The 576,716-nt window shown below is 36.7% G+C and overlaps 1 protein-coding gene and 1 pseudogene across 4 annotated transcripts; one reads left to right on the top strand and one right to left on the bottom strand.

Annotated features, from left to right (window-relative positions):
• The first annotated feature begins 131,875 nt into the window (after positions 1-131,875).
• On the top strand, positions 131,876-389,053 carry EYA4 (EYA transcriptional coactivator and phosphatase 4). Of its 3 annotated transcripts, XM_082633828.1 has the most exons (20): positions 131,876-131,971; positions 160,050-160,148; positions 266,357-266,406; positions 320,895-321,019; positions 322,418-322,486; positions 329,469-329,561; positions 333,978-334,044; positions 335,270-335,412; positions 335,561-335,704; positions 337,423-337,502; positions 341,203-341,386; positions 349,501-349,637; positions 351,100-351,183; positions 369,707-369,796; positions 375,564-375,622; positions 375,721-375,881; positions 378,769-378,883; positions 382,809-382,930; positions 384,971-385,071; positions 388,413-389,053. In XM_082633828.1, exons 2-20 carry the CDS (start codon positions 160,116-160,118, stop codon positions 388,491-388,493), a joined length of 1,938 nt encoding a protein of 645 aa, XP_082489954.1. In that variant the 5' UTR covers positions 131,876-131,971; positions 160,050-160,115; the 3' UTR covers positions 388,494-389,053. The 3 variants fall into 3 exon arrangements, with proteins under 3 accessions (XP_082489954.1, XP_082489955.1, XP_082489956.1); XM_082633829.1 differs by lacking the exon at positions 322,418-322,486; XM_082633830.1 differs by lacking the exons at positions 131,876-131,971; positions 160,050-160,148; positions 266,357-266,406; ... (1 more) ...; positions 322,418-322,486; positions 329,469-329,561 and having other exon boundaries at positions 333,975-334,044; positions 335,299-335,412.
• Positions 389,054-503,768: 114,715 nt separating this feature from the next.
• LOC309811168 (ferritin heavy chain-like) lies at positions 503,769-504,317 on the bottom strand (annotated as a pseudogene). The gene has a single exon. The product of its transcript is annotated as a ferritin heavy chain-like (transcript).
• Positions 504,318-576,716: the final 72,399 nt, after the last annotated feature.

Below are 576,716 nucleotides of genomic sequence, written 5' to 3'. Positions count from 1 at the left end.
TGTCAAAGAGAATTCTAAAGAGTTTGTCTTGGTAAATACATCAGTACTTGGTCCCTTAGTCAGTACTTGATTCCTTTCAGTACTTTGCCTGCTCTTGATCTCAGGTCTCTTCCTGACCCTTCCCTTCAAAGCCAGCATTCCCTATGATTCTGTTCTTGGCCCTCTTCTTATTTTCCTTGGAAAACTCTTCTACTTCCACAACTTCGACTTCAATCACCACCTCTATGCAGATGACTCTGAATATTTCCACTTTCTGGAGAGTTTCCTACAAGGAGCAATCCTGTATGTCCCACTGTGTGCTGGACAGCGACACTGCCCCAGCTCAAAGCACCGTAGTCCCCCATCTAGATTATTGCAGTGGGACTTCCCTGGTGGCACAGTGGTTAAGAATCTGCCTGCCAATGCAGGGGACACGGGTTCCAGTCTTGGTCCGGGAAGATCCCACATGCTGTGGAGCAGCTAAGCCCATGCGCCACAACTACTGAGCTTGCTCTCTAAAGCCCGTGAGCCACAACTACTGAGCCCGTGTGCCACAACTACTGAAGCCTGTGCCCCTGGAGCCCGTGCTCCACAACAAGAGAAGCAACTGCAATGAGAAGCCTGCGCACCACAACCAAGAGTAGCCCCCGCTCGCCACAACTAGAGAAAGCCTGTGCACAGCAGCGAAGACCCAACACAGCCAAATATAAATAATTAAATACATTTATAAAAAACAAACAAAAAATATATATTATTGCAATAACCCTCCTGTCTCCAATTTGTCTCCCTCAATCCATTTTGCCCCCACAAACATGATATTTTTAAACTGCGTATATTAAAACCCTTCCTTGGCTCACCATTGTTCTTAAAGTTCAACATCTCAACATGGACTGACAACACCCTAAATAATCTGTATTTGACAGGCAGGCACAAAGAATATACTATGTGATCACAAAATAGGATCAAACAAGTGGAGACATTTCTCAGATTAAAAGAGTAGCAATTAATTGCACTACTGTAAGAGTAGAGGAAAAAAGAGGATTGTCATTACCCAATGAATTAATATAATTTTAATCCCACTTGAGAAAGAATTTTGTTTTCCTGAATAATTCCAGTATTTATGTCCCTGTGAAGCATATCCTAAAGTTGAATCTTTAGTTAAGGGCCAGGAAGTAATTTTGCACAAATGAGAAGGAAACTGGTTATAAGTAAATTCACGTTTGGGGACTAGTAAGATTTAAAACTCCCATATTTTCATCAGATGCTACATTTTCCCTGATTTCCATGCTCTATTTTTGTTCTTATATTTCCAAAGCATTCAATAAAAAAGAAAAAATGCAGTGACAAACTCACAGAATGCAGTCCAGCCCTTTATAAATAATCAAACAACAGTCAAATAGTTGTGCTAGCCCTGTGACAGAATGGCCAAAGCTGAAGTTCATTGAAAATTCTCTTAAGAATTGTAGTTGTTCCATACAATCATAAATAAAACCAATAACTATAAAGTTTAGAGGAAAGAATTCCTAAAAATATTTTTTGACAAAATACTGTTTAATAATCTAATGGAAAATTTAAAAATGTTTCACTTTGTAATGTATGATTATATATAGTTGTGTGTGACTGGTGAATGACATCTAGAGGGACAGCTCAAGGTTATAGGAAAAACTCTAAGGGATTCTAGCAGCAACATCCTGAAATAAGAGCTCTCACATAATAGATTCACTGTGGTTTCCTTCGAGAAGCCAGCCTTATATGAGGAACATGCAACCTTTAACTATCCAGGATAGGAGGAGAATTAACTTGCGAATCTGAACGCTTTTAACTTTAGTTTACCCCTTGGTTTAAAGAAGAGAGTTATGAGATTACCTTAATTTGATCATTTTCCTTTTCCCTTTGGTAATCTCCCTCCTGTATTATAAGATATATGATGCTTCCTTCACTTTTTAAATGAAAGCTAAAATGAATTTTCCAGGCACACTATGTTATAGAAGCAAAGTCAAAAATTTATGCAAGTGATCTAAATCTACAGCATGCACAATTAAGAGTTGAAAGAAGACAAAATCTTTTTTATCATGAAGAATATGTGTGTAGTAAGAAAGAGAATGTTCAATTGTATAGGAGTGGACAATGGAGAGATTGGCATTTTGGCCTTGGATCCAGAAATCAGGCATTTATCTAAAATTTCCTCTATAGTCTTGACCTAACCAACCTTGTATTTTAACTTCTTTACCATACTCTTTAATTTTAATAAAGAATAGTAATCTTTCTATGTTGATAGATAAGATCCTTAATGTTGTGAAGATGGCAGTTTTTTCTCAAATTAGGTTATAAATGTAGTATCATCATAGTGGAAATCCTAGTGAGAATTTCTCAAATTCATAAGTATCCAGAAGAATAAAAAGATAAGAAATCAAAGAAATTTTTGAAAAAGAAGAATTCTGGGGTACCAGCTCTTCTGGTTATTAAAAACATAATACAGAACTGTAATAACAAGGCAGAGTGGCCTAGGTTAAAGACCAAAGGCAGACCAAAGAAATCTAGAAAAGGAATCTAGAAACAAATCTTAATAATTGTATTTTCTATGTGGCAAAGTTACCATCACAAATAAAAATAATTTTAAAATAAACAAAATTACAACAAACCAAATTGTCTTTTAACAAAAGTTAAATTTTTAAATATAATAAATCCAAAGAAATATCTAATATAAGCAGCTAAAAATTACATCTAGCCATTGATTAATTTAACTTTTCTTTGGCCTACAGATATGTAAGTATGCTATTTTTTATTTTGTTGTCCCATTATTAAAATAATGTGTGCCTGTTACAGACAAATTAGAAAATACCAAAGAATAGAGCAAAATAACAATTCACATATTATTGGATATTTTATTTTATTGCTCTTATTTTAATAGAGAATTAACTAAAATTCACAGTTCATGATGTACTTCTATCTTTTAATTATAAAAACTATGAGTTACTAGTCCCTTAATGGTACATTTTTGTCAGAGGTCAAAAAAGGTTCACCACTTTATATGGCTTTACATCTTGTGATATGATCTTTAACGTTTAGCCTCTGATACTGCTGCAGTCTAGTGTTTCACTGGAATTTTTCATTTTCACTTTCATGCCATAAAACTGCAAGCTTAAATTTACTGCAATATTTACATATATGACAGCTGTTAAAACGACAGTAGGTGAAATACTCTTAGGAAATAATTTCTAGGGCAAATGTGTACACACACACACGCACACAGCACACACTTTCATGTAAGTTATTGATTGTAAAGTTGAACTTTTTTTTCCCTTGTGTTGAACAAAGGGCATATATGCTGATATTTATGCAATACATTTCCCTAGTTCACTCATTCCATTCATGCATTTCTTTATTCATATCAATATTGACTGAAAAGTTTATGAAGAACCTACTGTGTGTCAGGCAATGAGTCCAACACAGCATAGTCAGGGAAAAGAATACATAAAAGGAAAAATGGTCATGCCATATGGCAAGAACTGCTGAAAGGGGGTATAATCAAAATACTTTGGAATCCCACAGGGGGATGGGAGATGGTGACCCTTGAGCTGGGTGTTAGAGGATGAATGAGCATTTACCAGGCAGAGGGAAGAGCATTTGCACCTGCATGGAGCCATGAAAGGAGGAAGAATGATTGAGGCAGGAAATAAAGCTTGAAAAGGAGGTTTGGATCAGCTTGTGAGGAGTCTTGTGTGCCAAGCTAAGGAATTCAGATTACATATTGCAGGTCATGGAGAGTTAAAGAGGTTTCTTTGCAATGGAGATGGTCACGATCTGTTTGGACTGGGAAGATCATTCTGCAGCAATGTGAGGACAGATGAAATGAGGAAGAAACTGGTGACAGGAGTACCAGTGAGAAGCTGAGTTCAACGAAAAAGACAAAAGGCTGAAACTTGGACAGCCTCAAAGGATGGAGAGGAGTAAAGCAATTTAAACAGCAAAAATTACAATATTTAATGATTGATTAAAGGCAGCACAGGGTGAGGAAGAAAGAAATCAGAGAATACCATTTTTGAAAGAAAGTGGGGTGTGAAAATCAGAGAGATTGGGAAGTAATTTGAAGAAGGGTGAGAATCAAATAGATTGTTTTTTAAGGATAAGTGAGATTTGAGCATGTAGATAAAGGGGGAGATCCTGGGGGAAAAAAACTGAGAATAATATGCTTTTCTCCATAGAGACCAATGTGCTTGAAATATCTAATGTTTTCATTTTTCCTGTGTGGGAATAGGAGAAAAAAGGGCTGTTAGGTCCACTTTCAGGGAAATTAAATAAATGCTCTGGAAGGAAGGGTAATGGGAATCTGAAGATGATCCGAAGGAAGGTGAGTGACACGATGAGATTAAGAACCCTGACTTGCACTCTCACCTTTCAGACCATGAAAAGAATTTCCAAGATAAGCATGGAAACCAACTCCATACGAAAGGATGGGTTGAGGTACTTTGGCTTTACAGTGAAATGGTGATTGACATCGCCAACGGAGACAGGCGCTTATTGACTTGACACTTTTCCCTGAGTGTACACTTTCCAGTAGTGTCATCACTTCAAAATGACATGCAGGCCATACATGGAACCATTGAACTAAGAATAAGGTCTGTGCTTTAATTCCGGCTCCACTACCTTCTACAAATACAACTTCCAACAAGTCATCTAACTTTAAATTTGTGGACCTCAATCTCATCATGTATAAAATGGTATTGTTGATATGCTCCCTGTCTACCCCACTGGGTTTTGAAAGGAATAAATTATAATGCTAAGAAAAGGGCATTGAGAACTGTAACTCACTACTCAAATGCTAGGCATTCATGTGGCTATTGTCATTGTTGTTGCTATGTTCACACACCTAAGACCATAGGACCCAAGAAACCTGAGAGAACTTACTGCCAATAGATGTCTAATTTGCTTTAGTGTCCCAAGAAATCTTCAAACTGTATGATTGAGTTTCACCAATCTCAAGCCATACACTGTGAATCATGATAAAATTCAGGAACATGGAACTTTAGGCATAATACTTTTTCATTGCCTTGCAGTTCTTTATATGCACCCAGTACTAACACTTAATGTGATCCTGGCCACCAGGGCCAAATTGCAAAGTAAGAGCTTTCAGGGAAGCATTTTCTAAATTGTGCAGTCTGTTTTTATCCTTTCTGGATGGAGAAAGAGAAAGAGGGAAAAAAAGAGGGACTTCACATTCCCACCCAATGGCCTCCCAGTAATTTTCTTAGCACAGCCTTAAGGAGGCCTTACCTGATGTAACACTCCCCTTTACTTTCTCAGGTCCAGCCCCAGGGCCTTCATGCCAAGCTCCCTCCTGCCTTAGTACTGCTCACACCTTCCCTGACTACAACGTGTGAAATAACAAATCATGACCAATTCTATTTTCCTCACCCTGCTTCACACACTCAATCACCAGCAGATTAAAATAGACGTATTTGTTTCTTATCTTTTCCTCCTTCAGGTCAATGTATGCTCAACAGCAATAAGACTCTGTGGTGTTTGCCTATGCCTGGTACCTGGAGGGCATTCAAGAAATAGTTATTGAATAAATGAATGAATGTATGTGTAGAATGGATATATCAATTTCAAGTGTCCTGTGTTCTTAGGAGCATTTAAAACATTAAAACTGTAAAGTAGTATGAGGACTACTGCTTAGGATTTAAAAAAAGTAATAATGCAAAATTCAGGCAGTGGATGGGCTTTGAACTAAGAGAGCATGAGGGGCTGATCAGACCAAGATAAGGGCCACCATGGCAGGTAGAATGACAATTTCTAGTTGGATGACCAACTCCTCTCAGGTCACCTAGGAATTTTCCAGTTATAGGACCCCAAATCCTGCATCCAATGCAACTCCTCAGTTTCAGGCAAACTGGGACAGGTGGCTACTCTGGCTTTTAAAGTCAGATGCCCCCATGGATTTGAACTCCCCATTCACATTTATTAGCAATGTGACCTTGGGCAAGACATACTTACTCTCTCTGATTTTAGTTTCTCATTTACAGTTGGGGGTGGAAATATCTGGATCACAGTTTTGTAGGGATTTCTTAAAAAGAACTATACATAAACACTACATTTCTTGGTACATAATAAATGCTGGATAAACAGCAAATGGTATTATTAAAGTACCTGACTTATAATTAACATTTGATAAATGTTAGCTTAAAGATGAGGAAAGATGCTAATCCCAGTGTATTTTTTTTGTGTGTGTGAATGATGAATTTTCATATTATCTCAAAAGATAAAGACGCTTCATGGTAAAATTTTGATACTAAATTTGCCATTCTGTTTGTAAAGCTTAATCACAATTTCATCTAGAAGAAAAGCATTTTTGTTCTCATAGTCTTCATTATTATTTAAAAAAAACCTATGTAGTACAGTAAAAAAGAAAAAGAAACATTATATGAACATTTATAAAATATTATATATTTTAAAACATTACTTAAATTTTTTTTTACCTGTAAGTATAAATAATTCATTCAAGGTTCTTCAAATAAAGTTGGCATAGGCTGGGAATACCATATTTTAAGAAAGCATAATTTTCTCATCAACAAAAACAAATGTTCCAACTAGTTTTATAAACTAAAAGCCTTTAAAATAGTCACTTGGAGTTGATTTGGGAAAAAGAAAGTTCTCTTGTCTGTTTCTGTTAATGCCCACTTGAGTTTTACTAGTTGCAACTGAAATCACAGAAACCAGGGCTTGATGCTTAGCTGGCAAGAAGCCAGGATAATGAAATTAATAACATATGCTGAAGAACCCATTTGTAACAATTTTTCCATTAAAAAAATGAGGCAACTCAAAGTGACAGAGCTTTCTCCCTCTGCCCCCACCTCTGTATTTTCTTTTGCATTTAATATGTCTGAATGTTGAGGCTGATGATGGTTCCTCTGATGGTTCTTAGTTACTCTCACAATTCATATGACTTCACGTTTAAGCAACCCTGTAGCTATTAGGCAGAAAACTTATTTCTGTTGTTGTTTTTGTAAGTTGTTGAGTTTTTTTTCTGGTCAGTTGAATTCTTTGTGTCTCTGCCAGCTAGAGACATTCCCCAATTCAGAACGAAGCCTTGTGCCAGGAACACTTGTTAAGATGGTTTTGGTTGTCTTGGCTGGTCTAATCTGTCAACAGCCTGTCATGGGACTCTTCTGCAGGTAATTCTAAAATCACAGAGCTCATGACCAAAGGTACACACATCTCAAGAAGACCCTCTGAAGTCCTCTTTCAGAATTTCTCTGCCCTCACTTTATGCACATTGCTAGCAAGCCTGGTAATCAAATTTGCAAACGTTAATAAATCAGGGGTGGCAAATTAGGAGGAAAGAAACAAGCAGACCAATAACAACAAAAAGCAATACCTGACAGCTAAGCAGGAGTCAGAGACATGCTAAAACCAGGCACAGGAAAAATATAGTGCTCTCTCACTACTAGAAGAAGAAAGTTACCAGCTCAGCAGTTTGGGAAGACATCATAGGATGGTGTATGGTGATAGGTATTCATGTTGATAAGCCTGAGTCATAAGGAAACATCAAGTTCAGTATTCACTGTTGAAGAATGTGGGCAAGACTATCATTCACCTTTCCACCGTTGTTAAAATAAAGATAGGTATATAGATACATACATAGAAATCTTTATTATAAAGCTTCTCATATATTATATATGTGTTTGTGTGATTGTATGTGCATATAACATATTTAGAAGAACACATATCAATAATGGGTCTCTCTGGGCAGAGTACTAGAGGGTTAAAAGAAAAGTCACAGCTTCATATAATTCTGCTTTGATAAAGTTTTCAAAATGAGCATGTTCACTTTCCTAATAAAAATATTTAAATATTTTCTAAGAAGGCTAAAGCATTATTGCATTTTTACCCATGAACAATTTCTCAGTCAGCCTGTAAATCAGCAAGATCCTGAGAGACAGAGTCAATATCATTTCTCCCCACACACATATGTTGTACCTTGTACTGTGCCATGTCCCTGTATGAGATCTCTGGTCTGTATGCCCAGAGGGAACTATAGATAGATCTAGTTCTGTTTCTCAAGGAACTAATAATTGAGTAAGAAGCTGAGAGGATAAGAAAAGTTGATGTGTGGAATGAGGGGAAGTGAGGGGAGAGAGACTTAGAGCATGTGGCCTTGCGGACCAGTCAGGACAGGGGCAGCCAAGGAGGATGCTGAAATTGACCAGTGGAAGCAGGGGAGCATCGGGGAATGATGGGAGAGGGCAAAAGGGTGTTGCCAAAGGGATGACAGGGAGAGATTTGAAAACAAACTGCAGTGCTGTTAAAGCATTGCAGAGGTCAGATGCATCCACACAGTGGCTCCCTGTTTGGAGTCTAGTTTGTTCCATTTAAGGTAACCTTAGTGAACACCAATACCACAAAAAGTCTTCCACTGTGTACCCATAGACTTACCCCTACCCACCCTCAACGCTTCTCTGTGACTCAATTCCCCCAGCTACTAACAGACACTAGGGCCCTTGAAGGCAGCACCAAGCCATTGCAAGGCCCAGATACATTTAACAAATGCTCATTTAATATATAATTTTTAAGAAAGCATTGATAACTTGTAAAGGGTCTACTTAGTAATTCTGCCAAGTACCTTGCATACAGGGTACTGAATGTCGGTTTCTTCCTCATGAGCTATTCTTTCTTCCTCTTTTGAAATCAGGAATAAACAATGAAAAAATTCAACAAAGGATCCTTCATAATCAAAAAGGAAGGCCATAACATTTGCCTCAAGGGTCTTATGTATGTGTCCGTCACTCTATTTGAAAAGTAAGAAGGATGGAGAGGCATATCATGTTCTTGAGGGGTTTCCCTCCACTCTCCTGACATCTGGGACTTTATATGACTGTATGGGGTGGGTGGAGTGGAGGGAGAAGTGATATTTAATTGCAGATTGTCATGATATAGAGTAGTAGACCTTTTCATTATCTCTAACTCCTTCAGGGGGGAGGAATGAAAGGAAGAGGACAGGCAAAGCGAATGACATTAAAAGTCACTGAATTGGCATCCAGAATTACCTAAGGGGGACAAAAAACTGGGGGTGTGATGAATAATGTGACAGTGGGCAAACAGGTTATAGATACTTAATGTCACAACATATAATTGAGAGAAAGAGTAAAAATCAAGGCGATAAGCAGGACATCACGTAACAAAATACAAACGGAAAGAAGGATTCGTGGCACAACACTCAGTGTATTGAGGCTAAAAACTCAAAATTTCTTAAATATTTTCATAAAGTCCTTAAAAATCATACTAGAACAATAAAACCTAATTTTTAAGGTTTTATTGTTGTTGAGAAAGAAAAGGGACAATTACTGTTACCTGGGACATTAATGTAGTCAGAATGCAAGAGTGATGTGTGAGATGATAAACCAACCTGGGAGCAAATTAGGAATTTTCACAAACCAGAAGAAATCTGGAAACTGTCAATGTGAGGACATTTTCTATGAGTTCTCTGCAAAAGGAATCTATAGCCACCAAAGACAATCAATGTAGGAAGAAGGAGAATTGAAGAAAAGAAGCAGAATCAAAGGCGGCTTCATTGCCAAAGACAAGAAAAGCTAGAATACCTTTCCAAATTTCTATATTCAATACTAACAGATACAGTATGATGTACCAGGCACCCTTCACAGTACCCTACAAGTGTGAGATCATGAACCCACAAAACAACCCTATACAACAGTTACACTATGACTATCATCCCCAGATGAAACGGGTGGATGAAGAAACTCAAACCCCGAAGTTTAGGTATTTTTTTCAAGATAATCAGCTAGTAAATGGGAGAGCAAATCTGAACTCAGTATCCATGCTTTTAGCCTCTATGTTACATTAACCAACATTTGCCCTCAGCACAGTCTGGAAGACTAGCACATTTTTGTCATTCAGACACATGGACATGATGATCACTAGTGTATATTAGAGTGAACGTCCTCCAGTGATCACCCAATTATTAAGTTGCCTTTATTTAAATATATTTATCCTTCTCTCTTTTTCTCTTCATTCATAAAGCAAGCATTTATTGACTGTTTATTCTCTCCATAGATGTATTTTTGGCTCCATGGGAAACACAAAAGTTGTAGAATATAGTTTCTGCTTTCAAAGACTGTGTACTAACTGAAGAAGGCAGCTGCTGGAACAATGTCTACATTTCAGTGGCTTCTCACAATAAAATGTTACTTTCCCCATGCTGGTGAGGTGTGCATGGGCGGGAAGACAGAATTCAGGACTCTGCTCCAGAGTTGATTAGAAGGGCACTTTCTTCCTCCTGGTTTCTGCCCTCCTTCAGGAGCCGGCTCCATTCAGCTTCTTCGTGGGAAAAGGAAGGAGAATCACCTTTGGGAGGTTGGGCAAGAGGGGCACATCTGGGCGGCACTCCCTTTCCATTGGCCATCTCTCGGGAGTAAAACCACACGGGACAGGAAGACATGCTTAAAGTGAGCTAAGAAATGTTGCTGCAGCCCAAAGTCGGGAAAAGACTCTGCTGGCTTTTACATTTGGTACCAACCATGCATCAGTGAGAATTTAGAAAGGAAAGTAGAAACTGCTCTAGGATGTTCAATTGGGAAGGGATTTAATATAATGATCAGAGATTTACAAAACCAGTGGAAGAGTGGATTGCACAAAGGCCAAAGAAGTTGCTGCTAATGTTCAGGAAATCAGGAAGGGCGGGCTCCTCAGGGAGATGACCTGCTGATGACTTCACTGCTTGTAGCCCTCAAGTAGGTGGTTTCCAGGAAATGCTGGCAAAATCCTCACATCTGTCTTCTGGCCCTCTGCTGAAGTCCATATGCCTTCTGGCCACGACCGAGCAGTGATGGTTCTTCCTCTCTTTCCTAGGCAAATCTCACACAGGGACCTCAATTCCCAGACCTTAAACAGGAGCCTGGTGGCAAGGACATCTGGGAAATGTGGTTTTCAGGCCTTCAGCTCCTGCACTACAGGAAAGAACAAAGAGGGGTGTGGAAATGCTTCCAAGATGCCAATAGACAGCCCATGCAGAGGAAGCATTTTTGTTTTCTTTATAAAAGTTTCATTTTGGAAATGAGAAATGGAAAATTCTGTGTGTCAGAATCCTGTGTATTAGAGCTACATTTATTCAACCGTTCACTCAGAGTTGTTCAACTCCCTTCTATGCTTCAGAGTCCGTTGTTTTTTTTGTTTTTTGTTTTTTTGTTTTTTTTGCAGTACGTGGACCTCTCACTGTTGTGGCCTCTCCCGTTGTGGAGCACAGGCTCCGGACGCGCAGGCTCAGCGGCCATGGCTCACGGGCCCAGCCGCTCCACGGCATGTGGGATCCTCCCAGACTGGGGCACGAGCCCGCATCCCCTGCATCGGCAGGCAGACTCTCAACCACTGTGCCACCAGGGAAGCCCCAGAGTCAGTTTTAAAAGTATATTAGGGAAGGTAACACATATTGCATTTGTATTTGAGAAACTGTGCTTTATTTGGGGGTTAAGAGTGATTTGTTTCCTAAGAAGTTCTGAAGAGAACAAATAAATAAATCTAAAAGTTATTAGCTTCAGCACAGATGCCATCTATCTACCATTATATTGATGGGCAGTAACCAGTCAATGAAATAAGTCAATATTAACATGTATTCATTACCAGCAGCAGTGGCCTCAGTCCTGTCGCTAAGTTTAGCTTCAGACTCCCAGGGAAAGGTTAGTTGTATCATGGACTCGATGTTATTGGTGATTTGAGAGGAGATTGGCAGGGGGGCTCTGCAATGGGCCTTGCTTAGCACAGTGAGGGATATATACATATATGTATATATATGTATATATATTAACTTTGCTTGAATTCTCTGGTTGTTATTATTTTAAACCACAGTTTCAATTCAGTTTTAATAGTCCTTGGTGACTTTGTTGCTTTATCACTCTCTGTGCTGAAGCAATCCCACAGCTTAGATGGTATCCTTAGGGAGGATTACAGTGAAGCAAGTAAGTTGCAGATCACTCTGTGTAAATAGAACAATCAGGAATCTAGGGAAACACATAAATGTAAGCCTCTGCCTATGCCTGCATATAGAAAGGGAGGTTGTGCAAAACCATTGGTGCAAATGTCACTTTCTGGTTGGTGAGCTTGCCCAAATGGTTCATAGGTCCTAATCAAGTTTGATAGATCTAGGCGTCAATGTGAGCAAAACTCTAAGCATGTCTGCTTCAACTGTGTCTTCTATGGGGCTGAAGGCAGAATGGAAGCATTTTGCTTTTATTATGAATGAGGAGTACGTATTTGCTAATGTTTACTAAAAAAGAATAATAATAACTAACACATATAATGTGGCTCTCAACTACTGGATAGGGACTATTATTATCCACATTTTACAGATGCACTCATCTGCCATGCAAATACGTTGATAAGTTGCCCAAAGTCAGAGGTGGAATTAGTCTGGTTTCAAAGTCCAAGCTCTTTTCTTTTTTTAATTTTTAATTTTATATTGGAGTGTATCCAATTAACACCGTTGTGATAGTTTCAGGTGCATAGCAAAGCGACTCAACCATACATATACATGTATCCATTCTCTCCCACAGTCCAAGCTCTTAATTAATATGATGATATATGGTCCACAAGTGTAGTTATTTTGATTGCCTCAATGCACATGAATCATCTGCCTGAGTGTCCAGAAATATCATACTTGCTGAAGAAGTTTTTTTAGGAAGAGATGAAATCAGCTACCTTATCTGTTTTTTTAAAAATAAATTTATTTATTTACTTTTGGTTGCATTGGGTCTTTGTTGCTGTGTGTGGGCTTTCTCTACTTGCAGTGAGAGGGGGGTATTCTTCGTTATGGTGCGCAGGCTTCTCACTGCAGTGGCTTCTCTTGTTGCGGAGCACAGGCTCTAGGTGTGTGGGCTTCAGTCATTGTGGTACGTGGGCTCAGTAGTTGTAGCTCGCGGTCTCTAGAGCACAGGCTCAGTAGTTGTGTCTCACAGGCTCTAGAGCGCAGGCTCAGTAGTTGTGGGGCATGGGCTTAGTTGCTCCGTGGCATGTTGGATCTTCCCTGACCAGGGCTCGAACCTGTGTCCCCTGCATTGGCAGGCAGATTCTTAACCACTGTGCCACGAGGGAAGTCCCCTATCTTATCTATTTTCACAGTCCTGAATTAAGGGAATCAAGCTAGTTCTCCCCTTGAGTGATTTCCCTCCTTGTTGAAAATGGTTGTTTTCCTATTACAATTGAAGTGCAAGCAGGGGTGGGGAATACGGGAGATAGTCTCTAGTGAGAATTTCTCCAGGAACACATTATGAATTGGAGCACTAATATGAAAAGTTATCTTAGAGAGTCAAGGTAATTCTAAGCCATGACTTTATAATTTCATCGTGAATCTATCTATCTATCTATCTATAATTTTAATGCAAATCTATGTCTATCTAATATGCCAATTGGAAGGCACTATTAGTAATAGGAAGAGATTGGAATCAACATAAATGTCTACTAATAGTGTAGTTGTTAAGTAAATGATAGTATATACTAATAATGAAATGCGTAATTTAAAAATTAAAGAAGCCCTGTATATATTAAGGGAAAGATATTTGGAATATACCATTTAGGTATAAAGCAAGGTTGAGAGAAATGAATATATTGTGTTACCATTTATATAAAAAATATAAGAAAAGAGAGGAGTTACACAGGCATAAAATTTTTCTGGAAAAATAAACAAGGAAATAGTGATAGATGTTGCCTAGGAGGTTATAGGAACTGAGAAGATAGAGAACAGGATGGAAGAAGGACTCTTCACCATATGCTTTTTTTTTTTTTTTTTTTTTTTTTTTTGTGGTACGCAGGCCTCTCACTGTTGTGGCCTCTCCCGTTGCGGAGCACAGGCTCCAGACGCGCAGGCTCAGCGGCCATGGCTCACGAGCCTAGCTGCTCCACGGCATGTGGGATCTTCCCGGACCGGGGCATGAACCCGTGTCCCCTGCATTGGCAGGCGGACTCTCAACCACTGCGCCACCAGGGAAGCCCCACCATATGCTTTTATACCTTTTAAAATGTCTGAACCATGGAAATACGTTCCATGTATTTAAAACTGATTAAAAATTTTAAAGAATTATTTATTGAATACTTTGGTATAGACTACTATAGCTAGGTGCTATGGATGGTGGGAGATAGAAGAGACAAGATTCTCCAAATCTTGATTTGGGCAAAAAAAGCATACACCACTTAACACTTAGCAAGCAATATATAAGGAAACACAAATTAGGACACAACAAACTGCTGCCACAGGTGCTGCGGGCATGCAGAATAGTGGTATGCAGAGAATGGGCTGAGCATAATCAGAGATGTCTTCCTGAGGGAATTGAATTGCAGGCCTTGGTTTGAGAGAACAGAGATATGGTGTCATAAACAGTGTGGCCTTGAACATGCAGCATTATGGTAACTACCATCAAGTGTGGAGAACCAAAGGAAAGTCTTTAAAGTCATGGAGTGAGATTGAGATGCTGGTGCTTGAAGAGGGTGGAACACTAGTAGCTTGAGTCTTGAATCACAGGAACAAAAGAAAGGGCCATATTCATCTTATAATAAGAGTTGAGCTTGGTCTTGGTTTATATTTATTTTCTACCCTGCTATCTAACTGGATTCTATTATTGTTTGTAATAGCTTTCAGTCAACTCTCTTAGTCATTCCACGTACATATTTATATCATTTACAAAACGTAATCATTTTATTTCTTCCTTTCCAATTTTTATGTCTCTGGTTTCTTTCTCTATTTTACTCACATTGGCTGGTACCTCCAATTCAATTTTGAATAATTGTAGTGTACTTTCTTCTTCCTAATTTAGAGGGAATCATCTAGGTGGCTATTACCTAAGATATACTCCCTCATGTTAAGGAGCAATTAAGTTATGGTCACTAAGACCTTAAGTTTTTTTTTTTTTTTTAATGAGTGGATATTGAATTATGTTAAATATCTTTTCAGAATCTATGGAAATAATATTTTTCTCTTTCAGATAAATGAATACAATGTATTATAATAACAATAATAGATTTACATTATTGAACCATCCTTGCATTTCTGGAGTTATCTTCACTAGATTATAATGTTCTCTTCTTTTAGGATGTTGCTATATTCTTTTGGTCAATATTTTATTCAAAAGTTTTACAGTGACATTCATATATGAGAGAGCCATACAGTTTTCTGTCAGAGGATATAGTAGACAGACTTTAAGTGAACTTCCAGTGTTGATGTCCTTTTATGGTTAACTTCCCTTGATTGTGAGATGGATACATGACCTGCTTCTAACCAACAGAATATGGCAAAGGTGATGGGATATAACTCTCATATTTACATTACCTTAAATAAATCCCCATCTTGCTAACAAATTTTTTTAGAGTCTTTTCCTCTATTGATGGCTTTGTAAAGGCAAATTACCATGAATTCTACAGCCACAAAGGAGTGAATTCAGCCAAAATCCTAAATGATCTTGGAAACAGATTTTTCCCTAATCAGGCATCCATTTAAGAATGCATCATAGATGATATGTTTATGGCAGAGAACCCCATTAAGCTATGCCTGGGCTCCTGACCCATGGAAAATATGAGATTGTAAATGTGTGTTTTTCAGGCTTCTAAACTTGTGATAATTTATTATGCAGTGCAAAAACTAATACAGGGATAGTCCTTATTAGGCTTTGTCATAAAGGTATGTTTATCTTTAAATTTTCTCTTTGAGTAAGTTGTTGCTAAGAACTTTCTAATTTCCTGGGTGGGTGCATTTTCTTGTTGCTTCCGTCAATTTCTAGTTTCACTGCATTGTGATCAGGGAAGGTTTTCTGTATTAATTTTACTTTTTGGAGTATACTAAGATTTTCTTTCTTGTCCAGTATGATTGATGTCTGTGAAAGGTTTATGGGCACTTGAAAATAAGATGGATTCTCTATTTTCATGCTTTAGTATTTGATATACATATATCATGTGACTTCTGACATCAAATATTGCTTTTAAGATCTATGAGAGAAGAATGATTTGTTTTTCTTCCATTTGAGTGATATCTTTTCCCAGCTACACAAAGGATTTTTTTAAGTCTAGTAACTTTACTAAAAATATTCAGGTGTTGAATATCCATAACAGCTGACCTGCCCTTTATATTTATATTCAAGTGCTTTTTATTTTAGAAATGTTTTCTTGAATTGTATCTTTCAATATTTGATCTATTCCATTTTACCTCTTTTGTAGACTCCAATTATGCATATGGTATATTTCCTTTTCCTATTTTCTATTACCAACATTTTCTCTCTAATGCTTTTTAACTATTTCGATTGTATTTTGTTTATTTTTGTCATTTCTCTTATGTGTCCATTACTGTTTTTTCTCCAATGTTTATTCACTTTTTTGAAAAATAAATTTATTTATTTATTTTTGGCTAAGTTGGGTCTTTGTTGCTGTACGTGGGCTTTCTCTAGTTGTGGTGAGTGGGGGCTACTCTTCATTGCAGTACACAGGCTCCCCATTGTGATGGCTTCTCTTGTTGTGGAGCACAGGCTCTAGGCCTGCAGGCTTCAGTAGTTGTGGCATGCAGACTTCAGTAGTTGTGGCTCGCAGGCTCCAGAGCATAGGCTCAGTAGCTGTGGTGCACAGGCTTAGTTGCTCCTCGGCACGTGGGATCCTCCTGGACCAGGGCTTGAATCCATGTCCCCTGCATTGGCAGGCAGATTCTTAACCACTGTGCCACCAGGGAAGCCCTTTATTCACTTTTGAGGTTCTTCTAACTCCTTCCTCATTTGTTGATGCTTTTATTTTTCCTATGTCCTTATTGAATTATGCTACTTTAACTGCTACTATTATTTCTCTTCTATTCCCCAAATTCTTGCTCTTCTGTTTTGTCCTCATTCACTTAAAAAATTTCTATAGCAAAATATTTGTTTAAAATTTAGTCTGTTCCATGACAACAGTTTTTGTAACCTGGCAAGTGGTTTGTTACTAGAATTTGTTGCTTGTTTCCTCCTTTATTTTTATGACTTCTCTGCATAGATGTGTGCTAATTACTTCTTATTTTTTTAGATTATTATATAAATCCAGTGTTTGTGGCCCTGTTATAATAAGAGTTTCCTGTAGGTGGAGTGGGACAAGGTAGCACTCCAGAGTAGCTGTTTTATTTGTTTGTTTGTTTTCTGTTGTTGTTTTCTTCATAACACAGATCCTGCCTTATCCCCAGTTACTACAAACCTACATTGCATCATGCAGCTATGGATTTCTGTATGATTCTTTTTTGTAAATCTTTCTCTTTTTCTGACTTAATCATTCTCTGTGGTGAGGGATGAGAAATGGTGGTTTCTGCTTTTAACTAGCTCACTCCTGTTTCTGTACCCTCTTTTGAAGATATAGGCAAACATTTTGACCCTCATGTGTAACTGTCCCCTTCATGAAGTTATTTGGTTAACACTATTTCAGATATGCATTCAGAAATCTGCCACCATCATGTTTTGACTCTGCACTGTTCTCCACTTCCTTCTCTACAGCTACTGTGTAAACACTACCACTTTGGCAAGCTTTAGAAAATTTCTGACTCCAAGTGTTATCAAAAATGAAATGTATACTTTTATATTTAATTTTGCTTGTTTTCTTTTTGATAGTACCCAAAAATAAAAGTGGAGAATCCTGACTATAAATTGCCATTTTCATATCAAAAGTCATTAAGTGCTTCTTGAGTGACTTCTGATCAGCTACCTCTAGGAAAGTTACATCACATCTACAGAGTAACAGTATATTTACTGTATCATGGCAAACATCTGGTTTTATTTATTTTTTTATTTTTTTTTGTCCTGCTTCCTCTCCCTCATACTGTGATTATGATAGGGCCATCAATTTCATTACTATACTTCCTGAATACAAGGGTAGGCACATAATTTTATCCCTTTAAGCAAAGTACTTAGCCCAGTTTAGGCATATGACCCAAGCAGCATCAATCAGAGTTCTTTAGGGAGATTATTATAGAGAGTGAGAGGAAATGATTTTTTTTTCTCTCCAGATTTCAAGCTATACAAATCCTGGTTGAATAGTGAATAGATGGCTCCTCAGTGCTATGAAGAAAATAAAGCAGGCTAAGGTGATAGAAAGTGACAGGATGGCAGTGGCTCTTTTAGATATTGGAGACAGAAAGGGACTCTCTAAGGGAGTAACATTAAGTGATACAAACCTCACAGGAAAGAATAAGTCCAGCAAAGACTTGGAGAAGAATATTCCAGGAAGTGGGACTACCAAGTATAAAGGCTTCAAAACAGAAACAAGCTGGAGGAAGAGCAAGAAGTCCAGAGTGGCTGGAGTGGACTGAGGGCAGAGGAAAGTGTTAGAACATGAGCCTGGAGAAAAAGACAGTGGTTGGAAGAGGTAAGGCCTTGAAGGCCATTTGAAAGAGCTTGGATTTTATTCTTGCTATCATGGGATGCTATTGGCAGACTTTTAAGCAGGGTGAGATATGAACTTATGTGTTTTAAAAGATCACTCTGACGTCTCCTGAGAATAGGTTCCAGGAGGACAAGAATGGAATTTGGGAGACCAATAAGGAGGAAGTTCCTGCTTTCATTTAAAAGGTGATGGGCGTGGGAACTAACAATCCAGCATTCAACTAGAGATAAGGTTGTTTCCCTTGAGAAACAAATTTAACAGTGTCAGGAATGTCCCACCACCATCATTGCAGGGCTCTTTCCCTAGTCTTTGGCCACTGTGTAGCCACGGGGGACCAATGAAATGGTCAGTTCACTTCCCAAGGCCTTTGATGAATGCTTGTTTAATGTCGCCTCCAGAAGCTTCTGGTAGGGGCAAATACAGGATACGAATATTCCCCCAAGGTAACATTATACGGTATCTCCAATTGTTACCTTCCATTCTATTTTCCATCTTGATTTATGCTCTGTTCTGTCTACCCAGACTCACCAGAAAGGTTTATACAACGAGCACAGATTACAACATAGCTTACGTAACTCAGTGCCAACATAGAGTGTCTGATATTTCCTGCCACTTGATAAAATTTAATAATACAACCCCTCTCATTATAAAAGTCTCACAAATGAAGTCCTTATACAATAGGTCAAACCAACTTTTTTCCCACAAATAAATTTAATCCCCCAAAAACAAATCTTCCCTCCCTTGATCCCACTGGGAGATGAAGATCTGCAATATTGAAGTTTTCATACCAAAGCCATGTCCCTCTCCTTCTTCCCATTCTATAGCTGGAGCCTTTGTAGCAACTTCAGCAAATTACAAAGCTGGATCATTCCAACTCCAAACTTGGTATATTTTTTACCTTTCCAAAATTCCTTACAATGAAAGCACCTGTAAGAACATTGCTAATCTAACCCCATATACAGTCAATACTGAATAATAAATCATTAAAGTGTCAATGTCATTATGCAATAGGGATGGTTTCTGGAATAAGAGCCTTGGACCCACAGACATCCTACAAAAGCCTCTCATCAAACTCTGAATAAATTTAACTCCAGACCATGGCCTCTAGGGGCCCACATGATCTCATGCCCAACTCTCCAAACTCACCTTCTCATTTGACATGTCCAGAAACAGAGAGAGTGGCCAATCCTTCCTAGCTTGCCCAGAACTTTCCTTATTTTAGCACTGAAAGTCCCAAGTCCTGAGACACCCCTCAGTGATGGGCAAACTGGGATGGATGGTCACTCCACCACCAGCTTGCCTGCTTCTTCTCACACACACAGGCTGGTTTCTCAGCACAAAACATTCCTCTCCCAGGTGTTTCTCTGGCTCACTCCTTCTCATCATATAAATAATTGTATCCTCCTCTAGCATAAAAACTCCATGAAATATTTATTCTTCTCTACTCTATCCCAACCGAACATTGCCTAACACATGGCAGACTTCTCCCAAAGATTTGCTGAGTAAATGAATCATTTTTTTATTCTATTCCAGACTTTATGTCTTAAACCATAGACACCCTAATCATCACTACCAACACAAACCGCAATTTTATTCATTCATTCAACAATTTAAAATTTCAGAACTAGTAAAATTTTATGGACTATGGCAAGCCAGCAAGTGGGGGAAGTCAGTGAATTCAGTTAGTCTCTGATGAAAGGCTTAACCAGATGGACAAACCATTCAACTGGTACTTAATGAAGAGCCTGCATCCTTCATGTCCTTTTGGAGCTGTTATGACTCACCTTCCCTTCTCTAACATGAATTAGTCCTTTGAAATGGGGATACCTTCCATAAATATTGTCTGTAGTCCTGCACAGGGCAGAAGGCTCACCATGTCCTTGAACCCTTATTTGGAGCATACCCAGTAGCAGATGCCTAAAAATAGTTCTTAACATTTCCTCAGGTCCTGGATTTTTTTGTTGCTATTTCTAAGATTTTCCCAAATAGAATTGCTCCCTGACCTACGGATTTGTTCAGCTCAAATTACTGCACCATTTAGAAACCCTCCCCTCTTCCTTTCTAATGTTCCAACCATGTTCTTAGGCTCTTGAGCCACTGCTGGAAGCCCTATACATCATAAGGATGGCAGATGATTTTATAATCTATCCTCCACCTCCAAAGAATATTAGGCATGGGAGGCTGGGATGCAGAGAGGTCATCTTTTACTTTAAATTCCATTCGTATGTTGCCAGATATAAGGCTTGATATCTTGAAAGACCCTCCTAGCAATGGATGACTGACCTCATTTATACAGAGTGAAGTAAGTCAGAAAGAGAAAAACAAATATTGTATATTAATGCATATATGTGGAATCTAAAAGAAATGGTATAGATGATCTTATTTACAAAGCAGAAATAGAGACACAGATGTAGAGGACAAATGTATGGTTCCCAAGGGGGAAAGGGGGGAGTGGGATGAATTGAGAGATTGGGATTGACATATATACACTATTGATGCTATGTATAAAATAGATAACTAATGAGAACCTGCTGTACAGCACAGGGAACTCTACTCAATGCTCTGTGGTGACCTAAATGGGAAGGAAATCCAAAAAAAGAGAGGATATATGTATACGTATAGCTGATTCACTTTGCTGTACAGCAGAAACTAACACAACATTGTAAAGCAACTATACTGCAATGGATAGTAAGTTCTATCATGAAATTATTGCTAAAAATTTTTTTAGGTGTGATACGGTATTGTTATATGGTTCTTAGGAAATGCTAACTGATATCATTAAAGTGTCAGGGTGTCTGCAGCTCACATTCAAATGGTTCAGAAAAAGGTGCATGAGTGTGTATGTTTAATTTCTAAAAATTAAAAAAAAAAAAACTAATTGGAAGAAACCTCACCCAGACTCACCTCTCCTTAGCCTTACAGATAAATAGAGGGCTGGAGGCGTGGAGATGCAGGGATCAGGTGTCTACCTTACTATACCTCCAGAAGGTTCTCTAATGACTCTGCCAGGAAGGTAGGTGGACCCCTGATGATAAGAAGATTGAAACAGTCTATTTTAAAATAGGCACCGGGAACCTGGCTACAGAATGTTTACTGTGTCGTCTCTTGGAGGTGACTCAGTGGGCAGGCATCTCCTGGAGGCCAGCCAGGAGAGCCTGCCTGGGTGTGACACTCACCACCTCCCACACTGCCTGCCTTCCTGCCGCCGAGCCTGCAGTAAAGGAGGAGATTCGGCTAGTCTATCAAAGGTGCTATCAAAACCTTCGGGGAGATGACAAAAAGGTCAAGGGCGAGATCACAGTTTCTTTTCAAATTCTGTCTCTCAAAACCAGGTTTCTCCGTAAAACGCATGTCCCTCCTTGGAGGAAGAGTGTGATGTTGGTTTTTTGCTTGTGAAAAGATGCCCTTGTGTATCATCGTGATGGGAGCACCCTCACGGAATGTAGGGATTCTGCTGTTCAGGAGTGAGTCCTTCTTTCCCACCTGGCACCAGGCTGGAATTTTAAAGGTAGACTTCAGCCCCCCTCCCTAGGGTCCCCCTCAACAGGCTTCAATCCTCCTCCACCTCAGGGGCTCTGGTCCGGGCTATAAGAAATGAAACCTATTTCCCAATGTGTTTTCTTTCTTTTTTAATAAAAATATCAAAGGCAGACTTATCAGTGGCTGAAGAAGGAAAGTTGTGGCAAAGGCTATTTTTTAACTGGAACATGCCCCGTGCTGTGCCACACTCATCCAGGGGCGGCGGAAGATTGATGGCTGGACATGTGGAGGGAACTGCCACTGATTGAAATCAGACAACTGCAAGCTGTGAGGGGAGCCAGGGGAAACCATTCTAACCGCAGCCATTCAGTCTTAGCACATTCGAACAGGGTTGTTCCTCCGCCTGCTGCCTGCACCCCAGAGCTCAGAGGAGCTCGGCCACAGGAGGCTGAGGGCAGAATGAGGGGCTGGGATCGCCTCCAGGCTGCACACACCTCTGTGTCTCTACCCCACCTGCACCTTTTTAAAAAGCCCATGCCCATCAGAACCCTCCCTGCCGATGACCCACCTCGGGCCTTAGGACTCGACAGGAAAAACAAGCAGTCCACTGTCATGAGCAGACAGGAGAGATAAAAATGATACACTCCACTGTTTCCCTGGTCTCAATGCCTGATGCTACCGTCCTTTAATTTGCTGCAGGATTCTTTTATTTGCTTGTCAATGGGCAGGGGCTGAGAGGCAGGAAGAGTCATGGGAAATTGTCAAGGCGTTACTTAGTACCCGTCACCAGGATCACAGCCAGAGTTCGGGGTTGTTAACAATTGTGCAGCTATGCACTTGAACTGAGAACATTTTTATTTCATTAGGGGTGTCAGTTTACAGCCATTAGCTAAGCAGATTGGCCAGGACCGAAAGGCCTTTTTTGTGCCTTATCGCCAGATCTCGCTTCCATTATTCCCCTCTTTAAAGAAGAGAGAAAGGGAGGGAGAGCGGCTTTAAACACATTACGTTTTGTGACTTGTCTCTATCCTCTGGCCCCAACAGTTTAAGATAGGTTTCATTAGAAATGGTTATTTAAATTCCTGCCCGGGACCCTATCGATCTACCATGTATAATGGTTCCCAGATCACGGAAAGTAGCAGAGAGGGTCTCCAATGGGCCGACATAATGTCAGTGACAATTCATTTTTTTGCCAGTTAGGACGCTGGTTTAATATCCTGAAAAAGGCACTTAACACCACCCTTTCATAACATCTGTCAGGGCCCGTCCAGTGGCCTGTTTCTCACACTGTGGGTCCCCAGGCAGTTCCGGGCCTTTCTCTGAAACAGGCTTCTCTCAGAGGCCTCGGAATTCCTCAGACATTCAACCACCCCCAGCCCCGGGGCCCAACACTAGCAGACCAGCTGTTACAACTTTCCAGGACACTCCTAAATTTTCTAAATGTGTGCCATATAAAAATAAAATTTAGGACGGTGAGTGCTCAGGAGCTCTGTATGGAGGGATATAACTCTTCCAGCGTCTCAGCCCCCATTATTTCCACATTCTTCTGCCGTACTTGCAGCTTCATCTTGGTCCTCAGAACAGCTCAGCAGGAATCTCGAGACTGAAGATTTAGGTCAGGTGATCATTTTTTCCCTTTTCTTCCTAACCTTTTTTTAGAGTCATGTTTTTATTTGGAAATTATATTTTTACAATACTGAACTGTTGAAAGAAAATTATACTCTACACTGGGATTCAGCAATTGTTAAAATTTCATCTCACTTGCTATCATTTGTTCTCTCTCTCTCACACTGTTAAACTCACACATACCCTCACACACAAACACACTCACATGCAAAATCACACTCACACACATACATACAACATACACACTCATGCACCTTTTTCTGAACCATTTGAATGTGAGCTGCAGACACCCTGACACTTTAATTACATCAGTTAGCATTTCCTAAGAACCATATAACAATACCGTATCACACCTAAGAAAATTTTAGCAATAATTTCATGATAGAACTTACTATCCATTCCATATTCACATATCCCCAATAATCCCCAATAGACTTTTACAGCTATTTTCCTTTTAATCCGAGATCCAGTCAAGTCATACATTCACTGCATCTGGTTGTTTGCTGTTTTGTTTTTCCTCTTTTTTTTTTTTTTTTTTTTTTTTTGTGGTGCGTGGGCCTCTCACTGTTGTGGCCTCTCCCTTTGTGGAGCACAGGCTCCAGATGCGCAGGCTCCGGATGAGCAGGCTCAGCGGCCATGGCTCACGGGCCTAGCCGCTCCGCAGCATGTGGGATCTTCCCGGACCGGGGCACGAACCCATGTCCCCTGTATCGGCAGGCAGACTCTCAACCACTGTGCCACCAGGGGAGCCCTGTTTTGTTTCTTTTGAAGACTTTTTTAAGAATCCAGGTCAGTTGTCTTTTAGAATGTACCTTCATATTTCTGGTAAATTTTGTTACTGAAATATAACATACAGTAAAGTACAGAAGTTTTAAGTGAATTGTTCCATTAATTTTTACAAAATGAACACACCAATGTAATTTGTACCCAGATCAAGTTATTCAATGTTACCTGAACCCATAAGCCTCACTCAAGCTCCATTCTAGTCATTGCCTTCTGCAAAAAGTAACCACTATTCTGACTTCTATCACCATAGATTAATTTTCCTACCTTTCATTCTTCAAACCATATTCAGTTACTGTTGCAGGGGACATGGGGAGTCTACCTTGGCTAGAGTCCTGATGAAATCTCTTTTAAGCACATGCTACACCAAAATTAATCTCTCATCTCTTTCAGAGCCCTGGTATAAACCTGTCTTTAGACATAATTATGCAAATGCCTCTGAATTTGCATTTTCTGGTGAAATAAAAACATTTAAAGTAATTTTTCCCTCCTTCAAGCTGCAATTCTGTCATAGGGCTCTTTATAACTGTTTTAAGAACTTGTAATATTGTTAAAGTTTTAATATCGTTTCTCAATTGAATAATAGCTTAGGAAGATATTATGTTAGTTGCACTGTAATCCTTGGTCAGTATAGCAGTAATGTTTCTTAAATAAGAATAAAAACTTAAGTAAGTTAGACCTTAGGATACCTTCTAGATGCTCTCTCCTTACCTTTAGAGAATTAGAACATAAAGCAAAAAGAAGGTCACTGAATGGAATACATCATTATGTTATAACCAAAAAATTGTTACTTGGACAGAGCAATTGAAAACAGGTTCTCCTTGAATAAGCAATGAAAAGAACACTTCATATGGCCACGGCCTTCATTTGAAGCCATGGCTTCTCTGATGATTTATTTTTGCCAAGATGTAAAGAATTATTTGTGTCTTTTAAAAGCTTTATCTACATTTATTATAGTTTTTGAGCCTCTCTGCTCATAATATTTGGGGAATGACATTTCACACTAAAATTTCAAGTATTAGGAGATAACTGATGGTTTTTAAACATCCATTTTTTATTTATACTACATGTGTAATCACCTTCCATCTGACTGAATTTGACAACAGAAGGCTGGTAGTTACCTCTTTATTGTGGTTCTTTTTATTTTTTTTCTAAATTTATTTATTTATTTGGCTGCATTGGGTCTTCGTTGCTGAGCACGGCTTTCTCTAGTTGCGGCAAGCGGGTCTTCGTTGAGGTGCACGATCTTCTCATTGCGGTGGCTTCTCTTGTTGCGGAGCACGGGCTCTAGGTGCATGGGCTTCAGTAGTTGTGGCTTGCGGGCTTAGTTGCTCTGCGGCATGTGGGATATTCCCGGACCAGGGCTCGAACCCGTGTCCCCTGCTTTGGCAGGCAGATTCTTAACCACTGCGTCACCAGGGAAGTCCCTATTGTGGTTCTTTAATTCCTTGATAAATATTATTAGAGTTTTGGCTCTGAATATAATCATATGTTAGAAGCCTGCTTGTAACCCAAAGGGAACAAAGCTCAGAGTTGTCTCCAGTTGATTTACAGTCTTCGAATGCCACAAATTACAGTATTTAAGAACTGGACCAGAGTCATCATTTTCAAGGAAAAAACAAGAGTTCAGATAAAATTGGAGCAGATATTAGGATTTGATGTCACACAATTAGAGAGAGGATCCTGAAATCTTTTTTTAATTGAAATATAGTTGGCATACAACATTATATTAGTTTCAGGTGTACAACATAGTGGTTCAACATTTATATACATTATGAAATGATCACCATGTTGTCTAGAAGCCATCTGTCACCATACAAATCTATCACAATATCATTGACCATATTCCCTATGCTGTACATTACATCCTCATGACTCATTTGTAACTTTTAGTCCCCTTCACCCATATCGCCCAGCCCCCATCCCCCCTTCTGACAACCACTAGGTGTTCTCTGTATCTATGGTCTGTTTTTGTTTTGTCTTGTTTGTTCATTTGTTTTGTTTTTTAGATTCCACATATAAGTGAAATCTTATAGAATTTGTCTTTCTCTGTCTGACTTATTGCGCTTAGTGTAATACCCTCCAAGTCCATCCATATTGTTGCAAGTGACAAAATTTCATTGTTTTTTTTATAGCTGAGCAGTATTCTACCATACATATATATACCACATCTTTATCCATTCATCTATCCGTGGATGCTTAAGTAGCTTCCATATCTTGGCTATTGTAAATAATGCTGCAGTGAACATAAGGGTACACATGTCTCTTCAAATTAGTGTTTTCATTTCCTGCTGATAGATTAGGGAGGGTCCTTAAATCTTTAAATTAATATGAGTTTAGGAAGTTGTGTTTATTATCTCATTTTAAGTAATGGCCTCTTCAGCCACATTAAGGAGTCTGACCAATTTCCAAATTAAACCTGATAGCAACTACTACAAACTCTGTCAAACACTCACACTTACACAACATTATCCAAGACGAATTTGTTTCTGACATTTGTAGAAATCCTAATAGGTTGTAGTTTTAAGGAACTCTTCCTCAACTCTTCTCATTCAAGTTAGCATTCTTTTTTCTCTACACAACTTGTTAACTGGTTTCTCTAAGTAAGGGAATAAAGTACAATTATTAACCTTCCATTCAAAAGCCTTGAAGTAGAATTATCAGTTTTAACCTTTGTTAGGTAACAACACAACAATTATATATAATTTTAGTATTTCAGTGTCATCAATTTTCTGTCATATAAGCAAAAGAAAAGAAATACAATATAAAACAATAAAAAATATTCTAACTGTTGCAACAAGCTTAGAAGTCAGTTGTTATTGATAAGCAGCAGATATTTCTACAACTCATATAACAGTTACATGTTGCAATATATTTCATACACTTGCAGAAAGCAATGATCTGGAGTTTTCAGTACACAGTGAAACAGTAAGATCTCTACTGTGATTTAATATGAAATGTCTTCTTGTTTAACAATTTTATAATAAGTATCTTGTGTTTTTAATGATACAAAAATGGAGTGTTGAAATATAGGGAATATATTTCCTGACAAATATAATGCCTGGGCTTCCCTGGTGGCGCAGTGGTTGAGAGTCCGCCTGCCGATGCAGGGGACACGGGTTTGTGCCCCGGTCTGGGAAGATCCCACATGCCGCGGAGCGGCTGGGCCCGTGAGCCATGGCCGCTGAGCCTGCGCGTCCGGAGCCTGTGCTCCGCAACGGGAGAGGCCACAACAGTGAGAGGCCCGTGCACCGCACAAAATAATAATAATAATAATAAAATCACTAGTGATCTCCTAATCACCCAATTCTGAAGCTTTCCTTTATCCCTATCTTTTTCAACTTTTCTGTAGTCAGTGGTTCTCAAACTTGCCCAACTACCAGGTGATTCTAATGTGAAGCTAAGATTGAGAATTTTTATTATAGCTGGTCATCATAATAATCACCCAAATTCTCTCAAAACTCTTTCCTCCCTTCACTTTGGTGATTATGCCTTGATTCTTCTGCTATACTTCTAAAGACTTCTATGTCTGTTTTTCCTCCTGCCTCTCTAAATCCTAATTGCATTTTTCTCTTCGTCCATACTCAAAGTTATTAAAAACCCCTTTCAAGTCAACACCACCTGCTCTAGCTTCTTTCCAGAACTCCAGAACTAACCACCTGAATATTCTAATAATTTCTCAAATTAAAATTTATCATTTCTTTGCTCACCAGACCTACCTTTTTCCCCTTGCCAAACACCTCATCTTCTTGATTTTCCTTTTTAAAAAATAAATAATAATAATAAAATTAAAAAAAATTTTAAAGGTGATGTAAAGGCCTTGCAAGAGACAAATAGAATAAGAATTTTGAGGCCTGAGCCTGAGCATCAGCATTTTTAAAAGCTCCCAGGTATTATAATGTGAAGGCTAAGAAATACTAATCAAAATTCAGTATTTCATGAATACACTCTGCTTTTACAGATGTTTTCCCTTCATCTAGAGCATGACTTCTTCAAATGCCAACTATAGAAATGCTGCATATTATCCTAGGAAATCTGTCTCAAACATTCCTTCTTTCTTAGATATTTTCAGATTCTTATTGTCAGGCATACTCTCCCCCCCTTTAAAAATCTAAATAGCAGTTTCTAACTCTTTCGTTATAGAAATCAAATTATGCCATGTATCATAGTAACTTGTCAGTTTTTTCTATTTCTTCATTGAATGCAAACTAAAGAGCAGTGGTCCTCACACTTTAGCATACATAAAAATTTCTGGGGAAATAGTTAAACTTCATATTTCCAGGCCAAACTATCCAAAATTCTTATTCAATAACTTGGATGGTGCCTAGGTTATTGACATACACATAGGCAGCTCTGCTGAAGACCATTCTAGAATCACGCCATGAGAAACATTCTCTCAGACCAAAAATAAGTCTCTCAGTGTCTTTCTCACTGTACTCTGAATGCTTAGTAGCACCCTGCATGTAATGGATAGATGCTCACTATATAGTGAATAACTGGGTCAATATTGGTGCTTGATTAATGAGTCACCTTTCCCCGGTATAATGAACTTCAAGTCTTTATTCCCTCATTGGTTGGCTATAATTCCTCAAGACCTCAAAGCACTTGGTGAAACTCTATGATAAACCAGCAGCAAGGGTAGTGCTTTTCCAGACTGTCCCTTACCATGTGTCACTAATGCTATTCCCATAGAAGCAGTGTACTTCCAAATCTGTTCTATCTTATCCATGAAATAAGTTGAGTATTTCTCACAGTGAGAAACACGACTTTGTTACTGTGCCAAAGTGCTCTGAATTAATCACACTGTCCACAGATTGGAGTAGTTCCACCAGTCTGGATTTCATAGTTATTTAAAGCTGAGCAGACAAGAATTGCTAAGCTATGGAAAAGGAACTCACAGACTCTCTGAGGCATAATCAATTGGATTAGGAATCTGTCTTCTGAAGTTGGTCTTGTAACTTTGTCCCTTCTGAATTTTCCCAGTCACCAGTCATTGGCCTTTTAATTGATGAGAAGGTGACTTGTTCACATGATTCAATAGGTGAAAATATTTATAATGAAATTATTAGCAAATTTAATTGTAAGAATGATATTTCTGTGTCAAATCCAAATGTTAAAAATTATAGACTTGCCTTCAGATTCCTTAGAGAGCAACAAAATTGTTTTCTTTGATTTAGATTATAATGCGAAATGCAATGCTATGTTGTTCTTTATATAACTATGGCTTAGTGTGAGAATGTTTTCATTAAGGTAGAAAGCAATAAAGAAAGAAATTTGAAAAAGTTTGGCCTGATTGTATTACCACCCCTTTATCCTCCAGCAGCCTTTTTAATTAAGAAAGAGCAACCATTATATAAAATCAAAGTGGAAAAACCAGGAAGCAGGAAATATTTTTTAAAGCACTGTGTTGTTTTAAGATTACCCAAAGAAAACATGACAAAATGAATTAAAACTTAATTATACTATTACTGCTAGAGTAAAAAGTTGCTTTTAAGTCAGTTTTATACCTTTATTAACAGTTTTATAGATTTATTTCCCATTTAAAAACACTGGCAATATTATAATCAAATAACTGTTTTAACTTCAGTAATGTGAGAACTAGGATAATTAAGATGTATGAACATCAAGATCTCACTGAGTGCAGAGAGAGTTATAAATCTAGATGATAGAGACTATGGAATAATTTATTAATGGAAAGTATGATGTAAACTTGTTTCTTCTTTCTGTGCAAGATGCTTTGATGGTTCCTGGGATGATTTTTATCCTCAGGATATATTCAGGACAGTAACAGTAGTTGGCTTTTGTGTACCATCGTTTTATATAATTCATGTTTTTACCTTATTGGTTATGAGATCATACATTTATTTAACAAAATTTTTCTTGAATTCCACTCCCTGTTGAGGAGAAAGTCAAATAAAGCAGAGTCCCACAAGAACTCACGATCTAATGGAAAAGAGATTAAAAGATAAACAAATAATTTCAACCCATCAAGAGTGTAATCACAGTGGCTTGTATAGGGTGTAATGGGATTACAGAAGAGGCGGAACCTAGCTCCTTAGTGAATTGGAGAGAAGGCTCAACAAAAGTAATTGAACTGAGTCTTAACGGGATAAGCAGGTGTCTGCCTGACGTGTGAAAGAAGTAGAAGCTTTAAACCAAGCAAAAAACAGAGTTTTCCCAATGAGGAGGTTCAAAAAGTTATAGTTTCTTGGGGGAACTCCAAGTTGTTCTATGGTAGGAACACAAGATGTATGTGGAGGAACTACAGGAAACTTTATCATAACAAATATTACATGCCATGCCAGGGGGCCGGCTTCTGTCTTAGGCTATGGAGGCTCTGAAGAATTTTAACCAGAGAAGTGACATGATCCCATTTGTTTTATTATTTTTTAAACATCTTTGTTGAGGTTTTATTGACATACAATAAACTATTTTTTGCATGGAATATTATATATATATATCCATAACCACAATCAAGGTAGTGAACGTATCCATCACTCCAGAAAGTTCCCTTGAGCCCTTTTATCAGCCCTCTCTCCTCCTCTCTCCCACAACCAAATCCAGGAGTCCAACAAACAACTGATCATTCTGTCAGTACAGATTAATGTTTCTTAGAATTTTATATGAATGGAATCAAATAACATGTACTCATTTTGTCTGGCTTCCTTCACTCAACATAATTATTTTGAGATTTGTCAGTGCTCTATATATCAGTGGTTCATTCCCTTTTATTACTGAGTAGTATTTCATTATATAAACATACCACAAATTGTTTATCCTTTTGACTATTGATGAACATGTAGGTTGTTTCTTGTTTGGGGCTGTTACAAATAAAGGTGCTACGGATATTCATGCATAGGTCTTTGTAAGAACATATGTTTTTATCGTCTTGTAAAAATAACTAGACGTGGAATGGCTAGATGATATGATAGGACATGTTTAACTTTTTAAAACATGTTAAATAGTTTTCCAGTGTAATTTTGCCATTTTACATTTGTGTCAATAGTGTATGAGAATTCCAGTCCCTCCATATCCTCACCAACACTTGGTGTGGTCAGACTTCTAAGTTTTAGCAATTTAAAGAAGTATGTAGTGCTAATCACTGTGGATTAAATATGTATTTCCGTAATGACTACCTTACTGATATTGAGTATATTTTTGTGTGTTTATTTGCTACCTATATAACTTCTTTGATGAAGTGTCTATTCAAATCTTTTGCCTGTTTTTTAATTAGTATTTTTGTTTCCTTATTATACTTTTAGAGTGTCTTATATATTCTGAATACAAGTTCTTTATCATATATATGATTTTCAAATATTTTCACCCAGTATATATATATCTTCTTTTGTGAAGAGTAGATGTTTTAAATTTTTATGAAGTCGAGTTCTTCAATGTGTTCTTTTATGAACCATGCTTTTGGTGTCAATTCTAAAAAATGATTGCCTAACCCAAGGTCGCAAAGATTTGCTCCTACTTTTTTTCTACAAGTTTATAGTTTTAGGTTTTATATTTTTGTGTGTGATTCATTTTGAGTTAATATTTGTATATTGTGCCAGATGTGGAAAGAAGTGTTTTGAATTTTTGTTTTTTTTATATGGATATCTAATTGCCCAGCACTATTTGTTGAAAATATTTTCCCTTTTCCACTGAATTGCTTTTGAACCTTTGTCAAAAATAATATTCCAACCTAACAGACATCAATAGAACACTCCACCCAACAACAGTATAATACACATTCTTCTCAAGTGCACATTGTGCGTTCTTCATGACACAGCATATGTTAGGCCACAAAACAAGTCCCAATAAATTTATAAAGATTTAAACCATACAAAGTATCTTCTCTAACCACAGTGGAGTGAAACTAGGAATCAGTAACAGAAGGAACTCTAGAAAATTCACATATATGTGGAAATTGAATAACATATTCTTAAACAACTAATGGGTCAAAGAAGAAATCACAAGGGAAATTAGAAAATGCTTTGAGATGACTGAAAACATGACATACCAAAACTTATGTGATGCAGCAAAAGCAGTGATCAGAGGGAAACTGATAGCTATATAGCCCATGTGAAAAAAATAGGAAAGATCTCAAATCAATAATCTAACTTTACACCTTAAAGAACTAGAAAAAGAAAAACAAATCAAACCCAAAGCTAACAGAAGGAAGGAAATAATTGTCCAAAAAACGCTGAAAAAGAGAGAACAAAAGAGGCAGCCTGCTCTTTGACCCTCAGCATACTGGATATATTACACACTTAAAATAATGGCATTGTCATAAGGAAATTTTATTGTAGGGTCAAAATAATAATAGATTTGTAGCTGTTAGGTACATAATAAAGTTTACATTTGTATGTCATTTATTATGAAAGAGACTATGACTTTGGAGAACATAGATTTAACATTACTTGAACCCAAAATTTTACGCATGGTGTTTCCATAGTACAGATGTTCATTCTGAGGTGTTTCCATAGTACAGATGTTCACTCTGAGATTGTAGCCTAATATACTAATGGGAAAAATGTTCATTTCAACAGTACATGGCCAATGTTATTCACCATAAAATTCTGTCAGAGCAACAAGTCCTGAAATATACCTTATTTGTGCATTAAAGGGTAGATTGGAAGTTTGCGGTGGGGGGATTACAAGGTTGGATTCAAGTAAATTTTTTAAGAGCTAAGCACAGAAATTGAGTTTCAACCTCATGAATTTCAGAATGTGTGATCTTACCCAAAGTACTATGAATTAACATGAAAATAAAAAGTCCTCCACATCTGAGGAGTAAGGAGGAAAGTGAGTAAAATCCAGTTTTTTATACATAGGGAATGATTTGTTACTGTTTAGTTTCTGGGAAGAAAGTGGCAATTTTCTGTTTTGGATGACATACTGAAGAGTCTAAATGATTATGCTAAGTAAGACTTCCAGGAAAACCTCTGTGAGTTGTTGTCATGCACTATAAGCTTTAGATGAATTTAAAACATACAAAGACATGAAAAGGGGGATGAAGTTACATAACAAGTAAACAAAAATCAGTTCTTCTAAGTTTTCTGTATACAGTCTCATTCATACAGCAGACAATGCCTGTTATAAGCATAGCACATTACTATCTCTGCCCTCCATACTGCATTCAAAACATGAGCCAAGCTGAGATCCAATGTGGTAAATCACATAATAGTGCTAGCTTGAGACTAGATACTCACAGAACATCAACATGCACAGCACCAGGAAACCCAGGTTTGGATACAGCCAGAGGGTCAGGGCAGCAGCATTTCAATTCAAAGGCTGAAGGAAATGGTCTCAGGAGTAAACAATAGAATTTCAGGGTCATCAGCTCCTCTAGACTTAGATAATTTCCATAGTGTAAAAAACTTCTTTGCAGACATACCTGGTGGCACAGTGGTTAAGAATCCGCCTGCCAACACGGGGGACACGGGTTTGATCCCTGGTCCGGGAGGATCCCACATGCCGCGGGGCAACTAAGCCCGTGTGCCATAACATATGAGACCACGCTCTGGAGCTGGCAAGCCACAACTACTGAAGCCCACACGCCTAGGGCCCAGGCTCTGCAACAAGAGAAGCCACCACAATGAGAAGCCCGCGCACCACAACGAAGAGTAGTCTCTGCTCACTGCAACTAGAGAAAGCCCATGTGCAGCAAAGAAGACCCAACACAGCCATTAATTAATTAATTAATTAATTTAAAAAAACTTCTTAGCATCCATTCTTATATGCATAATCATCTTTTACTATGAGGTAAGAAGTCATTTTACAGTAAATATATAACTAAATAAATAAATGAAGGAAAATATGAAATATCTCACTGTAGAAATTCAGGAAACTCAGGAAGAAACACAGTCAATTAAAGCTGGAGTAGAAATACCATAAAATTTAGATATTATCATATTCATCTCTTTATCCAATAACCAATTATTGAACACTGTTGGTGTGTGAGATGAAACAAATTGTCCAAATGAACCTCCCATGCGAGCAGGGAGGCTGAGAATTCTGGTCTTGTCTACATTAAGGAAATAGAGGTAGGTGTAGGATTGGGCTGGATTGATGACTGGTTAGAGAGCATCCAGAATCACAGGGGCTGTCCAAAGCATCACTTCATATGCGGGGATGGGCACGACAAGCATAGAATCAAGACTTAATTGGACTGGGTTGCAGTAAGATTGCGAGGGGGGAACCACAAATGAGACAGAACCAAACAAGATGACTTCAGGAGTCTTCCTTTAAAGAGAACCATCCCAAGCAATAGTGCAAAGAAAGCAATGGAAGTCCCTGTTTTCCCAGGTTTTTTATGCTAATTTTTGTTTTATGAAAACCATGAAAGACTTAAATTTTTTTTCCATTGATCCCTTAGTCAAAATACGGTGTCTTTTGGAAATAGACTCATATATGCAATTTTGCATTCCCAGCTACTCATCCAGTGTTTTACAAACAGTAAGGGCCTAATAATTATTTGGCAACTTCTGATTTAAATTTGTTATGTAAATATTGTATAGTCCAGTGTATCATTGAATTATCTATGATACAATTCCTTCACGTTATGGCCAGGTAAATAATCATAACTAACTGTTGCCAGATATTAGGAGTTGCTGAAGAGGCGCTGGGTTTCAGCCTGCAAGATTATGAACACTATTCTGTGCAGGCGGTTCTTCCTCCTCTAAAATCTATGCTGTTGTAACTTGACTCAACCATCAGTGCACTGGTTGGGTTTTCTACCAGCAGAGCCAGAGGTTAGTAGTGTTTAAGCACTTTCTGAAGCACGTATTTCAATGTTCTGTTGGACCCACTGGACATAGATTTCTGCATGATATAAACAATATGCTTTTGAAAAGCTGTCTCTTTAATATTTTGTGATATGAAAAGTATACTTTAAATAATCCTACAACAGTCACCAAAAGCTTTCCTGCTAGGAGAGATAGAGCTGATAATACATCATCTTACTGCATATCATTGACCACAGAGCTTTTCCTAAGCATACCATACTTTATTCAGGATCTAACTTTTATTTTTCTTTGATATTTGTTGAATTTTATTAGATACAAAGCTGGAACTTTCGGATCCCCTAGAAAACATAACCAAATAACTTAATAGATTTCTATTACATTAAAAATATACTTTAGACCCCATATTTATATTCAACAGATAACATCTTTTCCTTTTTCAGAAACATGCCCCCTTAAATATCTACAATCCATCTGGTGAGGAGGAAAGACATAGTCTTACACAGAGGAAATTTTTCAAAAGATGACTAACAAATTACAGGAGTGTGCCCTGAACGGTGGTAATAGTGCACATGAGATTCAAGTTAGAATGATGATAGACACATTATAGAAGGGTTCAAAAGTGTAACAAGTAATTAAGCAATTAATTTGTCCTACTGTGTTTGAATTTAATTCCCCTTGAGGAAGCTAACACTGCTTTTTCTCTTCCATCTTTTATTCCTCACCTCTCCCTCCCCAAACACAAAAGACTCAGCTCTGGCAGTATGGACAACTTGGTTTAATTATTGTTATTTTTTTTTTTTTTCTGGCCAGTCACCACAGCTGATAACAGATATGAAAATGAAAATGAAAATCCACTCAAGAAAATTCTTTCTAATTAGAGTTCATCTCTAAATAAATCTAACACTAAGCCTATGTACCTCTGTATTCTCCAAGTTACTCAAGCTTGGAGACATAAGATCACTAAATCAACATAAATGTAATACTTAGGCTTATGTATTCTTCAAGTTACTCAAGCTCAGAGATAATAGATCACTAATTAACTTAGAAGATTCTATCAGTGACAAGCTGTATTTGACTTTAGGAAATTTTTCTTTTGCTGCTATGTTCCACGAAAGAAGTGTCTGATCATATTTGCTTTAGTAATAACAATATTTGATACCTGGATGGTGTTTTACACATTTTGGAAGCCTATATAAAAACAAACTCTGGATCTATAAACAGTATTTTTATACCAGAATATACATCACAGACAAAACTCATGAAGGTGTGGCATGCATGTCCAAGTCTACCAAATTGAACAAAAAGTGTAATAAATCTTGTGGTGACTTTACTGCTTTCCAGAAGGTTAAAATATAAAAATTTTTATTCAAATATTTGAACATTTTCAGAAATGCCAGCATATGATAAGGATTTAATGGAAAAACTCTCCTTTTCCCTTGCAGGAAATTACAGTGGTTTTTCTTCATTGTCTGCTTGTGACATCTTGGTGCTATAAAACTGTTACTATAGTTTTCAGAAGACCACCCTCCTGAATGGTACTTGAATTGATTACCAGGGAGAATCAAGGGAAGGTGATGAAACTGAGAACTTGAAGGGTGAATAATTATTGAATTTCTGATGTGTCCCATGATATGATATAGATGTGTCATTTACATGGCTTTCAGACTAGAAATAAGAACATATTGGAAGGTCCAATAAGAGTAACAAATGTAGGTAGAAGTGAGGTGTGACCAGAGAGAAACAGAGTGACAGAGGGCAGCAGGCTTTGGGATGACAGTTGCCCAGGCTGGTTACAGACGCTGGTTGAGTATAGAAACTGAGCTGCACCACCTATAATCAGAAGTATGACTTTGGGAAAAGAAAATCGAATCAGAGAAAATGAATGGAAGAAGCTAGAACATTGTAGTCTTCCAAAAAGAATAAAGAATCTTGAAAAAGATTATCAAGATGGTTCAGAGTCTGGGGAGGAATCTTTGAGAGTCTCAGAAGGAAGTTCTCACCTCATCTAAGAAAACAAGGACTAGCCGTAAAATCAAGAAAGCGAAAAAAACATTATAATTGAGGAAGCTCAGTTGAGTGGCCAGAGGACTCATTCTTAGGGCCAGAACCTGAAGAAAAGTTTCAGAAGTGACTTTCTGAAAATCCCCCAGATTTGACAGTCAAGTTTTTCTTCAGTAACCTATCACTAAACACTGTGTACTTTCATCTAGCATTCAACTAAGATAAGGCTGAATATATTTTACTCTCAAATGAAAATGAAAGTAAACATTCTTTGCATGTTAATAAGCTGAAACAAATATTACTAATACTTCTAAAAAATTCTGTTGGACTGACAAAGTGGACTAAGAACCAGTACTCAAGATTGAGTATGTGTCTTAAAATCCTATGCAATTTTACTCTCAGCTGTGATAACTAAACCAGATGACCACTATTCCAGGTTCATTTCCTACTCAAAGGCACTAAATAGGAACTTAGTAACTTAAAATCATACTACAAGGTATTTCAGGGGAGTGTATAAGTGATTTTGTGAATTGGGGTTTAAGACTTTTTGTATCAGTGTACTTCTCTTTTGGCCTCTCACCATACTAGTCTCTTCAATGTCTTAAGCAAAGTAAATAATAACGTTAACTCAACTAGAAGGGCAGTGTTACTGGTTTCTCAGCACCTTGGAGATGACCTTTTGATGATTCTGTGGCTGCATAGCTGAGATTCCACAAAGGCGCAACACAGTTTACAAAATATTGTGGAGACTGTAATGGCAGCGGTAAGCAATTTTACCGTATCCTTATAAGATGCCCCCTCACAAATTTCTAAAATCTAAGTAACTTTCCTCTTTGTTGTATTTAAGTAATCTCTGAATCTTTTTGGTCATCAATAATCAAAGGGATCTGAATGGTTGTTGGAGAGACTACCCTGCTTTACAAGGTAAGAACACCAAATGGGAAACAAGATGGTGGCAGCTGTAAAAGAGGACAGCTATGCAGAAAATGATAAATAGGTTGACAAAATACCAAACCTGACCATAAACATTATTCTAGACATTTCAGTGAAAAGAGGCCAGTGTTCCACTATAAAAGCTGTATTAGAGCAATAGTTCTCTGATTCAGATGAGAAATCATGGTGTGGTGAGAAGCAGTGTGGTGAGTGTACGTAATAGCAAGAGTTTTATAGGTGATCTAAAAAATAGTTGTTTGAAAAACCTACTTATCAAAGGCAGGAAAGAAACGGTGGCTATATTTATTGAGGGTCTTCGTATGTTATTACATTCATCTCAGCAACCTTCGTGCAGGGTAGACGATTAATCCTGATTTTCAGAGGAGGAAACTAAAGCTTTGAAAGTTGACGCAATTTGCTTGAGGTTTGGATTTAGATAGATTTTTGGGGTTAGGTCTAGAGTGAAAAATGCAGATGTTACTTCCCCTACTTGATGCTGATTAACATGAAAATGTATCTGCCTCATGCCTATTCACAACATCTATAGCTAACAGACTGAGAATAAGGACTTTGAAGAATGATTTTCAAGCTTTGCTTTTCAGAGCCTTAGGACTCCTTGGAGCTGCCTCAGAAACCATATCAAATAGCAAAAGGGATGAGCTGATGGGGCTCTGAATCCCTGCCTCCACTTTAATAAGAAACTTCACTTTGTCTTTTTATTGATATATTGGGATATATAAAAATGTTTTATTTGGAGGAAGCACTTCACTGCTAAGGAAAGTTTGAAAGATAGATATTAGAATTACTTAAAGACAAACCACCTGCATGAACGTTTTCAGTGGAACACACAACTATTTTAGGAAAACTGTGAGGTTTTTTGGAAACCTAGTAATTTGCTATGGTAAGAATCAAATAATTTCTCGAAAATATCTGTGCCATATTCTAATTGTCAGTTGCTCACAACTTTTAAATTCTTTTAACAAGAGACAGTTTCATTAGTCAGGAAGAGACACATCTTTGAAAAACCAAGACAAAGTGCTCTATTGAATCCAAAGACCAGTGCATGGCCATCTCTGTGAAGTCATAGTACTGGCTGTTAAAATGGTCCAGTGGGGTGGCATTATAGGCAATGGTAGAAGACCAGGATACCCATGCAGATGCTATGCATGGCAACGCTGTTCAAATAGCACATCTTACCTGCAGTAACTTTCACTCCATGAGGGGATAAATCAGGATAGAAAGGCTGAGCTTCATTCCCCCATGTGATCTAGCAAGCTCTTCTTAACTGGGATTTCAAAAACATCTTAGATGAAAGCTTCTAACACTTTCATCCTTTGAATCTAAAATATTAGTACAGAGGAGTACATTCTGGAAAAATGACCCCCAGAAATCAACATTCCAGTGTTTCAGTCATTTTCCCAGTCTCTTTGAAGTTTGTTAACCCATCCTTAATATGCTAAATAGGAAAAATGGCTGATATATTTGAAGGCCGACTTTTGCTTTACCAAAGCTAAAATTATTAACTTTTGAACAAAGAGCAAGTTGGAAAAGAGCCTTTTTAATTTTGAACATTTCTGTGGGAAGGTCTGGAAATAAAAAATGACAAGTGAATGAGTTGGAAATTACTACAATAATTATAAAACTTTGAACTTAGCATCATAAATTGTAGATACTTGATAGAAGGCATCCTACAGTTTCAACAGAGCAATACTAACGGGCATAATAAATCTTAACCTGGGGCACTCATGTATTTAAAACAAGCACTAGACAAACCAAAGAAAATATTTTAAATGAGCGATGCTAGATGAATCAAGTCCTTTTCAGGTAGCACAAGTCTCCTGGATCTCACGGTCTAGAGCACACCAGATGGTTTTTGCATGTGATAAAATCCTATTTGTGAGCATTAGTAATGGAGCAAAAAGTAATAATGAGATAGAGCATTAAGGATGTAATAGAAGTTCTAACACTGTTCCAGCCAATGACAGAAGGTTGAAATTTAGTAGTAGGACAATGGGATCTTTATTAGAAAGTCACCCATACAATTTCTAAAACCCGTTACAGAAATAAATCTAAAAGTTTAAAAATATGTGATGTCATTTTCACTAAGTATTGAAAAGTAATAAAATAAATCTATACTGTCTATATTATATAAAAATTCTTGGGTCATTAAACAAGAGTCAAATATTTGACATATATAATAGTGTGGTCATTCATTCCTTCAGAAGGATACTTTCTTCTGTGGTCCCCTTGCATTGATCACCAACTATTAAGAGATACAGAGCAGTTGTTCTGAAAATATTGAAGTGGAACAATAAGAACTAAAGTCTGCATAAGTTGTCAGCACCGCTTTTTATGGAGGCAAGCAGAGCATGATTACTGGTCTGTTTGCAATTCCCATTTTCCTTCCTCACCAATACAATGGAATGGCTATTTTAAACCATTTAAAGCAATTTCAACTATTTCCCCTATCATGCTGTGTGTTTGTGATGAGAAACCTGTCATAGTTCACTGGGGAAGTTCACACAGTTGGCAGACTTAGATGCTCTCTTAAAGGGTGTGATGGGGCGGCAGGGTGAGTGACAAGAGGGAGCAGTATGCAGGGGTGGAATTCTCGAGGCTGAAGTTTTTAGAAGAAAAGGGGAAATGCCTTTGCTAACTCAATCATCTTCTGCTGACAGTAGCCTAGCCTTGGGGAAAAGGAATGCATTTATGTAATTCTTTTCTCTATTAACCTTCAGGCTGATTCAAACTTGGATTTTCCTTTTTTACTGAACAGGCTCACTGAGCCCCATTTCCCCTTTCTCTCTGGAGGACCTTGGCTGTTCCCATAGCTAATGAATCTATGCAAAACAGCCCCACAGAATAGCAAGAGGCTATCCCAGAGCTTCCCAACTCAGGTCTTATTTTCAAATGCAAAAAAGGAGAACAAATAACCTGTTTGTACTTGACATTTTCTCTCAGCTGTGGGGGAAGTGCTCGGGGTCCAGCTCTACAATACTGATTCTCTATATTTCTACGCATGAGTAAATAGTAAAGTACACTTTAATGCCATGAAAGTGATCAGAGTTCATCAGTATTCTTCCTCTGCCTCTTAAGTTTTTTATTTTTTTTTAAATGTTTAGAGCAGTTTTAGGTTCATAGCAAAATTGAGAGAAAGGTACAGAGATTTGCCATATACCTCCTTTCCCCACAAGTGGATAGCTTCCCCCATTATCAGCATTTGTTACAATCAATGAGCCTACACTGACACATAATTATTACCCAAAGTAGCTAGTTTTCACAAGGGTTCACTCTTGATGCTGTACGATCTATGGGTTTGGACAAATGGATAATGACATACATCTATCACTATAGTATCTTATAGAGTATTTTCACTATCCTAAAAATCCTCTATACTCCAACGATTCACCCTCTCTCTTGGGTCCTTATATGGGAAACTGACATTGCATAAATGTGCAAAACATATTGTTCGTTCATTCAATCACCAAAGCTTGACTTTATTAGAAAATATATTTACAGAATCTCCTTGCAATAGCTTTCACCTACCGGATTTTGTGGCCACAGTTACAGAGCCACTAATCTAGAGAATAAACCAGCTTGTGTAAGAAAGATCTCATCAGTATTTCAGGAGACCATTAGACAGCCTCCTGAAGGAGAAACATAGGAAACAGTCTTTCTGGATAAATCTCTGTGCAGAATGCTGTATGTCTACACCATGGAGGCAGTGAAGAGACCACACTCTGTGTAAGCATCTGAAGGCATCAGTCATGGACTTTACAGCTCATCTATCACTGACAGTTTGCTGCCATTACCAAAAAAAGGAACATAAACTTCTGTCCATATACATCAATCCAAATAATTTTGAGGTTCAATTCATATTTTGGATAGGTTGATTGGAAACATTCTTCACAATAATAATTTGAAGAACAAACACACATACACACACACATACACAAAAACACACAAGGATTTCTGAGTGGTTCTAGCATGTTAGTGGGGGTAATTAAAGTTTATCTCATAAGTTATATATGTGATACCAAAATAAATTTTAAAAAGACAAATTTATAATCCATACCACTTTTTTCATAGATTTAGAACAGATGTTATACTAAAATTATGAAACACAAACGTAAAGTTCTTCTATTGATATTGACCAAATAACCCATTAAAGAAAATTATTAAAATATAGAATCTCATTGAGTCATTTTGGAAATGTCTGGTATCCAATAGCTGGAAACATGCCCTTTGGTACATTAGTGACCTAAAATCTTCAGTTTACAAGAATAATAATAAATAAGAAACATGACATTTCAGATTCCATGCTTTAGAAAAAGTTTTATATATTTACATGAGTTTCTATGAATAGGAAGGGATGTAAGGATGAGTTTAAGAAATTGAGAATCTGATTTATGAGAAGAAGTAAAATGTCGGCTTGGAAAAAATTCCAACAAATCTAAGATATACAGACTCAAATACAGTTTCATTGACCCAATTATCATTAAGGTAGAGTTTTTATTAAACTATTAGCCTGAGAATTTGAAGACAAGGTAGAGTTTTTATTAAACTATTAGCCTGAGAATTTGAAGACTAAATAGAACTGCAATATATAATCTGCCAATTTATTTTCCCTTATAATAGCCATTGTCTTCAATCGTAACAAACTACCTCACTTGACAAATTGTTCTGGAAAATATGTCTAGCATCCATATAAAGTCTGTAAGATTTTAGTGATTATATCAAACACAATTTAGCATGCAGTTATATTTAAAAAAACAGGTTAATATAATATTTAATGGATTTATAACAGATATATATGTTATATACTATATATTATATAATATTGGGCTGGCCAAAAAGTGCCTTCGGTTTTTTAAGTAAAAATAAAAGACCCATTTTTCAGTTTCACCAAGAACTTTATTGAACAACCTAGTCACCCTTTTGTTCCACTACCTTCTGCCATGTTTCAGGCAACTTCATTATTCCATCTTCCCAAAACTTTATCTTTTTGAGCAAAGAACTGTTCCAGGTACCTTTTACAGTCTTCCAGGGAATTGTAATTTTTTCCATTAAGAGAATTTTGTAAGGACCTAAATAAATGGAAATCTGAAGGTGGAATGTCTGATGAATATGGCGGATGAGTCAGAACTTCCCAGCCAAGCTGTAACAGTTTTTGCCTGGTCATCAAAGAAACAAGCGGTCTTGCATTATCCTGATGGAAGATTATGCGTTTTCTGTTGACTAATTCTGGACACTTTTCGTCGAGTGCTGCTTTCAGCTGGTCTAATTGGGAGCAGTACTTGTTGGAATTAATTATTTTGTTTTCTAGAAGGAGCTCATAATAGAGGACTCCCTTCCAATCCCACCATATACACAACATCACCTTCTTTGGATGAAGACCAGACTTTGGTGTGGTTGGTAGTGGTCCATTTCACTTACCCCATGATCTCTTCTGTTCCACATTATTGTACAGTATCCACTTTTCATCACCCATCACAATTTGTTTTAAAAATGGAATGTTTTCATTACGTTTAAGTAAAGAATTGCATGTGGAAATACAGTCAAGAAGGTTTTTTTCACTTAACTTATGGGGAACCAAAACATCAAAGTGATGAACATAACCAAGCTGGTGCAAATGATTTTCAGTGCTTGATTTGGATATTTGGAGTATGTCGGCTATCTCCCGTGTGGCAGAATGTTGATTGTTCTCAGTTAAAGTCTTGATTTGACCACTATGAAATTCAACTTGTCTACCCGACCATGGAGCATCGTCCAGTAAGAAATCTCCAACAAGAAACTTCACAAACCACTTTTGACACATTCTATCAGTCACAGCACCTTCTCTGTACACTGCACAAATCTTTTCTTTGCTTTTTGGTTGTGTTATTACCTTTCCTGAAATAATAAAGCATAATAGGCCGAAAATGTTGCTTTCTTTTCTTCCATCTTCAATATTAAAATGGCTATGCAAAAATTCACCAATTTTGATAAGTCTTGTTTTAAATGCACACTGACATGACAGCTGTCACATACAATCTAACACAATTGTTTCAAATGTAGTTAAAGACAACTAAGTGCCACTAGAGCCATCTTACGGGAAAAAACGAATGAAACTTTTGGCTAACCCAATAGGTTCATATGACACTTTACATTTTATATAAAATAAACTTCCAAGTGCATATTATATCTGTATTTATTTAGTTTTAGTTTGAGTTATAAAGAATTTAGATCATGAATACAACTAAGAATTATTCTACAAAAAACTATTTTCCAATTTCCATGGTTTTTTTTTCTCATTTTTAAGTACCTTATATTAATTTTGTATGCATTCTAGTACTACATTATGCTTGACAATTGTGGAGAAATTCTTGATTTTCAGGTAGATTTTAAAACACAAGCAAGCTAGAAACTGAATTACAAGGGATTTTATATCTAAGTAAACAGTGTGTTTAAAATTAATTCATTGATACTTCCACCCAATAAATATTAAAGTTCTGCCATAGTTTAAGCACACAGTGGATGGAAATATAATAAGCCATGTGTCCCTATGGACCTCAGGTCTAATAGAATTGATAGCTACATCAATAGATAGCAACACTCAGTAAGATAAGTTCTGACACATGTATGTACTTGGCCTATACCAAAGCGCCCAAGATAGGCTGATTGCATACTGATAAATTCTCCACAAGTGCTCAGGGTTCCAACAGGGCCTAAGAGTATTAGAAAATGTTCACATTCATAATCATGATCAGAAATTATTTAAAACAATAAGTGAATCACTGTTGGAGGGAAGATGGCAGAGGCCAGCTTTTCTAACAGCATGATGAATACCTCCTAGCTATAATGTTGGGTCTCAACTGACAATACTCAATGTTCCAATAAAGGGACCAAAATCTCAAAGTCATTCTCAGTAAAATTAACTGCAAAATGACTGAGTCAAAGGAAAATGTGTGCAGAGGAATGAACACACAGACATGGTCTCCTTGGTCCCTGAACACCTGGGAGTCACCCTGGAACCACTCAAGTCTTTAGAGTGTTGTGAGTATACAACCTTCCATAGTAGTATTGTAATGAGATTTGTTCTTCTTGGTCAACAGTGAGGGAGAGTGGATTCTTCTGGAAGATCACAGTATAAACTATATTCCCAGGAGAACTGGGAAGTAATTCCATTTCCCTACAACCTCCAAGGACAGGACTTCTCATGTCCTGGTTTATCTAAGTGGTTGGCCACTGCTACTACCTGCTTTTGCCCATTGCTGTGGCCTCAGGCACATTGGCCCCCCTCAGTGCCCACCTTTTGGCCGCACTTTTTTTTTTCTTTTTTGGTACACCCCGTGGCTTGCGGGATCTTAGTTCCTCAACCAGGAATCAAACTTGGGCCCTCAGCAGTGAAAGCGTGGAGTCCTAACAACTGGACTGCCAGGGAAGTCCCAGGCCAACCTTTTCAATCCCCCCCTGGAATCTAGACAAAACAATTTTTACATTGTTTTATCTTCTGTTTTTCTTAGTCTTGGGAGGATGATGAGGTGCCAAGATGCTAAAGTAAACCACAAAACTGGACACTGATGAAGGGAAAGATGAAACTTTAAAATAAGTAGTATAGTGGTAGAAAGACAAAAATAAAATTTATTCTACAATAAAGTCTTGACTAAATCTTGATCAAATTGTAATCCTCAATCAATTCCATTCATTTTCTTTAAACCATTCTTAGGAGAAACAAGCAAATCATAAGAAGAATTTTAGAACAGTTCCAAATATAACTTTTACGGTATGTACTTGGACAATACACATTTATCTTAAATTTTTATATTTCCTCCATCTTCTTTTATAGCAATAGCAAGAGAATTACTTGCTATTCAGAACACTGAGTTGCTATAAATATGTATTCATCAAAGAGAAATCATTAATATTCAGGATTATAGAGTTTCATGAATATGTGGTACCACATTTTATATATATTTCAAGAAAAAAGATTGAAATCTATAACTCAGATATTTCATTTCCTAATGATCACAAGGAGGTCCAGTTTTACTCTATGTGGATCTTGTCAGGGAAACATTCAGAAAAATCTCTTCTGACCCATTTTAAAGAAATACTTTATTAATGTGATATATTATTATTAGAATTATACCCCATTCCTGCCTTAATGCTTTTATTTATCAATCAATTTTAATAGAAAAGTAAAAATGATGACATTTATGGTTTTAGGTTATAGGGAATTTTGATTCCAAAACTCTAATTTAGAAAATGTTGTTCCCATTATAAATGGATCCATTCATTCAGCAAATATTTTTTGGGCAGCAACTGCCAGGTAAGTCTATGTGCCTGAGAAACATCAGTGTAGACACCAGACCAAGCTCGTGGTCTCTGAGGCTTACATGGGGAGAGACAGACAACAGAACATAATAAATTTAAAATTACATGTATGTCAGAAGGTGATAAGGGCTATGAAAAAAATTGAAATGTTCAACAGCATGAAATGTTCAACAGCATGAAATGTTCAACAGAGTTCCAGGAGTGCTGTAGCACAGGAGAGGGTGAAGAATAAGGATGGATTGGAGGCTTCCATAGGGTGAGCAGGGTAAGCCTCGTTGAGCAGGTGAAAAGTAGGCAGAGAGTTGGAGGAAGTGAGTGAGTGAACGAAGTGGATATCTGGAAGAACAATGTTCCAGGCAGAGAAAACAGGTGAAATAAATATTTTGCTTCAGCACGTTCCTAGGGTAGCTGGAGTGTCCCCAGAGGGTGGACTTTATGGTTGACTGAGCCATTAGAAATCATATTTTTTCAACTGCTTTTTCACAAATAAAGAAACCAAGGCTACAATAAGATCAACGATTTCTCCAGGATTCCATATCTAGTTTACAACAGAGATAGGACTAGAACTTGAGTTTCACAGTCTGAGCCCTGTTCTCCTAAAATTCCACCACCAGACTTTCTTTCCATTATCTCCAATAATTAATCTCCAAGATAGTATTGAAGTCTTCATTTGTGATGCAATTCCACAGAATCTTATATGCACTTATTTTCCATAAGTGACTTAAAATCTAGATGTGGAAGTAAGACTTACACAAATAAGAGGTAACACTTGGTAGTGAATAATTAAACATTAAACTGTTTAGCATAGTTTAGGCTTGAAAGAGTTTAAAGATGATAACAATCAGCTACTGCGGGAGTGATCAGGAATGAGTCATTTACTGTGTCTTAAAGGATGGATCTAGTAAACCAGCAAGCATGGGAGGAAAGGGAATTCAAAATAAGGAGAATGGGGTGAAGTCATTCATTCAGTTATCCCTTGCATACATTTAATGTGTCAGGGACTGTGCAGGGTATTGAAATCAAAGGTGCATGAAACCCTGTCCCTGCCCTCAAGCAGACTGAAAGCTCTTAGAACAGAGGAAGCACAAGGGCAAGTAGAGGGGGAATACTTCCCTGAAAATAGCATTGGGCTTGCCTTGGTAAGACCTTGACATCCTGTTGCAGGAGTGCTGAGTTTCAACACATAAGTCAGAGAAAATGGAGACATAGACAATTTTAGAGAGAAAGGGCCCATTATAGGAGCTTGGGAATCAAAAAGGAAGGGTTTCCAGGGCACATGTGTCTTTATAAAATAGGAGTGATGCTTAAGACGTTAGGTAACAGCCCATTCAGAAGCTAAAATCTGACATTTCTAAACTTCTTATTGAATAAGGTCCAAAGGCATCTGCTGAGCATGATAGTAAAGGCAAGAGAGTATTGGGACGTGAGGAGAGAGAAGGTCGAGATGGGCTACCATTAGTCCAACAGGACAGTCAATCAGTAGTGAATAAAATAAATCTTCAGTAAAGCCCAGTTTGAAGCTGGACATTAAACATTGGTAGAAAACCATATCTTCTCACTGTTCATGTTTCTCCAATATCCCTAGGCTTGGAACTGGATTTGCAAAAGCAGACAGTAACAGGTTGCTTACTTTGAACTGTGAAAAGTCAAGATGGGAATTTTGGTAGTATTGGGATATTTGACAGTGAAGTTAAGGAGAAATTTTAAAAGCTCAGGTTAATCTTATAAAGTCCACAAATACTAGTCAATGAACTGGCTGCCTCAGAATCCCCTGGGGTGGGTGCTTTTCAATAATATAGATACCTAGGAGCTAACATCAGAGATTTTGATTATGCAGTCAGGCTTGGAGCCACTGTAGTAGCAATATACACCATAGTGGGCATAAGGAATTGAAGGAGTCAGTCATACTTAAAGAGCAGCATAGATCAATGGCAAGGCTATGATGAGATGTAAAAAATGGCAGTGGCCATGCTTAGAGTATCACTCAACTGATCTGAGTGGGATAGAGAGACATGGAGCTTCCCTGGAGGATGGCAAGTACTACGTCACAAGAGAGTGACTTTTCAATTAGGTCAAAGACTTCATAAAGAAGATTTGGGCTTAGGTAAGTTTTGTAACAGTATTACAAGTGGCGGGAATTCCGTGACAGTCCTGTGGTTAGGATTCCATGCTTCCACTGGAGGGGACATGGGTTCAATCCCTAGTCGGGAAAGTAAGATCATGTACGCCACTGACATGGCCTACATAAATAAATAAATAATAAAATAAAAACAGCATTACAAGTGGTGACACTAAATGAATCAATAGCATTGGTGTTCCTGTTCATATCATATTGCTCAAGCTTTATATTGTCCCTAGAGTCACCCTACAAATAATCTGGCTTTTACTTCTTTATAAATCAGTCTCTATGGTAGAAGTGCCACAGTGACAATCAAATGTATAAGGATACATGTCATTGTGTGTGTTTTTAGTAAATAAAGAGCTAAGGAACATGACTGGGTTGAGTTTCTTTTAGGAAACTTCAGCAGCTATCCGTTTTTCGTGGGAAGGAGTCTGTTTAACATTGCCAGCCAAAGAAGAATTAAAAAGAGAAAGGAGGATTAGTCAGGCCAGGGTATTGTTAATTGTACATGGAATGTTTGCTTTGAACCCAGAGAACTGCCTGAAAGAGGTAATGTGTTTTTCTTCGCTCATTAGATTGAATTATATTATGAGTATCCTTACTTGCAAATATTATCATACTTCAGAGAGTACCATTTTGAGAAGCCAAAATTAGGCAAAATTGTTGTCAATGAAGAAATGGCTACTAGCTAGAATTAAATCTAGAAAATTATTTTCTTACAGTTGAAGCATTTATATAGGTGAACAGATTCCCACCTCCTCGCTCTGGTTCTGGTGTTACTCCTTATTCTATAGCTGTAATCTCCAAATGGTCCTTAATTTCATGCACTGGGCTTGACAAGAGATGAAATAAAATGTGTGTGCTTCCTGGGTTTCCTTATTCTCGGTTAACACTGTCTTTTCTGTTGCAAAGATGCTTGCAAAGGTGCACCTTAATGCCCACCTATAAAAAGCCCTACTTCCCAGGGTGGCTGCCATGAGCTCTGTTGGCCAAAGGGCCTGTTGAGAGGACACATCCCTGAAGAAGACACTTGGAGAGCTGATGTGATCTGGAGTAAAGTCTGAGAAACTTTCTGGGAGCGCCCAAAGTGGGCGGAGAGCTTGCACCACAGAAGAAGTACTGCAGGTGCTTGGATTCTATCCCACACATGGGGTGATATAAGTAGAGAGAAATATTCCAAGGCTTCTTGTTGCATACTTAAAAGATTAGGAGGAATATACAGCTGTATGAGAGAGCAAGGCCATCTCCTCAGGGAATTCAAAGCCAGTGTGGTGTGCTGGTCTAATTACAGAGTTTACAATCCTTCTACTGTGTTATACTGCCACTGACTATTCCCACTATGCTTCTTCCATCAAATTATTATAACTCTTTTATAACACCGATACAATGGATATGGAAGGGGCCAGCACAATGTGTTAACATTTACATCTTTTTCTTCAAATTTTTAACACGTGTCAATACTTATAGGTAGAATGATTGTGGCAAGTATTATTTATTGCTTTTTTGAGATATAAGGACAAGTTAAATAACTTTTTTAAAAATTATACTCTGTGTTGAGGGTGATTTGAAATGGCACAAAAATTCTCAGGGGGCATAGTTTTTCAATCCATAGCTTAAACACCTGGCATTTACTCCTTGATGTTGGCTTTCTCTGAAAAAAGAGTGTCTTTTTCAGGCAGGCCAGCTGCTTTTAGTCATACTGTGTAAAAGAGAATCTAAGTACCTTGCAAAGGCTATTGCCTTTCACCATTTTTGCTTAATCCTTTATTCTTCTGCAAATCAAGCCAAGAAGAATCAATGAAGCACCACCAGGCAAAGAGCCAAAGATTCCCCCATGTTGGCTAACCTAGAGACTTCATTTATTCTTCACATGAACAGGCCAGATCTGTAACAAAGAAACCTACTTGATCTAACTCTTCTGGATGTTTCGAATTACTCTCTCAGGTTCAAGATAAATAGAGTCATCACTCCATATTGCTTTTAAAAATCCATCATAGACAAACTATCACCAAAAAACTTAGAACTTTGGAGAGAATATGGAGTAAGGGTTGCCAGCTAAAATACAGGATGCTAGAATAAAAATAAATAATTTTTTACTGTCAGTATGTCCCCCAAAATATCAGGGAAATACTTACACTAAAAACATATTCATTGTTCATCTAAAATACAAATTTAACTGGACTTCCTTTATTTTTATTTGATAGATTTGGCAACCCCTAAATAGGGAGAGATAAAATCCATAATGCGTTTTTCTTTGGGCTGGAACAAAATTAAAATCCGGCTTACTTTCTGGTTTTGGAGATAATAAAAAATTCTGAGCTGAGGCTGCTCACAATGTGTCATGATACTTCATACCAACTTTGACCATGTGGACAGCTTTCCCTCAGATTCTAAACTGATACCAATACTATCTGATGTTCTGTATAAGGTCCTTGTTAGTCATCAGGTATGAATGAGTCCCAGTTCCAGCATCTCCCAGTATTGTCTGGAACAAAATCAGCTACTGTCCTCTGAGTTGAAAGGATGCCTTTTTCTTTATTATTACTCAATCTCTTGAAGCATCCAGTCCCTACTTCCTACTCTTTATGATAGTCAGCCTACAGTACTTTTTGTTCTAACAGGTGTATAATGATGTATCTGATTACTTATCACAAGGCATTTTGTTTTCCAAGTCACAAACAGAATGCCAGTGTAAGGAGTCTGGTCCTACTTCAAGATGAATTCTGAGTTTTTAAATCCTTAATCCTTTTTTTCTAAATGTGTTTTAGTTTAGTGGAGATCCTGTGCACCAGGCACATTTTCCCTCTTTGTCTATGTTAACAGCAAAACCAGCTTAGTGTATTGACTGACAGTCATTGTTTAAGCTTGAATAAGAACTATCAGCTTTCTACCTACTCGATTAAACAATAAAGTTATACTGATATTTCACTGTGTATAAGTGAAAACCAATTACTTCATGACATTATTCTTGCAATACAAAAAAAAAAAAAAAAAAAAAAAGAAATCCTCTGCATCAGAATTTCAGAGTAATAGCAGTAGAAACATTTCCTTATGGCAATGCAGTTTCCATATCCTATGTACAAAATTTCCATAAAAGAAATATCTGTTGAAATAGAAAATCAATACTTAAAATATCATATGAATGGGACAATCCAAACATCTGACTTCAGAGGCAAGATGCAATACCTGATTAGAGACTTTATGTTAATAATCAGACAATATCCACACTATGTGGTTCACCATCATTAAAATGCTGCACTGACCTCTTCCAAATCTCAATAGTACATACACAATGACGTTTGCAGTTTTATTTGATTTTTTTTTTATTGAGTAGGGCAATATATTCTACTCACTAACACTTTAACAAAAAATGAAGAATATAATTCTTTTAGAATTATAAACATTCATAAAATGGGATTGACTCTACTTTACAATGCCAGATAGGCTACTTTTTAAAGTATTTACTTAGCCATCTACATTAACACCAAAATCACAATTGCTTTTGGAAAGAATGTGTTTCTACTCTTTGTGAAACCCAACAAATGCTCAGAAACTTTTTCAAAAATACGTTACAAAATTTTTACACAAGAAAATTATATATGAAGCATATGTGCATGTTAAAATCTGCCACCCTTCTTATGAAGTGAAGTATTACCAACACTTTGAAGTCCCATGCGCACCCCTAAAAGATTTCATTGTTATTCTCCTGAATTTTAAAACGATCACTCTTGTGTTACTCTTTTCTTTGTTTTACCACATATGTATGCATCTTCCCACCAAAAAATGTCACCTGGTGTTTTATATATTTATCTCATAAATAGAACTGGCTTGGTTTTCAGTTTTTTACAACTTATCAACAATGTTGATAATTTTGTGTACATGATTTCTGTGTATATGTGAAAGTATTTATCTGGGAATGGAAATGCTCCCAGAGTATGCACCTTTTCTTTTTTTTAGTTTATTTACTTTTACTTTTGGCTGCGTTTGGTCTTCGTTGCTGCTCACGAGCTTTCTCTAGTTGTGGTGAGCGGGGGCTACTCTTTGTTGCAGCGAGCGGGCTTCTCATTGAAGTGGCTTCTCTTGTTGTGGAGCATGGGATCCAGGCACGTGAGCTTCAGTAGCTGTGGCACGCGGGCTCAGTAGTTTTGTCTCGTGGGCTCCAGAGTGCAGGCTCGGTAGTTGTGGCTCATGGGCTTAGTTGCTCTGTGGCATGTGAGATCTTCCCGGACCAGGGCTCGAACCTGTGTCCCCTGCATTGGCAGGTGGCTTCTTAACCACTGCACCACCAGGGAAGTCCTGATTATGCACCTTTTAAATTCTGTTAGAAAATGCCAAACTGTTTCCAAAGCTGTTGCATTTATTTTCCCATTAGCAGTTTATGAGTCGTCATTGCTTCACTAACCCTTGATTGTCAGACATTTTAATGCTTTGCCATTCTAGCAGTGTAAAATGATATCTCAACCTGATTTCCTGAGTACTAATGAAATGAGCATCTTTTCCTGTTTATCTTCTGAGTTTCTTTTCCAGTAAAATATCTATTCAAGTCTTTCCCCTTTTCTTGGTTATTTGCCTCTTTAAAAATCAACTTGTAGGAATTCTTTACATATTTTGCATACTAATCTTTTGGCAAAGGAAGATACTTTCTACCAGTTTATGCAAATATTTTCTACCAATTTGTGGCGTATCTTTCCACTTTCTGTATCGTGTCTTTTGATAAGATAATTCTCAGTTTTAATATTGTCGAATTTGTCTTTTCCTTTTTAGTTTGTGCCTTATGTATCTTATTTAAGGAATTCTTTCCTGTGTCAAAGTTACAAAGATATTCACTAACATTGTCTTCTAAAAGTCTGAAAAGCTTTGTCTTCACGTATGTTCATTATTCATTTAGAATTTGTTTTTATTTAAGACATAAATTAGGGATTTTATTTTTGTTAATATATGAATAGCCAACTGGACTTGTTTTGTTTGTTGAATACTTTCCCCCATGATCTGTCCTCCAACCTCGGTCATATATCACGTTCCCAGGTATGCATAAGCCCATTGAGATGTTCGTTCTGTGCCATTTGGCTGTTTGTTTATTCTTGTACCTTATCACACTTACTAAATTATAGTTGCTTTATTATAAGTCATGATATCTGTTAGTTCTTGAGGATAATCTTGACTGTTCTTGCCTTTTGCTTTTCTATATATTTTTAAAATTCAACTTGAGATTTTAATTGGAATTAAGTTAAATATCATGATTATTTAGTGAGAACTGATATCTTCCAAATATTGAGTCTTTCTTCCCATAAATATGGTCATCTTTCTGTTAACTTTTTCTTTAATATTTTACGTTAAAGTTTATAATTTTCTCCATAATGGTCTTATATATCTTTTGTTAGATTTACTTCTAGGTACCTTATAGATTATTGTAAATAATATGGTCTATAAAACTTTATTGTCTATTTTGTTGCTTGTGTACAGACATGATTACTGATCTTACATCAGCAAAAGAGCTAAAAAAATTACTAGTTCTGTTAATATACCTATAAACTATTTAGGGTTTTCTAGGTAAATGATCATATTTTATGAGAATAGTGACATTTTATTACTTATTTTCCAATCTTTGGTATTTAATTTATTTTTCTCACTTTATTACATTTGTGAGGTTTTACAATTCAATATTGAATAAAAGTTATCATAGCAGGCATTCTTATTTTGTTCCTGATTTTAAAGAGAATGCTTAGCACTTCATGATTAATGAGGTTTACTATAGAATATTTTTAGATAATTATATTTATCAGTTTGAGGAAGTTTGTCAAGAAATTTTTATCTTTTGTTTTAAAGTATGAATAAATATTAAATTTTGTTGAATGTTGTTTCTGAATATGAGAGAAGCATATGTTTGCCTTTGGATCTAGTAAAGTGGTGAATTGCATTAAATCATTTTCTAACTTATTAATATTTTTTCCTGAGATAAATCCAAATGGTCATGATATAGAATCTTTGTACACAGTGCAAACTTTACATGCTAATATTTTGTTTTTATTTTCCCCTCTATGTTCATGAATAAGAATGTCCTATACTTTTCTCAAACTTCCTTTTCTGATTTTTTGAATAAAGGTAATTCCTAACAAAACAAGTTAAAGAGTTTTGTCATTTATTTGGTCTCTGGAAAGTTGGTGAAAATAGGAATTACCTCTTTCTCAAATATTTGATAGAACTCATGATTAAATTCATCCAGGTTTATTAGTTTTTTTATGGAAAGATTTTAAGTGACATAAATTTCCTAATATAATAGGACTCTTCAGATTTTTAAAAATAGCTTTAGGTAGCTATATTTTCCTAGAAATTTTAATTAAGTTTTCAAATTTATTGGCATAATAATCTCTAATCTTTTTAATCTGTGCCACAAGTTAAATATTTTTTAGTTTCTAATTTCACTAATTTGTGTCTTATCCAATTTATTTATTGATGTATTTATACATGCTTGCATGTATGTGTCTTCTATCTAGTAGTTTAGAAGTTCTATACTCTATTTCTGTTCTATTAGTCCAGAAATTTTAAAATTAATAGTTACCTTAATAAAGTCCAGATTTAATCAATTCATTTACTTCTCTCAAGCAATTCTAGACATTTTGAATACATTCTAAACACACTTTTCCTCATTATATATTATTCTTATTTATTTTTTAGTTCTGCTGTTTTTCTAACTTCATAATTGGACAATTATCATTTTATCAATGTATAGATCACCTGTATAGATCTGTATAGATCGCCCTCACATTTATCATTTTCTTTGCTCACCATTCCTATTTCACCTCCGACTTTTCTTTTTGGAATGTATTTGTTCTTGAAGTTTGTTCTTCAGATGTTCCTCTAGAGTAGGTTGGTTAGTAGTAAACTTCCTTAGTTTTGGTGTAAAATATTTTTATAGACTCTTTCATAAAATTCTAGGTTTGCAGGTAATTCTCTCAGGACTTTAAGGCTCTATCATGCTATCTTCTAGATACTTTTCTTTCTACTGAGATATCAGTCTAATTTTCATTTCATCATAAGTAATTTTTCTCTTCAGTTCTTTTTGCCTTGAAGTTCTGTTTTTACAGTTTGTCCAAGTGTGGAGTCCTTTTTATATATGTTGCTTGAGATTCATTGAATTGTCTCAATCTGAACTTTTTTCATCAATTATGGAAATTTCTTGACTTTACTTCTTCGCATACTGCCTTTCCCACATTTTCTCTACTCTCTCATTCTAGAATTCAAAATAGTTTTCATTTTCTTACTCTATCTTACATATTTCTTAATCTATTTTTACTATGTCTTATCTCTGTATCTCTCTGTTCTGAAAACTGGATAATTTCTTATACATCTTCCAATCTACTACATCACTCTTCAGATGTGTCAAATCTTTTGTTTAGTCTATCCATTGAGTTCTCATAATAATTACTTTATTTTTCATTTATAGAGATTCTACTGGTTGCTTTTTTTAAAAATCCCTTTACAGTTGAGATAGTATGTTATTCCTTTGTCATACTTTTTCTAGCTTTTTTTCCCCCCAATACACTAAGCATTCATATTTTATTACAAGTAAATCTGTGGTCTCTGTGTATTTTATAATTTTTGAATTGAGACTTTATACATATAACACTTTATAGGGATATTTTTTGTGGCCTTGATTTAACATGTATTCCCCTACAGAAGATAAATGTTTGCTTCTGCCAGGTGGCTAGAGGCACTAGCAACCCAGGATCAATTTAAACAAAATTTTCATCTTGGGGTTTTTAGACCACACAAATAGAATGAATTCTGGCCCAGAACCTGAGTAATGCCTTGCTTGTGGTTACAAATCTCAAGAAAGGATTTTTTTTTCCTATCTACAGCCAAATTTTTTTAGTTTTTCCTTTTGGGGTGCACTTTTTCTAGTTCATTCTTTACCAAAGATGTTGCATTTTGAAGGTTCTGGAATCATGAGGGTGTCTATAGTTAAATTTCCCAACTTGATTAGTCCATAAGCCTGACTACCTAGAGTCCACTTGGTCCTTTGAAAGAAAGCTTTGGGCCACCAAGTCCTGGCAGATGTCCCCCTGGGCAGCTGTCCAATTTAGTGCTGTAATAGATCTCCAGATTTATGCTTGCTTGTTCTTTTTGGCCTCTATGAATCTGCCTCCTTCATTTCTTGCCAGAATAGTTAAGCATTTAAAAAGATGGATTTTTTAAAGTTTTATCCAACATTTTTAGGATTTTTTACAAGGATGATTTTTTTAAAAAGGATATCTAATATACATATTGTCAGAAACTAACCATGCAAATAATTTAATAAGGCTCTATTTATTCTTAGAAACATCTAAAGACACTTTTATATTATAATGTCAAGAGATAAAAAGTTTGCTAAATCAGGTTTTCACTTGTGCTACATTGCTTCAATGATAAATATGAAGGTTCACTCTTTCCATGTCTAAAATTTACGTTACTGTAAATATTTTTGCCCATGTTCCACTATGAATTTGCTCTTTCAGAAGTGTATCCAGAACTCAGAATGAAACCTATTGCATGTTCTGATTCCCACAAACTTTAATTAAAAGACCATATAACCTTATCATGAAAACCAACTCATTTTCCCATCCGTTCGTGAGAATTTTCACCTTTCAGTATAAACTTCCATGTGCAGGTGGTGGGCAATTTGGTGAAGGGTGGTGGTGCTGTGGGAAATCCCAACAGTTAATAACCTAACACCCACTCAAAGCTAAACAGGTTGCAAATCCCTCAAAGGACATTATTCTCAATCCTTCAAGTAGAAAGAAAACATTTCCTATTTTGGGGTATAAATTATAATTTCCACTGCAACTCTGCCTGATAGCTCTCACTGAGAAGAATTTCCAACCTCATGTATTAGAATTTCCAACTACATGTGTATTACTGTTGTACATACAACTCTATACCGTTAATCAGAATGGACTCTTACTTAAGAAATAAAACAATTGTCTCTAGCCAAAATTATTGAAGATTACTGAAATGAAATTTAAAGACTTCCCAAAGACCAAGAGTAGGGAAATAGTTGAATGGGTAAGGTAGTAGAGAGAACTTTTTTCTTTTGAATTTTTGAAGTTTATTTAATTTATTTTTTTTTATACAGCGGGCTCTTATTAGTTATCTATTTTATACATATTAGTGTATATATGTCAATCCCAATCAACTTTTTTTTAAAATCTGAGTTTTATTTCTTTCATTTCTAATAAGAAAACTATTTTGCCAGTAAAACAGACCTGATATAATCAAGTACCCTTTGCAGTTACTTTTACTTACCAGCTTAAAGGTTATTTTAACTAGATTTTTTATTTCATCAAAAAGTTACTTAAATGTTAGTTATAAATAGATTTCCACCTTCAAAGATTGAAATAAATATATTGTGACATTTGATTTTTATGATTTTGGCTGGATGGTCTAGGTTAATATTTCTTACTATCTGGATCAAACCTTAATAAATTAGGTTTTTAAATTCATAGTTAATAATATGTTATCCTTTTAACTTTTAAATCATCTGTGAAAATAAAATATGATTTTTGAAATTTGTTTCCTAAAAGGCTACATAAGATTAGCTAAAAAAAAAAAAAAAAAAAAAGATTAGCTATCTGTGAATAATATTGAGAGGGGGAAAGTTTTATTTTGTGTTTTCTATCTTGCCTTATTCCTGAATGTATGGTCACACTTTGTTTCACCAATAAGTATAAACATTTTAATTGCACCAAAGTATCTTTTTAATCCAAAATAAATGTAAAATATTATCAAATTATTTTTTCAGGATTTATCAAAACCATCATGTAGTCTTTCCCTTTTGACACTTAGTACTCTGAAGTATTTTAGAAAAAGATATCTAAATGTAAACCATCATTGTGTTCTTGGAATAAATACCTTTTGGAACACTACCTTAGTCACTCCCTTCAGCTTCTCTTGTTTCATTCTTAGTTTGATTTTATCTGAAAACGATCATTATAATTTACTGCCTCTGTGGCATTTCACATACCTTATCTCATTTAATTCTCACAAGAACCCTGCAAGTTAAACACAGTGATCCTAAATTTTTGGAATTAGGAAATGAAGTTCAATGAAAGTAAAGAACTGGCTTCATGTATAACAGCTGGTAACCAGAAATGTCTGCGGCCAAAATATGGGCTCACCCCATGACCCTGATGGCCCTGCCTGAGATGACGTCAGTGGATGTTAATATTTATTTCAAAGACTCCTTGTGACCATGAGCTCTACTGCTCTTACTTGCCAGTGGCTAAACCTCTTATCATTCTGGCTGTGCTGAGTGCCCCTCACCAAATCCTTCACACACTCACAGAATATCACAGAAAAAATACAGACGAAGCCAATTGATTTTCCCTATGGAGGCTAGATAACTTTATACTGAGACTAGATAACTATTCAAATACCTGACTGAAGTCCACCTTCACTGTTTATTTTTTTAGCTCCTTTACTCATCATCACCTGCCTTCTTTTTCTTGCTTTTGTTTCATGTCCAACTGCCATCTGACTCGGCCTCTCCAGATCACATAAGAGATTGTTCATTCCTATCATATTATTGGAAGTACTAATGCTGGGAAGTACTAACATCCATTAGTTTTTTTTTTTTTTCAAAAGTCCTGTCATCAAAGTTACCTTAATATGACATACTTTCATCTTCCAATTCTAAATTCCACGAAGAGTTCTGGAAAACCAGAAGTGAAGCCAGTAACTGATTTACCACTAGATTTAGTAATTCTGAAAAAGTTTTTTCAAGTAAATAAAAGACAGAACATGGTTAATTAACCAAGTAACCAACTTAAAAAAAAAAAAAGAGAGATGTTAGATCTGTAAAAGGCAAAGGTATGTATTACTACATCCATTATGCTCATCAAGTTTAAAAGCTATTCCATGCATCTTTAAAAACTACTTGTGGGTCTATGGGAGAGTCAATGAAAACACTTTTTAACCATGATTATTTAACTTTTTTAAGGTAAAATCAAACATGGGAACTGACAGTTATCTGATTTCTACTTTGAGTGTATCATCTTGGAATGCAATAATCTGATTCTCAAACTTGATGAAATATATTGTATAAATATTGTTTTTGTGCACTGAGCTTTTAATAATACTGTTTCTATCTTAGGGGTGGTGAGGAGTCTGTCCAGGGTTGGGGGAGTGGTCAGGGGAGGATCCAGAAAGGTAACAGATGGCTGAACAATTTAAAATACATGGGCGATTCCAGAAAAATAAAGCCACATACATACTTCATTTTAATAACAAATAGCACCATTTCTTTTGCCTTTACATTTTCAGTCATATATGTATAAAGAATATATGGATTAGGGTCAACTTTTCAAGGAGAAAGTATTATTCTCTTCTAGTCCCAAATTATTTGAAAATGTGCATCTTTTTCTTCTCATCACAGAGCACAGGATCTTATTCAACAAATATTTCATTTGATTTCTCTTCACATGCACTTCTACAATTAACTACAATAGAGGCTATGCATATAGGATAAAGGAAGATAATTTAGTAACATACACAGGACCTCGGCATTTTGAAAGAGTGTCACGTTTGGAACAAGGCATTAGGGTTGTTGTGGGATTCTGAAAAACACTGCAACTGGAGTGAACAGATCAGTAGTGGCACCTCTGAGCAGATGTCAATCGAAGCTGCGTAACAAACAATGACAAATCAAGAGCTTTCATTCAAAGCCCTGTGTTCTTGCAACCATGTTGCTTGAAAAAGAAATAAATGTATGAAAGCCATGCTTGTCCTCTAGGAGTTAGACTAGTTTAATTTATAAATCTATCTCTATATCTTCAGGTATGGGTGGGAGGGGGAAACTCTACTCATTTCATAAATGGAATCAACAATATCTCATGATGAATTACAGAAATGACAGCAGTAATATCAATGTTGGCCAATTAATTACCAATATTTTTACCAAAAAACAAATTAAGTAAATATACTTTATGCTTTTGTGATTTATTTTAAGAGCAGCTTACCATTTTGCACAATTGCATGCATAACCCTATAAGAATTCTAAAAGTGGGAGACATGTGAGAAAATATAAAATCCTATTAATATACATACTGTACTTAACTTACAGAAAATATGTTTCATCAAACAGTGAGGAATACTTAATTTAGCAACTATGAATGTCTACATGTCTTCCAGAATTTCAAATTCTTATACTTTTGAAAAACATATTTTTAAATGGTGAAAGGATGTAAAGATTTGGGGTCCCAAACAAAACAGAACACAGAGTCTGAGTAGAGATAGTAGTGAGGTAGAACATATAACTGGGATTTCACTTTTAACCCAGTCATTCTTGACTGTTAGTAAAAAGCTGTGTGATCTATACAGGTCCCTTAGCCTCTCTGGGTCTCCTTGGCCAGAGGAAGTTGGAGTTAGATCAGTAGGATCTTACTGTATCTTTCCCACTTCTGAATTATATAACCTGCTGGACGTCATGCTATAGTGCAGAGGAAACAGGACTCAGAGACAAAGGTCCTGGGTTCTAATCCCAACGCTGCCACTAAATTTGTTCCATGACAGTAAAGGTCATTAGGCCTCAGTTTCTACAGGTATACAGTTACAAATTGAAATTAGATTATTTTTAATACCCCTTAAGCTTCTGAAATGTTCTATTGATTATGGATATTTGGAAGTGTATTTCAGGGCACATTGTGCATTATTGTGAGTCAATAGGGGGAGCTCTCACATAGCTTTTTTTAAATGTATCCCACAAATAACAGAAATTACTGGATCTTAACTGCAAAATTGGAGTGGATTATTTAATTACACTCAGGTATTTATAAACCAGAGGACTCTCATTAACCACTATAGCAATATTAAGGTGAGCCATCTACTCAGCAGTGCCCTCTTTAATTTTGAGAGTTTTTTAATCATACATTAAAGAGCACATTTGTTTATCTGTTTAAGCCATTTCAGAAGTTGTTTTGTTTTCTGTTTGTCTTCTGGACTCCAGCTCCAGATGAATTAAGGTCTACATTTGATTTGTATTCAAACCTATAAGAGTTAAAAGCAGCAGGGAAGTCTTATGGAGATTAAAAAGCAAGAAACCATTTTGTTAGGTCTGTGCTTCTGTGGGTTGAACTTACTACACACACAACCTGACATGTGTACTTAAATTATTATTAATCAATTATATATTTCAGGGGTTGGCATCTTTATTCTTTACTTTCTTCCTCAGTGTGTTACATGTAATTTACTACCCTAATTCACAGGATATAAAAGTAGTTTATCGTTGAATCTTTAAGAAGTTTGCTTTCATTAATTGAAACAGACCTCTTTTATGTTAATTAGAATATGAAACATGGATTGCAAACAGTTTTCAAATGAAACTCATACATTAATTTTCAGGTAAAATGAAAATGAGACACACACTTTTAATAGATATTTCTGCAATAAAGTTGTGGTTTATTTTTAGGATGGAATTTTTTTGCTTACTGTGATTTATACCTATTTATCTAAAGGTTCGTGGTGGCCAGCAAATAATGGCTTATATTTTTTTGGCCATTTTTCCCTGAAAACATAACTACATTTTAAAATATGGAAAAGTAATTTATAAGGGAAATGAAAAAAGCTTACATGGAAGATTACATAAAATACATCTGTCTTTTCAAGCCATTGAGATACATAAACAACTCGTTAAAACCTTAAAATGCCAAGAGGAAGGACAAAAGATTCTTTTATTACAATGAACTTTTGAAAATATGCCCTTTTTTTACTTTAAAGAAGTAAGATTTAACTTCACATCTAAAAAAGATCTTGATTAAATGTATGTGTGCATATAATTTTTTAAAAAATAATATCACTTGAAGATTTGTCTTCAAAGGAACCAGTGATAGAGCAAATATATACGAAAAATAAACATGTTTGGCAGCCAAAAAGCTTTTTTCAACAAAAGTACAGTCTTTTGTTTTTGACTGCGTTTTTTTTCTTTTTATGTCAAATGAAATTTTAAGATCACCTATGAGTTTGGAACCGAATCCTTTACTGCCAAATCTGATTCCAATCCTTAAAATCTGTTTTTGTAATACTGCCAGCAATGAACTAACTTTAAATAGGTAGCCAGACATATTGGCAAAAATATACGTGGTTAATCAAATAAAACTATGTAGCAGTTTGGGAACAATCAATCAACTTTCAGAATCCTTTAAGTATGAAGCTGCTGCGAAGACATCATGACTTGCAGTGAAATACTACAATCAAACTGCATAAGCAGCTGCTTTTGAATTCATCTTCTCCTTTGTTTTTAAGTTTTCATAGACCTGCCTCTTAACTATGAACTTTATAAGCGTTTGAAAGAAAAAACCCGGCAGGCCTACTACTTCAACTAACAAAGAAACTAGAACTGGTAATACAGTTGGAAGCTGAACACACTGCAAGAACTGCCAACTTGAACTTATCTGGTTAACTATTATGGTATGGATTGCACTTTAAATGCCTTCTGATGACTGACATTATTTCACTGAAAAAGAGCATATGTAGGAAGAGACTTAAATACTTTATTTTACTTCATAACTTGCTGTTGATTCTTTTCAAATAAAGGATAGCTTTACCTAAAAACAAATCCTGATACTCAAACATTAGCATGCTTCATTCTTTACAAACTACATTTCTGTTATAGAAGAAAAGTAGTACTGTCCTTTTATACATACCAATGCCAACCCCACAAGAGCTCCACTTTTTTATAATTTAATTTTTTTTTGTTTTAAATCAGAAACCAAAGTTGCATTTTACAAATGAATTATTTGTGAAACAATCCTGAGTCCTGTAGTTAAATCAGAATATTTTATGACTTGTTTTTCACACATTGTTCTTTTTTGTAATCATAAATGTAATTAATTAGAATTTTAAGATTTGAAATGCTAATGAGACATTTGGCTCTTCAAACCAAAATGTTGGATGTGACCAAATATTAAAACTTAATTTCTAAACACTTGAAAAAAAAATGTCCCCCTTCTTTTTAGTGTCTAAGGTCCATTTTGCTGAATCTCAACAGTGGCTAATAACAGTGGCAAAGAAACCCATAAGGTTTCTTTGTGTGTGTGTGTGTTGTGTGTTTGTGGGGTAGGTTCCCATTTTACTAAACAGTCAGTATGCTTTTATTCTCATATGTGTTATCAAATATCCCCAAATTTGTTCATAGAGGCAAATCTGAAAATTATTTTTGAAGCAGAGATGAATATATGTTTGGAATATACATGGTTTATAGTGGTCAAGTTTGTGGTTGAGCTATGTTCATTAAAGCTTCTCAGTGTTAGGTGTGATTAATGCTGAATTCAGAGCTGGAGAAAGAAATTTCTGTGAAATAGCTGCTATGTAATTTAAATATAGCTAAACCTGTATATTGAGTTCTTTTTGTTTTCTTTAATAAGAGCATTAACTGAATGGAAGTCAAAGAGTAGGTTATCATACATAAAGCCAAAACAAAACAAGAATAAGACTAAGACTCAACCCTTGGCTCACTCCATCCTGTCCCCCACCCACACTTGGCTGCTCCTAATTCCTCTGTAATCTCCAAGGCCCAGGTGAGAAGATGTCTCTGCCCATATTTGAACATATTCCCTGCCACACCACCCACATCCTGCTGAAGTCAGGTAACCCTCGTCTGCAAGCTCTCATTCTCCTATCTGTATCATTGCACTCATGAGTTTTATTTATGTTTAATGTGTATCGCTTTGTTTTCAACTAAATTGTATCTAATATTGAAGGTAGAATTGCCGTATTATCTTCCTAAGCCTGGTGTTTCATAAAATGCTTGTCTAAAAGTCAAGGACAGAGAATACACGGCTAAGCTCCACTTTCCATCTAAAGGTCTAAGCGCTTGCAGGGGCAGAATGAAAACCAGTTATGGTTGGTTTGACTACTAAGCACGTAACCATATGGAGAGAGATGAGGGCTATGAAGGAATGACAACGTGGTTATTCTAGGCTCATACACTGGAGGTTCATGCAGGAAACAGTAACTGAGTCATGTACAAGGCCATACCAGGCCATCCTGCAAGAGACCCAGAACTCAGCCCCTGGCAGTTCTTACTATGAGGAAATGTAACTGCAGTGTCCTCAGAGCTGAAGACTTTTCAAGCAATTAAGAAATTTAGATTTCTTTTAAGGCAAAATATCTTAGTTTTTAAATTATGGCTTAATATTTTTTAAAACCCCCTGTGAACCAAGAAAACATGTGGACAAATCATAGATGGCATATGGGCCATGTGGCCTTTAAGTAGAAAGAAGATGCCATAAACATCTTCCTTGAATTAAAACAGCAATGAAAATAATCAAAAACCTTCCTACCAAATTGGGAAGACATATTTATGTGTATGTTTTTATTTACATTTGTTTATATTTATATTTAAATTTATACTCAAGCTTATCTATACACTTATACTTTGTATTTATCCTTTTAGTGAAATGGGTATGTATGTTTACATTTGTATATGTATTTATATGGCCAGATTTGTCAGGTTGGGTCTCAGAATGGGGAAACAAGGTCAGTTTAGACCTGGATGGCAGCAGGAAGAGCACAGTTGTAAAAATGCCGACCTTATTACTTGGGTTTGAATCCAAGTTTTCAGGCAGCTTGTTTTTCTGACCTTTAAAACCACCTCTGAATCTCTGATAAACATAGAACTAAGCTGAGAAGAAAAGGTATTTACAACACCACCTTTGGATAACTCTAAAGCTGCTCGAGTATTTTTGCAGTGGCTGGAGGGGATGGAATGCTGGGAAAATCACAGCACTGGAAACAAAGCTGACTCGTTTTCTCTCAACTTTTTATATCCAACTGAAGCACACTTCACCTGTGAATAGTGATTATTAAGTTTCTTTCAAGGGAACGGGGCCTGTAATTCATGAATGCTGCAGGTGTGAACCCCTACAAGTCTTTTCTCTGAGTGAAAGGACGTTAATCATTATTCATGGGTGAGATAGTCCATTTATTCCACGGCAGAGAAATAATTCCTTTTTTTCTCCTTCTTAAAACATGAGACCTTCAACTTTAATAAGCTTTAGAACAATAAAAGATTACCTCTTAGAATTATGTTTATTAGGGTTGTTCTTTTCTTAGACTTGTTTTTTAAATACTTGAATTTGTGTAGTTTCTAAAATGTTGGTAAGAACCTGTGGTGAAACATAGCACTTAATTATTCAATAAAATTTCCAAAGACATAGGTTATGCTAGACCAATATTTATATCTATGAATAGCAGAATAAATCCTATCAGACTGAAATCCAAGGGACTGGTTGCATTGGATTTTGTTTGTATCAAATGTTGCTTGAAATAAGCGAGTCATTGGGTGGCGCTTAAACATCTTTTGACTGTGTGAAGATTTTAATTTGTTGTGAAAATCAACTGACAGCGTACATTCATAAATATTATATTACTTAACAAGATTTTAGCTAATATTCCTCATTTTATACATTTCACCCTTTTTCTAGACATTTTTTCAAGTACTGAAAATATTTTGAAGTATACTTTTTTTTTTTTTTTTTTTTTTTGCGGTACGCGGGCCTCTCACTGTTGTGGCCTCTCCCATTGTGGAGCACAGGCTCCAGAGGCGCAGGCCCAGCGGCCATGGCTCACGGGCTCAGCTGCTCCGCGGCGTGTGGGATCTTCCCGGACCGGGGCACAAACCCGCGTCCACTGCATCGGCAGGCGGACTCTCAACTACTGCGCCACCAGGGAAGCCCTGAAGTGTACATTTCTTTCTTTCTTTTTTTTTTTTTTTTGCGGTACGCGGGCCTCTCACCCCTGTGGCCTCTTCCGTTGCGGAGCACAGTCTCCGGACGCGCAGGCTCAGTGGCCATGGCTCACGGGCCCAGCCGCTCTGCGGCATGTGGGATCTTCCCTGACCGGGGCACAAACCTATGTGCCTTTCATCGGTAAGCGGAATCTCAACCACTGCTCCACCAGGGAAGCCCTGAAGTATACATTTTACACAGGTAAGGATAGTCTCGTTTTGGTTTTCAAGCAACATACGGCGCATGCTATAAATTCCTGTAGTTCTTGCGGACATTAGATTGATGCCAAAGACAATTCAGTTATTTAAATGGTTTAAAATAATTTTTCATTTGCCTTTAGCACTTTTTTTTATCATGCAGGTTAAAAAAAAAAAAGAAAGAAACCTTACTATATAACCGGATTACGTTCAGAATATTTGCTGAGTAACCAAAAAAGGTTGATTCTTACGGAGGTACAGGATACATACATATATATATGAAATAATAGAAAATTTTTCATGCCAAATAGACAATAATTGCATAAAATTTTGAAAGATGTTGGAAGAGAAACTGTAAACATTAAATTAAAAATGTAACAACTAAATGGAGGCTTTATTCAGTTGAATCAGTTTATCTATTTATATAGCAAAACCAAAACCTAAAGTGGAGACTAACACCATATCCCCTTCTCACTAATGTTTAAAACAAACAAACAAAAAATGCTACAGTCCTAAATTTGGCCAGAGAGATGATGCTGAGTTTACAGTTTATGTTCCTCCTGAAAGAATTAAACAAGATTTGTTCTGTAGTTTAAATCTACAGAGATTTTACCTTGGAATTAGTCTCAGTAAGTAGGAAGCTCATCTAGATTATTTTATTTTTTATCTTATTTGGGAAATTTCCCCCAGTATTAGCCAATATGCAATTAAAAGTTTGGGCAAGTTAGTAAGATTACCAGTTCTTTTGTGGGGAGGATGGGAAATGTAGCCACCACCAACCCAGAAAAGGATTCATTTTTCATTCATTGGAAAGATGAAGCTCAGCCTTATCTGCCATGTGCTGGGGTAGACATTCGTTTACTATCATGGGGAGAAATGGCCTCCCATATTTTGTCAATCATCTGGGTGAATGAAGAATTACAAGGTAGTCCTTATGGCTATGCCTGGCACAATGATCTAAAGCCAGAGACGACTCATAAATAATAAACTATCAGCCAATCATTCCAAGCTATGCTTTTATTTGCTAAGAAAATATGTCCATTAATTTTTTTTAAATGTTGAGCCTTCTTTTAATTAATTAATTTTTTATTTTTGGCTGTGTTGGGTCTTCGTTTCTGTGTAAGGGCTTTCTCTAGTTGTGGCAAGCAGGGGCCACTCTTCATAGTGGTGTGTGGGCCTCTCACTGTCGTGGCCTCTCTTGTTGTGGAGCACAGGGTCCAGACGTGCAGGCTCAGTAGTTGTGGCTCACGGGCCTAGTTGCTCCGTGGCATGTGGGATCTTCCCAGACCAGGGCTCGAACCTGTGTCCGCTGCATTGGCAGGCAGATTCTCAACCACTGCGCCACCAGGGAAGCCCGCCCATTAAAATTTATAGAGAATCGAACCATATTCTCCAAAGGCAAAGGGACTTCAGATCTACACATTGATCAGTTGTACCATAAATATAATAACTTCGAGAGCCGTCTTAGCTGACCTCTGACTTTTCATATCCCAGTGGTTTCTTGTTGCTCATACTGGGCTGTGGTGGTTTCTTTCCTAGTTATGTGGTGCAGCTTCTTCAATCCATCTTTGGTGACATGAAACATGTTTACTGCCTTTCTCTTGCTTGCTCTCCTTGGCAGTGAGAATTGAATCTATTTTTAGGTCCTGCCTATTTTTCAGACTGTCTCAGTCTTGGCCTATGTGAAGACCACTGTCCAGTATACAGAGCTGTCAGGGCACCCCACGAGTGTAACTGAGGTACACTTTTCCACCCACTGAGAAATCTACTTCCAATTAAAAAGCAAATTCTAGAAGGGAAGAGTTTTTTCACTATTACATCTTTCCAAGCTTCACTGGACCCCAACAGATGATCTGGACTGTTGAATTTAAACACTTGGTCTGGCCTTCTTCAGAATCACAGGAGGAACAGTGCTGAACAGCTTCCCCAAAACTTTCACAAAGTGAAGTAGAAATTGCTCTCAAATGCTAGTTATAAACGTGTAATCTGAACTCCAGCCACTCCACAGGGCTGCAGAAGAATTTACGATGTGCTAAATATTTCCTTTGTTCTTCCCAGTGGTAGCCTGCTGTAGCAATTAGAAAGCAACTGGCTCCACATGTAAACTGCTAGAGTCTTCTAAAGAATTGTTGATAACTGTTCAACAGGCTCAATGAACAGAATTTTCTTATTGTGCAGAATTCTGACTTTTTAATTTCCTTTCAAGGTTGTGTTTTCTGAAAGATTTTCTAAAGTGTTCTTCCTTCTTCCCTGGTGCCTTTCCATTGCCCCTTTACAAGGAGGGAAGAGAGGTCAAGATGAGTGCTGTAAGCCAATGGAAGCCCAGGTTCTCAGACGCCTAACACTGCAAACTTTTCTAAAGCCATGTAAAGGTCCTTTGTGTTGCTATCACAAACACCTCTGACCTCCTCTTTCTCATTTTCAGAGAAAGTGACAGCCCAGTCCCATCTTTCATAAAAAGGCAAAAAAATCTGCCAATACCATCCTTCTTCAGAATCCAGACACTATTAATCATCAGTAGGAGACAGTATGGCTTCAAGTAGCTACATAGTATACAATAAATTCTCAGTTATTCAACGTGTGTGTGTGTGTTTGTGTGTGTGTGTGTGTGGTGGTCTTAGTGTTGGAAACCACTTTAAGTGCTTTACATGTATTAATTCTATGAGGATGGTACTATCATTATTCCTGTTCCAGAATTGATAAAATTAAAGTATCGAGAAACTGAATAACTTTGTTCCAAATCATGTAGCTGGTTAGGAATCATGGCAGGGCTGGAAAACTTTCCAAAATAAAGGATTCTGGTTGAGAGAGCAAATGTTTTTCAGAGGCAGTTTGGCAGAGTGGTTCAGGGCTGGATTGTAGCATCTGCCCCTCTGTTGCTGTGTAATATCAGACAAGTTACTGAACCTCTCTGTGCCTGATTTGCCATCTATAAAATAGGATAATAGTAGTACTCAACTCACTGGGTTTCTGTGAAGATTAAATGAGTTAATATATACTAAGCACTTAGAACAGTGCCAGGCATATAGCAAGCACAATGTAGATGTTACTTTTTGTAATACACACTCATTTTTTAAAGAATAAACCTAAGTAATGGGGAGAAATTACCTACATTCTTATCTTTAACCTTTATTTTATAGTACACACAGAGCTAGTTGCAAAAGATAGGGGATAAATTAGACACTGGATCCAACCTGAAGTGTGTCACAATTTCATGGAGAAAAAACTATGTATCAATACACAAATTAGAAGGAAGTATAATACATGTGATAACATATGAATGTTAAATTTTTTTAAAAAGTGGATCATGACAGTGGGATTGTGAACTCCACCACTTAGAAGTGATGTAGCATGTTTAGGGAAGACTACCTAAAATGGGCTAAATATTATCCTATATATTATCAACATGATTAAAACACTTGAGAAGATAAGAATTGAAGGAAGAGGAGGAATTAGTCATAAGTAGGATAGAGAAATCTCAGGAGTGGGAACAACATAGGCAAGGGCAGAGATGTGGGGGGAAAAGTATGGCGGATCTAGGGAACATCTCGGTTACTGTGTGTGTGTGTGTGTGCATGCATGTGTGTGTGTGTGTGTGTGTTTGGATACAGGGCAAAGGGGAAAGGATGTGATCAGAGACTTTCAGAGTCACACACAGCTGCCAAATGACTCTTGCTAAAGGACAACTCTGATGAAGACCCTCTCCTACTACACAGCTGCCAACATTTCCCTACTGCTAAGGGTTGAATTGTACCCCTCCAAACCTCACATGTTGCACACCTAACCCCCAGTACCTCAGAATGTGGTATTTACTATTCCATATTTGGAAATAGGGTTATTGTAAACAATATTAGCGAAGTCAGGATGAGGTCAGAATGGAGTAGGTTGGGATCTTAATCCAATATGACTGTGTCCTTATAAAAAGGGAAAATTTGGACACATAGACACATTCAGAGAGTATGCCATGTGAAGGTGAAGGCAGAGTTGGGGCGCTGTATCTACAAGCCAAGGAAAGCCAAAGATTGCCAGCAAAACATCAGAAGCTAGGGAGAGAGGTGTAGAACATGTTCTGCCTCACAGCTTTCAGAAGAAACCAACCCTGCTAACATCTAGATCTTGCACATCTAGCCTCCAGAATAGTGAGGTAGTATATGTGTGTTATTTAAGCCAGCCAGTGTGTGGTACTTTGTCATGATAGCCCTACCAAACTAATAACATCCACCAGTACAATATAAAGACTACATGTCTAATTTTTTTCCTGAATTTCCTAAAATAATTGGTAAGGGTAGTAGGCATTAATAGAGAGGTAACAGGATTTCACCTACATTATCTTTCTTTCTGAATTTTGAATGGATATGCCTTCTTTCCTAATTGATGTAAAGCCCTACAGCACTTACTACTCTTAAAACATACTCCTCATTTTCTGGACCCTTGCATTTTTCTGAATCCTTTGTTATATCTAGAATTTTCTGTACCCCATAATTATGCCTCAGATTTCTACTCCCTCTCAAATATCCAGCTGAAGTATCCCTCCCTCTACAAAATATTTCTCTGAGACTAGCTCTAAATTTTATTTTCTTTGTAGTGCCTCATATATTCTGCCTTGTACCAGACGAATAGCAGAGCTTCTACTTGCCTTCTGCACCTGAAGAGACTGTGAAATCCTTGAGAGCAGGGACAGCAGGAATTTTACTCTTCATTTATTACATGAATTATTATATTTGACAATGGTTAGTGATCAGTATTTGTATATTCACTGAACTTTAAATTGAAACTATACTGAACATAATTAGTGATTTATAAAATGGATTTAGCTCTGCTTTATAGTAGTTGGACTCAAATTATACGTATGTTATTCCATGTGACATTGTCCCTCATTCATTGATACTCTATTCCTTTAATTTTACAACAGTTTTAATGTCCCTATGCACTAATTCTATCATCTTTGTCACTGCTTGGTCTGCTTCTATTGGTCAATTTTTCTCCTAATTATGGGTTGTATGATTCTGCTTCTTTGCTTGCCTGCTACATTTTGACTGGATGTCAGACATTGATAATTTTATATTTCGGGTACTAGATTTTTTAGAAATTCTTTAAATAATTTTAGTTGTTCTAGAAAACAGATACATCTCTTTTATAAATCAGTTTTAAGATCCAATTTTAAGCTCCATTAGGGTGGATCCAGTACAGCCTTTAGTCTATGGCTAATTTATCTTCACTACAGTTACAATACCTTTTAAGGATTCTATACTCCGTGGTACTAGGTCTTTAAATTCTTGTGTTCTTGTTGAGAACACAACCACCATATCTAGTCCTGTATGAGCCTTGGGGAACTTTCCCCAGGTATTTTTTTCCCAGTGGTTCTTTCTCTGGATTCAGGTATTTTCTTCTCATGTATCCATGCTGTTCAGCCAGAGGTTTAAGGGAGCTCCTCTGTAGGTCTCTAAAGTTCTCCTTCTGTCCAGATCCTTTTATTCTGCCATTGAAATTCTAGCCATTGTGGCCTCCCCAAACTTCTACCTCTGTCTCCTCAATTCAGCAAGCCCACTAAGCTGTTTGGTTTCACCCTTCCTGCACTGTGGCCTGGCACTACTCTTCTAGCAGATAACTGGAGCTCATAGCATTGTTTCCCTTGTCTCAGGAATTACTGATCTGTGCTGCCTATGTTAGGTGCCTGAAAACATTGTTTTAGAGATTTTGTTTAGCTGTCAATTTTTTTTTTTTTTTTTTTTTTTTTTTTTTTTTTGCAGTACATGGGCCTCTCACTGCTGTGGCCTCTCCTGTTGCAGAGCACAGGCTCCAGACACACAGGTTCAGCGGCCATGGCTCATGGGCCTAGCCACTCTGTGGCATGTGGCACAAACCCGTGTCCCCTGCATCGGCAGACAGACTCTCAACCACTGCACCACCAGGGAAGCCCTCTGTGTAGTTGTTTAAAGTAGAAGGGTAAATGCAATCTGGGCTACTCTACAAAAGCAAGCAAAGTATCTATGATGGTGTGTATGTGAACATTGACTAGAAAGAACTGTAAAGAGTATAGTGACTGAGCTAAACAAAGCTACTTTTTTTGAATAAATATCTGGTATTATTTATCACCTTTGAATCTTTTACTTTATAATTTTTTCTTATGGAAAGTCTATTTGAAGTAAAGTATTGGTGAAAAATCTACAAGAAGTGGATAAATATGGAGCTTTAGAGTCATGCAAACCAATTTTCTAATCCTGATTCTACCCATGTAAGTGGCATAACCTATGGCCACTGACTTAATCCTTCTGAGCCTCCCTTCTTCAAATGTAAAACAGAACCTAACACAATAACCCCACATGGTTATTATGAGGATTAAATGACCATCATTTCTCTGCAGCTTTTATGATGAAGCTTTATTCTGAGATTCATGCAACATGATGGATCAAGAATTACATGTGAAGTTCTTAGTGGAGTCTTCCCCATAACAGTTACCAGATAAGTTCCTTTCCACTTTCCCTTCCCCTCCAAACAACAGGAAATTTATTGCATTGGGAATGCAAGAGAATTGAAGGTCTAATTTCTAAAAACCTCTCAAATTTGGGGTATTTTCTCAGGAACGTCTTTACTCAAAAGAACAGGCAGATAAACTTGGTTCAATTACTTTATAATTCTGATCTTGAATATGAGACTCCAAAAGTGTAATGATGAATTATCCCATTTTTCATTTTGACAGGCTTTCTTCATATTCTTCTCAAACTCTTCTTCCAGGAATCTGGCATATGCTTTTGCTTATAGTTGAGCCCATATTTATCCTACTTTTTATTCCCTGTTTGCTTTTTTTTAAATTTTTAATTTAATTTAATTTATTTTTTTATACAGCAGGTTCTTATTTGTTATCCATTTTATACATATTAGTGTATATATGTCAATCCCAATCTCCCAGTTCATCACAACATCACACCCGTGTGCCCCCCCAGCCACTTTCTCCCCTTGCTATCCATACATTTGTTCTCTACATCTGTGTCTCTATTTCTGCCCTGCAAACTGGTTCATCTGTACCATTTTTTTAGGTTCCACATATATGTGTTAATATACTATATTTGTTTTCTCTTTCTGACTTACTTCACTCTGTATGACAATCTCTAGATCCATCCACCTCACAACAAATAACTCAATTTCATTCCTTTTTATGGCTGAGTAATATTCCATTGTATATATGTGCCACATCTCCTTTATCCATTCATCTGTCAATGGGCATTTAGGTCGCTTCTATCACCTGGCTATTGTAAATAGTGTTGCAGTGAACATTGGGGTGCATGTGTCTTTTTGAATTATGGTTTTCTCTGGGTATATGCCCAGTAGTGGCATTGCTGGGTCATATGGTAGTTCTATTTTTACTTTTTTAGGGAACCTCCATCCTGTTCTCCATAGTGACTGTACCAATTTACATTCGCACCAACAGTGCAGGAGGGTTCCCTTTTCTCCACACCCTCTCCAGCATTTGCTGTTTGTAGATTTTCTGATGATGTCCATTCTAACTGGTGTGAGGTGATATCTCATCGTAGTTTTGATTTGCATTTCTCTAATAATTAGTGATGTTGAGCAGCTTTTCATGTGCTTCTTGGCCATCTGTATGTCTTCTTTGGAGAAATGTCTGTTTAGGTCTTCTGCCCATTTTTGGATTGGGATGTTTGTTTTTTAATATTGAGCTGCATGAGCTGTTTATATATTTTGGAGATTAATCCTTTGTCTGTTGATACATTTGCAAATATTTTCTCCCATTCTGAGGGTTGTCTTTTCATCTTGTTTGTAGTTTCCTTTGCTTTGCAAAAGTTTTTAAGTTTCATTAGGTCCCATTTGTTTATTTTTGTTTTTATTTCCATTACTCTAGGAGGTGGATCAAAAAAGATTTTGCTGTGATTTATGTCAAAGAGTGTTCTTCCTATGTTTTCCTCTAAGAGTTTTATAGTGTCTGGCCTTACATTTAGGTCTATAATCCATTTTGAGTTTATTTTTGTGTATGGTGTTAGGGAGTGTTCTAATTTCATTCTCTTACATGTAGCTGTCTGGTTTTCTCAGCACCACTTATTGAAGAAACTGTCTTTTCTCCATTGTATATCCTTGCCTCCTTTGTCATAGATTAGTTGACCAGAGGTGCATGGGTTTATCTCTGGGCTTTCTATCCTGATCCATTGATCTATATTTCTGTTTTTGTGCCAGTATCATATTGTCTTGATTACTGTAGCTTTGTAGTATAGTCTGAAGTCAGGGAGTCTGATTCCTCCAGCTCCGTTTTTTTCCCTCAAGACTGCTTTGGCTATTCAGGGTCTTTTTAGACTCCATACAAATGTTATGATATTTTGTTCTAGTTCTGTAAAAAATGCCATTAGTAATTTGATAGGGACTGCATTGAATCTGTAGATTGCTTTGGGTAGTAGAGTCATTTTCACAATACTGATTCTTCCAATCCAAGAACATGGTATATCTCTCCATCTGTTTGTATCATCTTTAATTTCTTTCATCATTTTCTTATAGTTTTCTGCAAAGAGGTCTTTTGTCTCCCTAGGTAGGTTTATTCCTAGATATTTTATTCTTTTTGTTGCAATGGTAAATGCGAGTGTTTCCTTAATTTCTCTTTCTGATTTTTCATTGTTAGTGTATAGGAATGTGAGAGATTTTTGTGTATTAATTTTCTATCCTGCAACTTTACCAAATTCATTGATTAGCTCTAGTAGTTTTCTGGTGGCATCTTTAGGATTCTCTATGTATAGTATCATGTCATCTACAAACAGTGACAATTTTACTTCTTCTTTTCCAATTTGTATTCCTTTTATTTCTTTTTCTTCTCTGATTGCTGTGGCTAAAACTTCCAAAACTATGATGAATAATAGTGGTGAGTGTGGACATCCTTGTCTTGTTCCTAATCTCAGAGGAAATGCTTTCAGTTTTTCACCATTGAGAATGATATTTGCTGTGGGTTTGTCATATATGGCCTTTATTTATGTTGAAATAGGTTCCCTCCATGCCCACTTTCTGGAAAGTTTTTATCATAAATTAGTGCTGAATTGTGTCAAAAGCTTTTTCTGCATCGATGGAGATGATCATATGGTTTTTATTCTTCAGTTTGTTAACATGGTGCATCACATTGGTTGATTTGCGTATATTGAAGAATCCTTGCATCCCTGGGATAAATCCCAATTGATCATGGTGTATGATCCTTTTAATGTGTTGCTGGGTTATGTTTGCTAGTATTTTGTTGAGGATTTTTGCATCTATATTCATCGGTGATATTGGGCTCTTTCTTTTTATGTAGTAACTTTGTCTGGTTTTGGTATCAGGGTGATGGTGGCCTCCTAGAATGAGTTTGAGAGTGTTCCTTCCTCTGAAATTCTTTGGAAGAGTTTGAGAAGGATGAGTGTTAGCTCTTCTCTACATGTTTGACAGAATTCCCCTGTGAAGCCATCTGGTCCTGGACTTTTGTTTATTGGAAGATTTTTAATCACAATTTCAATCTCATTACTTGTGATTGGTCTGTTTATATGTTTTATTTCTTCCTGGTTCAGTCTTGGAAGGTTATACCTTTCTAAGAATTTGTCCATTTCTTCCAGGTTGACCATTTTATTGACATAGACTTGCTTGTAGTAGTCTTTTCGGATGCTGTGTATTTCTGCGGTGTTTGTTGTAACTTCTCCTTTTTCATTTCTAATTTTATTGATTTGAGTCCTCTCCCTCTTTTTCTTCATGAGTCTGGCTAATGCTTTACCAGTTTTTTTTTTTTATCTTCTCAAAGAACCAGTTTTTACTTTTATTGATCTTTGCTATCATTTTCTTTGTTTCTATTTCATTTAATTCTGTTCTGATCCTTATGATTTCTTTCCATCTACTAACTTTGGGTTTTGTTTGTTCTTTCTCTAGTTCCTTTAGGTGTAAGGTTAGATTGTTTATTTTAGATTTTTCTTGTTTCTTGAGGTAGGCTTGTATTGCTATAAACTTCCCTCTTAGAACTGCTTTTGCTGCATCCCATAGGTTTTGGATCATTGTGTTTTCATTGTAATTTGTCTCTATGTAATTTTTTATTTCATCTTTGATTTCTTTAGTGATCTCTTGGTCATTTAGTAATGTATTGTTTAGCCTCCATGTGTTTGTGTTTTTTACATTTTTTCCCTGTTATTGATTTCTAATCTCATAGTGTTGTGGTCAGAAAAAGATGCTTGATATGATTTTAAATTTCTTAAATTTACTAAGACTTGGTTTGTTACCCAAGATGTGATCTATCCTGGAGGATGTTTCATGTGCATTTGAGAAGAAAGTGTAATCTGCTGTTTTTGGATAGAATGTCCTATAAATATCAATTAAATCTATCTGGTCTATTGTGTCATTTAAAGCTTGTGTTTCCTTATTAATTTTCTGTTTGGATGATCTGTCCATTGGTTTAAGTGAGGCGTTAAAATCCCCCACTATTATTGTGTTGCTTTTGATTTCCTCTTTTATAGATGTTAGCAGTTGCCTTATGTATTGAGGTGCTCCTATGTATACATTTATAATTGTTGTATCTTCTTCTTGGATTGATCTTTTGATCATTATGTAGTGTCCTTCCTTGTGTCTTGTAACATTCTTTATTTTAAAGTCTATTTCATCTGGTATGAGTATTGCTACTCCAGCTTTCTTTTGATTTCCATTTGCATGGAATATCTTTTTCCATCCCCTCACTTTCAGTCTGTATGTCTCCCTATGTATGAAGTGGGTCTCTTGTAGATGGCATATATATGGGTCTTGTTTTTATATCACTTCAGTGAGCCTGTGTCTTTTGGTTGGAGCATTTAATCCATTCACATTTAAGGTAATTATCGGTATGTATGTTCCTGTTACCATTTTCTTAATTGTTATGGGTTTGTTTTTGTAGGTCCTTTTCTTCTCTTGTGTTTCCCACTTAGAGAAGTTCCTTAAGTATTTGTTATAGAGATGGTTTGGTGGTGCTGAATTCTCTTAGCATTTGCTTGTCTGTAAAGCTTTTGATTTTTCTGTTGAATCTGAATGAGATCCTTGCCATGTAGAGTAATCTTGGCTGTAGGTTCTTCCTTTTTGTCACTTTAAATATATCATTCCACTCCCTTCTGGCTTTTAGAGTTTCTGCTGAGAAATCAGCTGTTAACCTTATGGGAGTTCCTTTGTATGTTATTTGTTGTTTTTCCCTTGTTGCTTTCAATAATTTTTCTTTGTCTTTAATTTTTGTCAGTTTGATTACTATGTGTCTCAGTGTGTTTCTCCTTGGGTTTATCCTGCCTGGGGCTCTCTGCGTTTCCTAGACTTGGGTGGGTATTTCCTTTCCCATGTTAGGGAAGTTTTCAACTATAATCTCTTCAAATATTTTCTTGGGTCCTTTCTCTCTCTCTTTTCCTTCTGAGACCTCTATAATGCTAATGTTGTTGTGTTTAATGTTGTCCCAGAGGTCTCAGCCTTTCTTCATTTCTTTTCATTCTTTTTTCTTTATTATGTTCTACAGCAGTGAATTCCACCATTCTGTCTTCCAGGTCACTTATCCGTTCTTCTGCCTCAGTTATTCTGCTATTGATTCTTCTAGTGTATTTTTCATTTCAGTTATTGTATTGTTCATCTCTGTTTGTTTGTTCTTTAATTCTTCTAGGTGTTTGTTCTCTAATTATTCTGGCTCTTTGTTAAACATTTCTTGCATCTTCTTGATCTTTGCCTCCATTTTTTCCCCTAGGTCCTGGATCATCTTCACTATCATTATTCTGAATTCTTTTTCTGGAAGGTTGCCTATCTCCACTTCATTTAATTATTTTTTCTGGGGTTTTATCTTGTTCCTTCATCTAGTACATAGCCCTCTGCCTTTTCATCTTGCCTGTCTTTCTGTGAATGTGGTTTTTGTTCCCCAGGCTGCAGGATTGTAGTTCTTCTTGCTTCTGCTGTCTGCCCTCTAGTGGATGAGGCTATCTAAGAGGCTTGTGCAAATTTCCTGATGGGAGGGACTGGTGGTGGTTAGAGCTGGTTTTTGCTCTGGTGGACAGAGCTCAGTAAAACTTTAATCCACTTGTCTGCTGATGGGTGTGGCTGGGTTCCCTCCCTGTTGGTTTTTTGGCCTGAGGTGACCCAACACTGGAGCCAACCCAGCTGTTTGTTGGAGCTAATGGCTGACTCTGGGAGGGTTCACACCAAGGAGTACTTCTCAGAGCTTCTGCTGCCAGTGTCCTTGTCCTCATGGTGAGCCACAGCCACCCTGGGCCTATTCAGGAGACCCTCCAACAGTAGCAAGTATGTCTAGTTCAGTCTCCCATGGGGTCACTGCTCCCTCCCCTAGGTCCCAACAGGCACACTACTTTCTGTGTGCCTTCTAAGAGTGGAGTCTCTGTTTCCCCCTCTCCTGTTGAAGTCCTGCAATGAAATCCTGCTAGCCTTCAAAGTCTCATTCTCTAGGAATTCCTCCTCCCATTGCCAGACCCTCAGGTTGGGAAGCCTGACATGGGGCTCAGAACCTTCACTCCAGTGGGTGGACTTCTGTGGTATAAATGTTCACCAGTCTGTGAGTCACCCACCCACCAGTTATGGGATTTGATTTTACTGTGATTGCGCCCCTCCTACCGTCTCATTGTGGCTTCTCCTTTGTCTTTTGATGTGGGCCATTCTTTTTTGATGAGTTCCAGTGTCTTCCTGTCAATGACTGTTCAGCAGTTAGTTGTGATTCCCGTAGTCTCTCAAGAGGGAGTGAGTGCACGTCATTCTACTGTGCCATCTTGAACCAGTCTCCTATTCCCTGTTTTGCTGTTTCCTCCTTTTCTCATATCCTTCACTGAGCTTCCCCAGTAATTAATTTGTGATTCCTGTACAATATGCTAATAACTACCAAATATTCACCTTAACTCTGCCTTTGAGATTCTTGCTAATATCAATTTAGTTACCCTTTCTCAGCGCTTTATTCCTCAATGTTTCATGGCTTTCACCATTTCCACCCTATCACTGCAGTCACAAAGACTCAGCATCTTCTTCTAATCTTCTCTTATTTAGGTTTTCACATTACCAAACCATGATGATCATTCCTTTTTGAGACCTCACTCATAAGAAATGCTTATGAGTGAGGTCTCACTCATAAGCAAACTACTGCTTTGCACAAGTTGTAGTTTGTGGTGAAGTGGAAAGAGCATAGTATGTGTGACCAAAAATCCAAGTATAAATCCATGTCTAAAGCACATTGTGACTTCGGATGAATTCCTTAAACTCTCTGAACTTCAGTTTACTCACCTGTAAAACAAGGGTGATAATATCAAACTCACAGAATTATAAAAATTAAAATTATATAAGCAGTGAAGTTCTTGGAGTAATGGGCATACAGGAGATGTTCAGTGACTGTTAACTTGCTTCCATACTGTATATTTCTAAATCCCAAGACTCATGATTGCATTTTGGTAAAAACTTTCTGGCATTTTCTTCATTTTTAAATTTTTTCTTTTCCATTTTTATTAGCAGGGAATATTCTCCTGAATGAGGTTGTTGAGGATCAAATGAGAGATATAAAAATTGCTATGGATGTATGTCTGTTAAGATGTATTTGGTTGTCAGTAAAGCTATTCAACACAATATATGTAAATCAAACCATAATGCTGTATGTCTTAAACTTCTATGATGATGTATATCAATCATTTCTCAATAATACTGGGGAAAGATATTCAAGCTTAAACAGTAAAGAAATGGATTAATTCATATAAGAAAACAACAAAAGGTAGTGCTGGCTTCTGGGATGGTTAATCCAGCATGTTCTTTCCATCTCTCTTTACCTTCAACAACAGTGTTGGTTTCATCCAAAACTAGCTCCCCTCATGTCAGAAATTGAGGTCATATGCTTCTTTCTTCCTGTCCAACAGGAAAGAGAAATTGGTGTCCTGTACCTTTATTAACCTCCAGCAAACATTTCCTCTTATCTCATTGTTCAGAATTGGATCAGAAGCAACAATTGACAAGAGAGAATGGGTTAACTTTGGCCAGACTGGCCCACTCCTTGAATGAAGGAAAATTCCTCTACTCAGAAGAGGAAGGGTGGGAGGGATATTGAGTCAGCTGAGTGAATATGTAAATAATTGTTGACTGAACATCAGTTATTGTCACTGAATGACTTCACATTTCTTGGAACTATATCAATGCTCATATAGATCTAATAAATAATTGTTGAATAAATTCCCTATCATAATCTCCTAATTATTTGCTTCTATCTTTCTGCCTACTAAGGCTCACTTTCTTCCCCATGTCTAACTTCTCTCTTTTCCCATCACACACTAAGATAGACTCTTAACTTGATCAGAGTTCTTGAATCTTCCACGTTTTGTTTTTGTTCATTTTCCAAAGTTGGAATTGATTTTCTTCTCCTCAAAACAATCTATCTCCCTGAAGCCTTCCAAGATCAAACATCCAGTTCTAGTCATAGAATCCCAACAAAACCTCAGCATTCTGGCACATTTCCTTTAATTTTTGGAATATGTATACATATGTTTCAACCTTTCTTTCCTGTTCAGTCAATAATAAGACCTGGAGAACTCTGGCTATTCTAGGCAATGTATGTCCTACGCAGGATATGGTGTATGGTAGGCATTGGCAGGATAATAATATTTAAGTGGCATAGAAATCATTGAGATAAAACAGATAGTATGATTAATAAGGCAAATGCTATTGCTTTTAATGTCAAATGCATGGAGTACTCAAACTCTAGGGCATACCAAATAGATGTGGGTAACTTACTAAACCTTCAGATTGTCTTATTCCATTTCCAAAGATTCTGATTCAGGTCTGAGGTAGTGCTAAAAAATCAGCATTTTAATCAAATGTCCCAAATGACTCCCATAATAATTGTATATAAACAACATTTGGCTGAATGGGTAGCATTCAACCAATTTCTTCTCCTTACCTCAATACAAGAATAAAGAAGTAAGGTTTCACGGCCAATGCTAAATTTTAATGAGTGAATGAATATTCCTGATCCTATGAGTAACTGCTAACTAGAATTCCTGGAGTATTAAAAAATATATTTAAAGGAGAGTCAGGGATGGATAGGTGAGGGGAGGTGCAGGGAGAGAAAGTACCAGATAGGAAGGTTGAGTTCTGATAGTGAAGGGCCTTGAATACTATGCTAAGGTGTTTGGATTCTTCTGAAAGCATTAGGGAGTCTTGGAAGGTTTCTGAGCAGGGAATAACACTATATAATTTGTGTTGTAGAAAGCCGACTTTGTCCATATGTGATGGATTGACCTGAAAGGGGAAACTGGACGCAGAGGGGACCACACGTGATCAAAACCACAAATGGTTTCTTCAGGCCACAGGGACAGGTGAGGTCTCTGGGGCTTGAAGGCCACTGTACCATGAATCAACATAAGACTAGGATTGTGAGTGATTAGCTATGCTTTCCATTTGGAGCCAAAAGTGATTCATCTCCACGAGGCAAGTGACCACTTCTGGCTGCTCAGTCCAGAAAATAAGTTTCTCAGAGCTGAGACACTCTATGCCAAGGTCCAAAACACAGAGGCAGCCCCAGAAAATATTTCCCCCCACTTATGAATCATAATGGAAATTGAAGTTTAAACCTAGTAACTTACAGGGAGCAGCAAATATTTTACACTAACAATATAACATTAGCATCATGTTTTAAGAAAAAATGCTAATATGTTGAAAGAATGGCTGAGGCATACTGTTTATTACACGTAGAGTTTAGGTTAGGTTAGAGTAGAGGCTTAGTCTCCCAGAGCTGGCAGTGTCAGGGTCAGGTGTGAGGAAAGCCCTGGGGTTCTATACTTAGAGCTGAGCAAATAGGTCATCGAGGGTAGCCTGGGAAACAGGCTTTCCCCTTATAACAAAAATGTTCTCTGCCTTGGCCACATATCCCCACTGACATTTCTCTTTTATCATCTTTCCAAGGAGTCCACTTGCTGGACAAAATGCTAGATGGTAAAACTGGAGACACTAGAGTTAGTTCTTTCCTTTGGAGAGGGACCAAGGAATGAGGGAAATGGATTCTGTGCCCAGAAAGAAGTCAAGTTGAAGAGCCAAAAGTTATCAGGAAGACAGAGAATATCAAATGGAAAATTAGCTAATTTTCCTAACCTCTTAAATGCTAAGGCAATCTTTTAAAATCTGTATAACTCAAACTGGTGTCAGCTGTTCCCTAATTCTCTTCTAGGAGTTTCCATCCAAAGCCCCCTCCCCCAATTGCAGTCTTTACCCCAGCCTTCCTCACATATGCAAGTCCACTTCCATCAAAAATTTAGCAAGAAAGTAGATCTCATGCTCAGGTGAAGCTAAGAGAGAATTTCATCATAAAACCAGCAACCACCGTTTGAAATATCTCCTATAGACATTTCTGCAATGTCTTTGTCTATTGAACTGCTGGGAAGGTGACCCCTTTCCCCTTCCCTATGACTGCAGGTCAGTCTCCTTCCCCTCTCCTCCCTTCCTCTCTCCTTCCCTCTCCTCTCCTCTCCTTTCCCTTCCTCTCCCTTCTCTTTAAGCTGGCAGAGCAATTCTGCTCAAACCCCTGCCTGCCAATCACTCCTGGTTCTTAGTGAGGCAAAAGGCCCCAAATTTAAAAGGAGAGAATAGTTTTTTCCCTCTTGTTATTATACCTGCATAACTCTGTTGTTTTACCTCCTACTTTTCCTCTATTTTTGCTATCAGGAAAAAAAGTAAAAGATAGCTAAGTAAGGAGGGCAGGATTTTCAGTTACATCTGCTGCAAATTATGGGACCGAGGGAAGGAAGCCTCAACATTTCTTTCTCAAGTGGGCTTCAGTGAATCTACTCTGTGCTGGCCACTGAGGTGAGTGCTGGCATCTCTGTACTCAAGAAACTGCCTATACAGAAAGGAAGCCCAGCCCGGCTTCTGTATACCTCATATTCTGAACTTTGATATTTCAATTGAGTGTTTCACAGGGGGTCCTCAGGCGAATTATCCCCAGGGTCCTAACAGCTGTTATGAGAATATATTACCTTTAAAAATTGTTGAAAAGATGACAACTTAGGAGAATTTTTCTCAGGGGTTGAACCACTCTTTTGGCTCCCCACCAGCCATGATTCTGACTATATCACAGTTGTGGAAGAAAGGGAGTATGTAGTTCGTACCTCACCTTGTCCTAGAACTAATTGTTCAAGCCACAAGGTAAAGAAGGATCTATCAAGTAGCCTTTACTTAAAGTCTGAGTAATAAACTCATTGCAACTATGGAATCCAAAATGGGAATTGGAGGCAACAAAGTGGCAGGGCCAGATACAGAATTTGTCGGGCCCAGTGCAAAGTGAAAATGGGGTGGGTGCTTGTTCAAAAAGCAAGAAAATGTGCTAAATATGTGTGTCTTAAAACAGAAAGCCTTTTTTGTTTCTTCAACTTGCTATGGTGTTTTTTAAAATTTGCTTTAAGTAATGTTTTAGGTAAAGAAAAATTAATAATTTTAATTATTAACATGATGTTTGCCATTCATCTTTGTATGGTACAGTGCCATTTTTTAAATTATTATTTATTTATTTATTTATTTATTTATTTATTTATTTATTTATTTATTTATTTATTTTGCGGTATGCGGGCCTCTCACTGTTGTGGCCTCTCCCGTTGTGGAGCACAGGCTCCGGACGCACAGGCTCAGCGGCCATGGCTCACGGGCCCAGCCGCTCTGCGGCATGTGGGATCTTCCCAGACTGGCGCACGAACCTGTGTCCCCTGCATCGGCATGCGGACTCTCAACCACTGCGCTACCAGGGAAGTCCATAGTGCCATTTTTAGACACAAATACAAGAGCATTTGACTCGTACATGTAATCACCAAAATTACACAATTCATATTTCATAGCTCATACATGCATTTTTGGTAAGAATGCATGTGAAAGCACTACACAAAACACAACTGTTTTTATTTTATTTGTCCAAAGATGCATACATTCTTTCTTTTAATTTTTATTTTTTTATTGACGTATAGTTGATTTATAATATTTCAGGTGTACAGCAAAGTGACTCAGTTATATATATATATATATATATATATATATATATATATATATATATACATTCTTTTTCATATCCTTTTCCATTATAGGTTATTACAAAATATTGAATATGGTTCCCTGTGCTATACAGTACATCCTTGTTGTTTATCTATTTGACATATAGTAGGCTGTGTCTGTTAATCTGAAATTCCAGATGTATCCCTCCCCCCGCTTTCCACTTTGGTAACCATAAGCTTGTTTTCTATGACTGTGAGTCTATTTCTGTTTTGTAAATAAGTTCATTTCTATCCATATTTTTTTAGATTCCACAGTAAGTGATATCATATGATATTTGTCTTTCTCTGTTTGACTTAGTTCACTTAGTGTAATCTCTAGGTTCATTCATGTTGCTATGAATGGGATTATTTCATTCTTTTTTATGGCTGAGTAATATTCCATTGTATATATACACCGCATCTTCTTTGTCCAGTCATCTGTCAATGGACATTTAGGCTTACCAATGGTCTTGACCTTTGGCTTAAGGAAAGACTAAAAGGAAAAAGACCTATGGGTTGCCCCATTTTTCCCTTTGCTTCTATGTCATCATTTCTAGCAAAAGTGGTTGGCTTATTCAGGAAAGTAACATTAATAAGAAAAGATATGAGAGGGTTCTCTGGTCATTGAGTTTCTTAGAACAACATTGTTTTCTTTCTGCGTTAAAAGCATGTTCTTGTTCTAAGGGAAAGCATGGCTTCTTGGGGCTGTCAGCACCCCTGCCCACTAAGGTCTAGACATAACACGGTTAGCTTGTACTCACTTGAGTCTCAATGAACTCCCACACATTGTGAGTCCACACAAATTCTGTGCTCTCAGAGTGGCAAGAAACAGTGGACACACATACTGAGCATCTCTCTGCTCTCGAGTGCTCAATTGTCTCATTAGATTTCACCTGTAAAACACAAGTTCAAAAATAAAATTATGAAGAATTTCAAGATGGTGACAGCAGAATATTAAACCAAGTATGAGGCTCTTCCGAGTATGGGGCCCTGTGCAGCTGCACAGACTACATGCCCAGGAAGCCAGCCCTGTAAAGGACCATTCTGCCTTATCCCTTTCACTCATGGGTATTGGGCATCTGCAAGACCATCTCCTTGGAATTGGAAGAGAAATCTTTCCTTCTCCCTTCTTCTCCATTTCCATGGTTCTTCCTTTCTTTTATCCCTTTTGTCCTTCTCCTCCAAATCTAGCTCTTCTCATACAGGTTGGCAAATTTTCAGCTCCATCTTTTCTTGCAAAAATGGGTTGAAGTGGTTTGGGAGAAAGATCCCCACTCTAGTAGACTTTCTTCAGGAGGTGTTTTAGAAAAAGCAAGTATAGTATGTTGAGGAAAAGGGTATTTTATGATTTTTTGGAGTGTATACTGTATTTGGAATCACTGATATAGGTAACGAAGAACCAAGAAGATTTAAAATAGAAAAAGGAAATTAAAAATAGGAAATGTTTCATTTTAGCAAAGTCTTTCTGGTATATAGCATGGACTTAAATTGGAGGAATATGTAATAAATCATAGAGGCTAGTTAAAAGGAAACCATTCTATAACCCTTGTAAAATGACAGTTGCCCAAGACTCTAGTATTGAATGACACTGTGACCACTTGATTTCACTTATATGGTAGGAATAGAGGAGTTGAGAATCATTTAGTTGACAGCTTTAGGACTGGGGAAAAATCTCTTTCACCTAGAAGTGGCTGATGGAAGAAAGGAAACAGAAAGCATGTGCACAACTCTTATTGGAACTTGTGAGAAGAGACTGTCTGAACTGGTAGACCTGTTCTTCACAGTCTATTGGAAGCTGTGGCCCCTTGTGAGGTTACATAAGGTTGGGGGTGGCACTGGAGCCTATTGTATTGAAAAACACTGTGAATCTCCTGGGATATAAGTTCTCAAGTTAAAGACCCTCTCTGCCCACTTTCAGATTGAGTTGTTTCTTCTACAGTATTTTTACACTTCTTCATATTAGCTCAACCTAAGGATATGAGAAAGTAGGAAGAGAAAGTCATTACCATTCCTTACAAACTATGAACATACTTGGTTCTTGAGAGTCTGCTTTCCCGCCCAGACAACTGAATTAATGGAATTCTTTGTTCTATCCCATGAAAACAGAAAGAATCTTAGCAGAAGCTGTTCCATGTAAGTTCTGACTTTACCTGGGTATTTTGGTCTTGGGTTTGGGCTTTCTGATTTGGTCTGGGTCTATCTTCATGTCATGATACAGGAAATTCAGGGGGATTTCTTGGGATAGTTACCTGTGTTTGGCTTGTGAAGTTGCTTCTTATTTGAATTAGAGTGACATGTGGAAGACTGAAGGCACTGTTGGGCTCTTGTTATCACACATTTGGATTTTAAGAAAGTTTAGATAGCTTGTTTTATATAATAATGTCAGGATAAATGGAAACAAAACTGTGAATGCTTAGTGTTTTCTTTAGAATTCTTAATGTTTTCTTTTAGAGTGACAACTCTTTCTTATTGTTAGTGTGGTGTAAAAACTGCTGAAGAAATATCATATGCTTGCTACCTTATTTGGAAATCCCCATGTGCAGATTCCAAGTTAACATTTTTATTTTTTTATTTTTTTAATTAGTTTCTGCTTTATAACAAAGTGAATCAGTCATACATATACATCTGTTCCCACATCCCTTCCCTCATGCATCTCCCTCCCTCCCACCCTCCCCATCCCACCCCTCCAGGTGGTCACAAAGCACCGAGCTGATCTCCCTGTGCTATGCGGCTGCTTCCCACTATCTATCTACCTTACGTTTGGTAGTGTATATATGTCCATGCCTCTCTTTCACTTTGTCACAGCTTACCCTTCCCCCTCCCCATATCCTCAAGTCCATTCTCAAGTAGGTCTGTGTCTTTATTCCCGTTTTACCCCTAGGTTCTTCATGACATTTTTTTAAAAATTCCATATATATGTGTTAGCATACGGTATTTGTCTTTCTCTTTCTGACTTACCTCACTCTGTATGACAGACTCTAGGTCTATCCACCTCATTACAAATAGCTCAGTTTCGTTTCATTTTATGGCTGAGTAATATTCCATTGTATATATGTGCCACATCTTCTTTATCCATTCATCCGATGATGGACACTTAGGTTGTTTCCAGCTCCGGGCTATTGTGAATAGAGCTGCAATGAACATTTTGATACATGTCTCTTTTTGAATTATGGTTTTCTCAGGGTATATGCCTAGTAGTGGGATTGCTGGGTCATATGGTAGTTCTAATTTTAGTTTTTTAAGGAACCTCCACACTGTTCTCGATAGTGGCTCTACCAATTCACATTCCCACCAGCAGTGCAAGAGTGTTCCCTTTTCTCCACACCCTCTCCAGCATTTATTGTTTCTAGATTTCTTGATGATGGCTATTCTGACTGGTGTGAGATGATATCTCATTGTAGTTTTGATTTGCATTTCTCTAATGATTAATGATGTTGAGCATTCTTTCATGTGTTTGTTGGCAGTCTGTATATCTTCTTTGGAGAAATGCCTATTTAAGTCTTCTGCCCATTTTTGGATTGGGTTGTTTGTTTTTTGCTATTGAGCTGAATAAGCTGTTTATAAATTTTGGAGATTAATCCTTTGTCAGTTTCTTCATTTGCAAATATTTTCTCCCATTCTGAGGGTTGTCTTTTGGTCTTGTTTATGGTTTCCTTTGCTGTGCAAAAAGCTTTGAAGTTCCATTAGGTCCCATTTGTTTATCTTTGTTTTTATTTCCATTTCTCTAGGAGGTGGGTCCAAAAGGATCTTGCTGTGATTTATGTCATAGAGTGTTCTGCCTATGTTTTCCTCTAAGAGTTTGATAGTTTCTGGCCTTACATTTAGGTCTTTAATCCATTTTGAGCTTATTTTTGTGTATGGTGTTAGGGAATGATCGAATCTCATACTTTTACATGTCCCTGTCCAGTTTTCCCAGCACCACTTATTGAAGAGGCTGTCCTTTCTCCACTGTACATTCCTGCCTCCTTTATCAAAGATAAGTTGACCATATGTGCGTGGGTTTACCTCTGGGCTTTCTATCCTGTTCCATTGATCTATCTTTCTGTTTTTGTGCCAGTACCACACTTTCTTGATTACTGTAGCTTTGTAGTATAGTCTGAAGTCAGGGAGCCTGATTCCTCCAGCTCCGTTTTTCATTCTCAAGATTGCTTTGGCTATTCGGGGTCTTTTGTTTTTCCAAACAAATTTTGAAATTTTTTGATCTAGTTCTGTGAAAAATGCCAGTGGTAGTTTGATAGGGATTGCATTGAATCTGTAGATTGCTTTGGGTAGTAGAGTCATTTTCACAATATTGATTCTTCCAATCCAGGAGCATGGTATATCTCTGCATCTATTTGTATCATCGTTAATTTCTTTCATCAGTGTCTTATAATTTTCTGCAAACAGGTCTTTTGTCACCTTAGGTAGGTTTATTCCTAGATATTTTATTCTTTTTGTTGCAATGGTAAATGGGAGTGTTTTCTTGATTTCATTTTCAGACTTTTCATCATTAGTGTACAGGAATGCCAGAGATTCCTGTGCATTAATTTTGTATCCTGCTACTTTACCAAATTCATTGATTAGCTCTAGTAGTTTTCTGGTAGCATCTTTAGGATTCTCTATGTATAGTATCATGTCATCTGCAAACAGTGACAGCTTTACTTCTTCTTTTCCAATTTGGATTCCTTTTATTTCCTTTTCTTCTCTGATTGCTGTGGCTAAAACTTCCAAAACTAGGTTGAATAAGAGTGGTGAGAGTGGGCAGCCTTGTCTTGTTCCTGATCTTAGTGGAAATGGTTTCAGTTTTTCACCATTGAGGACAATGTTGGCTGTGGGTTTGTCATATATGGCCTTTATTATGTTGAGGAAAGTTCCCTCTATGCCTACTTTCTGCAGGGTTTTTATCAAAAATGGGTGTTGAATTTTGTCGAAAGCTTTCTCTGCATCTATTGAGATGATCATATGGCTTTTCTCCTTCAATTTGTTAATATGGTGTATCACATTGATTGATTTGCGTATATTGAAGAATCCTTGCATTCCTGGAATACACCCCACTTGATCATGGTGTATGATCCTTTTAATGTGCTGTTGGATTCTGTTTGTTAGTATTTTGTTGAGGATTTTTGCATCTATGTTCATCAGTGATATTGGCCTGTAGTTTTCTTTCTTTGTGACATCCTTGCCTGGTTTTGGTATCAAGGTGATGGTGGCCTCGTAGAATGAGTTTGGGAGTGTTCCTCCCTCTGAAATTGTTTGGAAGAGTTTGAGAAGGATGGGTGTTAGCTCTTCTCTAAATGTTTGATAGAATTCGCCTGTGAAGCCACCTAGTCCTGGGCTTTTGTTTGTTGGAAGATTTTTAATCACAGTTTCAATTTCAGTGCTTGTGATTGGTCTATTCGTATTTTCTATTTCTTCCTGATTCAGTCTTTGCAGGTTGTGCATTTCTAAGAATTTGTCCATTTCTTCCAGGTTGTCCATTTTATTGGCATAGAGTTTCTTGCAGTAATCTCTCATGATCTTCTGTATTTCTGCAGTGTCAGTTGTTACTTCTCCTTTTTCATTTCTAATTCTATTGATTTGAGTCTTCTCCCTTTTTTTCTTGATGAGTCTGGCTAATGGTTTGTCAATTTTATCTTCTCAAAGAACCAGCTTTTAGTTTTATTGATCTTTGCTATCATTTCCTTCATTTCTTTTTCATTTATTTCTGATCTGATCTTTATGATTTCTTTCCTTCTGCTAACTTTGGGTTTTTTTTGTTCTTCTTTCTCTAATTGCTTTAGGTGCAGGGTCAGGTTGTTTATTCGAGATGTTTCCTGTTTCTTAAGGTGGGATTGTATTGCTATAAACTTCCCCCTTAGAACTGCTTTTGCTGCGTCCCATAGGTTTTGGGTTGTCGTGTCTCCATTGTCATTTGTTTCTAGGTATTTTTTTATTTCCTCTTTGATTTCTTCAGTGATCAGTTCATTATTGAGTAGTGTATTGTTTAACCTCCATGTGTTTGTAATTTTTACAGATCTTTTCCTGTAATTGATGTCTAGTCTCATAGCATTGTGGTTGGAAAAGATACTTGATACAATTTCAATTTTCTTAAATTTACCAAGGCTTGATTTGTGACCCAAGATATGATCTATCCTGGAGAATGTTCCATGAGCACTTGAGAAAAATGTATATTCTGTTGTTTTTGGATGGAATGTCCTATAAATATCAATTAAGTCCATCTTTTTAAATGTATCATTTAAAGCTTGTGTTTCCTTATTTATTTTCATTTTTGATGATATGTCCATTGGTGAAAGTGGTGTGTTACAGTCCCCTACTATGAGTGTGTTACTGTCGATTTCCCCTTTTATGGTTGTTAGCATTTGCCTTATGTATTGAGGTGCTCCTATGTTGGGTGCATAAATATTTACAATTGTTATATCTTCTTCTTGGATCGATCCCTTTATCATTATGTAGTGCCCTTCTTTGTCTCTCCTAATAGTCTTTATTTTAAAGTTTATTTTGTCTGATATAAGAATTGCTACTCCAGCTTTCTTTTGATTTCCATTTGCATGGAATATCTTTTTCCATCCCTTTACTTTCAATCTGTATGTGTCTCTAGGTCTGAAGTGGGTCTCTTGTAGACAGCATATATATGGGTCTTGTTTTTGTATCCATTCAGCCACTCTGTGTCTTTTGGTGGGAGCATTTAGTCCATTTACATTTAAGGTAATTATTGATATGTATGTTCCTATTCCCATTTCCTTAATTGCTTTGGGTTCATTATTGTAGGTATATTCCTTCTGTTGTGTTTCTTGCCTAGAGAAGTTCCTTTAGCATTTGTTGTAAAGCTGGTTTGGTGGTGCTGAACTCTCTCAGCTTTTGCTTGTCTGTAAACGTTTTAATTTCTCCATCAAATCTGAATGAGATCCTTGCTGGGTAGAGTAATCTTGGTTGCAGGTTTTTCTCCTTCATCACTTTAATTATGTCCTACCACTCCCTTCTGGCTTGTAGAGTTTCTGCTGAGAGTTCAGCTGTTAACCTGATGGGGATTCCCTTGTGTGTTATTTGTTTTTCTTCCCTTGCTGCTTTTAATATGATTTCTTTGTGTTTAATTTTTGACAGTTTGATTAATGTGTCTTGGCGTATTTCTCCTTGGATTTATTCTGTATGGGACTCTCTGTGCCTCCTGGACTTGATTAACTATTTCCTTTCCCATATTAGGGAAGTTTTCAACTATAATGTCTTCAAATATTTTCTCAGTCCCTTTCTTTTTCTCTTCTTCTTCTGGAACCCCTATAATTCAAATGTTGGTGCATTTAATGTTGTCCCAGAGGTCTCTGAGACTGTCCTCTGTTCTTTTCATTCTTTTTTCTTTATTTTGCTCTGCATCAGTTATTTCCACTATTTTATCTTCCACCTCACTTATCCGTTCTTCTGCTTCAGTTATTCTGCTATTGATCCCATCTAGAGTATTTTTCATTTCATTTATTGTGTTTTTAATCGATGCTTGATTCATCTTTAGTTCTTCTAGGTCCTTGTTAACTGTTTCTTGCATTTTGTCTCTTCTATTTCCAAGATTTTGGATCTTGGAAATAGAATCTTGGATCATCTTTACTAACATTATTCTGAATTCTTTTTCAGGTAGACTGCCTATTACTTCCTCATTTGTTAGGTCTGGTAGGTTTTTATCTTGCTCCTTCTCCTGCTGTGTGTTTTTCTGTCTTCTCATTTTGCTTATGTTACTGTGTTTGGGGTCTCCTTTTTGCAGGCTGCAGATTCGTAGTTCCCATTGTTTTTGGTGTCTGTCCCCAGTGGCTAAGGTTGTTTCAGTAGGTTTTGTAGGCTTCCTGGTTGGGGGGACTAGTGCCTGTGTTCTGGTGGTTGAGGCTCGATCTTGTCTTTCTGGTGGACAGGTCCACGTCTGGTGGTGTGTTTTGGGGTGCCTGTGGCCTTATTATGTTTTTAGGCAGCCTCTCTGCTAATGGGTGGGGTTGTGTTCCTGTCTTGCTAGTTGCTTGGCATAGGGTGACCAGCACTGTAGCTTGCTGGTCGTTGACTGAAGCTGGGTGCTGGTGTTGAGATGGAGATCTCTGGGAGATTTTCGCCGCTTGATATTATGTGGAGCTGGGAGGTCTCTTGTGGACCCGTGTCCTGAAGTTGGCTCTCCCACTTCAGAGGCACAGCACTGACTCCTGGCTGCAGCACCAAGAGCCTTTCATCTACCCGGCTCAGAATAAAAGGGAGAAAAAGTAGAAAGAAAGAATTAGTAGAAGAAAGAAAGAGAGAGAGAAAGGAAGAAGGAAAGAAAGGAAGGAAGGAAGGAAGAAAGAAAGAAAGGAGGGAGGGAGGGAGGAAGGACGGAAAGAAAGAAAGAAAGAAAGGAGCGAGGGAGGGAGGAAGGAAAGAAAAAGAAAGAGTGAATGGAAGAAGGGAGGGAGGAGGGAGGAAGGAAAGAAAGAAAGAAAGAAAGAAAGACAGGAGGGAGGGAGGGAGGAAGGAAAGAAAAAGAAAGAGTGAAAGGAAGAAGGGTGGGAGGGAGGAAGGAAAGAAAGACCGACAGGAGAGAGGGGGGGAGGGAGGAAGCAAAGAAAAAGAAAGAGTGAAAGGAAGAAGGGAGGGAGAGAGGGAGGAAGGAAAGAAAGAGCGAAAGAAGGAAAGGAGGGGCGGAGGGAGGGAGGGAGGGAGGAAGGGAAGGTAGGAAAAAAAGAAAGAGCAGGTAAAGTAAAATAGAATAAAGTATAAAATATAGTAGCGTTATTAAAATTAAAAAGTAATTATTGAAAAAAAACGGACAGATAGAACCCTGGGACATATGGTGGAAGCAAAGCTATACAGAGAAAATCTCACACAGAAGCATACACATACACATTCTCAAAAAGAGAGCAGGGGGAAAATCGAAAATCTTGCTCTCAAAGTCCAACTCCTCAATTTGGGATAATTCGTTGTAAAAAGAGGAAAAGGGGGAAAAGTCTGAAATCTTGCTCTCAAAGTCCACCTCCTTAATTTGGGATAATTCGTTGTAAAAAGAGGAAAAGGGGGAAAAGTCTTAAATCTTGTCCTCAAAGTCCACCTCCTCAATTTGGGATGATTCGCTGTCCATTCATGCACTCCACAGACGCAGGGCACATCATGTGGACCGTGGAGCTTTAATCCGCTGCCTCCGAGGCTGCACAGAGAGATTTCCCTGTCTCTTCTCTGCTCTCACATCTCCCGGGTCTCAGCCTTGGACCGGCCCCGCCTCTGCGCGTAGGTCGCCGGAGGGCGTCCGTTCTTCGCTCAGACAGGACGGGTTTAAAGGAGCCGCTGATTTGGGGGCTCTGGCTCACTCAGGCAGAGGGGAGGGAGGGGCGCGCAGTGTGGGGCGGGCCTGCGGCGGCAGAGGCCGGCGTGACGTTGCACCAGCCCGAGGCGCTCCGTGCACTTTCCCAGGAAAGCCGTCCCTGGGTCCCGGGACCCCAGCAGTGGCGGGCTGCACAGGCTCCCCGGAAGGCGGGTGGACAGTGACCTGCGCTCGCACACAGGCCTTGTGGCGGCGGCAGCAGCAGCCCCAGCGTCCCACGCCCGTCTCCGGGGTCCGCGCCTTTAGCCGCGGCTCGCGCCCATTTCTGGTGCTTCTTTAAGCAGCTCTCTTAATCCCCTCTCCTCGCGCACCAGGAAACAAAAGGGAAGAAAAAGTCTCTTGCCTCTTCGGCAGCTCCAGACTTTTTCCCGGTCTCCCTCCGGGCTAGCCGTGGTGCACTAACCCCTTCAGGCTCTCTCCCTGCCGCCAGCCCCAGTCCTCTCCCTGCGCTCCGACTGAAACCCGATACCCGAGCCTCAGCTCCCAGCCCCGCCCGCCCTGGCGCCGAGCAGACAAGCCTCTCGGGCTGGTGTGTGCCTGAGGGCACCGATCCTCTGTGCCGGAATCTCCCCGCTTTGCCCTCCACACCCCTGTTGCTGTGCTCTCCTCCGCTACTCCGAAGCTTTCCCCCTCCGCCACCTGCAGTCTCCGCCCGCGAAGGGGCTTCTAGTGTGTGGAAACCTTTCCTCCTTCACGGCTCCCTCCCACCGGTGCAGGTCCCGTCCCTATCCTTTTGTCTCTGTTTATTCTTTTTTCTTTTGTCCTACCCAGGTATGTGGGGAGTTTCTTGCCTTTTGTGGGGTCTGAGGTCTTCTGTCAGCGTTCAGTAGGTGTTCTGTAGGAGTTGTTCCACGTGTAGATGAATTTCTGATGTATCTGTGGGGAGGAAGGTGATCTCCGCGTCTTACTCTTCCACCATCTTCCTCCGGGTCCCTCCAAGTTAATATTTTTAAATGAATAAATACAAGTAAATCAAGCTCTAAAAGTTAATGTAGTTTTTAATTAAACTTTTAAATGTATAAATGAGTCCAAGCCTCTTTTCATAACTTAATGACCTAAAACACTTTTATAAGTTATATTAGGGAGTTAATGCAGTTAGAAAGACACTTAATGTGCTTTCCTCGAGAGGCTGATATTCTCAAATCTAGAAGTAAAACTAGAATTTCAGCAAAATGAAATTTTATTATATTATTATTGTCATTTTTAATGGAATAAAAAATGAAATGCATTCATTCTTATGAAAGTTTTCCCAAACCATGTCCCAAAGATACTCCAACTACAGACTGATATTAGAGATTAGATAGTACTTATCTTTTTCCACAGTCAATTCTATTCAAATATTTCAAAATCCTTTTGAAATTGCTTTACAATGTAAGTTAAAGATATTCTTTTGACTATGGTATACTTAAATCAACATTTTTAAAATTCCTATTATAGTTAGCCGGCAAGCAACACAACAATCAAATAAAGGTAGATAGAGGACCTCACTTCTTATTCCACCCAGGCATCAGTAGCTTGCAACACCAGACTCTGATTATGCTTATACTTTGTTTGCCAGACCGTCCTGAAAGTGTCTTATTGTTTTACACCATCAACACAGCCCCTAGCAAAGTTCTTTACAAACTTTTAAAGACTGCTAAGCTGACAGGCATTTACTCACCCCATCTCTGTAAGAATCCTAGGGTATGACTGACAAGAAAAACTACCTGTCTGTGTCTCTCTTTCTCTTTCTCACTTGCTCTGATTTTCTCATTTTCTCTCTTTCTTTAACAAAGCAGATGCCCTCTAAACTTGATCCCATATGGTCCTGTTTGAGAAAAGAAGGGGAAAAAATTAAAATCAAGTCCCACTAATTAGAGGAAAATTGTATGTAAATAATTGAAAGGCCTTTTCATTCTTATGGTTGACATTTCTACTAAGGCCTTAATTGACTGTTGGGTCTAAAGGGTTATGTGCTTTTTTTAAGTGACATGTGCTCCTGGTCAGGTACTGGCTGGGACACACTGTGAGCAGTTTTAGATCACCAGCAGCTCTTGCTATTTTAGTCTGTGTCACTGCTTGAAGTTGTAATTAATTTGAATGATCCTAAAAATGATAATTATGACAGTTCTGATATTTGATAAGAATAACTTACATTCAGTCTTACTAAGAAAGTCATGGAGCATTTAGCAGAAGGGCCAAAAAATCTATACAGTGCCAACGAATATCTCACAGAGAAGCAGACAGCAGAAGCCTCCACAGGGCTTAACTTGTCCTTGTGAGTAATTTGTGAAATATTTCGTGTTTGCCAATTAACTGTGTTCTGCACTTTAATTATATCTTCGATCAGTAATAATGTATGTTGCGTTTGTTTTTGTTTTTAATCTAAACATTTTTAGCCAATGCCAATTTTAGCTCATTCTTGTACAAATAATATTTAAAAGTGACATATATCATACGAATGATATTTGCACCCATAGAGCACAGTATTTCATTATTTTCCTCTACTAAATCAACATGATTAAAAAAAAAACACAACCTAGTACTATTGTTAGATTTCTCTTTCTCTTTTGCTCCTGATTTCTTTTCTTCTTTTGATTCAGTGTTTCTTATAATGGATAAATTTCTTGACAGGTGTTCTCATTCTTCAAACCATAAAAAGAAAAAAAAATGTATAAAGAAAAGGGTTAAGAAATTAATAGTGAATGTCTAAAATCTTGAAGTATGATCTTTTTCTGATTTATTGGGTCACTCAAATTACAAACATTCAAAAATAGTATTTTGTATGTGTAAACAATGGTCTTCAGTGCACTGATACATTTTTATAAGGTATCTGAAAATTACTCAAGAATTGTATGTTTAGTATGTGTCCCTATTTAGTCAATAACAGGTTTTATAGTGAATTATGTTTTAGAAAAACACTTATATAGCTTCTTAGAGTTATAGGTGCATGACTAAAGGAAATGCAATGTAATTTAGAGCCAGAAGTTCTGTATTTAAATATTAACTGTAGTCTGTTCAGCAGTTTGATTTTTGATCAATTATTTTCTTTGAACTTCATGTTATCTATAAAATGAGGATTATTAATAATAATAATCTCATTACAGAGTTGTAAAGAGGACCAAATAAGCACAAGAATATTAAAGTGTACATTCATAGTTTGTATAAACAATTCATCAAGAATTAGTATTCTAGTCTATAAAAAATTGCTTCTTGCTTAATAGTGTTCAGGGGGAAATGACTAAATAAGTAAAGAGCGGAAAAAAGTCTAAACTACTTCCTTTTTGTTTCCTTACTGGTTTTTCATTGCTAATTTTTTCATATTTATTTTAGAAAAGTTGATAAGCAGGAATACTACTTTACTATGCCTTTAACAAGTAAGCAGCAGTTGTGAGGAAATAATGAGTTCTGAATTTAAAGGTGTCCTGTTTTCACCTGTTGCTAACTTTGTATCGTCAGAGGTCCTTGTGCTGTGTCCTCATTCTGGTTGTCCACCTATAAAATGGGAGCAGTAAGTGTGGAAAATCTAATCACCCACCTATACTGCTCCTGGGGCTCCTGAACCACAGATGGGAAGCTCGTCTAAGCGGCCAGGAGGATGCAGGTGTGCCAGGGAGCACCCTACTCCCCTCCCTGATCAAAGTCCCAAAGGAGCTGGGTGCCCCAATGGCGGGTCAAGTGCCACGTCTCACACTGGGCGCTGGACACACTGAGAGCTGACCCCCACATGCCTGGTGGTTCAGGTTCACTTTCTCAGGGCTGCGGGATTGGGAGAAGAGGAAAGTTACTCCCTGGCAGCCCTCCTCTCAGGCATGGGATAGCCACTCTCCTGGAAACATTTCAGGGTGTAAGGGTACTAGTACCTGTTCTTTATACCACGCAGGATGTCGTGAGGCTGACATGATCCTTGGTATCGTGTGTGTGCATGTGCTGATCCTCCTTGGAGAGAAATAATTATAACATAAGCTTTTTTTAAAAAAAATTGTTGTTGCTGTTTTCTTTTTCCTCTGGGAGAAATTGTTTACTTGCCTCTTGTTCCATGATTTTTTTTTTCCTGGTAATATGAGCAGATTTGTGCTTCCAGGAAGAAAGAGAGAGGGAGGGAGAGAGAGAGAAAGGAAGGGAGGGGGAGGAAGAGAGGAAGGAAGGGAGAAAGGAAGAAAAGGAAAGACAGAAAAGGAAAGGAAAGAAAAGAAAAAAAAAAGAGTTGCACCAGTATAATATGTACATAATAGGCTCTAAATGAGAAGAAAACTTTGCATTTGTTCTATCGACTTGTATTAAGCATACTTTAGAATCTAATGTTTCTTTCTCCAAAGTGAATTTCTACGTAGTATTAACTTCAAGTTTTTAAAAAAACTGCACACACCCGAAAGTAATATTTTTATTTAGATGAAGGCATCATCTTTTGTTTCTCCTTTAGAAAGCTAATAAAACCTTCTTAATTAAAATTTGATATATTTTAGTGGTAAAAATATTATTCTAAGTAATACCTTTGAATTAATACTTCTTCAAAATATTCTTCAGAATATAAGCAGCCCATAGGTTATATGGAAAAAAGAAGCTAAAATGCTATGGATTTAGGATTTTTAGCTGACATTTTACTTCTTACTCCCCCAACACTGTTACTTTGTTTTACAAATACTTAATTTAGATTTGTAATATTAGTTAGTGTGTGTTGCCTAGATTTTAACTAGATATTTGTTATGTTGTATTTTTATGGTATGTATGTCCCATAAATGAATGTCTTGAATATTCTTAAGTAAACATGTTTTTTAAACATCCTATTATTAAAAATATATCAGCTAAATTTTTCAACAATTTCCTTTTTAAGAGTGCAGTCCATGCTTCTAAATTCAATTTTACTTTCTCTCTACGTTCCATTTGTATTTCCTTCAAATCACATTGCCTTGTATGCTTTCTCTCAATCTTACCTACAATAAAGCCTTCTGTTGTCTAAGGGTCATTCCTACATGAATCATGCTCTGTCAAAATTTTGAGGTTTATAAATGTTCAGTTAATTGAGCAGTCTGACCAGCTGAATACTTGTAAGTCCTTTATAATATCTTTCAACACTTCAAAACTTTGGCCCACTTAAGACTCCAGAATCCCAGAGCAAATGGGACAAGCCATTCACATGGATTCTTGCTGATAAAACTAAGAACATGCTTATGCATTTCTCATAATTTGTAATAAAGTAAATGTAGGTCTACTCTTAAATGTTTATTTTTGAACTGTGTCTATGTTATGCCATAGCAAGGGGTTGGAAAGTGAAAAACTTTTCCAATCAGCCAACTATTTTGACTTCTTATTAAACACTAACTTGACTTTTTTTTTCTCACTAATTGGATGTTTTGGCATCGTGAATGCTTATAGTTTCTAAGAAAGAAGTCAGTCTCTCTCTCTCTCCTCCAATTATTTTTTTCTCACAGTGATGTGATACTGAAAATGAATGCACAAATAAGTAATTATAACTTACATGCCAGCTCCAGCCCACCCCAATTGTCTTCCTAAGATTTCTGTGCATTCCTGGGGGACATATATTTTCATGGTCTCTTCTGGCCTCAAGTTCCAGATTTCACAGGATTTTGAGTCTCACTCCATATAAGTTCCATCCTTTCTGCTCTGCATCAATTCAAACATGGAACTCAGTCCTTTTCCTTCATTCCTTAAAAAAAAAAATGCAAATCTGCTCACAAAAAGTTATCTTTCAGTGTAGCTGACTTTGCTGAAAGCTTGGCAAGACTAAGGCAGTTAACACACACAATTCTTCATATTGGTGATTTCTCTACTTAAAAGTATGTTGACCCAAGTCATATATCACATGGACTGAACACCCTCTTCTCCTTGGTAGGATAATTCCTCTTTTCTCTAACCACCCTCCAACTCAGCTCTGAGTTTCCAGGGCACATGTAAAGACTCACTAAGTCTTCTTCTAAACATCTACTCTAGGTATTACCCTTTCTCTATCCTTCACCAATCTCTACAAGGGGAAGTGAGGAGTACAGAAAACTTTTACTCCACCCTTAAGAAATATTCATTCCCCCAACACACACACACACACACACACACTCACAACACAAGTGCACGCCACTCAGCCCACACTCACACCCTGTAGAAAGCAGAAGTATCTAGAGTCAGTTTGGATTTTAAGCAAAAATTCCCCTTGAATACATTTATATCAATGTTTAAAAGCTCTTACTTGCTATAGATGTATAATATTTCAGTGGAAACTCTTAACTTGTTCTCCAAGCTGACCCTTGCCTGTCCCATATCTAGACACACTGACCTTCCTTCTGTTCCTTGAAGGGCAAGCTCATTCCTTCTGTATGACTTTTGCATCTTCCTATCTCTGTGCCTCTCAGCATAACTGATTTGTTCTCATGATGCATGCTTTAGCCCAGGTTTCTCCCTTTTGTAAGTGACTGTCCAATCTGCAGCAACATCTTTGCAACCCACAGTCACATCACCCAATATTCTCTATAAAAATCACCGTTTATTTCTTTAAAATAAATTATCACACTCTGAGATTATCTTTATTTTTTTATTTAAACATTCTCAATTGTCTATCCTTGAGGAGAGGGTCCTCTTTTATATTGTTTACTGCTGTACTTCAGGACCAGGAAATGTGGGTGATACTCAGTAAGTGCTTAATATATTTCTAAAAATAAATAATTGTGTCTATTGTTAAAAATGAAAAAAATTGAATTTGCTTAATAACTTTAAATAGTATAACTTATCTAATATATTTTAAAGGACACATCACATTACCTGTCCCATGATAGTTAACATGAATTGAGTAATAATTATAATTATTACTGTAACCAGGACGTCCTGAGGTTAACCTGATGGTAAAGACCACCATTTACTATGCTCATATTTGGAATTCAATGTTCAGAAGAAATAGTATTAGCCTGGGAATTAAAACAGCCTCATTAAAGATTAGCATCATGGAATTCTAACCCAATCCTCTCATTTAACATTTGTGGCAACTGAGACACAGAAAAACTATCTTGCCCAATATTAATGGCATTAAGTCTGGAATTCAGGTTTCTTGAGTCTCAAATGACTAATTTTCCCTGTAAACCATGTCCCCAGTCCTAATCTAAGAGTAATCAGTTACTTCATGTTTTCATTTATAGAATAAGCAGGTGAAATTAGATGATCTCTCACCATTTGCAGTTCAGTTACTCTCTTTCTTTCTTCCCCTCTGTTCATCAGTTATTCCACAACTTGACTGGAAGCAATCTCCTTACATTCTCATTCTTATTGTCAAGATCCTACTCAGTGATACCTTGAGTCCCCAACAACTCTAAATGTCTATTACTCAGGGGTATTGGTGCATCTGACTGGCTGTTACTGATACACAGCACAGCAGACTTGCAACTACTGAATCTACACAAGTAGAAAAATACGGATGCTTGACCATTTGCAAGCACTTCATTGAGGACTTCCTGAGTATCGGAGAATAAGGCACAGCCAATCAAACGTAATGATATAAGGTCAATTATGGTAAAATCAAAGTTAAAGTTGCAATTAATATAGAACAGGGTTAAAATTAAAGCACCTTAGGATGAAATTGTTAGGGCTTTTTTGTAACCAATGTATTTGATTCTGAATTAAATTACCTTGCTCATCTTGTGGGGGAAGTATCTTGTATGTTTCCTCTCTTCTCAATGGTATTAGTTTTTTATTTCAAATGAAGCAGATTACCTACAAACATATATATGTATGTATATATATGAATAATACAGACTAGAAAGGTTTCTCATTCACTGGTGTAAAAGTCCTTGGATAAATCAAATTTGCCTACCTTAATTAGATTGTTACCCAATATATGTATTTTAATACCTCACAAAAGGTTAGCTCAAAGCTTTCTGCAGTTTAAACTTTTTTTTGAGAAGGAAACTGGATTGAAGTTAATTTTCTAAGCTATTATGTGAATTTGGAAACTTTAATTTTCCTATGTTTTAGAATTTTCAGATACACTAAGGAATTTAACATTTTTTTAATGTACTCTCTTTGTGCCTAATGAGGATTTTCCCAACGCTGGTTGTACAAGCGTGAGGAAAGAGAGATAATGACTTGTCCTATACACAGGCATATAATCCCTTACCTGTTCCCTCCACTTCTCTGCAGTGTCTAGAGCATTTGGTTAAATCAGCTTTGGTCTAACCATTGGAAAACAGTAAGGAAGTGAATACAGGTAGTAGTAGAATGAGATAAAATATTGGGGCCAAAAACCTGAAGTGTATTTCAGAGGAAAATAGAACAATCCGAGATTTACTATGTTCATATTACACAGTACTCAGTGTTAATCTGGGATCTATGGACTCTCCTGGAACATTCAAGGGAATCCATACATCTCCCAAATTTTAATGTAAAATTGTGAGTGTGCATTTTTTGGGAGGTGAGAGACAATCCAAACTTCATCATATTTGCAAGGGGGTCTATGCCTTCAAAAAAGGCTAAGAAGGACAGTATCACCAGGTTACCAGACAACAAGCACCATAAAAATGGAAAAGAATTAATTAATACAAATTAACATCTCTCCTTTCCCATCTCCAATTAATTATATTTAACATTTTTCATTTTCAGACTTGGAAATCATATCTGACCTTAAGGCTGTACAGCTGAAGTAGATGAGGATAATTCTGTGACGATTTAAGGAAGAGAGCTTAGGATGAGTAAAAACTAAGAAAGTAAATTTATTAGAAAAGAAAATTGAAAATAAGGTTTGCCTAAATGGTAAAATAATAATTTATTTTACACGTAGAAAACTTTAATATAAAGATTTAAAGCAACTGTTTTTTGTCCCCTATTAGTTTGTTTTCATTGGTAACAACAACCAGTATTTATAGAGAACTTACCATGTGCCTTCAGTGGTGCATAAGCATATGTTTTTATATTGAGTTCTCATAATGAACCAATGGAAGAAGGAAATATTTCCCTTCATTTTTCAGACAAAGAAATTGTAATTATCCTGGCAGCTCAGGAAGGACTTCCAACAAGAGACAACATGATGCCAAATTTCCAAGTATCAGTGTGTGTATTTTGGGAGGGATGTGGAGTTCAGGATGGAAAGGAGTGAATAAAGGGGCTGGGGAAGGAGCAGAGTAGGAAGAGTGACAGCAAAGTTAGATGCCATTTAGGTATGTAGAATCTACTCTTGAGAACAACTTGAATGGAAGAGACTGATGAGGAAGGCTTTAAAATTTTGTCTTCGGAGATCTGCAGTAGAAGAGAGTTCCATTGAATCAGGATGAGACTTTACACCAAAGCTGGGAGTGAACACGTTTTGGAATTTTTTCAAATTTCTTCCAGCTTTAATTCTTCAAAAACAAAATCTTAAGTCACCTTAAGCAAAATGAATGTTCAGAATTTATAAATAGGTCAAGAATAGTCAACTATCTTAAGAAATTTATTTTCATTGTTTTGTAAGAAATCTTATCAACTCTTCCAGGGCAAGGAGACATGAAAAGGAAATGTGTTGACCCTGAAGACTCTAGAGGGAGGATATGGTGATACCGCATCCCTCAAAACAGCAACAACCATCTTTAAAATATGAAATAAGTCCATGCGTAGATTTGAGAACTTATTAAAAATATATTGTAAAGAACCCAGAAATTTCAGTTCCAAGTATATATCCAAAAGAATTGAAAGCAGGAGCTTTAATAGATATTTGTACACCCATGTTCATAGCAGCGTTATTTACAATAGCCAAAAGGTAGAGGCCACTCAAGTGTCCATTGATGGATAAATGAATAAACAAATGTGTATATGCATACAATGGGACATTATTCCTCTTTAAAAAGGAAGAAAATTCTGACACAAGCTACAACATGAATGAACCCTGAAGATATCATGCTCAGTGAAATAAACCAGCTACAAAAGGACAAATTTTGTGTGATTCCACTTATGTGAGGTATCTAGATTAGTCAAATTTATTGAGACAGAAAGTAGAATGTACTTTCCAGTACCAGCAGGAGTGGATAATGAGCAGTCATTTTTTAATGGGTCCAGAGTTTCAGTTTAGGAAGATAAGAATGGTTTTGGAGATGGACGGTGGTGATGGTTGCACAACAGTGTAAATGTACTTAATGTCACTGAAAGGTATACACTTAAAATGATTAAAATGGTAAATTTTATATTATGTATACTTTATCTATCAAAGAGAACAGAGCATAAGTAGAGCGTAAGTTAATTTATTTGATAATTTTAAGGCTGATTTCTATTCCTAGTCTTTAAATACATGAGTGCAATTAAAATCCATTCTGGATAAGGCTGGGTTAAAAAGTATATATTTGTAAAACATAGTAGGTACTAGACTTACATATGAGAAATCAATATAATTGTTTTGCCTTAAATTCTTGTATGTTATATAGATTGATTTAAATATACCTAAAATATTATATGGTTAACATTATATATTTTTTGGTTATTTATTGAGTACAGTCAACTTAGAATTTCATTATCCAAATTGAAAATGTTGTTTGACATGGTTGATGACTAGTGGCTTATGTGGTAGGAAAATATTTTACTGGGAACTCTTGACTAGTGGGAAGGCCAATAAGATGTATTATCAACACTTTAAAATGGTGGTATATTCACAGAGTGCACAGTCTAATAGATGGCTAACAATTTGACAAATATAAGTTTTTAAAATTAAGTACACTGGAATGTCTCTATAATGTTTTCCAGGGATCTGGGGTTTTTTCAGTGTTACATGATCCTCTTTGGGTCCTTAGCCAGCTCTTTAAAAAATGAACGCTAGCTGCAGGAAAATGTTAAATGGAGGCATACTGTGATGAATTTCACTGTCTAGTATTTATTTTAAAGGGTTTAACTTAATATACAACACAGTGAAACTTTGCTTTCTCATACATAATGCATTAAAAATTTTAGTCCCTTAGAAAACATTGCCAGTGAAATTACGGTGAATAACAAATCCATATATACTTAGAGCTAGGATTTTTTTTGGTAGAGTTTATTTTTTCATAGCTGTCTTGAATGGATATTTTAAACTTAAATGGGTTCCATTTCTCCTAAAATAAAGCATCTTTAGAGGAGAAATTTTAAGGGAACAGATGAAATTTCATTACCATGCATGTGGTCACACCTTGTCAGAATTTAGGTCCTAAATTTCACTGTGATATTGATATTTGCACACATTTAAAGTGACATTATTTGGCAAAAGAACAAGTATCTAGTTTGAGTTAGTGGTGCACATGGCGATGACTAACCACGTACTATGAGGTTAAAACAATTTTTTAAATCACTTGTTAATGTGATAAGACCAGGCTCATGTTTTTCCTAAGCTCATTTTCAATTGGCTTTTTTGTTCAGCCAATAGGTGAATAAATGTTTGCAATTGACAGATGTATTCTTTACTGAAATAGAAAGGGCAGGAGTGTGAGATATTAACTGGAAAAGAGTGATTCACACCTTCATGGACATAAATCCCCTATTTTAAAATTGAGTAGTGCTTTTAGTATAACTTACCCTAGTTTGACTCTAAACCAAGGATTCCATCTACATGAATGGGCTAATGAAATTGATCTTGTTGGAAAACATATTTCTGGAAGAATTCTGTTCTAAAGAATAACTTATTAGGTATACATTATCTTAGAATTCCTCTTCCTTCTCCCTGTAACTCCCTATAACTCTTCCTCTCTCAACACATCACCACACAAAAAAACAAGCAGTGAAGAGAGGGGGAAGGGTAAGCTGGGATGAAGTGAGAGAGTAGCACTGACATATATAAACTACCAAATGTAAAATAGATAGCTAGTGGGAAGCAGCTGCATTGCACAGGGAGATCAGCTCCGGGTTTTGTGACCACCTAGAGGGGTGGGATAGGGAGGGTGGGAGGGAGATGCAAGAGGGAGGAGATATGAGGATATATGTATACATATAACTGATTCACTTTGTTATACAGCAGAAACTAACATAACATTGTAAAGCACTTATACTCCAATAAAGATGTTAAAAAAAGAGATTAAAAAAAAAGCAGTGAAACTAAATAAATTCCACCAAATGCTTAAACTTTACCTTTCTCATTAGTCTCATTCTATAGTGATGCTCTTCACAATTAATGAGTCTCTCCATTTTGATTTTTCTTAATTTTTTATAGGTTGTCATTGTCAATGATTATAATTATTAATGATTATTAATGATCTTAATGATCATTAATGATTATTTAATACATCACATTTTTGGTTTTGTTTGATCACTTGAAAAATTAAAGCTTGCCATGGTTATGGTCATTGTTGCTAGGCAATATATCCAAATTGTGTCTTCTGTTCTTCATCTCATTTTTCCACCTTCTCGTCCTCCCTCCTTTCCACCCTCCTAACACAGAACAAACTCTGAAACCTTCTTCACTGCTCTGCCTCATAGGAGCTATTCTCTGTTGGTCCTCGTGAAGTCTTACCCTCTGCATGCAGAGTCCGAACCATGGCCAAGGAAGCAATAGAAGCCCCATGCACACTTATCCCCACCCATCTGAGTAGCTCCCTCAGTATTGGGAACCTGCCTCTCAAATTTCACCTCCTTCTACACCTCAGAAGTCAGATAACTGCCTCCTCTGATACACAGAATTACTCTGTTCCATTACAGCTCCATCTTCATACGCTCGAGAAGAGATGAATCTCATCTCATACTTTTCCATTCGCTCAAAAATGACAGTTCTTTACCACCTGTTGCCCAATGCTTCAGAAGTCTCTATCACAAATTTTATCCATTTTTATAGTGATTAACAGTGGGACAATAATTCTCTTAGCAATTACTGTATTGTGATCAGAATAAGAAATCTTATAGAATTCTTTTAAAAAGCTTTTTTAGATATGTCACACGTCATAAAATCCACTCTTTTAAACTGTATAATTCCGTGGATTTTAGTATATTCATAAAGTTATGCAACCATTACCACTGTCTAATTCTAAAGCATTTTTCAGCACCAAAAAAAGAAACCCCATATACGTTAGCAGTCACTGCCCATCATTTTGTCCCCTTAGTCCCTGGAAACCAATAATATAATCCTTTTTTGTCTCTACAGATTTGTCTATTCAAGACATTTCATATAAATGGAACAATACAATATGCCGTTCTTGTGACTGGCTGTTTCTATTTAGTGTAATGTTGTCAAGGTTCATCTGTGTCGCAGCATTTATGGATACTTCATTACCTTATATTGCTAGTATTCCACTGTGTGGATATATCACATTATTTATCTATTCATCGGGTGATGGTCATTTGGGATGTTTCTACTTTTTTACTATTGTGAATAATGCTGCTATCAACATTCATGTAAAAGTTTTGTGTAGACACATGTTTTCATTTCTCTTGGGTATCAATCTAGGAGTTGCATTGCTTGGTCAAATAATAATGTTATGTTTAACTTTTTGAGAAACTACCAGGTTGTTTTCCAATGAAGCTACACCATTTCCCATGCCCACCACAGTGTAAGGGTTCCAATTTCTCCACCTCCTGGCCAATGCTTGTTATTTTCTGCCTTTTTGATTACAGCCATCCTAGTAGGTGTGAAGTGGTATCTCACTGTGGCTTTGATTTGCATTTTTCTGATGGCTAATGATGTTGAGTATCTTTTCCTGTGCTTATTGGCTATTTGTGTATCTTCTTTGGATAACAGTCTTTTCATATTCTTTGTCTATTTTTAATTGGCTTTTTAAAAAATTACTGAGCTGTATTTACATGTTCTCGATACAAGTCCCTTATTAGATATATGATTTGCAAATTTTCTCCCATTCTGTGTGTAGTTTTTTCACTTTCTTGGTGGTGTCTTCTGAAGTTCAAAAGTTTTTAATTTTGATGATTTCCAATTTACCTTTTGTTGTCCTACTGCTGTTGCTTGGGGTTTCGGTATCATATGTAAGAAACAACTGACAAATTCGTGTCCACAGAGATTTGTACCTTTGTTTTCTTGTAAGAGTTTTATAGTTTTAGCTCTTACATTTGGACCTTTCATCAATTTTCAGTTAATTTTTGTATATGTTGTGAGTTAGGGGTACAACTTCATTCTTTTGTATGAGGTTTCTAGTTATCCCAGCTCCATTTGTTGAAAAGGCTATTCTTCCCCTTTTGAAATTGAAAATCAACCTAAACTGAAAATTTAGGTTGATTGAAAATCAACTTATCATTTAGAGGGTCTATTTCTGGACTCTCAATTCTATTTTATTAGTCTTGAAATCTGTATTTATGCTAATGCCCCCCTGTCACAATTACTGTAGCATCATAGTAAGTTTTCAGATGAGGAAGTGTGAGTCTTCCAGCTTTATTCTGTTTTAAGATTGTTTTGGCTGTTTTGGGTCAGTCGCCTTACATATAAATTTTAGCGTCAGTTTGTCAGTGTCTGCAGAACTACAACAACAGCAAAAACAGCTGTAATTTTCATAGGGATTATATTGAATCTGTAGATCAATTTGGGGACTATTGTAATCTTAACACTACTAAACCTTTTAATCTATGAATGTGGATGTCTTTCCATTTATTTAAGTCTTTAATTACTTTCCACAATACTTTCTAGTTCTCAGAGTTAGAAGTTTTGTGTTTTTTTGCTAAATTTATACTTATGTATTTTATTCTATTGTAAATAGAATTATTTTCTTAATTTCATTTTTGATTTGCTCATTCCTACAGTATAGAAATATAATTGGATTTTATGTATTGATCTTGTATCCTGAAACCTTGCTGAAATTGATTATTGGTTCTAATCATTTTTAGTAGACTCTTTAGGAATTTCTATATGTAAGATCATGTCATCTTCAAATAGAGATGGTTTTACTTCCTCTTTTCCAATCTAAATGCCTTTTTTTTCTTTTTTAAATATCTTTATTGGAGTACAATTGCTTTACAATGGTGTGTTAGTTTCTGCTTTATAACAAAGTGAATCAGTATACATATACATATATCCCCATATCTCCTCCCTCTTGCGTCTCCCTCTCACTCTCCCTATCCCACCCCTCTAGGTGGTCACACAACACCGAGCTGATCTCCCTGTGCTATGCAGCTGCTTCCCACTAGCTATCTATTTTACATTTGGTAGTGTATACATGTCCATGCCACTCTCTCACTTCATTTCAGCTTACCCTTCCTCCTCCCCGTGTCCTTAAATCCATTCTCTACGTCTGCATCTTTATTCCTGTCCTGCCCCTAGGTTCTCCAGAACCTTTTTTTTTTTTTTTAGATTCCATATATGTATGTTAGCATACGGTATTTGTTTTTTTCTCTTTCTGACTTACTTCACTCTGTATGACAGTCTCTAGATCCATCCACCTCACTACAAATAACTCAATTTCGTTTCTTTTTATGGCTGAGTAATATTCCATTGTATATATGTGCCACATCTTCTTTATCCATTCATCTGTCGATGGACACTTAGGTTGCTTCCATGGCCTGGCTATTGTAAATAGGGCTGCAATGAACATTGTAGTACATGACTCTTTTTGAATTATGGTTTTCTCAGGGTATATGCCCAGTAGTGGGATTGCTGCGTCATATGGTAGTTCTATTTGTAGTTTTTTAAGGAACCTCCATACTACTCTCCATAGTGGCTGTATCAATTTACATTCCCACCAAGACTGCAAGAGTGTTCCCTTTTCTCCACACCCTCCCCAGCATTCATTGTTTGTAGGTTTTATTTCATTTCTTGCCTAATTGCCCTGGCAAGAACATCCAGTACAACACTGAATAGCAGTAACATCTTAAAGTCTCCCTTCCTCCAGCCCTGTCTCTGACCCCAACAAAACTAATCTCTACACTGCGCTCAATCATTCAGTAAATACAGAATTTATTCAGTAAACATTGAGCATACACAGTGTACAAGGTGCTGTTTTAAGAGTCACTTCTATTCGAGGTGACAGTGGTCTTTATAAAACTCTAATCTAACTATGACAGTCTTCCATTTAAAACTGTGTGGTGATGGTGCCTCATTATTATTAGAAAAAGGACTAACTTCTTAACAGGGCTTACCAGATCCTACCTTTCCTAGCATGAGTGTAAACCTCCAGCTTCTTTTCCTGCTGCTTCTCTCTTGAACACTCTTATGTAGGCAAACTCAACTGATTTCAGTTTTTCAAAATCTCAATACAGTTGATCCTTCTGATTTGCAGATTCTTTATTTGCATGTTCACCTACTGGCTAACATTTATTTGTAACCCTAAAACCAATTTGTAGGTTTTATTTGTAAAACCTCACAGGGCTTGTCCTTTTTATGTGACACTTTTCACAGTTTTTGCTTTTTCTTGGTGACTTTGCTATTTAGAATGGCCTTCAAGTACTGTCTAATATTCCTATGTGCAAGAAGGCTGTGATGTGCTTTATGGAGAAGATGTGTATGATAGATAAGCTTTATTTAGGCATGAGTTATAGTGCTGTTGGCCAAGTTCAATGTTAATGAACCAACAGTGTATATTAGTAAAGCATCTTTAAACAGAAACACACATAAAACAAGGTTATATATTGTTCACTAGATGAAAATATTGTGACTAGATGCTTTCAAGAGCCTAACACTAAATTTATCCTGGGGACAATGATTCAATATTTGCTAATCTAGTTTTTGAAGGGAGTTTTTTGAACATTACTACTGTGAATAACAAGAATCCTCTATGTAAAATGGTAATAATGATAATATAAAAATAGCTAAAATTTACTGAGAGTCAACAGTGTTCCAAACACTGTGCTAAATAATTTACAGACATTAACTTGTTAATTCCCATTATTTGGAATTCCCTGGGTGTCCAGTTGTTAGGACTTGGAGCTTTCACTGCCATTGTCGGCTCAGGTTCAATTCTTGGTCAGGGAACTAAGATCTCACAAGCCACACAGTATGACCAAAAAAAAAAAAAAACTCCCATTATTTTATTTAATTCATGAGGTAGGTACTATCCTGACCCCATTTTTCAGATGAGATAACTGAGCTTTATGGATATTAACAGTTCTCCCCATGAGGCTCAGATTTTTTTTCCTGGTAGACTGAATTCAGAGCCTGGGTTATTAAAAATATTTCTTGAATGATAAATTACTTTGTTGCATTCTATTGTATTTGAATTCATAAGTACAGTCTTTAATATATTTTTTGGTTTTCATTTTGTTCTTTAATAAAAAGAAGTTGTAATTTATTATAACTTTGATCCAGTCTAACCTTTTGCATGTTTAAAGTTCCTGTGCTCCATCTGTTCCATTTTAGAAGCCTTGAATTGTCCCTCATTCTAGAAGATGTGAAGAATAACTCCTTTGGGGAAACAATGATTATTAGGTATCTGAGTTCCTGGTGACTGGAAAGTGGCAGATTTCCTCAAAATATGTTTTCTCCATCTGTAAATTAGGAGAATTTTAAGGGCCTTAATAACGCTGTAATTTTCTTTTATGAAAACGCAACTTCGTTTTTATTAAATATCAGGAAAACAGAAAATTCATGGAAAATATTAATATTCAATAATTTTTATATTACTCTAAAAATGTAAATCACTGCCCAAATGACATAATGAAGAATTATTTTAATTTTATTGAGAAAGAAAACATGAAGATTAAATAAATTCTCAAACCACTGGCTATAGACATGAATGAAATTAAGTATTCTTTATGAGTCTAGATTTAAACAGCATTATTCCCCCATAATATTCGTGTGACATATCACACAAGGTGTCATTAGAGAGAATTACAGTATTCAGTTAACACTGAAATTATTCATTATCTGTAAGCCTTCTGTGATTTGTGATGGAGAAGATGAGGTTTACCTAAGGAGGAGGATTATGACAAGTTCAAAAGGAAAATGACTTGATGGCCAATGAAAAACAGAACCAAAAAAGACCACACAACTTTCAAAGCATAATTTTATATCTCATTTAGAATTCTGTCCCAGGGCTCTGTTAATTGCAATTGCAGACACCTATAGTGTTTCCTATGTGTGGAGGGAGTCCCAGACGAATGCTCTAGGACTCAGGGCCACACTGCCCTAGGGAAGGAGAGCCAACACTTTCCCAAGAAATATGAAATTCTCAAACGAATTTCAATTGATTACTTCCCAAGTTCAAAAGAGCCTATTGATTTCAGAATATAATTTTCTATTTCAAACTATGAGGAGCCAGGTATCTTCTTTTAAAAAATGGGGAAGTTGGCTGTAGGAAGGAGAAAGGAATCATAGAATTGAAACCCTATGGAGATTAAGCAGCCTTTTTGTTGAAAGAGAAAAGCAAAGTCATCAGTGCTAAGAGGAGTTGGTCAATCAGAGAGGAAAGAAGTTGAAAATCTCTTTAACTTGACTCTGCAGATCTTGGTTTGAGACCATCTTTGCTATCCTTGATTGAAAGAAAGAAAGGAATCCACTGGATTGAAAACTGCTATGGAAACTGTGGTTTTGGTTGCAACCCAAGAGGGTAACAGGTCCCAGAAAAATGAGTGAAAACAAGTGACTACTCTACTGCAGCTTCTCTCTATAGAAAGAGTGCCCCTTCAAACACACAGATAAAAATAAACATTTCAAGAGTGCAACACTCATATGGTAATACTGTTAAACATACAGGGAAAAGTAAACATTTTTAACTGGTATTAGAAACATATAGAATTTAAAGTGCAGGATATTTTATACTATTTTATTTATTCCTCAAGTCTCTGCCATATTTTTTAACTCATCAGAAGGATTTATAAAGAACATTCTAATTTGGGTGCATGCCATCTCTTTTATTCAAAAATGTATAATTTGTATTTTAGTCATAATTTCAAATTCTTTGAGGCACTCATGCTTGGGACTGTTTCTATAGTTCATATTCTTATAGGCTTAAAAGGAAATACTGAATAGTAGCAGATGACAGTAATTCATCAAGTATTTATGAAATAAGTGAATGAATACATGTAGAGAATTATTTTCCTTAAATAAAATTATCTTCTGAATAACATTATTAATTGAAGCCCTTGTATTTAGTATTGGAATTACCTTGAGTTGCAAAATCATGTATAAAATCACATAGTATGAAGTCACATAGTCTTGTTGGTAAACCTTCACTACCTGGAATTTCTGCAGAATGACTATTCTGTATGGACTTAATCCAGCTTCTTTCCCCCATTTTCAGCTCCTCTCCTAGTGAATTGCTAATGAAGAACTAAGAAAAAAATACACCAAGGCTTGCAAGGAAAAAGGTATACTGTTCTAATTATTAGGGAAAGTTTAATTAAACTCTATGTCACTTGGAATAACATCAACATTATTTTCAAGTAGGTCTGGCCCTGGGCAAATTATGAAGTAAGAGAAGTTTGTTTTTAGGTCCTACCCTTCAGCTTTCCATGTTCTATCCCAGCATCTTTTTCTCTCTTCCATTGCACGCTTGCACCTGTCCTGATCCAGACCCTTTAAGGTATCCACAAGCTGCCTCTTAGATCCAACAGTACCCACAATAGCCCTCCATCTGGGCCTAATGTGAGCTGCCCTGTCCTCAGAACTCTTTCAGATGTTCTTCTTCTTCTCATCCAAATCAAAACTTTCTTGACCTGAGTGCCATCCTGTCAAGACTCTACTGCCTGTTTTTCAAAAAGATTGCTGAGTGATTTAATAAACACAACTCATGTGATACTCAGATCAATGTATTATGAAAGAATTCTTCCCTCACTCCTTTTTAAAAAATGATTTTAGTGAAAGAGTAACATAAATTCAGATAAAATGCATGTCATAAGTGTATAACACATGAAGGTGATCACACATGTAATCAGCACCCAGATCAAGAGATAGAACATTACCAACAGCCCAGAAACCCTTTACCAAGTGTTACATCCCCAAGAGTCTGCTCTATTCTAACTTTCAAAGGCATAAATTTTGTCCATTTTGTACTTTACTTAAGTTATGTTATTTGTACTCTAATCACAGGAACGTGGAGGTAAGCAAGGTATAGAAGGCCTGGGAAAGATGTCTAGACATAGCATCATTTCCACTTGTCTTGGCCCTTGAGTGTGCTTCTAGGTAACATAGGAACACAGCTCCTATCTTTAGTCATATAGACTATTTGAACTAATAGCCTACCTTAGAAAATTGATGACATTTACCATCCAAGTTACATATTCATGTTATTTTTTCATCTTAAATTGGGGCTGAGAAAAATCCAGTTTGAGATCAAGATTCTGCTGAGTTGATATCAAATATCAAAACCCCATTGGGGGAAAAATTTCAGAACACTAGAACAAGTTGGAGTGGGATGGAATAAACATTCTAGCCTTAGCTGTTGTGTCCCTCAGACGTGATGCCACTAAGGTAATGTGATCCTACATGTGTGGTCACCATAGCCATAAAGCACAGCTTCACTGAAATGCACCCGGAATTAATTAGCCCACAGCATTTGAGCCAGCTTGAGGAATGTTCCCATCAGTGCTCCTTGTAAAAGAATTCAAGCAGCAATGCAGAGAATAACAATAATGCCAAATTACTAATTCTGTCCGCTATGCTTTTCCATTTTTTTACCGAAAGTTCTTACTTAGTCACAGGTCTGCTATAAGTTCCTAGGTTTGGCAATTACCTCTAATTCAATTTGTATGAGGGAGAGCCCACCAGTCTGCTTGCAAGGGTGCTGCAGGAATGCTGGTTAGTGACAATTTCAGCTCAGCCTGACTTTATCTAATCTCAGGTTCTACATCCGTAAACCTATGTATTTTTGCATTATCCCATAAATGCCGCAGCAAATAATTACCTTTTGTTTTGGTTTTTGTCTGTTTGTTTTCTTTTCCCCAATGTTCACTATGAACCAACCAATACCCAACGACCATAGTGAGCTAGCTCCCAAAATTGTTGGACAATTCATTTCCAGAATCTCATTAACCTGGATTTGAATCTCTGCTGTGTTTCCTGCTTAGCAAAGTGAGCTTGACTAAGTGACTTGACGTAAGTCTTCATTTTCTTATCTGTAAAATGGGCTAAAAATGTTACCTACCTTTTAGAGTTGTCAGGATTAAAGGAGATTACCTGCATAATGCATTGGGTAAGTACACAGTAAAGTTGGCTAATGTTACTACATACCTTACTACATAAAGAATACTACATATATCATTAACATGACAATCATCTGTAGTATTTTTAACTTTGCTACTATTTTGGTAGTGATTCTTCTCTACCTACCTGCCCTTTACCCAATGAGCTTTCTAAAATCTGAAATTAGGAAAAGTCACTTTTTATTGCTATGTTAGATTTAGAGAAATCAATCAATTTGCCCATGGTTATCCTAATTGGTAAGTGAACAGAATTAACAAGAAAACTTTGCCTTACACAAGTTCCCAAGTGGTATAAATATAAATAAAATGCTTTAAGTACTCAGATAAAAGACTCAGAAGCAACATTTTATCAAAAATACCCACTACTAGTTATAAAATAAATAAGTCACAGGAATGTAAGAAACAGCTCAAGGATTATAGTTAGTATTTTATAATCACTTTGTATGGTGTGTAATCTATAAAAGTATCAAATCACTCTATTGTACACCTGAAACTAATATAATATTGTAAGTCAACTGTACTTCAATTAAAAAAATACCCAAAATGTAAACATAAGCAAGCAACAGGCTCTCATAGAGCAGGAAGTTGACTAAGTATATCTTTTATTATTTCCCTATCTTCCCTTTTTGTTCACTTTCTTCCCCTGGGGTAAGAGGTCCCCTCCTGAAACCTTCTGGTTCCCATTTATCTCCACTGTAACTCTCCTCCCAGACCTATGCTTCCCAGGCCACTCAAACACTGTATCTCCCTAGCCCATATCAAGACATCTTCATTATGTGATACATTCTTTAAGTGTGACCCAGTTTGCTATGGCATTGGAAAAAGAAAAGTCCCACTAAGGTAGTTTAAAAACATTATGGGACCACCTAGCCAAAGAAATGTCCATGGGAACAGGCAATCTTGGTTTAACTCAAAAGAATTATTTCTTAATGGTGGAATGTTGTAAATCCTCTACAGAGCTGTGGGTGAGACATCTTGGAAGAAAGTTAATTTTCTTAATAGATAAGTCAGTCAACCTTTCAATGACTATACAGCCTTGTGGACAATTCTAGCCTTGATTAAACACATCTACTTATGTATATGTATATTTGTGTAGGTTTAATTGAACCTTCCCAATTCTTTTTTTACTACATGTAAATATGTCTACTAATATACCTCACAACTTGCCCTCCTCCCATCACTTGAAAGCTGTTACGGGACACCATCTGAATAACAGCTATATTCACACACCTATGATAAGCTGGACCTGGAAAGTAATTATCCTGGATTAGCGCAAGTCCTCTGATGCTAACGTAGCAGCCAGACCCATGCATGCAGTTGCTCCCTGACCCTCAGTTACTCTTCACAGAAAACCTGCAGAAATTTGGGTAGAGCAGCCCTTATGCTATTGGTTTAATTTACTTACCATTTATACACCTGCCCTCAGTTGGAAAACAGATTTATTTAGTTACTAAGAGATTCAGCCAACCTAGGTACATATTAGGCAACAATTAAATGCTTATTCATTGGCTGGAAAACAACTATAAAAAAGGGAGGTGGCAGAATCGATATTAACGCTGGAGTGGGCCTTAGAGATAAATCACTAAGCACTGGATCCCCTTTTACTGCAGGTGAGAAAAATGAACACAGGTGTCGTGACAACATATGTTGGCACAAATGGACCTGGTACCCAGGCTCTGGGTTTCTCATGTAGTGCTCCCTGCACTATGATCTCTGGTCTGCGTGTCAAAGGGGAAAACTTAGGGGCATAAAACGCAGTGTGATGCTGATGTTGTAAAGTGTTATCACCAACTGTTAGAAAGAACTGCCTATCCCACTGATTGTTATACTCCTTAAAATACATTTTACCCTCTCCACCCCGTGACTACATAATGTTTATGATAGCTTCCACTCTTACGGAGTTTTCACTTATATACTTTTTTTTAAATTAATTAATTTATTTATAGCTGTGTTGGGTCTTCGTTTCTGTGCGACGGCTTTCTCTAGTTGTGGCAAGCGGGGACCACTCTTCATCGTGGTCACTTATATACTTAATCACTGTGTCTTTAAATCTAAAGAAATGAAAATGCATTTCTTTGCAGCTGGTTCAACAATTGGACTATGAGGAAAACCCAAACGTTCTGTGGTGGTAGATATTCCTATAACAGAGTCATCAGCCCCAGAATCACTCTGTTCTTTGTGTAAACCAGTAAATACAATACATGAAGTGTCCAGAACAAAAGTTTCTCTGGTGATTCAAGCAAAGAATAAAAGAAGCTGTCTAATGGTATGATAGGTAATGCCAAGAGTCAGAAAACTGAGGGAACAAAGTGTGAAGTGATTAGTCTGGTGTTAATACTCGGTTATTGGTACTGAAGTCGGAGTCAAACAAGAGCTGGAAAACTTGAGAGCGTGGTGGGAATAAATTTGGATAAAACATTAAAGTCAACCAATTTATATAATACATATTATTTATTCTTTTGTTTTCTTTTTTCTGCTTTTTTTTTTTTTTTGTCAAATAGCAACTCATTGCTTCATGTCAGAACAGCACTTGGTTTAGCACGTGTAGACGCCCATCTGCTAATTTGGAATCCATGGACTTTAATATTAGGTTACTTTTCATTTTGATTCAAGAAAAGTATATAAATCATGAATTAATTAAAAACTGATATATATATATAATCCTTCTAGTAGGAAACAAAATTGAAACATTCGAATCATTGAGGGAAAATACTCCTGTTGTCCGCTTGCACACATCATAGGGGAAATGAGTCAGTCGAAGCGCCTCTCTATATGAAGGAGACAACTCCGAGGACAGAGAGGCTCACATTTTCCAAAGAAAGCATGAGGGATCAGTCACAGGTGGGCACAGATGAAATTCCCAAAGTGCTCCCTGCCGTACCTGACCATCATAACATTTGCCCTTGTCCTGTGCATGCTATCTTTTCTGCAACTTTTTAAAATAACTACTCAAAACAGAAGATGCTCAGAAACGAAATGGAAAGAGTTAAAAAGGGCTGCATCCAAATGAGGACACCCCCAAGCATGGAAATTATGGGTTTTGGAAAACTGTTTTCTTGGTTTATTTGATTAACACTTTGCCACTGAGGGGAATTTTCTTTTGAGGTTTCTTATTCTGGATAGTTTTTAATGTAATTGGTTTAAGGGATACTTTACTTAAATATCTTAAAAAGAAATCTGCCACTAACTATAAAATTTTCATGTTCAGTCCAATTGACTTCAAAGTAATACAAAATGCTTATTCCCAAGCGACACCTATCAGTCTCCAGCTGTGTTCCTGATGGAGACTGACATCTGAAACCAACAATTAAAGTTACCTAATGCCAGGGCTCTTTAAAGACTAAGGGGCTTTACAGTACCCTGTCAAAGCAGCTCTTAACCAACTCATACTATTATTGCTTCTATAAGTGTGCTGGGAGGGTTAATTTCTTGACACTAATTTAGCATTACAGGAAAAATAATTTTCAGAGCCAAAAGGTCATTCTTTGCCAAATCAGCACATTCAAGATAGGATGTTTTAATGAGAAACTGAAAGTATCATTAAAACTTTGACTATTCTGTATGAATTCTGTAATTATTCTGGCCTTTTCTCTCATTATCTATGTGACATCAATTAAGAGATATTACTTAAACTTAAAACTTGCCTTAAAGAACATAACCGTTCCCAACACACACACACACACACACACACATCCCAAAGAGAGAGAGAGAGAGAGAGAACCCCCCAGGATACACTACCTTTCAGAATGAGGTATAACAGCAATTTTCTTGTTTTTGTGATGCAGAAGTCTCAAAACTCTTGCAGCCATGACTGCTCCAAAACTCAGGAAAGGTGGTTTTAGGGAAACATAAGGAAATATCATTAGTATCAAGCTCTAAATTTCAAATTGAATTAATTTATTTATGTAACAAACATTTATTGTATATCTACTATGTGCCAATCCTGAGATAGTGCTTAAGACTATGGGTTGTGGATGACTAAAAGGGTTCTTGATGAGAGTGGAAAGTGACATCTTTATGACTGCAACTAAAATCAACATGTAACTCTTTTATCTAGCTCTATATTCTTCCCTTTATACTTCCTACAAAGTATAAAGGAAGCCTTTCCTCCAACTCCTTTTCTCTTCTTTCCCTTGATATTTACCCATAAGAATGAATTACCAAGACCACATAGAATTGATTAGAAAGATTTAAAGGAACTTAAAGGAAACTGTGCAACTGTTGGACACAATGCATGATTTATAAATTCAAATTAAGGCACCTGATATCTGGTAGATTTTCAATAGGACTCTCAGTTTCTCAAAAGTTTTCAGAGAGGACACTCTAACCTGTAGTAGACTGATAAATCTCAATTCCATATTACATGAGCAAAAATAACATATAAATAGCATATAAAATTGCTGTAAGATTAATGTCTTGAATGTTGAATAAATGTTGAAATACAGACTATTTTGCAAAAAGCATACTCTTTTTTGCTACTGCTTTTGCTTTTTATTTATTTTAGGAATTAAACCCTTTATAAAAATTATATATATATATATATATAATTTTATTATATAAGTTTCAGGTGTACAACATTATAGTTCAACATCTGTGTACACTACAGAGTGGTCACCACCACAAATCAACCATCCACCACCATACAGTTGACTCCCTTAACCCATTTCACCCACCCTCCAACTCCCTTCCCCTCTGATAACTACTAATCTGTTCTCTGTATCTATGAGTTTGTTTTTGTTTTATTTTGTTTGTTAGTTGGTTTTGTTTTTGATTTTTAGATTCTACACGTGTGTAAGATCATATGGTATTTGTCTTTCTCTGTCTGACATCTTGCTTAGTGTAATGCCCTCAAAGTCCAACCATGTTGTCATAAATGTCACAATTTCATTCTTTTTTATGGCTGAGTAATATTCCATTATCTATCTATCTATCTATATATATATATATATACATATATCACATCATCTTTATTATTCATCCATCAGTGGATGCTTAGGTTGTTTCTATGTCTTGGCTATTGTAAAAAATACTGCAATGAACACAGGGGTGCATATATCTTTTCAAATTAGTGTTTTCATGTTCTTTGGATAAACAACCAGAAGTGGAATAGGTGGGTCATATGGTAGTTCTCTTTTTGAGGAATCTCCGTACTGTTTTCCATAGTGACCTCACAAATTTACATTCCCACCAAGAGTTCACAAGGGTTCCCTTTTCTCCATATCTTCGTCAGGACTTGTTATTTCTGTTCTTTTTGATAGCAACCATTCTAACAGGTGTGAGGTGGTATCTCATTGTGGTTTTGATGTGCATTTCCATGATATTTAGTGATGTTGAAAACATTTCATGTGCCTTTGGTCATCTGTATGTCTTATTTGGAAAAACGTCTATTCAGATCCTCTGCCCATTTTTTAATTGGGTTGTTTTTTTTTTGATGTTGTTGACTTGTATAAGTTCTTTATATATTTTGGATCTTAACCCCTTATTGGATATATGATTTGCAAATATCTTCTCCTGTTCAGTAGGTTGCCTTTTTGTTTTGAAAGGCATGGTTCAAATGATGATGGTTTCCTTCACTGTACAGAAGCTTTTCAGTTTGATGTAGTCATAATTATTTATTTTTGCTTTCATTTTCCTTGCCTTTGGCATCAGAGCCACAAAAACATTGTTAAAACCAGTGTCAGTGAAGTTACCATCTATGTTTTCTTCTAGGAATTTTATGGTTTCAAATCTTATATTCAAGTTTTATTCCATTTTGAGTTAATTTTTGTGTATGGTGTAAGATAGTGGCAAAAATGTATTTTAAATAATAGGTCTTGTTTTGACATAGACAATAGCTGACTTTCAGCTGGAAAACAGAATAGGATAAAAAGGCACTTATGAGTTTTAGTATCAACCAGGATACTAAATAGAGAATAGACAATTAATATTTTTGAAGATGATGTAGAGGGAGAAATGTTCAGTTAACTGTCTAATCTTTTAGATGACATTAAGCCATTCCAATTTGTAAAATGTCAAGTAAACATTCATGTTTTAAGGATGGCTGCATGAACAGCTTTTGAAAGGCAAATTTCAGGATGTGGATTGCAATGCAATTGACTTTAGCAAAACGTACCACAAACTATACCTTGAGATGATGACTTCTAAATTATAGGTTACAATGCCTGAGGGATAACTATTATAATTAGATTTTTTTCTGAAGAAATTGTTCCAAGTTCTGGTGAGACTATTACAAAATATTTTGTTACCTTTTTGACATTCTTTAGAAATTAACTAGAAATGTAAGAGAGATGGTGGTTCTACCTTTGCTCAGGATTATGATTCATCTGCACCTGGAATGAGATTATGGTTTTGGTGACTATATTCCATAAAAAAAAAAAAAAGCAAATTGCAGTCGAGGTTTGTGCCTATTCATTTCTTCATTTTATAACAAAATTGTAACTCTTCAGTTTCCTCACAAGAAAATTCTAGAAGCCTTTTAGTAGAGGTCCATCAAGTCATGAAGTTATGAAGAAGAATTTAGGAATATTAAACAAGGGAAAAATCTTTGCAAGAAAGGTTTTTCTTTTAAGTGTAGATGAACTCATATATAATACTGGGTTGTCAAGAAAAATTGGAATTTTGGGGTCAAATTTTATTTGTTAGGCCATCTCAAATATCAGGTTACATATAAATTTTTAAAACAAGAAGAAAGCTGCAGACACTAATTTTCAAACTGGTGTACAGTCTATGAAAGTACAAAATTCCATAAGTACTGAGTTGAATAATCCTATATTAGTTTTAATGTGAAAAAATATTCATCATTACTACTTTAACAGAAATGCTAATGGCATTAAAATAACAGATTTTTTGTTTAATGATTTGAGGGATCTAAGTGAAATGCAGATTGAAAAAAATGAAGAGACAAAACATTTTTGCTTATGTTTGATCAAGAATGGCACCAAGGCGGGCCTCCCTGGTGGCGCAGTGGTTGAGAGTCCGCCTGCCGATGCAGGGGATGCGGGTTCGTGCCCCGGTCTGGGAGGATCCCATATGCCGCGGAGCGGCTGGGCCCGTGAGCCATGGCCGCTGGGCCTGCGCATCCGGAGCCTGTGCTCCGCAACGGGAGAGGCCACAACAGTGAGAGGCCCGCAAAAAGGAAAAAAAAAAAAAAAAAAGAATGGCACCAAGGCACAATTTGTAGACTCCATAACAAGCAGTAAAGTTAAACTAGGAGTTAATCTAGCTAGTTACTCATGGTATAGAGACCATTGGTGGCCATGAGAAGCTGACTGTTTCATATAAGTACACACTTCAAAGTTACAATGAAATGAAAAAGGAACTAAAGCAAGTTTTTATTTGTTTTGAAATACAACCCTCAATGAGGCATTGTTTGCATATTGAACTAAAACATAAACAATGCCATTGTGGGTTTAATTTGTGAAATGAGTGTAAGCCTTGATGAGCTGTGATCTTTGCTATTTAGAAATAGAAAACTGCTGCTACTTTTTCATATTCATCTGAAGATTGACACAAAATATGTGGAGTCCCCAAATTAGCTTAAAGTTTGAGATTTTTCTCAGCAAGAATTTAAATGATAGTGTAAAAGTAATTGACTTAAAAGTTATATGTCATTGGGTATGAAGTTTTATGGCAAAATATCCAACAAACATATTTTTAAATGCTCTGATATTAAAATACAAATGAAATACTTTTAGTTGTTGGCAATGGGTACCTAAATCCATGCTTGATTGTGTCCTTAGCCTACGTGAGCAGTCCTGGTGTGTTGTACGTGCATTATGCTTCATTCTTAGTTTGATAGTCTTTTTAAGTTAAGCATCACAGTGTTGTGTTCCAAAATGCATTAGCATTGTTTTGAGAATGTAACATAATATTGATAGAGTACTCACCTTTTCAAACATAAATATCTTTGAATTTTGTTTTGATACTAAAAAGAAAACTGTAAATACAAGACTTGCTTTACTCTAACAGTAATATAAAATTTAAATTAAAAAACAGTGTTACATACACACACGGCACTTATGGTTTATTCTTATTGCCAGTTATAACTTGCCTTTGAATTGACATCCAGCTTCTATAGGGAGTATTACTAAAGGGGGTAGGTCATGTGCTCTTGACTCCTGAAATTTGATAACCATGGTAAGTGGATCTCATTCATTCTGTCTTTGTAATAATATTCTGAATTCTATGCAACAGGAAACCCATACTAAAGAATTGTTTTATAGGTTTGCAGTTTTAGCCAGCAAATATAAGGTGCTACAAAGAATAAATCTGAAAAGCAGTTAGAATAAAAGGGGGGCATAATCAGGGTGAGTCTTGGCATTTGTGTTACTCCTTAATTAGTTGCATATTTTTATAAAAAAATATATTTAGAGTTCCTGTTAAAAATGTGTTATCCACAGTCACAACAACGCACACAATGTTATGTGCTCAGAAAATTCAACCAGTGTGAGAAGAATTGAGACCTGTATCCCACTTCCCTTTCCCCAACAATTAATGAGCAAATCTCTTAAACTCTCTGCAACTAGCATTTTGTAGCTACAGAATGAGAAATTTAGGCCAGATTACAATCAAACCTATTTATAGACTTAAAAATCAGTTATTCTATGACAATGTTTATCTTACTGTTATTGAAAAAAGAATATATATATATATTTTTTTTGTGGTACGTGGGTCTCTCACTGTTGTGGCCTCTCCCGTTGCGGAGCACAGGCTCCGGACGCGCAGGCTCAGCGGCCATGGCTCACGGGCCCAGCCGCTCCGCGGCATGTGGGATCTTCCTGGACCGGGGCACGAACCCGCATCCCCTGCATTGGCAGGCGGACTCTCAACCACTGTGCCACCAGGGAAGCCCGAAAATAACTTTTTTATCTGAAGTTCTTTGGTGGGTTTCTGACAAGGGTGGAGTAAGCAAGTTAGAGAAACAGTGGAAGGAATTACATAAAAATGAATGATATATTTAAAAAATGCAAGACTCCTAAAACTAACCCTGGATATACTTGGATGATCTTTGTCCTATTTTTTGTTACATAGTCATGCAAAATAGTGTGAACACTTTTAAAAGTTCTTTCAAGATATTTTTTTCCCTTCCAAAAATTAAAGGAGTAATGTGAAGAAAACCATGTTGTAAAGTGAAAAATGTGATAGGAGAAGTGGGGAGAGGCATTAGAAATGGGAAAACCAATTACATGGCTATATAGATAGTCTGCATAGAGTAAATGAGGCTCAGGTTAAGTTAGAATTTTAAAAAAAACGACAGAGGAGGGGAGAAAGCCAAACTTATCTCAGAAGTGGAAGCTATGGGACTGAATAAGTGGATGAACAGGGCTAAGGAGTAAAAGGACTCATTTCTACCTCTAGATGGCTGGGAGGGCACTGGTGCTGGTAATAGGTAAGGGAACACAGGGCGAGGAGTGTCTTGTTTGGGGGGCGAGGCTGAACGGGAGAGACAACAGCTTCTGTTTGAGTTGTATTGAATTATACACATTCCTAGGCATAAACAGTCTGCATGATCTAAGGCCAGGTCCAAATACTACCTTGCTCGTTCCCTTAGCTGGAAACAAACTCTCTGCTCTGAACTAAAATAGCCTGTTTGTCAATGTTTCTTTTAAGGAGCTTGACATTTTCTCTCTCATGTAATAACTATTTTTAAATGTGCTATTTTCTGCTCTAGACTGAAATTTCCTGCAGGACAGGGACTCTGCCTGGTTCATCTCGGTCCCTCCCTACATTGAGTGAGCGTACGTGAAGGCTGAGAGCAGGTGCCGAGGAACATTCACATTTAAGTGGCCAGAGGGGATTCAAGGAAAGGATAAAGAAGGAGTGATGAGAGGGGTGGAGGTGACTGAGGCCAGAGCAGACCCACAGAAGCCAAAGGAGAAGAAAGTTCCAACGAGGAGCATGTCAGTGGGGCCATTCACCAAACAACAGGTCCTCGAATAGGAAGACTGAGAAAAGGATTTGACAATGAAAGAAGAGCGTTTGAGAAATTTGAGATCCTGAAACCCAGGATGAACACTAAGCAATGCCACAGGGCCCTTGAGTTTCTCTGGATTGATGTCCTGGGTGGCTTTAGTCCTGGTAGTTATGAAGAATTCTTTTGGCAATAAGGCCAGTTTGGGAAAAAAAAAATATTAAGTGTTTATGTGTTTTATTTTCATTCAAAATTAAAATAGCTTCTTCACTGGCTCCCATGGGGACAAAGGGTCAATTCTTACAGTGCCTCTTACTGAAAGGGCATTGAGAAGAAGGCTACAGCGTTTTCAGCACTCAAATATTCAGACGAGGCAGAATCGAGAAGCACCAGTGCAAAGGTTTCCCTAAAGAGTCTCACGTGTGCACTAGCTCATTTCATCTTGAAATCTTGACCCAATCTCTCTGTTTTTTGAACCCATAGGCTAATTTGGAAATTCCATCATGAAGCTGGAATGCTTCATCACAGATCCTGAACTACTGGATACGCACAGAACACTTTATCCCTGTTAATGTAGAATAGTAAAATGTAGAATACAAAACAGGGAATAGGTTTGGGCTTAGAGGGTATATCAAATTGCCCAAAGGGGATCCTACAAGAGTTAGATTGAAACACACAAATTAAACACACGGGAGGAGGGTCCCCATCACACTGGATGTCCTCTGCTCTAGTGCAATCAGGTTATCAATTGGAGTATTTGTTCATCCTTCATTTAAGCATCTAATTTTATTTTTTTAGTAACTGTCAATCAAGTGCTAGATACAAGGTACTGTGCATGGAAAGGAAAGGAAGATGCAAGGTTCTGCTCTGCCACATCTGCTCTGGACAGTTGTCACAGCTGGATTGAGATGTTTGTACTTTACTACATAGATGTTTGGAGCCTCTTGGAGATTTTTAACTGAGAGAAGAGCCGTACTTTAGAGAAAGAAAAACTCATCTCTGTCTAATGGATTGGCAGAAAAGAGCCTACAGAAGGGGGAGGCTGATGGTGACAGAAGAGGTAAATGTGGAACTGGGCCTGGGGAGGTAGCCGTGATAAAGAAAGGGAAGGATAGAGGAGGAGACACTGCCAATGCAAAATATACCTGTCCTCTTGACTTATTGCCTATGCAAGGTAAGAAAGAGAGGTGAAGAATGAATTCAAAGTCAAAGACAAAATTCATTCAAGAGGAGCTGGTGGGAGAGGCTGTTGGGAGAGGCTGGGCTGGCGCCTTCAGCTTGGAGTATGTTCAGCTTGGGATGCCAACAGGACCTGCAGGTGAGGCTTCCCAGCCTTCTGAGAAGGAGGTTAGTAAAGGGATGGAAGTGGAAGTCAGATTTCTAGGATTTACTAGGTCTGCAAGTAGATGTACTTAGTCCTGACCACTATTTTTGAGAGGGCTGGTGGAAGAATAAAGAAACCAGATGAACAGAACAGTCATTTTAATGGGAGTTGGTACTGAGAATATATGCCTCAAATTAAAAAACATTGTATAAATAGTTTCTAAATGTGCTATAAAATATGTGGAAAGAATGGACATTACAAAACTTTCATTATAGTTTTCAGTGATATTATAATATGCATTACTTTAGAATTGTCAAGTCAATTTATTTGCCATCCATAAAGTAAACTTCCTCATTGAATTGTGTATTTGGGGACTTTCAAATTATAATCCGTGGACATTTTTCATAAGCAGATACATATCATACATACATATGATAAAGAGTTGTATAAAAAAGAGATTAATTGGATATTACCTATTTTGAAATGTAGATAGTTACAGACCAATGAAACCAGAAGGAAAACAAAGTGATCTTGTTCATATTTTGACTACTGCTATCATTTAAAACTGTGCTTTTGAAGTACTGGAAGGGAAATCAGGATTGTTATAGTATGCTAAAAGAAACACCCTGTGAGGTGAAAATAGAGAAAAAAATTACACTAAGTTCGTCAGAATATGAAAGTAGCATGAGTTGGTGGGAATTTGCAGGGAAGCCATAACATAGTGCCACAGAAGAAAAAAAATGTAGGATTTGTTCTACTATGTTAATGAGACCACACCTGTAATAACGCATTCAATGTGGGGTACCCCTAACAAAAATGAACATCTAGGAAACTGGAAATAGTTCAGAGACAAGCAATACGAATGATTAAGGGCTTGGAGAGACTGAACTGAAACCAGATTAAAAGGCCTTACATTTGTTTAACGTGGCTAACAGATGACTAAAAGTGGGCATGATATCTGTTTATAAACATCTGAAGGTTGGGTGTAAACACGAAAGATAGAGTAGGATCGCATAATATGGCACTAAAAGGATTTGACTTGAGAAAAAATTTCAAGATAGAATTGAAAAGTAAATATAATGAAGCTGTCTCCCAGAGAGTATGCATTTCCTTTTCTTTAGAGACTCAGCCAAGAATGAGGAAGTTTAGCAGAGAGCTGGGCAGAAGAGAATGACCCAACAGGTCCCCTGCAGATCTGATTTCTTCACTTTCACTAACCAGTAGAAAACCTTTTTAAGCTTGATCTGTTTGCACAAAAATTACTCAGAAAGTGTGTTTATTTATAGATTTTAGAAAACCAACAGCACAGCACTTTAGATTCCTGGGCAATCATATTTTATCTCCATTTGCTTTGTCATTGGCAGAGTAGTAGAGAAAACAGTGTTAAACCTAGTTCATATTGATACTGGCCTCTAAATGTCCACTCTCCCAAAACTCAAAGGGTTGGACTTAGAATGTATTGGGAGACAACCAAATGACTTTATTTTTTAAGAATTGTGTATACTTCCAGCTGGACTTTAAAGGTACCAAAAATGAGTAATTTAAGAGATCTATTTGAGGATTATTTCTACAAGTATCCAGTCTTCTGGCTTCTTTTTTGGTGAATGTAGGATTGAGGACCGAGCAGGACCCTGTGGTGCACTCCCGGGTACGCATCCTTTCTGTGTCCCCCGCTTCTTGTTTGTAGGAATCAGGCTTCATTCAGTCTCCTAAAACGTTTCCTGAGTTCCAAAGCACGCCTTCTCCTTGCTTGGCCCTGGAATAATCCTTTCTCTACTCCAAACTCTGATGTTTTGGTTAGTTTGGCGTCGGGCACATGAACTCGTGTTCAGTCATAGGCTTATTCCATTTTTTAGCCTAAAGTTTGCTCTCACTGAAGTGATGGAAAGGTTTTCCCTTAAGGTTACTTTAAAATAAAATGAAAATAAAAATAAAGTTTTGGATTGTGAGCTCTTAGAGGGTTTTGTTTGTTTAATTTGACTTACACACTAACCAATGCCAAAAAGGTGCCATGCACACTTTCAAAATAAACAAAGAGTAGATGATAACTGCAGGAGGGGTTGGCTAAAGGAATTGCTAATACATGAGTCCTTTATTTCCACTGATTTTCACTATAAAGTCACATTTTTTTTCTCCCCCCAGCAACCAATGTCCTTTCTTAGATGAAGTTGAACGTTCATGGATATTCTGATGGTCTGATTCATGTCATATCGGACCTGCTAGTGTTTCTGAATCACTTCCAGAATTTTCCAGCAGATTTCTGACTTCAGAATTTTCCTCCCTACATATCCTTTCAGGCTCTTTTAGCTCCTCTCCATTGATCTACTTTCTCCATTCCTTCTCATTGCCTTGTAGAACTTTGTTGCAGTACCAGACTGCCCCAATAGATGCTGCCACTTCTTGATGTTACCAGTTTGTTTCTTTTTCAGTGGCTAAGTCCTAAGTGCTTGTTGAGAAACAATGCAGAAGGTAATGAGTAGCTGCTCTGATCTCCCATGAGAGTAATTTGCTTTTTAATTGTGGGCTTATGAATTGTTTGAATTTTACTAGTAAGAAAAATAATAAAAATTAAATTAAGTTTAGAAAAATGATACAGGTGAACCAGTTTGCAAGGCAGAAATAGAGACACATGTAGAGAACAAATGTATGGACACCAAGGGGGGAAAGCGGGGATGGGTGGTGGTGGTGGGATGAATTGGGAGATTGGGATTGACATATATACACTAATATGGATACAATAGATAACTAATAGGAACCTGCTGTGTAAAAAAAGTAAATAAAATAAAATTCAAAACAGTGAAATTCATTTTAAGAAGACACTTCAGTTTCAGATACTTCAAGTATATTTTAGGCATGGAAATCAACAATTGACTAGTACCATAATTTTAAATGCCACACCTAAAAGAATTTTGGACTCAACATTTCTCTACAGTAATGGAAATGGAAGGCTGGAAAATTTGTTTTGGAAAGCCGAGGGGACATAAGGAGTGTAATTCTTTAAGCAAGTGTTTCTCAAACTGGTGTGTCAGATAATTTTAGGTGGTACAAGATAATTTTTATTTCTATAATAAAGATTTATTTGCAAGGTCATGCTCTATTTGTGGCAAATTATATTGGTTTTCCATTTATGATGATGATAAAAAGTTTCCTTTATCATATAAAATTATATAATAAAAATGGCTTGTTTAAAGAATAATTTTGAGTCAAGAATATTAAAGGTGATATGGCAATACTTATAAAAGCAGTATTCAGTAGAAATGCTGTAAATAATGCCTTGTCTAAATATGCAAAACATTTTTACCTATACAACCTTAAAATTCTTAAATTTCTTGGGCTCAACTTATTTCAAAGTTGGACTGAAAATGTGAGATTTTATATCAGTCCTAGTGGCGTCTATGTAATATATGTTTATTTAAGGCTATGTAAATGGATTTGAAAGTAGTAATAAGAAGTTAACTAATATTGTGATGTGATTCTCTTTTTTTGGGGGGGAGATAACTTCTGTAAACATATTCTTATCTAGATTATAAAAAATTATGTGGGAAAAAAGTAATTTGAAAGCAAGATCAGTATTGCTGAAAATATGATTTTAGAAGGGAGTAAAGAAACATGCTAAAAGACTACATCTGTGTGAACAATATGCTGCACTAAAGTATGAATTTTTATTTTATCCAAAGTATGCATCTTCTCACTTTTAATTAGAGGTCAAACTAACACATAATGTTTCATACCAAAACGAAATTTAAAAATCTGTGGCCTTATGAGGAGAGTATTACATTCAGCATTGTACTTAATTTTCACATGATAATTACTATAGCCACTGAGCATTCCTAGACAGTGAATGATTGACAAGACATTTACATTGCATACTTTGCCTGTAACATATAAACTGTACTAAAATAATTACTATTTTTCTCACTACTACCACTAATAATAATAGCATGACAGTGGCTAGCAGTTGTTTGAATCTTAGGTCTGCCATTTATTAGCAAGTTGCTAAAAATTCTGAGCCCTTAGTTTTCTCACCTGTAAAATGGGGAAAATAAGACCTGCAAAGTTAATTAAATCTGCCCATTGATATTTCCCTCTTAAGTGTATAATAACTGGCATCCTCTCAGGCCGGAATGTGGCTTTAGATCATGGTCCAAATCCCCTTTGCTCCAAACCCACTGCCAGAACCCTTTCTACCTTGAGCGTCAGAAGAGGAAACATGCCTGACAGTGCCTAAGCCCTCCAAAATAAATCTGCAGGAAAGAACACCCAGTGAGTGATGAGAACAATGAGCACATTTATCAGTTTAAATTTACAACCTCACCTTTCCTAATTGTAGATAATGCCCCACTAATCAAAAAATAAGTGGAAGCTACAAGTATTCAATACTTGTTTTTGTGTTTAAACTTGACAGTGTTGGTGTTCCATTGCTTAAGACTAAGGTAAAGCAGAGGGTGAAATTTTTTTCTAAATTTTGTACAGAATATAATTCAGTTGATAATATATTAGAACTAAATTTTCTTTGGGAGTAATTTCTACTAGTTAACTTGTAATCTCTCAGGCCACATCTAAGGCAGTATAAGTGGCTGCTTGTTGAATCATAAGCTTTGTGTTTTGAGACCACTGAGTTTATCTTGGGGAACATCCCTTAGGTTTCTTTGGGCCTCAGTTTCCTTATCTCTTGTACAGGATTAAATAACCACCATAGAGTTGTGAAAATTACATGAACTCACATGTACCGCAAGTAACCACTGTAATGACTGACACTCAGTAAATTCTCAATAAATTAAAACACTTATAATCAACGACAATTAAAAAAGATATTCCTAACATTGATAATAGGTTTTGCGAAGAGGTGATTAAATGGATACAAAATGTATGTATTGTTTATTGCCAACTTTGCTCACATCTCTGATTGTGATATCCGCGTGCGTGCATGTAGAATATTAGATCCTATGTGGGTGCATACTGCATGCGCAGAAGGCTTACGCATGAAATGTCCCTTCAGCAATGTGCCTGGGGAAGCTCTGACGCTGCCTTGGAAGTCGGTCGTCGCAGCCCGACCTTTGGGCGTCTGGGAGGGATGCCTATACCTGCGTCCAGCGCTGGAAGGGGCCCAGGCCCTTCGAGCACAGCCTATCCCCAGACTGCTTACTCGTGCCTCGCATACATCTTCACCGAAAAGGGTATTTCCTTCCTTCAGAGAAAGCTCCCCAGTCCGACGTGGGGTGGATTTTACTTTACGTTGTTGCAAGTAGGAGAAGTTCCTCCTCTCTCCTCCCTTGGGGTAAGTGGAAAGGAGTCTCGCAGGGAGCCCGCAGTGGCCGACACCCAGGGATCGGGTAGCGACCGAATTACAGACAGCTCGGGGGCTGCCGGGCCGAAGCAGGTGGGGACTGAGCCGTTCCCCGGTCCGGGGAGGGGAGTGCGGCCGCGGGTCCCTCCCCTCCGCCTGGAGGTGGCAGCGGCCGGCGCCAGGCCAGTGGGGGCGGGGTGGGGGCGGCGCGGAGGGCGCAGAGATCACCGCGGCGCCACTGGGGACGCCCAGGGCCCCGAGCGGTCCCCACGCGGGACCGCAAACGATGACAACAGGCAATCGCTCCAGGTCGAATAAAAAGGAGTCGCTTCCCCGCGCGCCGCCGCCCCCCGCTGCCTGCCCCGGGGGGGGCCCCCCCGGCGGCCTCCAGTGGCCGCGGGCGCCGGCGTCCCCCGCCCCCGCCCCGCGCGCAAGTGCGAGGCTGCCCGCGGCGAGGCTCACGCTCTGCCGCTCCCGGCTTCCGCGCAAAACTTCGAGCCGGGCCGCGTGAAGTTGTCGCTCCCCTTTCGGAGCGGGAAAGGGCTTGGGGAAGAGCCGGGCAGTGAGGACCGCGGTGGCTGGGCGCGCGGTTTTTTGTTTTTTTTTTTTTTTTCTTTTCTTTCTGTCGTCGGTCCGGAGTTTTGGCTCCTCTCCCTTCCTCCTCCCCCTCGTAGCCGGCTTCTCCCCCCGCCCCGTCTCTCCCCCACTGGTGTAAGCTGTTTGTTGGGGGGTGGCCGAAGGGGATGTCCTCTTTTCACCAGAGGCACAGCGTTCAGGGGAAACTTCAACACTGGAAGGCACGAGAATAAGTACCTAAATACGGACGCACGGATCCGCTGCTGGGGGAGACACTTGAACTTTGGGATCCCGAGACGGTCCGGGCGGCAGGAGGTGAGTGCCTCTTCTTCCGACGCCCCCCTCCCCCCCGCCCCGTTCCGGGGCCCGCGGGCTCCAGGTTTCAGGGATCCCGCAAACTCTCTCCGGAAAGTGCGCGCAGCTCCTCCGGGGGCGCCAAGCGCTGGGGACAGTGGGCGCACTGCGGGAAGGTGTGTGGGAACCGGGGTCCCCGAGGGCGCTTCGTTGCGGAGTGCCGCCTGCCCAAGGGCCCGGGCCGCTCTGAGTGCCGCGGTGTGTTCTGCCCTGGAGGACGGCCTGGAGCCCCGAAGGTCCCTGCCGAGCCTTTCTTTCCCCGCGGAGCCCTCGCGGAACAGGCTGCACCGCTCCATACCTGCACTCCGTCCCCGCCTTGCAGAGGCGCGAGCCCCTGCGTCTCCCCTGCGTCCTTCTTGTGACATTTGTTACTTTGCCTGGACGCCCTATATAAGTCAGACTCAAGGATGCTGACCCGGGTTCCATGGAGGGCCCCAGGCGCCTGGGGTTTTCACGGTGCTGGGTGCGTGTGTACGTTTAATGCTTTGTGTTCTCATCTCGAGGCACCAACCGGGCTGTTCAGCTGCGGCCGTCCCACTTTAAATAAGAGTTATGTGGCATGGGCCGAATGTCTCCTGCCGTTTGCCAGGGTCCGTGAAACGAGAGGCGCCTTTTCAGAGGACTCGCGTTCATTGGCCCGGGGCGCGGATGCCGTGGAGGAATGATAACTTCTCCAAACGGAGGGACCCGGCCGGGCCCGTGGGGAGCACGTTTACTCGTTCCAAAGCCTGCGGTGTCTGGGCGGCTGCGGGACTCGAAACGGCTCGCTGCTTCAGCGTCGTTAAGCGAGATTTGGAAGTAGATCGTGTGTGTGTGCTTGTTTTATTTTGCGCCGCACAGCAGCCAGAACTTTCGTTTAGTAGCATTTTCAAGATGTTTCTTTCTTTTGTAAACAGTGTTCGGAACAGCTTGGAGCCATTAGGGAATTTGCCGACCGAGTGCCGCGCCTGAGCGGTGGCGAAACCGGAGAGCGCAGCTTAATTTTTGTCATCCCTTTCCTAGTTGGGGCGGCACCGTCTCCACTCACCGCCACCTCTCTTTCCCCTTCCTTTGAACGCTAACGGGGTTTGTGTTTGGGGTGAGCGCGTGTGTGGGAGGCTGTCGTTTGGAGTCGGTCTTCTCTCCCCTCGCCGCCGGCGTCTGTGCCCTGCACTGCCCAGCGGGCAGAGAGTCATTCATGAATCCTAATCTGAGGGCAGTGGAGGAAGGTGCAGGTCCCTCAGACCTTTCTGCCAAGGTGCAGAATGGCGACGGGGCGTGTGTTTTGGTTTCAGAGCAGTTCCACGTGGAGCACCTCCGTGTGCGTGTGTGTTGTGTACTTGATCTGTGAGGAGGTAACAGGAGTCTTGTGTTCAAACCCAGTGGGCCGTTGGCCATTAATTTGCTTTCCTGGCTGTCATTACAGACACTTCCAAAATCTGATACCTAAGAGAACCAACAGGTTAGGTTTCACATTAAGAGCTCATACTTAACAGTTTTCTTTCTCCCTTACCGGTTTTGGCTTGGCACCCTGGGATCAACGTAATTGATGGAGCGAAACATATCTTCTCGAATATGGCATTTTGTTCCTCTTCTCCTCTGCGGCCACTTTTTGCACCCTCGGGCATGTCAGTTTCAGCGGGCGCTCCTTCTTCTGGACTTAGGTGGGAGTCTTAGGAGCATTTAAGCACCGCGGGCTCCCTTTCTACAGCTCCTGAAGTTTGAGTTGCACGTAGGTGACTGACAGTCTTGAAAGTTGAGGATGTTTTTTTGTGTGTGTGTCTGTTGAGTTGTTTTTGGTTTTATTTTGAAAACCTCCTCAGGACAGGGATGTAACCTTTCACGGGTAAAATTAGGTTTTAAGCAGAAACATTGCCCTCCCCCACCACAACTTTTTTTCTTTTTAAATATTTCTGGCCAGTTTATAGCTGAAGAGCCAAAAGCTAGGAAGGGGGTGGGGCCGGGAGAGAATCCTAAAACAAAATATTTGGTACATAGTAGGGTGTGGTATAACATTATCCCAAGAAATAGATAGCAGTAGTAAGAAGAGGGAAACTATTTTGTGTATAGCTAGACTGCCAGAATCTGATCTTTATGGCAACAATACCAGATGCAGATACAACTACACTCATTTTTACTGTTATTATAAACCATAAAAATAGTTTGTTCTGCCTCATTAAAAGTTGTAAGCCATTCAGAGTTAAACCATTTTTTTTTTTTTTTGGAAATGGCTGTAGAAGACAGTTAAAACCCTTGACAGTTATAGCTTTGAAAGTAACATAATTAGGTTGTCTGAAAACTGTTCCTTTTTTTCTGATTATTAAGGATATATCCTTGCCTTTCATAATAGGTAAAGGTCTAAAATCAATAGGTTTTCAAAAGCCAGTTTTCCTTTGCCAATTATCTGAAAATAGTATGCGTCAACCTAAGGCCACCGTAATTAGAGGTTGTTTCACGATTATAACTGAAATTAAAAGATTTACTTGATTATTCTTTTTTAATGAATAAGTAGTTTACTGATATTAGAGACTTAATTTCTTCTTTACAGAATGAAAATTTTTTATATATATTTAGAGAATATTTAAGTTTATGTTCAAGTTTAAAAATTTAAAAAACCCCTAAGATTTGTGTAAAAAGAAATTTGTATAAAAATAATCATTACTCTTATTAAGAAGTACAGATGCTGCATTCTAGAGGATTTGTAGAAGCAGTTGAAAAAAATTGTCTTTTCATGAAAGTTTCTTTCTTGAGAGTGGATCAGTAGGTTGCCATTTTGCTGTAATTTATTTTTTTTCTCTCAAAAACCTCTTTGAATTAAACAGAAAAGAAAAATAAGACCTCCATTTCTAAGAGTTTTCTTTTTATTTATATTATGATTTGGGGTGTAAATAAATTTTACATAGCCACGGGAAATAAAGTATCCCATTTCATGTTTTCAATCTCTGTTGCAAGCTCTAAATGACTGATGCCATGTCTAAAAATATATTTATGTGGCTTGGTATTTCATTTTTAAAAATTTTATGCACTAAAATTAAATTATCCTGAAGTTTTAGAAATGTAGAATGATAGAAAAACCATGACTACTGTTATGAAAAGTTAGGATGTTGGAAAGTTCACATTCTAACTCACAAATAATAAAATTATACTTATTTCTCCCAGTGGAAGCTCGCACTTTTTATACAGAATTCAAGAAGAGGGGAGATAATCCTTTTCAAGACTTAGTGAAATGTTAAGTAATTTAAGAGTGCAAGTATTTATTCTATTTTTCATTATCTTTTTTCCCCTCTGTTAGGTAAATGCAGGAACACTGAACATTCAGTAAAAACAGGCCCCCCTTTACAAGAAGTTTATTCACCATAGTTCTGTATTGCAGCTGCTGGTCATATTTCATGGAGCTGTTAAAGCACTTAAAACCTAAAATTAGGTACTGTCTCGTTGTAAATATTTCAGATCACTCATCTAAGAAACAAACAGAAGAGTGTGTTATCAAAAGTAGATGTTCTGAATCCCCTCACTGAGGAGCTGAACAAAACATCTATGAAACACCTTGTTATTTTTTCAGTGAGAATATAATCATGACAGTTTCTTTTTCAAGTAGATATTATTCTTACATATCCTAAACTCTTATAATGTGTCTCCCTGTAGAGTATCTTAAACTAATTGTATTCAGAAATACCGTTGGAGGATTTTATTACAACAGTTACTGGGTGAATGCAATCCACACCAGGAGGAATAGGATGACTTGCAGTGTACTTGCTCCTCTCATGAATTTTTCCCAGTGAACTAAGAAATGACATGCTCTTTCAGGCACTCGTTCTAGAGATGGGTGAGGTGCAGTGGTGTATTTCATTGCAGTTAGCATGAGACTGCATTTTGCAGTTAGATAAATTTTATCGTGGGAGACACTGAATATTAAGTTGTACATGGAGTGAACTTGGCTTCACTTAGTTTGAACTTGAGTGGAAGAAATAAACAAGAATCACATATTCCGAAGTAGTATAAGCAAATCTGATTGCTTTTAAGAGGTTTGAAGACTTTGTAAACATTACTGTCACCTAATATTGCTTGTGGCTCTGCACATTGGGATATGCCTTGGTGAAGTTTGTGATTCTTACCATGTCCCATCCAGGTTTCTACTAGGAGAGTGGTACTGAAAATAAATACCACTATCCTTACCACCCTAGCTCCTTTTCTTTCTTCCAGAAGAAGAGATGAAACAGATGAATTTAAAAATAGAAACCATTTCGAGTTATCAAAACCACATTTACATGGTGGTTTAAAACAGTTGCAGAGTGTGTACCTCTGAGTCTCGCTGTAACCTTTTCTGTCATTGAAAGGTGCTAATTGATCTTAGGGCACTGACATAATAGTATAGTTTGATATTTGAAACCTTTCAGCATTGGTCTGGCCCTTTTCTCACCCTGAGATTTCGGTTCATGGCTGACGAAGAGTAATACCATGTTAAAATGTCAGGAATTCTAATTTTTTTCCCCATGTAAAACATTTTAATAAAACAGCTCATATTGTTAAGCTTTTATGTATGTACAGTAAGTAAATTTATTTTAATGTACTTCTGAGAGAGAAGGACCTATATTATCATGTTAAGCTTTTTTATTTTTTTTCCCCCACAGGTAGATTTTTTTTTTAATTGAAATTTTTAGGCAAAGTCTGATTACTGTGATCACATCGGAATAGGTTCAAAGTGAACTTGCATTAAAGCAATATAGAATAACCATCTTGAAATTTCATATCTAAAGTATATGTTCTTAAGTATATGGAGACCTTAAAGTATATTTTAAAATAAAAATTGTCAGTTCAGTTTTTGTATAGTTGTAATCTTTCTGTGTAAGTAATTACATCATCAATCATTATCATCATCATCACATCACAGCTGACATTTACTGAGGATTTATTTACTTTTTGCAAAACAGTTTAAGTTATTTATGTGGATTAGCTAATTTTAATCTTCTCAACGGTGCCTTTTTTATTATTCCCATTTTACAGATGAGAATTATGTAGTAGAGTGGAGCCAGGATTTCATCTCTGCCCCCCTAACCCAGATCCCCATCCTTAAATGTTGCCCTAGGCAGTTGCTGCCACCTGTTACACATGAGTTCATTTTAGGTGGTACCCAAACATTTTATTTTTATATTATTAGTTATATATTTATTTCTAAGGATATTAGGAAAATATGTAAAATTTCACATTAAACCTGTAATTTCCTGGATAATGTTGTTTAAGGCAAAACCAAAAAAGGATTGAAGCTGAAGAAAATTTAAAAGCACCTATTTAAAGAAACATATTAAATAACAGTGAACAAGTGCTTGGCTAACATAGCCAAAATCATGAAGGTTGATGGCCAATGACTACATTGGGAGAAACTGGTATTCTAGAATGTTCCCCAAATGTTGAGAACTTCTGTCCAGACCTTTTTAATATTTGACTTACAAGTAGACTCTTCCTTTACTTTTCAAGCCTCATCCTTTAGTTAGATGTTATCAATTTTACAGTTTTTCTCTTGTTGCCTTAAGCCTGAATGCTGGTTATGAATCTCAGATCTACACGTTTCTGTTGAACCAACGGATGAGGACTGTGTAATGAATTTCTAGAGGCAGTTTAAATGATAACGGGCTCACTTATATTTCGGAGACACTTTCAATTTACACAGATATCAGACTTTGCGTTTTTAAGGTTTTTCTCTAGGTGAACATGCTTGTTCTGCTGTTAATAATCTGTTTTATAACTTTAATGTGTTTTCCAATGAAGCAGTGGTTTTCGTTTTGATTTACATGTTCAGCCACAGTACGCTTTGTTCAAGTGAAAGCTGACACTATGCCCACTAGAGAAATGTCCACTGCCTTCGTGAAGCAGGATGTGGGTGGCCTGTGAATCACTCATCAGCCCTGCCTCTGACCATTGGCCTCCCAAAGTCTCTGTAAGGGTCATCCAGGCTGCAAATAAAACGAGTCTTCTGACGGAAGGGGTCAATTCAGAATACCTGCTGCTGTCTGTGAGTGTGTCATCCACTAAAAACCAAAGCACAATGTAACACATCGGCAAAAGTTGTGTCAGTTTACCCTAGTGTAACATGAATATTCTTATCAACTGATCTGCAACTTTCTTTCAGTTTAGTACTGAGAAAATAAAAAGTAGTCAAAATGTTTCCCACATAGAATTACAAGTCTGAATGAGGCACATAGAATTTGTTTCTACAAAGGTTTGTTTGATTGGAGCATCTTTTTTTCCTTTAAAGACTTTATGAAGACATATCAGCAGTGGCATAAATTGACTTGACCTTAGATTTTCACATAAATTATTGCTACTGTTTCTGTTATTCTTTCCTCCTTCCTTTTTAAAATGAAAGGGACATTTCTTGTGAAATGCTATAGTTAAATCATAAAAATTTATGTTCATATACCATTAAGTTTAATTCTGCTCACAAAAGCAATAACATTAAATTTGAAATTCTATCCTTAATCAAGTAGGTCTACCACATACCAGGAGGGCTTATTCTCTGCAAGGTCATATACACAATTCACAGGCCTTTGCATATACCCAGTGGAGGCATCTATTCATTACATTTCACCTCTGACTCTGAACTCCCTCATGTTAGAGGATTTGAAAAGACCTGAATGTTCCGACTAAGAGATTGAATATTTCTAACTTAATGTGTCCAGTATGTTGAAAGTGATGATGACTTGCAGAGTCCACAGGTCTCTGAATTAGCTAATTCTTTTCACTTCAAATTTTATATGTTAATGCAAATGTGTATTCACATATGATTTTGACTCAAGTAATTCTAGCCAAATTTAATCACAAAGTGGGCGAGTCACATTCGAATTTTCCTTTTGCAGTTTTTTAGTAATCTCAAGTTGTGCTTCTAGTAGGTAACTTTGGAATGCAAACCTCAGTGAGTTGGTCAAGAACATCAATACTACCGAAATTTTGTACGTGAACTTTAGGTATTAAGATGATGCTACTGTTTTGTTTTTCTTAGTCAACCCAAGAAGACTTCATTTAGGTCTGTTTTGTCTTCTCAGTTGTTGACTTTAGTTTTTAAAGGCTTCATTCATGAAAATACTAGCAAAGTTCTGGGCATATGATAAATGCTTATTAAATACTTTTTACATTGTCTGTGTTGCTGAAGAGATGCCAAAATTATAGTGAGATGAATAGATTTTTTTTTCTTACTCTGGATAATTTTGAAGACTTTGGGACTTTTAGTCTATGATTATGAGTTCTACTTTTTCCTGGCATATACCATTCATAGGAGTGGTTAGCCTGGTAAGTAACTATGGTACCCAAGGTCACAGGTTTAATCCTCAGATTACCACGTTAGCTGTAGGGGGACACTTGTCCTACACATGCTTGGTCATCTTGTCTTTGCCGTTAAAAGTATAGTTATGGTATCTTGACTGTCTCTCTTCGGGGACCACTCTGGTCTATGCTGGATCTGTCTCCAAGAATCTCCTCCCATCCTGAGGCTGTTCAACCACATCTGTTCACAATTTTTATCAGGTCCCTTCTTGACTTAAAATTCTATAAAAAAAAATTCCCTGTTGCCTATAGGACAGATTCTAAAATTCTTAGCAGGATCTACAAGGCCCTTGAAGCTGAGAACTTTGCTCAAGTTTCCCTTCTCACCTCTCACCAGCCACTCATAAGAAATCTCTTCTCCAGCTGATTGAAAAAGTGCAGCCCTCAAATACAGCCTGGTCATTTCCACTTCATGGCTTTGTGCATGTGCTTCTTTCTATCTGGAAGACATCTTGCCCCTCCCCCTGAAACTTCCTTTTCTGCTGCTTTTGCAAGACTCAGGATGCAAAGTGTTACCTCCTCTGACCACCGCCAGAGGCTGAGTTGGATGTTTCTTTTCTCTTTGTCCCCAAAGCACCCACTTTCCACCTTTGGTATAGCAGTTGCCACATTGAAATGTAATAGGTAACATGAGTTTAAATTCTGCGCTAGACTGAGAATTTACTGAAGCTATTACCAGTATTTGCTATTCTGTAAATTGCTATTTCCAGTAGGTAGGGGACCGTACATTCCTTTTGAGTGAATGAGTGAAGGAAATGGGAATGAAGGCAGTGGTGGTGGCACTGGACACCCTCTGCCATCTCTGAATTCAGGCCCAACTTCTCTGTATGGGTGTAATGATGCAGAGATGTATTTATGACCATTGGGAAGTCAATGATCTAGTGGATAAGCTGGAGATCCCGAAAATCTTTGGAGAAATGGGTGTTTCTTAGAACTTGAAATCTGAGGGACCCACTTCTTTTTATGGCATAGTGATTAAGTACAAAGAATATGGAGCTGGGCTCCTTGAGTTTGAAGCACAGCTCTGACACTAATGATCGGTAATGATGAGCATGTTAATTAAATTGGTTTTGCTTTAGTTTTCTCATGTGTAGTAGAACATACTTGGAGTTCATATGCAAATTCAACAAGGAAATATATGTAAAGCATTTAGAATAGTGTCTGATATGAGTACTAGCTATTACGAATTTGATTGTCTTCCCTCCGTTGGAGTAGGCCAACTATTCCAGAGATATTTAGAGCGGAAAGTCCTTTTTGGGGTCATAGACTGGGGATCATAAGTTGAGTCCCCAATGGTCCAAGTACAAATTTAATACCCAGGGGTGATCTTGGCAAATCTGAGACTCTATTTGGAGCCATAAGAAAAGACATTAGAAAACTTAGTTTTAGCCATTTACATTGCATGGCATTTCTTTTAACAAATACTTTCACATACAGTTATCTAGATTTTTAAAGGCTTTCATCTGTGTGGTTCCTCAAGTACTCTAAGCCACCATAAGAACATTCTGTAATGGTACTTCTGTTTTATAGCCAATATTTGTTTCCCCAGTTGTTTTTTTCTTCAGCCTGAAGGCACCAATTATAAGAATTTGTATAATTTTCAACTGAGTGAGCTTTATGAGCTCAGTGTAAACTTTTTAAAAGATAACATTAAAGATTACTATGACTCTTATCTTTGCAGAGACAGTAGGAGGTCATTAGCATCTCCATTTCTAGACTTGATCATTTGGTCCTTGGATTCAGATGTAATGACTATATGGCAAAGTGGGGCTGAGGGAGAAGGGGAAGTTAAAATATTAATTGGCAAGGTTCTGTTTTTTAACTGCTTACTTTGAATTGCTGCCAGGTGCATCTGTATAAAAAATATGATGCTACTACTGATGTTGTGCCTGAATCGCTCAGCTTATTTATTTATAAAATTTATTTGTTTATTTATTTATTTTTTAACTTTTTATTTTATACTGGAGTAAAGCTGATTAACAATGTTGTGATAGTTTCAGGTGCACAGCAAAGCGACTCAGCCATACATATACAGGTATCCATTCTCCCCCCAGACTCCCCTCCCATCCAGGCTGCCACATAACTTTCGCTCAGTATATTTAGACCAGTGTTTTTCAAAGACTGATTGTTGACATTCTGAGCTGGATAATTCTTTGTTGGAGGTTGTGTGTGGTTGTCCTGTGCATTGTAGGGTGTTGTGTGGCATCCCTAGTCTCTACCCACTAGATCCCAGTAGCACCCTCCCCCGAGTATTAACAGTGTCTCCGGACATTGCCAGGTGTCCTCTGGAAACAAAATTGCCCTCAGTTGAGGGCCCATAGTCAAAGTAGATCTTAAGATCACTTGATAAAATCAAAAGATCCCCAGGCATCTGCATGAGAGGACTGTTCTATTTTTACTCAAGTGTGGAGAATCTTCATACCTTCTTCCTAAGTTTAAACACAAAATCAAACAACTCTTATTAGTCTGTGTTCATAGATAAACTTTACATAGACTGACTATGGTCAGCATATAGCTTTACACAGATTGACTGTCGTCAGCATATTTTCCTTTTTGGGAAACAGTATATGAGTGGGGGGAACAGAATACTTAGGAAAGTATGTAGGAAGTAGATATTTATTTGAATCACCTATATGTCTATTTTAGAAAAATTACCTTTGCTGTTACTTGTTAGCAGATACTTTTGATTCATTTTTGATAATGACAATTACTCATCTTTTCCCATAGATAAATATTCAGAAGTAAGGAACTTTTACTTGTTTTAGTCTGTAGTGTCAGAAAAAGTAAAGTATTATCTATAATCACAACAGCCTACGATGAAAAAACTTTATCAGTTAAATCATTTGTTTGTTTGTAACAAGAAAGTTTCAAACGAAATAAGTCTTAGCTTTCAGTTTGTACCACAGTTTCAGGATCTTGAGTTTAATAATATTGGTACAGTCTGAAGAAAGTAAAAATGAACATAAAAACTCCTTTGTTGATTTACCAAATCCAGACCTTATGTTCTAATTCTATAGGACATAACATTTTGTCTCTGAATTGATCTGCAGTTGACTGTAAGTAAATGTGATGCAGTCTGAGTACTACATCTGACATTTGCCTAGTTTAGGTATATATGAAAGATGCTTCAAAAGTTACTGAGCAGAAAAAAATGGGAACATATAATGTTAACGTGAGAGGGGTTAACTTTGCCTATATGAGTTTTGGGTTGGATGTGAAAATTATTTTGGAGTATGAAACAATATTATAAATATATGATTAGACTAATGTTCATATGAGCTCTAAAGAGTAAAGAATTTTTAAATCTCACTAGTAATCACAAGGATACTTGAAATTCCACATATATGTATTGTCTAGTGGTTTTACTTTAATTGTATTAGGCAGGTAATCATGTTACCTGGAAGCAGTCAGACAGACCTAGGGATTTCACATCATTTACTAATTGATGCTCAAGCAGGCAGGGCAGAGGCACTTGAAAACAAACTCACTGTCTCTCTTTCTTTCTCTATTACCTCTCCTTTGATTTATGCTTTAATTTTTGAAATGTATTCTTAAGAAGAAAAAGTGGCTGCAAATACAGCGTACTGTATGTGATCAAATGTATCAGTACTTCTGTTTTCTAAGAAGAGAGGGACTCCTTACAGCTACTTGTTAGCAGAGAGATAAAGTGGATGCTGGGCAACCCAATGACAGATGGGGGCCCTTCCAGGGGAGTTAGGTGGGGGTTATAGGCCAAGGGCTTAAATCATGAATTTTCAGACAGTGAAGGTGGGTTCTGCTCCATGCACTGACAGCAAGTCCGAAGAAGGCGTAGCAAACCTCAAGTCCATCCAGGCACTTTATGCCTGACATTGAACAGGAAGCCTGGTAGCCCTTTAGTCATTAGAGAATAGCCAGTGAACCAGAAGTTCTGTTTTTCCAAATGAACACTTCTTGGGTTCATAAATTAGGAAAACCCCCAGAGAATTCAAGTCACATACCTACTTTCTCAGGTTTATTTCTTTGTACCGTGGATATGAATGTAAGACTTACCTATTTTTATGAACGCTCCATGGCATAAAATACAATTAGGCATTTCCTTTTTTCTCATTGGGATATCCTCACCACCCTTGTCCTCCACTGCCCCAACTCCCTTAACCTCCTTGCCTCTTACTTTTTGCTGCCTACCTGGACAAAAAAATCTACTCATCTTTCAAGGCTTAGCTCAAATGTCACCTCCTCTGGGAAGCCTTCCCGAGGCTCAGGCAGAATTAATTCTTTTCTCTCTGTAATACCATAGCGCCTTATGTGGGCTATTGGTATAAGAGCACATTGTGCTGGGGCTAATTTTATGTGAATCTGTCTTCTAGAGAGATTCTGAACTCACTGAGGGGAGAGACCATATCTGTCCTCCCCTGTAGCCCCAGTGCCCGGGGTAGTGATGGAAATTCACTAGCTACCCTATTCCCTGCACGTCTTCAAAGGACATACATCCAGAGCCAGACAACTGCAAAGAATGGATCCTGTTTACATTTTGGAAACTAATTTCTTTTTTGCATATGGTCAGTGAAGCTAGTTTATTGGTTCTATTCTATTCTAAATTATTTAAAGCTTTATTTGTAGCAAAGTATTACTGATATTCTAGCAGAAGAAAAGATATGGCCAACATGAACTGGTATTTTGGATAAACTGAAATTAAAAAGGCAGATTCCAGTGGAGACTTATAGTTTTCCTACATCCAGTTTTCTCTAGAAACAAACTTCAGCCTCTTTGGTTGATTTCTGTGGAGATACATTTCATGTTATTTTGAAGAATTTTTAACCCTCAGAATTATGGATTTCATCTGAGAGGAAGTATGTTCTGTATATGTTTATGTCAATATTTCAAAATATGGGGACCAAAATTCCTAGAGGTATCCATTAGAAGTATATGTGGTCATTTAGTGAGAGAAATTTGGTCGGTTTTTTTCAGGCATAATTTAGGAAGAAAAATTTCTGTTTAGTTTCTAGTGGTTTGTTTTCAGGCATTTTTTCCTCAAAAAGATGAGCAAGACCCTTCAAAGCCACCGACTTGCTATTTAGGGGGAGAAAAAAGCCTTCTGTGTCCAAAAATAACATTAAATTAAAATGATTGTTTCCAATAGTTTCAAAAATTGTGGTTTTATTTCCTCATATGAGTCATTTCTGAATGCAGTATGTGATTGTACTAAATCATGATGAAGCCTATTTGCTCTATGTTTTCGTAGGTCACGTTGTTTATCAGAGAATCAGATCAGGAGAGGAATTTAGCCTAACTCTCCATTTTGCAGATGAATACTGGATTAGAGACGTTAAGTGACTTAGTCAAAAGGAAGCTAAAACGAGACCTTGTGCTGGAAGACACCCTAGTGCTGCCACCTCTACAACTTGCTGCCTTTATTTTTCTTTGTTTGAATTCCACAAGGAGTTGCAAATACTGGAATCAGATTGCCTTTGTATGTATCCTTCCGGGCTGCCACTCATCAGCAGTGTAACCTTGGAGAAGTTATTTACTGACCTGCTTTAGCCATAGTTGCGGCATGTGTCAACAGGGAATAATAATAGTACTTGCCTCGTGGAATTGTTGTAAGGAATAATTGAGTTTATACCAGGAAGACACAGAAAATGCTCAATATTTACGTATATTGAATTGATTTCTTTGAATAAATTGTTGAGCATATTTAATATTCCAAAAAGGGCTCTTCATAATGCTGAAGCAAGATTTTTTTAATCAATCTTTTTTTTAAACAAAAGTCATCTATATCTTGTGTAACATATTGAAACAGATATAATAGGAGGTGCCTTTGAGGGGCTTGACTAGAAGAGGCAAGGAGAGAGGCTTCTGGAATGCTGACATAGCCCTTTATCTTGATCTGACTGATGGTGAGATGGGGGTGTAGGTGTAATAAAAATTTATCAGCTGTCAACTTTTGATTTGCATATTTTATTGTGTGTATGTTATACTTTACTAAAAAATTTAAAATACAGATATAGTTATATAAAAGAGATGAACAAAAAGGATTTACTGTATGGCACAGGGAACTATATTCAATATCTTATAATAAACTATAGTGGGAAAGCATCTGAAAAAGGCTATATATATATATATATATATATATATATATATATATATATATATATATATCCAAATCACTTTGCTGTGCACCCAAAACTAATACAATATTGTAAATCAGCTAAACTTCAATAAAATTAAAAAAAAATAACAGATATATTTAAAATAAGTTGATATCCCTCACTTTATCCATCTCTTCCACATTCCACAAATCAGGGCAAATTGTTGTACTTCAGTGTGCTTCCTTTAAGACATTTTTTTCCTATACATGCGTAAATGTAAGAATTTTATGGGAATGTAATTTATTTTTATTTTACATTTTAGGCCAAAATGGATCATCAGTTGTCTTAAAGCTTGCTTTTGATTGGCTGTATTTTGGGTATTTTTTCATATCATTACATATAGTTTGGGGTACTTCTGTTTAATGTATGAATATGTTTTACACTTTAACTGTTCCCTTCCTGGTATATATTTAGGTTGCTTGCGGGTGTTTACTATTACAAAGACGGCTGCAATCATGATTTTTATGTATCTTTTTGTATATCTGACCCTAATTCCTGTAGGTTAAACTCTAGATGTAGGAATAATAGATGAAAGAGTGTGTGCATCTTGCATAAATGGTGCCAAAATACTTTTCACAAAGGTTGTAACACCTTGTGTCCCTGTGATGATGCTTGCATTTTTCTCATAAAAGCCAAGGGCAAAATTTTATGCTAAGTTGACGCTGTAATTATTTGTGCTCTGGTTAGTAATGAGACTCACACACTAATTGGAAGAGTTCACTGATAAGAGCAAATAATTCTGTTAACCACATATATAACAAATCTATGTTATATGTAGTTAATATCTCATTTAAGAATGGTTACTACTCCGTTACATGAATGATTATTATATATATATATTCATAGTTCTTAAACCACTTGGTAGGAAGAAAAAAACTCAGTGTATATAATATTCATGACATGTTTTTACTTAGCACCATAAAATATTTATAAGAATTGTTAAGAGAAACTCTGATGTTGTTGAGAATTTGTGAGGAATTGTATATTATTATTCTGTTAAGAGCCAACTATGTGCCAGGCACAGTTCTAAGCACCTTACATATATTACTATAGCTTTTAAACATGTAGATGAAAGGCATAGACATTGTATTACTATGAGATCACTCCATTTTGAATGTTATTAAATATTACCAAAATACCAACTGTATCTTATCAGTGTTCTGACTTGTAAATTTGTGAAATGTCATAATCTGTTTAATGTGAAAATTAAAGTGAAAGCATCAAAATCCAGAGAATTGCCACTCAAGTCCTGGCTAAAGTATCATGATACATAAAGTTTAATATGAAGTATGTTAATCAGTTGGCTTTACTGTTAGAGTCTTATATGCAGAAAAGTCTGTCTCCAGAATATTCAATTCTCATTCTGGCTAACCTTTAATGGTTATCTAGTGCCTTAAAAGAGTAATCCAACTCAAAATAGCTAACTTATTCCTCCAGCATTGGGTAAATATAGCTATCATTTTTTTGTGAGTTTTTTCTTCCTGCAGAATTTCCTGTTATTCTAAGGGATTCAATAGGACTTAGGCACATAAAACTGAAAATTATATTACTATGGGGAAACTGCTCTGTGCCTTTGAGAAGGAACTCTCTTGCTAACTTAAGTACTATATGTGTGTCGAATAGCTAACATTTTCCTCCCAAGAAATTTCATGTATGCAGTTAAAACACTCTTAAATTGATTAAGCATTTGTTATATATTTCCAGAAGCACTCAAGAGTACTTTTATGGTTATAAAAGTAGAGTGCATTAGAATGCCAGAAACCAACGAATACGCTAGAGGCCTTCAAAACCATGCCCAGCATTCCTGAGTTTACCATATAAACACGCGGGACAGTCTGGAAAAATAAAACAACTCCCCTTCTCCCAAACGTAGGTAAGCTTGCGATGATAACACTTCAACTGGCTTGAATATTAATTTGATACTTTTTCTGTTAGAAATAATTTCTATTATTTAGAAAACAGAATGGAGAAGTAATAAATATGACTGGTATTTATTTCTCACGTATTATTTTACATCAGATTTGACCAGTTACCTTTATACTTTTTGGAAAGTGGATTATACAGCTACCACAGTATTTTGCCTATTAATCTGGGAAGCTAAAAAGCCTTTTATAAATGTTGAATCAAAGCTCTCACTGCTGTGAGGGAATTAAATTTCAAGCCATATACTCCTTTTATAGGGTGAGAAGCTGAAGTATGGAGAAATTACAAGGTTTTCCCAAAGCCACACACTGAATCATGGCAGACGCAGAAATCTACAATTCTGTTTGCCTGATTCAGTCTGAAACTTCATGAAATTAAAGTTTTCTATTTCCTGACATGCGCCTTAGGAGTGTTTCCTTATTTACTTATTTGTTCATTCATTCATACGTTATACAGGAAACCATGTTTTTGCAAGATACAGTCTTAATGTAGGGACTATAAATAATATTGTGCATTTATATATCTTGGATATTTTATTTAAAGAAACTCACTGTATTTTTCTTTTTCATGACTATGAAAAAAAAATTAAGGAATTAAAACCTAAGTTGGATTGTCTATATTCAGACCACAGCAGTGTCTATGAGAAGCATCTGATGCTTCTTCAGGGCTAATATAGTTTGTTCAAGCGTTTGAACAAGAACTTGGTGGAAGCTTCAGGTAGCCCTGGAGCAGGGTAATGACCAGGAGAAACCACAACAGCCATCAAAAGTACAGAAAGAAAGGGGGAAAAAAAGTACAGAAAGACCAGCATCCACATCTTTATAACTGGTGTCTTTATATTTGGTTTAATCGGGAGGGGGTCGATTATTCTGCTCCCCTCTCATCTTCCTGAGTTTCAAGTCTCATATTTTAAATTCCTATTCATTGTGATCTTTCTCATACTCATTTAACCAGTATTTTCCCAAGCTTTCTTCACCCGCTTCATTTTTTTTTTTTCCTTTCTTCTCCACCCTTTGTCATATTAAAAAAGCAAATAGTATTTCTCTGGGTCAGACCTCACTTCTCCTTGATGGAAGAGCTGGTGCCACAGGTAGCTTCAAATCAGCAAAATATTGCATCTTCCCCCTGCACAGCACCCTATAACAGAGAATCCAAAGGACAGAGGGATGCCATCTGTCCTTCATCTTTTCTCCAGAGAGTTCACTTAACACATTTTTGGTTGGTTTGTTTTCTTGTCCTTTTCTTGCAGCCCTGAGACTTAGGACTCAGACTTGGCTCTGGCTTTATGGCTCACCAGCTCTTCCCATGGAAGAGTTCTTTCGCAAGACAGTCCTGAGGCCCAAGAGCACTTGGAGTCCTGAGAACCAAACCCGTAGATTCTACAAACAGGCTCAGGTATGGCCAAGTCCTAGGCAAACCAACCTTTCTGCAGTTTAAACATTAGTCTTTTTTTTTTTCTTCTTCTTTAATTTTTCCAGAAAATAATTCAGTCTTAAACAAACCAGCAAACAAAAAAAACCCCTAGGGGCTTTCTCAAAGGAGCATTCTTACAGCTTTGAAAATTTATTGTTATTAATTTCCATTTCAGCTAGTTTGATTTCCTTTCCATTTTTTGTCTGGGTATGAATGTAATATTTGTTATACATTAAGGCTGATCTGTATTGATTTAATGTCAATTTATAATTTAAAATAATGATGTACTATGACCTACTTCATATCTACCTTCTGTTTAATGCATTTCCTATGCAGTTATGCTTTTGTGGCTGATTGAATTCCTCCCTAATTCCCACTGGGAAACAAAGAGTTTTTTTAATTAAAGATGCAGTCTTATTAACTAAGGGTACTTAACTTGAGGAAAAAAAGATTTAGGGGTGACATGAATGATAGCCCTCTCTTAATATCTAATAGCCTGCTATACATATGAAAGCGGGATTCAGGTTCTGCTTTGTGGTTCTGGTGGGCAGACCAGAGTAGGAGTTTGGAAAGGTAGATTTTTTAAACTAATATATAAGGAAGAATTGACAGAAGGAAAGAGAAGTAGATGGTTCTATTCAATGGAGGTAAGAAGCTTTAAGTTTTGTACCTATAAACTCATATGATCAGTCTATTAAACCCTACTTACTTCTATACTCCTCATATCCCAAGACAAAGAAATAGGTGCTATGGATTTCATTCATATTCTCTCTTTCTTTCTCTCTAAGTTTGCCCTTAAAGTCAAAACATATTGCAGGGAAGCAAAACATGGAATTGAACAGCAACACCAAATATATTTGAGATATTATTTTATGAATTCTTTCAGCTTTAGCCTTTACAGAATTCTTTGGATTTCTAGAAGCTATAATGGCAGATTTTGTAAATGTGATCCTACTCTTAATGCAGTTACAAAGTCAGTGGATGCTTTTATACTCCAATGCTATAGGGAAATTTATTGAGAGAAAAGAAGGTGTTCAAACTTTCTTGGGTGCCTCAATTAAAAAATCTAGTTGAATAAAATTCTCCTTAGGTGTCCCAAATTTTAGGAAGGCAAATAGCATTATATTTAATTAAATTCTTAACTATTATTCACTATAGACACAATTCAAGCATGTAACTTGTCTTTCAGTAAGTCAAAGTTACTGCTATATTTTATATCTCTCATGTTTACTTTGTTATACATTGGATCCTCTACCCTTAAAATAGAAAATAAGACTTTCAGGTGTCACACCTTCATTCCTGAGAAATTGGTGATATATAAGATTTGAGAGGAAAAGATACGTTTGTGTTGCTGCTGTTTTTGTTTTCATTAATTTCCTCTGTGGGGATGGATACTTCCTGAGTTTTATCTTCTACTTCACAAATTGTTTCCTTAGCTGAATCTAATCTGCTGTTTAATTCATTCATTTCTTTTTTGAAATTTCAATGGATATATTTTTAAAGACACTTTTATGGTTCTTTTCCAAATTTGTGTATTTACTTTTTGTAATTTGTGGTTCTTTCTATTTTGTTTTTATTTCTTCTGTCTCTTTAATTGTTTTAAGCATACTTATTATGTGATACTGTTCAGACTGTCATTAATCTCAAATTTTTGGATTCCAGTTCCCCTGTTGTTGCATTTGTTGTCTCTGTGGTGTTTGTTTCCTGATGTAGCTTATCACTTTTGTTGAATTTTTCTCTCAGAATCCTTTGTGGCCTATGGACCAATTTTTCATTTGCTCCCCTGCAGTCTAGGGATTTCAAACCTCTGGATCAGAATTGATTTTAATATTTTGGCTTGAGGTTTCCATGGTAGCAACGTAGTAACTATTTAGAATTTACATTTGTGCAAGGCTGAGGTTTTGATTTATCTCAAATAATTATTTCTTTTATTCTCTCCCAAAGGCTCTATCACATGACAAGCTTCCTTGTTGAGTAGGATGGTAGGCTGAGTTTTTCTAGCCCTCCTTCAGTAAAAGAGACAAACTTCTCAGAATTTCTCCTTCATGCATTGCCTCTTGCTGTTTTCTGCCCATTTTTATAAATGAACATAATGACAACAAAAACAATAACACACAAACATATCTTTTCTGCTCCACTTTTCCTTATCGCCAATTTCTCAAGAATCCAGGTGTGACACCTGTGAGTTATATTTGCCTTGTTGGTTACGGTACATTCGTATATTTTCAATGTCCTATTGATTGGTCTTCCATGTTATTCCCCATATCCACCTTTTCTCCAGGCTTCTTTCAGCAGCCATATCAGTCCAGGTTCTCCTGATTTCTTATCTAGGTCATCACAACAGCCTTCAAGTTGCCCCTTAACTCCAGTTGCTGTTCCCTATTTTTCAGAACTTTGAAGTAGATGTGTTTTTGCAATTATATCACATTTACCATTCCTTTTTTGTGTTTTAAAGATATCAAAACACAGTAACAACAGATTGTATTTATTCACTAATATTTAGCGCTTTACTCCTGCTTTTGCCAATTCTTAGGATGCTAAGAACTTCTTAGCATCCTATTAACACCGAATGTCCATTCCTCTCTTGCTTTCTTTTCTGGAAATATGTTCCCTTCTCTTTCACATACTCATCGATAATTCTGTTATTGGCAGCATCAATCTCTCAGTGTTAAAGAAACCACTCACAACTTTGATGCTACGTAGAATGGCAAACTCAAAAAGGGTGAAGGCTAATTACTTGATCAAAATAACAAAAATCAAATAATTGTTCATTTTTACAAATTAATGTGAGTTCAGAGAATTTGTTAAAGACTGGTGACTTTGGCTACTAACTACCTATATGTAGATAGTTCATGCAGTTTCCGAAAATAGCTGATTAGTATAATATTCTTAATTGAACAGAGTTAAAAATGATTTTCACAGAAATTGCATAGGTACAATTCCACAGTATGGCAAAAACTGAAAATATTTTGATTCATTATATGAAGAATGAATAAAAAAGCAGAAAGTTTCTTCTACTCTGTCACCAGTAAATGGCTTACATTTTTAAAATACATGATTTTATTTAATCTTCACAAAATATAATGCAGGTATTATTATTGTCTCTATTTTATGGATGAAGAGAATGATATTTGGAGGTATTGATGAACTATCCCAAGGCCATACAGTTATCCAGTAGTAAAGCAAGGACTCACGTATAGACTTGTTTTATTCCAGAAGTCTTTACTAGGAATCACTAAATTTATATTTCCTCCAGCAAACCATTTTTTAGACTTCTAGGGTTTCAAGAGTTGAATACTAAACTTAGAAGATGTATTCTTCAATTCTTTTAAACTTGCAACATATTTTTCTCCAGAAGTGTGTAAAGGCAGCAGATGTGTGTTCAGTAATGCATGTGGTCTTATATTCTTCATCAGAAAGCGTTCCTAGATAAGGAAGAGAGGTTTATGGCTGAGAAAAAATCAGACTGTTTTTAAAGAAGGGCTCAGATAGTTTTTTTTTCTGCCAGGCTACAGGAGAGCCAGTTAGATGAACTATGACAGTGAATACAGAAAGAGTCAGTGTGAAGTGCAGTTTGGGAGGAACAACAGGGGCAACACGCGAAAAGAAAAGTAGGTTTACAGAGTCGGTCTGAGTTTGTAGGTGTAATAAAAGTTGCCCGAGCTCAGAATTCTTTTAGATGTTTCTCTGAGACCAGCTGGTTACAACTGCATCTATGTTTTCTAAGTTGACTAGCCAACCATCAACAGTTAGCAGACACAAACAAAATAGAAAACCTTGGTTGGTCCTTATTGTCCAAAACCAAGTGATGGTAATTTATAAGTCCAGGAAGATTACTGCTGTCAAATGCACCTATCACTAAGGACCCAAATGATTATCATGAAATTCAGCTTGTTATAATTTTTTAGCATAAGAAATTAACCACATTATTTTTAAACATTTTGTGTTAAATGGACCATTTTGCAAAGTCCATGCCCTATCTTTGTAAACAGTTCAAAAATAGCTCAGCATCTACTTTGTAGCTTGGCTTCATTTAAGGCGATTGAAGTCAGGCATTACTGTTCACCCAGATCTGTTTCTTGGACACCTTTGCTGTTTTCCTTTTGTATAAGCAGGGACAAGAGTCATGTGCATGGTCACAGAATGCCCATCTTACCTCTCTGAACAGATGGCCATAGAATTGGAGCTAGGTGTTCTTTGTGCTGTTGGCTTCCCTCTCTGGCATGCTGCCTGAGCAGCTGAAACCAGCCAGTGCCTGACCCAGCTTTACAGACCCATTAATGAAATTTGTAGGGAAATGATGGGATCTTGGTGCAGAGGATGTGAAAGCAATGCCCTTATTGACAGTTGATCCCAGCTATAATATCTCAAGAATGTAATGGGAATATAAGTTGTTAGACTTCTTATACAATTGCAGTTTTATGTGAGACAATATGCTTAGTAAAGGAAAGAATTTAATTGAAGATTATGAGGATCGCTCATGGAATCCAAGGAAGAATTGAACAACGAAGCATCAGGAAGAGCAAGAGAGACAGTGAGGCTTCAGGAGTAACAGGATCCAGGGACTTCAATTCTGCCAGGACTTTCTTGCCGTCTCCCGCTTTTGATTTTCTTTCTGGGTCAGCTCCTCTCTGCCTCTCCCTAGCAGATCAGCTTTTTACCCATGGCAGTAAAGAGCTCCCAAGTTCTATGTCCTAGAGATTTTACCACTGAAGGAGGACTAGCCTGGTACTTTCCCAGACCCACATCCTAAGCCATTGGAAAAGATTGTGACGAGTCATTAGACTGAGGTAATTTGGTGTCACTCAGAAAGCCCTGGGGGACCTAGTGTGTTATAAACTGAATATGGGTCAGTGTAATAGGTGTATATATAACCCCATGCAAGCAAGCCTTAATTTGGTACACAAATGTTTTTGAAAATTAACTTGCAGTTTGATAATCTGCAAGTCAAACAATAGGTTAGCTGTTCTGAATGATGGAATACAATGGAGTGACGCCTCCCTTGGCCCAGGAAACTCTGCACGTGTAATAAATCCTCCAAAGCTCCCACCTGGGTTAAAATGGGGCTGTGCCAGAGGTTACGGATGGGACTATCCACACACCTCTGTCCCCATTGCAGAGTCTGCACAGGGACTAGAACAAGAGTTTGGATGGCCTGCAATCTTTACATCTTTCCCTAGGAATAGACTAGACATTTGGAACATGGGTGGGGGAATGTAGTCTCTTTCCCCCTTCTTTTTTCTTTGCACTGCAGCAAGAAGCAAACAGAGCCTCTACTGTGTAAGCACCCTCACAGGAGACTCCCGGTGGAATTCCCAGTCTTTGGCTGCAGGGCAGTGTGATGGTAGCGAAGAGTGAGGGGATGGTGAGGACAGTGGAATAAGGCCTCGACCACAGGAAGAAGGAAGGTGGAGGTCTTCCTCAGAACTCCCACTTTGGTCCATGGCCCCAGGGAGCAAAAGCATCTGACTTCTGATCACTTATTATGGGGCAATTTGGCAGAGAGATGTACTGCCATAGCTGCAGGTAGGACCAATGAAAGGACTTCTGGTTTATCCCAAGGAAGGGGTGCACCTCTGAGTTGTTTTAAGAGAATAAAATCATATCTTTATTTTAAAACTATCACTCTGACTACACTGTGAAAAAATGAGGTTCAGGGAACAAGAATAGAGGACCCTTCGGGGGCTGCTTCTCCAGTCCAGGGATGATGAGGGTTTGAACTACTATGGTAGCAGAAAGGAGGGAAACATGGACAGATTTGAGTGAACTCTATGAGGTATTAATAGGTCATTTATTGAATGTGGAGGGTAGTGGTCAAGGAGTGGGTGACAAAGCCCAGGTGTTCAGCTTTAAAGACCAGTGGATGGCCTTGCCACATGTGTACGTAACCAGAGGTGTAGATTTTGGTTGTACAGCTTCTGTCTTCATCCCATGCCAGCCCTGGAACAGAGAGTACCACCCACTCCACCTTCAGGTTTGCGTTTATTCAGCCAGGGTAAAGCATGCCTGGGCAATCTAATTTTTACTGATGGTTTGCTTAGAAAGACACAGGATTAGGGTTACATCACACAGACTCCCCAAACTCCTACGACTTCAACATCTCTTTCTTGAAGGCACACGGTCCTTTGCTCTCTCTACCACCTGGATCAAGCCTAAGTACCTCATGCCATTTCTGAGAATTGTTTATAACATTTTTGATGTATAAATCTCATTAACTATTTAAATTGAAGAATTGTTTATTTTTTTATTCTGATATTCTAAGAGACAGGAGTTTCCACCTCATGCCTAGAGCAGAGTTCAAGAAAAGGATATGACCAATTTTCTGTGTATTGAAAACCTAACTTCAGAAGAAATCATCTAACACAGAATGGGTGAGGTCACTATTATTCCTGTTTGAAATTCACCTTTTCTGTGGGAATGGCTTTGAAGTAGAGCGGGGGAACTAGATTATTGCCTCATAAAATGGCATGAGGTTACTGTTATACCTTAATTTTATATCTTTATTAAGAGGTAATACTTCTCTTACTTGATTCGAAGGGGGTTCTTGTCTTTTTCCCATATACTTGTGAAAACTAAATGTTAAAGGATTTAGCATAACAACCATTGCTAAATTATGATGTAAAATAATACTGTGTCTGCAATTAGCCCAGATAGTTTTACTTGGTTCAATAATATAAAACCACCGGGCTCATAATATTTTAGTACTTTCGTGTGTTTGGCAAAGAAAGAAACTCATGTTACAGTAAAACAGTTAAACTAAGTAACAATTAATCTCAATTTTAAGGAATTATAAAACAAAGTATTATGTTATAACATGGAACATTGATGCAAATAGCTCCCCAGCTGGAACATTAAATAGATTCTGAACCAGTGGTTAACAGAAAAAGGCTAGTTTTTGCTTAATTCTCTTATGCTTGAACATCTTTCTTGAAGTCTTAATTTTTAATTTCACTTGAAATTTCACCAGTGCCCTGAGATGGTGGCCCTTCTGGAAGAGGATCCCTTCTATCCTAATGATCAGTATTCTTAATTTACTTCCTGTGTATTCTTTCTAGAAATATTACATTTAAACCTTGATCACATCTTAATAATCATTTTAGTGTGATAACTGTACATGTGTTTTGGGTTGAATTGTGTCCCCTGAAAGATATGTTTAAGTACTAACCCTCTTCCCTGTGAAGGTGACCTTATTTGGAAATAGGGTCTTTGCAGATGTAATGGAGTTAAGATGAGGTTTTACTAGATTAGAGTGGGTGCTAATCCAGTGACTGGTGTACCTGTAAGAGTCGGGAAATTTGGATACAGAGATGCACACACAGAAGAAGGCCCTGTGAAGAGATAAGCGGGGACAATATTGTGTGACAATGGAGGCAGGATCGGAGGGATGCATCTACAAGCCAGGGGATGCCAAGGATTGTTAGCAAACACCAGAAAATATGAAGAGACAAAGAATGATTCTTTTCTAGAGCCTCCAGAGAGGGCGTGGACCTGCCAGCATGTTAATTTAGGACTTCTTGCTGTCAAAACTATGACAGAATAAAATTCTGTTGTTTAAGCCACCCAGTCTGTAGTACTTTTTTTACAGCAACCTTAGGAAACTAAAATAACATGCTATGTTGTAAGTAAATAATAGGTTACATTGGTATTAATAGTCATGTTATTGTACATATATTTTATTGCTAGGTCAGGCGAATAGGAAAATACCTGGTGGACTAATCTCAACATTAGATTTTCTGAAAAATTACAAGACTCTACCTGAAAAACACAGGACAGGTCAACATTTTTCTTAAAATAGCCACATATTTGAGACAGGATTTTCAAAAGTTAAATTTTATGGCTGTTTATACTTTTTGTTCACATCATCAAGTACATTATGTATGATTTCATCCACCATTAATTTTGTCATTCATTCAATTAATATTTGTTAACCACCTAATGCTTGCCAGGCACTGAGCGAGGTGCTGTAGATGACACTAGTAAATAGGATAAAGAATACCTGCCCTAAAGAGATTACGCTGGCTTTGAAATTTATTCCATAGGGAAAGCCACAGAAGTCACTTGGAGAAATTGTCTACTACTTAGAAAATTCACTTTCATTGTTTGCTGTGGTTTTAACTGATCTTGTAAAATCATTTTAGCATCATTTGGTTTTACTTATTCTGTGCTCCTGTATTATGGTGGAAAAAATAACCTTTTATTTATTGCACAGAAAATAAAATCAACAATAATCAAAGAATGTGAAGCCAAAGATATAATTGTTTATCAAATTATTTTTATTTTTAATGTTTCTTTTTAATGGATATCCAAACACACGCTTAGTTGTACATTACTGTTAGCATAGCTAAAATTTTGTGTTCTGATTTTTTCACTTAATATACCATCAGTAATTTTTTGCTTTTCCATGTCATTTTTATAATTATAATTTTGATCCTTAAATTATATTATATTAAATTTACTGACCATAATTTGTTTAATCAATGCTCTACAAAGATGAGGCTGCTTCTAGTTTTTATTATGAATAACACTGTAGTCAATACCTTGTGACTTTTGGAGTGGAATAGTTTACTCCTTAGGAAAGTTATTGGGTAAAAAAGTTTAAGCATATTTTAAAATGCAGTGACCGACTGCTTTCTAAAAATATTAGAAAACTTGACATTATCAGTGGCAGTTGAATGAGGACAGCTTTTTCACTGTATCCTTTCCAACACTGGGTGTTAGTAATATTTAAAATGGTTTAGTTATTGAAGATGTATACAGGAATCCAAAATGTATGCTTGTTGCTTAAGTTTATATATTTTGGCAACTGTGAAAGTGAACACTTTTCCAAATGTTTATTTATTATTTACATTTTAAATAATGATCTGTATTTTCACATCCTTGCTTAAGGACCTTAAAAGGTCCTTAAACTTTTCCTTACCGATTTCTTTGTTCTCAAGGTCACAAAGTTTATAATATTTATTGAAGATATTTTTCATAACCTGTTGTGTCTTTTCACTTTTGGGTCTGTTTTTCTCTATTCAGAAATACAAATTATTTGTTTTGTTTTTACATAGCTGAATATAGTGTCCCTTCCCTTTGTACTATGGTACAGTGTTTTTACCATTCATCTTACCCATCTATTAGAATGAAAAGGAAAATCAGATTCTCCCCTTCAGGAGAGTATTTGGCTAATTTGTTATGCAGGTAGTAAGGAGAAAATGGCGTGATGAATCATCCATCAAAAGGAGATGATCCATCAAGATTCCCTCCTGGAGGAGAGAGGAAGGGCTCATGATGCTGGTAGGTGTTGAGTCTTAGTAGGTCAGCATCAATTAGACTGGTGGCCATACATTCTAAGGTGTGCACCATATCCAAGGTGAGGTTGAGCCGGGGAGGCCCTGGTAACCAGGGGAGGGGACAGTGTGCAGGGCCAAGGATCAGGAGGTCTGTTAGGATAGGAGGAGCAAGCAAGAGATCAGCAGGAAGCAGAAACAAAGAGAGAGAGACCCAGATGTGATATGAGGGTCCATAAGGAGGAGATGGAGAATGGGAGAAGAAAGATGGAGGTGTGAGGTAAAAGGAAAAGAGTTTGTCTTTTTCCAGTCAGTGTTTCTCAGGTCCACCTCCAACACAAAGAATGACATCTTTAAATCTAGAACTTCTTGCCTACTTATCCTCCTGAATTCAGATGTATACTGCAACACCTTTCAGCATGCCTTAATATCTACACTTCCCCCTTCCCATCTTAAATGAACTTTAAAATTGTGCTTTTCTTTAAAATGACACTTTTCTGGTTTTGCAGTATTCTCAATCAGTATCTTACTGAGACTATCACATTACATGTTACCATTACCTCTTATGACTTTTAAAAATTAAAAAAAAAAAATTAGAAAAAATTTGAGAAAATCAGAAAAAAATGTTTGATCTGTGTCTCTGTGTTTGTGTATGCATAAAACAATTTACACTTTAAAATGTCTTGTGTTCTAATAAGGAAAGTAACAGGTTTATTGTAGACCATAATGCAAAGTAGAAATTAAAACCACGCCTACCTGGTTGTAGTAGGGAATATGTAGAACTGAGCAAAACGCTTGCATGTGTTGAATGTTCAATAAACTGAATTGGGAACACATTGTTTCTGCAGATTTGAATACTTATTTTCCACTGAAATTATATTCTCAGAAATTTTTGATGTCACCAAATATTCCTTGAAACGTGCATTTAATAATTTATATCTGTTTATGCCTATGATGAACACTTTTTTATATAAATCTTTTTTAATCTCTCATATTCATTTAATTTTATTTTAGAACTGGAATATGAAGGGCTAGAAATGTATCATTGCTATTTTAAAGTGCATTTCATTTATTCATGAGTCTGAACATTGTTTTGTGGTGATTGACCATTTTACTGTAGGGGTGTGTGTGCCTTTCTATTTGGATTGTAAGAGCTCTTTGTATGTTAAGGACATTAGCCTATTGAGTTTGATATTTGCAGAGATACTTCTTTTTATATTTTCATGTATCTTTTAATTGTGATTATTTATGTGTGTGGGAAACTCAAGGGGATGTTTGGCTTTTTTGTTTTATATTCCATTGCTTTTATTATATAAGTCTTCTCTATCTGGGAATTAAAAATATATATGCCTATTTTTCTTAGAGTTTTTTTTAAACTTTAGTTTGCCTAGAAAATTTTTAATATATGATATGGAGTAAAGATGAATTTTTTTTAGTAGTTTACTGACCAGTTGTCCTTCCCACACATTTCTGTAATACCTTCTTTAGCATAATAGTCTTATTTTCATTCTCTTTTTAAAATTGGGTGTGCATTTTATAACATTATATGTTTTAGAACTGAGTCTGGTGATTAAGACAAATTTTCCTGTAATAGAGAGCTGTCATATTAAAATACACATTATGTTTTTTTCAATTTTATGTACTTTAGAAAATTAATGGTTAATGCAGGCTTTTAATTTTTAATCTGTCAATTGCTTAATGACAGACCTCTCTCAGCAAAATAGCAGACTAGGTGTTTATCACAGCCTGGGTCTCTGAAGCTGTCCTCAGATGCTTTTGCTTATCTGCAGGATGCCTGAGTAGCTGTTTATATAGCTCAGTTTTACTATGATGTGATTTTCAAGATCATTATTTCTATCAGATATGGGGATAATGAATTTTGTTCTTTAAAATGCTTCTACAGATTACCAATTATCATGTAAATCAAAGTTTTGGTAATTTTACAAATAATTTCTAAAGATAACTTTTTCATTTTTCCACTTTGTTTTCATCTTTTTGTTTTAGATAGTCCATTTTTAATTGAAGGAAGCTGCTTCTACTTGGGAGTGGCAGGAGAAGTAAGAAAACCACATGGAAGACTCCCAGGATTTAAATGAACAATCAGTAAGTCTTAATTCAATCTCAGTTTTGCTGAAAAATGTTGTGGTAAGACTACTCAAAATCATACTTAAAATAATATATTGTAAAAAGCAAGTTTTTTTGTTATTTTTTAGTTGATTTTTAAATTCTCTTTCAAGATCATAAAACAAACCTCTGGAAATGTATACTCTTTCTGATTAATGATATCATATTTTGAGATCTTCCTTGATTGTCTACTCGTAAAGCCAGTGGTAGAAAGATGAGGGCATTGAAATCATGCCAAGTGTTTTTGACACTCAGCAACTTTACACACCTCCTTTGTAGGGTTTTATTCCAGATGTGCTTGGATAGTGCATGTGTTGTTGAACGTCAGAAGCATGAAAGGCGAAGCATATTACTAGCATGCTTATTGTTCATTTCAAGGATGATGACCACAGTCCTGAAGGGATTTCCTTATTTGCTAAGCTCTTTGGAGAGTGAAGAATGCACAAGATTGGTGGCAACCGTTTTAAGATTCGGATTTCTCAAAGGGAAAGGATTTATATGGCCTTTCCTCCTAACTTATTAGTAGTGTCTCCATGACACTAGTTCTTTAGTGTGTGGAACTGGCGTCAGTGGGAGATCTTCCCCCACGATCCCACAGTTCTGCCAACTGCGGCCCAAACTGTTCTGCCCACAGACAACTAGTGATGTCACAAGTAAGGAGATATGTGTACTTACTACATGTGTGTTATGCAGACTGATGCTCGTCTCCATTAGCTTGTATAATTATGACTTGAACTTAAAGTCTCATGTTTCCATCAGGCAATCGAGGACAGTGTATTGGTGTATAATAATGTGGTTCTAGAAACGATTTCTATAATGAGTTCAATTTAAAAATCAGAATAATGTGTGTTCTGGTGTATACATGCCATTCTAAGTTAATTTATTTTCTATTAAGTATTTCATTTAGATGAAATTATAATCAAGTTTTTAATTTACAGACAGACATCATGACCATTATCTAATTTCTTTTTATATTATATTATTATTTAATTTCACATGGCATCATTGAAGGAAAAATGTAACAAAAAATTACAAAGCCATAAGGCTATTAAAAAATCTGTCAAATAGTAGAGATATTATTCCTCAAAAATGGCTTGAGTTTTTACAAAAGTAGACAAAAGGCAGTTGGGAGGCAGGGGTTTCAAGGTAGTTTTTAAAAAATTCTGTTTATTGAATTATAAGTATTGGTAGTGTAGACTCTAGCAAAAGGGACGATAGTCAGCATGATGATATGTCACCCATGCCATTTTATGTTTTTGGATCCCAGTGGCATCAGAGGTCTGTAAGTGTGACCATATACGTACCTGAGTGAATGATGAAATTATCTTAGTGGCGATGCTTCATGAGAGGACTACTGTCTATCTGTACTTTGTTCCATACAAACTTTGATGATTACTTAAAAGTTTGTGTCCATGTGGGCAATTATGTGTGAGTGTGTGTGTGTGTCTGTGTTAGACTGACCAACTGTCCCTGTTTTCCAGAGACCCAGGAATTTCCTGGGACATAGAATTTTCAAAGCTAAAGCAGGTGGAGTCTGTGCAAACAGGGATGGTTGATCCAGTTAATTACCTTAGGGTCTGTATATACTTAAGAACAAATTTTTGCTTCAATACAGTTAAAAGAGGTTAAAGAGAATATAGTTTTAGGTTTACCATTAGCATGAGGTTATTACCCCAAATGCTTCATACCACCTTTTACAAAGTGAAACCCAGCACTTGTAAATCGTATAGTTTCCTTCCAGTGATATTTTAGGGCTGTGGGACTCAGTATTTAAAAAAAAAGTAAGTTCTCAGTGTTGTTAATGTTCAGCCAGGTTTGAGAATCAGAAGTCTTGGGTGACCTCAGCTCAAACCCAGCTGCTGAACCGGTGGTGAGAATGGGAGAGATTTTGAGAGAAGGAAAGATTGCTCTCCATTCTCTCTTTCTCTTTTCCTTCGCCAACACTGAACTCTCCATCTGAGGGTTATGATCCCGTCAGAGAAAAATTGACAGCTCCTGTTCTGTGGAGTGGTTTGATAGGCCATCAAGAGTGGGCACTTCTGCTTTAAACCACAGGAAACTTGAAGTTTGCATCAAGTGTTCATGGCTTAATTGCTTTGGTTTTTATAAACATCATAAAGCCTTCTTCTTCAGCATTCTTAGACTTATAAGAACATAGACTCATCTGTTCATCTTGTCCATGTGCAAAGGGACAGTTGAGTCTATTAAGTCCCAAGTCAGAGTTGGGACTTTGCAATGGTCTTCTGACTCCAAGTCCAAAGCTCTCTCCATGCCTTATTGCATTTGAGTTCTCTTATTTGGACTTTCCTCACTATAGAATCAACTCCCATTACATTGAAATGATTCCTGTTTGAATGAAATCTTTAAGTGACTTTAAATCTTCCAGAGTATATTGATTAATGTCTCAAAGCTTTTTGAATAATGATACTTAGTGCTTATTAAGATATAGAACAAATAGGGTGAAATTAAAAGAGAGCTCATAATAAGATGAAAGGGAATTTACTTAGATCATAGCTATTTTACTTCAAGAAAGAGTTTTTTTTTTCCTCTAGGCATAGACATAACAATAGGTGCCAGTTTGCACACTTAATGCACATCTAGAATTTTCTGTATACTCTCTCCCATCCTTACCATATCCTTGTAATGTGTTTGTTATGGTCACCATTTTACAGATAAGGAAACTATGCTTTAGAGAATATTAAGCTCAAACAACTCTTAAGTAGCAGAGATTAGAATTGAACCCACTGTTATCTGGTCCTAAAACCTGTAATGAATGGATTTTGCATGATACAACGTAAGGTAAGGACTTGAGTTGTGAAATCAGACATCTCTGACACTTAAATACCGTTGGGAAATTTCTCAAACTCTTCCTCATCTGTAGAGTGGGGAGGATAATAAAAAGATGGTATAAGGACTCAGCACATGCCTTCCTTAGAGTAAAAACTCAATAAATGTTAGCAAATATTACAATAGCCTGATATATTCATATGGTCTTTACTGAGTATGTGTGTTCATTCTTGCATATTCAACTACCTTCTGGCAGACATCCCTGACAGGAAGCACAGAGGTCTATGGACTCAGCAGATGAAAACTGAACTCACCAGCTCTCCTCTCACAATTTTCCCCCCTTTCTTCTCTATTCCACTACTTCCCATCTCAGTGGATGGCATCATCAGCTACTGAGTACGCTAATTCAGAAAACAGGTAGTCATCCTTTTCTCCTGCATCCCCATCTCAAAGTCCTGTCCATTCTTAAGTTTTAATCTGTCTCAAAGTTGTTCTCTTATCTCTATATCCTTATTTTGGATCTTTATTTTTATCTCTTAACTGTCTTTTTCTGTTTTGTTTCTAGAGTGGCCTTCCTAATTTACACACCTAATCCCATCATTATTGTACTTAACATTCTTCACAGGCCTTTTCTTGCCTTCAAGAGAAAATCCCAAGTGTGTAGTAAAGCACACAGACTTAATTGCTTGTCTGTATCTCCAGTCTTACTTCTGGCTTCTTTCAGTTCCCTGAATCTTGAAGACTCTGTGGTTTCTATGCATTTGCTAACACTATAGCCTCTTCCCATATGGGCTTCTTCCCCATCGGAGAACTTGTAAATCTCAAAGACTCACTGAGGGCTTCACTCCCTCTGAACAAGGCTCTCAGGTTGCCTCCTTCTTCCCCGCGCTGTCAGCCACGCTGGGTCAGGGGCCTCTACAATGTGCTGCCGTACCCTTTGGCATTTACCTCTATCCCAGGACTTACCCCACAGAACTGAAATCTTATCTGTTTATTTGCCTCTTTACTAGATTATAAACTACTTAAGAGTAATAGTGGTTCTTGTTCATCTTTTATCCTTACTTCTTAGCACAATTCTTGCTGACATTCAATAAATGTTTTCTTCAAAAGCTTTTATATACTGTTAGTAAGGTATGTTAATGAATAGCCTGAAAAATTTTAGAAAGCCAAAATGTTATTCTCGGAATGGATTACTGACTCATGAATTCATGTATCACTTAACATTTTTTAAAAATTGCATATAACATGTAACACTAGTTTAACAGCATGTGATCAAAACAGAGTTTAGTCCTTAATTTTTTTTTTTTTTTTTTGCATTATATCTGGATCATTTTTTGCAGTCTGGCTTAGAGAATCTAGGAAATTTTAAGAGGTAAGCAATTAGACTAAGATTTAACTTTCATATTTGTCTGAAGTTCTTTATTAGAACTTCATAATTATTTATTATTATTATTATTATTTTTTTTTTTTTTTGCGGTACACGGGCCTCTCACTGTTGTGGCCTCTCCCATTGTGGAGCACAGGCTCTGGACGCGCAGGCTCAGCGGCCATGGCTCACGGGCCCAGCTGCTCCGCGACATGTGGGATCCTCCCGGACCGGGGCATGAACCCGTGTCCCCTGCATCAGCAGGCGGACTCTCAACCACTGCGCCACCAGGGAAGCCCCGTAATTATTTAGAAGCAGTTTGTTATATCCAATTATAGCTTGTTACAGTTTTTAAGGAAATGTTGCTCTTGTTAATAAATATGAAGCTAGATTATACAAAACAGTATTTATACTGATAATCAGAAGTTCATTTGATACTCTGAAATATATTATATTCCTTGTATTCAAATCAAGGCTGAGCAATATTTATGTTTTTATAGCTTCTATAGTATCTTTATACACTGAGGTATTATAAAGTCTTATTTTGGTGGTGCTAAAGATTCCCACAGATTTTTTCTGGTCTGATTCATTCATATCAAAGTGAGAGGGAGTCTGCCCTAAATTAATCATCAAGCTAGAAGGTTTGAAAAAATATGTTGTTTGTTAATTTTATGTAGTATATGTTATACAATAAAATATTAGTGGCTACTAGGTAAAATGAGTTACAGTTTATGGTACACTTGCATTCCCTAATATTGAAACATTAAGGGCCTGAGTTTTCCTACATATGTAAAACGTTGTTACTGAATCAATTAATTTATATTACTGATGACATATTCCCACTAGTGATGTCTAAATTAAGTCACATCCATTGGATACATATTTTACATCGTATATGTCAGCAGTATTTTTAGAAGTTCATATATATGTAGATATTAATGGTATTTATTTTCTTGCATCAAACCTGCTAATTTAATAATGCATATTAAAATTCTAGTTAGTTTAATAAATTAATCTCTTTTCTGTCTCTGTTTTTCACCCCTGGAATACCAAATGATTTTAGATTATTCCTCAGCTGTTCGTTCTTAGAGATTCCCTATTATCATTTTTGACTATAGCCACTAGCACATCTTTAAAACCTGAGCTGCTTTCTGAGCCATTTAGACAGTTTTCTAGATGTTGTATGGAATTGAATATACCATCAAACTTATCATCTAGATGTAGAGCTTCAGAATCACCAACTTCTATCAGTGTTTCAACACTATGTAGAAAAGAATTATTTTTATTAGTTTCAGTTTAAATCACTATTTCATTTTTGATAATGTAGCATTATCAATATCTGGAAATCCTATTACTCTTCTATTGCTTTTTCCTTGGATAGTCTAATTGATTTTAGATCATGCATACAGTGTATTTTATTCAGATCTAACCGAAATCAGGTTATTGTTTTTGAGGCTACAAATCTGGAAGAACTTGTCCTTTTAACTAGTCAAAAGAACCATATTTACAATATGTATTTTTTTATACCACCCAACTGGACAATATACTTCAGAATTCAATGGAATTCTTCTTAAAGCTGAATCAATTTCAGAACTATTGTAACTCCCAGTTGCCAATTATGGCTTTGCTTTTCATTTAGATAATAGAGTACCTAAATGGTATTACCAAGTAGATACGTTAAATATATTTTAATTTTTATTAGTCATTGAGACTTGCTCTTTCATTTTAAGCAATTTTCTAACTTTGAATTTCTATATTTTTGCATGAGCTTATGAAGATTCACAGGAAGATTCCATGAATTATCTTCTATGACCTTCTAAAATTATAACTTAATTTAGTAAAACTTTTCTACAAATTTTAGAATACACACACATATGTAAAGAGAGAGAAGGAAAGCTCCATATTATACAGAATACGGGTTGTAACTACATACCATTTGTCAAGATCTAGAGAGTAAATATTAGACTTTTCTTCTGTCAACTCCGATCAGTTTGTGGCAACTATGTGGAAAAGAACCCTAAAGCTACCTCCTGGCTCATTGGAAGAGTAACATTATCAGTAGAGTGCAATCTGCCATGAACTTGGTAGGGAGGAGGGGTGGCACCAAAGTTCATACTCGCTGAGCCTGAGCTGGGTAGTTATCCAGCTTTGAGCACTTTGTTTGCGTAGTATAGGTGCAAATGAGAGTGATGATATCTTTGGGTACCAGAAGTCTCTTATCTAAATTTACAACTTACATATGGTATATTGATTGTCCAATAATTCTACCTTATGAATTAAAATAAAAGTAACTATTTATGATAGGAATATAATCTGTTTTTTCATGCTTCAGTAATTTTGAGAAGTGGGAAAATTAATGTAACGCAACTTTTGCTATAAGGTATATGCCAAATGGAAAATATTCACTAATGAAAACAGCTTGCATTCACTGATAGCTGTCATGCTAAGTGCTTTGTGTGACTCATCTCATTAAACCACACAACAGCCCCATGTGGCAGGCTGTCATAACCCCGACTGAAAGAAGAGCACGCTGATGCTGAGCTTAGAGATCACATTCAAGGTTGTGACCGCTAGAAAGCTGTGCTGATGGAGTGTGAGCTCGCCAAGTCTTATTCCAGAATCCATGCTGCTGCACACATTATCTTACCTGCTTTCATCAACTTAAGTGGTTTTCAGACCGTTCAATACATTTGGTATCTTAAAGTATGGATTGAAACTCAACTTGATCTCTACTTATTTAAATAAAGAGCAAAAGTTTTAAATATTGTGGAGGGAAATGTAAGTTATTCCACTACAATTACAAATCAATTGCACAACTGTCATCACTAAATCTTTAGAATAGGGAGTGGTAAGATAAAAGAGTATATGAAAATTGATGATAATTCAACAAACACAATTAAACAAATAAAAATTTCTCACCCTCTCTCAGGAAATGTGTTAAACTAAGGATTAAAAGATGAATATATGACAGTTTCTGTCCTGCCCAAACTTTTAGTTTAATATATGATTGTAAGATGTTCTAGAGTTATTTTAAAATGAGATTTGGGCTGTAGCTACTAATTTATTCAGTGAATATTTGTGAGGAACTGCTATATTTGAAGCATAATTTTAGATGGTGGAAATACTTGGTGGACAAAATAGACAAATATTATTCTCATGGAGCTTATTATATTCTAGTGGGGAGAGATGAACAGGAAACCAGTATTATATACTAGAAAGTAATAGTGCGGCCAGAAAAAACAAATAAAGCAGAGAGGAGGGTAGGAAGTTCTGGAGCTAAGATGTATGGGTGGAGCAAGTTGCAGTTTTGGGGAGAGTAGTCAGGGAGATCTCACAGAGAAGATGGCATTGTGCAAAGATTTGAAGAAGCCATGTGGGTATCTGGGGAAGGTGGATTTCTGTTAGAAGGAACAGCAACTGTGAAAAAAGTGAGATGGCACTATGTCTGATACAGTCAAGGAATAAAAAGGAAGCCAGTGGTGGAGCAATCAAGGGGTGATAAGGAAGTGATCAGAATGGGAGTGTGGAGGTGAGGAGTACAGATTGTGTAGAGGTCTTTAGGCCATTGTAAGAGCTCGAGCTTTGCTCTGAGTGTCATGTGAAGCAATTTGAGGGTTTTGAGCTTAGGGATGACATGATGGAACTTAAGTTTTTAAAAGATCATCCTGTATGCTATGTTGAAAATGGGCCATATGAGGTCAAGAGTGGAAACTGGGCTAGTCTAAGTATCCAGGTGTGAAATGGACAAGATAGCAGTAGAAATGGTGAGAAATGGCTGGGTTCAGGGTATGGTTTGAATGTAGAGCCAAGATGACTTGCTGATGGATTGGATGTGGATTGTGAGAGAAAGAAAGACCTTGACTTCCAGGTCTTTGTTCTGAGCAGTGGGAAGGATGGAGTGGGGCATTTACTGAGATGGAATGAGTTAGAAGGAACAGGTTGAGGGTGGAGATCAGGAGTTCAATTTTAGACATGGTAGCAGAGACATTGCTGTGCTTTCACCAACCCTGTTTCATACTTCTCTTTTCTGGTGCATCCGGGACTACACTTCCTAGCCTCCTTACATTTAGACAGGATGATATAGCTAGTTTAGGGGAAGTGATGTGTGTATTATTTCCAGGCTGAGGCAGTGAGAAGCCTGTGCGTGATTCTTTAGTCTCTATGTTTGCCTAGTGTGGAGAATGGGGAGGAGGATTGCAGGTAAAGATGGCAGAGCTCCAAGATGGAGGAAGATTGAATTGATGAGGCCCTGAATGGAGAACAGCTTCCCAGGAGAGTATTAAGCAACTGAGTTAATAGGGACATAATAAGTTTTACCTGATATTTGAAAAATGAGTGAAAATGTTGGGGGGAGACAGTTAGCTGTAACCCTATGGAACCCAGGAGAGAAGGTTGGACTTGAAATAAATTTGGGAGGCTTCAGGGTATTGATGATATTTAAAGAACTATTATTGGTTGAGATCACCAAGAGATGAAGTCTAGATAGAGACAAATTGAAAGGACTGAGCTCTGGGACATTCAAATATAGAGGTTAAAGAGATGACAGTTTACGTAAGACAGCGTCTTTGTCCTACTACCATAACACCTGTAAGCACTGAGGTATGCCGCAGCTAGTATACGTTGCCAAAGTCAGTGAATTCTCCTTTGATGTGCTTTCTTTCAAGTTTCCTAAGGGTCATATATTATGCCTGAGTTACTGGTTACTGGATTTACCCCTCTCGGGAGAAAAAGCCAGTATACAGCCGAATAGGTATTCAAACATCATTCACTTCTTTGCATTTTCTGTCCAAGTAACAAAAACCCATAAATATTTAGAAGAAAATAGTCAACAAGTATTACATTCTTATTGCTGTGCTTGTAGATATGATGTTTCTATGCATCCCAGCTTAGCAAAGAATTGATCTACATCAGGGATACTCAGCTTCAGCATTACTGACATTCGGGTGGGGTAATTCTTTGTCGTGGGGGCTATCCTGTGCATTGGGTGATGTTTAGAAGCATTTTGGTATCTACCCACGAGATGTCAGTAGCACCTTCTTCCCCCACCTCCCCCACTCTCTTTCTTTAGTGACAGTCAACCAAAAATGTCCCTAGCCGTAGACAGATGTCTTCTGGGGAGAGGCAAGCATCACTGATCTATATTATGTCTACTTTCAATGAGTTATTTGTTTATATATTTATTCCCTGCAAAATATTTGAGGAAGTTTACCTGAACATTAATATAATATGCTATATTAAATTATTGAGGGAACTGGGATGAAAAGACAAACACATGATAATACAGAACTTAAGCAAAACAACATTGCCAAGTTAACAGTATAGAATAATAAGTACTATGCTATCAGCAGGGAAAGTCTGTTCAACGAAGGTCAAGAAAGGAATTCTAGATAGGCTAGGTCATATGTTAACTTGATCTTGAAAGAAACAATGGAACTGTATGGACACAATAAGACCTATCCTGGCCTGGTGAATAGCAGGAATGAAAACTCAAAAGTGCAAAACATAAGGCAGTAAAGCCTGCCCAGGAACTGTAGATGGATTAGAATGACTGAATAAGAAGCTTTGTGGGGATGAAGATGTAGAGTGGTGGGGACTCTGGCTGAGAAGTCCTGAGACCAGACTGAAAGGGTCTTTGAAGCCAAGTTTCTGTATTTACATGGTGCTTGGTTACCAGCATGATGCTTGTCATGGCATGAAGTATAGAGGTGTATAAGATGCTGCACTATCTTTGGACCTTTATCTTGGATGTAATGGAAAGTCCCATAATTTTTGAGCAAGAGAATAGTATTTTAAAAATGTTGTTTTAGGAAAATTAACCAGATGGTAGGAAGATTAGTGAAGGTGTGCAACTTGGCACAGAGGATGGTTTAGGGGCCCTTGAAGCAGTTTATGTGTGAGCTGAAAAGGGCTTAAACCAGGGGCAGGAAACTTTTTTTTGGCAAAAGTCAAGACAGTAAATAATTTTGGCTTTTTCCATGTAGTCTCTGTACAACTCCTCACCTCTGATGGTGGAGTGTGAGAGCAGCCATAAGTAACGCATTCGTGAATGGGCATGGCTGTGTTCTAATAAAACTTTTTTTTTTACATAAACAGGTGGCAGGCTGTGGACCATACATGGCCAACTCCTGGCCTAAATGTGTGACAGTGGAAAGAAAGCTAGGAAAGGATCAATGTAAAGAACTTGAAGCTTTACTGAACTTGAGTAACTAACCAACAGGGTTAATGGGAGGAAGGTGCATCGTAGATATGGAGAAGGAAAAGGCAAGGATTATCCTGGAGTTTCAAGCTTAGGGGATACCAGTAAGAGTTCAGGACCACATGTCAGTGACTTCAGTAATCAGAGAGATGTATTTGAATTTAGAACTTTGGAGAACATGTCAAACTAGCAACTGGTAAAGCTCTGTGGTGCCATGGAGGAAATGTCTAGGCTGGTCACATAGAGCAGAACAGTATTTTTTAAGGTGCTGTATATAAGGGGAAATTATAGCTGGCAAAAGGGCAGGAGGATGAGAATACGCTTAGGAGAATACCATGTTTATGAAGTGGAAGGGGGAAGATGGATCAGGAGAGACTGAGATAGGGAAAAGAAAGGAAGGTCAGGGTAATACTGTCTTCAGAGCCAGTGTCCCAGAATAACTTTCAGGAGGAATTGGTCATCACTTTCTGACATTTCAACAAGGCAAGCAGAATGGGGACTGAGAAGAAGGCTATTTCATTTGTTGATTAGAAGGCCATTGGTGGCCCCTCAGGACACAGTCCTTTTAGAGCTCAACACAGAGGTTGAACCCAGAAAAGATGTAGAGACATCTCAGAGGCTGAACACAGAAAAGATGATGAGGAAGTAAGAGGAAGTTTGTATGTTGAAAGAAGAGAAGCAGATGAGTGATCGGAGGGAGCACCTTTTTCAAACAAGGGGAAGCTTGTGTGTGGTTGGTGACGGGGGAAAAGGACTCTGTGGAGAATTGACTCAAGCTGTCACAGAGGGAGGAGGGATCAGCGGAGGTCAGAATGGAGAAGATAATGGTGGGATGAGGGAGGGATCCACCCTCTGACTGAAAATGTTAGAGAATGCCCGTATCCTTGGATATTCTAAGGTGCTCTACCTGGATGACATTCTTTTTTACTTAGTTCCATAGGAGGGAAGTACAAGATCAGGGAGTGAATGGAAGCATGGTAGGATTAAATGCTTAGGTAGTATAATTAGTATTAAATGCTTAAGAAGATCAGGAATAGGCATTATTTTAAAAAATGGAAGGAGATCTCCTAGAACTCAATATTGTGAGACATTTTCAGTTTTCTTTTAGCAAAGTAGGTCACAATGATTAGGACTTAAGGCTGTGTGTTAGCATGGAAAGTTTATTTATTTATTTATTTATTGCATCAAAACCATTAGGAAGAGACAAGAGAAAAATAAATACTTTTGTGGTCAATGAAAATGCCTCTCATCTTGGGAAGAAACTGCTTTCTCTGTTTTCTTTGGATATCAGTACCTCTAACAAAAAGAAGAGCCTATTTATTTAGATGGCATTGTGGCAAATTAGACAATAGAGTCGGACTGAGAAAGTACTTGCCTCAAAGTACATGGAATACTATTATTTCATATCTTCTTGGACGGAGGACTGATTTCTCTGCTCAGACTTCTTTAGGATACAAATACCCTTGTTCGTGTTCACATGGGAAGAAGTTCATGTTAAATCTCTTGGCAGGAGCCAGCATGGCAGGGTGGAGAAAGCTCTGCCAAAAAAGTAAAAGAGAGTTCAAAAAGAAGGAGCAGACATTGCCTACTTCGTTTAACTTTTACTGTTTTCCCCAAACTGCTGTGGATGACACCTGTGGACAGCGGATTATACCTAGATTGTGAGCCCCAGATGCTCACAGCTAACATTTATGCAGTCCTCACTCGGGCTTTCTGAAGGCTTTGTGTATATCAGCTCATTTAATTCTCACGACAGCTTGATGAGGTGGACACTATTATTATCCCCCAGTTTATAGATGAGGGGGCCACCCAGCTAGTGGGTGAGGGAGCAGGATTTTAACCGAGGCAGTCTGGCTCCAATATTAACTGCTAGGCGAGTCCTCTGGGAAAATGCCAATACTAACTGCTAGGCGAGTCCCTGGGGAAAATGCAATGCACTCTTGATTTTTCAGTCCTCCACCCTGACTTGTGTCTTCAACCACAGCAGCAGCAACAATGACACTGAAATGTTTTGAGGGTTCATACTGAAGGAGAAAAAAGTTTTGATCTGTGTCCATTTCTTTTATATTAACATTTTCTGTAATTCGCAGATCACACCAGAGACGATGTGAAAGGGGCAGAGGGAGGACTATAAAATAGATGGTTCTTTATTTGTCAGTCTACTGATTAAAAGATTGGGTGTAGGTGGACTCTGGAGTCTCTGCTGTTCTTTCTATACCAGGGTCTGTAGGAAGATTCAAAAGCACACTCATGTTTCCTTTATATTAAATGTCTTGCCTAATTTATCTCCTTTAAATATGGCCATGCTTGATACTGAGGGCTAGCGGGCTTGGTTTGGAGGTGATAGGGAACTTTAGAGATTGCTCTTTCCAAACCCTTTATTTTATAGATGCAAAAATGGAGGCTGGGAGGGCTTAAGCACCTTATCGGGCTAAGGCCATTGCAACAGCACTGTGGTTTTTTTTCTTTTTCTTTTTCTTTTTTCTTTGTTCTTAATGTTTAAACCCTTTTTAAATTTTTTTTAATTTTATTTATTTATTTTTATACAGCAGGTTCTTATTGGTCATCCATTTTATACACATCAGTGTATACATGTCAATCCCAATCACCCAACTCATCTCACCACCACCCTCACCTCCACTTTCCCCCCTTGGTATCCATACATTTGTTCTCTACATCTGTGTCTCTATTTCTGCCTTGCAAACTGGTTCATCTGTGCCATTTTACTAGATTCCACATATATGCATTAATATATGATATTTGTTTTTCTCTTTCTGACTTACTTCACTCTGTATGACAGTCTCTAGGTCCATCCACATCTCTACAAATGACCCAATTCCGTTCCTTTTTATGGCTGAGTAATATTCCATTGTATATATGTACCACATCTTCTTTATCCATTCATCTGTCAGTGGGCATTTAGGTTGCTTCCATGGCCTGGCTATTGTAAATAGTGCTGCAATGAACACTGGGGTGCATGTGTCTTTTTGGATTATGGTTTTCTCTGGATATATGCCCAGTAATGGGATTGCTGGGTCATATGGTAATTCTATTCTGAGTTTTTTGAGGAACCTCCATACTGTTCTCCGTAGTGGCTGTATCAATTCAACACTGTGTTTTGAAACAAGATTTTTTTATTCGTTCCAACCTCAGCACTAAAATTTGAATACTTTTGTATACAGATTTTTAACAGCTAGAAATTAAAATTAACACCCTGAAAACTGCCTGAATTACTGCTTTATTTAGAGGTTGATAAAATAATATTTAGAGGTTGATAAAATAATTGCATTTGAGCTTATACTGAAATTGTTGTTAGCTCAGGGTCGTTTAAGAACTCTCCAACAAAGGTGTGAAACACTTTATTTTACGTGTTTGTTTTTCTCCCAGTTATTATTTACTGCTCAATCAGCATTAACAGAAGAAAAATAATTTGCTAAGTTACTCCAGGATAGGATTTCAAAGGATCTTATTAAAAAGAGATGTAATTTCATCCTCTGGGCCTTTTATATAACAGAGTGCATAATTGGGTTACTTCATTTTGACCCGGAATTAAACAATAGGTTAAAGTCTTGCACAGGAAGTTAAAATATTTATTCAACAAAGATTTAAAAGTATATTATGGTTGTTTTTAGGATGTCTTTATACCTTATAGCTTTATACCTTTATTTTAGCTAACTTTTGTCTGAATAGCCCTTGCCTCAAAGTTTTCTGTTTATTTTACAAATCTTATAACACGTAGGTATTTGATAACTACTATGTATAATCAGTGATTTTTAAATGCATAACTTTGACAAATTGATATACATTGTATGCTTTTGTATATTGTTTAACTACATATGGCCACAGTTTACTTATGGTGCTCAGATATGAAAAGTATAGAGTAGATGTCACAGATCATAACAATGCTTCAAATATTAATATTAAGGGAAGTAAGTCTGGATGTCTGTAAGTTTAATTTTTTTTGAAAGGGCTTCAAATGCCTGCCTTTTTATTTATTTACTTATTTATTTTTGGCTGTGTTGGGTATTCATTTCTGTGCGAGGGCTTTCTCTAGTTGTGGCAAACGGGGGCCACTCTTCATCGTGGTGCGCGGGCCTCTCACTATCGTGGCCTCTCTTGTTGTGGAGCACAGGCTCCAGACGCGCAGGCTCAGTAGTTGTGGCTCACGGGCCTAGTTGCTCCACGGCATGTGGGATCTTCCCAGAACAGGGCTTGAACCCGTGTCCCCTGCATTAGCAGGCAGATTCTCAACCACTGTACCACCACGGAAGGCCCTGGAAGTCTGTAAGTTTAAAGTAAAAAGCCTTTATGACTTCAGTTTTGAGAGCACTTTCATAAGATGAAAGGGACAATGTCAGGGCACTACTAACTGGAGCTGTCTAGCGGTACAGGTATCCTTCAATGAGACTCTTGTAAAGGTAGTTACCTCTGCTCACTCACCCTGGACTGAAGGCTCACCCTTTCTTCAAACCTCTGTGATTTGCATAGTAATATCCATAATGATTCCTTTTTGGGGTGATTGTTTCCATCCTCACTGTGAGATTGTGGACTTCTTTTTTTTTTTTTTTTTTTTTCCATGAAGCAAGGTTTTTATAGGCTGGGATCCCAGCTAGACTGATGCTTTTTCCCTCATTTTGTTTGTTTAACACCTTGGATTTTGAAAGTCATTCAAAATTAAAGGACTTGCATATTATCTCAGGAAAATAATTTGTGATTAAAACTCTGTGAAAAATCCTAAAAGGTGTTTAGACGTTTGTTCAGTAACTTGTTATCAATGGTTGGATAAGATGTCTTTCTGGAGTGCTTGTCTGCTAAACATCTATATGGTGTTTTCTGTAATGGTATCTGCTTACTTTTTGGGTGATTCTGACACATTCCATTGTGCATAAGTTATTCTGCAGAAGTAAGTCAGGAATCATTCATGATAATTTCAGGTTACACATAATTATTTTAGAATGTTAAATGAATTTGCTAAACTTCAAGGGAATAAATTTAACACCAAGCATTTTTGGTTTAATAGGTTTTAATGCTAGACTAATTTTTTCGCCTTAGTTTATTTTATTGTTTCTTGCACTGTCATTGGAAGTGTATGTACATTATGTCCATTCTTGAGCCCTTAAAGTTAAGCTTGAGATGTAAGGAAATTAACTGAAGGTCTTCAGGATATTGGTGTTTGTTACATGAAGATGGATTGAATGTTGATGTTGGGCTCTTAAGCCGGAAGTTGCTTTGCTGTTAGATTCTATTAGATTGAATGTATCAACTTTTATACAAGAAATTGGGAGGAAAAATGTGCTCCCAGTGCCTGATTTTCTCTGTCTTTGGGACAAATAACAAATTTAGGAATTGATAGAAAAGGAAAATTTTTGTGTTGTTAAAGCTTTTTTCAGACTTTATAATGTTATTAAATAATATCCTTTGACATCTGGATGTTTATGAAAAAGCTCCTAGAAATTTAATTATGCCTATTTAATTAGCTTTTTCCTTTTTCTAAATGTTGCCTCTTTGGCATAATCTTTGCATTTTAAAGCTTGATGAGACAGCAGAGACCAAACAGTCCAACTCTATCATTTCATAGATACAATGAAACTATGGATCAGGGAGATTAAAAAGGTTATCACCCACAGCCAGTGGATGATAGAGGACTCATAGGTGGATTTTTGAGTCCCAGACAGTGTTCTTTACAATCCAAGCATGCTTGGTTTTTTTCATGTCCCAGAGCTTTCACTTAGGACATTTGTTGAAGTTTTGAGTCTAGAGAACTTCCACTGATGGATTTTGAAGTCACACAGGGTAAAGCTTTACTGATAATTTCCGACTGATTTGAATCCACATGAATCCCTACCATATTCAATTCCCAGTGTTCTGTAACACATTGAAAACCCTTAGCCAGGATTTCTTATCCTCAATAGAATAAATCTGAGACTTCTCACAATGAACCCAACTGCAGTGCTCTATTGCACAGAGAATGTGAACTAATTTTAATTGTTTCTGAAGAAAATGACATGGGTAAAAATGAAATGATCATAAGAAATGACTAAAGCGTTACAAAGAAAGTTCCTATTTCATATTCTGTATTGTCCATGTCAAGATCGATTTTATTAGTGTGTTTTCCTTTCTGTTTTTATTTCTTTGAGATTCAGAAATCAATGGTAGCAGCAGGTTTTCAAACCATGTGTTCTAGTATATTTCACAATTACCTATGTCATACCCCCTCTATCTTTTTCTTTCAACTGAGTGTAGGTTAGTTAACCCTTATTTTAAAGCATATTGTATTATAAACTACGAGAAGTGTTTTTTTGAGACCATTTATCTATGGGTAAATAGTTAAACATTTATATTCATGCTTTTTTTCTGGAATATAAAGGATAGGAAGTTAAGTATATCCATAATAGTAAAAGCAGTTCAGGGTTTCTATTTATATTGTAACTCAACATTGGTAGAAAACTTTTTCAGTTGCCTACTAGTCATTTACCTCTTTTCTTCTTTGTTAACAGAATCCTGATTTTGTTGAGGGCCACCCACTGTTCTAGGTGTGGAATTGCTTGAAGGCAGATTTATGGTAATCTTAGTCTGCCCTGACAGTGATTGGTCAAGTGCTGGGAGGCTGACCCAAGGGGCTTCTGGGAAAGGTCTTATTTCATCTAAATAGAGTGTTGCAGGAGGGAGGACTCCTTTCTTTCATCCCTTCATTGATTACTGCTTTGGAGGCTGCTGCTGGAGAATATGATGCCTTAGCCATTCTCTGAGAATGAGGTGATAAGCCTAAGAATGAAAAGCCAAAATGCTAAAGATGGCTAACCAGAAGGACAGAGAGAACTTGCATCCTTGATGAAATTATTGAGCTGTCAAGCCTGGCACATCCTCCTTCCAGACTTCTTGCTTGTGAGATAATTATAGTTTTAAATTGAGATGTTCTGTTAAGACTTGTATGTGTGGTTTCAGACCCTGGGGGAAAGGAAAGAAAAGACAGAAGTCATAGTCCCTGACCTTAAGGATCACATAATCCTGTGCTTCTTAAAACTGATTTTTGAAATGACATAAGAATCCTTCAGAAACAAGAGATTGCCTTATTTAATTTGTTTTAATTTTTGAACTTTTATTGAGGTATAATTTATATACAACAAACTGCATGTGTGTTTGTGTATGTGTGTGTGTATTCTGGATACAAATCCTTTATCAGACATATACTTTCAGATATTTTCTCCCAGTCTGTCATGCATTTTAATAGTCTTAGCTTGTTAATTGCCAAAAAAGAAAAGAGAAGGAAAACAAACCTTTTGGAAGTTTGACTGACATTGCATTGAATCTACAGATCAGTTGGGGATAATTGACATCTTAACAATCAGTGTGAGGCCTTTTGCCCATATATTTATGTCTTTTTTAATTGCTCTCAGCAATGTTTTGTCATTTTCAGTATACAGGTCTTACAGCTTGTCAGATCCATGTCTTAGTCTTTCATATTTTTGATGCTATTGCAAAAGTTTTTAATTTCAATTTCTAATTGTTCATTCCTTGTATATGGAAATAAGTTGAGTTTTGTATATTGATCTTTTATTGTGCATCCTTGCCAAGTAATTATAGTTCTACTGTGGGGTTTTCTGTATAGACAATACAATTGTCTGTGAATAAAGACAGTTTTACCTTACCGTTCCTCAGTCTAAATGCCTTTTATTTTTATTGCTTTACTGCAGTGGCTAGAACCTCTAGTAACATGTTGAAGAGCAGTGGAGAGAACAGAATCCTTATATTTCTTTATATCAAGTTGAGGATGGAGTCTGTAATTGTCCATAGAAAGTCTCAAATGAAACTTCTTGGGAGGCTTATGATTGATTTTGAAAAAAGAATTATTCATGTTTTACATTCTCCTCTGTAATGTATCTTTATGTTTTAAAATAGAAAATACATTTTAAAAATGTAGTTAGATTATCTCACTCAAGCACTGTTTCTCTCTCCCAGCCCCATTGTTAAAAGTGATGCTCCAGGAAGATGAGCTATATTCAGTACTATGATTTTGAGTATGGACAAATGTATAATGATATGTATCCATCATTATAGGATTTTATAGAGTATTTTCACTGACCTAGAAATCCTCTGTGCTCTACCTGTTTATCCATTCCCTCCAACCCCTGGCAACCACTGATCTTTTTACTGTTGCCATAGTTTTGTATTTTCCAGAATGTCATATAATTAGAATCATACAGTATGTAGCCTTTTCAGATTGGATTTTTTCACTTAATAATATGCATTTTAGGTTCCTTCTGTCTTTTCATGGCTTGACAGCTCATTTCTTTTTAGTGCTGAATAATAATTCATTGTTTGTGGATGTACCACAGTTTATTTACCCATTCACCTAATGAAGGACGTCTTGGTTGCTCCCAGGTTTTAGCAATTATGAATAAAGCTGCCATAAAGTGCAGGTTTTTGTGTGGACATAAGTTTTCAACTCCTTTGGGTAAATATCAAGGGACATGATTGCTGGAATGTATGGTAAGAGCATATTTAGTTTTGTAAGAAACTGCCAAACTGTCTTTTAAAGTGGCTGTACTATTTTACCTTTTCCCCAAAGATGAGTGAGAGAGTTCCTGTTGCTCCGCATCCTAGCCAGCATTTTGTATTGTCAGTGTTACAGATTTTGGCCATTCTAATAGATACGTGGTGGTATCTCATTGTTGTTTGAATTTCCACTTCTCTGATGACATATGCTTATTTGCCGTTTGTACATCTTCTTTGGTGAGGTATCTATTAAGGTCTTTGGTCCATTTTAAAAACTGGTTGTTTTCCTACTGCTACATCAAAGTTAATATGTGAGTTGTAATATGCTATGCATGCAGAGCTTGTTTGTGATTAATACAGTTTTTTTTGCAAGTTACACAAAATTAATGTTTCAAGTGATATCTGAATTTTAAAGGATTATTTAAATGATCATTATATAAATAAGTTCTTCTTCTGATTATGTATACAAGTGGTCCCCTACCATGGTGACAAATCGAATCATTGATTAATGCTAGGACTCTGAACACACCTAGAAAAAATAGATTTGAAGCTGTATTCAAAGAATTTTATTTAGCCTTACCAGGGCAACTGTCTTACTGGTGCAATATTCTAGGACCTTGCACTGAGATCCAGCTTGGTCATTACAGAGAGATATATAATAGAAAGGTGTCTCCAAAAATAAAAAATAATGACACATATTACTTATTAAGCACCTACTAATTATAAACCACGGTGATTTATATATGATTAATGTTTCACACATATTAAATTTATGTGTATATATGTAATTTTTATCTTTGCAAAAATTATAATTATAATTTAGGTATTTACAGTCCCTTTTTGAAGATGAGACAATGGAATCTTAGTGAGGTTATGATTTTGCCCAAATTCACATAATGAGTGGCAAAGACTGGATCCAAATCTAGGTTGTCTGACTCCGGGGTCCTTGTTTACTCTGCTATATCATATGTATTATTTATTGGTGAATTTATTTTAAAAAGTTTAATTGAGTATTTACTTTGTGCTAGGTACTGACTGTTATAGGTGCTGAAAATACTGCAGTGGAAAAAAAGACACTGAGTTCTTGCTTTCAAATATTTACATTCTAGTGAAATAAAAAAGGAAACAAAGTATATACACTTTTCCTGTGGTGGTAAATGCTATGGAAAATGAGCAAAGATGTGTAACAGGATAGAAAGTGATAGAGGAAGAGGTGTGTATACTATTTTTCTATAGTTTGATGGTTAGAGATGGGCAGAGACAACTCCTTTTGTAAAACTGACATTTGGGCAGAGGTGTAAAGGAAGTGAAAGAATGAGCCATGGGAATATATGCAGGAACAGCCTTCATGTAGAGGGAACAGCACATGCAGTGCTGTGAAGATGAGAACTTGCTTGGTGTGAACAGGGAACAAAAATGAGACCAGTGTGCCTGAAGCAAAGTGAGTGTAGGGGAGAAGGTAGGGTCAGAGACCAGAGAGGTGGTTTGGTGCCAAAACTTGGTCAAGACTTTGGATCTTACTCGGGGAGAGATGGGAAGTCATTGGAAAGATTTGAGCATGTGTTTCTGATATGAAGTTGCTTACATTTTAGATGAAGAGTAGACCATAGGACACAGGAAAGGGTTTGAGGACCAGTTAGGAGGATATTGCAGTGGTTTAGGCATGAGATGATGGTGGTTTGGGCTAAGGTAGTGACTGTAGAAGTGATGATAAGTGGTAGAATCTATTTCAAAAGTAGAGCCAACAAGATAAGCTAAAGGATTGGATGTGGTTAAGAGGAAAAAAGAGGGTCAATGATGACCGTAAGTTTTTTGACTTATGATGAATATTACCATAAGAAAATTTTCAGGAAGGAAGATTGGGAAGGAAATCAAGAGTTCAGTATTTGTATGATGTGGAGTAGGTTTTTTCTTTCCTGAATGTCTCATCATTCCAAGCACATTTATTGGCTTTGGCTATTTTTCCTTTATTGTCTATTTCCCATTTATCATCTATCAGGTATCCATTTATGTCCATTAAAGTAGACGTAATTGTGTTGTTCAAAGCTTCCATATTACAGATTTTTATCACTTAACCTATCAATTTTTTGTTGGGGAGGCATCACTGGATCTATCAATTACTGAGATATGTGCGTTAAAATCTCTCATTGTAATGGTGGATTTATTGGTTTATCTCACAATTGTATTTTGGTTTTATATGTATTGAAGTTATGTTACTGGGTCCATGCACCCAGTAATTTAGAATTTTGCATTCTTCCTGGTGAATTAGCTTTTATCAGTATGTGTTAATGTCTTTATCAAGTGCTCTTTGCTCTAAAATCTATTTGGTTTTTTATTAATCTACCTACAACTGTCATTCTTTTGGTTAGTATTTGTGTTCTTGTTTTTGAGCTCATGTTGTTTTGAACTTTATCTGTGGGAATCCTGTGGGACCTGGATTTAAAATATGTTCCTCCACAAAGAATTCGTACTTGCTTCTGCCAGATGCCTGGAAGCCCTATCATCTGGGGTTAATTTAAACTAAATTTTGATTTAAATTTTGTTGGCAACCCATGTAGCATGAATTTTGATTCCCAGATTGAGTGATTGTGGGCTTGTGGTTAGGAATTCTCAGGAAAGTGTTTTCTTATTTTCCCATCTAAGCCAAGGTCAAGACAGACATGTGGCCCCATCATCATCCTATGCAAGATGGGGCTTTTTCTGCTTCATCTCTGCAGGTGCAGCCATTCAAGGATCCCACCTTGATGTGAATGTCCAGATCTTAATATCTCACCTGTTTGAACTCCTGGCTTTGTCTCATTGAAACCCAAGTTTGAGTCCAGTGGGGACTGATTCTAGGGCAAACCCCAGCCTGTACTCACTAACCCTGTAGAATTTTCCAGTCTTTAAATTTTTGTCCTCTGAGGAATTTCATTACTTTCTTGCCATGCTTTAAAAGATATTTGATTTTTATGCAGAATTTTTACATCTGTCTTAGCAGGAAGGGTTTCTCTAGTCCACAGTGGTTCTTGCTGACACAGAAGGTTGTAAACACACAAGGGTCTGAGTCCAAGCCCAGCACTGAGGTGGCTCTTCCCAGCTTTATGGGGTAAATACCTTCGGGTTGCATGAAGATCCTCTTCTTCAACCTCTCACTCTGTGGTTTTAGCATCCACTAATGATTATTGCCTGAATTAACTATGATGCTGAGGGCTGCAAAATGGCAATCTCCAAGGTCTATTATTTCTTCTATATGTATTATTTGCTATTTTTCTGTAAAGAAGAGCTTTCTTCTCTGACCTGTCTACCTTTTTTCTCTTATTGTGGTCTCAAGGATTATTTTTAATTAAATATATTTTTATCCTTTATAAGTTATTATTTTTGATCCTCAAACTGTCCTGAATTTAAGTGGGAGCCCCTCAAACCAACTCCTGTGTCCTTTTGATATGCCCCACTTAAATCTTTGAGTCCGTTTTTAGTCTTTGGAGCAAGAATATGTTCCAGGCTTGCTTTGTGCTATCACTTCACTGGCTCTCAAATCAGCTAGTTTTCCCAAGGAATCCTCCTTCTTTAGGTGGGGAATGGCAGTTATAAACCAAGATGTTCTCATTGCTTCAGGAGTGTCATTGTGTTTAGGCCCTTTCAGTGGAAACAACCAAAGAGTCTTAATTTTTAAAATCAGAAGTTTATACTGATATCTGCAACGATAAGAGTTTATGTGCTCTATAAAAATCAATGTCAGGAACAATAACATAGTGAAATGCACTGGCCTTTTGACCTTGGGCAGTTTACTTAACCATACTGTGTCTTTCTTAGTTTCCACATCTAAAAGATCAGAATAATAAAAGTATTAACTTAGGAGGTGTTATGAGAAGTAAGTGTGTTGATATATGTTAGAACTGTCCCTACCTCAGAGTATGCACTTTATAGTCATTTGCTAAAAATATTAGGTTGGACCTTATAGAACTACCACTGTTTGACCATTTTTGACCTGCAAAAATGACAATTTAATGTGGTTCAGCATAATAAATGTATGAATACCTTCATTCACTGAGTGCCTATCAGGGGCTGGGCATCAGGCTCTGCAGTAGACACTTAAAGGTAAGTACAAGAGTCCCTGCCCTGAAGGAGATGACAGAGAAGTGATGGAGCTATAAATTAGGTTTCTCAGTAGTGCTTTTTATGTAGTGGGAGAGTGAAGCAGGATTCTTCTTAGGTGATCATGTGTCAATTGGGGGCAGGAGACAAAGTCTGGAAATCTAGAGAACAAGAAGGGTGGGGCTGTAGATTGGAGACCCCAAGACTTAAGGTGGGAACTCCTAAGGGATGTCCCAGGGAGTGAATTAGAAAAACAGACCACATGGGTGCAGTAATGTGTGTGCAATTATGCAAGTAAAAAATTCTCATAATTATGAACCTATTTCCATAATATGAGAAAAATGAACATATACATTAGAATCCTACTTATTCCTTTGTTAACTCTTTTTAGAAAATTTTCTTTCCACCTTTCAATGCAAACCCAAGGCCATAGTGATATTTTTATCATTGAAATTGTGCCATTAAATACTTAACATCAAGCTAACAAGTGGTTGCCCTTCACAATAGTGATACAAATAGAAGTTAATATGATGAGTATTAATAGTCTATTCTCTCATTCTCTCATCATCTCTTATTAAATGTTAATGTAATGAACTCAGCCAAAAAAGAATGAAATATTGCTATTTGCAGCAACATGGATGGACTTAGAGAATATTATACTTAGTGAAGTACGTCAAACAAAGACAAATGTTATATGATATCACTTATATGTAGTGTCATAAAAAAATACAAACAATAATACAAATGAATCTGTATACAAAATAGAAACAGACTCACAGACATAGAAAACAAACTTACAGTTACCAAAGGGGAAAGGGGGGTGTAGATTAGGATTATGAGATTAACAGATACAAACTACTATACATAAAATAGATAAGCAACAAGGATTTACTGTATAGCACAGAGAATTATATTCAATATCTTGTAATAACCTATAATGGAGAATAATCTGAAAAAATATAACTGAATTACTTTGCTGTACACCTAAAACTGACACAATATTAGGTCAATTCAGTATTGAATACTCTACTATACTTCAATTAAAAAATGCTAATGTAATAAGAATAACACAGAATTTAGTACAAATGTGTGACTGAAAATAGCTGATCCTTCAGGAACGAGTGACTTTTATTGGCCAATATTTAGTTAATCTCAGTGTTAATCACACATTTGTACAAAATATGTTGTAACTCAGTGTCTTTCAGGAGTGATGCATTCTCATACCGGTTGCCATCATTTTCAGATGAGCTTTAATTGATGGAAGAGTCAAAGTGGAGGAGTATTATGAGTACCTTCTCACAAAATCGCCTTTTAAAACTTCTAATGAGCACAGTGGTTGGATCGTTACCACTCTGTTCCACTTGCCTTCTGTATTCTGTATGTCCAGTAAATTTTCCAGTGCTTAAAAAATTAAAAGCAAAGTTTTTGTAAAATCCTAAGAAACTTCATCTTGCTAAAGGCTAACTCTAGTTGAGTCTTGACTTTTCATAGCACATGTTTCATATTTTGTACACTTTTGACTATGATGAGACTGGCATATCTGTGTGAGTCACGCCCATGAATAGGACGTGTGGTTTGTGTTCATGCCTTGTAAGAGGGTTCTGGAACATGCATAATTATTACAATCATAAGAGTCTATTAAACCATCTTCATAAGAAACTTTAAATAAGTGAACTATTTATTAAAATAACCCTTTAAGGAGAAATTCCTTAAGGAAAACATGATGAATCAATGTGTTTATCTTTTAAATATTATACTATTGTATTAATAACACATGATGAAAATTCTAACCACCATTGTCTTTGGCTGGTAAGTTTTTTCCTTTGTGTATGTTCTGAATTTCCAGGTTTTCCCTTGGTGCAACAGTATGACTTTTATGACTATCAAGATTTTAGTGGGTTCCTGGATTCCTTTCGAGGTTTTTTTTTTTTTAATTCTGTGAAAAAAGCAATATCCTAATACAAAGTAAATGAAAATAACTGTACATATGATAATAATAGCTATCTTACTGCATAACAGGCACTGTGCTAAGTATTCTATGTGCATTATTTTATTTAATCTTCATATATGAAGTAGATGCTATTTTGTCTTGGTTTTATATATGAGGAAAATTGGAACTCGCAGATATTTAATAATGTAACAACAAGGACCTACTGTATAGCACAGGGAACTATATTTGGAATCTTGTAATAACTCATAATGGAAAAGAATCTGAAAAAGAATATATATATATATATATATATATATATACACATACATATATATATGTATATATATATATGCATGTGTGTGTGTGTATAACTGAATCACTTTGCTGTACATCTGAAACTAACACAACATTTTAAATCAATATACTTACTCAACTAAAACAAAATAATAATGTAAAAGCAAGTAGGTGGTGGAGCTGGATTTGGATCGATCTTCAGAATTCACATTCTTATTCACTATGCTTTACTTGATTTTCTGTGTTAGTTTTCATTGATACATTCATTCATGCAACAGATTTTGGTCAGTCTGCACTTTGGATGACCGAATGTGCTGGACTTCAGAAGCAGAAAGATGACAGTGACATATCCATATAGAAACTCAGTGCACAGTCTACTGGGTGATAGTCATTGAGCTCTGAGGACCAGAGACTGAGGAAATACAAAAGAGCATGACCAAATCTGGGATGAAGACAGGGGAAGCATCAGGTTAACTCCTCTGAGGAGTAATGTTTAGGCTCAAATGGCACAGAAGGGGAGGAGGGTGTTCCAGGAAGGGAGGACAGCACGTGCAAGATGGTGGTTTTGCAGATGACTCAGAGGCCAGATTTTGAAAGGGCTTGAATGCCTGGTGAAAGAGTTTGAACTTTTGTGGTGTGAACTATGGGGAACCATTATAAGAGTTTAAGCAGTAATAGAATTGGACTTGCTTTTTTACAAAGATTCCTCTAGCAGCCAAGTAGAAGTTTGGTTACAGTCAGGGAGTGTGCAGTTAGGCAGGCCAGACTTAAGGCTGTTAGGACCCCATGGCCTGGGTCCTTTGGGGAATAGGGCAGAGATAAAAATACCTGAGTGCCCAAGATTTCAATTAGTACTAGAATTGTAATGTATTGAGTTGGTTTTTAGAGTCTAGACTATTTATTCCCATGAACCAAAGTCAATAACATTTTTACAGCTTATTCATTAAATAATTATTTCACAACTGAATGAATTTGGAATTTATTCAACCAGAAACCCTGACATTCTATAAACAAATCCTTCATAACAAATGGTCAGTTATGCTTGGTTTAATTTTTTAGCTTAGTGGTTATGTTCTGCAATGAAGTTGAAACTTTTACAAAAATGTATACACACTACACACAAATGCACAGTTACACATCAACTTACTATTTATAGTAAAACCTAAGTAGCTATACATTATGAAAACTAAAATCTTAAATATTTATGAACAGATGAGAGCATTATCACCATATGATGATAATAACTTTATTTTATTAAATGAAAAGCTTTTTGAAAATTTGTAGAATTAAAAGTTTTCCATAATTAGGAAATATTACATCAGCTACACAATCATAGATAAAAGATTTATATTACTACTTTAGTGCAGGGGTCTGTAGACTCTTTCTGCCAGTTAGTAAATATTTCAGGTTTTGTGGGCCATACAGTCTGTGTTGTAACTACTTCACTCTGCCTTTGTTGGGCGGAAGCAGTGACAGCCAGTATGTAAATAAATGAATGTGTCTATGTTTCACTAAAACTTTATTTTACAAAAAACAAATGGCAGGACAGATTTGGCCCACAAGCCCTTGTTTGCTGCCTCCTGCTGTATAGTTTTGCTTGTTTGTTTGCTTGTTTATGATTCTTAATTTTACTATAAGATGTAGGCTTGTGCTGAACAATATTTGTGTGTGTGTTTGGTCCTAGTAAATGCTTAGCGTAAGCATATTGGTTTTCGGTGATTTCTCAGTGATTTTTTTTTTTCCTTAGCAGCATAGATTAGTTTTGTATTTGGTAGAACAAGGTGTATTAATTTTTTTGTGCTGGTTTTTATGTTCTCTTCTGTTTGAAACTGGTAAAGCAGTTCTTCATGGTGATTTGATTATGGTTTGTTCATTTTAATTATTTCAGATATTTACTTAAACAGAGAGACAGTCCCATCAAAAGTCCAATTGGAGGCAGGTGCGAAAGCCAGGCCAGTATTTTCCAGACACTGTTATAAAACTGGAGAGGCCAGTGTTTATAAGCTCCCTTTGCACTTCCTCCACGATGGTGACTATAACTGGTCTCTGTTCTCCCTGTCTTTTCTGCCTCTCCTCATTCCTGGGGTCAGCTGTAGAGATTTTGAATACTTTACTAGCACACAGTACAATTTTCTCCTAGAAACACCTAAATTACTTCAGTCCTTATAATTGGATGTAACAAAGGATACTTCACTTTATCCCATCTTTTAAGATTTGGTTTAGGAGAAATCTTATTTTCCTCCTATATAAAATATGAATATTACAATACAACCAGTTCTTTTAGTTCAAGCTAAATATCATTCCCTTCATATTGTCTTTCCTATGCCCCAAGCTTAAAGTGATATCTCGTGCATCACAGTTCTGGTAGCACCTTGTCTGTATCACTCATGTGAAATTATGTGGCACTACAGTGAATATGAGAATGTTAGCTCCTAGTTGGAGGTAGTGGTGGAGTAGGTACAGGGCTCAGGTAGGGGAAGGCTTAGCTTCTCAATCTTCATAGTGTCCATGGAGTCTCACATAGAAGGTTCGAATAAGTTTGTTGGCTGAATGAATGAATAAATGGATATTTCTTTCTTTTTCTTTCTTTCTTCCTTCCTTCCTTTCTTTCCTTCCTTCCTTCCTTCCTTTCCTTCTTCCTTTCTCCCTCTCTCTCTCCCCCTCTCTCTCTTCCTCTCTCTCTTTCTTTCCTTTCTTTCTTTCTTTCTTCCTTCCTTCCTTTTTTCTTTCTTCCGCCCTTCCTTTTCTTTTTCTTTCTTTCTTTCTTTTCTTTCTTTCTTTCTTTCTTTCTTTCTTTCTTTCTTTCTTTCTTTCTTTCTTTCTTTCTTTCTTTCTTTCTTTCTTTCTTTCTTTCTTTCTTTTCTTTCTTGATATATTCTCCTTGAAAGAACAAGAGTGGTATTTGATACTGTTGGTAGCAGGGATTTCCCTTCTACACCCTAACACATAAACTTTCTAGTGGACTTCAGTGGCCATTGTTCAGTTCGAACTTGATTAACTATCAGTCCTATGCTATGTCTCATTTTTAGCTTCTGGAGATACACATAATTAATTAGTTAATTATTTGGTCATTTAATTAGTTATCTAATGGGTAAGACAAACATTAATATATTATTTTAATAACACGTGGGACATGCATCTCTGGGAACATGTGCAGTGGTCTATGGTAGTCCAAGGGAAGGCAACCCACCCAAGAATCTCCTTCAAGAAGGTGGACATTCCTTCCTTCTCCTACATCCCCAGGTAGATCCTGAAATGTGAGTACAAGAAATCTAGGGAAATAGCAGCAGAAGAAATCAAGAACATTTAGGAGAAGAACTAGCTATAGCAAAAGTAGAAGTGGGTGAGAAATTGTGGCTTGCACTGGGAACCACAAGCAGCTCTGTTGTTGGAGGGCTAAGAGATAGGTCTGGAGAAATAGGCCAGCCCAGATTATGGAGAGTTAGGTGCATCATGGTAAGAAATCATGAATTTATCTCGAGAGGCAGAATAGCATAGTGACCAAGTGTGTGTTCTAGAGAGTGAGTTTTGATCCTGCCTCTACATTTTACTGCAAGTTCAGGCACCTTCTCCATTTTTCTCATCTGTAAAGTGTGGAGATACAGATGATCTATCTTCTAGGGTTTGTTCATTAATTCAGGAGTTAATTTTTGAATACTTACTGTGCTCCAGGACATTCTAGGCATTGGGAATATAGCACTGAAAAAATAAACAAAAATCCCTATCCCAGGGAGCTTACATTCTGGGTAGAGTGGAGTGGGGAGAAAGACAATGAACAACGTAAGGAAAATGTGTAGTGTGTTAAATGACAGAAGGAGGATAGGGCCAGGTTAGAAGTGGGGAATGGAGGAGGTTTCATTTTTAAACAAAGTTGTCAGGGAAGACCTCTTTGAGAAGATGACTGTTGAGTGAAGACCTGAAGGAGGTCCTATCAGTGAGGGTGACTTGGGAGAGAGCATTCCTGGCAGAGGGAACAGCAAATGCAAGATCCCAAGATGGAAAGTGCTTGACATGTTTGAGGAATGTAAGGATTCACTGTGACAGGAGCAGGGCAGGTAAGCAGTAGGAGATGGTCAGAGTGGTAATGGGGCCCAGAGTTTGTAGGTCTTTTTTGGTCATTGTTATGACTTGGAGTGAGATGAAGCATCGGAGAATTGGAGACAAGCAATAACATGATCTGACTTTTTTTTTTTTTTTTTTTTTTGCGTTACGCGGGCCTCTCACCGTTGTGGCCTCTCCCATTGTGGAGCACAGGCTATGGATGTGCAGGCTCAGCGGCCATGGCTCACGGGCCCAGCCGCTCCACGGCATGTGGGATCCTCCCAGACCGGGGTACGAACCTGTGTCCCTTGCACCAGCAGGCGGACTCTCAACCACTGCGCCACCAGGGAAGCCCGATCTGACTGTTTTAATAAGAACACTTTGCCTTCTATTTTGAGAATAGACTAGGTAGGACAAGGTCAGAAGAAGGAAGACCAGCTAAGAGGCCAGTGTGATAGGAGAGGAGTGGTGAGAAGTGCTCTTTGTTTTTTTGTTTTGTTTTGTTTTGTTTGCAGTATGTGGGCCTCTCACTGTTGTGGCCTCTCCTGTTGCAGAGCACAGGCTCCAGATGCACAGGCTCAATGGCCATGGCTCACGGGCCCAGCCGCTCCGCGGCATGTGGGATCTTCCCGGACCGGGGCACGAACCCGTGTCCCCTGCATCGGCAGGCGGACTCTCAACCACTGCGCCACCAGGGAAGCCCCGAGAAGTGCTCTTTGTAAGGACTGAACAACTTGTTAATCACTTCAAATGGTGTCTGGCACATAGTAACTGTTAGCTATTAGTTGATTGTTAAAACCTCTAATGACATTCAGCAAAGAGGGTTCAATGTATATTCTTCTACTTTGCATTGCTGAGCACAGTGCTCTCCGTGAGTTGATGAGCAGATTAAACATGCCTTTTTGGAAGTTGAGTGAGAAAACATATATTCAGTTACAGCTGAGTCATGACAGCCTTACCTGCCAATCGCTGATGTAAGGAGTTAAGCATAGGGACTGAGCCAACCAAGAAGACAACTGCTACCATTTAGCGAGCACTCATGGTGAGCCAGCGTCTTGCAGGCTCCTTAACCTCTTTTCCCTGTAATCTTCTCAGTAACTTAATGTGGTAGCTATTGTTATAACAGTATCTATGCTGCACATGAAGCCGCTGAGGAAGTTGAGTGTCCTATTCAAGACCATAGAATTGGGAAATGGCAGACTTGTGTTTGGAAAGTAGGTCTGTCTTTGTCAACTAGGTTAGATTGCCTCATAGCTATTCAAAATTTCAAGTACGTTATACAAAAGAATAAAATATGTAAGTAAATAAACATATGGAGGATATATCTATATTTCTGCCATTATTCATAATTCTTAAGTAACAGGATTATAAATGTGCTTAATGTTATTGTGTGCCTGTGAGTGTGTGGTATGTGTATTTATTCTTCTAGAAGGTATGTCTGATATAATCACAGTAAACATTGGGCCAAATAACTATTTTCCCTAGCAGTTTTAATGGTGGTGTAAAATTCTATGATGCTTCTAGGTCCTTTTCTCTGCCAGATAGACAATGCTTTCATACTGCATGATTATTATCATGAATTCCAAAAGCAAGAAAACTAGGGCAAAGAGGGGCTAAACGCCTTGGTAAAGATACTTGTCTAGGTAAGTGGCAGAGTTTAGATTAGAACTGAACAGATTGGCTCCAGAGCCCATATTCTTATGGAATAAAAGCACCAAAAGGCATACAGTGTTAAAGGGACTTTATAGAATGCTCTCCTCATTTTGCATGTAAAGAAAGTGGGGTCCTGATAGTGGAAAGACATACCATAGCCAGTAATGGGTAGAGCCAGTACCATGCAGCAGTCCATGCTCTCACTTCTATTACCTTGCATGGCTTTAATTTGGTCAGCTGTTTTTCCAGGTGAAAAGTGTATTCTCCAAGGGGAAAAACAAATACTTCTTTTATTCTCTCAATGTTTCTGAGCCACTTAGTTTTATTGTGGAGATTTATTAAAAATGGAATCTTGGGCTTCCCTGGTGGCACAGTGATTAAGAGTCCGCCTGCCGAGGCAGGGGACACGGATTCGTACCCCGGTCCGGGAAGATCCCACATGCCATGGAGCGGCTGGGACCGTGAGCCATGGCCGCTGAGCCTGTGCGTCCGAAGCCTGGGCTCTGCAACGGGAGAGGCCACAGCAGTGAGAGGCCCGCGTACCGCAAAAAAAAAAAAAAAAAAAGGAATCTTTAATTTGAAAACCAGACTTGTATCTTTCAGTTATGTTGTATGTTTAATGATATTGAAAAATCAGCATAATCAGATTCTCTCTTGTTTGTTGCCTGTTAGTTTATAATAGTTAACATTAAAAAAACTTCTACTATAGCCATGTTTATGTAGTTATTTCTATAAATCAAATATAAGGGATAAAATGTCTTATTTATAACCCACATAAATTTAACTCATAAAAGAACTCAACTGGATGGAGATCCTCAGTAGGAACTTGAAAAAAAACTATGACATGTATTTAATCCACACTTTCCAATCACTGCAACCAAGCAGGGAATGATTTATGTACAAGAAAAACATTTTTTATTATTTTTGTAGTGGGGCATTTATTGCACACACAGTAAGTGTTATAACCAAAACAAATATACAGTTGGGACATTGTGTTTAAATTATCTTCTGTCATGTACTATATAAACCAACAATAGTTTGAAACGTATTTAAACTACCATCTGGGACAAAGCAAAAGCTGTTCCAGGATCCAGCACATGATGAATGTGAGCTGAGTTTCATTAGAAGCCTCCTAGCACGTCCCTGCATACTGAATCATTTCTTCCATGGTTCGAAAGAATTCCAACATCCGTCCTAGCCCACAGAGGTTTTGAGTGTTTTAATAGATCATGACATTTTCTTCTGGCTTCATAAGGAACTAAATCAATGCAGTTAAACGTTCCTGCATTTAAGTTTCCTTTTATTCCAGAGAGATGAAGCTCAGGTTTGTGTTTTTTGAAAGTTTCAACAGAATGTCCCATCTGATGAGAAAAGTTCCTAGTGGGATTTGGCAGTTTGAAAGGGACAGTCTTCCTTTCAGAGTAGACTCACCTGAATTGAGAATCTGTTGTCATAATAACAGGTAGGTATTTAATCAAGTACCCATTAAGGGCTATAGGCTGGAGGCATTTCAGACCTTAACATTAACCTTGCATTCTAATCCAGCTCGGACTGCCTCTGAAGCCTGTCTGAATGTTTTCTTTCTAGGACACTGTGTTTGTTGCATTTTCCCTGTATAATGACAACCATGCAAATAGTGATTTTGCTACTGAGCTCTTACTATGTATCAAGCGTATTTCTAAACCCTTTACACAAATAATTTCATTTATTCATAACAACAATCTTAGAGGTAGATACATTTATAATCACCATTATTTTATCTATGAGGACACTGAGGACCTGTAAAACTGTGTAACTTGCCCAAGGTGACATGGCTAGAAAGTGCTAGCCTTTTAATTCAGCCTTCACAACAGTACAGGCATCAGCTGCATTTTTATGGGTGAGATAACTGGGATCAGAGAAGTTAAGCAACTCTCCCAAATCATACACTGTATCTAATAAATGGAAAAAGCGGGAGTTGAATCCAGGACTCCTGATTCCATAGGCAATAATTTTAGACTAAAACAAGTTGTCTCATTTTCAATAATTTTATATTTTTGTGAATTTATTTAAATAAGTTTATTGTATAAATTTTAAAAAATTATGTTCAGAGAGGTTTTTAGAATTTTTTTATCTAAATTGAATCAGAAAAGATTGCAAGATGGTAATTGTGGATATGATTTTCTGTAGCTACTAAATTTTCTAGGTGTACTGGAATATTATTTTCACCCTTTAAAACAAAATATAGCAAAAAGTAACATGCGCAGAAAAACATTTTTAGTATTATGTTTGATAAGACTATAGTATAGCTTTGTTATGATTCCCAGTATAATTCAGGTTCTTTAGTAGTTATGCTAAGATATATATTTTTTTGTTTTTATTAAAACAATACAATATTATTTTATGGGCAATGAGAAAAAAAATCACCAAACTCTGGAAATCAAAGAGATTTAAATTGAGATAGATAGATAGATTGATTGGTTGATTTTATGAGGTATAGTTGTTTTACAATGTTGTGTTAGTTTGTACTGTACAACGAAGTGGAGTTACCTGTGCTATACAGCAGGTTCTTGTTATCTATTTTATACATATTAGTGTATATATGTCAACCCCAATCTCCCAATTCCCCCCTTTCTCCCCTTGGTGTTCATATGTTTGTTCTCTACTTCTGTGTCTCCCTTTCTGCCTTGCAAACCATTTCATCTGTACCATTTTTCTAGATTCCACATATATGCGTTAATATACGATATCCGTTTTTCTCTTTCTGACTTAATTCACTCTGTATTAAACTAAGACTTAATGGAGATACTACACTTGTTTTCAGGAACAAATTTCAATATATTCGAGTTTAAGTGGAATCTGATAATGGTTGCATGATTATCCAGAAGGGCAGTAATTTTAGACAGAATGAAACCTTGAAATTTAATAAAAAGATTCTTAAATAAATGAGGCAGAGATAAATACTCTTGAAAAATTCTAATTTTAACTTATTAGTAATATCTTTATGAATATACGCAGATGTGATAGGAAAACGTAGGTTGTTTTTTTTTTCCATAAAAATGTTCTGTTTTAAAGCCCTGTAGACATTTTTAAACAAATCTTTGTCCCCTTTTCTGATTAAGGTCATAGCACTCCACAATGCTGGGGAGTAGTTTTCATTAATTTACTATTAATCTTACCATTCTGCCATTCTTTCCTCAATAGAAGTCTAATAAAACCGTTTACTGTAATAAGATAATGTTCTAACATGGCTATTTGCTTTGAAACTGGATCTCTTTTTCTGGTTTGAAACTTGCCAGTCTTTAAGTTCTCTGGCACAAGGGAGTCAAATGAGGTTAGTCTGTGGAAAGAAGAAAGCAGATCCAACCTCAGGGTAATATATGGACCTTGGGGGGTGAGAGCTTCATCTTATTCTTTTGGGTATGAGACAGTATTTTCTATTGATGAAGAAAGTAGCAGGGAGAAGGTTCTGGGGACTGGAAGGGGACTAGGAAAATAGATACCTGGAAAAGCCTTTGTAATTCGATGCTAATTAGCAAGGTCTTAAATACAGTCTTCCTTCAGCGTGAGGTTTTATGATGATGGCATGAGGGAGCATTGTATTCATACCAGTAGCCTCAGTGGTCACACTGCCTGGAAAGTGAAGTGGTACACTCTACTTATTTGGCAATTTACAGTGGAGAGCCTGTGTGAAAACACTGTGCTGTGTTTTGATAATTCCTGCTTTATAGGATCTTCAATAATGTCTACTTGCAGAAGGGGAAAAGCTTTTTTCTTAGCAGAACACTTGTTGGTGAACAGGGATCTTAGTGTCTTGTTATTTCTCAGCTATATATATGTCTTCTTCTGACTTGAAAACAATTTAACTTCACTATATATATATATATATATATATATATATATATATATATATTTCTGATTCTGAATAATTCTTTATTTATTGCCTATTAATACGTTATTGCAACATGTATCTCCTGTTCCTTCCCTGTCATCCATTAGTTGTTTATCATATAATTTTAGTATAGTATGCTAGGATATGACTTCGATTAGTTTGAATTTTAACATTTTCAATCCAAGTCTGAGCGAACCACTGTCATTGTAAAGCAAAACTGTAGCATATAATTGACATAGGAAATGGTTATCAAGCAGTTGGTGATAGTTTTCTGAGGACTTATGTAATTGGATATGGCATTAAGATTTCATTAATGATATTTCCATTGGTTTCAAGACTTTAGTGACTCTGAACTGTATTTGGAGGAGTCCTGAGGATAAATAAATGTGTAAAACTCTGAAAAGAAATGTGAAGCATCAGCCGCATAACACAGGGAGATCAGTTCTGTGCTTTGTGACCACCTGGATGGGTGGGATAGGGAGGGTGGGAGGGAGGGAGACGCAAGAGGGATGAGATATGGGAACATATGTATATGTATAACTGATTCACTTTGTTATAAAGCAGAAACTAACACACCATTGTAAAGCAATTATACTCCAATAAAGATGTAAATATATATATATAAATGTGAAGCATCAAAGATTATGACACAATTGTGTGATTTAGGTGTCTCATGTTTACCAGATTCAAAATCCAAAAATAGATTCTTAAATATTACAGTGTTAGGATACTTTAAAAACTATGTGACTAGCCTTAATTTTGTAGGAAATAACTATGATTTTTATCTTTTAAATTTTCCTTTATATTAGATTTCTAGAAGGTTATATATATATTATTATTTTAAAATTTCTATTTCTTTTTTTTTCTTGGTCTTTCTCTATTTTATTTTATTTATTTTCTTTTTTTCTTTCTTTTTTTTAATTAGTCTCTGCTTTACAACAAAGTGAATCAGTCATACATATACATCTGTTCCCACATCCCCTCCCTCCTGTGTCTCCCTCCCTCCCACCCTCCCTATTCCACCCCTCCAGGCGGCCACAAAGCACCGAGCCGATCCCCCCGTGCCACACGGCTAGCCCCCACCAACCATCCACCCCACGCCCAGCAGTGTATACACGTCCATGCCTCTACCCCACCCCATCACAGCCCCCCCATATCCCCAAGCCCACCCCCAGTAGGTCTGTGTCTCTATTCCTGTTTTACCCCTAAGCTCTTCATGACTTTTTTTTTTCTTAAATTCCATATATATGTGTTAGCATACGGTATTTGTCTTTCTCTTTCTGACTTACTTCACTCTGTATGACAGACTCTAGGTCTATCCACCTCATTACAAATAGCTCAGTTAAAATTTCTATTTCTTAGAATCTTTCTTTTGATGATTCTGCCATAAGGGCTCTTCCCTTTATCTGTATTTGAAGTTAGTTACCCTATTTAGTTGTCTTTTGAGTATCTCAAACCTAAAACTAAGTTTCACTGTTTTCTTCTTGCTCATTCCCCATATACAGCCCATTACCATTATCAAGGCCTGTCCATTTATTGGCCAATATGTGCCCGGTCTGTTCACATCTTTCTAGTTTCTACTGCTTTGCCCCTGCCAGGCTGTGATTCGTCTTCTGGACAATTGCTGCTGCTTCAAGCAGGTATCCCTTCCTTATTCTCTCTTCTGTGTCCTGTCTTTTCTTTATACAATGGAATGAGTAAATTTTTAAAAATTTAGAATTAGATCATACCCCCTTCACTCCCAAAATCCTTCAGTAGCTTCCCACTGCACTCAGCTAAAAAGCCAAATTCCTTACCTACAATCCCTGTATGATCTGCTGCCCCTAGAATGTAAACTCCATTCATTCTCATTCAGGAATGTTTATAAAACTTGTGTACAACATAGGCTCTGTGCTGTGCTGGGTAGTGGGGACACAGTTTGCAATCAATTAATGAATAAATAAATAAGAATCAGGGAAGAAAAAGGAAAAGAAAAAGAACACACGTGGACCCTGTATGCATGGAACTTAGAGTCTAGTGGTAGGGCAAATATTAATCAAATAATCGCAAGCAAAAAACTGTAAAAGTACAACTGACCAATACTATGGAGAATAGGTTCATGGTTTTATGAAATCAAGTAACACTGAAGTTGTACTGAGAGAGTTGTGATTGAGGTCATGAGTAGGAATTAATTATGTTGAGTGGAAGGATGGGTGATTGTGTGAAGGCGGAAGGGTGAGGAGGTATAGGGGAGAGTTTTCCAGAAGAAAGAAGTAGTATGTCAAAAGCCTGCGGTGGCAGAGGCAGACCATGGCTGGATGGCATAAGAAGTGACCGCTCCATATAACGTTGTGGATCTCATTTATGGAATTTCTAATGGATTAAATATAATGGGGGAAAAGAGAGGAATTAATAGGTTCTTGGTTAAGTGCTTGAGTGGATGTTGGCAAATATAATTAAACATTTGGAGATGTAGGTTCAAGTCCTGGTGGTACCACTTAACTTGCTGTGGATGTGTGTGTGTGTGTCAGAGAGAGAGAGAGGGCGCAACCTATGTTAGGCAAATCACTTAATACTCTGAACCACAGATTCCTCGTCTTATTTGTAATAAAAATACTTAACTCATTGTGGTGAAAGTCAAATGAAATAGTGAAAGTACATTACAAACTATAAATTGGTATATACATAGATTATTGTTGTTACTATTTCTCAAATATTTCCCTGTATTCCTCAAATATTAGTTTCCAGCCATTCTCCAGCTAGACTGCCATTTAGATATTCTTCCTCACTAAACTGGAGGAATTTGCTCAAACATTTATCTTCACCCAAAGCAGATTGTTTCCCTATAAATCACCCTCTGTAATAGTTTCTTTGCTTCCATACTCTTTTCCTGCCTCTATTAAATTTATATTCCTTTTTGTTTCTTTTGTATCCTCCTCATTTTTTTCTTTTACTCTTCTTTCCATCTTGGTCTATATTCACTTTCAGGATATGACTTTCTTTCATTCTCCTATAGCATTGAGTCAGACTACACCCATTTATGTTTACTTCATATTCCCTTATGGGAAAGAGGAGTTTAGGATTAAGTATAGAAATATTCAGTTTTTAAGGTCATTCATATTCTTTATATTTATTTTCATTTTCTTTTATTGACTAGGTTTTCTTGCTTTAAAATTTCTTTCAAAACTCATGGCTATAACATTCTATTACTTTTTTTTTTTTTTTTTTTTGCTGTACGCGGGCCTCTCACTGCTGTGGCCTCTCCCGTTGCGGAGCACAGGCTCCGGACACACAGGCTCCGCGGCCATGGCTCGCGGGCCCAGCCGCTCCGCGGCATGTGGGATCTTCCGGGATCGGGGCACGAACCCGTGTCCCCTGCATCGGCAGGCGGACTCTCAACCACTGCGCCACCAGGGAAGCCCTCTATTACTTTTTAAAGATAAAAATTACATATTAGATTTATAGTATGTATAAATATATACATATGTCTGATATGTATAAGTATGTATAAATATGTATGTATGAGTATACATGGGTGTGGGAGAGTTCTATTTGTTACATTTTGGTTTAGGGAGAAAGAGATGCTCTCTTTTATGATCGGAAGACATTGTCACTGTCCTTCGGGAAAAAGGAAGTTTGCCCCAAGCCAAACATATCTCCTTCCTGGGGAATGAGGAATGACCCTCTGCCTGTGTCTGCTCTCCAGATTACCTGGAAAAAGTTCTCAGATAGATGGAGATTGTGGATCTACACATATTATGTACTTCTTACTCTGATTCATATTTACTATTTATTGTCTTTATTTTGGAAAAAAATCTTTTAGATTGAAGAATTCTCCCTTTTTAATTTTTTCTCCCTACTCCAGTTGGTCTACAATCTTTTTTCTAGGAGATAATAGATTTAGATGCTGATCAGGATAATTTAATGAAACATGAAATCTGTGTGAGGTTAACTGTTGCTATTTCAATAAAAGAAATCAAACCAGATTTACTCATTTATTGCCAAAATATGTTAAGCACAATCAACTATTCAGATAAATTTGAATCTATATGTTATATAATTTATTTTTATTTTACTTTTATAAACATACTTTTCCATTCTTTGATACACAAATATCTGCAATAATTATCTGGCTTCTTTTCCTTCTATAATTGTTAGACTGGGATTTTTCTGTTACCTTCATTGATTGTACTCTAAGCTGCTACAAAGGAATCCTATTTGAGAATGTATATGAATTATTTCTCTTTCCATGAGGCTCTTTCTGATGTCTTATTTTTCTGAGGAAGGCTGTGTGTTTTGAAAAGTTAGAATGCTAACTTTTCAAAATACCTTTTATGGAATTGAAAATGGCTAAATCCTGGTATGAAGCTTCATTTTTAAAAACTATTTCTATACTTAAAAAAACTATTTTAAGTTGTAGAAAGTCTATAAGTTCTACATTAGTATCTGAGTAAATTCTATGGACAGAGTCATATGTGGTTATGAAAGCCATAAAAATGTAAATATGGCCAAATCATTCATTTAATACAGATTACTAGTGACTTCTGAGTTGTACTTCAAAAATTGAAAAATACATTGAGCATTACTGATTCAATGTTATGCTAGAAGAAAAATATAGATGAGAACATTAAATAACACAGTAAGTGCTTATGTTTGACTGCATATTTTTATATAGAAACTTGTATATTATACACAAAACTTGTTAACTTTTGCAAAACTTATCTCACCTTTTTCAGTTTTACCCATTAACTTTCATTTACTTGATTTAGAAAGACCATTTAACTATGGACTTAAGTGAAACCTACTGAGAAATTTTAGTTTGCAGAAAAATAATCAGAAACATTTCATAGTCAAATATTTTTATTTTAAATTAGCCATGCATACCTTCTTTCCTTTCATGTAAATGATGAAAAGTTAACTATTCTTGATATGAAATGTGAAAATATACAACGTATTTATTTTTATTATTCTACTTTATTGAATGGATTAATTCTCACAAATGGTAATAAAGTACTGTTTTTCTTCCAGGCACACTGATATAACTTGTCTTCTGCATGAAAACATTTCAGCTTCTCAAACCATACTTCTCAAGAACTAACATCTAGTTAACGTAGCAATTTACAATCATATTAATCAAAAGCTAATATTATACATGATTACTTTTTTTTTTTTTTTTTTGCGGTATGCGGGCCTCTCACTGTTGTGGCCTCTCCCATTGCGGAGCACAGGCTCCGGACTCGCAGGCCCAGAGGCCATGGCTCACGGGCCCAGCCACTCCGCGGCATGTGGGATCCTCCCGGACCGGGGCACGAACCCGTGTCCCCTGCATCGGCAGGCAGACTCTCAACCACTGCGCCACCAGGGAAGCCCCTATACATGATTACTTTTATTTTGATTTTACTCTCTTCATCATCCTTAACGGTTATACCCTTTTCAGCCCATAAAGCATTTTATATGGTACTATATAGTAATCTATAGCTCTCTCCTTTCAGTAGTTGGTGATGGGAACTGCAAATCAATTGAAATTTCTAGCTGAAATTGGAATCCATTATGATCCAATGTCAGGATCACCTTGTTTTCCCTACTTGTCTAATATGGGTGTGTAATTTTGGGTGGTGGCTGATTTTCTAATACAACTTTAAAAGAACATTCTGTATAATATTTTACTTCCCCTAATTCTCCTTGGTGGAAGGACGTATCTAAGCTGAAGGGAAATCCACCTGCATGGACGGGAGCCAGTCTCTGGGAACATGCTTAATGGAGCCCCTGGACAGTAAGGATCTGTGATTACTGAAGCAGCACAGAATTTCAGTTTTCAGGCCACTACATCACACTTGGCTTGTACAGCTGTGTAGTCAGGGGAGGCTGCAGATATTATTCAGGACAACCACCACACAGTCTGTTTTTTATAGATTATTTTCCCAATGCTTTTGGAAACGCATCGAGTGTTAAAACTAAGTGTTTTCTAAGAAAGTTGACGATTCTTTTTTTCTCCTCTTATTGGTGATTTCAAACTTAAGGTGAGATATTTCTTTAATCATATGTAAACTGTATTTTTAATTGATTAAATTATGTTAAAATTAATTAGTGGGAAAATCAAACTATACCTCAGTAAAAAAATAATTTGTGGGACATTATTGAGCAAATAGAAAAAATCTATTTTTATTTGAGATTTGGTTATCAACTGTTCTTTAAATTTTTTTTATTGAAGTGTAGTTAATTTACAATGTTGTGTTAGTTTCAAGTATACAGCAAAGTGATTCAGTTATATATATATACATATATGTGTACATATATTCTTTTTCAGACCCTTTTCCATTATAGGTTATTACAAGATATTGAGTATAGTTCCCTGTGCTATATACAGTAGGTCCTTGTTTACCTATTTTATTGAATATATATATTAGCATGTATATGTTAACCCCAAACTCAATCTATCAACTATTCTTAAATTCAGAAAGTTTGCTGAGAATTTTCCCCCAGAGTGGAGATTAATGAAAATTAAGTGCCACTGATAGAAAAGTGGAAAGATTCTAAATAAATGTTAGGAACAGAGGTGATTAGGGTGACTGGAGCAAATTCATAGGGTCTTTAAATAGAAGTAAAAATTTGAACTTAGTCATGACACAAGCAGGAAGCTTGTAGAATTAAATTTTGGTAAGAAATGTATTCTGTAGTAATGATCAGGAAGGTACATTGATTCTTACTTTAGTTCCTTTTGAAAACATTTTTCTTTTGTCCACTGCTAAGATTTGTTATTAAAAAGCTGGTTTGCATCTTCTGGTAGAAATTCTTATTAAAATAAAGTGGCAGCCACAGTGTGGTAATTTCTAAAAAGGGGGAGAGGTAAAATCAACAGGAACAGAGTGTTTTTCGAAGTGTCAGCAGAAAGGTCTGGCCTAACGGGACCAAGCTGTGGGACTATGCAACACACACTCCAGAAAGCACTTCTGCTTTCCCATAAAGCATCTGGCAAAGCCTGCTAGGGCCCAAGGATGCCTTTCAGCTGATATCACCATGGAGGTGGGTACGTGATTTTTATTCCTGTTGAAGAGACTCTAATTCTCACTTCAGTGAACTGAAAACTCCCTAATTCTCTCAAAAGCCTGGCAGCTTGCTTTACTTTTTTCTCAGCAAATAGTTAATAATAGTGAAGATTTACATAGAGATTTCTTTAATATTAGAAGGTGTGTAGATGAACATATGAAAAATAAATAAGCTGCATTTATTTGCTCTGTTAAATTCTCAATCCTTCCACCTCACATGGTTATGGGCCCCAAGGTAAAACTCTTATAGCCTTAATTGTACAACCGTAACAAATATAGTTCTATAATCAGCTATGTAAATAGGTTTTTACCATGGGTATTAGTTAAGGTAACGTATGCTAGAGCAGATTTTTCTGGGTAGTGAAGTTATTTGTTGGTAGATGCTCTTTTTTAGGTAATTTGATAATTCAGAAAATTAATATTCAAGTGCTAATTGAAATATTACTTTAGCCTGCCAATTCCACCACTGTCATTTTGTTGTTTAATTACTTTCCATTGAATTTCTACCCTACCCCTCTTTGGCCCTTACTTATATATGGCTATTCATTAATACTGTGTTTTGCCTCTTACCCCATCCAACAGATACATAGAGTGTTCATCTCAGTGTTTTCCTCAAATCACTGTTTTGATCCTCTAGTACAGCCTTCCTTTGCCTTGTACCTATTAGTTCAAGGTACTGTCAGTGGGAGCGAAGGCTCTGACCACTTCCTAACTATCAATAACTGTTGATGATCTTGCTCTCCATGCAACATTCAGGCCCTCTGGTACCTTCTCTGTGTCCGAGTGGCTTAACAGCATTTTCTTCTTTTGGCCTGCATAGAAGCCTAAGCTTGTTTTATTCATTTTGGACTGTTGGGGCCTCATCTAAATTCCTTGTTCATTTTGGAACAAGAAAGAAAATGATAAAGAGAGACAGAAATGGGACTAGGAGGCAGAGTTTACCCTAGGAGATGTTATCACCATCAAGCAGCTGCTCAAAACTGTACAGCTCTGTTCATTCTCTTGGTATATCAAAAGGTCAGAAGGCTCTGGGACCTTGAGAAATGGAAACACTCAGAGGCAGTTCATTTCAATAGCTAATAGTCCACACCTGTAACTACCAAATAAGTGACTGCAGATCTTCATAATGCTCCAAAGAATCTCAACTTCATGTAAAAAATCCAGTCATCAGTTCTGGGCAAGCATTGGGACCAAAGTAATTATGATTTTATTATTAACAATTTGTATAAGTACTAATAATAACAGTGTATTTCTGGTCTCCTTCTTTGGTTTTATGTTGGAATAATCCTAATTTAACAGAATTCTAAGTTTATATTTATTACTGTTATACCACTATTTGGAATAATTTGCTTAGATTAATAAACATAAAAATAATGATAAATAACCCATATCCAATTTCTGGAGTCAAACTCTTCTTAAGTATATGAAACAAAAAAGAATGACACCTTCTCATCATGGCACTCCTAGTCCCTAGGTGATATCCACATAAATAGTTTTGTGTGTATCCGTTTCACCCTTAATCATCCATCCATCCATCCATGTATCATTTATCTTTTTTTAAAAAAAATTATTTAATTGGCTGCACTCGGTCTTAGTTGAAGCACGCAGGATCTTTGTTGCGGCATGTGGGATCTTCGATTGCTGAATGCGAACTCTTAGTTGCAGCATGTGGGATCTAGTTCCCTGACCAGGGATTGAACCTGGGTCCCCCTCAGTGGAAGCGTGGAGTCTTAGCCACTGGACCACCAGGGAAGTCCCTTTATTTATCTCTTATACAAGTGTGACCACACTATTTATCTTGTAAGGACACTTGCTTTTATTCTTTCAGCTTTTAAGATAAAAATATATACTTTTGTGGAAATTAACTTGTATTTGTTGGTTGATCTATAGTTCAGGGTGATGATGTCCTAGTGCTTTGTTTCTTAGCATGTGGTTGTTCAATTGGAATTGCTTTTTTTCTGAAGCATGACACTTTGTGAGCAATTTAAGTCTGATTTGTGGTAATTGTTAGAACTTTCTGTGGGTGTGACTGGTTATTGTTTGCTGGATCCACTGAACATAGAACTAACTAAAGGAGAAGATGTGAGCAGAATTATCACAAACTTAGAAACAGAATTTTGTAGCCAAATACTCTTTGGTGACTGATTAGAATTTGATGTGAAGATTTTTCTGACAGTGAATAAACTGTTAGAGAAAATTGTCATTTGTCTGTGGAGGTAAGCAAAAACTAATGACATGTCTTTGCTTGTCCTAGTTATTTTCACACCTTAGTTCCTGTGGCACCTTTGTGTTCACCTCCATGCCTTCTGTCTTTCATCTGATAAAACTTGCACTTGGTTTATTCTTTCTGGATTATCTTTTTATTCTGCTGTCCATATGCTCCAGTTCAAAAAGTAAACAAATGTTTTTCACCATCCAGAGTCTCTTGAACTAATTTAGTTACTTCAACAGCTTTAACTGCCCTTTTAAACACCCAGGATACCTGAACATGTTCTGTATCACTATCAACACCACTTGCAGATGTCATTTGTGCTTATTTTTACCTATTGTTGTACTATCATTTTATCTAAGTGTTTCTAATTTTGGGTTTCCCTGTTGAGTCCTGGACTGCACTTTCTACTGTCTTCTTTCACTTCCTTTGGCATCATTCACTTTTTTTTTTTAAGGCAGTCAACACTGTATGAATGTGATCATCTGAACAAAAAATACCATTTTTCTAAAGTCTGTATGAATCTGTGGAGTTGTGTCCAAGCAGTGAATCTACTTACAGGAGACCACATTTAAAGCATTTTCACTAACTGCACTTGCAGCAGGCAGCTCAAAGGCTATGCCATCCAGTCAGCCCTCCTTCTGAGGGAGTCTACAGCATAATAAAACCCTATCCACGCTTCCCCTCTTCAACCTCCCTTACCAGATTTTAGACCCCAGGAAGCCTCTCTTCACAGCTCTTGGGTGGGTTTTTTTTTTTTTTCATTCTCAGGGATTTGCTTAAATCTTTGAGGATATCCACACGGTGATATCTTTCAAATGGTGGAGAATTTCAGGTCTAGAGACAACTGGGGGATTGTGTTTCTGTGCTTAGAGTTAGTAGTCAGAATTTATATATCAATTGCCATGAAGCTAGATGAATAAAAATCTCCCTTTAAGATTGTGTCTGTTGGGCTTCCCTGGTGGCGCAGTGGTTGAGTCAGCCTGCCGATGCAGGGGACACGGGTTCGTGCCCTGGTCTGGGAAGATCCCACATGCCGTGGAGCGGCTGGGCCCGTGAGCCATGGCCGCTGAGCCTGCGCGTCCAGAGCCTGTGCTCCGCAACAGGAGAGGCCACAACAGTGAGAGGCCCGTGTACCGAAAAAAAAAAAAAAAGATTGTGTCTGTTGTTTATTATTATTCTTTTTACTCTGTGACTCAGTTTTTACTTGTATGTTTTGAGATTATGTTGTGTGTGCATACAAGTTTGTAATTATTATATCTTCTTGCTGGACTTTCCCTTCTGTTAGTGGACAATATATCTTTTTACTCCTATTGTTTTTTGGGTTTTTTTTTACTTTAACTTTATTTTTTAATAACATTACTATATTAGCTTTGTTTTTGGTTAGTATTTGTTCAGTGTTTCTCTTTCCATCCCCATGCTCTCATTTTTAAAATAGTTGTTTTGCATGGTTTTGTTTTAGGGGTGTCTCTTCCAAGCAGAACAAGCTTGATTTCTTTATTTTTAGATAGCTCTGATAATTCCTGTCTTTGAATTAGGAAATTTATTGTTAACATTTCTTGTGTTTGTAGGTATATTTATATTTATTTTTATTATCTTCTTTTGAGTTTTCAATTACCATTCTTTTGTTTTGCTCTTTTCTTTCCCCCTTCCTGTGCTCTACTGGATTGCTAAAGCTTTCTGTATTTTGTTTTACTTTTACTCTGCTTATTTGAAAGTTATATTGTAGTTCTACTTCTTTAGGAATTGCTTTACTTTTTAAATATACATAAATTATTATACATTTTAAAGTCTGGAGTTAATCTGTATTTATATCCTCTTTCTGAATATACCTTGCCATGTTATAAATGCTCAGTGGATAATTCTCATTGTTAATATTGACTAAAGTTTCAGTTCTACTTTTTTTGTGATGGAATATAATTATTATTTTACAGTAAATAGTTGATTAAATTTACAATATATTTTTCTCTTTTCTTCTGTTGCATCCTTATGGATTTATTTTTCTACGTACTAAAGTATATCTTTAAATAATTGATTCAGAGTTGGTCTAAGGGTGACTTTTTAAAAATTTCATTTTTGAATAATAATTTAGCTGGGTATAAAATTCTAAATTAACATTTATTTTCTCCTTAGCACTTTAAAGATGTTATCTTGTCTTCTGCCTGGAGCACAGTAAAAAATCAAATATTTTTTGAATAAATGAAGGACCTCTGTTGCTGATTAAAAACTCCTGTCATTCCAATGGGTGCTCCTTTGTTAATAATCTGCCATTTCTTTTTCTCTCTAATGACCTTTGACAGTAACTAATCTTTTGTTTGCAGTTTTATTATGTTATATGTAGGTGTAGATTTAGCTTTATTTATACTGTATGATATTCAGAGTAAATTATTGACTTGAAAAATGATATAACTTTTTGAAAATTCTTACCTTTATATCTCCAAATATTTTTAATCTATTATCTTATCCATAATCTGTATATCTTTATCTATAAAATATATTTATAATCTCTTTTCTACAGCTGCTATCAGATATGTGGTAGATCCTCTCATTGCTCTGCAACGTCTGTTTATTTCAACAAAATTTTAAACTTCCTTTCAATATTTTCAGTTTGTAATATTTATATCTTCTGTTCTTTTTAAATTTCTGTGAGTTGTTTGCAATTTTTTTTTCCACACAGTCTTTCACAATGAAATGAAATTGCATGTGAGAGAGGCAATCACGCCTCATTTAGCTTAGCTTCAATTAGTTATCCTGGGTGTGGTCCCCGATTTCATGATGCTTAGTAGCCTAAGTCCCAACTGCTAGACTTAGAGGCCATAGGTTTTCTCACCTGCTTCTAGACATAGAGGTCCATGGCTTCTGCCTCCCTAACTACTTTTCCATTTCTTGCCTGAAGATAATTACCATATTTTTTAAAAATCTCAATTACAACTTTTGATTTTATATTTTCCTATTGTGTTTATTATTGTTATGGTTTTTGAGCCACCAGAGGTATGTCAGTGATTGACAATATGGAAGCATCTTGACTGGAATTTGAGACCAGACATAGGTAATAATTACTGAAGGGTAAAAGGGTGAGCATTGGTTCTTTAGATTGAATGGCTTTACTATTTATTCCTGAAATGGAGACACTTTTGAGAGTAGAAAAAGGCACTACAAGTAGTAATATAGAACAATAAGTAAACCAAGGCCTCTACAAAAAATTGAGTTGTATAATCATTGTGTTATAAAAGACTGTTCTCCTTTCATTTTTAGATATGAATATTTGTGACTAGTATCATAGACAATCTTCCATTGATATCTGCACTCTACCCAGAATTAAAGATGGCTTTTCCTACAAGAAACACGTGATTAGTATATAATTATAAAAGCCTGAAGACTTTGAACACTTGGAATACAAGGCTACTGAGAAGAAAGCATAGTGAATGAGTAAACCTGAAGCTAATTTTATTCATTAATTTATTTAGCAAATGCTTACAATTCCCTCTTTAAAATATTTATAATATTGATCCTCATGATAATTGAGGCTGTTTTCCAAAGGAACAGACACCGGAATGTCAGTAGTAGGAGCTGATTCTGAGGTAAAGTTGCATTGACTTTTATATGATACACATTATGTGATGTAACTATATCTTGACTATTGTAACATGCTATAATTGCCAGTGAATCTCGTGAATAGACATATATAAAATAAATTCAGAAGCAGTATGCCTTACAAATACTGAATGAATACTGAATGAACCAATATACAGAACTTTAATTAAAACTAGTAGCATAAAATTATCATATTTTACAAATACATTTTAGACTTTCTGTGCCTTACAAAATTTGCATGTGCACTGCACATGCCTGCTGCTAATGAAATACAACAAGTTGATCTCTAACTAACCTGCTATCTTTGAGGGCCTATGATTCTAGTGATTGTTTCTAAACATAAGTATTATCGATCAGGACAAAATGCATTTCCATTCTATATATCTATATCTAATATATGTCAGTACAAAATCTGTGTGTGTGTGTGTGTGTGTGTGTGTAAGTATCAAAAAAACCCAGGATGACTACAGGCTTTACATTTTTCTACTCATTAGCACATCTCCCCAAGCCATACATAATTCTTGTTTTTCTTTTTTTCGAATAAGCTCATGCCATCATGTTGGTCAGGGAGAAGGATAGCCATCTCGTCTTTTGTTTGCTAGAGAGTTTCAATTATTTAATAAGTGCAAGTAATTAAGACATTAAGAATTAAAGTGATTCCAAGGAGAGCTTTGAGACTCTGAACTGCAGAGTGTTGCCTAGGTTTCTGAGTTTGAATTTCAACAAAAGTGAAAAGGTCTTGCTACTGGTTCTTTCCATTTTTTTTTAAATAAAGATGCAGTGTAATCCATCTGAATTAGAGGCTGAAAAATTATATAAATTTTGGTTAACAGAAAGTTATAAAATTCAAAGACAGTGCTTTCATTTCTTACTAAAACTATCATTACTAGTATCCCCAAATGGCTCAGTATAAATGTACATTTTTTAACAAGTATGTAATAACTTAATAGTTGATAATGTGGTTCTAGTGGATAATCAAGGATTATTAGTGCATGTGAACGTGTGTTTATGTGTGTGTGTGTGAGAGAGAGAGCAGGAATAGGAGTGAATGTATTAGGGGTCAATACTTTCAAAAACTTATTTTCCAATAACTAGGTTTTATGTGTTAACATAGACAAAAATGATAAAATTATCACCATTATTTCCGTAATCTTAGAGATGTTTCATAGTCTCTCCTTAGGTGATAAGGCACACATCAGGAAGAGGTGGTACAAACACATCTACAAGAAGCTCCTTGGTATCTGGATCTATCTGGGTAGCCACTCTTATTCCTCAGATAATAAAAGGACTTCTTTGGGATTAAAACTCATCCATTAACTTTTAAAGAAATTTCTACGTCCATCTGAACAAGTTCAAATATTATTGATTTATTTTTCTAATTTTGAAAATAAGCTTCTCAGGTTTTCAAAGGCAACTTGAAAATTGGATACCAGTTCATATATAATTCATATAACCTCTCAACTGATGACAAATCTTGCTGTAGCTTCATATTAGAAACATAGTTAAAATTGTTAAATTTTAAATTTGTTAAATTTGTAAAATTGTTAAATTTGGAAAGTGCACTATTTTATATACAGTGCGTCTCTTCATATGACAGAAAATTTATACTGTATTCTACTCTCCCCCAAGATAATTTCAAGCAGTGTCTATAATAATATTTCAGCTTCTGTAATTTTGAAGAAAATATAAGAAATCCAAAATCTTTGAAGATTTAAAATTCTGGTTTTTAAAAATTTTTGTTTTGGTATTTTTGTGGTGAGAGAAGTGTCAGATTTAATGCCTGACCACCAACTTTTTTCAAGAACTCAATTTAGAAGTGCATATACTGGTATTTATTATTTTGGTTTTATGAACTATTTTTATGCAAAATAAATGTACAAAATCCTTCTACTGTGTTGGGAAAATAGAGGTTTCCTGTGAAAGGGAAAATATAGAAAACCAAAGCTAGGTTATTTTTCTGGTTCAAACTGTATCCCAGCATAGCTTATGCACAGAGTAGGTTTTCAGTAAATACTTGTTGAATGAAAATTTTCATGGACTTTCTTGAATATAGATCTTAATAATAATGATGATAATAATAATAAATTAAAAGAAAACTTTTTATTAGAAAAATAAGCCAATATAAAAAAAAATAAGGGTTTCCCTGGTGGCGCAGTGGTTGAGAGTCCGCCTGCCAATGCAGGGGACACGGGTTCGTACCCCGGTCCAGGAAGATCCCACATGCCGCAGAGCGGCTGGGCCTGTGAGCCATGGCCACAAAAAAAAAAAAAAAAAAATCAAATTAATGTCTTTCAAGTTTTGTTAGTTTTTTTCCTGGAAACTTATAGAGCATATTGTGGAAGGCAAACATTGATGGGGTGGGGAAAAAACATACAGACAGACAGAGAACTGAAATAGCATATCTTATTGGTGTGGACCATTTTGTCATGATCAGAATTACTACTGTTTATATCCACATCTGTGTGATCCATCTTATTAGTGTGGTTTAGCTGTGGAGGTTGACTTTACGATGTTTTTATGGTCTGTCCTGTCAAATCTTAAAATTCTAAATTTTCATTGTGTGCACATGTCTCCATGTATAAATTTGCATATAGATAGACCAGTATTTCTCTAAGGCAGGGATCAGCAGACTCTTTGTGTAAAGGGCCAGGTAGTAAATGTTTTAGGCTTTGTGGCGGTATTGTCCTGGTTTCAATGACTCAGTGTGCCCCTGCAGGAGAAAGCAGCCATAGGCAATGGGTAAAGGAATGGGTGTGGCTGTGTGCTTTCGGCTGGCTCATCTACAGGAAAGCAGGAAGTAAGTTTGCTGACCTCAACCCTTGCCACACTCCATTTCTCCCAGCAGCCACTAGCTTTTCACAAGTGATAAACTGAGCCCTCTCTATCATCACCCACCTGCCTTATAGTTAGTTCTGTTGTAACACTGTATCTGCCAGTTCCTGTGTCGGGGTCTGCCTCTTTGCCTCTTATGCTTTATAGATCCTTTCCTAGGAAGACCCTGAGGGGACTTCCACACCTCTGCGGGTTCAGATTTGGAAAGATAAATGCAGCCTCTGCCTTCTTTTCTGTTCCCTCACATGTGGAGGCAGTGATGCCCAGAGCAGCCCAGATCCAGAGCCAGTCTTGACTAGAGCTTGACATGTGCTGGGGGACCTCAGCCCCTTAAACTGGCAGAGTGGGGTAAGTTCTGCTGCCGTCAGTGGTGTCTGGTAGGGTGGGCCAGCATTGGGCAGGGCTTTGCGGCTGCAGAACTGGACCCGTCCAGCCCCTTGTGTTTAGAGGGCTCTGATCTTCTGTTGGGATTGAGATCTTGCCTGCTTGGCTGGACTGGGTGATTCACTCTTCTCTAGAGATCTGACTTATCTTCCTCATTTCTTCTCTGTGGATGAAGTGTTGCCTAATGGGCAGCTAGCTGACTCCCTTTGTTCTTTAAATACAGGTGGCATTGTGGTCTCCAGTGGCTCTGCCTGTTCCATCACTTGGCCTTTCCGGGCTCTCAGTGCCTGCCTGAACCAAGCCTCTTTGGGCTCTCTCCTTGGCTCCATCCTCCCTATTTCTTGACCTCCCAAGTGTACCTGTTGCTGAAGACTCATGCCTCACCCTTGGCCCAGCATGAGTTATGTCAAAGTAGAGATTATGGTCCTTTTCAGTGCAGTGATATGTAATTTGATCTTTTGTTCAAATCCCTACATCTTACAGTTATTGTTAGTTAAACACTAATAAAACACTAATATTGACTTTAAGGGCTATTTTTCACAGAACCTTAAAATTAAGGTTATTTTCCAATAACCTCAAAGATATTACAAATAAATTAAAAACAAATTAAAACCAGAGAAAAGATCAGTGGGATCCCATATTGATCATGATACATAGGGAGCAACACAGGGAGGAATTTGAGATTAACAGTAGGTAAAAAAAAAAAAAAAAAAAAAAAAAAAACAAGGCTAAAAGTATTGGTTTCCCTCAGTGATAAAAGTGCACTAGGAGGTTTTCTGCTTCTAAATTGTCTTTTACAATTCTAGAGTCAAAATTCTGGATACAATTCAGTAAGTGGACATGCACAAGAAACTAGTGATTCTTTATCTTTTATATCAGAAAATTTCTAGAAATTATATTGAGTAATAGTCATTCTTTTCTTACAAATCAATCTATAGAGACAGTTTCATAGGTATATGCCCTGGAGAGAGAAAAAACTAGATGCTTAAAGACCAGGTAGGAGGCCACTGCAGTTGTCCATTTAATATATGTTGAGCATTTAATATGTGTTAAATGACATAGATGACAGGTTGTGTGGATTGGGAGATGTGAGATGGAAGAAGTTCCTAGAGACTTCAAACTGGTTTGTGTCACTTCCATATGGGTCAAGCTGGTAGACTTTTAATAAAGTTTAGGATCATATATATAACCAGTGTAACCCTTTGGGGTAAAGGGGGTGTTAGATAGAGGCTTTGAGAACGTGATGTTAGAGGAGAGGTTAAGAGCAATGCCAAGCAGTCAGACTGCCTGATATGATATTACAGCTTGGTTCTCCACCTTAGTAGTAGGAAAATTATTTTACCCCTTTATGACTAGTTTTCTCATCCCCAAACTAGTGCTGTTGAGAGTACAGACGTAGATGTAAAGAACAGACATGTGGACACAGTGGGGGCAAGGGGAGGGTGGGACAAACTGGGAGATTCAGTTTGACATAAATACACAACCATGTGTAAAAGAGATAGCTAGTGGGAACCCACTGTATAGCACAGGGAGATCAGCTTGGTACTCTGTGATCACCTAGAGTGGTGGGATGGGGGGTGGGAGGGAGGAGATATAGGTATACAGATGGCTGATTCACTTCACTGTACAGCAGAAGCTAACACAACATTATAAAGCAATTTTACTTCAATTAAAAAAACAAGTACCTGGGCTTCCCAGGTGGCGCAGTGGTTGAGAGTCCACCTGCCGATGCAGGGGACACGGGTTCCTGCCCCGGTCTGGGAGGATCCCACATGCCGCGGAGCAGCTGGGCCGTGAGCCATGGCCGCTGGGCCTGCGTGTCCGGAGCCTGTGCTCCGCAACGGGAGAGGCCACAAAAGTGAGAGGCCCACATACCGCAAAAAAAAAAAAAACAAAAACAAGTACCCAATTTCATAGGGTTGGTTATGTAAAGATTTAATGAGATATGACATGGAAGACACTAACAACATTTAAAAAATGGTATTATTAAAATTTTTTTTGAAAGTTATTATTATTATATGGATTCACACAGACATAGGTTTTAATCCCTGTTCCACCATTTACTAGCTGTATGACTGTTGGCAAATTAATTAAGTTACCTTTGTTTAACTATCTTTATCTTTATTGTAGGAGAAATTAACCTATTTCATTTAATGGATTTAGGGCTTTATTTAGATAAATATTGGTAGTGATCATTTAACACATATTAAATGCTCAATAAATGATAATACTCATTAGCATTCTCTAAAGAGATAAAATACCTGGTTTAAATAATCTGCTTTTAGGGAGAAAATGAAATATATAGAAAAATAAAATCTGCCTCCTATATGTCATTTATTTAAAATTAGCTTCTAGCTTTCCTCCACTGATAAATATTTTCAAATGTAGTCACTAATTAAATCCAGTTCAGTATTTTGTATGGATAGAGAAATAGGCAAGAAATACCAGACAAGTGTGTATATAGAAAGTTGTCCCTCAAGACTCAATATTGAAAATAAATAAATAAATAAATAAATAAATAAAGGAAGGAAAATAAAGACATTCACAGATTTTTTAAAAAAGACTCAATATTGATGAATTTTAAAATCTTGAAGATGCATTGTTTTGATAAATCCACAGGTTTGCAGAAGACATTACAGGTAAACATTTGGCTTATAAAAATGGTACTGGATGTTTACGTGAGAGTCTCATCTGATATCAACTTCAAAGATTTGAAGATTTAATTGAGTTCAAAAAAAAATAGAGCTCCACTTGAGTGTAAGGAACTTTTTCTACTCTGTCATTTTCAAAGTATCTTTCATTTATTTGCCTAATCTTTATTTTTTTAAATAAATTTTTATTGGAGTATAGTTGATTTACAATGTTGTGTTAGTTTCTGCTGTGCAGCAAAGTGAATCAATTATACATGTACATATATTCACTCTTTTTTAGATTATATTCTCATATAGGTCATTACAGAGTATTGAGTAGAGTTCCCTGTGCTATACAGTAGGTTCTTATTAGTTATCTATTTTATATATAGTAGTGTGTATATGTCGATCCCAATCTCCCAATTTATCCCTCCCCCTGTCTTTCCCCCTTGGCAACCATAAGTTTGTTTTCTACATCTATGACTCTATTTCTGTTTTGTAAATAGGTTCATTTGTAACATTTTTTTTAGATTCCCCATATAAGCAATATCATATGATGTTTGTCTTTATCTCTCTGACTTACTTCACTCAGTATGACAATCTCTAAATCCATCCATGTCTCTGCAAATGGCATTATTCATTCTTTTTTATGGCTGAGTAATATTCCATTGTATACATATACCACAACTTCTTTATCCATTCCTCCATCAATGGACGTTTATGTTGCTTCCTAAAGCAGCAGCCTCTCCTAGTTCTTGGAGTGGTGACAACTAATTCTAGTATATTGTGATTCAATGATTGGGTTTGTTTTTATACCATCCAAACTTTTCAAAGTTTTAAAACATTTTTGAGTTTATTTTTCCCATTTCTACTTTCCCAATATACATAATATCTACCCTAAGAGTCTTATTCTTCACTAGCAAATCCATTCCCAGTCTAGAGCCCATACCTGTTGAGTAACTACTATAAAACATTTACAGATACTAAAGAGGAATATAAAAAATGGCAATGTAACCCCTCATGAAAGAGCTGAAATTCTAGCTGGGAAATTGGAAGTGAAATGATCATTTTTTCCCAATTCACGGAAAAAAATTGTTTTTTATAGTTTTAGAAAACCTTAGCCTGTCTAATATGAAAGAACAAGTCACAAACATCAATTAATAGAAAATCTTGGAAACATCCAGTCTTGGGTGAGTTATTAATTTTGTGAGAACTATGTATGCTTATGACTGATTTTACATTGCATAAGTAGTCGTATGTCTTCTTGTAACACTGTTACCAGTTCATACTGATAGAATTAAATATTTGGTATTTCTCAAAAGGCATAACATTTTCCCACAATTCTCTGTGTTATTTGCTTGAGACCTGCCATTGTTGTAGAGTATATAGCTGCATGTAAATCCACATGATACAAACCACAATAGGGTTAATAAGAATTACTTGTGGAAGTAAATGGGACATGTTTGGGATCAACTCAAAAGCAGAAATGACCTGACTTGGCAGAGAAGGAGATCAAAATGCAAAGGAATAAACAAGAGCTATCTAAGGAAGGTAGATCAGCTTGGCCAGAGAAGGGAACTTGCCCGTTGAATGAAAAATGTGTAGTATGAAGGAGAGAAAAAGGGAAAAAGTGGAAAATCTCAAGTGATTCAGAAAGGGCCTGTATGAGAACTTTCTAATCCTATCAGCTGACTGAAAATGAAATAGGCTGCCCTGAAAAATTGTGACTGTGGCTCTGGTAGAGATACTCAAGTCAAGACCATCTCCTTGTTGTTGAATGTTGAGGGAATTCATACATCGGATAGAAGATAGATTTCTAGACGGTGCCTTTCAAGATACGATCCACCTCTGATACTTTGATTATATAGCAGTTATGTTGATGATTAGCCAGCAAATAGTGTATGTCAAAGATATGACAGTACAATTTATTGCTCTGTAGTTATAAATTACCCACTCTGTTAATGAGTTAAAAAAAAAAACACTACTGAAGCAATACATTTCTTTTTTTTAAGGTTTATGTTCTTTGTTATATGTATGTTGTATGTTACACTTCTAAAACATTGTGAATCCCTTTTTTAAAAATTGAAGTATAGTTGATTTACAATGCTGTGTTAGTTTCAGGTGTACAGCAAAGTGATTCAGTTACATACCACACACACACATATATTCATATATTCTTTTTTCAGCTTCTTTTCTATTATAAGTTATTATAAGATATTGAATATAGTTCCCTATGTTATACAGTAGGTCCTTGTTGGTCATCGATTTTATATATAGTAGTGTGTACCTGTTAATCCCAAACTCTTAAATTTAACCCACCTCTCCCTTTCCACTTTAGTAACCATAAGTTGCTTTTCTATGTCTGAGAGTCTATTTCTGTTTTGTAAATACATTTAGTTGTATCATTTTTTTAGATTCCACCCATAACTGATATCATTTGATATTTGTCTTTCTCACTTAGTATGATAATCTCTAGGTCCATCCATGTTGCTGCAAATGGCATAATTTCATTCTTTTTTATGAAAAAAAGTAATCTTTTATGAGTAATATTCCACTATATATATATACACATACACACACACACACATCACATCTTCTTTATCCTTTCCTCTTTTGATGGACACTTAGCTTGCTTCCATGTCTTGGCTATTGTAAATAGTGCTACTATGAACATTGGGGTGCATGTATCTTTTTGAGCAATACATTTCTTTATAGGAAGATTATGTCACATTTTCTAACTTAATTTTCTAAATTCCATTTAAGGAAAATCTGCCCTCTGCTAGTAGAAATAACAAAAATCCAAAACTACTGTCTTAGACTGAGATTTTAATGTATAAGTATCTTATTTTGGATCAAAATCCTTAAAATAAACCAAGCAGAATCATTAAAACCTGTATGTTTGGCTGATAATTTTTGAAATGGCCTAGATTTTGTCATGCACTGTGGCATTCAAAAAGTGCAGATTTTCCCCAAGTTAATAAAGAAATGTCTCTTAAATATTTTCACCCCCTAAAAGTCTGGTTTGATGGGTTTCATTTCTTCTTATGCTGATTTATCAGCATATGTATCTTCTACAAAGTGCAGTGAAAGCAGGATAACAGTGAAGTATGTTGTATGGAAGCCCTTAAAAATTGTGCTTTATGTTGGTTCATGGAAAATTGAAAAAAATACATTGACTTTGTGAGTCTCTTTTTACTGGGGACATTTTCATTGTATAGAAATCAAACAAAATTCTGAAGTTTTATTACTAATGTTGCTTGATTATTTTGCATAATTGAACTTTTTTTGCTCTAAAAGTGCAAAAAATTGATTAATATATTCCTCCTCATTGTTATTTTGAAGTTGAAATTTCAGATTTTAAATTCTGAGATTCCTTTGTATACTTCTCCTTTAAAATGAATAGGTTCTGTGAATTAAAATTTTCGCCAAATAAACACATTTTTATGACTGACAAAATCATGGCCCTAAATTTCCAATGGACATTAAAAATTTTGTGAAAATATCAGACATCTTGTGAAAATGTGACTTTGGAGAAGGATACAGCATAGGTATGATCAGTATCATTTATTGTCGGCAGAATGGCAGAACCTTATAAATAATTTATTTTCTTAAGGCCAGACTGATACTTAGCGAATCCCTGTGTCATCATCAGCATTATTTAAAAGATGGCACAGAAGGTAACATCTGGGAGCCAATTCATCATTTAATTAAATTATCCTGTAATGAAATCTTCTGTAATGAGATTAATTTTAATTATTAATCAGGAGTTGACATGGGCACAAGGCACTATGAATAATAAATGAAAGACTTTGTCTGTTCCATTTCTAAGAAAGGACCTACTTTACTGCAACAGTGCTTTTTATCCAGCCGTGCTGAGTCCTCGCAATGTGATCGTCCAAGAGGCTGGCTTGATTTTTATTTCAGAACCTAGAGAGAAGATAATTGGTCAATACTTTCAGATTTGAATTCCATATTTATGCATTTTCAGGGTACACATTGATTTTTGGCTTGAAGCAATTTTTAGTTTTTAAAGTGTGTTGAATATGTCAAAGACACAAAATATCTTTACAAAATAATATGAGTTAAATTCCTAATTTAGGTATGAAAATGTCACCTTTCCCCCAACTTTACTGAAATATAATTGATGTATAAAATTATGTAAGTTTAAAGTGTGCAATGCGATGATTTGATACACATATATATTGAGAAGTGATTACCATAGTAAGGTTAGTTAACACATCCATAGCCTCACATAATTACACTTTATTGTTTCTGTTGTGAGAACATTTAAGATTTCTTCTCTTTGCAACTTTCAAGTATATAATAACCTATTGTTAACTATTGTCACCATGCTGTGTATTAGATCCCCAGAAGTTAATCACCTTCTAACTAGAAGTTTGTACCTTTGGAAAATGTCACCTTTAATGGTTAAAAGTAGTTAACTGCAGTCACACTTTGCGATCAACTATAAGTAGGTAACTGTGCTCTCTTATGAATGGTCTGTCAGTTCCTGAAAAATCTGTCTAAGTTGGGTAGTTGGGTACTGGTCTCCAATCAAGCTTACACCCATCCTGACTGAACCATGTATGGGTCAGTTGACTGGATCAGAATTCACTGGGGACTCAGCAGTGCCCCGGGATTACTGGGCATCCGCATAGTCACCACGCAGAGCCTTCCCTGAAACCCTGGCCATGTTTGCTCAGGTCTTAGGGCTTCTTTTTCCCTTGGTTGACTGAATGGAGGACAGTCGTAAAAAGAGGAATGAGACGTATTCTTTGCAGCCATAGAAATCAGGATGAGGGCCAAACTAACAGGAAAGCAGACTGAGGGACTTAAAAACAAAAACAAAAACTGATCATCTCATCCCCCTTGACTAAAGCTATTCAACAGATTTCTAATTCTATTTAGACTAAAATCTAATATCCTTACTAGGCCTGCAAAACTTCTGCAACTTCTTCAGCTTTCTTCAGTCCACCCATGCCCCATCCCCGCCACCACACACATGCTCATTCCAGCATAGTCCCAGTCATATTATTTTAGGAATGGAAGGTGCCATGATTTTTCCTGGATCTTTTCCAGATGAATTCTGAGTTATCCTTCAGATCTTAACTTAAATGTCACTTCTTCCAAGAAGCCTTCCCAGATTCCCCAGTCTAAATCATTTCTCTTCCTGTTTTATAGACTCTCATCACATCTCCATTGATTCATTCAATATTGTGTTATTTTGGATTTACCATGTGCCAAGCACTTTTGTTTTCATTCCAATAACTTATCAAAATGTGTATCTTGTAGTCATTTTCTGTGATTATTTCTCTTTCCCACTAGACTGTAAGCCTCATGAAGGCAGGGAACATGCTGAAACCCTGGCTCAGTACTTGGTACATAGTGTTCCCTTAATGAATGCTTGATAAATGAGAACAGAGATGAGAACTTCTTAACAATTTAATCTAGACACTAAAATGAGCTTCCTTAAGAGGCAATGCACTTTCCATCCTTGGAAATATTTTAAAAGAGGCTGGATAACCTGTGTTAGAGTTGAAGGAGAAAGAGAATTTAAGCATCAGAAAAAAAATGGATATAGATGACCATAAAATTTAACTCTAATTCTGTGTAGTGGCAGTTCTAACATCTAGGAAACATTCAATAAATAATTGCTTACTAATTGACTAAGACATTATTACTTCTGGTGAGAGTCTCTCAATGCTCACTTCATAAAAGAAATTGAACATGTTTTAATTTATTCTTTATGCATTTATTGAGAATACTGTGTAAAAACTGAGACAACACGCTCAATATTTTAGCCATAGCAGCAGTGTCCAACACCAAACAATCCCCTATGATTCTTTTTTCCCTTTATTTCCTACCACTTGTGTTAGTAAGAACACCTGTCTTAATATATTAAAATAGTGATGAATGTGTAAAAAAAAGGGAAAATAAATAACTTGAGAATTATAGAAAGTATTATCACATTCTGTAATCCGATTAGGTTGTCCTATACATTTTGAATGTTATTACTACGTAATGACAAAACTTTTGCAGACAATAAAATTATCTTGCCTTCTGGAAAATTCCTTTATGATTAGGAACTTTACAGGTGAACTTTACAGGTGGGCTATACACACACACACACACAGAGATATACATGAAATAACTCTCTTTAATTGGTAAAATTCCACTGCTCTCAGCTATCTCTCAATCTTGACCACTTAGTATAATTACAAAGACAGAGCAGAAGAAACATCAAGCCTCTCTGTACAGTTTTCCAGCCCAGTTTGCTGTTTTGCTCAGTGATAATGAATCAGTCTTTGGGAAGGATATCTTATAGCCCACCTTATAGCTTTCAACTTATAATATGACAGAAATTTGAATTAGCAGATACACATGCTAAAAGCAAAACATCATTTTTTAAAAATTTTGATTTTACAAGCATAAGTTGTCCATGATATTCCTCAAAGGCATGTAGGGAGAAACTCCATGTAACTATTTCCTCATGCTCCTTATATCTAAGAAAAGAGATTCAAGCCTTCAGTGTTTTGCAACCAGAAATTTAAAATAGTCCAGCCTAGAATGGAACATTTCTTTCAACATGATCTGTCTGCTTGCAGGTTGGTAGTAATAGTAAGACTTTCAGAGCAGGAGTTTTTGTTCTTAAGTGGTATCTGGAAATTGTATTAGTAATTGTGATTAGCAGTCTCTGCTACCATGTGTCTAGTTGGCATGTATCAGCAGTGCTGAACATTTTAGCACAAGCTAGAGGTTGTATTGGGTTTCAGTAGTTTTCCTACATGAGCATGCCTTTGCCAGGCTATCTATTTGATCACTCTTAGCCAGGAAAAAAACACCCTAGTGACCTCTACCAAATTGTTTATAAAATAGTCTATTTGATTAAGGTTCATTTTATTAAGGCTCTATTATGTAGTCTGAAGGTTGATGAGTATTAGCATAAATATTAGAAATAGTACCTTTGTAAAGAATAACTTAGCAACCATTTATCTTGTGTTGAGAATTTGCTTTCGCTGCTGAAATTTCAAAATCCAGTCAGTAGCAACTACATACAGATCGAGCCAAAATAATACTCTTTAGCTAATTTTTGGATTAAGAAAGTTATCAAAGCTCTAATGGATCATGTTATGTCACTTTTGCTATGACACAAAGTGTTTGCTATAAGAGAGAATTCTTTATTCTACAGAAGAAAGGAAAGTTATTTTTAGACATGACCAATGACGTGGTAAAGGCCTTTCTGCATTTCAGTTTTTTCAGGGTAGTCCATTGATCCATTGATCCAGATAGCCAAAAAATATTTATGATTAAAAAAAGGAAGACTACGGGCTTCCCTGGTGGCGCAGTGGTTGAGAATCTGCCTGCTAATGCAGGGGACATGGGTTTGAGCCCTGTTCTAGGAAGATCCCACATGCCACAGAGCAACTAGGCCTGTGAGCCACAACTACTGAGCCTGCGCATCTGGAGCCTGTGCTCCGCAACAAGAGAGCCTGCGATAGTGAGAGGCCCATGCGCCGTGATGAAGAGTGGCCCCGCTTGCCACAACTAGAGAAAGCCCTTGGACAGAAATGAAGATCCAACACGGCAAACATAAATAAATAAATTAATTTTAAAAAAAAAAAGGAAGACTACAGCAGTGGTTCAGCAGTGTTGCCTTTGTAATGCTTAGGACTTTGCTTTTCCTTTTTAGCTAATTGTAGATGTACTCAATGATAAGTCCTGGGGACTTTGATTGATTGTTTATGCATCTTTTACAGACACTTCCATTCTGTCTCCAAATAGTTTAAAGGTAAATAAAAATAATTAGTGACACCATGCATTAGGTTCATTTATTCATTTATTCAACAGATATTTATTGAGCATTTACTATGTTGCAGGCACTGTGCTGAGTAAAACAATAACAGATTCTGTTCTTGCCCTCATGTTGCTTGCAGTTAAGTTAGTAAAAGAGGTCTAATGCCAGTAGCCATTCAAGTAAATATAAAAGCCAACTGTCTTAAGTAATGCAAAGTTAGATTAAATAGTTAAAAGTTTTCTCAGAGAAAGGGATTGATTGAAGACTAAAACTGATCGACAGGAGTTCAGCAGTAAGAAGTAGTTGGGGAGAACATTCCAGGAGGGGAATAGCCTTTATACTGTTAAGGTAAGGGTGATTTTTTTTGTCTTTATCCTAAGAGCATTGGGAAGCCCTTAAAGTGTTAAACGTGTCTGTGTCTGTGTGTGAGAGAGAGAGAGAGGGTGAGAAAAAGATTTGCTTTTAGAAAAGATGACTTTGGCTGCACTGTAAAACATGGGTTAGAGGCATTAATAGAGGATTCAAAGTAATGATTGTGATTTATTATAACACAAATGGAGGAAATGAAAATCTGTGAACTATAGTGATTCTCTGGGGGTAGGGTGAAGTGGAGAAAAGCTCTTCTTCACAGAAAATAGCCAGCTATTATAAGTAGAGGAATGATAGAAAGTCACCATTTTGCAGTTCCTAATATAATAACTGATTAGGGTATCATTAACAGAAGCTAAAACCATTAGATCACCCTAGTGATCTCTGAGTATCACCCTAGAGACTGAATACTAATTACCGAAGAAAATTGGTAGTTTTCCAGTGGAGGGTCACCACTTGGTCCCTTGATTTTGTTTTAGACATAATGGGTTTGAGATATTTTGAGAAATTAAAGTGAAAATGTATCATTTGATTATACAGGGTAGTTAAGTAGTTTGGCTGGAAGAATAGACTTTTAGAAATTACTGTAATACATTTCTTTTGCACAAAATATCACACATTTGGTATACTTCTCTAATTGTTCTTGCTTAAAATGATTTTCAGACAATTAAATGATACATTCCTTTTTAGTGGTAACATTTAATTTATTTATTTATTTATTTATTTATTTATTTATTTATTTAACATCTTTTTTGGAGTATAATTGCTTTACAATGTTGTGTTGGTTTCTGCTGTATAACAAAGTGAATCAGCTATACATATACATATATCCCCATATTCTGTCCCTCTTGCATCTCCCTCCCACCTTCCCTATCCCATCCCTCTAGGTGGTCACAAAGCACGCAGAGCTGATCTCCCCATGCGATGCAGCTGCTTCCCACTAGCTATCTATTTTACATTTGGTAGTGTATATATGTCAATGCTACTCTCTCACTTCGTCCCAACTTACCCTTCCCCCTCCCCGTGTCCTCAAGTACTGGTAACGTTTTAAAAGTCACTTTTCTCCACTGTTTACTCTCTATGAAGCTATACTATGTAAAAACATTATATAAGCTATTACTTTTTTCAGAATTTTTTCAAATATAAAAGTTAACATTAATTCTTTATACGATTTAGAAAAAGTCAAATACTTTAGGCCTTACCTTATGGGCTGACCTGTCTAATCATTAGCCAAAAAATTATCAAATTATTACTACCACAAATAATAGATACTCATTTTTAGAAACACGAGAAAAGTTCTAGTAAGGTAAGAGAAAAAAGTTCGTAATTTCACTAGCATTTGATGTTGATAATGTATGTTCATTTTAAACTAAAATTTTATTTGTGCCTTGTATATAGTGAGGGAATTTTTTTTGGTACCACCCATGAATATTTTGTCATATTTATTCAACTAGAGGTAACTGGATGGTTTGTTTTACTTCACCTGAATGTGTACTTCCATTCCAGGATGGTTCTTTCAGGAAAATCTCTACTTAATTTACATTGACAGTAATTCATAAAAAAGAAAGCCTTTTATTTTTACCTCTAGAAGTCAGTTAGATGTCATAGCCATTTAGCCTTTACTAAAGCTCTATCTATAAACAAATGACAGATAGTTTAACGTAAGACCATGGCCCCTGATACAACACTTCAGTTGTGTTGTACTTTTGCTCAGTGCCACATTTGTGCCTTAAAAGAATTTCTTAGGAAACAGTATAGCAGCCACATTTGGCAGTGTTTAACCTAACTATGGTATGATGATTATAGAAGAGGTAATGACTTTAGTTCTTGTGTGTATGCATGCATGCATGTGCTTGTGCACTCACACACACATGATAAAATTTAGAAAATGATCACCAATTGCTTCTTTTTTTTGTCATCTCAGAAATAGGCAGATGTATTATGTACTAAAAATACAAATCCTTAAGAATCTTTTGAAGAAGATGATGTCATCATTGGTCTCTTTTAAAAATTGATTGCCATACTCATTTTTATCACTATCAGAAGACTTTATTAGGTGCTGAAATCAGTGCTGAAAATGCTGGATGTGGTAAGGAAAAACATCGTGCTGGGTATTGGGAGACCCTGGCTCTGTGCAGACTGGGTCACAGACTTGTCATATGGTTTTGTACAAGTCATTGTTGATGAAATCATCATTTGGTGAGAGTTTGGATAGTCTAAGGGAAGTGACTAAGTGACCAGGAAAAAGGACTTTTTATTGGACTTCTGCTGAAGCAGCACAAGGTAGTGAGTCCATCAGGATAGATCCACTTCCATTTTGTTAGGTCTCTGAAGGAGACAAGTTCAGATACTGAGTCGAAAGAGCCAGTGGAATTGAGTGGAGCTGAAGCTTCAGAGCATTAAAGCAGTTGCTGTAAACACATTTACCTTTAGAGACCAGCAGGTATATCATGGTTGCAGTTAAATCAGACTGCAACCTGCTACAGAGGGCATAGGTGGTACAGAGCCATCAGTGAAAGAATATATCACATTTATCTGTTTTTAGAATTGGGAAAATGTGATCATGGGTGTCTGAAAAACAGAGGTCATCCCTAGAGACTAAATGGAAATATGCAAGAGAAATGAGGGGAAAAAGTCATTCCTGCTTGTTGGTCAGATTATCCTCTGAAAAGATGATCGTGGATTCTTGGCTGTCTAATGAAACACAAAAGCCAAGGGGGCCTATATCCTGTAGTTAGGGTAGAGTGTTCAGTAGTCATGTGGTTTTTGAAGTGATAATAGAGAAGAGTTTGTGTTTGGAGAGGGCTTAAAGAGAGGTCAAGCTTTGACAGTTTGATTAATAACAAGTTATGATAAAGTCCAGGTAAGTGTTTATAAGTAGCTGAAGTGGAGAAGAAATGGGAGGTCACTGCCTTTGAGGCAGTGAAGGACTGTGCTTCCAGAGGGCAGAAAAGGTTAGTAACATGACAGTGAGTCATCAGGGATGAAGGCCAGGGATGAGTTACAGAGGTGTGTAAAATAGTTGCTGAAACCAACAAGGATATTTGGAACATTGATGCTGGGATTGGTGAAATTTAGCCACCCATTGGTGAAATTTAGCAACCAGTATGGGTACAACATGGTGGGAAAGACTTAGAAGAGAAGGGGGTGTTAAGTCACAATATCAGGATTTGTCATATCCATTGAAGTGAGTTTAAAAAATTGTCACCAACGTCAAGACTGTACATAGGCTTAATGTGTTCAAGCATGGGCAAAAGTTTATTCCACACCCTTTCTGTTTACTGGAGGGATTGTGGTTATAGACTTAGACAAACAGAATTTAAAAGCCAAGAAGCAGTTGTAAAACCTCATGTCCCGTTCTTTGACAGATTGGTTTTGGACCACTCCTCTGGATAAAAGAATGGTTCTTTTTCTGCCTTTACCCCTTTGAACACACACATCTTGCACTCCTGACTTGTGCCATTCAAAAGGGCATGGGTGGGCTTCCCTGGTGGCTCAGTGGTTGGGAGTCCGCTTGCCGATGCAGAGAGCGCGGGTTCGTGCCCTGGTCCGGGAGGATCCCACGTGCCGCGGAGCGGCTGGGCCCGTGGGCCATGGCCGCTGGGCCTGTGCGTCTGGAGCCTGTGCTCCACAACGGGAGAGGCCACAACAGTGAGGGGCCCACGTACCACGAAAAAAAAAAAAAAGGGCATGGGCAAGTTTGACCTAGAGTGTTCTCAAGGTCACCCTCATTCCTTTCTTCACATTTCACAATGTGGGTCCTTTGGGTAGGCTAGGCATCTCTTCCCTGTGTTTATCCAGTGCTGTTTTTTTTGCAAATCTTCCTTGGGGGATTGGAAGACCTTCTCTTAAAACGTGTGTTCAGGGTGTTCAGATCCACAGATCCAGGATTCATGTCCAGGGCCTGTATCACAGCACATATACATGTAGGAGGAGTTAAACTTTATCATTTCTTAAGTTTTTGGTTCCATGATAAATAACTTCTGTTGAAAATCCAGTCCATCAGTAGATTGTATTGGCCAAGTCTTCAAAATCCATCCACACTTTTAACTACTCCTCACCCTCCCCCCTTTAATTTCACGCTGATTAGTGACACAGGCTTGAAGTGATCTTCCTGTGTGTTCCCTGACTCCTCTATGTTTCTTTCTTCACAAAGCAGCCAGAGAGATTCTTTTGAAAGCTGACATCAGCCATGCAGTTCTTCTGCTCTAACCCTCCAGTGGTTACCCATATTACCTAACAGTAAAAGACCACAGCTTTATTGGCCTACAGGGCTCAATATCATCAGTTTCACCACTCCCTCTGACTTCAACTTCAAGGGCCTTTCCTCTCTTTCACTCCTCTGCAACCACTTGGCTTCTTTGCTGTTTTCAGACACTCAAAGCACTCTTCTGCCTTGGGACTTGTACGCAACCAGACCCTGAATGCTTGTTTCCCATTTATACTAGACTTTTTCTCTCATGTCTATGAGGTCATTGTATAAATATCACCTTATTAGTGGGACTTGTTTCCTCCACCCCATCCTCTTGAATCTCCTTTCCAGCTACAATTTCTCATAGCCCTTATCACCATCTGACATACCATATATTTTCCTTGCTCACTTATTTATTGTCTGTTTGACTTCACTAGAATGCAAGCACCAAAAAAGCAGAGATTTTTGTCTGTTTCATTCATGCTTTATCTGGGAGTGCCTACAAAGTGCCTGGAACATGGTAGGTATCCATTAAATGTTAGTTGAATAAATAAGGGATTGGATGGACATGTGGATGAATTTAACCTACACGGTAATTTAAACTATAAAGGTAAGTAGTAAAGCCAGGATTGACACTCAGGCCACATTTTGGTCAAAGATACTATTCTTTCTATTTTACCATGTGAACTAATCTGGATCCTTTCCTGAGAGATGTGGATGAAACATTAACAGTGAAGCCTTTTGTTGAGTCCACTATAACATTAAAATGTAAATTCCAGCTGGATTTAGCTTTATGGACTTTCAAATAAAAATAGTGTAATAAATTCTAGTTTAGAGGTGTAGATTGAACAGAATTTAGAAAATTCTTTTCTATCATTGAAACAAAGGACTTTTGCATTAGTTGAATAAAAAAAAAACACAAATGACTAGCTAAGGGAGAGCAGGATTTCTAGATAAGCAGGACAAAAAATTTCCACTGTTTCTCACCAACTATGTAGCTAATGGGGATGGTGGCTTTAAGCCAACTACCACTTAAGGAGAAAAAAAAGCTTACCATTCAACAAGTGAAATAGTTAGTGCGGAATGGATAGCATCTATTGAAATTTGATTTTCAGCAGTCTCCCTAAGTGACTGAATACATTTTTTCAACCTGTTTACTTTTGTAGCATGTCCTCTCATAGTCAAGTTCAAGATTAATTATATGACAGTATGTGGTCTAATGCTATTGAATTTTTTCAAAGATATCTTGAGGGGTCATTTGAAACATGCTGGGACCCTAAATGGGCTGACTGGCCTAGGGACATTAACTCACAATAGTCAGGGCTTAGGGGCAATTTATTGACTATAGGACTGAGCCCCAAAACCAGATCATAAAATCTCAGAAACTGAGTTGAACTTGAGACCAGTCTAGATTGGAACCAACACCTTTGGGTTTCTTCTGTGACAGGGTGGAATCAGGTGGGTGGTACCATGAAGTCATTTTGGATCTGGGCTGATATAAGCCTAAGGATTAATTCTAGCCCAGCAGGTAAGTGGTGTACAAAGGCAGATCCAATCCCCAGAAGGGTTTCAGGAAGCCTGGACACATTTTTAGGGTTTGGTCAAATGGACTGAATTTCAAGGCAATGATTTGGGCCCATCTGAGGGAAAGGGAGACAGACACAGGTCAGCAGGCAAATCAAAGGGCAAGGAAAGCCTGTTTTATAGTAAGCATCTAAATTTAGGTCCTTCATTACTGAGGATTTCCTGAACAGGGTACATCGCTGCTCTCCAGCTTAAGACACCCACTGTAATAGCTGTGGTTTCTAGTACTTTTCTGAACTTAACTGAACTTGGCTTAAGGCATACATTGAACTTCTTCTGCATACTGTAATTCTTTAACATTTTTATATGTGGCTTTGGCTAGGATAAACCGGTATTGATGAGAGAATTTGGGATTTCTGATATCTTTGTTTAGTATACCTGAGCCATTAAGTAGGCTTGATAGAAACTGAACAGTGCTGATTAATTTTAATGGTGAAAATTTCCTTATATTTTGATGCTAATGTTTCTTAAATAAATTGTACGGCCTTGAATCTTAACTGTGTACTAATTGTTCTGTACTCTGAGCACTGTTATCTATAATGGGTTTATTTATCTTTATGATTTTAATAGAATGAATTTGTGTTTAATTTATTTTTAAGTTATAGAAAAGTGAACAGTTGTCATAAATATGAAAATTTACTCATCAGTGGCTATTGTGAGTTATTTCATTTCTTAGCTTTAAAGGTTTCTGCTCAGGAGGTGGAAAGTAAGTTGATTTTTCTTTGAAATGGTTTATGGACTATTCTAGAATATATGCAGATATGCTGGAAAATGAAGGAGTGGGCTTCTTTGAGAAGAGCTTGACCTTGGGCCAGTCTAGCAACAGCTCAGTTGTGAAGAATTTCATCAGAACAAAATTGTCCACATTAGCAGATATAGTTCCTACTTGTGACTCCTCAGCTGAACTTACTGGGATGGCTCTGTTATTGGTTTCATTTCCTACTCACTTGTATGCTCCTTTACTCTGTCCCTAATATGCCATCCTTGAGTCCCAGCCTCTCCATCTGTTTTGGTTTTCTGACATAGGCCTTGATCCTACCCTTGAACTCAGTTTCAGCTGGTGTACTGGGTCAGTGTTGGTCTTGTTCCCTAGCAAGTGGCCCCATCCTAGCCCAGCAATCCCTCCATCTCCACCACCATCACCAGCAACCACCCCCACCCCCCGCCTCGGCCCCTACACACACAGGTAAACTGTATTCTGATGACCTAACTTAACAAAGGCTAATGATAACAAATCACACACACTTTGATTCATTTACAAAGTGTCTACACATTCATTTTCTTATTTGAGATCGTGGCTGCTATTTTAAAATAGAAAAGGAAGAATTTTATATGAGTTAAAGGTGAACCATATTTTTTTCATAAATATTTATACATATTCACATATACATAGGAAAGGGTACACACAGGTTATCTATAAATATGTTCCTGTTTTAGTGGGAAATCAAATATTATGGACTTTTTTATATGTGCAAAGTTTTCTTTGTTCATCAGAAAAATATTGCCCTCAAAGTCTTAACAAATTTTATTCATTATTAAAGAAATCGTTACTTTGGCCTTGTTTGTCATATCAAAGTGACCTCTCGTTCTTGAGATGAGAAGAAAGGGCAGTAGATTCTTCATTCTACTGTATGTATGGGAACAGATGAAGGTAGCAAAGCAGGGCCTGATAGGAAAAGAAATTAGCTTGTGTTCAACACTTGCTAAATGTTAGGTGGGGTTATATTGGACTGAAAGTCAGGAGACCCAGGCCCTTGATTACGTGACAGATCTGACTTATCTCAGGTCTTTGGTTTCCACATATGGAGTACACTGGAGTAGATCTATGACCCTTTGATTTCAAGTATATGTAATAAGGGATGTCCATGCCCCTTTTCCTTTTGAAAGGATTTCTGTTGTTTTTTGAGAAATATAATTTTACAAATATAAGAATCCAAAACTTTTAGTTTTTTGAGAATTTTGCTTTTGCTTATGATTATAATAACTAACTGAATTGTTTCAATTTTATCTGGCCGAGTTTTCAGGTTAATTTTACAGGTTTTTAAAATTCAGTTCTACTTATATTTTGACCAATCAACTTTAGGTAGTAAACCAATTAAGGAAGAAAACTGCCTTTAGACAAAGTTGATATTTTGAATGAGATGACATTTGAAATGATCATTTTGATACAAATATTATATTTTTACATATGCATTTATAGATTATATAAATGAAACATAGTATAGATTCTGATAAGTATTTCTTTAATCATATCAAAGTCGTACCTCTCCCTTTACGCATTCCATTTCAGTTGATTTATAACAACATGAATGATATAAAATTTTTATGGCATTTATCTAATATTGCTCCATCTATCAATATTATTAGAACTGAGAAACATATTTGCTTACCTCTTAAAAATACCATTAATGTCTTGGGTTTTTTCTCCTCTCTACTTAATCTGGTTAAATAGATGGCTTGGAAAGAAACAGTCTCATTTCTGAAAAGAGACTAGATATTCCTTCAAGGTTCTTTAATTAGGTAAAATTATTAGCGCTTGACATGCTGTTCTCTAATGGTGTGTATATATGGATCTGTGATTTTTATCAAGATTTTAAAAATGAATAATAGAATGAAACAGTTTAAAAGAAAAAATTGTGCAAAGTCATTCTATGGAAGAAAGAAAATCATTAAGCACACTCTTGCCATATAGTTTGTTAATTAGATATGTAGCTGTTACATGGAAGTGAAGTGGCAGAGGTGATGAGATGTAGACTTTGCCACTTGTGTCTTGTGAAGAGTTCTACTTTGTGGCATGGATTATTTGGCCAATCTCTCTTAACAAACTAAACCTTTCCATATGGATACTAAATATGATGTATATGATACATCTTTGCATATATATATACGTCATTGAAGATTTACTAAAGTATTTTTAATTCAACATTTAAATCCAAAGTCTGCATACTCAACTTCTAACTTCCAAATATGCTATCAACTTTGTGCGTTATCAATCTTATCCTCCATTAGTGGCCTTTTTAAGGTAAGCCAGTAAGTTTCTCAGTTCTGATGATATTGATATATGAAGTAATATTATATAGATGCCATAAAAATTTTATATCACTCACATTGTTATAAAACAAATGAACTGGAATGAAAGCAGCATATTTAAATGGCCAGGCATTTTTATTTCATCATATGTTTTAGTAATAAGTGAGAGTGCTCCCATTTTTAAATCACATTTTAGTTGTATCTTAAAAAATTGAAATTGAGAATAATAGTAAGTAAATCATGAATTTGTCAGTTCACTTAAATATAAGAAAAGTGATTCTGCACGGAGGGTGAAACTAATAGTATATTCATTGGATTCATCCTCAATTTTCAAGGCATTTTGAAGCATATTTTATTATTTACTTCTGCACAATATGTAATACTTAAGAGCAGGTAAGGGCATCTTTAGGGGAAGAAAGTGTTTCTGATTTAGAGTTAATCCGACATGGGTTACCTGGAATCGAAGACTTGAGAGCATAACACCCACAATCAAAAAGCATGAAGGTATGGATTGCATGGGTGACAGACATGTCACCTGTTCACGCCTTCCTCGAGTTAGGTGCACTCACCACAGCCCAGCTGTGGGGACTGTGTCAGGCTAATTCTGAGGGGAAACTGCTTTAGGGAAATGATTGCTTGATATGATTGAAGTAACAGGTTTATCCATTAGTCTTTTGGGCTTTCTGGGTTATGTCTCCAATGTGCTCCAGGGTTATGGAAGTTTATTTGTTTTAATCATAGGCTTAAATAATTTTAGTTTGGTCAAACTCTGGGCTAAAATTGATATAGATATTAAGTTTTTCTCCCCCCAAGGGATAGTTACATAATCTTTTTTTGACATATACTTAGAATGTACAGTTTCATGGGCTTGAAAAAGTACAAATAAATAATTAGAATTAGCATTAAAGTAGTCAGAGGAAGGCTTACTCAGATCAGTAGAGCATCCTAGACATGGTCTATGATTTTTGGATAGAATTAATATCTATCAAAAATGGTTGTTCCCAGGATATCATACTTATTATATTTAAAAATCTTATGGTTAGAAACCTTAGGAACTCAAAGTTATAGTTACTATATTCTAGAATTATTCTCTTTTCTGTTTATTTGTGCAGTTCCTTTATTATTAGCCTTATTATGAAATAATGGCTGGTATTTATTGGGTGCTTCCTGGGTCATTAGAAACTAAATACTTCTCAGAATGTATTACTCCATTCTGTCTTCAGTTGGCTTTATCTGGCAGGCATGCCCATTTTCCAGTGATAGAGCAGTAGCTTAAGACTGAGGATTTTTGTCCTGTCAGGCTGACTTGCTGCTCTGGGTCTTGACCACCACACCATACTGCACCCAGGACATGAACTTAACACATGATGCAAAAAAGCTTTTCCTGTTGCTACAGTTATGAATCTTACAGAAACAGAAGCATTATTTTAGTGATGAGGTACGACCAAATTATGTTTCAAAAGCCTTACCAGTAATACAGTATTGTAAAGATGAAGATCCAGCCTTTCCTTTAAGGAGCTCATGGCTACTGGAAAGATAGACAGTTTAACAGATAATTGCAGGGTGTTTTTACAAGTGTCAAAGAATAAAGTGACAACTCTCCAGTGAGGAGGGCTTTGGAGAAGATGAGATACTTCAAAGTAAGTGGGAGCAAAATTCTCTGTTCTTTTGTGTGACCCTCTCCTGGCAACTTTGTTCAGATTTCATGATACTCTTTTCATGTTTCAATTCACATGAATTTCTGATCATGGCATTTATTCCAAATGATGCATTTCTCTACAGTTTCATTGTAGTTGGTTTTCATATACTTTTCAGTTTCTCTTTATGAGTATTTAAATGCATACTTTATAATGTTCTTGAAGAAGGTTAGTGATTATCCTATTTTTTTCATTTTTTCCCCTCAAAATATAAATGTATTCAACTCTTTTCTTTTTTAACTTCTGAGAGTACAATGGGTAAATTATGCACTTAAAATGGAGAATTAGAGTGGTGATGTTTCATTTGAAGTTGTGAATATACATGCCTCCCCATTTCTTTGGTTTTAGAGCTGTCATATCTCATAGTAAATACTAAAAAAGGCAACGTGGTTGCCTAGATTTAGCACAGTGTTTAGAAATAATAATTGCTAAACTTTATCATGAATTACTCTATGTCAAGCATAGTTGTCAGCATTTATTGTAGGTTATTTTATTTGATGCCCACAATTCTACACTTAAGTAACTGTTATCATGCCTATTTTAGACATGATGAAACTGAAACACAGAGTGGTTAAAATAACTTGTCCAAGGTCACATGCTTAGCTTGTGGCAGAGTGAAAACATGAACTGGGATGACGTCTGATTCTCAAGCCTGTAATCTTTACTTTATTGTGGCCTCTTGGCTTTGAGAGAAAACTATAATTTATGAACTGGTCATAACTTTGATTTCATTCAATAAATAGTCAGTAACTATTCTTTACTCCAGAGAATTATTTTTTGACTTCAAAATCAAAATTTCCTTCAGGTCAAACAAAACGTATCTTCTGGCCAGATTCAACTTGGGGCTGCTAATTTAGGAGCTCTTCTAAGAGAAGCAAAAATAACAGCAATCTACCTATTTTAGCAAACCTTATCTGTATAAAATATCAGAAAAGTTTGTAAAATAACTTGAGTGGAAAATATGTAAGACATTAAATACTCATCAAATCAAGAATACTGGATCAAAAAATAGTTCCTATAATCTGTTGAAGTGTTTCTGATTCCCTTTACCATTTCTGTTGATTGCTATTCAGGGTGACAGGGGTCTGGTCTATGATATAGACAGTGTAATTTAGTGAAGAAACAAGCAAACAAAAATGATTTAAATCCCATTTTGTGCCACACATACTGTTCTAGGTGCTGGGGTTACAGGAGTGAAAATACAAAGGTACATCTTCACGTGAAACTTCCAGTTCATTTGATGGGGGAGAGGGTGACACACAGTCATCAGATTAGCTAATGAAAACAATTTTACATAGACCTAAGTGCTTAAAGACATAAAACAAAATGTTCCCATAGAGAGTTCTGGGGTTGCGGTGGAGGCTAATTTACAGGGTATTAATGAAGGTGTCTTTGAAATGGTGACATCCGAGCAGAGACCCAACTGACACAAAAAGTAACATTCAAAGATCTGGGGCAGAGCGTCTAGATAATGGGAATATTAAATGAAGAAACCAGAAAGTAGAGGAGAGCTTGCTGTGTTTAAACAGCAAACAGGACTGAGGGGCTAGAGGGTGGTGAGTGAAGAAAAAAGCTGAGCTAGGTGAGGATGGGGAAGTAGGCAGGGACCATATTAAAATGTGATTATAAAGATGACCTTAGAGCCCAGGGCATGGAGTTTAGATTTTATATGAAATGCAATTAATGGGAAAGCATTGCATAATTTTAAGTATAATCTAGTTTGTATTTGAAGCAGAGATCATACTTTTTTGGTTTAGACTCATGGTCAGAAATATTTTAGATAACTCCTCAACACACACACACACACACACACACACATACACACTTCAAGTTTTATGAAAATATACTTAACTTTATTACACACATGACACTCTCATATTTTCTTTTCTATTCCATTGCATTAAAAATTCAATTTTATGACCCAGTAAAGAGTCATATCCTACAGTTTGAAGAACAGTGTGTTTTAAAGCACCCACACTGGTATATAGGCGCATTGTAGTAGGTCAATACTAGAAGCAAAGAGACCACAAAGAAAGCATCTGCAACAGCAAATGAGATAAATTATGCTGTCTTGGACTCGGATTGACATTGTGCAGGTAGAGAGACATGTAATGGAGAAGAAGTACTGAAACTGAGGGAGATTTTAAAAACAATCAAATTTATTGAGATACAAATTACCTACAGAAAAATGCATACATTTTAAATATAACATTTGATATGTTTTTGACAAATGTATGCATCCATGTGACTACCACCGTAATTAAGATATAGACCATTTCTATCACTCCAAAAAGTTCTTCGGTCTTCTTTGCAATCAGCAAATCTCCTGTCCGTAGGCTCAGGCAACCATTGATCTTTCTGTAACTATAGATTAGTTGTGCTTTTTCTAGGATTTCATTTGAATGCATTCATACAAAATGACATCTCTTTGCTTGGCTTCTTTTTGCCTGGCATGATGCTTTGGGGCATCCTGAATTCTTGTGAGCATCAGAAATTTATCTTTTATCGCTGCAGAATATTCAGTTATGTGACTGTGCCACAATTTGTTTATCCTTTCAGGACTTGGTGAACATTTGGCTTGTTTTCAGATTTTGGGGTCTATTATAGATAAGCTATGAACATTCATATACAAGTCTTTGTGAGAATTTATGGTTTTATTTTTCTTGGTTACATATATAGGAATAGAGTTGCTGGGTCATATGGTAAATGTCTGTTTAAATTTATAAGCATCTCCCAAACTATTTTCCAAAATGGTTTTACCATTTTATATTCCTACCAGAAATGCCTAAGAGTTCTAAATGTTCCACAGTCTCACCATTTGTATTGTCTTTCGAATTTTATCTTTTCTAGCAGGTGTGTGGTGATATCTCTTTGTAATTTTTCATTTGCAATCCCCTATTCATAATGCTGTTGAGCATCACTTCATGTGCTGTTAACCATGATATATCTTGTGTGTGTGTGTGAATTGTCTGGTTAGCTCTTTGCCCATTAATTATTGGATTTCTTATCTTCTTATCCTTGGGTAAGAGGTCTTTATACATTCTGAATGAAAGTCCTTCATCAGATGCTTATATTGGTAATATTTTCTCCCAGATTGTGACTCAAGGTGTCATTTAAAATCTATTTTTAAAATTTTTCTAAAATTCTAAAATTTTATTTTCACCAAATTTTTGGACATGTTTATGCAGAAGCTTTTCTGCCCCCCTCTCCATTCCACCATATGTTTGCTTAATGTTGTCCCACAAGTCCCTATGGCTCTATTACTTTTCCTTATCTCTTTCTTTTTTCTTTCTGTGTTTCAGTTGGCTATGTCCCCAAGTTCACTGATCTTTTTATTTCAATGTCAAATCTGCTGTTCATCCAACCCAGTGAATTTATTTTTATTTCAAATATTCAATTTTTTTAGCTCAAGAAGTTCCATTTCATTCTTTTTTTTACGTTTCATTTCTTTTTATTATATTCCCATTTTCATTTAAATTCTCAAGCACATTTATGATAATGATCTTAATATGCATTTCTCCAATTTATATTATCTTTGTTACTTCTGTATATATTTCTAATGACTGATTTTTCTTCTATTTATATTTTCTTTGCACAGCTAGTAACATTTTATGAAATACTGAACATAATGAGTATTATGCTGTTGAGTGTCTGGATTTTATTGTCTTCCATTTTGGAGTGTTAAACCATGTTTTAGAAAGCCATTAAGGAACTTGCATTTTAGAGGCTTGTTTTTAAGTGTTATTAGGGTGAGTCCACTGTAGCTTTTAACCTAGTGCACGTTTTGCCTTCCATTAAGGTGTGAACTTCAAGGGTCTCAACATTATGTCCCAGATATTCAGTGAGGTCTTTCCACTCCAACTTGATGGAACACAAATGTCTTCTAGCTCTCTGTAAATGCTGTACCTTAGATTAGATTAGTTAAGATGGGAGTTTATCAACTGGTCATTTTTTCCACCTGTCATGTGGAGTTTCAACCTATGTCTGTACAGTTTAGTTTTAGCAGCAATATAAAGGGACCCCATGTAGATTTCTGGAGCAATTTGTCTGCATAGCTCTGTTATCTCCATTGCCCTGCCCCATGTATTCAAGGCATCTTAACCTTCTAGAACTCGGTTATCTGACTTCTCATCTAAAGGTATACCCTCGCTGCATTACAGTCAAGAAAATGACTCTAGACAGAAAGCTGTTATGATTGTAAAGCTTGTCTTTTTTATTTCCCTGCTTTCCTGGATTACTCTGCTGACTTTGTCTGGTATCTAAAATAAACCATTTCATATATTTTATCTGGATTTCTAGTTCTTTTATCACAGGGATGTGGGGAGAGTCTCATACAAGTTTTTTTTTAATTTATTTTATCGAAGTATAGTTGATTTACAATGTTATGTTAATTTCTGCTGTACAGAAAAGTGATTTGGTTATATATATATATATATATATATATATATATATATATATATATATTCTTTTTCATATTCTTTTCCATTATGGTTTATCACAGGAGATTGAATATAGTCCCTGTGCTATGCAGTAGGACATTGTTGTTTATCCATGATACAAGTTCTTTAATATGGTCAGGAACAGATTTCCATGAGAAATATCTTTTTCCTATGATATTTTATTATGGAAAATTCCAAACATTTACAAAAGTAGAGAAAGGAAAGTAGAGAAACTCTTATACCCTTCGTCCATCTTTAATAGTTAACAACAGAATATCAAACATGTTCACCTATACCTTCTTCCTGGTCCCCTCACGCATCTTAGATTATTTTTAAACAAATTATGAGGAAGAATTTAAAGCAAGAAATGGCAAGACTTACTGCTATGTTAAAGACAAAAATAACAGAAGAGAAAATAATATTTATTGAATCCCTACTTTATTTAGTATTCATTCTTGAAATATAGATCTAAATTTTTTTTTTTTTTTTTTTTTTTTTTTTTTTGCTGTACGCGGGCCTCTCACTGTTGTGGCCTCTCCCGTTGCAGAGCACAGGCTCCGGACGCGCAGGCTCAGCGGCCATAGCTCACGGGCCCAGCCACTCCGTGGCATGTGGGATCTTCCCGGACCGGGGCACAAACCCGTGTCCCCTGCATCGGCAGGCGGACTCTCAACCACTGCGCCACCAGCGAAGCCCTAAATTTTTTTTTTTTTTAAATCTCAGAAACTTTACAGCTTAACGTTTTTGACTGTTAATTTTTTTTTTAATTAACACACTTCACATTTTCGAGTAGTTTATTTTTTAGAGAAGATTCACAACAAAATTGAGTGATGTATATGGAGGATCCCCATACTGTCCCTGTCCCACACATACACAGCCTCTTGCATTATCCACACCACAGTGGTGAAGCTGACAAAAATTGATGAACCTACACTGACACATCATTATCACTCAAAGCCAGGTATTTTAAAAATATACCTATATTTGTGTTGCTAAGAAGCATCACAATTAGGCCAAGAATTTTAATAGTTTATGTATAAGGATTGCCTTCTGTACAAAATGTGATCTAATTTGGCTAAAATTGATAAAAGTGTAAGAATCTTGCAATTCAGAGGCTGCCATGGGAATAGCCAGTACTCTCTTGCTTAGAGGAAGTTTGTTTTGAGATTTTTTTTTATTATGATGCATACTCTAGAGTTTAAAAAGATAAGCAATGAAACAACATGGAAATGTTTTGAATTTATATAATATATTAAGTGAAAGAAACTATGCAACATTTTCATGTGCATTATAATTTTTAGTATTTATTCTACATCTTTTACATAAATGGTTAAAATATATACATACATATAAAAGTGATATAATATAGATAATGTGGTGGATATGTTAAAGGAATCTAGAAGAAATAAATAATATGAATAGATTTTCTGAGGGATTAGTGGAAATGTTTTTTTCTTTCCATTATTGTTTATCAATAAATACAAATTAAAATAAAAGGAAAAGAAAATAATTGGAGACCTATAATTAATGAATATAATCAGTTGACTTAACTTACAAAACATGATAATAATGAGATTAGAATTGCACCTGCATGAAAAGGAGAAAGAAAAGAAAACATATAGTTGAAGCCAAGTTCAATAAAAGGAAGAGTCTTTTTTTGTTTTTGTTTGTTTGTTTTATTTATTTATTTATTTAACATCTTTATTGGAGTATAATTGCTTTACAATGGTGTGTTAGTTTCTGCTTTATAACAAAGTGAATCAGCTATACATATACATATATTCACATATCTCCTCCCTCTTACATCTCCCTCCCACCCTCCCTATCCCACCCCTCTAGGTGGTCACAGAGCACCAAGCTGATCTCCCTGTGCTATGCAGCTGCTTCCCACTAGCTATCTGTTTTACATTTGGTAGTGTATATATGTCTATGCCACTCTCTCACTTCGTCCCAGCTTATCCTTCCCCCCTCCCCATGTCCTCAAGTCCATTCTCTGCATCTGCATCTTTATTCCTGTCCTGCCCCTAGGTTCTTCAGAACCTTTTTTTTTTTTAGATTCCATATATATGTGTTAGCCTACAGTATTTGTTTTTCTCTTTCTGACTTACTTCACTCTCTATGACAGACTCTAGGCCCATCCACCTCACTCAATTTCGTTTCTTTTTATGGCTGAGTAATATTCCATTGTATATATGTGCCACATCTTCTTTATCCATTCATCTGTCAGTGTGCACTTAGGTCATTTCCATGTCCTGGCTATTGTAAATAGAGCTACAATGAACATTGTGCTACATGACTCTTTTTGAATTATAGTAGTTTTAATATTTAATTGTAATGACTGTAAACTGTCTACTTAGAGAGGTTGTAAATATATCTTACATCAGCATCCTTTTCTTCAAAACAAGCAGTCCAAATATATTATCCAGTGTTCCTACATTCACTATTCCCCTAACCTCCCAGGTCTTTCAGACCTTTGTATCTTTGGACACATCCTAATGCTTTCTCCCTCATCTATACTTTGGACAAATGCCATTCACCTGGCGAAATTCAGTCCCTCCTACCACTACAGGCCCATAGCACTTGACATATATCTCTGTTATAACAGTTCTCAGGGCCACTGTGCGTATTTGTGCAGGTTGTACACTGCACAGAGGCACCCAGATGAGGGAGTAAGTCTTGCAAGACACCGAAAGTTGGGAATTCAATCACCCATAGTTAAACCAACAGATTTAATACCATTAGTGAAGCTCCTTGTGTCATAGCTCAAAATATCATAGTTGGCAATTGTGAAAAGTTGATAATTCTGCTGTCCCAACACTAAAGATATTTTGGACAAGTATGTACAAGTTCAAATGATAATAAGTTCATAGCTTATTAACGATGAAAGCAAGTATATATTGCAATAAAAATCCCACCGTGGGTAGTATTTTCTCTACTTGGGAATAAATCGCACATGCATTTTTAAAAGTCATGACTGTAAGTTGTGCTGAGAATGTTTTTTTCTGTAACAATGGAGAGATTTTTCTTGAATAATGCATCATGATCATTACTGAGTTATCCCTCTATTTTTTACATAAATTTTCTCAATTATCTATTAATCAAGTATTCCATTTCTAACATCTTGCCTATGAGCAGCACTAATGTTTGAGTGTGCCTGTGCTTCCGGGTGTGTGTGTCTCTGTGTGTGTATTTGTTCTGTAAGATAGTTAATGCTGAGATGAATGAAGGTTATCTACTCTCCCTTCCAAATCTTGCTCCTGCATAAAAATGAAAGAAGCCTCAGACCAAATTCTGCCTCCTATATAAAGATGGTATTAAACATTTATTAGCAAGCAAGCACAAAAAAAATGCCCTAGAATTTGTTCTGTAGGCTCAAGGAAGTTCTAGCTCAATGTCCTTCTAGATACTGTGATTATTATCTTGCATGAATGTTTCAGTTAAGGCAAATGTCAAAATTCAAAAGCAGAATTCTCTCACCTTATGGCCAGTATTAGAAAATCAGAATCTTCTATAGTTCATGACCCAGCTTAAAGAGTTAGCCACAAACGTCATCTCAAAAGTAAAGGCTGCAGGCTGCTCTGATTTGTGTACTCACTTTATGTAAGGGTGGGAAGTACTGCTAAAATATGTTAGCAATCCACTTATCTTGAGTACTTTTAATTTCATCTATGAGAGCTCATTTCTGGCATTCACAGTGCTAGTCAAGAGGCCACTGTTTTCATCAGCAAAAACCCATTTCTGATATTAAACATTTTAATTGTCCGAATGTTCATTGTTGATGAAAATAAGGATACCAGACTTTTAGCAGTCACCGCAGGGAATATGGGCTTCGTGAGCATAATATCACTCCTCTATTCTTGCATTTTTAATAGAATGATTAAAGCACCTAAATGATAGCTTTATGTTAGCAACCCACTCATAATAATACATTGTATATGCTACAGTATTTTAAGAAAAATTTGTAGACGTCATGACAACATACTTGTTTGTAATATTAAGGGCAAGGTTAGATATGCTTTAGAAGTCCTTGGTTACAGCTTCTGTGGCAAAATGTCCCCTAAATTCCTGAATGAACCGTGTATAGCAATGAACTCCAGAGGGGTGAAGTTGTAATTTTTCATTACCAGAAGTGAACATACCACCAGTCATAATAATAGTTATTAGTATTGTTATTATGGGTAATAGTTGTCATGGTGGATTGAAAAGTCATAGCAATAATAGTAGTCATAATAAAGGAGGAAGATGAAGACTAGCCAGTGTTTTCTGAGTGCTTATTCTGTGCTATAGTCCTTATTCAGTCACACAGTGACTTGAGCACTGTTATTTTATCTTAAATTTTCTAATTAAAAATTTCACATAAGTTTTAAGCAGCAGATATGGATCACAAATTCTTTATTCTCAGATTCTAAAATATGTACTCATTTCAGCAGCCTTAGACTGCTTCTTTTTTGTCAAATCTTTTATAAGGATTCTTATAAAAATTTTTAGAGACATTTCTGGAACAAGAATAGTTTATAGGGAAAGAAAGGATCTAGAGTTCTTCAGTTTATTAAAAATTGTGCCAGAAAAAAAAGGGGGGGGAAATTTTATTTCTGTTCATAAAGGCATTCAGCTTCCATGTAAAGATATGACTCAGACCACTGAAAATAGGTTGAGATGCATTTTTTTTTTCACATAAAAGTTTATGGGAGAGGGCTTCCCTGGTGGCGCAGTGGTTGAGAGTCCGCCTGCCGATGCAGGGGACGCGGGTTCATGCCCCGGTCCGGGAGGATCCCACATGCCGCGGAGCGGCTGGGCCCATGAGCCATGGCTGCTGAGCCTGCACATCCGGAGCCTGTGCTCTGCAACAGGAGAGGCCACAACAGTGAGAGGCCCACGTACCACAAAATTTATGGGAGATCACAGAAACAGAGGGTATCTGTAGATCCTCAATTTTCCCCAGAGCATGGTCAGCTTCTCATTAAGACTACTGCAGCAGCTTCTAGAAAATAGAATAACAAATAGGCCTTTTTGGTCCATAGACATCTTAATAAAGTTTCAGGCAAGTGGTATGTAAAATAGTTGTGTAATGTTTAAAGTTTCCTGGGAATGAACCCCTGTCCTAAGCTTATATATAATGGCTTTTTCTCAATGGTTGCTATATTAGGATCTTTAATAAGATCTTTTAAGAGCTTTGTGTCATTATTTATGTTCTAAGGTTATGTTTTTTTATATTGAAAAATCTTTTTTACATTTATGTGCTTCAAGAATTCAGGATCTTGAATGTAAAAACCAAATGAATTAATTAAGGGCATGCTTTTATTTGAAAAATAATTCTCAATAGTGTTACATGATATGGTTGCACATTGTCTTAGCTCAGGCTGCCAAAACAAAATATCATAGACTGGTGGTCTAAACAACAGAAATTTGTTTCTCATAGTACTCAAGGCTGGAAAGTCCAAGATCAAAGTACCAGCATGGTTGGTGCTGGTGACAGCTCTCTTCCCTACTTGTAGATGGCCACCTTCTTCCTGTGTCCTCATTTGGTGGAGAGAGAGACAGAAAGCTCTCTGGTGTCTCTCCTTGTGAGAGCACTAACCCCATCATAAGGGCCCTGCCCTCATGACCTCATCTAACCCTAATCACCTTACAAAAAGCCCATCTCTGGGCTTCCCTGGTGGCGCAGTGGTTGAGAGTCCGCCTGCCGATACAGGGGACACGGGTTCGTGCCCCGGTCCAGGAGGATCCCACATGCTGCGGAGCGGCTGGGCCCGTGAGCCATGGCCACTGAGCCTGTGCATCCGGAGCCTGTGCTCTGCAACGGGAGAGGCCACAACAGTGAGAGGCCCGCGTAATGCAAACAAACAAACAAAAAGAGCCCATCTCCGAGTACCATCACATTGATTGGAGGTTAGGCTTCAGCATATGAATTTTGGGGAGATACAGACATTTAGTCCATAACACGTATGATCAGCTTTAAAGTCAAGAGTCCCTCGTTTACAGTTTTTCACTTGAATGGAATAACGTGAATTATTGAAACTGGCTTATTTTACTCAAGTTGTATTAATGCACATTTTGATGGTTGTTACGATGATGTTAGGGAAGTAAGTCAGTGTTTGACCATAACTATCTATGGTACTTTCTCTAAAACTTTTTTTATTTCTGAGGTTATTGATTATTGTTCTTGGCTGTTATTAAGAAAGTTAGGCAGAGTATAGGAGAAGTTGACTGCTCATAAGGTGATGGTGATGTTTGCTCAGTTACAGATTTAGAAATGATGGCTATTACTATGAAGCCAGCTATTTTGGTATTACGAGGACCAAACAAGATCATGAATGTGAAAGAGTTTTGAGAATAAGCTTACTGAAGATTAGTCTACTAACTATTAGCATTCAAAGTATCAAAGCATTATTCAGTATAAGGAGGGAGTAAAGAGTATTGGTAAAGCCTGTGAGTTTTTTTAAATGCAAGAGCTTCTATCATATTATGGCATCATAATAACTAATAGGAAGATATATAATAAGGAAATGGTACATACCTATATAGTAATCATCTTAACTATCTATTATTATAACTAATGTGTAGAGAGTAGTTTAGGAAAAATTAATTCAAACTTAGGAAGCAGTTCTTCTGTCAGTTGAACACAATTATTTATTTAAACCATGAATCTGGGCTTCAATTGCTATTTGCATTCATGATTCATGATAAACTTGGTTAAGAATAGCTATATATGTCTAAAATTAAATTGGTTATTTTTCCTGTATATTTACAGTTATAATTGCAGTATATTTAATGGCCCTAAAGCGGTCTTTTATTCTTCACTTTTTCTCTTTTGGTTAACCTAAGCCTTTCTGAACTGAGGCAACCCTATTTTAAGAGTTTACTTCCTATTATAGTAAGAGCAGAAACAATAGTTTGTATTTTTCTTACAAAATCTATTTTGCAGAAATATCTGAATGTGGTTAAAGTAGTAAAATGAATTTTATAAAGGTAAGTTTTAAAAACTCTAATTAAATGATTGTACCTGATCTAATTGTAAGATAATTTTTGAACTGCAGAAATCATTTGGAAAAATTCCTAAAATATCTTTCCACTCTCACACCATACATTTCAGGATTTGACATAAATCCAAACACTCCCATTTCCAGGTCATGTCAAAAAGTCTAAACTGTTTGTTTTGCAGTAGCTTTCAAAGACCTTGGAGTCCATTATCCAGAAGCAGTTGTTTCCTTATTAACACTTAATTTCTTTTAGAATGTATTCACACAAAAATGTGTGCTTCATCACTAGGGCCGTTTGTTTTGTAATTAAGAGGAGGGGTAGAGTGGTCTTTTGATAGGTTTGCTTGAGGGCACAGATTTCATATTATGGTAATTCTTATTGTTTGGGGAACAGTAATTATATATAATTATATGTTCATATATTTTATTTGGAACAATAATTATGTAAATGTTATATATATTTTACATATGTTTCATTAGGCCCAGTTTACCTAAAGTATTACTAAGTCTTGCTACTACATAATATTTTCCTTTCAATATGGTTTGAATTAAAGCAATTGTCAAAGGTAAAACAAACCCTCGAGTGAACCCCACTGATACCTTCACAGCTTCTGTTGACTTTTATTTAAGTTCTGTTGACTTTTATTTAAGTTCTTACTTCATTGACTTTTATTTAAGTTCTGTTGACTTTTATTTAAGTTCTTACTTCAACACTGCAAAACTCACTTACCTGAAACTCATTTGATAGTAAGAAACCAAAATGTTCTTACTCAACCCTCTGATCAGAGCCTTCTCTTTAAAGCAGAAGTATCATAATGTACTGGACTTGTAGCAAAGGATCTGGATTTGAATTTCAACTATCAAGTATTATTTTTGTTATCATGAGGAAGTTGCTAAATATATGAATTTTTTATTATTTTCCTCTGTAAAATTGAGATTATAACTATCTCACAGGATCAAATAAGAAAATGAATAGGTGCATCTAAAAAAACTATCTTTTTTTGGACTGGAAAATGTTGCTAACCCTATTCCAGGCATGGGGAATTCCTTGCCAATCTGGGGGTCAGTGTCAGATCCACCCCACTGTGACAACTAATACAATGACCCGTCCTGGTCTGAAGGAATGTTCTGACCCTCTCTAAACAACAGTTATAATTTCACACCCTAAGCAGGAATGGAGGGACATTTGAAACCATTATGGATAGAAACTAGACAAATGGCTAGAACTTTGACTGGTTCACTTGGAAGATGAAGGTGTGGGTTGTATAATACTTGCTAAGGAAGAATAGCGATAGTTGGTCTATTTTATGGCTTAGCCTCTCATGCTGTCTGTCATACAATCTTAGATTTGCTAGGAGACAACAGTGAAAGGTCTTAGAGTTCTTGCAGTGGCTGGGCTGCTGTAAGGGAGCTTTGTCTCTGAAACAAAAAACTTTCATGGAAAACCATAGATGAGGTATTGACTAGTATTGGGGCTCTTATTGCCCTGGAATGCTGACAAAGATGATCTATTGGGAAATGAGAAAATGACCCAAAGAAATTGAGGCAAATTCGTGCAGTTATCCTCTCTGCCTTGGAAAACTCCTGTAATTCTTATGTTGAAACAAGGATAGAATGTTAGAGGTGTTATAATAATAGGGCAGTAAATGCCTTCCATTAAAAAGGACGCCTTACAACAATCGTTGCTGTGCAGATCAAGCCCTAGTCAGCCAAAGGGACAAATACCGTAGCCACAGCCAGAGTTGTTATGGCTACTAAGTCTCGGGATTCCCCAAGCTGAAATAGATGATGTCAGTGATGGTGATCTTGCTGCCCAATATGGAACATTGCATGGACTGAAAGCATTAGAAGTTCATTTGACTGAGCTCTAAGCTAGCTGTCAATCAAAACTGAAAGTAAATGCACCTTGTTTACTAGCATGGAGCTGTTCTCTCCTTCTGTGCCCCTAGATCTCTCCCTCCCCCTTTATCCCAAATTCAACTTCTTTAAGGAGAAAGATGGTTAGGGATGACGCTGTCTTGGAGAAGGACCAAAAATCTTAAGCATCCATCCAAATAGTGTGTAAAAAATATGTAATACACTGGGAAACTCTGGAGAGGGGAGGGACTTCAACTTTTCTGGCCACGTTAGATAGAAGTACTCAATTTTTACCCATCCCATGGAGGAAAGAGGTACCTGAATTTAGCGAATGTGGCTTGAGCAGGATTTACAATGGGGGAAGGAAGCTAACAGATCTTGTGAGTGGGGCTCATTGGTCAATTCAGTGTATCATTGTTATAGCTTCCACTACTGAATTTTCATGATTATACTGTGAATGCTTATAAAATCCAGAAGGATTCTCCTGATCTGAAAGAGCTGCATATAGAGAAGTGCTAGTACCTTTGGAGCCCCACAATCCTAATGACTTCTTTTGGTTGTCAAATGGAAATAGTATAGTGAGGAATGCCATTGATCTGACACCAACAGAATCTTAACTTCACATGAAAAAGTGGCAGCTCTCCCTTTGGGGAAAACCTTATCCTCCTGATTCCCAGAAGATTCCCTTAAATACTTGAGGTTGGTTCACTGATGGATTAGCTAAATTGAAACCTAATGGTATATCCACTGGACTGCTATGGTTGTTCAGCCTCACCATCAGCTATGTAGAAAAGTGGATATTGTCTCTGTTTGATGTGCAGAAATCAAGGCAGTTCTCACAGTGTTGGCCAATACTCCATTAATGAATCTTGTTATATAGTTATTTTAGCTGGGAAAGTTGCCAATGATTAGTTGTATGGTCTGCCACTTGAAAAACTGCCAACTGGCAGATTATAAAATCCTTCTTGAGGGCCACAATCTGTGGACATGGTTAAGCTGTCAGGGCCATTCATGAAGATGCTTATGATAAGGGTGCGTTCTCTGATGAGAACCAACTGGAATCAAACTGGTTCAGCTTGCACCACCCAGATGGCTGCCATTGCTACCTAGATTCATTATTGTCCTGGACAGGCAGCACAGCCAGGGTCACAGACTGGGCAGGAACTGAAGCACTCTGTGTTTCTGTTATAGAGATGATTGGCATGGAGGACTGATGACTCCTCTAAATAGTTGACCTGTTTGTCTCTGGGAGGGAAGACATATTTTATTGGGGTTTACCACTGCTGTTTCTAACAGATTGACTGCATTGTACCCCTCTTGGGACTGTCAGTGGTGCCTCACAGCTGCTGACACTTTTTCAGGTTATGGTTTTGCTGGTCCATTCCAATCAGCCAACTCCAGCCACACTGTTGGGGCCACTGAAATTAATCTAAATAAATCTGACAATGGTGTACCTTATATCACGGAAGCGAGGGCTGATAGGCAAGGTACTTAGGGGTGGTTTCACGCTCCCAATCATCCACAAACATTTTGTATTGTTGCACATTGGAACAGCCTCCTTAAAATCAACTCAGAAGATTTATAACTCTGCCTCCCTGATCTTCTGGCATACATTAGTAAAACACTTCGGTTACTGAATCTTACTGGCCCCACTAAGGGATCATCTCTTGGCTACTTCCTGGGTTATGGTCAAGATGAAAGGTGTGAGAGGTTATATCAAATTTTATATTTTGAAAAATTGGCATATTATCCTGACCATTCCTAGACATGATGAGTCTTTCTTTCCCCTGAAAGCTACCATAGACAGCCTGCTAGGTAAACCCTCTAGGTGACAGCCTGGTTAAAGGGGAAGCAGAGGATTCAAACTTACTGTGGTTCAGCCACTTGAATTTTCTTGTTGGATTGAATCATCCTAGATTATAATTCTATCGATCACTTGATTGAGTAAACTGCTTGCTAGAGTCCCCCTAGAGTGGATCTTGTGGGTCAAAGTGGGGAACATATGGGCCTCTGTATGTTTTCTAAAAACGGCTTTAGCCTCTTGCTCTTGACCTTTCAGGATGAGAGATCTGTGTGTGCCAGTAAAAAATGACTGGAGAAAGGTGAAGGTGTAGTGACTGGAACATGACACATGATTTTGTGGGGATGGAGGAAGAGCAACGACTCTGAGGCTGTGGGTAGAAAACTTTAGGTCTGGGAGGTGCAGTAGTTGGAAGGACATTAATGATTTTTTGTTTTTCAGAGTCACCTTTAGAATCTTCCTCTTGGAGGAAAATGCTTTAGCGTGGCAGTCCCATCTGTTAGAAGCACCTTCAAGTTAGCTGGCTCCTGGCTCTGCTATCCCCCTGCCAGACCTCTCTGACATGTTTGGAACACCATTTCCCTTAAATTTACCAACAAGTCTATCATACCAGCAGAAGGTGGCCCAGCCCCACCTCTCATTCAAAAAGCCTCTGAACACCTTTTGATGTCTTCCCCATCATTCCCATAGCTGTTACTCATTCCTTTCATAGAGCAAGCAAATGCCACTTGTTAGTGGTATGAACAAACAGAGATCGAACTGACTAATTTGCAAAACACGACTAGACTCAATCATTGGAGCTGCACTGGGAACCATCAGGCCCACCAACTGACCTAGAAGCCACATTGGAGGCACCATGAACCTGTGCCTCCCCCACCAATGCCATTCCCACTTGTGGGGTACCATCAAATGTAAAGGCCACCTTCTTTCTGGTGGCTCAGTGTGCATCTTGGAACTGTACTTGTCATTTAGATGACTTTTATGTTAGGGTTGACATAAGAGACATTCAAATGTTTAAGATTATAGATCATATATCATCAAATGTGGAACTCCATCCAAAATGAAGCCACCCTTGGTCACTCGAGAGTTTCATGGAGAGGTATTGACTTATTACTTATGTGTGCCCTGTGGGACATTATCTCTGTCTCCAATTAGAAGTGACGATATGAAATTTGTTCCTGATTTTAGCTGGTGTGATCAGTGACACGAGCTTGGTCCTGGAATGCATTCAGAGAAGACTCAACTCACTGGCCAGCTTGTTGTGGATAACAGAATTGTCCGAGAGTTCTTCTTGTGAGGCACGTTGGTATATATAGACCAAGTAGAAAGGTTGATACAGAAACTTAAGGATAAAGCCACCTGGTTGACTTTGATGCTTTCTGAGATTTGTTCTGCTAATTTGGTCTAGTGCTCTGGGGGGCGTGGTTCTTCAAGTTGGTCTAATCTTGCTGCTTAGATGCGTTTAGTTGCAGAGTTTGAGGAAATGGAGGACCCAATGATTCTGGTTTCTGGATTTATTTATATGGAAAATATGGAACAGTAAAAATAGACTTGGTGAAAAAGAATTATAATAGAGCCTAACACTGGACATGTTAAAGTTTGATATGGCTGTGAGATATTTATATAGAGATGTAAATTAGGAGAAAGTAAGAGTTTAGGACTTAGAGGATGGATCTTAGGAGATGATGAAAATTTGGGAATCTACAACATATGGATAGTATTTAAGACATGAGAATAGATGAGAGGGAGTGCGGAATTTGAATGGTTTTGGGCAGATCATTCATTTTGCCAATAGCCTCAGCTCCGTTTGACCCACTTCACTCCTTCAAATTACCCACTTGGCTCCTGAATGTATTTGAGTTTGCCAGCCTTATCAGAAAAAGAAGGAAAAAGATTAAACAAACGATGACTATATTTACTGCATCGATTACTAGGTGGTATTTGCTATACAAGGTCATGGACATAATTTGCTAAATGTTTATTTAAAAATAGGTTCTTAGGTTTTGAATTTTATATTTTTTTATATTCTAATATAGATACCACATCAGTAACCTGGCTAAGGAGGCTGCTGTAGTTTGCGGTGGCTGTTTAATTTTGATTCCATGTGGCCTTTTTCAAACCAGCAATTTGGGAGCTTATTGTACACACAGACATTTAAATTGTTTTTCTCTCCATTCTCTGTGGTTTTTCAGTTGTTGTCAGAATTATATGATTGCACTTTTGGTGTTCTTTTGTCCTCTCATGTTGGCTCTGTTTTATCTCTTAATTTCTAATATCCTTCCTAGGGATTTTTCACAAAGCTGCCTTATAATTAATTAGGCAGTAATAAAAAGTGGTGGGAAATGCTATAACAGAGCCTGTGGGTATCTTATAACTCTGAAGAGGGTGGGTGTTTGATAGATTACTAGACAGTGTACAAAAGAGGAGATGATGCCACTAAGCGGGGAAGACACAAAGAGCAGGGGGCACAGAAGCAACCAACCTATGTAAGAGTTTATGGAGGGTAGGTGGTCAAGGATGCACCCCATGAAACTGCAGTAACTGATTTATTTTCTTGATTTAAAAAAATTATGTGATTTCTACTAAACCTTAGAGTTGTCATGATTGAATAAACTTAATCTTGATTTGCATGTTGCTTGGAAAGATACTCCTGCATTTAAGAAATACCAGTGGAGCATGGACACCATGCAAGTCACTGCTGTAATGTACCAGCTGCCAGCCATTCATAATAGCTTCACTTTTATCAGAATGTGGGACAGGCCCTCATTGATAGTACTTACATCACTGATAGGTAGAATTGAAAGACTAAATAGAGATTTTGGAGGTCAAGGTGCCATTTTCAGTATTAAAAAAATTTGTTTTGAAGTATAGTTGATTTACAATATAGTGTAAGTTTAAGATGTACAACACAGTGATTCAGTTATATATATTTTATACATAGTAGTGTGTATATGTTAATCCCAGTATCCTAATTTATTCCTACTCCCATCCCCCTTTCCCCTTTGGTAACCATAAGTTTGTTTTCTGTGTCTGTATTTTATGTATTTATTACTTTGTATTTTAATACATAAGGGAAACCAAACATTTACTCAAAATAAGGCTCTCCTGGCTTTTAAAAACATCTAGTACATTTGATTTTGGCTATTTTATTAACTCATTTGTACCTGGAGTGTATGTCATAATAATTAGCAGCATTGATTGACAGCTACAATGCCTGATTTTAAGCATGGGTAATGAAAGCAATTATAGGTAAATAAAATCTATTTTGTGGATTGAGTCTTCAAAGTATGTGGTTTGCATTGAAAAAATAAATACTATACCACTGACACTCTGAGGTGGAAACCCTTATTTCACAGGAGGGGAAACAAATGCTCAGAAAGAACGGTTTATCTATTTGTTCCAGGTCACGTAATTAATTGGTGGCAGTGCATTGGGGCTAGAAGGGCATCCCAACAATCTTTGTCCATAAAATGTTATTAAAAAACCATCAGTGTAATTTTCCTACTTAGTCATAATGGTCTAAAGTAAAAGTTTGCATTTACTTTTATGATCCAAGGAACATTTTGATGCCTTAATGTAAGTTGAGATAAAGATTACATTTCTCAGAAAAATTTTATTTATCTGTACTCTTTAAGAGTTGAAACTACAAATGGGATTTCTTTTCTTTTTTTTAACATCTTTATTGGAGTATAATTGCTTTACAATGTTGTGTTAGTTTCTGCTGTATAACAGAGTGAATCTACTGTATGTATACATATATCCCCATATCCCCTCCCCCCTTGCATCTCCCTCCCACCCTCCCTATTCCACCCATGGCATTTATTTTCATGTTTATATTTTCCTTATCTCAAAGTTATCACCACACGTGGCTCATTGCCCTCCCCCCACTTCCCAACTGAGACTGGGAAAGAAAATTACCATACAGACAACCTTCTTTAATTTATGAACTGATTTTGTCCTCCTCAGGGTTTTGGGTATTGTTTGTTGAGTCTCTGTTGTAATAGGGACAGACATAGATTTTTACTTCCAAGAATGTTTCTTGAGCTCTTAAGAGTTTAGAAAATATTGAGTAATTTATAATCCCTTTAAAAAGTAGCCAGTTCAGAAGTATATTCTGTTGAACTTAACAACTCTGATGTACACCACAATACTCAAGAAGCTCTAACTACTTAAGATGATTCAGCTGCAAAGAAGACGTTGCTTTTAGTGATCCTAACCATACAAAGATCAAAGAACTGAATCTGTCAAACATGGGGTCTCTAAAATAATTAATCAACACATTTTATTAACTCTAATAGACCCAGGCAGCTCTCTGTCAAGTAAGTATTGGAGTGGCATCAAAACCTGGGCTAACGTGTGCTGTGGGTGGGATATGGACCCTTATCCAGTTTCTCAGCAGCAACATCCGTGGCCAGTACTGTGGGGAGATAGCGCCGTCTTCAGTCCCTAAGGGCACTGGGGTTTCTTGTAAGTGCAGCCCAGACCTGAAATAGGTAATGGGTCTTCACTTAGTTCCACCCTCGAAAATGAAAATGACTTCAAGAAACACTTGTGCTACAAATTATTCAGAATGAAGTATTGAATCCTTGGCCATAGGTCTTTATTTTGAACGCTTTGCCTCACTGTATCGGAGTCACACTGTAGAGACCAAGAAAAATGAAAGAAAAAGAAACCATCCCAGAATTACACAGACAAATTGGAGGCAGTAATTCCCATAATGCCTGTAAATGCTAAATTGAAATATTGTTGGAGGAACTTATGAAATGAGCTTAGCTTTTTTTTTTTTTTTTTTTTTTGAGATCTGTGAGACATATTTAAAAGGGCTAGATGGGGAAAGTTGCATAATATTGTTTTCTTAAAAGAACACAATTCTTTTTTATAAACCTTTAGAAAAAAGGGGAACCTCAATGCCGGAGAATAGACTTATTTGCATTACCCTTATCTCTTGAATTTAGCTCTTCTTGTTTCCTTTTCATTTCATTAGAACTTAACATATGTCTTCTTTTGAAAACACAAAAGGCTTTATTTTAGAAAATATTTTACATAAAATGATAACCTCTGTGTGAGCATTTCTAATTGTGTTCATCCCTTCCTCTACCTCAAATAAAAATACATTAAAAATGGATGAAATACAAATGCCCATAATTATCTTTCCATTTTGTCAGCATGCACATATGTATGCCTAGGGGAAGAAGAAAATTTTGTGCTTAATGGAGAGATGTAATAATGAAAGTGAAATCTTACAAGCCTTCTGCTTCAACCAAAAACAAAAAACATAAAGTGTTGGTTGGGACTTTAAATGAATACCAATCCTCATTTAATCCCTATTTAAATGAGTACCAGTTCTTAACTTGCCATGAGGTATTTCTCCTGCAGAAATGTTTCACTTCAAAAGAAACTCAAGTAAAATTTGCTTTCAGAAAATTTAATGCAGGGATTTAAACTCTTCAAGTAGCTACACCAATGGGTTATGAAGGTGTCCCCATGACAGCAGGTTGACAGCCTAGGAATCAGGATAAATGCTTTAGATCCCAGTGAAAGACAGGAGCTGTTGATGGGGGTGACCTCTGATGGCAAGTCATCTTACTATAAACAGAAAGGCGTGGAAAGCCATTGGTCAGAGCCAAGAGTGTTTACTCTCCTGGTCTCCTCCTAGTTAACCTAAATAACTGCACTGCTCCTAGACCCTGCAGGTTCACGGCAGAGCAAGGTGTTTTTAAGGCTACCTGGATGCTGGTTCAAGACTATAAACCGTGCAGACTGTTCTGTAACCCTTGAACCGGGTTTCATCCTACTCACACTGGAGAGTGGAATTTATTGGCTGTTGAACTTCACACATACACACAAAACTTCCTTCCAAATAAAACTGGAATTAGTTTCAGGTTTTTGGACTTTGAATGAGGTAAGTTGTATTTAGCTTCTGATTGAGGCATTATAATTATTATTGTGTTATGTAGAAAGTCATTTAAGTATAAGCAGTTCTATCTCAGAGAAAAATATTAGGTAAAATAAGTTTGAATTTTTCTCAGTTTTAGCACAGGATGAGAGAAGAAATTTGTACATAAAAATTGAGTTAGTAGGTCATTAAGTGAGTAGGTCATTAAGAGAAAAACCCTAGTCTGCCCATGCTGAAACTTTTAAATACATTTTGTCTTTACTTCCTAAAATTCAACCTCTGTAATTACCTTATGTTAATTCTGGGAGAAATGCAGGTGATACATTAATTGATAATTAATAGATTAGCTTTCATTAGAAAGTTTTAATAGTTGACTTTGAGGGGTTTTCCCTTATAATAAGGTGCATGCTGCAGAGTTTTAACAATTAACACCAGCCATTTAAATGAAAGGCTTTTTTTCTGGATAACTTTTATTTTGAAATTTTGTGCCAAATTTGGATTTTTCATTAGATTTCAAGTGTAGTCATCACAATGATGTGTTTTATATTTTTTTGTGAGAACAAATATTTCCCTCTATTTATGGAACTTTATTTTTTCCCCAAAACTATGATTGTAAGTTTAATTTTAACTTCTTAATGATATCTTAAGCTTCCAGTTGGTTTTTACCTTCATTTGGATGTGCACTTGAGCACGTGCTTTGATTTAAAACCTTGATGTGGAAGCCTTTGGAATGTTTTGGTTTAAATTACTTAAACATATTTTTTTTTATCTTTGAATCTCTTTATCTTTGAATGAAGAAAGAGTGTGAATTGGTGTTTTGCTGTATCAAGGAACTAAGCTGTGGGTGAATTGCCACAATAATTACAGTATCTTAAAGATTTCTTTCATTCAAGACAACTGAGGAAAGCTTTGCTCTGTTGATACTGTTTTATTATTCTTGTGAGAAAAACATAATTCTGGAGGAGAAAATGTCTTCTAAGTGTCTGATTTACTACCAGAGTTAGATTGTTTAGGGAACCTGTTTGAAGAAAAGGAGGATGAATTATCACAGCCAATAAGTTTTTCCAGTTTGGTTACCAGGGTCTACTGAGCATCAGTCAGCGCTATCCAGTTTCCTGCTCCTTTCCTTAGCTGCGGTTACTGTTTTCTGGAATCCTGTGTAATTGAATAATGATATTGCACTACCTTATTTTGCTTTTTGCCTGTTGGTTTGTTCTTTCACCCAACCTTTCCTAAACTAGTAAAATACTACTTATCAAAATAGCAACAAAAGCAAATCCTAATAATCATATAATGTGTTGTTATAACTTCTTAGGGAGAGGGAGAGAAGGAGAGAGAGAGAAAGAAAGAGAGAGAGAGACCAATTTTTAAAATCTCTACTTTGATTTCTCTCTTTCCTCCTCCAAGTTCTTTACAAGTTACTGTTGTTAGAATTTTTGAAACTGTGTGATCTGACTTTTTGAACTCAGCCACCCGCAGAAGGAAGGTCATTGTGTGTGTCAGGGGCAGTCTCACATTTTGCTTTGGGGAAATACTATAAGCCAATTTCGAAGGTAATGCAGCTGTTGAAGAAATACAAAAGCCAGATGACTTCATAAGTGTGTATTGAGGAAACCACGATAAATTGTCCTTAGAACCCGCTCTCAGAAAGCCGTTTTAATTGAGGTCAAAGAGGAAAAAATTGTAAGTATATCTCAATTATTTATTAGGTTTACCTAGAATGAGACCTTCACGACAGATAAACCTAATTTATAGTTCCTTTACTCTTTAACCCTCGAGTTTAACCACTGTGGGGATCTATTTTACATTGAGACTGCAGAGGGTACTTCATTCTTTATGATAGACACATATTTAAGGTCACAGAAATTTTGAAATTACCTGACTAAATTTCACCTCCATCTAAAGAATCAACTTGTACATTTTAAAAGGCTTGCAATAAATTGCTTAGTTTTTACCTGGAGTTACACAGTTAATGGAACTATTTTTTCTGACCACAAATTTGTATGTGTGAAATATGTTTCACATGGAACTATTTTGTCTTTTGCCCTTAGCTTACAGGTAATTCAAACTGTTACTTTAATTTGATAGAAAATCTACTCAATCTACTCAAAATATAATTTGTGTTTTTTTAGTGTGTAAATTATGACACAGAGTCTGTGTTTTATTAACTCTGCTAATGAAGAATTTCATTTTAGGATTAAAACCTGAGGAAAGGTGATTTATAAGCTTCTTACAACAATGGCTATACAAGATGAATTTCATATAAAACTCCTTTAGAATAGATTTTGAAACTCAAAATGTTGCCAGAGTGTCGTTTAAAAATCAAATTAAAATGCAGTATGCTACAAATACATTTTTGCTTATTGGGTATAGTTTAATTTTAAAAATAAAGAACATGATGCCAGGGCACCAGGATTTTCTATTTAAAAGTTGCTATTTTAATGGAAGATCAACAATTTAAAACTTACAAAATTTGAAAATAAAGCTGTCCATTTATACTTCTTTTATCAACATGCTGTGCCAGAAATATTTATATCATATGTAAATTCATATTCAGATCAATCTACAGGTATATGTTGTTCAATTTAAAATTGACTTTAACATTTTATTGTTTACATTCTACCTGTCAAGTTGTTTTTAAAGTTAAAGACTTTCTCAGTTTTCCTTACTAGTTATTGTGATACCTTTGGGCACATTAGGAGAGTTTTCAAATATTCGTTGAAAATATTTTTTAAAGTTTACATATATGTATTCAAACCTAAGAGAGATTTTAACAGAAACTTTTACTAAAATTCAACAATTATATATTAATAAACCAGATTATCTCTATATTGATTACTGTTCAAATTGAAAAGGTTAGTTATCAATTGTACCTAGTACACAAATGTTATCAGGCGCACTAGAATATGTTGCACAATGACTGATATTTATACTTTAAAACAAATGATAGCTAGTCTACGCCTGTGGCCAAATTCTTTTGAAGTTTCATGATTAAGATGAGCTGAATTAGTTAAGTGGTAGAGGGCTGTGTAGTCTAGGGGTCAGTTGTGCTTGGCAGGTCATGATAAATTGGGAAGTTTTTCTTACCCTTGTGGCCAAAACATTCCAATATCTTAAAAAGGAAAAAGAAAACAAACATATAAAAAACATTGTCAAAAACATTAGCAAGATTTCTCTATTTAGGGGAATAGGATCAATTCTTAAGATTATTTTTAAAGCGTTGTTTGTGTGAATTCATAAATCTCCATTTGAATGGAGGGAAATCTAAAGCTAAAGATTTTTATATTGCACACTTGTGGCTTTATTCTTTCCTGGTCAGTGAGAACATGTACAGTAGATTCAGCAATTTGAATTTAACTGCAATGGATTCTACCAAATCAACATTATGCTCATTAAGTATTTAGTTCTTAGTTTAGAATTGCACATTCCATTTTCCTTTTTGTTGTTTTCATATTATCTATCTTGTGACACCCAGAATTGCAAAGATACATGTTCAAAAGTATAAAGAGACCTATACATACATAGGTGGCTATCTCTTAGAGTTTATAGTGCACATTTGTGAGAAAAAAATCATTTTAACACTTATCTGTCATATTTATGCCAAGTATCATGGCAATCTAGTCTCGTTTCCAGGCTTAAGAGGGGACCAACTTTCATATGAACTGTAACATGATATGTTAAGGCATCCTATGGTTACTTTTGTGGCATTTTAAGTACTGTATTACTTTTGATATAGTCTCTGGTGGGTAGTAATGAAAAAGCATACTGTTAGAAAGAGTTTGAAATTTTCCTGAATATTTTATACAGTATATATAGAGTTTATGGCAGGTGACAAAAGACTATGGCATAACTAAGGAGAAAATGTACTCCAGAATTTTAAAAGCTCATGTGGCTTGACATTTGATTTAATACATATATACTGAACATGAATAATTATGCTTTGTCTCCCTGAGTCATTGTTACTAAGTTTCTTTTTAAATCTTTTCAACCTTGCAATGAACTCTCAAATAATTTGAACCCTATTGTGACAGTTGTAGTTGATGAAGAGTTATAGCCTATAGGATTTTTTACCTTTAAAACATAATTCCTCCCCAGTGTGTAATTTTATATAACCTCCCTCCCCCAAACCTGGGTTCTGGAAGGCTCCTGCATTAAAGGCCAGAAATCAAGAAAGATTTTGCCATGACAGTCCAATACTAGAGGGGTAAAATAATTTCCACTTCAGGTTTTCGGTGGTGGCTTTGTTTTTATTAACCCTCTAATCCCACTATTATGAGCGTCTTATATGTTGTTTTTGTTTACAGTTGCAGTTAATAACAGAATATTCAATCGTATCTTTATACTTTCTCTATGAATAGCAGTTAAAGAAGGGTTATGGCAATTTTCCTTTGGACTGAAGTAGATGAAGTAGAGTTGTCGCACACTTTTATAATAAGTAAGTGGTACCTTGGGCTTTTGGAAACCTATACTTGGTATTGCAGAGAGAAGCTCGAGTAAGCAATGATAAAAACATCAAAGAGGGATATAATAAGAAAAGGGAGGAGTAAAGAAACTTCCCTAACTCCATGGAAAGAATTTCAGAAATGTGTGAATTATAGAGCTGCAAGATTTTTGTTTCTAAGGAAGAATGACACATTATAACAATAGTTCTATTAGATTATTTAGTAATTAGATTTTCACAAAGTCTGCCTCCAAAACTTTAATTTTCTGAACACCATTTGGCAAAATGGTATTTTATTTTTTTGAAAAAACTCTCAAATTTGTATGAGCATATTAAAACAGAGATATCTTTTTTAAAACTCTTTGTGACAATCTTTGTGTTCCAAAGATTCTTTTTTCATGCACTGAGTTTTTAGAAGTCAAGAACTGAATTGTAACATACCTAAAAAATGTAAAATAAGTCTCGTTGAGAAATGTGGAGACGTTTTCATAGAAGCCAGTTTAGATAGTGTAAATTTGTATGGGAGAATAGCAGAATAGCAATTCTATGCTGATCTTCTCAACACAAATTATATTTACTTGGCTGCACAAATAATCGTAGTTATCACATTAAAGTGTACCTAGTGTGGTAAGTTCTAAAGTGGTATTAACTTGCAAATATTATATTTAGAAAATGAACATATATTTTCTTTCACTACTCTAAGTAAATAAACATTAGACTAATTTTCGGCAAAAGCCTCTACTACAAAAAATATATGTTTACTTGAGTATGCCAAGTGTTATTATTTTGACTCAATTTTAAAATTAATTCATATACCTACTTTTATATTTTCTTAGTTATGTTACTGTGTGCATTCTGAAGTAAAATAGAAAGGGACATCGTTTAATTCATATTTATTTAATGCTGTTAATTAGAGAACAGGATGTTCAGGGGGAAGCACATCAAGCTCTGAGCTTGGTTCATCTAATTGAAAAAATTAAATGTGTTAAAAAGGTCATCTAATGGAGTGTAGGAATTGAGAGGATAATTTACATTTCTAGAATAAAGCTGGAATAATCATAAGAAAAACTTTTAAGTTCCGTTACATAATTTACAATTCAAATATGACCAAATTATAAGTATTAGAAAATATGAAAAAAATGGCACATAACAATTTATACCTCTGTCTCCTTTAAGTTAGAAACTAATGGTAACTAAAGTTAGGTACCCATTCTGCTTTATCAGCAATTATTTATAATAATTTATCTAACCCAGTCATAAAATACATTTTATAAAGTGTGTACTAATACGAGACTCTAGGCATTGATACACTACAGTATTTGTATAAATATTATTTACTGAGTCATGCACATTTTGTAGTATTCACACTTGAAATAAATCAAAGCTGACAATTATTGTTAACATTAATTCTGTATCACTCTCTGTATTCCGAAGAGTATTGCTTGAAATAACCTACAGTATAGTTTGTATTGGAGGAACGAATTTTATTTTTATATCTATATTTTATCCATTGTTTTCCTTAAACAGTAATGCATTCAAATCTATTTTTTATTAGATTCTCTACCGAGTTCAGTGAAGAAATAAAAATTGTCTTACATACTACCCACAAAAATATGTATAAGTTATTCATTACATCAGCAAATTTTCATTTATAAAGTTTTTATCTTGGATTTATAGTTTCAGAATTGATCTTTTATTATCACTGTATAGTATGCTTTAAGGCCTAATCATTAAATTTCACTTCAAAACAAAATAAAGTTACAAAAGAGGTCTTTTTAAAATGTCTTCTTCCATTATTCCATCCTTTACGTTATTTATTTATTTATTTATTTTTTTGGCTGATTTGGGTCTTCATTGCTGCATGCGGGCTTTTCTCTCCTTGCGGCGAGCAGGGGCTACTCTTCATTGCAGTGCGCAGGCTTCTCATTGCGGTGGCTTCTCTTGTTGCAGAGCACAGGCTCTAGGTGGCGGGCTTCAGTAGTTGTGGCACGTGGGCTCAGTAGTTGTGGCTCGCACGCTCTAGAGCACAGGCTCAGTAGTTGTGGCAAACGGGCTTAGTTGTTCTGCAGCATGTGGGATCTTCCCGGACCAGGGCTAGAACCCGTGTCCCCTGCATTGGCAGGCGGACTCAACCACTGCGCCACCAGGAAAGTCCTACATTTTTTTATTATTGTTAATGTTTCAGGATTTATAAACAGCAAGATTACAAAATAATTGGGATAGTTGGTTCCAGCTCTTTTAGAAGATGGTGGATGGGATAAAAGAAACTGGTTTTTCTTTGCAATTTTTTTTACGAGTTAATTCTGTTTTCCCTCAAAAGATTGTAAGCCTCTCAAAGTACCTAGTGTTATAAAATGTGAAAAATTTTAAGTTGATTTTTATACTTGAATATAATTGTCATAATGCAAAATATTCTAGAGATTATATTTTATACATATATTTTCCAGACATTGGAAATATTCATTATTCTCAATACCAGATCCCACATTCTTTATAATTGTTTAAAAAGTACAATTTATGTTACTCATGTACATAACAGCCTAAAAAATTTGAAGAGTTAATGGTTTTGTGAAATAAGAACATCAGTTTTTTTATAAGTGGCTAGCTAATGTAATATTGTTGACCAGTCTTTTCTAACCCCTTATTCTGCTTCATTTTCTCTTGGCAATCGTTGCTGCTGACTTTATATTCGTTGCTTATCTGTTTACATTTTTACTTTATATCTCCTCCACTAGAATGCATGATCCATGCAGGCAGGTTTTTGTTCGTCTAAGTCAGCACTGTTCAACAGAAATATAGTCCAAACTACTTGTGATTTTAGCTTTGTTAGAAAAGTAAAAAGAAGTGATTATAACCCAGTACACCTAAATATCATTTTATTTATGAGTATAAAAAATATTGAGATATTTTCCCTTTTTTGCATACTAAGTCCTTGAAATCCCATGTGCCTTTCACATTTCTAGCACAGCTCAGTTTAGACTTAACCACATTTCAAGTTCTAAATAGCCACAGTGTGTCTAGTGGCTACTTTGCTGGACTGTTCAGGTCTAGTTCATTGCCGTGCCTAGAAGGGCGCCTCATAACCCCAAAACATTCAGTAAAGCCTTGTTGAATGAGTGGATCCTGATACCTCAGACATACAACAACAGCAAAGACAACAAAACAGATGTTGTTTTATGCATTAGACCATCTTTGCACTTGTTAGGGTGTTGGTACATGTTACTAGTGCTTGGTTAAAAAAAAAATGGTTACTTCAGTAGTCTAATTTAAAAGATTTATTTGATGGTTAATATATTGCAAGAAGTAAATAGTAGCGTCAAAAATTGTTCCACAGAATGTTAGTTTCAACTCTTAATTTTAAAACAACCTGATAAAAGCAACTGGCAAATCTAGCATCGGAGAGAAAGGCTTGCTGTGGAGCATTCAGTTCTAATTCTGTCCCTGTTAGTGCTAGCTGTGGGACATTGCCAAGTTGCTTAACCTCTCTGAGCCTTGGTTTTCTCATTTGTAGAAGGAGGATTTCATCCATCACTCCCGACTTCATAGATTAAGTGATATTACATATATATAGTCCAGTACAATGAGTGGAAAAGAATACTTAATAAATGGCAGCAATTATCATGATTATGAAATATTAAAAATTGAACTTTTAAATATTAAGATGTTTTGATCTTCATTTTAAAGAGATTAGTTTATATGTTTATGAATTTTAGTTTTTTAACATTTACTCATTAAAATGCCCTCATAGATCAGGATTTAAAATTTACTACATAATTGCTTGCAGCAATTATGTAGTTCTTTCTAGTTCTCAGCATCATCATCTGTGAATTGGGATAAAAAGTAGTATCTACCTAAGCATGTGCCTGGCATATGATAAACACTCCAATATTTTAGCTGTTGTTCATTCATTCAAAAATTTCAGTATTTGATGTTTGTATCTTCATTACGTATTAATAGTTAGTTTCTTGAAATAAACTCAATTCTTTTTCATCTTGCTTTGATTTTTGCATGTACTTTTATAACATTAAGTAGGGTTAAAATTCACATTTTTGCCACCAAGTAAATGCATTTAACGTTATTTGTCTTTTTTTCTCTTGACATATTTTTGGCTCATTTCCTTGTGTGTCTTATGAAAACTAAGATTTGGATTTAAATTATGGGCATGAAATTCTGCCTCGTTTCTTGGCCTGTTTGTTTCAGCTTTATTCAAAACAAATTCAAAACTAAATTAGTGGTCATTAAAGACAAAATTCTATGTACTTTGTAAGAATAGTCTTCCTTTAATAGTGTGTATATTTCAGCAGTCACTGTTTAACGAAGTATTGATCTCTCAAATGGGACAGTGTGTTTAAATTTAGGTAAAACTCTCCATTTGGCTTCTAATTCTGTGACCAAGACACTGTGAACATACGTTTCTTTATTTAAAATTTTTATTTATTATTTTTTATTGTAGTAGAGTTGATTTACAATGGTGTGCCGATCTCTGCCGTACAGCAAAGTGACTCATTTATACACATATACATGTTTTTATATTCTCGTCCATTATGGTTTATCACAGGGTATTGAGTATAGTTTCCTGTGTTATAGAGTAGGACCTTGGTTATCCATTCTAAATGTAATAGTTTGCATCTATCAACCCCAAACTCCCAGTCCATCCTGTTCCCTCCCCCCACCCCCTGGGCAACCACATGTCTGTTCTCTATATCTATGAGTTTGTTTCTGTTTTGTAGATAGGTTCATTTGTGCCATATTTTAGTGATATAAGTGATATCATATGGTATTTGTCTTTCTTTCTGACTTACTTCACTAAGTATGATAATCTCTAGTTGCATCTATGTTGCTGCAAATGACATCATTTGTTTCTTTTTTATGGCTGAGTAGTATTCCATTGTGTGTGTGCATGTGTGTGTGTGTACACACACCACATCTTCCTTATCTATTCATCTGTCAATGGGATAAGTTGTTTCCATGTTTTGGCTATTGTGAACAGTGTTACTATGAACATAGGGGTGCCTATATCTTTCTGAATTATAGTTTCATCTGGGTATATTCCCAGTAGTGGGATTGCTGGATCATATGGTAATTCTATATTTAGTTTTCTGCAGAACCTCCATACTGTTTTCCATAGTGGCTGTACCAACTTACATTCCCACCAACCGTGTAAAAGGGTTCTCTTTTCTCCACACCCTCTCCAGCATTTGTTATTTGTAGACTTTTTTAATGATGACCATTCTGACTGGTGTGAGGTAGTACCTCATTGTAGCTTTGATTTGCATTTCTCTAATAATTAGTGATGTTGAGCATCTTTTCAGGTGCCTACTGGCTATCTGTATGTCTTCTTTGGAGAAATGTCTGTTAAGGTCTTCTGCCCATTTTTCGATTGGGTTGTTTGTTTTTTTGTTGTTGAGTTGTATGAGCTGTTTGTATATTTTGGATATTAAGCCCTTGTCTCTCACATCATTTACAAATATTTTCTCCCATTCTGTAGGTTGTCTTTTCATCAGGTAGTATAATTCTTACCAGTTCTTCTTGTTGGAAGGCAGAATAGAACATGATGATTGGAGCTTGCATGACTTGTGATTAACGTCTCTGCATAATCAGAACTTGCAAAACAAGTTTCTTAATGATCATCTAACTTTTCTCCATCAATTCAGAGGAAAGATAGGGTTTTGAAGTATTTTTAAAAAGTCATAAGTTAACTTTTTTTTTTTTTGATCTTTGGTATTACCAAAGTTTTTTCAAGGACAGATTAACAGGTCAGATCATATTCTACTTTATACTTTGTTTCAATCAATTACAATATTCGGTCAATTCTGTCTTAGAAGTATCTATCAAAAACATCATCTCAACTCTCCCTATGGCTCCTGTCTTAATTCAGGCCTTCACCATCTCTCACTGATGGATTGAATGATTCACTTAGTGAACTAGTATTTGGGGACTCTCTTAATCCATTTGGGCTGCTATAACAAAATACTGCAGGTAGTTTATAAACAACAGAAATTTATTTCTCACCATTCTGGAGGCTGGGAAATGCAAGATGGAGGCTCCAGCATGGTTGTATGTGGTGAGAGCCCACCTCCTGGTTTAGAGCCAGTGACTTTTTCTCACTGTGTCCTCACATGGTAGAAGGGCTAGGGAGCTCTGTGGGGTCTCATTTGTAAGAGCATTAATCCCATTTGTAGAGCCTTCATTTTCATGATCTAAGCACCTCCCAAAGGCCCCACTTTCTAATTCTGGGGGGTGAGGATTATACATATGAATTCTGAAGGGGTACAAACATTCAGACCATAGCAAGGAGCTAAGGATTAGTGCTATACAAGATCAATGCCATGTCTGCTTTCATGGAATGTATACTTTCTCTCTTGCTGCATTAGGCTCTTATCTGTCTCTCAGTACTCAGCCTGTCCCCTTCCACACTACCTCCTGCACCATCTCTACCCAGTCTGTTTCTTAAAATCCTTCATCGGTCTTCATTGTCCAAAGATTAAATTCCAAATTCTTTACCATTTATAAGGTCTTCATAATATGGTTCCCCTGACAAACCCCATGACGTTGAAGTACCTACTTTTTTCCAGATTTCGTCTTTGAAGCCTATGTCCTTTAAGACTTAGTTCAGAAGTCACTTGCCTCTGAATAAGTAGATTGTCCTCTGAACATCAACCTCACTGTATAGACCTCTCCTATAGTAGTTATGGTATCTTAAATATTATTCTTCCCTCATTCGACCATGAACAAATGAATAAACCCCCCAAAAAGAATTACTTTGAAGAATGCAAAGTTCTAACAATATCTAAAAGAATATCTATATCTACTTCAATCTTTCATCATATTCTTATTAAGCATAAGCTATGAATCTGGGACTGTGCAAACTAGATAGTAAGTAATCAATAATTGTGTTATCTGGCATTACAATTACAACTTTAAGAATAAATTAAAATAATAAGAACTTTCTGGTTAGTTATTTGGAGAAAGATGTTTTGTAAAGCCATTGGTATTAAAGATTTTAAAAAATCTTTGCTTTTTAAACCATAAGAAGCTTGTCTCATTCTGACTCTTGCTTGGAAGTATCTGTCTAGTTTGCTTGTGTGATCTGGAGCTCCTTTAGTCAGTCCCAAAGTCAAGCTATCATAGTCTTTCAGAAAGTGACATTCACTTTGAGGTGATCTCTACATATTCATTGGGCAGTTCATATAGTTTCTGGTGATGAATCATAGGAAAGAACCAGTGGGTAAGAAGGGTTTTATTATCGTGTCCTTCCCTTTTAGTTATTTTTCTTGGCATTTTTAATGGACTTTTGTGGGTTTCATAGTGAATTTTATGCTTACATTTTAAGAAAAGTTTTCCTTTTTCCCTCTTCTTTTTTTTTAAACTAATTACTCAAAAATATTTCTTCACCCTTCCATCTCTTGGTGCTAAGTTTCATATTAAGAGCATAGAAGATGTTACTTAATAGGACAGAGATAATAATTTCTTTGCTAACCAGTTTTATTTTCATACTGTATGAATGTATACAGTGGATGCAAAAAAGAGTATAGTTAATCAAGCAAATACTTGATTTCCCCAATTATAAAACATCTAGGCTTAGAACTGAAAGCAAAAACGTGGATTTTTGAAAGTGTAAGGATCTTTTTTTTTTTTGTATTTGTAGTTTTAAGTCAGAAGAGGAAAGAGTTACTTTGTGAGCTGGAAAGACAACGCTGTATCTTTAACATTTAAAACTTACTCTTAAGTGATGCCATTTGTATCACAGTTCACACTTATGTAATATACTCATGGTGTATATTCAGTAGACTTATTTTCACTTCCAAGCTACATATTAGAGGTTAAAGTGCCTTGGATTCTGTAGGTTGCATAAATAGACCATGGCAATGTGAACGCCCAGAGTGTATGACAATGGACTTGTTAATGTATACTGTTTATGATCCATATTAACTAAGGAATTTTTGAAACGGAATTTACTTTACATATAATGTACCATTAAGACCATAATAATCAGACATAGTTATCTGTGCTTGAAGTTAAATTGTGAAAGGCAATGGATGTGTGCTTTACCTTATTTTAGAGGATGTATCACACACTTTTGTCCAGAAATGGATAGCGTGTCCTAAAAGTATAAGTTATTTTCATTCTTTACCTTTTGTGGGTTAAAAACCACAAAGGTGAAATACAGTCTGCAAAGTATACGCTAAATATATATGAGATGTCTGTGAACAATGCCAAAACTTAATTGATATGCTGAGAAATATATAAAACATACAGCCACTGGATTGAGAAAATGAAAATTAATATATGAATGTTTTAGCTAACACTGTGCTTTGCCCCCAGAACCTGGTGTTTATTATTGTGCGCTTTAGTAGGAGACAGAAGCAGTATCAACTGGAAAAACATTTCTTAGTGAATTGAGAGCAGTATGACTTTCCAGTTCCTAAGTGGGAAACCTGGTTCTTTGGTTTCTTTGTTCCTAGGTAAGCTAGTCCCAAGCTATTTTAGCCGAACATTTTACATACTAATGGAGTCTAGGGAAGTGCCTTTGGCAGCTGTTCATAGGATAATAATGAAATACACTATTTAATACCACATGCTACTGCTGTAAAATGTGGGGAGTATTTTATAGAGATCTTGGTGAGCAGAGCTGTAGCCACTTTAAGTTTAACAAGTGTGTGAACCTGAATGAGGAAGTTGTATTTTCATATGAGACTAACTAGTACTCTTTTCTTACAGGTAAAGAAAACGTGCACAGAATCAGATGTTCCAGAACCCCAGAATTCCAGGTACAGTAAAATAGGGGCCAAGACTTCACTAAGAGAAATTGCAATTTTGGAGAACTAATAAGACATTAGACTCCAGATACAACTGTATTTTAAAACATTGAGTTTAAGAACTTATCTGTATGGAAATTACACATTAGACTGGCTAGGATGCCATTAATCATAGTATTAATAAAAAGGGCACTGATTGAAGTCAACTTTAAAGAACAATAGTGGGAACATCTCTAGGAACACTGGAAAATATGTTCCCTTAGCATCCATTATTTTAAGTTCACCCTCATTTTTCTTTCTAATCTCTTCTTATAACATATTCACATTTGAAATTTTGCCAGAAACTGAATGCCTCTTAAATCTGTGTTTACCTAAAATCTACCTTTTTTTTTCAATCAAACATTGCTAGATTTTGAGAATGCCATCAAAGAGAAAAGATAAAAATTAACTTGGCATTCTCTTTATGGTTATATAGAGCTTGAAGAAATGATGAATTAAAGTGGTCAGGCCACTACATATAGGAGTTTAGCCCCATTTAGTTGTTTGTGGTTGGACCAGATGCCTAACAGACATTTTTAGGTCTATACATTCTCATTGTTTTTATTTCAAAATTTTAAATGGGTAAGTAAAAGTATTTTAAATATCATAACAATAGAAAATGCATATCCTTCATATGATATAAATGATATAGCTTAACTTCTTGCATTAAGAAATTTGTTTAATGGTGAGATGGGTTTTAGTTTATTTTGTCCTACTTGCTGCAGCTTATGATGTATGTAGTGATTCTCTTGGTATAGTAAAACAATACAGAGCTAGGTAAAATGTTAATGACCACCATATTTTCCTTTTGGAAAGCAAGTATATACTATATACAGTCCATTCACAGTTTGAGTAAATCTTCCTTTGTTTTATGTAATATGATATTCTTATAATTAATTCCTATATATATTATAGTGAAATGATTGTGTATGGCCTTTTCTTTTGGATCATCAAAAGTATATAATATGATATAGGATTTTTGACATATGATCTTTGTCTTTTACGATTCGATATCAAAATAGAACCAAATACTTTTAGCTTATTGGAGCTTTAGGAAATGGATGAACCATTAATTTTTTCCTACAAAGCAAAGGAATTCCAGGATGTGTGGAGAGGGGAGACTCAAGCTCTATTCCTTGTGGACATTTCCTTCTTGACCATTTTGCTGACCTATATGAGAAACCCACCTATGACTTATAGTTTAACTAATTAGATAATCTTTGCAAATAGCTGGTCTTGAGGGTTAGTAGGGAAAAGAGAACATATAATTATATTCTTTTTATTAATATTGTATATCAAAATGTTTTACTCTTTAGGCCCCTCAGGATTTTTGGACAGATAGTGTTAGTGCTTGAACAAATTTTAAACAAGCAGAAAGCCACCAAAGTGACTCAGTGTTTTCAATTTATATCAGTAAGTTAGGAAAGAAAAAGAGAATTCAGATCTCAATGTATTTAAACCTGGAATTAGATCATTCTCATTTATCTAGCAAATCCCAACCCATATGGCCTTAAAAGTGCAATTTTATTTTTAAGATAAATAACAGTTGTTTTTAAAAGACTGTTTTAAATATATTTATTATATATTATTATTATATAATAAAAACTAATTGAAAAGTGTCTTGACTTCTTGGAAACTACTAGCTGGTTGCTATGGATTAGCTGCTTCTAAAAGTTTCCTAATCTGCAATATATGGGTAAAATTAGGCAAATCAATTTCTAAGGACTCTAAAGATTTGTGATATAAAAAACAAACACATAAAGCACCCTTGTTTATAAAAACCTGAGATGGAAAGGCCTTCAAGAAAACTTAGAATCATTTATTGATTCAGTGTTGCCCAGACATTTTGATAGTGTCTGGTCCCTTCTCCTAATTTATGGTGCAAATGACAACCTCCACACCCTCATAGTGTCAGTAACAAAAAGAAGTGGCTATTCTTGGCTTCTCTATTTATTCACAGATATTAGGTCTGGGAGTGGCAAAATGGCATTAAGTCTGTGCAGTGATGGAACACCAAGAAGAGAATAAAGATACACTACAGAACATCTTGCACAAAAAGGATACAATAGCTTACTGAATAGTCAACGAATCAAGGGATGCCAAAATTAATAATTATTATATGCATGTACTGAGGTTCAGTTTTTATAAACAATCAGAAAAAAACATGAAGATGCCTTTATTATAGATAATGGGCAGCATTACTTTAGCATATACATGTATGGGTACATTCTTTTTTGATCATTAAGAACCACAAACATTCATATATTCTCTCTCTCTCCCCCATGCCTCCCTCCTTCCCTCCCCTCTGTGTGTGTGTATATGTGTGTGGGAGGGCCGGGGAGAGAGAGAAAGAGAAAGAGAGTTAAGGCCTGGGGCTAGGTAATTCTATTCTAAACAAATCTATAGTAAAGAACTGAGCTCAAGGGCTTCCCTGGTGGTGCAGTGGTTGAGAGTCTGCCTGCTGATGCAGGGGACACGGGTTCGTGCCCCGGTCCGGGAGGATCCCGCATGCTGCGAAGCGGCTGGGCTCGTGAGCCATGGCCGCTGAGCCTGTGCGTCCGGAGCCTGTGCTCCGCAACGGGAGAGGCCACAACAGTGAGAGGCCCGCGTACCGCAAAAAAAAAAAAAAAAAAAAAAAAAAAAAAAAACCTGAGCTCAAAATGAAATACGGTATCAGCATAAAATGCATGGGAGCTGGAGACCCACTGCCTTATAAAATGCTCCCTCACTTGGAACGTAAAGCTAATATCATTCATTTATTTAGCTAGCTTTATAGTATGTTGGTTTTGGATTTGAAAAGATTAGAATAAATGCAGATGGAAAGTGTTTTTACAGTAGGGAAGTAATTAAATTGGGTGTGGAAAATTTGCCAGGGACATTTTTGGAGTGACATATGTGTATCAGCAAATTCTTTGTCTTGCTTGGCCTTAATTCCTCTTTTGGAAAGAGATGCTTGGCCCACAGATGTGACTGGTAGATTAGAAGAAAGAGAATTTACAAACCCATACAATATAAGGAAGGTCAAATGTTTTCTTAGAAATAATATTATGTGTATATACTGAAAGTCAGACATTAGGGACAGTATTCTCTCAGTTTCATTAGACTGTATTGAACTTGATGTCATATGGAAAGGGATAGAATGTGCTTCATGGAAAAACTGACATTCTTTAAATGTACTTTTTTTTTTTACTTTCGTCTGTGCGTAACCATGTTGAGAATGTAGTGTTATTGGCCTTTGTTCTTAAAACCCATGTTAACCTTCAAATGGGTACATGAGAAAACTAAAATTTATATTTCTCATGCTTTACCTTTCCCTAAAATTAAGTCTATTACTAGACAGACCATCTTAAAACAAAATCTGAATTATCATTTTTATGTTGATTTTTTTCTATATTCATGTGACTTTATTTGTGTAGATTTGTGTCTAACATGAGCCATCCCTGAAAATACATGGTTTTTGTTTAATTTAAAATAATAGATATTTCCTGGAGTGAAGTTAGAAGTTTCTATCAGTCTCACTTTTTTTAAAAACTCTTCCTTTATGAGGTGAGGAAATAATTTATCTCATTATTTAATTGCATTCTTGGCAAATATCTTAGAGTGCCTATATATAAAATAGTCCCCATAATACCCGAATGATTTCTCTGGTAAACTTCTGTTTCTCTTTATTTTTTCCCTTTTGGGCCACTAACTATTAGAGCATTTTCACCAAGAAGAGATCAAGAACTTAGAAAGGAGATAAAACTCAAATCAGCCAGTTTTGTTATATACTTGTTTTGTTAATTAAGGAGTAAACGGAAATAAAACTTTTGGTGAAATTGAGCTGTGACGTGACTTCTGGGAATTATACCAGTTCTTTTCCTATGATGGCTCTGTCTCATTGTGGCTGCAGTATTGCCAGAAGATTACAGTAAAGAGATCTAAAGGAGAATATGAAAGTATATATATAGGAAGTACTTATGGTACATATGAGCTAAGATGATAGTTTTTGCACATGGAGAATAAAAAAGATTCTGTGGGTAATGGTGAGGGTGCCCTAGTCTATACTAACTACAACTACCAAGAGAAAGGCAGAACAAATCTCCAGCTTTTAAGAAAGCATTGGAATCAATCTCAGTTTAATATCATAATATTTAAGTGAGCCCCAGGAAGTTTATCTATTCAATGTTTATGTGTAAAAGCCTAAAAAATGCAACTAATTCATCTTATGTAAATAGTTATGGTATGACAGTGTCATATTTAAAGTATTAAGTTATACATGATTATTTTCTAGCAAAATAATTATTGCAATAATTCCAGAAGCCTGAAATGTTTATCTGTATATAATTGCCTGTCAAAAAATTAAATGCTATATTGTTTTCATAGCAGTGAAAACTGAGGGCCCCTTGGTGAAAACACACATTGTATTTCACTGAGTCAAATTAGAGGTCCATTTAGCCAAAAATTCTGTCTCCAAGAAGCATCAAAAATTATTAATACCAGGTTACATTTCCTCAAACCTGAAAATTTCAAGATGTAGTTCCAATAAACAGGTTCTTTCAGTAACACAACCTAACTGTATAGTCCATGGAATTATGTAACCATTTCTTTGACTTAGTAATACATTATTGACTATCTTCAGATCCCAAGATTTCATTCTTGATCATTTTTTGCTTTCCTTCCATTTCATTTTTTTTTTTTTTCACATATAATCTCTGTTCACAACTCTTGACTTAGCCCACCATGTCTAGAATGCTCTGGCCACTTCCTATTACTCTAGCCTCAGTGTCAATCAGCCTTCCCCTGTAAGAAGATCTGCATTTACAGACGCCATGCTCCTCCCTCCACAGAGGCTGGACTGCTCCTTCCCCTCTTGCACTCCCCTCCCCCTCCCAGCTTTGCTCACCTGCTGAATTTCAACTCATCCTTCAGATCTCTGCTCAATACTTCTTCCTCAGAGCAGCCTTTGCTGCTTCTGGCCCCCACCGTCATCAGGGCCTCATGGCCTTCTCCTCACAGTTGCCTCGTTTGATTAATGCCTGCTTCATGCACTACACTATAAGCTCCACAGAGTGAGGGATCATCTCTGCTTTCTTTTGCTCCCCATGGTAACATGAATTTCAACTCATCCTTCAGCTCTGTGCTCAGTACTTCTTCCACAGAGCAGCCTTTGCTGCTTCCGGTCCCACCGTCATCAGGGCCTCATGGCCTTCTCCTTCACAGTTGCCTCGTTTGATTAATGACTGCTTCATGCACTACACTATAAGCTCCACAAAGTGAGGGATCATCTCTGCTTTTTTTGCTCCCCGTTGTAACGTTAGGATATAGCACAGGGCCTGGCACAAAGCAGGTCCTCAGTACATACCCGTTAAGTGAATGAATAACTTCCAAATATGCAAATCCAGCTTGCAGTCTCTCCTGTAACTTCTCTTGTAACCACAAAGTCCTAATGTAATTTTATTAGGGATTTTTCTTGGCCATCTCAAACTCCCTTTGTATAGAATGATTACTTTCCATCCCCCAGGATCTTTTCTTTCCAGTGATAATTCTCTCAGTTGTCCTGCCTCAGAACTTCAGAATAATCCTTGACTTATGTCTCTCTTTCCTTTCCCAAATCCCGTTGGTCATCAAATTGTATTTAATATTCCTCTGTTGTGTTTTGAATCTCTTTATCCTGCCCCTTCCCACTGCCACTATGGAAGTTCAGGCTCTTGTCACCTCGCCTCTGAACTAATACAACAAATCCCCTATGGCTTCCTTGGATATAGACCTTGCCTTTCTAGTCTGCCGGGTTGTGGGATGAGCCTTTCTTAAATGATACACTTTCCATATGGGATTTTTCGTTATTAGACACACAGTATTTAGTAGATATTTAGAGTATACACAGAAGCATGAACAAATAACTTTAAAAGTGAAAGTGTGTGCAAGAGGTAAAAATAAGGACATGTACTATTCATGCCTAATTGCTGTCCATAAGAGGTCAAGGATTACTTGGGCTAGCTGTTATCCACTCTCTTATTGCCCTTACTCTGGTGTGTTAGATGTTCATTGAGTCCCATTTCATTTTCTTCCTTTAGCTCTAGATTGACAGAAGAGTTCTTGAATTTAACATGGCCCTAGAAAGTAGATTCCAGAAAAAAAAATGTACCAGTCACATAGGTACCTTGATTTTCATTCCCTTTTCCTGTCACCATTACCTACATAGACATTAGAGTAAAATACGATATTTGTGTACTGTGCAGTTAGTTAGCTGAGAGCATCTGTTTAGGAGAGTACTTCCCTGCTAGCTCTACAGATGAGCTCATTTCACTGAGGAATAGTCAAGAATGATACACCAGAGTGTAGCCTGAATTCTGAACACGGTGGGCCAGAGTGGTTAGGAAGAGTTGCATGGAAGATTTAGGGCTACAGCTGGGTATCAAAGGAGAGATAAGATTTGAAGAAATGGGAGAAAGAGAATCCACAGTGAGGTTAAGGGGGAAAAAAGGACTAGAAACTGAAATTGAAAGGTATCTTTTATGGATGGTTGGTGAGTAGTCTCATTTGATTCATATGGAGAAATAGTCGATGAGATTGGAAAATAGGTAAATTCGCATAGATTGTGGTTGGCTTGGATTTCCTGTCCTCACTGCTTGGCTGCTTCAGTGTCTTTCTCTCTCTTTATGATGGTTGGCTGGCTGCTCAGTCTTATTTTTTCTGCAGGACCCACAATAGGAGGAAAATATCCATGTGACACTGCTCCGATATTGTAATTTTTACCTCTTCAGACACCCAGATAAGAGAATCTCTCTCTTTCTCTTTATCTCAGTTCCAAATTTCCATGGAAGGGAATGGTATCAGAGTGGCTTTCAGGAGCCACATTTAGGAGCATATGAATCAGTGGTGAGAACAATTTCCAAGAAAAGGATGCTGAGCAGCTAACCCATCAGGTGCCATCTACTTTCTACCTCTTCCCTACCCAGAGTATACAACCCACCTATTTCATCCAACATCCCTTCCCCAAGCTCTTCATTTTATGTAATCCAGCATATATCACTTGCTCCTTCCCTGATTATATGTAACTCACTGGTTATCTGTTTCACTAGTATGGAGATTTGGACCTCGATTTTAGGTCAGGGGTCTACAAACTATGATCTGCAAAATAGAGATCTCTTGCAAGAGCATTAAGTGGAGTGGCAACCAGACTTCAAAGTAAAAGGAGCTCCATTCACCTCTTTTTGTAAACCCTTCTACCCAATTTTTGACCTTCCTGTCCCCATCCTCAAACTGACCAGTTACTATTCAATGAACCCAATCTCCTTTTCTGCCCTCAAAAACCAATCCAAATAGAAATTGTTTTCTCCATTTCTTGCGGTTAATCCAGTTGTTAGATATTTGATGAATGTTCTTCATACTGCAATTTAAATTATTTACTTTTCTGAAGGTAAATTTGCCAAAATGAGTATCTAGGTCTGGACTTTCCTTCTTTTGAAACCAGTTCTCAAACCTACCTAAAGAAATACAATCAGCCATCAATCACTTGTAGTCCAAACTTGAAATTTTGGCCACCTCTCTTTCAGGTATTAGGAGGTCACCACTGAATTTCTGATCAGATAATAATATTATTAAAATTGTACTTATGATGACAGATCAGCCATGGCACAGGTGCCATGGAGGCAAGGAAACCAACAGTGAGACTTACTTAAAAGGCCTGAGAGACATTTAGCAAATTGTGGTTATTTTTTGGAGAAAATCTTATACACCATTTTTTTCATGGTTTAAACATATTTTCTAAATTTTCTACATCGTGTATTTATTTTTTTGTCTTAAGAATGTGAAATAATGGATTTGGCTTGAAATCGGCATGGTGGCAGTGGAAGGATCTGGATTCTTCTTTCTGACAACCTGCATTGTCCTCCAAAAATAAGAAAACTCCTGATTTCCTCACATGTATTAGTGATGAATTCCAGAGAATGGCTATGTTCCTGGTCAGCCTCTTCTATACTAAATTGAGTTCCTCTGAAGTCTTTATGGTTAATGATCTAAAACAGTCTTTCCGGAGACTGTTAGCTGCTTTGAATTAATTTGGTCAGAGTAACACATCACATAAAGTAGCATTTGTTTAGTGATTTTTATCCAGAGGATCAGAGGAGCTAAGATAAGACTCTACTTTGCATCACAGTAATAATTAAAATTGTTATTCAATGTGAGTAGAAACATTGGGGGTCCCATTTTAAGTTGGGCCGACTTAACATGAGAACAAACAGGAGGAGCTTAGTTTTCTTTTCAGCAGTTCAATTATAGGAACATTTATTCTTGCCCTTAAATTTACCATTTATTGGGTATCAACCATGTGTCAGGCACTGGTCTGAAAGCTTGAGATACTTCAGTGAACAAAACAGGAGCATACATAATAGTGGAGTATGTTAGAAAGTGATCAATTCTAGTGATAAAAGGGAAGATGAGGAGTATTGGGGAGAGTAGATTGTGATTTTAACTCAGATGATATTTAAGTAAAGGCTTGAAGGATATGAGAGAGTAAGTCAAGAAGAAGGCTGGGGGAAGTGCATTCACTTCAGGTTGAGGGATGCACAGGCCCTTCAATGGACGCCTGCCTGGCATGTTCAAGCAACAGCGGGGAGAACAGTGTGGCCAAAATGGAGAGAGCCCAGAGTTTCAAATTTGAAATAGCAACATTCTAAAAAAAGCTACTATTTCTAGTCTTTCCCATATTTTGAAAATATTTACTTGGAATTTAAATAAATCAGTTGCAAATATTTGTTCTTGACTCATTGGTAATAGTCTCTGGCAGGCAGCTCATCCATCACTGCTACCAGATGGGACTGATCCACAGCCAGGAACACCTCTCTTTGCCACACCACACACATTCTCCAAGACTAGGGCTCTCTCCTGATCAGAAGGCTTCAAGCGTCTTCATCAGCAGAGCTCAAAAGCCTGAAGCCTGTTTTGTTTGTTTCTTTTTTTTAAAGTAATGCTCTTAAAGTTTCAGCTGTAAATATAGATGAGGGCTTAGTAAAGATTCTAAACATTTGATTCGTAAAGGTGCAGGGATTCTGCCATTATCTCACATTTAATCATCACATCTCAGTTGTCTTAGCAACCTACACAATGTTCTCATTTGCTTTTCAATAAGCCAAGGGATGAATGGATTCTTTGTTCATGAGTTTATGAATTTCTATCACCTGATACTTGATGTCTTTCTGGCATGCTTACTGTGCTAGATAACTGTCTCTATTTTCTTAAAATTAATGTAACCAAAATTAAACTCTGTTTTTCCTAAAAAACTAAATTTCTAATGGAAAACTATCCAACCTCAGATAAACATAAATAAGCTTATATTATAAAATGTTTTTGTTGTAACTATAATTAATTTCCAAGGCTCAGCAAACTTGGCAAACTTAGTTATCCATCAGACTTGAAACATGCAGGCATATTTGTGAACTAAAGAGAAAGAAAAAAGCCTGATGACAAATCTAGGTGTCATAGAGTCGATTCCCCCAAAATCACATGCTTGCTTCTCTCTGATGCTGACTTGGAGTGTATGTTCTCTTACTTTATGTATATCTCTAATTTTCAAGCTCATACCGTAATAAAGTGGATGTGAGCATGCTTACACGGCATAATAGGCAAATGTGGTAGACTGCCTGAGTTCAGATTCCAGCTGTTTGGCCTTGTTGCAAGCTACTTTACTTCTCTGTGCCTCACATATCCTCACCTGAAAAATGGGATTAATACCATATTCTCCCATGGGGTTATTTTAAAGACTAAATGAAGCAATATAGGGAAAACACTTAGAGATGTACCTGCTACATATTAGGTGAATTTAAATGACGGCTCTTATTACAAATACGCATAGTGATGGTATTGATAAGTGACAGTGTAACAATAAAAAGAGACAGGAAAATGATGAAACATAAATGTAAGAAAGCAAAATGCTTAATCATGTGGGATGTTTTGGCTATTAATGCTAGAAGCCCTGTATGCTTTAGTAACCCTTGAGGGCAGCCCTTAGTACAGTGTACTGATTCTCATTAGTGTTGATCACCTTGATTCTATAAGTAAAAGTTAAATTGTGTTTATCATCATAACACATTTTAGAATTATTTCTATATAAAGTGATTTCCTTTTAAATGTGCTATTGCTTAAAATAGTGTACATCTTAGTGACAGCGAGAATTTTGACTAAACCCTAATGAACATGCTTTGAAGTTTCTTGATAGCTGAGATTTTGTAGAATTATCCTTTTTTCCACTAATAGGAGCAACTCAAGTGTCTGGATCATTTAGAGATTTTCTTTTTCAGTCCAGTTCTGGTACCTAGCGCAGTACCTGCCGCATAGTAGGAAACCAGTAAACATTTATTATATGAATGAATGAGCAGCCAGTTCTTACTTCTTTGTTTCTTTTTTGGTGAGAAGCTCTTCATGCCTTTACACTATTCTCACCACGATATGCTGCATTATAGCTGATAAGGCTTAAATGTCATTTGTAAACAAGGGCAAATCCAAGAGAGGCCTCTGTTTGCTGTAGCAAGGAGGGTGACTCTACATCCCAGCTTGCCCCAAGTACAATCCCAGTTTACTTCGGCTGTCCCAGTGTCCCCTCTGGTTAGACACTTGACTTTCCAAAAAATCCCAGTTTGCCTGATAAGTAGTATGGTCACTCTAATTCAGATCATCATGCCCTTACCAAACTTTTTGAGATAGAAAATGTGACAATCAATCTCTCTTTCTCCATCCCTCCCTTCTTCCCTCTTTCTTCCCCTTCCTCTGTGTCTTCTTCTCTTTCCTGTCTTAGGGGTGACTTTTATCATGGGACATTGCACTTTTATCTTTAAAGTAACACTATGTGAAAATGCTCCTTGAAACAAAAGATCACATAGGAAGTGATTGTTCTGTTCTATAGGCTTGACTTAAATAGGAGCTTGTCTGTTGCATTCTGTCATGTGATTAATTTGTAGAAATTCCATGCTTCTCAAGAATAATACCATCTTTTCAAGAACACACCCAGTCTTATTACATGACGTGATATAATCCGGTATTATTTATCCTCCCCCGTGTAACCCATTTTTTCATTTTCTACTGTTCTTCTGATGGAAGATCCAGAGTCCCAACTAATGGGGATGTTACGTATCATGCTTGGGAAAAAGATGACTAATGTGGTTTGGCAGAATGCCAAGGGAGCAGCATACCCTCCTGCAGCAGCTGCTGTGGGAGCATCATGCCTGGCATCCAGCAGGCAAAACCGGCTGCTGTAGCTCAGACATGGAGTTTTACATAGTCTTAATCATAATGTTGCAGAGGTGTTCCTGGGGTAGTTATTGTTGTAAGTTTCTCATTAGGTATTGTTGTTTCTTTAAAAAAGAGAAGCAATTCTGATAACCATGGTGGAGAGAAAAAATGAGGTGTGTATGTACATGACTAGATGATCCACTGTGTGGATGACCCACCAGTGTTTCTCCAAAGGGGATTTTAAGAGTCGATTTTTTGCTATGCAGGACTGTCCAGCACATTGCTGGACCGTCGGAACCTGGCTTCTTCCAAATCTCAGTAACAGCCCCATCACTGTGAGAACCCCAAACTCCCTGGTGTGTTTTCACACGCTCCCCAAGTACCCAATAGATGGCTGATTGTAACCAGAGGAGGCTACTATGTATCTTAAAAAATTCATATGTGTCTCGTGGAGGTTTTTTAAAAGATTTGAGAAATACAAGGTTTAGAAAATGACGCTAGGGAAGCCAGCCTTCCAGAAGCCCAGAATGAGTCACTCAACTTTGTTGGAAAAAGCGCTCTCTTCTCTCCTATAGCCTCTGTCAGTTAACCCCAGCTGTGGCTCGCACAGACACTTGACATTGGAACAAGGGCATCCAGTGAGAGTATAGACAGCAAAACACAGCTCATCAATAACTTAGCAAAAAAACTCAAGGTCGGTGTCCCAATAACATCATTTGACTGTAGGTGCTACTTAGACAGTCAATAAGCTCCAGAGTCGGAATTCAAGGCCTTTTCCTGACAACGGGAAAGAGCAATGTAAGGTTTCAGAATCATTTTCAAAATTTCTATATGTTCAGTGCCTTTTACTCCTTCCGTTCCATTTCCAATCTATTGAATTTCTTCTGACAAATTCTTGGTATTAGGGCATATGAATTTTTATAAAATTGAATTTTACTTTATGGAAAGGTTTATCTTCATGCAAGGGGAATTAGTGATATTTGAGGAATATTAGGAATAGTGGGCTTATAAGTATTGATAACCTCTCCTTGGTTTCTCATGTATGAGTGCTCTAAAGAGGGATTGGAAATTCTTTGGAATTAATTTATCTTACTTGCATGTGCAATATACTCCCACATTCTTTACATTGCATTCTTTTGTGCATCCTTTCCCCCATGGTCATGCATTGAGGGTCCTTTTTAATTAAAGCAGTTGAGTGGCTGCTAAATAAAATTGGGAAAAAGAGAAGACAGGCAAAACGGAGGCTTATCTTCAGGTCAAGAATCCAATGAATAGCAAAGGAATGCTTGTTTTCCATCCCTGCAATTCCCGAGAGTAACCAAACTGGTTTTACAAACCATGTGAATTGATTCTATGTGTCTTGGGAAGGGCAAGGGGGTTGTTTAAACTAGTTTATTTGAACTATTTTGAGTTTTTTACTTTTTAAATAATGTTACCTCTTTTTTACAGGAAGGAATTTTATTCAATAGACTTCCATTAAACTGAATTTTCACCTCCAAAGTGAACCTGCATATCAGTTGGTTGAACCCTCACTAACTGAATGACTATCAGGGCAGGTTTCCATTTCTTCTTATTTAGGGAGTCAGATTTATCCAACTGCTATTTTTTTCTTCATATTTTCATGTTACTTTTACCCAGCGGGCTTTTCTGTTGATATCGTCAGTAGTAAAAGTTAAACTTCTGAGTCTGACATGTGTTTCTTATTTCAAAGTTCTCTCCTAAAATTGCTCTTTTTGCATGCATGCTATAGGTTTATTTGAAAACTTTGGTTTTAGCACAGTCCAAAATTTCGATGAAACTGTGGACATTTTCTTGGGTAAATTGTCCATACTGTAGAATGGGAGGGCGGTTTCCTAAAGAAAGTCCTGGAATGACTTTTCTGAAAAGAGGCCAATTTGCAGGTTAAAATTGTATTTAGTAAAATCTTGCCCCCCAACTGTTAACTTGTAAAATGTGTATATAAACAAGAAAGCTGCACAGGGTTATTATAGCTGATACATTTGGTACCTGATGCGGGACGATTGATTTGTTTACAGATTAATCATAAAGCATGTGGATGAAAGTTAATTAAATAAGAGTAAGGTATAGCATCACTACATGGTTATTTATCTTCTGACTAAATGTGTGCCTTCCAAGGTCTGCAGTCTTTCAGGCTTCTGTTTAGAAGAGTGCCAACTCAGGTCATGCTAAATCCAGGTCAGAATCTGAAGGGAATCAGCTTGCTTTGCTAGTGGATTTTCTGGGCATAATTTATACATGCTCAAATTTTTTGTCAGTGTCAGACCAAGCGTATTTATATTATAATTTATTCTTCATTTAATTTGGAGCAACTATAAATTATTCCTAATGAAGCATTAGGGACAGAAGGAAATTACTTTTGTTAAACAAGTACTTTGGTATATTTTCCCCCTCTTTCAAGTAGAGGATTCCTGTGAAAAACCAGTATTCAATATTATTCATTATCTGGTTGGTTCACTAGATCAAGATGTCCGTGTGTAGTGTAGAAAGATGGCAAAAGTTAGGGAGTTAAAAACAGGTTGATACAAGCTGCTGAGAAAAAAAAAATCAAATGAGACCACTTATGTTTTAAATCAAGAATATGTTTTCAGTGAAAATATTTTCTAATGATTCACAGAAGAATGTTGTCAACTTTGACTACATCTGCTGAAAATCAAAATATAAGTAGTTACATAGCATTGAATTCTGGCAGGAGTTTATACTGTGACATGAAACAAAGTTCCCATTAAATGACAATACTTTTTATTTTTCTGGCTTTAAAAGTAGTTTTCTGACTTTTAAAAATGTTCACAGCCTTTTTTTTCTCCTCCACATTATATGGATAAATTGGCAATATGCCCGTTTGATTTCCAGAGTAGGTTTCTTAAAATAATTTTGATGGGAAGATAATTGTTTAATGACAGTGTATAAAGTTCTGCCACAGTTTAAACAAAATTAAATGAGAGAAAATACAAAGAGGGGGTTTGTATAATTACTGGAAAAACAGAGATGGAAGGAACAATTAGGCAGTTAGATCTGAAAAAATGGCAATGTGGGTTTCCAAATTTTGTAATATCCATAAGGATTCCTTGCCTCATTCTCTGACATTGCTTAGTTTTTTACGTTTCTGAATCTGCACATCAGAATAGCAGTGCATTTATCTACTTATTTCTAGGTTTTTTGTGATTATATATTCTCTATTTAAAAATTTCATATAAAAATGAAACACAGCTATGTATTATGTGCAAGACAACATCATTACCAAAATCGATCCAGATAAAAGTGAGAAAATTACATGCAAGACCCCTTGTGTAAACAGTCTGCACCAATATAAGGACTTTATTTAGCAAAATTCATGAAAATCGACTTCGCATTTTTGCCCTTGGACATCGTTTAAAGGTATCACACTTAAGGATAGTAATATAGAACACAGAGTATTATTGGTTACTTTCTCTTTTAACGGTGTTATTTTTCTATATACCTTTGAGGTGTGCTAAATTATGATTTGGTCTCCAACCAACTTCAGTTAGCATCTGCTTCTTTTATGTTAAACTGTACACTTTTTCTTACTCACTTGGCATACGTTCTAATCAATTCTAACCTCTTTGTAAGAGTGTCGAAAAAGAGTTTGAAATGATTCATATGGGCAGTTTTGCTTTTGGAATTAAACTGAGGGGCACAGCTCAAGTGTTTCTACTTTGTTCTATCACTCTCTTCTTAAAAAATAGTATCAAATAAGCATAGACTTTAGACACAAAAAGATCTGAGTTCAAGTGTCATCATCCTACTTACTAACATTTAAGTTTCCTCTCCTCTTTTACCCCAGAAATCTGGTGCCTTCCTCTTTTATTTTCATGAAAACTAAATTAGATGATTTTATGTTTGATGTATGACACATAGTAAACACTCAATGAAAGGTAGTTATCTTCCCAAGATGTGTATGCAGATGACCCTGGGGACTTATGACTTGACCTGTTTTAAATGTGGCAGAATCCAGGACTCAGCTTTCCTAGAAATAAGGAGGCTTGGATTGAGGGTCTTTTTCTACATAACTTTCTCTTATACCAGAGACACAGTATTTTAGCAGACCCAGCGAAAAGATGACAGACAGCAGCAGTGCCACAGGAGAATGTACTGCTTTTTCTATCCTTTGAGCAGTAACCACAGTGAACTAAGAGGAAAAGGGAGGAGAGCTGGGGAGTTGCCCACCACCCCATTATGACCAGCCATCTTCACTGTGTATGGGAGGACTTTCCTTGACCTTTCTGCTCCAAGTGATGTCTAGATAATTTCAGCCAAAACATATTTTTTTTCAAAAGTATTTATAGTATTCTTGGGAGAGGGGGATTTACATATGTGTATGTGTATACACACACACACACAGACACACACACACATACATCTTGTTTCTATCATTGTAGTTTTGTGGATCCAGAATGCACACCTACCACAGACAGTGTAATAACACAGAAGGATGTCTAATGATAACTCTTAAAACTTCCCCTTATTAGAGAGAAGTACGTTGGTGCCTTTGTTAAGTTGTAGAGTGGCAGGCTCTTACTGTGTTATCTTTATTATTTAATTAGCTGCTCATTATTTAGTAAATAACTCTCTAAATACAATACCTGCCCTTTTAATTCCCTGTCAGATTTCTAAAAATGTAGCATTCATAAAATAAAACAGTATTATAAAAAGCATTCCGAAGTGAAAATGTAGTTAAGTATCTAGAAGCTTAATTCAGACTACTTAGCAACACAGATGCTGAAATGTGTACTAGAACAGTTTAGTCAAATTTTCCCTGAGCAAATTCATTTTGATGAAGCACTGTGAGAATTTCTGAATGTAATTAGGAATTGTGTGCTGGCCTCTGTTTAGTCTAGTGATTCAGGGAGCACTGCAAGATGAAGTTGCTGTTGAGGTTTGACTAGTACAAGCTGTTGCTCCCTATTAATCCCTTGTGTGAAAATCCTGAGCCATCACTAAGTATGCTCTTTATATATTAGCTTGTCAATAACAATTAGGATCATACATATGAAGCCAGAAAGACTAGACTTTAAGCCCAAAAGAATAATCGAATGAATCCATTTGAAAATATAATAAAATCTCATGTTTGTAGAGAAATAAGAGAGAGGGTAACAAGGAAGAAGGACCAGTAAGAATTAGGGAGGAGCATGGTTTATAGAATGGTGAATTATTTGATACTTCCTTTAATTGAGAAGACAATGCTAATAAATAATTCTTATTGAATATTTGAGAAATGACATTGTACAGTGGTGAAGAGCATAGGCCCTGGAGACAGACAGTCTGAGGTGGAGCCCAGCTCCTTGGCATTTGCAAGTCCACCTGGGAAGCCCTTCTCTTAACCTCTCATGACTCTGAGTCATCACTTTTATCATGGGGATAATAACAATGCCTTCCTTCTTGAGGTCCTGTGAGCATGAAATTAGGTAATGAATTTAGCACTTAGAACAGCATCAAATGCCTTTTTTTTAAATTATTTCTGTTACTTCCATTGTGTGCATGTGTTTATGTAAAAGGAAGCATTAGTATCGTGCAGGCCAAAGAGAGAAAAAAAGTGTTTTGCTAAATTAGAATTCGTGTGCTTTTAGTGTACCTGAAGGTAAGTATGATTCTGGGATTCTGAAAGCAGAAAAGTTAAAAAAAATAAAAGCCCTTTCAGATCATCATAATTTGTTTATAAAGAAAAACAGAGGGCTTCCCTGGTGGCGCAGTGATTGGAAGTCCGCCTGCTGATGCAGGGGACACGGGTTCGTGCCCTGGTCCGGGAAGATCCCACATGCTATGAAGCGGCTGGGCCCGTGAGCCATGGCCGCTAAGCCTGCGCGTCCGGAGCCTGTGCTCCGCAACGGGAGAAGCCACAACAGTGAGAGGCCCGCGTACCGCAAAAAAAAAAAAAAAAAAGAAAAAAAAGAAAAACAGAAATTGGCCTGATAGAGAATGAAAACTATGAAACAGCTAACTGCCTTGCTTTATTGATGTTTTCCATAGGCTTTAAGTCCTAAAGACTTAGCCTAAACAATAGTGTTTCATAGAGCATATAGTGATATAAAATAAATAATCTTTCAATTTTCCCCAAAATGCCTTCTTTAACTGAAGTGGAAAAATAAATACTACTTTGTTCTGGTATGTTTAAGTCAGGGGTAGTATAGTGTACAATGTTAGTTCCATATTAAAATGACAATTTGATGAAAGTGTTTGTTAAGAAAGATTACATTTAACGTCAAGGATTTTCCTTTATATCAAGAACTATTTATTTGTTATGATTGAACTCATCTCCTTAAAATAATCTTTTCAAATTTCAGTGATAATAACCTTCTATTTGCACATTCATAATTTATACTGTCTTATAAAAGAAAGGAAGCTGCTCCATAACTAATACTTCAGAACTGGGAGGTAGATATCTTTCCCTATCATATATTCTTAATAAAAATGTCTTGGGAATTTAAACTCTTGATTTCTTTGGGCTGCTTCCTTTGTTCACTTTTTAAACTTCAAAGTGAGTGTTGCCAAAAAGAGATAGATTAGATTTAAAAATATGAAGTGCATTGTCTATTTCCTAATTCTGATATTATTCAGTAATGAAGGCAGAACAGATAATGTCCCTAGTTACTGAAACAGTGAATAACTTTATTCCATTAATTCCTTCACATCCATTTATCCAGTATTTATTGCTGACCTATGTTTGTCCCAGTCACTGAGCTCCTTCTGAAAAGACAGTACAGACTCTTAATGGGTTTGACAAGTAATGGTTCCTAGTTTAATATTTTTCCTAAAACAGTCAGAACTGATTTTTTTCATATTACAAATATAATACATTGTAGATCCTTTAGATTGGAAATACATTCAGTCATACTAAATAAAATAAAAATCATCTATATTTCCAGCTCCCACCATCTTGTAGTGATCTTCTTCTTCTTCTTCTTCAACATTTTCTTCCAGTTACTGGGTTGACTGCTAAAGGCTTTTCCTAATATAAAATACTTGAGGGCTTCCCTGGTGGCGCAGTGGTTGAGAGTCCGCCTGCTGATGCAGGGGACATGGGTTCATGCCCTGGTCCGGGAAGATCCCACATGCCACAGAGCGGCTGGGCCTGTGAGCCATGGCTACTGAGCCTGCACGTCCAGAGCCTGTGCTCCGCAACGGGAGAGGCCACAACAGTGAGAGGCCCGTGTACTGCAAAATAAATAAATAAATAAATAAATAATAAAATACTTGAGACTAATAATTTTCTATGCATTTAATTATCAGGTAATATAAATCTATGAGTAACAGTATTTTCATTTAGTTTTGGGATGGACTTCTGGTCTACCTGTGTCCCTGCTTCATCGGCCACCTCAAAGCAGTTTGCTTATATTCAGCTTATAGTCCCCTTGCTCTTCATGTGAAGAGGGAGAAATGAGAAACCCTAATTCCTTGTTCACTTGATTCAACATTTATGATTACATTCTATTTTCAGGCTCTTCCCTAACAGTACTTTTTCACTCATTCTGAGCTGCCTTTAAACTTGATGTTCTTTCTGCTTGAACACACTCCCTTCATTCTCCTTGTAAATAACTCTTACTTTTCCTTTCTCACTTAGGAACCCACTTTCTGAAAATCATTAGCTGCCTTTAAACTTGCTGTTCTTTCTGCTTGAACACACTCCCTTCGTTCTCCTTGTAAATAACTCTTACTTTTCCTTTCTCACTTAGGAACCCACTTTCTGAAAATCATTTCTCAGTGTATGTGTTTGAGGCGCCTTTCCCATCCACCTCCTATGCTCACCACAGCCATGGCCTTACCATACTGTGCTAGAATATTGTCTGACGCCCTGCCACCCTAACTGGTCTTTGGGTTGGTTGGGACCATACATTTTATTTGTATTCAAGGGACTTAGCCATCTGCTGGGACATGGAAGTGGGTGTCATAAAATATCTACTGGGTATGTGAATGAATGAATGGATCAGCATCATTTTGGCAACCTCTTTTTTCCAATAAAAACCAGAATTGAATACACTTCTTATAAACTAATGGTTCTGAATGAAAGTAATGATTATCTTGGTGGTAGAAAGCACTGTTGTTGTGAAAAACTCAAAGCTGTCTAGTAACTTTTTCTTACTTTTCTTGCATTTGTCACAGTGAAGTTACTAATTTCCACAGGTCTCATTAAAAAATTGTTCTCAATAATTTATATTCTACTACCTATCTAAGGAATGCAAATACTCTTGGTTCATTAATTCAACAAATATTTATTGAATTCCAGTAATGTGCCAGGTACTACTTTAGGTGGGGGTCCAACAGGGTATAAAAGAGACAAGAGTTTCCTCTTTGGGATTTACATTCTACTGGAGGAAGGTAAAAAATAAGCAAGATTAATATAAAATATAGAATAGTGTATTAGGTGATAATAAATGCTTTGGAGAAAAACAAAGCTGGAAAAGAAAAGAGGGATTGTGTGGGGACAGAGGGTGATAATTTTGCATTGCATGAAGCCTCAGTGAGAGCATCAGACAGGGGCAATGATGGTGTGGGCCGTATCTGGGAAAAGAGTTCTAGGCAGCAAGAATAGCATGTACAAAGGTCCTAGGGTAGAGCATTTTTGTTGTGTTTTAGGAACATTAAGACCAGCTGGAGAGCAGTGAAGAAGAGAGAATGGCAGGGGATATGGTGGGGGGTGAGGTGAGGCAGAAAGCTTTTTGAATGAGTATATATATTTTTTGGGTTCTCTTCATTAAAAATATGCTAAGATTTTTCATGACGTTGAGTACTTTGGTCTTCAAAATCCTCTGTTGTCCTCAGCTAAATGCTAATATATATCAGTTAGATTGCATAGTCTGTATACGTTTTCAAGTTGAAAGCTATTAACAAGTTTTATAAAACCTGTTTTTATGTTATAACCAAATATATAATTTCCAGGATGCTACTATGATTTTTTTTAATTCTGGAATTTTTTCTATCAAAATTAAAATGAAATATATGCAATTTTTTAAATTTCACTTTTCTTCACTTATTTGACTTTCAACTTTCAGATGTGTTGTCTATGTTCTCTTTAGTCAATTTTGCCTACAACTATTGGTGTAAAATCTCAGAACAATGTGTGATACACTGTGTGTTTGAATTTAGAAAGAAAAATAAAACTTTGATACCACTTTTTTATTAGGGAAAGGGTTAATTAAAACTCTATAATTGAACTGTTTAAGTTAATTGTTTAAATGCTAATTCAGTTTTATCAATCGTGTTATCACATGGTTTTATCAACCAACATCATTAAATAACTTAGTCGAGGCATTTTTTTAATTGAAGAAAAGATTCATCATAAGAGGTTTATTTAGATCATTCTATTTCATCTTGGGAATTTGTTAGTATTTCTTAAATTGGAAGACGATTGTACTAGATGTTGAATGGGGATGGAATGGGGATGGGGATGAAAGGAGACAGACCCTATAGTATCAAACTCTCCCAAATCACCAGAACTTTTGTTCTTGCTCACTTCCTTCCCTGCCCTGGAAGACTGCTTTCTCCCCCCGCAGTGGAGTCACATTACAGCCAGCTTAACAGAGGTAGTTCATAGGGTGCCAGCTCCCCTGACTCTTGAATAATCTGAAGACCCCTTGTGCCACAGATAAAATGCAATAATAAATCTTCTTAGCTCCAGTGATTTTAGTCTCCTCAATTCAATTAAGTTGAGCTTAGTAGGAATTTATAAATCAAATAGTGAACTCTATGTAGATTCAAATCCAGCTTAGGGCTCCTATGTTTGTTACTGATTTTCTTTTTCAGGAAAGAAGAAGAAAAAAAAAAGCATTGCTGCTGTTTTCCATTTCTCAGCTTCCTTGTAAAGGTATTTCTTATTGAAACCAAACTCATAGTTCTTAAATTCCTAGACCACTATCTATCATGAAATTCAAGGCTCTTTTCCAAATGGTAGAGTGCCAGAAAATCAAAAGCTGCTTGTTTGGGTTGCCTCATTTTCTCTAGCATTCTTTGGAGGATTTAAAGTAGGGGGTAAAAAACAAAAAACAAAAAACCAAAAACTGACCTATATTAAGAGCTCAACATGAAAAGGGGATTAGGACGAGCTTTAACTTAATTATGCAAACATTCCCAGAATTATAATGCATACCTTTGTAGAGTTTCTTTTACTGTGGGTGCTGCAGTTTGGATTTTGCTAAAGAGTGTTATTACTAAGGATTTAATGGTTCTTACAAAAGATATTATGCATTTTACATTTGGACGCTTTACATGATGAAAAGTCCATCCCGCCTTCATCTCTTCTTGGTGACTGCCCAGCTAAAGTCCTGGATGGTGAGCTAGGGAAGATATCCCTCCTCCGAGGGTGGCATCTGGCTCCTGGGCAGATCCCTATGCGCACTTCAGTTAATAGGCTCTACATTGCCCGGAAGTCTTTCATGTGGTTACATTGCAGATGGGCTGTCTGAATAGTCTTGTCCTCCTGAACGATTTGTGTAGAGGTTAAAAACAAACAAACAAAAAAAAACACCTTTGTCTGATTTCTGGAATCTATGCATAAGATTGAATGAATCTCAGCGCAGAAAAAAAAAAAAAAGTTGTTTTTACAGTAATCTAGTATAATGGTAGAGAATGTAGATTCTGGAGCCAGACTGACTTAATTTGAAACCTGGATTTACCACTTGTTAGTTGTGGGGCCTTGGATAAGTTCCTTAGCCTCTTAGTGTCTCAGTTTCCCCATCCAGACAGTGCCTACCTCAGATGCTTCTGTGAGGGGTAAATGAGATTACCCCTCAAAGCTTTTAGGACAGTGCCTGGCGTATATGGGATACTCCGTGAGTGTGGGTTATGATGTGATGTCTGTCCATGGTATTCATCCGAGTAGAGTGTGTTCTCGATTTTATGTGATTTAAGATTAAATTTGGCTTTAACTGTGAAGTGGTTTAAGTCTATTTTTTAATTTTTGGTGGAACTCATGGAGATGTGTGGTCATATTTAGTGGAGAAAAACTTCAGTTCCTTTTTGAGTAGTGAAAAAAGAGTTCACCTTCCACTAACTAGACTTTGATCTTGCAAAACCCCTATTTCAATCTGGATTTCATTATAAGTGAAACGTAGTTGGTGAGTTAGTGGTCCTAAGGTCCTGGGTCCTTAGCTGCTGTTGAACACAGAAAAGGCTTGGGTTCTGTCAGAGATGGCATCTGAGGCTGGATTGGCAAGATAACTTGGAAACATCTACTCTCCCAACCAAAATTAAAGCGTTAAAATGTATATTCATTTATTTCAGGGTTGTTTGAGTGGACTTAAAAAAAAGAAGTAGTGGGCTATTAAGCTTTTGAAACACTTCAAATACAGCTACAACCAAAGCATGTCTATTAAAAGTTTAACCTTTCAAATTTAGTAATATTTGCAAAGCCAGGTCATGACCTTAGCATCCTATGTGCTACCAACATCTGTTGATTAAACCTCTTTCATTGGTTTAATGAGATAATAGTGGTATATACTAGAACTTGCCTAAGTGAATGGAAAAGTTAGCCTCCTAGAAAGCTTCCTATGGAATGTTATATGAGTAAACTGCTCATGTAAAATTCTATTTTTTAAAAATAGGAATGTTATTGGTGTTTCTTAAATATAAATTACATGCTGCTCTTCCTCCAAATTTGATCTAAACTTTACAGTGAACAACAGTGTCTGAAGACTTAGGAGAGAGAGAAAACACATTTTGAGAAAGTATTAAGTTGGTGTAAATCCAGCTTAATTAATGACATTCGGTAATTAATATTCAGGTCATCAATTTTCAAAAAATTATCACCTGGTATAAAAATGAGCAACTTCTTCCAAAAGTAAAGATTACAGTTTGACTGTGAAGGAGACCCTTCAAAAAAATGTTCTCCGGGGCTTCCCTGGTGGCGCAGTGGTTGAGAGTCCGCCTGCCGATGCAGGGGACATGGGTTCGTGCCCTGGTCTGGGAAGATCCCACATGCCGCGGAGCGGCTGGGCCCGTGAACCATGGCCGCTGAGCCTGAGCGTCCGGAGCCTGTGCTCCGCAACGGGAGAGGCCACAACAGTGAGAGGCCCGCGTACCGCCAAAAAAGAAAGAAAAAAAAAATGTTCTCCGTAGTTTTTCACTGAACTGAGATCTTAATTTCTTCTATCAATCATGAGTCTTCCCTTTCCCCTTGAAGGCTCCCTACTCTCCTGTGGCCGGGGCAGTCTCTCCTGTTGACCTGGCTTTCCTCCCCTCCAGAGGCTCCCTGCAGTCCACTTCAAACAGAGCTCTGGTTCCCCATTGGGCCAGTTAAATGATTACCCCCAGGTGTTAATTCACCCTTGGCATTTCTGGGTTTTACCTCCTTCAGCCACGAATACTGGGGGAAGGGGAAGGGAGTTAGAAGATCAAAGTAGTGGTGCTCTAGTGGGAGCATTGGAAGTGGGGTTGAGCCCTCGGTCCTGTCTTCTGCTCCCCTGTACCCTACCCACACCAACTCTGGACCTTCTGCCCTCCTGAGCCTAATCAGAAGACAGCGGGGTGTGTGGCTAAACCAGAAATCGTGCAGTTGGAAGTATTTTATTTTTACTTTTGAATACAAGCAATGAAAGGTTTAATGCTTCATGATGTTTGTTTAATTGTAGAGTACAACCGTATAAATAGAAGGTAACGGTCTTAATATGGGTTTGATTCAGTATTTTTTGAGCATATAGACTGTTTTCCAAAGTACTGTGGAGGAAAGTTAAAATGAATAAAATACACCCTGCCCTCAAGCAGCTCAGAGTCAAATAGTTAATACAGTTCTTATGGAACAGAACCTGGTTGTTACTTGTGTTGTTATAAAAATGTGAAACTCCATGAGAAAAGCAAATAAAAATGCAATACCAGCATGATTATTTTTAAATCTCTAATCAGAATAATGTAAACTCTTCTTAGAAAATCTAGGAAATACAAAATTTATTAAAAGAAAACCAAAATCACTTTACCCAGAGATAACTGCACTTTGGTACATATATTTTTATGTGTATTGGGAATTGTAATGCTGTTTATTCACTTTTTCTATCTTGCATTTTTAAAAACTACATTATAATCATTTCACCATGTAATTGAAAATTATTTGCATAATTATCACATCACAGGATATAAGAGTTTATGTAATCATTTTCCCATTTGGGGACATTTGTGTTCCTTTCAAAGTTTCCCCTCTTATAAATAATTCATTGAATATATTTATGTGTAAGTCTCCTCATATTTCTAATTTTCTTAGAATGAACTTCTAGAAATGGAATTCTAGGTCAAGGGCCATGCATATTTTAAAGCTCTTGAAACATCTTGCCAGATAGCTTTCCACAAGCTTGTGCCATTTGAAAGTCTAACCAGGAGGCATAGGAGTTTTTGTCTCATGCCTGCCAGCAATGAGAATTACTGTGTTTTTTTTTTTAACTATAACTTTTACTATTTTGATAAATAAAAAAGGCATGTATTTTTTCTCAGTTGGGTAGTTTTAAAATTTAGTTTTTGAAGTATAATGTATATACAGAAATGTGCACATTTATAAATGTGCAGTTTTGTGAATTTTCGTAGAACTGGACACACCATGTATTCAGCACCAAGGAAGACAAGGAGCACGGCCAGCTCCCAGCAGCTTACCTCATGATCCCTTCCCAGCCACAATCCTCCCTTCTTACCTTTAACATAATAGTTTGATGTTACCTGTTTTTCACTTTGTATTAGTGGAATGATATATGTGCTATATATACTTTTTTTGTGTCTGGCTTCTTTTGCTTAACTTTGTACTTTAAAAAATTCATCTGTATTGCTATGTGTGGTTCTATGTTTGCTTTAGTCTCCACTGATTCCTGTTAAGTGACCCTAATGTGTGAGACCTCATTAAGGCACCCAGTCTCTTGACCCAGTCTGTCAGCTCTGAATGATCGTCACTTCTTGTCTGTCTGAGATCGCATGGCTCACCTTTTCAATGACTCACCTGCCTGGAGTCTTAGTTTTCTATCCCTTTTTCTCTTTATCATACCCTTTAGCAAAATCAAAACTGTCCACCCTCTCTGCTCATATACTCATGGCTTCCAAGTGTTTTAAGACTTACCCTATGTATTAGTTAGACTAACAAAGAAATCTGGGAGCACCCAAATTAAACAAGATAGATGTTCTTTCTCACATAACATTTCAGAGGTTGGTAGGTGATCAAGAACTGGTGGTTGGTTTCCTCTTCACTTGACTTTCCTTGGTGGGTCCAAAGTGGTGGTTCTAGTTCTTATATCTCACAGCAGCTGAAGGGCATAAGGATAGGGAAAATCAACCCAAATGGAAATGACACATCTCTTACACTCAGTCCTATTGGATAGAATGCAACCATGTGTGCATAAGAGAGGTTGTGAAATGCAGAAGTATGGTTGGGTGGCCATGACCATAACTAAATCCTGTTTATTACAAAGGTAGAAGGGAGTCACAAAATATTGGAGAATAACTACAAGTATGCCAGAAAACTACCAATTCACCCTTCTTTCTCCAACTAGGATTTTAATCCTCCCTGGCAATTATTCTGTCTCACAAACAACTCCTTTTCTCATTTCTGGTAGTATTTATTCAAAACTTTCTCCACTCTCCTTAACCTTATTCCACTTCATCTTCCCATGTTTGAAGATATTGCCTCCTACTTCACAGATAAACTAAAAACTGCAGGCCAGGAATTTCCTTTGCTTCCTCTCTTATCTCTTCTCTGTATCTTATTTCATCTTTCTTTGTCTCTTATGCTGTCAAAGGCCAATTCTCCCCATATATGTTCTGGGTCCCCTACAATTTCTGAGTTTACTAATAACTTCTAGTATTAATCCAATGAATTTTTTTAACTATCCTGAGACCATACCCTCCTAGCTTTCCTGCCATCTCTTCATTCTTTCTTTTCTGATGTCTGTTTTGTGTTCCTCTTTCGTGGCCCATCCCTTAAGCAGTGGTGCTTCCCAAGATTCTACCACTTTTATCTTCTCATTTACCACTGTTTATTGGGTGACTTTTTCCTTAAGCAGGGCGGATAAATATTTAGGCTGATGAATCTCATATCTGTTTCCAGCACAGATCTCTCCTCCAAGCTCCCTGTTAACTGCTGGGTGTCTCTACTTGCATGTCCCTTGGGCACTTTAATCTCAACATGTCCAAAATTGAACTCATGTGTCTTCAAATTTTCTCCTTTTTCTTTGCTTTCTATCTCAATGAATAGTGCCTTCCCTATCACAGAAATCTGCATATCCACCCTTGATTCTTTTCTCATGCTTTTTCCCCATAGTTGATCAATGATAAAATCTATCCCCCTAGAGTTTCTAGAATCTATTGCCTTTTACTGATCTCTACTATTACTGCTCTAGCTCATACCCATAATCTATCACCTAAATAACAGTCTCCTAATAATTTCTCTGCATCTGGTTTTCTCTTTCAATCTACTTTCCACATTAAGCAGAATGATTTATACAAAATACAAGTTTAATTATTCCCTCCTTAAACGATAGGTGGCTCCCCATCACCTGCAGAATTAGTCCACTTTTCTTAGCCAGACATGGAAGGCTCTTCATGCTCTAGTGCCTACTGACCTCTCCACTACTTTCTCTCTTTCTTTGCCCCTTTTATTTTCCTTGCCTTCATGCTCCTTCCCATATCTGGGCTTTTAAGTGGGTTCCCCACTCTTGCTGGATCCCCCTACCCTCCCTTGTTTAGCTCAGCTCCTGTTTAGGTTTTAGAACATAGCGTATGGTTTCCTCTGCTAGGAACTATTCTCAGATCTGCTCCCTCCAAGGTCTGGTGAAGAATCCCTATTGTATATTACCAAATGATTGTGTGTTTGCTCTTATTGTAGAGAACTTAGAAAACTGTATTGTAATTTTCTCTTTTATGTGTCTGCATCCCCACTAGCCTTTGAACTTCTTTCTTTTTTTTTTCCAGTCCCTTTATTTTTTTTTAATATTTATGTATGTATGTATGTATGTATGTATGTTGTGGCATGTGGGATCTTCATTGCAGCATGTGGGATCCTTAGTTGTGGCATGCAAACTCTTAGTTACAGCATGTGAGATCTAGTTCCCTGACCAGGGATCAAACCCGGGCCCCCTGCATTGGGAACATGGAGTCTCAGCCACTGGACCACCAGGGAAGTCCCCCAGCCTCTTTTTTCTTAAAAAATTTTTTATTGAAATATAGTTGATTTACAATGCATTAGTTTTAGGTGTACAGCAAAATGATTCAGTTATATATATATATATTTACATTCTCTTCCATTATAGGTTATTACAAGATACTGAGTATAGTTCCGTGTGCTATACAGTACATCCTTGCTGGTTATCTACTTTATATATAGTAGTGTGTATATTTTAATCCCAAACTCCTAATTTATCCCTCCCCTCCCATTCCCCTTTGGTAACCATAAGTTGTGTTCTATGTCTGTGAGTCTATTTCTGTCTGGTAAATAAGTTCATTTGTATCATTTTTTTAGATCCTACACATAAGCAACATCACATTATATTTGTCTTTCTCTGTCTGGCTTACTTCACTTAGAATGATAATCTCTAGGTCCATCCATGTTGCTGCAAATGGCATTATTTCATTCTTTTTTATGGCTCAGTAATATTCCATTGTGTATATATACCACACCTTTACCCATTCATCTGTTGATGGACACTTAGGTTACTTCCATGTCTTAGCTATTGTAAATAGTGCTGCTATGAACATTGGGGTGCATGTATCTTTTCAAATTATGGTTTTCTCCAGAGATATACCAGGAGTGGGATTGCAGGATCATATGGTAGCTCTATTTTTAGTTTTTTAAGGAACCTCCATACTGTTCTCCTTAGTGGGCCTTTGAGCTTCTTGAGGGCAGAAACTCTGTCTTATTCCTCTCTGAATCTATAGATGATATTCAAAATAGTTAACACCAGATATAGCATCTGCACAGGTCTGATAAGAAGGAGGCCAGGCCCCCTGCTGTGCCAGGTGCTAGCGCATCAACTCATTGGGCTCCACCTGGGTTTTTTCTTTCTTCACCATGACCTGAAACTTTTCTCCAGAGACTAGGCTGGAGGTCTCATCTGATTTGTCCCCTATCTCTCAGGGATCACTGTTCTATGTTGCCTGATGTTCAGTGTCTTGAAAACCATTGTTCTGTGTGTTGTGTTTGCTTGTTTTTCAGGTGGGAGGGTAAGTCAGCTACATGTTACTCCATCTTGGCTGAAACGCAATCATGCGTTTTTACGTATTTGAGGAAGATTATGAGGGGAATGTGAATGAAAGATCTGTACATTAGGAGATGGGGCTTCAGAGAGTATTTCAACATCATATAGGAAAGATAAAGCAATATGTATACCTTATAGTATGTTGATATCATAGATAAACAAAATTATACATGCATGAGAATTTACACACCTATGTTTTTGCATTCAGAGCAATCAGACTTTTGCATTGAGAATAAAGACACCAAATCTGAGTACTCCAGCTTGCTTGGCAAAAAGCAGTAGACCCACGTTCCTTGAGGTGAAATTGCATATTCCCTTTATGTCCCTCTACTCCTTAAATACCAGGGCTCACACATGAATGGGAGGGTAGGGCAGAAAACCATCTCCCTCATAGCATCCATTCTAGTTTCACAGAAATGAGTAGAGATGGTGGGGCCAGCTGACCTCTATAGTTATTCCACTGTGGGTGCAATGGTGGCTGTGGGAGCATGTTGAACGCCTGCTACCTACATGGATCAGGGTAAAGCAATATGCTGGTAAAGGACACCCTGTCCTGATCATTATTTAATTTGGGGCAGTTGTCTTTTTTTAAATTGAAGTATAGTTGACATACAGTGTCATATTCGTTTCAGGTGTGCAGCATAGGGATTCAACATTTATATACATTGTGAAATGGTCACCACAACAAGTCCAGCTATCATTTGTCACCATACAAAATTAATAATATATTTTTGACTACAGTTGACCCTTGAACAACATGAGTTTGAACTGCTCTGGTCCATCTATATGTGGATTTTTTTTCAGTAGTAATTACTATAGTATTACATGATGGGAGGTTGGTTAAAGCTGCGGATATGGAACTGTAGGTATGGAGGAACTGCATTTATGGAGGGCTGACTATAAGTAATACTCAGATTTTCCACTGTGTAAAGGGTCGGCACCCCTAACACCTGACTTATTCATGGGTCAGCTGTATACTTCCCATTCTGTACATTACATCCCCATGACTTATTTATTTTATAACTGAAAGTTTGAAGCTCTTGATCCCCTTCACCCATTACACCAGCCCTCCAACCCCTTTTCCCTCTGGTAAACACCAATCTGGTCTCTGTATCTATGAGTCTAGTTATGCTTTATTTTGTGTGTTCATTTGTTTTGCTTTGTCTACTCCACATGAAAGTGAAATCTTATGGTATTTGTCTTTTCTGTCTGACTTATTTCACTTAGATTAATACCCTCAAGATCCACCTGTGGTGTTGCAAATGGCAAGATTTCATTCTTTTTTATGGCTGAGTAGTAATCCATTGTGTATGATGTGTGTATATATATATATATTTGTATATACACACACACATATATAATATATACACACACACACACATAATACCACATCTTCTTTATCCTTTCATTCATCAATAGATACTTAGGTTGCTTCCATGTCTTGGCTATTGTATCTAATGCTTCAGTGAACACAGGGGTGCATATATCTTTTTGAATTAGTGTTTTCATTTTCTTTGGATAAATACCCAGAAGTGGAATTGCTGAGTCATATGGTAGTTCTATTTTTAATTTTTTGAGGACCCTCCATACTTGTTTTCCCTAGTGGCTACACCAGCTTAGTCCTACCAACAGTGCGGGAGAGTTTTCTTTTCTCCTCATTGTCTCCAACACTTGTTATTTCTTGTCTTTTTATTAATATCCATTCTGACAGGTGTACAGTGGAACAGTTGTCTTGACTATAGGTTTTTACAATGATGCTTTTGATGTGTCATTTGAATATTAAATTTAAAATTAAGAATATTAGAGTTGGAAGGGACCCATAAATCATTTATCTCAAATCTACTCAGTTTATAGAGGGGGGAAACTGAAATCCAGAGAGGTTAAGGGATTTGCTCAATATTTGGGGAGTTTGAGGAAGAACCAAGACTAGATATTAACCTCTTGGCTCATACTTCAGCTCTCTTTCCACTACATTTTGTGAGCTACGTGGTACCTAAACAGGGGAAGGAAAGCCATCTTTTAGGAAGGTGGATCTATTGATAGGTCGGGAATTACGGTTGAAGCAATAAGGTCTGGACAGTATTGTGATTCACACCTGAAACAGAGAGAGGGTCAGGATTAGGGTGAAGTAAATGGGAATAAGAAATAAAAAGTGAATATGGAGTCTGTTTTCAAGATAAACTCATGGGACTTGTGATGAGTTGGTTAATGCACAGTATTTGCACATGGTAGACAGTCAGAATATATATGTTGTAGAATGTTGAGTGAATAAGGATTTATCTTTGTATACACTTGTGTGTATACACAGCCCTCATACATATCATGAATACACTGTAAATTGGATATTTCATTCATATTAGTAAAAAAACAAAACAACAATCAAAAATAATTTTCCTTTAGTCTTTACAATAACACTAATAGATATTGTTCACAATATATAGATAGAAATAAGTCTCCGAGAGGTTAAATGTTTGCCTAAAATCACAAAGTTCTGTGAGGAGCTGAGTTGAGACTTGAAGACACATTTCTTGAGTGAAAACCTGAATCTTTCTACAGGAACCTTTTTAATTACCCAAAATATATAAGGAATATTCTGCTTTTTTTCTGCCATGGCTGGTTTTTAAACCAGGTATGTCATTTTATTCCTTTATTGTATGCACTGCATAGTATTCCTGCTTTGGAAGTATACCCCACACCCTCTTCTCTGATTTTCCAGATTTGTTTTGCCTTTACTGCTTTTCCCTGTGTTTGACAGCTCACCCCATGATGTGCTGCATTGTGGCATTAGTTTTGCCTGTGGTCTTCAGTTTTCCCACTTTAGGTTTTCATCCTTCACCAGTTGAGGGAAAGCAATATGCATTGTGAACCTATGTACTACCTAGTAAAAATGTGTAATGTCTATGTCGTGGTTGACTGTATGCTAGGAGTGTTTTTCATAAGAGCCTGCCTCTCAGGGGTGGTGCCTGAGTAACAGCCCACATTTTTCACAAAGTGGATGTGACAGCTGTGGCTGAGCTTTGGGCTTTGTTATGTGTATGCTAGACTCTTAGACGTCTTATAAATCTCTTCTCCCCACACTGCCCAGCACAGCACCTTGCATATACTAATTGCTCAAGAATCTTTGTTGAATGCATGATTAATGAAAGTTATTGCTGTCATTATACTCTGGACTTTTTTCCTGACTATGACATTTAACATTGAAATGTATACATATATACATATACACACATGCATTATATGCCTTTTTATATATATATACACACACACACAAATATAAACTATCTGTATTTATTCTCAATATATTTCAAATACACATAATTGTTAAGACAGTACACAGATAAATTGTATGAAGTCTGATACATGAACTTAAGGTTTTATTCAACCTGAGTAGTTTATATTTTAGACAGATTAGTTGGGGAAATGGTAGTACAGTAGCTCAGCATAACCCGATATACAGATTAACCAAACAGATACAACCAGGGATCAAAAGAAAAATTATGGTTTTATAAAGTTTACAATTTGGGCATTTCCAGGTTAGAAAACTGTATATTTCTTTTTTTTTTGATATGTACTTGAAAATAGAGAAAATAGCTAAGCCATGAGCAATAATTTCTAAATTGATGAAGACTTACTGCCATGGCATTCTATTCTGTTCCTGTGGTTGAGAAGCATAAATAGAGTGATATAATTCCCTGATTTATTTCTCTTGTTTCTTTTTAAAATTTATTTTATTAAAGTACAGTTGATTTACAGTGTTGTATTAATTTCTACTGTACAGCAAAGTGATTCAGTTAAACATAAATATTCTTTTTCATATCCTTTCCCATATGGTTTATCAGAGAATATTGAATATAGTTCCCTGTGCTATACAGTAGGACCTTGTTGTTTACCCTTTCCATACATAATAGTTTGCACCTACTAATCCCAAACTCCCAATCCATCCCTCCCCACCCTCCTCTCCCCCTTGGCAACCCCAAGTCTGTTCTCTGTGTCTGTGAGTTTGTCTCTCTCTTGTTTCTGGGCCACTGTTAGATTATGTCTAATCATATCCACTCACAGGACATGGGATGGTCTTTTCCTCTCATTATAGAGGGTGGAATTATGCAATAGTATTTCAATATTCATTCCAGAAATTCCTCAAGTTCTTTAATTTCTGATGTGATTTCAATAAGTTCAGAATTTACCTAGCCTTACAAATAAAGGAGACAGGACAGAGTTTGGGAAAAAATGTCCAGGAGCATGATCTCCACTTATACAAACCCATGAACCAGTGTGTCAGTCAGCTTTACACTGTGTGATAGGGCAATTCTTGCCCAGATATCGTTAGTCCTAGATCAAAATGGAAATATTTCATTTGCATGCAGATATAATATCCCTTGCAGTTCATTTGTGATTCATCAGAGTTCCTTCTTTGAGATATATCCCTGTCCTTCACAAGATGTCAGTGGTCTTATGTGTTGGGACCCCTCAGGGCACATCTTACCTGTGTGTCATCACTGCCCCCTTTGTGATACCCTGCCTGGTACTGGCTTTTCATTTATGATCATTATGGCTTGTCTTTCTAACTAAACTCTAAAGTCTTGTAGGAAATGAATTATTACTTACAAACCTCAGTAGATTTCAGATAAATATTTGTGAGTGAATGAGATAATTTCATCCTATACGAAAATAATTCTGAAATGGAAGACAGCATGCAAAAACTCCATAAATACTATGCGTCTTCTATATGCACATTCTCAAACAAACCAAAACATCATACTACCCAAACAAAAAAAGGTTTCTGTGCATTTAAAAAGGAGTACAATACAGTCAAAGAATATATCAGCCATGACAGTCTGAGTAGGTGTGATCTCATTATGCAGAACAAACAGTCCATCTTCATCTGGTGTATGGAGTGCCTAGCTCAGTACCCAGCACACAGCGGGCATCAAAGAAAGACCTTTGAGAATGAATGAATGAATGAATGAATGAATGAAATGCCTCACATCTGAAAAATCAGAAGAGATGTTTCATGTTAATACTACTGCTCAGGGGTCCTGTTTAGTGTGTTTTTGGGGAAATAGTGCCAGTGTAAACATGGGAAGCATTCTGAGGTGACCTGCTATAGTGGAGAAGCTACAGGAATGTATTTAGGCAAGGGACCGCACAGGAAAGCTCTAATGAGATCTGTAGTTTTAGTCTATGGGACATCATCAAAAATCACCCACAACTTAGCATGTAGGAATTTCTCATAATTTGAGAGACATTCTTTTAGGGGCAAATCATATCTTCATGCTTGCTTTTGTATTTATTATGAAGTCCATGAACATGTATTCAGCATCCCTTGGGGGCAGAGCTGATAGCCTATTGATAAACATCCAGTGTTTACCTAACACTATAAGACTATGGAGAGAAGGGGAACTTTGTAAATATAAGGTCTCTCCTGATTATTTTTGCGATAATTACAAATAACCTCTTGCATTTGCATACGACTTACAGTTTTAAAAGCATCTTCCCAAACGTATTCTATCGTCTTTATACCATCTACCTTGTTGGGCAGGACAAGTGCTGTTTTCCTGGTTCTCTCCATGAGAAAACAAAGGTGCAGTAGAATCTAAGTAATGCCACTCCCCGGGAAAAGAATGGAGACAAGAGTCCAGGCCTTGTAAACATGCCATTCTTCCATCCAGACCAGTTGGACTTCTAAAATAGAACTCTGAAAGCGGCTTCATGAGTTTACCTTTTGTTAAATAATGTTCGAAGGAGGGGTGACCTTGATGACATTGAGGGCTCTAACACTTGTGTGAGCACGGGCCACATCTCCTCTGCCAGATCCAGGTCCAATCTGCGGTGTGCCCGTCAGTGGCTGGAAACTGAAGGGCCCACCCTGAGTCATGACTGCATTTTGAGCGGCTGCCGCCAGACTGCTAGAGTTAATGTTGGTGACTGAGCTGGAGGATCCAACAAGCAGCGCTGTAAACTCTGACACTCAGTTTACTGCAAACTGAGCAGGCTCCATGGTCGTTCAAGAAGTCGCTGCATCCTTGGTACAGAAGAGGACACTATTTCACAACCTTTTATCTGGTTCACTTTTCTTCTCCCTACTGTTCGTGCACACTGCCCTCTAAATCAAGTTTCTCTGCAGATAGGAGATGGAGACACCTAAAAAAAAAAAAAAAAAAAAAAAAAAAAAAAAAAAAAAAAAAAAAAAAAACCTTCCCTTTTTCTTTCTCCCATTTGGCTTATTCTTAGACGTACCTCCTCTCCAGGGAAGACGAGGCTAGATGCGGCCATGCAAGAGGCAGGTCAGAGTGAGCTATCTGCTTCCCCCACCCCTCCCCAAGATGCGTTTAGCAGCTCATCCCCCCCACCCCACCACCCCGAGCCCCCGAGCCCCTGCGCACGCCCCTCCCCCGCATGCTGATTATAATTGCACCTGGAGTCCTGTTCCATATAAATGTCATTCAAATTAGCTTAACTCTTCTCTCCAAGAATTCTTGTAAGAACCCAGGAAGAAGAGCTACTCAAACTGCCAACCCATGAATCCAGACATGCCAAGGAGTCTAAATAAATCAAGGCACATCTCATTTGGGATAGGGCTTAATATACTGAGCTTGTGGCAAGCCACAATGTTTGGAATGTATTCCACATGCCTGAAATTTGGTTACAATAGGTTTCATTTAACATGGTTCTCAAGAGTGGCCCAGACAGTCTTCATTTTAATGTTTTTGGATTTAGGAGATATTTCCGGGGGTGTTCCCGAAGCTCTACCTCACTTTGAGGTGATACTAATTGAATTGCAAAATCCAGAGTTTTCTGAAATTGGGCATCACATAATGGGAAAGGATTGAAACCATGTTTATTATTTTGCTTAAGGCTAAATTTGCACAAGAGCAGCTCAGCTTTAGAAGATGTTTTCCTAGAAGAGTATTCCATCATCAAAAGCTGAACTGTTTACAGGAGCAGCTTAACCAGGACATTTTCCTCATGTTCATAACTTCATAGCTGGGGTGTGAATTTGGAATTGAAACCTAGTCAGCCTCCATCACCTCTGTTACATCTTAATAGTTCACTATTTTCTATTATAAAGGGGTTTTAAAGGTAGCATATGTCTACAAGACTGTGTTTTTGTTTTTATACTATAATAGAAAATATGAAATCGTTTTGGTACCAATCTTTTTGGTTTAAAAGGGAATAAAACTATTGCTTAATTTTTATTCACTTATAAATATTTGTACCCACACTCTATATAAGATCTTAACATCAATTTATGTTCACTTTGGATCAAAAAATACATACTACAGACACTGCTGAAGATCCTTGTGTAGTGAGCTACCTATCCCCTCTCTCCTTGAGAAAGTACTATCCTGAATTTGGAAATTATCATTACCATGAGTGTATTATATGTTACTACATATTTATGAATTCAAAAGCAGCATATAATATGCATTTGCCAATTTTTAAACGCCATGTGACTATAAAACAATATGCATTGTTTTGTGACTTTTTTCCTCTAACATTACATTCTTTATTTATATTAATATACGTAGCTATAGCTCAGTTATTGGAAACATTGTATAGTATTCTATTGTATTTACATAACCCTAATAATCTATGCATTCTTTTCTAGATGGACCTTTCAATTGTTTCTAAGTGTTTACTCTTACAAACAAACAATGTTATGGGATACATTTTTTGAGGAGTTGAAACAGAAAAGAGGAATTTGAGTGCATGGTGTTTGCTGTATCAGAGCAAATGACAGCCAGCACCTCAGCATTTATCTTGTAATACAAGTATTAATAACAGCACTTTAAAGTGTCAGAGTGTGTGCATCAATAAAAGCATTTTATGACACTAAATGTCTAAAATATATCACTAAAAATTAATAGCTACGAATTATAAAACTAGAAACTATCTCTGTTGTTGCTGTTGGCTTTGCTGATTCCTGGGTGTTGTTACCTCAGCCAGATGCCCTTGGAATAGCCTCTTCTGACATGCTATAAGGGCTTCAGTACCTGCCTGCTGTGTCCACCTTGCCCACTGATGGACTGTCTCCATCCCAGCAGAGAGATGTGTCTTCTTCAGGTGGCACTTCTGATCCCTGCTCAGCCTTTTTTGGGGGATAAATGTGGGCTTGGAATGGGGAGGTTGGGATGGGGAAGAGAAAGAGAGCTGTTATGAGGCAAGGGGTCTTCAGGAATGGTAAAGTGACTGGAGGGTTTGGGAGGCTGTCAGAGAGGAGAAGGAGGAAGGACAGGGGCAGGAGAGGATTCGAGAGAAATCTAGGAGGGATGAACTAAGCTGTGGAATATTTTCACAAAATACACCCAAAAAGTATTCCAGTATTTTAAAAATGGCACCAGGGGCTTCCCTGGTGGCACAGTGGTTGGGAGTGTGCCTACCAATGCAGGGGACACGGGTTCGTGCCCCGGTCCGGGAGGATCCCGCATGCTGCGAAGCGGCTGGGCTCGTGAGCCATGGCCGCTGAGCCTGTGCGTCCGGAGCCTATGCTCCGCAGCTGTAGAGGCCACAACAGTGAGAGGCCCGTGTACCGCAAAAAAATAAATAAATAAATAAAAATAAATAATAGTTCTGAAACCACTAATGGTATAAACACATTTTAAACTTTATTAGATATTGCAATATTTCCTTCCAAATATTCTGTACCAATTTACATTTCCACCAGAAGCATGAGACTTACCCATTTTACCACACTCTAGCCAACATTTGACCTTACCTGATTTTGTAGTATTTGCCAGTCTGACGGGTTTGATACAGTATTTCACTGTTCTTTAAATTTGCTGTTCCCTGATTATTAGGAGAGTAATTGTGTGCCTGGCCAGTGTGCATTTTTATAATTTTTCAATTTTTGAAATGAATTTTATTACAAAGATGAGATGGTTTTATAGCATCCATTTAAAATGTAAGAAAGAAAAAGAAGAAAATTAAAGTCAACTCCTTTTGTGACAGTGACTATCCACTTGTGAGGTATACAGAAAACTTTCCTGAGAGGTATTTATTTATTTTTAACTTATTTTTATTGAAATATAGTTGATTTACAAGTTGTGCTAGTTTCAGGTGTACGGTGAAGTGATTCAGTAGATATATATTGAATATATATATATATATATATATATATATATATATATATGTATTTAGTAAAGAAGGTCTTTAAAGAGATACAAAACAGAAAGATTCACTGATACAGCTACTGAATATTTTAATATTGCTGTATGGATACAGACATATTGTTAAAAAGTTGAAAGGAGAAGTGAGAAAAAATAAGTGCATAATCCACACATAAAGATACTTATGATTTTTATTATTTAAAAACAGCTTTATTGAGGTATATTTAGCATGCATATTTAATGCATTCAATTTGATGATTTGACGTATGTGTACGCCAGTGAAGCCATCACCACAATTATCTGTCAACTTATCCATCACCCCCAAAATTTGCTCCTGCCTCTCAATAATTTTTCCTATCTCCCTTCCACTTCCCCCACCTTCAGTTTCCTGCAAGCACATATCTTCTTTCTATTTATTTTCACTTTCCTCCATGCTGTGAGCATCTATCAGTGGGTCATTCCTTTGTGTTGCTGTATTGTATTGGTTGGTGTTTGGCCATTCACTTCTTGACAGACTTTTGTGTTGTTTCCAGTTATTGAATTGATTGACCTTTTTAGAGAAAAAAGTTTATATCCATAAACTTTCTCATAAGCAAAACATTAAACATGAAATAATACCTGTTATTAATCAGAGCCTGAGACAGTATCCGGCACGTATAGGTGTTCAGTAATTATGTGGTGTGAGAACTAGATATCTGTTGGCAAATCGAAAAGCTAATGAGAAAAACAAAGCAGGCAAACCTAAGTAGAAGATCATGGGGCAGGTGAAGAACTGAAATCAGAGGTATTTTTCCTTTACCCCGAGGTCAGGAGGTCCTGCACCGCTTCCTTGGAAATCTTTTCTTCAAAGCAACACATCAACTCACTTTCACTGAAAACAATCTCTATTCTTTTTTCCTCTTTTGTTCCATCCTTCCTCCAACCAGTGAGTTCAAAGCCTGAGTGATCTCTGAAATTTCCCTCTCTTCACATCTAATTAGTTTCCAGGTTCTGGTAATCCAGCGTCTTGCCTGACCGTCATTGCATTGTCCCTATCATGCTCAAGTTTAGTCTCTTCTCACCTCCTGCCTCAGCAGGTCAATAGTCTCTCATCTTGGACCCCCCCCCCCTTGACTCCTTGACACCCCTTGACTTCCCCTCTCTAATTCAGCCTCGACGTGGTCATCACATATTTTTCTAAAATGTAGTTTTGACCACACTGCACTGTTGCTACCTGTTCTCCACTTGCTCTTCCCTGCCAGCAGACTACAACTCACAGTCCTCATCATGGAGGTGAAGGAGTTCTCTGTGCTCTTCATCACCTGCTCCCTAATCTCTAGGATGTAGAAATATTTTACTACTTGCAGGTATCTCAACACACTAGGCCATTTCCTGTCTCCGGGCCTTTGAATAAACCTGTTTTCCCATCTTCTGAATTCCCTCACCAACTTTGACCAGGAGAATCACTCAGAACTCAGTCCTGAAGCCTTCTTTTATCTCTGCATACACAGATGCACGTGCAGTTACAAAACCCCAGCAAAGTTAATCACTTCTCATCTCTGCTGCCAATGTCCATAGCCCTGCCCTTGTTCTGTGCTGTTGTTCCAGCTTCCTTACTAGACTGTGACCACAGTCACAGAGTGTGGGGACCATGCCTTTTTTTCCTTTTGAATCTACTAACAAGTACAATGGTAGTTACTTAGCAGGTGTTCAGTAAATATGTTGGATACTCGAGAAGTATTAATAACTCAAATTTTGATGCTCAGTACATATGAATAAATGAATGTTTGACTTAGATATCTGATCATCAAGTTGTAATTTTCCAACCAAAATATGTTTAATGCCTTTCCCTTGTTTTCAATCCTGTCATCACCAACTTAGTCAAAATCCATTTAACTTCCTGCCTGAATTGTTGCATGGGTGTCCAAACCTGCCTGTGTCAATAACTTCTCCCTCTTTTCTAAACCATATTAATGCAGATTAGCCAGGCTAAGCTCCTACAATGACTGCTTTAATTACAGTACCCCGCCCTGGTCAGATTCCACTGCTTGGCTTTTAAAAGCTCTAGCTATGCTAGTAATCAAACTTTTTTCTCTTCTCTAACACACATTCTCCATTTTAGCTGGCCTGTTCTTCCCACTTCCCCATGACAAGGTGTGTTCATTCCAGCTGTGTTCCAGGGCTCAAGTTTATCCTCTCACCAGAATACTCTCTCTTCTCTCCTCCATGTATCTGAATTCTGCTAATAATTTATGTCTCGTTAAAGTTACACCTGTGTGGCTGAGCCACATCTCCCATGGACACCTTTGGTATTTCTGATCTATAGCACTCAGAATCTAACTGCATTGTAACCAGTCTTATAAATAGGTGAAATAACCCACTGCAACATTTCAAAGTGAATGATGGTTATAATATAAGGAGATGTATATTCTTCTCCTATCCCACTCTAGAAAGTAAGCTCCACATAAGCACAGAATTTGTTTTTTTCATAAAGGAAAACTGAGGGCACCTGGGTACCCAAATAGTTGTCAAATAATAAATAAAGGTATGAAATTGTCTACTCTATGGTGGGGATAATAAACAATAGTCCTTTCTTCAGAAGAACAACTTGGAAGGAAATATGAACAAATTTGAGTGATCTCTGAATTTTAAAGAATGTGATACAGCTTCCTAAAAGTAGCGATTTCTGTACCTGACAGTGTCACTTAGTCAATCATGTGTTTTCTGGAATTCTTGTACATTACTATAAGATGAAAGATCAAGATCATTCTAGGTCTAGATAGAGCATAAAAAATGATATGAGAATATTCTAGCTCAGAGTAAATTGATTCAGTTTCTTGGATTCAGAGTAGAATGATGATACTTATATTTTGCCATGGCTAAGGTCATCTACCAACTCTTTCCTAAATTATGCAATTGTTAAAAGAAGAAAATCATAACGCACTCTTTCAAAGCTCTTAACCCAGAATCTTAAGTGTAGTACATATTTGTTAAATATTTGAACTTAAGCCAGTAGAGAACTTTTTTTTCCCCCGAGAGGTATTGGGGAGGGAAGGGAATTTAAGAAGGGAAGTCACATGGTTATAGCTGTATTTGAGAAAAATAATTCTGATGATTGTCTGGATGATTTGGAGAGAAGATAGAAACACCAGGAAACTATTTGTTCATCATCAAGGTCTGGTCAGAGCCCCTCCTACTTGATATACACTTAAGAATGAGTGAACTGCTAAGATTCTGTGTGATATGTAGAGCCTGTAGCAAAGATTAGGTGAAGAATTATGAAGACCTAATTTAAGTACTAAATAGATTCCTAATTTAGAATCTATTTAGGCAGAAGCACTGAGAATATTTGATGAACCTGCTAAAGACTGAAGGCTTGAGGATCTCACCTAGGATTCTGATTTGAGTGACCAATATAATAGTACAGTTAGAGATAAGAGCACGAATAGGTGTGAAAGTGATGATGATGAGTTTAGCTGTGGGCAGAGAATGTTAAAAGAGTCTGTGAGAGATCCTGGTGGAGATGACAAGTGTAGCATTGTAGATAAGATCCAGTACTTAGAAGAGATTTGAGGGCGAGGAGGGAGGGATTTTGAATTGATTAACAAAAAATAGTTGTTAAAGACATAAATATGTGTGGAAATTCCCCAGAAGGGTGTTTCCCTGAGTGACATGAGATGAGGGCCGAGGCTGCAAGATTATGGGCATCAAAAGGTTAAGAGGACAAGAATAACCCACGAAGAAGTCTGAAAATTGATGGCCAGATGTGACGTCAAGAAACCAGGAAAGAGTAGTTGTATCAGTTAAGATGGTTTCAAGTGCAGGTAATAGAGAAGCTGACTCATGGAGCTTTAAACAATAAGGTAATTTATTGGTTCACATAACTGGAATTCCGGAGGTAGAATGGCCTCTGAGTGGTTGATCCAAGAGCTCAATAACTTCATGGAGAAATCACTTTCCTTTGTCTCCTTTTGCTCTGCCCTCCACAGTTTTGGATGTGCCCTAAGGCTATTTCCCCACTGGGGATAAAATGACCGGGGGTAGAAATCAACACTCCATGCTCCCTCGTTCACAACCAGCTGAAGATTCAGTTTGGATCTGGAAGCTCTCTGAGAAGTATGAAGAGGAACTTACCCACAAGTCTCCAGAACAGTATTCCTTGGATCTCGTTGGCACAAATATGGTTACCTTAGGATTCCTGAAACAATCATTAACTGGGAAGATGAATTAGGCTGCCATCTCCTGGAAATGAGGGTAGACTTAGCTTTCTCTAAGACACTGAGCTTTTTTGGTGGGAAATAAATACCTAAACAAAAATTAAGATTCTTTTAGGTAAAAGGGAATGAATTAAAAATGGCAAACCCATAGCCAGGCAACAGGACCACTACAGAATTATTAGATAAGCCTAAGAGGAAGAAATTTTGAGGAGAAGTCATTAACAATGTGAAATGCCAAAGAGGGGCCAAACTAAGAGTTAAAGAAAAAGCCTATTATATTAGGAATTGGGACGAGGTGAATCTAGGTAGACTCTGGAAACTGATTGAAGTGGAAAGAAGATTACTGTGAGGTGAGAAAGAAAATATGAAGCATTGACTCTAATTTGAAAATTCTGAGTTTTGAAAGGAAGAGCAATGTTTATATAGCAACTAGAGGGGGGAAATAGAAAGAGGAGTGTTTTTTTGCAACCACCTATTCCTGTGTCAAAGTCTAGTCCATGGCTGCTGATTAGGTTCTGTTGAAGCTCTTCCAGTGACCAGTTGTACGAACTTAGTCAATTTCTCAAGCCCTCTTGAGTTCCCAATCACTTTAAAGGCAGAAAAACAAAGCTATGTTTTTTTGTTGTTGTTGTTTTGTTTTTGTTTTTAATCTCACAGAGTTATTAAATTTCAGAAATATTTTAAAGAAGAAAATAATATTATTTTTAATTTTAGGTGTCTGTGTATGTGTGTGTTTAGGAGAGATTTTAAATGTTATACTCTACTGAGGCTTCAAAAAATATTTGGGGACTGAAAATAGAACAGTTTTACTTTCAACCTCATTGCTTGGTGCTATGGTCTAAATATTTGTGTCTCCTCAAAATTCATATGTTGAAATCCTAACCCCTCAAAATGATAGTATCAGGAAATAGTATTTGAGAGATGCTTAGATCATGAGGGTGGAGCCCTCATGGATGGGATTAGTGCCCTTATAAAAGAGGCTCCAGAGAGTTCCTTTGCCACTTCCACCATGTGAGGACACAGTGAGAAAGCAGAAAACATGAATCAGGAACAGGGCCCTCACCGGGGAACTCAACCCTGCTGCACCTTGATCTTGGGCTTCCTAGCATCCAGACTGTGAGCAATAAATTTCTGTAGTTTATAAGCTACCCAACCTGTGGTATTTTGTTATAGCAGCCTGAACATACTAAGATACTTGATCTTAAGCTAAAATTTGGATTTTGCAAAGAGTATAAGAAAATGTTTAATTTCAGGTAAAACTATGTTTTTACTAAAAATATAGAAAATGTAGTACCTGATTACATGCTAGGCACTCATTAAACAATTATTAATTTACTCTATTCTTCAAATTTAAAGATGAAAAAATACTAGAGATTCTGTCAATCAAATTGTAAAATTCTGTATATTTGAACTGTATTTTTTTAATCAGAGAGTTGATTTAAAAAAACAATAAAACTATGCTACAGAAAACTAGTGATATTGAGGTGTGTGATCAAGCCTAGGTAACTAGGACTAACTAGGTCAGTCAGTTGAAATTACTGGAAAATCTATTCACACATTCAACTATTAATTGAACACGTATATGCCAGGCACAGTTCTAGGCACTACAGATACAGCCATGAATAAAAACTCCCCTCCTGTCATGAGCATACATTCTAGAGGGAGAGACAATTAACTAATAAATTAATATATACTATGTCAGGGGAGATAATTGCCTTGAAGAAGAATAAAGCAGTATAAATGGTACAATTATAATATAAATTGGATAGTGGGTAATTATTGGGTGAGGTTGTTGCTGTTTTATAAGGAAGGCAGAGAAAGGTGGGGGAGTCTGAGCAGAGGAACAGAACAAGGAGGATGGCTGAGGGAACGGTGCTCCAGGGAAAGGGAAAATCAAGTGCAAAGAGTCTGTTCTAGGAGCCTGTTGGGTATGTTTGAAGATGGACAGGTCAGGGTTGGGGAGATGGTGTGCCATGGGATAGAGGAGCTCCATGAGTGAGGGAATCACTTGGGAGCCAAGGTCAGGGAAATGGTGTATCGGTGTATCACATAAGGAAGTGACCTGAGAGGCCAGGTGAGCAACTGGGGAATTTCTCTAGGAGCGATGGGAAAATGTTAGAAGGTTTTGAGCAGAAGATGAACTTGGTTTGAGTTGGTTATTGCAAAGCTCTACTCTAACCACCATGGGGAGAAAAAGTTGTCCTAGGGCAAGCGTGAAATTGAGAGATAAAAACAAATGCAGCTTTCTTTTTTCCTTTTAAATACAGAATAAAAATGAAGCCATCCACCTAGGAAGTTTGTCCAAGTAATAGCACGGATAGATCTGCTCCAGGAAATAGATAGTATTGGTTTGTAATTAGTAGTGCAGTAACTATTCATAGAGAAATAATCCAGCAGACACTAGTCAACCTCACTTTTGTATTTGGTGAACCCTGCTTTGTAGCAGTTAGAATAAGAAGCACACCCTCCCCCTTTAACCCCAACAAACTACAACAGATTATTGAGTTTAGGGTCCTAAAGAGTAATGCCATCATGCCATTTTATTGTAAAGAAAAAATTACATTGTAGGTATTTTTGTCAAGCTTTTAGGAACTGTTCAGTGCTTTAAATTCAGAACAGTGTGTGTTCCCCTTAAATGTTCATGTTTGGAACACATCTAACTTTATGGAATATTTAAACACCTTTTTGGGAGTGAGACTTATGGGACAGTGATCTCAAAGCTTCTCTCATCCTACATTTTATAGGCTACACATCAACTGATTTCAGAATTTAGGAGCAGCCATCTGTATTTTCTAGACAGAATTTACAGAATGATTTTGCTTTGGAAAACGAGAAAAGTAGAGATTGCATGTGAGCCTAACAAAATACCATTCAATTTGCCTGATAATTTCTGCCAAGATTTTTGTCTTGAGGGCTGACCATAGAGCATTATTCCACACCCCCAGCTTTTTCAAACCACCCATCTTTTCCTAAGGGACCTTAACAGATGAAGCATTGAATTCTCTGCAGTCAGTGTTACCTCCCACCTGGGAAAAAGACAGCCCTGTAATTGAATCCCAGCATATGCATTGTCATCCCTCCTGCCTGTCCCTCTGGTGCTACAGCAAATTAAAAGATCTCTAAGCTCAGCCTGCCTTCCAGCTGCCAGCCCCTGGTAGACATGAGGGAGCCAGAAGGGACCAGGTGGAGCAGTTTTGAGTTGCATTAAACACACAGCACAAGGAGGTTGGCCGTAACTTCCCAATGAATATTTATACCAGCCCCATTTCTCATCTTGCTCTTTGGCATGGATGAGAGTGCTGAGCTCCTGCTGATTTCAAGGGCCCTGCATTGTGTTTGGACCTGCTCCGTGAAGTATTACGTCAGACGAGCAATGGGCCCCAAGTTTCTATCACTAAGATGGCTGTTTGACTTTTTTTTTAGTGGAGACTATCATGTTATGGGGTCATAAGAATGGGGCAGTGGGGGAGTTCCCTGACGTCTCCTGGCATCGCTGGCTGTTCTGTGAATTACACACAGCCTCAACCATTGCTTCCTGTAGAGTGGAACTTTAATTGCTTGTATTAAGAGCCGCACAACACTCTGGTCGGTATGTTGGTATATTACTGCATTTTCTTCATTGTTTTCTTAGAGGTTTTTTTTTGTTTGTTTGTTTGGTAAGGTCAGGCACTTATCACAGGACTCCCTCCTCACATTTCACATTCTGATCCCCCGTGGCAGGTGCTAACTTCCTTGCGTTCAAAGTGAATGGGTTGAGTAACCTCATAAAGATACAGAATGTCTTGGCATAGAAACGGAGAGAGTACAGAATGCCTGTCTGTGGAAGACTCACAGTGTTATTTCGAGAGCCGTGTAAACCTGAGAAGATATTAGGAAAACCATCTACACACACACCCATTAACTTTTTCTAAGTAGTAGATCATAGACTTAGATTCCTGTTCCTGATTCCCAATCCATATTGTTATCTAATAAAGCACATGCCATATGTGTATTTTAGGATCAGATTTCTAAAGAGAAATCATTTTTTTCATTGTGTGACACAATAAAATTTAGACCAGTGATACAAAATGAACTTATTTACAAAACAGAGACAGACATAGAAAACAAACTTAAGGTTACCAAAGGGGAAAGGTGGTGGGGAGGATAAATTAGGAATTTGGGAGTAGCATATATACACTACTATATATAAAATAGATATTTTATATATTTTATGTATAAAATAGATAAACAGTAAGGATCTACTACTGTATAGCACGGGAAACTACACTCAATATTTTGTAATAACCTGAAAAAGAATATATATATATATATATATATATGAATCACTTCACTGTACACATATATATAGGTGTGTATATACATATATATGTATATCTCAATCACTTTGCTGTACACCTGAAACTAACACAACATTGTCAATCAACTATACTTCACTAAACATTTTAAACATTAAAATAAAATGTTCTAAATCAATCTCAAAAAAATAAAATTACCTTCTTAGATAACTAAATATAAATAATTAGAAAGAGGGCTGTGATCATGAGAATCCAGCATAAGTTCTCTAAGCAAAAGCCATGACAGAATAGCCTGACAGCAATACCAGAAAAGAGGAACAAAGGCCTGCATTATACTTAGCACATATGGCATTCAACAACATGTGTCTCAAAGGCTCTTGATATATTTATGAGGAAAATACAGAAAAATAGAGACTGAAAGATAGTACTGCTATTAGCTCAGTAACTATCTCCCAGTGATCTAGATCTAAAGTTATAACTCTAGTGCCTTCTTCAAGACCTGTCCTTGACATTGGCCTGTTCAACATGTTTATTGTGATTTGGCAATGAGTGCTTGCTAGGAAAGTTTATGGGTGTCATGGCACAGGGAAAGAATACTTGGAACAGCAGAATCAGAATCTGACAGGACAAGATGAAACAGTGGGCTCAGTCCAACAAGATAGCATTTAAGAGGAATATATGAAAAGCTGTTCACTTAGGTTCCAAATGCCAATGGCATGTGTTGTGGCTGAGAGAAAGCAGGGCTCTAAAGCATCACATGGGACAAATCATAGGGGTTTGGCTGGCTGGGTTTCAGTGTATGTTCATACTGTAAAGTGTCTGATAGCAAAGCTAGTGTACTCTTCAGACTATACTGATGGGTCCAGAGTGATCCTTTTAATATTCCTGCCATGTTTTGCACCTTTAAGGCTCTGAGTTGGGACATTCCTCTTTGAGGTTTGAAGGGAAGTTATGGGAAAGAACGTTTAGACTTACCTCATGTCAATGGGTTAAATTTCTTCCAGGACCAAAGTTGCATGGAAACCATGTATGGAAGACTTTCTGATTAATAAGTGAGCGGAAAATGAAATGGGCCGCCTCTTAAGAAAACAATTTTCTTGATACTACAGATTTTCAAACAGACAAATCAGGCATTTGTTGGCAGCATTGTAGAAGTGACTTTAGTAATAGCTAACATTCATAAAGATACACTGTGTGCCAAATTCTGTGTAATTTGCGTGCGTGATCTTATTTCATTCACTCAGTAACCCTCCGGTAGGTATCATTAACTTCATTTTTGAGCCTAAAGTCCATTGACTGGTAAGTGATAGAGATGGAGTTTAAAACCCAGGTTTTAGCCTATAGTACAGACGCTTAACATAGTACTCAGCCTTGCGCATAAAATGGTATTTTTGCGTTCGAGGACGTTGAATGTCCCTCAAGACTCCAAAATTCCATCATTTTCATAGGGAGCTATCTTTATTGTGTACATTATGCTAATGCTTTGCTCTTTTCAATTCAACATTCTAGCATTGAAAAACCCTCATTCAATCATCCAGTAAAATGTTTGATCCTTACTGGTAGAGTTTTTTCCTTAGAAAAAGAGTCTATATATTTCTTGGTATAATTAATGGTATTAGATGTTTTTATTGTGGCCGTATGGCTTTATTCTTCTGCTTACTGCAGGGAAATAATTTCCTGCTTCATTAACCATGGTTTGTAACTGATCTAACAGAAACTTGAGTCCTGTACTTTTCAAATAACGGTTGGAAAATTCATTGGGCTTTTTTTCCTTTGTTTTCAAAGTAAAGGGGGGGCTTTGAAAACCTAAATTTAGAGAAATGCTTTAGAGATACATTTTTTAAAAATTTACTCACATTTCTTGGGTGGGGATACCATGTTTTATCTAAATAATCTGTTAAGAGTCGTAGTGAAGAAAGGGCCAGAACTGTAGGACTTGTCTAGATCTGTAAGGAAGCCCTGGAAAGGAAGGACTGTAAAAGTGTCCAGAGAACAGTGTGTCCATGGCTTTATTTGCTGTTACTCCAGGGCCTGAGGTCACTCTGGCAGACGGGTCACTTGCACTGCAAGCATTCAGGCTGGCCTCAGGGACAGGCATGAGGTCACTGGCAAATTGCAAGAATAGCTCCCATTATTCATGGCCCACTTCCCTGATCCTTGTTGATAGGGGTTTTCTTCCTCCAACATTTCCTTTTCTCTGCAGCAGAGTCCAGTTGTGATGATGTCTGCTGAAATGGGCTAGTGAGGGCCTCCTTCTGGGATTGTCTGGCCACCTGATCAGGGACATAGACACCGTGAAGCAGAGAGCATCCACATCTCCCAGCCTAACTGAGCCAGAGGAGAAACTGGCTCAGGACTGCAGCTGGGACAAGGGTTTCTTGGCTCCTAATCTGAAATGTGTTGGTTTAAGGTGGACGGATGTGCTTTTTCCAGAGAGTGGGAATTGGTACCCAGTAGTGACATGCTTATGACTTTCATCCAATCTAAGTTGACCAAATGGCTTTATTGTATTTTTTCTTGCACAGTGGTTTTCTGTATCCATGCAGGGCATCTTCCTCCCACCCACTTGCACACTCATGGGTGCACGTGCACACACACACACACACACACACCTCACTCATTTGGGAGTCCTAACATTTTCACATGCAAATATGAAACCTTCCATACACATTGACATCACAGTGCTAATCCCCATCTCCCTCCACCCATCCCTTTGCTCTCCTACTAGCCTCCAAGCCCTCAGAAGATAGTTTCTGGATTCCTAGAAATGTCCCTGAACTTCCTGGATGCTCAAGCAGTGTTTGTTGAATGAGAGTATGCTTGACTCCAAGTAATTCAAATCACTTCATCAGCATTTTTCCTATTCCTATTTTATTATTCATCCTTAGCACTCACTAAGTACCCCACACAATTCTAAGTGTAGAGGAAAAAAGCAATGAATAGAAAATAATCCCTGCCCTAATGCAACCTGTACTCTCAATATTTAAGTAAAAGCTGATTTTGTTATTCCAATTTTTCAGCTAAGGAGGATGAAAAGACTTATATTACATAAAAAAAGAAGTTATGAGTAAAGCAAATACCTGAACTCTTGCCCTTAAAGGCATTCTGATGGTCAAAATGAAAATTGGCTAGTTAGGTAGACTCTGAGAGCTTGGGACACAGAGCCCTGCATACATGCTGTCCACTTTATGCAGAGAGAAAAGCTGGCATGAGAGTGAATGCCTTTGAAAGTCTAGGATGTTTTTGCATTTCTTGGGTCATGAAGAATTGGTGGAATCTCAGCCTGTAAATAAACAGGCTATGACTCATTACCAGGCTCTGTGCAGAAGGAATCATGGTTTCTGAGTTACAGGAGACGCTAAATGCACAAGTATAAAGCATGCTCTTCCTTGGGTTTGAAGAGGATATTTAAGTCTGCTAGAAATAAATTCCACCTGTGCTACAGAAGAATGCAGACAAGAACCAAGAAAACAGCTGCATGTGACCTGCAAGTCTTCTCTTTTTTTTTTATAGAGTTTTTGTGTTTATGAATAAGTTTGTTTTCTATATTGTCCAGAAAGATGCTAGTATTCACATGGCCTTATGACATGGGTTGAAAGTGACATCTTGGAAGAAAAAAAGGGGCACCTTTATACATATATATACATTCTTTTAAAAATTATTTTCCAATGTGGTTTATCACAGGATATTGAATATAATTCTCTGTGCTATTTAGAAAGGGGTCCCCTTTAAATATGGTAATGTAGATTTGTCAGAGTAGATGCTTATACTGAGTATTTTTTGAAAACCATTCAGAATATTTTATTGCAAGAATATGCATTCCTAATTGTGGTTTCACAGTGTGAAAAAAGTAAAGCCACTTTTAAAAATGGGAAACATATAATGTGACAGAAAGAACCTGGGCTCCGGCATCAAATAGACTTGAGTTCAAGTCTTGGTGCTGCTACTTTCAACCTATGAGGTCTTGGGCATGCTGTATATCCTCTCTGAGTCTCAATTTCTTTATCTATAAAATATGGAAAATAATATGCACATCAGTGTGTTAAGGTAAAGATTAACAGAGAGGATATATTTGAAGTACCAAGCGTAGGCTGCGTCTTACAATATGTACTCAGTAAAAACTGGTAGCTGTTAAACATTTTCTGCTGTTGAACTCTAAGGTAAACTTTATATTTTATACGTTACATATTGTATGAACTAGACTTAAAAAGAATCTGAAGTTTCACGTACAAAAGAAAGTACAGGAATATTCTTACTGTATAGTTTATAGTTTATAGCAATAATGTATAGTTTATAGCAATAATGCATGCCTATTCTCTAAAGGCTCTATTAACTGTAAGAGATATCAACCCATTAAAATAAATTCAAGCAAAGGACACTTACTCTAAAGAGCCAGATAATTGCATTTTGGCTTCCTGGAAACTGGAATGTGAGATACAAAGGCTATCTTTCTTTTGTTTTCCAGGAGTGACATATTCCCACTCCTCTCTGTAGTGTGGGCTCCATCTTTTCATTCCTGACTGAGTTTCCTTGCTTCTTCATGTTGCATGTGGTTCAGATTGGCTGTGAACCCCTACACTACCTTGCAGTTTCAGGAATACTACCAACCAGATGCTTCCCCTAGAACCCCTTCTTTGAATTCATCAAAACCCAGCTAACAATTTCTGAGAAAATTTTCTAGACTCTTTAAGTAAGTTCACACTATTAATAGTAGCAACACTCCTTGCCCCACTCCTTGGAAAACTCGCCTCTATAATCTCCCATCGACCCATCTTGGGTTTAGTAATCCTGTGTTGCAGGCACCCTGCGCGCCAACAACCACTGCTAACATGAATCCTACAACTGATTTTTTTCATGACTCCCCAGATCAACAACCCTCGATGCCTCCTCATTGCCTATGGGTCAAGAATAAACTCCCTGGTGGTCCAGTGGTTAAGACTTTGCGTTTTCATTGCAGGGGGTGCCGGTTTGATCCCTGGTCAGGGAACTAAGATCCCACATGCCACATGGCACGGTCAAAAAAATCCCCAAATAAAACAACAACAAAAAAAAGAGGAATAAACTCCTCAAGTTTGACAGCACATTCCCCTGGCACCCTAAAATGAACTTAGTGTGATGAAACCTCTCTGGCCAAAGGTTTCTGTCTTGCTTTGGCCTCTGCTCCTGAGTGCTCCCCTCTGAGGGCCCCATCCACCTCATAACTCTTATGGAGCCTCTTACCTTCTATGCAGCATTTATCCCAACCACTTATCGAATTTCTATACAACTCCTTCAGACATATAACCTAGTAGTGGACACGTGGTAAAGCTGGAAAAACCTCTTCATATGTCTCCCAAGCCCCACACGCCTCTGGTCAGAGGGAGGGAACGCAGCTCTCAATGTCCTTCTCCAGGATGTGCCCCCAGGCTCTGTCTGGATACTTAATGTACTGTAGTTTTCTATGCACAGGATCTGCTTTCTCATTTAGATCATAAATTTCTTTGAGGGTAGGACCATGGTTTCTCCATTTAGCAAGCCTAACACCTGTGACTGTACTTTGCATATAATAAGCAATTATTCATTTATTAGTTCAATTAAACTAAAAATATTGATGTTGGGTGGGTTCGGTAGGAGAAGATAAAATCACTTTTACTTTATTCAATATTTTCCCCAATATTTTGTCTGTCTGCTTCAGTTTGGATAACTTCTACTGGCCCAGTTTCAGATTTACTGATTTTTTTTTTTTTTTTTTGCAGTGCCTTGAAGTCCATCCAAAGACTATTTTTTAATTTAATATATTATAATATTCATTCTAGAACTTTCATTTGGCTCTTTTTTGCAGTTTTCATTTTTATCTATATGCAATATTTAGATGTAATACATACACGTTATATTCATAATTATACATACATATAAATATATATGGCACATATGTATATATGCCATATATGTATATATCTATATACATGGCATATTTATGTGTTTATACCTTGTGTACATATATTTTCCTATAAATTATTTCACATATACACAATAGTTTTTTAAATCCTTGTCTGCTAATTCCAAATCCTGAGTCATCTACAGGCCTGCTTCTATTTACTGTGTTTTCTCTCTACTATGGGTCATATATTCCTGCTTCTTGTTATGAGTCAAGATGTCATTCTGAACATTATGTACAAAATAATTTATAGTATTCTGAAAATCATATATTTGTAGTTTTCTGAAGATTATGTACAGAAACTCAGTAGAGACTGAAGCATGGTATTTATTTTGTTTTATTTCCCAAAATGTCTAAGTTGTTTGTTCTGGCTGACTGTGAGAGCAAGGTCTGAGCATTCAGATTCCTTTTGGAGTTGAGTTGAGCTGGAGCGGGACTGTGAATAACCCAACTTCCAACCTCCTGAACAGCCACTGTTTTGGTAGTTCAGTGTTTGAACTAGAAAGGCATTGACTAATGTTTCAGATATTTTTGGTTCATGTTTTTATTTATGATTGGCAAGGCCCTTGTACCTGTAACTTTGGTAAATTCACCCATTAGTTCTCATAGGGTTTTTCTTAATGGATTTCTCAGAATTTTTTACATAAACAATTATGTTACCTGTGAATTAACAGTTTTTTTTAATACAGCAGGTCCTTATTAGTTATCTATTTTATTGAATTAACAAATTTTCTTTCTAAGCTTTACCCCTTTTACTTATTCATTTTTGTTTTCTCCCACTGACTAAGAGTGCCAATAAAATGTTGTGTTGAAGTGGGAAAAAGAGATACTCTTGCCTTAGTTCTGATCTTTCTTTAATGAGAAACCATTCAATATTTCATCATGAAATAAGATGTAAGATGTAGATTTTTCAAGAATGGTCTTTATCATATGGGAGGCAAATTCTTCTTTTCCTAGTTTTCTCAGAGTTGTATCATGAATGGATAATGAATATTGTCAAATGCATTTTACACCCATTGAAAGTATATTCAGTTAATATATTGAATTACATTTATTGATTTTTAAGTGTTAACTCAACTTGAATTCTTGGAATAAAACACACCTGGTCATCATATATTACCCTTTTCATTGCTAGATTTTATTTGATAATAGTTTTTGAAATATTGTTTCATCTATGTTCATGAGAAATATAAATCCATAATTTTTTTTCTGGAATTGCCTTTGGCAGACTTTGGATCAGGGTAATTCTGGTCACTTACAGTGGAGTGAAAAGTGTTACCTCCTATTTTCTTCTAAAAGAATTTATAAAAGATGGCTGTTATTTTTCCTTAAATATTTGCTAGCATTCACTGATGTGACCATATGGCTGTGGAGTTTTTTTTAAATGTTTAATTATGAACTCAATTTCTTTAATTGGTATAGGACAGTTTTTAAAAGTTGTTATAAGTTTTTATAGTTTGTGTCTTTCAAGAAAGTCTGATTTTATCTAAATTATTGAATTATTTGGCATAATATTGTTCATAATATTCTCCTATTATCCTTTTTAATATCTTCAGTATCTCTAATGATCATCTTCTGGATTTGTAAATTGTCTCTGTTGTTCATAGATTTTCTATTTCAGTGATTTCTGCTTTTCATTGTTTCCTGTCTTTTACTTACTTTGGGTTCAGTTGCCTTTCTGTCACTGGTTTCTTAAGGTAGAAACTTAGATCACAGATTCTAAACCCTTCTTTTCTTATGTAACCATTTAAAGATATAAATTTCTCACTAACCACTGCTTTATTTGCATACAACCAGTTTTGACTTGATTTTTCCTAAGATTTTATTTTTTAGGGTAGTTTAACACTTACAGCAAAGTTGAACAGTAGGTACAGAGATTTTCCATCTACCCCCTGCCCTGTACATGCATAACCTCCCCTATTATCAGCATCACTCACCGGAATGCTGCATTTGTTACCAAGGATGAACCTACATTGAAAGTACATAGTTTACCTTAGTGTTAACTCTTGGTGCTGTACATTCTGTGAGTTTGCATGATGTATAATGACATACATCTTTCATTACAATATCATACAGAGTATTTTCACTGTCCTAAAAATTCTCTGTGCTCTGCCTATTCATTTCCACCCCAATCCCACCCCTGGCAACTATTCTTTGTGCTGTTGTTGTCACATATTTTACTTTTATCCTATATCATAAATTACACAGTTCACTGTCTTTCATGAAGTAAGAGAAAAATAAGATAAGCTTTTGTATTTACCTACACATTTACCTTTCTGTCACTCTTCATTCCTTCCTGTAGATCTGCGTTTTTGTATGATTATTACAAATAACAAACAAATGAGGAAGCTTAACTATCATGGAAGCTTTACTTATTTATTAATTTTTAATGGACCATCATGTTCACCTGATTAACCAAAAAGTCTAAGCTGTGGGTTTCAATTCCTATTATTGTGAGATCACCTTCATGCTCAGTAGAGTGATATACATAGTTTATTAAGAAGGCATTGCTGAAATTTCAACTTTTTCTCTGTTTCCTGCTCCAACAGGTCTATGGAAATGCAGGACCTAGCAAGTCCTCATCCTCTTGTTGGAGGTGGCGATACTCCTGGTAGCTCCAAACTGGAGAAAGCTAATCTCAGCAACACATCGGTCACCACAAATGGAACAGGAGGTAAGTGTACAACCCTGAAGACACCCAGAATCACATTTCAAACTTTGTTGTGGCTTTACATGTTAGGGATCTGCTAATAAAGAAATATTATATCTCATAAGCAATAACATCATAGCATTATACTCAAGTAATATATAGTTAATTGATTATTTATTGTTCTGTTGATTTTCTTGAAATTTTTGCTCCTCCTCTATAGCTGGAAACAGTCAGAAAGAATAGATAGCCCAGAGCAACATTTTGAAGGCCTTTGGCAAGGCTTTCTTTCTGTATTTGCCCTTATACATATTTTTCAAAATGTAAAAAATGTGGCCAAATGATTTACTCTCTGATCTTACTCAACAACAACAAAAATAGAAAACAGAAAAGAAATTCTGAGTTTTTGGTTTTATTTTGAATTTTGAGAGAAAGCCTACTCCAAAATTTTTCTAAAAAATGGTTTCTGGAATAGAAAAATGTCCATATCTGCTGCATTTTCTTTTCAAAGACAGAAATACCTAACATGTATTTAAAATAAGAATTGAATTTTTTTCTAGATACCTTTTCATATGATTAGCTCATAATTATGCCACAACATATGACAACAATAATAACTATTTCAAATATTTCACCCTATTGTTTTTATAAAATTCATTCAACCTGTCAGAAAATAGGATCTGATTTTTGCATCAGAATATGTATATGTAGAAAGCCTATACATATATATGTACATATATACACATATATAAGCTGCATTTTTAATTACTCACAATTACTTTGAAGTTTTGTAGATATAGATGTTTTCATCGAGTGAAAAATTACTTGAAAATTGCTTTAATTTGTAAGCTATTCATTTTATTAGATATCAGCATTTGCCACATCATATTTTCTTTTAAATTTTCAGTAAATATTTATTAAATTGATACACCTCTTTCCACTTATTTTAGAGTAACTGTGAAATCTAAAATTTTCTTTGTAAAGTTGTGTGGATTGCAACTTGCCTGTATTTAATAATGTTTTACATAAAACCCTTTGTAAATTAACATTTTCCTTGTTTATAGTGTTTGTCTCTAAACATGCATCTATAATTTTGGCTAATTAATTATAGGATTGCAAATTTATAAGATTGTTTAGTGATCACTTGTGGAGTAAGAACATTTATATTTAAACCTTAACTTGGGTGCAAATAATAAGATTTAAAAAAAAAACATGCACTCTGAAATCAGGCTTTGAAGGTCACTAATCACCATGTATGTATATTTAACTGAACTAAAACATACCTGATAAACTAAAATGTAAAAGTCATACCATGCAGTTATAATTTTGGCAAAAGGGTCAGAAACCAGTACAAGCACTGAAGACTATTCTCGTACACTGAGCAGGCATTCAGACAATGAACCCTTATGCTGTTCCTGTTCTCAGGGGACAACATGACTGTTTTAAACACTGCAGACTGGTTGCTGAGTTGCAACACCCCCTCCTCCGCAACAAGTATGAGAGATGATGGTACACTGCATGTGTTTGGGTGTGTGGATTTGCCCTTCTGGTTTGCTTTCTGTTGCTATTTCTGTTTGCACTCTCTTTTCTGTGTTCAGTACTTGTTATAAAAAAAAAAAGGAGACACGAACTCACCTTTTAGTTGTTTATTGATAACAGTTGGCTATGTTTTTCTTATCAACTAGTATTCTAATCTTAGGTCAGTAGTATTCTTTTCTTAGTTTTTTCATAATTTTGCACAAACGGGTGCATCTACTATTTTTCTATCAGTTTATTAAGTGATAATTCAACACAATTGTCACGTCAATGAGCAGTTGAAGCAGATTGCGCCTACGTACAAACTGAATCTCCATAGCCTATAGCCTTTCATAAATTAAATTAAATTCATAACATGGCAAAATGATATTTCCTATTTTACAGACTTTAATAAATATTCCAATTAAAATACCTAAAGTAATATTAACATTTAAAAACCCATCATTTAAAAAATTACCAGTGATGAAAGCTATACATTTAAAATTATAAATTAATATTAAATCTCTTAAAATGTTTTGAACTATAGATATTAACTACATCCCTATATTTATGTATATATATAATATAAATAAACTTTTTCCCAAACCAAAAGTTAATGTGCTATCAAAATTTAAAAATTAAAACAAAACCACATAAAACCTCTGTAGAACCACCCAATTCTAGCCTTAAAAAGGAGAGCTCATGACCTGTTAGAAATGTGCATTACAAGCAAGCAGTTAGAATAGGCACAGTTTGCCTGGACCTTGCTGTATGTAGATTAAATTAGAATATATGACCAGTGGATGAAAAGTACTCCATTATGCCCGTTATTTAAATTTTTATAGTTTTAGTTTCTTTTTTTTTTAAAATTCCACACTTAAAATATACTTTCATACTTAAAAAAAATATGTTGCCACAATTTAGTTCCTCTTAATTCTAACTCAAGGTCTTTTTTTGCAAAGAACCAGACAAGAAATGTTTTAGGCTTTGTAGGCTATGCTGTCTCTCTCTGTCTCATCTATGCAGCTCTGTCACTGTAGCTCAGATGCAGCCATAGGCAATACATAAATGAATGAGAGTAGTCAGGTTCCAATAAAACTTGATTTATGGACCCTGAGATTTAAATTTCATATAATTATCACATGTCACAAAATATTCTAATTTTTATTTTTTTTAAACATTTAAGATGTAAAAAACATTCTTAGCTCACTGGCTGTTGTTCTATTCTGACATATTAATGTAACATAGGCAACTTTACAATAGTGAATATATACAATCAATATTTAGTAATTTACATCTAATATCCAACAGAAAAATGTTTTTTATGTGTAAAACATCAAGTTTTCCTAGTTCTTAGTATTAATGTTTAAGAGTTGTGTGACCATGTGGGAAAAAAAAGGACTTCTGTGTCAGGAAGACCATGGATCTGAAACCTGGCACTACATTTACTTGCTGTGTCATCTTGGACAAGTTACTTAACCTCTCTGAGCTTTAATTCTTGTCTACAAAAGAAAGATAATAATACTTTACTGGCAAAGCTTTTGTTTTAAATCATATAATGTATGTAAATTTGGGGCAATATAAACCAACATAATTCCTTTTCCTTAATTAATAATTCAGTAATAATTAGGCAACAGTTTTTTAAGGAAAATGGAAACGTGCAGTCAGTGTGTTAAAAGACTCTCCAATGTTTGGTCAGATAATAAATTTTTCTGCATTTAGAACATGTAAACTGGCCACAGAGGCAAACTTTTAGTAATAAAATATTAAGTACACTTTGATTATTAAGGATATAGTCTCAGTGGCATAATGATATGAAATATTTAATGAATTTTAATGACTCTTTATGCCATGTGTTTATAACATAAGCTGAGCATTTGATGCACAATGTTTCCCATTGAGAGTAAACTATTTTATTTATAATTCTGGATTTTATTGATGGAATTTGATCACTTTATAAAATTATTATAATAAAACAAAAGACAAAAGCAAAAGCTAATTTAGTGGCTTTTCAAGATCTTTCCATTAACTTTAGATTTTCAAAATGATAACTTTGATAGTTTTTACTGATATGAATGAGTCAATAGTGTCACCTTAATATCCTACCCTATTACCTTGGTGCTGTTTATATTACATTACTCCTTAAAGTAATTTTTAAAGGGGTTCATCACCTTAATCCTAATTCTGTAATTATATCTGCAGATTTATATTAGAATCTAGATTTTCCTTTCAAATTTTTGTCACTTGTGAAATTGTTAAAATGAAGAACTGTCAATAAAAATATAATAAATACAATCATATCTTAGCATACAGATCAGTGGTCAACAAACTTTTTTTGTAAAAGGTCAGATAGTAAATATTTTCAGCTTTGCAGGCCATATGGTCTCTGTTGTAACTATTCAACTGTGCTTTCATTGCACAAATGGAGCCATAGACAATATTTAAATAAATGCACTTGACCATATTCAAATAAAACTTGATTTATGAACACTGAAATTCGAATTTCATAAAATTTTTATGTCAAAAAATATTATTCTTCTTTGATATTTTTCAACTATTTAAAAATGTAAGAGTCATTCTTAGCTCACGGGCTATACAAAAACAGGCCATGGGGTAGACTTGGCACTTGAGATGTAGTTTGCCAACCCAGATATAAATTCATGTATACTACTTCATGTACATGTATATGCATGCGTGTAAATGCATGCCAATCATGTGAAAAGTTACTTCCATATATAAGTAAGATTCTAATTTCCCTAATGGTGTCAAGATATATGATTAGCTATACTTTATATACAAAATACTTATATTTATTGGAAGTGCTTAGGATAGGGTCTAAATGTGAATTTTCACTTTCTAACTTAAAATGTATCAGGTTCCTATTATATGCCAGGTTCTGTGCTAGGAAATGGGAACCCAATGACCTATAGAACATGATACTAGCCATCAAGGGACCAAAAGACTAGCAGAGGGAAACAGAAAAGAAAATAATGAGTGCATAATGTGTTCAAGGTGGGTGCACAGCAGAGGGAGGGAATATTTGATTCTACATGGAGATTAAGAAAATACTTCAAAGAGAAGATTTGGGGGAACCAAGATCAGACATTCTGATTGGGTTTATGGTGTTTTCTATATTTGAAATCTGTAGAGCATAGAAAAGAATCTCCCAGAGTTTTTAATATATAGATGATTGATTCACATGGGACGGATTTGTTTCTGAGTATTATGTGTCTGTGCAGTAGAACCAGCTACTACTGTGGCTCTACTCTTTTTAGATTTTCTTTCTGGAATGAAAGCCATAAATTGGAAGCATCATCAAATTATTTTACAAAACTAAGTACTTCATGGATATTTAGAAATGAAAGACACTTGGTGCTCATAGATTTTTGAGTGAAAAAATTGATTTAGAAAAACATAAATCATAAAACTAGTAGGCAGTACCTCTTTCCTCCCCTGCAGTGTTGTAAATTGTATCCTTCCTGATCTAACTCCTCCTGAAATTCTTTGTAGAACCTAAGTTGTCAGAGGTGGCTACGTGAGATTTTGTGGTTCAGGAAGGAGTATATTTGGAATTACATATATAGTCTTTTAAGCGGACACCAGTTTAAACACAGATCTCTGAAGATGAAATGTAAAATGTAAAGTACTTGGGTTACCTCTCTTTCAAGGGTTAATTAAGCCTAATATTGCAAAAAATGAACATGAGCATTAAGTTATGATAATAACAGACTTCCTCTAAAAATAATTAATATATATTAATGTTGTACTTGAGTTCTAAAGATAATCTGAGGGGAAAAGATTAAATTTGCTTTGAAAATACTTGTATGAGAGTATAGAAGAAGGTTGGGATGTAAAGAGAGAAAATCAGTGACTTAGTAGCCATAGCTGACAATAATCTCATGCAATCTTGATTTAGTCCACAGAGATCAATTATTTTTGAAGGTTAAAAATAAAACCCTTTCATATCAGTATAATAAAATGACTTTGACTTTTTTTTAACTATTTGACTTTATGAAAAACATCTAAGGTGCAAGTGGATAACTAGCATGGAGGGGGCCTGGCAATATAATTATTTCTCGAAGTAATGGTTCTGTACAAAGTGCTATATGTATGTAGATTTTCCATCCCACCTTTTGGGAAATGAACCTTGAATCACTTATTTCAAGCATGTAGAAGAATAAAACCACAAAACTCTCTAACCTAAGAATTAAAAAATGATTGCGGCTTTTGAAATCAAAATGTTTATTTTGTAAGTTTGAATTTTATTCATAAAGATGATGCTTTCCTTCTATAGAAGGTTATTCTGTACATTTGATAGCATGAACTGTAATGATATTGGACACAGTCCTTAAAATAAATTAAAAGCCCTATTTAACTTCTGTGTTAACTTAAGAAAAATAGAATACAATAAAAAAAAATACATTTGAACATGACAGTGAATGTACACTCATAAACTTTTGAAATGAGTATTTTTATAAGTTTTAGAAAATAGATGCATAAAACTAGATTTGTTTCATTGATGAACATCTTTCCAATAGTGTCTTACACATATTAAATGTGTGGAAACAAAACCAAGACAAAAGAAAATGGAATACATTTCAAATATATTCAGACCTGTAGTGAAAACGACTTCCATTTTTCAAACTTTATAATTATCATAATGTTTACTTTATAGTCATTACCTGTTTTCTAAATATTAAGACACTTCTTTGTATTTTAACATCTTTTTAATAAATCAGCTAATCATATAAAGAATGCCCATTTCACTTCTTTGAGTTTTCTGTTCCTGAAAAAAACATTATTACTTAATATTACTTTCTTTCTCTATAAAAATCCAATCAAAATAACTTTGTATCTTACTCAAGAGATGTTTGCTGATGCTGCCCTCCTGTGAACATAAATTATTTTCTGTTCTGATTGATTTTCCCCCTTTTCCCTATTTTTCAACTCTTACCCACATATGAAAAATAAGTTTGGATTAATGTGTAATGTTTTCCCCCAAGTGTTAGCATCCATTTAACTATTACTTTTAAATCCATGTGTTTTAGTCCACTGAACACATCTTGATGTGTATGCTTGTCTTTATATACTTTCTAGTGATGCCTCTTCTCAGCTAAATGAGCCTCCTTTGTCTTCTTTGACTAAAAGCAGACCTTTAAAATTTTAATGAGAGATGATTCCAGGATAATGAATGTAACCACAAACTCTCTCTCTCTGGCTTTTCTTCCTACTCCTTTCAAACTCTCTCTCTGGCTTTTCTTCCTTCTCCTTTTGACCACCTGAAACTTTCAAATTGAGGAGATTATAAATAACACCAATTCTAAGTTTTTGAAATCAAACCTCAAAGTTGGGATCCAAAGTAACAAAACTAAACCTCATGTCTAGCTTGGTTAGTTTTTTAGACATTCTACTTCCCCTCTCCCCATTTCACAAGTGAAATATAGATAACCATTAGTATTAATACATCTATTTTAAAAATATTGTTATAGATTTAGACATGTTTAAATAGGAATTTAGCCATGATTAGAATTTGGAAGACAAACTGTCTCTTATCTTAGTTTTGCTGGTGGCTTTGGACGATTCCTTTTTGTCATATGTCAGAAGTCAGATAGGGACATTGCATCGTAGAGAGTAGCTTTTACACCTTTCTAAACCCTACTCTGGACCATCTCTGTACAGATGAAAGGAATTCTTGGTTAGTTAGTGCTGCCTGTGAGGCAGTGTGGTTTAGAGTTTGGATTCTTTCCAACCTTTACAGTTCGACTCTGAATCTTCCAGCAAATCTTCATGACATAGTTAAATCCCGGATGCTAAATTAACCCCAGAGCTCACTGAGGGAGGGTCCAGCCAATTCTCTTCATGTGGAAAGGGAACATAATCATTACTGCATGTTTCTCCATCATTAATTGCTTTTCTAACAGAGTAACGTCGCTGACTTGCTTGCTTGGTGGGTACTCTCTGAGCCCACTATTCTTTTGGCCATATTTGTCCGTGGTTGGCTAGTCTTCAGCTTTCTTCTTTATAGTTTTCTGCTTGCTTCTGAGGTTTTGAACTGTGTCATTCCATTTATGACCAGGAAACATAAGAGGTGTTAAGCAGAAAATAATTTAGTTTATTCCCTTGATGCTGTGATACATGGAGCTCTGCCCACAAAGGGAAAATATGGTGTGACAAAATGGGTAGAGGCTTTTTCACTGCCCCTGCCAAACTCGTTGCATCTAATAATGACAGTGATGTATACCTCAGTGGCTACATCATTGCCAAGTGAGGATTTTGCCAAAATATACCACCTCAAAGGAGAAATAATATATGAAAGAGTTTTCAAAAGATACAATTACTGTTGTAGAAACCATCTCTTATTCTATGTTTATGTCTATAATGTATTAAAAATTGTTATACCATTAGAATAAAAAGCCCAACACCTTATGGCTCTTTTGGCTTTTGTAGAGCAGAACTTTACTGAGTACTTCATTTTTCACCCACCATATGAATACACCCCTGGTTTCTGTATTTGCATATGCCTCATTATATTCTTAAGCAATCTTTTTTTTTTTAATGTCACCTTGGGAAGAATAAAATATAAGCAGTAAATCTCTTTGTTACGATTTGGATTAAATGTGCTAAAGACTGACTGACGATTCCTTTCTTCTGCCTTTTGACTATAATACCAGAGTGTGCTTAGGTGATTTAAAAATGCAAATACACGTACTGCTGTTTCACTGTGTAAGGTTGACTGCCTTAAAAGCCAGATTCGAGAGAACCAGCTTAGGCAGAAGATTTTTAGATTAAATCCTCTATAAATGCATGTCCATTTAGAAGCTAAATTAACAAAACTCTCCTCATCGACTTCCCAAGTTTTCTCTTGCATGCCATGGTAGCTAGAAAAGCCACTAGTCGTACAGTCAGCATCTTTGATATAAAGTTAGAAATAAAACTCACATGTACTTATTCTTCTACGTAGTGTCTCTCCTTGCAGTCAAAACAGAGCCTTTGAACAGCAGTGAAACCACAACCACAACTGGAGATGGAGCGCTTGACACTTTTACTGGGTCAGGTAAAGCCTTAAGCTCGTGTGTTGTTCCGTACGCATTGGGGTCCACCTCATCCTGCTGGTGAATAAGCGAGAATTGGATTTTTATAAATTCAGTAATAAATTCACTTTTTGGAAAACTCATTGTCATAAAGTTATGCTTTTTTTAGAAATGATGTTTAGAATAGTTTTGCTGAATCTGCAGTTGACAGCAAAGCAATCCCCTGACTTTCTTATTAGAAATAAGCAGAACTGAATTCTTTCATAATTATTTTATACAGTGCTTAATTTAATTATTAGGTTGTAATTGTTAACTTTGTTCCTTCAACTTACCCATTTAAATGACATCAAAACTGCCTTCTCTCCAACATTCGAGATGTAAAACTATCCATTTGATTCTTTCTAAATAACCTTGTTTCCTCTCTGGGTTTAAAAAAAAAAAAACCTTCCTGTGTAAGCAGCTGAGTGACAGGTATTAAAGGTTAATGGGCTGCAGGAGAGCACATGCTGGTCGCATTAGAACCCAGCCTCTGAGAGCACGAATTTCGCTCAAATGCTTCAAAGAGAACAATAGCGTGTCTTTAAACATCAATCCTCTTTAAATATAAATACCTGATAACTCCCAGGTGGGCACAAGGACACGCAATAAGTTGACTTAAAGATTTTTTTTCGTTACTATATTTCGTTTGGTTGATTATCTGGTGAAAGGCCGTTTTTTTTTTTTAACCTGAGGAGGAATTTGTATAGCAGAAAGATGAACATTAAACCTAGAAAACTATTTGTGATAATTAAATCTTGGTTCTGTTATTCTACTCTAATATATTTTATACTTATTCATGTTCTCATATACAAGGATTTTGTGTGGGTATGCTTCTCATGTAAAAAGAGCTGAAGTAAATCCTCGACTATAATGTCATTATAGCATATATTTGATTTTTATAGATACAGATGATCCCGTTTCATTGGTTCACACTGACTGGAAGCAGCTGCCATGTATTCACTTAAATATTAGTACTCCAAACAGAAAGATATAATAATTTATACACTTTGTATAGAGAAGCATGTGTCCTAATTCACCTCCTTTCTAGCAATTCTCTCGCCTCTTAGCAGATAAATAGGCACCAACTTACCCTAGCATTTATATTACTTACCATAAGTGTTGTAAACTTTCTGCAAAGTAAATGCATATATGAACACAGTTTTTAAGGATAGGAATGAAATTAAGTGATTGCTGATATACTTAAATAGTACACTACAAGTTAATGAAAGCTGAATGAAAAAATTATGGGATGTTAACTCCAGAAGGAATTTCAGAGATCTGTGATGATCCGTTTTATAGGCAAGAATATGGAGGCACAGAGAAGTTAAAGGTGGTTAAGCCCATACAGTCAAGGCCTCACAGGTGGTCACTGGTATAAATGATTCTAGAATAATGTCCTGGTCAGTCCAACAGTCTTTTCTTTAATTCCCCACTGGAAAAGATAAAGATGGAAAAAGAAACAGGTGTGAACTGTCAAGCTGTCTGGAATTTACTCATATTATATTTACAAATAGTTTCCCAGTTTTTTTTTTTAAGAATTATCTATGGCTGTGCTGTCCAGAAAAGTAGCCACTGGCCATATGTGGCTATTTAAGTCTAAATTAAATACTATTTGGTAAAGCAAACATCTTTTATCTAGTCACATTAATTACATTTTAAGTGTTTAAGAGTTGTATGTGTGGTTTTTTAGTGGCTACCATAATGGACAACTCAGATATAGAACATTTCCAATGCCATGGACCAAGTTCAATTAGACAGAGTGCTTTAGGTCAGGGATTCTCAACAGCACCACTATTAAAAACTTGGCTAATTTTTTTATTGTGAGAGAGCTGTCCTCTGCACTATAAGGTGTTTAGCAGCATCCCTGGCATCTATCCCAAGTTAACAGTAGCTTTCCTCAGCTGTGACAACCAAAGATGTCTTCTAGCATTTTAAATGTTCCCTGGCAGGCAAAATTTCCACCCATTCCCCAACTTCATCTCCCACCTCTCATCCCATTGAGAGTCACTAATCTAAGGTGTTACAGTAATAAGGGTAAAACCTTAAAATTGCTTGACACCACCCTATGAGAATCTGATAATATTCATTAAAAATGTGTTTTAATTAATTTTCAGGACATTTTGAAGACAAGCACTTTTGCTAACTTTTGTATGCAGAAATGATGGAGTATAATGAGTTGAGTGCTTTGCATACATCTCTTGATTAATTAAATGACAACAGGGAATAAAAGGAAGGTCTCCTAAATTTGTACATGGGATTCCAGAAATCATACTGGAAAGATTAGGCTGCTCTGTGTAGAAACAGTCTTTACTTTGATCAGCATAATCTCAGCTCACTTTAATCCAATTTTGTTGTTGTTTTCAATTATCTGCAGATTTATTAGTTAGAATAAAATATATACAGCTTCATTAGAAGCATAAACTTTCTAAGTTTTATGTAAACATAGTTTTCTGAGTCAAAGGTTTTGTTTTCTACCTAGAAAATGAACATATAGACATTGATATGAAATTTTAAAGGTTGAGCCTCTATACTGTTATGGGTACATTATTCTAATGATATCTAAATTCATTCATTAGAGGTAAGAAGCATCCTATATATTCAGATTTGTGTTCATATATGTGAGGCTTTTTTTCTGAAATAATTTTGTTCTTTGGCTAATTCAATAAAAGCTGAATGTTTCTTTTTATTATTTGATGTTTCTTTAGAAAAGCCTTGTGTTTAACAGTCTTGAGAATAACTGATTAGTATAGTCTGAGTCTTGAGTGTACCACAATGAAGTTTTATAAATGAAACAAAAAATGTGGAATTGAGCCTTACTTAAGTATATTTCTGCTAAATAGGGTATAATTATTATGAATCAATGAATCAGACTGAATTTCCTGTGCAGTACACTGTTGCTATTATGTAGTGTATGTTTAGTGCCCATAGTGTGAGAGAAAAGGGCTGTTCTCATTGAGTTGATTTGAAAGTTTTAAACATTCTTTATGTTTTTAATAAATAAGTAGAAAATTAATGGTTCAGTGGTCCATGTGTTTTCAAATATACATAGCAAATTCACTTAAATTTGGTTGCTGAAAATATTTAGAACATAACACCTCTAATCATATTCAGTGATTGTCAAAATTGATTCATAATATTCTTGACAATAAACTCTCTGCATTATTGCTATGAAAACTATAATATACTCTCCCTACTCAGAACTTACAGTCTAAATAGCATTTTAAATACATTAAATTCTATGTGTTTATGAAGCAATAGATCACAAGGGTACTTAATAGCATTTGGATATAGAAATATATCATGTTTCATAAAATAGTTAGCAACCTAAGCCTATTTGTCACTTTTACAATTCTAAAAGTTTAGCTCCAGAATTATTATGAACAACTTAGAAAAGACATAGTACTTTGAAGTATAACTATGATTGATTAGACTAAACTAATTCCAGCACTGCATTGTATACTACTTTAATCTTTTTGAAAAGTGAATGAACAGCAGATGGCCTAATAAAGACACTCTGTGTGCTTGCCCAGTATGGATTGGCTCTGAAGGGACTGCCTTAACACTTTAGGGCCCATATATTTGCAGTACATCTGTCTTAGTCAAGGCAGATGGTTAAAGGAAAGAGAAACTTCCAAACTTTTGGATACATTCCAGTTTGGGACTGCATGTTTGGCTGAAATGTTAATAGGACCTGATTTTCACCTTTAAGTTCCTCTCAAAAAAGTACAATCTCTGATAGTTCAAAATATATTTATAAATATGACTGCTGCTGCTTCTTGCAGTTAGATTTTTTTTTAATGTTACATTATCACCCATGCTTTCTGTGTATATTCCAATTATTCTTAGAATTATTTGGACCCTGCATTTTTAACTACTCATCGGATTGGCAAAATGAAAGGAAAGAGAAAACGCTTTCATTTTACAACTTGAAAATGAAGGTTGAAACATCATATTTTTCTTAATTTTTATTATATTTCTATTAGAATAAATATGCAGGAAGAGCAATATATTTGGAATTTAAAACATAAAGTCTGCAAATTTAAAAATTTACCTTTATATCATGAAAGCTTAATTACCTATAGTCAAGGAGATCTATTCATAGCATATTAATATGTAAGAGCATGCTACGGATTTAAGAAAATGGAGGAATGATGAAGGGGAATGATTTGTGAAAAAAGTTCGTGTCATGCTCCTAGCACATACGTGAAACAGTTTAATTAGAAGAAAATGTTTAGGCATCTGCTTCTGTCTAGAAAATGAATGAATTTTCTGTTTAGAAAATGAATGAATTTTTTGAAACATATCTCTAACATAGTCATTTCTTGAAATAAGTTTTGCACACTCCAGTGAAATATATTTATAAAGCAACCTTTTTTTGCACTGGTTTTTGTGTCTTACAGTAATAACAAGTAGTGGCTATAGCCCCAGATCAGCGCATCAATATTCCCCACAGCTGTATCCTTCCAAGTAAGTGGTCAGTAGTCTTTCAGATTTGTTAGAATAATTTTCCAGCATTATCTTGATTAATCATGTTTACACAATATAACAACTTTAAATCAGGATATATTTATGTATATAAATGTTATAGATAGGCAGTTGAATTGACAGATACTTGGATAGATTCATTGGATAGATTAGACGTTAGGTAAATACCCTTCACAAGTCTAGGAATACCCTCACTTATATCTAGACAATTGCTTTAATTCTGGATATTTATATCCTTTGAGGAAAGCATCAAGCTCAAACCAGAATACACAGATTTTTTTAATGAAAATTCAAAAATGCTGACTAGTTTAAAGAAAATCTAAAAAGATTATATTTTATTCAAACATCAACACTTCATAATTTGTTCCATCATTATGATATTTTTATTGGATTTCAAGTTCTAATAAACATTTTTGAAAGATATGCACTATTACTTTTATAACTAATGTAGTCAACTTTCTGAGCACAGTGGTAGAAATTTCAAGTTTAACTACATTGGGTGTATCTGAATTTGGTTGCCATCAGCCAGATGTGTCAAGATTTTGGATTCCTGATCATGTACAGTTAAAAGTTATTTTCCACAGCAGCTAGAGTGTTTCTCCTTAAGTATAGGCTAGAGATTGGATATCCATTTTGGGAACATTCTGTTAGATGTGGCATGATGAAGGGAATGGCATTCCATTTCTTTTCAGGAAGCTGCCTACTTTTTAATTTTTTTTAATTTTATTTATTTTTTAAGATTTCTAGTTCTCTGTAGAGAATTATTGGTAGGGCCTTTAATGACTTTTGTAGTCATTACATAGCATTGGATCATGCATGGTAACAGGAAATATGCTCATGAATGTACTAATTATCTGGCCTGGGCTTCACTTTCCTCATCTACATATCAGTTGGAATACTGTTTCGAATGTAAACAATATAGACCTGGAAGAGACTTTAGGTGTGATATCTAAACCAAAGTTTTCTTTTCACAGGTGAGGTGTAGACTTAGCGAGTTTAAATTATTTGTCCAAGGTAACTAGACTGGTTTGTAGCAGAGCCTGGGCTCCTGACATTCAGACTCTTGTCCTTTTCCATATTGTTAAAATGATATGTGGATAAAGAAGAGGATTACTTCCGGGCTATTATCAGGTTTCACTGAATCTAAGCTGTCTGAATTAATATGCAGTCTTTGTTGCCACAGTAATGCTATTTTTCTGATATTTAGGCCCTATCCACACATTCTTTCTACACCAGCAGCTCAAACAATGTCTGCCTATGCAGGCCAGACTCAGTATTCGGGGATGCAGCAGCCAGCCGTCTACACAGCGTACTCACAGACAGGACAGCCCTATAGCCTGCCCACTTACGGTATTTCACACCTTCTCTCTTCTTCTTTGGTTATAAGCATGTAATCCTGCTGGCTAGTAGTTGTATAGTCTAATATATTGATATGTTACAACTCAGAAGTAAGATCACTTTACTAATGAAATGGGTTGCACATGCGTTTTCCAAACAGATCTGGGCGTGATGTTACCAGGCATCAAGACAGAGGGCGGACTCTCACAAACTCAGTCGCCATTACAGAGTGGGTGCCTCAGTTACAGCCCAGGGTTTTCTACCCCACAGCCAGGCCAGACACCTTATTCTTACCAGATGCCAGGTAAGTACCACACAAGAAACATGTTATGTGAGAAAGAATTATTTGAATGAGACTCCTTGGCTTCAGACTAGGAATTTAAAGTCATGAGGACAGTTTTAAATCTTACCACTGCTCACACGAGGTCATCAGAAAAGACAAATAACTGGGAAGAAACATGATGAAAAGAGTTCAGTATACATCAAGAAACATGACCCATATCAATGTTAAATATTTAAGTTTAAGTTGCATAAAATTGGCAGAAAACTAAGTCCAAGCAAAGCAACCTCCAAGCCAGTCGCCACGCTAGTCACATGTTTGGCATCTATTTAAGTGATTTCAAAGATTCATGACAAAACCCAGTATTTTCTTGTCAGGATTCCTTACATACGTAATGCTTTTTTGATTAAATTTAAAATTGAATTAGCACTTCTCTAAGTCCCATTTACTGTTGAATAATTGGAGATTTTTTTGTTCATTTCTAAAATACCTCTCCCCTGTTAATACTATATTTCTTGAATAGGAATATTTAGATAATTTGTACCTCCACCTTAAAAAATTTTTCTCCATGTACGATCATTATTTAATTTTTCTTTTTGTTTTTGTCTCCAATTAAAAATTATTTTTGAACATTGTGTAGTAGTTGCAGAAAATATTTTAGTGACATACTAAAAACATTAAAAGGTTATTTCCTATCTGTTATTTTTTTTCTATATGGTTAGTCATAGTTTGGGGGCTATATTAACATTATTTGAACCAACTAATATTGCCATTTTAGTTGACTGACTAAAATGAAATAATTACTTAGACCTTTTTGGCTGAAGTGACAGGTCTCTTTTTTCCTTATAATGGTAGATACATATATGCATACATGCCTCAACCACAATAAGCCACTGTGGGAAATGCCATAGAGACATATCCATTTATTCCCCAGAATACTTTCATATCGGATATTCCAGGCCATGTCAGTTTGTGTTGATTACCTAATACTATTGCTATTCAAGACACATTGACAAAACAAGTAATCAGCTGCCTCAATAGTCTTTTATTTTATTCCTTAACAAGTACATTCCATGAGAACATTTTTTTTTGAATCTGTAAATTGATAGTTCACTTGTTTTTGATCTAATTTTAAAAATAATTAAATAACTTTCAGACCTTGTCGTAAAATTTTAGAAGATCGTCAAACCTTAGATGATTGCAGTATAAACAGTTCTCCCTTGGGTCTGAGCCCTAGCTCACAGCTTTTTTTGTTCTAAAGAAAGGACATAGAGGAACAAAAAGATGGGGAGCTGGAAGCATGAACTCTAAATGAATTCCATGTGTTTATTTCCTAAGCTAGCCCCAGCCAAATGTTTGAACTTGAGTAGTTTTTGTATGTTATGCAGTTGATATGACTACTGGAAAGTTCCAGTAGTTTCCTGGAAGTAGTCTCAGTATGGATAATATCTTATTCTTTGAGTACTTCTGTACGTGTAGACATTGACCCTTGAAGGTTAGCCGGGTCCTTGGTAAGACTGTTCCCACAAGCTCCTGTTTACCTCTATAGACTTCTAAAGAAAAGACTTTACCTGTTGTCACAAGACAGAGCTAAGGACATTTTCCTTAGAAATCTCTCAATTTTAAATCTCACTGTCTCAACAACAAAATTTAATATATATTTCATTGAATTCTGCAAAGTGAAATATTTTTTATATTTTTCAAGGAATATTTTTAAAATGCAATTTGTTCTTTACCTCTAGGTTCTAGCTTTGCACCATCATCTACTATTTATGCAAATAATTCAGTTTCCAATTCAACGAACTTCAGTGGTTCACAACAGGTATAGTAGCTTTTTGTGTTTATGCTTTTATATATATTTCAGATTTTTGAAGAATAGTATCAGGTTAGTAAGGTTTATATATTTAAAATTAAGATGGCATTTCAGGGTAGTAAAAATTAGCTATCTGGAATTCTTTGGATTTGTGTAATTCTGGATGTTTCAGTTTTCCTGATTGCTAAAGATTTGCCCTTTAAACATTTAAGCCATGATTGTTTTAGTCATTTGAAAGGAAATTACAGAATATATTGCATATTTTTCTATTATCTTAAACTATACTAAACATAATTTTATTTTTTCTTGATAAAACAGTTATTATGAAAATTCATAGGTTAAACTATAATCAGTAATCAATTATGATGTAGACTATAAAACACTCGGTCCAAAACCAAAGCATTTGTTCCTAAACAAAATGCCTCTCAAACTACTATTGGCTTTTATTTTTTAATTCTATGATTTTTTTTGATAACTGTTAAATTCCTACTGTCCTGACAGCTGTAATTTTTTGCTTTTGTCACCCACTACACCTGCTCCTAGAATTCCTTAGTCCTCATAGTGATATTTGCTTAATATTTTTGTGTATTTTGAAACCTGCGATTGTTTTTAGAATCGTGTTAGAATTATGTGTGGAACAAGTGTGGACGTGCCTGAACGAGTGAGTTAGCATGGAACGACATGAATTTGTGATATATTCAGAAAGTTTTGTCCTTATTTCCTGCTTCTCAGTCATGTTCAGAGTAGCTGAGGTAGAAAGGTAGCTGATTTCATGGGTAAGCAATACACTAACATAATCGCTGGACTTCTGTGCATTCTAAAGTATAAGTTACTGCATAAGTGTTTGCTCTTTGGATTTACTGAAGAAATTATATTAATTGCCTTCTCCTTTCAATTTTTATTAAGGTAACAAGAGGTAAAGAGGAAAATTTGATGATTAAACAGTGGAATAATGATATTTTTGACAGGATTAAACTGTATAGTTTGACATTAGTTTGAAAAATGGTTTCTTAAAACAGTAAACATCAAAGTCAGTATGCATATTTTATTATAAAAAATTGAGAATTTTTGATAATCCAGGTAGCTTAATTTCACTCGCTCATTTATTAATACACCAAACATTTATTGAGCACCTGCTAGCCATTAGATTTTTTAACTGTGCTTTGGAGATTCGAAGTCGGTGTTCCCTGCTCTCTGGAAGGATACAATCCTCCTGAAGACACAGACATGAAAATAATATGGACACGGAGTGGAATATTTGGAATATAATAATAGAAATATACACTAGGCAGAGTGGTAGCATAAGGGGAAGACTGCTTTGTTCTTTGTTGGGAAGATTAAAAAAATGATTAATAAGGAGAAGAAAATTTATTGACAAACAGTTTTATATCACAAAATACATCCAGTACTAGCAGTATATTTAATTCAGTGGCCCCAATATAATGTGTAATCTGTATTTTGGACCATGGTCTGAAGACTAATTTATTCTTTTAGCAAATACTCACTGAGTGCCTATTAGATATTGGGAACTGGTCTGTATCCTGGGGAGCTGAAGGTAGGAGCAGGGTGAATGGAACCTGTTTCTTGCTTCAGGGAGCTTTCTACTGAGAAAAGCAGACAGTAAACCAGTAAACACCTGAGTAAATATAGAATTGGAAAGCATGAAGGGGGAGAACAGGGTCCTATTAAAAATATTATGAGAAGGCTAATTTTGAGTAAGGGGGATTTTGTGGAAGGCTTCTCCATGCAAATGACATTTAGGCCAAGTCTGCCAAAAGTTAGGTGAAGAATGAGGGCAAGGGTGTTCAGGCATAGAAAGCAGCATGTATCACATCCCTGAGGGGTGAAAACCTTGGGGTGTCAGTGAACTCAAAGAAGGCTGGAGTTTAGTTTGCACCTAAGGGGCAGATGGGGAAACATCCATTTATCTAGGTAGGCTGTGGTCTGCTCATGTAGGGCCCTGTGGCTTATAATAAGGAACTTCAATTCTATTCCAAGCCCAAAGGGAAGCTATTAAAGAATATTTTAGCAGGAGAATAGCATCATGTAATATATTTTTGAAAAATATTACTCTGGCTTCAGAGACTTTGGAAAAAGCCAAAAATGGAAAGGAGGAGAGCAGTTAGAAAACTGGTACCTTGGCTACAACAGGCAGTGAAGGTAGCTTGGACAAGGTGATAAGAGTGGAAATGAAGAGTAGGGGAAATCTTTGAGATATATTTGAGTGCAAAAATACACTATAATCACTGAAAGCTGGTAGACTGGACCGTTCCAATGAGTAACTTCATCTTCCTCTCCGGGCACTGGCAGCCCAGTGGACAGCTTCCCACACAGATAGATGCTGGAGTCAGTCTCTCTGGCTTCCAGTTTGAGCCCTGAAACTTGCTGTCTGACCTTGGGCAAATCACTTTAAACATTCTGTGCCTTTATCCCATCCCTTTACTTCAGTGTAAAATAGAGATAGTAATAATACTGCATAGGAGGTTGTGAGATTTCAATGAGTAAATCTACTAAAGGCCTTAGAGGAGTGCCTGACAGAAAGTAAGCACTGTGTTAATATTTGTGATCCATGTTTTACTCTGAGAAAAATATGTTACTAAGAATTTTGTCCAAATACTGCCAAGAGTTTTCTGGGGTTTTTTGTTTTTGTTTTTGTTTTTGTTTTTGTTTTTGAGTCTCAGGTAATAGTAGGGAACATCAGATCCTGAAATTAACAGACAAATAGAATTTTCATTTTCTGCCGTACTGCTTAACACTTTCTGATGATACATATATTTGCTTATACATATATTTACGAACGCAGAGAATTTCCTCTTTTGGAAACCACATCAACCATGGATCTTTGTTTCCCTTAGAAACGTGCATTAGGGAATCTTCATCCTGACCAAGGATTTGTCATCACTGATAACAAGTTGGGCTAAAACATGTCAGATATATTAAACACCAATTCTTGCAACAAATACTTATTCCTTATCTTAATATGTAAAAGGATTTTGAAGGATTATTAGCATCATTTTAAGATTATTAAAAATTTTTTTAATAAAAATCAGGTGAAAGGAATTGACCCAATGGCTTTCTTTTTTCTCTAACAAATGATGCAAACTAAATATATGAAAGCCTCATGAAAGACTTTAGGTCAAGGCCTCAGGTGGCATGTAGCCTGTGAGAAACTGGGTAAGAATATCTTTTATTCATTTTCTTTTCTCTACTGTTTACCTCCTGCCAAGAAAACAAAATTATCAAGGGTAGCCTAAAAAGGGAGCAAAAATCACAATAATGCAGCCCAAGGTCTGTATGGAAGCGGGGAGAGGGGCACACCTCCTCCTTGCTGGTGATATTAGAAGATGAGAATGAATGCTGTGAATATGAACACCTCCTTCTCTCCTCTTCAAGTGTATAAGACCTGAGGATGTACATCTTTGGAAATGTAATTCTGGGGGGAAAGTGATGCATATACAACCTTTAAACAGATTAAAATTTGTGTACTGGACATGGTTTGCAAAACCCGCAAGGTATTTCATTATTATGTGCATGTAGGAGATGCCCACAGAATGGTCTCTGCTTATTAGGATCACCTCAAAGCTGTGGACTCCAGAACCAGTGGAGCCAGATACTAATCTTTCCACTGCCATTGTGATTGCTTTTCTTTGGAGTACACTAGAGGGTAATCTGTCTTTCAAACACACACACATGTCAATTATTATTTCAGGATTATCCATCCTATGCAGCCTTTGGCCAAAACCAGTATGCACAGTATTACTCTGCATCAACATATGGAGCATATATGACATCAAATAACACAGCTGATGGCACGTCCTCCTCGACCTCAACCTACCAGTTGCAGGAATCTCTCACAGGACTGACTAGCCAACCAGGTACAGATCTTCATCCAGGTGAAGTACTTTTTATATGTTTTGCTGTATCTAATAATATGGAGAAAATGGGCATTTTAAAAACAAGGTTGAAAGCTTCCAGATAATTATGTTGATGTTTAATCTGTGCTAGTACCACTGATTTAGATGAGGCTTTTCTGGCATTCCAGAAAACTTTCTTTTAGGTGTGGGACAGTTAGGAGATTTTAATATCAAATGACAGAATACATATGAATATGGAGATAAAAGGTAAGTGGATCTTTTACCAGACTAATTATTTCATGGAGACCTTGACAACATAGAAAAGTGTAATAGTATCTTCTTTGGGTAAAACTGATAATATTTCCTTTATGCTTGAGAAACTGTATAACTTTTTCACCTTACGAGTCATCAGTAGCCCCAGCCAGTGAACATTTCCCACATTCCTAGGATTTTTAGGATCATTGGTAGGTAGTTTAATATCTTTGTCTGATCAACACATACTTAAAATCCATCGTAGTCTTCATTGCCAGAAGCTTGTCTGTATCCTTATTAGAATTGTATTTGCTGACACATATTTAACACAGCTGAAGAACTTAAAGTTAAAAGCAAGTTTAATAGAGATTCATTGTAATCCCAATCAAAATTCCAGCAGGACCTTTTGGAGAAATTATCAAGATGATTCTAAAATTACAAGGAAAGACAAAGGAACTAGAATAGCCAAATAATTTTGAAAAATAATAACAAAGTTTGAGGACTCACATTGCCTGATTTCAAAATGCATAAAATATAATAATCAAGAATGTTTGGTATTGGCAAAAATGTTAGATACATAGAGCAATGGAATAGAATAAAGAGTCCAGAAATATATATATTTCTGGATATATTTAGTATATGTTGTGTATAATATATACAACATATACAATGATACAACATATACTAAAAGTTTGTTTTTTGACAAAGGTGCAAAGGCAATTAGAGAGAATGAATAGTTTTTCAGAAAATGGTGCTGGAACACTGATATCCATATGCAAAACAAAACAAAATATAAAACAGAGCCTTGACTTGTAACTCATACCATATACAAAACATGTTAAAACTAAAACTTCTAGAAGAAAACATGCAGAAACTCTTTGTGGCCTTGGGTTACATAAAAATTTAATAGATATCACGCTAAAAACACAATCCATAAAAGAAAAGAAAAGCTAAATTAGACTTCATAAAACAAAGAACTTCTGCTCTTCAAAAGACACCATCACAAGAATAGAAAGACACACCACAGATTGGGAAAAAGTACTTGCAAAACACATATCTGATAAAGCACTTGTATCCAGAATATATAAAGAACCATCAAAACTCAGTAAGAAAATCAAAGTTAAGAAATTTATTGTTTTTGTAAATACCACTTAGTATGTTCAAGAATATTTTTTCTGACTTCCAGTTATTTGCAAGATCCAAACTCATCTCTGCTTCTTTTTTGTCCTGCTTTGGAAGGGCAAGAAAATAGGGACACATGGTCACAATACTGTAAATTCTTTCTAACTGGACCAGTGGTTCCAAGAAGACAAAAAGCCCATTAAACAATTATTTATTGAGTGCCTGTTAGGTACCAGGCACTGCTGGTATTTCAGCAGTGAATATGTTATCTGCATTCACTTAGATTCATTTAGCTTCCATTTAACAAGCAAGACAAAGATCAAGAAAATAATTAAAATAGTATGAATGTTGAGAAAAGGAAAATGCTAGATAATGTGGGTAATATTAACGACGCGGGCCCCTCACTGTTGTGGCCTCTCCCGTTGCGGAGCACAGGCTCCAGACGCACAGGCTCAGCGGCCATGGCTCACAGGCCCAGCCGCGGGGGATCCTCCCGGACCGGAGCACGAACCCGTGTCCCCTGCATCGGCAGGCGGACTCTCAACCACTGCACCACCAGGGAAGCCCGACAATGAAACATACTTTAAGCGACAGAGAAAATGCAATTATATTCATGAAATGGCAACATTCTTTCTTTTTGCTTCACTGTTATATATAGGGTGAATAAACAACAAGGTCCTACTGTATAGCCCAGGGAACTATATTCAATATCCTGTGATAAACCATAATGGAAGAGAATATTTAAAAAAAGAATCTCAAAATATTGTCTCTAATCTCACTATGGACCGAAGAGAAAATTGTTAATAGGTGTACTAGACTTTGATGTCCCTACTATCAATTTCTTTCCCCTTATTTTCTTTTTAGACCCTCCCTCCTGTAAACACATAGCCCCTTTGAACCTCTAGTCCTCATTCCCTCTTTTTAGGCTTTCCACCTAACCTCTCTGTCTCTTAGCAGCCATATCTTATGTAGGGCCAGGATGAAGGGAAGGCAAGAGTTGCCTGGGGTGCAGAATGTAAGGGGGCGTTCATTCTCACAGCCCTTAAATTTTACACCCTTGGCACACTACCTGCCTTAACTTCCGCCCAGCCTAAATCCCATGTTCCAATTCTGTCCTGATCCTCTTTCAGTAAACACTTACATTTCATTAAGAATCTTATGTTAATTTAAAGAATGAGTGATTTCAGAATCCTTGTTTACAAGTGGTGGAAGCACTTTAGGTGGGGAGATATTTGATGTTCTTGTCACACTGTGAAAGGTGTTTCTCGCTGGTGAATGCACGGGGAAAACAAAGTAGAATGACTGTGTTCAGAAGCAAAACCACAGACTAAATGTTTGATCATTGAGATATCAGAGACAGAGTGACAGGACTAGCAGAGTGTTTTGGAATTTACTAGAATTTAGCTACCAGGAATGAAAACCATTCAAATACCCAAAAATGGTTTATGCTGGGTAGAACTTTGGGTGGGAGATTGATTTTTCTAATTTCAATATGACCACAAGAGTTTCTATGCACGAAAGACACAGATGGGTACTCTCTATTAGCTAAAGAATAATCAACTTTCAGAATAGCTATTTTATTTACATTAAAAATACTAAACGCAGACATGTAGATATTCTGAGTACGTGACTTTGAATGTAACACATTCATATGTGACATTCTCATATTCAGTATCAGAATGCTGCAATTTCTTCAGCTTTCCACTGGTTGCTAATACCAACGAATATAGTTTGACATAATTGTCAGATCTTACGAGACTTTCCATTGAATTTAAAGAAGAAATTATTTCTACTTGTACCCATATTATTCTCTCAACCAAAATCATAACAATACACGTGTCTAGATCTTTAAGGAATTCTGTGACCTCAGACCTTCAGTCAAGGTAGTTTTAAGTTTGATTTTGCCTTTGCAGGTCTGGCATGCATCCAAAAAGTAAACAAGTTCATAACTATGGTATTTTTCTTTATTATTGATGAAATTTGAGGTATTTTGTTTAAGGGTATAAAGAGTATTTTCCACTGACTGGCTCTGCGTTTGGACTTAAAGCAGAGACCTAACAGTTAAATCCACGGTTTGTCATAAATCATTCACTGTTGACTTCTCCCGTGTTTAAAATGGAAACATACTTTATGTTCTATAAGAGACAGCTGGTTGCTCTGATTTAGCGATAAACCTAATGAAATAAAGTTGGATCTAAATATCCAAAACTTAGAAGGTGCAGTTATTCATTACGGTACTGATTAAAAGATAATTATTCAGTCATGTATAGTGTTAGCCCAGGAAAAAGCCTAGGGCAATGGGTAATGACTGATGTTATTTGGAAATTACAAATAGCATTCAGTCATTTATTTTACCTTATTAGGTAATTTGACAATGTATTTAAAGAAACATTACCATGCTGATTAAGAACAGATATTTTAGTTCATTATCTTTGAAAAGATCTTTCTTTGCCTTTAACATAAAGGTTATCTTAGGTATATTATATTTTTGATTCGCATTCAGAATGTTTGATGACTGATAGCACATTAAGCTTAGTGATATTTTTATAGCTCCTTTTTAAAATTTTAAACATCTTTAAAATTAAATATAACTAGCAATTTGTAACAACATTCTGTAGTCTGAGACCTTGGCAAACATTTCAGATACATTAGCTAATTAAACTTTACAAGTGTTGCAGAAAAGTAAAGGATATGGTAAGATCACTCTTTGAAAAGAAGCCAGTTTCTTAGGCAGAACTCAGTAGACTTTCTAGGCCTCATGGCATTTCACATGAGGACAGGAAGGAAAGCAAAGTACTAATTCATTTCATTGAAGGCAACAAGAGGATTTAAACGGAAAGGACTGACCACTTTAACTTCTCTGCCAATTTGCATTTTCCCTACCTGCAGCATTACTGTACCCTAGTGCAATTACCTGAGTGAAATTGACAGAGGCACTGGAATTAACAGCTTTCTCCTTTAAAAAACAAATGTCAACAAATGTTTAATGACCAGTTGAGCTCAAGTTCCTGATTTTACCCTTTATCAGAAGAAAGGCTAGAACCTTCAAAAGATATGGAGGTCAGTTCATTTCCATCTGGGTGGTTGCTGTAGGAGCCCAAATACAGCACATGCCCGCTTAAGGACCTGCTCTTTTACTTTGATGTTTTCAGATGAATTCCTTGGCCCTCACTGTCACAGAAATTGTGTAAAGTCTGTGTAACTCTTTTGATTAGTAGAAACAGATATACATTTGACCTTTTTGTAACCTGGACAGACCAGTGCTATTTGGGAGAGGAAGTATTACCTAGTGGTTAAAGCGGGAGTTCTGGAACCATATCAGCTTTTCACATACAGGCTATTTCATCTTGGTTAGTTAATTGAGTCCCACATGTCTCCAGTTCTCCCATTATTAAAAGAGGCTAATAAAGGGCCAAATTCACTGGGTAGAAGTGAAGCTTAAGTCATATATATGTGTGCGTGTGTGTGTGCGTGTAAAGAACGTTTCACAGTAAAGAGCTCTGACAAATCAATAAGAAAAAGATAACCCAATTTTTTTTAATTAGTCAAAGATTTAAACAGTTACTTCATAAAAAGTAGATACCAAATGAGTAAGAAACAAAGTATTCTACATCGTTACTCATCAAGAAAATGCTAATTAAAACTACAATAAGATACTACCAACCCCTACCATCGCTAATATAAAAAAGACTAGCAATACCAAGTATTGGCGAGGATGTAGTGCAACTAGAACTCTCAATGCCAGTAAGAGAGTGAATTAATACAACAACTTTGGAAAAGAGTGCTCAGTGTCTACTGAAGGTAAACATATGCCTTCCATTCGACCCAGCAGTCCCTCTGCCAGGTGTATACATATAGGCATATGCTTAGTATATACATATAGGGATATGCTAGGTATATACATATAGGGATATGCTAGGAAGGGGAGCTTATGCCCACAGATATAAACAAGAATGTTTATAACAGCTTTATTCATAGTTGCCTAAAACTACAAATAACCCAAATGTTCATCAACAGAATGTATAAAGCATAGTATACATATGTCATGAAGTTCCAGCCACATTAAGGAAAAAACAAACAACTGCTCCAGGCTACAATGTGGGTGAATCTCAGACATAATGAACAGCGACTCTAGCCAAACATGTATTCCAATAAGCTTATTGAGACCCAGACACTTCCTATGACCAGACTTTTACCTTCCTCCTTCTACTCTTTTCACTCTCTTGCTGTGATAGCTGCTGACTTCCAGTTCACTTGAGTAGCTGAGTTGTTCCTGCCTAACCCTGTCTTTATGGATCCAGTCAACAATCAACCACCCATAACTGAGCACAGTAACTGGGATTTTGCAAGACTTTGTCTATTCACCTCTTGCACTGTGGCAAGAACAAAGCTGCCTGATGAGAGTTAACTCCTGAAAATTGATCTATAATGGATAGAAAGATAGGTCTTATGGAAAGTCAACCAAAAAACTTTTATAAGCTTAATAAATGTGTGTTAATTTGAATCAATATTTTATCTGAAAAAGAACATTTGATTGGCAGGACATAGTAACCTTAGAAAAATTCTGTTTTATAAAAATAATTGAAAATAGAAAACATTTTGTGTGATATTTTTAAAAAGTAGGTGTGTGTTTAAATACCCAAATCCCCAGCTAACGCCTATACAAGTAAGCTGAAACATGATTTACTATGACATAGGGCTATATTCAGCATCGTAACTAAAGATTCTTTTATTATGCTTTCTACTCTCATGCATTCGATAGCAGAAACCCATGCAATGAACTGTGCTAACAATGTTTTAAGAGCAAATAATATTTGGAGCACAGACATTTTTTTTGATGCTGTCCTGACATGCACAAATGTTTCCCAAAGAAAACATTTGACCGTTAGAAATTATTAGAGGTTAGCTATATAAACACTGTTTACCTAAAACATCTCAGAAAAAATGTTACCTAAGTGTGATCTAGTTTGTTCAGACGTGTTTATTTAGATTAATAACTGCTTGGCTGTCCTCATAATTATTTTATTTTAATTTTTATGATAAAGTATGAGAGTCATAACATCTTTACTTTTAAAAATTGTGTAACTTTAATATAGTTTGCCATTGGACTCTCTTAGACATTTTAACATTATGCATATGATTTAAAGTAAACATAAATCAGATTTATCTCAGTAATAAAAAAAGATAGCTGCTATTACCCAGGCTTTAGTATACGAAGAAACTGAGATCCAGAGAGATTGAGTAAAATGCTTGAAGTCATATAGTAAGTCCAACTCTTGTTACTTGTGAAGTTTTACTGCACCTCACTGTTGCCTTGGTGGGTTTATCTTAACACCCTCTCCTACAGACTTGCCACTGCTCTGTACTCTCCACCTCATAAGATGCTGCATCACTAGCTTTAGACGTGTCGGACTTTTGCGTATCTGTGGGACATGCAGAACCCAATTAAACACAAAGTCTGAAACTTAAGATTTGACTTGGTATGATGTATGGGTCTTCACGTAGAAAGTGACTGACCTATGAGAGGGTTAGATTGCCCACATGGTGTGGAGTGGGGAAAATGATCAAAGGATGAGAGTACTAAGTACCAGAATGTAAGGAATGGGAGAAGGAAAAGGAGTCCGTGTCTCCTAGACAGAGAAGGACTCATGAGAAAGATTCTAAAACATGCAGAGTATCAGCTGCTAATGGTTCTGAGGAGGTGGTGTTGAAGAGGATCATACACAGCATAGAGATCCAGGAAGGTAAGGACTGAGTCTAATCTATTATCGCATTTGCCATTTAGGTGGTTCTGGGGACTCTGGGTAAGAGTAGTTTTCTTAGAGTTTTGGTGAACTGAAGCTAGATTATGACAAATCAAATGTCAGGAAGTGGAGACAAATGTGCCGTCCAGTACTGTAGCCGCTGACTTCAGTCTGTACTAGCCCCATTACAAGGGCTTAATAGGCACGTGTGGCTAATACAGATTGAAGTCAGCTCTAAGTGTCATATACACACAGGATTTCGAAGACTTAGCATGAAAACGAGATTATGTAAATCATGTCATTTTTATATTTATTATATGCTGAAATGATAATGTTTTGGGTATATTAGAGCAATTAGCATATAGGAATGAAATTAATTTTACATGTTTCTTTTTACCTTTTTTAATGCAGCTTCTAGAACATTTAAAATTATATGTATGTGTGGTTACATTCGTGGCTCACTTTGTATTTCTGTTGGACAGCACTGGTACACGCTGTTCTTTTAAGACAGGTCCTTTAAAAAGAAAAGATAGCAAACAGATAGCTTCTAGATAGAAATGCAAGGTCAAAGGGAAGGACTTTTCAACTTGTCTGTGTGCCCCCCACCCCTAGAAACGGGAGAGATTGAAGGGAAGGTAAAAGAGAGTTTGAGTAGTGGAGCATGATTATTCTCTAATAGGTTAGGCACGGAAGTCATATTTGCAGGGGGAGGGATGGGATCTCATCCTCAGACATAAGGAGGTGACAACAGATCTAAATTTAGATAAATACATAGGTGGGAATAGAGATAGGAAGTTGAGGGCATCTGGAGTACAAAAGGTCTTCAGGTTTAATAGATCACATAGATCAAAACTAGGAGAAACCTGTGTGACCTGCAAAATTTTGACTAAATTAAAATTTTGTGTATTTGATTATAAATCTTTCTTGTCATAAGGAATTTTCTGTTGTAGGATTTGTTAAAATCATTAATCATGAAGACTCATACCTGATCTAAAAATGAAGTGCCGTCCTTGACAGTATTCATGTTATTTATAGGAGAGTTTGATACCGTGCAGAGCCCCTCCACACCCATCAAAGATCTTGATGAGAGAACGTGCAGGAGTTCTGGGTCAAAGTCCCGAGGAAGAGGCCGGAAAAGTAATCCCTCCCCGCCTCCCGACAGTGACCTGGAGGTATGTTGACTTCTCCTTAAAAGGTGTAATGTGATGTTTCATTTTATTGAATGATATATTCTATACCGTACAGTTCTGTAAAGTTTCAGACTTAAAAGAAAAAGATATATCATGAAATGAGTGGACCTACTATGAAGTAGGCATTTCACAGCTCTGAAATTAGAGATTTCATCCATTATAATGGCAAAATTAAAGAGAATAACAACTTAGTTAAAAATGCTCTATAAATTCTAGGCCTGAGATAGTTGCATCTTTTGATCCAAAAGACACAAACAGAAGGCACAAGCAGAAATTAGAAAAATAAAGCCATTGTTTGTGGGGTATTTATCTGAGAAGCACTCTTTCTGGGAGTACTAGGGTCATGAAAGATGTTTTTACATGGGTCAATAAATTTTAAAAGGTAAAATTAATCTGTATGGAGAAAAGAAGTTGTCATCAGAAAATAAGAAAAATTCCAATCATTTGATACATATGTTAAAATTTTTATACTTGTAAAAATTTCTGTGTGTCATTGTTTCCAGTTGGGACAGATCTTTTGAGATATATACATACTAAGCAGGTTGTTTTTTTTTTTATTATGAAACGTTAGAAGAAACTATTCTTAACCATAATGTGTTACTTCTTACACAGCTGCATATTTTAATTGTGAAAAAAAGTTAAATCTCCAGATTTAGTAAAGTCAAGTAATAGCCCTTGTACCTCTTCATAAGAGATCATTTCCTTGATGCGAACAACAGTAGCAGATTCAAATGCCTTCAAGAACCCAGCAGGTGATATGAATGAGTGAACTGGGCTAGGGGGCCAGCAGACTGGGAAGAGTGGGGAGCACTGGCCCAGTCTAAAGGGACCCCTGCATCATTGCCACATGGACTGTCAGCGACCATTGCCACAAACCGGAAGTTTGTCTACTGCAGTCAGAACCCTGAACTTCGTGTGAAATCTTCTAATCTGGAAATTTTAATCAATAATTTGAAATCGTTCAAAACACTGTGCAGGCCAAACAACCCATCTTATGACTTAATCTGACCCAAGGGTCCACACGTTACAATTTCTATTCAGGGATTGTTCATTGATTCTTTAAAATATTTTTTTTAAATATAATTCTTTGCATGAATTAGAAAACTTCATGAATTCATGAGACATAAAATTTTATAAGAACACACTTCTATCATAAAGTTGAAATGTGTCTTTTGGGTATTAACTGCAAATACATATTTGAATGAATTCATTCAGATTAGGACATCACATTTTTAAGCCTTATTATTTTTGTCACTCTTGCTCCTCAGGTTTTACAGGGGTTAGATTTGACAAATTTGGAGGAAAAATTAATGGAGTAGCATAGATTTCCATATAATGGTATCAAGATTCTTTCCAACGATAAAACAAGAGGACTTCTACTTGTAAAGAGAATTCTGTTTCCTTAGAACTTGATAATTCTTCAATATTTATCTTTTTTCTCCAGCGTGTGTTTGTCTGGGACTTGGATGAAACCATCATTGTTTTCCATTCACTGCTCACGGGATCTTATGCCCAGAAGTATGGCAAGGTAAGAAATCAAGAAATTTTACCCCAAGACACCTTGTTAGAATTTTATTTTAAATAAACTCAAAAGCCATTTAAAAATACCTTGTAGTGTTTTTATTGCAGTCTGTCAAGTCTGCTCTTAATTATTTATTTCCAATGGCTCATTGTTCTTTAACGTGAACTGGCAAATTTTACAGAACTTAATTAGAAATCATATTCTTTTTCCTTTCTTCATAATAACTTTGAATTTTCTATGTGAAAAACCAAGCTTATTACCCTCACATAATTATTTTAGAAAATGTTTTTGTAAATTGAAATGGACTTTAAACATTATAATATGTATATTATTGTCTAATAAGGGAACTTCAAGAAATTGTTTGAATTAATTTGTTGCACCAAATGTTGCTATGGAATGCCACTTGAAATAAGGAAGTAATCTTTTGTCTGACAGATCCTTTGCATTTATAAATATAAGTATTTTTTTGTAACTTAGAGGAAGCATATTATAGAGACTGGGAATAATACCCCGTCACACATACAAATCCAGAGGCAGATGTTCTCGTTACTTTCCTTTGTCTCTTGCCATTATTTTCATAGTCAGCTTGCTTCTTGTAACAGTGTTGTTATACATGTGTGTGAGTCTGTTTCAAAGAGTGATGCACCTGCAACAGGTTTTGCAGCTAGAAACACAGTTGTAGAGGCCATTTGAGTCTTTGCTTCTGTAGGACTCACAGTCTAACCAGAGTCAATTCACAACATGTTGGCCTGCCTTCAATTACTGTATTCAAAGTTGTATCTAACTTTGGTTCCTTTTCATATGACACTTACAGAAGTGTCTCCCTTCATCTTTATAGTGTCACATTATTTCATAGGGTCTCATGTTAGCTCAACATGCAGTTTTTAACATCTTCTAGACTAGTTGTGATGAATTAATTGCACTCAAGCATTTCCTCCTAAATTTCACTCTTGGTGAATTTACATTGCATTTGATTTTTAGTATAAGTAATGAAAGTTGCTAAACATATGAAAGGTAACAATTTTATTTAGTGACCATTCAGAAAAAGGACTCTTACCTCTTTTATCACAATCATCATCATCTAAAACAGTGATCTCCAAAGCAGGATGTATGCATATGTGCCAGATATACACAAGGAGCTTCACTGAGATAAGGAGAGAAAATAACACACTTATACCCTGCAATTTCTATTCTTATCTGTTTCAATACATGTAAATGATTATAACTCAAAGAATATGTATGTAATTTATAAATAAATTAACTATACATAAATTTGTGGTACACACTCAAAATTCTATTACTGATAGAGCATACAGTCTAAAAAGTTTCCAGATAGTAATCTAAAGCATTTTCTTCTGAAATAATTTTGGCTTATGTGGAATACACAGTAATCCTATTGAACTGATTACAGTATTTTTGTGCAAATTTTCATATTAGATAAATGTTTAAAATAAACAGTCTAATTTGAACACACAAATCCAAATAAAGTTCCCTTCAAAATAGTCACCATTGGAGGCTATACCTAAATATCCATGTTGCTTCTATTATGCCAAATCATTGGTGGGACTCATCTTTCAGAATTACCTTTGGATTTGTAAAATATTTCCTGACTTCAATTCTTCATCCTTTTGTGGTAATTGTGATATTTAGAAGTAAAAGGATGATTTGAACCCAAGGCGATAAATAAAGTGAATGGTCAAAATGTCACTATATATATATATATATATATATATATATATATATATATACACATATTTTTTTTTCCCTTTTCGTCAAAAATATCTTAAAGTTTCTACCATCCCAGAACTGAGCATGGCCTTCTATTTGGGATATGAAGGGGTACCAGTAAAGAAGCAGAGAGGTGGTAAACCATTAAAAAACAACATCAAATAATGAAGCTGCTTTTCTTGAGTGACTGATAAACTGGCTCTAAGAGCAATTCCAAAAGCAAAGTTCTCCTACTTCCCTCAGCAGTGGTACATCACTGAAATAACCCATCACGTCCCGGGATGGCCACCTGGTCATACGGCATTCATTTCACAAACAAGTTCCGTTATTTTAAAGTATTGTCAAAAAGCTTTGTTCGCATAGAAAAGAGAGACATTCTCTATGCCTACAGAGGCTTAAAACAACAGAGCTTGCAGAAACGGCAGGAAAAGTGAGGGGAAGAAGGAAACTAATGTTTATTTAATGCCCACGATGTGCCAGCATTAAGCATCACAACAATTTTAAGGGGTGGGTTCTTCTCCCCAATATGTACGTGAGGAAACATGCTCAGAGAGGGAATAAGATGTGTGCAAAGTCACACAACTAGTCAGTGGTAGAGATGACTCTTGGGGCCCTGGACTCTTTGACCTCAAAGCCCATGTCGTTTCTGCTTATAGAACATCACATGGCGTAGACGATTAAGCTACCATGAACACAATATACAAGTGACGTTTCCTGAAAGGAATAAGGACAATTAGTGAGGTATTGTGAAGGCAGTTGTGTGAGTTCTCCTTTAAGTTGGAATGATTCTAATTATCTTCTTGCAGACAATTGGGATAGTTTTCCATCAAAAGGGAAAACTTAAGAAATGTTCAGTGAAATAGAGTGCGGTAGAGAGATACCAGGACCTCATGGTGGTGCAGAATTGGAATAGGATCAGAGGTACTGTGGGCAGGGTGTGGGGAAGATAAGCCTACATTTCTAGAACACCTACCATGTGGGAGCACCTGTGTTTGGCGTTTCACAAGCAGTAGGGATGGGGGAGAAGGACAAGAGCCTTCGAGTCAGAGAAACCTAACTTTGAAAACCCAGTGCTGATGCTTACAGTTTTCTGACCTTGGGCAAATTACTTAATTCTTCCATCTCCATTTCTGTAACATAGGAATACTACTATCTATAGTGAAGGAGAAGTAAAGAGAATACCATGTTTAATAGCTTAGCAGAACACTTGATGTGAACTAACGCTCAAAAATATTGTAACTGTGATTACTTTCACAAATGTTATCCAACTTAACTCTTATAATTACTCTACTGTAACGTATTGTGATCCAAGTTCTGTGGATGAGGAAACCTGGGTTATTGGTGTTTAAGAAACTTGACCAAGGTCGCAAAGTGATAAATGCTGGTACGAATATTGGAAACCAGGTCATTCTCATAACAAAGCTTTGTCCTTAATACTATTCTCTGCTAGTGGAAGGGGGCCTGCTGGAGTTGACCATGTTGAATAATGGTTTCCTCCAGGAAATTAAAAGAAATTAAAGGGAAAATGTTTTTAAGCTCTATTTTTTTTCTAATCAAAATGAAAATTCCTTTATTGAGTTGCATGAAAAACAATTTAGATAACAATGTTTATTGAATGATTATTTATTTTTTAAAGTAATTTGATCATTGACTTTTTTCTTAATGTCAATAAGGAAATTGGTGTTGCCTTTTATCTAGTAAGACATTAATATTTTGGCATGTTAAGAAGTGGATAAATAAAGGATGTTGTTATATGAGGCCCATCTTGTGAAGCTTGGGATCACATGTAGCTCAGGGGTCATTTGAAGGGGACACAGAGGGCATTGGGTAGTTGCAGCTTCACCACACACCATAAAATAAACTAGAGCTCCAAGGACAGCTGTGTTCATCCAACAAATATTTACTTAGCACAGGTACACATGCTTCCTGCTCTCATGGAGCTTACAAGCAAACAAAGTAACTTCAGATTATGGTAACTGCTCTGAAGACAATAAAACTAGGTCAGATGGAGAGTGACTGGGCGGGTGACTGGGGAGGTGACACTGATGCTGACACCTGAATTACAAGAAGGAACTAGCCGTGCAGATTAGGGGGGAGAGGAGTGTGGAGGGGACCGTTCCAGGCAGAGGACATAGAAGGGCTCTGGGCAGGAGCAATCTTCCAGTGTTCTGGGAATATAAAGGAGCAGTGTGGCTGGAAGTTTGTAAACAAAGGAGAGTAACACAAGATAACACAAGGTAAAAACAAAGAGACAGGCAGGGGGCTGCATCAGGTACAGTGTCTGCCGTAAGGCATTTGGAATTTATTCTAGGTGCAGTGGAAGTTGTTGTAGGGTTTAGGTTGAATTGGGGCCCGGTGGTTTAAGATCGGCTGCTTCGTGGAGAAAGGAGTTTAGAGGAAGAAGACCATTTAGGAGACTGCTGACTGGAGAAAGGCTTCTTTAACTTGAATGTGAGTCCCTGACCCTCAGGGATTGTAAAACCCAGAGTTTCGGATTCTGTAGGTCTGAGGTAGGGCCTGAGATTTCACCTTTGGAATAAATTTTCAATAAAGCTGATGGACCATGCTTTGGGAACCGCTAGAAAAGAGCATTTCCCCAACATTTTTCTTGGGAAAATGAGTTCCAAAATATGTTAATTGATAGTCTTTGTGGAAAAAAAACCCATGGCCAAATAAATTTGAGGAATACTTGAATTTTATGGCCATTCAGTATATGTTATCATCTTAAAGGTCCTGAGATGTTTTACAGTTAAGAATCCTTTGTAACCATGTTTAATTCCTCCATTCCTGAGTGTCTAAGTAATGACCTTGAGGACCGGCTGAAATGAGGTCTTTCTGGTGATCAGTTGACAATTCAGAAGGACTTTGCCAATAGCGAAAGTGACCTGGGCCATTATTTCTGCTGAGGAAAAAAAAGACCCCTGTACTACGTAAAGTTTATCTGATCTTGAAATTGTTAATGTCTTCAGTCCTTTTAATTTCTCGGATCAGTCTTGTTTCCACAGTGTGCACTTCCAGAGTGTAAAAGTTTTGTATGACATAGTGATTTTTCTGTTCTTTTAACCAGAGAATCTTTTATGTTCATAGTATATCACGCTGAGTATCTTTATATAAAACATATAAGGGCAGATCTGCTCTAGGTGAAATGTAGAAGTTGGGGGACTGGAGACATCCCATTTCCCTCAAGTAGACAATCCCTTCCCCCATTGTTCTCAGTCACCCCAAAAGGGTTTCCTGAGTCCTGCGGGTTGCTCAGAACACATTCTGTAAGGCAGTAATCCAGCTGAAGGAGCACCAAACTAGAGGTTAGGAGGAAGTCCTGTGCCTACATGTACCCTAAGCTACCCATTTAACCTCTGAGCCTGTTTTCACATCTAAACATGGTTATAATCCATTTCCTTCCTGGAGTTACTGGATGGATTAAATGATATAATGTAAAAAAAAAGTATAAAAGTAGCACTTAGCTCTGAAAACTATCATCCATGTCCTGTGGCAGAGAAATTTAATGCACTATTTCCCCCAAAAAGGGAAATGACAAAGACAGAAATCTCCAGACATGCAGAAGGTCAATGTTTGCACAAAGTGGTACTGCAGTGGCCTGAAATATAGTGAGCTGAGAGCTGGAAATACAACCACCAGTGGTGTAAAATTAAAGTTACAAGTTAAAATTAAAATTAAAATTAAAATTAAAGTTACAAGTTACACCTAACTACCCATCTACCTATTTTTCTCTCTCTTCCCCACCTCCAACCCCGGTAAAAATAAACAAACAAGAAAACAAATAAGTAAGTAAGTACCATTTTTGAGCTCTTGCTATGTGCCTGGCACTTTTCTGAGTGTCCTGTTAAATGCATTACTATCTCCTTCACTTTCACCACCACCCTATGTGATTGGTACCATGTCACACAGCTCGCAAGTGGTTCGGCCAGCCAGAACCCACTGCACTCTTTTGGTCTCATGTCTTTCCCCACCACCTATCAAAATAAAATTCATGGAACATAATAATATAGGAATGCCATTTTTATTCGTAAATTGCTCTGCATAACTAACTTTTGTGTTTTGATTAAAAAAGAAACTTTAGAAAAATCCTGCTTCCATTTATAAATAAATAATATTGTGAATTTTCCAAGGATCTTCCTAATATGTGATCACTTTTGGACCCTGTTCAGTTGTCAACACAACATGCTCTTTTCCCAAGCAGAACTATTGCTGGATATTTACCGTGATGGCAAATGAGGGATGTCAGTATTTGAGTTCTGCTGCCTGTGGAGCTGATGATGGGCTTTGCAGCTGAGCACCAGCTGGCATGTACACCTTTCAGCACTGCACAGCTCTAAAGTAGGAGTTTGTAAATTTGGCAGGACGCAGACCAGGAATCATCCATCATCTGTTAGAGTTTATGAAGATTATCTCTATTCCCTGATTAAATGTATATAGTATTTTACCTGATAAGTTGCAGTAATTCCTCTTTGTTAGAGGGAGAAGTGAAAGAAGCTAAAAAAATTGTACTTTAGGGATTTGGTTTATTTTGAAGCATTAATGTGTCATGTGCTATGAGGCCATGATTCTCTAAAAGTCATTCCACAGGAAGGATGCAAAGGAAATAGCCCAAGTCAGGGAAAAGACTGACGGAAATGTGAACAGTTATATTGCAAAACTGAAATCCAAGCTCCCAAAACTACTTGCTCATTTTAGACAACATCTTATATAAGAGGAGCACTGGAGAAATGATATGTTCATCAGGATAAATCCACTGGTTACTTTTATATTAAACAATCTACACACACTTATGTGGAAAGGCTTCTGAAACAGCACAAGCTATATTTTAGATGATGAGATTGTCATGAAGATAAGTACTGACTTATGTGTATGTCACCTAAAGAAAAGCAACATGATTTGCTAGAATGTGGTTAGAATGAATCAAGTGTTGGAACCATGGATTGGAGGCCACTCTGATGGCAGCATGCAGGTGACCACCCCTCTGGGCATAATGGTTAGAGCATTCTGAATTTGGAGGGAGAAGGGACCTGAGCTTAAATTCTATCTCCACTTCCTACTATGCATGTGACCTTGGGTAGTTTATTTAGTCTTTGTGAGCCTCAGTTACCTTTTATATAAAATGGGGAGAATAATAACTTCATAATTTGATTAGAAGGGTTAAATGAGTCGGTGCATTAAAACTCAGCACATTACCTACCACAGAGCAAACATTCAATGAGTGTAACCTGTTTTTTTGGTTCCAAGGAAATCTGAATGTTGAGAAACTGAATTTGGGGAAACTGGGTGTTTTATAAAAAAAGTATGTGTTGTTTCATCTCATAATGTGAGATACTCAGCTCAATGTTGTAGAGAAGAAGAGCGTAACTAGAGAGTGATCATGGGACATATAAATTGAATGAATGCAGAATTTACAAGTCTCAAAAACTTTAGTGATAGAGAACAGATTTGTGGCTGCCAAGGGGGAGAGGGGACGGGGAGGGATGGATTGGGAGTTTGGGACTAGCAGATGCAAACTATTATATATAGAATGGATAAACAACAAGATCCTACTGTATAACACAGGGGTCTATATTCAATATCCTATAATAAACCATAATGGAAAAGAAAAATAAAGTGAAAAAACTTTCAGTGTTTTTCATGGTTGCTCATAGTATATGTGTTTAAGGGCACACATGCGTATGCATGTAAACATACTATAGTTGACCCTTGAACAATGCGGGGGGTCAGGGGCACCGACCCCCCATGAAGTCAAAAATCTGAGTAACTTTTGACACCTTAAAAACTTAACTGCCAATAGGCTGCTGTTGACTATAAGCCTTACTGATAACATAAATGGTTACCACGAATTTTGCATGTTGATGTATTATATACCATATTCTTACAATAAATAAGCTAGAGAAAAGAAAATGTTATTATGAGAGTCATAAGTAAGAGGAAGTACATTTACAGTACTGTACTGTATTTATCAATACCATAAGTTTGTCATCTGTTTATAAGGTGAATTGTCTGTCAGTACTTATGTCAGTATTGTCTTACATGATATAAAATACTGTAGATGTGATACGCATTACTAACACTAGACATCAAAAATGAAAAGATAATGTGAAAAAGAAATTCATATTTATTTACAGACATAATGATTCATGCACTGATAACAAAGCAGCGATGTGATTGCTTTATGGTAGCCTAAGTGTCATCAATATGGTTGCTTCACAGTAGCCTAACCTATACACTAATGAATGAATCATTGTAAAATTTTCATGGCACACAGTATTACAGTCATATTCTTAATACAGTATTGGAGACACAGTTACATTAAAAAAAAACAAAAACATTTACCTGTGATGATAGGTTGATATGCCGTTTCTCCAGTTATTAGAGAGGGGCATACTGTACAGTACTGTAATTCTTTGAAAGCAAAGTTATAAAACAGTAAGAAAGCTAACACATTATTAATTTTGTATGGTATATCACTCACCTTATGCACACGTAAGAATAAGCTGTTCACTTCAATACAAGTCTTTGCACACGATGTTCTACAAGACGAAAACTTAGACGATGGTGATTATGGGAAAAAAACGTGTCATACAGTTCTTGCCGTACAGTTATTAGATTTTCACACGAAGACATTCAACACGCATACACAACAGATAAGGTTATTAACTGTCTGTCATGATGATTTCTCTTCATTTGGTGGAAGTGGATCGTCATAAAATTCTTCATCCTCGGCCTCTTTACAATGAGCAGGCCGAGGACGAGGGGGAAGAGGAGGGGTTGGTCTTGCTGTCTCACCAGGTGGCAGAGGTGGAAGCGATGGAGGAGGTGAAAGGGGAAGCAGGAGAGGCAGGCACACTCAGTGTAACGTTATGGAAATACAGCACAATTTCTGTCTGACTTTTTTTGGCTTTTTCGTTTTTCTAAAAATGTTTCTATATGGTACCAAACTTTCCACCGTTTGCTGTAGTTTCAGCGCCCATATCATAGAAGGGTCCACATCTTAAAAGAGATCAAACGCAGTTTTGAATGATCAGAACCTTCTGCCAGACTGCCTAATGTCATTTCATTTCCTGGCACTGCTTCTTCTATGTCTTCTTCCTCGTTGTCTGGCACTGGTTCAGATGCACTCATCTCCATCAATTTGTCCCCTGTTAATTTTTCTGGTGTGGTGTCTGTTAGCTCTTGAATTTCTCCAAGATCTATATCTTGAAACCCTTTGCCCTCACCTCTCTTTGCTGTATCCACCATCTCTTTCATGATTTTCTTGATTGGCTCTGTCGTAAATCCTGTGACGTCATGCACAACATCTGGACACAGGTTTCTCCAGCAGGAATTTATTGTTTCTGGCTTGATGGCTTTTAGGGACTCTTCTATACCAATGATGGCATTTTCAATGGCATAATCCTTTCAGACATTCATGATGTTCTCTATTGAGGTTCTCTTCCATAGCATTGACAATCCTTTCCATAGAGTACCATATATAATGAGCCTTAAAGGGCCCTATGACCCCCCTGTTCTGGAGACTGAATTAGAGATGTTGTGTTTGGGGGCAAGAAGACCACTTTACAGTACCTTCAGTGTTGAACTCATGGGGTTCTGTGTAGCCAGGGTTGTAGTCCAATATCAAAAGAACTTTAAAAGGTATTCCGTTACTAACAAGGTACTTCCTGACTTCAGGGACAAAGCCTCAATAGAACCAATCCAGAAAAAGTGTTCTCATTGTCAGGCCTTCTTTTTGTTCAATCAGAAGACTGGCAGCTGGTGTTTATCCTTTCCCTTCAAGGCTTGGGGTTAGCAGCTTTATATATAAGGGCGATCCTGATCATAAACCTGACTGCATTTGCACGAAACGGTAGTATTAGACTGTCCCTTCCTGCCTTAAATCCTGCTGCTATCTTCTCTTCCTTATTAACAAATGTCCTTGGTGACATTTTTTTTTTCCTGAATAGGGCAGTTTCATCTGCAGTAAAAACCTGTTCAGCAGATATTCTTTCTCCCCAATGATTTTCTTAATGGTGTCTGGGAACACATCTGCTGCCTCTTGGTGTGTGAAGCTGCTTCTCCTGTTATCGTGACATTTTTTAAGCCAAACCTCTTTGTTAAATTATCAGAGCATCTTTGCTGACATTAATTTCTCCAGCTTTAGCTCCTTCGCCTTCCTTTTGCTTTAAGTTGTGATTTAATGACTTCACTTTTTCTCAAATCATATTAGAATCTACAGGTATGCCTTTCTTGTAGTAATCCTGAACCCGCATCAAAGCTGGATTTTCCACCTGAGATAAAAAGGTATTTCTGAAAAAGAGCAAGGTTTCGAGCCTGCTGGTGTAACCACAGCGATGACTTCATGAATCTCCTTTTCTTCTTTACAATGGTCTTTACGCTGGATTTATTTATCTTGAGATGGAGGGCAACCACAGCTGAAGAACTTAAGCTATGGTACATATCAAGTAATTAAACTTTTTTTTTTGTCATGTCATGACTATTCTCTGCTTCTTGGGAGCACTTCTAGCATCACTAGGGGCACTTGTATGGGTCCCCTGGTGTTATTTAAGGTTTATGGTATTGCAGTAAACAACGCAAAATACGTGAGAGCTGCAAGAGGTCACTTTTTACTGCAATGTGCAATTTACTGGAGAAATGAACTGCTCACAAGGAGTTGATTAGCGTCACTTGGCATTTAAGCGGATACTTGTAACACTTGAGCTCACTGAAATAGTAACAGGAGGCGGCTATGAAATTACTATAGTAGTACAATATGAACTACAGTTAATTTTTTCAGTTATGATTTAATCCTGTTTGTATACATTTCTCTTGACTGTGAATGGTGCCGTGAACAGTCTGTGCGTGCATAAGTTTTGATCAATTTTAACTTTTTAATAGATTTGTGTGTATCTTATGGTATTAAATGATAAAACAGACTAGTATCTCTATATATTTTATGCATTCATGATATACCTAATTTAAATTTTTTTTGTCAATATTTCTAGGCTATGTGGTTGGTCTGGGAGTTTTTTTCAAATTATCGCAAATCTCCAAAAAATGTTCCAGCATATTTATTGAAAAAAAATTCCGCATATAAATGGACCAACAAGGTTCAAACCTATGTTGTTCAAGGGTCATTTGTACATATGTATGTAAAAGTAAAGCTAAATCAAAGACAGTGACACTTCTCAAGCTCTCATAGGGAGTTTGAGAGACAGTGAAACTTGAAATTAATATACAAGAAAGATAAGTGGTTATTCATTTCTTAAAAGCACAAACTTCTGGAGACACCTTTTATAACCTCCCTGAAGTTTCAATCTCCGTTTATGATCTTCGCTTATGAACATTCAATCTCACTCTGTATGACAGTCTCTAGTAAGTCAGAAAGAGAAAAATAAATATCGTATATTACCACATATATGTGGAATCTAGAAAAATGTACAGATTAACCAGTTTGCAAGGCAGAAATAGAGACACAGATTTAGAGAACAAATGTATGGACACCAAGGGGTGGTAGGGGGCGGGGGTGGGGGTGGGATGAATTGGGCGATTGGGATTGACATGTATACACTGATGTGCATACAATAGATAACTAATAAGAACCTGCTGTATAGCACAGGTAACTCTACTTCACTTCGCTGTACAGTAGAAACTAACACAACATTGTAAAACGACTATACCTCAACAACAACAAAAAGATAAATAAATTTTAAAAAAAACATTCAATCTCACATCTTGGGTGTTGGAGGGAGGCAGATTACATTATTACCTTGCCTTAAATTTCCATAACTCATCATTAACTTGCCTTTTTTGAAATTCATGTCTCACTTATCTTTTCTACAGTCTTCCTCTAATATACCACCCACCTTTCTCCAAGTCCTAAGGCCTCAATTGGGTGGGTTCATTTGCCATCTCTGTCACTTTTCTCTCAGTCCTGTGCTTTCTAGCTCATCCTTCCATGGTCATTCTCACCATTCTCTTTTCTTCTCCCTTTCCATCCGGTTGCTATGCTATACTATTATATATTGTATAATATAAATATGATACTTTACTATTTTTTATTTTTAAACATATTTATGATATATTATGGGCTGGAAGCAAGTTCCGTCAATCCATAATCTCTATGATAGCAGTAGTATAGCATAGCAACTATAGTTGTAACATATTACTATTGCTGTAATTCCCCTTGAAGTATATTTAATCTGTTATTAGTTTAATAAATGTGGATGAGCTTTATTCATTGGATTCTCTACTGATCAAAACAGTAGAAGCTGGTAGTGGTAGGTAAGCTGTGTGATGTCCCCTTCATGATTCTGATTACTTAATTTGACTACTGTTCAGTTGCAAATATGATGCTTACATCAAATACTTGGATTTTGAACAAATCCTTTTAATCCAGAGGAAAAACTAACTAGTTTCACACCTTTACCTGCTCCCTAGAAGGTCGTTGGCTACATGACTAAGAAAAGAGGCACCATGGGTCCTCTGGTCCTTGAAGTTAAGTCCCCAGATGATCTTTATGGAGGTGAAGGTGGGGCAATTCACTCTTACTCATAACTGTAAGCTATTTCCAGGGAAACCTAATTTCCAAGAAATTATACTGAGTCACCATGCTACTCAGTAATCAGACTGATTCAGGTCATAAGAGTCTTTTGGAAGCTTCTCAGAGGCTTAACTCCTGGGAAACCAGAAGGCCATGCCAGCTCTGGTGTTCCCTAACCATCCCAGACCTTCAGGAGAGCTCTTAGACCAGTGCTTTTTAAATATTAACATGCCTATGAGTCACCAGGAAATCTTGTTAAACTGTATATTCTGCTTCAGTAGATCGCCGGGGTAGGGTCTGTGATCTGCCTTTCTAACAAGCTCCTAACTCAGTGCTGTTGGTCTGTGAGCCACACTTTGAGTAGAAAGATCTTAATCACTGATTCTCAGTCTTGTGTACATTAGAATCACTGGAGAGCTTAGAAATTACTGATGCATGTGTCCCACCTCAGAGAATATCTGATTTAACTGATACAGGGTGTGGCCTGGGCAGCAGGATTTTTCAAAGCTCCCCAGGTGCTTCTCATATGTGGTCAAGTTCAGGAGCCTCTGCCTCAGACGTCATCATCCCAGCCCTGGATGATGCTATCACCCCGCTTTTGCATAAAGCCTCATCATCTTTATGCCTCTTTTTCTCCATCAGGCTCACCTTGAAAAAAAACAAAACAAATCAAAAAAACCCTGCCCAACACTCTACCTGTACCTCAAGAGCTGAACGTGGCCACAAATCTCAAGTGGGTCCCAGCACTCCTGGGCTAACTCTTCCAGCTGATTATTTCAAACCTTCTCTCCCCTCAGCCCTTCAAAGTCCCCTCTCAATTCTGCACAAAAGTCCTCCTCCATCACTTTAAGAAAAAAAAAAAAAGCAAACTGGAAGGATCACTTTATCTTTGCACCATAACCGTATTCTCTGCCTGCTCTCTGCACCCCCATTCATGCCCTGGGTCCAGGCCCTCTCACTTACCCAGTGAATCACCGCCCAAAAAGACCTCTTTCATTCCTGAATCCCCAGTGTCCCACTTTTTTGGATTATTCCCATCACTCTTTTACATATCATCATAGTCCCATCACCAGAAAAGCCTCTTGAGACATTTTCCAGTCACTGCCCTCTTTCTCTGCCCTTCCCTCTCTTGCCAGTCTTACAACTCTCTTCAAGTCTGAGAAATGATCTTGCCAAATTCATGGTTTATCTTGTCAAATTCATGGTTTATCTTCCTGGGGTCTCTCTCACTTGTATTTGACCCAGTTAATCACTCCCTCTTTCTTAAAATCCTTGGTCCATTTCACGTCTCTCACTTGGGTCACTGTGCCTCACACTCTCCCGTACACATTAGCCTCACTGTCGCCTCTGTGTATGTTCCCTATCGCCACGTCTGTGCATGGCTAGTCCCCTCCCTCTTCTCAGGTCTCTTATCCTCCACTATCACCTCCTAAGAAATGCTTCCCTTCACTTTCTTTAAATAAGCCATCACCAACCATCCCCATAGCCTTCTGTGTCTGCTAACTGATTTTTTTCACCACCTAGAATACTACAGATTTCCTTGTTTTTTGTCCATGTATTCATCAGAGGGCTCATCTAGTAATAATATAAACCCCATAAGGGCAGGGAGTTTGCTTATTTAATTTTCTGCTCTCTGCCCAGAATTTGATCATGTCTGACACATAGTAGACACTCAATAAATACATAAAAGTTCCTAAAATCCTTCTCCAATTCCTGCTGAGAACGCTTAAGCCCACTGCCTGTCCATTATAGAAAAACAACTCAACTGTAAAATTTCCCTTCTGATTCATGACTGAATGTCATGACATTTCTTGTCGCTGATTAAAAGAGTTTAGGTATTCTAACAAACCCACTAGCTATTTCCACCTTGGTTCGTGGAGCTAGTTTGTCTTTCTTTTCCTGTAATGAATTTGCACATCTTCTGCCTCTGTGTGCACATGTCCACAAATATGATTCAGGTCCCAAGGGAGTAACTGTTCCAAGAGCTTGAGTTCTTAAAAAAAAAATCCCCCATTTCTTTAAAAATACATAGTTGTTGCCTCTACTGAAATATTTTTACAGTGTGTCCCTAGAGGAGGAATTCCAGCTGATGGCCCAGTGCAGGGCAGAGGCCCATAGACAGACTGTCTGGCTCCAATTTATGCTCTGTGCTTACATGGCTAATAGGCGTTAGTATTTTGATATAGAGAAGTGCTGTCCTTGATCCTGACTTGGTTATACACTGATCACATCCGGCTGAAAAGCACACAGTTAAGGGCCAAGAGCTACTCATTTTCTTCATCTCCCCTCTGTCTCTGTTTCTGTCTCTGTGTCTCTTGTCTGTCTCTCTCTCTCCAACAAATGTCTTGGGAGTAGTTTCAGTATTTTCATAGAACGCTACACAGAGTAAATTTAAATTGGCAGAGGTTCAGTTTGCCCCATATGAAACTCTGCTGTAGACACTTTGAACCGATTGGAATTGTTATGCATGTATAATATGTATCAGAGCTACCACAAAACCCTGTTACTCACTTTATTATCCCACTTTTCCCCTCTATCCAAGTTTTCACTGTCACTTCATTGCAGACCCTAAACTCAACACTCACTACAGTTAAACTGAGGAAAGGCAGTAACCCTTGATTCATAAGGTGACCATAATTCTACAAATGTCTAATGAAAACGAGCAAACATCTCTGTATAAAAGTTGGCTTCAATCCAGAAGTATGTTTAATTCTCAAATGCCTGATAAAGCTGTGGGATTGCAGGCTCTGGCAGCTCCTGCCCAGTGCTCTGCAAGGGAGAGGGTGTCCAACATGACAGCGACATCCACCAACTTCCTGCCCATCTCTCTTGGATTCTTACATCTGGGGGTTCTTTAGCTGGAAAATGGGGTGCTGGAATCTGCTTACTTAGAATTAGCTATCCCAGTGACTTAGTAAACTGGAAAAAGAAAAGAAAAGTAAAACCAGATATTTGAAAATAAGCCCTCACCTGATGTTCTCTTAGAAACAAGATCAGCACCTCTTACAAGCACGGCTTTCCTTGGCTTGTGGCATGGCTATTCCTAGCCCTTCTGTGTCAAGCCTTCGGCATAGGTGACAAAACACCTCCCTTTCAACAGGCCTTAGCAAAATACAGCCAGTTCACACTCACGCAAACCCCAAACTGAAACCTTCCCGGTGAACCAATGAAGTTTTGCCAAAATGCTTACTAAGTCCTGGCTCTAGGAGCCTGTGTGATGTGGAATTGCCAGAGCTCGAGAAACAAATAACTGCCCCTTCCTTTGCCATGGGGTTGCATTCCAGTGGGGTGCTCAAAAACAGTTTTCATCATGTCATATGCTATGCTTCTTTGTTAGAGAATTCTTGTTGATTTTTTAAAAATTATATTTGTTTGCATGCCTATCAGATGCACAAAATGCATTCTTCATGGATTTTCCTATCACTGCTTAGGTATCATAGAGAGTTACGTGCTACAGAAGCATGGCATCGATGAAAGTAACAATAAAAAAGAAACAGTACGTTTTCTCCCATCCTCATAAATCTGATCTGTAAATGCAAAGAATGTGAGGCATGAACATAAGAAATTGAAGAATTTTATCTAAAACTTTAAAAAGAAAAATTGGCAAATCATACGATAAGACTTTAACCAATCTAGTCTCAAGAAGGAAAATCTTTTATAGAAGACATTTCTGAACCCCCATCTGAAATATATATCTTTAGGGCAGTAATCATCAGAAACATAACATAGTCCTGTGGAGCTCAGTTTTATTGTCTTGCATCAGTGAACATTCCTCAAAAGCATAGAGCATCACTAATGGAATTATATGTTTTCATGCTATAATTACATTTGATTTTTCCTGATATTTCTGTAGGCTTTTTGTTCATGGTTCCATGACTAGATGGAATATTTACAAGTTTTCTGTGTCCTCAGCCTATTCAACCCCCCCACCACCATAACAAAAGAGAGAGGGAGTCTAGAAACACAGTTTTTTTACAGAAAGGAGACACATGTATATTTTTAAATTTTTTTACCTCCAGAGATTTTCTTTCAGCAACAGCAACAAAAACATAAACAACAACAAAAAGAAATAAGAAAAAAGAGTTTTATATTTGAAGGAAACAGAGCAAGAGATCCCTCTGAGTTTTGAAACTCCTTGAGACACAAAATGGGGCACTTCGTATTTTTGTTCTCATTCTTGAATGAATACTTGTTGGATAAAATGGAATTTATTTGATCTTTGGGTACATTGCTCCAAATGATCCTGTCACTGGAAGACAGATGAATCTAGCATAGAGTCATACTGGCCAGAGGACGTAACACCAAGATGCCATCAAATATGTGAATGATGAGTCTCTGTTTTTGAGAAGAGAGAATGTCTAGCTATGAAATCCACAGAAATCTCCAAGAAAGAGATGTAAATAAACTGTTGGAAAATTATGTTGACACCCAACATATTATGATTGTCCTCTCATCTTCTCCCACATCAAGTCTTAGCTTTGCTCAACATCTCTGTGACCTTCTCCTCTCTCTCCTTCTCAGCACTCAGTTCCTATTCTGTAGGTTTTCAACACTACAGAATATGAGGCTGACATTCACTTCAAATATGGTTACACTCTAGGATTTCCCCCCTCAAAGTATTATGGAAGTACAGAGGGAAAACATTGGTTGTTGCAGTATAGGTGTGACATAAAGAGGGTCTTCTTCTTGCTAAGTCGAGGAAGTTCTGGGGTGTATATGAATACTGCTTGACCTGACCTGGGTTGCATATTCTTATCATAAATTGAAGTAACGTTAGCATTACATTTCCCCAAGTTTAAATACATTTCTTGAAATGCCATTTATTAGAACATTGAAAACACAAGTTTGGTTCTCTCTCCTCACATCCCTACAGTCTGGCTCCTGGCCCAGCCACTCAACCCAAATCACCCTCTAAGGTCTTCCAAAATAACTTCTCAGCCAAAACCAATAGTATCCATCTAGATCTGTCAGCCTTATTTGAAACCATTTTCTTCTCCCTGACAACACCCATTCTGGTCTCAAATTCTGAGGATTTGTCCCTTCCAGGTTTTCTCTTTTCTCATCTCCAGAGTCACATCCAGAGCTGTTCTCCTTTAGAGATCATTCCAACTCTGATCTTTTTAAACACAAGGTTTGTGCATGACTTATTTCCCTAGCCCTAAAATAAAGGGCTTACTTTTTAAAATAAAGTCTTACGCCTCTCTATTCCAGGCTTTCAACTGTAATTAACTGTGGTAAAATACCAACTCTGGTCTTCATTCTCAACTCCTTGCTGCTGTGTAATCTCTTAGTTTCTATAAAGAAAAATTAAGTCACTTTGACTTTTTACTAAATCCCCTTACTTTCATTAGACTTCTAGATGTATATATTTTATTTTTATACATTTCTATATTATATTTACTCAATTAATATTTCTTTAGCCTTACTCCACCCTTCCCTCTTCATCCCTAGTCAAATGCAGGTTATATCAGACTCTACACATATTCAGATAAATATTGCCTGTTGATCAAAATAAATTAATAATGAAGTTAGAGCTGCTCTGCCAGCTCTTCTTATCCCACCTCCAGACAATATCATCTGCTCTCCTCATACAAACATCCAATAGACCTACTTTTCTCTCTTTTCTACTTATTTGTTATCATTCTTAAAAGGACATCCTTTTCTCTTTTTAACAGATCTGCTCCATTCTTCAGTGTCCCATCCAAGCACCTTTCTCCAAAGGACTTTCCATGGAGTATATGTAAACTGAGTCCTGTGAACTAGCTTGCTTCCTTCCTCCTCCTCTCATGAACGTATAGCTTTATGTGAAAATGTATCTAAGTCATTCTTCTGTTCATATAAAGTTCTGTAAATTCACAGATGTAGCAGTATATTTAATATGTTATAGATAACCCTTTAGAAAGGCACCTTTTCTGATAAGTGGGAAATCTTTTGCATCTTAGATTAAAAACCCAAACAGGGCATCCCTGGTGATGCAGTGATTGAGAGTCCGCCTGCCGATGCAGGGGACACGAGTTCGTGCCCCGGTCCGGGAAGATCCCGCATGCCGCGGGGCGGCTGGGCCCGTGAGCCATGGCCGCTGAGCCTGCGCATCCGGAGCCTGTGCTCCGCAGCGGGAGAGGCCACAACAGTGAGAGGCCCGTGTACCGCAAAAAAAAAAAAAAAAAAACAAACAGTCTCCACCTCCTTACCCCCTACAGGCATATGCACTTAAGATAATTTTAATAATAACTGTGGTTACTGAAAATTTACTTTATTATATGTGCATTTCCTTTTCAGGATCCCCCCATGGCTGTAACCCTTGGACTCCGAATGGAGGAGATGATTTTTAATCTTGCTGATACACATTTATTTTTTAATGATTTAGAGGTAAGAATTTACAGAGCTAAGAATAGTTGTATCAAACTATTAAAACTCTTATATGGTTTCTATATATGCAGATAACCTCAAAAAAAACCAGAAAGATAGAAATTTAGCTGAAGAGAACAGTAAAGTTCCTGTCAAGGGGAGACATTGTATATGCAAATATAAACAAAAGCGAAATTGTGTTAATGAATGATACATATTTACTGGTGCATATTTAGAACAAAAAGTGTCTTCAAAAAGGAGGTCTGCTTTGATGTCTCATACCATACACCCCTGTCCACTACTCCTGGTCCTTTTGGTGTCTCAGCCACAATTCATTCCATCTTTGTGATCAGCATTAACTTTTCCAGGTTACTAACCAGGATGCAATTTAGGTTAATCACTGCACAATAGTTAGTAACAGATACTGTTCCTGGTTCTAGCGTGGATCGTTAATTTAAAAAAAAAATTTTATTGGAGTAGAGTTGATTTACAATGTTGTGTTAGTTTCAGGTGTACACCAAAGTGATCAGTTATACTTATACATATATCCACTATTTTTTAGGTTCTTTTCCCATATAGGTCATTATAGAGTATTGAGTAGAGTTCCCTGTGCTATACAGCAGGTTCTTATTAGTTATCTATTTTATACATAGTAGTGTGTATATGTCAGTCCCAATCTCCCAATTTATCCCTCCCCACCCTTATCCTCTGGTAACCATAAGTTTGTTCTCTACATCCGTGAATCTACTTCTGTTTTGTAAATATAGATAATCCGAAACTTAATTCTAGGCATTATCATTCCCTATTTCTTCCCCTTCTGGATAAAACCATGCAAGAGCTATTTACATAGCACTTCTGACTGGTTTGATTGCACTTATTTTCTCTTTTTTTCTTAATTCATCTTTCCATTTCCAACCTCAAATGAAGAGAAAGTAAAAGCAAAAACAACAAACTAAAAGAACCCAAGAAAAAATAGCCTCAGGATAGCTAAATAAGTACTGTAATAAGGTATATAATATGAGTGCTAATGATCTGAGTTATTAGGCATTCAGATGATAAAATTTGAAATAACTGAGTAACTTGGGCACTGGACAGAAGTTCTTCTCTGTCAAGAACAACTATGCTGAAATAGATTTCTCTTTCTTTTTTTAAATGACTCATTCAAATTGATTTTTATCCCATGATTTCACAATGAAATTAAAGCATTTATCTATAATCACATTATGAGTGAAGATGGGGATTATTATTACTGAAGAATCTGCACCTTGTGTTTGACATTTTATATTGGGCTTTCCATTAATTAATTAACAAACTTTTGGAATAAATATGTTTATCACATTATTTTTGTAGAGAAGAAACTGTAGGGTTCACCAGCATAAAAATCATGTCTAAGGCTACCTGCTAAGTGATAGAACTGGGATTTGAAACTCTGGAGTTTGTCTGGCTCCAGAACACATACCCTGTCCCCATACCATGCTGAAATTAACAGACGTGTGCAAGGAAAGTAAGCCAAGTTAGTGCTTTGAATAATTTTTTTTTTAATTGACAAGGTCTTAAACCCAGTTTTAGTTACATCTGAGGCATGCGTAAAAGATGTGCTGTTCAGTATATCCCATAAACATATGTGTTGGAAGCCTGTGTAATAGCATTTTCTTTCTTGTTCTCTCTGCAGTGAGTCACTGTTTTTACTGGATAATAAAATTTAAATTCTGTTTAAAGAGGTTTTATTTTTTTTCTTTAAGAGACACTATGAAAGATCAGTATTCTTGGGCAAGTCTTCCGGTTTTAGATAATAAGAAGTAATAATCACCTCTCTAAAACCTGATTTAAATTAATCTTGCTACTTATTACTGTCTACTGTATAGAATGATTTTATATATACACAATAATAGGAAACACACTTGAATCTTTTGGGAACTTGATTTTTTTATACATATATGGTGATAACTTTTTAGGTTGATATTTCTGTTGGGTAAAATGGACGAGTCTCATTCTAAAAAGAATTCTAAGATTATTACTCCTCTCAAGCCTGTAAAACACACAAAAAAGAAGTTTGATATGGTTTTATCCAAGTTTTACAGTTTTATTTCATTTCATTTATTATTTTTACTAGAAATAAATGAAATAAATGACTCTAGGTTTTTAGTGGCACACTGGAAGCCAGATGGAATAAATTTACCATCCAACTTCTAACAGAACACTAAAGTGAGAACATATGATGAATTTGAATATAACTTTATATTGATGATGGTGAATTTGAATATACCTTTAACAAGTTTGATGTGAATATTGGCATATCAGAAACATGTGGTCAGCTATGGTGCTTTAAGAATTTTTATTTTGGATTTGATACTATATAAAACATATCTTTAAAATATCCAACAGGATCTCAGGTAGAAATAGTAACTGAGAAAATATTGATATTGACTTTCTAGTCTATGATGGTAGCTTTTTAGTTGTGCTTTAGAATGTGATAAAAATTCCATTTTACTCAAACACTAAAACTTAGTATCCAACAATAATGTACTAAATCAATGAAATGATTTAGTCTCTGCATAGAAATTGATTGAGTTCTCAGATGTGCACACACCCACGTGCATGCACATCCAGGTGCCCAAGGAAACTCAGAGGTTTATTCTAACTTAGGTGAGATAAACAAACACTAAAACTAATAAAATCTAAACAATAGCTTTCAAGATCATTCAGTAAAGTTACATACATACCCACTATCCTCTGTATCTGATTTTGAAACTTTACTTTCTCCCAGTTTTTTATTTCAGTAAACCTCTTATAAGCAAAAATTGTCATGAGCTTCATAACTGGTATTAAGCTATGTCTGCTTCTACTGACAAAGAGAATTCCTCAAGAGAATAACTTCATCATTAGCCTATTATGTGATTTCCCCTTGTGTATTTAATCTCTCAGGGTTCCTTTTCTTAACCTAAAAATCTAATTTGAGACTCAAATCCTTCAATAGCTACTGCAACATATGTAGTAGCAGCTGCTCTCACATAATTCCTTAAAAGATACAAATTTAAACCCTCTTAATAGATACTTCACTACATCCTGTCCAACTGCAGAGAAGGCAAATGCTCACACCACTGTCCCTAAGAAGTGAATACTCACTGTTTAAATAAAATGTTATTTCAGTTAAAATAACTTCCAGAAGAGAAGGCACCAGGGAGTTTGGGCTAACAAAAGTGAGAGAAGACTGCTATGGATTATAACTGATACAGATCAGTGACAACTTTGTGGTCACCTTATAAGACAAAATTAAAGAATTTAAGATTAGTGCCAGAATTATTCCAAATGTTTGAGTTCTTTCACTGAAGTTTGTTAAAGCCAAAGCATGACACTGTTTTTACTATTTTGTGTTTTGTCAAAATGTTTCTTATAAAGTTCCTCTGAGTGAACACTAATTGAAGAACAATTATTTAGATTTTTCTAAAAATGTAAGTGATTGAAGTTCAGGTTTCTTTCACTGGACTGTAATCCTCGGGCAATGGTCCAGAGTCAACAAGCATAGTTAACTAGGCATAAATTTAAAGAGAAGTTCCATTTGGAAAAACCTCAAACATAACTTCAAATATGGAGCTCACGGTCCAATAAGTTTGATATACTGATGTCCTCAGGAGTAAAAAATAAATTTGGGGGCAAAATGTACAAATTAATCATATGAGTTAATACTTGAAATGTCAGAGGAATTTCTATAAAAATTATATGGGAGGATATTAAATATAGAAATTACTTCTAAGTACCAGTGTAATTCATAAGATCCCCCCCTTTTTTAATATCATTACTTTATTATAAAATTATGGAAATTGTTTACATGATAAAAGATTTCAGAACCTCAGTGGAATCAGAAGCTTCACATGATTCTATTTCAATAGTGGTTTAATTTGGTCTTCATACTTAACAAGAACGTCACCAACTCAAGAAATAATCCTTGTCATCGAGAACTACTTTGCTGCCTCAGTATTCTGGAAGAACTTTTATTTTCAGCTTTCATACTAACTAGTTAAATCTCTTCACCCTTTCCTTTAGAGCCCAATCCAAGAGCTACTATAGTTGCTTTCAATACTTTTCCCTGAGAATTTTCTGGAAGCATAATGCCTTCTTTGGTTAAAGTTTGGGCTGTGCTCCTTTCAACAAACACTCAGTCAAAATGGGGAAGAACCTCTGTAAATGCCTCTCCTGTAGCCTCAGCCCGTACTCTGTTCTCCTGCCTTCCCCTCCACTCTTAATATAAATATCTTCTTACAGCCCTTACCATCTAGAATATTATTATTTTTATCACCTAACTATATGTTAGAAAATTTAAATGATTGTGGTAATTCTGTCATGAACTGTATTTGTCTAGACTTCTGCCATTCATTCAAACAAAGAAGTGTTGAGTGATTACTTCGTGCCAGAGAGTGCCTTAAGTGTGGGTATAGCATATCTGGGTGACCCAAACAGCCCCCTCAGGGAGCTTCCAGTAAGATTAACTTTTTGAGGCCCTTCCTTACTTATGAATATATTTATTCAAAAATTACTAAACCTATAATTTATGTACATAATATGAACCTTTAAAATTAGTTTACCTGGATTTTCAAGTTATGTACTAAAATTGTATTGATTGAGCTACTCACTAAGTTTTATATTTTAAAAGAAACCTGAGCCAACTAATTTATCCTCAGACTGCAACAAGATCTAATATACTCAGTGTGGAAAGCTAGAGATAAGATATTATATATTTCCCCATCAGATACTTCCAAGTCCTATAATGATTATAAATAGTAGCTGAAAAGCCCTTAGTATGGCATCTTATTTTCAAATTTAATGATTTTTCAGAATTGATTTTGAATGATGAACTGTAATTATCTGAGGGGAAAAAATGAGGCCCAAAAGGCTAAACCATACTTACTCTGAGGTTAGTAAACTAGTTATTGAATGCCCTACCAAAATTCCACCTTCAGATCATGTACTATTTCACTGGAACTATGCAGATTATTTGAAGATAGAAAACGACTCTTAGAACAGCAAAGAAGAAATGAATTCTTTTCCAGAAAAGTTACCATTTGTTCTGAGTACACTATAACTTAGGTCAATTATATGGGCGTATGTACCTAAAGTTTATTTTCCTTTGAATTTGTAGCACATTTGAGTTGGTAAATCTTCACTACTCCCTTTTACTTTCAGTATTCTTTTCAGTTTAAAGATTTAAAACAACCACAAAAAGTGTCGGCTTCTACAGTTATTAGCTTTTTGCTGGTTGAAAGATCAGGACTTTTAAAACAACATCAGCATGATTCTTTTCATGGTATCACTGGCCCAGCAAAAAGGAAGTCATAGAAATTTAACAGAACACCATAATCATCAAGCCCCTCTGTTGCTGCTCCAAAAATAATAAATAATAGTAACCACTGAGGTGTTTAGCCCAAACAAGTTTTGAGTATCTTCAGATTAGCTTTGTTTTCATACTTAAGTATGCTTAACAGAAATGGCTGAAAGTGATCACCAGTGATTATTGTAAAGATTCAAGAAAATTTCTTATCAATAATTTTAAGATTAAAATTATTTTTGTATTTGCTCTAAAGAAACTCACATGCCATATGTTTTCAGGCCCTCTTCTGGAGTTAGATCTTACAGAGTAGAAATGGTGCCATTTCCCAGTGTGAGAGGGTGGGATGGGTGGGCAAATGTTGCCCTCTTCTGGCCATGAGCTGATCAGGTGGAAAGATGGAAAAAGCTTCAAACAGGGTGACAAGCATCGTTTGAAAAACAACTCTTCCAATGTTTTTAACAGGAGTGTGATCAAGTTCATATAGATGATGTTTCCTCTGATGATAATGGGCAAGACTTAAGGTAAGCCATGCCTTTCAGTATGCTCTTTCCTACAGAAATTCAGCTGTGAAGTTTTGCACATGTAATTATTTCTTTTTAATGTATTTTGGGTGTTGCAGTACCTACAGTTTTGCAACTGATGGCTTCCATGCAGCTGCAAGTAGTGCAAACCTTTGTTTGCCAACAGGTGTAAGAGGAGGGGTTGACTGGATGAGGAAGTTGGCTTTTCGTTACAGAAGAGTAAAAGAATTATACAACACCTACAAGAACAATGTGGGAGGTATGTGTGGCTTTTACAATTTAATAACGGTACTGCAGATAGAGGTACAATTTCAACTGTAGTTTCAAGGTTCATATTAGGGACTATCCTTCTGTAAGATAAATTACCAAGAGCTCATGCTGGACGACAGTGAGCCAGAACTTTTAGTTTCTTAGAGTTAGTGGGGGGGGGGAATCTAACTGCAAAATAAAACGTGCAACACTGTCAAAGGAATTGGGAATTCTTTGTGCCCAGATGTTTGGTCAAGATTAATTGCAGGGCAGAAATAGAGACACAGATGTAGAGAACAAACGTATGGCCACCAAGGGGGGAAAGCGGGGGGGGGGTGGTGGTGGGATGAATTGGGAGATTGGGATTGACATGTATGCACTGATGTGTATAAAATGGATAACTAATAAGAACCTGCTGTATAAAAAAATAAATAAAATTAAATTTTAAAAAGATTAATAGCAGGACATTTATTTTGCCCTTCCTCAGCTGGGACGCTCTCAGTGAAAACCAGACAAAGGAACTGATACAGACTGTGGAAAGATCTGTCTAAAGACAAGAGCCCTAGTCAGTGAAGCAGAGTTGTTAGCAATCATTACCTTTCTGGAATGCTATCAAAAATAAATGCAAACTGTGCTTTATGTCATTTTGAAGACTTCAACAAGTTAAATTTATCCTGTCAAAAACTGCATATTATCTGACAGTATATCTTTGCCATGTATAGTGTTAACTATATCATGGTTTTTATAAGTTCAAGTACTCTGTAGGTAGTATCTAAACCATTTTGTACTCATTCATATATTACAGGTGATATCAAAACCTGTAACATCAAAACTTAGATCTTGGATGTGCTTCTTGGTATAATAAACCTTGATGGTCTTTATTATTAGGATCAATTTTAGAACAACAAGATCGTATGATTAGTTATGAGGACACTTAACATTCTTCTCTCAGGGCTTTTTGTTTGTTTCTTTTTTTAAAAAAAAAAAAGAGGGATGGTTGAGTATAAACCAGAATCTAAAATTGAAATAAGACAGCTAAATATATATTTGTGCATGCTATACATGTGTATATTTACATATATGTCATAGAATACAATATAGTAAATAAAGTTTTCATCTATAAAATATATACTACACCATACACATCTTAAGGTTGGCTGTGTGTCTATTGGCCTTGTATCCCAGTGCCTAGCTAGCTTGAAGCACGTAATAGATGCTCAATGGATGTTCAGTAACTACAAGAGAACCAAAACATGTAGAACCATAGACAGTAATAATGTTAGAACCAAAACGGCGCTTAGATATGGAAGATCTTTATTTCCAAATGAGAAATAGGCTCCTGCAGGCTACTAACCTGCCCATGCGTTTAGGCAGGCAACTTAGGTTTCCTAATTCACTCTAACACTCTATACAAGACACTTCTGTAAAATCAAATAAATAGGTATTCTATTTAAAAGCAATTGAGGGTAATAACTTTAACTTTAAGATAAATATCCCTTTGGGAAATCTGAATTAATTTTTATCATTCAGGCGTGTCGTTATATCCCTCTTAAAGGGTATTATTAAAATTATTTTAAAATTAACAAGATTACTAGTAAATAATCGTATAGCTTAAAAAGTTTAAACAATGAGATATTAATCCATTTTTTTGTGATACGTTAGCATCTCTTTATTGAAATAAGGACAAATGAGGCTCAGTAGAAACTATAAATTTTGGGTTAAAAAGTTATCCACCGAGGACTCCCCTGGTGGCGCAGTGGTTAAGAATCCGCCTGCCAATGTAGGGGACACGGTTTCGAGCCCTGGTCTGGGAAGATCCCACATGCCGTGGAGCAACTAAGCCCGTGAGCCACAACTACCGAGCCTACACTCTAGAGCCCGCAAGTCACAACTACTGAAGTCCGCATGCCACAACTACTGAAGCCCGCATGCCACAACTACTGAAGCCCTTGCTCCTAGACCCCATGCTCCACAGCAAGAGAAGCCACCGCAATGAGAAGCCTGTTCACCACAATAAACAGTAGCCCCCGCTTGCCGCAACTAGAGAAAAGCCCATGCACAGCAATGAAGACCCAACACAGCCAAAAATTTATTTATTTATTTATTTACTAAAAAAAAGTTATCCACCTATAAATGAACTCTTAATATTCTGAAATATGAGTTAACTAAGGAACTTTATTTTTAATAGATTTACATGATCTTGTTTCCTCATGAAAGCAACAGCTTTTTCAATAAAATTAGTATGCCTACTTCTTTTCTTATCCTAACATCAATGTAGTTTTCAACCATCGTCTATAGCTGTAGCATAGGCTTCAGTATTTTAAACCAAATTCTTAATTCCTTTTTACAAAACAAAGTATTTCTGACAGCTTTAGCACTAGTATTAGAAACAAATTCTAGAAAACTCTATAGCTCTATGTGATAATGTCATTATTACTGTTTCCAAGTGGTAATGGTTGTGATTATTAAGAAACTAAACATTTTCAGACAACCAAAGTATTTGAGGTTTGTATCTCTAGGCTGGTAGACCCTTACTTCTTCTCCAGACCTATCCTGTCAGTCTTCTGGAGTAGTTGTCAAAGCTCCTCAGGTGACTGGCATCCACCGTGCCAGATTCTAGGATCAGTGAGGGCAGAGACTGGGACCCACCCTTTCACTGTTATATCCCTAATTTTTAGCCCAGAATGTGATGTGTAGAAGTTGTTCAATAAATGTTTGTGGAATGAATGAATCAATGGATAATCAGTTCTGAAATGGAAGATCAGTGTTGATATCAATCTCTCTCTTTTTGATATGGTGGGAATAAAAATCATCTGGAGTAGATAGAAGGAAGACCAAACTAGGCATCCCTGAAAAATGTTCATCCCTTGACTCTGCCTTACTTTTCTGTGTTGCAGGACTTCTTGGCCCTGCCAAGAGAGATGCGTGGCTGCAGTTGAGGGCTGAGATTGAAGGTCTGACAGACTCCTGGCTAACAAATGCACTTAAATCTTTATCAATTATTAGTACTAGGTAAGCGGTATTGTTGCAGTTTCTATATTTATTGTATTGAAGATGTAGTTCTAATAGCATAGCATATATTAAAATGTTTTAATTCCCAGATTTGTTTTAGAGTTTGAAGAGACCTAAAATTCACTGTGTGTGTGTGTGTGTGTGTGTGTGTTTTGGGATGGAGGATGGGGGTTGCTGCTTCTCAGAATAACTGGGAGATCCATCTCTTTACCGTTCTCTCCTCATGACCCCTGATAAACCCCATGGGAATGTCATTTGACTTTCAAATTTAAAAAAAGCACTCTGTTGGTGACAAAGTACAGAAGATGATGGCAAAAAACACAATACTGTTTATACAATTAGTGCATGTTTTTAAGTCTTTTATGCCATTATAGAGAATATACGTAATTTGAACACATCAAAAAAAAGCAAGAGGAAGCTCCTGAAAAACTTGTAACCTTTGTGTTGTTTAGTTCAAACAGTGAAATGCTGACTTGTTGGTGTACATAATAGAACTGAATTGACATAACTAGTTGTGTACCATGTGCCATAAATGCTAATTAATAATATAAGTCTGGAACATGATAGCTAGTAGGGTGGGGATGAATATTTGTTCTATCCTATTCCTTAGTTTTATTTCTGTGTTGGATGAATAAATAAAATCATGCTTAGCAAATGTGTGCATAACACAAAATTCAGAGAAGAGCTAATATTTGGACTGATTGAATCAAGATACAGAGACACCTTAGCAGGGTAAAAGGAGAGTCTAATCAGAACATGGAAGTAAAAGAGTGTGTCCCAAATCCCGCAGGTGGCTTTTAACCACGTGGCATGACAAGCCACTGCATTTATAGCAGAGTCTCTAAATGGAGAGGGGAGGGGGCAGTAGATTCCTGGGTCAGGCTGGGGAAGCAGAACAGAGTACTTTGCTCAGTTCTGGGCACCTCATTCCAACAGGGGCTGTGACATATTTGTAGCATCTTGTGTCCAGCAAAGTGGCCAGAAGAGTTTAGGCTGTGGAAACTACAAAAAAGGAACAGTCAGAGGGAGGAACCAAGGAGTTTAGTCTGAAGAAGAGCCGTGTGTGGAACAAGATTACCAATTTCAACTACTTGAGATGTTGGGCTGGAAATAAGTTACATTTCTCTCTGCATCTATGAAGGAGGGAGTTGGTCCCAATGACTAGGAAGCCAGTGAAGGGAGGTTCTGGCTCCATGTGGGAAGAATTGTCTAACAATTAAAGCTGTTTTAAAATGGGACTTGCTGCCTTGTGAGCTCTGTGCGGTCACAGAGACATGGAGACCAAAGGGCAAGAAAGCTGGGATGTGAGGGCAACAGCCCCTAAAATCGTGTGTAAAATGTAGAAGGTGCTTTCATTATTTTTAAAGAGGTCCCCTAGATAGTTAGAAACCAAAAGGTATTACATTACATTGTTATATAGATTATCTATGTGTAGCCATTGTATATTATATATAGATTATTATTAAACACACGGGTATATGATATAAACAGCTAACTAACTAAATAAATGTATGACAAGGAAATGAAGGGGAAAAATAAATCATTATACATTGAAGTTTTAAGTACCATGAAAGTTGCCAAGTTATCCACATCTATTACCTTATTGGTAAATTTCACATACTCTGTCAGAAAAGCAGATGCTTACACCAAACACTGCTGAATTATATATCAGAGCCTGTAGCAAAGTGTGTACCCTCTGACTCTAATTCCTCTTCTAGGAATGTAGTCAAAGGACATAATCATATGCATAGGAAAAATTTATATGTAAGGTAGCATTGTTTATGATACTGAGAAATCAAAACCATCTAAGTGACTAAGCTTAACTTTAAAAAATGGTGGTGCAGCCACAAGATAGAGTAGTTTGCATACATTATGTTTTGTTGGAGAGGGAGAATAATGGACAATATGACATATATAAATAGGCTCATGATAAAAACAAATGAAAAAAGTAAGATGTAAGATTACACATACAGTATGATCCTAATGGGAAAACAATCTACATGCAGACTGAAAATCTGAAAATAAATGCACAAAATGGGGACAGCAGTTATCATCTCTGGATGGTTAAATAATTGGTATTTTTCATTTTCTTCTTTATATTTGTTTGCATTTTACAAATGTCTATATATGCAATTTATAAATGTATGCAATGTTTGTAATTGAAAATTACAATGCATTATAAATTGCATATAAATATATGCAATGCTTGTAATTTATTTATTAGATTTCAAAGCCTGTGCTATATTTTATTCCACCATGTTTTCATTCTGTAACACTCATCTATATATGACATTGAATAACATCTTATTTTGATGAAATATGATGTAGAACCTTGTGTCACAATACAGTAATGTGTTTGTGTATTATTCTTAGTAGTCTGCCATTATTTGGGGAAGTTTTGTCTGATCATAGGCAAGTCACTTTCTAGCTCTCTATTTTTTTATTAGTAAAATTTAATATTGTATTCATGATACTTATTAAACTTCTACCTCTAGAAGTCTGTTTCTTTGTCCCATATAAATTGATAAACTCATCGTTTGTACCTAGGAGTCGGTGCTCCTATTACAAAAATCAGGTGTCTATGGAGATAATTTAGAAGTGAAAATGTTTTAAAAAGCTATCATTATAAAAGTTTTATAATTGTTTTTAAATAAATTGTAGTCTTCTTTACGCATGATATGTCTAAAGAATATAAAGCATAATATGAAGAGTACTGGGGGCTAAGCATATACATACCTATGAGAATTTAGCACTCAACTTGTCCTTCTAAATTGCCCTTGAGACCAGTGTTCTGAAAATCAGTCTGCAGAATTCTAGAGAATATTGTATCAGCCCTTACAAATATGTATTAAAGGCTCATGATACAAAATATCTAGTAGAGAAAGGTGCATAGCTATGTGCCTTCTGATTCCCAGTTTCAGGTGTGTGGTTTGAGCCCCTCCAGGTGGGACAGCTCAATTTCCCTGTAATCCAGAAGGAAGGGCCACAGTCCATTCTTTTCCCTGACTCAGGCTAACAGTCTCCCCTCTCTTGGTGTTTCCTTTATCTCACCTTCGCCACTGCACCCTCAACCCCCATCCTGTCTACTGTGAAAGAAACAGATGTAAATTGCAGAGTGGGAGATTCTCACCCTCAAAGGGTAAGGCCTTAGTAGATGGATTAAAACAAGGCCCATTAAATGCAGTTTGCCCTTGGTTGTTAGAAGGAGATTCAGGAACTCAACCCCTTCTGTTCTAAGTAAGAATCCTCTCTATTTTTACTTCTTCGGGATGCACATTTGTCAGTACCTTGATTGGGACTTTCTGGGCTGTTTCTTGCACAAAATCTAAAAACTCCTCTTACACATCCCATCACCTCCTCCCTTCCTGTGTCCTCTACTTTCCCAGGCTCTAAAAACTCTGGGACATGGAGTCTTACCACCCTAAAAAATACCTTACCTGCCTCAAATAACAAAGTCCCTTGTGACTCTTTGTATATGTGCAAATTTTATGAAAACTGCTGATGTGCACACTTGTAAAACTCAGAGGTAAGCCATGCCCCCTTTAATAATCTTTCCATGATTGCCGCTGGCCGAGGTAGGTATCCTTCTGTGAGGTTCCACAGGGACCTGAGGAGATCTTGGTTATAGAACACATTTCTTATTCGCAGGGGTCTATTTACTTGTCTCCCTCCTGTCTAGCTTATGATCCCGGTGGGAGGGCAAACTTATTTTCCTTCACTTCCTTCATTTTGGAGTGCATTTCTGGTATCTGGCATTGTGCCTACCAGGTGATAGGTACCATAAACAACTGTTGAAAATTGAAAGGGTAGGTTATCAGGGACTGTTCATTCTGGAATTGAAAAACTGCAGGATAATTTAACATTTGTACTATTAGAAGTTATCTAGTATTAGAAAACAAAAATGCCTGTTTCCTCCTCATCTTAGGAGTAACTGCGTAAATGTCTTGGTAACAACAACCCAGCTGATCCCAGCACTTGCGAAGGTTCTACTCTATAGTTTAGGAGGTGCATTTCCCATTGAGAATATTTACAGTGCAACTAAAATAGGTAAGAAAATTATTTCTAACTCCGTGTGAAATATGTTCATATCTGTGTTTTGGGGGATTGTCTTAATGTGTGTCTCCACATGATTCCCTCTTTCATCAATTTTGCTATAAGAATATCGAGCAAATTTGAATAAAGCTTGAATAACGAAGTCCCCTGCAACTCTTTGAGCATGTGCAAACTTTATGAAAACTGTTGCCTATGAAATTCTGAACTCGGTATCTGGATAGTTCTGACTCTTTATATATACATATACATTTATATTATATTTGTATTTCATTATGGCACATGTTATCTAAATAATATACAGTACCTTTAGCCATAGTATTTAATATTTTACCTAATATGGTATATGGTATTACATCCTTGCATATGCAATAATCTAGATCTAAGATAAAAATACTGTTTTGGCATTATAAGGGAGTATCAGATGGATTGAACTAGTAACCTTAATTCCAGGGGAAAAAAAATTTCATGAACCAGAAAACATAATTGGAGCATTCATTACATATGAATGGCTGGAAATCCACATTTCCAGAAGTTCAGTAGCAATCAAAGAACTACAACCTTGTTTATTTAGATCATAGCTATCTGTGGAGCCATCTTTAACTTTAAGTGCCTTTCAGAGGCACTAACACTTCTAATAAACTTTCAGAAACAAAGCTCATCAACTTCTGCCATCTTGAAAGAGTTAAAAGAAAGCAACTCATGTATTCTGTTGTCTGTCAAGGAAATGCCTGGGGAAATAGATGGGTTGTACAATGTGCCCTGAGGGTCAACAAACTTAGGCTCTGGCAGCTTGACAAGAGTTCAGAATCCTAAAATCCCCTACCAGAAATAACCTGCCCTGGGCCTTGCAGAGTTCTGATATTGGCACAGGCAAAAAGAGCCCCCAGCTACAGCTGTTTTGGGAGTATAGCTAAAGAGAGCCTAGCTTTCATAAAGTAAATTCCTCATTGTCCTAAGCACTGCAATTCAGAGCCCTGGTACCAATCCCATTCATTTTTTATATAAGTATATCTATGCTAACAGGATTAATACATCAAACCTGATTTTGCTTTTTGACAAATCAAGTAGTTTTACACAAGCATAAACATTTCCTCTAGTAAGGACAACATTCTTTCTTATTGGCCAAATTGTTCCTTATCTTTAATCTGAAAAAAATCATTTTTATTTTTCCCTTTAAGCTAGTATTTTTTTGGAGTTCTGAACTATCAGAGTAAGAAAAAGTGAAAAAGAAGCCATGACTGAATGAACATGCTGGGAATGAAATTCAGAGAATAATGCCAATGGTTGTAAAAACAAAGAACATGTAAAAATTCTGTGGTATTATTCCCATAGTGCGATCAGAGGACACTAGTGTCACCAGTGCTGTGGCCCAAGCAAACAGCACCCTTAGTACAATTAATCTGAGCAGACTAGCTCCCAGCCACTTGAAGAAAGGAATTGTTTATCAAGATAAATCCACATCTTAGTATTTCCTCTTTCGTTCTAGGTGAACCTTCAATTTTTCAGAGTAATAATTTTAGCTGACTTGTCTATACTACTTAAAACAAACTAGATAAAGTGTAGAATTACACAAATAAATGTAAAAACTGATAGTTGCTTGTAAAGTTGTTCCTATAGTCTTGTGATGGACTGAAAGATATAAAAGAGATATCAATTTTTTTTCCAATTAGATACTTAGCCCTACTGACTTTTTTTGGAGTGTGAAATACATTCATTTAATAATCTGTCTTAAGTAAAGACTTAGAGTATTCAACCATATTTGTTGATTTCATAAACCCAGAGTTTGCAAGCAAGTTTAAGTGATTGATGTTCAAGAGAAAGTAACTTAACACTTTATGAATCTTTAGGTTAATGAATGCAATGGCTGGAAGAATAAGCAGTGCATTGTTTTTCAGGCAAGGAAAGCTGTTTTGAGCGTATAGTGTCCAGATTTGGCACTAACATAACTTATGTTGTGATTGGAGATGGCCGAGATGAGGAGCATGCCGCTAACCAGGTAACTTCGCTCTGAACTTTATCTTGTTTATCTTCCAGGAAAAGAAAGTTGCTTTGAACGAATAATGCAAAGGTTTGGCAGAAAAGTAGTATATGTTGTAATTGGGGATGGTGTAGAAGAAGAACAGGCAGCAAAAAAGGTAACCTGTTTCAAACAATGTTGGTGTGATACTTCTAATGCAAGCTTTTTTGTTTGCATTCCTGTAGTTTGGCCCAATGGCAGCTTGACAAATGATTTAAATTTATAGATGCAAAGCAGTAAGAGCATGAGAAGGTCAGTACTTACATTCAAATAAACCATTTGGAGTCTAGCATTTTTTTTTGCCTGAAACTTCATAGGAAATATAGGAACATTTAGTTACATTTATTTGTGAGTGTGCTTATGTGTGTTTGTGTGTGTGTGTGTGTGTGTAATACACACAGATATAAGAAAGATGGGGGAAAAAAACCATTTTTGAGCACATGAAGTTCAACAAGATTAAAGACATTTAATGAGCTCCATAGAAAGCCATGTGAGTGGCTCAGTTCTTACCCTTTTCCCATCCATCCTCTATGCCATATGGCCCTTGCGAGTGCCTAGTAGTAATTGTGCCCCATGATGATAAATCTGAGGGTAGCTTTAATAGATGAAGAAAAAAACTTACTAGAGAAGTGAATAAATGCTATTGGAGTGGGATATATTATTCAAATCCTTTTGTGCCAACTTGTTATAGAGACTTAGAAGCAATGTCCCATACATCTTCTAGAAGAGTGTTATTTGTTTTGGTGAGTCATTGGTATTTGATTGAAGCCAAGCACCTGGCTTTGAATATATTCAGAAGATCTCATAGGCCTTAGGTGTTTAAATCAGCCTTTTCATCTGGCCCATATTTCTGAAAAAATCAAGGCAATTAAAAAACCATTAACTGGTTGGTCCAGCATCAAAAGGAGAATGATATCAAGATTGGCCCCAGATACCAGACTATTGATCAACACAACACTGAGATCTACTGCTTCCTTCACTGATTGATTGCAAAATATCATCTAGCCAGGATTAAAGTGATATAATTTATAAAACAAAGCAAAATGATGAATAAGTATTGTTGAACAATGACATGTCAGCATATATTGTTTTACATAGAAAGAATATTGTCTTTATTATCCTGAGGAGATTTCAAATAATCATCTGATAAAGCCTTCACTAAACACTTGCATGTGATGGAGTGTTTATCTGATTTCTGTCCCCCCTCACCCTCCCCCCGAAAAAAAACCAACATAAACAGTTTCCTAGGAAAGTTTATAGTGATACAAGAAAGATAAAAGATATGATTTATGTTTGTGGTCAATTCAAATCAAGCAAAATGGAGAAAAAGAAGGAGCTTCCACTTTAGAAGGTTTGGTGATGTGTTGGAAGCCATACTTGAAATATTCCATGCTTTTCCATAACATTAAGAGAGTTGTTTCAGACTCATCTTCCCACAGTGCCCCTCGGTCTTAGTTAGCAGTTGTCAGTGACCCAAGCTGACAACCACTTGAAATCCTTCCGGTTGCACACAGTTGAAATATCTCCTGGAGTTTGTCAGTGGCCTGAGTCCTTGTTGTTTCAATTTTTCATATTGGCACCATAATTACACACAACAAAGAGCAGTCAGTGCAGCCACCATAGCAAGCATTTTACATGTCTTTTAGCCTATGTGAAATTCACACACATCTAGGTCAGGGCTAATAAAATTCACTTTTCCAAACCAGAAACAGTATATGCCTTTGAAAATTAAAACTTATAAATTCAACCCCATTTATGTGTGGAGTGAAAACTAGACTTGGTATACCAGTTGTTAACACCTTCGGCTTTAAACCCAAAATTTCAGGAGAAAAAGGCATGACTCCAAGTGGATAAGAACCTTGGTTAGAATGCTATTTCCAAATGGTTGTTTATGTAGGTACAGTTTTGGTGATGGTGAAGGCTTATAATTCTATTTTGAAACACAGGTGGTTGGTTTCTCTAGTATCCAGAATGCATGCTCTTCTTTGGATGTAGCTGTAATCGCATGTGCAAAAATATAAAGTACTATTTTGCTATTACAAATAGATCTGAGCTGAATTTTAAAAAGTTACTTCTAGATGAATTTTGTGCTTTAATTTGACCCAAAAGCATAGTTTGTTTTGTAAATCTAAGAAGAAGTTTCAAAGTTTACAACTGAACTCCCCTATAGAAATATATGATGTGAGCCGTATTTGTAATTTAAAATTTTTTGGAAGCTGTGTTTAAAAGAATTAAAAAGAGAGACAGGTAGAATTAGTTCTAATAATATACCAATATACTCAAAATATTATTGTCTAAACACCTAATAAGTATAAAAACTATTCATGTGATATTTACATTTTTAAAACAATTCTAAGTCTTTGAAATTCAGTGTGTATTTTGAACTGGACTTACCACATTTTGAGTGCTCAATAGCCATATTGGACTAGTGGCTACCATATTGAGCAGTAAAAAACTATATAACAATAGTGATTATTATTTTAATTATTAATTTTTATACTAAAGTGTCTTTTCCATGTTACATATAATATATATATATTTCCATTTTACATGCAAATATATATTCTACAAGATGTGATCAGCCCAAACTTATAAATAAAGCTTTGGTTTTTTTAATAGCTATAGTGCATTATTTCCCTTTTTTTTTTCATTATTGTCCACAATGAAGTATTTTTAGACATTTTTTTTCCTAATTACAACCCTTCATGAAATTTTAATACCACGCATATACCATTACTGGTATAGCTTTGGAGAGCCACAAACCATTGTAATATCTAAGAATTTTTTCCCCACAAAAACTCATTTTTGTCCCCTTGAGGGGGGTGATATCTCCCTCTTGAGCATGCATGCTGGAGTGCTTTCCCTCAATCCCACACCAAGGAAATAAATCAGGTCAACTCTGCTGGCTTAAATTATTACTTACCCCAGACAAGTAAGAAACTTGATCATCCCCACATTTTTTTCTACCTTATATAGTCCAGCTTCAAATTATTTTTTAATGTAGAAAGGAATTCACCCTCTTCCTCTCAAATCGACAAAAAGCCTTGGATTTAGGAAGTTTATCATTTTTTTCTGAGAGATGGACCTTAAGGAGTGATGTAGTAAGTAAAATTTGTCTTCCTCCAGCCACGTAGCATTTTGGTGCTCAGCTTGCTTTCCCAGATAATGATATTAGTAATGATACTTTCCAAAATAAATATTAAACTACTTAAGAAATCTCATTACTCTCTTTTATTATGATTAAAATCCAGTTCAGATCTATTTCTCTATTATTTTGACAATACCACATTGATGCTACCAAGCCTTCAAATATGATCATCCCTCCCTTAAACTCCCTCCCTTGAACTTGGGTGAACTACACTTCCTTGTGTGGACCGCTGCTTCACTGAGATAATAGTTATGATCTCTCTCCATCCCTTCCCTTTCTCTCTCCCATCCCTCCCTCTCTTAACCACACAGCACAATATGCCCTTTTGGAGGATATCAAGTCATTCAGACCTCTTGGCTCTACATCAAGCACTGGAATTAGAGTATTTGTAACTGTGTTCTCTAGCTGGAGATCCGTTTTTTTTTTGTTTGTTTTTTTTTTTTTTTTTTATATTTCAAGTACACTGAATTTTTATGTGTGATTCAATGCCTCTGGCTTTACACATATAAATTGTCTTAAAGGATGAAATCATATTTGGAATGAGAATTCCAGAATGAAGAATTCAGATTGCTGAATGGAATTAAACTTTAGTGCTACAGAAAGGAAGCTCTATGGTCTTATACTTACAACACTTTAATGGTTTTAAAAAAAAATCTGTGGAGGTTGCTGGTACACACCGAATGAGTCCTAACTGGAAGTAACAGCTTTAGCAAAGAGCTCTCACCCTGGCAAAGCACCAACACAGGCTCCGTCTGACAAGGTTCAACAACATTCCTCAAAATGGGAGATCTTCTCAGCCCTGAGGTTTGAATCTGACTTTAGCCTACCTGGCCCAGAAAATCTGAATTGGAATGCACTCAGACTGTGTAAGGACAGTCCTATCTAGACCTGTAATTTGTGTAAATTATTGATGAAAGTAATTTACTGTGACTTTATTAGCAACTGACTTTGAAAGTGGATGCAATTTTTCTTTCATTTGTCGGGGAGGGTAGTGGGAGGGGAAATGGGAATCTAATCATGTCTCTTTTTTAAGTTTGGCAAACAGAATGTTCATACTGATGTGTTGTGCCTTAAAGACAAGACAGCATTTGTGTGTTACAATGTAACTTTGGTTAAAATCTCTGTAGATAATGAAAAACAAAAACCTTTGTGATCATTCTTAAGATGACCAAATTTAAAATTCAAGCTATCAAAGCTTAATAATGCATCAGCAAGAAACTGAGTATTTGTTGCAATAAGAAAACAATAATAATAAAGGAAAGCTTGTGTTTTATTTGGGTTCTTAATAATTCCAATAATTGTATGAGGCAACTATTTGTGCATCCAACCAGAAGCAGAAGGTTTGGGAAAGACTGTGGGACCTTTACTTAGAAAGTGAAATGTATGTTGAAACCCCGAGTACCCTTTCTACAGTTTTACTGGAGAAAACTAAGAGCCATATTCATCATGACCTATACTATTTGGAGTCTGACTTGTTGATACGTCTAAGTTGTATAGAGGAAAATATTCTGATGAAAATCATGAGCAAATATCACCCAAACTTTCTTAGAATATGCATGAACATGGCTTAAAATTCACATTGGGTGAACAGGGCTTAAAATAAAGCTAAGTGCATTTATTCCCAATGCCATTGCAAAAATGAAATATCATCAGTAGTGGAAGGTGAATGCCCCAGATGGTTTCTAAGGAAAGAAGTGAATCAATGAAAATTTTACCTAGACTATCATCATAAAATAAATTAACAAGTGAGCCAGATCTTGGCAGTGTTACTGAAGTTACAACAGTGAAATTGTATCTGGTTCTCTGTCTTAACACATCCATCCAGTTTCTCTCCATTACAGACCTGCGTACCTTAGTTTCTGGCTGTACCATTACTGCACAATGGACTTCATTCATTGCAAGGAGAGCCTGTCATCGTTGTGTTTGCATGTTTTTTTTTCTTGGTGTGTAGCCCATGTTAGGAACACGATACAGGTTCTCCTGTCATTTCGTATGACATGATTTCCCTTGTGGAAATTTAAGACTTCAAGATCTAGGAGTGTTTTAATGGTGTCTACACCTGAAGTTCTGTGTTTAAAATGTCACAATGCGGAACTTGCCATCCAGCTACTAAGCAGTGCTCCTAACCAGAGGCTGGTCCATGATAATCCATCATCTGAGGCTTCAGTGGCTCCCAAAAGATTGGTGCTTTGTACACTGATCACAACATTTGCTATGGAAATGTGATTTTATTTTCCAGGCTATAAACCTGTATTTCTTTACTGTATGCTAAGGCCATGTTTACATTGGGCAGAAAGAGATTGAGACCCTATTTTGCAGATTTTAAGATTGTGGTTTCATCACACGTATACCTTAATCTTAATCTTTAAATTTTGTAGCTTTTGGCTACCTCTGCACCAAGTACTCTTGCAGACAGATTAAGGTTGGAATACTTAATAATAATAATAATAAATCTTACATTTCTATTGGCCTTTAGCTTGAAAATAGTAGTTTTAAAAAATTAAAGAGCTGCATTGATTATCAATACATAATTCTATTTTGTGCACTAAAACCTTAAATATTGATTACTGTGAACAAAACAAAATTATCTTTACTGTAGAGCCAGGTTCTTTAAATGATAGAATTTTGGCATTACATTGAAATTTTTCACTCTTTTTTTCATATCAAACAGGCAAGGCTTCTTATGCTGCTAAACCTGCAGGTACAGAAAGGAACACCCCTTTACAGGGCAAAGAGAAGAGTCACTGATTACATGAGCAGTGCTATTGCTCACAGACCTCTTCTCCGATGATGATGGGTTCAGAAGAGGCTGCCAGCCTAAAACCTAAATGCTAAGTTGTTGGAGAACAGCTCATCTGACACCACCACCGTGGTGCAGGCCAGTGAGCCCACATCACAGTTTGTCCTGTGACTTTGAGCATGCTCAGGCTAGAACACTTCTCTTCCCCCCCTTAGGAACCCAAGATCCTATTCCTTTCTGATCTTAAAAACAAAAGATAAACCAACAAACAAAAAAGCCCCTTTGGAAGTTTCCATGTTCTGTTGACATATAGGATATTGTGCCTTATTATAAACCAATTTGAAAATGTTTTGTCATGGACATGGGTTTTTGGTTCCTATATGTACAAACTTATGATATCACTGGGACAGGTAACCACCTCGTGTTGCACCTGAAAAATAGCAAAACAGGTGACCCAGCTACAATAGTGTCACAGACAAGATTAAGTCATTACACCCTACAAAGATTTGTAAGTCAAATTCAGAGGCAAAAAAAATATTTTAGTATCATGCAATTTGTGCACAAAAAGTAGATAATAACACTCTAAAAATGTTTTTTCCCTTAGTCTCTGGTGAGCTAAGATTCAAAATAGTGTCAACAGCATGCTCAGTATGAAGGTTTTTTGGGGTTTTTTTTTTAATGCACATTTGTTTATGACAAGCCTGCATTCTCAGTGAATATGGCATTTAGTATTTCTTTTAAAAACAAACAAGCATCTTGAGCCAAAGTTGCATTTTTGACTCCCAACTATGGTAGCATTATGGAAATCTAACAAAGTCAAGGGTTTCTGTTATGTATTAGTAAAGTATAGATTATTGGGGCCTACATAATTTAAAGAAATGTAAATTAATATTAAAAGCTTGTAAAAATATGTATATCTTTACTATTTCTCAATAAATACCTTTGGAAATGATTTCATTTTCTTCACCCTCCATGTCGTAGAGTTTCTGTTGTGTGTATTAAGCTTGATTCTAAATAACGTGAAATTTGTATTTAGGCCTCTTGCTGTCTTCTTACCTTCCCTTGTTTGTGCCTAAATTGCATAGTTTGCAGTTAAGGCAAGCTGAGCTGCAACACAGTAAAATGTCACTAATTAAGACTAAAAGTGGGCTGATGTACTGAAAAAGATGTGGGTACATAGTTTTCTACATACAGGTAGTTACATTAAAGTATAATGCATAATGTAGTCACTAGTGACAGTGACTACATTAGTGATAGATGTATCATTAGTGATAAAATAATACCATTTAGAATATTTAAAGCAAGTTCCCTTTAGATGAATATGGGACATGGTTTATAAGTAGCTTCCAAGAGTGATAAAGGACTGTTTTTCTGAAACAGATATAACAGCTCCTTTATCATCTTGTGTATAATATTGATTTACTTGCAAGTCTGTTGTTCAAATGCAAAACATAGGGAAATTTCAGACCAAGCTCTTTCACAACTTTTTAAAACATCACCCTCCAAACTGATGAGTATGTCCTCATCTCTAAAACTGCATATGCTCATCCTGCACTTCTGTCATTTCCCTGCTTTACTGTTAAATAGTACTTAGTCCTTATACTTACACTTATCCAAAATGACACATATTTTATTTATCTTTTGTATTAGATGACTCACCTACTAGAATGTATGTTCTGTGAAGGCAGGGATTTGTTTTGTTTTGTTTTGTTTTGTTAACTTCTATATAACCAGTATCTAAGAAAGTGTCTGGCATATAATAGGTACTCAACAAACATTTGTTGAGTGAATGCATAAACCATAGGAAAACATCTGTATGATCATGGTTTGGAATTAAAGAAATTTAAAATGGTAGAGTTAGATTTTTAAAAAAATAAGAAAAAGAAAACATACAGGTAAGTTTAGATGGGACCAATGTAAATTTTTACAACTTAGCTGGAGTGTTTACTGTCCTAATAATTCATGAAAATAAAGAACAATAAGCCATAAGCATAGGTGTATTTGGAAAAAAGTTATACATGAGCTGAAAAGTTATACATGAGGAAAAATAATAAGTTCATAATGAATCAATGATTTCTTCCTCTTCCTTTTACTCTTTTCTTTAAAAAAATAATATGCAACATCAGTAGATTTAGTTGATTTAAATTACTTAAAGCCACAAAATATTATGTAAAAATCAGATCTATGCAGAATCTGTGGTTCATGATTCTGAATCCCAGAAACAAAAAAATGAAAGAAAGAGAAGTGTATGATTTTCCTTAGGTAGCAAAAGGTAACCATTGTTTAATATCTGTGCATGGTTTGCATTTATTTATAAAAAATCAGTTATTGGATGTAGTGATACATATATTCTCATTCACTGGTCACTTCTCAAAGCCCTCTCAAATCTAACCAGGCCAAAGTCAATTCTGGGGATGTACTCTGGCCAAGAAAGATGTTTGCACACAGCAAAAATAATTCCAAGCTCTGACTTTAAATGCCTGACCCTCCTCCAGAGGATCTTCCAGGATTGTGTTAGCACAGAGTTTGAAAAATGTGAAGATATAATGTGCTAAGAAATCTCTGACAAAGCAGATATATACAACCCAGATGCTCATTTTCCCTCCCCATGAAATACTTTTTGATTGGGGCTTGTGCAGACACTGTCTCTACAGCTAAAGGGCACTGTATTGTCCTTTGTAGTCATGAAGTCTTGGAGTTTTGTGCCTGGGAGCTGTGAAGATTATGTCAATCTAGTTCTCTGGGGAGCCTTCCGGGAAATACAAAGAATTGAATGAGAGCATGTGTTGGAGGCGGTGGAAGAGCCATCATGTCAGTCTTCACAGAACCACAGCTGGTAGGGCTGACCTTGAACTCAGCACACTCCTGACCCTCAGTTCGGTGGTGGAGGGTGTGAAGACAGTGTGTGAAAGGTGCCACGATAGGTAAGCACATGGTACGTGGCCAGTAACTTGCATATGCACCTGACCAGCCCACAAAGGGAGAATTCCTGGAAAAGATAATTTCCAAGCTGGAACTCCACTGGCAAAATGGAGAAGGCCAGGGAAAAGGCGATGGGAAGCACCCAGATAAAGTGGAAAATATATATATATGAGACTGTAAGTAAGAGAGAGAAAAGTAGAATGATGTGGTCAAGGACCTGCAAATAATTCCTGTTTCTGAGGCACAGAGTAAAGATAGGAAATAGTAAGAAATGAGGCTGGAAAATAAACAAGGGCCAGATTATGAAGTTTTCCAATACACTGCTAATCAATTTTGATTTTATCCTGGGATAAGTAGTATTCAATAAACCATTTATAAACAAAGGATTTATGCGTCCGGATTTATGCCTGATAACGGTTTCTCTGGCAACTCATTAGAGGTAAGGGACCTAAGAGGATCCCAGAGAGTTACTGATCTATTCCTGAATTAGATGATGGCCGTGACTATGGATGTACACAGACTCAAAAAGATTAAGATGCTAAAAAGGATAAGGACTTAGCAATCATTACTGCTTCTCAGGTAAATCCAGCCTGCCTTCTGTTTCTGGTTTGGGGAATTTGGAAGATGCAGTGCCGTTCACAGAGATCAGAAACACAAAAGAAGGAAAAAAGCTTCTGGTTGCTGTTTTTATTGTTGGTGGTGGTGTTTGTTATTGAAGGAAGATACAGTGTTTGAAAGTGTTCATTTGGAAGAATTGTTCTGTGTGAAGCTGAATTTGCAGCAACTTCCTGGCTGTTTCTTAAACACCCTACTGCATCATAACTGAGTTACTCTGAAAACAGTCCAAAAATCTAAATAATTTCATCTGATCATATCAGTTAGTCATTTAAGAAGCATTTAGCATTGTGCAAACTTGAGACAGCTCAAGTGAAATTTGGGAAAGATGGCGGTAATGTAGAATGTGTAGGAACAATGCACACCAGGGAAAATTATTGGGGGTGACCAATTGATTTAACATGCTGCTCCCCATTTCCTGCCTTACCCCAGTTTCCAGTAAAGATAAACCCTGGTTTACAACCCTGGAGAAATTCAAATGCCTCTGTGAAATTTTCGACAGTAAATGACAGATGATTTAATCACTTATTCTTAGATGGATTCATGTATTCCCCCAAAATATGGCTTTCATTAAGATATATGCTTTGGTTGAATAAACTATGTCATGAGAGTGGGCAGTAATAACATGTATGTGAACAGAAATTAAAATTAATGCCAAACACACACCTGCAAATCTATGCTATTTGTCTCATGAAATTACTTCTACATCAATTATGGGAACAGCAGGGGGTGGAGGTACAGGAGACACTAGAAAGGGCTCTGAAAAAAAAAAAGTGGTCTAACACATCATTTTTTAAAATTTGCATTTAGAGTTTTACAAATGACAAGTGCATTTGCCAAGTTTTGAGGACCCACCCCTCTTCTCAATAAAATCTACTACCACATACTATTACCCCTTTTGGCAATATGCATTGTTACAAGGCTTGGCTCAAGAATTGGCTTCTAAGGATAGACAAGGGAACATTTTCTTTCTGTCTGTGCAGAGTGTGAATATTCATTCATGCTCCTCCTCTCTGTGTGAAGCCTTTATTGTTGTTGTAGTTTTACTTGTCTGACCTCAGCATTGTCAGCTGGGTGGAGACAGTGGGTACCACTGAAGTGAGGTGAGCAATGGGAGCATCTTGCAGTCTTGCTTTGATTTAATTGGTAGCTTTGGAGTCAGCTCTAAAGGGAGAGAGCATGCCAGAGGAGGAAGAGGAAGGAAACTAACATTTGGAGACATATAATGAGCCAGGATCTTACCCTGTGTGACCTCATTTAATGATCACATCCCTGAGAGCTGGTATTATTCATCCTATTGTATAGTTTAAGTGACTTCCGGAGGTCACATGACTGGTGCGTGGCACAAATAGAACTGGAATGTAGGTCTATCAGGTGGACGATCTAGGCTGTAGAGTTATGCTCCTTGCACTGTATCTGGCTGTCCAACTATTGTAATTGAGTTGCTCAGAACTTGTAGAATTATGACCTGAGGAAAAGTGCAGTCAAGAGCAGGTGAGGCGAAGGATGGATTGGGAGTTTGCAGTTAGCAAATGCAAGCTATTATATATAGGAGGGATAACACCAAGGTCCTACTTATAGCACAGGGAACTGAATTCAATATCCTGTGATAAACCATAAGGGAAAAGAATATGAAAAAGAATATATATATATACACACATACATACACATATATGTATACTGAATCACTTTGCTGTACAGCAGAAATTGACATAACGTTGTAAATCAACTATACGTCAATAAAATAAATGTTTTTTAAAAAGCATGTGAGATTGCAAGTAATGGAGTTAACTGTAACTCTTATCTCCCCACATGGGTATAAATGCCATCCAAGTAACATCCTATGTTGCCTATGTGACAAATGGCTCTTGTGCTATAAAAATGTACCTTTGGCAGGTAAATGGTAAAAGGACCCTTAGCTAATGGTTTGACTTAGTGATCACAATTATATCCAGTTCTATATGGAAACCCAAGAGATAACTATCCAACGAAAGCTGCTGAGTTGATTGACATTTAGTTAAAAACATTGGAAAATGTCCCCTTTTCAAAACGCCTTTCTTGAATGTAACACATACATCAACAGCTTTTAGCACAACTGGCTTACATGCTCCCTGACCTGAGGCATGACCTTAAGGAGGGCTCTGAACAGGCATCTGACCAGAGTGGGGAATTAGGAAGTTTCAAGAGCCACCTGGTATGAGGGGAAACAAACCAAGGTGGAGCACTGAAGAATCAGAATGATTTCAGCAGTGTCTAGAAGGAAGATGTTCAGAAGAAAGTCCCTAAAGGGTAAATGGAGAAAACTTTTTTAGAAACAGATTGGCTAACTTCGTATCTTTTTAAAAATTCTATAGTGGACATGGCTTTTTTTTAAGTTGTAAAATATACATGAAATTCACCATCTTTACAATTTTTAAGTGTACAGTCAGTGGTTTGAAGTACATTCACATTGTTATGTTACCATCACCAACCATTTATCCACAGAACACTATGTCTTGCAAAACTGAAACTCTGCACCCACTGAAAAATAAAACTCTTTCCGCTCTCTCAAGCCCCTGGAATTTGACTACTTTACGTACCTCATGTACACATAGTTGTACAGTATTTATCCTTTTGTGACTGGCTTATTTCACTTAGTGTAATGTCCTCAAGGTTCATCCTTGACCCAGTGTGTGTCAGAATTCCTTTCTTTTTAAGGCTGAATGATATGTCAATGTATACATATACCACATTTTGTTTATCCACTCATCCAGTGATAAACATTAGAGTTGCTTCCAGCTTTGAGCTATTGCAAGTAATGATGCTATCAACATGGGTGTACAAATAGCTCTTGGAGTCCCTGCTTTATGTGTTGGCTATATACCCAGAAGTGAAATTGCTGGATCATATGTTAATTCCAGTTTTAAATTTTTGAGGAACCACCACACTTTCCCATAGTAACTACACCATTTTACACTCTCACTACTAATGCACATGGGTTCCAATTTCTCCACATCATCGTTAACTTTTATGTTTTTTGATTGTAGCCATTCTAATGTGTGTGAGGTGATATTTCATTGTGGTTTTGATTTGCATTTCCTGAATGATTAATGATGTTGAACACCTTTTTATGTGCTTATTGTCCATTTATATACCTTGTTTGGAGAAATGTCTGTTCAGTCTTTTGCTTATTTTTAAATTGGGTTGTTTTGTTTTTTGTTGTTGTTGTAGGAATTCTTTATGTAGTCTGAATATTAACTTCTTATCAGATATATGATTTGCAAATATTTTCTGCTGTTCCATGGGTTGCCTTTTCTATAGTAAACATGAGCTTTTTTGTGTACTCAGTATCCCCCTTTTTAGGGAACAACCATACCTCTGGGCTCAGCCTTAGCCAATCAGCATATTCCATCCTATTTGCCACAATAATTTATTCGCCCAAAGATAGGTATAGGACCAAAACTTGGCTTATGGAAGCCCACCCCAAGGCTTTTCTCCAAATCTGTTGTGGGAGATGCACTGTCCTTCTGGGATAATAAGCTCTGGTGGCTTTTTCAGCCTAAAACACCAGGATTCTTCTTCCCACCATGCTGAGAGAGAACCTGAATATGAAGCCAACACATGAGCTGAGAGATGGAGCCTGGTGATATTATTGGAGAATTTAGTTTCAGCATGTCAGGAGGCAGAACTTCTACTCAACAACCATGCCTGGATTTTTTTAGTTTCGTAAACCAAGAGCACTTCTTTCCTTTTCTTCCCTTTTCTTTTCTTCTCTTTCCTTCCCTTTCCTTTCCTTTTGTTCCTTAAACTTGTCGTCAAGAGAGTGTGCACTAATAAACAATTGGAAATGGTGATTCCTGGAGCAAACAGCCCAAAGGATGCCCTCCAATCAACGTCTGAGAGAATAAAGGAGGTTAGAATTGGTCAAAGTACGTTAAGTGGTTTAGGACTCCTGATTCTCTGGGTCTGCTCTTTCCGGTTACGCTGCGGCCAAGAGACATGGGATCGGCAGGAAAATAAAAGGGAGGGAACTGTTTATCTAAAAGAAAGGGACCTAGGACTCCCCTCGTGGAGTGATTAAGAATCCGCCTGCCAGTGCAGGGGACAGGGGTTCGAGCCCTGGTCCAGGAAGATCCCACATGCTGCAGAGCAACTAACCCATGCACCACAACTACTGAGCCTGAGCTCTAGAGCCAGCGGGCCACAGCTACTGAGCCCACGTGCTGCAACTACGGAAGCCTGCGCGCCTAGAACCTGTGCTCCATAACAAGAGAAGCCACCGCAATGAGAAGCCCGTGCACCGCAACAAAGAGTAGCCCCTGCTCGCTGCAACTAGAGAAAGCCTGCGCACAGCAACAAAGACCCAATGCAGCCAAAAATAAATTAAAAAAAAAAGAAAGAAACCTAAAATAGCTTAGAATAGTTTTAAATTGTTACTTTCAAATATTCCCCCCTCTAAATTACAGTGCCCTTGATCAGTCCTGGCACCTCACTTTATGTCACCCTATAAATTGGCCATACATCCTGAGAACACAGATATGTAGGCCTGGAATCTCAGAGCTCCATCTGCTTCCCTCATCCTCCCTGCCCTAAATCCAGTGACCACATCACCTAATCATCTATGAAAAGCAGTTTAGAACAAACTTAGTCAACTGGATGCCAAATCCTGTGACCACTCTTTATTTTTTCTTTCTTTGGAAAAATGTTTAGCCTATCTCCCTGACTCATGACAGTCCCTCTGATAGGCACACAATGTGTTCAGCAAAAAGGGCACTGACAAGTCACAGCAAGTCCCCAACATTCTGTATGATCAGAACTAGCATGATAGTTAGGACTTGTACAGGTTTTCTCTTTTCCCCTATTTTCATGTAACCCAAAACACTCATATAGGCGCACACCCTGAGAGCTTATTTACTTTGTTTTTAGGTCAACCAGAACCTTTTTTTTAAACAGCTGAATTATAAACCCTAAAAGTAAAAGTTTCTATTACAACAACTGACAGAACCTTAGTGCTGGAGAACACATCATGGGAATGAAACAACTCATGACCTTGATAGTTGTGAGGCTGTTGTCTGTTGGTCTTTTTACAGGGCAGTAATTTAACCTTTTAGGTACTTATTTCTTTAACATTATATATAGTAATAAGTCATCTGTCTAGCCTGAAAGTCCCTTCTTTAAATAATGACCAAATTGTACATAATTAATTAGTGCATTTTTTATGTTTTGTTTAGAAAAATGGTCTAGCAGAGTTTCCCTCTAAACACTTAGTTTGAATCATATTTATTAACTACAGAACATGAGCTATTTGCCAAAATCTGACCATAAAGTATTCTATCTTGAGTTTCTCTCTCTGTTCTCAAGAGAATAAGAAGAGAAATATCTTTAAAATAACCAATCCCATCTTGAGAAAAATTTCCAGTTGCTTTCTCTCCTTGGGATATTTGTTTTTAATTAAACCCAACCAAAGTGAAATAAAACAAATAAAAATAAAGTGATCTGGAGTAGTGGAGGCAAGTCAAATTAAAGTACCTTTTCCATTCAAAACAATGTCTAAATAAATGTTTAAATTCATCAGACTTTCACTGCCTAATAATGTGACATGTTTACAATGTTGAAGGAAATCAGGTGTTTTCATGCTAAATGAAAATAAAATTTATGTACTGTTATTACCATATTCTTTGCCTGGTATTTCTCACTCTATTCATCATAAAAAGCTGCTCAATAAATACTGTGCAAACTGCATGTGGGGATGTTATTCAGTAATAACTCAGACTTGTCTACAAGTAATCACTCCTCAGAGCCTTAAGAAGAGTAAAGGGCTTGAGAGGGAATGTTTGCACCACAATTGTTAAATTGTGAAAAAGAGAGTTATCAGTCCCTTTTCTCTTCATATTTGATATAGTAGAAGCAAGTTTGGACACTAGTGCTCTAGCCTGAGATGAAGTCTTTATTCATCCTCATGTGAGCTGAGGCAGACAATAGGTTAAATGGTATGATTTTGGAGACTAAGTTTCCTCTACCCAGCTATATCAGAAAAGCTGATGGAGAAAGACTTACTTGTCTACCCCATGTATTAGTTAGCCATTGCTGTGTAACAAATTACCCCAAAATTTAGCTGCAAAATTTAAAGTCATGTTGGTTTCTTCTACTGTCTACAAGTAATTACCACTGCCAATTTTGCATTATTTGTATTGCTTAGGGCAATGGAGTAAGGATGTCCCTAGACCTTTCCAAGTCAAGTGGGTGTTCATTTCAAGGCAAAAAGGGAGGCCATGAGCCTATTACTTGGTTTTACATCAGGAGCCAAGAGTCAGCAGCTAAGAGCGGCATTAAGGACATTTTAATATGTGTACTTTCATTGTTTTTTTTTTTTCACTTACAAAAGATTTATCCCAAGATTCTTTAGCAGCAGATGCTCTTCAATTTCTGTAAAGTGTGATTCACTTCATGAACAACTTGTAAAAGCCGTATATGCCAAAATATTCTAGCTTACTTCCTTCTTACTAAAGTCACGCTCCCCTTTTTGCCTGTCAACAAGAGTGTCTCTAAGGTCAAGAGTTGTAATGTTTGCTCATGCCTGAGGAAAGAAGGAATGAACAATTTGCACAGGCCAGATTGAAACCTAGTCAAGGAAAACCAAGAGATTGCCTCTTCAGCATATCTGGCCATGGGTTTACAAGATGTTCTGATGTTGAATCAAGCTTGAAATCTTCTTTAAATTATATGATTTAACATTTGTCCCCTTCTTCTCTTTGTCATTAGAATTCCTTTTTTAGATATATATTTTATGTGAATGAAACAGAGCATGATCCTGTGGTCCTTCCCCCTCACAACCCTCCCCGTCTTCCACCTGCCTTCTGTCTGTAGAAAAACTTTAGTCAAAGAATAAGTTTAATCAGAGAAGTGAGAAAATAGAGAAGCAAAGGAAAGCAGTCAAACAGGACAAACTAATAACAGTTTAGTCATTAAGCAAAGTCAAGGACCTTTAGTTCCTCTTCAAGGGCTATAGATAATATTCTGAGCTGTATCCTCTGAGCTGTTTTGTAGACACTGAAACCCCCACCAGGTGGAAGAACTTAACTACATGATAACCAGACTGTAGCCATGACATAAGCTGCCACAATTCCAACAACTGGCCTCAGAGAAATGGGAACAAACCGACCCTGGCACTGAAGACTAACTGTACTTGAAACAATCAAGATGATGCTGATCAGACCACCTCATGACCAATTTCAAGACGACTGTCAGAGCCAACTGTGCTGTTTCTGCATGTAGTCCCCTCTCTCCTTCTATATTAAAAAGCTCTTGCCCACTGATGGTCAGTTGGGAGGAGTCAGCCATTGGACAGGAGTCTGCCCTTCCCTCCGGTTGCCAGCCTCTGAAATAAAGCAAACTTTCCTTTCCACCAACTTTGCCTCTTTATTGGCTTTAGAATGGCGAGCAGCCAGATCCCACTTTTGGTAACATGATGACTACAAAGGAAGAAGCTAAGAGTAGTAGCTTGAAGTATCCAGTGACAATCATTGAGGAGATGTTTTAGTGGTTTACTATGACAAAGAACCCATCACAAGAACTCTGCTCTCTGAATCTGATTTTAATGAAAATATGGACTCTAAATTTAAATAGTCTGATAAAGTTGATACAAAAATGATGCTTAGAAAGTGTTTTGGACTGATAAGGAAAAAATTTTAATGTGTAGAAAGACCAGTTTGGGATGATTGGAAAAGCACAGGATTAAGAATCAAAAGACCTATTTCTTCATCTTACTTTTAGGGTTTTTTTCCCCTTAACTGAGATATAATTCATATAGAATATTATATTAGTTTCAGGTGTATAACATAATAATTTGTTATTTGTGTATATTGTGAGATGATCACCACAGTGCATCTAGTTAACATCCATCACCTCACAGTTACAAATTTTTTTGTGCTGAGAACTTTTAAGATCTACTCTCTTAGAGACTTTCAAATATACAATATAGGATTAACTATAGCTGTATTAACCATGTTGTATATTACATCCCCAGGACTTATTTATTTTATAACTGGAACTTTGTACCTTTTGACACCTTCACCCATTGTGCTCATCCCCACTCCACCCACCTCTGACAACCACTAATCTGTTCTCTACATCGATAAGCTTGGTGGGTTTTGTTTTGTTTTTAGATTTCACATATAAATGAGATCATACAGTATTTGTCTTTCTCTGTCTGACTTATTTTACTTAACATAGTGCCCTCAAGGTTCATCAAAAAAATTCTTTTCCCCTCTGTTTTTCAGGAACACTTATAAAGTTAAAATAAGGGGAATGGAAATTATTTCCAATATTCTTTCCTATTTGGGGATTTGAACATTTATAGTTGGTTGAAAATTGGAAATGAACATAATATCAATAAAAGGAGTATGTGACTTCTGTTTACATTTAAGAAATGTTTTGGCATCTGGCAATAAAAACTTACTGACTCATTTACTCAACAAAAACTTATCAAGCCCTCTATTAGGCACAGGGCCAAAATAGCAAAGGAAGGAGGCCTTGTCCCCAAGAGGTGTTTGGAGTTTGGAGAGGGATACAGTTAGAAGCACAGACAACTACAATGCCTGGGATAAGTGCTATAATGAGAGCTGTACGGGATGGTATTTGGAATTGAATACTATTTCCAATTTAATAGTTTTTGAAGTGGAACCACTTTTCATCCGTGTCAAACTAAAATGGCTTCCTAATCTTACATCACAATATAAAAAATGCAGGCCTTCTGTTGATCTGCTGCAGAGATGGCATATGTGCTCAGAGACATCTGTTTAGACGTCCACTTAGCAAGCATTCTGTCAGCCTGTCAGGACCAGCACCCCAGCTGAAACACATATAGCCCCAGACATCAGCTGTAAGGGAACCAAATGGTGTCTTCTCAAAAATTACCTTAGAATTCAAAGTATCTAAACAGCTTGACAGGCACAACCAATGATTTATAAAGGAAACCCACAGCACACAGATGTATGTATCCCCTAAGTTCAGTAAGGAACATTCTGAATTTCAACTGTCTCACTCCAGTACTGAATTTAGAATCTTCTCCATTGAATGAGACAATGCATAACACCATGAATATAAGCCAAATGAAAAGACATATTAGGTGCTAGCCAAATAATGGCAGATCAATTAATAATTAATTCATTCCTTATTAATTAATTAATAATTAATTAATTAATAGGTAAAATTCCATAAATCTAAAACACTTGGCAATATTGGAAATCTTTGATTGCTTGATAGTCTGCTATTTGTATGACAAGTTTCGAAAATGAAGAAGCTTTTTATTTTTAGATTTTCAGAGTAGTAATGCAGCAAAATGGACTATTAGGTCATTACTGCATCAGTCTCATATCTATTGAGAATAACTAAAGAAAAACAAAAGTCTCCCCCATGCTCCCAGGAAAGCCTGAAAGTTCTAAAACTTTGCTACTCAGTAAAGACTAGAAATTCTTTTAAACCTGTTTAATCAACAAATTTCAGTTAAAGGGTAGTGGTAACAAGCAAACACCAGAGCTGATTTTAAACTTACCTAATCAATCAGTGAGGACTTGCTGCAATGAAGCAACTCTGAAAACCAACCAATCAATGACAGCCTTACATTTTCAAAGCCAGCAATTGCGCAGCACTCACACTCTAGTGAACATGTTTTAAGGCTGAAATCAAACTACTCTTGCCCCTCACCAACACAAAACCCTGCTTCCAAGACTGTGGCAACCTTGTCTTGCCTCTGTAACCAACACCACCCAAAACAAGTTCTTCTCCAAACCCTTTGTAAGATCTCTCTTTGCTCAGTATGACTAGCAGAGTTCTTCCTACTTCAGCAAACAATAAATTCAACTTTGTATTTTGGGGATCCAATATGTTGATCTCTTCCTTTTTTGATGCTATATACACATTATTTGAAATCATAAAATGACTCGAACTTTACTTAGCACTTTGCGTAGACTTGTTTTTCTACAAAGTGACCCATGATGTTAAAATACTTTATTTAGGAAACATTCTATACTAAATACACACCCACACCCCTATGTAAAATCTGTTTGCCTTTTACAAGTTTATCTTTACTTACAAATTCTGCCCTTAATCTGTCCAACACACAGTTTGGATTCCCTATCATTTTTTATGTCATAATTGTCCACCTCATTCTCCAAACTATAAGCCTTGGACTTAGTAATGACCCTCCCTTCTTTCTTCCCTCTCCAGGCTTAGCAATACTATTTCTGAAATGTTCTTTAAATCTCTGTCCTCACCTCACACCTCTGGCCCTAGCCCTAATTAAAGATTTCAACTCATTTTTGCCAAGAGGATTACCCAAAGTTCCTCCACGCACTTCTAATACATCACCTGTGAGCAAGACCACCGGGGTGATAAAGAACAGAACTAAGTTTGTTTCCTTGCTGTTTGCAAGTCTGTTTTAAAGACCCCAGGATCTCTTAAGGGACTAAGTAGAGACTCCTTCCTATGATGTGTGACACCAATGCTACTGACTCACCCTCCTCTCTGCCCATTGGGATTTGGGGTTTCCCATGGAAATTGCTTCCTCTTCCTTAAACACCCTGTACTCTCATTGCTCTTGCTAATTAATTCCTCTTCCTAAAAATCCTTTTCGTCTTCTGAACACTGCTCATACTAAAATCATCTCCCTATGCTTTGCAATTCATTCTGCTAGTAGAACATGGAATTCAGTGCATTAATGCTCATCGTACAGTGCTTTACATCCTTACTGGAAGCAGCTTAAGACAAAAGCAAAATCTTATTTCTCTTTGGGTTCTATTGGTGAGAAAAAAATGGTAATACAGAGTAATATTCCAGTAACTGTTAATTAAAAAGGATCTCATTGGTATATGGACTATATACTAATATAGCAGCTGACCTTAATGTGTTCATAGGACTTGTAGAATTTCTCTACTGAAAACTCTTCATCGTGTAAATCCACTTGACCCTGACCTCTCAGCACTGCCTATATTAAGGTCTGTAAGTTTCTAGGAGCAAATGTTAGTCTCTGGTTTCATTTTGGTCTCTGCTGGGCTCTCACTGAGCTATTCTTATGAGAGAATGCCAAGGCATTCCAGAATTAATGTTTGCATGTGTTTCCAGAGGAATGTTTCTTGGACTTTGCTGTCTTCACTGTCATTTTAAAGGAATGACTTAGACGGCAGCAGAGACTCCTGTTTGCCTTGGCAGTTGTTAGCGATGCTTTGGCAGATAGATTCCACACCTCCTGGTTTGGGAGGTGGGAGCTTAAAGAAACATTTATTGAGCTCTTACTACATGGCAGGTTCTAGGTTAGATGATAAGACTACAAAGACAATTAAAACAAATATCTGTCCTTAAAAATTTGCACTCTAATAATGAATGAAGCAGGTGTACATGCAAATAATAAAAGCACACAAAGAAGAGGTGGGGTGCAGCCCTGAAGACTGTGTTCCAGAAGCAGAGAGATGGACTGGGAGAGCAGGCTTCCTGGGGAGGTGATGTTTGAGCATATATGCATATGCATATGAGCCAGAAACAGGCCAGAAAAAATGGTAGATTGAATAACTCACAGAGCCTCATGTAAACATGCAGCTCACGTTCTAGAGCAGTGGCAACCCTTTCAACTGAGGCTGCTGTTGACAGTGCCTCTGTGTCCACTTGACTTGTATACTCCGAACCCCCAGGATCAGTGCAGGGTGCTCTCATCCCTCCTGCTTAGCTCAGGTCATTAAATCCTCGCCCTACATTTTACAGCTTCGACCCCGTGACAGGGGAGCTGACCCCAGCTTGGTGCCAGGGACCCAGCAAAATAGGGATTAATAAACCCTGCCCCAGTGTAACCAAGGTCTCAACAGCTGCTTCTTGCAATTAGACTTGTCATCATTCTCTTAAGAAGCCCCTGTTGATTTTTAAATCCTAATTGGCAGGAGACACCTGTTTCCCGATGAGAAGGATGGGAAGGGGTCATTCACTTGCAGCAAGCATAGGAGAGAGGCTGAGAAGCTGGATGAACTCTTGCAGATACCTTTGTCTCAAATCTGTTTACTTCCATTTAGAGTTTCTTTTTTCTTTCTTTTTTCCAAGAACAGCATATCCAGAGTCAGGCTAGTCCTTGGGAGTAAGTAAGAATTTCGCTCTGAATCTTTTGTTTATGTTGTTGTTAGCAAGAACTTACCACTGGTCTCTCCCTAAGGCATACTCCTTACTATCCAGCAGCCCCTTCTTGGCATGAGTACTGTTTCCTGGCTACTTTTTTTTGCCAGGATCCTGGCTGTCTTTCATTTGGTATTTAGGCATTTATTAACTGCCTGCAAGCGACCTAAACCCTGTAACCTACTTGTGCCTATAAAGAGTATTAAGTATATTTTTAGTTCCTGTCTTCGCAGAGCTAGCTTTCTAAATAGAGGGAGACATTAGAACCACATGTAATAATACATGTAAAGTATTCTTTTTCAGCTAACATGTTTGAGACAGTGTTTATGGGTAGAAAGAAGAAATGGTAAAGGTTCTTGGGACAGTCTTTTTAGAGGTTTGGGCATTTTGATTTTCTCTAAAACTTAATCACCTTAGAGTTTCTGCTTAGATCTAATGCTTGAAGTTGTCTAAATGGTAACAAGTAATGTCTGATAAAATCATTGTGACCATTTCTCTTAATTTATACCACTGGCTATTTTCCATTTAAGAATTACTATTATTTGTTAGGGCAAATATGTGGGACGGTAAGAATAAAATAACTGGATAGAAATGTGGAGGAAGCTATGAATCAGTAAAAAGGGAGAAGCAATGGAATCATAATTCTCATTTTCATGTGACAAGCATTTATTGAACACTTAGTACATGCCAAGATCTTTTCTAGCACTTAGCCTTCTGGATCACACCCGGTTTCAACTCAGTTTGGAAATGCTGTCCTCTTAACAGAACTTTGCCAACAGCCAGTTAAGCGCTCTCATCAACCTTGCGGTGTCCTTGTGGGCTTCGGTTAAATTATGCAATCAGGAAAGACTTATTCTGCACCCAACTGAATATCAGTGAGATGTTCCTTCAATTATAATACAGTAAATTCAAATAATTTTTTCAGTTTTGCTTGACTTCCTCTATGCCTTGTTTTATGTTTAGCTTCACAAGATTGTATGTCTTGTTTACATACAGTTGTATTGCCACTGTCACTGCTGAAAATGTAAAGGAAGTAAAAGACCCGATTATTGCCTGTTAGAGATTTGTATGTTGGCGGTATATATACATCATGAGAACAACCACCTACATTCGGGCAATTATGCATGAAAGTTTAATTGAAGGCATTGTTGGAGCCCATTACACCCCATCGCTCTTCAGAGAATTTCGTTGTGATTAGTAATCTGAAAGTCTTTTAAGATCCTGGATAAATGGTTCTCAAAATTCAGCGTCCAAAAAGATTATCCAAGAATCTTATTAAAATCCAGATTCCCAAGGCCCCCAACTCAGTGATTCTGATTCAGTAGATTGATGATGAGGGCTAAGAATCAGCATTTAGCAAGTACTCCAGATGATTTTGATGGAGATGATCTGCACCCAACACTTTCAGAAACTATGAGACCATCCCTCACTGTCTGCAAATGGAAGGATAAAATTACAGAGCAATCATTTCTGCCTCTTTCATTTTTCACTTAAGACCAAGTGGATTTCAGTCATGAATGTCGAAGTGCTTCCAAGGCTCATGACTTGTTCCTTGTGATCCCGTACACGTAACTCCATTTAAAAAGTGGTTGAGGGCTTCCGTGGTGGCGCAGTGGTTGAGAATCTGCCTGCCAATGCAGGGGACATGGGTTCGAGCCCTGGTCTGGGAAGATCCCACATGCCGTGGAGCAACTAGCCCCGTGAGCCACAATTACTGAGCGTGCGCGTCTGGAGCCTGTGCTCCGCAACAAGAGAGGCCGCGATAGTGAGAGGCCCGCGCACCGCACTGAGGAGTGGCCCCTACTTGCCGCAACTAGAGAAAGCCCTCACACAGAAACGAAGACCCAACACAGCCAAAAATAAATAAATATATATATTTTTTAAAAAAAGGTGGTTGACTGTATATCTGCCTTAAATACATTTTTATCAAGTACAGAAACAAGCTACCCTAGGTCTTTGTTGATATTGCCTCTGACTTCCATGTTCCTTCAGAGATAGGGCCCTGCTCTGTCAGTGGTTCAGAGCTCTAGTATTACCATGTAAGGAGGGGGACACCGAGGCCAAAAGCCTTTTTAGATGTTTGGAACGAAGTGTGAGGCTTTGCAGCCTCCGTGTGTATGTGCATGACGTGAGCAACGGTGAGTAGCACAAGGAACTCAGAGGAGAATGGATGATTCATTCTGGAAGAAATAGCTTGCAGCTGTGAGGACGCCTCAGGCGCCACTTGGCATTATTGGGGTGCTGCATCAGCTGGGAGACACCCTCTGTCCCCAGACGGGCTGACAGCTTGTCGGTCTTGAGCAGACCTGAGCTCTCTCACTGTTATGTTTTGCTTTTGGAGTGAAAGCAAACTTGTGACTCACATGGGAGCCGAGGGGCGGTAGGTGCTTAGTAGCATTCAGTCTTGGCAGGAGGGCATCTGCTACAGACATGGGATGCAATCTAATAAGCACATGTGTTCTTACAGTACGCCTCATGGCCAGGCCACTTTATCTTCAGCAATCCCGATCTATGTCCCAGAATCACATTATTTGGCTGGGGCTCAGACCCCATGTATTCTTGGCTTGGGGAATAATGAAACGTGATCTCAAGACAAGACAGGATTATGATCTGAAGAGGCACTGATGGATTTCTCTCCCCCGGCAGCACAACATTAATGGGACATGGTATCAGGAAAGTATATTTAACATGTCGCCATTAGAGAAGTTCAAACATTGCCTTTGTACGTGGAATCCTACCTCTGTAGTTTATGATGGCTGACAGGAACAAATTGATGTTAAAGATAAAAGAACATAGAAAACAGAGCTCCAGTAATAGGTAGCAGTAGCCCTGACTGAATCTGCTGTCATTGGCAGTAGTCATTCGTCTTTGAGAAGGCACGGCATGCTATTATACGTGTCATTCAAGGGGCCATTTATCAAGAAAAGCCCTTCAGGGTACAATAATGTTAAAAGAAAAAACCCTTTGTGCTTAAAGAACGTGGTAAATGGGACTAGGCCATGGCTACAGCTAGGACGATCTCCTTTGAGCAAGCCCAGTGCAGTGGGCCAGAGTCTCTGTGATCTAGGTAGGGTCACTGGGAGGGCAGGCTTCTAGAAGACTTGAGGCAGATCAGGACTGAATCCCTGTAGCCACTGATGATCAGAAAGTGGCTGGTGCTGGATCCAGTAATGAGAAAAGGAATCATTCACTTTGGAAAGCCTGACTCTCTTGAAGTCATACATATGTCATATAATCTCTTAAAGCAGTGATAGTTCTTTTCCAACTCCGTCCCATTTGCTATAATTAAAACTCTGGCTTGCACTGCAATCATCCCTGTTCAAAATATTAAATTATCCTTAAGCTCAGGATTCACACCAGGGACACATATGTAAATAGGACAGGTCAAAGTCATGACTGCATAGAATAGAAAAATAAAAAGTACAGCTAGCTGGGTGTGGTAGGGGAAGAATGCAAATTCTGTTGACTCTGTGTAAATATACTTAAGAAGTCCCTGTCCATGCACTTTATTATCTTGATATCTTGGTGTAACACAATTCAAAAAAAAAAAAAAAAACCCTCCAGGTTAAATTTCCCAAAAGCTCCCAAAAGGAAAAAATATATATCTATATATTTTTTATTTTTAGAGTTTGGTTCTATATTTTCAGAAAAATGAAGCTTTGTCTTCTTTTTTTTGGAAAGAAAAATAGCAATGAAATTTGTTTTTTAGTAAATGGCCAGTAACCAGCGATACATTTTTCAGGTCTGACAATTTGAGTTGTCCTATAGTGAGTACAGGTAGCTAGAAAAAAGGCAGAAATAGTCAAACACTGCCACCTGCTGTTACTGCTGTTGCTGTTACACATTTACTGTTAAAATTTAGGTTTTATTTGGCCTCTGTCACATAGAGGCAGACAATGTAGAGCAATGGCTCTCAAATTTCAGCTGGCATCAGAATCACCTGGAGGGTTATAAAAACACAGATCACTGGACCCCACCCTAGAGTTTTTGATTCAGTAGGTCCGGATGAGGCTGAAGAATTTACATTTCTAACTAGGTTCCCAGGTAATGCTGCTGCTGGTCTGTTACCAAACCCAGGTTCGGCTGCTCGTCACTCACAAGCCAATAATTCTAGAGGCAAGTGTCAGTAGAAGGGAAAGTCACTTTAATCAGAAAAGCCAGCAATCTGAGGAGAAGGTGGACGAGTGTCCAGAGACCAACTCCAAAGATTCTGCTCAGCCACGGCAGTTTTTAAAGGGAAAAAATGGGGGAAGAATCTCAGTGAATCATCGAGGCAGGAGGTTGGGTTCTGCATCATTCTCCATCAGGTGCAGGCTGGCCGACTCGCTCTTCAGATGTTATCTTGCTGGCATGATCTGCCTGTAGGATTCCTTAGGAGGCTGTTGGGGGTAGAGAGCTAATCACTCTTTAACTACTTAAGTCTTCATTCTTACTTCTTTTTATTTAGGAAAAGAATCAACAAGTTAGACAAGGCATGTTGTGCATTCAGGAGAGCATAAGTCAGGAGTTACTTAGGTTCAATTGCTTAGTGATCTCATTCCTATAATTAAGCTTTTAAGGTTAGAGGGGGACAGAAATGGGTAAACAGGGAAGGAGCAAAAGAGCTGCTTTCAGATCCAGCCACTGATCTATTTTAAAATGCCAAAGATGCCCTGGGTTGCTTGCCTAAAGGTTTCCTGACAAAACAACTCAACTTCTATGGCCCTATGAGGATTTACATTGTATTGCTTATTCTAACCTATCCTCTACCTCACATTAAGAAGAATAAGTTGGGTTTGAAAGCCAAATCTGAAAGGAGATGCAATCAATCAGGTATGCAGGTTGCTGTGCTTCAGGCTGAATGATTATATCAGAGGAACATGGGGTGAATTGAGCTACAGGAGATTGTTTCTATAAAGAAATAACTTGGCCTGGAATGTGGAGGACCTGCGCATATGTAAGAATACTGCTCTCAAACCAAATGGATAGTGCTGGCCTTGGAAGGTCTGGGCAGAGTCCCAATTTTTCTGCCTTTCTTTCATGCGCCACATGTTAATTTGTCTTCAAGATTCACTTACTCTGAAAAGCAGATGGCCAGAAGTGTGAAATTTTGGTGGTATTAAGTGCTATCACTTTTGTCATCACCAATGTTTTCAGGAAAACTGGAGAGTTCATTGATTAAATAACTCACTGAGCAAAGCTGTGTTTTTTGAACTTTGGAAACTGATGAGAAAGAATGTGCTTTAATCACTTTTTGTGTGTGTGTGGTTAAAAAAACCCATGTGACATTAAATTTACCATCCTAATCACTTTTAAGTGTATGGTTCAGTGGTGTTAAGTATATTCACATTGTTGTGCAACAGATCTCTCGACCTTTTTCATCCTATAAAACTGAAACTCTACAACCCATTAAACATCCCTCCAGACCTTAGCAATCACCTTTCAAATTTTTTTCTAAGATTCTGACTACTTTAGATACTCCATATGAGTAGACTCATATGGTATTTATCCTTCCGTGACTGGTTTATTTCACTTAGTACAACGTCCTTAAGGTTCAACCATGTATAATCATCCATCACATATTGTAGAATGTGACAAGATTTCTTTCTTTTTTAAGGATGTGTAATATTCCATTGTATGTATTTATTCATCTGATGATGGAGAGATTGATTGCTTCCATCTCTTGGCTAAACATGGATGTACAAAGCTCTTCTCAAGACTTGGCTTTGAATTCTTCTGGATATATACCCAGAAGTAGGATCATAGGGTAATTCTATTTTTAATTTTTTGAGGAACCTCCATACTGTTTTCCACAATGGCTGCATGATTTTACATTCCCACTAACAATGCACAAGGATTCCAATTTCTCCACATCCTAGCTGACACGTTTTATTGCCAATAACTTTTGTTATTTTCTGTTTATTTGATAGTACTCATGCTAGTGAGTGTGAAATGATATCTAAATGTGGTTTTCATTTGCATTCCTCCAATGACAAGTAATAATGAGTCATCCTCTCATATGCTTACTGACAATTTGTATGTCATCTTTGGAGAAATGTTTATTCAAGTCCTTTGCCCATTTTTGAATTGGGTTATTTGATTTTTTGTCATTAAGTTGTAGTACTTTATATGTTCTGGATATTAACCCTTATCAGACATATAATTTACAAATATTTTCTCCCATTCCATAGGTTGCCTTTTCACTTTGTTGATTGTGTCATTTGATGCAAAAAGGTTTTAAATTTGATGTAGTCTCATTTATCTATTTTTGCTCTTGTTGTCTGTGCCTTTGGTGTCATATCCAATAAATCATTGCCAGATCCAGTGTCATGAAGACTTTCCCCTATGTTTTCTTCTAGGATTTTCATCATCTTGAGTTTTACATTTAGGTCTTTAATTCATTTCAATTTAGTTTTTGTAGAAAGGCAGATAAGGGCATAACTTCATTCTTCTGCATGTGCATTCCCAATACCATTTGTTGAAGAGACTATTCTTTCCCCATTGAATAGTTTCAGAACTCTTGTCAAAAATCATTTGACCACAAATGCAAGGGTTTGTTTATAGGCTCTCTATTCTATTGTCTATTCTATTCTACTCTATGTCTGTCTTTATGCCAGTGCCACACTGTTTTGATTACTGTAGCTTTGTAATATGTTTTGAAATCAGGAAGTGTAAGTCCTCCATCTTTTTTCTTTTTCAAAATTGTTTTGGTTATTCTAGGTTCCTTGAGAGTCCAAATGAATATTAGGATAGATTTTTCTTTTTCTGCAAAAAATACCATTGGGATTCTGAGAGGGAATACATTGAATCTGTAGATACTTTGTTTTTTGTAGTGTTGACCATCTTAACAATATTAAGTCTTCCAATCCATAAACATGAGATGACTTTCCATTTCTTTGTACCTTTAACAACAATTTTAGCAATATTTTAGAGTTTTCAATGTGTAGTCTTTCACCTCCTTGGTTAGGTTTATATCCTACAAGTTTATTGAATTTATTACTTTTAACAGTTTTTTTGTGAAATCTTAAGTGTTTTCTACATATAAGGTCATGTCATCTGCAAAAAGAGATAATTTTACTTCTCCCTTTTTAATTTGGATACCTTTTATATTACTTTTCTTGCCTAATTGTTCTGGCTAGGACTTCCAACACTATGTTGAACAGAGAGTGGGCATCCTTACTTTGTTTCCAAACTTACAGGGAAAGCTTTCAGACTTTCACCATTGAGTTTGATGTTAGCTGTGGATTTTCATATATGGTCTTTATTATGTTGAGGTACATTCCTTCTATTTCTAATTTGTTGAGAGTTTTTATCATGAAAGGGTGTTGAATTTTGCCAAATGCTTTTCTGCGTCAATTGAGATAATCATGCGGCTTTTGCACTTCACTTTGTTAACGTGGTGTATTACATTGATTGATTTTTGTTATGTTGAAAATTCTTGTATTCTAGGGCTTAAATCATTTTTTTTCAATTAAATGATTCTATATTATTTTTTTCCCTCAAAAATGACCTGACAAGTTGCTACCATTGGAAAAACTGTGTAAATAATAATGGAATATTTCTATATTATTCTTAACACTTCACAGGAATCTACAGTTATCTCAAAATAAAAAGTTTTAAGAAATGGCCTGAAGTAAGGAATATTAAATCAGAACACACTCAATGAGTTTCTGTTTTGTCTGGGGAAAAAATATTTGCCACCTTTCTAAGTCAGCAAAAGTATGATTATTTTCTGATAATTTAATTAATTGTGCTAAAGACAGAAGTGCCTTCCTTTGCATGTGTAGGTATCTCTTGCTTCCCCTAGTTTCTGTCCTCTCATTTTCTCTTTCACTTTTCCTCTCATTCTCTCCTTTCTCCATTTCTTCCTTTCTCATATATTTGTTCACACACTCTCACACTGTTTTTCTGAGGAATAGGAAAGCCAATTTTTTTGTTTGTTTTAGATTTTGCTCTGATTATTATAAGAATTATCATTAAATATCAAGAAACATCCTTCTAAATAGACAATGTTTTAGATTAAAAAAAATTTATGACAAGTTGAATCCATTGATGGCCACAGTTCCACATCCACAGATTTAATCATCTGGGGATTGTATAGTACTGAGTATTTACTATTTTTTTAAAAATCCACATATAAGTGGACTTGCACAGTTCAAACCCATGTTGTTCAAGGGTCAACTGTACATATATATACAGTATACAGACTCAGCAAAGACATAATGTTTAAGTGAATTATGATATATCCATATGCTGATATATTATGGAGCCTGTAAAATCACATTTATAAACATAATGAAACAGGAAAATGCCCACAACACAAAGCTGAGTGGGAAAGTAGAAACTAAATTGTATATGCAGAATAAGCCACATTTTAATAGTTAGGGAAAACTGAAGACTGTACAACAAAATATTACCAGAGTTTCTCTCTAGGTCACAAGATTATAAAAGATTATTTTTTTCTTTAATTTTTCTCTAATTTTAATGCTTTTAACAATGAATATGTGTCACTTCTTTAAGATTATAATTTTTAGAATTTAATTCATAATATATTATTTTAATTAAAAATAACTTAAATAATACAAAATTTGTATTTGGAAATATATTAGTAATTAATAAAGGTTATAAAAATAAGAGTAGAATCAAGTATAAGGAAGCTCAGATTTTAGCATGCCTAAAGGATCTAAAATTATCTCATTTATTAAGTAGCCTATGGCATAAAAGCTTAGAAAACCACTAGAATAATAATCCAGGGTTACAATTAAAATTCCAACAACAGAGATCCATTAGTTAACAATAAAACTAACAATAAAATAGAACTTATGGGGGCTTCCCTGGTGGCGCAGTTGAGAGTCCGCCTGCCGATGCAGGGGACATGGGTTTGTGCCCCCATCCGGGAAGATCCCACATGCCGTGGAGTGGCTGGGCCCATCAGCCATGGCCGCTGAGCCTGTGCATCCGGAGCCTATTCTCCGCAATGGGAGAGGCCACAACAGTGAGAGGCCCATGTACAGCAAAAAACAAATAAAAAATAAAAAAAATAGAACATTTGATAAATACAAATATAAGATAAAAATCTTGGTCTAAGTTAGAATTGTCTCTAACCATTTAATAAATGTAGTCAATTTGTAGTGAGGTGGATGGACCTAGAGTCTGTCATACAGAGTGAAGTAAGTCAGAAAGAGAAAAATAAATACTGTATGCTAACACATATATATGGAATCTAAGAAGAAAAAAAAAAGGTGTTGAAGAACCTAGGCCTAAGACGGGAATAAAGACACAGACCTACTAGAGTATGGACTTGAGGATATGGGGAGGGGGAAGGGTAAGCTGTGACAAAGTGAGAGAGTGGCATGGACATATATACACTACCAAACGTAAAATAGATAGTGGGAAGTAGCCGTATAGCACAGAGAGATCAGCAGGGGGTTTGTGACCACCTAGAGGGGTGGGATAGGGAGAGTGGGAGGGAGGGAGACACAAGAGGGAAGACATATGGGGATATATGTATATGTATAACTGATTCAATTTGTTATAAAGCAGAAACTAACACACCATTGTAAAGCAATTATACTCCAATAAAGATGTTAAATAAATAAATAAATAAATAAATAAATGCAGTCAAGATTAAGGACTCACAGCCTGAGGAGAGGGTACAAAATAAAATGGTCATCAAGTACTACCTGTAGACTGAAAAGTATCTCACACATATGCACTATCGTTTTACAAATATATGTAGATGATATTGAGAATAGTAAAATACAACCCTATTTAAAAGTGTTACCAAGTTCATGTAGGTGATTTGTCTTTATGTTCTTATCAATGGGTACCACATGTGGGGATTCGACTACATTTTAGATATTGAATGTTGCATCCTCGACAAACCAACAGTAAAAACACGTTTCTGTACAATCTGGGAAATTGATTATGAATTAAATATCATATGATACCAAGAACTACTGTGAATTTTTTTAGATGTGGTAACAGCATTTATGTTTAAAAAAACGTCCATTTTGAGATTGCACATATCTAGGGGTGAAATAATATGGTGTGGGATTTGAAATATTAAAATATTTCACCAAAGAAAACAAAGGAAAGAAAAAGGAATAGTCAAACAAAGGTAGTAAACTGTTGAATCTGAGGGTTCCCTTGTACTGTTCACTCTACTTCTGGGAATGTTTGTAATTTTTCATTGATATTTAAAAAATTTTAAGTGAACCATTATACTCAAATCTTGGTAAATATCGCATTAGATATCTTTTAAAAAGAGAGCAAATATTTTTTAAAGAAGAAGTATGCAGAAAAAAATTTAGTTTTCTATTTCTTAAATAAGGTTGCCTCTATTTTTAGGGTGCCTTGCTTACCTGTTGGGGACTCCTGTAGTAATATCGAGGTGCAGGTCCCACGGCCAAGTAGCCATCTTACTGAGAATATTTATTGCATTCCTACAACTTGTGCATGGTAGATTTCCAGGCACAGAGTCAAACATTTCAAAATAACAACCAAAGGAACAATCTTGGGTGGTTCCTCATGTACTCCCCAAAGAAGATTATGGATAATAAAAAAACACCATGGAAGACCTAAATGGGAATCTGTTTTATTATTCAGGTAAAATATTGGTGTCAGAAACCCAGGTTTACAATTTGTCAAGAAGTAAACCAACTTAAAATTATAATAAATCAGCAATAGGCAAAGGGCTTATAATTTTTGGAAATGAAACATTGCCATTCAAAAAAACTGGCATGGGTTCTTCTCAAATAACTGTACCTGCAGAATCAATAGGGTCAACAGGTTTACCAAGACCAGAGGCCATCGCTCAGATAAGCCATTAAAAAATACTTAAATTATCTACTGGAGGGGGGAAAAAAGAAGAAAAAAAAACCCAGGTTTTAAAAAAAATTTGAATTTGACTAGATTGCAATTTTTACTTGTGCTCAATCAGAAAGATGTCCTGAGGTCTACAAATTTCAGAGAAATTATTATTTTTTAATAAAGATGAGAAAGATGGGTCTCCCAGAAAGACATGAAGCGGGATCTATGATTTTTCTATTTCATTCATCTCGGTCTTAATCTAGGTAGCCAATCATCACAAATCGGTCCTTGTTCCTAGTGCTGACCACTAAAACTTGATTCTCCTTATAAAATGTGTCACATTTGAGATTTATGGAGAAAATAGATTCATTGTATGATTTAAATTTGATAAGAAGTCAGGGGTCTCTTTTGAATTGCATTTTATATGCTAAGCAATATGGAACATTTTATTATGCTTGTTTGGTTTTTATTTTTCATTTGTTCAAGCTCCTGGTGGCCCAATATCATACAGAAAGTTAAAGGCCTCACACATGGTTACCCAAATATAAACAACTAATCTGCACTCACTCCATTTATTAGAATGTAATTTTATCATTCATTAATTTATTTCCTCAACAAAATATTTATAAATCTCATTTTTTAAAACAAGCACATTCTATGCTAGGTGCTAGGGATACAAAAGTGAATAAGACATAGTCTCTGCTTTTAAGGGGCTCTAATACAAATGGGATATGTAGATCTGAAAACAACTCACAAAACTCTAACGGCTAAGTGCTACAGTAGAGATGAAAAGATGTAGTTTCAGAGAATGTGATGAGAATGTATTATGATCCTACTTCATCTCAAATTAATTAACAATTTCCAGATTCTGGATTGTACAAGTACACTACTGCTTATCCACCTTCAAGATTCAAAGAGGGAAGGGATATGTAGGTTAAAAAAAAGCAAACTAATTTTCAAAAGACTACCTCCAGCATTCAGCCCAAAGTTCAGGGGATCTTCAGACTTTGAACCAACATGAATTGGAGACATAATCTTTTTCTGTGGCATGTCAGTTCCCTAGATTGTGGCATAGGCCATGAGGAGTCCAAAGAAGACAAAACTGAAAACATGACCGATGCAGAACCCTGACCCCATGAATTCCTTTCACATTTGTATTTCTCAGGTAGCTTCCCCTTCAGTCCCTGACCCACTATGTTTCACATCTCAGCCCCCTTTTGATTTTCTCGATTTGGATTTTATAATCCAATCCAGTATTGTTTCCTTTCATGCTAGCTAAAACCCCCTCATACACTGCCTCTGAAGAGTACCTCTAGGATCACCCACTCCAACTATACTCTAATGCCAAGTGCAGGCCTGGGGATATTGCTGGCCCAACTTCCCTGGCCTTTCATCACTTGGGGAGAGACAGGGGATACACCAAGGTATGGCAGTGCTGCCACCTTCTCTCTCTAGGCCAACTTCTAAACTTAATTAGAATGCACACAGAGTTTAATAACACATTTTTCCAGTGCATCTCCCTACACCTTGCATGTTCTCATTCACACTGCAATTGTCAGGCATCCTCATGATGCTTTCTTGCTCCTTGCCTTACCCACTTAATCATTCCCCCCAACCAACATTTTCTGAACAGATCTCAATGTTCCAGCTTTCCAGCCTCCTTTTTCAGTTTTTGATTCCCGTATGAATGAATGCTTCATCCTCCCAGGATTCAATTTCTGCCAAGAAAGGTCGGTTAACTTTTGAGTATAAGAGAATAATTCTCAAGCACATTTGAGACAATTTTGAGGATTCTCAGAAATGTGGGGGAAGAATTTGAGGGTGACTGGAATTCCCAAAGAGCAAGAGGAAGCTGATATTATGTTTACCTACAAGTTGGTGGGTTTCCCTAAATAATCAGTAAAACCTGGTAAGCCAGAAAATATTAGAGGGCAAAAGAGCAAATTTAAAGTATCTCTTCCATCTTTCTTTTAGCCATTAGCACAGTGTCCGGCACATAGTAGAAGCTCAATAAATATTTTTTTCATGGACTAACTGATTAGAATGACTACTCTCAGAGACCAAAAGATATAGGGTCTAAAGCTTTGATGGGGAAAGAACTGGCTAAGACTTGAGAGAAAAGTGCAGTAACATAAAATCAACAGAACCTAAGGAGTGAGAGAAGAATAAAGAGATTCCTTCGGTGGGTTCACAAGAATATCTCACAGCTGCTTCCTTGGAATTGTTGCAATGTATTCATGTAAAGGAGAAAAAACTCCATAAACTTTTGCTTGATTCCTCTTCAATAATACACGCTCACGGTTTTTGTCTCCTGATTGGCAATACTTCAAAGGGACACCAGAGGGCGATCCATTTTAACTGTTCGGAATCCCTCTAATATCCAGTCTCTTTCAGAGTTCGAATCTCAATGCAGGAATTCCTCTAAGAACTAGTCCACAAAATAAAGTCAGAAGTAGCATGACTTGTAGAGAAGCTGCAATGTTAGTTATTATCCTTCAATATGAATACTTCATTTAACAGAATTTATTCTAACTGCACAAATACGAAGATTATTTGAAGTCTAAAAGGGGGCCAGTTCAGAAGAGGAAGTATTTAAAGCTTTAGAAAACGGTAGTTTGCTTCACACTGTGGTAGCATCCCTCCTGGGAATAAGCTTCTTTTCTGCAACTACCCCCTTGATAAGTGTGATATTGTTACAAAGTCATAGGTAAAGCAATAAGAATTACAGGAAGTTCATACGGTGCCATATAAAAACAAGTTCGTATACACATACGTGCAGCATATATGTGTTTTGTATATTTGCATGTATGTGTATATTTGTACAAATTTTGAGCCCCTCAAAAAGACTATGCATATTCTCTCAAATATTAACGTTACAGATATCATTTCATCATTCTCTGACTACTGATTTATAGTAGTTTTACTGGGAATGGAGATGAGAGCTTTGGTGACTAAAAGCTTGTCTCCCCTTAGCTGCATCTGCAGGGTGTGTGGTGAGGTTTAGCCATCCTGAGAAACGTGTTTCAAACCAGGTCCCACTGAGTGGCGATCTCAGCCCTCCCTCCAGTTAGAACTGGGCAATATCGTGCTAACTCTAGCACACCTGATTTGTATATGCTTCGTATAAATGCAACTTTGTCAAAAAATACCAGAAATTGAGTTTTTAAAAGCAAACGTCCAATCCATTAATAAAAGTGTACTGATTCCCCTGAGAGCTTAACAGTGATAAAGAAAACTGACTGGATTCGCAATTTGCTTCCCCCATCTTGCCCCCAATTCTGGCCTCCTGTGACCTCTTTACAGAAGGGTATGGCCCTGAAGTCCTGAAAACCTCTCTGAAACATAAGCTAAGATCACTGTCTCTTCTCCCAGACCCCAAAGTTTTATTTTCTGTGAAGCTGCATTTAATATTCAGAAATGATTCTGTGACTTGTCATATAATAACAGTTAAGGGGATGTGCAAAATGCAATTGACTCAAAATATACAAGTACTTGAAAGCATTTTAACCTGTAAATAAAGTCCTCTCAAACCCTAAACCATTTTGAAACATTTTAAACATTCAGAAAATAATTTATTAATTCAAATAGTCAGTGATTCCAAGTTATTACTAATATTAGCAAAATACTGGAGGTTCAATTAAATTAACTCTATAAAAATCTGGGATCTGAGAATAGTACATTCATAATTTTTAGAGATGCCAAGGCACAAATATTTTACCTAGAGTCTCACATCAATATATAATACCCTGTAAGCTAAATTAGTCAAAACTGCTGCTTCAATACTTAACTGCTTTTGAAGTGTTATGGTAGAGATCATTTTTAATGCATCAGAAGGTTAGAGATTAGAAACTTGCCTAATTTCTGCTCAAGTCCATATTTGTTGCTTATATGCAATTTCTCTGAATCTCATTTTCCAAATTTGAACCAACAATTAGAAAAAGCAAATATTATTAAATAACAAACATGAAAATGTATTCAACTTCAGTACCAAAGAAATGTAAATTACTACATATTGCATAAGAAAAATTTTTAAATAATGAAATATTTTTAAATCGATGAAATATCCAGTTTTAAAGAGGATGTGTTGAAACTAGTATCTTCACACATAGCTAGTTTTAATAAAAGTTAAAGCAGTCATTTTGAAAAGCAAATTGCAACACAGTTCAAAGGCAAGTTTCTATTAATTCAGAGAATCAAGCAATAACTATTGAGTACCTCCAATACACTGATTTAGGGGTTAGCTGGAAGCACAGTGGCTAGCCTAAAGTGACACACTGGCTCTGTGCCCATGTTGCTTGTTGTCTGGTATTATTTTATTTTATTTTTATTTTTTTGTGGTACGCAGGCCTCTCACCGCTGTGGCCTCTCCCGCTGTGGAGCACAGGCTCCGGACGCGCAGGCTCAGCGGCCATGGCTCACGGGCCCAGCCGCTCCGCGGCATGTGGGATCCTCCCGGACCGGGGCACGAACCCGTGTCCCCTGCATCAGCAGGCAGACTCGCAACCACTGCGCCACCAGGGAAGTCCTCTGGTATTATTTTAAATTGAAAGGAAACAGCTGTCTGCACATGCATATTCTCTGATATTCTCTGAACATAATCTAAATGCTCAACAATTGGAAAGGCAATAATTACATTTTAGCCTAATGTATAAAACCATATAACTATTAAAATGAGAGTTATGAAAATGCTTCTGATATAATATTTGCTGAATAAAAAAATGGGTACTGATAATATGCCATGCATATAAAACCAAATATAAAGTCTAGAAGGAAACATCAGAATGAAAGGGTTAGATGAATTAAATATTTTATATTGTATTCCCCATTATTTTTGTCACCATAATTTTACATAGTAATTTGAAAGAATTAATAACTGAGAAAAATAACTTTTTCATATTGACATCATAGAATTTGTTGTGCCTGTCAATTCTTCTAAAAAATCTCATGTTTCCCAAACTACATTTTATGAGAATTCTGTAAGGCTTTTAAAAAATTATATTTGATTTTTTTTTTGGAAATTAACCTATGAGATGATTTTTCACTGCTTACATTAACCTAAGCACACTATATATCTACATTTCCATTATAACTATACTTCATGCTCTTGGGTCAAATGAGTTTGGAATTGCCAAGCTAATAGGTGCAAAAATACTTTGAAACCTGTAAAATGCTTTGTAAGTATAAGATTTTATTACTGCAGTGAATAGTTCCTTGAATCATCATTTTTGTTTCCCTTGTTAATACTGAGGATTGATTTAATAAGATTTTAACCCAGAAAAATCTTTCTTCTGTTCCTTCTCTTTATGAGTAAGAGAGAATGACTTCCCCAAAAGAATGTGAAGACACAGTTGGTCTGTTGTGTTTAATACAGGTTTAACTGATAAAGCAAGACTTTACATCATGAGAACTGTAAGCAATGGGAAACCGTGTCCTGGGGTGATCCACACATATCACACAATGTGACATTGCCTGAACCTAGACACTCAGGATAAGCCATTATGACACAATTCTCTGGGAACGACAGCGCATCTGAAATTAGAAAGAAGATGTATACAAGGCAGAGGGCATGCTGGGGCTGTGTAGTCCTAATCCTCAGCATTTAAGAATGGGAGATAGGAATTTTAGTTCAAGAGATGATAAAAGTTTTGTTTTCTATGTTTTGTTTGTTTTGCTACTTCTTTTTCCCTCTGAGAATAGCAATAACAAATTTAGGCTGCAAATTACTAAACTGAGAAGCTCTCTCCTACTCGGCAGCAGGGGTCCTGGGGAGAGGACCCCCTGCCCCAGTCCCGGGCAGTGCTGACAAGGAGAGGTGAGCAGGCTCAGCCACGAACCCAGAGAAGCAAAAAGGAAAACCAAGAACTGCAGGAGACAATTTGATCCCCCCTTTCCAGTCATAGTTGTTAGGTCTTGTCCTTGTCTGGTTGGGATAGCTGATCCACTATATAATGTTGAAGAGAAGTAGGCAACTCTGTCTTGATGTGAATTTAAAGTGAACACGTTAAATATTTTATCAAGTTGTCTGATGTTTGCTAAGTCTTTTGTATTCTTTTATTGTATTATGGAAGTTGCCTTCCACTCCTTCTTCGCTAAGAGTTTTGATAACGAATGAAGGTTGGGGTCTATTAAGAGCTTTTCCTGCCTCTGAGATAATTGTTTGATATTTTGTCTTTTTGATCTGTTGATATGTAAATTATTTTCCTTTTTTCCCTGAAATATATTGTGTAATATTTCAGACATACAAACAAGTATAAAACTGTGTGGCCACCACCCAGCATAAGAATAAAAATTTAGGGCTTCCCTGGTAGTGCAGTGATTGAGAGTCTGCCTGCCGATGCAGTGGACACGGGTTCGTGCCCCGGTCTGGGAAGATCCCACATGCCGCAGAGTGGCTGGGCCTGTGAGCCATGGCCGCTGAGCCTGCGCGAGCCTGCGCTCCGCAACGGGAGAGGCCACAACAGTGAGAGGCCCGCGTACCGCAAAAAATAAAATAAAATAAAATAAAATAAAATAAAAAAATAATAAAAATTTAGCATTAGAGTTGAAGTTTCCTATAATACAACTACTTGATCAAATTTTCCTTTTTCTCAAAGGTAGTTGCTACCCTCATCTTGAGATTTAAAATTTCCAGCCATTTTTTTTCACTTTTACTAATTAGAATATGAATGCCTATATGATACACACATGCACACAAACATCCCTAAGGAATATATAGTTTTGTTTTGCATGTGTTTAGGCTTTATAGGAGTAGTGTCATGATGTATGTATTCCTCAGCAATTTACTAGTCTCACTCAGCATTGTTTCGTGAAGTTCATTCTTTCATTCATTCACTCATTTTCATTGCTATATAGTAAGCCATTAAATGTCTATCTTTCACAATTTTTATTCATTCTTATGTTGTTTAGTATTAAGGTGTTTCCCATCTTCTTTAATATAAACATGGCTGTTTTGAACAATTTTTTATATTTTCTTTATACACATGAGTAAGAATTTCTCTAGAGATATAAGTTCACATGGAATTTCTGAGTCATAAGCTATATGTGTTTAACCAAATCTCTACAAAATGGTTTTAACAAGCCACACTTCAACCAGAATTGTATAGTTTTAATGTTCTTCTACATATTCCATGGCAATAAGTGTGAAAGTTTTTTCACCAACCCAATGATCATGCAAGTGTATATCTTTTTGATTTTCCTTTACATATTCCAATTTTCCAGTATTTTTTCATTTGTTTACTAGTCATTTACTGCCTTCCTCTTTTAACTTACCTGTTCATATTTATGTTCAGTTGTCTATTAGATTGTTCTTTGTTGGTTCATTTTTTTAGAGTTATTTATGTATTCTGCATATAAATTCTTTGTTTTATGCATGCATTAAGACTATCTTTCACCTTTCTGTGGTTTGCATTTTTTCCCTTTTAAGGGTTTGGTATAACACAGAGAATTTAAATTTTAATAAGTTAATTTTTAAAAATAAATTTATTTATTTATTTATTTTTGGCTGTGTCAGGTCTTCGTTGCTGCACGTGGGCTTTCTCTAGTTGCAGCGAGTGGGGGATACTCTTCATTGCGGTGTGCAGGCTTCTTATCATGGTGGCTTCTCTTGTTGCGAAGCATGGGCTCTAGGTGTGCAGGTTTCAACAGTTGTGGCACGCAGGCTCAGTAGTTGTAGCTTGTGGGCTCTAGAGTGCAGGCTCAGTAATTGTGGTGCACAGGCTTAGTTGTTCTGCAGCATGCGGGATCTTCCCAGACCAGGGCTTGAACCCATGTCCCCTGAATTGACAGGTGGATTCTTAACCACTGCCCCACCAGGGAAGTCCAAATAAGTTAATTTTTATCTTTTTGTTTATTTTGTAATTTGTGATTATTGTATTTTGTTTAGAAAATCATTTACACTCTAAAATTGTAAACACATTCTCATATATTTTCTTTAAAAGTTTCATTTTTCTCTTTTTATACTAGATCTTTAATACACTTGCAATTTTGTGTTTGTGAATGTATTTGTGCATGTTTTTGTGTGTGTGTGTGTGTGTGTGTGTGTGTATGAGAGAGAGAGAGAAAGAGACATCCAGGTTTTCTTTTCCTGCAACAATTATACCAGTACTATTTCTTGAATACTCATCTGCAAAGATAGTTCACCAGAGCTTGATATAGTACATTATTTCTTATTTTAGTCATTCTAATAGATGTATAGTGGCATTTTATTGTGGTTTTAATTTGTATTTCTCTAGTGGTTAATTATGTTGCACTTAGGTTCACGTGCCCATTGCCATTTTAATATCTTCTTTGATAAAGTATGTGTTCATGTCTTTACTAATGGTTTAATTGTATAGTGTGATTCATTTTTAATTGAATTTTGAGATTTTTTATATACTTGCTAAAAATTACTTGTAGATATGTGATTTGTGATAATAAAATGATAGCTGTAAATCCAAGTAACTGAATGATAGGTCTCTATATGTGCTGTCTATAAGAAACTCACTTCAAATATAAGGATATTGGTAGGTTAAAATTAAAAGGATGGAAAAAGGTATACTGTGCAAACAATAATCCAAAAAAAAAGCCAAAATGACTATATTAATATTAGTCAAGATACATTTCAGAGCACAAGAATTTATCAGGGACAAAGAGGGACATTACATATGATAAAAGGGTCAACTTATCAATTAGACATAATAATATTAATTGTGTATACATCTAACAACAGGAATTCAAAATGTATGAAACAAAAACATACAGAACCGAAAAGAGAAATAGACAAATACAGAATTATAGGTGAAGATTTCAATTCTCTCCTCTCAGGAGTAGGAGGAACTAGTATTCAGAAAATAAACAAGGGTATAGAAGAGCTGAACAATGCCATCAATCAACTGGATTTAATTGACATTTATAGAACACTCTAATCAACATAGAATTCACATTCTTTTTTCAAGTGCACATGGAACATTTGACCATATCCTGAATCATAAAACAAACTTTGACAAGTTTAAAAGAACTGAAATTATACAATATATGTTATCAGGTCATTAAACTTCAAACCAAAAGAAAAATAAGAGAAAAAATCTCCAAATATTTAGAAATTAAACAACACATTCTAAGTAATATATAGATTAATGAAGAACTTTCAAGAGAAATTAGAAAAAATTATGAACTGAAAAATATGCAAATGCAACATATCAAAATTTATAGGATACAGCCAAACCTGTGCTTAGACAGAAATTTATAGCATTAAGTGCTTATATTAGAAAAGAAGAAAGTGTCAAATCAAAAATCAAAGCTTCAGACTCATAGATATAGAGAACAAACTAGTGGTTACCAGTGGGGAAAGGGAAGAAAGGAGGGACAATATAGGGGTGGGGCAGCAAAAGGGGTTATTAAGGGATTACATGAAAGAATGTGTGTGAAACTTTTGAAAATTGTAAAGCACTACAGAATTTAATGAATCTTTCATTCAATAACAAAAAAGAAGCTTCTACTTTAAAAAACTAGAAAACTAAGAATAAAAAAATCCAAATTGAGCAAAAGAAAAATGTAAAAAATAGAAATAAAATATAAACATAACTACATACAATATAATTATGATAATAAAAATCATGTGTAATAAGGAGAAGTCAATAAATATAAGTTAATAAAGAATATCCATGAAACCAGAAATGGTTCTTTCAAAACATCAGTACAATTGATAAATGCCTTGCTAAACTGACAAAGAAAAAAAGAAGACACAGATTTTCAACACCAAGAATGAAAGAGGACCTATCGCTACAGATTCTGCAGATAATGAAAGAATAACAAGGGAATATTACAGGTGACCCAACATACTGTTAAAATAAAACAAAATGGAGGCCAGGCTTAAAAATCCCCCAAGCAGACAAAACCATTTAAGCCATATAAGCAAAACTAAATCTAGCTAATTTCATGATCATAATTGAAACTTACTTTAGATTATTTCTTATAAATATCTGATAATCATAAAAGAAACTTATCTATATAAAATGCTACAGGATAATCACTTTTAACCAATCCCTTGCATGTGGAGGAAATCAAAAACTTTACAAACAAGCAAAAGCTAAGAGAACTCAGCACCACCAAACCAGCTCTAAAGCAAATGCTTAAAGAATTTCTCTAAGTGGGAAACACAAGAGAAGAAAAGGACCTATGAACACAAACCCAAAACAATTAAGAAAATTGTCATAGGAACATACATATTGATAATTACCTTAAACGTGAATGGATTAAATGCTCTAACTAAAAGACACAGTCTTGCTGAATGGATAGAAAAACAAGACCCATATATATGCTATCTGCAACAGACCCACTTCAGACCGAGGGACACATACAGGATGAAAGTGAAGGGCTGGAAAAAGATATTCCATGCAAATGGAAATCAAAAGAAAGCTGGAGTAGCTTTCAGATAAAATAGACTTTAAAGTAAAGAATGTTACAAGAGAAAAGGAAGGACACTACATAATGATCAAGGGATCAATCCAAGAAGAAGATATAACAATTATAACCATATATGCACCCAACATAGGAGCACCTCAATACACAAGGCAAATGCTAACAGCTATAAAAGAGGAAATCGACAGTAACACAATAATAGTGGGGGAATTAACACCTCACTTACACCAATGGACAGATCATCCAGACAGAAAATTAATAAGGAAACACAACCTTTAAATGACACAATAGACCAGATAGATTTAATTGTTATTTATAGGACATTCCATCAAAACCCAGCAGATTACACTTTCTTCTCAAGTGCACATGGAACATTCTCCAGGATAGATCCCATGTTGTGTCACAAATCAAGCCTCAGTCAATTTAAGAAAATTGAAATCATATCAAGCATCTTTTCTGACCACAATGCTATGAGATTAGAAATAAATTACAGGGAAAAAAACGTAAAAAACACAAACAGATGGAGGCTAAACAATATGTTACTAAATAACCAAGAGATCACTGAAGAAATCAAAGAAGAAATCAAAAAATATCTAGAGACAAATTACAATGAAAACATGACAATCCCAAACCTATGGGATGCAGCAAAAGCAGTTCTAAGAGGGAAGTTTATAGCAATACAAGCCTACCTCAATAAACAAGAAAAATCTCAAATAAACTATCTAACCTTACAGCTAAAAGAACTAGAGAAAGAAGAACAAACAAAACCCAAAGTCAGTAGAAGGAAAGAAATCATAAAGATCAGAGCAGAAATAAATGAAATAGAAGGAAAGAAAACAATAGCAAAGATCAATAAAGCTAAAAGCTGGTTCTTTGAGAAGATAAACAAAATTGATAAGAGAAGATAAACAAAATTGATAAACCATTAGCCAGATTCATCAAGAAGAAGACGGAGAGGACTCAAATCAATAAAATTAGAAATGAAAAAGGAGAAGTTACAACGGACACCACAGAAATACAAAGCATCCTAAGAGACTACTACAGGCAACTCTATGACAATAAAATGGGCATCCTGGAAGAAATGGACAGATTCTTAGAAAGGTGTAACCTTCCAAGACTGAACCAGGAAGAAATAGAAAATATGAACACACCAAGCACAAGTAATGAAATTGAAACTGTGATTAAAAATCTGTCAATAAACAAAGTCCAGGACCAGATGGCTTCACAGGGGAATTCTATCAAACATTTAGAGAAGAGCTAACACCCATCCTTCTGAAACTCTTCCAGAAAAATGCAGAGGAAAGAATACTCCCAAACTCATTTTATGACACCACCATCACCCTGATTCCAAAACCAGTTAAAGATACTACAAAAACAGAAAATTACAGACCAATATCACTGATGAATATAGATGCAAAAATCCTCAACAAAATACTAGCAAACAGAATCCAACAACACATTAAAAGGATCATACACCATGATCAAGTGGGGTTTATCCCAGAAATGCAAGGATTCTTCAATACATGCAAATTAATCAATTTGATAAACCATATTAACAAATTGAAGATAAAAAACATATGATCATCTCAATATTTTCAGAAAAATCATTTGGCAAAATTCAACACCCATTTATGATAAAAAACTCTCCAGAAAGTGGGCATAGAGGGAACTAACCTCAACATAATAAAGGCTATAAATGACAAACCCACAGCAAACATCATTCTCAAGGGTGAAAAACTGAAAGCATTTCCTCTAACATCAGGAACAAGATAAGGATGTCCGCTCTCACCACCATTATTCAACATAGTTTTGGAAGTCCTAGCCACAGGAATCAGAGAAGAAAAAGAAATAAAAGTAATACAAATTGGAAAAGAAGAAGTAAAATTGTCACTGTTTGCAAATGACATGATACTATACACAGGGAATCCTAAAGATGCCACCAGAAAACTTGAAAGACAAAATTTGTCATACCTGACACAAGAAGATATAGAAAGACAAAATTTGTCATAACAGACACAAGAAGATATAGAAAACCTATGACTAGTTTTTAAAAACTGAATTCATAATCAAAAACCTTTCCACAAGGAAAACTCTACAATCAAGTGGATTAGTTGGTTAGTTCTATGAAGCTTTTGAGGAATAATACTACTGTTGCACAAAACTCTTTTGGAAGATAGAGTAGGGAGAAACCCTTCCTAACTCAGCCTATGATGTCAGCATAACTCTGATATCAAAACCCAATAAAAAAAAGAAGATGAGGTATATATATACACATATGTGTGTATATACACAAACACACACAATGGAATACTACTCAGCCATAAAAAGGAATGACATTGTGCCATTTGCAGCAACATGGATAGACTTGGAGGGCATTATGCTAAGTGAAATGAGTCAGACAGAAAGGCAAATACTGTATTATATCACTCATATGTAGAATCTAAAAAATACAACAAAGTAGTGAATGTAACAAAAAGAAGCAGACTCACTAATATAGAGAACAAACTAGTAGTTACTAGTGGGGAGAGGGAGGGGAGAGGAAATATAGGGGTGGGGGAGTAGGAGGTACAAACTATTGGGTGTAAGATAGGCTCAAGGATATATTGTACAACATGGGAAATATAGCCAATATTTTGTAATGACTGTAAATGGAGTGTAACCTTTAAAAATTGTATAAAACACAATAATATTATAAGAAGAATATTAGTGAGTTGAATCCAGTAATATCTGAAAGGATAATGCATAACAACCAAGAGGAGTTTATCCTAGAGATATGAGGTTGTTATAATATCTGTCTCTAATTACTTAAACCCAGACACCTTTGTGTTTGAAGTCTGATTTTCTGTTGCTTCAATGGGGTGTTGGAAACTGAGATTAGGAATCTACTAGAACAGGGCTCGCTGTTTTGTAGTCTGTGCAGTTCAGGTCTAGTGAAGAAGGCCTGTTAGAGTTTGGTGAAGCAGGGATGTACACACTGTCCTGGGAATGGATGATCAACCAACACCTAGGGACAGAGGAAGAGGAGTCATCAGATTACCACATGGATGGCAGGCATCACTCGGCAGCCAGAGCCATAGAACAGGAGCATAGAGATGCCTATAGAGTAGGCAGAGAAACATGGCAGTAGAGAAGCACCAGTAAGAGGCATGCATGAGCCTCTTGCTAGGGAGGACCAGGCTATTGTAGAGGAATTTCAAATAGACCAGAGCTCCTGGAATTCTCTCGTTGGAGAAAGTCTGAAAAAAACACATTTTTATAAAATCTGGAGCTAAGATTCATACATCAGTGAACAGGAGTTCCATTTCTATTCCCAACAGTGCTTAGCCTTGCTCATGACTGTAAGTCTGTAGCTATTAATTGATTAATGATATATTTTATTGCTCTGCAAACTAGGAAAGTCAATTGTGATTCTGACATTGGGGAGAAACTGTATATATAAGGGTATGTTATAAACCACTGAGCCTCTGTCTGGTCTAGAGGGGCTACTGAGAAATTACTAAATTATTTCAGCTAAGATTCAGTTGAGTCAATGCCAAATGGATTGGAGTTCTGGTTATCATGAATAGAGCTATGGGCAGAATTCCATCATGAGAAGAAATAAGGTTGTTTTGAAAAAAAAAGAAAAACTAAACAATTTGGTAGCTAAAATACAAGCAAAATATGCTGTTTTTGCTATACTAGAGGTTTTGCTGAGAATTTGGGGGCTTTTTAGTTTTTAAATTCCCACTCATGTAATAAATTTTGATATTTATTTTGAATGGTATGGATAACACAATGAGTGTTCATTTGGAAGTCAATTTGTGTAGCTAAATAAAAGATGTCTCAATAAATTTCAAATTCCCAGTTTAGCATTTTTCACAGTTACATTTTTTGTTGTGAAATATTTATGTTTTATGAAAACCAAAACTGTAGGGTATTGGTGGGTAGGTGACTCCAGTTACATAGTGGGTATTATGAATCTCTGACAGGTGATTTATTCTGCCTTTGAAATTTCCAAAAATTCCTTAATTGCTGGGTGTGAATTCCATGAACACACAAGATGTTGTCAGTAGTAAGATTAAGTCCTCAGAACACAAAATGCCAAGACAAAAGCTGCAGGACAAAAATGCCAAAAACCAAATGGAAAAATAGAGATAAGAAAAATATTAAGAATTCCACTTTTAAAACAAACAATGACTGCATTTAACTGGATATAACTTTCAAGTGATTATATTTTCCCTGAACAATTGTAATAGTCTTTTTTTACTGTTCTCTCTGTTTCCAGCTTTGTGGGTAGAATGTAGGAGAGATTCGACTCACTCAAATCTCTCCTACATTCTACCCACAAATCATCTTTCTGAAGTTCAATTCTGATCGTGTCATTCCTCAGCTCATAAACCTTCAATGACTCCTCGTTCTCTGAACAATGAAGTCCAAACTTGAACCGGCCATTCAATTTCCAAATTAGCTTCCAATTCTGTCTTCTACTTTATGGTCTTTATAGTTCAATTCCCTTTATGGCCCTTAGAGTCCAATCATCTGGAACCACTCCTATTTTATGTGTACACCCTGCATATTCCTATCTAACTATTCAGTTGCCTTGTTTCTGATACTGGCAGTCTTTGTATATTTAAATTCTACCCAAATTTGCATGCCCAGTTCACATACCACCTGTTATGAACTGAATCACGTTCCCCCTCGAAATTCTTAAAGTCCTAACCCATACTGTGACTATATTTAGCAGAGACATTTAGAGAGACAATATAGGTTAAATGAGGTTATAAGGTTGGGTCCTTAATCCTATAGGACCAGTGGCCTTATAAGAAGAGAAGAAGGAAGAAACAACAGTGATCTCTCTCTCTCAGCACATACAGAAGAAAGTCCAGGTGAGGACACAGCAAGAAGACAATCCTCTGCAAGCCAGGAGAGAGCCCTCACCAGAAATCAACTCTGAAGCACCTTGATCTTGGACTTCTGATCTCCAGAATGGTGAGAAAATAAATTTCTGTTGTTTAATCCAGGGGTCCCCAATCCCCTGGGCTGTGGACCGGTAACGGTTCTTGGCCTGTTAGGAGCTGGGTCACACAGCAAGAGGTGAACAGCAGGCAAGCGAGAGAAGCTTCATCTACCGACCCCATCACTCCCCATCACTCCCCATCGCTCCCTATCACTCACATTACCACCTGCACCATCTCCCCCCACCCTGTCCATGGAAAAATTGTCTTCCACGAAACTGGTCCCTGGTGCCAAAATGGTTGAGGATTGCTGGTTTAAACCACCCAGTCTGTACTATTTTGGTATGGCAGCTCAAGTTGACTAATACACAACCTCTTCCACAAATTCTCTCTGATCATCAAGATTTTCCCTCCTCTATTCTCATGGCATTTCATTTGTATCTATACAATATTACTTAGCACTTTCTGGCATTAATTACAGTAATTTAGTTTATCAGTTAATAGTAGAGTTTAATTGTTCTCTAATGTAAAAGCAGTGGGATGTAGGCATTTTAGGTCTAGTATGTATGCTCAAAAAACCCAGTCTTGTCTTATCTTTTGATTTGTCCACTCTGCTATTTCCATCCTGAAGGTCACCTGATTGTTCAAGATAATTGTTAAATCTCAAGGTGCACGTGTTCCAGGAAACAGGAATGATGATAGGAGAAGGAAAGGGGCAAAGAGCCCACCTCGCTGAGTCACCTTCCCTTAGGATGTCTTTCCAGAAATTGCAAACAGAACTCTGCTTACATTCCATTAAACAGAATCTAATTAAATGTAACACCTAATTGCAACAGGTGTGTAGCCATTTAGTTCTATGTTAAAAAGAAATATTAACTGGTAAATAGTAGTCTATGACATCTTTATATTCATTTTTATCACGTTTAGAAGACTATAAGTTCCTTGAAAGCACGTTATGTCTGTTCATCTTGAACAGTATACAACACTATGATTTGCACATATAGGACACTCAAAATTGTTGAATGAATGAACTAACAAATATTAATTCACTTGAACCATGCATGAAAGCCACTTAAGTAGAGCTTACCCATTTCCTGCTATCTGCTCAGGCTTATGGGTCATCCTAAGTTTCTTTTTATAGTAACACTGTCATTAGGCTATAAATGTTGTATTTTATGTTGATTTTTTTTCAACATGGCGGTTTCCACTCATTTCTATGAGGGTCAGGTAGTCTGTCTAAACTTTTCCACAGGCAGCAAATTTTTGGTGCGACAGTATTTCCATTTTTTGTTTTTTGTTTTTTTGGAACATGTGTACCATTTTTATTTCTATATGTGATAAATCTAGTAGGCAAACTAGTACATAATTCTTTTTTTTAAATTGAGGGATAGTTTATATGTATAATATTATGTAAGTTTCAGGTGTATAATATAGTGATTCACAATTTTAAAGGATATATTCCATTTATAGTTTTTTTAAAAATATTGCCTATATTCTCTATGCTGTACTATATATCCTCGTAGCTTATTTATTTTATATATAGTAGTTTGTACCTCTTAATCCCCTACCCCTGTCTTGCCCTTCCCTCCTTCCCTCTTTCCAGTGGTAGTCACTAGTTTGTTTTCTTTATCTGTGAGTCTGCTTTTCTTGTGTGTGATATTCACTAGTTCATTGTATTTTTTAGATTCTACATATAAGTGATATCATACAGTGTTACTCTCCAAGTCCATCCATGTTGCTTCAAATGGCAAAATTTCATTCCTTTTTATGGCTGAGCAGTATTCCCTTGTATCTGGAATGCAGTCTTCTTTATCCATTCATCTATTATTTAAAAAAATAAATTTATTTATTTATTTATTCTTGGCTGCACTGGGTCTTTGTGGCTGGGTGCGGGCTTTCTCTAGTTGTGGCAAGTGAGGACCACTTTTCATTGCGGTGCGTGGGCTTCTCATTGCGGTGGCTTTTCTTGTTGCGGAGCACAGGCTCTAGGTACTCAGGCATCAGTAATTGTGGCACATGGGCTTAGCTGCTTCACGGCATGAGGGATCTTCCCAGGCCAGGGTTCAAACCTGTGTCCCCTGCATTTGCAGGTGTATTCTTAACCACTGCACCACCAGGGAAGTCCCTATCCATTCATCTATTGATGGACACTTAGGTTGCTTCCATATTTTGGCAATTGTAAATAATGCTGCTATGAACATTGGGGTGCATCTATCTTTTTGAATTAATATTTTTTTGTTTTGTTTTATTTATTTATATATTTTTTTGATATATATCCAGGAGTGGAATTGCTGGATCATATGGTAGTCCTACTTTTAGTTTTTGAGAAATCGCCATACTGTTTTCCACAGTGGCTGTACCAATTTACATTTCCACCAATAGTGTACGAGAGTTCCCTTTTCTCCACATCCTCACCAATATTTGTTATTTGTGGTCTTTTTGATGATAGCCATTCTGACAGGTTTTTAAGCTTCTAAAAGATTGTAAGACCAAATTTTTTCTTTTTAAACAAGGGAAATAGTTTTCATATTCTTCTAGGAGAGAAAATTGTGTCTGCATACATTTCTATTCTAAACTTAATGACTTTAGCATCATCAGACAATTTGCCTTCATCTTTTCCCATAGACAGTGGTGAGATGGAGTGGGTAGGATGCTACATTATTTCATCTTATTTTGCTTTGTTTAAAAACCTACCCTCTTCTTTGGGGATTCTGCTGAGGACAGAGTACTTACACTGCTCCTTAAATGTACTATCATCTCTTCTACTTTTTTTATTTTCCTTTTCTTCACCCTCCTCCCTCATGCTCTAAACCAGCATTAAAAATCACATAGGATATATGAGAATAACATAGGTGATGGGGTAGATATATGGGAGAGGTAATTTCCTACTCTCTCAATCCTTGCTTCGGTGTCCTACCTTGTGGAGGTACAGGGGGCATCCAACAGAAGTGAATTCAGAAATGGAACTAGGTGACTATTGCTTGCTACCTCCTTTCATCAATTTCACAGCTGGACTGAGCCAAGGGAAGTCTGGTTAAGGTGTTGCCCCAATGGGTGAATGATAGTCTCCTTTTAGACACTTCTAGTCCAGTCCTGCTCACAAGGATCCAAGTTTCTACTGAACTTTTCTCTACTAAAGCTATCCCTGAAACAGAACACAATCTCTGGTCTTAACTCCACTGTGCCATCCCCCTATGAGCACGATTAGCACAGAAGTATTCACATCTAGCAAGGGATCTTTGCCAGGTCTAGCAGAAACACCTAGAGAAATAGAGGCATTTGGGTTTGTTTATTCTAACTCCTCCTTTCTCCATTGTATCCAATCAGATCTATGGTAAATAACAGATGTTGTTAATAACATAGTAAGAGCCACTAATATGCCCATTTTCCCAGGAGTGCAACTGAAGGTTTTCCTGTGAACATAGTAACAAGTGACAAATTGTTCACATTTACTTTCATGAAATGTTTTGACTGCTGAAGTTGTTCTATAGCAGTTCATTAAAAGACCCATAAAATATGTAAGTTTACATTCTATAAAAAGATCATCAGGAATTTCTTGGCTGATAGTATTCCTTCTATTAAGCATCTGTTTTCTATTTTCTAAAGGATTGCAGCAGTGGTTGTATAACTGTATATTAAAAATAGTTGATTTAAGCTGCATGAAAATGTTGTAATTTCTTATTAAAGATTAGTAACCCACCAATGAAACTTCCTTAGGAGGCAACCAGCAATGTGTATGTAGCACATCTGGTTTCAAAATATTAAAAAATGATAAACACTCACCGATCTAATCCATCTGTTCCCTCCATCTATATAATTGTCTTATTTTTAAAACTAGGACATGCACTGAGCTTGACATTACACAAAGTGAAGATTTTTTTTTCTCCGTGTCTAGACAGTAATGGATGATTGAGGTCAGTTTCAGAGGAATGTCATGTTTATTATTGAATATGTAGGCATTCTGGAAAAATGGTTAAAATCCAATTCCAATATAAAGTAGATTGTCTTTGATTTGAAGTTGTGGGTAGAGTCAAGCAGATAGAATATCTGAGACCACAGACAAATGTTTTTGATGAAAGAGTGTCAAGAACTCAGTCAAGACTATCTAATTTAACACTATTAATAGCAGCTAGCACATACTGAGTGCTTAATTTGTATCAGGCCCAATGCTAAGCACTTTATATGCATTATTTCATTTAGTTCTCATAACAACCTTTACTAACCCCATTTTAGAAAAGAAAACTGAGGCTCAGGCATGAGTAGTTTACCCAGAGCCACTTAACTAGTGTAAGTGGTGAAGCCATGATTCATAATTGGGAAACATGACTTCAGTGCCCATTCTCTTATGCTGTCTGTGATGTGGCACACAAAATGCTTTTTAAAAGAATATCGGTCTTCTTAGCCTTAACAGTTCTTTCCTAAAAACTCCATCTCTCAGATGTTAAGAACTTCTTCCCCAGCCTGCATCTCATCTACAAGTTTGTTAAATGATAACATGAATAATAATGATAATAATTAACAACTGTGAGTGCTGTGTTTCAGATATTACTCTAAGCTCCTTACAGATTAACTTGGTTAATCAAAATAATAACCCTACAACATAGACACAATTCTTACCCCTACTTTTCAAATGAGGAAAATGAGGCATACATAAGAGGTTAAATAACTTGCCCAGATCAAACAACTAGGAAATGAAGTTTCTAAGATTTGAACGCAGAAACTCTGGCTCCAAATCTATACAGGAAATAATTTGCTAGGCACATGCCAGGAGCCATGTTAGGTGATATATATACAAGGAGGAGTAAAACATTGTCAGCTTATTTCGGTTAGCATATTTTCATGGTTCATTCATGTTGTAGTATGTATCAGAACTTGTCTTTTTTATGGCTGAATAATATTCCATTGTATCAATATGCTACATTTTGTTTATCCATTCATCTTTTGATAGGTACTTGGTTGTTTTCACCTTTAGTTTATTGTGAATAACACTGCTATGAACATTGGTTTGAATCCTGTTTTTTATTCTTTTGGGTGTATATACCTAGGAGTAGAATTGCTGCATCATATAGTTAAAATGGCAGATTTTCATGTTTTTCTATACTTTAACACAATAAAATAATAGTAATAAATGGTCTGTGTCTTTGGAGGACTCACAGATTAATAGAAGATGAAAGAAATTTGAACTAATGATTAAAGTAATATGATATGTGCTATAATGGTAGCATGTGCAAAGTGCTATGTCAGCTAGAACATACCTAGGATGGCTTAGTGTGGGTGTAAGGCTTTAGGGAAGACTGTAGAAATTACATTTGGGAAAATTCTTAAAGGACAAGGAAATATTCTTAAGGATGATGGTGGTGGCTAATAGGACTCAGGTTGGGGAAGGTCAGGAGGGTGGAGAAAGCATTGCAAACAGAGGAATTCCCATGAACAAGGCTCAAATGTACCTAAGCCCAATGTGACTAATTTTATGTGTCAACTGGACTGGGCCTCCAGGTACCCAGACATTTGGTGGCACATTTTTCTGGGTGTGTCTGTGAGGGAGATTTTGGATGCAATTAACACTTGAACCTGTAGACTGTGTAGATTCCTCTCCCTAGTGTGGTGGGCTTTGTCTAATCAGTTGAAGGTCTAAATAGACCAAAAAGGATGACCTCCCTGCAAATTAGTTAAACTCCTGCCTGCTTCTGAGTTAAAACATTAGTCTTTTCCTGCCTTCAGACTCAAACTAAAACATTGGCTCTCCTTGGGTGTTCAGCCTGCAGGTTTATGGACTGGAACTTACACCACTGGCTCTCCTTGTTCTCAGGTCTTCAAACTAAGAGTGAAACTACACCCTTGGCTTTCCTGGGTCTCCATCTTGCTGACTACAGATCTTGGGATTTCTCAGCTTCAATAATCCCATAAGCCAGTTTCTTGTAATAAATCCCTTTCTATATAAATATACATCTAGTTGGTCCCGTTTCTCTGGAGAACCCTGATGAATCCACTGACACATTATTGTTTTGTGTGGCTGTGCGTGAAGGTGAGTGGAGGGGATGGGAATGCTCTTTCACAGTTTCTAGAGTTAAAAACTTTACACTCCCGCTTGACAATTCTCTCTTCTTTACCTATTACGTGTTTTCAAATTCTATTGATTCATCTCCAAAATGACGTCTTCACTGTTGATTCCTTACTGGGGCAATCAATGTATTTTGGCATTTGACTCCATCTTAGCTTTCATCTCCCTCTTCATGCCTGTGCATAATCTGTGCTTCAGCCATCCTTGGCTATTACTGGCATGTCCATCACATACACTTCCCTCCCTCTGGATGTTTGCTCATGCTTCCTTCTCTTCCAGGGATGCCCTTCTGCCATCTCTGTGTGATTGTATCAAAACCATGCTTAAAGATTTATGAAACAATGTGAGTTCATAAGGGAGGACAAATCTAGTTGCTTTGTTTGTGCATTCACTGCTGTATCCCCAATGTGTAGGACAGTGACTGAAACATGAGATAGAGGGAGACAGAGAAAGAGAGAGAAATTGACAGAATTCAGGACCTAGGATGAATTGTCAGAGTGTTCAGCTCCAGTTCTACTCTTCCTGCTTTGATTATATGAACTCAAATTCATTCAAATTTATTTCACTTGCAACTGAAAAAGCTCTGGCCAATCTACTATCTACAGAGATTTAGTCATTAAAAGTATTGAAAGAGGGCTTCCCTGGTGGCGCAGTGGTTGAGAGTCCACCTGCCGATGCAGGGGCCGCGGGTTCGTGCCCCAGTCCAGGAAGATCCCACATGCCGCAGAGCAGCTAGGCCTGTGAGCCATGGCCACTGAGCCTGTGCATCTGGAGCCTGTGCTCTGCAACAGGAGAGGCCACAACGGTGAGAGGTCCATGTACCACACACACACAAATAAAAGTATTGAAAGAGATTTCTCACAAAAAAAACTGGTCACAAGCATGAAGGTCCAACATTCTCCACTGTCTCATGCTCTTCCCATCCTTTAGGATATGTAAACACTAAAATTCTCCTGCAATCACAGAACCACTTTGAGCCAGGAAGAATATCTTATCTCTGAATACCTTTTTCTTTAAAAAAAAGAATTTTAGCTAAAAGCTAAAAGAAACACCTTGAAGTCAATTTATGAACCAACTGCTCTTAAGATAGCCAACTACTCTTTCCATTTGAAGTGAAGGCACTGCCTTGGCTTGTCATGTTCTACTGTGTCTAAAATTGTATGTTTCATTACTAGCTTAATAATTAGTTTAATAATAATAATATGTATAACATTAGTTTAAACATGTATCATTATTTCATTGTTTATTGATTCCATTATGTTTGTTTCCTCTGTACTATTAAGAAGAAAAAAAAACTAGTTTCATCACTTGGGATTTCTGCAATTGTGTTTTTCCTTTTTAGAGTGTAGTGTAAGAGTTTTCTTCCTTTCCTATTACTGTTTTTGTTATAAAATTGTGCAATCCTGCTACTTTTTATATCATTCATTTGCATAATCTATGGCTCTAGATGCTATATAAATATAGTTCAAAGTGTAACAAAATGCTCTTGGTCATTCTACAATAGATTCAGGGAGTGATTGTCCTAAAGGATTCTGAATGAATTTTACACACAGAGAAAATGGTACTTGTCCTGGAAGGGAGAAAAATATGGCAGACTGGCTGGAGTCTAGCAATTCTGAAGCCGAATCTGGTCTCTGTACCCCAACACGAAATTAAATCTCGGAGACAGAGTTTTGAGTGAAGTAGAATAGAATAGCTTTATTGCTTTGCCAGGCAAAGGTGGCCACAGCGGGCTAATGCCCTCAAGACTGTGTGTCCCGACCTGGAGGGGGTAGTGAGGCATTTTATAGTAATGGTTCAAAGATGGGGGATCCGCTCGTGGACATTCTTCTACGTGGTTGGTGGTGAGGTAAGTGAAGTCGGCATCATCAACTATCTGGTTCCAATCGGTCTGGGGTCTAAGCGCTTGTGGGCAGCATACTTCTCCCACCTAGTGGGGGGCTTGCAGTATCTGCAAAACAGCTCAAAGATATTGTTATGTGTATCCCTTGAGGGGGGACCAGGACTCTGCCCCAAGGTTGCACTATTGTTTCCCAACTATTCCTCCCTTGCCTCTGCATCCCCTCCCTTCCCTAATTAGCAACTGTTTGAACCTGCCCTCGGAACTCAGGGAAGGTCATAGAGGCTGAATGAAGCCTATTTCCTGTAATCAAGAAATGGGGGACACAGAAAGGCTTTTCTTCCCAGGAGGCCCACAGGGTTCTGTTTCATTTCAATTTCATCAAGGAAAAGATGAAATTTCCTCATTTATAGCATAGTATGTGTTTAATAACTAATTGTCAGATGAAACATTGCTTGAATGAATGAATAAACAAATGAATCATAGATACACTGTGAAAACACAAACTTCCAGGAGTTCCATTTAGAAAATTTTATTACTTAGAACAATGGAGGTACCCTTCTCCCCAAAACGTGTAAGGCTTGCTTCATATGATAGAAAACATACATTTAGAATTAACTGAGATGGGATACAACATACCAAATGTGGTTTCAGATTTTCTTTACATAAAAATTATAGAATAGAAATGGATGGCCATTTGATTTGTGTTGTTTGGATGGTCTCCTCCCTAATAGAACTAGAAAGAATCCTGATAACCCTTTCAGCATTTTGGGCTTATGAGAATATATAATCCAAGAAGGGTAGCTGGGCAAATGGCTTTACTTAAATTGGAAGAAGAAGAGCTCCATGGAAAAATACAGGTAAAATATCATGACAGAGTTTTTCACGGATGTTTCAGCTAAAGATAAACACACACACACACACACACACACACAAACAAAAACAAAAAACACTACAAGAGAAAAGGTGAGGTTAGATCAAGGATAAAATGAGTCATGTTTTTATGACTAAATGGAGCCTTCAGATTAGTGAAACACAGATGCATTTATGTCAAAATATGTGAACTGGGGTAGAGTATGCTAGATAATCACTGTCTTGATAGGGCTTTTTTTACGAACCAATTTTGGTTTTCCTTTTACTACAGCAATTGTTATTCTTGCAAAATGATCTATGAATAGTAGCATTTTCCCTGTCTTAGTAACCTCACATTAAGAAAACACCCATATTTCTACTTTACTTATCACAGAGGAAGGCTGACTTCCCAACTTTAGAGAGAACAAAGTTATAGTCTTCTGAATACATGGGTGGTAATTTGAACTTGACCTAAAAAAGTCAAGCTTACAAGTAGTCTAACTTCCAGAGATAGAATGCATACACCAAAGGCTAGAAATGCTATTTTCTTTTTGTAACTTTGAGGATGGCATACATTTAAAAAAATATCTCTGAAGGTGAATCAAAGATTGTCATGAGGGCCAATCTCTACCGCAGCTTTCTTATTTTCTATCCATGACACAAAAGTTAAACAAAATGTTTGAATGGAACATTTAATAACAAAAGACATTTATGATGTTTACTTAATGTTTTGGACCATTAGGCATCAGTGACATGAGTTATTGTATGTAATATCTGGCCAGAAATCTTTTGACCAGGCTGTGTTTTACTACTCTTGGAGCTGCCAGCATCTCGATTTGAAAAAAAAATCTGTGGTCAAATCCTAGTTTTCTCAGAGGACTTTGGATTTGAAAATATCTCCTGTTGCCAGAAAGTACCTTTTGAAGTTTACATTAAGATGGATATTTATTTATTTTTTCTCTATAACAATGACAGTGGTTGAGATAAACTGTTTAATTCTAAATAGAAAACACATCTGCTGTGTCTGCATTGTTTGTGGTTGCTGGAGGGGTGACAATTTAAACCAAGTAGCACACATGACATTTTAAGTGAGATGTTGTTTGAGGGCTTACAGCTGCTGTCGTTGTCCTCTCCTGCTCAGCTGGGTCCAGTGGGGCCGCCCGTCCAAGCCAAAGCCCCCATTAGGGAACCCACTACCAGTAGACATCCAGGGATGTCTTCTGCTTTCCCTCATCCTCAAAAACTGGGAGAGTGGAAAACTAGGATTTACAAACCAACATTTTCCCTAGTTATACTTACCTGTTGATTAGTAAAAACAAATTTAGAATATTTTTTAAAACTTCTTCTCCACCCCAAATCATATTGACTTTTGCCTGAGAATGTACAAAATCTATAGATTAATTTAGGGAGTGGATATCTTTGTAGTATCTATTTCTTCTATGTATTTTTCACATGCTTTATAAAAGTTTCAAAATTTTCTTCATATAGTCTTCCGTATTTCTTGTTACATATATGCTTAGGTATTCTGAAATGTTTTTGACATTTTAAATGAGATCTTGCTTATTTGTTATACATCACAGTCTTCTGTTGTTTATATGAGGGAAAGTTAATGGTTTTTACATTAGTATTATAACCTGTATTCCTAATGATTTTTTTAAATTATCTCTGATAGGTTTTCAGTTCATGCTCTATAAATTTTTTTTGTAATTTATGATAATGTTGCTTTCTCTGTTGTAGTTATTATACTCCTTATATAGTTCTCTTGCCCAAGTGAATTATCTAGCACTTCCAAAACAATATTAAATGATGATTCCAAGAGTGGACATCTATTTTCTTTTTCCTGTTAGTAGAGATTTTCACCATTAAGTTTGATGTTAGTTTTTGTTCAGTTTACTTATTTCTCTTATTCAAACCATAAACAATTTAGCATGTATTTATAAAAGATAAGGATATTTAGTTTATTTTTTATTGAAGTATAGTTGCTGTATAATATTATGTAAATTACAGGTGAACAATATAGTGATTCACAATTTTTAATGTTATACTCCATTTATAGTTATTATAAAATATTTGCTGTGTTATATAATATATCCTTGTAGATTATTTTATACCTAATAATTTGTACCTCTTAATCTCCTACCCCTATCTAACCCCTCCCTCCTTCCCTCTCCCCCCAGTAACCACTAGTTTGTTCTCTATATCTGTGAGTCTGCTTCATTTTTATTATACTCACTAGTTGTATATTTTAGATTCCACATATAAGCTATATCATACAGTATTTGTCTTTCTGTCTGACTTATTTCACTTAGCATAATGCCCTCCAAGTCCATCCATGTTGCTGCAAATGGCAAATTTTCATTCTTTTTTATGTCTGAGTAGTATTCCATTGTATACCTATACCACATCTTCTTTATTCATTCATCTATTGATGGACACTTAGGTTGCTTTCATATCTTGGCAATTGTAAATAATGCTGCTATGAACATTGGGGTGCATATATCTTTTCAAATTAGTGTTTTTGTTATTTTCCGAATATATACCCAGGTGTGGAATTGCTGGGTCATACGCTAGTTCTATTTTTAGCTTTTTGAGAAAACTCTACACTGTTTTCCACAATGACTGCACCAATTTACATTCCTACCAACAATGTACAAGGATTCCTTTTTCTCCATATCCTCACCAACATTTGTTATTTGTGGTCTTTTTGATGATATTCATTCTGACAGGTGTGAGGTAATATCTCACCATGATTTTGATTTGCATTTCTCTGATGATTAGTGATGTTGAGCACCTTTTCATGCCATCTATATGTCATTTCTTGAAAAATGTCTATTCAGGGAAAAGATACATGCACCCTAACGTTAATAGAATCATTATTTACAATAGCCTAGCTGTGGAAGCAACATAAGTATCCATCAACAGCTGAATTCATAAAGAAGATATGTCATATATCTATATATAATACACATACAATGGAATATTAGTCATAAAAAAGAATAAATTTTTGCCATTTGAAACTATGTGGATGGACCTGTAGGGTATTATGCCTAGTGGAATACATCAGACAGAGAAGGACATACTGTATGTTAGCATTTAAATGTTCAATTTAAAAAATAAAACAAACAAATGAATATAACGAAACAGAAACAGACTCACAGATACAGAGAACAAACTAGTGGTTACCAGTGGGAGAGAGGCAAGATAGGAGTAGGGGATTAAGAGATACAAACTACTATGTACAATATAAATAAGCAGTAAGAATATGTTGTACAGCACTGGGAAATATAGCCATTATTGTGTAATAACTTAAATGACATATAATCCATAAAAGTATTAGATCACTATATTGTATACCTGAAACTAATGTAATACTGTAAATCAACTATACTTTAATAAAAAGAAAAATATGTTTTTGATATAGTAATATGACTCTGAAAACCAGAATGGCAGTAGACTTCCTATCATTTTTGCTCTTCTCTGAACATCTCTTTATCTGCACTCCAGTGTGTAGAAGATAACTCAATAACTCCCAATTTCAAAACCCTCGTTTAATTCATATCCTGAGAAAAAGCAATCATCACTGTATCACAATTGCAAACTTCTTGGAAAGGCAGATTGTGCAGATTCCCTGGCCCACACTGGGAAACGTGTATACCTATGTCTAATTCATTGTAGCCAGAGGAACAGGGACACAACCAAAGACGTGACTGTGAGGAACCTACCCCATGACTGCAGAGAGGCTTTCTTAGAGTAAGTGATCAATGTGAGCTAGGCAAAGAGCTCAAATCATATATTCTACAATTTCTAATTCATTTAATCAATGGTTTTAATAGAAAAATCTTTAAAATTACCTAAAATGCCAATGTTTAAACAAATACATTTAAATAAAATTTGGTAAGCAAACCCTGACATTATGTTTGCTACAAATGAAAAGCCAGGCAGGGTCCACTCATTAATCCATCACTTTGAGAACATGGTCTTACTTCCAGCTCATTACAAATATCCTTGGAGACAAGAGAATTTCACAAACATCCCTTTCCTCTTCCCCTATCGTCCTTTTTGATCCATAAGAAACTTTTTCCTTTTGTAACAGGGAAGAGCTAAATCGACTCCATGTTCGATCTGTTTCTTCTACATTTTTTTTGTTTGTTTCTTCTACTTTAACCTTTGCTTTTCGTTGCTTTTGTTATTATAATAATACATCATGGCCTGCCTCAGGGAACCCTGCCCCTCTGCCTGAATGTTAAACTAAAGTGCCTCTGTTCAGCTCACAGGGAGATAATTTAATCCCACCAGCCTGTGGATAGCTGCAAGGAAGAAGAAATTCTTGGATAAAGAAGATGTGGCACATATATACAATGGAATATTACTCAGCCATAAAAAGAAACGAAATTGAGCTATTTGTAATGAGATGGATAGACCTAGAGTATTTCATACAGAGTGAAGTCAGAAAGAGAAAGACAAATACCGTATGCTAACACATATATATGGAATTTAAGAAAAAAAAATATCATGAAGAACCTAGGGGTAAGACAGGAATAAAGACACAGACCTACTAGAGAATGGACTTGAGGATATGGGGAGCGGGAAGGGTAAGCTGTGACAAAGCGAGAGAGATGCATGGACATATATACACTACCAAACGTAAGGTAGGTAGCTAGTGGGAAGCAGCCGCATAGCACAGGGAGATCAGCTCGGTGCTTTGTGACCGCCTGGAGGGGTGGGAGGGAGGGAGACGAAAGAAGGAAGCGATATGGGAACATATGTATATGTATAACTGATTCACTTTGTTATAAAGCAGGAACTAACACATCATTGTAAAGCAATTATACTCCAATAAAGATGTAAAAAAAAAGAAGAAGAAGAAATTAACACATCCCCTCACTGAGGCTGGCCATTCCAGGGGATATTTGTAAAACTTATGGCCTTTTTACTCTACTTCCTCATCTCCTCCCCCTCTCTGTACTATAAAAGAAACTGGCATCCAAACCTTAATAAAATGGTTTTCCAGAGACACTAGCCTGCCATCTTCTCGGTCTGCCGACTTTCCGAATAAGTCCTATTCTTTGCCTCAACACCTCGTCTCTGATTCATTTGCCTGCCGAGTGGCGAGCAGGGCGAGCTTGGACTCGTTAAAACTTTTAGCACCAGAATTCTTCTCCCTATTGTATTTTCTCTCTTTTCTATTTCTTTTTTACTCAGGATTCCAGTCCCATTCTGCCATAAGCCTCTGCATCCAGAAGGCACCTTCCGTTTCTCATGGATTCTTAAGTATTGGAACTCACAGGTCCTGTTATCTCGGGTCCTTACTGATTTTCAGAGAGCAGCACATTTAAGACAAGCTAAGCACTCTCTTCTGATGCTGTTTGTCTCAGAGAAGCTTACTCTGTTATTTCTCAAAGATCCCTCTGCAATTACAAGAGCTGCTGAGAAAGACAATAGGAGTAAACCATCCAGGCACAGTGATTTACAAAAGTTAATGCAGTTTTCATCCTGAAACATGAACAGATGTGTTAAAAGACACAGAAAAAGCTGTCCCACCTTGCCCTCATATCACCATTATCTTATTAAAAAAAACTGTGATGAGAAAATTTTAATTCAGTTGTCATCAGTGCTAATTTGTTTTAACCAAAATACCTACACCCCTAGGAGATTAGCAAAGTGGTAGTTGAATAAGCATTGGATTAAAAGATAAGGTCTGAGTTTGGGAACTTGATACTAAGTTACATGATTTAAGAAATTCTCTCTGAGCCTCAGTTCACTTTTCTTACTTTTCTGTACCCTGTGCCTAATAATACCTGTCCTACTTAAATTGCAAGGATACTGTAAAGATCAGTCAACAAATTTTATGATACAATATTTTTCAATTTATAAAACATTTTGCTTTCTTTGGTGACAGGTGCCTATTCTTGGTCATCTTTGTACTACATCAGGACCCAGTCAAGTGCCTTAACCATAGTCTGGTCTTGATTAATGTTAAGTAACAAACTAAATAATCTTTGACCCTATCATCCCTTTCTATTGTCTTGTCCAGCATGTTAAACCTTTGTAGACTCCTATTCTTATATCACTTCATATCTGCTCCATGGTTACTAATCGCTCTCATGTAAGTTCATTTACTTTAATCTCTCTATTCTTTTGAGCAGTATCAACCATACATCTGTTACCTTGGACACTCAGTGGAAGGAGAAAAACCTAGTAACTTATGTCTCTATATAAGGGCACTAATACAAAGCAACTGCAAATTGAGAGAGAGATTTTAGAATACTAGATAGGTAGAGAATTGATATAGCCTCAACATGGATGAAACCTTTAAGAGAGAGTCTGGTGTTTATAAGAATAAAATCATGGTATCCTTAATGTTGTACATTTTGTTACCAAAAAAGCTATTACATGCTACAATCAGTTTACCCATTTATCAATACATGCTACCCACCATACGATGTTCCTTAAAATATGCTCCAATTCACTCTGTTTTGTAATCCCCAGCAGTAGGGTACTCTCAGCTTAACTTCTCTTTATCCAAGGTTCTGTGATCTCCCAACCCTTCACCAAAACATTAGATTGAATTATTCCATTCAAATTGATATAGCTTTCCTAGTAATAAGATGATATATGTTTAGCTAAAGTATTCCATTCATGATTCATGAAGAAAAACATACATGAATATTTTAGGTATTTGAACTTATAAATTAAATTTGTTAATTCATTTGACAACTATTTATATGTGTCAGTCCCTATAAAAGATGCTGGGAGTAGAGATATTAATGACATACAGTCTCTGCTTTCAAAGAGTTCAAACTCAAGTTCTGGGAATGAACATTACCTTGATCAGCATTCTGTGTAATGGTATGGCAAAAGTTAATTGATCTAACTACATTAAGATACTTGAAATTTGGAAATAACTTTTGAAATAATTTACTTTCTCTTTACTACCTACCAAACATGCAAGATGCTTACAGGAATTATCTTATTTAATACCAACAATAATCTTGTGAGATAAGTATTATTGTCTTCTCACAGCTATTTCACCCAGTGTCAGCTAGTTAGTAGCAGAATCAGTTTTTGAAACCTGATTTTTATGGCTTCAAAACTGGGGCTGTTAATTTCTATTTTACCCCATCTCTGATAAAGAAGACCAATTTTTCTTAAGGTCGCCTCATGATTGGAGCTGACATATGTATCTTTAGCTTTCAACATCTCTTCATTGGAAAGACTGGGATGATCTCAGAGCAATCCATAGTTGGAGAGGAACTTTATTATAAACCCTGGGGTGGGCAACATCTAATCAGTAAAGGACAGAGTGTAACAGAAGTTTATTTAGAATAAGGAAAAATATCTTTAAAATTTTACTTTGGGAAAGCCCTAAGTTATAAAATATTGCTTTGTCATACTGCCACAAACATAAACAGTAAAGGAAAACATTGATAAGATCTGAAGAGGTACAAATCCAAACATCTAAGACATGTAAATGTTAAAAACAATCCATAAATAGAACTGAGATGCAAAGGGGAAACAAAGAAAACATGGCAACATATAAAACAACCAAATATTATTAATATGTAAAATGTATGTTTTCAAAATAAGAAAAAAACAAATCAAAAAACTAAACAAAGAATAATAGTAAGAAATTACAAAAGAAAAATGTGAAATAACAATAAATATTTGGTGAAAAAAAAACTTGTATCATTTAACTAAGAAGGCAATGGAAATTAAAACAAAAGTGTTTGGAAAACTGATGATACTTATAGTTTACAAAAGTATTAGAGAAATGGGCAGTCTCACTGCTGTAGAAAAAAAAAATTTGTAAAAGATTCCTGGAAAGTCATTTAGTAATATTGCATTAATACTTTAAGATGACAGTTCTAGGAATTTATCTTAAAACAATTAATAAAGATGAACTTAACAATTTAGCTACAAAATGGCTAAGTGTGGCATTATTATAAAAGTAAGAAATCAAGCAGAAATGCTCAGAAAGAGAGGGACTGGTTCAATAATACATAAAGTATGGTGCATTCAGATGAAAGAATACTTAAGCAGCAATTTTAAATGAGCCTGTTTTGTTTAAAATGTGAAAAGCTGCTTACAACAAATTAAATTTTAAAAAAAGTCACAAAAAAGCATGTCTGGTTTTATCACAGATGTGTGTCTTTGTGCATGCATGTGTGCCTCTATTGGAAAGGCCAGTCATCAAAACCACAGTTGAGCCTATTTATGGGTGATGGTATTATAAGCACTTTAATTTTTGTCTTTTTGCTTCAATAAAAGCAATGAATGTATCTTTCTTTTAGAATTTTTGTCATGTAAGGAATTTTTAAAATAAGCTATCCTATGATCCACCATGCAGAAACTTGATATTGTCTACGAAATACCCTCCCTTGTTCAGTTTTTACTTTCTCTGTTGAAATTTCACAACATTCCCATTTGTGTTACTGCAGGCATTGGTCAAGTAATTAGTCAACATTTATTATGTGAGAACTGTATACTTGACTTTAAACAAAACATAAAGATGCAAAGGGAGCTGAAAGTAAATAAGAGGCCTGAGAGCTGTGGTGCTGATGGCCCTTTGGCAGAAGCTCTTCTAATGGGCTGAGATCAGTGGCATATTTACTGCATGGCCTCCTGACAAATGGGTTTGGACAGCCCTGAGAGGGCTCTTAGGCCACAGTTGGCAAGCAGGAGCAAGCAGAGGTGAGTAGGTGGTGAGGGAATTTAAGGCCACAGCCTGTATCCCCATAAGAAAACTGAATTCGGGGTCACATACAAGGTGGCAACTGTTGTAAGCTGCTGAAACGATGGCTTATTTACCTATTAGTACAGCATTTTCTATTTCAGTCCGTACATCCATAAATGCTAGAAACTACCTTGGAAATAGAGAGAGAAAAGGCTCTTATCAATGAGAGCTTAATATTTGCAATGGAATGAAATCTTATCTTGGCTCTACTCTAACTGGAGATTTCTTCCAGGAATGATAGAAAGCACAGTGGCTGGAGAATAAAATAAGAAATGCAGATTGAAGGCTATTCGAAATCTAGGTCCCCACCCAGGTAATAACAAGTATGTTGTTTTCACTTCTATCTCCTGTTTAGACCTATCCACCTTCTTAATCTCTTTCCCTAGATCTCTCCTGCTCTTTACACACACAAGACTGACAAAACCCATGACTCTCTATCAGCAGTTCATGAAGTGTGGTCTCTGGTCCACTGACATCAGCGGCTTCTGGGAACTTACTAGAAATGCAGATTCTCAGGGCCAACCCCCGCCATACTAAGTCAGGATTACTGGGATTGCAGTCCAGCCATCAGTGTTTTGATGAGTCCTCCCAAGTAATTCTGAAGCATGCTCAATCTTATGAACCCCTGGTCTAAAAGATGCAACATCCAAAGGTCTCTGGGTAAAAGTAAAAAAAGTCCCAAAGGGGAAAGGTGGGGGAGGGGATAAATTAGGAGTTTGGGATTAACATATACACACTACCATATATAAATAAATAATCAACAAGGACCTACTGCATAGCACAGGGAACTCTACTCAATATTCTGTAATAACCTATCTGGGAAAAGAATTTGAAAAAGAATGAATATACATGTATGTGCAACTGAATCACTTTGCTGTACACCTGAAGCTAACACAATATTATAAATCAACTATACTCTAATATAAAATAAAAATTAAAATTTAAAAAGTCAATTATAAAATCTAAAAATCGATGCATAATAATTGATGCATCACCAAAAATGTAATTAGATTTTAAAAATTTTTTGAGGGGTATTTTATTTCTGAGTTCAACAATTTTTTTTCAAATTAATAAGTGTCTTATTTAATAAAACATAAATTTAGGTTTATGTTTGTATACACATACCACATAATTAAAAGTATTCAAAATTATACATGTGTATATATGCATGTGGAATTTTATTTTAAAGACTCCTTATGATATGGTCATCTATGTCTATCTGAGGTTCCTTTTTGTTACATTAAGAAGAGGAAGGGGCTTCCCTGGTGGTGCAGTGGTTGAGAGTCCGCCTGCCGATGCAGGGGACACGGGTTCGTGCCCCAGTCCAGGAAGATCCCACATGCCGCGGAGCGGCTGGGCCCGTGAGCCGTTGCCGCTGAGCCTGCGCGTCCAGAGCCTGTGCTCCGCAACAGGAGAAGCCACAACAGTGAGAGGCCTGCATACCGCAAGAAAAAAAAAAAAAAAAAGAAGAGGAAGATCGGTGGTAAGATACTTCCACTCTCCTAGAGTATATTTTGCAACCTTTTCTCATTTCTTATAGTTCCAGTGCTCTCTTTCCTTTTCTCAGGTAGCTGATGACCTTCTTTATTTTCCTCAGAAAAACTCACAGAAGTTGTCAGAGTGTTAGACGTAAATGCCCACATGCTTGGACCAGCTCATCTATCAGCCAGCTTGCTTGTACATCACACTCTGTTTTCCCCTGTGATGGATGAACTTGAGCCTGAATCTCACCCTTTTGACTCACCCAAGTAGATCCTTCCTTTAAAATTGTTAATCAATCACTCTATATTGAGTCACTCCCCGCAGCACACAAACATTTTATATTCATCTTCCAAAATAAAAGTCCTTCTTTTACCTCATATCCCCATATCTTCTCTAGATATTGCTCCATTTCTTCCCACAGAATTCTCTAGATATTTTTCCCTTTACAACAAAATTCCTCAGAAGAGTTATTCATACTCAGTGTCTCCCTTTCCTCTCTTCACATTCTCTTTGGAAGCCACTCTAAGCCAGCTTTCATCCCAACCCCTCCACCAACACTGTGCTTCTTGGGTTACCAAGGACCTCACATTCCAGATGGAATGGTCACTTCCCCATCCTCAGATTACTCGAACTCTCACCTTTGACACTGTTCCCCACTCTATCTGGAAATACTTTACTTGGCTTCTCTTGGGTTCTCCCTGCTCTCAGTTTTTATCCTACTTCGGTCACCATTCTTTCTTATTCTCCTTCGCTGGATGTTTCTCATCTTCCCCTTAACCTCCAAACGTGGAGTGCCCCAGAACTAGTCCTCTGACCTCTTCTTTTCTCCACCCACTGCCAGGAAATTTCATACAGTGCCACTGCTTTGAGTACTCTATACGGATGAATACCAAATTTACATCACTAGCCTTGACACTCTTCCTGGTCTAGTCTATTGTCTTCTCAATATTTCCACTTGGATGTCTACAGGGAGTCAAAGCCCTCCAGCCTAAGAAAAGCAGGAACACACCCCCAGGCCCGGCTGGATAGGACCAGGCCAGCTCCCAGATATCAGGGGCTGCTCTTCTCTTTCTCAACGGGTATCTCAGACTTGAAATATCCAAAACACAACTCATGATTCTTCCCCTCTCCCTACTTCACACTAAACCTGTGTCTCTCAAGTCCTCCTTGTTAGTAATGGACAATTTAATTATCAGGGCTAAAGTCCATGAGTCCTCTGCTTCCCATGTAATTCATCAGCAAATTCTGTTGACTCTGCCTTCAAACTATGTCCCAATCCTGACCATTTGTCATACCCATTATCCTAGACAGAGCCTTAATCATCTCTCACTTAGACTATTGCAAAGGCCTCCTTGTTGGTTTCCATGTGTTCATCCATCCACCCTTAAAACCTCTTCCCTGTACAGCAAACAGAGTGATTAGTTTCAAAGGCAAACCAGACTATGTTACTCCTCTTCTGTAAGCCTTCAAATGGCTTTTCTTCTCACTCATAACAAAAGCCAAAGGCCATAGCCTATGAGCCTCCTGTGGTCTGTGTCCATGCCAACTCCCTGACCTCATTTCCTCTCTCCTCTTGCTCAACCTGCTGCAGTCTCTCTGGCCTCCTTCTGCTCCTTAAATACACCATGCACAGCCCCCTTCCAGGACCTTTACACTTGCTCTATACTCTTTGCTCTTACGTTCTTCTCCCAGATATCTGCACAAGGCTCTCTCCCTCTATTTAAGTTTATTTCATATGTCACTTTATTAGAGTGGCTGTCCCTGATCACCCATCTATTTACTCTTTCTCCATTGACCCTCTTCTATTTGTCACAGTGCTTACTGCCACCTGACATATTTTGTTTATTGTTTTCTGTCTGCCTCTTACCACTAGAATGCAATCTCCATTCAAGTTGGGACTATCCTGCTTACTGCTGTATCAAAGCATTGTCTGGCACAGAGTAGATGCTCAAGGAATTTTTTTGAAATAGTGACATGGTTTAGAAGAAACTTCCTAGAGCTAGCCTTTCTTTGATGTACTAGAGAAATACAATGCCAAATTTGGTACTGTGAAAGGAAGAAAGCCTTTGGATAAAGTTTCTTATAAATGAATGAATGTTACCAATAAAGAGAGTGAGGAAAGGCATAATGGGGCACTGGGATGGAGCCAAGAGCTATAGAAATGCAATATATGAGGGTCCTTATGTAGAGTCAGGACATTGGACTCTAGTGCCTATTCTCCTGTGGCCTGCTGAACAGTCTTGGACAAAGGAGCTATACTCTTCCTGGATCTTAGTTTCCCATCAGTAAGATAAGGTTTAAATGATTATTAAGACACTGAATATTCTGATTATAAAAATTTGGTAACTATTTTTGTTTGTAGGATAATTAGTAGAACTACTTCTTCATCTTCGTTTTCCATTACAGTTGTACCCTCCTTCCACCTCTTCTCAACGTCTCTCCTGCCCATCTCTTCCAAATGTTCTATTACCTCCATGGCACCAAGATTACCCCAGGCACCAGACTCCTGGTGTTGAGCTCTTTTAAAATGTTTTCTCTTTTGCCAACATCTCTAATCCATCACTAGTGCAGGCTGATAACCCTGTCTGTAAAACCCCACTCTGTTTGCCATGCTCAAGGCCCTCCTCAGTGCACACCCAAATCATCATGGTTATCTCCTCCTTGGAACCATCTCCAAGTGCCTCTCTTGAATTCACCCAAATGCAACAGGTGTAGTCCCTGAATAGGAAGTTTTCATTATCTCAGTCTTGGCTCAACCACTCAGGTAATTTCTAGTCTTTTCAACCCAATTAATGACTAGCTCTTTCCTTTCATGTTAACCTCTTTGCTCAGCATCCCTCCTTCTCCTCTCCAATGACTTTGGAGGTATTTTGTCATCTCCAGCAAGACTCCCTTGCTCTCACCTCTGTGTCTTTATGAATACCAGATTCTCACCTCCTTTGAATTAAAAAATAAAGAATTTCCTTAAAGAGGGCAGACAGCAGAAGCAAGAAAAACTACAATCCTGAAGCCAGTGGGACAAAAACCACATTCACAGACAGATAGACAAGATAAAAAGGCAGAGAGCTATGTACCAGATGAAAGAACAAGATAAAACCCAAGAAAAACAACTAAATGAAGAGGAGATAGGCAAACTTCCAGAAAAAGAATTCAGAATAATGATAGTGAAGATGATCCAGGACTTCAGAAAAAGAATGGAGGCAAAGATCGAGAAGATGCAAGAAATGTTTAACAAAGATCTAGAAGAACTGAAGAACAAACAGAGATGAACAACACAATAACTGAAATGAAAACTACACTAGAAGGAATCAACAGCAGAATAACTGAGGCAGAAGAACGGATAAGTGACCTGGAAGACAGAATGGTGGAATTCATGCACTGCTGTGGAACAGAATAAAGAAAAAAGAATGAAAAGAAATGAAGACAGCTTAAGAGACCTCTGGGACAACATTAAATGCAACAACATTCGCATTATAGGGGTCCCAAAAGGAGAAGAGAAAGAGAAAGGACCAGAGAAAATATTTGAAGAGATTATAGTTGAAAACTACCCTAACATGGGAAAGGAAATAGCCACCCAAGTCCAGGAAGTACAGAGAGTCCCATACAGAATAAACCAAAGGAGAAACATGCTGAGACACATAGTAATCAAACTGACAAAAATAAAAGACAAAGAAAAATTATTGAAAGCAGCAAGGGAAAAAGGGCAAATAATATACAAGGGAACTCCCATAAGGTTAACAACTGATTTCTCAGCAGAAACTCTGCAAGCTAGAAGGGAGTGGCATGATAGACTTAAAGTGATGAAAGGGAAGAACCTACAACCAAGATTACTCTACCCAGCAAGGATCTCATTCAGATTCAATGGAGAAAACAAAAGTTTTACAGACAAGCAAAAGCTAAAAGAATTCAACATCACCAAACCAGCTCTACAACAATGCTAAAGGAATTTCTCTAAGTGGGAAACACAAGAGAAGAAAAGGACCTATGAACACAAACCCAAAACAATTAAGAAAATGGTCATAGGAACATACATATCGATAATTACCTTAAACGTGAATGGATTAAATGTTCAAACCAAAAGACACAGACATGCTGAATGGATACAAAAACAAGACCTATATATATGCTATCTACAAGACACCCACTTCAGACCTAGGGACACATTCAGACTGAAAGTGAGGGGATGGAAAAAGATATTCCATGCAAATGGAAATCAGAAGAAAGCTGAAGTAGCAATACTCATATCTGATAAATTAGACTTTAAAATAAAGAATGTTACAAGAGACAAGGAAGGACACTACATAATGATCAAGGGATCAATCCAGTAGAATATATAACAATTATAAATATATATGCACCGAACACAGGATCACCTTAATACATAAGGCAACTGCTAACATCTATAAAGGAGGAAATCAACATTAACACAATAATAGCGGGGGACCTTAACACCTCACTTACACCAATGGACAGATCATCCAAACAAAAAATTAACAAGAAAACACAAGCTTTAAATGACACAATAGACCAGATAGATTTAATTAATATTTATAGGACATTCCATCCAAAACCAGCAGATTACACTTTCTTCTCAAGTGCACACGGAACATTCTCCAGGATAGATCACATCTTGGGTCACAAATCAAGCCTTAGTAAATTTAAGAAAACTGAAATCATATCAAGCATCTCTTCTGACCAACCACAATGCTATGAGATTAGAAAACAATTAGAGGGAAGAAAACGTAAAAAACATGACCACATGGAGGCTAAACAATACATTACTAAACAACCAAGAGATCACTGAAAAAATCAAGGAGGAAATAAAAAAATACCTAGAGACAAATGACAATGAAAACACAACAATCCAAAATCTATGGGATGCAGCAGAAGCAGTTCTAAGAGGGAAGTTTATAGTTATACAATTCTACCTCAAGAAACAAGAAAAATCTCAAATGAACAATCTAAACTTACACCTAAAGAAACTAGAGAAAGAAGAACAAACAAAACCAAAGTTAGCAGAAGGAAAGAAATCATAAAGATCAGAGCAGAAATAAATGAAATAGAAACAAAGAAAACAATAGCAAAGATCAATAAAACTTAAAGCTGGTTCTTTGAGAAGATAAACAAAATTGATAAACCATTAGCCAGACTCATCAAGAAAAAGAGGGAGAGGACTCAAATCAATAAAATTAGAAATGAAGAAGGAGAAGTTACAACGGACACTGCAGAAATACAAAGCATCATACGAGACAACTACAAGCAACTCTATGCTAATAAAATGGACAACCTGGAAGAAATGGACAAATTCTTAGAAAGGTATAAACTTCCAAGACTGAACCAGAAAGAAATAGAAAACATGAGCAGACCAATCACAAGTAATGAAATTGAAACTGTGATTAAAGATCATCCAACAAAAAGAATTCCAGGATCAGATGGTTTCACAGGTGAATTCTATCACACATTTAGAGAAGAAGTAACACCCAACCTTCTCAAACTCTTCCAAAAAAATTGCAGAGGAAGGAACACTCCCAAACTCATTCTATGAGGCCACCAGCACCCTGATACCAAAAACAGACAAAGATACTACAGAAAAAGAAAATTACAGATGAATAACACTGATGAATATAGATGCAAAAATCCTCAACAAAATACTAGCAAACAGAATCCAACAGCACATTAAGAGGATCATACACCATGATCAATGGGGTTTATCCCAAGAATGCAAGGGTTCTTCAATACATGCAAATCAAACAATGTGATAAACCATATTAATAAATTGAAGGATAAAATCCATATGATCATCTCAATATTTGCAGAGGAATCTTTTGACAAAACTCAACACCCATTTATGATAAAAACTCTCCAGAAAGTGGGCATAGAGGGAACCAACCTCAACATAATAAAGGCCATATATGACAAACCCACAGCCAACATCATTCTCAATGGTGAAAAACTGAAAGCATTTCCTCTAACACCAGGAACAAGACAAGGATGTCCACTCTAGTTACTATTATTCAACATAGTTTTGGAAGTCTTATCCATGGCAATCAGAGAAGAAAAAGAAATAGCAGGTATACAGATTGGAAAAGAAGAAGTAAAACTGTCACTGTTTACAGATGACATGATACTATGCATAGAGAATCCTAAAGAGGCTACCAGAAAACTACTAGAGCTAATCAATGAATTTGGTAAAGTGGCAGGATACAAAATTAATGCACAAAAATCTCTTGCATGCCTGTACACTAATGATGAAACATCTGAAAGAGAAATTAAGGAAACACTCCCATTTACCACTGCAACAAATAGAATAAAATACCTAGGAATAAACCTACCTAAGGAGACAAAAGATCTGTATGCAGAAAACTATAACACTGTTGAAAGAAATTAAAAATGATACCAACAGATGGAGAGATGTTCTTAGATTGTTGGAAGAATCAATATTGTGAAAATGACTATACTACCCAAAGCAATCTACAGATTCAATGCAATCCCTATCAAATTACCAATGGCATTTTTTACAGAACTAGAGCAAAAAATCTTAAAACTTGTATGGAGACATAAAGGACCCCGAATAGTCAAAGCAGTCTTGAAGGACAAAAACGGAGCTGGAGGAATCAGACTCCCTGAATTCAGACTATACTATAAAGCTACAGTAATCAAGACAATATGGTACTAGCACAAAAACAGTAATATAGATCAATGGAAGAGGATAGAAAGCCCAGAGATAAACCCATGCACCTATGGTCAACTAATCTATGATAAAGGAGGCAGGGATATACTATGGAGAAAAGACAGTCTCTTCAATAAGTGGTGCTGGGAAAACTGGACAGCTACATGTAGAAGAATGAAATTAGAACACTCCCTAACCTCATACACAAAAATAAACTCAAAATGGATTAGAGACCTAAATGTAAGACCAGACACTATAAAACTCTTAGAGAGAAACATAAGAAGAACACTCTTTGACATAAATCACAGCAAGATCTTTTTTGATCCACCTCTAGAGTACTGGAAATAAAAAGAAAAATAAACAACTGGTATGTAATGAAACTTAAAAGCTTTTGCAAAGCAAAGGAAACTACAAACAAGATGAAAAGACAACCATCAGAATGGGAAAAAATATTTGCAAATGAATCAATGGACAAAGGGTTAATCTCCAAGATATATAAACAGCTCATGCAGCTCAATATTAAAAAACAAACAACCCAATAAAAAAATAGGCAGAAGACCTAAATAGGCATTTCTCCAAAGAAGACATACAGATGGCCAAGAGGCACATGAAAAGCTGCTTAACATCACTAATTATTAGAGAAAGGCATATCAAAACTACAATGAAGTATCACCTCACATGGGTCAGAATGGGCATCATCAGAAAATCTACAGACAAATGCTGGAGAGGGTGTGGAGAAAAGGGAACCCTCTTGCACTGCTGGTGGGAATGTAAATTGATACAGCCACTATGGAGAATAGTATGAATGTTCCTTAGGAAAGTAAAAATAGAATTACCATATGACCCAGCAATCCCACTACTGGGCATATACCCAGAGGAAACCATAATTCAAAAAGACACATGCACCCCAATGCTCATTGCAGCAGTATTTACAATAGACAGGTCATGGAAGCAACCTACATGCCCATCGATAGACAAATGGATAAAGAAGGTGTGGTACATATATACAATGGAATATTACTGATCCATAAAAAGGAACAAAATTGGGTCATTTGTAGAGACATGGATGGATCTAGAGACTGTCATACAGAGTGAAGTTAGAAAGAGAAAAACAAATATTGTATATTAACACATATATGTGGAACCTAGAAAAATGGTACAGATGAACGGGTTTGCAGGGCAGAAATAGAGACACAGATGTAGAGAACAAACGTATGGACACCAAGGGGGGAAAGTGGCAGGGTGGTGGTGGTGGTGGTGTGATGAATTGGGAGAGTGGGATTGACATGTATACACTGATGTGTATAAAATGGATGACTAATAAGAACCTGCTGTATAAAAAAATAAATAAAATTAAATTTAAAAAAAAGAAAGAATTTCTTTAGAGAGCCTTAGATTGTTTTCACTTACCTCTGACCATAGGTAAGCAGAACATCTGAGCTATAGATGCATTCTTCTATGCCATGTTCTCATGGAGATGGCTGGGTTCAGCTGCTGTGCTATTCTTTTTTTTTTTTTTTTTTTTTTTTTTTTTGCGGTATGCGGGCCTCTCACTGTTGTGGCCTCTCCCGTTGCAGAGCACAGGCTCAGGACGCACAGGCTCAGTGGCCATGGCTCATGGGCCCAGCTGCTTCGCGGCATGTGGAATCTTCCCGGACCAGGCCACGAACCTGTGTCCCCTGCATCATCAGGCGGACTCTTAACCACTGCGCCACCACGGAAGCCCTGCTGTGCTATTCTTGAGGCAAGGGATCTTGGCTAAGTCTGATAACCCCATGCTGGAACCCTACCTCCTAACATGCCCCTAACCATTACCCCCTCCACTGCAACCCTCTCCTTCCTCCATGCTCCCTCTTCTGCAAGCCCAGTGAGGTTTTCTGATGCTCTTGGGCTTTTGGAAATACAAACCAGAAACTGTTTCTGTCTTGTACTTGTCACAGGCCAACACCTGAGCTAGCTATCTGCTTAAGTGATAAGAAAAGATAGGGAAAAGGTAGAAAAAAATCAATATATTATCTTTCCCCAAGAATATGAGACAGCTTTTGCTGAGAAATATACTCATGTCATATCTGATAACACAAAATTTTCCCTTCAAGTGTTCAGATACATGACAGGGAGGTTATTTTATTCTACTTGAGATAGATATATGAGGCTCCAAGATAGCATTATAGAAAATTTCCCTATTTGTACTTGGTCTCAGTCCTTATATTTTGAAAATATAAGAAGCATCTCCCAGAGAAATACATGTAAGAATTCATTTGTCATAATCTTTTTGCATTTCTGACATGAAGGATAAGGAAAATACAGTGAACATTTGAAACAACTGAAGATTAAACTTTACTCTTCAAATTCACAAGGAACTTGTCTTGGAATAAGTGATAATTGTGGCTAAGGGACCATATGATCTGAGGTAGGCATTGGCATGTGTAAGTGAAAACAATAGAGAATAAGAAATGCTTATCCAGAAAGTGAGCAGTATTGCAGCTTTTGTTGTATGCCCGCCACTGGGGTGAAGTGGAGAAGCACATGCTTTATCTTTTTACCCTAATTTCTAATTTTGAAAATATTTTTTTCAAAGTACATTTATGTTAATGTCTCTGTACTCTTCATAAACCAATATTACACCATTTCTTTATGGGAATCACTTCTGTGGCATGGCTTTGGGAAAGGTCTTAGAAGCTCTATACCTATGGCTTTTTCAACACATAGGTGGTTAGCAGATTGACTCATGGGCCCATTCCTTCTTTTTTAGCTTTAGAACTGTTTATTGCTGTTCATTTTTAAATCTGGATTGAATTCTTTGTCTCTCCGTCTGATTTTTTTCTTTGGACTGAGTCAAGTTTCTTTTCAGGATTATCAATTACATTTTGGAATGAGAGACTTCTCTTTACGGGCATTCCTAAGTTAGGCAGCAGATGTTCTGATTTCTTTTGTTTTTGTTTTTATTTTTGTTTTCTCCTGAAGTGTGGAAAAGATGAAAGAAGTATATAATCACAGAATTTTAAAGCTGAAAGAAGCAACCCAATCCATAGCTTTTTTTTTTTTTTTTCATTTACAGATGCTGAGGCTCAGATTTGGTAATTTATTAAAAATTAAATATCTTGTAATAATGAAATTGAGAATGGAAAGAAAATTATCTGCATTCTAGTCTTTTTGAAAAATAATCCTAAGGGGAACATCTATCTTGTTTACTATTATATCACCAGGCTCTAGTACTGGGCATGTATGGGACAAAAGAGAGGTATCATAAATATTCATAGAATGAATTAATGAGTGAATGTCCAAGTCTGGAAGCCCAAACTGCCAAGATGACTTCAGAAATGATCTAGAAAAAATCTCTAAAGAAAAAAAAAGGCACTCTGTGGTGGTCCCAGACCTATTTCTGATCAAAGGTATTTCCAAGATGGTGAAGTATGGAGGGATATATACCATCCTAACACTAATCAAAAGAAAGCAGGAGAAGCTATAATAATTTCAGACAGAGCACACTTCAGATCAAGGAAAGTTATCAGGGATAAAGAGGGGCATCACATAATGATAGAGGGGTCAATTCTACAAAAAGCCATAACAATCTGACGTATTTAACAGAGCTTGATGCTCTGTTAAGGTGTCCCTTCCTCAGGACCTATGGGCACAAGCTCTGCTTTAATATTATTGCAAATAATTAATACATCATCTTTGGTCTTTCATAATTGAAACATATTTATATATTATTCATATTTTAAGCTGTTAGGTGGAAGGGGCTCTATTCTATTTTTACTTTTGATTCTTCCCCTAGGTATTGATAATTGTGTCCTGCACACATGTTGAGAGCTCAATAACTATCATTGGTTTGCTGGAGTCCCATGTACCCTTTCTAAGTTATTGAGATCTATAACCAGAACCTGCCTGATTACACAACTGTAAAGCAGTGACAGTTCTCAGCCATGCCTCCCCAGCACAAGCTTGGCTCCTAAGCAGGGTTTCTATTCTTGTGCAGACTTGCTGCCAGTTTTGCTTAGGACACTTAACCTCTCTGCACCCCATTTCATCATTGCTTAGACACAAATGATGATATCTACCTCATAGGCTTGTTGTTGCTTTGAGGATAAAATGTAGATATAAATGTAAGTATAGATAGATGTTATCGATAAAAGTAAATTTCTTTTCCTTTCCACAGTTCCAGACTATAATTCAGAATCCTACAAGGATTGACCAGAGATAGGAGGACAGAAAATGAAGTTAAGAAATGCAGTGGAGATTTTAATAATATGGATATATTGGTCTCACTGTCTGCTAGGTAGAGAAGGTGAAGGAAGACACGAGGTTTATGTAGACTTGAAATTTTAACCAAAAATGATAAAACACGTGGGACTTGGAAAAGACAGCAACTCAGTGCAGACTTGCCCAGGAAATGCCAGTTCATTTGCACAATAACTCCTCATCCTCATCTTAAAAATCTTGGGAGCAGCTGTGCATTTTCTCTTTGTTTCCAAAAATCAGTCCAGCTCCCTCTTGACCCATTGTGCAGTTTGGCAGTTTGCTTCACATTCTGTTCGTACTCTTGGGGCAGAAAGAGTCTGTCTGTGGAGATGGCAGGAAGGAACTCCCACCCCAAGGCTACTGCTAAAAAAGCCTGCCGAGACATCACCAACTACTTTGCCCCACTTCTCCCGTTCATCAGCTTTCTCTTTTTGGCATTCTCCTGACTCTCTAAGAGATTCTTCACCTCTGTTTCTCTCATTTGATATTGAAGCAATTATGTTTAACTATCTTCTTTTCCCTGTTTCTGTTCCTATACACTCAATAAGTGTCATGGTTTTTGGCTCTGCTATTTAAACTCATCTGGGCTCTTCCACAGTTTAGAAAGTGGAATGAGTACTTTCACTTCAGAGATTAAGTCTGAGAAATGGCTATTTTTTAAAAAATGTGAATGTTCTGGGAAAAGTCCTTTTTTTCAGGTATTATACCAGAATCCTTTTGTTCTTACCAATTTCCACACTGGTCATGAGATTTCAGGCTGCTCCTATGTGATTGTTATGGATATTCTTATTCAATTATAACCCAATAGTGGAACATAACAATGACTGGCTTCTACTATCTTGAACCAGGGAACTGAGAAGGTTTTGATTCTTAATTTCTAAGAATTAATTTGTAAATCAGTATAATAATCAAAGGTTCTTCCAAAGGAATTGGATAAAAATGGAGTCATCCATCAGAAAAATGTGGTCTCTGCCCACTTCGAAAATGATCAAATTAACTATTTAGAAAAAACAGAGGAGCATGGTGATCCAGTCATCATGATGAACTAAATTAACTTGGGGATCTATCCATGTAAATTGCATGGGAAGTACACGTATATTGTGTGTGTGTCTGAGCACATGTAGATGAGATTATATCCTTCATACTTAAATATGATATTACTCACACTTTGTGTGTCAAGATTCAGAGACACCAAAGTTTGAACAATGGTTTGCTAATACGAACTTCCTTTCAAACTACTTTCACATTTATAAGGAACAACTTATGTGTGTCTTCTGTCAAGCCATTAAGCAACTGTTTATTCTAATATACAACTTTGATCACACCTCTCAAAACTGTTCACTGGAATTTATTTTACACAAGGAAAAATTAAAGCTTGTCAACCTGTCATTAAAAAAACCCAAAACGGGCTTCCCTGGTGGCACAATAGTTGAGAGTCTGCCTGCCGATGCAGGGGACGCAGATCCGTGCCCCGGTCCGGGAAGATCCCACATGCCACAGAGCGGCTGGGCCCGTGAGCCATAGCCACTGAGCCTGCGTGTCCGGAGCCTGTGCTCCACAATGGGAGAGGCCACAACAGTGAGAGGCCCGCATACAGCAAAACAAACAAACAAACAAATAAAAAAACCCCAAAACTTCATGTTATAGAGTTAGTTTCTCTTCCAAAGCCCCTTGTAGCGGACTCAGCTGTTAGCTAATCTAATATTCATTCTCAACTGCTCTTCGCCCTGAGAGCTCTGAAGTAGAATGCAAAAAGCTAAACTGTCACTTTCCCAACCTCCCTTTGGGTTGCCATGTGTCCTAGGCTGCCATGTGACACAATGCTTTCCAGACAGTTGCAAGCAGAATCAGTGAAGGAACTTCTGAAAAGGATTTTGTTCTTAGGGCAAAGGAACAGATACACTAATGCTTTCCGCTTTCCCCTCTTCCTTCAGTTTCCTGGTCTTAGCAAAGACAAGATGCCTAGTGTTACAGCAGCCATCCTGTGACGCTGAGGAAAAGGGCATTAGAATTGGCCCTGACATACTTGATATACTAGAACAAAACTTCCAAACTTACACGAGAAAAATGAACCCCCATTTATTTGGTTAATTTGGGCTCTCTATTGTTGTTGCAGAATGGTAACCTAACTGACATACTCATTTTTTACCATTCTTCTTTCCACAAAAATTTACGCTCCAAGTAAATTATATTTTGCCAAGCATACTATGGGTTTTCATGCCTTTGTATAGCCTGTGCTGTTTCATCTTATCCACTATTTCCCTAGGGTGTCTAGTGTCATCTGGTAAAACTCAGCTTTGATATCACCTCTTCCAGGACGTCTTCCTTGAGATACCTCAACACAAACTAATCACTCCCTTTCCTCTGGGCTCTCTCTTTATTTCAAAGATACCTTCATTTTTGAATTTCCCACATAGTATTGTCATTTATTTATTTATGTGCTTAGCATCATAAATAGACATGAAATAAAATGCTGTGGAATGACATGCAGTGCATTAACTATGAACAGGGATGGAGACTATAAAGACAAGTCTTCTAGCCAGCTAACAGAGAAGATCAAGCTTATAAATGACTAACTAGACTCTAAGATACAATAAAGTAAAGGTTGTCATAAAGCAAAAATGGGTATTATATGAGTTCAGCAAAAACGAAGAATTAATTCCAGCTGGCGGCAGGTCCTGCTTCTTTAGGATTATATTGAAGTGAGAAATAAAGAAAAGAAAATCAGCAGATAAACAGAATTTGATGACTGGCTGGATGGAGAAAGACTGAGAAAGCACAGTTGCTCTTGGGAATCTAGTGGCCTAATTTGTGAAATAAGGAAATGTACTAAAGGATTACTAATGGCTCCTCCAGCCATTAATCGAATGCTCTTTGGTCAGTTGAATCAATTGATGTCATCAAATTGACACTGTAATCAGAGTAATGCTCCTTTAATCTTGCTTCTTTGTTTAGGCATAGTAAACTAGAGAAAAGAAAAAGAAAGAAAAAATAAAGACAGAAGGTGAAGAGAGGTTTTAAAAAGTCACTAGTAAGAATGAAGGAAAAATAGAAAGAGAAAGAGACCTACATCTGAGACAAGTCCTACTGGAGGCAAGCATTTGGGACAGAATCCCACCCAGTGATTGTCTGGCATTCCATTCTCATCACTTCTTCTGCAGCTATTCAAGGAATTGATTCTATAGCATGATCCACTCCAGATGGTGTGAATGGATTGTGATGGTGGTGTGGTATGAACATGCTGTGATATGATGACAGTGATGATGATGATGATGATGACAATGACTATGGTGGTGAAGGTAATGTTGATCATGATGAGGAGGAGAAAGAGCATTCTAGCACTTCACATTCAATCTTCCACATGATTCCATTCCAAACCAATACCTTCCTAGTTAACTAGTCAAAACTAAGTTCTACCATCCCACCATTGGAAGCCAGGAATTTAACTGAGATGTCCATGAATCTCTCCACCAGTATCTGTTCTAAAAGTTCTACTTCTTTCAGATAAAGTTTTCTGAAGAATCTACTAGAGTTGGTTTCTGGAGTTGTGTCATATGGATGCCACTTGATCAGAGCATTATTGACATCTTAATCAATGGGTCCTCTGATATTCTATCAATGGAGACACATCTTATTCAGAAATGATTGTATCATTTGCTTGTGACTAACTAAGAAATACAATGCTCCTTACGGACTAAACCTTTTGCAAGGGAGATAAAATGATGCCATATTGTTTCCTTCCTTGGCTTCTAGCAGAAACTCTTTTCTCTGCCTGGGAATACCTATTTCCTCTAATTTGAGGAACACCTACATTACTGGGAAGTTCGAGGAAGTTCTCCATAGAGAACTCTTCATCTCCATTCTCCCTCAGGAGTTTATCATTCTCTTATTCAATTTTAGCACTGACCAGACTATGCTATGTTTATTATTTGCATATCTATCTTTTCTACAATATGGTAAGAACTTGATGCCAGGGTCAATGTTTGATTGATTTTTGAAGTTTAAAAGTCTGAAAAAGTATCTTGCACAAGCACTTGTTTAATGAAATAATGGCATTCATGTTACTAACGCACTAACATTCTTTCAAGAAAAACGCTAGAGAAATACCTTTTACCTAAAGATTCCAGATTTCATGAATTGGATTATCTTTTAAGAATAAATGACCAAAGAATAATGTATGAAAATAAAATATCACAAATCTGGCTGCCCTGGTGGCACAGTGGTTGCGAGTCCACCTGCCGACGCAGGGGACGTGGGTTCGTGCCCTGGTCTGGGAAGATCCCACATGCTGCAGAGCGGCTGGGCCTGTGATCCATGGTCACTGAGCCTGCGCGTCCGGAGCCTGTGCTCCGCAGTGGGAGAGGCCACAGCAGTGAGAGGCCCGTGTACTGAAAAAAAAAAAAAAAAATCACAAATCATTTTAGAGAGGTAATGAATTGTAATGGGAATTTAGCTCATCTATTAACAGCTCAGGTATGCGCAAATGTGCCCATTCTGTTGAAATATATAGTGTAGAAATTAAACTGTCTTATCTTTTATGATTTTCCTTTTCTTTGCATTAGGCAAGATTTGTATTTGAAACTTAGATAGTATCTCTTTTGACCAGTTTTCAAATACCACCCATGAATTGTTTAGTAGCATATCAGGAGAGTGAAACCTTTTGCATGTCAAACATCAGATTGTAGAACACATGCCCCATAAAGTTTCCATAGAACATAACTGTGCAACTTCATGAGGTTTTTTTCATTAGATATTATTAATTGTTGAAATTATTGTTATTGAAATAGTCCCAAAAGATTGCAATATGATTAGGACTAAAAGAACTAACATTTTAGCAAATATATTGGCTGCTTATGGAATAAAATGTTATTCCATGGCCAACTTTTTGTTGTAAACCATGTTATGCAATAAAATATAACTTCCCCCAAAATGGACATGGGCCTTCACTATCTTTTTGGATTAAATTATAGCATCTTTCAAGTGATTTTTGGTATGTGTGCTACTTTATCTTTGTCATGAAGAAAAAAAATATTTGGATATAAGCTTTGGAGAAAATTACAGTCTCATCAGGACACAAATAAATTACGTATGGCTCATTAAAAACTGTCAGTTTAATCCAGATAACATTTATTTATTATTAGTTGTTTTAAAGGTTTATAGTTATTTTCCATATTATTTCATTGCACTTTACTTACCCTCATTTAAAATTCTTTTTCCATGGTGAACTGTCTAGTTTAATTTTTCTTTCCATTACTTTTCTACTGAAAGCTAAATAGAAATATGCTGTCATTTGCTATTTTCCTCGTATCATTATCATGTGCTGTGCAATACTATTCTCTGAATTGCCAGTGGACTCTATGCCACTTATTTACAGGTACTGTGTTGATATATGAATGTTGAGAGAAATGAATTTACTTTATCAAGATACAATTATTATGTGGTACTACGTCTTATGTAAAAGTGAATCAAACAAGAAACAAATAAGGGACTGTGTCATCCAACTATTCTAGTATTTTGAAAAGTTAAAGTTTTTGTACACTAGAACCAGTACTTTTGGCTTTATTTCACATAATTTAGCTGTAGAGATGAGTTTATCTGATGTGAATTTTTCTATTTGTGTAAATAGGTCACAGACATATAAAAACCATTTATTGGTAAAAAAAAAAAAAGTGATGTGTATTTGCAAATTTAACAACATGGTGTAAGGTAAAAAGCACAGTACTTAGAAACAAGCAGACGTTAATTAGAATTTTGAATCTGCAATTTACCTGCTATGTAAGCCACCGTTTCCTCATCTACTATATAGGAGTAATAATAAATACCTAGGAAGGATTGTTGCAAGGATTAAATTAGATAATATATGTATGAGAACTTAAGAGGCTGTAGTAGTTCAGTTCATGATGGTAGGACGAATTCGAATGAAAAGAGTAGTGTGGGAATGGTGATCATATAGATAAATATAAATTGATTTTGATTTTTCATCCAGAATTTTACTGTTTTAGGTAAGCACATGATATAATGTTCTTTCAGATTAATTTAATTTAGTAGCAAAAGTGATCATGGTGACGATGATGCTGGGCTGGTAAAGTTGATGTACTGTGATGCTGATGTGGGGAGATGATGCTGTGGTGTGAATACAGTTTGCTTTGAGGATGGTTTAGTGTGATTAAGGTGTAGTTTGATGATGGTTTGGTGTGATGGTGATGTGATGTGATAATGGAGCCACATGTGTCAGGAGGTAATGGTGTAGTGTGATGTGATAATGGTATAATATAATGACCGTGTAGTTCTGTGTCTCTGGCTGAAATATGACTGATACAAATTTTGGTATGAGAAGTGATTCTAGAGGACCAGAATCTCAAGGATGAGTTTTCTGGGTTGGTTCTAGGTTTTCTTGAAGTGGTTCTATAACGTGATTAGATTTAAAAGCATTAATAATTCTATTTCCACTGGTAGAAAAGGGCCCTGGTAGTCCGTGACTTGGTGTGGCAATTGAGATACACAAAAAATTACCATTGGATACTCCTACTCAAATACCAGTAGAAGGTAAGGTTATGGGTGATCATGTATTTACTATCTTAGAACACTGTAGTCAAACTAAGGAGTACAGTTGGGATTGGTGGGTTGTTCCCAAATACAATGGCCAAAGTGGGAGGACAAAAGGATGAGCTCAGTGCTTCAAATTTCTAGCTCTAGCTCTGTGTAAATTGCCTGAAATCTTCTACTTCTGCCCTGAAATCAGGATCTGTCCATATGTCCTCAAGTATGAATAAGTATGTATTTCAAGTTTAGAATTATGTTAAGTTCCTAACATGCTTCCATTTGTAAGGTATTCCTTGTCTCCATCACCACCAGAGAGTAGTGGTTTTCAAGTGTCACTAGGCCAATAGTAACAGAACTAAAATTTCTATATTTATAACCACTCTTTGCTTTTTTCTTCAAAGATTTTTTTTATCATAGTCTTTTATCATTTTTACTTTCTCTTATTCTAACTCTCTCGCCTGATGCACTCACAAGTATATTCCTCCAGAAAAATGTATCTAGGCAACTCTATATTACATCACACTTCATTCATATTCATAAATTTATTTCCTCATTTAATCATCCCTCAAATAGTTACCAAGTACATAACTGTGTGCAAGGAATTATGTTACATTATTCAATGCGTCAGGGCCTCTTCATGACCAAATCCAATTCTCAGCCTGTGGCAAAAATCAATAGTAGAAACAGAAAATAAAATCCTTTGCCCACATTTACTTAAGTGTTTGCTTGCAGATAAACATTTGATTTTTCTCCTTCTCTAAATTCGAGTTAGAAAGCTAAGCAAATTTTCAAATTGCCCTTGTGGTTTCTCCCTACAGCACACACACACACACACACACACACACACACACACTCTTACCTGCACTTTTCCTTAGAAATTCATGAGTGAGAGTGAACTCAGACACACACTGACAGACCATTTTGAATACCTGTATTATAACATTGGCCATAAGCAATCAAACATTTGCATAAGAGCCAGTGGTTCTTATTTTTAACCTTTTCGAAATATTGGAAGGGGGGTAGCAGTCAAATTTCCAGAGAAATCTAACTTTGAGTGTTAAAATCATATGCTACCAAAATCCAGTATAAAGTCCTCTTTTCTCGGGCAGAAAAGACTAGCTCAGGGGAGGTTCTGAAATGGGTCTCTCTGTCAGATGATACTGACCATGAAGAAACTATCCTGAAGCCCACAGTAGTGCCATGTTCAGAGTCATAACATAAGATATCCTAGAAAAGCTCTACCCACCTTGGATGGGATTCTAGAGATCTTTATTCTGCTTGCCATGCTATAGAGGGCTGTGTTGCAGCCAAATTCCAGAGCACGATCACTGCCACAATGCAACTGTTTACTCCATCTCAAAATGTCACATCAACATAACCTTTGAGAGGAGGTATTTGTTTGTGTGACTCCCCAGAGCAAGGCCTTCTCTGTGTCTGGAACATTATGAGTTGTTAGTAAATATGAAACAGATAGAGGAGAAAATGAGAAAATTGGATCCCAAATAAACAAAAAGAATAAAAATGAAAGGAAGGAAGGAAGGAAGAAAGGGAGGGAGGGAGTAAAGGAAGGTAAAGAAAAGAGAAAGAAAAATATGACAATAGTAAGACTAACATCTATTAAGGGCTCAATGTGTGTCAGGCAATAGTCTAGAAACTAGCCTCTCACGTATTAATTCATTTAGTCCTCATACTATCCTGGAAATTATTATCTCCATTTTTTAGATCAGGAATCTGGGCACAGAAAAGTGAAATTGCTTGCACAGTTAGTGCAGTTTCTTGGTGGTAAAGCTGGGATTTGAACTCAGGAAATCTCAGTTCAAACCCTGCACTGTTAAATGCTGTACTGTACTACCTCTTAACAAAAAACAATAACAACAACATGCAGTGGAAAAGGGTAAGGAATTAGAAGAATTTATTCAATAAACATTTTATCCTGTAAATATTTATTGAACTGGAAAGACAGTATTTATTGAGCTATTGAAGAAGACAGAGTTCCTGTGATCAAAGAACTCAAAATTTGGTGGAAGAGAGAAAAATGGAGGGAAGCAGAAGATGAATGAATGCAATAGAGTACGAGAACTATAGCAGGACTTGATGCTGTGCAAGGCCTTAGGTGCACACACAAGAAGGCAGCCTTCTTCACCTGGGGAGAAGGTGAGGGTGTCCGTGGTTCTCCAGGAAGTAATGTCTGGGCTGGCTCAGAGAACCAACTCTGGCAGCCATGAGAAGTGTAGGTTGAGAGAAGGTGAGGCCCAAGAGGGGAGCTGCTAGAGCCTGTTGTAACACACCAAGTGGGAAATGATGAAGAACAAAATGAGAGCATTGATTGATGAGAGCAGTTGGATTCGAGAGGATGGGATAAACTGAGTTAAAGTTTGGAGGAAGAATTGTCAAGAGCCTTTCATCAACCAGTTGCCATTAAAGATAGGGACATCATGAGCTGACTCCCAGGTTTCTAACTTGGGCAACTTGATGGTGCCACCAATGAACCTGGACAGGGAACATAGGGAGAAGAGCAACTTACAGGGTTAGAGGAGGGGAGAAGATATAAAGACAGTTCTTTCTTGTTGAGTTTGAAATCTCCATGAAACTTCTAGGTTTAGATGCCTTGGGAGCTGTACTTCAGAGTGTACAGATCTGACCAACATGATGAATATGTTGGTGGCACTTACATCCAAAACAGAAGGATTGTTGATAGAATGTGCTTAATGGGAGAAGAACAGAGGAAGGAACCCTAGAAAACACTGACAGTGGAGATACATGAAGGAGAAAGAGCCTGAAAAGTAGTCAAGGGTAGAAGGTAGAAGAGAATCAACCACTCAAAACTAAGGGAAAAGAGTTTCCAACTAAAAGAGATCAGCAATGATGTCAAATGTCACAGGATGACCACATAGACTACATAATGAAAAGCATTTATGGTATTTGACTGTTATGAAATTATTGGGACCTAGAGCACAGGTTGGGGCGGGGGGCTCTTGAAGAGAAGGGGTTACTTTTTCTCTAAGAGAGGGAGAGAAGAGAAAAGGATAAAGAAGATAAAGATGAATTTTCCAGTGTTTTAAATGGAAGGCAGAAGTTTAAGATTAGTCTGTGAATTAGGAAGTGAGATCAGATACTGAAATGACAATGGAATTGACAGCAGTGAGCAATATTTGAACATCCACTGAGGGAAAAGAGCAATTTAAAAGGCTGCCAAGTTACAAAGAAGTCCCAGCTGGGACAGAGAAGGATCAATTTCTAGTTATAAATCTGCATTCTGACTGCCCTCAGCATCCTCCCCGGCCCACCAAACAGGAAAGTAGGAGATTGTGATTAGAAGATAGGATAGGAGTTTATGAACTCAAAGGTAGAAATTATGAATGTTCAAAGGAAAAGGAAAATAATTGAGGAGAAATGTCTATTTCCTAGTTATCATTTGTTAAATTAAATACTTATTGATTTCCTGTGCTTTGCTTTGTGGACAATAATTATTCAACTAATCTCAAGCATTCACTGAGCAACTGCTATGTGCTCAGGTTTCTGTTAGGCACAGGACTTTCAGAGTTACATGACCCCTACCCTTAAGATGCTTACAGTCACATGGAGGACTCACATGAAAAAACTGCAAAGGAAAAGCAGTGTGTTAGAAGCTATGATAGAAGTACACATAGGATGCTGGGAGATCAGAGAGCAAGGGAGTATAAACCCAGACTGGGAAGGGAGAGAAAAAGGAAGATTTCCTGATAGAGCCGTGCCTGAGACATAAAAAATGAATAAGAGTTAGGCAGCGTGCTTAGATGTGGTCAAAAGAGGCACGTGGTGAGGCTGAAGAAATAAAGAGGGCCAGATCATAATAAGCTCTCTGGGCCATACTAAGGAATTTAAATTTTATCCATTAAACTAACTCACTCTCTGTCTCTCTGTCTCTCTCTCTCTTTCTTGGCAAATTACAACTAACAGCAAAAGCAAGCAAGTATTTATCCTCCAGAGATATGTAGCCTCCTTAAATTTGTTGTTGCTCAAGTTAAAATTCCTCGTTTCCATATTTAAAAACAAATGTGAATTTTATAACCTCCTTTAAAATATATTAATTTTAATATACTTTGAATTTTTAACCTGAAAATCAATTAATCATCAAGAAGATGCATCCTGCTTCTCCTGGAGTTCCTTGTTTGTAAATTATAGCCATAGGTAAACAAAGAATCACTGAGTTGTTTTAAGCAAGATTGTTGCATAATCAGATTTCAGTTTTAGAAAAATAACCTAGCAACAATGTGTAGTATGGTTGGGTAAATCAAGACTAGGGACAGGGAAAGTAGCTGAGAGGCCGTGGCAGTAAAATCCAGACCAAAAAGGATGATTTCCTCCATACTAGCAGTATGAGGAGCAAGAAGGGTAAATAGTCCCGAATTATTAAGGGAATAAGAATTTCAATGAATTCTGTAGTGAGGAGGAGTCAAGATGACTGGCAGAAGTCTGGATTGAATGCTGTTCCCTAGGTTGGTAACTAGAGGAGGAAATTCAGGGCCTCAGGAGTAGAAGAAATGGTGAGTTCTGCTCTGGATGTTGAATTGGAGATTCCCATGGGGCATCCACGTGCTGATGACCAACATGAATTTAGATACCTATGTGGAACGACCAGTGTATATATGGGGAAGTTACATGGTGGAGGCAGAGAAGGTCATCAGACAGTGCCTTAGAGTTTATAATGCATCTGTAGAAATGATATGGAAATGACAAATAAACCCATAACAAGTAATTCCGGTAAATCGGTTCGAATGGAATGAAAAGTGCTGAGGGGACGGGGAGTTAGGGACTGACCTGATTGAGGTGGGTTAGTCAGGGGAAAACACCACTGAGATACATCGCTGAGCTCAGAGGCAAGTTCACAGCTTTATCCTGAACAAGAGGACCACAGTCACAAGCCACTCCTTCTTTGCTGCATCACCTTGTCTAATTGCCAAATCATCTGCACCTGCCTGGAACAATGAGGATGCCTTTGATGAAACGGATGGCCTATTTATGAGAACTCCGAAGATGTGAAGACCATGTGATGAGTGAGATTCCTGAGCAGGGACTGTGAGCCTGGAGGTGATGCTATTCTTCCTATTGTGAGTTTGGGTCTACCATGTTGCAGCAGTTGGAAAGCATTGCCAAAGCAGCTGGGAGAATCTCTCCTTCTGGAGAACACATGCCTGCCTGCCTGCCTACCTGTGCAGCAAAGTTCAGTCCTACATCCTAAACCCAAAGTTGGGGTTTTGAGTTACTCCCAAGTGGGAAGGAGAGCCTTGAGAATAAAATTTGGATATAAATATATTTTAATTTCTGGGACATTTTTGTAGCTTCTAGGGATGATAGCACAATGTATAAAATTAGGTCTGTCCTGTCCTTGTATTTATATGGAACTTACCTGAGTTCTTCTTCCCAGGACTCTAGAAGGGAGGGAGGAAAAATGGTCAGAAGTGGGCCCTGCACTCTGCTGTACTTCCAACCTCTCAGCTTTGCAGATTGAGCTGCGTTAATGCAGCCCCAAGGAGGCTTGGGATTGAGTAAAGACGAGGTGATGTGAAATGCTGGGTAAATATGAGAGGATGTGGAGATCTAAACCTTGGCTGGCCATTTAAGTTATGGACTCCTGGAGCTCTCATTTTAACTTTATTTAAAATAGTTACTTTTTCACTTTGGAACATGTTAGTGGATGGAACATTTTACATTATTAGATTCAAAATGAAATAAATTTTTTAAAAAATGAAATACCAGTGAAATATGTTTGGAGGTCAAGAAAAAATATATAAAACCCTAAATTCTCTCAAGTCACATCCAACCTGGTAGTCCTGAATACTACTTTCCATGGTGTTCATTTTTAATTAAAAAAACATTCTTTGAATTTTCTACATTGCATTTATCTTTCCTTTGTAATCAGAAAAAAAATACAACCTATTTAAAAAACAATAATACTAGAATTACTACCAAATGCTCCTTTCCATGTTTCATTCTATTCTATTTCAAATCTCTATTCTCTATAACTGATGTCAGAGCTGGACTCAAATTATCTTAGCAAATATTATGTCTCCTGAATAGCCAGAATCAGATTTGTGCTATACAATCACCTGTGAGTTCTCTGTGACTCTAGTTTCTAAAGAGTCTTAATCCTGGAACTTCTAAAGGCCAAAGATTTATGCGGCCATAAGTGAAACAGTTCTTCTGGAATGAACAAGATCTAAAAGTTTAGAAATCCTCAGGCTATTCTCTAAACAAAGATGTGGGAAACTATTAATGTTTATATTAAAGATTCCCTAGTGTTGGTTTTCTTTTTTTTTTTTCCTTTTTCTTTTTTTTTTTCGTCACTGTAGGATATGAACAGTTACGTCCTCTGCAATCCCTATGTAATTATCTCTGGGCAGGGACCCCTTAGCTTGAGATGTGGCTGGGGGGAGAAGGTGGAGAGGTGACTTACCTACTTCAGCCATAAAAGGAGCCCAAATGTTCACACACACTCACACATACACACACACACACACAAACACATGCACACATGTCTTCTCAACCTGGTTATAAAATAGTAGTTCTGAAGAACTAGAAAAGAGTAAATAAGTTTATCCTTTATAATGTCTGTCTAGGCTGACATACATTAAGCACGATAAGGACAGTGCCCGGGGCCCACAATACTTTTAAGGGCCTTTGAAACTGTTTTAATTTCTGTTAAAATCAGAAGAAAAAAAATGAACCTTTAAATTGAAGGAAACATTTTAAGATGTAATATAATATACTCATCTTTATACCAATACAGTCATAAACTATAATTATCAATCCTTCTTTTGGAGGAAGCAGCCCACAAAGTCAAAGGGGTCAGGGCTCTCAAACGTCAGAATGTGGCCCTGGTGCCTGTGCTCCATTCTGTTAGCTGTAGAGACCCTTGTGAAAACAGTATCTGAGCCAAGCCTGTCAGTTCCAGAAGCAGGATGCTAATGAAGCCGGGATCTTGGGTTTCATGCCTAAAGAATTCAGTTAACTTTCTTCAGAGAAAAAAAATATTTCATAGCAACAAAGCCATCTACTAAAGTAGATTGCTTGAACAAAAAAAGTAAGATTGGACATAAGAAAAAAAAAAATCATATAGCTCAATGCAAGCCCATTGCCACCTCTGAGGGAAAGGACTAGGAATTCCATGCATTTTTTAAAAAATTAACTTACTGTAGCATTTGATATGTTAAATGACCATGAGCCTTTGTGGTTTATAAAAACCAATATTTACTCTCTCAGGATTCTGTGGGTCAGGAAGAGGGCCGGCAACTGGGGAGCTCTCTTGCTGACCTCACCTGGGCTCACTGCAGTCCGTTGGCACCTTGGCTGGGCCCGTGGGCTTCACTCATAGGCCACAAGTCAGCAGGCTGCTTGTCAGGACACCTGGGTCCTCCCCCATGTGGCCTCTCCTGCTAGCTAGACTGGATTTCCTCATGCCCTGGTGGAAGTAAACTCTGCTTGTGTCACATTTCCTATCTTCATTGGCTAAAGCAAGTCACATGTCCAAGACCAGATTCACAGGGTGGAGAAATAGACTTGACTTCCTGATGGAAATAGATGCAACGTCACTTTGCAAGGGACATGCGTACTGTCTGTGGCCATTTTGCAATCTACCACACCTCATCCTTTAAAATCCTCATAGCAATACTTTCGCCATTTCACCTCCTTTTTGAATGTTTATGCTCAGATGATTGGTTTTAGAGTGTCAGCTAAGGCTTAGTTTGGTTTTTGAAAGAAGGGGAAAGGGAGATGCAATTGAAACCAGTCCAGTATTTTTTTAAACCACATTTTATGTTATATTTTTAGAGTTTACAGCATAATTTGATGGAACAAGTTTGACTATATATCAGATGAGTCTGAGTTCATATCACAGCTTTGCTACATACTGTGTGACCATAAGAAAGTTGCTTACTCACTCTGGGCATTCCTTTCCTCTGTGAAATAAAGACAATAAACCTCCCACTCAGGGTTGTTGGAGAACAAGAGGGAAGTGCCTAGTTCACCAAGCTTTGGTAGGTACCTAATAGTTCTTAGTGTTTTGGATAAGGATGATTACATCTGGTAAATTGCTGATTAAAATTAAAAATTCAATAAATAACTATGGAGTAAATTCTATGTACAAACTCTCCACAGTTTATCATCATTTTTCATGTACCTTTGTGAATTTTACGTATTTAATGATTAGATGTTCTAGTGACATTACTTCTCTTCTTGTTAGTGGGCAGCCAGTTCTGAAGCGGAATGGAGGTGTCTCCTAAAGACCAATATAGCTTTATTTGGAGGTTTTATAATTAAAGCAAACCAATCATACTATAATGTCACACTTGCTACTAAAATTTGAAATTTTATTTCTCCTATTCATATCTCTGACTGCAGTCTGATTTTTTTAAATTTCATTTTTTGGGGTTACTCATGAAAATGTTTAGACAAAATAAATAGTTTGGAAATACTAGCTGCCCATGTAGTTACCCTGAGAATGCATTAATGAAACTGACTTACACTCCAGTGTGCCTGCTGAGTCACCAGTTTCTGAGCATCAGAAACCACACTCCTGAAAGTCTAGTAGGATGAGGTTAGGTTGAATCAAGGAAAGGTTTCTTGGCAAGCGACGCAATGGAAAAGAAAGCAGAATTTTGTGTATGGCATTTTTTTTCATAGTTTTTAAAATATCTCTGTAGACAGTTTACTCATTTATGTATTGAAAATACTAAGTATATACAGATTTACTTTATATGAGTTGATTTCTTTAATTAGGAATGTAATACATAGTAATAATTTTCTCAGTCAGATATATGTAGGTGTAAGTTTGTACCTGCTTATTACTCAAAGTCAGTAGAAAAATTTAAACATGATTTTCAAATATGAAATTTAATAAAGAACTTTAAACTTCAGAATTATCCAGTGAAATAATTTTTATATGAGATAAACACCATAGCATCCAGCAGGTAAGTGGGAGTTATGCTTCACCTTTTTTGCTTTAGTGAATTTTAAATAGATCTTTTAATAGATCTATTAGATGTTGAAACAGTGAACAATTTGATTACAGTTATTATTTGCATCCAAGTTCCCACAAAATCAACTGTATTTGGAATAATGTTTTTGTGTTCTGTAATCACAATCTTAATCAGAAGTTCTCTTTCAGCGCAAAAGTATAATTTTTATCTTCATTTCTTTTCCTTTTAATCACATGTTTATTTCATAAAATATGTAATCTCCAGAGGAGGCATTTAGCAAACTATGATATATTCATATGTATCAATACAATCATTTCATTGTTTATGACAAAGAGAACTATGTAGAAATATGGAGAGAAAGTGATCTAGAACCAAAAATTCAAATAAGAATGATGTCTGGACTTTAGAAAATATGTTAAGCATGGCAATGTAAAGAGACATTTTCTCAGCAGAAAAGAATGAAATGAATTTTGTGTTTTTCTTGTCAGATTTCAATAAGTTAAAAATTTTTTTTCAGTTCACTGAGACCTCAAACTCTAGTCCAAATGATAATGAACTATATCGATAGCATGTATTTTTTTCATTTGATAGATAAATATTTTTATTCCAGGAAAGAAATCTATCTAGGTTCTTTTATATATATGTGTGTGTGTGTGTGTGTGTATATATATGTGTGTATATATATATATATATATATATATATATATATATATATATACACACACACACACACACACACACACACACACACACATATACATATATATACAGGGACTTGTCAAAAATAAAATAAATGTGAGCCCCAGTTTAGGGAAAAATTATCCTCAGCCTTCTCAGTAATTTGGTATTTTGGAAAGACACTTTGCCCTCAATATGTAGCTTCTAAAATACGGATGTAAAGCCAGTGATATCTGATATCATTGATGGGTGTTTACTGTGTAAATGCAGGATACAATTGAAAAATAGTATCTTTTACTTTCACTGTAGCTACATTTTACAGTGATTAGTGTGTTGCATCAAATCACCTAGCTCTGAAAATATGCAACCCAAGAACCATCGAAGTTATTATTACAATCTCCATCTTCTGAAGGACCATCAGGACCATTATACCTATCTTACACTTTCTCTGCAGTTATCTACATTATTAAATCAGTATTCTGAATAGGAAAGCAGTAAGATGGACAATGGAAGATACACATTCTAAACCTACTTTGCCACCAGTTAGTGGTATGAACTGGGAAGATTCACTTCTCTCAGCTTTGGTCTTCTTCTCAGAAAACATCACGTTTGAACAAGTGCTAAAGTTTTATTCCAACTCTAAAATTCTCCTTACAAGCTTAACTACTTCTTTGGACAGAGATTTCTTTTTCCTATGAGAAGAAATAGGGCTCTCACTGTTGTACTGAGGGAGATTTTACTTTAAAAAGAGAAAGTCTGGGGCTTCCCTGGTGGCTCAGTGGTTGAGAGTACGCCTGCCGATGCAGGGGACGTGGGTTCGTGCCCCGGTCCGGGAAGATCCCACATGCCACGGGCTGGGCCCGTGAGCCATGGCCGCTGGGCCTGCACGTTCTGAGCCTGTGCTCTGCAACAGGAGAGACCACAACAGTGAGAGGCCTGCGTACCGCAAAAAAAAAAAAAAAAAAAAAAAAAAGAGAGAGAGAGAGAGAAAGTCTGTACAGAGTGGCAACCGTACTTCAACTCTTTGCGGTGAGGAATTCGCTTTAGCTGGTCTCTGTCCTTCACTTTCTCTTTATCCTTAATACCATATCCATCAAACATGAAAGAGTATATGGTTATCAATTTCCTTATTTAATACTAAGGGAGAAAATCTAGTGCTCTAGAGTACTGATTTATGGAGGAGGGGTTAGCTTCCTTTCAAAAATTTACCTTTTAAGAAAAATTATTTTTAAGAAGTTAACAAGCTAGTATGAGCTTATTTTGAATTAGTTATTTTTCTTCTTATGCTGTCTATATAATTATAGGATGAAAACATCAAATGAAAGTTGTTTCATTACATGGGTTCTTCATCATTATTTGTTAGCCTGTGCTCCTTTCTATGTGAGTTTATTGTCTCCCCACAGTCCAGTTGATAAAGCCTTAAAGGATTTTCGAATATTCTGTCTATACAGGATATTGACTCAGTGTTTAGCTAAGAGGTTAGTTTTTGAAATAAAAGTATAATGGGAAAAGGTTGTATTATCCGCAATCTAGGAATACTCTTTTTCCAGTCCTAGGTTTGGAGCCCTTGACTTTTACCTAACTGTGTTTTTTGTCTGATCAGGAGGGGCTTATTTATTAGGAGTCATACAAAATAAACATGAAAAGTTTGCCATAAAATATGACAACCACTTTGAATAATGTTGACTTAATTAAACTTTAAACTTTATATATTTTATGGTTTTAGTGTGAGCTCTTCTCGGATGTTTACTCCAGTGTAAAATCCATCATGTGAGGACCTTGAAAGGAATTAATCCCCCTATCCCTGGCACAGAACTCAGCTCCAACAATTCAGATCTAAATATTTAGTGATGGATGATACATGTTTATGGAACAGAGGGCAGCATGACATTTAAATGTGAACTGTGGTTTCCATCTTGAGCATATGGTAGAAAAGACACTAGAAGCTGAAGTTATGCCAACCAACAGAAGTTGATAGTTTTTTTATGCTTCTCTTTCTCCTTCCTCCTTTTTTTTTTTTTTTTTTTTTTTTTTTTGCCCATTCCATCTGTTTCTGGAGTCTCTTAAAAAAACTATTCTTATAATCAGCTTTCCAGAAAAGAAGTTCTGCTGACTCTTGCGCATTTGGTAGTGCATCCCATGGTTAAACTAATAGCCTTGCTGGGTGTCAGCCAAAGGTTACAGGCCTCTCAAAATATTCCTGGAAAAAAAAAGTTTATCACTAAACTGAAGTTTCTCATTAGTAACCCTGTGGTGTCTAATCTGTGAAATTACATGATTAACTCCTTTGCAGAGCTGGCTGCAGTTGAGGTTTGCAATCCCACAGGAAGTTATTAAAAGTATCACCAAGATAATTCCTTAGCTTTGTACTTGGCCCCTGGGGTAAAGGAAATAGATCATTAGATGAGATGAGTACTTTATAATAAAGTCATAGATCACTCACAATTATTAAATGGCTGTCAAGGAAGATTATTATTTTAAAAGTTGAGGACAATGTGATTTGAAAAACAAACAAACAAAAAACCATGAAAGAATTTCTTACTTCTTTTGTTTTGGAAAAGAAACAGGAAACATACTGTTTTCTCCCCTGGGCTTTTTGAAGTTGATATTTCAAATACAGATATCTTACCTTGTTCTTTTTTTTCCTGCAGTTATTGAAATGTTCCTTGAATAAAAGAGAAGATTATTGTAAGTAAATAAAGGATGCAAAAAAAAGGTATAAAAATAGAATGGAGAAATACCTTGCATATATGTGTAAATAATGTGAGATTTTTCCTATAGCAGAAGAGATGTGGCTATGTGCATGGTTAGTAGCTCACTGGAGGTTCATAACGGTTATTCTAGTCATTCATTCAATTCACAAAACAATATCAGCCAGGACACTTGGCCTTTGGTAAGAGTAGAATACAAAAAAATACCGATCTTATAAGGAAAGCAATACAAAGTATCTCTCATTATTAGTCCAAATCCACTACACATTGCAGCTGCTCTTGGTAACTTCAGTTGGATATTTGGCTTTAAACTCTGCTCTAAGTGCTAAATCTTATTCTGGTCCATACAGAAATGTTTCAAATGCCTTCTTCGTATTTTGCTTTTCAAAATATTTACTGTAACTTTTTATTAAAAAAAAAATCCTAGTCAATAAAGTACATGGTTTCTTTTGAAACCAATCCTTGACAAGGTCAGGTTTTATAATGAAAAGTCCCAATAGCTATTCAACCAAACCGTTCAGATTCTTGTGTTTAATCATACTGGCACTTGGCACTCACTGCATGGTGATGTTTAAAGATGCCAAATGGACTCAGTAAAAATGCGTGCATGATGTGGAAAAATACTCATACACATAATGCCAAACCTTTTACAAATTTCCAAATATCAAACCCAATAGACAGAGCAAAGCAGGACATTGGTAAAAAAATTAATTCCATTTGATTTGTTTTTCTGTTTAGTTTCTTTCCTTCTTTGCATTCTTTGTGGTTTTCTGACCATAACCAGAAAAAAACACTGTCCTAAAATTTCATTAATAAGGAAATGTATGACAGTTGAAAAAAATCCAGGTTTTTCTGCTCACATTTGGATAGTTGTTCCTTTCAATAGTTACATAATAAACTTCTGATATGCACAATATTATTACAAAACAAAAAATTACACCAATTCACTCTTTTACCCTCAATGTCAAGTCAATAGAAGCATAAAATGCAGTGCAGTGTTTAACAGAAATATTGAAGATTGATGTAGAGGGCAATACTTGTATTATAAATGCCTTATGATGCTTTCTTTTTATAAATTATTTTTATACAGCAGATTCTTATTAGTTATCTATTTTATACATATTAGTGTATACATGTCAATCCCAATCTCCCAATTCATCCCACCACCACCACCACCAACCCCCACTTTCCCCCCTTGGTGTCCATACATTTGATCTCTACATCTGTGTCTCTATTTCTGCCTTGCAAACCTGTTTATCTGTACCATTTTTCTAGATTCCACATATATGTGTTAATATGCATATGTTATTTGTTTTTCTCTTTCTGACTCACTTTACTCTGTATGACAGTCTCTAGGTCCATCCATGTCTCTACAAATGACCCAATTTCATCCCTTTTTTATGGCTGAGTAATATTCCATTGTGTATATGTACCACATCTTCTTTGTCCATTGGTCTGTTGATGGGCATTCAGGTTGCTTCCACGGCCTGGCTATTGTAAATAGTGCTGCAATGAACATTGGTGTGCATGTGTCTTTTTGGATTATGTTTCTCTCTGGGTATATGCCCAGTAGTGGAATTGCTGGGTCATGTGGTAATTCTATTTTTAGTTTTCTAAGGAACCTCCATACTGTCCTCCATAGTGTCTGTATCAATTTACATTCCCACCAACAGTGCAAGAGGGTTCCCTTTTCTCCACACCCTCTCCAGCATTTTTTGTTGTTTGTAGATCTTCTGATAATGCCCTTTCTAAACAGTGTGAGGTGATACCTCATTGTAGTTTTTCATTTCTCTAATAATTAGTGATGTTGAGCAGGTTTTCATGTGCCTCTTGGCCACCTGCATGTCTTCTTTGGAGAAATGTCTATTTAGGTCTTCTGCCCAATTTTGATTGGGTTGTTTGTTTTTTTTAATATTGAGCTGCATGATCTGTTTATATATTTTGGAGATTAATCCTTTGCCCGTTGATTTGTTTGCAAATATTTTCCTTCTTTCTGAGGGTTGTATCTTTGTCTTGTTTATAGTTTCCTTTGCTGTGCAAAAGCTTTTACGTTTCATTAGGTCCCATTTGTTTATTTTTGTTTTTATTTCCATTACTCTAGGAGGTGGGTCCAAAAAGATCTTGCTGTGATTTATGTCAAAGAGTGTTCTTCTTATGTTATCCTCTAAGAGTTTTATATTGTCTGATTTTACATTTAGGTCTTTAATCCACTTTGAGTTTATTTTTGTGTAAGATGTTAGGGAGTGTTCTAATTTCATTCTTTTACATGTAGCTGTCCAATTATCCCAGAACCACTTTTTGAAGAGACTGTCTTTTCTCCATATTATATCCTTGCCTCCTTTGTCATAGATTAGTTGACCATATGTGTGTGGGTTTATCTCTGGGCTTTCTATCCTCTTCCATTGATCTATATTTCTGTTTTTGTGCTAGTACCATATTGTCTTGATTACTGTAGCTTTATAGTATAGTCTGAAGTCAGGGAGTCTGATTCCTCCAGCTCTGTTTTTTTCCTTCAAGACTGCTTTGGCTATTCGGGGTGTTTTGTGTCTCCATACAAGTTTTAAGATTTTTTGTTCGAGTTCTGTAAAAAATGCCATTGGTAGTTTGAGAGGGATTGCATTGAATCTGTAGATTGCTTTGGGTAGAATAGTCATTTTCACAATATTGATTCCTCCAATCCAAGAACATGGTATATCTCTCCATCTATTTGTATCATCTTTGACTTCTTTCATTAGTGTCATAGTTTTCTGAGTACAGGTCTTTTACCTCCTTAGGTAGGTTTATTCCTAGGTATTTACTCTTTTTGTTGTAATGATGACTGGGATTGTTTCCTTAATTTCTCTTTCTGATCTTTCATTATTAGTGTATAGGAATGTAAGAGATTTCTGTGCATTAATTTTGTATCCTATTACTTTACCAAATTCAGTGATTAGCTCTAGTAATTTTCTGGTGGCATCTTTAGGATTTTCTATGTATAGTATCATGTCATCTGCAAAGAGTGACAGTTTTACTTCTTCTTTTCCAATTTGTATTCCTTTTATTTCTTTTTCTTCTCTGATTGCCATGGCTAGGACTTCCAAAACTATGTTGAATAATAGTGGTGAGAGTGGATATCCTTGTCTTGTTCCTGATCTTAGAGGGAATATTTTCAGTTTTTCACCACTGAGAATGATGTTTGCTGTGGGCTTGTCATTTATAGTCTTTATTATGTTGAAGTAGGTTCCCTCTATGCCCACTTTCTGGAGAGTTTTTATCATAAATGGGTGTTGAATTTTCTCAAAAGCTTTTTCTGAATCTACTGAGATGAGCTTATGGTTTTTATCCTTCAATTTCTTAATATTGTGTATCACATTGATTGATTTGCTTATATTGAAGAATTCTTGCATAACTGGGATAAATCCCACTTGATCATGATGTATCATCCTTTTAATATGTTGTTGTATTCCGTTTGCTAGTATTTTGTTGAGGATTTTTGCATCTATATTCATCAGTGATATTGGACTGTAATTTTCTTTTTTGTAGTATTTTTGTCTGGTTTTGGTATCAGGGTGATTGTGGCCTTGTAGAATGAGTTTGGGAGTGTTCCTTCCTCTGTAATTTTTAGAAGAGTTTGAGAAGGATAGGTGTTAGGTCTTCTCTAAATGTCTGATAGAATTCACCTGTGAAGCCATCTGATCCTGGAATTCTGTTTGTTGGATGAGCTTTAATCACAGTTTCAATTTCATTACTTGTGATTGGTCTGTTCATATTTTCTATTTCTTCCTGGTTCAGTCTTGGAAGGTTATACCTTTCTAAGAATCTGTCCATTTCTTCCAGGTTGTCCATTTTATTGGCATAGAGTTGCTTGTAGTAGTCTCATATGATGCTTTGTATTTCTGCAGTGTCCGTTGTAACTTCTCCTTTTTCATTTCTAATTTTATTGAATTGAGTCCTCTCCGTCTTCTTCTTGATGAGTCTGGCTAATGGTTTATCAATTTTGTTTATCTTCTCAAAGAACCAGATTTTAATTTTATTGATCTTTGCTATTGTTTTCTTTCTTTCTACTTCATTTATTTCTGCTCTGGTCTTTATGATTTCTTTCCTTCTACTGGCTTTGGGCTTTGTTTGTTCTTCTTTCTCTAGTTCTTTTACACATTTAGTTTGTTTATTTGAGATTTTTCTTGTTTCTTGAGATAGGATTATATTGCTATAAACTTCCCTCTTAGCACTGCTTTTGCTGCATCTCCTGGGTTTTGGATCATCATGTTTTCATCGTCATTTGTGTCTAGGTATTTTTTGATTTCCTTCTCTGATTTCTTCAGTGATCTCTTGGTTATTTAGTAGGGTATTGATTATCCTCCATGTGTTTGTGTTTTTTACGTTTTTTTCCCTGTAATTTATTTCTAATCTTATAGCATGGTCGGAAAAGATGCCTGATATGATTTAAATTTTCTTAAATTTACTGAGGCTTGATTTGTGACACAAGATGTGATCTATCTTAGAGAATGTTCTGTGTGCACTTGAAAAGAAAGGGTAATCTGCTGTTTCGGATGGAATGTTCTATAAATATCAATTAAATCTATCTGGTCTATTGTGTCATTTAAAGCTTGTGTTTCCTTATTAATTTTCTGTCTGAATGATCTGTCCATTGGTGTAAGTGAGGTGTTAAAGTCCCCCACTATTTTTCTGTTACTGTCGATTTCCTCTTTTATAACTGTTAGCATTTGGCTTATGGATTGAGGTGCTCCTATGTTGGGTGCATATTTATTTATAATTGTTATATCTTCTTCTTGGATTGATCTCTTGATCATTATGTAGTATCCTTCCTTGTCTCTTGTAACATTCTTTATTTTAAAGTCTATTTTATCTGATATGAGTATTACTACTCCAGCTTTCTTTAGATTTCCATTTGCATAGAATATCTTTTTCCACCCCTTCACTTTCTGTCTGAATGTGTCCCTAGGTCTGATGTGAGTCTCTTGTAAACAGCATTTATATGGGTCTTGTAGTTGTATCCATTCAGCCAGCCTGTGTCTTTTGGTTGGAGCATTTAATCCATTCACATTTATGGTAATTATCAATATGTATGTTCCTATTACCATTTTCTTAATTGTTTTGGGTTTGTTTTTGCAAGTCCTTTTTTTCTCTTGTGTTTCCCACTTAGAGAAGTTCCTTTAGCGTTTGTTGTAGAGCTGGTTTGGTGGTGCTGAATTCTCTTTGGTTTTGCTTGTCTGTAAAGCTTTTAATTTCTCCATTGAACCTGAATGATATCCTTGCTGGGTAGAGTAATCTTCGTTGTAGGTGTTTCCCTTTCATTACTTTCAATATATCGTGCCTCTCCCTTCTGGCTTATAGAGTTTCTGCTGAGAAATCAGCTCTTAATCTTACTGGAGTTCCCTTGTATATTATTTGTCATTTTTCCCTTGTGCCTTTTATTAATTTTTCTTTGTCTTTTTTGTCAGGTTGATTACTATGTGTCTCAGAGTGTTCCTCCTTGGGTTTGTCCGGCCTGGGACTCTCTGCACTTCCTGGGCTTGGGTGGCTCTTTCCTTTCCCATGTTAGGGAAGTTTTCAACTATAATCTCTTCAAATATTTTCTCAGGGCCCTTCTTTCTCTCTTCTCCTTCTGGGACCCTTATAATGCGAATGTTGGTGCATTTAATGTTTTCCTAGAGTTCTCTTAGGCTGTCTTCATTTCTTTTCATTCTTTTCTTTTTATTCTGTTCCACAGCTGTGAATTTCACCATTCTGCCTTCCAGGTCACTTATTCGTTCTTCTGCCTCAGTTATTCTGCTATTGATTCCTTCCAGTGTATTTTTCATTTCAGTTATTGTGTTGTTCACCTGTTTGTTTGTTTGTTTGTTTGTTGTTTTTTGCAGTATGCGGGCCTCTCACTGTTGTGTCCTCTCCCATTGCAGAGCACAGGCTCCGGACACACAGGCTCAGCAGCCATAGCTCACGGACCTAGCCACTCCGCGGCATGTGGGATCTTCCCAGACCGGGGCACGAACCTGTGTCCCCTGCGTCGGCAGGTGGACTCTCAACCACTGCACCACCAGGGAAGCCCTGTTTGTTCTTTAATTCTTCTATATCTTTGTTAAACATTTCTTGCATCTTTTCTATCTTTGCCTCTATTCTTTTTCCTAGGTCCTGGATCATCTTCAGTATCATTATTCTGAATCTGTTTTCTGGAAGGTTGCCTATCTCTACTTCATTTAGTTGTTTTTCTGGGGTTTTATCTTGTTCCTTCATCTGGTACATAGTCCTCTGCCTTTTTATTTTGCCTATCTTTCTATGAATGTGGTTTCTGTTCCACAGGCTGCAGGATTGTAGTTCTTCTTGCTTCTGCTGTCTGCCCTCTGGTGGATGAGGCTATCTAAGTGGCTTGTGCATGCTTCCTGATAGGAGGGACTGGTGGTAGGTAGAGCTGGATGTTGCTCTGTTGGGCAGAGCTCAGTCAAACTTTAATCTGCTTGTTTGTTGATGGGTGGAGCTGAGTTCTCTCCCTGTTGGTTGTTTGGCCTGAGGCAACCCAGCACTGGGGGCTACAGGCTCTTTGGTGGGGCTAACGGCGGACTCCGGGAGGGCTCATGCCAAGAAGTACTTCCAAGAAATTCTGCTGCCAGTCTCCTTGTCCCATTGGTGACCCACAGCCACCCACCGCCTCTGCAGGAGACCCTCCAACACTAGCAGGTAGGTCTGGTCCAGTCTTCTATGGGTCACTCCTCCTTCCCCCTGGGTCCCAGTGCACACACTACTTTGTGTGTGCCCTCCAAGAGTGAAGTCTCTGCGTTCCCCAGTCCTGTCAAAGTCCTGCAATCAAATCGTGCTAACCTTCAAAGTCTGATTCTCTGGGAATTCCTCGTCCCATTGCTGGACCCCCAGATTGGGAAGCCTGACGTGGGGCTCAGAACCTTCACTCTAGTGGGTGGACTTCTGTGGTATAATTGTTCTCCAGTTTGTGAGTCAGCCACCCAGTGGTTATGGGATTTAATTTTATTGTGATTGCGCCCCTCTTACCATCTCACTGTGGCTCTCCTTTGTCCTTGGATGTGGGGTATCTTCTTCAGTGAGTTCCAGTGTCTTCCTGTAGATGATTGTTCATCAGTTAGTTGTGATTCTGCTTCTTTCACAAGAGGGAGTCTTAATGCCCTATGATGCTTTCATAGTTCTTTTAGACAGTACCCTAGAGAGGACTCTGGTATTTAGTGTGTATGTGTGTGTGTGTAAACACATCTAGTGCTACTCTAACAACTTTTCAAAGGAGTGGTAAGAAGTGTATCTCTGGTGGTTCTTGTAGTGACTCTTGATTTCTCTTGTCAGGAGTGCTGGCAAGCGTGGGCAGCCTTCTGCCCAGTACTGTCAACTGTACACTCAGAGCCAGTCCCATGATTCAAAGGGAGCTTATGGGGTGTGATCTGAGCATTGCTGAAAGGGTATTTACCCAATATGCCTGCCTTAATAGTAAGCCATAATGCCAGGAATCCCCATGAAGCCATTCATTTCATTAATACACAAAAGTGGGAAAATGCACATTCATCTCCAGGGATAGGAAAAATGTATAGTCATAGCCATCCATGAGTACATTAGTTCTAATTAACATGTTATATCAGTCACCCAGAAGCTTCTAATCCTATCTGTTATATAATATACATTTTTCATTTATTATATGTCAGGGATTCTGCTGATTTTTTCTACATTTTTCAACACATTTAATGCACACGACATGCTAGTGAGGTAAGCACCATCATCTCCCCTGTTTTACAGGTAAGAAAACTGGAACAGAGAAATGTGAAGTAATCTTCCAGATACCACACAGCTGAGAGATGATCAGGCCAAGATTAAAACCCAAATAGTTTTCCCCTAGGGCTAGAATCACTGTGAATATTACCTCTGTGTGAGACCCAGGATGAGGCCCAGAACAGACTGGTCTGGAGGGAGTATATGAAGCAAGCAAGGGCCCACTAGGAAAATCTGTGAATGCAAAGCTGCCTGCAAAGGAGCAGATCTGGGGGATATGCTAAAAGCAGGCAAGACATCTGCTGTTGCTGAGTACTTGAGGCCAGGAGAAGATAGGGTATTGACTCAAAGGTCAATCCTGTCTGCCATACCATTTTCCCCATGACTTCCCTGACTCTACTTTCTAAAGAAATCCCATCATAGCTGTAGAGCCACTGCAGATGTTTTTGTTTCTTAACAGGTGAAAGCAAAATGCAGAAAATATCACTAAGTCATAATATAATGAATGCTAAATATAGGTGAACATAAAGGCATGGCTCACCCAGCCCCCATCTACATAAAGAAACTAAAGGCCCAGACAGGTTAAGCAGTCTGCCCAAGATCCCACAGTATATTAGTCTCAAAGCTAAAACTAGAAGCCAAGTTTCTTCCAATCTTTTACTCCCATGAAATGACTCCCACCTACCCATACTCCATCATTTAAGAAGCATATCTGGTACTATCTCTGGACACTGAGTTCTGCTGCGTAAGAAAGCCATGAGTATCTTAAGCCTGTGCCTGAGCTGCACGACTCATTAGAGGGATGGCATCAGCCTAACCCCATTGCTGTGTGAATAGTTATATTCAAACACCAGGTTCACTCAATGGACTTTAAGCACTAATGCTTGGGGAAGGAGGAAGTTAGTGGTAGACTTAACATCTTTTTTAAGGCAATGTGATCAGTGTATTCCCAAAACCACACACACACACACACACACACACATACACACACACACACATTTTTAGAATTTACTAATGACAAGAGCTGTAGTGCTCTTTTTTGGATCTACTACAGACAGCAACATTTTTTGAATGGTCTAATCAGCCCCATTAAATGCTATTTATTTATTTATTGAAGTATAGTTGATTTACAATGTATCAGGTGTACTGCAAAGAGATTCAGTTATATGTATATATGTGTATCTGTTAATCCAAATTTCTAATTTATTCCTCCCTCCCCCCCCTTCCCCTTTGGTAACCATAAGTTTTTTTTTTTTTTTTTTTTTTTTTTTTTTGCGGTACGCAGGCCTCTCACTGTTGTGGCCTCTCCCGCTGCGTCGCACAGGCTCCGGATGTGCAGGCTCAGTGGCCATGGCTCACGGGCCCAGCCGCTCCGCGGCATGTGGGATCTTCCCAGACCGGGGCATGAACCCACGTTCCTTGCATCAGCAGGCAGACTCTCAACCACTGCGCCACCAGGGAAGCCCCATAAGTTTGTTTTAAATGCTATTTTTTATGGGCTTTGGAGTCAGACCTACATAAGTTTGAATCCTATATCCCCCATTTCCTAGGTGAGTAAACTTAGACAAGCTAACTGACTTCCACGGAGAACCATTGTGAAATGGGACAAGCATGAGCTTTAGAATTACAAGGCTTCATTTGAATTCTTCTTCTACCACTTGTTAGCTTGGACAAGTTTCTTAACTCTTCTGAGCACATTTCTTCATCTGCAAAATATATGTTGTAACTCCTGCCTCTTACAACATATAATTCTTAGGTTTGTGGTGAGAATTAAATGAGACGATGTTTGTCAAATGCTTGACACAGTGCTAGGCACAAAGCAAATGCTCAGTAAATGTTAGTTCCTTTGTCTTTTCCGTTTTGATCTCAGTCCCCTTATCTGTAATCTGTGAATAATATAATTTACCGTGGGAGGTTTTGTATCATTTCACAGTGGATGTGAAACCATAAAGAACCATGGATTCACATGGTAAATGTTGAAGATACATAAGCTGCAAGGTGCTTTGTTTCCAAATCACAGAGTACCAAGTTCGAGTGCCTGCAGTTCCCCTGCCTGCCATCTGGAGTCAGGACACAGCTCTCAACCCACAGGGAAGGTGGAGTAAAGAGAAGGAGTGGAGGTGATGGCATATAGATACCAAGTGGCTCATCTGCAAGGCAAGGAGGGCTGCAGACACCAGGCAGGATCTTGAAACAGAGGCAATCTCCAGTAAAGACTATTAAATCTAACGTCACAGAGATGCTACTTCAGTGGGTTGGACCATCCGGTGTAAGGAAGATGGATGCCACTGAGAACTGCTATGTAAACACACAAAACACATGTCTAAAGACTTCTGGATTTAACTTCAGCCACTCACATGTTTGGAGTGCTAAAAACTAGCCCCAGACGATACTCCAGTCCATGTGCTCATCAGAACCACATTCTTCTCTGAGTAGAGATGCTGAGTATCATGTGAAGCGACCACAAGCCATGGTTAGAAAACAAACTCCAGGCTTCTGTTTTGTCCCAACTCACATAATTTTTGGCACCTTCAATATTTTAAAAAGTAGAATCTAAGTAAATAATTCCATTATATTTACAGAATTTTTTTAATCTCACAAAAATTTGACTATAATTATAATGAATGGGTTGAACTGCAAGTATAACCTTTCCATTCACATGAGGAAATCATGTGTGTAGTTCTTGAATTATATTTGAATTTTATAGGTTGATAACAGCAATATAGTCATTGAACAGTGCAAGAATTCCAATGTGAGTTTCTAAATATTAAAAAGTCATAAATTTCTCAAAATCCTAATATGACATTTTCCTTTGAAAGAAAATTCTTTTTAGGTTGGTCTTTGAGAGGGGTTGGTGTGAGGAAGTACATGAAAAGTTTAACTATAGAAGCTATTATTAAAGAACAAATTCCTCTGTTTATGCTTGAACCTTGGAAATGTTTTTTAAGAAATCGGAAACAAATTCCATGTATGTAAATTCCATTGCCTGTTAAATTTATAATGATTAGGAAAACATACAGCGATAAGATTTCTCATGACTTATTCTGAGCTGTTCTTTTAAGATATTAAGTTTGAAAGGATATCTCAGCTCATATACCCGATACCTGCCTACATATGCACACAGACACAGAGCAGTTACATTTGAATTTCAGATAAATAAAAAAAAAATTAGTACAAATATGGCCTGTGAAATATGCTCAATTGCATGGGACATACGTATACTAAAAAATTATTCTTTGTTTTCTGAAATTTAAATTTAGCTGGGTAGTCTGTATTTAATTTGCTAAATCTGGCAACCCTAACACACCTAGACATATGCACACACATACACACACACACAAGACCAGTAAAAGAATATTTAAATGTATTTTTATTTTTAATTTAATTAATTAATTAATTTTTTTTTTGGCTACGTTGGGTCTTTGTTGCTGCGCGCGGACTTTCTCTAGTTGTGGTGAACAGGGACTAGTTGCTGTGGGAGTGCTTCTCATTGCGGTGGCTTCTCTTGTTGCAGAGCATGGGTAGGTGCACAGGCTTCAGTAGTTGTGTCACGCTGGCTCATTAGTTGTGGCTCACGGGCTCTAGAGTGCAGGCTTAGTAGTTGTGGTGCACAGGCTTAGTTGCTCCGCGGCACGTGGGATCTTCCCAGACCAGGGCTTGAACCCTTGTCTGCTGCATTGGCAGGCGGATTCTTAACCACTGAGCCAGCAGAAGAATCTTTAAACCCCTATGCCTACTGTAAAACAAAGTTTTAGAAGCCACACACCACAAAGGTTTATTTAAATCTTTGGGACTGGAGGGACTACTCAGCCCTCCACTGATAACATACAGCATAATCATTAAACTCTCTGATACAATTAACATGTGACTCCAAACTAACTCGAAATTGTCTCCTTCCTTTATTTCTTATCCTCACTTGCCTTGCCCACCTGCAGGCTCCTTCTGAACACTTGTTCCTCTCTTGCTCTGCAATTCCCTACTATCTACCTGTGCATTTATTAGCCTGTTTGATTCTCATTCTAACCCCCCAGTAGCTCCCCACTGCCTTAGCGAAGACCACTATTGATATTTATTTAAGTTTATCATCTAGTATTACTACCTGTGCCCACACTCATCTCTGTCATCTTATTTTCCTCAGTGACTCAGCACCTGGCTTATTTTTGTTCTTTCTTTTTGAAGTCTCTACCATCAACTTAGATTTACTTCAACCTCCATGTTAACAGCTCTTTAAAATCTCTTGCCTTGGAGTCCTCTGATTTTAATTTCACTCACCATCACCCTGCTAAGTCACTGACACCCAGCTTCATATAGCATCTTGACATCACCCTCTCTCACCATAGCATCTTTACTCCCATCAGCCCCTTTGTATGCACTCTCGCTAATCTGCCCTTTGTCTTTATTCCTTCGAGCTTCCCAGTCTGCCAGTCTGTGATCACTGTTCTGAGTCATACAGCGTCATTCATATCCGCCAGTCTCAAATCTAAAATAAGCCCTATTTGTCTGCCCATGTTAGTTTATACCCAAATTTTTCTTAAAAGGAGACAAGGTAGTTTACAAGGAAAGAAAACATCTCCTTTCTTCAAGTCAGAGATTCTCTGGGTCTTCAAGCACCTTGCCTTCCCTCCTTTCAGCTTGGCCAGAGAGAGATTATACCTCTTCCTCAGGCCAGTCTCTTTCCACATGTAAACTTCACATGTAACACTTCTCATCTGCAACCTTGCTAAGTAATTTTATTTCCACCAAACTCTCCCATTTTACTACCTCCTTCCCCTCTGTGTACAGCCATGAGGAATTCTCCCCACCTCACTCCCTCAATTCCTGGAATTTTGTTAAATCTCATAATAAAAACTCTACATAAAATGGAAATAAAAGATAACTACTTAAATATAATAAAAAGCTTGCTACCAAAACTCCAGTGTAGAAAATAATTAAATACTGAGATAATTTCTACTAAAAATGAAAGCTATGTAAGTGATACCTGCTATTACTATTATAATTCAATACCATTTGAGAGGCTCTAACAAATGCAATGAGAAAATAAATAGAAATAATCAATATTAAAGAAGAGAAGGCAAAGTTACCTATAATACATATGATAGGGTTATATGCTCAGAGTACATAGAAGACTGTATAAGAAATTTAGTAAAGTAGCCAGATAAAAGAAAAAAAAACTTACAAGACAGACTTTCTCTATATTAGCAACCAGTTAAAGATCCAAATTGAAAAACAAATATCAATTAATAATAACAACCCAGGGCTTCCCTGGTGGCGCAGTGGTTGAGAGTCCGCCTGCCGATGCAGGGGACACGGGTTCATGCCCCGGTCCGGGAAGATCCCACATGCCGCGGAGCGGCTGGGCCCGTGAACCATGGCCGCTGAGCCTGTGCGTCCGGAGCCTGTGCTCCGCAACGGGAGAGGCCACAACAGTGAGAGGCCCGCGTAATGCAAAAAAAAAAAAAAAAAAAAAAAAAAAAAAAAATAATAATAATAATAATAATAATAACAACCCAAATGAAAAAATAATACCTAGGAATATATTATATAAGAAAGGTAAGGAATTTAAAGAAAATTATATAATAGTGATACCTGAACACTTGGTGCTATAGACTGAATATTTGTGTTCCCCCAAAATTCATGTGTTGAAACCTAACCTGCAATATGATGGTAATAGTAGGGGAGACTTTTGGGAGGTGATTAGGTCATGAGGGTAGAGTCCTCATGAATGGAATTAGTGTCCTTCTAAAAGAGATCCCAGAGAACTTCCTAGCCTTTTGACCCACCAATAACCATGTGAAGTTACAGAGAGAAGATGGTCCATGAACAAGGAAGAGGGCCCTCACTAGACACTGAATCTGCTGGTGTCTTGATCGTGGACTTCCCAAACTCTAGAACTGTGAGAAATGAATTTCTGTTGCCACTCAGTCTGTAGTATTTTGTTATAGCATCCCAAATGAACTGAGACTTTTGAGAAAATATATTTTATTTCTGAATGAAAAAACATAATATTTAAAATGCAATTCTTTCCAAATTAATATGTAAATTTAATGCAAATTCTGAAATCATTTATTGCAATCACAATGTGATTTATCTTGGAATTGGATAAAATTAATTTAGAATTCTTATGAAAAATACATTGCTAAGAACCACAAATATCTCTACAAGGAGGAAAAATGGAAGGAAACTATGCTTTAATATGTATTAATGTATTATAAAAAAACACAATTCCAAACAATATATAAATTTGTCAGTGGAACAAAATAGACAAAAGTACACATAAAAACTTAATATTTGTCAAATTTAAGCAGGAAGGATTTTGAGATGACTCATTTTTGACATGAGATAAATAACATAATGATGACAATAATAATAATCAGAAGTATATTAATCAGGGTTCCCCCAAAAGGAAAGCAGAGACAAGAACTTGGCTGCTGTTAGTTTATTTGGAATCTGGTCCCTGGGAGAAGTGAAAAAGAGGGAAGTGAGGCAGGAAAGCAGGAATATTCAACCTAAAGGTGTATGATTAAGGTTGCTGTTTGGGGCAATGGGCTTAGTTCCTCTGGGACTGACTGGGAAATGTTCAGAATGACTCCCAGAATTGTCCCCTGTGAAGAATTGGAGGAAGATAGTGCATTTACCCAACAGTTCCTATCCCTCCTCAGTTGAGGGTTGCCTCTGGGCATTAAAACTACCCCTCCAACCCCTATGTTACACTTGAGTGCAGGAAGCCCGTAAGTAGAGAGCATGTACCCTGGATAGGACAGTGTTAGCTGAGATGAGCCTGAGGTCACCTGGAACCGTGCAGTGCAGATGTGGCTAAAATCAGAAGTCAGTCATGGGGATGCTGATGTGGGAAACCAGATGTGCTGGGAAACCCTGGGCATATCAGTTCACCTGGACTGAATGTTCAGCCTAGAGAAATTGTGGGTAAGGGCTTTTGGGAGGTAAGTTTCTTTAGTGATGATGTTCTTTCTTCATTGTTATCTCTTATGGTACAGCCTGATTTTATGCAGTGAGTCTCATTGGGTCACTGAAAGAGCACTGATAGTCCATAAAAAGCCCATGATGCATACATTTGATCTCTCTCATGGATATTCTCCCAACCCCCAAAACTAATTTTGCAAGGCAATTCCAGTGTTCCAAACCTTTACTTGTTGTTGATGGGGAAAATTGTGGGTAAAGTATCTTCCAGATTTATGAAAAATCATTGATATTCAACATTGGATTCTTGACTTTTAGCTAAAATATAAGCATTCCTTAATCATCTTAGTGCAAATGAATCATTGTTATAGCCACAGGTGATGGGTTATCCTGTTCTTTGTTCAGCAGCCAAACGTGCGTCCAATTAGAAAAATCTCAGGATGATTTAAGTCCAACCCTAAGAAAGGAGAAAACCACTTCCCATGAGTTTTTTCAAGGATCAGTAATAGCAATCTCTCTGGAGAAAAACAAAAGATATATTTTAAGAAAATAAAGGTGGCAAAAAAAGCAAGGTCTAGTGTACACCAGAAAACACTAATATATTAATATTCCTATGGTGGTGAATATATTAATCATAATTTATCTTCAGTCATGACTGACTTTTCTAGATGGATTCTATTTCCCAGGTCCTACTGCTAATTTCTTCACCTGAAATGTTCTCCTTACTTGTCTATATGTATTCAAAACTCCCTTTGGCTTTATTTCTTCACTGATTGCTGTTAATTAATAGTAAAATTTTCTTTTTCTGTAACACAGATTGATGTATGTTCATCACCTGGATCCTGCACCAAATATAGTAACTTTTAAGTACACTTGTTTCTATAATTGTACATGCCACATATACTATCATTCTGATGTAACTTCTTTTAATGATCGTGCTTCACGATTTCTGTTTGATGTTCCACAAAATCAACATTATGCCTCTGTTTTATGCTGATCTTCTTGTTTGCACTGCTTTATATACCAATTGACTTCTAATATAAGTTATCTTAAACAAATATCATTCAAAATGACATATCCTTTCCTTTAATTTTAACTTTTCAGACAGTATTGTAATTTAATTTAACAAAAATTGAAACGTTCACGTTCAGAACACTGATGTGTAGAATAACACAAATAAAACTAGACTGCTCTTCAAAGATTCAAGACTCATTTTTTTATAACAATGTGACACTTCAGATTGAAAATAAAATCTTTTCTCACACAAGATATATCAAGTTGCCTGGAAAATTGGCAACTATGTACAATGCTAGAGTAATAAGAGAATGTTCACAATAATTGTAATTCATACAACACAGAATCAAAATTAGACTTCCAAAAGATAGTTGTAAGATTGAAAAATAAACTAAAACTGCCTTCTGACACAGAAAAACACTGTATCACATGTATACTCCAAAATACTTATGTTTTCACTATAGGTACAATCTAACCAGAAAGTTTTCCAGTATTTAAGACTCAACAAGATAATATACTGTGGTTTGATATAGAATGTATCAGTGTGTCCAAACAAATGTTTTCCTTAAATAGGGTGAGGCTGGGATCTTGATCTGTCTTAGGATGTCTTCAACATGGTGTCTGTGGGAGGTATAGTGAATGTTAGGGTCTGTCAGTCCAGATCCCCCTCAAGGGCTGAAGCACTCATCCTTCCAGATGCTGGGGTGTTGACAGCTGAAGGTTCTTAGTGAGTTCCTCTCTGGACATTGCTCTTTTTTATGATAATTTTTTTTTATTAATTCACCTTTCTTAAACTATTTTTTAAATTGAAGTATTAAATGTTTACAATGTGGTGTTAGTTTCAGGTGTATAGCAAATCCGAAAAGAATCTTTTATAGGTTATTATAAGATATTGAATATACAGTAGATCCTTGTTTATCTATTTTGTTTTTTAATTTTTTATTTTATATTGGAGTATAATTGATTTACAATGCTGCATTAATTTCAGATGTACAGCAAAGTGGTTCAGTTATACATATACGTATATAGATTCTTTTTCAGATTCTTTTCCCATATAGGTTATTATAGGGTATTGAGTAGAGTTCCTTCTGCTATACCATAGGTCTTTGTTGATTATCTATTTTATATATAATAGTGTGTGTATGTTAATCCCAACCTCCTAATTTATCCCTACCCTCTCACCTTTCCCCTTTGGTAACCATAAATTTGTTTTTGAAGTCTGTAAGTCTGTTTCTGTTTTATAAATAAGTTCATTTGTATCATTTTCTAGATTCCACATATAAGTGATATCATATGATACTTGTCTTTGTCTGACACACTTCACTTAATATGATAATCTCTAGTGGACACTGCCCTTTGTAGAAGGACGTTGCCTCACCCAAGGTAACACCTGTTCCCTGGGAGTAGCCCACATCCAACGTAGTCAACATAGGTGTCCAACCTGATTCAGGACGACTCTGAAGGGTCATCTCTGCTCCAGAGGATCTGCTGAGGCCTCCGTTACAACAGAATCATGGTTCAACTCCTCTCCTCTTCCCAGTATTTCTCAACACTCGCAGATGTTTCTCCCAAGAGTGCTCATCAACTAATCACTTGCACAGATTTCTGTCTCAGAGTCTGTTTCCTGGGAAAGAAGGAAGCCACAGCAATTTTTTAAACATTATTTGAATAATGGTATTCAACACTCTAGACGTTTTTGTGCTTTATATTAGAAAATAACATTCTGATATATATTAGATACCAAGTTTAGTCACAGAAGAAGGAAAAGAAAATTAAACCACAGGAAAATTTAATTCTCTGAACTTATCAGCTTTATTGGCAATGGTACATTTTAGTCATAAAAAATAAAAATCACCATGAGCATGATTAATCCACATGACCTATATTAAACTGATTATAAACTAAGTCTAAGACTGTTTGTTCATGGAAATTGAAATTATTTAGTTCAATTAGTGGTCCATTTTGCTTAAAACTTTCAAGTTACTTGTATGCAAAGACATGCATAAATATTTTATCCATAAGCATCATAGAGGTGAGAATTTTAAATGATGAAATTATACCATTTCTTATGAAGAGCCGACTTGAATTTACCAGAAAAAAACTAATATATTTTTATCTAACATTGTCAGTTTGCTAAGTGTTGACTATAGTGTTTGGCTGTTGAATTCTTTTATTTATCAATAGTGTACTAACTTTGTCAGGAGTACTATGCTCATGGAAAATAACACTTACAGTCACATTTTATTTGGTTTTAGAATAATAGCAACAGATGATACTAGACAGTGTCTACAGACCCTCCACATCCATCCCTACCTCCACATTTCTGAAACTCTCTTGCAAACAACTTGCTGACTTTGCATCCTGGATATGATGTAGTTTCTACCAATGCAAAGTGCCCCCATGAGATTTGGAAGGTGTAGGGGTGGGACAAGCCATCGTTCTGTGGCCTTACTGGCCAACCATGAGCTCTGATAGACCAGGGGTGTGAGGAAGCCAGATTCTCCTGTTCATCCCCAGATTTCTGGGTGTGAAGTGGAGTGGCAGCTGTCTCCTAACCTATCAATTGCAGCTACAGTGGTGTGACCTTGAATGCAGATGTCCAGTGCAACCCCGACTTCTGCCCCTCTTGCCTTTTCCACTAATTTATAAACACCAAATTCTTTGTATTAAACCCCACATTTTGAACTGCCTACACTGATTTCTTGCTCTTTTACCAAAACCTGACTGATCCATATTGCTACCTAAAAAAATTCCGCTCTAGTTTTATTTACATTGTGACTCCACTAGCATCAAGGGGGCAGCTTGGATGGCAGTAGCAGGAGTGCAGGCTGTTTGCTTGACCTTATAAAGGCAAACAAGACTACACAGTAAAGAATTCTGGCTGAGTCTCTACTCAAGAGTCCAAGGCCTGAATGCCTCTGCCCTGGCCTCCTCGGCCTACTGCTGACTTTTGGCAGCAAAAGAGAAGATGCACACTTGCTGCCTAGAAGTTGTCTTTTAAGAATCCTAGGGAAGGCTCCAGGCTCTAGGTCCTCTTCCCAGACAAGTGTGAGGAGCTAGAGTCTCACTGGAAGATTGCACAGCTACTGCAGGTAAAGTGTGCCTTGCCTGCTGGCTACTGCTTAATGCACAGTGAGTGTTCACTGCAATATGGAAACAACCAAGGCCAACATCTGCTCTAACTTGAGCTGCTCTTATGATTCCTCCTCGTACCACTGGTGGTCATTTCTTGTTCCAAACCTGGTGTAAACTCTATCAGCCACTTGGTCTATTCATAGAGGAGTATTCATTGCTCAAACAGCCTTGTTTTTTCACCGGGACAGGAAACGCATGGGTTCGAGAGAGATATAGGTGAGAGCTCCCTCTAAATGGTTGTCTATTGTTGAAGAAGCCTTGCCTCTCTTTGTTACTAGAGGCTGTTTTATATCCCCAGAGGTCAGTGTGAATGTGGCTGAACTCTCCTTCTGTAAATACTCCCATTTTTAAATCTTGTTGCTGCAGGTGGGCATAATTCTGGAAATTTTATAACTGCTCTTTATCAGGAAGTCACGAAATAAGAGCAGAATTGGAAAGAGATGATGATACAATAAAGGAACTGCAAAAGAAGTTCTCTCCAACTTGTATTTCAAAGGAAATTCCCCTGTCTTGTACTGTTTATTTTCTATGATTAAAATAATATAGAATCAGAGGCTCAGGATTTCAAGCAGTATTTTTTTTCTAATCTCCTTACAGAATTGACTAAATCAATTTAGAATATTTTTGCTTAATGTTTTCAAAACTCTTTTGTAATCTTTCTCTCATTTGCCTCACTCTGTATTTCACACTGCACTTTAATTGTTGGTAAGGTCCATTATCCATGGCTTCATGTTTTATTTGGTAGAATACCAGACTCATAGATGATTAGCCATAGTTTATGAAGTAAACTTTCTTAGAAGTTCGGGGGTCTTCTATTGTGCAAAACTGAATATCTAAAACTAGTCTTTGGTGTCCTCTCAGTGCAAATGGTGGGGTCACAGTCACCCGCTCATCCAAAGATGAGAAAACTGGCCAAAGCAATATAAGAAAACTGATGTTTCCTATTGACCCCTACTGATTTCGTACTCAAAATTTATTTTGTCAAGTCAGTTTTGAAGATTATAATAATTTTGTTAAATAAGCAAGTTTTTAAAAAATGCATATACTTAATTAGTTTTATTTTACTGATAAAATATTTATTAGCAATCAAAATAGGCAAAAAAAATTAAAGGGGAAAATAGCAAATACATATACTGTCAACTGTATTGTAATGCACTTGACACCACCTACAAATAAGTCTATAAACTACAATAATTCACCAAATTATGACTTTACAACAGCATTATTGCTGTCAAGGAAAGATGGGGGAGAGCAGAGCCAGTAGCAGAGAAAAAAGCAAATTGAAGTACATATAACTAAAAAGCAAAAAACGACTAGATTTTATTAGTTGCATTGTAATCGGAGTGGTTTTTGGAGAGGAGTAAAAATATGTCACTCATCTGCTTCTAAGGAAGAAGGTTCAAACATTCCATTCAATAAAATAATAAAAACAAAGTTTAACTTCATGATATAGTTAATAGAGTCAAAGAAGAGGGAAGAGAAATAGACACAAAAGGAGACCACACACAGTCACACAGAAAGAGATAAAGAAAGGGGCCCTATGAAGGAAGAGATGTACAGTCATTAACACAGAAACAGAGAAGCAGGGCCGATTTCCACAGAGAAGTACCTTCACCTTGTGGACTTTGCATTTTGGGTCCTTAAAGCCCATGAACCTAGTGCAGCAAGCACCCTTATCACTTGGGGCTGTTTGACTGTGGGCTGAAATTTAGTCAAGAACCAGATGGGTTCCATGGGCTAGCTCTCACTTTCCAATTTTCTTGACTAAATTAATAAAATCTATCTGCTTGCACTGATTTTCGTTAGAAAGAAGGCTTACTTTGCTAATTATCTCACTTCTAAAATGTCAAACGGAAAGCTAAAGTTAATACTTTTATTCCCCCCCCCAAAAAAAAACCCAAAACATAACCAAAAGACAAAAAACAATGTTATTTAATTTAGGAACTGATGTGTTTTTTTAAAGGAGGAAATGAAAGAAGGGTGTTTACCAATTTTACACATATCTTTTCTTAAAGGATCTTATGAGAATCTAAGTCTGAGAAACATATGTTCGAGAGAAAAAGATGAGCAGTGAAAGAGCAAGCCAATAGCAGTAGCAACCCTGCATGACCTTGGACCTAGGAGCTAGAGAGTAGCAAGATGCCCAAAGGGATGAGGGCAAGAGCCCAGGAAAACAAGGGAAACAGTCACTGCTACTTACAGTGTTCTCACCTGTGCTAGGCTAACATTTTAAAGGCTCATTTAAAAGATGTATTTATATGTCAACTAATAATGAACAAGGATCTACTGTATAACATGGGAACGCTGCTCAATATTATGTAACAGCCTAAGTGGGAAAAAAAATTGGAAAAGAATAGATACGTATATATATATATAATTGAATCACTTTGCAGTACACCTGAAATTAACACAACATTGTTAATCAACTATACTCCAATAGAACATAAAAAGTTAAAAAAAAAGAAAAGAACCTACTGTATAGCTAGAAACTCTACTCAATACTCTGTAATGACCTATATGGGAAAAGAATCTTAAAAAGAGTAGATATATGTATAAGTATAACTGATTCACTTTGCTGTACAGCAGAAACTAACACAACATTGTAAATCAACTGTACTCCAATAAAAATTAATTTAATAAAAAGAAAACAGATAAAAAAGAAAAATAATAAACAATCTATTTAAAGATAAACCTGTGCTAAGTTTACGCCATTCAGAGATTTTTAAAATAGCTTTATTGAGGCATAGTTGACGTACATAAACTGCACATATTTAAAGTATAGAATTTGAACAACCCCTGCAAGGTAATGAACATATTTATCACTCTCAGAAGTTGCCTTGCACTTCTTCATAATCCCTTCCTTCAGGACCTCCTAACCTTCTTTCTCCTGGCAACCTCTGATCTGTTTGCTGTCAGAATACATTAGTTTGCAGTTTTCAGAAGTTTATAAAAATGGAATCATACAGGATTTTTTTCTGACTTCCTTCACTCAGCATAATTATTCTGAAACTCTTTCCTGCTGTAACATGGATAAATATTTCATCCATTTTATTATTGAGTAGCATTCCATTGAATGGGTGAACCACATCACTTAGTTTATGCATACCTATTAATGGAAATTTGGCTATTATAAATAAAACTCCTATGAGCATTTGTGTACAAGTCTCTATATGGTCATGTACTTTCATTTCTCTTAGGTAGGATCTAGTGGAATTGCTAGGTCAGATGATAGGTGTATGTTTAACATTTTAAGAAATTGCCTATTTTCCAAAGCTGTTTTACCATTTTACATCTCTACCAGTAAGAATTCCACTTCCTCATCAACACTTAGTATGATCAGCTTTGAAAATTTTAGCCATTTAATAAGTATGCAATGCAGTGTTATTTTGTTGTAGTTTTTTTGGGGGGTGTGCTGTACCTAATTATTTTATTTGAAAGAATGCTACAAATGGAAGAACTTAAGTTGGTGCTTTGGTGCAACTTATAGAAAAGGTAAAGGTAAACCCAAATGCATGCACTGTCTTGGTGACCAAAGAGGTCACCCCCATGGCTATGGAGAAGCCAACTTAAGGCTTAGCCCTAAGGGTCACTGTCTTCCAGGGTGTGCTTGTCAAAGACAGGCTCTGTAGTGTCAGGTTGCAGGGCTCCCATCTTATGCAAGTTGATTACAGTGGTCACCCAGTTCGTTAATGGATTTCACCTGCTCATTCAGGTCATATGTCCAGATGAAATCACACAAGTAGGTCTGTTTTTGTCAATGCCAGTCTATGCAGTTCCAGTACTGACTGACTCACACTTTTTTTCAAGTGTAACATACATTCCATTGCATTCAACTCACTCTCCCTGTGGTCTCAGTTTGGTTTCTTGATATCCTGATGGGAGTTTTGGGTATCTACTTGGTTCTTGTAGCTTCATCAGTTTCCAGCATGTTCTCTCTCCTTATGAGAGTGGTGAAGAAAACATTTGGCAAAGTTCTTTAAAGCCACAACATCACAGTCAAAGTAGTAAGAGGTGCATGGACAGGTAGATATAGGAGATGTAGATCTCCTGCTTGATCTGGCAGTTGATGGTGACCTCTGAGTCCTGGCAGTCATTCTGGTAAACCTGCAAGGGGGAACTGGCCACCATGGCAGGCAGTGGGCTCCTGGAGGTGGTCTGTGGGATCTGTGAGGAGGTGTCAGAGCGCTGGCCCTAAGTGGCAGGCCAGCTATGTTCCATAGAAAGAATACTGAAACAGGAAGCCACAGTGACTTTCTGCAAAGAATCTCTGCCTTATTGCATTGTAGCTTTAATTTGCATTTCTCTAATAATATTGAACTTCTTTTCTTGTGCTTATTTGCCATTCTTTTTTTTTTTTTTTTTTTTTATTCGATACGCGGGCCTCTCACTGTTGTGGCCTCTCCCGTTGCGGAGCGCAGGCTCCGGACGCGCAGGCTCAGCAGCCATGGCTCACGGGCCCAGCCGCTCCGCGGCATGTGGGATCTTCCCGGACCGGAGCACGAACCCTTGTCCCCTGCATCGGCAGGCAGACTCTCAACCACTGCGCCACCAGGGAAACCCTATTTGCCATTCTTATATCTTCTTAGATGAAGTGTCTGTTCAAAACTGTTGCCCACTTTTTATTATTTATTTATTTATTTATTTATTTATTTATTTTTTGCGGTATGCGGGCCTCTCACTGTTGTGGCCTCTCCCGTTGCGGAGCACAGGCTCCAGACGCGCAGGCTCAGCAGCCATGGATCACAGGCCTAGCCGCTCCACGGCATGTGGGATCTTCCCGGACTGGGGCACAAACCTGTGTCCCCTGCATCGGCAGGTGGACTCTCAACCACTGTGCCACCAGGGAAACCCAGTTGCCCACTTTTTAAAAATATGGATTATTTGTTTACATATTGTTGAGTTATGAGAATTTTTTACATGTGCGAGATACTAGTTTTTTATCAGAGTGGTACTTGGCAAAGATTTTCTCCTAGTCTTGGTTTTTCAAAGAACAATTTTTATTAAGTTCATTTATTAATTTGTTCTTTTATGAATTATGCTTTTGGTGTTGCATCTAAGAAATCTTTACCTAACCCAAGATCATAAACGTTTTCTCCTATGTTTTCTTTTAGAAGATGTATAGTCTTACATCTTACATTTAGTTTGTAACCTATTTTTGAGTTAACCTGTGCATATAATGTTATGCATGAATCAAATTTTTGTTTATTCATCCATTTTTTTCCATATGGATATCCAATTTCTAAGCACTTTTATTGAAAAGACTATTTTTTTCACCATTGAATTACCTTTGAACTTGTGTTGAAAATCAGTTGTCTATTATATGTAGGTCATTTTGTAAACTATTTTATTTTACTCTTTTATTTCTCTGTCTTATGACCAATGCCACACTGTTTTAATTTCTATAACTTTATAATAAGTCTTAATAACATACAGTGTTAGTCCTCTAAATTTATTTTTTGTTTTCAAAGTTGTCTTAAATATTCCAGTAGAATCAGATATCTTAAAACCTTCAAAAGTCCCAATATTTCCCTCCAAAGTTATGGTGCTAATACACTTAATCAGAAATAAAATTTAGAAAAAAATGGACACATAAAAATTGATGTTATTCATATATCAATATCTTGTTATACCATATCCAGAAGCTGTATTATTAGAAGAACCCTATCAAGGAGAACAGTCTGCAAATAGGAAGAATCAACTTGATTAAAAGAGAATGAAAATGTGAATGGAGAATAAGAAAATCAGAAAGCACTTTAATTTCATTAACTTGACTCATATTCTAAGTCCAAACATACTTTATTTAGGGCCCTAGAATAGCTTCAAGATATTCTCTTTAAGGCACATTCCTCCACTCAGCACAACAAAGGCTCAGAAGCTGAGCAGGATGACACAGGCTAAAAATACATTTTTATATATGTGAGATATATAGAGCTATATATATATTCAATATATATATGTATGTATATATGTATAATTTTTCCCTATTCCAAAGGGAAATTCCAAGAATGGCAGTGGGAAACTTCTAAGATAAGCCAGCTGTTCTTGGGTGGCCATTTTCATTTAAGTGACATGATTACATAAATTAAGTACACATGGGTTGGGAAATGTCTTGTAAAAAAATTTCCTTACAAGTAAATCTGGACAGATTTTGAGGTCTTGAGCTTCCCAACACTGTGCGTTCAGAAACAGACTGGAGCCCCTCCATCAAGGGTGTTGGGCAGCAAATTTTCTCACTGGGTGAGAGACAAATGTCACTGACCTGAAGGAGGCAGCCAACTCCAAAAATTGATGGGTTTTGAACAATTCATCTTATGGCATAGATAACTACAATAGGTGAGTAGTTTTCAAACTATATTCCAGAGTACAGCATTTTTATATATTTCATAGAGAGAGCGTTGGTTTGGTGCCTGCCTCAGCTACTGCCCTAGCAGTGTACCTCCAGCGCCTGGGTGAGCAAAATTCATGAGGAGATTCCTGCAGTTCAGAAATTAAAGTCATTCTCCTTCCATTGCTTTACACTTTCAATTATATAAACACATACTGGCTTTTTAGTGATCCAAGCAACATTTCACACTTGATTGGCCCACTTTTCTGTGGGAACTTTTCCTTTGCTCACATGGATTACCACAGGAACCATTTCAGAATTCTGCACAAAGTAGCAATAAAAACGACTTTGGCCCACATGTTTGACTGTAGAGTTGATATCTACCCCAGATCAAATAGTTTTTACTCTATAAATAAAGGGTTTGACCTGTTCATTTTAGCTAGCTTGTCTAAACACAGCAGTTCAGCTGAGAAGTGATCCAGATTTCAAGTGTCCAGACCTTACATATAGAAAACACATGCACACATTTGCACACACATGCAGATTCATGTGTGCACACAGGCTGCCATTCTTCCCCCTTTGACCAGTTTTGGAGTATCTGCTCCACTTCTCAGAGGAATCATCTAGTAAATAATCAGCACAGGGAGGAATAATGATCCTAGGATTTTTTCCAGAACACCTCTGGCTCAGTAGGCACTCGGATGAAAAGTAGGGCAAATACCAATCTTAAAGTTCATTGGCTGTTTAATTTCCAGCCAAGAAAGAAATGAAGATGGAAAAGGGGGAGTACCTGTGGTCTGTGATTACTGGGGTGGCAGGTTTCCAGAGACACTGAGCCTTGACTTTGTTTCATCGGGATTCTTCCTAAGTTGCTATTAAGAAGTATTTTCAACAATCTCTTTTTATTAGCCGTTTGTGCCCAATATAGTTTTCTAGTTGCTAGTTTGTTATGGCTTTAACATAAATAAGGTTCTAAAAATGTCTCACATGAGGAGTTGCAGGGCTGGGTATGCTATTTAGACCACATAAAAAGTCTATGTAAAGGACTTCCCTTGTAATGGGACTCTTTTATATTTAATAGAACTGTCATATAAACATATACTAGCATTTAAAATACAGTTTCTGGGCTATAAAATAAACACCATTTCAAATATTTCTGTTGGCTTTCACATGCATAGAGCTTAGTTCATTAAATGTTCTTTATTCCATTTATGTGAAATGTGTTTTTAACCACCAGAGCAGCACATAAAGTGCATTATCCCTTGAAATGCAGCCATTATCAAGTAAAGAGCAGTGAAAGTCAAACATACCAAACATTTTATGCAGATTCAAGAAAATTCCAGTTAATTTTAACACCTTGTACAATGCCACAAATTGGTACTTTCCCAATAAATTATTATTGATGATTATGATAACTGTATTCATAAAATGAAATATAAATGTGGACATATATCACAGAAAAATATATATATTTATTTAGAAATATTTTCACAATTTATTGTTTACCTGAAAGTTATACAATAGCAATACTCCATTTATTTTTCAAGTTAAAATGAAGTGGATTAAATAAAATGATTCTGCATTGCCTATCTTTATAAACTTGAGTAAAAAGTTGCTACAGTGTGCTTCAGTTTTCTCATCTGAAAAATGCTGATAATAGTATTTCCTAAGTCACAGTTTTCTTAGAAATTCGTTAAATATATAAAGTTAACACATATAGAGTTAACATAGTTTTTAGAATATTTCCAAGCACATAATCAGTAACCAATAAATCTCAGCTAATACTAATAATATTTTTCTAGAGCTCTATTTTAGAGTCACCACAAGTAAATATTTTCTTGCACATGTCGCAATATCCAACAGAAATCACGGGTGCACATTTTGTGCTAGGTAGAAAGAGCTATGTTGTTTATCAACATATAGCATGAATCAGTTTAGATCAATATATCTATTAACAATGTTTCATTATACTTAATTTTTGTAAAAGTTAAAAAGTTTGGGAGAGTCAAAGAGCCATGAGATGTGATTACTGTCCTTAAGTAGTTATGTGAATATAAAAAAGAAATTAATGACATTAATACATTAAAAATACTAAAATTAATCTTACCTAAAACACTAACAGTGACATTACCAGACAGTTGGGAAGTGGTTGGCATTTGATACATGGTGCTAGAACATGTGGCTATTCCTAAATAATACAACACAGAAAAAGTAAATGCCTGGTAAATTAAAGGCCTCAATATGAAAATAAAACTGAAAAACTTTTAGGAGAATCCTAAGAGGATATCTTTATAACATCAGGACTCAGAAAAATTTATTAAACCAGACACAAAACCCACAAACTATAAAGGAAAAAATGTTTGAAATTTATCTATTAGCATTGAAAATTTCTGTGTGACAAAAGGTAATATAAAAAAATTGAGACAAGTCACAGACTAGAGGAAGATATTTGCAGACATATTATAGCTTCCTTTCCCCCAAATAGTATCTGGAGTTCTTCATGTGTAAGCAACCAAAAAACAACTTAATAAAAATTGGACAAAGGATTCACAGAGAAGAAAACACAATGATCAGTAAATATATAAAGACCTCCCCAACCCCACTATAATAAATGGATATGCAAATTAAAATAACAGTCAGAGGATGTGTGCATATGGGTATAGCTGCCTAACTTGCATAAGACTAAATCTTTTAATATAAAACAACAAAAAATGTCTGGAAAATTTTTTAAATCTGTTGTAAGACTTCAGAGAGCCATCAAAATAGTTAGGACTTGATAAGCCAAAATTCCAAAGAGAAAGGAATAACGGAGAAGTAAGCTCAATATTCACTGTTGCCTGCCCTGTTGAAATATTTGTCAATATTTGCCAGTCTGTAACTTTCAGCCAAGATGCCAAAAACCAAACAAAAACTGGTACCTAAGAGATTAAGAAACTTCAGAGTTTCCAGCAGTCACAAAGGCTGGGGAGACAAAAAATTAATGCAGGGCTTACCATAGAAGATCATGGTAAAATGTCCCAGACATTCAGCTGAAACTTCAGAAAGGCTACGCTTTGGACTAACGAAACTGGAAATAGACTATTAGTGAAAAATATCTGGAATTAGTTCAACCCAAAATAGATTAGGATGACCTCCTTCTATTCTAATTGTCTGTCTACCAGAAGCAAAATTTAGTACTCTCTGTAGGAAAGTAATATTATCATGAGTGTCAGATTATTTTTAAACGTTTTCATATACAATGACAACATCCATTTAAAACAACCAGTCACACCAGAAACAGAATCAAATTACTTAGAACAAAAAGGAAAAAATTTGGTAAAATAAAAACAGATCCATAGGAGATCCAAATATTAGAGTTATCAGACACAGAATTAAAAATAATTATGGTTAATATGATCAAAAAAAAGTACAGGACAAGATAGAGACTTTTAGCAGAGAACTAGAGTCCAGAGAAAAGAATTAAATAAAAATTCTAGCTTGGAAAGATATAAAAACCCAAATTAAGAACTCAGCGGATTGGTTTAACAGAAGGCTGGGCATTGTTAACGAGAGAATTAGGGCACTGGAAGACAGGTTGGCAGGTAATAGCTTGAATGAAACATAGTGACTAAAAAAGAGGAAAAGTATAGAATATATTACAAGAAACATACTGGACATGATGAAAAGTCTAGCATGTAATAAATACATAATATGTGTAAAAGGAGAGAAGAGATAAAGTGGGACAAAACAATATTTGAAGAATATGACTAAGAATTTCCATAAATGTGTAGAAAATATCAAGCTACAGACTCAATAAATTTTATGAACCCCAAAAGAGATAAATACAAAGCAAGTCCACACAGATACACATCACAGTAAAACTACTGACACACAAAAGATTCAAACATACAAATACAAATACAGAGAAAATATCAGATGCATCCAGAGAGAAAATGTTACCCTCAAAAAAGCAAGAAACAGACTAATGGCTAAATATGCAACACAAACATTAGAAACTAGAAGAAAGTAATAGTTTTTAAATACTGGAATAAACTATCTGCTAATCTAGAATTGTATACACAGCAAAAATATCCATCAAAATTTAAGGTAGGGGCTTCCTTAGTGGCACAGTGGTTGAGAGACCGCCTGCCGATGCGGGGGATGTGGGTTCGTGCCCCAGTCCCCGAGGATCTCATGTGCCATGGAGCGGCTGGGTCCGTGAACCATGGCCACTGAGCCTGTGCGTCCGGAGCCTGTGCTCTGCAACGGGAGAGGCCACAACAGTGAGAGGCCCGTGTACCGCAAAAAAAAAAAAAAAAAAAAAAAAAAAAAATTAAGGTAAAATAAGTATATATTCAGATATACAAAAACTGAGGGTTAGTGACCTGCAGACCCACAATAAAAAATATATATATAATGAAATTTTTATTAAGTTCTTTAGGTAGAAAACTTGCATAGAAAAGCAGGAAAAAATAAAGAACAAAAAAGGATAATTATTTTAATACATCTGAATGAATGTCTAAAATATTGTCTAATACATTGTGTGGTTTAAATATGTGAAGATGTAAAATACATAACAATGAAAGATGGGAAAAGAATATATGCATTACTGGGGAAGTGGCAAAAGTAACAGTTTGTATTAAAATGTAACAAATCAAGTGTTCATGTTTTAGTCTTTAGTCTAATCAGCTAAAGAATAGTATAATAATGAATAACAAAGTAATAGAGGGTAAGTATGGAATAATAAAAAATACTTGATTAATCTAAAAGAAAACAAGAAAGGGCAAAAGAAAAACATATAGAAAATAAATAATAAGATGGTAGATTTAAACCCAAATATAACAGCTATTTAATTAAATGTTAAGTAGTCTGAACACTGTGATTAAAAGACAAAGTTTATCGAATTGGATGGGTTTTGTTTTTTTTTTGGTATTTATTTATTTATTTATTTTTGGCTGCGTTGGGCCTCCATTGCTGCGTGCAGGCTTTCTCTAGTTGCGGCGAGCGGTGGCTACTCTTCCTTGCGGTGTGTGGGCTTCTTATTGCAATGGCTTCTCTTGTTGTGGAACACAGGTTCTAGGCACACAGGCTTCAACAATTGTGGCACATGGGCTCAGTAGTTGTGGCATGTGGGCTCTAGAGCACAGGCTCAGCAGTTGTGGTGCACGGGCTCAGTTGCTCCGCGGCATGTGGGATCATCCTGCACCAGGGCTCGAACCCATGTCCCCTGCGCTGGCAGGCGGTTTCTTAACCACTGTGCCACCAGGGAAGTCCCTGGATGTTTTTTAAAGTCAGTCATTTATGACACACAAAAGATGCATCTTAAATGTAAGAATGTAGAAATGTTGAAAGTAATTTTTTTCTAAAAAGAATGAAAAAAGATACATATGCAAATATTAGCCAAAATAAAATTTATATAACTGTACTAATATTAGAAGTACGCTTTACTGAAAAAATCACTATTAGAGATAAAAAAGAATATTTCAAAATGATAAAAGATCCAATCTACTAGGCATATATAACAATTCATAAAGGCTCAAAATATGTAAATCAATTAACTGACAGAATGTAGAGAAGAAATTGACAAATCCACAATCATTGGGGCATTTTATTACAAAGATTGATGGGGATATGGAAGATTTCAGCAGCATGAGTAACCAGATTAACTGACTTGAAATAATAGAGGACACTGCACAAACATGGAATACACATTCTTTTCAAGTATAAAATTGGCCATATGCTAGTCCATAAAACAAGTGCTCAGTCTCATTAGTAGTTAAGGAAATACTTATTAAATTCACAATGAAATTATTACACATCAGAGTAACCAAAATAAAAAATACAGAAAATACCTCGTGCCAAAAGAATGTGGAGCAACTGGAATGTACTGCTGTTGAGAGTGTAGACTGGTGAAGTTACTTTAGAAAAATTTTTGTGTGAATCTACTAGAATTGAACAAATGCACTTACCATGATGCAACAATTCCATTCCTAGATCAATACCCAAGAAAAATGAACATGTGCTCACCAATATGAACAAGTTGTACAAGAATCTTCAAAGCAACACTCTTTATAGCAGCCAAACACTGGAAATGACTCAAATGCTTATCAACATAAATGGAGCAATAAATTTTTACACACACATAATGGAATGCCATAGACCAACAAGATGGACAAACTACCACCATGTTCAACAATGCAGTAAATTTCAAGAAAATATCTTTAGTGAACAGATCTAACACAAAAGATTCTGAGTCCGATAGTGATTCTGATACTAAATCAATCTGAATGAAACTAATCTACTTTACTAGTTTTTGGGGGGCTGCCATTATGAAGCACTGCAAACTGGATGTCTAAAGCAGCAAACATTTATTTTCTCACAGTGCTGGAGGCTAGAAATTCAAGATTGGCAGGGTTGGTTTCTTTTGAGACGTTTCTCTTTTGGTTTGTAGAAGACCATCTTCTCCTTATATTTTCACATTGTCTTCCCTTTGTACCCATCTGTGTCCTAATCTCCTCTCCTTATAAGAACACCAGTCATGTTGGATTAGGGTCTACCCCGATGACCTCTTTTTAACCTAATTACTCTTTAAAGACTCTATTTCCAAATACAGTCTCATTTGAGGTACTGGGGGTTAGAACTTCAGCAAATGAGTTGTGGGGCGGGGGTACAATTTTGCCCATAACATTTATGCGATTAAAATTTAGGGTAGTGTTTACCTTTAAGGAGGATGGTGGTAGTAACTGGGAGGAGGAAAAAGGAGGTCTGATATTCTTGATTCTGATAATACATGTATTCTCACTTTATAAATGCTCATTAAGCTGTATACTGATGATTTGTGTACTTTTCTAAATGTTTGTTGCTCTTCATTTTAAAAAATCTTAATAAGAAAATATGAATTAATAAAAAGTAATTTACATCCATCAAATTGCAGCAATATAAAAAATACAATGAAGTGTGAAGACTTATGCACTGCTTGTAAGTTTATAAATTAGTGAAACAGAGAGCAATTCGGCAATTGTTGGAATGATAACAAAATAATTGATATACTCGTTGAGCACTGTTCTAAGCACTGTTGTATTTACTATGACAATGTCATAAATGGTGTATTTTTAGAGTCTGAACTGGACTGCTGTAAAAAAGTGATTAATAAAAACCCAGTGGTTAAATAAGACATCTATTTATCCTCCTTATAACCGTCCAGCAGTAGATGGCTAACAGGGCAACTCTACCAGGTTCAAGATTTCAAGATGGAGATTCCATCTCTAGGAATAAGGACTCTCTCTCTCTCTCTTTCTCATACACACACACATACCATTCTCTCTCTCTCACCATTTCTAGATAGCAGGAAGTGGGGAAAGGCAGGCAAACACATGCAGGAATGTACATCACTTTCACTCACACCCCATTAACCAGAATGTAGTCACATGTTCACATCTAGCTGGAAGAATGCTAAGAAATGTAGCCTTTATCTGGGCACCTGAAACTCTGCTATGGACAAAGGAGATAATGGATATTGGAGTACAACAGGCAGTCTGTCATAGGCAGTTACTTCTACTATCATGATTTTAGAGATCAAGAAACAGAGTCAAATATGGTAAGGGTACACACAGAGTAAACGACAGAGTCAAGACTTGAACTCACACAAACAACATACCTACTGTATGATGCACTGCCTCTCTACAGCTAATAAAATTAAAGTTTTATACCCTGTAACCCAGCTGTTCTAACACACGTGCATAAAGACACATGTACTGGGATATTCATTGCAACACTGATTGTTAAAATAAAAAACAAACAAGCTAAACTAAACTAAAAAAGACATGCAATGGAAACTTCTCAGCCATTAAAACTAGCGTTCAATATGAAAAAATCTCCAGAACATAATACTGAAAGGAAAGAAGTTATAGAAAGAATACATACAGTATGATGTCAGTTGCATAACATTTTAAAGATAAAAAATATGTATTGTTTATGACTGAATAAGTGTGCAGTAAAAGTATAGCATATGTGTGGGAATAATGTTCACAAATCTATTAAATATGGCAAAATGTTAACAAATATTTAGTCTTATATGCTCATTATTTTCATTTCTGGTTTTTGTGTGTTTTAAAAATTTACCAGTGGTGTCGAAATTTTCTTTTTTAGATGCACTGACCACATGGTGTAGATTTATTGGGGATAGTTTGGATATAAATTGCTCTTTATAATCTCTGTAAACTATCAATATATTCTAGGAATACCAATCCCTTTTGGGCTACCTCTCACAATAGGATTGATATAAAAAATCATTATCTTGCTTTTTTTATCTAGAAATATAGTTGGTCTAGATGTGATGGCTTACTCAGTTGACTTAGGATTCAAATTTCACATTTAATTTTTACATTAATCATATAAGAGATAAACTATTTTTCTTTCATATAAATGATGTAATTTTCTGTTTCTCATCCTCCTATACTTGCAAAAGTTCTTTCCTTTTCATCTAAAAATCTTTCAGACTAATTCATATTGGTCTACCATTTCAAATTATCAGTTTCATTTCCAAGTGAAAATTTGATTTACATTTTTGTGACTAAACAAAAATAACAACAGACTTAATCACATTTAGGTTAGATTGAATTTTTAAGTGAAGCAATTTCTTCACATCTTTTCTAGGTGGGGCTGGGGGAAAGAATGGGAACGTGAGGAGAAATCTTTGATAGTTTTTTTTTTCTTTTTTTAAGGGCAGGCTCAGGTGTGGTGTAGAGAGATTATAGAGTCAAGATTCTTCCACTGGACAAAAGAAAAAAAAAGTTTTTCCACTGGATATTCCAATTATTCTTTAGGTGCTATCTTTCTCTTAGACCAACATTATTTAAATCCAGATATATTGCCTTGGCTTAAAACAATTTGGGGTAAGAGTAAAGCAGAATTATTAATAACTTCATCATTCTTTCTTCTTATCAAATGCTGACATATTCAAGACAGATTTGGAAATTTTGGGTACCTAAACACTCATCTCCTTCATTATTTAAAGTTGATGAATTCCTAAATTAATTCTTAAACCTTTCTTTAACAGGACAGACAGAAATAAAAGAAGGATAGAGATGTTTCTCTTACATTTGAACCAAAGTTACTTTATTACTTAGTATAGCTAAAATTATCAAAGACAGATTTCATGTTTTAACAATGGATTCTCTACAGTTTATAGGGATATTGTTCTACAGAGGAAAAACAAACTGAGGACTTTTATAAGAGGGCATTCTTGGTTCAGAGTACATTATAGATGATGTGCTATCACTTTCAGACCCAACAAAAAAAGAGACAAGGTTTTAATGTTAAAACACTAAGATTGACTTATTGATATTATGCTTGTCAAACACAGGAGAAATGGTTTTATAATGTTGATAAAGTGAGCATAGAATTTAGTTTTGGCTATAGATATAATTTCTTATGTAATGCAACTACAAAAACAAGTTCTTGAGGGTTCTCTGAGGAGTAAACTGGGTTGAGGTGGACCACTAGAACTTCACAGTATTCTTAGTAAACTGGAGGCTAATAATGACCCCATCTCTTTCTGGAAGCTGAATGTTTCTAGCTTCATACCTAGGGGTTCACATAAGAAATGCATGATAGCCAAACCTACAAAATTTCTTACTTACAATCTCTTTGGGGTGAAGTGAGCTTCTTTCCTTTTTTTAAATTTTAATTTTATTGGAGTATAGTTGATTTACAATATTGTGCTAGTTTCAACAAAGTGATTGAGATTCTTTCTTAATGAAGAGGGCTGCAATAAATAACAACGTGTCCTTAGAAAGGTTGTTTAAGGATAACCCAGATCATTGGACCCATTAAAACTTCTTCAATATGATAGGCCTTCTAAAACTTTTGAGAGTTTATTGTCTCTCCTGTGCCATTCATCAGTCTTAATGGGCATTCAATGCACTTGCCACTATCTGTTCATCCTCTTCAGTTAGCATGACATAATCAATATTGCGGTCCAGTGCCATGGATAGACAGAATATATTAATTGGGTTTTAGATATAATAAAAGTGTTGTAATAACCAGACTTCCAAGTAATAATGCCCATTAGGCAACTACAAATGTAATGGTTGTGTAACAAGGTAAAAAATAAATGAATATGCATGAAAATCTTGGTTTGGCAATAAATTATAAGAGGATGACAAGGTCTTCCAGAAATAAATTAGTCCTCAGAGAAAAATGACACAAAAGAACAGTAAACCAGTTCTGTTGTTTTGAGCTGCTGTATGGCCCTGTGCTGCCTCTATTCTTAAATTAAAAGATAAAGTGTTGTACAACAACACTTGAAACTAATATAAAGTTATATGTCAATTATATCTCAATGAAAAAAAGATATGATATTAACGTGGGCAGTGCACCAGGACCTACATGGTTAGGAAAATAACTGTGAGTAAATACAGTGTAAGGATCAAGAAAAGTGAAGAATGATTATCAGTTTAAGGATCAGCAGCAGGACTCTGCCTAGAGAAGAGTAACAAACTCATATCCTAGTGGGGAGGACTATTTTGGCTTGGCTAATCTGATGAGACATCTTTGATATGGAAAATTAGCTTTCAGAATATTGCCAGTAAAATTTATGCATGAAATAAAGTGATTTTAAAGAAAATTATATGGGAGATTTCAATAAGCTAGCTAGAAAGGAAAAAAAACCCACCAATAACAAACATTAGATTGGGGAAGAGAAGAAACATGATGGGGATGGGAATCCAGGAAGAGGAAATAAGCAGTTAAACTTTTCCAGCAGGAGATTGTGGAGGGGGAGGAAAGGATAAGGATAATGGCAATGACTTTTAAGGTTAAGAAGTTTATATTTAAACCATATGATCTTCTGCATAAGTCTCCTGCCTTGCCCTATTTGCCCCCTAAAATAAGTAAAAGTCTATGACCTATGTTGGCTTTCTGGTAATGTTTTGGAAAGAAATCAAAGAAAAGACCCTGTGTTCCACATTAGTATCAACCTGAGACATATGAAAGAAAACAATAAACAAAAGGAAATAAAAGAGACAGAGAATTTCTCATAAATAAGAAATTAGAGACAGAAGTGTATCGATATGGGAAAGAATGCTTATAATCCCATCCTGAACGAAAAGGGGGGAGAGGATATCTGCAAATAACCATATCTCCATTTCTAAATAATACATTTTTTCTATCAAAGAAAAAAGGTTTAAATTTTTTTATTGAAATCTACCATACATACATCAAAGTGCAAAAATTCTAAGAGTACAGCTTGTTTATTGATCACCAATTGAACATACCCATGAGACCACCCAGATCAAGAAATAGAACCTTATCAAATTCCCAGAACTCCCCATCCTGCACATTCCAATTACTACTCCCATTCTCCTCTCCAAATAAATTCACTATTGTAAGTTTTAAAATCATAGATTAGGTTCGCTTGTTTTGACTTTCATATGAATGACATCATAGTACATGTTTTTGTGAGTCTGGCTTCTCTTGCTCAATTTTATGCTTGTGAGATTCATTCATGTTGTTTCACTTCTCATTCATTATCATAGCTATATAATATTTCATTATATGATCACCATACTTTATCCATTCTACTGTTGATGAACTTTTGAATAGATTTTACTTGTAGACTATGACATATCTTTTGGTAAACACATTGTCTCATTTCTAATGGATATATATCTAGAAGTAAAATTGCTAGGTCAAAGGATATATATATATATATATATATATATATATATATATATATATGTAACTCTAGTAGAGAATGCCAAAAAGTTCTTAGGTGTTTGTACCTATTTTCATTCTAGCTACGAGTATATGAGAGTCACAGCAGCTCTGCATCCTGACCCATACTTGACTGTGTTATCTCTTTAACATTCGCAATTCTGGTAGGTTAATATTGTATTCATTGTGTTATTAATTTACATTGCTTTGGTGATTCATGAAGTTGAACACCTTTTTACGTGTTCACTGGAATTTTTGACATCCTCTTTTGTAAAGTATGTGTTGAAGTCTCTTGCCTATTTTTCTATTGGGTTGTCTGTTGTTTTTATTTATTTATTTATTTTGTGATTGACTCACAAATTACTCTGGATATGAGTCTTTTGATCATTATATTTGTTGAACTATTTTCTCTCACACTGTGGAATGTCTTTTAATTACATATTTTCTTTTTTCCAGCTTTTTATTTGTGAATAACTTTTGACTTGCAGAAAGTTGCAAGAATAGTACAGATAATTCACCTCCTTATGTTAACAACTTATGTAACTATAGTACTATTATCAATGCAAGGAAATGAACATTGGTACAATACTACCAAACTAACCTACAAACTTTATTCTAATTTCATCAGTTTTTCTTCTAATGTCATTTTTTGTTTGTTTCAAGATCTTATTCTGGATATCACACTGCATTTAGTTTTGTCTCCTTAGTCTTCTGCAATCTATGACAGTTCCTCATTCTTTCCATTTTTTTCATGACCCTGACAATTTTGATGAGTACTGGTCAGTTATTTTGTGGTTTGTCCGATGTTTTCCAACAATTAGATTGAAATTATGCAGTTTTTGGCAAAAATACTGCAGAAATAATATTTTGTCCTCAATGTATCTTTGAAACAGGGGGTATATGTTTTCAATATATCCTACTACTGGTGATATCAACCTTTGAACACTTGCTTAAGTGATATCTGCTGGGATTCTCCACTGTAGTTACTATTTTCCCTTTTTCAATTGATAAATATCTTGGGAGAGACAGTTTGAGTCTATGTAAATATCCTGTTTCTCCTCAAGTTTTCCAGCCGTCAATCAGTGCATCTTCCTGCAACAATTATTACTGTGGTGATTGCCAAATGGTGAGTTTTTATTCCCTTGTTTCTTTCTACATTTATTAACTGGGTTTATATTATAAGGTGGAACTGACACTTTTCCTCCCATCATATGGGTCAGATATTTTATTTGCCAGGTTCCTTTGTGGATAGGGCTAGGCACCCGACCTTAGTGTGGCCAATCAGATAACTCCACAAGAATCACCTAGACTTTCTATCCCATCATCAAGAGTCAAGAGAGGGCCCACACACTGAGAGTAACCATCAGCTTCTCCAAAAATCTCTACTATTGTCCTAGTCCACTTAGGCTGCTATAACAAAATACTATTGTTATAATATAAACTATAAACTACTGTTATGATATAAACTGGGTGGATTATAAAAAACAAAAATTTATTTCTCACAGTTCTGAATGCTGGGAAGTGCCAAATCTTGGTGCCGGCATATTTGGTGTCTGATGAGAGCCTGCTTCCTGGTTCATAGATGGCCATCTCTCTGAGGCCTCTTTTATAAGGGCACTAATCCCATTCATGAGAGCTCCACCCTCATGAACTAATCACTCCCCAAAGCCTCACCTCCAAACACCATCACATTGGGCATTAGGATTCAAAATACAAATATTGGATGGACACAAACATTCAGTTTATAGCATTCCATTAACAGATACCAAGGCAAAGTCCAAACATCTAGTATAAGACTCTGTCTCCTCCAATAAGTGCACTGAATCTGTGACCACTCCTCCACCCAAATCTTCTACCATCATTTTCAGGAGCTGAAAGGACCTACAACCTGAGACTATGACCCAGCTACCCCAAATTTCCTTACCTCTATTGATAAGGAGCTGCTGGTACTCACCCTGCTCCCAATCCCCTAATGCACATTCTCTGTCTTGAATTCACCCTGGAAATACTCTCATTTAACCCTTTATTCCTGTTTTTATCTCTCACCTGGGATCACAGTTAACCTTTTTTCTTCTGCTTTTATTCCCCGTAACCCTCTGTACTGTCTCCTTCTCCCACTGCTCCAGTTCCACAAATCACTTCACTGTCCCCTCTGAAATTCATGGTCCACGTGCCAGACTGTATTTTTTACAGTGGCCACAAGATCTCTCAACCCTCTACTCCTGCAATCTTTGCTGGAATGTCACTCTTTTATGAGGACTCCCAAAACACTCCATTAAAATTGTCACCTACAAGCACCCACCCAGCCCACCCTTTTTATCCCCCTTACTCTACCCTTGTTTTCCTAAAGCACTTTATCATCTAACATCAATTTACATGATCCTTTACTTTATTGTTTATGGTTCGTCTCAAGATACTCCACTCTCCTCTGCTTGAATATAATTTCTAAGAGGATGGAGGCATTTGTTTGTTCTTTCAGTGATATATCCCAAACACCGCGAGTGGCATGAGGCACATTTTAGGTGTTCCAGATTTTGAATCAGAAGTTGATGTCTCAAATAGATAAAATCAAAATGACTTTTCTTCCTAGTTGTAATGTCAGCAGCCCCACACTCACTTTCCCAGGATGGGGCATGTAGGGCAGCAGTAACAATAAAGCCAGTGTATCCAGCACCCCATGATATTGTGGTCACCAGCAGTGTCAGTACTGACTTCTGGACCATCACTGTGCCTGGATTTTGGCTACAGTTTTGCTCAGTCTTCTTGTTAGTGTCTGCCTGTAACTTGGGACTGATTCTGCAGCCATCTGTGTGATCTTGCAAGTGACACAAAATTCTTTTGAATACGTTTTTTCTGCTTATATCAGCTGGTGAGGGCTTGTTTCTTTGCTAAGAACAACGAACTTTTAAGTATTGGCCTTTTGAAAATGGATGAGGACATATCTGAAATACCCACAAGTTCAGAACAACATCACTAAAAATAAAAGGGAAAATAGTACCAGAGGAGGCTGTCCACCTAATTAGCTACCAACATATGCAGATGAGAATGCTGGTCCAGAAACTCGGAGTGGAGAAAGCCACAAAATGTCAAGATTGTTTCATCCAACATCAAATAGACAGCCTATTTCTTTACTTCTTTTGGTAGGGCTGGTCAGAAAGACACGGGAGTGAAAAAAAATCTCTTTTTAAAAGCCATCACTTGGACTAGTGTGATATAAAAGGCCATCCCTGGGAGAGACCCGGCATGGATCCATATGGTTTGTGAGTCTTTTTCCCTGTGACATTTTTATGAAGGTTATGTATATGTCCCGTTCATCTTCATTCTCCTGGTGCTAATTGCTGTCCATTGGACTTTGCTACTGTGTACAGGGACCACATGCTTCTCCAACACTGCCCTGGCTGCAGTGTGCCACATGGCCCTGCTGTCCTCAGATAATAACCTGCTGCTGTCTGACCACAACAGCTGGAAATGTTCTGCCTTGAAGAGCTTATCTTGTGGAGACTCAAGCTGAGCTATGACACAGTCGACAAGCACACAGAATGAGTGGATTCTCTGGGGGCAGCTTATGGCAGCCAAAAAGCCTCCCATGTGCTGTTGGATGAGAGCTTCATGTTTGGAGTTGATAGTGAGCTTTACTGTGGACACTTCCTGTGAGGAAAGCATTGTGTTGAAGACAGAAAGAAGTTCAAGAGCACAACTTCTCCAACCATCAGTCTCTCTCTGGGACTCTCAGCTATTTACTGATTTTTCCTTGATTAGGGGCAGGAAAAAATGAAAGAAGATAACTCTTCAATTCTTTCTCCTTTATCTCCTTCTAATTTAAAAAGCATCTGCAATCCAAGAATTGCAACATTACTGATAATTGGCCTCTACTCTGATGCTTTTTACTAGTCTTATACTTCTGCCTCCCCAAGCCCCCCACAAGTCAACCAGTATCCAACATTATCTGTTTTTCATTTCCTCACTTTTTAAAATAATTATTTCACATATGTCTGTATGGTTAACCAACATAATGTTTAGTTTCTGGGTTTTATAAAAGTGATATCATACTGTATACAGTCAGCCCTCCATAGCTGCAGGTTTGGCATCTGCTGATTCAACCAAAATTTCCACCCAAGATTGGTTGGATCTGTGGATGCAAAACCTGCAGATAGGCAAAGCACACTGTACAGTGTTCTGGAACTTGCCTTTCTATCAGTTACCAGTATGCTTCTAAGGTTCATCCATGTGGTTCTGTGGAATAGAGATTGTCGACATTTTCTGCTATATATTAGGCTTTTGTATGACTAGACCAGAGCATGTTTATATGTATTCCTGCCAACATTTGGGTTGTTTCCAGTTTTTTAGGTGTTTGAACAGAACTGCTCTGAACATTCTTGCCTGTGGCCCTTGGAGCACTCCTGCTACACTTCCTCTAGAATAGACTTGCTGGTTGTTTGCATGTTTCATCTCACGTGAGAAGGCCAAATTGTCCAAAATGATTATTCTCCTTTATGAGCAATCCATGAGTTCCCCTTGATACACCTTCTTTCAACATTTTATATATTTGATTTCACAGAAGATTTATGTTATGAGGGAGAAGGAATTGTCCCTAATTTAAGAGGATGAGCTAATTAATGTTAATCAGGCTGAGAAAGGTACTCCTAGCTACCATGCTTGCACTTTTGAGTACATCACTTCTTTTGATTTTAATATGCTTTATTCATCCCTGTCAATTCAGCCGTTGCTTAGGAGTGGGGCCTGGCAACACCCTTCAGGAAGAAAGCACGGATACCAGGTCAGAGAGAAAACATCTCCTTCTCTCATGTACCATCCCAGGGCTCCCTATCTTGTGGAAAAAGCCTAATTCTTGGGCTCCCTCACACCTACACCCTTGCCGTGGTGATAGAAAAAATATAAGGCAGGTGATATTTGTCCTGGGCATCCCCACTGCTCAGGTATTGATGATGGCTCTGTGCTGGATGCTCCTCGGCCTGTTCCTGTCCCTGGGAACATTCAGGCTTGCTTTTTGTGGGAAAGGGGTGAGGTGTGTGTGGAAGGGGAGATTCAGGGATATAGGCCAGTGACTCTCTCTTCTTACTAACATTAGAGTATGTGTGTTACTCTCAGACACAAGGCATCACTCACTAAAGCTCTGACCTGCACTGCACTGATGGGAGAGGGCTAGCATTCCCGTCTAGGTGGCAAAGGGGTATTTCACCAGGACTATGACATGGCGGGAATTTCAAGCTAGGTAGGAAGGAGGACAAGGCAGAAAGGCAGTTGGAAACATAATAACACACTAATTAGTTGACTTAATCTTGAAGCTAAGCCAAATCTCACTTTGATAAAATTTAGGCAGAGAATCAGGTTTGTTATTCATTTATATGAATTTAATTTTCTTCCCAGCAAGCCTACAAACTTTGCCTCTCAGTCTCTTCAGAGATTTGGATTCTGTCTCTATAATAAACTTAAAATTTTAAAATAAAGTCTGCACTTTTTCTCTGGAAACATGTCTATATTTGGAGAATCCTTATTTGGGGCTGCATTTTCTAATGATCAGCTGGCTGTTTCAAGTTACTTAACCACAAATTTGAAGTTTGGTGGGCTCTCTGCCTCCAAAGTTTTTCTGAAGTCCTGGAAAATACATGATATGTTCAAGGTCACAATTTGCTCTTGGAATTTTTGAAAATATCTGTGCATGCTGATTTATGGTACTGTAGCCTTTCCCAAGCAGAGAAGACCTTCTTCCTTTGGTATACACGCTTGGATAAAGATGTTTTCTTCTTTTTTAATGGACCTCTTCTTCTGTTGGAAAAGTGGTGTAGGAAAGAATAATGGGATTTACTAGCTAAAAATGATTCTGAATTGTAAAAATGCAATGCTTTGGCCAAAAAACACTTCCTCTCTTGTTCCTTGTCATTAGAAGCATGTATGTGTATAATAAATAAGCTACTTGCCATTGCTTTTTATTCTCTGGAAATAGACTTTTTAATTCACTAGGCATTTTCCAAGTTAAGCAAAGGAAATTGGAAGATAAATTTATGACTGCAGTTTCTGGGGAATAAACATGAGGCCAGTTGGATATAACCCTAGTGAAGTAAGGGTGGTGAAACAAAGCAATGAAATCAGAACAGTCTAACTAGCCAATAAGGATGAATCACAGAATAATATAATCTTAGGTTTGAAGGGATTTTAAAGGTCATCTAGTCCAGCAACATGATTTAGACCAAAGACTATTTTGGCTCAGCAACATAAAACCAATGTTGGGTAGTTTTTTTCTAGCACCAATCCAAAATTTTCTAGCAAAATCAGATTTGCCTTGCACATTTATTCTAACCTCAAACTCATATACTAGAGATTTTCAACCTGTAATCTATGATGACCCACGAGGGAGCCCTGGGGCCCTCTGAAATGGAGTGCAAAATTGTGTGAGATTGTATACATTTGTGCTTTATTCTAATACAGTAAATATTGATCAATATAACCCAAATAAACAAAAGTTCTTTGAGATCCTTAATAATTAAAAAAAAAATTTTTTTAACAATCCTGAGACCAAAGGGTTTGAGAAACTTTGTCTTATACATTACTGCTATTCTTTCATTTCTTGCACAAAATAAATACCTTGTTTTTTCTCCTGGGACTCTAAAATAAGTAACTGTAATGCCTCCAATTTAGACTGCCTGCTTGTGTCTCCCCCTTTCTCACTGCCACAGATTAACCATCCTGGAACCTTAGTTTTATCCTAGAATCTGAAGTGACCCTTAAAGTTAATTTACTTATTTTTACAGTGATGAAACTGAGATCCAGGAAGATAAGCAATTTGTCCCAGGTCACACAGGTAGAGGCAATTACTTCTCATCTGGACTCAAAACCTCCAAACTTCTAAGTCCAAAGCTCCCAGCCTGGCATTCAGCGTCGACACAACTACTTGCCCTACTGTTCCTAACACAGTCCCCTGCTGGAAACAGCTCATTGCCTTTACTGTCCCCTGAACCCACTAGACCCACCGTTATCTCCAGGTGAAGAACTCCTATTTAGATAGAGCTGGTCTCTGCACTCAATCTTTCCCTAGTCCAGAATGGTTTCTACCCTTTTAAATCCTACTTATTTTATATTGTATAGTAGAGAACAATTACATATAACTATGCCCTAAATCTTACATGTAATGTATTATCAAACAACGATTCTTGCCTGTCTCTCTACCCCAGAATCCCACTGCACAGAAACAACCACTTTCAATTCTCCACTATTTCTTTTGTTGTATGTCTCAGTATTTCCAAATAACATACTTTAAAATGATGTGTCCTAATATTTTAATATAGGAAATTATCTATTGACTATCTACAATTCAACATCAGGATTTAACTCTTTAGCTTCACCACCTACAACACAAACGTATCTCCTCCTGCTAGTCTTCCAATCTAGTGATGTCACAATATTTGGCTAAATCAATATTTGGTATATTAGATTGCATCATATAAAATTGCTGTCATATAACCATTTTGTCTTTTTTACCATTTATTTTTAGCTTACACACAGTAAAAATATGTATCCTTTCACAAATACCACACTGCCTTGCTTACTGTTGATTAACAGTACATTTTAAAATCAAGAATTCTGAGTTCTCTCATTTTTTTCTTCTTTTTCAAAATGGTTTGGGCAATTCTAGCTCTTTTCCCTTTCCATGTAAATTTTAGAATCAGCATAGGGATTTATTTTCTAAGTTTCTTTTATCCAGAGGATTTTACATTGGGGATTCACATGCCTGCTACCACAGCTGCCATGACTGTACAGTTCCACACCTGGGGCTGGCCTCAGGGCAGGACCAAGAGAGAAAAAGAGAGAAAGTGGAGATTCTCCTGACACTCTCCAGCTTGCACGGTTTTTATTCCTTTTTAGATGTGATTGACATTTAAATCAGTAGATTCTGAGTAAAGCAGATCACCCTCCATAGTGTGGGTGGTCTCATCCAGTCAGTTGAAAACCTTAAGACAAAAAAGTGAGGTCCCCAGCAGAGGAAAGAGTTCTGCCTCTAAACTGCCATTGGACTCAAGACTAAACGTCAACTCTTCCCTGGGTCTGCCCTGAAGATTGTGGTCTTCCAACTCCCATGATGACATAAGCCAATTCCTTAAAATAAATCTAGACAAAAAGATACAGATATTGATATAAATACATCCTATTGGTTCTGTTTCTCTGGAGAATACTGACTAATACAGCTACCTAGACATATAATTTTTTTAAAAAATCAATAATGCCCTTACAGTAATATAAAAGAAAAGTAAATAAAAGAAAAACAATTTATAATAAAATTATGTGGAATTCAACATATAAATTCAAGCAGTGTCCCAGTTACTACTGCTGCATAACAAACAACCCCAAATTTGGGAGCGTAAAATAACCACTTTATTACACTCACAAATTCTGGGTATTAAGAATTCAGAAAGAGCAAAACAGTGACAGCATATCTCAGAGCCACAATGTCTGAGGTCTCAATTAGAAAGACTTGAGAGTTAAGAATGACTCAGTAGCTGGGGACTTGAATAATCTGAAAGTTCATTTACACACATCTAGTGCTTGATTTTGACTGAAAGGTGAGATTTCAGCTGGAACTATTGAGCAGAACATGGGCAAGTGACTTCTCTATGTGGCTGTGGCTTCCTCAAAACATGGTAGCTAGGTACCAAGAGCATTCCAAGAGAGCTAAGTGGATGCTGTATCACCTTTTATGAACTAACTTTTGAAGTCTCATAATATCACTTACTCTGTGGTCACCAAGCCACTTAGATTGAAAGAGAGGGAAAATTTTTTCACTTCTTGATGGGATACGTGCCAAAGTCATGTTGTAGGAAATGTATATGGAATTAAGGATAGTGTCATTGTTTGGAAATGCAGTCTGCCATGGACTAGAAATAAAATATTTGCATCCATATTTCCAAAATATTCTATGAAGGGCCCTGTCAAGAATCAATATTTTAGAGCTATGGGAAACCAACTGGTGAGAAAGGAGTACATGACTGTCTTTTACATTGTAAAGATCACTTCTAGAACAGTGGTGATTTGAGTATGATACAACAGTAAGTATAAATAAGTCCCTGAGAAGTTTCTAGAAGTAGTCCAGATGAGAAACAATGGTAGCTTTAGACTAGGGTTGAGGGGAAATGGAAAAATTTACATGGATTTGGTAAAAATTTCAGAGATAAAATCCATAGGATTTGCTGATGAGTGGATACAGGGAAGAGGTGGTGAAGGAGAGGAACATGTCATAAACAATGATGACAACTTTTCTTATTTGCACAACTTGGAGGCACCATGGTGCCATTCACTAGAGCCATGGGATAGATGTTTGGGGAAAGATCATAATTTGTTTTTTAATTTGAATAATAAGAATTATCTTTAATATCTTTCTGAAATAATTGTTTCTGTAAGGAGAATAGAATTAACTTGGTGGCTAATTGGATGATGAGTGCCTCTGATAAATTAGCTGGAGATTATTTCCCAGCTTAAAAATTAGAGGGAAGTATTTTGTTTTTCAAATGTCTAGGAAAATGATCCTTCTAAACTGCTCAAGTTGAGTCCTTCTGTCACCATTATGTCATCGTGGCCAAACCACTGTTAATTTTCTAGTTCTGCTCTGGGTTTATTTCATAATTCATAATTTTAAGCATCAGAGTTCAGCTGCACCTGTTGATACTTTCTCAGAATAAAGTGAAGGTCGTTGATGCAATTTAACTGAGGAACGTCTGAAAGGAATATTCAGGAAAGACTACAGTGACAGTGGTGGAAGTGGTTGCCTAATCACTTGGGCTGGCTACAAAAGAATACATTTTGAGAAAGAAGAAAATTGGAAAAGAGATCAGCGACAGTCCTCCGGCCATTTCTCCCTGTCACTCTTTCTGAAACAAAGAACTGAAAGAAAACAAAAGATCCTTTCTGGATTTTATTGTTTTGCTGGAAAATAAGATTTTAGGAGATATTAGTTTTGTAATTGACACTATGAGTCTCCTTAAAATATGAGAATTGTATTTCTATGAAATGTAATTTTACATTCTATAACATTTTCTTTTTCCACTTTTTCAAATAGTAGTTTTAGTTTGTAAAGTGGAGCTCACAATACCGCCCTAGCAAGATTGTGGTTCATTTCAAATAATAGATGTAAAGAACCTAAGTGCATTACTAGAATTATAGTATGCACTCAGTAAATGTTTGTATATTACTTTTATTACAATTATTATGAATTCTTTGTCATTGTTGATGACATAATCAAAGGTATTTCTAAAAGTATATGTAGAGCAGGTTTGATCATTTTCCTAAGAGTGTATCAGAGCAATATGACACTGAAGCAAGTTGCAGAAAACCACTTTGATGTTCTTATTAGCAGCAGCAATAAACATGTAGAGTACCTGCTAAGCTTGGGAAACTTCTAGGTCTATTTAAGACCTAGAATTAATTTAATTAATACAATAATTTTGAATACAGAGAGCTTATTCTTAAGGCATTTATAAGCTATATGTTGACAGACAATGTATTAGTGGAAAAGAGAAAGAGATAACATTTGCAAGACCCTCTATTTAAAATTGTCATCAAAGACCCTGATCTACGTTGGGGAAGGGGTATCTACTGAGCTCTGCATTGTGAAATATAATCCTCATTTATTATTCTTGAGATAGAATCATTTAAGGATCTCCAAAATATATACACATATTGAAAAGAACAGTTAGTGTTAGATAAGATTCTAAGGAAATGCATGTGTGATCTTAAAATTAATTTTAGCAATAATTGCAACTAGAAAACTTTAGTTTTCATTTTGTACAACGAAGTGATAATATTCAGTTGTATAAATAATATAACTTAATGATATGTTTCTTTTCATGCTTTTTTTTTCTAGTGAAAGAAAGATGAGAAAATCACAATTCGTGGGAAGTTGTAAAAGGTATTTTTAAATTTGACTTATTATAATGGGATAATTATATTAAAATATAACTCATAGATATGAGATATTATTGTAAAGATTTCTGCGGAATAAAAAAGTAGTTAGACATTTTTATAAATCCTGTGATGTTGTCAAAAGAGAATTTTGAAAACTGTAGTTGTTCTACCAAATGTAAATTGGAACCAAATCATATATAAATTCAGTGATAATGTCTGAAGATTAAAGTGAGCTATAATTTTAGTCTTTGATCTAGACTAGTCTTTATTGAGTTATACTAATAGCTATTTTAGATAATAAAATGTTATGACTATGTTTAAATGTATTCATAATGCTTACACTAATATTGAAGACACTTTCATAAAAGATGTTCCTGAAGATAGTTAACATAATAACTGAACAAGAAAATCTAGTCAGAGTGGAATTCAAAATATATTAATAAATTATACTCATTTTTCTTCTTGAGAAGACCTTTTTCTGAATGAGTCTTCTCCTGAGGAGGTATTACATAATATAAATGATATAACTGGTAAAGAATTACAGTATAGCATTATAGCATTTATCAGCAGATGTTATTCTTGTGTGTCATCTGGATTGTGAGGACCTGAGGGCATTGTCATTGACTCTGACTTAATTGTCTTTGAATTTTCCTCAGTCCACGACAGTGACAAATAGGCATAGAGAAGACAATTAGCATGCTTCTTAACTGAGATGGATTTATTTTCTTCAGGGGTAAAAAGCATGCTTTCCCTATTGCCCTCTGTCTTGTGTATTCCTGGAGCTGGAACCAAGAAGCGCATCTTCCAGACACCCTTGCCAGCAGGATTGCAGTGCAGACCTGCCAACAAAAGGTATTTGCATGGAGTGTGACAGGCTGAAGGGAGGTAAAGCCATTATTGTCCCTTTGACAGTTGGCTTCAGCAGATTGCAAATGTAAGGTTCTGTGTGGTTTTAGGCAATCTTCAAACCACTCCCCAATGGTATGGGCAGTTGAAATCTTAGCTGTGGTTTCCTGTAATTTCTGACTACTATGGCATTGCTCAGCAACTAAATTCTCTATAGTATGTTGATTACTGCTAGCAGAACTTAAACTGATGTCTGCATTACTGATTAATCTATGACTTAAAATACTGAATAAAGTATCTAAGTAAGGTTAGTTCAAAATGACTCTTTAATTATGGATGAACCAAGAAAATGAACAATGGACTTAAAGCAACCTGTTTTTATGTCCCAAACCTGCAACCACATAAGCTTAGTTCAAAATGTCACTCCTCATATCAGGTATATTATCTGTCAAGTGTAGCTATTAGCAAAATTCTTACTTTATTTATTGTTTTATTCATTCTTACTTTATTCATTGTCTGCTAAGGCTGCCATAACAAAGTGCTATAGGCTGGGTGGCTTCAACAATAGAATTTATTTCTCATTGTTCTGGAGACTGGGAAGTCCAAAATGCCAGCAAGGTATGTTCTCTTCTGAGGCCTCTCCTCTTGGCTTGTAGTCTGCTGCCTTCCTGCTGTGTGTTCATGAGACCCCTTCTTTGTGTACACATTGGAGAGAGAAAGAGACAGAGAAATTTCTCATCCTCTTCTTATAAGACCACCAATCCTAATGGGTTGGGACCCCACCCTTATGACCTCATTCAATCTTAATTACCTCCTAAAAGCCCTATCTCAATATACAGTCACATGTGGGTTAGGAGCTCAACATATGAATCTGGGGGGTACACAGTTCATTCCTTAGCATTCATTAAGCTGATATGAAGATTAAAACCATAAAATTGAGGAAAATGTTATGGAGACTAGAAGTTCAAATTGTTGTCATACTGACTTCCCACATTTATAAGTTTAGAATAACTCTCTTTTTTCCTTCATTTAAAATATTATAGTTATATCCAAGCCTAATTCAATCTATTCCCTAATAAAATTAATATGCACCTTTTGAAGTAATATTACCCTAATAAAACTCAATTACATTTATCATATAGTGATCAAAATTCTATAGACTTAGATATACTGAAGATTTCTGTTTATAACAAAAATTTACAATATCCTTAAACTTCTACTTCAAATCCTATAATGTAAATATAGAATTGAGAAAGCCTATTTTCAAACCCTCTCTCCCTTCTCAACTACTCCATTTCTATCTGAGTCATATAATCCATACATTATCCATCTCTTATTTCCCTATGATTTTCTCAAATTTCTGTACTAGATTTTTCATTGCTTCTCTATAAGATTTATAATAAAATTGTCTACATCTTTGAAGATATTTTATGCAAAATCAAACTTGTTCATTATCTTCAACATCATCCTGCTCCTCCTGACTCACCACCACTATAGTCTGCTCACTATATTCTTTTCTAATTAATTATATGGAATGTATATATTTTAATCTGTTTAAAAAATTATTTATGATATAACACACTAGTTTCATTTTATCTTTGAATATCCTATGATAATCATCTTCTTAGAAGTGGAAGAGCATGACACTATAAAAAACCTGGGGTCTGAAGTTGACCTAGATTCTAATCTTGCCTGTGGCACTAACTATGGATCTTAAGTAGTAAGTTGCCTAACTGCTTTGTCATCTGTAGAAATAAACCATTAGACTATATGACTTCAAAGCTACTTTTAATTGTAATTTTTCTTTTACTTACATTTTATTGAGCATCTACTATTGCATATCCTGTACTAAGTAGTATGGTAAGATTCTAAAAAAAGATTTATAGTGTTTCTTATGGAGCTTGTACCCCAGAAGGGAAGATATGACAATGTCAAAAATAGATAAAAGGAGGAAGAGAGAAGAAGCCTCTTTGTACTTTGTTCTTTATTGTATCTGTAGTGGGTTGTACAAAGTCTGACATACAGTAATGATTAGTAAATATCTATTGCACAAATCAACCAATGTAAATATAAAATGAGAAAGCATCAAAAAGCACTAAATTGCACACATATAGATTGAATCTCGTTTGATGGTATGAAATAAAATTCAAATTCTGGGTGCCCATTTGGCCTTTAATCTCAATTCAATCACTTTATATTATTATTCCAAATTAATTATATGTTTTCTCTATCAGAAATAGTAGCCATGAATAAACAATAAAAAATCTGAGAAAGAAATAGAATCAAATGGACTATGGATTAATAGACTGCTTAGTAATAATACCACTTTAGCTAGTTAATTGATTTGATAGCAGTTTTTTTTAGAAATTAGTTATAATGATAATTCTTTAAAATTTGACCAGCATGGCTAATTTAAACTACTACTCAAAAATATAAATCTTATATAATATACTATTTATATAATACAAATTATTATTATTCAATAAATATATATATTATTCAAAATAATCATGTTACTTTTAAAATACAATTGCAAGAAATTTTGGGGGGGGGCAAAAAAACTAAGAGTACTACAGTTGAATTTTTCCATATTTAACCCACAGCTGTTTGGTTTAACATTGCAAGTAGCATTAAATATGCTACTTCATACAACACAAAAGTTTTTTTCCACAGGAATCTCAGGAGGAACAGCCTAATGCATTAACTTTAATCTAACTTTATCATTTATTACCCTCCCCCCAATTTTTTTACATTGAACACTAAATTGAATGCATTAATCTTTTCTGCTTCTAATGTATATGCTACATTTTTTCTTTGATTCTTGCTATCCTGAAGCAGCAACATTAAATTCTTTTTTTCTTTCAAACTGCAGTTGTAGATGATCATTTATCAGGTGTATATTAGAGGATAATGTGGTTTTTAGAAATTCCATTTGCTATATGCGGTCTGTGATCTTTGCACAGAGCTTTCATTTGTCATGGGATTTAGCTCTCAGCTGTGTTTAGTTTTTAGGTCTTGAGAACAAGTCAATCCATATTCAGACACTTAATGATATAATTTATGCAGTACAAAAGACTTGAGTGCCCTCTATCAACCTATCTGTAGACAAGTCCTTTGAATGTAGTAATGGGTAACAATATGAAAAAAGGACCTCTTGCCAAATATCAAAGTTTCTTGAAAAACCTGACTCTGTAACTTAGCCTTAATGACATTAGCACAGCACCAGAATCTCCTAGAATATTCACTTACTCGACACTAACCCAAAATAACCAATGTCCCAATGTGTCTGTTGACTTGTTTTGAAATCTGTTACAAACTGAAAAGTTAGACTAGTAACACTAAATCTTATGAAATGAGAAAATACCACAACGTGTATTACCAAGAATCTAATGTCTTTCATAGGAAAATTCTCCCTAGGTATAAGGAAAACATAATTTATAAAGCAACAAATTATCTCCTACAGTGAAATATAAATGTAAAATAAATAAAAGTTGATCAGTGATTACCCAGCATTGTTTTACTGTCAAGATTGTTTACAGTTTGTTTGAATAAGTAGTGACTAATTTTTAAATTAGTCTTATCTTATCTCATTAAGATTTATCTTGCTGCTTTAAAAACTGAATTTAACACTTCATCAATCATTTGGTTTGTGAGAGTCCCTAAGGTGTTCCAATTCTTATTCAAATAGTATTTTATCAGGTATTCACTTCACTTTAACTTTATTATATTATTTTGTCTCAATTTATAAAAGAAATCTTTATACTGTCATTAATTCCTCAAATGATTATAATTAGAATCATAAGTTGTTGATTTGAAATAACTTTCCATCTTTTCAAAGGGAGGAACCAAAGATTCATGAAAAGATTTTAGGCACTCTGAAGTTTAGTATATTTTATATCTCCAAATGCCTATTTGTGGTTAATTCCTAACAACATAAAGACATTTTCTATCCTTGATATATTAAAAGCTGTATCAAAATTCATGTGACTTTTTGGCTACTGGAGCCTTTATTAAAGCTCATTATAAATGAGGTCTAGAATACCCATCATTAAACTGTGTCTGAAGTTTGGATGGTGATAGAACTAGTTCATATGGGAATTAGAGTAATTTAAAGATGTACATGAAAAGGTTTAGGACACCATCAAAGATGATCAGCAATATTATCCATGATAGTGTGCATGTCTCCAATGGGTATTAAATAAATGGTTGTTATTTACAAAGTGAATGATAGGTTATCTGAGGGCATACCTCATAAACATGTAGTCTTAGTGTATATGTGTTATAAAAGTCAATTAATAGAAAATTTAAGTGGTTATTACTCTTCTTTTAGCCTGAGATCAATCTCTTGCAGTGAAGGATGAAAGGAATTTTGATCTCCACATTGCCGTGGAGTCTGACCTCCCTTGTGTAAAAAGGGTATGGATAGGTTGATGCCTCTTATACCAGATTTTTCAAACATTTCTGACAGTGATCCACAAAAAATTAATTTTACATTGCAATCCACTTACACACACACATAAACAAACACACACACACATAAGAAAATATTTCTTACCATTACTACACATGAACTACACATACATATTTTTTCTATTCTTCTATTCAGTTCTATTACATCTTTAAAATACTGCTTTCATATCACCAACTTGATTTCATGATATCTAATGGGTCATGAACTACAGCTTGGAAAATACTCTCCTAGACCATATCCAATATGCATTGACACAGTCAAGAGTTTATCAGAAAAGAGTGGAGCAACTTAGAGGAAGATTGTTAAGAGCACCAGCAACAGAGACTTTGCACATTAGCTCAGAATCAGACATGAACATGACAATGGGCCAGTGACAATGGGCTTTACTAACGCTGATGCTAATCTCCCTAGATCCTAAAGGTTTGAGGGGTACTTTTGAATTTAACCCTGTCACAGACATATTTGCTAAGGGTTATCTTTTGCTGTTGCCTCTCTTTTGTCTTCCACATTCAATATTTCACTGATTTCTCTGAAATATCTTTTGGACTTCTCCTTTCTATTCCCATTATCATCACTCTAGTTCAGGAGTGAACTAGATCTGCTTCCCAGATCATTGTAGAAGCATCTAGTTGCTTATCTTCTGTGGTTGCTACAAAGCTTATCTTTGTAAAGAATTGCCCAGTTACATCATTCAACCTGGTTAGAACTCCATAATGATGTTGTACTTCCTAATATATGAAAAGAGCAAAGAGGATCAATATTTACAGAACATTTACTTTGTAGCAGGAGTTGGATTGTGTTCTTTTCTATTCATTACTTCCCTTAATTCTCAGGACTTATTATAAAATAGACCTTTTTGGTAATTGAGAAAGATACAATAAAAATTACAACTTGCTAAAAAACCAGTCACATCACCCATTTGTATCAGTTTCATAGTGCTGCTGTAAAAAATAACCACAAAGTTAGATAATATCATAAATCACAAACATAAATGCACATTTATTATCTGACAGTTCTGGAGGTCAAAATTCTAACAGAGCAAAAATTAAGGTGTTGGCAGGACTTTATTCCTACTGTAGGCTCTAGAGAAGAATCAGTGCTTTGTATTTTCCAGCTTCTAGGGACTGTCCACATTCCTCTACTCATGGTTCTCTTCCATCTTTAAAGCCAGTCATTGCATTCCTTCAACCTCTGCTCCTGTAGTCACATCTCTTCTCTGGACGTTCCTGCCTTTGTGTCCTTTATAAAGACCCTTGTGATTGTATTAGGTTCACAGGTATAATCCAGGATAATCTCCCTATCTTCAGATTATTACAAGCAAAATTATGCCCATTGGTCTGGCAGTTTAAAGAAAATGGACAAATTCCTTGAAAGATACACATTATTTGATATCTCTACTGTTAAATAAATCATAGTTCCAATTTGATCAAGCTGACACAAAATGGTAACAAGGGCAAACAAAAAGGATTTAAGAATGAATCTAAAAAGAATGCACGAGAATCTCATGGAGAATTTTTACAGTTCAATTTTAGGACATAGAAAAAGGCCTCAATAAATGAAGAAAAAATAACTATGTTCATGGATGGCATGACTTGAACCAATAAAGATAATGACTTTTCCCCCAAATTAATCTAAAAATTCTTTACAATACCAATCAAAAGTTGAGATGGGTCTTCCCTGGTGGCGCATTTTTTGAGAGTCCGCCTGCCAATGCAGGGGACACGGGTTCATACCCCGGTCTGGGAAGATCCCACATGCCGCGGAGTGGCTAGGCCCATGAGCCATGGCCGCTGAGCCTGCACGTCTGGAGCCTGTGCTCTGCAACGGGAGAGGCCACAACAGTGAGAGGCCCTCATACCACACACACACACACACACACACACACACACACAAAGTTGAGATGAATATTTTGAAGAACCTGACATATATACTAATATTTATGTAAGAATAACTACCCAAGAAGGGCTGAGTCAACTTGAGCAAGAATAGCAAATAGGGAGAAATCAACTTGTGAGATGTTAAGATACATTAGAAAGCTGTAACAATAAAAAAAATAAGATATCTGTACAGGAATAGATAAACAGATCAGATCAGTAGAACAGAACAGAATATTCACCAATAGGCTCATATATTTATGGACACTATATATGAAAAATTATACTTAAAATCAATGAGGAAAATAGATTGCACAGTTGAGGGGTTAGGAAATTATCTTGCTTTTTGAAGCTAAAGAAAAGCTGGATTTTAACATCGCACCATATTGCAAATATGAATTCAAGGTAGATTAAATATCTAAGTGTGAAAGATGAATCTATAAAGCTTTAAAAAATGAATGTCTTTTTAAACTTTGTATGTGAAAGAACTTCTTAAATAAGACTCCAACAACATAAAGTCTAAGTTGAAAAAAAAGATATTTATCAAATTCATTGTAATTATGTTTTTCAGTTCAACAAAAGACACTACACACAAAGTTTTAATATGTGAATGATTAGTAAATTATAGATTAATAGAAAACATTTGCAAATATCTGGAAGAAGAGATTAGTATCCAGACTATACAAGGAACACCTACAAAGGCAAAGGAAAAGGCAAGAAATGCAAAAGAAAAATAGACAAATAATATAAATTGGCAATTCACAGAACGGAAAACATAAACATACTATAAATAAGAGCCACTTCTCCCCTCGCCACCCTGTGTTTAAGTGTTGGTAGCAGCAATGGTTATCTCTGCAGAATGGTTCAATATAGCAATGAAGGAATCTTCCAGAAACTAATGTCATGGCAGATGACAAGAAGGTGGCACAGAAGAACTTGAAGGGTCTAGTACTGAGAAGCTGGGAGACAGTGCCCTGACAAACTAATATTAGCTGGAGACTACCATTATGGGGACTTGTTTATGACAATAAATCCAGGTGGGATTTACTCCCTTTTAGTCCAGATTGTACATGCAAAGGAAAGGAACGATATTCTTGTAGATGAGCTAAGATAAACATCTGTTTATAAAAACAGAAAATGCTAAAGTAATATTTAATTAAGTTACATAAGAATGATGTACAGGGAAAGAAAGCCAATGCCAAGGTGGAGAACTATAAATTTGAAATAAATATTCAGTACACAATATTGCTCTTTCTAATACAAATAAAATACTTGGAACCATTATAAAACTCCTAGCAGTTAATATTTACCTGGCTTATAAACTGAACTTGACATCCTTTTATTTCTGTTGGAAATGTTTTTATCACAAAAATATTAGAATTAGAATTCACTATTCAACCCACAGTCTCCAAATATTTACATGTTCAATTAAGGAGAATGCATTTTGATGTACCAAAACTAATTAAATACATGAGGATGTCATAAAAAGTCTACTTATCCTACATGTGAGGAAGTAACTGCCACTTCCAGATGTACGGATGTGGCATTCCTTGTCATCAAAACCTTGTAAAAATGTAAAAGTATAAAATGTATAATATTATAGACATGTTTAGTATAAAGAATAAACACTGAGGCAAAGTGGTTTGAATATTAAGACCTCAGCTAAGTTTTCCTTGAACTTATTACCTTACAAATCTAAACATGAGTCTAGGACTCTCACACAAGCTGAGGCGGTTTATTATTATAAAGTGGCACAAAGATGTAATAGACAGGGCAAGTGGCTAAAGGCTCTACTAACCTCATAAATTTAAAAAAGCAAAAAAACTCAGCCTCCTGGCTTAGTAGTCAAATAGTAATTCTGAATTATAAAATTACTACTATATAGTCATTTGTGTGATCTGTTACCTTTATGAATATGCTTTGGAAAGAGGGAAGGCAAGTGAAATTATTCTGAAAACAATGTATGAGAAGCAGAAATCCCCACTCAATCTTACCTTATTTCACAAATAAATTAGAGAAAGAATAAATGGGAATTAAAACTGTGATAAAGTAGTAGAGAAAGAGATGGAGTTTTAAAGAGGTTTGGGGATTCTATCAGTATGTGAAAGCACTAAGAGAACTAGAGTTCTACACCGTAGAAAACCAATACACGCTCTGGTCTAGTCTGGGATCAGTTCTGAGAATAGAGGACAGGGACCATAAGAAAATCTTGAAGGAGATTTAAGGAAGAATTAGGCAAGAAATTGTGTGTGTGTGTGTGTGTGTGTGTGTGTGCCTGATAGCCATGCCTTTTTGGACAGAACATTTTCTTTAACGTTTCTAGAATACATTGCAATTTATTCATTGAATGAATACATTTATATTGAGCACCTACTATAAGATAAGTACTAGGGGAAAATTGTTGATAAAACAGGGTTTCTGCCTTCTTGAAGTTTAGATTTCAGTGGGAGATACAGGCAAGCAAGAACACAATCTCAATACAATACGATGCCAGGAAGAGGGAACTGCTCTGTACCATGGAAGCATGTAGGAGGAGGGCTCAACCTAAACTGAGGGGAAGGGTATTCAAGGAACACTTCACCGAATTAATGCTTAAAGGAACTGTTTTAGAAACACAAGAAGGAGTATAGAAGGCTGAGACATAAAGAGCAGATGTGAAGATAATGGGGTGAGAAACAGGGGTGGAGAGGTGAACAGGACTCAGTTAGTAAAGAGTCTTGTACACCATGTTATAGAGCCTAGTTTTTGTCTTGAGAACAGTGGAGAGCAGAAGAGGCATGATCAGATTTGCATTTTAGAAAGATCACCATCTGGTGAATAGATGGTTGTGTGGGGCACAGCCTGAGGCAAGGAGCTTAGAACGTTCTTGCAGTAAGTCACAGGAGAGAGGCTCATGGCTTTATTTAGGGTAGAAGCAGTGGGGATGCAGGAATGTGGGCAGATTTGAGAGGTACCAAGGACATAGAGGTACCAAGATTTGATGTTTGGTCAAAAGTTTGGTGTTTGGAAGAGGGATGTGTGAAGAATACTGCTGAAAATGCTGTTTTGGATTGGTGAACAATATATTATTCATTGAATGAAAAAGCAAAAGATGAGAGACAGCTTTGGAATTGGGGAGTAGAAATAATGAGATCACTTTTAGGCATGTTCACTTGAGGCGTCTGTGGATATCCAAGTGAAGATGTCAAATACATAAGTCAGTTTATGGATTAGGGACTGGTTGGAGGGATGGATGGAAGGATGGATGGATGAATTAGAAAGAATGTGTTGAAGCTATGGAAGTAGATGAGACCTATGAGGGGGAACACATGATGTAAGAAAAAAGGAGCCAAAAATAGTTACCTGATGTGAAGTAACATTTCAGAGATGGAGAGATGAAGATGCTCTGATAAAGAAAACTAAGAAGAAACATTCAGAGAGGAAGAAAACCAGGAAAGTGTGTTATCATGGAAGCCAAAGGAGGAGAGTTTGTTGGAAAGAGAAAGTGTTCAACAGCATTGAATATTACTGAGAGGACAAAACAATGGAAAGTATAAAATATCCTTTAAATTTAGTAACAGTCACACAAATAATAGCTGCCCTATTGCAGAGTAGCAGATTCCTCCCTTATAGAAGGGAAATAAAAGGTTTTTAATGCTTCTCTGCGAATTGGTCAGTCTGCTCAGAGAATCTAGCCCACAATGTACTGGAGCCCTCAGTTACATTCACAAACACTAGGGTGTGTGCACCTTCTCAACATTCAGCATCTACAAAGATCCCACCGATGACTACATGAGAAATAAATAAATCCCTCCTTTTGTCAATTGTCTTCTCTCCTTTTCCTCCTCGTCTGATCCTCTGCTTTTCAATGGGATTCAGTACTAAGGAGTCTTAAATGTACTTCTTGAAAAAGAAAGACCTAATAAGTAGAAGATTTCAGCAGTATCAAGCAAAAATGCCCATGTTTGGGCACTCCACTTATCTTCTATGGCAGCTCATCTTCTGTACTATTCTAAAATCGTGTACTATGGGCACGATATTTATAACCTGGTCTTTATAACCTGGCAGCAGAATGACCTCCCCAGGGTTGCTACCAATAAGAAGCACTCAACCATTTTGCAGTCCATCAATTATAGTGTCCTTAAAAGAGATGTCATGGGGAGAATAATCCACATCTCCTTACATTTACACACACACACACACACACACACACACACACATGCGTGAGTCAGTCAGTCCTCTTCTACACCATTGCTCACTATTTCCTCTTTAGTGAATATTCTCCCTTGAATTATAGTTGACCATTTTCTTGTCTCTCACTTTCTATTAAACTTCTTCAAAACAGAGGTAATCTCTTGTACTTTCATCCTGCCGGCACCTAACATCATGCCTCAGACATAGTGAATACTTGACAAATAGTTGTCAAATTTGAACTTATTTAATTAATTAAGAGCTTATCAGGATTCTTTCAGTTCTTAGCTCTTTACAAAAGTTGGAAAGCATTATAATTATTTTTCAATTTCTAAGGCAAACTCTCTACTTCGTGGACATAATTTAATGGCCTAACTTATTTTGTGGTTTACATCATGAGGTTATATTCATTCTGCTGATTGACTCTTAAGACTCTGATTGTCCTATGTTATAAGATGCTCTTAATATAGAGAAAAGTTTTCAAGAATACAATACTGAACTGTTAGAACACTAGCGTTGGGAAATTCACTGAACTTTGGCTACATTTTATTTCACATTGATTATATCTCCCTAAAGTTTATTTTAAAAATTACTCTAGAATAAACCAATAATTAGTAAGGAGATTGAATCAGTAATCCAAAACTTACCAACAGGGAAAAGCCTGGGACCAGATGGCTTCACTGGAGAATTCTACCAAACATTTAAAGAAGAGTTAACACCAAAACTCCTTAAACTCTTCCAAAAAATTGAATAGGAGGGAGCACTTCCAAACTCATTCCATGAGGCCACCATTACCCTGATACCAATGCCAGACAAGGATGCTACAAGAAAAAAAAATAGACCAATATCTCCAATGAATATTGATGCAAAAATCCTCAACAAAACACTAGCAAACAGAAATCAATAGTACTTTAAATGGATTAAACACACCTTGACCAAGTGGGTTATATTTCTATAATGCAAGAATGGGTCAACATATGAAAATCAATTGATGTAATACTCCACATTAACAGAATGAAGGAAAAAAGACACATTATTATAACAACTGATGCAGAAAAGTCATTTTATAATACTTAAAACACTTTCATGGTAAAAAAAACCACTCAACAAATTAGAAACAAAAAGAATGTACCTCAACTTAATAAAGCCATATATTAAAAGCCCACAGCTAACATACTCAATGGTGAAAGTCTAAAAGGTTTCCTTAAGATCAAGAACAAAACAAGTTTGCCTGCTCTCACCACTTCTATTCAAGACAGTATTGGAAGTCCTAGCAAGAACAATTAGGCAAAAGACAAAACAAAACAAAACAAAAAACCACATAATCCAATTGGAAAAGAAACAAAATTATCTTTGCAAATGACATGATATCATATGTATAAAAATCCTAAAGATTCCACAAAAATTCTTTTAGAAATAGTAAATGAATTCAACAGAGTTTCAGGACACAAAGTCAACATACAAAATTCAGCTCTATTTCTATATACTAACAATGAGCACCTCTGCCAAAAATATGTTAGGAAAACAATTCTATTTGCAATAGCTACAAACAGAATAAAATACTTAGGAATAAACTTAACCAAGGAAGTGAAAGTGTTGTACACTATAAACTACAGAACTTTGCTGAAAGAAGTTTTAAAAGACACAAATAAATGGAAATGCATCTTGACTTCATGGATTGAAAGACTTAATATCCTTAAGGTGCCAATACTATCCAAAGCTATCTACAGATCGAATAAAATCTCAATGAAAAGATCAACACCAATTTTTTACAAAAATGCAAACATCCAACCCAAAATTAGTATGGCATCTCAAGAGACACCAAATAACCAAAACAATTTTGAAAAAGAAGAACAAAGTTGGAAGACTCACACTTCCTGATTTCAAAACATATTGCAAAACTACAGTAAACAAAAGTGTGGTACAATCATAAATACAAACCAGTGTCAATGTAATGGAACAGAGAGCCCAGAAACAAACTCTCCCATACATGGTCAAATGATCTTTGATAAGAGTGCCAAAAACCTGGACTTCCCTGGTGGCACAGTGGTTGAGAATCTGTCTGCCAATGCAGGGGACACTGGTCCTGGCAGATTCCACATGCCATGGGGCAACTAAGCCCATGCACCATAACTACTGAGCCTGTGCTCTAGAGCCCACGAACCACAACTACTGAAGCCCATGCACCTAGAACCCATGCTCCACAACAAGAGAAGCCACTGCAATGAGAAGACTGCACACCGCAACAAAGAATAACCCCTGCTCACCACAACTAGAGAAAGCCCGTGCACAGCAATGAAGACACAGCACAGCCCAAAATAAATAAATAAATTTATTTTTTTTTTAAAAGAGTATAAAAACCCACAATGAGGAAAGGACAGTCTTTTCAATAGACAAAATTGGGAAAACTGGATAACTACATGCAAAAGAATGAAGTTGAATTCTTATCTTACCTTTTATAAAATAACTAACCCAGAATGGATTAAAGACCTAAATGTAAGATTCAAAACTATAGTTCTCAGAAAGAAATATAGAGGAAAACTTCATGGTATTGGATTTGGGAATGATTTCTCAGATGTGACACTACAATCACAGGCAACAGAAGCAAAATAGACAAATGGACATCAAATTTATAAACTTTTATGCATCAAAGGACAACCATCAACAGAGTGAAAAGGCAACATATGGAGTAGAAGAAAATATTTATAAATCATATATCTAATAAGGGATTAATATCCAGAATATATAAAGAACTTCTACAACTCAACAACAAAAAGTCAAATAACCTGACTAAAAAAAATGTGCAAAGGACTTGAACCGACATTTCTCCAAAGATAATATACAAATTGTCCACAAACCTATAAAATGATGCTCATCATCTAATCATTAGAGGAACGTAAATCAAAACCACCATGAGATATAACCTCACAACTTAGTAGTTAGGATGGCTACTATGAAAATAATAATAATAATAACAAAACTTATTGGCACTAAAAGTGTTGGCAAGGATGTGGAGAAATTGGAACCCTTGTGCACCATAGTGGGAATGTAAATGGTGCCATCATCACTTCATACATCATACTCTATGAAAAAAAACAGTATGGATGTTCTTCAAAAAATTAAAATTAGAATTACCATGTGATTCAGCAATCCCACTTCTGAGTATATATCCAAAAGAATTAAAAGCAGGATCTCAAAGACATATTTGCACACCTATGTTTATTGCAGCATTGGTCACAATAGCCACGAGGTGGAAGCAACCCAAATGTCAATTGACAGATAAATGGATAAAGAAAATACGGTATATACATACAATGGAATATTATGCAGCCTTAAAAAAGAAGGAAATCCTGTCGCATGCTACAGGATGGATGAACCTCATGGACATTAAGCTAAGTGAAATAAGCCAGTTACAGAAAGAGAAGTACTGTATGATCCCACTCACATGAAATGTCTAAAGTAGTCAAAATCAGAAATAGAAAGTACAATGGTGGTTGCCAAGAGCTAGAGGGATGGGGGAGAGGGAATTAGTGTTTAATAGGTATAGAGTTTCAGTTTTGCAAGATGAAAAAGTTCTGGTGTTCTGCTGCACAACAATATGATCAAACTTAATGCACCTGAACTATACACTAAAAATGGTTAAAATGGTAAATTTTAACATTTTTTACCACAATTTAAAAAAATTACTCTTGTCAGAGGTTAAGAATATCAATCACATTACAGGTATCTCCCATGTCTTTAATCTGATATTCATATATTACTGAATCATAGAGTCTTATATTTGCAAATTAATAACAAATCTTGGTTTTACAAGGAATATTCTAATGAAGTTTGTCCTTTGTTAAATCTCTCCTCAATTTTTACCTGAAAGAGACCTTCTCTGGCCAAACTCTCTAAAATAATCTCTCATCAGTTGCCATCCCCTTTTCTCCACTTTGTCTTCATAGAACTTTATAGCACTCCCTGACATTAAATATTTTAGCTCTCTATTTACTTTTCATTGTCTGTCTTCTGCCTAGAGTATAAGTTCCATTAGGACAGGAACTTCATATTGTTGTGTGATATTGGCAGCACCTAGAAGAATGCACATGTATGGAAGGCTTTCAATCATTACATGAACAAATAAATTGATATTATTGAGAGAAATAACTTCTACATGAGAGAGGGAATTTTATCTGGGCCATCTATTCTGATTATTTCTTATATCACAAATACTATTGTTTCCAGCCTGCTTAAATTAATGAAATCTGGATTTCAGCATGGCAAATCCATTCATTTGAACAGTCATTATGATTTATCACTTACACTGAGCCAATAAGCATCATATATAAAGACAGCTAAAGTAATTGAATTAGTCATACAGCCATATGTCATATGATGAAATATGTGTTTTAGTTAAACTATTTTTTTCTTTAGCTTACTAACCACCAAAATTGTAGCTCTTGTGTTTTAAGCTCTTTTCAACTTGGATACATTCTTCATATTAAGATACTAATCTACATCTTGTTTTGCTCCTTGTTACTTTTTGGTTTTGTTTTGTTGTTTTTTTTTTAAATAAATTTATTTGTTTATTTATTTTTGGCTGCTTTGGGTCTTAGTTGCTGTGCGTGGGCTTCTCATTGTGGTGGTTTCTTTTTGTTGCAGAGCACAGGCTGTAGGCTCACAGGCTTCAGTAGTTGTGGCACGTGGGCTCAGTAATTGTGGTGCACAGGCTTAGTTGCTCTGCGGTACGTGGGATCTTCCCAGACCAGGGATCGAACCCTTGTCCCCTGCACTGGCAGGTGTATTCTTAACCACAGCACCACCAGGGAAGTCCCTGCTCATTATTACTTAAGCCAGTTAAATTTCATGTCACTTCACTATTTTTGAATCTCCTCTAAATTTTGGAGCTTTTAAGGAATACACATTAAAGAGAGATTATCAGGTGTATTTTCATTATAGGAGATTTTGTTGACTCTTTTGTGAACCTGTCCATTGTAGTTGTAGACAACAGATTATAGTCTAATGAATGTAATCTAACAGAGCCAGCAAGACTTGTGTCTGAATCACAACTCGGCCACTTACTAGCTTTGGTGGACTTAAGTTAGTTAAGATCACTGATTTGCAATTTCTCATCTGTGAAATATGTCAATAATGCCTAGGTCACAGGTATATTAAGAAGATTAAATAGGGCTTCCCTGGTGGCACAGTGGTTGAGAGTCCGCCTGCCGATGCAGGGGACGCGGGTTCATGCCCCGGTCTCGGAGGATCCCACATGCCGTGGAGCGGCTGGGCCCGTGAGCCATGGCTGCTGAGCCTGCACGTCCGGAGCCTGTGCTCCGCAACGGGAGAGGCCACAACAGTGAGAGGACTGCGTACCGCAAAAGAAAAAAAAAAAGAATAGAATTTCTTTTTGATTAATATATAGTGCATAGTTTTAACCAATTTTTATATTTCTAGTTTTTCTAATCCTCATCCCTAAACAAGCAAAATAATGGGAATAAGTACACCAGTGTTCTTTTACTTTTTACATAATACTTTAGGCTCTGTGTCAACTGGGTATCTAGTCTACTTGTCCTCAGTTGCTTGAATTATTTTTCACACTCTTGGAAGTGACTTTAGATTTTATATTATTTTGCAAATGTCACTAATTTTACTGAACTGTGTTTTTCAGTGGATACACTTCTCGGCAGCTTCCTTTCTCCTCCTCTTTTACCACCTCATTTCCCCTGCCTAAACCCTTCTTTACTGTCTCCCATGAAACTCAGAATGTGAATGCATCCTGCATCTGGTTAATGTTATCTTTCTTTGCATTATCTAATACTCAGCTTCCTCCCTTTTTCTCCTTTTCCAGAAAACTTCCTTTTGATTCTATTCTTCACAACGGTGTTTGGTAATTATTAGTGTTTGCATTCTTTCTTTCCAAGGAAACTGACTTTCTTATGCTTTACTGTAAATGAACCAAAAATACTCTAGAATTTTTCTGATATGATAACCATGCATAGATATTTACACCTCTGCCCAAATGTCACTGAAAAGATAAATTCTGCTTCATCAACATGACTACATGTATTCTACCTTGAGTAAAAATGGCTTCATATGAAGATTAGGAATTATTCCATTTTTCAGCCACTATGGAAAACAGTATGGAGGTTCCTTGAAAAACTAAAAATAGAGTTGCCATATGAGCCAGCAATCCCACCCCTGGCGTATATCCAGACAAAACTGTAATTTGAAAAGATACATGCACCCTTATGTTCATTGTAGCACTATTCACAATAGCCAAGACATGGAAACAACCTAAATTTCCATTGACAGATGAATGGATAAAGAAGATGTGGTATATATACGATGGAATACTACTACTCAGTCATAAAAAAGAATGAAATAATGTAATTTGCAGCAACATGGATGGACCTAGAGAGTATCATACTAAGTGAAGTCAGTCAGAAAGAGAAAGACAAATACCATATGATATCACTTATGTGTGGAATCTAAAATATGACACAAATGAACTTATTTATGAAACAGAAGCAGACTCAAAGACATAGAGGATAGACTTGTGGTTGCTAAGGGGGAGGGATGGACTGGGAGTTTGGGATTAACAGATGCAAACTATTGTATATAGAATGGATAAACAACAAGGTCCTACTGTATAGCACAGGGAACTATATTCAATATCCTGTGATAAACCAAAATGGAAAAGGAAAAACAATAATTCTTCCATTTTTAATGAACGTATTCATCAGTTTAAAGTTAAAGATAATGAATTTATTTTGTTATTTATGTGACTATTTTTAAGGGAAAAATATTTTCTGATTGTGAAAACTGTGTTGAAAATTCAGTTTTACTCCAAACATTCAGTACTTCTATTGGACTATTTTGTTTAATTTGTCTGCATATGTATGTTATGACTTAATCAACAGACATTGAAAGGTTTGGGTGTTATATATTAGGTATTATGAAATATCCAAATGATAAGTAAGAGAAGAAGGAAGAACACAAAGAAATAAGACAGGTATCGCTGATGCTTTCCCACCAGCATTTTCAAAAACACTAGGGTTTTCCATTCTAATTTAGTAGGTCTGATTAGCTTATATCCTTGCTCTGCAAGAAAATAAAGTATCAATTTTTGTCTTCTCTAAAGGATTCTACTTCCCTGGTATAAAAGCACAGGAAATGCAGTTTAAGGGAATCTTCAATGTTTCTTGCTTTTAGGTTGGGGCCCCTGACTCCCTTGCTTGAAGGTCAATATTCAAGTTATTCCTGAAATCTTTCTTGACAGATGCTTCTTGAAGATATGTGAGTTTGAGCAGGCATGATGGTGGGTGTGCACACTAGCTTCTCATCTACCCATGGTATTCGGTGCTTTCCATGTGGGATTTGATTCCCATGCTCAGCTTGACTGAGAGAGCAGGAGAGTTTAGTCAAGTATGCCTATTACAACCAAAACAGCCATAACAATGAACTGACTTCTATGATCTATCAAAAGTCAAAACTCAGGGCTTCCCTGGTGGCGCAGTGGTTGAGAATCTGCCTGCTAATGCAGGGGACACGGGTTAGAGCCCTGGTCTGGGAGGATCCCACATGCCGCGGAGCAGCTGGGCCCCTGAGCCACAACTACTGAGCCTGCGCGTCTGGAGCCTGTGCTCTGCAACAAGAGAGGCCGCAATAGTGAGAGGCCCACGCGGCGCGATGAAGAGTGGCCCCCGCTTGCCGCAACTAGAGAAAGCCCTCACACAGAAACGAAGACCCAACACAGCAAAAATAAATAAATTAATTTAAAAATAGTTAATTACAAAGTGTGTTTGGTTTAAAAAAAAAAGTCAAAACTCAAGGAGAATTTTGAGCTATGGTTATGGAGAAAAATGCTAATCTCCTTTCTTATTTCTATACTTAACAGTCCCCATGTGGGCAGAAATCCACACTGTCAAATTTCGTGGCACTGAGAAAGCCCTGGTTCCTAACATGTCTCACATTGAACTCTCCCTAAGGTCTGAGAATCAACATTTGTCAGTCAAGCATTCCTACTGGCTAGCAGCACCCTTTTTGTCACTTTTTCCATTCTTTTCTTTTATGATAAGAAGAAGCCGAGGTTCCTATAAATTCCTGGAAGTGAAAAGAAATCAGATGAAAAAATGTAAATCTAACCTTGGTGTTGTTAGAACTGAATTGTATGCCATATGATATGGACAGACTCCTGAAACCAAACTCTTGGTTAACTCCAAAAAATCTTTGTCCAGTGTGTAATTATGCTTCAGGCCAAAGCCATTCACAATTTACATGAAATAAGCCCACGGAAGAATTTTCTTGCTTAATTTTCCAGTCTGTTTTGAAACCTCTCATTTAAACAAAACTCTACCCATATTTTTTTTTCAAGCCAATGAGTACAGGCAAAGTACTTAAGGGAATTTAATTGTCATTAAGTCATTTGGGCCAGTAAATGCAAAGAAATCAGACCCTGCTCCTCTCCAGATCATCAGAAGCTGAGAGTGAAAAGATTGAGACTATGACTTGACACAGGTCAATGCCTTTGGAAGTAAAAAAAAAAAATGCTTCAATGAAAAAGTTCCATCTTTTTTACAAAAAAAGGCCTAGTCCAGTGAGCTGTGGCTTTGGATGTAGAGGTTGTCATTTTTGGAGGACGAAATGAAAACCACTTTTCAAGCTGTAGTGGTGGCAGGAAAAGGGTCTCTTCCTAGGAGAGTTTATTACTTGTCCATTAGAAGGCTTAGCATCAAATCCCACAGTGGGGAGATCTAAACAAGGGTTATAGGATAGCTAGGTCTCCCTGCAGCAGTTTGTACTGTGGGCAGTGACAGTCTCATTACCACCCAAGCTGCTCCTACACTGACTGCAGTGTGACATGGAAAGAGCAAAAGGAAGGGGAAGGAGAGAAATGTAATACGATCTATTATTTTGCAATTAACTTGAGACTAGCCCCTGTCCACTGTCAGCACACACACTGCACACACCACAGACACTCATACACATATGAGGCTGGATCCAGAAACACTAAATCAATTTCCCCTCTGTCTCTCACTCTCATGGAGAGACTAGAACAACCGCACCTTCTCCTCTGTGAAAACTTGGCTCCCAAAACCCTCATGGACCACAGCACCAGGTTCTTCACTCTCCTGGAAGAAAGCCAGCTAGAGATTTCATTTATGCATATTCTTCTTCCATCACTGTTTTGTGATATCTGTTTCATGATATGGATTTCATCATAAAACTTAAATGCAAATGATCAGAAAATCTAAATACTACCTAAGTAATTACATTTGTCTTTAATTATAATGACTAATTGGTCCAGTGTCCTAGAAGAACACTGGTTGGCATCAGTTACATAACTTTACCTGAAAGCAGACTAAGTGCTTATTTATCTATGCTAGCTAATTAAGTAAAAATTCATTGCAAAAAAGTTAAACAGATTAGCATTGTTTGTATATTTTAAATTATCATTAAGGTAGGGGAAATAAAGATATTTTCAAACATTGTAAAATAAAATATAAAGTATTGTTATTTGCATGCACACCCTTATCAGAGAAGCCAAAAGCATGGTTTGAAAAATTATTAGAAGTAACAGTTAAATATATGGAGAGACTGAGAGAGAGAGATAGATCCCACTAAGTGGCACCAAGAAAAAATGTAAATTACTTGTATTAGTTTTTTAAATATGAAGAATCTATATTAAGAAAACAATAATATGTCAAGAAGACTTGAATAAATAAAATAATATCCCATGTTACTGATTATAGACTTTATTTTAAAGATATTCTCCTGTAATTGCTTTTCAAGTTCAACTCAACTACAGGTCTCAGTGTTGCAGGGTGTCTTGCAGGAGTGGGGCTCTTACCAATGGATGTAAATATGCACCTGGTCCAGGAGTTGGAAAAAGTGAAGAAGGATCTGGTGGGAAGAACCAGATGAGCTAGCAGATATATGACCACATGCTTGAGCTGCAGCAGTGCCTGGTGACCCTGCACCAACCTCCTGAGAATAAAAGGCATATAACCCTGCTTTACTTCCACCTTCCAAATCTCATACAAAATGTCTCTTCTGGCCCAGCCAAACTTGGAACTATTCAGGGAATGGAACTCTGTTTAATGTACTGGCAAATTAGCTAGGCTGACAGAATACAAACTCACCACAACCATACAAACTTTTTGAAAGTAGTGACTTATAGAGCTTTGAGGGTATAGAAGAATTCTCTAAACATGACATCAAAGGCAAAAAGCATAAAGAAAAAACTGAAAGATATGACTTCATAAAAGTTTTTCTTAAGTCTGTTTAAAAAAACAAAAACAACAAAAACCGCATGCAATTATTTTATTTAAAGAAAGAAAAAATTAGGGAAATATTTTCAGTGTAGTGATAGACAAATTGTTAAAATGTTTAATATATAAGGAAGATTTCCAAATTAATAAAAGAGATGAACACCTGATATTTTAAATGTACAATAGGTAGTAACTTAATTCACAAAAGAAGAAAAAATAAAATGGCTAAAACATTTTTAAATGTAAAATCCATTGGAAATCAAATAAATTCAAACTGGTATTCACCGACCTGTTGGCAAAAGGTATAAAAATAAGTATATATCCTAATATAAAGAAGGTATTAGGGAATCAATACTTTAATGTATTCATACAATTTGATCTAGATTTTTTAAACTTTATTTTTTTCAGAGAAAATATATCACAAAATGCCCAAGATAAAATAAGCACCTAATAAATATTTTTGAAGGGATGTGTAAAAATTTTTTGCTTTAAGGATATTTAAAACAGCAAAAAATGGGAAAAATGGAAATGTCCCATAATAACGTGTTAGTTAAATAGATTTTGATATCTCCTTTCAATAAAATATTGTGTAGCCATTGAAAACATTTGGTTAAAAATGTGGAACAATTTATGATAAAATAAGCAGTTTTAAAAGTTTTATCATGTGATCTCTTTTGAGTAAAAAATGTTATATATCTACACATATATAGTCATTCACATGGATGAAAGTAATGGAACGATATATACTAAATTATTAGTAGAATTACTGTTCTTTTCATTTTCAGTAAATATGTATTATTAATACAGTACAAGAAGTGATAGAAGTCATTTTAAGTACTATTAAAGTACTATTTAAGTACTATTAAAAAGCTTGATTACATGATAAAAACTTTATTATTTTCCCCTTCTCCTCTCCCTTAAATGTCTGTACTCTTATTGAGTGTATGAAGCATAAAAATATCAAAGAGAATAAGATGAATTTAATTAGAAGGATGAGGGAACTCTTCCCAAAAGAGGTGATATTTGAGATAAGTCTCAAAGAGGGGGCAGAATTTTAAGTGGAAGAGCTGCAGTAAACAGGAGGCATCAAAGTGTATGTGGGAGCAAATACTGAGCAAATACTGCTCTCTAGAGCCCTTGAGCCATAACTACTGAGCCCGCGTGCCACAGCTACTGAAGCCCACGTGCCTAGAGCCCGTGCTCCCCAACAAGAGGAGCCACCGCAATGAGAAGCCCACGCACCACAACAAAGAGTAGCCCCCGCTCGCCACAACTAGAGAAAGCCTGCGCACAGCAATGAAGACCCAATGCAGCCAAAAATAAATAAAAATAAAATAAATTAATTTTAAAAAAGTGTATGTGGGAGAAGAGATGAGTTCAGTTTGAGGAGCAGCAGGAGTAGCAGGTGTGTTAGACATGAAGCTGAAAGGTCGGTCAGAATAAAGAAGATAAGTAGACTTCTCCATCCTAATGAGGAGTCTGAATCTAGCAATACGGATACTTTGCACATTGGTATTTCAGGTGGAGCAAAGCCTGGGAAATGTCTTTAACCTTCAGTTATGGGTCACATGCTCAGAGCCCTTTAAGGAGCCTGAGCCTGGGATTCAGGCATTAGATGGTCTCAGAGACTGACTCAGGGAAATGTTTATGAATACAAAAGAAATTATCATTAAGCCTTCTTAATAAATGTTCTGCCCATAAAAATCATTTTCGAAGATCGATATTGTTAGTCTAGGTCAAAGGAGTAGGAAATAAATTCTTTTGCTCTGGCTAACATTATTGGTAAATAAGTGAGATACTGATACTCTTTTTTCCTTTTCATCCCACATAATATTCTTGTAAGATACATTTTTTCTGGAATATGCACATGTCACTCTTGAAAATAAGCCCAGGAGTATGGGGCTAATTGCCACGAGACACGTCATGCAGCCCCAGATCCACAAGAATCCACCTCCACCGATCTCTGCATGTGCTCCTTCAGAATCCACCCTCCCACTTCTATGAGTCTATCTAAATATACATACGGTTTGCCTGTCTTGACTAAAATGACTAGTTATTTCGGGTCAAAAAAGAATTCATGTTGCTTTTTAAAAAAAAATTACACATAATGTCTGCCCATTTCTATGGAGCCAGCTGATTCAATCAAAATCATCTAACAATTTATACCTACCTTTGAAAAGTTTTCTTAATCATTTGTTAAGGAAACCACTTCATGCCTCCCTACCCTTTACAGGCAGCTCTGTATGACAAGATAGGCATGGTGGTTTCTTATTACTGCAAGGGACTGTCATTGAATATTAATTGTGTATCTCTCCAGCTAACTGAGACTTATGAGTGAAAATGAACACCCCCAAGATAATTACTGTGTGTTCACTGATAAAAATGGAAAACAACACCATTACCAATCATGGTTAACCTTTACCTTCTAATTATGAATAACACAAAATAATCTTTTTTTATTACTGATGTAGATCATGGTCCGTACTCCTGAAATAACATTTTTTCTTCCTACCTCTCCAACCCGAGCTTACCCATCCTCTGTGTCATTTTCTCTAGTGTTTTAGATGATTGGTCAGTTAATGTAAAACACTAACTAAAGCTTATGTTAATAGCTACAGATAATTATTTAAAATATAGAAGAATATAAGCTAAAAGTGTCTCTTCCAAATAGAATTTGGCGATAACCAAACCACACAAAGCAGTGAAAAATGAAAGTGTTACGATCACTGCGCTAACACAGAGAGGGTCACTTATGCCAGGTCGGTCATTGCCCACACTGCCAACAGAGAGACAGCATCCATTTTCATTTCTGTATATTGAGTCAGAATCTAGAAAGAGAAAGAAAATAGATCAAAAATTACACTTTTTGGAAATTTGGTCTGATGAATCATGAAACATAACCCAAGCCAGAAATATTATGGATAGTTTCGTTAACATTTAAGAAAGCATTGACTTTAGATGGTCTCTGTCCAGATGCACAGCTAATCATCAAAATCCTTACCAAAATTATGTATGAGTGTAAAAAAATACATTTCAGACACATAAATCTATAAAGGTGTTAGAGCAAGAGAAATTGACATGCACTGGCTTTGCTGGGGTTGTGAATCAATTTGCCAGTGTTTTTGCTTTGCTGTCCTACTGCTTTCCAGAGTTTGATGTTTCTCATTTACAAAAATTTGGGATATATTTCATTTACCAAAAAAAGTTGGATTTAACTCTATAATTTGTAAATATTTATGCACATTTCCAAAGCATACATGGGCTTAACTACATTTTTCCCTGATTACTTTTATGCCTAATACATCATGTTAGATCTCACATCTTGCACTTTCACAATAAAATGTTCAGATGAGAAGGCGATAACCCAAACAACCTGACAATGAATCAGCAGACACTTGCAAAAAATAAAACCTGAAGTTAGACAGAATCTATAAAATTGGTGCAGATTTAATTTGAGGGCTATTTTCTACTTATACTTAAACATTTTTTTTTTCTGTTCAAGGATGAAATCTCTATTGCTATTTTTCAGAGGGTTAATAAACAGTCTAACAAATGACCAGCTGGTGTCAGTGACCCTACCCCATTTCTCTTCCACCTTCACTCACATGGCAAGTGGGATATGAACGCGTTGTTCTGTGTCATATTCAAAGATGACACGACTGACAGTGATTGCTCCAGCTCCGTGTGTGACTGAGAAGCCCAATATGGTACCAGAAATCCTTCCTGTAGTTTGCACATATGAAGCTTGTTGGGAGATTTGTGACTGCAGCTGCTTTTAACAGAGCCTGCCATTGTTTATATCTCTGCCTCCAAAATACAAAATGGGCCGTTGCTAGGAACGATCCACTCCATTTCCTGATCACTGCAAGCCAGACTGATGTCTCTGTTGTTCTTTCCCAGATGTTCCCCAGCACGACCAAGTTACTTGAAGCTGTGCTTTGCCTCATTCAGGGATGAACAAGATAAGTTAACTTGAATGCCAAGTATCCCTTTGGTTGAAGATTGTGTGCATTGCAGTGATTAACAATAAAAATTGAGAACTGATTCTAAGTACCTACTCTGCATTACAGATCTGTGATAAATGGTAAGCAGAACACAAAGCAGTATGAGCCATAGGCTCTGCCATTGGGTTGTTTACTAGGTAGATACACTCTTAAAATGGTGCAAGTCAATGAGTGATTAGGACAAGGGCTGGACAAGGACTTCCATAAAATGTAACCAGAGGGAGAGACAATTTCAGGTTTGGATGTGAGGAAATTCTTCCTGGAACAGAGTATATTTGAAAAAAGATGATCAGAGAGGACACTTTGAGCATGGGAAATGTGAAAGACTATAGCAAATTGGCAAATGGACAATGTATTTTGAAAATAGTGAATATACAGGTTGGGCCCAAGGGCAAGACCACAGGATATAAGAAAAAAGTAGGATGGAGCCTGGGCATAAGGGTTAAAGCCATTATAGACATTTCATAGAAACTTCGAAAGTAATTAGATTAAGGAGCAGTCAATCCATGAGCATGATTTGTCCCCATTCTGGCACAAACTAGTTGTATAATACCGAACAAAGGATTTAACCTACCAGGGCCTCAAGTTTTAAATCTGTAGATTGAGAAGACTAGAATAGATAAATAGTTCTCAACACCTAGGTGCAGAAATATTTGGAAAATTATGAAGGAACAACTAAAGATTTGGGAAAGGAGAGTGATATTAGCATCTAATGGACCTAGCCAAAAATGCCCGATATTCTGCAACACATGGAACGATCCCACCAGAAAATGTTCACACAGTTTTCAAATGTCCCCCAGGCATAGGGGAATAACCTATTTATTATTATCTGAGACTAAAAGCCAGTTCTGTTTTGTTTGAAAATTTAAAGTATGTTAATTAAATATTAATGTAGTTGCTTTCCCTAGATGTAACACTCTTGTGGTATTTGGATTATCAATAAAATTGTCACCTTCATGGTAAATCGAAGTATTTATAAGAATATAATTATTTAGCTCATATTTCAAAACGCCAATATAAAAGAAGGTATTGACAATATGCACTTGAATATTGTCTTCATTTATTTTTTTCATAAATTTATTTATTTTTGGCTGCATTGGGTCTTTGTTGCTGTGTGCGGGCTTTCTCTAGTTGTGGCGAGCGGATGCTACTCTTCATTGAGGTGTGCGGGCTTCTCATTGCAATGGCTTCTCTTGTTGCAGAGCACGGGCTCTACGGGCGTGGTCTTCAGTAGTTGTGGCTCATGGGCTTTAGAGCTCAGGCTCAATAGTTGTGGTGCATGGGCTTAGTTGCTCCGTGGCATGTGGGATCTTCCCGCACCAGGGCTCGAACCCGTGTCCCCTGCATTGGCAGGCGGATTCTTAACCACTGCGCCACCAGGGAAGTCGCATTGTTTTCATTTAAATACAAACTCATTCATTCTAAGTAGGGGCAAACCTCAGATTACTTCATAGTATCTTCTAGTATAGTTGCACCTAAGTTGTCACATTTTGAAAGGCACCTTCTTTTATTACAAATGCTTTTTTCTTTTCTTCCTCCTTCTTATTATAGTTAGGGCATTTATTAAGGGTTTTAAATGATGTGTACAGGTAGACAAGCACCTATGACTTTTATTTCAGCTAGTCAAGAGGATTGTAGAAAATATTTGTAAGTTAAAGAGGTATTATATCTGCTGAGATTGAGGACCACTGGGTGAGATGACCTGGAAGCCCCTTCCAGAGCAAACCCTCTGTTATCCTGCTGATGTGAGAGAGTCTAGGGCTCAGATGTGTCCAGTGAACTCTCAGAAGCTCAGTGGGCTATTTCTTAACAAATACAGCCATAGATTAGTAAATGATTACTTAATGGATGGAAGGAGCAACGTCAAGACAATCCATCTTTCACTAACAGAATGATATTTATCCTTAGAATATTTACCATGGGAGTAAATATAAGCACAAAATCCTTAGGATTTTTCAGTAAATTCCGCACCAAAAACAAAGGGTTTTTCTTTGTAGTGTTCTGAAGCAGCATGCCTCTGGTACCATATGCAGTCACTTACTCATCTGATCAATTTCCAATGGCATTTGACATGTCACAATGCTCTTTTTCTCTTACCATTGTCACTCTGCCTCTTGCATGAAAGCAGTCGTGGCCATGATATTTTTTACCATGTCTGCAGTTCAGCAAATGTTGATTTAAGGCTTTTATACTTGGAGCATGTACTGGACTCTCCCTAACACACCTTGAGCAAGCAACGCCCTGACCTGGAGACGGTGTAGGCATAACGCCAGTCTCGACTGTAAGAAGACTTCTGCTTCCTTTGCCAGCTGTAGGATGTTTGCAGGGGCCCCTGGGAGATGCTTGGCTAATGAGTTACAGGCTGCCTCATCTATCCAGTGCTTTGACTATCTGCCCAATCTTTCTAAGTTCCTAACCTCATGCTTCCTCTTTCCTCCTACTAGATGTCCTTCTGGGAGACATTGGATACGGGGATGAAACAGTCTAATCCTAGCGCCTGCAATCTTGTCAGTGTGTACAACCCAGGGGTCTGTTGCTTTGTTTATCTTTCCTACTTGTCTAGTGGGAGGTTTGGCGAAACGGGATAGAATCAGATTGTAGTCTTGGAAAAATATCTGAGTGGTTTGTTGTTGTTTTTAAATTCCAGTCATTAATAATGGAGGGCTGAAACTGACTTACTTGAAAATGAAGTTGTCTGCTTTGAATATAGCAATCTTTCCACTCTGACAATAAGGAAGGTCTTACACATTGTACTATGTTCTTTTAAAACTGACATTGGTGACTGTCAACAAACAGAATAGCAGCTTAAAAAGTAAGATATCTTTATGTTAGAAAACCAAAGATGTTATTTCCAAAACAGAATCCTGTTGACCTCACGTAAGCCATGCTTTGTTTTGGACAGACTGAATGAATTGAAGGAAGGGGAATTTGGGGATAGAAAGTTTATTGGTTGCTTTCTGGTTTTTTTTTTTTTTTAAACATCTTTATTGGAGTATAATTGTTTTACAATGGTGTGTTACTTTCTGTTTTATAAAAAGTGAATCAGCTATACATATACATATGTTCCCATATCTCCTCCCTCTTGCGTCTCCCTCCCACCCTCCCTGTCCCACCCCTCTAGTTGTTCACAAAGCATGAGCTGATCTCCCGGTGTTATGCGGCTGCTTCCCACTAGCTATCTATTTTACATTTGGTAGTGTATGTATGTCCATGCCACTCTCTCATTTTGTCTCAGTTTACCCTTCCCCCTCCCGGTACCCTAAAGTCCATTCTCTACATCTGTGTCTTTATTCCTGTCCTGCTCCTGGTTCTTCATAAACTTTTTATTTTATTTTATTTTATTTTTTATAGTCCATATATATGTGTTAGCATACGGTATTTCTTTTTCTCTTTCTGACTTACTTCACTCTGTATGACAGATTCTACGTCCAACCACCTCACTACAAATACCTCAATTTCATTTCTTTTTATGGCTGAGTAATAATATTCCATTGTGTATATGTGTCACATCTTCTTTATAGATTCATCTGTTGATGGACACTAAGGTTGCTTCCATGTCCTGGCTATTGTAACTACAGCTGCAATGAACGTTGTGGTACATGACTCTTTTTGAATTATAGTTTTCTCAGGGTTTATGCCCAGCAGTGGGATTGCTGGGTCATATGGTGCTTCTATTTTTAGTTTTTTGAGGAACCTCCATACTGTTCTCCATAGTGGCTGTATCAATTTACATTCCCACCAACAGTGTTGGAGGGTTCCCTTTTCTCCACACCCTCTCCAGCATTTATTGTTTGTAATTTTTTGATGATGGCCATTCTGACTGGTGTGAGGTGATACCTCATTATAGTTTTGATTTGCATTTCTCTAATGATTCGTGATGTTGAGCATTGTTTCATGTGTTTGTTGGCTATCTGTATATCTTCTTTGGATAAATGTCTATTTAGGTCTTCTTCACATTTTTGGATTGGATTGTTTGCTTTTGATATTGAGCCGCATGAGCTACTTATATATTTTTGAGACTAATCCTTTGTCAGTTGCTTCATTAGCAAATATTTTCTGCCATTCTGATGGTTGTCTTTTCGGCATGTTTATGGTTTCCTTTGCTGTGCAAAAGCTTTTAAGTTTTCTTAAGTCCCATTTGTTTATTTTTGTTTTTACTTCCATTTCTCTAGGAGGTAGGTCAAAAAGGATCTTGCTGTGATTTATGTCACAGAGTGTTCTGCCTATGTTTTCCTCTAAGAATTTTAAACTGTCTGGCCTTACATTTAGGTTTTTAATCCATTTTGAGTTTATTTTTGTGTATGGTGTTAGGGAATGTTCTAATTTCATTCTTTTACCTGTAGCTGTCCAGTTTTCCCAGCACCACTTATTGAAGAGGCTGTCTTTCTCCATTGTATATTCTTGCCTCCTTTATCAAAGATATGGTGACCATATGTGTGTGGGTTTATCTCTGGGCTTTCTATCATGTTCCATTGATCTATATTTCGGTTTTTGTGCCAGTACCATACTGTCTTGATTACTGTAGCTCTGTAGTATAGTCTGAAATCAGGGACCCTGATTTCTCCAGCTCCGTTTTTCTTTTTCAAGATTGCTTTGGCTATTCGGGGTCTTTTGTGTTTCTATAAAAATTGTGACTTTTTTTTTTCTAGTTCTGTAAAAAATGCCATGAGTAGTTTGATAGGGATTGTATTCAATCTGTAGGTGGCTTTGGGTAGTACAGTCATTTTCACAATGTTGATTCTTCCAATGAAAGAACATGGTATATCTCTCCATCTGTTTGTATCATCTTTAATTTCTTTCATCAGTGTCTTATAGTTTTCTGCATACTGGTCTTTCATCTCCTTAGGTAGGTTTACCCCTAGGTATTTTATTCTTTTTGTTGCAATGGTAAATGTGAGGGTATCCTTAATTTCTCTTTCAGAGTTTTCATCATTAGTGTATAGGAATGCAAGAGATTTCTGTGCATTAATTTTGTATCCTGTTACTTTACCAAATTCATTGACTAGATCTCGTAGTTTTCTGGTAGCATCTTTAGGATTCTCTATGTATAGTATCATGTCATCTACAAACAGTGACAGTTTTACTTCTTCTTTTCTGATTTGGATTCATTTTATTTCTTTTTCTTTTCTGATTGCTGTGGCTAAAACTTCCAAAAGTATGTTGAATAATAGTGGTGAGAGTGGGAAACCTTGTCTTGTTCCTGATCTTAGTGGAAATGGTTTCTGGTTTTCACCATTGAGAAAGATGTTGGCTGTAGACTTGTCATATATTGCCTTTGTTATGTTGAGGTAAGTTCCATGTATGCCTACTTTCTGGAGGGATTTTTTCATAAATGCGTGTTGAATTTTGTCAAAAGCTTTTTCTCCATCTATTGAGATGATCATATGGTTTTTATTCTTTGGTTTGCTAATATGGTGTATCACATTAATTGATTTGTGTATATTGAAGAAGCCTTGCATTCCTGGAATAAACCCCACTTGATCATGATGTATGATCCTTTTAATGTGCTGTTGGATTCTGTTTGCTACTATTTTCTTGAGGATTTTTGCATCTATGTTCTTCAGTGATATTGGCCTGTAATTGTCTTTCATTGTGACATCTTTGTCTGGTTTTGGTATCTGGGTAATGGTGGCCTCGTAGAATGAGTTTGGGAGTGTTCCTCCCCCTGCTATGTTTTGGAAGAGTTTGAGAAGGAAGAGTGTTAGCTCTTCTCTAAATGTTTGATAGAATTCACCTGTGAAGCCATCTGGTCCTGGACTTTTGTTTGTTGGAAGATTTTTAATCACAGTCTCAATTTCAGTGCTTGTGATTGGTCTGTTTATATTTTCTATTTCTTTCTGGTTTAGTCTCAGATGGTTGTGCTTTTCTAAGAATGTGTCCATTTCTTCCAGTTTGTCCATTTTATTGGCATATATTTACTTGTAGTAATCTCTAATGATCCTTTGTATTTCTGCAGTGTCACTTTTTACTTCTCCTTTTTCATTTCTAATTCTATTGATTTGAGTCTTCTCCCTTTTTTTCTTGATGAGTTTGGCTAATGGTTTGTCAATTTTGTTTATGTTCTCAAAGAACCAGCTTTTAGTTTTATTAATCTTTGCTATTTTTTCCTTCATTTCTTTCCCATTTATTTCTGATCTGATCTTTATGATTTCTTTCCTTCTGATAACTTGGGGGGTTTTGCTCTTCTTTCTCTAATTGCTTTAGGTGTAAGTTTAGTTTGTTTATTTGAGATGTTTCTTGTTTCTTGAGGTAGGATTGTATTGCTATAAACTTCCCTCTTAGAACTGCTTTTGCTGCATCCCATAGGTTTTGGATCATCGTGTTTTCATTGTCATTTGTTACTAGGTATTTTTTGATTTCCTCTGATTTCTTCAGTGGTCTCTTGGTTATTAAGTAGTGTATTGTTTACAGATTTTTTCCTGTAGTTGATATCTAGTCTCATAGCATTGTGGTTGGAAAATATACTTGATACGATTTCAGTTTTAAATTTAGCAAGGCTTGATTTGTGACCCAAGATATGATCTATCCTGGAGAATATCCCATGAGCACTTAAGAAGAAAGTGTATTCTGTTGTTTTTGGATGGAATGTCCTATAGATATCAATTAAGTCTATCTTGTTTAATGTGTCATTTAAAGATCGTGTTTCATTATTTATTTTCCTTTTGGATGTCCATTGGTGAAAGTGGGGTGTTAAATTCCCCTCTATGATTGTGTTACTGTCAATTTCCCCTTTTATGGCTGTTAACATTTGCCTTATATATTGAGGTGCTCCTGTGTTGGGTGCATAAATATTTACAATTGTTTTAGCTTCTTCTTGGATTGATCCCTTGATCATTATGTAGTGTCCTCTTTTGTCTCTTGTAATAGTCTTTATTTTAAATTCTATTTTGTCTGATATGAGAATTGCTACTCCTGCTTTCTTTTAATTTCTATTTGCATCGAATATCTTTTTCCATCCCCACACTTTCAGTCTGTATATGTCCCTAGGTCTGAAGTGGGTCTCTTGCAAACAGCATATATACTGGTATTGTTTTTGTATCCATCAGCCAGTCTATGTCTTTTCGTTGTAACATTTAATCCATTTACTTATCAATATGTATGTTCCTATTACCATTTTCTTAATTGTTTTGGGTTTGTTATTGTAGGTCTTTCCCTTCTTTTGTGTTTCCTGCCTAGAGAAGTTCCTTTAGTATTTGTTGAAAAGCTGGTTTGGTGGTGCTGAATTCTCTTAACTTTCGCTTGTCTGTAAAGATTTTAATTTCTCCATTGAATCTGAATGAGATCCTTGCTGGGTAGAGTAATTTTGGTTGTAGGTTCTTTCCTTTCATCACTTTAAATATGTCCTGCCACTCCCTCTGGCTTGCAGAGTTTCTGCTGAAAGATCAGCTGTTAACCTTATGGGGATTCCCTTTTATGTTAATTGTTGCTTTTCCCTTGCTGCTTTTAATATTTTCTCTTTGTATTTAATTTTTGATAGTTTGATTAATATGTGTCTTGGTGTGTTTCTCCTTGGATTTACCCTGTATGGGACTCTGCACTTCCTGGACTTGATTAACTATTTCCTTTCCCATATTAGGGAAGTTTTCAACTACAATCTCTTCAAATATTTTCTCAGTACCTTTCTTTTTCTCTTCTTCTTCTGGGACCCCTAAAATTCGATTGTTGGTGCATTTAATGTTGTCCCAGAGGTCTCTGAGACTGTCCTCAATTCTTTTCATTCTTTTCCCTTTATTCTGCTCTGTGGTATTTATTTCCACTATTTATCTTCTAGATCACTTATCTGTTCTTCTGCCTCAGTTATTCTGCTATTGATTCCTTCTACAGAATTCTTAATTTCATTTATTGTGTTGTTCATCATTGTTTGTTTCCACTTTAGTTCTTCCAGGTCCTTGTAAAATGTTTCTTGTACCTTCTCCATCGTATTTCCAAGATTTTGCATCATCTCTACTATCATTACTCTGAATTCTTTTTCAGGTAGACTACTTATTTCCTCTTCATTTGTTTGGTCTGATGGGTTTTTACCTTGCTCCTTCATCTGCTGTGTATTTCCCTGTCTTCTCATTTTGCTTAACTTACTGTGTTTGGGGTCTCCTTTTAGCAGTCTGCAGGTTCATATTTCCTGTTGTTTTTGGTGTCTGCCCCCAGATACTAAGGCTTATTCAGTGGGTTGTGTAGGCTTCCTGGTGGAGGGGACTGGTGCCTCTGTTCTGGTGGATGAGGCTGGATCTTGTCTTTCTGGTGGGCAGGACTGTGTCTGGTGGTGTGTTTTGGGATATCTGTGATCTTATTGTTATTTTAGGCAGCCTCTCTGCTAATGGGTGGAGTTGTGTTTCTGACTTGCTAGTTGTTTGGCATAGAGTGTCCAGCAATGTAGCTTGGTGGTTGTTGAATGGAGCTGGGTCTTTGTGTTGAGGGAGATATCTGGGAAAGCTTTCTCCATTTAATATTACATGGAGCTGGGAGGTCTCTGGTGGACCAGTGTCCTGAACTTGGCTCTCCCACCTCAGAGGCTCGGTCCTGACCCCTGGCCAGAGCACCAAGACCCTGTCAGCCACACGGCTCAGAAGAAAAAGGAGAAAAAAAGAAAGAAAGAAAAACTTTAAAAAAATAAAGTTATTAAAGTAAAAAATAAAAAAAATTATTAGAAATAAAGAAAATTAAAAAGTAATAAAAAAAGAAAGAAGAGAGCAACCAAACCAAAAAACTAATCCACCAATGATAACAAGTGCTAAAAACTATAGTAAAAAAAAAAAAAAAAAAAAAAAAGACAGACAGAACCCTAGGACAAATGGTAAAAGCAGAGCTATACAGACAAAATCACACAAAGAAGCATATACATGCACACTGACAAAAAGAGAAAAAGGAAAAAAAATATATATATATATATATCATTGCTCCCAAAGTCCACCTCCTCAATTTAGGATGATTTGTTGTCTATTCAGGTATTCCACAGATGCAGGGTACATCAAGTTGATTGTGGAGATTTAATCCACTGTTCCTGAGGCTGCTGGGAGAAATCTCCCTTTCTCTACTTTCAGCTTTGGATTTAGCCCCGCCTCTGCGTGTAGGTCACCAGAGGGCATCTGTTCTTCGCTCAGACAGGACAGGTTTAAAGGAGCAGGTCATTCAGGTGCTCTGGCTCGCTCAGGCCGGGGAGAGGGAGGGGTACAGATGTGGGGCGAGCCTGCGGTGGCAGAGGCTGGCGTGACGTTGCACCAGCCTGAGGTGTGCCGTGCATTCTCCCGGGGGAGTTGTCCCTGGATCACGGGACCCTGGCAATGGTGGGCTGCACAGGCTCCCAGGAGGGGCAGTGTGGATAGTGACCTGTGCTTGCTCACAGTTTTCTTGGTGGCTGCAGCAGTGGCCTTAGCATCTCATGCCCGTCTCTGGGGTCCGTGCTGATAGCCGCGGCTCACGCCTGTCTCTGAAGCTTATTTAGGCAGGGCTCTGAATCCCTCTCCTTGCGCACCCTGAAACAATGGTCTCTTGCCTCTTAGGGCAGGTCCAGACTTTTTCCCTGACTCCCTCCTGACTAGCTGTGATGCACTAGCCCCCTTCAGGCTGTATTCACAAAGTCAACCCCAGTCCTCTCTGCTTTCTGTTTTTTAATAACAGAAATTTCATTTCACATGAGGATCTCTGATACACAGAACCTTAACCAAGTCAGATGATGCTTTCATGTGGCTGCAATATAAAGAAAACTAAAGTAAAGATGCCCCTCAATTAGGAATGTATATTATAAAACCTGATCGTTGTGTCCTAATGGGCTTAAAAGGACTTTAAGTCCCGTTCCCAGATCATAATATATAGATACTATACAGATAATCAGACTAGACTGATTCCTGACCCTTGATGTGGTCACATCTCTCCCCTGAACACAGAGGTCTTCAAAGGGGCCTATTGGTGGAGGTTTTCAGTGAGGCAGGGGCAGAGACATTGGTTGAATAATTTCAGTCTCAGTGGAGCTGTTCATCCCAGCTGAGCTTTGTGAGTGTTGGACTGATGGGTGTGTTATATGCGGGGAGGGTGTGAGCTTCAAAGGCTGTAAAACACAGTATGTAGTGTCTTACATCACTTCTCAAATCTGTGTGAATTCAGATTTCTCTCTGATAAAACCTTCCCATTAAAATGGGAAGTTCAAAAGTGCAGTGTGGTTTAGATTGACTATTCAACAAATAAACATCCCTGTGAATGAAAAAGTAAAAAACAATTGATAAAAATGTTAGTCCTAAGAATCGGATACAAATCTCTGTCATTTATGAGATATCATTTATCCATCAACTATAATGTAACTTCTTCCTTCTATTCATTTCCTCTTATCCTGTATGTTAGCTGATTATTATCATTATATCTTTGTTAGCCTTAACTCCAGGATCTGCAATAAAGGTCTTGTGAAATGAAATAGCCCAATTTGTCATGCTCTGGAATTTGCCTGGTTCACAGAGTCTTGGAATTAAACATATAATTGAAATGATCCTTTGTCTAAACTTTATCCACAGTCATAAAATAGAGAACAGAGAAAGGTTTGCAACTATGGTGTTTCATCTGAAATCAAAATACTAAACATATTCTGCAGTTCAAAAGGCTCCTTGAGTAGATAGCCTATCACATCTATGCCAAGCCCTAACTATGGTTAAATAACTAGTTCTCATTGTTAATCTGTAGGATAGTTTATTAATCACAGAAAGTGTAATCAGTTAACCTAACCAAGAAGTTGGTGTTGGATATCATACTTCTGCTGTATTATAATCATTCAGCATTTTCAACAGCTCTACAGACACTCCATTCATGACACGCTCTTTTCTCATAAGATAAGCATTCCTGAAAGAGTAGATTGAGAGAAAATACAAAGCATTTAGAAAGTACATTTCCACTGACATGACTTTCATGAAAATAAAGAGTCTGCCTTAGAAAATTTAAAAGTAAAAGAAAAAAAGAAAGGAAAAACTATAACAACAACAAAAATCAACCATGGTTGTTGGTTTATAGCAGCCAAAAAATAATCATAATAAACCAATCTGGAGACCTGGGGTGGAAGACTAGGTGGGTCATTGAACCATTCATAGGTAGGATGGGAGGAGGAGGGAAGTGTCTAGATTGTTAAGGTCATTCAAAACTCGAAAGTTCTATGATGTAAATATCTTAGATTAACTTTAGCCCTTTCATTTGGGGTCAGGTCATCATTGGCGCTTGCAGCTCAGCCTAGTTGAGAAAGGTCTGTTTTCTTGAGAGCAGCTGCCCTCTAGCTTCATCCTTAGAAGTAACAAATAACATGAATCCTGCTGCTTCCATGTGTCCACTAACAAACCTTGATTCTGAGTATTTTGTCAGCTTAACACCAGGTTTTACATTTTAATATGTAAACAATTTAAAAAGATAGTAATATTGAGAGTCCCTGGATGTCTAAAATATGGCTCCAGTGACATGTTTGGTGACTCCATTTGGTGATTATCTTTGATGTGCAACCACTTTGTTCATTCCTACCTTTAAGGAAGTAATTTTTTGAAACAAATTTTAGAATAACTTTAGAATTTTATCAACTAGGAAACAGAGGTCTCTTCAGATTTATGTGTATTTATTTACTCTTTAAGGCAAGATGAGTAATTACTGCCCCATCTTCTATTCTCAGCACTCTCTGATTTTAGTAGCTACTGATTTTGCTGAAAGATGGAGAAGTCAAGCACATTTGTAATTAGCCCTTCTGGGCAAATAACCTTGTAAAACAAAAGATTTGACTTCAGTTGGTTATAAACTTGCTAGATCTGAGTGGGATGTTATATGTATATTGGCTTCCTTAACTCTACTAAGGAAAATTATTCTGGGGGGTAAAAAAAAAAATACTTTGAAACCAGAATGCAAGGAGAAATGCGAGCAGTCATTTCATTCCCCCACGTTGCTGGTGACCAAATGTTCTGAAGGGAGAATAGTTAAAAGCAGTGTCTCCCTGACTGTAAGACTTGATTCACTTGCTCAGGATGGTATGGAAGCCCAGAGAGGCTGAAGACTCAAGACTCACAAGGTCTTGCCTCATGAGGAAACTTGGACCAAAAAATCTTGCTTGGCTTTGAGCTACATTCGAAGGGATGTTTTTCAAATTACTGAGATGAAATCTGACTGAGGGTGATGATTCTTTATGGTTTAAGAATACAAACCTTTTCCTTGGCTGTTTCTTTTCTCTTTCTCTTATTCCATTTGAATCACCTGAGCTTCCTTTCTCTCCAAATACGCAGTGAAGACAGGGGAAAGGATAAAAAGCAAATTCACCAATTGCATACTTTTTGTTGTTGAGATGCTTTGAACTACATTTTTTCGTTGTTGTTGTTCCCAAATGTTTTCAAGGCCAAGAGGCTAAAGGACCCTGAGTGAGAGATCTTGAGTGAGCTCAAAGATTTAGAGCATCCAACAAATTAAACTCCTTCCTTTAGCATGTCTATTAGAATCTTAGAGTCTTTAATATAATTTAAAGCAATTGTCCCTGTAGAGAGGTCTAACATTTTGCACAATAACATTGAAATAATTGACCTGCCTGAGGAAACTAGAAGAATTTCCAGGGAACATTTCAAGACTCTGTTTCTGTTGATAATAGTGTTCCAGAATTTATATTTATTAATATTGCTTTATTTTGGTCAGACTCCCACAGGAAATCCTGAGGAGTGTACGTTTCTGGCATATTTTATCTTAGATAGTTCCATCCCTTTGGTCTTGCATCCTGATTGCTAGACTGAAGAGTACCTTTGTAAGCCTCTACTCTTTAATAGAGCTGAGGATGACAACAAGCAGGAACTTCAACACTCTAGGAAGACAATCTGTCTACTTTCTCCGGTTATCATTAAAATGTCTTTTAGACGTAGGTCATAACTGGAAACCTATAAATGATGTCTGTGTAGTGAGCACTTCCCACAGAGCTGGAGTCCCAAGTGATTAAAATTTATCACATTGTTCTTATGGTTACAAATGCTGCTGATATGTGTCATTACTTAGAAAGTACTATTCATAACATTTTGATTTCAGTCCAAACAGTTTTTTTTCCCCTGAATTTCCCATAAAATGCTCTTGATCTTTTCTTCAGAGGTCTAATCCGCTTTTCCTTTGAAAGAACAAAGAAAAAGCGTTGATTGTTCCCTAGTTTAAATTTTGTTTAGTGTGATATATTTATTGCCTGGTGGGATGCAGTTAATTTTCCACTAGCTTTTCCGAGAAAGTTATTAGGATAGAATTTAATCCTGTTCACCGTATGGGCCCTAAGCTCTTTCATGAATTACAAGTTATGGTGTTTAACATGTAGCTCTATTAAAATGATATGTAACTACGAGTCCTCATATTTGAGCAGTGCTTTGTTTTTCAAAAATGCATGCTTTGAGTGTACAAATTTGCCCTTTTCATACATGACACAGTATACACTGAAATGCTTTCAAGTGAGATCTTAATATGGTAAGGGTTTGTTAGAACACAGGATAGCAAGGTGGCCTCTCATTTAGTCTCCTGGAGAGCTAAAGATCTAAAGTTTTTTCAATATGATTTTCTAACCCTCATGCATTTTCCATACCTCTGAGAATTTATACATTAAGGCAAAATGTTAGTACAGAGTACCCTCAGACATTTATCTCTTATGAGGTATTTTACCTGGAAAGCAGTGAATTGAACTGGCTTGTATTTATTGAAAAATAAGCCTGTGCAAAAAGCATACCACCTGCTTTTCTGCCTAAATGTTTATTTCCTGAAAATTTGAGACAACCCTGGCTGGACAAATATGCTTTGAGTTTTTGTAACTGATTTCTAAATCCTGGAAGTAAGAGTACCTTGTAATAATATTGAAATATCAGGAAAAGAAAGAAAGTGAGATACTAATGGAATTGAACACCAAGATTTTTTTTTAATCTAAAAGATCATTTATTATTGACTCACATCTCCAATATTTCAAGTGAGAACAAATTTCATGAAAAGTGTGATCTGAGCTTTTGCTCCATTTCTTTGTGATTCTCTGGACTCAGTGCTCCTCTTCTAAACCCCTTTGACTTTGGTTGCCTCATCCTTGGATGGCTTCCTTCATGGTTACAAGATGGCTGTCTATAGCAATATGGGCTATACCCACTTCTTTGTTCACTTTCAAGGATTTTGTCCCTTCCACAGTCATCTAAACCTGACCCCTTAACTTTGGGATGATTACATAACACCAGGAGTTTTTAACTAAGGAATATATCAAAACTTCTATCACGATTTGGACTGCTGGTTATGAGAATTTCAACACCATCTAGCCTTCTAATTTAGCTGACTAATATATACACTATTGTACTATAATTTAACATTCTACTTTGTACATTTTAATGTGATTTGACATCACAAGGTATATTATAAAGCTGATGCAAATTTTTACCTCATAGTTTTAGAAATAAATTAAAGAAGAAAAGGTGAGCTTCTTCACTTAGAATTTTGGAGTCAAGAATATTTGGGGCTTAAGTAGGCAAATTGCCAGATCTAGGATTTTTTTTTTATATATTCAAAACAAAATGTACTAGTTCTTTCCATCACTGACATAGTTGGCTCCGTGGAACTTTTGGAGCAAATCTCTTTTTGTATATTATCTTGCCGTTTAGAGTCCTTTTGCAGTGGGAAAAAAAGCCAGCTGGTGGCTAGCAAAAATGAAGTAGAGGGGGTGTTGATAGGAAAACAAAAAAAGGATCATAGAATTGATTTTATGAATCTTATTAAAACAAACTCCAAGGGACTAACTTATTTTGTCATATGGATATCTTAAAATATCAAATATTCTTGGAAACAAATGAACTATTGGCTGGGGCTTGACAAGCATTTGTTATCTGGAGATTTTTCATTGTACATTAAAAGGCTGAAAAGAGACAATGATACATAAAAACAACCAACACAAAATTTCTGATTATAATGGAATTTTACAGCTAATGTAGTTTCAAACTGTTTTGATCAGGGTTTTATGTGTATTTGTTGTCATTTATTTTGCCTGTTTATATTGAGAATTATATTTAAATGGCATGTCTGTAGGCAAGATGGCCCAATAACCAGAAAACAAGTCATGTCTCTTAGATACCTATGCATCAAAATTTAATTTTCTAATCAATCAACCAGTTACTTTGTCTATGTGATAACAAATGCTAGTTTAGTGTCATTGTTTTCTGTTTTGTAATATCTCTAAATTTTCTGAAATACTTGATTGCTTTGGAAGATATTCATACCAGAAAAACATGTAAATATTTTAAACATCCTTAGAATAGTAGAATACCCGATTCAGACAGGACCACAAAGATCTAGATATAAATCCAATGTGAAAATCACTTCTCCAGCCTCTCCAACAGGTGAGAGGTGCTGGTCTCCTAAAGCAGCCCATTCTATCTAAACAGGATTAACTATAAGCAAGTCCATCCTTAGTTGGAAGCTTTTATGGATTGGTCTTTGTATACATATGACAGCAGAAAGAATAAACCTTTTCCTCTTCAATAATAAAACTCTTCTTTCTTCCAGATAAAACATCTTGTGTCCCTGTAGTTTTTCTTCCTTTGACATGATTTTATATCCTCTCACCAAGAACATCTTTTGTTTCTGAAAGCATACTTTCTTAAAGTGGGGTGCATAGATATGAACTCAGGATTTGAAAAGAAGTTTTGACCACTGTGAAATGTTGAGTGGGGTTATTGCATCTTCCTTAGCCTAGAAAGTTTGCTCCAAAATTGACCTAAACCCTATTAGACTTATGACAGCCTCACCACTCTGTTGACCTATATGGAACTCACTATTATCTAAAAGCCCTAGGCCATTTTTTCCCCAGCATTTTCAATACAAACTATTTTCCCAGTTGGTTTTCTGAACCCAGGTACAGGGATGTGTATTTATTGTTTGTTCTTATCAAAATTCATTTTGTGAGACTCAGCCAATTTGTTCAGCTTGTCAAGCTCATTTGGAGCCTGAGGTTGTCATCATCAGATGCAGTAAAACCCTAGCATATTTGACAAGATACTTGCCAAAACATTGAAAACAATATCTGGAAGGCATGGCCTTCCAACATGTTAAATTCTAGCCCCTAATCCAGCGGTCCACAACCTTTTTGGCACCAGGGACCAGTTTCATGGGACCCCTGCCTTAATCTATTCTTGCTGGAGTTTAAATCCTTTCCCAGATAAGGTAAGATCTCAAATAGGCCATGATTAAAAAATGGCCTTACTCTTTATCAAGTCATATCCTTGATAACTAATAGCACTTTATTTTAAGCAAGAATAGTATGCCTAGCAAAGTAAAAATAATCCAGGGAAACACAATGAATCGAAGTCATTTATTATGACCTATACCTCCTTTTGGTTATTTATCTGATCTTTATACAAAAGTGTTGATGATGAAACTCAGATTATGTTTACCAGAGTTAGATTTTTGTCTTTCTTCAACTTCAACTAAAGTGAGGACAGGATTAAGCAAAGGACAGTGAAATCCCCTATTAAATAAAAATGAAACCAAGGCAAAATCTCCAAGTCAAATAGAAATTTTCTGTCTAACAGCTTGACTATGGTTCCCTTAGGATTTATGCTATTGTTCAGTAGACACTATTAAATAACAAAAATCATGTTGTTGGTAAAACATAATGATTACCATAACCTATCCCAGAAGCAGACACACACTAATCATACAGAAAGAAGTCTTTGGCGTTTAACTTTAAAGTGTACAATCATCAAAATGCTTGAGCAGCCACATGTGTAGGAGTGATGGGTCTTGCCCATATTTATGAGCTGCCTTAAATCCTTTCTGGAGCGAAGAGAAAGGTAAATAAAAGACACAGTCACATATTTAATGAGAAGGGAGAGAAAAGTCTAAATTGGTATGCAGTCATTGCTCTCACAAACAACTTAATTTTCTAAACGTTATACTGAAATATTGAGATGCCTCCTTTCAGTCAACACCCCCAAGGTAGGAGACATGTTATATCTCCAATGTCATAGATACATAGAACATTGTTAAGCAAAAATACTGTAATGAAATAGCTTTTTAATGACCTATTACCCTTAAGTTTTTAAATAAATGTAAAAACGCCACCTGCCATCCACAGGGTCATTCCTGATTGTCTTCATGGGATATGCCTTCTTCTGTGACTCCAGGAAGAATTCCATGCTACTGAGTCAGAGCTCAATATCTTTGGTTTAGTTTAGATGGGATTTGCATGGGGATAATACGATTCCATCTGCATTTTTTCCCCACTTAAAAATTAAACAGGAAACACATATGTACTATATATGTGATATAAATATATCTGGTTTTATTTAATTTTCTCCTCTCTAACCCAAATGGTGCCTCCTTTTCTCTTTTCATTTTTGCAGAAAAGGATCATCAGAAACTAATAATTTATTTGAAAGCTTGTTGGAAGTCATTTTATTATATGACTCTTTGAGCAGAAATGTCCTTTTCATTAGAGACAATTCTTTGTTCAGTTGCTTGTTGTTTTTAACTAATTGGCATAAATTAACCCAGTCACAGGATAAACAGATACTCATTTGTAGGGTAATCCTGTTTTAAATCCTGTTTATCCCCTGTATAGCAAAGACTGGATCCTTAGCCTAACCTTCTCGGCACCCCTCCCGGTGCTCCCAGCCTTACACACTAGTCTCCAACGAGGCTCAAATGTATAGCATGGCCAGATTTAGCAAACAAACTTACAGAATGCCCAGTAAAATTTGAGTTTCAGATAAACAACCAAGAATGTGTTAGTATAAGTATGTTCCAAATATTGTATAGGATATACTTATACTAAAACACTCTTGGTTGTTTATCTGAAACTCTTTAACTGGATGCCCTGAATTTCATCTGGCAATCCTACAAACACATCTTCTATGTTGTTGTTTCAAGTCATTTTGTTCAGATTTTCCCTTCCATCTCAGATGACCTACTGTGCCTTGTCAACATGAGAGACATGGTTCAACTGGCTTTTTCTCCTTTTCCATAAAATCTTAGCTGACCTGCTCCATTCCAGCTTCAGCAGAGTTGATCATCCCCTTCTTTGGGCTGAGACTGTGTCTTGAGTATAATTGTGTCACAAGCTATATCTCACCAGAGACGTATATACAAATACACAGATACATTTGTGTGTGTCTGGTGGTAAGGTCTCTGGGACACAAGGTGCTTTACTCATCTGTATCCCCAGAGCTAGAAGATAGAAGGAGAGCTTCTGGGTAGGAGTAAGAGCAGAGGGCTGGAGCCAAAGAAAACTGTGTTTGAATCTTGGCCTCTGACACTCTGCAGCTGAGACTGTGGATGACACATTTACTCTCAGGGTCTAAAATTTCTCATCTACATATTTAAAAACTAACACATCCTTGGCCAAGAAATTGTTGACAATTAAATGAAGGTGTTTATATATAAGTGACCTGTCACCAAGCATAGGGTCATCTAAGTAGTTACCTTCTAATCCCACTCTCCTTGTTGAACTAAAAAGTCCTTTCAGAGGTACAATGTCTTTCCTTTCCTGATAATCTAGAAAGAATTTCAATTTCAGTCTTCAAATTAAGTTTTAAATTTTGTCTGGTTATGACCTTATACAGTCAACTTTTAATATTTTCAGTGTTTTGCCCACTTATCCCCAAATTCTGATTGAATGCCTTGTTCTTCCTTTACAGTCAAATAACACTTCCAATCAGACCATATAAAACAAGCAAAACTCTGCTCCCAAAAGCTTGAAAAGCAAGAGAGCTTCTAAAAATTACCCTTGTCTCAACTGTCTGACTCACATTTATCTAAAAATAAAGGAAAACTAGGAGAAAAAATAAACGAACAGAGGATAACGTGCAGCCTCATGTCTCTAAGTCAGATAACGAGATAATTTTTCTGCATGCTCTATGTTTCACTTTACTTTCCAAAATGACCTTTCCACCCCTTAGTCCTATCACTAGAATATAAATCCATTAATGAGGAATCTTTTCTTTCCCTGTCCTTTTTCATATCAATCTCAGCAGGATGCTAGACTGTTCTTTTGAGTTCATTCACTTTATTGCCATTAAAAAGAAAATATAGTCTGGAGACGTCCTGTCTCCAAATGGTTAAGCACAAGATGAAGAAATAAATTCCTGAGTTTCTAGCTTTCATATACCACTGATTTTCTATGCAAAACTTAAGGAAAATCCCAAAACTCATTTTTTAATCTGTGAAAGGGTCAGTCATTTAAAAATATCTTTCACATATGCCATTTGTTTAGCAGAAAATAAAAAGATCTTAAAATATTGGTGTTTACAGTTAATGATTTTCAAACTATGCGTGCCTGACTATGCATACCACAGTATTTAACTCTATTGCTCTTTAGATGCTCTGAAATATAATAATTATATTGGTAAAATATGATGATTACTATAACTTTCCCCAGAAGTACATACATTCTAATCTAACTTTCAAAGCTAAAGAAACCAGAGGAATCACTGAGAAAAATATGTAGGGAATCTTGAAGTAAATTGACAGACAACCTAGGAGATACATATAGGTTGGTGCCAATTCATTTAACCATTTACTTAGTCATTCATCAAATGTTTAGTAAGCATATACTATAAGCAAAGCGCTGTGACAGACTTTTTCTGAGGTTCATTTCCTCGATTTCCAAATGACACTGGGGCTGTACTAGTAAAATGTATAACTCAGGGGTTAATAGCTTAATGTCCCTAAGTTAACCCATTAATAATTTTATTAACATCAATATCTCACATCTAGGTAAATTTCTTTCAATGAAGAAAGGGGAAGATCTTGAGATAACAAAACCTTACCATGAAGATCTCATCAGGGTACCTTACAGATCCAGTACAGGTAAACCTGTGGCTTGGAAAAGTCTCTGAAACCAGCCTGAAGCACCTTGTCTGTTAGAAGTGTTATCACTTATACAACACACATGGACCACAAAAATAAGACCTCACATCCATGTGCTAAAAGAGTAATCCTAATGAAACTCAGGAAAGCAATCTAAAAGAAATAAAATATACTTGCTTGAAGTTTTTTGTAATAAGCATGTATAATTTTTGTAAAAACATTTCTAAAGAGGAAAAAGAAGAGAAGGAAGGAAAGAAGGGAAGGAGGGAGGGAGGAAAGGAGGGAGGGAGGAAGGGAGGGAGGGAAGAAGGAAGGGTATGTGATTTAATTTTTAAAAATTGATACCCATAGGAGGCTGTGGATGGCAAGACTAAGGAGCACAACACAATGCCTCTAAAGCATCATGATTTCTGAACCCAGACACTTGATATCTGAATCCTGCAGCCATAGAAGTTAGTACAGGCACTTTGGATCAGCTTCCATCTTCCTCATAGTTCCTCAAGAATTCACTTTGGGTTCTGACACAGAGTACTGAAGAGGGAAAATAACTCCATCCTGCTTCAGAAAAACAGCCAAGAGGATTCTCAGAGCTTTCTGTACTGATGGGAAATAATCATTCTTGACCTCTTTCTCTCTCCCTCCAGAGGCTCATGGCTCTTTGTAGACACAACTAGAGAGATTAAACAGCTTCTCCCATATTTCCAGGTCAAGGGGGCAAGGCTAGAGTTGTTCAGATATTTACTAAATGCCTAATAAGCACAAAAAATAGTACTTGGCACTCTACAGGTCCAAAAAAATAAAAGATATGGTTCCCATTGGAGAAAGAAAAAATATACGTAAGCAAAAAGTAGATGACAAATTAGCCGCGAAACAGGAGATTTCACAAGGTTATTGCTAAAGTCAAATGTACACAACATGAGAGCTCTCTTGACCAATGTATTAAGTATGCACTGCTTTCTTTAAAAGTGGATCTATCAACATCTGTCAAATGCATCAAGCACACACACACACATATATATATATACACATGCACAATTGCCACTCTGTTAGAATAAATTTTTTTAAAAATCAGAAGTTATAAAAATATACAAAGTTTAAACAATTACAGGGAGAGCAGAGATTCAGAAGAGATGGCATTTACTGAGCAATTTTACTGCTCCAGGTACTGTGCTAAGTGTTCTAAATGCATTTGCTCAATTAATTCTTGCAACAAATGAATGTGATATAGATTATTACCATTTCATATTTGAGGAAACCAAGACTTAGAAAGGTTTAAGTAATTTGTCTGAGATGTCACAACTAATCCCATGGTTCTGAAGAATTTGGTGATATGTTAGAAAATTAGTGTGTTCTCCATTGTACATACACAACATGACTCTATTCTTAGGGAACTCAGTGTTTCATAACAAACTCAAAAGTTCCATGAAGTTGTCTTATTTATTCACATAAAAAAAAACAATTATTACAGGAAGACTCAAGGATGTATTGGCAAATTGGCTAATGAGTGGGATTAAATGAGAAAAAAAATTTGAAGAAAATGAACCTGGAAGAAATTTGTAAGGAAAAGCATATAGACAGTTCATTCATATTTCATCATTAAACTCTTCTTGAACATCTAATATTTACAAGTCCCTTTTTTTTTTTTTTTTTTTTTTGCGGTACACGGGCCTCTCACTGTTGTGGCCTCTCCCGTTGCGGAGCACAGCCTCCGGATGCGCAGGCTCAGCGGCCATGGCTCACGGGCCCAGCCGCTCCAAGGCATGTGGGATCCTCCGAGACCGGGGCACGAACCCGCGTCCCCTGCATCGGCAGGCGGACTCTCAACCACTGTGCCACCAGGGAAGCCCTCAAGTCCCTTTTTTGATGGTGATAATAGAAGTATGAATGACAGGTATAATTAGCTGCCTTCAAGAAGCTAATAATAATCCTCTGTGAGGTGATGGGATGGTGAGAAGGTGAAGACAAAAGAGACAGACAATGCAATGGGTAGGACAACCTATTACGGAGATGTGAACCAAAGGATATGGAACAGGGGTGGACCCACATAGTATGCATTTTGGAGCTGGGAATGACCTCACTGAGGAAGTCATAGCTGATCTGGGCTTCAATAGATTGGCAAAGTTTGCCTGAAAAATAAAGGGCAGGGGATATTTCTGATGAGGAATAATGTAGGTATAAATGT

The sequence above is a fragment of the Mesoplodon mirus genome (assembly GCF_964341445.2).
Source record: "Mesoplodon mirus genome assembly, chromosome: 10".
NCBI lineage: Eukaryota > Metazoa > Chordata > Mammalia > Artiodactyla > Ziphiidae > Mesoplodon > Mesoplodon mirus.
This window is presented reverse-complemented; position numbering and strand designations above follow the sequence as displayed.

What these genes read in the sequence shown, in the direction of transcription:
- EYA4 (XM_082633828.1), top strand. Translation starts at nt 160,116, where the DNA reads ATGGAAGACTCCCAGGATTTAAATGAACAATCA. An exon ending in ATGCCCAGAAGTATGGCAAG is followed by an intron (nt 351,184 to 369,706) that starts GTAAGAAATCAA and finishes TTTCCTTTTCAG; the next exon opens with GATCCCCCCATGGCTGTAAC. An exon ending in TATTTTTTAATGATTTAGAG is followed by an intron (nt 369,797 to 375,563) that starts GTAAGAATTTAC and finishes TGTTTTTAACAG; the next exon opens with GAGTGTGATCAAGTTCATAT.